Source organism: Talpa occidentalis, unplaced genomic scaffold (assembly GCF_014898055.3).
Source record: "Talpa occidentalis isolate TD23 unplaced genomic scaffold, MPIMG_talOcc4v2.1 talOcc4.16, whole genome shotgun sequence".
Classification (NCBI taxonomy): Eukaryota; Metazoa; Chordata; class Mammalia; order Eulipotyphla; family Talpidae; genus Talpa; species Talpa occidentalis.
The window spans coordinates 50705707-51228343 of NW_023601653.1; the positions used below are offsets into that span (position 1 = coordinate 50705707).

Here is a 522637-nt window from a genome sequence, read left to right on the forward strand (position 1 = left end):
CCAGTTTTTGATGGGGTGGTCGTGATCTTAACAGGCGCCCAAACGGTGCGGGGAGGGGCTTCTTTAGTGACTTTCTACGACGAGGGTGACACAAGTCAAGGAGGAGCTGTGGGCACGTGGCCAGCTGGAGCTCTGAGTCCGCGCTGCTCAGTGGACGCACGGAGACGGCCTGGACAAGGCCCGCGGGCGCTGGGGTGGGAGGTTCAGCCTCCTCGGCTGCGAAGGAAGCGCTGCAGGCGGGGCCTCCCGGGTTCGCAGGCGCTTGGCTGCCCGCATCGGCTACACAACCGCGGGCTCGGCCAAGGGACGTTCACCCCCAGGTGCTGCTGGTATCCACCTGGACATCTGCTGACGAGCCAAGTTTCACCAAAGCCAAGTCCCGAGACGAAGCCCAAAGCTACACTTTCGATCCTTTCCTCCCCAACTTCCCTCCCCCTCTCTTGATGTCATTTTCTTCCTTGTGTCTGTCTTTTATTTGCAGTTTTTCCCCTACTCGCGCACCCCTGCCGGTCTCCCTGGGTCGCCCAGCTGCCTGCCCTCCCCTGCGGCGGCTCCTCTTCCTTCCCAGGCGTCACGCGCTCTCTCCACCCGGCCTGGGCCCGCGCGCTCCTCGCCCTCCCTGCGCCTCCAGGCTCGGGGCAGACCACGGCCCCGGCGTCCCCCGCTGCTGGGGGCGGGGGCCGCAGCCCCCCGGGCCGGGCTCCTCCGCGGCGCCCCCACCGCGCGCCAGCCGCGCCTCCAGCGCCGCCCCGCGTCCGCGCGCACGGCCACCTCGGCGGCTTCCCGGGTGGCCCGGCCCCCGCGGAGGCCCCGCCCCGGGCCCGCTCCGCCCCCGGCCGCCGCTCTGCGATTGGCTTCCGCCCCTGCCCCCCGGGCTCCTCGCCGCCCCGGCGCCCAATGAGCGCCGACACCTGGTCCAAAATTCCCCGGAGCGGACCCGGGACGCGGCGAGCACCAGCGCCCGGCGCGCGGCGTTGACTGCTGGCGGCGCCGAGCTGGGAGGGGACGCGGAGGCGGGAGCGCTGCAGGCGGGAGGAGGAGCAAAGGTGTTGGAGAGAAAACTTCGGAAAGGAACAGGAAACCTGCCGGGGGAGCAGCGGCGGCGGCTTCTCCAGGCGCCCAGGCCGCGCGCATCGCGGTGTCCACCGCTGCGGCTTCGCTCCCGGCGGGCTCCCCCGGCGCGGGGCCACTGCGCGCCCCATCCCTCGGGGCCGGGGCCGCGCTCTCCGCCGCACCCTCGACGCTGCAGCCTGGCGCTCCATTGCGCGTCTGCGGCGGCGGCTCCACGAATAGAGGACCGCCGGCTGGCGCGCAGCGAAGCGGAGGGACGTCTGCTTTGGAGCATGAAGCAGCATGTCTGATAAAATGTCCAGCTTCCTCTACATCGGGGACATCGTGTCCCTGTACGCAGAGGGCTCGGTCAACGGCTTCATCAGCACGCTGGGGTAAGCGGGGTCTGGGGGCGCTCGCGCTGGGTGTCCGCGGCAAGCGCTGCGCCCGGGGGTGGCGGGGCCGCGCGCCCTGGTCTGAGCCCGCGGACAGCGCCGTGCGCTCTGCTCGCGCTCACGGGGCAGGAAGCTGCCCGGAGGAGCAAGACCTTCTCAGCAACTTCATAATCTCACACTTAGAGGCGCATCTGAAAAGGAGGAAGTGATTCAAAGCCCGAGGCAGGCCCCGAGAAGAAGGCTTCGCGGGCTTCTCCAGGGGTGGTTTTCACTAAAGTGTTTTGCCTTAAAGGTAAAACAAGACACCTTTTACCCCATCTAGCTTGATCGGCCTTTCGGCCCCTGTCTCTCGGGGCTGGGCCTGTCAGAGCAGCCAGTAGAAGTGCGTGGACTTGTACATGAAATTCAAGTGTGGTGGTGAGCCAAAAGTGTGGCTTCGCTCTGCGGGAGCTCCACACTAGCTCCTCATTGCTGAAGTAATTTCCTCATGGCCTTGCCACACTGGGCCTCACTCTGCCATTGGGGGCAGCTCAGGAACCTTGCCCACCTCTAAGATCTCTTGGCCCATCCTGGGTTCTAGAACGCAGACTTGCTCTCTCCCTTTCCCTAGGGCCTGACCTCTTCTGGAACTCAGCCAGTTGCAGGGTTCTAGAGACTTAAATTGATTTATGAATGGGGGAAGTGTGTATGTAAACACAACAGTGTATAAGATTGTTACATAGGACTTCCTTGATTACTAGTATGTTCTCTGTCCTGATGGTGAATGCCAATTGGCACTTGTAATGCACACTCACTATATTTTGATGACCAGGTATTTGTGGTCCCTGCACTAACCCCAGTCTTGGAGATTTCCGGCTGCGGGAGCTGGTATCTCAGCTCCTGGCTGGTTGCTGTGTTCTGCTGTTAGGTGTCAGGGCGCTTGACTTCACATGCAGTGTCCCTGGACCGTGACAGCCAACCATGTGATAACGGACAATGATTGCTTGGCAGGGGATGTGGAAGTCACCAATACTCCCCTAGCTTCTGTGATATGTGCCTGACCCCTAATGAATGAAAGAAGGGAGGTAGACTTCATTCCTTTAAGATCTTTATTTTTTTTTATCTTTATCTATTTACCTGTGAAACGGAAGCGTGGAAGTAAAAAGCAAGCAGGACAGGTGCTTAGGCAGGGTGTGAATTAAATCCTTAGTTACCCTTTGTTTTGGTGAGAAGTCACAGTAAGACTTCGGTTTTTGCCTTTCCCCCCAGAATCTTGCGAGGGCCTCTGCATTTTTTCCTTCCTCTCCTTAGATTCTCTGGGTTTGTGAATGTGATGGTTGGCCAGGAGGGGGTCCTATGTCAGAATACTAAGGGTCAGATCCCAACTTCTCCACTTGTGAAACTTATGACCCTGGGCAAGTTACATAATCCAGTGTCATCACTCCTTTGGAGACTGTGGGCAATACTTATTGCACTTATGGACACAAGAATAAAAACAAGTAGGAGCAGAGTCTAGTACCTGGACAATAGGGGGACAGGTTTCTGTTTCTATAGTGTCTTTTTCTGCAAAGGTAAATGTCTGGGTACCTGGACGTATCTGGGGCTCTAAGTGGTAAATCAGGAAATGACACCATAGTTGTGGACTCCCATCTGCTCATTTTAGAGATGGAGAAACTAAGGGGAAGAGAAATGAAGCCACTTACCCAGGGAACACAGGACACTAATGTCCAACACTGGAACTAGGGCCCTCTCTCCAGACTCCTAGTGGAGTGTGTGTTTCTCTGATTACACCTCATAATCTTTAAACCTTGAGAAAAATAAAACTGGCCCTCTAATTAGCATATCCATTTGTGTAAATATTTCTTTCTCATGTTCAGTGTCTCCTGCTGGTGTTTTGAAAGTTGAGTTTCCTTAGAATGTGTGCAGTATTACTTTTATGTTGACAGACTTTTGTTGTGATTAGTCTACGGAAGCTCTTTGCAGGTAGATTCAAAGGTGAGGAGGGAGCTTGAGAAATGCTGGTATTGGTGACACTTGGTGCTTTGATGGGATATTCTATTTCTTTAATCCGTGGACTCATATTGCCCTCAGAGTTTTAAGGATTTGTTCATCTGGGAGGAGCCTGTGTCGATGCCCTATGAAATGTTATGGGCTGAGTAGCACCAAGGACTTCCTAGCTTAGAATATAATCAGTGGATGTTTTATTTTGCAACTTGGGTTTCAGGACTATGAAAACTAAAGCAGCATGATAGTTACAGCTTTTCATTATATTGTTTTCTGGTAGTTATTCACTTTCTGAATGAAAGACAATGCCTACTTCTGAATGAATGTCCTTGCTCTTCTGATAGTTGGAAATCTGTTGTGCTGGGTCTGCTGAGTATCTTGGGACCTTGTTCATGTTCTTTATGCTCTTTGTGTCTGTTTGTCTCTTGGGAGACTGAGGAGAGTTTATTCTGTGTCCATCCTCCTGGAGTATTATTATAACCCTAAATGAAAAAGACATAAATGTTTGATTGTGACTCTTAAATTTCTTCAAAAGGTGTGTGCATTGTTCCACTGAATCAGTGAGCTGGATTGGAGATAAGGCATTAGACGTATGTAGCCAAAATAGCTTGTTCCCCGGTAACATTAAAAACTTGGAAGAGCTAAACCTCAGGCTTAAAATTTCTGATTTCTAGGTTAACTCTTTATCTTTTGACACTTGATAGCATGATGGTTTTTCAAATTCAGTTTAAGAAAACAGTTAATGCAAACTGAATTTACACAGCACTTCAAGGTAATTAATAGGCATCTGTCTGTAAATGAATGTCTGATTTTAATGTTCCCTGTGTAAGTAAACATGGGAATTTATATATTGTTATTATTAGTTTTGGGGATTTTTTTTTTTTTTTTTGGCTCAAGGTCAGTGAACTTTCCAGCTGAAAAAAATAATCAGTTTAATTGTATTAGAGGTTAGTAGGTTTCTCTTCAGGACCTTCCACCTAGAAATGTGGGGGGAATTTTTTAGGCTCTGACCCACGTTTTTAAGGTTTGATTTCTTAGTTTGTGACAAATGCTCATGCCCCATTTACAAAGATTTGCATTTCCCCCCTTTTCTCTAGTTAACTTTTAACTAGTATTACCTGATGTTTCTGACTCAAGTGCTAAAAACTAAGCAATAATATTATCTCAGGTAGTTGATCTGGTTTATATTTTCTAGCTTAGTTTTTCATGGAAACATTTATATTAACTTAAGGAAAACTGCTTTAAATTTGATAGAATGAAGATGTTTTTAAACTATAGTCAATGTGAATATTTTTGCTATATTTTAAAGACTTTTTTGCTACTGTACATTTTCATTATACTTTTTTTTTAAAGAAAAGGGGGGATTTTGGGATAGGTTGTGCAATTTCAAAGTGTGGTATTTTCTTTATGCTGAGATTTATTTCCCTGGCCGTTCTGTATTTATTTCCCTGGTATTCATGTGTGAATCCTCTTATTTCTGGGCACATCGCTGATCAGGTACCAGCAGTGGGAGTGAGCATAGCATAATTCCCAGGGTAGGAATAGTCAGAATAGAGGAATTGGGAAATCCTTCCCCCACGGTGGAGAGGTCAGTAAATGACGAGTGTGCCTATGTGTACATTTGTGTGTATGCATCTGTACAAGTATGTGTAAACAATCACTGCCTTGGCTGGAGGTTTAGTCTCAGGAGCTTCCACGAATCAGCCCCCACAAGTTGAGGTCTCAGAAAAGCACGATGCTGTCACAGGGGTTTCCCCGTCAGACTGACAAAAGGCTGGGTCCCTCTTTTTACTTCCCACTTATTTTGTCCAGTTCAGTGAACTTGACCCTTTGCATGTTGCTCATCCTCCCTGAAGGTCAGGGGGAATGAAGGTGTCCACAAAGTTGATGATTCTGACTTGATCCTTGGATGAGCACAGCTTGTCCCCAGTTGTGCCTTAAATCTCCCTTTCTGATCAACCTTTTTGATATTCTAATGCTTGATTTATTGTTATCTTTTCTTCTTTTACTTAATTGTGCTGTTTTTTTTTTATCAGAATTTAAAGAGTTTTTCCTTTATTAGGACTATTTCATCAATGGAGGGGCATAGGTGAAACTAGGGATATTTATAATCAACTTTTATTTTTGCATAATATGTGACTTATGTTTAGTATCTTGCAAATAGAACCCTTCCAAGGAACAGCCATTATTTCCTGCTTTATCTAGCTTTATTTTGGCTAAGCTATATACCAATGTGATCAAAACATCTAAAAATCACTAGACATTTGTGTATGTGTTCATTGGGGAGGAAGAAGGCAGTATAATCCTGAATATCGAATTACTTTGGACCGCCTGAGGCTTAGTAGTGTTCTCTTGTGGAACTTGTGATCAACCCCAGTACAAAGTTTCTAAATCACTGAACAGAAAGTATGGTTGAGGCTGAAAGGTCACCTGTCATTGCAATTCAGACCACTTTTGTGGAGAGCTCGGTGAGGCAAAAAGCATCCCTCCCTTAGTGTCCCTGATGCCTGACTTTGATGGAATAAGATTCAGTGGTTATTGCTTGGCCTCATTTGAGGTTTCCCAGAAGTTCTGGAGCTGTTCTGGTATAGATAATGTCAGTTGACCCGCAGACCAAAGACAGGGCACTATAGACTCACTCTAAAACTTGAATTCTAAAACTTGAATTCCACACATAGGGTGTGTCTTCATATATAAATGAAAGAAGAAGGACCAGTGGACTTTCATGACAAGTTTATAGCATGATAGTAGAATGAATTTTACTTCTTTTATTTTTCCCATCAGAACTTGGGAAGGGATCACCAGGTTATGATCAGACAAGTGAAACTTGAGTGATCATTGATTCTTGCATTTATTTAAGGGGTAAAGCTCTTCCTTTAAAATGTATTGATGCCTCTTTTTGTGCTTCTTTCTACACTCCCCTACAGATTTCGATGGTATATTCCTTTAGAAAGTCATAATTCCAATTACAAATATATTTCTCTATGCATTTCTTTTTTTTTTTTTTTTTTAAAAGATTGATTTATTTATGCATACAACAATGGGAGTACAGGCCAGAGGTGCAGGGGGTGAGAGGATTCACCAGAGACAGAGTGGGGAACAGAACAGGCAGATTGTCTGAAATACACTGCTGAGGGGAGCAGCGGGAGAATCAGGAGAGGTCTGCTGCGCCATGTGGGTTGCTCCCTGGCTGGGAATTGAACTTCCTGCTACAGTGGCTGCGGTTAGCTTCATAGGTTGCGTCTTAACCCTGTGCACCACCAGGGAGGCCCGCTCTATACATTTCAAGTAAAATATCAATTCCTTTCGTAGGTAGGAAAGTTAACATGAAAATAATGCTTTGTGGATTCTTCAATGTCTCATAACTTCATCAGCAATATTTCTTTTAAAAAGCATCAATGAAGTAACAGTGAAGGAAACCCACAAACTGGGAAACTGCTTGTTGTAGAAATAGATGGTCATATTTTCACCGTAAAATTTTTTGTTCCTGGTTGTTATTTATTTTGTTTCTGGTTATTATTGGTATCTTAAAATATATTGTAGAAAAGTGTTTGGCCAGTAATTCTGAGCAATTATCAATGATCAATTTGATCGATGTGGTAAATATGTAGTCTGCTTTATGTTATTTTATTTAATCAGTTTATACATATAAGTGATATGTTCTTTAACATGGCTGTCTTGCACATTTTAGAAATCTCAGTATTTACTATGAAACTTTTATTTCCTGGGTCTTTTTCTATAGGCATGATTTGTGGGGGATTGGTGTGTGTATGATTGAAATCGATCAGTTAAGTGTTTTTATTGATTATTTTTGAAATTGTTGTTTGCTCTCAACATTCAATAATTGGTTAACAGTAGTTATTTTGTAGTTTATATCAAATTTTATGCATAGTTTAAACCAAATTTTATAGTTTATACCAAAACAGACCCATAAATCTCTAACCCTGAATTAAGACTAGGTTTAATTATTAGATTATTCAGAAAAAAACTGTAATCAAAATTGGCACTGTGTCCACATCATGTATCATGTTCACATAACATCTCTGGTGGTGCAGTTTATGTCAGAGTTTGTGCTAGAACCATGAATTCATCCAGTGAGAGCCCCGATTATGTGTTGCGGATACAGTGTAGAGACACCAGGTATTAAACTGTTTTTAATGATTATCTCAAAAATCCTGCCTTCCTTGGAGGATTTGTAGTATGACCTGTGGCTCAGACCTGTGGGAGACAAAGGCATCTAGTACCTTCTTTGCTCAGTGTTGTCAATGCCACAAGATCAGGAATTGACACTTTTTTTTAATCCTTGTATGCTGAGCGCCTTACACAATTCTTGATCTACAAGTTTAATAAATATTTGTGCAATCCATGTAGTTGTTATTAAGCCATGGAGATAAAACTAGTATTGAGGAACCACAAAATAAAGCAATTGTTTTGAAATGTTGTATGTGATGTGAAATGATGTCATAGGGAGTTAGAATTCTTTTGCTCCTGACTGGTGTGTACCTGGGAGGGCTTCTAGAAGGTGGTATTTAAGCTAAGTCATGAAGGGTCATTAGCCTGATACTGGTCTCAAATCTACCCTGTGATTTGATTATGTATTCTTGGTACATTTTTTGTTACCAAAAAATCTGTTACAATATTATTGTCCATTTTAATAGGCCACATGAAGGAAATAATTTGATATTAAGATATGCAAAGATAGAATAATGTAAGAACATATTTTATGTCTGTATGCCCAATGTGAAAGCTTTAAGTTTAGTTCAGACCCTGAGTTTATTTAGATAGCCTTTTAACCTTATCATGTAGCTGAGTTTACTCAGGCCTGAGATAATGAAGGCAGGGCTGTGAAGCCCAGGCCAGAATAAACTTGGAAATTATTTGGGGGAATTTATATGGTGTGACAAAGTTTGTTGGATATTATATTTTTACCTGTTTACCCCATCAGAAGTATTTCATAGTTTTCCCATAAATCATAAATAATAGAATTTTAGAGATCCTTGGAAGCTTTGGCTTTTTAATCTAAAATAGTTCTAATTTTTGCCTTCTGCTTGCTTATAGCTATTCAACACACACATGCTCACACTTGATACAAAATGCTTTTCTGGTATGTATGGTGTCTACCAGGCCCTATTTTCCTTTTGCTGTTTTAGCAAGTGACAGAAGCATAGATTCCCATGAATACAGAAAAAGACATAGGAAGTGGACATAGCATAATCTATGTTCACATCTAAATTCTTGTAATTCATATATGTGTCATCAAGGTTTTATTTCTGGGGTGTTTGAATCACTTAAAATCTTCTCATAGGGCCTCCCCTGGTGGCGCAGGTGGTGAGCACTGTGAAGCTGTCCACAGTCTCTGCAGCTCTGGTTCATTCCTGGCCGTCTGGCAAGGGTCCCACATGGCACGGCAGACCTCTCCTGTTGTACCCGCTGCTCCCCTCAGCAGTGTATTTCGTCAGTCTGCCTGTTCTGTTCCACACTTTGTCTCTGGTGAATCCTCTCACCCTCCCGCACATCTGGCCTGTACCTCTGTTCTTGTGTAAAATAAATAAGTAAATCTTAAAAAAAAAAAATCTTCTCATAGAAAGCTATGTACAAGAAAATATCTTCATGAAAATTACAAAATATTAGACTTTGTTTATATGTTAGATTCCTCAGTAGAATTCTGGGAAAAAGCTAGGTTTTAAATTAATTCCTAGATGTCTTGCTCTCCAAGATCATGTAATGCGTAATTATGAAACAACCCTAAGAACAGACCTCGCTCCATCTATGTATCACCTTCCATTGAAAAGAGGATGATTCAAATTATGTAAAGACTGACATGGATCACCAGAAGTAAATATAAGAGCCCAAACCAACCAATCAACGAGCCACCAATCAACCAGCCACAAACCAACCAATCACAACCCAATAAAAACCAAAATTGTATTACTCAGCATTCAAAAAAGATAAACACATGCAATTTGCAGCAACATGGATGGCACTGGAAGGGATCATGCTCAGCGAAATAAGCCAAAAAGAAAAAGAAAAATACCGGATGGTCTCACTCATAGCAGGAATCTAGAAAACTTAAATAAGGGACCAGGAAAATGAATATAAGAAAGTGAAAATCAAAATCAACAAAAAACTATGAACCAGAGACACTTTTTGGGGGGTGGGGGGCAGGAGGGGAAGGATTGGGGTCAGAATGGGGCGTTTGCAATTGTATGGGGGAATATAAAAATAAAATTTAATATTTAAAAAAAAAAAAAAAAACAAAAACCAAAATTGGAGTAAAGAGTTGTTTATTCATTCTCCTCATGGCAAATCAAAGTTTATTATTTGTAAACCTTTCAGAGAATTCAGTTCCAACTCATCTTCCAACTCGTATTTAGTTATATTCTTTGCAAGCCTTGTATTGAATTTTTTGGAACTCTTGAAAAAAAAAAACAGTAGGTTTCCCTTGCGATTCTAATTCTTAATCTGCTCTCAGAAGACCCAAAGGTTTAGAAAACTGGGGGTGCTGGTATATCACTTTGCCTATATGGATAAGGCTTCTGAATTGGAAACTGTTATATTAGAAGGAAGGTTTTTTGTTTGTCAGGAACTGGAACCATCTCTGACCAGCTTACGTAAATCCAGAAATTTATTACAAGGATACTGGAGGAGGTCCACGGCATTGAATGATGAGCTCAACAATTGAGCATTAACAAAGGCAGAAACTCAAGGCTCCTTTGGGAATTACAGTAGCAGATCCTTTTTTGTGGGTCTTGCCATTTTGATAACCTGGATGCAGCAGTGCTTATATTCTGTGTATCCATGGAATGATAGCATTTAGTCCAACGTGGATTATTCACTTATGTTTGTGAATGCAAGCCACAATGACAAATCTGGTTATGGGGGAACCCCTGTGAAAGGGTTCCGATTTCTGCCTCCTCCTGGGGCAGTGTGGTGTGGGGAAAAAAGCAAGGAGGACTTGATGTGACTTACTAAGTGGTAAAATATATGAAGCACAAAATTTTCTGTCTTAACCATTTTGTAGTATAAATTTCACTGGAATTATCTACTTTCTCAATGTTGGTCAACCATCATCGTTTCTGGAATTATCTCATCATCCCAAAGAGAAACTGTACCCTATAGATAGTTAATTTCACCTGTTCTAGATGCCTCCTCTCAATGAAATCATGCAAGATTTGTGCCTGACTTATTTTACCTAGCTTAATGTTTTCAGGGATCGTCCATATTATAGCAGGTGTTGGTACCCCTTTTTAATTGCTGAATAATATTCCATAGTGAGACTACAGTGCATTGTATTGATCCATTCCTCAGCTGATGGATTTTTGGGTGTTTCTTTTGGGCATATTATTAGTAGTGGAATTGCTAAGTCATATGGTAATTAAATATGGTTGATCTTTAACTTAGTTTGTCCTATTTTCCATACTCTGCCTTTACCTTTTTTTGTATGCCATACTATTTTACTACACACAATATAACTTAACTGTTTATTGTATCCATTATTTATCATCTGTTTAGCCCTGGTAGAAGTTAAGTTCTTTGAAGGCAGGGTTCTTTTTGTTTTGTCAGTGAGTTTCCCAAGTGGTTGGATTCATAAATATTTATTCAATGGATATTTGTTGCATTAGAATATGCATATTCTCAAATCTCTAAGTGGCTATTCTTATCACTTCCTCTCTGGAAAAAGTCAATGTAGTTGTTTCTATTTGTTACTGTTTTGAGATCCATTTAGATAATTCCCTTAAAATGTATGGAAATTGTCATTGGATTTATGGTGCCATTAAATCTTACTATAATAGGCACTTTAATAATCTCTTGGGTCATAGTTTTGTGCACACCCAGGTGATGAAACTCAGTTTCACTCTGTAAAAGTAATGCATACAGGACCTCCCCGGTGGCACAGTGGTTGAGCGCTGGGTTGGGAATCTGCCCGCAGCCTCTGCAGCACCAGTTCTATCCCCGGCTGCTGGGTGAGGGTCCCACATGGCGCGTAGACCTCTCCTGCCACCCATTGCTCCCCTCAACAGTGTACTTCAGTCCTTCTGCCTGTTCTGCTCTCTGCTCTGGCTCTGGTGAATTCTCTCACCCTCCTGTGCTTCTGACTGTACCCAGTGCTTGTATAAATAAATAAATCTTTAAAAAAAAAAAAAGTAATGCATACGGCCTTAGTTAATGGTTGGTATGTGGTGGCCATTTAAAGAAAAGTCGATATTTCTAAAGTTCAGTTTTGTTTTTGTATGTGCAGAGTGAATTTGTAAACAGTTTGTGAGACAGTTTCTTAATTTAGATAAGCCCTTTCTCGTACTGAATAATATATGATATATCCAGAGAGACATTTTGTACTTCCACTCCTATTGGCAAAATGTTTAACTGGAAGTAATTTGCTGATATGAAACCAAAGAGTAGTTGAATTGCTGGTTCTATAAAGAGGTATAGTACTTTAGGAAAACAGAAGAGGTCATGTGATGAGTTGTAACTTTTATTTTTAAAATTCAGGAGTAGGTGTCTAGAAAAGAGTGAACATTAAAATAGAGGTTGAAGAGAACAGTTGGCCAGTTTTCCATTTTATTCTCTCTGTGTGGAACAAACCTATACTTTGCCTCAAGCTTATTCCAAAAGGTACATGTTTGGCCCTTCATTTTAAGAACTTGAAATTCTGGCCTCCCAAGTGGTGAAAGGGTTTAAGTGTCAGCACTATGCAGCTGTCATCAGCCAATGCAGCATGAGTTCGATTCCCGGCCAGACAGGTGACTCACATGGCGCAGCAGACCTCTCCTGTCTCACCTGCTGCTCCCCTCAGCAGTGTATTTCAGTCATTCTGCCTGTTCTGTTCCCGGCTCTGTCTCTTTTCCCCGCTTACCCCCGCAACTCTGGCCTGTACCCCAGCTCTTGTATGCAGAAATAAATTAAAAAAGAATTTGAAATTTTCCACTGTTAACTCTTATTCTAGTAGTCATCTTCATTGCTAGAAATACATGAAGGAGAACTTCTTTGAGAGTTTATTTGGGTCTATGATGGAGAAATAAAGTGAAAAATAAGTGTGCCACTTACAAAGTCATTAAAAGAGTAAATGTCATTCTATTCTTTCTACTTTTAACATGCTTTGACCCACTATGATAGATAATTAATAAAATGTAATATGTTTAGAAAAAATTGGAGATAAAAGATACAAAGTATTATCAGAGTTTTGCTTCATTTTTGTATGGCATACCAAGTAAAGACAGTGACTTCAAAAATCTGTTGCCCAAATCACCAGACTTGGTAGATTTGGAATCCAAAGTAAGTTAATGATTTAAGGACTAGCTGCTTGTGTTTGACTGAAGTATTCAAGGTCATTGCTAATATCAGGGACATAACTACTTAAACATTTGCATTTCAAGTGGATTTTTGGCTTCAAGCATGATTTCGAAGCCAGTAATTTCAGTCCTGGGTTGTCAAAATAGGCAGAGAAGGGAAAGAAAGGGATATTGTTACATCGAAGGTTCTTTGCTTGTGGCTAGGAATGGTGAATACTGTGACATTTTAGTTTAAATTGTGACTCATTATCAATGAAAGAGTTAGTTCTTTATTAGTTCCTAAATTAGTTCATCTCTGTGATTAATAACAGATGAGAAGAGGGCCTTTATTTCCTTTCTTCTTTATTTACCTGGCAGGACTTGATTTAATAGTTGAGTTCGAATTCTAAACCCACGTAAGCGTAAGCCTCTCTTCCTGACCCTACAAATGAAGTCATTGTTATCTGATTTCTCAGGTCTTGTAAAATATCAAATTGCAAGAACAAAAACACTTTGTAAATTATTGGAGAGTCCAAATAAAGAATTATTTAGCTAAATTGTCGTGTGGTGTCTCGAGAGGTAGTAATTACTTGGGCAATAGATAGTCACAGTGTTCCACTATAAACATTTTCAAAAGAGTAAATCAATATTCACATTGTGCTTGTTTTCCCCATAAAATGGAAGTTATAATTAATACTGCATCATTAAGTTTGAACCCTGTTCAGTTTTGCAATGATGAATATTAATCTCAATTTCTGTATCAAAGATTGCTAGTTATTTCCCCGATTCATTCCCCTTCTTCCATACTAACAGAAGTGCTGGCAGTTGTGGGGACCCAGGATAAAGATCACATTTCCTAGCCTCTTTTGTGGCCAGGTGTGGCCCTAGACTATTCTTTGTGGTTAGGCCTTTACTCCCCTTATGTCCCCCCACCCCGCCCCATGCAGCTGTTCGCAATATGGGCAGGGAAGAAGCCATCTGGAACCCTGAGGAGGAGGCCGGTGCATTAGGAATGATAGAGCATAGAAATAGACGTGTTCTCTGGACACCCTCAAGTTCTGGCTCTGAAACTACCTGGGCAGGTGCCGACCAGATCATGTGCTCCCTGAGGGGGAAGGTGAAGGATTTTTAAGCAGGAGAATAAACAATCAGAATTTGCTCCAGGAAGATCAGACAGTGGTGGAAGAAGAAGGGGAGAAGGTTGCATGTGGTCAGCTGGGTGACCTATGAAGGTGGCTGTCATGAGGATCATGGAAGGGAACAAAAGCTTTGTTTAGGGTTTTACTTTATTTTTTTAAAGATTTATTTATTTATTTATACAAGCACTGGGTACAGTCAGAAGCGCGGGAGGGTGAGAGAATTCACCAGAGCCAGAGCGGGGAACAGAACAGGCAGATGGACCGAAATACACTGCTGAGGGGAGCAGTGGGTGGCAGGAGAGGTCTGCGCACCATGTGGGACCATTGCTGGTGGCTGGGGATTGAACTGGCGCTGCAGAGCCTGCGGGCAGCTTTGCAGCCCAGCACTCAACTGCTGCACCATCAGGGGAGGCCCTGGTTTTACTTTATTTTTAAAGATTTATTTATTTATGCATACAAGAACTTGGGTACAGGCCAGAGGTGCAGGGGGTGAGAAGATTCACCAGAGACAGAGTAGGGAGCAGAACAGGCAGACTGACTGAAATACACTGCTGAGGGGAGCAGCAGGTAAGACAGGAGAGGTCTGCTGAGGCATGTGGGTAACACCTTGGCCAGGGATCGCACTCATGCTGCAGAGGCTGCGGAAAGCTTCACTATACTGTGCTTAACCCCTTGCGCCACCAGGGAGACCATAGTGTTTCACTTTAGACCCCCAAAGATTTGTGAATGAAGACATTTACTGTTTTCAGGTTTTATTGCTTTGGAAAATGGAACACACAGACTTGAAAGAAGTTTCTTTTCTGCTTGCTTAGATTTGGGTGAACACGGCTGGAAGCCCAACATGGCTGAAGGCTTAGGGGGCTGAGGTACCAGCCTCACCCCTTACCTTGTCTGCCTCCTGCCTTTGGCCCTGCCCCCCCTCTGCCCATGTTGTCTTTTTCTTCTTAGTTGCACAAACATTCTGAGCTCCCTCTTACCACAGGACCTTTTCACATGTTTGTCAGTCTGTCTGTTTGGTTTTCCCCTGAACTCCTGCTTTTCACTGAATTATTATAGTATATCTGCTGTGACTCCTCTGCAGCAAATGTTCCTGATGGTGTGAGCTTTCTTTGCTATTGATACACTCAAGATTACATTTTTTTTTTTTCCTTCAGAAAGTTGGCCCCTGTTGTAGTTTTCATTCCACTTCTATAGTTTTAGTTTATATTTGGTTCTCCCAAACTCTGGAGGGCAGAGACTGTGTTCTTAACATTCTGTCCCCAGCGCCTCACACAGTCCTCCTTTGTCAAGAAATATGTTGAATGAATAAATAACATTGAAGCATAATGATTGAGGATGGGTATTTTATTAGGCCACACATGATTTCAAATTAAGACTGCATTCTTGGGGCCTCCCCTGGTGGCGCAGTGGTTGAGCGCTGGGCTGCAAAGGTGCCCGCAGCCTCTGCAGCACCGGTTCGATCCCCGGCCGCTGGTGAGGGGCCCACATGGTGTGCAGACCTCTCCTGCTGTGCCCGCTGCTCCCCTCAGCAGTGTATTTCATCACTCTGCCTGTTCTGTTACCCTCTCTGGCTCTGGTGAATTCTCTCTCCCTCCCGCACTTCTGACTATACCCAGTGCTTGTATAAATAAATAAATCTTTAAAAAAAAAAAAAAAGGACTGCATTCTTTTTCATGGTGTGATCTTCAGAAGTTACTTAGTATTGAGAATTTTGATTTCCTGATATGCAGAGTTGCCTGGTTTTTAGTGTTGCCATGAAGATGAATGACAATTAGCACATGTCAGATACCATGTAAGCATCAGGTCCTCCACATCTTGCACCTTAGAGTTAATAGGCAGAAGCTGTTATTGCTATTATTTTTATTACTGTTACTAGCCTGAAAAATCAACTTGATTCTCGTTTTAGAGGTTCGACTGAATTCATACTACATTAATGTTAAAAGTTTTGCTTTATTATATTTATAAAATATTGCAGTTTATAAATTGTTTAGGAGACTGTTGTTCAGTTTGTAATTGTTTAGGAGACTGTTCAAAAACTGCTATCTATTATTTATTTTGGTTTAGGCCTTTTTATTTTCTTCCTTACTTTGATAATGCATGTCACTAAATTGCAGACACTTACATTTATCTTTTATAAGTGATTTGATGCCTGCTATCCTTTTGATGTAATGCAGACATGTAAAGGAAGTCAGCATTAGAAATAACCTTAAAACTACTTGGTGTGTGTATGTGTGTATATATAGATATATGTATATAATATGTATATTATAGAAATAAATTTATCATATATTCCTTGACTAGAATTGTTAAGTCCTGTTACATTTAAAGTCAGTATGCTATTTTAGTTGTTAATGTTGCTTCCTTGTTAGAACATAGTGGTAAAAGGAAACAGTTTTGTTTTGTTTGTTAAAACCAGTGTTTGCTTTGGAACCATTAGAATGAAAGCTTTGCCCAGGTTTCCACTGGACAGCTGATGCTACTGTCCTATCTCTGAAGATTCATGTTGGCCAAGAATTCCTATTGAACTTTTGTGACTGTTGGAGGAATTAGCAAAAAAGTTAATTAATTTGGATAATTCATTTTACAAATAAAATGATTTGTCTGAGACAATCTTGTCAAATTCTGAATAACGTCTAATCAAAATATGGTGATTCCTTTTGGAAATACAAATGATTTTTATGCAGAATCATAGGGACTAGAATATAGTGAGTGTATATTCTGCCTCTTTAGATACTTACTGAGCAGAAATAATTTAGTCTCTACTCTTAGTTATGCCTTCAAAGTAAGTTTTATGATGAATGGAAATCTTAGTAGATATGTGCAAACTATTAATGAACTGATATAAAAATGAAAGCATTAAAAACACTTAAAGCCCATTTTACAAACACCTTTGAAAATTTGTCTGTGAGAAGAGATTTCCTTTTGGCTAACAAATTCTCTAGGGTTTTCTATTTCTGGTCTTAATGTAGATAAGAGCTTGAAAAGTATCACCTTCCTTGTTGCCAGGGAGAACTAGTGAATCTGAAGACTGTTTTTAGCAGTCCTTGAATGATGTTGTTTTACTGTGACCTTGACGTGAAAAAAAAAAAAAATCCTGGTCTACTTTGAAGGTAGCAACTCTCTTTGATAACCTGCTTTCCTTAATCAAAGTTGCTGTTTCCAGAAATCTATGATGGTGTTAAGTGAGGACTGACTGTATTCATCAGGATGTTTTTTTGCTTGCAAGAAACAGAAAACTCAATTGAAACAATTGTCAGCAAGGAATAGAACTTGGTGATCAGGATAACTGAAAACCCCAGGTGTGACATGGTCACACTCTCTGGGTCCCATAGTCTCAGCCCTACGCCAGTCCCGGGCTCAGGCACACCTTCTGCTTCCAGTGGTGCCTGGGTGTTTGTAACTTTAGGCTTAATGACCCCATCCTCTGACACCCGGAGTGGAAGCGGGGGGAGCATCACCTAACTCTAGAAGTACTGCAATGGTCACATAGCAGTGATCAGGACTTGGTGCTGGGCGTGCAAGGCTCTGATGACAGAGGTGTCACCAGCATGCTTGGAGAGGGAGAGGATGGACCGTCTCCACTTCCTAGTGGGGCTATTTTCAGAAGGAAAAGTGAAGAGAACAGGTGTCCGCTGCAGCCAAATGGGACTGCCTCTCTTTCTCCACGTAGCCACATTTCCTGTGTGCTTACAGTAAGGTCTGCAAATGTGGGAGGGGAGGGCTGAGTGGGCAGGGAGCACAGTGGACTGTGGTGGAGGACTATGTGTGCTGGGGTGGTGGGTGCTGTGTGGTAACAGTTTCTGAAGGGGGAGATCTTACACCTCTAAAACACAAAGAACATTGTAAACCTGTGTAATCGCAAGTGAAAAAATAAAAACAAAATGGACAGGTGAAGCCCTTAAGTGTTTGTGGTCTTGCATGGATTTGGATGTTTAATGGTGAATTCATTGTGGTAATGCAGGACCAACACAAGGGGAGTTGGCAGTGGGATAGTGCAACACTCAATTAAAAAAAGAAAAAAGGTGGGCCTCCCTGGTGGTGAAGGGGGTTAAAGTCTCAGCACTATGAAGCTATCCCCAGCCATTGCAGCAGGAGTTCAATCCCTGGCCAGAGAGCTAACCACATGGCACAGCAGACCTCTCCTGCCTCACCTGCTGCTCCCCTCAGCAGTGTATTTCAGTAGATCTGCCTGTTCTGCTCCCCACTCTGTCTCTGGTGAATCCTCTCACTCCCCGGCACCTCTGGCCTACACTCCAGTTTTTCTATGCATAAATAAATAAAAATAAATCTTCATTGAAAAAAAAAAAAAAGACTCTTCTCTTTCCAGTTTGCTGCTGTGGGCTTCGTGCTGGCTCTGTTTCTTGGGCATGGTCCGCTCATGTAGGAAAGGGCTCTGAGGAAATCAAGGGTGGAGGTCATGATGAAGGGTCAGAAAGGGAAGAGAGCATTTTATTGTTCTGAAATGATCCCTCAGTAATGCTGACACAGAGTAAGAAAAGGTCGGAGTTCATGAAATGCACTTGTGAAAGTGAGTACTTTTTCCATAGACACAGGAATCATAAACCTGCTTTGACGGATGAGTCTCATCCATGAAATCCTTGATTTCATGGTTTCTCATGGTGAATATGGTTGTGAGTGTTTGTAATTTAGGTAGTTTTGGTGTAGACACAAGCAGCTTGTCTACTCTGTGGAAGGTGTCACCAAAGGTGTGTACAATGTGAATTATGATGGAAATGTATGCAAAGCAGGGTGTGGCACAAAGCAGGATTTAATATGAGTTTCAGAATTTAAAAAGTCATTTATTTAGGTCTCCAAGTCAGAAAATTTTGTTGCTAGAATGATTTTAATTAAAAATCTCCCCCCATCCCCAGTGAAACAAATACATTTTGTGCTGGAGTTAGATATGAATCTTAATTTCTAATTTTTTTAATTTTGAAACGTCATCTTTGTTACCTTTTAGAGCAAGTACATTAAATTTTCTCTAAAAATCAGTGTCCTCTATTCATTTTTTCCCCTCCTGTGTTAAACATTTAAACCTTGGATCCATCTTAAGTGATTGAAGAAATTGGCTGGTTCTGATATCGCTATCTAGAAATCATATTTAATTTTAAGGTTGAAGTCAAACATTGAATAAATAGTTATTTGATAATGAGTTTTTAAAGGCAATGTGGATTTTGGAAAGAGCTGTTTAAGTGCTTAGGATTGAATTCTGTTCCACCCTGAAGAGTTCTGAGGAACACGGCTAAACTATTTAATCTCTGAATTGAGTTCCATTTTTAAAACTGGGAGTTCTAGTGATGCTCATCTTGTGTTTCTCAGTGCTACTTGGGGGGTATAGAGTGAGGTCAGAGGTCACACCTGCATATGGACAGCTATCCTGGCACATTTTAGATATTTTAAAAATTAATATTAAGGTGCTTTTTAAAAATTAAATGATAGTCATTAGGTGAACACCTGACCCTATTTACTAGCAAGAGCTGAATCTTATCACACATTTTAATATTAATATGCTTGCTTAGTTTTTAAGATTTGAGAAATTTAAAAAGCAGGAAAACATCTCCTCTACAGCAGGGATGGCAATATAAAGAAAATGTTGACTTGGTTATATAACCTAGTGTTTACTTAACTTTGTGTTTATTGATGAAGGGACAGATTTGGAAAAGACAAATACTTTGTTTTAGTTATATACATAAGTGAAATACTTTAGGCAATAGTTTTAAAATTCCCCTCCAAGTATCATCTGACTGCAATTCAGCAGCTTAGTCATGGTATTTAGTGTCATCAATGTACTCTTTCTTTATTACTGTTATAAAAAAGTTGAAACAGAGAGGAGATGAGACATGGAATTAAGATTTGTTGATTGTTAAAAAAAGATCTGGTTGAACTGTTTTTTCAAATCTAGCCTTTAGGGCAGTTGAAGGGGTGAAGTACCAAGCTCTCTAAATCAAGACATCCATAAATTAAAGGAAATTAACATTAAGAGAGGGGAAAGTAAAACATATCCTATCACATCCTTTCTTTTCCTGTTTTTAAATTCCAAGCTCTTGAAAGGGAACTTTGCTACTGAGCAGTTCTTCAGGCCACGTTTGGAATGCAGATGAGTCTGGCCCTGTCATAGCTCCTGTCAGCCAAGTGGTTGGAATCTTGATCTCTCCTGCCAGGGAGGAGGCTCGGGGTGTGAAAGGAAGGATTGACCATCCCCTCGGAGCTGGGCTGAGGGGAAGAAGAATGCATGAGGGTGACCACAGGGAAAGTGGCTACTCTACACCCTTTTGACATGTAGAGAGAATCTGGTGGCTTAGACTTGAATAAAGCAGTCACCAAAGAGATGTCATTTCACTTATTTAGTATTGAAATATAGTACCCCATGGGGGGAAAAGTCCTATGGTGTTTTGGGAAGTGTTTACTGCAGAGATGACCAGTAAAGTGGTTCATATGCCCTAGCAGAGCTTCTTTAGGCAGGCCAAAGCAAGGCCAAAGCAGTGAAGGGTTTTGTTTTTTGTGCTTTAGGGGACTTCCTATTCTTCCTGGCAGGAGAGGCCGCTGTCCTGCAGGCATATGGCCTTTTAGTCACAAAGTCTGAGTTCCTGATCCAGACACAGCACACAGTTGAAGAATTGTTTGTCTCCTTGTGGATGTATTTTTTTCCATGCGTTTGTTATTATGAGAAGCATTATGGGCCAAGCTGAAATAACTTTAAAACAAAGGTGAAAGCTGCGTGATTTGTGGGACAGTGAGTGTAATACTCAATCTACACTTTTTCCTTACAGCATGCCCAATGAGATAGGGTACCCATGGAGATACGTATTTTTCTTCTTCTTTTTTTAAAAATATTTATTTATTTATGCATACAAGAACTTGGGTGTAGGCCAGAGGTATGGGGAGGGTGGTGAGAGGATTCATCAGAGAGAGTGGGTAGCAGCACAGGCAGATGTACTGAAATCTACTCCTGAGGGGAGCAGTGGGTGAGACAGGAGAGGTCTGCTTCACCATGTGGGTTAGCTCCCTGGCTGGCGGGGTGGGGGTGGGGATTGAACTTGAGTTGCAGTGGCTGTTGATAGCTTGATAGTGCTGTGTAATTTTCTTCTTGATGAGAAAAGTTTGATTGGAAATCATTAGGTTGGTAAGATGACTGGACACTAAAAACATCAGCTCAAAAATTCAATTTTCAAATATTTTGGGTAACTTTTACACAAAATCCGTGGATTGTTTCCCATTGTAACAGAAAGAAGGAGACACAAATATAGCTAGAGAAATAATGAGAGCAGGTTCTCCTAAAGACATTAGTTGGTTTTATTCATGGGGCAAATTACTGCTGGTGGGATTTTCTTGAGCCCTCTCCAGTCATGACTGAGTATGGTGTCATCTTGAGAGGACCTTCAAGAGACTCAGACCATCTAAAGGGAATTGGGAAAATCTTACCAAAAATAGCTGAGATTACCTATCCCTAGAAAGACAGCTTTTAGAGAAAAGAGGTAGAATCTGAATTATTTGAGCAAGATAAAAACAAACCTCACTGTGTACATTGATTGTTTGTTCTTCAATTTCCTTAGGTTGCCTCAAAAAGGAAAGTGCTTTTGGTAGCCTAGGATTTGGAGCAGCCAACACAAAAATTACCAAATCACATTCTTAGAGAGGAAGTTTTGGTGAACTTATAATGATAATTAATCAGCAATCAGCTGCTGTTTAAATATCTCTGAGGACTTTTTTTTGTTTTTTTGAGTAAGGGGAAAATGCTGACCGTGGTTCCTGTTTTTGTTTATATATATTTTTATTGAGGTAACATTATTTTATAGCACTGCTTATGATCTAGGGTTATAGGGTCACACCCTTTGAGTGTTTTATGACACCATACCCTTACACCAAGATACCCATAGTCCCCCACCGTGGTCCATTTGTCCCCTTTCCTGCTTTGCACCCCCCAGCCCCCTTCCCTGGTTCTTATTTTTCTTTTTTACCAGATAGAAATCTGGTCAGTATCAGTTTATCACAAAACCATTTTGCAGATGAGAGGAGACACTTTTCCTTTTGGGTCCAGGGAATATAACAGATTGCCTGCCTACTTTAGAAGGACTTAGAAAGTAGGGACAGAAAGAAGGGCAGACTGAAGTAGGAGATACCTTTTTTTTTTTTAAAGATTTATTTATTTATTTATACAAGCACTGGGTAGAGTCAGAAGTGCAGGAGGTCGTGAGAGAATTCACCAGAGCCAGAGCGGAGAGCAGAACAGGCAGACAGATGGACGAGATACACTGCTGAGGGGAGCAGTGGGCAGCAGGAGAGGTCTGTGCACCATGTGGGACCCTCCTCCGGTGGCCGGGGAGCAGCCGGGGATCGAACCGGCGCTGCAGAGGCTGTGGGCAGCTTTGCAACCCAGCGCTCAACTGCCGTGCCACCGGGGGAGGCCTAGGAGATCTTGAGCTGGCTTTGTAAAACTGTTTCCCTCTGTTTTAATGTTCTAAAGATGAGGTCTGTAACTTGGGGAGAAGCTTCTATAATCTTAATTTCCCCAGTGACTTTCCACGAATTATTGTTTTGCTTGTAGTGACTTGATTGCTCTTTAATCACATTGAAATATAATGCAGAAACTTTCACGTTCAGATTAAGTTGCTAAGGGAAAAGAAAAAATATACAGAATTGACTGTTGATAGTAACATTTGTGTACTGGGCCCTTTAAAACTTAATGGCATCGGGGGATCCTTCTTTTGTAGAGATAGGTACACTTTTGCTTTCTATCAGTTAAAAATATTAAATGAGGTGCATGTTGGCCAAAACCAGCATCCTCGGAAATTAAGACTGCCATGGCATCTAGAGGAGAGGACCTGTGTCCCCCTCTTTTCCATCTCCCCTCCAGTTAAAGTGCTGTGTTTGAGGTGCTGTCCAATTTAGTAAAGGCAACCGATTTCAGGCATTAGTTTTGTTTCCACAGAAAAATTATTAAAGGCGTTATCTTTGTAATCTATTTGAAAGGTTATTTGAAAGAGTGGTATTTTCTGTGCTCACTGAGTAGAATGTGTCTCCCTTGAAAAAACCAGGCCAAGCAAGGTAAAGATGAAAAACTTCTCTAAGAACTTCCAGGCATCCAGATCCAGAGGTCAGCTTGTGTTTCAGAGTCTTCATCCCCTTTTGGAGGTCGTGCGTTCCTGTAAAAGACTCTGGGAAAATTTATGTTGCACCTTCCCATGAATACACAATAATGTATGTTCATGGGAATATACATTCTCTTCAGGGAGACTCCCTGAAGCTCACCCCTAGACCGCAGGCTTGGGAAACAGTGTGCAGGACATGCCGTGATGGTGCTTATCTGAACATGGGACCCTGGGTTGGGCTCTGTCTATGCTGCTGTTTCCACTGGCTCTTCATCAGCACTTTCTGAATATTTGTTGCCAGAATGAATCACTGACAAAATGAACATACTTTCTTTTGTTACGTGGCTAGTCTGGATTTTCTGGTTGCTTGGACTTTATCTGTTCTTTACGCGTTACGTGACCTTCCAGGCTACATTTACTTCTTATGAAAGGGACAGAAGCCTAAGTAATTTAAGCAAGTTTTTGGTTTGCATTCCTAGGAAGTCCAAGCCTCCCTCTCTTCACTTCTTTCCTTATCAAAGGCTTTGTTTTCTTGCAGAATTTTTCTACGGTGGGGGAAACTGGTCCCGGCAGTTCTGGACTCATACTTTCTCTCCTGATGCTTGATCTTAGAGGAGATAGAACCTCTCTCTCTTCCTTGCCTTGTCTGTAGCTACCTGTAAATGTTCTTGGGTCCTGCTTGGGCTCTGGAGTCTCCTCTGCACCAAGCCCTACAGTGATGGTGAGAGGGGGCAGTCTAAGTCTCATAGCTCCCTCGGGTGAGGGGTCCCTTTGTTGCTTACTCAACCCTCCTGTGACTCCTGACTCAGAGTAGAAGGGAGTCTGGAAGACTATAGAGTGTAGCCCATCTATATTTAGAGTTACAGATGGGAGAGGGAAGTTCTGAAAGAATAGGATCAGAATAATTAGTAACAAGACATCCAGGACAACCTTTGTTGCAAGCAGAACATATTTTGTGTAAGGCTGATAGTGTGGTCTTAGGGTGCAAGCAACCATTTCTCTTGATGATATTGCCAAAGACACATCCTCAAAGGAAAGACTTCTGACTTCTTGACAGAACTCTTAGGAGAATAAGCACCAACATTTTCACAGAAGGATACAAGAAAGTAGGAGAGCAGCGCATGACAGGAATCTTGTGAAACCTATAATAAATCAGAGAGAGCTGCTCATTTTCGATTGCAGAGGCGGTGACATGGCTTTCCCGCGTAACAGTATGTTCTGGCTTGGGCGTCTCACCTGCCCTGTAATACGACCAGCAGGACATTGTCACAGGGTGAACTCTTTGTGCTTGGCACAGTTCCTAGATGGGAACAGCACAGGCTGATTTGGGTGGGGAAGGAAGAGTGACTTTGTTGAAATACTTCTCTGTGTGTTTTCTACCTTATTACAGTGCAAACATGTCAGTATCAATAATTGCAAATTACTACAATTTCTATGATTCTTTGACATATATGTCATTCAACATTGACTTTCTAATAATGCACATTTTTACTTTGAGGAGGAACATTTTCTCTCTGTAATTGCCATGCAGGTTGCAGAATAATGTGCTTAGGAAGATTCAAAGGCAGTGGAAACCTCAGGTTACATTTTGATTAGTCAAGAGGGTTTAATATTGGAAAGCATGGCACTGCTCATTTTCTGTCTGGTTCACGATGAGCAGGAGACTTATCCATGCAGTGCCAACTTTTGAGTCCTATATTGCTAATAGGGATCTACCTAACCCTGAACTTCTTTTCATGTATGTTCATTAAATGTGAATTTATTTGGATTATTTACACACCTTTATCCTTATTTTCTCTTGAGGTCTTAGCTTAAAGGCTGCTGTTAAAAGATCTAGTGTAGTGGGCCTCCCCTGGTGGCTTAGCGGTTGAGCGCTGGGCTGCGAGGCTGCCCGCAGCCTCTGCAGCACCGGTTCATTCCCCCACCGCCGGCGAGGGTCCCACAAAAAAAAAAAAAAAAAAAAAGGTCTTGTTTGGTTCTGACACATAGTAGGTGGTTAACTTTATTGTTTCATGAATGGATGAATGAATTGAAATGAATAATCATGTACTTTATGAGCAGCAGGTATGGGACATATTTTTTTGCTATGAAAAATCATGTTTGGATAACATTTAAAATACATTCAAGAAGTTGAATGTTTATTGAATTTTTTTAGATTTATTTACTTATGCATACAAGAACTGGGGTTCAAGCCAGAGGTGTGGGGGTGAGAGGATTCACCAGAGACAGAGTGGGGAGCAGAACAGGCAGATCTACTGAAATATACTGCCTAGGGGAGCAGCTGGTGAGACAGGAGAGGTCTGCTGTGCCGTGTGGTTCACCTCCCTGGCCAGGGATGGAACTCATGCTGCAGTGGCTACAGATAGCTTCATAGTCTGAGACTCATCCCCTTGTGCCACCAGGGAGGCACCGTTCACTGAATTAAGTGAGTGATTATTAAATGTTTATACTCTGTGGCTGTTTAGCTTTCCCCCTTGAAGTACTTAACTGCACCTCACATATAGTAAATACTAAATTGTCATGTATAATTCCACCCTCAAACCAATAGAATAGTCTTTAAAGTGAGAATAATTGTTTATATGTCTCCTGAATTTTCCTACTGCCTCACTTTTCTTACCTGGATCACTGTGCTAGTCTCCAGGGTTGGCTGCCTCCTCTCACTAGTCTCTTCTCAGTGTGACAAGCAAGCAGATCCTTTGAGAAGTGAGCCAGATCTTAGCGACCATTCTCTGCTCCCAACCCTCCTGTGACTCCTGATTCAGAGTAGAAGGGAGTCTGGAAGACTATAGAGAGTAGCCGCCCATTTCTTGACTTTTCTGGTTTCCTCTCTGATCATTCCTGTCTTACTCCCATCAGCCGCCTTGCCTCTTCGCAGGTCCTCCAGCCGCCAAGCCTTCCATTGTGTGGCCTTTGCACAGGCTGTTCCCTCCATGGGGATTTCCCCTTGGCTGCCTTCGAGTCTTTTACTAAGTTTTATGGTTCACTTTTGTTTTTTATAGCATGTATCCCTCAGGGAACTATATAATCTATGGATTTTTATGTTTATTGTTTGTCTCCTCCCTACTTCCTTCTGCAAGAGCCTTTGTCTTGTTTGCTCTTAGAACAATGCCTGGCATAGAGTAGCTGCTCAGTAAATATTTATGGAATGGATGAGTTTCCTGATGAAGAGTTTACATTTTTTTTTTTCAGTGATTACCTTACAGGTACACATCTTTCAATAATTAAAGGGGGAGGGGTACAGGGAATCAGTGTGATAGTGGAAAGGGCATTAGAACACATAAAATGAGGATGTACCCCAAAATTTATATTATTTTGTAAATTACAAAATAAATACTACTAATAATGATGATGAAAATATAGCTAATAATTATGGAACATGTACTTTGTGCTGGGTATTTATAATCCATATTGTGAATGATGATGACAAGTGACCCTTTATTGAGTGATCACTTTGCCCTGAATATTTTTCATTACCAAATCAGTTAATTTTCAAATCAACTCTGCACAAATCACTAGTATTATCTCAGTGTTTTAGTTAGGTCAGAGAAATAGCTTCCCAGCATCACACATTTAATATGGAATGAACACCATTGTGCTACTAGAATTTTAAAAAAATGTATGTATCGTTAAATTTATGTATCCCATTTTTGTCCTATTCCAGTAGAAGACAGTAGGTCACTTCAGGAATTTTTATTTGTGGTTATGATGATCACTGTTTGAAGAAATAGAGGCCAGAGCTAGGAGTATCCATGCATTTAAAATAATTACATTACCTAGGATTAATTAAGAATTGTACTTTTAAAGTGAGGCTATTTCTCCCTGTGTGGGTTAGAAAAAAAGAATTTAACCTAGAAGCAAGGGAAATCATTTAATTCAGTGCATGTATGTGTAGCTCTTTCAACCATCAGACTTTTCAGTTTGCTTTTGTTTACCTCTGGTTTTACCTCTGCTCTCAGAGGTCAGGGGAGTTGCTTCATTATTTTTGGATAAGAATTGTCACCCCATTCCAGAAAGAGCAATGTTTGCTTTTCAAGTAAAACACTTAAAAGCGGGTATATCTATTATTTCAGCCACAATTGGACCCTTGCTGGTCTTATATCCATGAATCCATTCATACCTGTTACAGTTGTGACTGTAGAATACCATCTGTATTTTTCTTAAATCATATTTACTCACACTTAGCCACTGCGTTTCTGAAGGAAGTTTGTGAGAATTAAGGTCTTTTTTAAGAAATATTTTTATTTTGTATAAATTTACTTTTTCTGGTAGGTTTTAGAAATGTCTCCATTAATTATTGATTGAGAAACAAGAATCATTTGCTTGTAGCTTTAACAAGGTGACTTTTAGACCCTCCAACTTACTGAAAGAAAAAGTAGTCTAGTTTCTCATGCTGTAATGATGGTGGGAATCGATCCATTGTTGACGGGAGTTTTTCTCACCAGGGAACTTCTCTTGCTACTCTTTCCTCCCAGGGATGTTTTTCTTTTGTATATAATTATCTAGGAAGTGGTAGTTGATTCTCTTATTCATCTTTTTCTGAAGAAGGTAGCATGCTTATAGGGATAGGGAAGAGGCTGGTCCTGACAGCTATCAAAGTAATCTCCATTTGCATTGTTCCCTGAGGAATTCAGAGTCCAGAGTGCTAACCTTTACACTGTGAAACTGCTCTGACCATTTCCAAGGGAAAAAATGTTTTGGATGATTTTTATTCTGTTCTGCCTAATTTTTCCTGAGGACATTATTTATTGAGGTCACCTTCTAAAATATGTAATTAAATGTTTCTTTATGGTTTGCTGAGGCAGCCAGCCAAGCATGAACAGTTGTATCATTTGTATATACTTATTTCCTCTTTCCTACCTATGTTCTTCCTGCTGTATCAGGAAGAATATCAGCCTCATTCTGTCTTTGCACTTTGCTTCCTTTACTTTCGTTGTCTACTGAAGTGTCCATTCACTCAACAGTTATTTTGTCACACTAAGCTAGTATTCCTCACTATGCTGGGTATTGGGTTTATAAAGAGGAAGCTGCTACTGCAGTCCCCCCAGAGTTCACTGTGTTATTAGATAAATATACCTGCATGCGTAATGCAATCAATGACAGCTTGGAAGGGTTTGTATTATATGGTGTGGGCTTATTGAAGGAGAACCTAAGCCTCTGGAGAATGCATGAGTTTTGGGTTTTTAACTAAACATAACTTCACTCTGAGCCAGGAGAAGAATATTTTTGTAAACACCTATAAATTTAACCTATATATTTTATTTATTTATTTTAAGATTTATTTATTTATGCATACAAGAACTGGGGTACAGGCCAGAGATGCAGGGGGTGAGAGGATTCACCAGAGACAAAGTGGGGAACAGAACAGGCGTATTGACTGAAATACACTGCTGGGGGGAGCAGCGGGCGAGACAGGAGAGGCCTGCTGTGCCATGTGGTTTAGCTCCCTGGCCGGGGATCGAACTCATGCTGCAGTGGCTGCTTCATAATGCTGTGACTTAACCCCTTGCGCCACCAGAGAGGCCCTAACCTATATATTTTAGAAATATAGTAGGGATGTGAAAACTACATAATATGAAAACAGTTGATGGACCTGGTAGGTTAATGTTCTATATATGTTGGAAGGGAAAATATTCTCTCCATTTGTTTCAAATTTTATATCATTCCGCAAGAAGATATATATTTTATAAAAGTCTCTTATACACATCTGGCTTGTTAATGATGAAGTTCAAAAGCATCTGTCCACACTGAATTTTGTCTGTTCTATCAGTAATTGAGAAGTGTGTTGAAATCTCAGCCACTATGATATTGTCTTTGTTATTGCATCCCTGTAATTCTATACATTTTATTTGATTTATTTTGAGGCTGTAACATATAAATTTAGAATCTTATATCTCTTAGAGACCTGCAACATTTCTCACGTAATGGCCCTCTTTATCCTGAATAATGACTTTTTTCTTGAAATCTGTTTTCCTGACATTATCACTGCTACTATAGCTTTCCTTTGCTTAGTGCCTCTCTGCTGTATCTTTTTCTCTGCTTATATTCCAGGTGTAACTTTTTTTAAGATTTATTTTATTTATACAAGAACTGGGGTACAGGCCAGAGACGCAGGAGGGTGAGAGAATTCACCAGAGACAGAGTGGGGAGCAGAACAGCAGATGGACCAAAATACACTGCTGATGGGAGCAGTAGGTGAGACAGGAGAGGTCTGCTGCTCTATGTGGATATCTCCCTGGCTGGACGGGAATCAAACCCTTGCTGCAGAGGCTGCGGACAGCTTTTCAACACTGCACTCAACCCGCTGTGCCACCGGGGAGGCCCTTTAGGTGTAACTTTTTTTTTTTTAAAGATTTATTTATTCATGCATACAAGAGCTGGGGTACAGGTCAGAGATGTGGGAGGTGAGAGGATTCACCAGAGACAGAGTGGGGAACAGAACAGGAAGACTGACTGAAATACACTGCAGAGGGGAGCAGCTGGCGAGAACCGAGAGGTCTGCCTGGCCATGTGGGTTTCTCCCTGGCTGGCCAGGCATCGAACTCATGCTGCAGAGGCTGTGGATTGCTTCACAGTGCAGTGCTTAACCCCTTGCGCCACCAGGGAGGCCCTAGGTGTAACTCTTTTTTTTTTTTTTAAAGATTTATTTGTTTATTTATTTATACAAGCACTGGGTACAGTCAGAAGTGCGGGAGGGTGAGAGAATTCACCAGAGCCAGAGCAGAGAGCAGAACAGGCAGAGTGACGAAGTACACTGCTGAGGGGAGCAGCGGCAGGAGAGGTCTGCACGCCATGCGGGACCCTCCTCCGGTGGCCGGGGATCGAACCAGCGCCGCAGAGGCTGCGGGCAGCTTCACAACCCAGCGCTCAACTGCTGCGCCACCGGGGAGGCCCCCTAGGTGTAACTCTTAAAAGTAGCATTTGGTTGGATTTTTTTTTTCACCCAATCTAAAAATATTTTTTTTAAATCTTTTAAGTGTTAAGTATGTCTTTAATGATAAATTGAAAGATTAAGTTTATTAGGACTAATTTATTCCTACCTTCTTACTTTGTATTATGATTTCCCCCCCTTTTTTCTTAATTCTTTTTGGCTGATGGAAGTTTTGCTTATTTTTTCTTCTTCTGACCCCCCACACCTCTACTGATATTGCTGTTTCTGTTGTTTCAGTAGTATCTTTCAAAATGATATTACATATATTTGATAAAGCACCAAGTTAATTCATATTTTAACTGGTTTCTCTACAGTTCAGAGCCATGGGACTATGTGATCCTTCTCTTTCTATTTATATGCAGTTTTCTGGTACTTTAGCACTGTACTGTTTAAACTCACATGCTAGATAGTCATTATTATTCTTTCATATTGACAGTATATTTTTAGATTAATTCACAAGTTAATTAACAGTTTTTTTCTTCCCCATTTTTTCTACAGCTCATATTTTCTACTAACTTTCCTTCTGCCTCTATTGTATTCTGGAAGGCTTTTTAATGAGTCTGTTAGTGATAAATTCTTTTTATCTATTGAAAAATGCCTTCATATTACCCATGTTCTGAAAGTTTAATTTTGCTGGCTATGCAATTTTTGCTTAATTGTTAAATTTTTTCCTCAGCATTTGAAAAAATTATTTCTCTCCCATTTTATAATGTAGATTTTGAGAAGTTTGCAACCCAATAGGTTGTGTTTTCTACATTTGTAGATTCACACCTATCATTAGCTCTAGAAATTCTTAGCCCTTTACCTCTAAAATATTGCCCCTCTCTACAGTCTCAAGTTTCTCATTCTAGGACATTGCTTACATATGCATGGTAAGAATCTCATCCACCCTTTATATTTCCTAGCCCTGTTTTCATATTTTCTCTGTCCTTGCTGTCCTCTGTTTCATACTGAGTGATTTCTTAGAATCTATCTAGTAAGTTATTAATTAGCTCTCTTAACCAACCTATGTACTTCACCTAATATTTTTCATTCCTAGAAATTCTTTATTAAATGTTTCTGGTCATTTTTGATGGGTTCTTAGTCTTTGTTCTTTTCTAAGTTACATGGCATACCTTTACACATTCATAATAATTGTCTTATATTTTGACTTGAAAATTGCAGTATCTGTTATTTGTACTGACACATTCATAATAGTTTGTTGCCCTGTCTTACTCAAAATTTTAAAAATATTTGCGTTCACATTTCTTGCATTTAGTCTGCTGTGTAACAAGAATATACTGTGAACAAAATTTAAAAGACAACTATGGGAAGGAGTGAGAGGGTGAACCAGCAGGCTGAAACCTGGGGCGGCGGAGATGTCAGTACCCATTGGAAGAAGAAAAGGGCACTAGGTGCATTTCCCATCTTACGGCCATTTTCCTGAGAATGTCTCTAGCTTAGCGCCAACCAGATGCTGAAAACTCACAGAGATTCAGCGATGGGTTAGTTGTAAACATCTGGATCTGAACTTTCCTTGGTGAATCACTTTTACCAGTTCCAATGTCTTTCAAGGGCTTTGCAGATGATTGAAAACTGATAGTAGTGATGGTCAACTCAGCCATAATGAAACAATCAATCGTGACTGGTCTAGATGTCCATTCACATACTAAGAGGGGCACTTTGCAAATGCTTTGACTTCTCGCGAAAGGTCATGGGCAGACTAGGAAAAAATGCATCACAAACTGATTTGTGGTGGCACTTGATTAAAAAAGATGGAGGAGGCAGGGTGGAGAGCATTAAGAGGAGGTGACTGGATGGAGATGGAAAACTTGAGGGGAAAAAGTCATGATTTCTTTCTTTGGCTGCAATAGGACTTTAAGTTTTCAGAAGATATGGGCAAATCCTTTCAAATCACGTTTGGATATCTACCTTTGCCTTTGAAAGGCAATGTGTAATTCTTTTCATTTTTTCCTCCCTGGTTTTGTTAGCATCCATATATGGAAGATAATTGTTTCACAAACTGATGACTTCTTTTAGTAATTTATGAAAGGGATGCTTTGTAAGAGACATGATTCTCTTTGTAGCTTCTATGATATCTATTTTTCTTAAAGGTCATTGAGTCATTTTTCTGGGTGATTGCACACTGATCATAAAATATTTTTTTAAAGATTTATTTATTCATGCATACAAGAACCAGGGTACAGTACAGATGTGGGGGAGGGTGAGAGGATTCACCAGAGACAGAGTGGGGAACCGAACAGGCAGACTGACCAAAATACACTGCTGAGGGGAGCAGCAGGCGAGATAGAAGAGGTCTGCCACACCATGTGGGTATCTCCGCAGCCGGCCAGGATCAAACTCGCACTGCAGAGTCTGCGGACAGCTTCACAGTGCTGCACTCAATGCCTGCGCCACCAGGGAGGCCCCAATCAAAAAAATTTAACATGAGGATTCATGTTCTATTTCCACTGTGTCCATGCAGTAGTACCTCAACAATTGAGTTTTTATGCTTTAATTTATATGCAATTAAGTTTGATTTTATTTTCCATGGAAAAAGTAACTGGAGATAGTTTATGTAGCTAAGAGCAAGCACGGTTCCAACTTTGAAAAGAAGCAGTTTTTTATTTTTATTTTAATTTTTTTTTTTGTGTACAAGAACTGAGATGAAGGCCAAAGGTGTGGGTTGTGAGAGGACTCACCAGAGACAGAGTGGGGAGCAGAACAGGCGGATCTACTGAAATACACTGCTGAGGGGAGCAGTGGGCGAGACAGGGATTGAACTCAGGTGGTAGCAGTGATAGTGCTAAGATTTTACCTGAAGGCTACCGGGGAGGCCTAGAAGCAGTTTTAGAAGTATTTGCAGCAACAAATCTGTGTATGATTGGAAAGCTTATATATAGAATTAAATTTACTTTCAGTATTGAACTAAAAATATTTGTTATTTTTTTAAAATTAATCACCTAAAAAGAAGATAATATGAAATTTTATTGGTCTAACTTATAAGAATGCCACATTTTAAATGGCATCCAAAGTGAATTTCATCTTGTCTTCCTAGACAGGAAAAATACAAGTGCAGCTATGAGTGAATTCTGTGTGTTGCAGCTGTTTTTCATGTACATGTTAGAACATTTTTTGGCAGAAAGTTTTATAATGAAACTATTTCCCTCTTTGGTGGTGTGAATTGCTTATGGCCACAGGATCTGTCAGATGTTAAGTATGCAATTTGACATTTGTAGAGCTGGGTATTTCCTATTCAGTTACTTCAAATTATGAGACAACTTAATGGGCAAAGAAGCCTAGATTGTAGATTCTTGAGGCTGGCTGCTTATTTGGGCAACTCGAGTAATGATAAGGAAAAAGTCCATATCACTAAATGATAAGATCTTAAGTTTTTTAACTATAGTGTTCTAAGATTATTATGAATGAATGGAACATACTGGTATTTTGCTTGGAATGATAAAATAATGCATGGACTTTTAAAAGATACCGGTAGGGCCTCCCTGGTGGCGCAGTGGGTTGAGCACAGTGCAGTGGGTTGTGAAGCTGTCTGCAGCTTCTGAAGTGTGGGTTCGATTCCCAGCCAGCCAGGGAGGTTCCCACATGGTGCAGCAGACTTCTCCTGTCACGCCCGCTTCTTCCCTCAGCAGTGTATTTCGGTCTGTCTGCCTGTTCTGCTCCCCGAGCTCTCTCTGGTGAATCCTCTCACCCTCCCATGCCTCTGGCCTATACCCCAGTTCTTGTATAAAAAAAAAAAAAATCTTTAGGAAAAAAAACTAGATAAAAGATACCAGTAAAAGGCTTCCCTTTACTGGGAGGTGAAGGGGTTAAAGTCAGTGCTATCAAGCTATCAGCAGCCATTGCAGCATGAGTTTGATCCTCAGCCACTGAGTTAACCCACATGGCACAGCAGACCTCTCTTGTCCTGCCCCCTGCTCTCCTCAGAAGTGTATTTCAGTAGATCTGCCTGTTCTGCTCCCCACTCTGTCTCTGGTGAATCCTCTCACTCACATCACCTCTGGCCTGTATAACAGTTCTTGTATGCATAAATTAATAAATCTTAAAAATAAATACCAGTAAAGTTTGAAAATATGATATATAAAATAAGTGTCAGAATCTCTGTGGAAGAAGGATACTGCAAGCCAATTCTAATTACAAAATAGAATCAGGTTAATGAAAAGCCATGGAGGTAGAGGGAACTGGTGAGATCATGGGCGCGTTGTTTAAAAATCGAGATATAGGAAGGGGAAGAGACTGGCATCTACACAGCTGGTGATGTGATGGTAGAACAAGGACTGGTACTCAAGGGTTTTCCCCTCTGTTCCAGTGCTACTTCTAAATGACAGCGAAAGAGGGAGTTGAATGCTGTGCCAGGTTATGGGGGCTGGGGTTACAGTGGGTGGTGGGGGTTGTGGCGGGAGGGACAGATCAGATAGGAAACTAAATTGCAGCTAAGGGAGAAATTCAGGTGCTAGTAGAGTGAAAACCCCACAGTAGGCAGGTTATAGGCGATAGAGTTCTTAAAGTACTTCAAAGGCAATTCCATCTTGCTCATGAACCTAACCACCATCTTAACCCCTTTCTTACTCAAATTATGTTCATTGTGGATTCCCCACCTCCCCACTTTCCCTGAATTCACTTTCAGTATTCTTCAGTGTCATTTTGTTTGAAATGAACAGAATCACTTAATGGTACAAGGAGCAGGTATATCTGTTAGGCAAGCAGCCGTTGTACAGCTGTGACTTTATAGAGTTGAAGATAGAAATGAATGAGAATAGGTTGAATGTAATGAGAACAGACTGAATGTTAGTTGAGTTTTAATGACAGATTGAGAATGTTAGCCTGTCCCTTTAATTGCCTGTTTGACTTACTGATTCAGACATTAAAAAAATAATTGTAGTCCATTAAAAGGTACACTGATATATTGATGTGAAAGGGGTTATTTGAAATGTTGTTGTTTCTGGTTTGACAGTTCTGATAATTATCTGAGGCACACCTGGACAGGCAGTGCTTCTGGGTTTTTCTTCCACTTCTTGCCATTCTTTTTTTTTCCCCCAAAGATTTATTTATTCATGCATACAAGAACTGGGGTACAGGCCAAAGGTGTCGGGGGTGAGAGGATTCAACAGATACAGAGTGGGGAACAGAACAGGCAGACTGACTGAAATACATGGCTGAGGGGAGCAGCCATCTAGACAGGAGAGATCTGCTGAGCCATGTGGGTATCTCCCTGGCCGTCTGGGGATCGAACTTGTGCTGCAGAGGCTTCAGACAGCTTCACAGTGCTGTGCTCAACCCCTTGTGCCACCAGGGAGGCCCCTACTGAGGCCTAATAGTTAAAGTCAGGCATTTTATGATAAAACAGAAATGGGCTGGCCCTTTTTGGGATTTACGATTTATGTATGTATAACTAAGAAATTCTGATGGAGGGTGATAAGTTCTTTTGATAGAGCATAGACCAGCCTACAGTGGTAGAATGGGGGCTATTAAAAATACATATTTCTAGTAGACATTGCCTTGGTCACTGATAGAGGGAGTCTGGATTGCAGAGTCACATCTTTCCAATGGTTCCCCATAACCATATGATTGTAATCAAATGTTACGAAGGTTTGGGGAGAATAGAAGTGGTGTAAAAAAAATACAGATTCCTAGTTAGGACTGACTCCCAGAAATTATGAATCAGTAGCTCTGGACCAAGGAGCTTTTCTGTGGTGGTGGTGATGGTTATTATTACCTTCCTATGTGAGTTAAGGCATTAAACAAATTTGGGAAACTGATTAAAATGGTAATACCCTGACATGAGTTAACTAGGAGTGGAATACATGATCTTTAGGTGATTTCTGCTCCTAGGCTAAAGGTTGGTCCTTATATTTGTTCCTTTTCAGTTGTAAACTCTTGTTCTTAGGTTATAAAAGTTAACTGCCCCAGAGGTAGATGTGAAAACCTGGCTAATCAGTAGTAATCAATAGTATACAAGAAAAGGACCTGGAATTATGTAGGCTTAAACCCAGCGGAAGGCAGAGTGGGCTTCAGGGAAGGCAGAGTTGGGCTTGAGTGTCATCTCAGGACCACTAACCCTAAACTTTGAGTCAGAAAGAAGGTGGGAAGAGCCCCTGGTTCCCTGAACTTGTTGGGAGCACATCTGAATGCAAGTGGATTATCTCCAGGATCACATTTAAAGGGGATGCTGATATGTGGGGTGATTGAGAGAGGTTGAAATGTTGAACTCCTTGATAAATATCCATATGAGGAAGAACTAGAGAGAAATAATCTCGTTTATCCCAGCGAAAGAAAACTTAAGCACTTATTTAATGTCTACCATAGTTCATTTGAGTAGATTCCAAGGATATAATGGTGAACAAGGTGGATTCAGTTTTTGACCTCATGGAGTTAGAATTTATTGGAAGATCCAGTCAGTTCTGCCTGCAGTTATAAGAAAGTGTGTTGACTGTGGTGATGAATAGACAGGGTGCTATTCAACCTCCCTATGATACATACCTCTAGCATTAGTGATACCAGAAAGGTGGTAAGTAGCTCTGTTCCACCCCAGGGGTGTTAAAGTGGAAGCTTCTGGGGGGTCTTGTAGAATTGTCAACCAATTAAATCCTATTTAACTTTTAAAATCCATGGTTGTGTATATCTTTATAACAGATTCATACCCTGGCTTATTTCCACTTTGCCAATCCTGTCCTTTTTCTATTCTCTCTAAACTCAGTCCCATTTATTTATTTTTATAAAACTTTACATTCCAAAAATATATTTTTGCTTTATTTAGTTTATCTGTTTATTTGGTTTTTCTTTTTACCACATAAGAATAAAATCAGAGTGTTTGTTTTTCTCCGTCTGACTTATTTCACTTAATAGGTCCATCCATGTCATTGCAAATGGCAGGATTTCACTTTTTATTTACTTTCTGAATAGTATAGTATGTACCTAAATCACATCTTCTTTGTTCATTTGTCTGCTCATGGGCACTTAGGTTGTTTGTAGCTCTTGGGCTCTTGTAAATAATGTTGCAACAAACATGGTGCTGGGGCTCTATATAGTCCTTCAAATTAGTGGGTTTGTATTTTTTGGATAAATACCCTGAGGTGGGATAATTGGATAGAAATTCTCTGTAGTTCCAGTTCTTTAAATCACACACGATGAAATGATTGTAAGTTTCACAGATGTTTGTAAATAATAGGACACAATCTTAGAACTGAAGTCACTCTTAATTACTATGTTTTTATCTGGCTGTTGATAATTGAAGGTAAGCATAAATGGTTGCCTATGTACCCAGTGATCTGATTTATAGCTTTTAGTTTTTTCCTTTCTGCTTGCCAGCTTCTCCCTGCAGGTGGGAAATTTTAGGAGCACCCTAGTGGGAGAGGGGGCTGTGTTTCTGTGGAATGGCCCACAGAAAGGATGAGCAGAAAGTCAGTGCCATTCACTTTATAATTTTTATGCACTCTAAATAAGACTATGATTTTGTTGATCATTATGTTTGGCATTCTTAACTAATTAGAAAAACTGACCTTTACCTCACAGCATTTAAAAAAATCTATTGCACGTGACAGCATGACATTCTCAGGACTTTCTGAGGCTTTCCCATTCGATGTTTCTAGCTGAAGCTGGATATTATGGAGGTTTGGATTTGCTTCCTCTTGACCCAATGTAACTTCCTGTCTCTAAGAAAACAGTTTTAAAGACACTTAAAAGGAATTTCTTGCATGCTTGGCAGCTGTTGTGAAACCACACTTCAGCAAACCATTCAGTGTGAATGAAGTATATTAAAAAAATCAAAGAAAGAACCATATTGCTTGACCGCATTAACATTTTGTTTTGTGGAATTTGGATCCCATAGAAAAATCTGTCTGTTCCTGCTAACCAGATAAACCAGGAACCAAAAGTTTCATTTGGCTATTCATCCTCATTCAAAGGGACATTTGATCACAAATGGGGGTTACCCTGTGCTGGTCTGGATGCATACCAGCGGATCTGGTTAATTAGCTGTTTAGAAAAACAGAAAGTTGCAATTTGGTCATCTCTCTTTAGTGAATTCATAGCTTTGAATGATTCACACACATTCTCACCCATTCTGGGGAGAGCCCAACTTCTCCCCACAACTTGATCAGTGGAGAACATGAACATTAGTGAGTCTTTGGTAGTCATGGCTTCCTCTCCAAACAGAAGAGTTGGGGCTGCTGACTCTTAGGTCAGAGAGCTGATATCTTAATAGGGATCAAACATGCATTTTGTGACTACAGAGGAACATATTCATTTGATGAATGTTTGTTAAATTCTTATTATATGTAAAATAGTTTCCCAGAAGAGACAGTATGATGAGGTGTAAGGCAGGTGAGGTGCCTGCTTTTATTTACTAAGCATTTACTTAAGGATCGACTTTATGTCAGAAGCTCTGAAGCTACCATACAGATAAGTCATTTTATCTGACTAACAAATGATAGGAAGCTGTAGTATGTCTCGAAGAAAACAGTAGAATTCGACTTCACTTTTAAAAATAGATGAAGTCTTGCCATTTTCGACAACATGGATGGAACTGGAGGGGATGATGCTGGCAGAAATAAGTGAGAAGGAGAAAGGCAAATACTGGATGGTGTCACGTGGGACAAGAAAGGCTCAGACTGAAACCAAACCAGTAATGAACTAGAAATATGACTGAGAATTGAGGGTACCAGACGGGGATGAAGAAGAAGAGCAGAGTGGGGCTGGGCCCCCTTGAACTCTGGTGAAGGACTGTGGGTGCTTTGGTGGTGACACACAGCTGAAGGGGGCGATCCTATGTCTCTGAGTCATATACAGTGTGTAAACCAATGTTACTTCAATTAAAAAAAGAGAGAAGAAAAAAAGAGAAAAGAACGCATGTGCAAAGATCCAGAAAAAAAGCTTCCTTAGTGAAGAATGATACATCATTATTGATGTAGTGTCTGCCTGCTTTATGCATCTGATGATAATGACAATCTGAACTTGTTTTTCTTTCTAGGTTAGTGGATGACAGATGTGTGGTCCATCCAGAGGCTGGAGACCTTGCCAACCCTCCCAAGAAGTTCAGAGGTAAGAATCTCTATATACTTTTATTATGTCAACTAAGGAGGAGATTATTTTTGTATCTTAAAATAGGTAGTGTTAGCATTTTATTCAATGTGAATAAAACTGTGAAAAATGTGAAACTTTCAAAAATATGTCCATTAAAAATTCCTTCAAAAATTTCCCCATTTTTTTTTTCTTTACATATCAAAGAATTTACACTGCAAGAACAGTTTTGGTTTTTGTTCTCTGGACTGGAGTTTATCTGTTGGAAGGATATCTTGATATTTAACTGTGAAGGACCATTTTTCAAACCAGGAAATATAGCTGAATAATATATATCTCTTTATGTCTGTGACAGTTCTACTGTAAATGTTAGTGTTTTATTATCAGCTCTTTAATTAATCTTTGTAAAATTTCTAGAAGGGTGACAGTGATGTGTTAGCAATAGCTTTTAAAATTTCACCATGGATGGCATGTAATAACTAGCAATTATCTTAGATCTCCTAAGTATAACTTTTGACATATCTTGATAATCTCAGCTGAGAAATTAGTCATAACAGGAGCCTGACTATAACTCAGCTGTGACAAAGGATTGGTGGAATCTGCCGTGAATTCCAGACAACTAAAACCAGTAATTAAAAGCTTGTTCAAATCAATTTCATAGTTGGTGTCCACTTAGGATAATAAAAACAGTTTTAAGACAACATTCATTTTGAACACATTGAGTAAACGTTTCTTCTCCCAATGGTGAATAACAGCTTTCGTAAAGGATAAAAATCTAGAGAAAGGGTCAGAGGGATTCCCCAGAGTCCCAGCCCCAAGTGGGGATGTGCCACTGACTGCACTGGGAGGGGAGAGGCCTCTGGTCGGTTCTTTCTGATTTCAGGTCCTGGGGAGACGCTTCTAACACTGCTTTGTCAGAATATCACGCATGTTTCATTTTCTCTAAACCCAGAATGTCCCAGAAAGAGTGAGTGACAGGCACAGTAAATTACTGTTCTTTTGGTTGAATTGGTTAGTTGGAGTAAGAGATCCACATTTCCCTCCCTCCCTCCCTCCCTCCCTCTTATTTATGCATACAAGAGCTGGGGTGTAGGCCACAGGTGCAGGGGTGAGGGTGAGAGGATTCACCGGAGAAGTGTTCAGAGCAAATGCGGACAGCAGATCTGTTTGTAGCAGGAAAAGGCATGGGGCGCAAGTTCTGACTGTGCTGCTTGCTGCCTGTGTCACCTCTAGTAGGTCACCTTTTCCCCTGGAGCTTCTGAGGACTTCTGTCTGGTTCTTGGGAAATCCCGGGGCAACAAGAACAGTGCTCATGGCCCGGGGCTCTGTGAGGCTTGGAATTGTTCCCAAAAGTCCATGTAAAAGCATTTTAAGCCATTATACAAATGATGGTTAACTAATAACAGGAGGGCTGAATGCATTTCCCTCAAAACATACTTTACTCTGCTGTTACATGATGAATTCTTTAGGGGCAGCGTTTTATTGTTCTCTTTTTATATTTTTCAAGCTTAGAGCCTTGCCCATAAAACATAACCAGAACATAGTTATTAGATACTTTCTGGTGAGAGACCCTAACTTTGCCTGTGATCACATGATAAAACTTGGTCCCCAGGGGTAGCCCGTAATTTGCTGCCATCCGAGTGGATAGCAGCCTTATTTTTATTGTCCTGCCATGAGGGGAGATCAGTCTAACTTCAGAATTTGTGGCTGCCTTTTAACTTTTCCTTTTCCCTGAGTGAATTGTTTCAAAGTGCAAAGATTATTTCACTGTATCCAAGGGAATTGGGGGAAGCAAGTCTGAACCCAGGGGGACACTAGCCACAGGTACTTGGTCTTGTATTATTCAGCAGGAACTGGTTCAAAGTATGAATCACCCCAGCATGCAATCCCCCCCTGGGAGACAGGGCTTCCCGTAACCTAATTCTTTTTTTTTTATCTTTTTTTTTCTTTAAATATTTTATTTTATATAATTCTTACATCTTTTTTCATCTTTGCACAATGTATGCATTTTCATTTTGGTTATATTCCCCATACAATTGCACCTCCCCCCTTATTTTGACTCTAGTCCTTCCTTTCTCCGCCTCTCCCCCCCTTGTAGTGTGTCTGTGGTTTATAGTTGCTTGTTGATTTTGATTTTTACTTTGTATTGATTGGTCTTTTTCCTGGTCTCTTATTTAGGTTTTCTAAATTCCTGCTATGAGTGAGACCATCAGTATTTTTCTTTTTCTTTCTGACTTATTTCGCTGAGCATGATCCCTTCTAGCTCCATCCATGTTGCTGCAAATTGCATGTGTTTATCTTTTTTGATTGCTGAGTAATATTCCATGGTGTATATGTACCACATCTTCTTGATCCAGTCATCTGTTTTGGGGCATTTGGGTTGTTTCCATAGCTTAGTTGTTGTAAATAGTGCTGCTATAAACATAGGGGTGCAGATGCCTTTTTGAATTAATGATTCTGTGTCCTCTGGGTAAATACCTAGGAGCAGAATTGCTGGACCATATGGAAGCTCCATCTTTAGCAGACTGAGGAATCTCCACACAGCTCTCCATAGTGGTTGGACCAGTTTGCACTCCCACCAGAAGTGCAGGAGAGTTCCTTTTTCTCCACAACCTCGCCAACATTTGTTGTTGCTAGTTTTTTTAATATGTGCCATTCTCACTGGTATGAGATGGTATCTCATTGTAGTTTTGATTTGCATTTCCCTGATTGCAAGTGATGTTGAACATTTTTTCATATGCCTGTTGGCTATTTTCATTTCTTCTTCAGAGAAGTTTCCTTTTAGCTCTTCTGCCCATTTTTTGACTGGATTATTTTCTTTGTTTTTGTTGAGTCTCATCAGCTCTTTGCAGATTTTTGTGATCAGCCCTTTATCATTAGTGTTGTGTGCAAAAATGTTCTCCCAGTCAGTAGGGTTTGTCTTTGTTTTGGTTATTGTCTCTTTTGCTGTGCAGAAACTCTTTAATTTGATGTAGTCCCAGCTGTTGATCTTTGCCTTCACTATCACTGCTTTGGGTGATGTGTCTGTAAAGATGTCTTTGAGGTGCATGTCATGTAGTGTTTCACCTATATTTTCTTCTATGTATTTTAGGGTTTCAGGTCTTATGTCTAGTTTTTTAATCCATTTTGAGTTGGTTTTTGCGCATGGTGTGAGGTAGTGGTCAAGCTTCATTCTTTTGCATGTAGTGACCCAGTTTTCCCAGCACCATTTATTGAACAAACTTTCTTTGCTTCAGTGCATGTTCTTTGCTCCTTTATCAAATATTAGTTGACCATAAATCTGTGGGTTTATTTCTGGATTTTCTATTTGATTCCATTGGTCTGTGTGTCTGTTCTTGTTCCAATGCCATGCAGTTTTGATGATTATGGCTTTGTAGTATTGTTTGAAGTCTGGGAGTGTGATGCCTCCATTCTCTTCTTTTTTTTTCAGAAGAGGTTTGGGTAATTGGGGTTTTTGGTGATTCCATATGAATTTCATCAATAATTGTTCTATTTCTTTGAAGAATGTCATTGAAATTTTTATTGGAATAGCATTGAATCTGTATATTGCTTTTGGTAGGATGGCCATTTTGATGATGTTAATTCTTCCAATCCATGAGCAGGGGATGTCTGTCCATTTCTTTGTGTCTTCTTCTATTTCTTTTAATAGTGTTTTATAGTTTTCTTTGTATAGATTCTTCACCTCTTTTGTTAGGTTTATTCCCAAGTATTTGATTTTTTTGGTTTCAATAATAAAAGGGATGGTTTTTTTTTTATTTCTTCTTCAGATTTATCATTTGTGTATAGGAAGGCTACTGATTTTTGCATGTTGATTTTGTATTCTGTTACTTTACTAAACTGATTGATTAGTTGAATTAGTTTTTCTGTGGAGTTTTTGGGTCATGTCATATCATCTGCAAATAGTGATAGTTTAACTTCTTCTTTTCCTGTTTGAATTCCTTGTATGTCTTTCTCTTGTCTTATTGCTCTGGCTAGGACTTCCAGTATTATATTGAAAAGTAGTGGTGAGAGTGGACATCCTTGTCTTGTTCCACATCTTAATGAAAATGCTTTTAGCTTTTCGCCATTGAGAATGATACTGGCTGTTGCCTTGTCATATATGGCCTTTATGATGTTGAAGTATGTTCCTTGTATCCCAAGAATTTCAAGGGCTTTTATCATGAATGGGTGTTGTACTTTGTCGAAAGCTTTCTCAGCATCTATTGATATTATCATATGGTTTTTATATTTCTTTTTGTTGATATATTGGATGACGTTGATTGATTTTTGGATGTTGAACCATCCTTGTGTCCCTGGAATGAATCCTACTTGGTCGTGGTGAATTATCTTAAGGATACATTGTTGGATTCTGTTAGCTAAAATTTTATTAAGGATTTTTGCATCAGTGTTCATTAGAGAGATTGGCCTGTAGTTTTCTTTTTTTTGTGTTGTCCTTGTTCGGTTGTGGTATTAGTGTAATGTTGGCTTCATAGAAAGTGTTTGGTATTATTCCTTCCTTCTCAATTTTTTGGAAGAGTGTGTGAAGGATAGGCACTAATTCGTCTCTGAATGTTTGGTAGAATTCATTTGTAAATCCATCAGGTCCTGGGCTTTTGTTTTGGGGGAGGTTTTTGATTACCATTTCAATTTCACTGCATGTAATTGGTCTGTTTGGGTGTTCTATTTCTTCTTTATCTAGCTTTGGGTGATTGTAGAGTTGTAGGAATTTGTCCATCTCCTCTAGATTGTTGAACTTGTTTCCATATAACTGTTCATAGTAGTTACTGATTATTCTTTTGATTTCTGCTGTGTCCATTGTGATTTTTCCTCTTTCATTTGTAATCCTGTTTATTTGTGTTTTCTCCCGTTTTTCCTTTGTGAGCCTGGCTCGGGGTTTGTCTATTTTATTTATTTTTTCGAAGAACCATCTTTTGGTTTCATTGATCTTTTGGATTTTTTTTTTAGTTTTGATTTCATTTATTTCTGCTTTGGTTTTTATTATTTCTTTTCTTCTACTGGTTTTAGGGTTTTTTTTGTTGTTCTTTTTCTAGTTCTTTGAGTTTTGAGATTAGGTTGTTTCTTTGAGTTCTTTCTTGTTTCTTGATGTGAGCCTCTATTGCTATATATTTTCCTCTTATTACTGCTTTTGCTGCATCCCATACGTTTAGGAAATTGGTGTCCTCCTTGTCATTCAACTCAAAGAATTTTTTAATTTCTTCTTTGATCTCCTCATTAGTTCAGTGGTCTCCAGTAGTGTGGGTTTCAATCTCCATGAGGTAGTAGAGTTCCTTGCCTTCTTTTTATGGTTTATTTCTGGTTTGATGCCTTCATGGTCAGAGAAGATGGTTGGTATGATTTCAATCTTGGTATATCTGTTGATGTTTGTCTTGTGTCCCAGTATGTGATCGATCCTGGAGAACGATCCGTGTGCGCTTGAGAAAAATGTGTACTCAGATTTTTTTGGGTTTAGTGTTCGGTAGATGTCTGTTATGCCCAAGCGCTCTAGATCCTTATTTAGAGCTTTAGTGTTTTTACTTATTCTTTGTCTCGTTGATCTATCCATTGTTGATAGTGGTGTGTTGAAGTCTCCCACTACATATGTGTTTTCTCTCATGTCTGTTTTCAGAGATGACAATAGTTGTCTGATATATTTCGGTGCTCCTTCATTTGGTGAGTATATGTTAATGAGTTTTATTTCTTTTTGAAGTATTGTCCCCCTGATCATAAAGTAGTGACTGTTGGGGTCTCTCTTTACCTTTTTGAGTTTGAAATCTGTTTTATCTGATATAAGTATAGCTGTTCCTGCTTTCTTTTTTGGTCCTTTTGCTTGTAGGATTGTTTTCCATCCTTTAACTTTGAGTCTATTTTTATCTTTTGTAGTTAAACTTGTTTCCTGAAGATAGCAAAAGGTTGGGTTTTGTTTCTTAATCCAGCCTGCAACTCTGTGTCTTTTTATTGAAGAGTTTAGTCCATTTATATTTAGAGTTAATATTGATATGTTAGCATCTGTATTTGACATTGTGTTTGTCTTTCCTCTGGTTTTATTTATTTATTCTTTCAGTAACTTTTTTTGGCCTTCTTTCATTGTTATTCATTCCTCTGTTGGTTCTGGCTTTAGGACTCCTTGTAGTTTTTTTTGGAGTGGGAGTATAGTCGTAATGAAATTCCAGAGTTTCTGTCTGTCTGGGAAGGTCCTTATTCTTTCTACTTAGAGAAAGGAAAGCTTTGTGGGATAGAGTATTCTTGGTTGGCATTTGTTGTCTTGGAGTCTGTTGACTATGTCCCTACACTGTCTCCTTGCCCGTAGTGTTTCTTTGGAGAAGTCTGATGTCAGTCTGATTAGTTTTCCTTTGTCTGTTATCTGTTTCTTCCCTCTTGTCAGCTTCGTTATTTTTTCCTTGTCTTGGATTATTGGGAGCTTTACTATTGTGTGTGTTGCTGTATTTTTCCTTTTGTCATGGAAGTTTGGTGTTCTTCTGGCTTCTTGTATGTCTATTTTCAGCTCCTTCATGTTTGGGAAGTTCTCTTCAGTTATTTCTTTGAACATTTTCTCTGTTCCTACATCTCTCTCCTCTCCTTCTGGGATTCCTATAACTCTTATATTTTCTTTCCTCATGAAGTCAGATAGTTCCTGAAGTCTTTCTTCGGTCTTTTTCCTTTATACTTCTCTTTCCTTTTCTAATTTGGTTCTTTTTATTTCTGTGTCTTCAAGAGTACTTATTCGTGCTTCCATTTCATCTATTCTGCTTTCATTGCTTTTCCCAGAGTTCTTTAGTTCCGCCATTAATTCTTTGATCTTCTGCATTTCTTTTACTTCCCTCTTTAGGGACTCAATTTCATTCTTCTGATCGTTGATTATTTTTCCCTTATCATTGTTTTCCTTTATGACTTCTGTCAGTTTTTTAATCACGGCAATTTTAAATTCTCTTTCTGGAAGGCTCACAAGTTCTTCCAAGTCACTGTTGTTGCCATCTGGTGGGTGGTTTTCTCTTTGTGGTGTGTCTTTCTCCTGAGGAGTTGCTAGGTTGCATGTAGTTTTTCTTCTCCCTTCTGCCTGTCTTCTAATTTGCCGTATGTGTTGGGACACTGTGCCGCTGGTAATGGCCGGCATCTTTTTGGTGTGCTCTTTGTTGGGTTTTGGAAACTGGCGGTCCAAACCAGTCAAATACTGTTATGCCAGAAGTTTAGTGAGACAGTGGTACTTTGAGTATGTTAATGGTAGCTGTCACAGAATTTTTCCTCCTTCTGTGTTTAATTACAAAGGTGTGTCTTGAAGTCCCACAAACTTCCCTGGAGGTGGGGCAGCTGGATTGCATTCTGGGTTCCAAAAAAACTAGATCCCCCTCTGGGCTCCAACTTCCTGCCTGGCGGACCAGGCTTGTGGGGGCCTTCAGCTCACCTCTGGCTGTGCAGGGAACCTTCTCCCTCTTGCTCTGTGGGGAGCCTTCTGCCAGTTTCAAGTAGTCTTTATTGAAGAAAGGTCCCTGTTCTAAAATGGCGGTGTGGAGACGCACCCCCCTGTGTGCCCAGTCTGCCCTGGCTGTGGGTGCCCGCTCCCCCTCTGGGCTTGAACTGCTGGCCAGAAGGGTCCTGGCCTGGGCGAACTTCCCTGCTTACCTCTGGCTCCACCGGGAGCCTTCTGCCAGTGTAACCTAATTCTTCAGGTCATTGTCTTTGCTGATTTGATCTCACTTTTTGCCTTTGGTTTCAGACCATGCCATTCATCTCACCTTACTCGCTGCTGGAAAAGGGTCTTTCCCAACTGGGGACACAGGGTCCCCTTTTGTCTTAAAGCTTCAATTCTTCTGTGATTCTTGAAACTCCATCCTGATGGAGCCCCAGAGGAGAATTCCCGGGGATGGACTTGCTTCTACCCTGGTTGTCTCACTGCTCAGCAGTCACAAGCAGACCTTGCTGTCCCAGATGGCTAGTCCTTTCGCAGTTCCTGCATGGAATGTGTTCATCCACTTTGTTCTCTTGTTTTACCCATCTACATGAAACCAGTTTGCTTTCTGGCTAACTTTGCTTTGCATAATACCCTCAAGGTCCTTCAATTTTGCTGCAGATGGTGGAATTGTTTATTTTCTCATAGCTGAGTAGTATTCCACTTTGTATATATACCACATCTTCTTCAGTCATCTATCTAGCTGTTGTAAGTAACACTATAGTAAATGTTATAGAGCATATAATTTTTTGAGTTGATGGTTTTGTGTTCTTCAGATCAATGTCCAGAAGTAGGATTGCTGTTATTTCTATTTTTATTTTTTAAAGATTTATTTTTAGGGCCTCCCCTGGTGGTGCAGCGGTTGAGCACTGGCTGCGAAGGCAGCAGCCTCTGCAGCGCCGGTTCAATCCCCGGCTGCTGGTGAGGGTCCCACATGGTGCGCAGACCTCTCCTGCCATGCAGACCTCTCCTGCCGTGCCCACTGCTCCCCTCAGCAGTGTATTTCGGTCCATCTGCCTGTTCTGTTCCCCGCTCTGGTTCTGGTGAGTTCTCTCACCCTCCCGTGCTTCTGACTGTACCCAGTGCTTGTATAAATAAATAAATAAATAAATAAATCTTTAAAAAAATAAAGATTTATTTTTATTTTATGCATACAAGAACTGGGATACAAGCCAGAGGTGTGGGGGGTGAGAGGATTAACCAGAGAAAGTGGGGAACAGAAAAGGTGGATCTACTGAAATATACTGCTGAGGGGAGCAGTGGACAAGTCAGGAGAGGTCTGCTGTGCCATGTGGGTAGCTCCCTGACCAGGGATCGAACTTGTGCTGCAGTGACTGCGGATAGCTTAATAGTGCTGCATCTTAACCCCTTGCACCACCAGGGAGGCCTCTCTATTTTTAGTTTATAAAGGCAGTTTCAGACTGCTTCCAGATGCAGTCCAAAATGACTGCATCAACTTCCACTCCCGTGTGCTCTCTTTCTCCATATCTTCTCCAATACTTGTTGTTAGGCGTCTCTTTGATGTATGCATTCTCACCTGTGTGAGGTGAGAGCTCATTGTAGTTTCTATTTGCATTGCCCCCTTGGCTGTAAAAGTCATTGCTTTTTCATGGATTTGTTCTAGGATCAACACCCCTATTTTTCAGGCATGTCCACCAAGTTTCCAGGCCAGGCTCCCTTCCTGTAATTTTTTGTTTTCTTTCATTGTTGAGGTAATATTGCATGTGATTGAGAGGCCAGGATCATACCCTCAGGGGTATGCTACCACACCTCTGTCACTTTTCAGATAATGTGTCATATCTCAGTTCTTCCGACAAAGGATATTCTCAAATTAATTTGGAAAGTTTTTTGCTTTTCCCATTCACCTTATGATTTCTTCAAGTGAGTTTTAAAATTTCAGAACTGGTAGGCAATTAAAAGGAAATCTAGTTCAGTTCCCTGAACCTTTTGAATAAGGAGCCAACATTTAAAACAGGTTGAAATGATTTTCCCAGTAAACATGATTTTAAAGGTGTTTTTCTCAGGCTCTATCAGACTGCCTCACCTATGAACAGAGTAAACTGAATTTTCTCAAATAAACAACCTCTACAATCTGGCAGACAGCTATTTTTCAATAGAAATCACAGAATAACATTAACAGAAACATAGTGGCTTTCTCTTAAGTGAGTGTAAAATTCCTTTAAGGATCAGATACTTTGTCCTTTCTAAAGATAAACTTTAAACTTTGGAATAAATTCAGATGGAAGAGGCATTGCAAAGGGCTAGTCGAGAATTCCCTGCCACTCATAACCCCTCACGCCGGCATCTTACACACTCATGTGTTGGCCAGCAGAAGTGCGCAGTCACACACTCTTGACTGAACCCCAGATTTCCTGCACAGCTCACCAGTATTTAACTTATATTCTTGCCCCTTCTGACCCCATCAGGATTCTGCATGGCACTGACTTCTGCGTCTTAGCTTTCTCTGGTCTGCAACCCTTTCTCAGTCTCTCCTTGTCTTCGTGCCTGGGATGTGAAGGGTGCTAGCCAGGTAGTTTATAAACTGGCCTTGTCTTGGGCCTGTCTGATGTCTTCCTCATATTTGCTCTGGGCTAAGGTTTTGTTAAGAGCACCTGCAAGGTTAAATGCCTCTTATCAGGGCACTAATGTCAACTTGATTTATCACTGCTCTTGTTTCTGATTTACAGTTTAACCCTCTTCCTCACACAGGACTGTGAGTTTCCTTTAGTTGACTTTATTGTCCTTTGGTTTTCTTCCCGAGTTCCTTTATATACTTCTTTCATTCTCCAGAAAACTCTTCTCTGGTGTGGATTTTAATAGAAGTCTGTGTATTGATACATGTGCATTTTCTGTTAGGAGGAGAAACTGATTTAAATTTTAAAAAGTGAGGCTTGTGTGTGTGGTTTTATTGTCATCAGGGAGATATAGAGGGTAAGGGAGAGCCTAGGGAGCCACCACCCCCCTTCCTAGAGGGCCGAGGACTAATTAGAGACTTCGCAGCTTGGGGCCATTTGGCCATCAAAGTTCCAGCTCTGAGATTCTGTGGTCATTTGACACGTGACTGTTTTGGCCTCCACCGTGCCTACAAGCAGCAAGCCAAAGGTCATCCTAAAGCGGTTAGTCAGAATGCTTCAGAAATTGAAACTGAAATAGAGAATATCCTGGCTGGGTCACTGTAAAGCAGGGAGTGAAGATCAGGGACTTTGGTAGATTTACAAGCTTATTCCTTTAAACTCAGTGCCTTCTGTTTGCATAATTCAGGGAGTCATTTAGAAGGCTGGGCTCTCACCTTTTGCCTCTATTTGTGGAGCTGACACATTCAAGCATGTTAGTGAAAAGAGGTCATCTTGCTACGGAGAAGCTTTGACTCTTGCAGTGGACATTCTTGCCTAACAGATTCTGCAGGATGAGGCAATTACAAGTAGCTCCTCTACAAGTTTAGCACTGGCTGTGTTGAGTTTCTTCAGATTTGGTGTAAGGGCATTTTTTTTTTTTTCCATCAGCACATGGCAAGTTTATTCAGGAAAGGAGAAAAAGGAGAGAGATGCCAGCGTAGACACAGACAGGCAGTCTTAAAAGACAAGAACTGCATTTTTGAGAAGTGTTGGTTTAAGACAAAAAAATGCCTGCATAGACACAGGTGGGTTTGAGAGCTGCCTCAGGGCATTTTCTTAAAATGAAAACTATTTCAGATTGGCAATAACTAGCCTTATTGAGCATTTATACATGCTCCGCTGAGTTTAAAGCTCTCAGTGTATTAACATTTAATGTGGAAATTGTAGCTCTCCCATCTTGCAGTTGAGAAAGTAAAGTCTAAAGAATTCATGCAATCACCTTAGGGCTGCTGAGTTCACTGGCTGTGGATTTGGAGTGCAAATGAAGTCGTCTGGCTCCAGAGTTGTTTGTTTTTAAATTATTTTACTATATTGCCAGTGGAATTATGCTCTTATAAGTTCTATCTGTTGGTTTTATAAAACCACATAGATTAAATCTAATCCCTGGTCCCCACAATAACCTTTTAAACACTGGTTACAAATGATCATATTTCTCTAGATTTTTTCTCCTACGCTCTTAATTTTACAAAGTTCTTTCATCTATTGCCAGTTACAAATTCTTCACCAATTTCTGCAGTCTTTATCTTTGGTCTTGTTTGTTTTGTGGTTAGGTTGCTCTTTGTCAGTGTAATTCTCAGAGGTGTAAAAGACCCCAACTTAGCACATTGGGTGCATCTGAAAAGAATCTGTCTCTTTGGGTAGGTCATGGGGTAGCCCAGGACTCCCTCAGTTAGCTCCAGCTGTTAGTCAACCCCAGTGCCTGATGTGCTTTCATTTCATTTGCAAGTCTCAGCCTCATTTCCCTCCTCCTGTGCGATGTAATTGGTACTTTGAAACCAAGTGGAGAATCCCTTAGATTTCACGTATTAGGTTTGGCTCATTATTCTAACCTGCCCAGCACCTACTCACTCACTTTCTCGAATTATTTATTCTAATTCCCAGCTTCAAACATCTTGCAATTTGTTAAGTGGATGAAAAGAGAAAAGGTGTGTGTTGGCATAGACACATGTGTCTGTCTTTCATGTGTCTCCCAGTGTTGCTAGGTATTCCTGAGGACAAGTAGGTTAGAATTGTGTTAGTTGGCACACCGACAGACAGATCAGTCTCTGAAAGATTTGGAGGGAAATTAACAGTTTGGGAGGTGATCCTGGAAGCTGGGGGAAGGGGTTCTAGTGAGCCTGAAGGAAGAAAAGGAGGTGCCTGCATTCATGCCCAGCCCTTCATAACTGGGAAGTTGGTCCTGTGGGGTCTTCTGAGGAGCCATATGGAACATGCCTCCTTGTCATGGAAAAGGCCTGCTTGAGGCCAGGGAGACTGGGGCCAATGTCCATCCTTGGTGGGTTGTGGATATCCCTGAGGCCATGATCTCCCTCCGTCCTATGCATGCTGCATTCCTTCTGCCTATAGTGTGCAGGTTTTCAGGTATCTGGGAACACCCTCATGAAGAGAAAAAGGAAGAATTGCAGGAGGTTGGGTGTTGGAGGTTGCTGGCTTGCTGGAAACTGTCCATTGTCAGTGAACTTGGGTCTACTAAAAAATTTGCACCCGTGTCTTGATTTAAAAGACCTGCAGTTAGACTGTAAACTCTATGACTATGTTAATCTGTGCTCTGGTGAATTGCCAAGACCCAGGACAGTGCTTTTCACTGCTAAATGTAAGTTCATTGGTGTCAAATGTACATTCTAATGTATCAATCTATAGTATGACTAGCAGAAGACAAAAACTTTTACATGCATTAAGTGACATTTTCTCAGGTAATAGCAATTTGTAATACGTTGCTATTCAACAATGTTTAGAAACTTGCAGTGGATTCTCAAGCTAGCACTTACATGATTTATTCTAAATCTCCTGGTGAATGGTGCAGCTGTGTTATTCTGGTGTATCCATAGTAAGTCTTATTAAAGAACTTCTAGAGTGAATCCCCTATTATTAAACTCTTAAGTGGAAGTGGAAATTGATAGTAGGTTTACTGTACTCACAGCTTACTGAGAAAGGCCTAGGGATGAAAGGAGAACAGACCACTTGGTCTTTCTGCTTCTCCTGTTGCATTGACTCAGGATGGTAAAAGAGCTTGTACTTCAGGATATTTTAATCTCTATTGGGCTGTTGCTATGGTTCTGAGTGGTCCAATAGGATCCCTTTGTAAGTCTCGTGACCTGCTACTTCAGGCAGCACTGTGCATCTAAAATGTGCATGCTGTATAAACTTCAGTTTGTGAAGTTTAATTCTCTCCAGGTAAGTAAGAAGTACTGGACAAGAAGTTAACACTTGTGGTCACGTGATTTGGAGGAGTTGGAACAACTCTCCAGCCCCCACTTACTAATCGTGTATCCCTGGGACAGTTTTCTTCCCTTCCACTGTTGTGTATGAAGTGTGTCATGTGTCTAAATTCCTTTTAAGTTCTGAATAGATTTTGTGTGTGAGTGTTTAATAGTCAAGACTACTCTTTCCAAGAATAGAAAATCCTAAATACGGAAATCCTTAATTTTGAGTGCTATGATGCTGTTCCTCCTGCTACCATATTTAATTCTTACTAGCTCCATTTTACAACTGTGGAGACCACATTTTAGAGAATTAAAGTACCACATTGAAGGGCACACAGCAAGGAGGTGGTCCGACAGGTTGGTTTGAAGCTCATGCTTTTCAACCGTATAAAATCTCAGCTGCATTTAGCAGAGATTTATTGAATAGTCACTGTCACTGTGTGCAACGTGGTGTGTGAGCTAGTCGCTGTGGTTCAAATGAGTCAGAGATCAGTGCTGCACTCAAGGAATTTGTAATCTAATGAGGGAGATCGAGTGAATATCAATAATTATACCATGAGGTATAAAGTGATAAGGGCTACATTAAAGGTATGACGAAGGTATTGTGGGAGGATGGAGATTTTAATTTCCTGTTTTGAGAGGTGAGGAAAGCTGCTTAATTAGGATAGCATTTGACCTGTAACTGGAAAGATCTGCACCTGAGGGACAGGGCTATGAAGGGCTCTCAGGCTTGGTATGCACTTTTTCATGAAAGTAGTTCCTGGGGTAATAATTGGTATGCAAATGAATTTCCCCTTTAAAGAGCAATGGAATGTTTGGTATTCTTCTGAATGTAATACTGAGACCAAAGTGCCAGCTCATTACCCCAGTAACTTGGATCTTCTGCTGGGAGGCAACCAAACCAGTGATAGCTAAATGCAGGCACTACTGCTGCACTTACACCTTTGCTAATAATTAACATATAGTCCTTACTCCTGTCAGGTAGTGTTTGAAATGTTTTGTATCCTATGACTCCATTTAATTCTTGCACAACCCTAAGAGGTATGTGTTATTATCTGATTGTATTAGATAAGGTGTTGTAACGAATATGACAATGGCAAAAACCAGTTGCTTATATCAGGTAGAAATTTCTTTCTCACTTAATAGTTCCTAGGTCTGCGGTCCGTAATAATCTTGGTGACTCTACCATCCTCTCAACATTTGGCTCCCAAAATTGCTCCAGTAATCCCTATTTCCCAGTCCCTGGAAAGGGGTAAGAGGAATCCCGGGAGATTCACCTTTTTTTAAGAGCACATGTAAAACTGCATATATCACGCCCAGTCATAGCTCAGTCACATGGTATTTTGAGTCAAATGGTGGCCCTCCCAAGAGATAACTCCCAATACCTGGACCCTGTGAGGGACCCATATTACCTTCTTAGTAAAAAGAGACTTCAAGAATGTTATTAAGGATTTTGAGATGAGATCATCCTGGATCATCCAGTGACAAGTGTCTGTACAAGAGACAGAAGAAGAAAAGACAGAGAGGAGAAGGCCACGTGAAAACAGAGAATAGAATTATGTTTCCACCAGTCAAGGATACCTGGAGCTACTGGAAGCTGTAAAAGGCAAGAGAAGATTCTCTCCTAGAGCCCTTAGAGAGAATGTGGCCCTGCTGACATCTTCACTCTGGCATCCAAAACTATGAGAATAAAGTTCTGTGGGTGTAAGCCACTATGTGTGTTGTATTTGGTTATGGTGACACAGGGAACTGGTAGGCATGGCCACATCTTGCTGCAAAGAGACTGAGCAATGTGCTGGTTAGTGGGCTGGCCATGTGTCTACCTAAAACTTAGGATTCTGTGACCTCAAAGAAGAATAGAATAGATATTGGGGGGAAGGGCAGTCCTCTGTGACATCCCATTTTACAGATGAGGATATTGAGGTATAGTGAAGTAACTTGCCCAAGATTATTCAACTAGAAAGAAAATCAAAACTTTGAAATCCATACCCTTAGCCACAGACTATCCTGCCTTTATGCCCAAGGGATTATGGGAGCTCATAGAAGAGGATTATATATGGCTTGGGAATTCAGAGAAAGGAGGAGTGAGTTGGCGCTGTGGAAGAACAGTTATTAACCAAGGGAAAGGAGGTAAGCGAGGAAAAAGGCATTTCTGGTTGAGATGTGGAGTAGAATCACCCATTTGCAGTTGTCGTTTTTAAAAATGTTAAAAGTTCAGGAGAATGTGGCAGAGATGAACTTGGAGAAGATTCCAGATATACATGGCCATATATACCAACTGAGTCATTTGATTTCTATGTTAAAAATAATGGAAAACTATTAAATAATTTTAAGGTAGGCTATGACATGGTCAGAATTGAAATTTCAAGAGACTATTTCTTACATGGAGAGGTTGGAATGCAGGAAGGAATACAACTAAGAAAATTAAAATAGTTCAGAAAAAAAATTGATAGTGGACCAAGATAGTAGCTATGGATGGGGAAATGAATATATAATCATATTAGGACTTCATGACTAGTTGTATGTGAGAGTGGGGTGGGAGGTAAGAATGAGGGAAAGAACATGCCCTAGAATTCTCCCACTTTTCAGACTTGGGCATTTTGGGTAAATACTATTTACTGAGATATGGGATGTAATAGTAACTACTCAATGGGGGAGAAGAATTGTATCAGTTTCCAGTACTGTGTAACAAATTACTCCCAAACTGAGTCTCTCTCCTTCCCTCTCTTCCCTTTTTCCATCCTACCCCCACCCTGCCCACCATAGGACAAATCTTTCTCTTATTTGCCAAAAGCAATAATTTAAGTTTATACAAAGATCTGTACATGTATGTTTATAACAAATATTGGGAACAACCAGAACCTCTTTCAGTTGGTGAATGGGTAAATGATACATATAATGGTATATCCACACAATGGAATACTACTCAACAGTAAAAAGGAATGAACTATGAGTACATCCAACAATCAACAATCAACTTTTACAGATGAATCAGCAATGAGCTTTTACAGGTGAATCCACAACGAACTTTTGTACAATGCTAAATGAAAGAAGGTAGACTCGTGGTGTTATATATTCTCTCTCTCCATTTGTATGCCATTCTGAGAAAGTCCAAAGCAGAAAAGGGGAATTTAGTCAACTCAAGGTAGAATAGCTCTGAGGGGGGGAAATTTGCCCTGAAATGATTAGAAATTTCATTCACCCAGAAGTATTCTTTGATTTCACAGAAAAAAATAAATGAAATCTCTCCCTTTTGTACTTCATCACATTTTTCACCTCTGAGGCTGGCTGTGCTGGGAGATGGTGGAAGAGATTACTCATTCAAGACTCTTTGCTTCTGTGAATCTCAGAAGAGGGTCTTTGGTTAGGTCTTCAGATATTTTCATGATGCAGTATTAATTTTGGGGAAAAGAATTATACTTCTGATAGCATAATAAAATACATTGTAATCACTTCTACAAGATGTTTGCTTTCTTAAGTAATATAGAGGGTTAGAGTATTTGTACCTATGTTAGCTTCATCACTAACAATGTAATCCTTAGGAAAGTAATGCTAATTATTTTATTCCATTGGAATTTCTTTGGGAAATGCCTTTTTTTTTTTTTTTAAGATTTTATTTATACATACAAGAGCTGAAGTGCAGGCCAGAGGTGCAGGGGTAGGGTGAGAGGATTCACCAGAGACAGAGTGGGGAGCAGAACAGGCGGGTTGACTGAAATACACTGCTGAGGGGAGCAGTGGGCGAGTCAGGAGAGGTCTGCTGTGCCATGTGGGTAGCTCCCTGGGCGGGGATCTAACTCATGCTGCAGTGGCTGTGGATAGCTTCATAGTACTGAGACTTAACCCCTTGCACTGCCAAGGAGGCCCTGGGAAATGCCTTTTTTTTTACAGAACAGTTTCCAGGAACACATTGTAGTGAGAAGTATGTACTGTTTGTAGAACTGAAACCATAGCTCTCTCAAAAACTCTCCAGTGAATTAAATAGTAGCTACTTTAAAATAAATTCTTTCCCTCATTCTCTTATTAATATTAGGCATATTACAAGGGATATTAAAAAGTCAATTGACTTCAGTTTTCTCACATTTGCTATAATGTAAATAAAGTATCTTCAGTGGAAAGCAAAATGTCATATATGTATTATTTTGAGTTAGAACTATGTGAAATAAGATTGTATTTCTATGGTCTATAAATGGCACGCCTTATTTTACGCTCTTCTGAGTATTAATTAAATTTAGTTATATTTTGTTTGTGAAAGTCACTGTATATTGCCCTAAAGCTTACTAATCAGTAACTTACTCAAGCTACCACCAAGATAAAAGGTCTGTTTGCACATTGTGAATTCAAGTTCAAGTCAACTGCCTTTCCTTCCCAGGTGTTGACTTAGTGCCTGAGCCGTTTAAAGATCTTCTCTGATGAGGTGCCTTGTTTACTTTTTGTGGTTTTCAAGGTAAATACAGCAACTTCAGAATAAAGCAAACATTGCTGGCAGGTGGCAGTGTTTGTTTTACAAATGCCTGGATGCAATTTGGAAACTTTGTCTTTCATAGAGTAAAACAGATTAAAAACCTAACAAAGTTGAGATCCAGCCTTGGTTGGGATACTTCACTGACTGTCCCTTTCACTTCTCGAGACTTGCTCACGTTCTGTTGACTGGGAGCCCCTATAAAGATTTAGGCCTGCAAAATGAAAGTGATGGGTCTCTAGAACTCAACAAATCTTGGTCCTTCATTAGTGCTTGCTGGTAACTGTGATTGGTATGTGCATGCATGCGTTCATGTGTTATGTGAATCTTCTGCTGGTTGTCTTAGAGGTCAGATTTCCAGAAACACTCAAGGATCCATGAACTAGAAGATGATAAGCTTACCCAGAGAGTGTCCTATCATGGGCGTCCACAAAGAGCTAGGCTAAAAATAGGTTTTAGACTAGTATTTTCTCAAAGTCAGAAGCTACAGCTGTGTTTAGAAACAGGGCTGCAGGTTTTGACCTTCTAGTTCTGTTTCGATGCACTGCATGATACAAAAGTGCAGCTTCATTGTAGGAAGCCTCACAGTTATGCAACTTGTGTTCTGATTGTATCTGCATAATTAAATACTTCCATGTGGGTAAATATTGGAAGGAAATGAGTTAGTTAGTTGGGAGTGGGTTGGGAGTGAACGTCATGTTAGTTGGGAATGGGTTGGGAGTGAATATCATGTTAAAAAAAAGCAGTGTGTCCAGCAGACAAATGTCAAAATAAAAAACAGCTCATTGAGTATAATTAATTTTTTGACATAAAACAATAGAATGGAAGTCTTCCTTCTATATATTTGGCCTGCATTGTTAGTAAAAGGAAGGCATGTGTCGCCACTAACTGACTTAGCTACGCACAAGCCAAGAAAACAAGATCACTCTTTACTTTCACTTAACACAAGGTATGGTTCTCACTGTTCTAAGTTCTTCAGATATTCTGCCTCTCCCTTCCTGGTTCTTCTAAATCAAGTTTTTAAACAGCCTGAAGTTCAAGACTTACCCCTTAAATAACCTAGGAATGCTGACTGTCTTGAATAAAACCTTTGGGACTTGGAAAGTGACCCTTTCTGCAGGGAGAGCAAAGGTACCAGGAGCTTTGAGTGCCTGTGTGCTGTGCAAGCTGAAGGCAGCACCCGTGGTGCCCAGACCACAGGAGGTGATGACCCCAAAGTGCGAGTTAGGGAACACAGAAGTCCTGGGACAGAGGTCTAGATGTGGTTGTTGGGGGCACTCAGGATCCTTTCAAGGGGGTCTTTGCAACATCAAAGGCTTTTTATGAGGCTCCTGAGACATTACTTGCCTTTTCCATGCTCATTCTTTGAGTGTACTATGGAGCTTTGTAGAGGCAATGTGAAATGTGCATTTTGGATATCATCTCTCTGTTGGCTAGTGAAGTATATGTTTGTGTTTATTGTGCTGCGGATGTCTCATTTTCTCTTGTCAGTCACTAGAAATAGTCACTAAAACAGAACCTCTTTGGGGTTTTAAATAATTTTTAAGCATGTCAACAGCTCCTGAGACCAAAAAGTTTGAGAATTGCTTGCTGCAGTGAGAAATGACCTTAAGCCTGGTATTAAAGGCAGCGTCAAGCAGGGAGGAGGCCTCAGCCGGTGTCAGGGGAGTAATTGGAAAATCGGCAGAATGCAGGAGTACCTGGGAGGCAGGGCAAAATGAGTGCTCCAGAGACAGCTGTATGCTCCGTGAGTGGCAGGAGGATGCGTTTTCATTCCCACTGTTGTGCCTCCAGTGGGGCTGGTGAATATTGTTAGTGATGGATTGATGAGTATAAAGACTTTAGGACCAAATAAAAAATTTGAGGAACATGAGCTACAACAGTTATCATAGTGTTGCTTATAATGGAGAAAACAAATAATATAGGAGATTTATTTATACTGAAATGTCCTATGTGGGAATTTAATGTTTTTGCTGAATATTTAATGATATTAAGAAATGTAAAGTGGGGAAAACAGCTTGGTGTGAAACTGTGTGTAATGTATTTCCAGTTCTCTAAACCATATAAGCATGTGTAAGTGTGTACTTTGGTAAGTAAGTGTGTGTGGCTGGCTGTTTTCTTAGGAGACACAGCAAAGTGATCACTGTGGTTAACCCCAAGGCATGAAGGGAGAGGGGAGACTTTTTTATTCTTTATATGATTTCGATTTTCCATTATTTCCTCAGTGATCATATATCAGTTTCTTTCTTTTTTAAAACACAATTTAAGAGGACAGGCTTATTAGGAACAGGAGAAAAAGAGAGGCACCTGAAAGTCACAGGCCAGCAGTAGAGCTGTATATGTCAGTTTCTTATTCAATTTTTTACACACACACACACACACACACACACACACGCACGCACGCACACACTTTTAAAACCACTAGCAAAAAAGTTCGAGTCAAATTCCATAGAGATAATTTTTGATTCCAAGCTCAGACTTTTTCTTTTTTCTTTTTTATTATTGAGGCAACATTGGTTTACAACACTGTATCTGATTGAGAGGTATAAGGTCACACCTCTTCAGAAGCTTGTTATGACACCACAACCACTACCAAAGCACCCATGGTCCTCCACTACAGCTCATGCCCTTCTCCCCCAAGACTTTTTTCTTTCTTTGTGCCTGTGGGAAGGTGACTGGAATGGTTGGAGGTAGCAGATTCAGGAAGGGATTCTGGGCAGAGACGGACGCACTGGCCGCCTAAAATTGGCCTTATTTTAGAGATAAGACACAAATTCCAGAAGTTGCTTTAGCTAGTGTGACAATACCTAATGCTTCCTGTGGAGAACTCGAACAAAGTCAGGCTCAGCAGGAGGTTTGGCTGCTGAAAGGTAACAGGGAAAGTACTAGAAAACTGTAGCATGGAGAAGGAGAAAGAAAAGAAAGAATACCTGGGGATTGTGCAGCTTTGCCTGCCCTTTCCATTTAGATGGGGAAAACCCTAGGCCTATAGCAGGAGGAAAATGATAATAATTAAAATATATAGTATATGTAAGATTCATGTCTACACATACATTATGGCTAAACTTTCAGCCATTTGAGTTGTCTCATGCTCTAGAGCACACACCGTCCTTTATTGCTTTACGTACCTCTTCTCTCTTTAGATAATAGGAAATCTTAGGATATTTCAAAGTTAAAGGATCATCCATAAAAATGAACTCAAAGAAGACCCTAGACCTAAACTGTGTGAGCGAAGACTGGAGAATAGTTAGAGGCAAACTTAGGATGAAATCTTTGTGTACTTGTGTTACGCAGTTTCCTGGGACATGTAAAACACAAGCAACAAAAGAAAAAATGAATTTCATCAAAATTAAAAGTTTTTGCTCTTCAAAGAATACATCAAGAAGGTGAAAAGACAGCTCATGGTCTGGGGAAAATACTTGCAAATCATGTTTGATAAGGGACTTGTGTCTAGAATATATAAAGAACTCTTACTTTTCTATAAGAAAAACAGATAACCCTGATGAAAAGTGATCCAAGGATTTGAATAGATACTTCTCTGATAAAAAAGAGGGTGCTAAATATCATTAATTATCAGGGAAATGCAAATAAGAACTGCAATGAGTATCACTTTGCAGCTGCTAGGATGGCTCTAATAAAATAAAGATAGTAACAAGTGTTGGTGATGATGTAGAGATACTGGGACTGGCATACACTGCTGGTGGGAATGTAGAAGGATGTATGATTTTGGAAAACAATCTCAAAAAGTTGAAATGCAGCTCCCATTTGACTCAATGATTCCCCCTTTAGGGATAAATACAAGAGATGAAAACATATTCACACAAAAACTTGTACAAGATCCTCAGGGCTGCGTTTTTTTATAATAGTCTCAAATGAAAACAGCCCATATGCCCTTAAGCTGATGAATGGTACAACATAACATGATACATCCCTAACGTGGAACATTATACAACCACAAAAAGTGATGAGGTACTGATACATGCCAGGAGGATGGACTTTGTAAACAATGATGCTAAGTGAAAGGAGCCAGTTCCAAAACACTATCTATTGTGTGATTCCATTTACATGTGAGATCCAGAATAGACAAATCTATAGAGACAAGAAGTAAATGAGGTTTTGCCTAGGGCTGATAGAGGGGAAGTTAGGGGGGATGGTGACTACAAGGTTTCTGAGGTGATGAAAATGTTCTAAAATTGGTTTATGGGGATGTTTACACAACTGCACAACTACTTAATATACTAAAAAACATTGGCTTACATACTTTGAACAAGTGAACTTAATAGTATGTAAATTATATATTAATAAAGCCATTAAAGTGAAAGGTATATAGCCAACACATGATAAAATATTAAAACTCACAAATAATTACAAGTTAAAGTAATGTGGTGTGCCATTATGTTATTATGTCTGTCCCATCAGCCAAAATATGTAAAAATTATAAGCTTCAAGAGGGGCTATGTGAAAATAGGCACTCTCGTACTGAAGGAGAAACGACATTGTTAGACTTTCTGGAGAGTTTTCAGATGAAGCAAACATTTTGTAAGACTTTGGCTCAGTGAGGAAAACCTAAAATAACCTGCAAGTAAAGAATTTTGATGTTAAATAATAAAAGTTCCATCTCTACTTATTCATGAGCAAATGTGCTCAGTGATGAACTAGCTCATAAAGTGTCTTATTGACTCATAAAATATGTAATTAACATAGTTATCAAGTCAATACAGCATGGCAAAAGTCAAAGCAAGTGCATGTTTCGTTAATCGTGATGAAGTATGTTCTTTCGAAAGTGCTTGCCATTTTGTTGGACTTTCAGACAACCATCTGGGGTACCACTTTCATAAAGAGGCGCTCCAAATTAATGTTGGCTGGAGCTTCCTTATTATCCTGCTGATAATGGTTTTAGTTGGAAGGGCCTGATCATAATCTTATCAGTCAGAGCCTTTGTTCTAGTTGGGTCTTAGGCTGGGCCAAAAGTTGTTAAAGAATTTGCAGAAAGATTTTAAGCCATGTTCCTTGGAATAACTAAAAAGGGAAAGCAATACAAATATTCAACGTTTTAGGAATAGTTAAGTGAACCATGATATCAGTGCATGAAACAGAAGTCTGTACACTTTTTCCAGTACATGGTCAGGGGAATACATTTCTTGACTTGATAAAGTAAACGGGAGAAAGTGGAAAATTCTTGCTTTCTTCTTCTTCCACTGCAGAGACCATGCTTGGTGATACTGAAGGTCTAATTAAGTAGTCTAGAAACTTTCATTTTTGTTATGCCTTTCTGTATATTTGAAGTAGTTCATAATTAAGAAAAAATAATAAAATAATGTGCTCACTCTTATTGTTACTATGTAGCTTTTAATTAATAAGAATTCAAAGAAGATATTTTATTCAATATGTTTGGAAATATCTATCCTTAAAATAATTAGTATGATGAAAAAAAAACACCATCTACTTTTTGTCATCCTAGAATGTTAGGAGCTATTTGGTGCAGATTCTATTTTGGTCAAAGTGCCACAATCCACAGTCTGGAGTCTGGTATGAATCCCTCTGCTTTCTGGTGGAAGGGCAGATGAGGTGATAAGGTCGTTTTACAGATGAGATAAGCAGTAAGAAAGGAAGAGGGGAAAGGTAACTTCCTTTCACCAGTCACATTTCACTTGGAGGACGAAAGAGGAAGAAAGAGTAAAATTAAAAATGTGCCATGAAAGATGAACTTCAGTTCCCCCTTTCCACCTGTGGGCCATGGGGCCACACTTGGGCGCTGCCTCCTTACCAGGGGGACACAGTTACCCCTTTCCTCAAGTTCGGTTTTTTTAGATTCCATGGGTAAGTGAGATCATACAGTATTTGTCTTTCCCTGACTGAGCATATTGCCCTCAGGTTTATCCATGATGTTGCAAATGGCTGGATTTATTTTTTTTAATAGTCAAGTAGTATGTATGTAGCACGTGTTTTTTAGCCATTCATCCATTGAGGTGCTGAGGTTATTTTCATGTCTTGGCTGTTGTAAATAATGCTGCTGTAAATATGGAGGGGCAGATATCTTTTTGAGATAATGATTTTATTGCCTTTTAATAGGCACTCAGAAGCGGGTTGCTGATGGTAAGATTGTTCTATTTTTTAACTTTTTGGGGATTCACCAAGCTGTTGAATACTTTTCTCCATAGTGGTTGTGCCAGTTTACATTCCAAGCAGCAGTGCATAAGGGTTTCCCTTTATCTACATCCTCACACCTGTCACCTCTGGTCTTTGATGGTCACCATTTTAACAGATGTGAAATGATACCTTGTTGTGGTTTTGATTGACATTTCTCTGATGATGACTGATGATGTTGAGCATCTTTTCAGGTACCTGTTGGCCACTTGCTACATCTTCAATTCTCAACATAGCTAATGAAACATTACTCTAAGAGCTGTGGGCCTCACCAGATTACCAGAGGCCTATAGCATGTGGCAACCAAGGTGTTATCCTAGGAGTGGCATTGCTGGATGTCAGTGTCCCGTCCCACACTCTTACTAGGACCCACTCCAATAGATGCTCCATTCCCACCTTTCTAACCAGAGCTGCTCCTCTACATCGAACACAGTGCCTTGAGGGACTGTTTCCTTAGTCCCCAGAGAATGGTATGACACCTGTTCGTGCCCGGTGTCGGGGTGGGGGCGGGGGAGGACACAGGGTGCCTCATTATCTACTGTGAGTTCCTTGGGGCTGACTTCCTGCAACTGCAGTTTAGGCTTTCAGTTCTTGGATGGTTTGCTGGAAGCTTCTCTTTCCTGCTCTGGGTTGATGGAGTCAGATTGATGGGGCTTAGACTCTCACTCTGTCACTTTGTAGGAATGTGACTTTGAGGGGTCTCTTAGTCCCATTCCATCTCACTGCGGACACTGTAAAGTAGCAGTAATGTAGGCATCATGGGTTTATTTGAAAATTAAATAATCTGTGAAACAGAAATAGCACAGTTATTTGCACAAAGTAGGATCGTGATTTTCCTGTATTAGGAGGAATCAGAGGTGTGGGTGTTAAGTCAGTGAAATTTTCCTTTTCTCCTTCCTTCCTTTCTTTGAACTGCTGAGAGAGCTTTAATTTCTTCTTTCCTACTCCAGGGCAGTCCTGTTCGATTCTGTCGACCTCCGCGTCTCTCTGCCCTTTTGAATTCAGACTTTGCGTGGGCTCAATGAGAGCCATGACAGGCCTGGAAGCTCTGTGAAAGCTGATGTGAGGGTCACATGACTTGTTCCTGGACCTGCCCAAAGCTGCTGTGTCAGTGTCCTGTCACGCTGACCTCCAGTCCTGCCCACCACAGCTAATTCTTTGCTCTCTGAAGGCATCTCTTTCACTTTTCATTAGGTGGTTTGCATGTACCAACTCATAGTAGTCGTCCTTTTGTATTTAATTTGTCTACATTTGCTTGACACTTGCAAAGCTAGTGTCATTTCCTTAGGTAAGATATCATTTACAACAGAATGACACCTCACGATTTAAATAGCAGCTGTCAGAGAAGGCAGACAGTTACAAACAACTCTGCTCCTTTGCAAAGGGGCTGTGGTGTGATGAAATGAATAATGTATTTTAGGACATAGGCTATGCTTCTGGGGTTTGATTTACATGGACAAAGGGGAAAAAAATACCCTGCTCATTTGAATTTGGGTTCAAATGCCACATAAATTAGATTCCTGTGAAAGAAATTTGAAGGAATTAACTGTCTTGTTACTGAGAGAAGGAACTTCTCCCTGTTGGTTCATATAGCTACCATGGTTCATCAATACATGTTGGGAGGAGTGTTTCTTTTGAAAGGGGAAAATTTATTTGCATGTATCGTTAATTTATTTCTGAAGTATCTACTGATCACTTTTATAGGTTATGTACATTAACATTTTTTAGTTTTTCCAGGTCTATTGAGGAATGGGTAACAATAAAATTTTGTGTATTTAACATGCACAATGTGTTTGATAGGCATTGGAGAGCTGGCTGTAATGTACTGGAACTATTTCTGCATTTTTTTACTTTTAAAAACTTATTTATTTATGCATACAAGAACTGGGGTACAGGCCAGAGGTGCAGGGGTTGAGGGGATTCACCAGAGACAGAGTGGGGAGCAGAACAGGCAGATTGACAGAAATACACTGCTGAGGGGAGCAGCAGGTGAGACAGGAGAGGTCTGTTGAGCCATGTGGGTGACCTCCCTGGCTGGGGATCGAACTCGTGCTGCAGTGGCTGAGGATAGCTTCATAGTGCTGACGCTTAACCCCTTGCGCTACCAGGGAGGCCCCTCTTTCTGCCTTCTTGGTGGGAATGGCTTATAGTGCCCAGAAGGCTTATTTGCTCTGTTGGTCTCAGAGACACTTGCAGAGAGTCACAGAGAGTCCACAGAGAGTCAGTAGCCTGTTGCTTGAAAAGCCACTCATTTTAATATCTCCTTTACCATTTAGGAAGAAAATTCAAGTGCAAATGCTGCCTGATATTGTTACCGGGCATGGTGAGGGGTACCCCTGGAGCCTCAGACCTGCCTGCTCTAAATAGTTCTGTCAAGCACCACATCAAGACAAAACATACTCTAGTGTATAAGACCTTTCATGGAAAGGAACTTTAATACAATTAGTGTGCAACAAAGACAAGAAAAAGGGACAGAATATAGAAAATAGTTTCCAAATCAAGCACCAAAGTTACTCATCCCCTTGTGGGTAAATGTCCAGCCAAACAGGGTTGGCCCAAAGCAGGGCCACTGAGGCCTGAAAGTCTGCCACAAGTCTAAAGTCCCTTTAAGAAGCAAAATCAAAATCAAGATTAAAGCTGCCATTGTTAACCTCCACACTGGTCTCTCACCCACATGTTTCAATCTCCCAAGACCAAGAAGCAAGTGCATGTCCCTCTGCCCCATGTTCCCCCGCTCCAAGTCTCCTTCTGGCCTCCATCCTGCTTCCTTCCTTTCCGCCGTTGCTCCCAGATTCTCCTGCTCCCTGCTCAGCTCCACCCTTCCTTGGGTGGGGCAGGGAACCTGGCTACTCACCTTTCCCTGGGGACCATCCTGTTGTAATATCCCTCATGCTAAGGAGAATATGAAAAGTCCCTCGTGGACCCCATGCACCCAGTTGGGGAGGGGGCCGCAGACTGTTGAGGGGTGTGCATGTAGTTTTGCAGTAGGTGGAACCACCTTAGTAGAAGTTGAAGCCTAGGATAGTCTGACTGTTGGGACAGATACCCTGCTGTGTGTGGGGCTTCTCCTTCGGCATCTGAGCTGCCAAGACTTGAGTGTCCTCCTTTCTGATTAGAGACTTTCTGCACTGGAATTGTCTTTTCACAGAAACATCAGAAAGTTAGAATTTGTCAGCGCCCTGTGCCCAGAATGAATATATGGGGAAAGGCTAGTGTTAAGGCAGGAAACCTTTTCTTCTTCACGAAGGGCCATGATCTGACAAGATAAATCAAGTAAGGGCCAGTTGCAAGGCAAAACAACAAACAGCAGGGATGGCATCTGTTATGTAATAGGTAGTGTTTGCTTATTTCTGCATTTTTCATGTTCAAATAATCTTTTCAAACAGAGCAAAGGAAACATCTGTGTCTATTAAATTGATACTTAGGGTATATCTTTACAGACTTTGTCTACTTATTGAAGGCAGAGGATCAGAAGTGGGAAGATGGAGAGTGGGGAGGGTGGGAAGAGGAAGGTAAACACGAGGAAGCACTCAGTGCTTGGTGAGGTGGAGGCTGGAGAGAGAGGGTCCCCTGGTGGGATGCCAGGTGGAGGCGGTCCTTACCTGGCCTGTGAAAGGGGGCAGTTTTCTTCAGAGCCCAACTTAATGACTATTTTTTCTACTTTGCAGGTCTCATTAATGCGTATGCAAGTATTCTTTTTTTTAAAAAAAGATTTTATTTATTTATGCACACAAGAGCTGGGTGTAGGCCAGAGGTGTGTGTGTGGGTGGTGGTGGTGATGACAGGATTCACCAGAGACAGAGAGGGGAGCAGAACGGGTGGATCTACTGAAATGCACTGCCCAGGGGAGCAGCTGAGGAGACAGGAGAGGTCTGCTGTGCCACGTGGTTTAGTTCCCTGCGGAACTAAACTAAGGAACTAAACTAAACTAAGGTGGGTGGCTGACCTTAGTTTGCTCGTGCTGAGACTTTAACCCCAGTGCCACCAGAGAGTCCCCTTATGAAAGTATTCTTAACACGCCTAGAACTGACTTTGAATTTCTACAAGTTCTCCAGCTGGAGAGTCTCACCTCACTTTCATCTTCCACATCCTGAAGAGGATATTTTTCTAAGAACTCTCTGCCTAAACCATTATCATAACATAACATACTTCCCAAGAGGCCAATAAAATAGAATTCACATCAGATGGTCTGAGAAAGAATAACAGTTGAAACTTACATAACTATAATGCAATGTTACATCAATTAAAAAAATTTTAAAAAGAATCCCAGTTGAGTTCCATGAAAGTTTTCATGTATTCAAAAACATAAAGATATGCAAATTAAGTAGTCCTTATCTCAGCTGAGGATGTAATGGGAGAAACAGGCTTAAGCACTCTCAGGAACTGAGAGCCCAGACAAGAAAAGCTTTATTACTAACAAAGAAGGCTGTTGAAATTTATATGAATTTTTAAGAGGTCTAATGTGAAATGTTGAAAAGCTTTTATAAAAAGGAAATTGTTTCCCCCAGGATAGTTAATTATTAATCCTGCACATGAATTTGACCTCTCAAATTTAAGGTTTTTTTTTTAAAAAGGTTTTTTAAAAAGGTAAACTGAGACATATTAGAATTTTTGAAGATTTTCTTAGACTAAACATTGATTTGAATTGGGCAGTACCAAAATGAAAGTGGTTAAGAGCCCTCCACCCACAGGAGCTGGGGGCAAGGCTTTTATAGAGAAGCCTTTGGGAATCAAAGCAAAGCAATAATGCAACTGGTAAGTGGTTGCCTTCTTTGGGAATGCCTGGTTGGCTGCTTGTGATTGGTTTCATTTTCTAGGATACCACTGTGCTGACTGGCTTAGGTTTTGGTTTGCATATGTAAGCTACTAAGGCCTTAGAGCCTCCTCAGTCTGAAGGGTGCCCTGTTTAAGATCTTTACGGACACAGTAGACACATAGATCTAATTGGGATTCTGTACATGGTAAACGTAATTTTATATCTGGGATTAAAATCACAGTTTTTTTATTTTAAAGATTTATTTATTTATTTATTTATACAAGCACTGGGTACAGTCAGAAGTGCGGGAGGGTAAGAGAATTCACCAGAGCCAGAGGGGAGAATGGAGCAGGCAGACTGATGAAGTACACTGCTGAGGGGAGCAGCAGTCAGGAGAGGTCTGCGTGCCATGTGGGACCCTCGCCTGGTGGCCGGCGATTGAACTGGCACTGCAGAGGCTGCGGGCAGCTTCGCAACCCAGCGCTCAACCGCTGCACCACCGGGGAGGCCCTAAAATCACGCTGTTTTATAGTGCTGATTTAAGACTTTTAAAAGTCCCCATTGTAGGGTAAGGCAATAAGTATCAGGCTTTTCTGCCCTCCTGCCATTAGGATAGATGACGGAACCCTGCTGTCCCGAATGCATGCCTGATGGTGGGCACCTGAAATAGGGTGTGGGCGTTTGTAGATAGGATTCACCTGGGCTAAGACTGGGCTTTTAAGGGCAGCATCACGGGGACCCAGCAGAAGCAGAATGAACCACGAGAAGAACAGAGAAGCTGAGAGAAGCAGAACCACAAGAGCAGCAGAGACCACCAGAAAGCCCAGAAAGAGTGAAGACTTGCTGGTGGCTGGGAGGCCTGCCATGTACCCGGTAAATCCCAATAAAAGCCTGCAAAAGCCACTGAGGGCTCCAGGACTCTCTCCTCCTTTACCCCATTGTTCAGGTCATAGAAAACCTGCACTGTGCCCCTCCTGCCCTTACACCCATTGTAGGGTAAGGTAAAAGGTATCAGGCTTTTCTGCCCTCCCGCCATCAGGATAGATGATGGATCCTTGTCCTGAATGCATGCCTGATGGCGGGCACCTGGAGTAGGGTGTGGGCATAGGCAGATGGGATTCACCTGGGCTAAGACTGTGCTTTTAAGGGTGGCGTCACGGGGACGCCAACAGCAGCAGCAGAAGCCGAAAGAGAAGCCGAGAGAGAAGCAGAGAAGCAGCAGCAGAAGCAGAGAATGCAGAGGGCCCAGATAGAGTGAGGATTTGCTGGGGGCTGGGAGGACTGCCAGCCTCCCGGCCCCCCAGCACCCCTGCCTGCCATATGCCTGGTGAACCCCAATAAAAGACCTGCAAAAACCCACTGAGGACTCTGACTCCTCCTTTACCTGGTCTGCATGGGATCAGAAAACCTGCACTGTGGTCATTCCTGCCTCTACACCCATATAAGAGGGTGGTTTTAGACATTTCATGCTCAGTTGATTTGAGTTGATGGTTGGAAGATATAGAGAAGTGAAGGAGAAGGTAATGCGGTTTTGGGTACCACTGCCTGAGCTTCCTGGTCACAACCCTGCTCCTAATGGTTGAGGTTAGTCCTCATGGTGCTCTGGTGATCTCAGGAGTAGAACCCCAGGACATGGTTTTTCAACCTTTTTTTTTAATCAGATGTCCAATCAGAAAAAATCATAGGGGCCTCCCTGGTGGCGCAAGGGATTAAGCACAGCACTATGAAGCTATCCGCAGCCTCTGCAGCACAAATTCAATCCCTGGCTGGCCAGGGAGCTACCCATATGGCGCAGCAGACCTCTCCTGACTCGCCCACTGTTCCCTCAGCAGTGCATTTCAATCGGTCTACCTGTTCTGCTCCCCACTCTGTCTCTGGTTACTCCTCTCACCCCCTGCACCTTTGGCCTGTACCCCAGTTCTTGTATGCATAAATCTTTAAAAAAAAAGGAAAAAATCATAGACATACATCTATGTGTTTATATCTATCTATCTATCTGATCTTTTTCTCATAAGTATTTGGTCTTCATCTACACTTCCTGGCTCACAGCTCTCCAAAGTCAATGTCCAAGGTTTCGAGAATGATGAATGGTATCCCTCATTTGTTAATGAGTGTAACATTTGGAAAACACCAGAGAATGGAGGCTGGTTGCCAAGGAAACCAATATGCATGGAGGGTGGTTTTCTACCCTTATCACTTGGTGATAAGAGTGGTTTTCTGGGAGAGGAGAGGGGCTGAAGGTTGAGTTTAATTGCCAGTAGCCAGTGATTTAATCATGATTACTTAATGAAGCCTAAAAAGCTCCAGGAGGAGGGTTTCAGAGAGCTTCCAATTTGGGGAACCAGAGCACTGTCACCTATGCTTTGTTGGCCCCCAGCCTCCATGAGGTCAGAAGCTTCTCTGTTTGGGACCTTATTCTACGTTTTCCTTCCTATGGCTGTTGTTTTTGCAAATGGGTTTTCTGAGTTCTGTTTGCTGCTCTAGCATATTAATTGAACCCGAGGAGGGGGTTGTGGAAACCTCTGATTTATATACCTAGTTGGTTAGAAGCACAGATAACAACCTGGACTTGTAGTTGGCGTCTGGAGCAGTTTGGGAACTTCTGCTCTGTTGCTGATTGGTCAGAAGCACAGGTAATGGCCTGGGATTAGTGACAGGCATCTGAAGTGGAGAGGTCTTGAGAGACTGAGCCCTTAATCTCCAGAATCTGATGCGATTTCCAAGTAGTGTCAGAATTGAGTTGAATTCTCCAGCACGTTGCTTATTTTTAAAATGAAGGTAATTGTGACTCTCCCATAGAGTTGCATGGAGATGAAATGAAGCAAGATATCTAAGGTTGTTGGCATACTATCTGAACTGTTACCTACTTCTCTGAGGTCATTGATTAGTTTCACTCCATTTCCTTCTTCCTCACCTCTGCTATTCATTTGTGAGAATAACTTCCTTTCCTTCTGCCTCAGGAGTTTGCTTTATGCTTTCACTCTTTGTGTTGCTAGCTTTCTTTGTAAGTCTCCTGTACACAGAATCTATTGGGCTAATTGACTATAACCGTGTATCCCATTTTGTGTGGGACAGTCCTGGTTTTACCTGTTGTCACACTGTAGTTACAGTGGTGTTTTTTTTTTTTTTTTTTTTTTCCCTCCAACTTTTAAAGTTGTCCTGGTCTGGAGATAAAGGACATGCTATTACTGGGGCTGCCTCAAGTATAGTGAACCCCAGTTGGGGCAGACCTCTTGTAAGACCACCTCCTTAACACTGTACAGTTTGGAGCTGGTTATCTTCAGATGAGATGTTATTCTCTACTTCACCCCAAATATTACTATAAGAGAGAGTCCCTCATCTTACATCTGTAAGGGAGTGAGGGAGCAGGAAGTGTGGCATGCCCTCAGAGCCATGGCCAGTGTAAGAGGTAATTATAAGTACATGAAATGATAACTTATGGAAGGGCTGGTAACTGTCTACCTAAATGGCAAAATGAAAATCAAGAGATTATTGGGTATTGAACTTGGAAATACAAATCTGTGTTTTGAATATAGACCTCATGGTGCATATTCTTCAAATTGAGAAGATGGTCTTTTTATTTGGAATGAAATGTGCTACTGTTACTTAAGGTTATGTGAAGTTCTGAAAAGGAGTTAGAAATAGTTCCCCTTGTCCTTCACCAGGCTCTGAAGAAACAATATGTTCTTGTTCTCCTAAAGCTTTATTAGGACTGTCGCTCTTTGTCACATGGGTTTTTACAATTCTGGCTCCATACACTACCCCTGTTAGATCCTTTGCAAATTTTAATTAGCAATTGAGAAGGTTATGTTTAGTTGTGGGGTGGGGAGGAGGACCCATCCATCATTAATAAGTCATGCACATATTCTTCACTTTCAGGTGATTCCAGTAACAGTCTTCCTGAGGTACAATATTTGAAATCACTAGTTTAGGCAGTCACAGATAGAGGACATATATAATAATAAAGGAAGTGAGATTTTGATGATTAATCCTACTTCCATGAAATTTTGGGAATTGGTAACATGAGAAGCTCATGGACAAAGTAACCGCTGCAGTTCCTGACACTGGTAGGCTCAGGTTCCTAAAGACCTGAAATCTGGCATAATACTTGAAAACAAGGGTCTTTCTCTTCTCAGGAAAAGGAGCCAGGATAGTAGAAAATCATATTTCATTATTTTCCAGGAGAAAAAAGATAGAAAATTAGTTGCGGCTTAATATGATTCCAATTCAAATTTTTGAGTGTTCTCAAATTGATGTTTTACAATACAGAATAAGCAATCATTTTTTCCCTTAGAAATTTTGATGAGTAATTTGCATGAGTGGTTGCTGCTTTGGAACGCGTCCATTTTTCATGCCTTGACCTGGATTTTATCATCAATGCTAACTAGTCATTAAATTCAGTTTCTTCCTCTGGTTTCCATACTGGACTTTCAAACTGAAAATAATGTAATAATGTGATAATCCATAAAAACTTAAGGGAATTAATCTTCTTTGGAGAAAAGTTGTAGGTATTTGAACACTCACATCAAACAGTTAAATTCCGGTAATGAAGCTCACTTCTTTTAGTCATTTAACATGTACTTAATAGTATGAATTTCATAGGTTTTTCCCTTTTCCCTTCACACTCCTTATAGTTCCTTTTAAAAATTTCACCTATTCCTGTGGTTTAAATTGTCATTTTTGTGCTGATGGATTTTAAAATTTATATTCCTAGCTCCTTACTATTCTTAGTCTCTCCAGTGATTGATCACTCATGGGTTTTATGAGGGAAGTAGTATTTCAGAATCCCCTCTACTGTTTCATAATTAAAATAATAACATATCCATATATTGAGAATTGGTAATCAGATTCCCCACTAAAGGTAGAAAGGAAGGTCTCATCTCATGGGACTTTATGTTTCACAGACAATTTGGAAATTATGGTACTGAAACTTCTGCAAGAAAATGATATAGTAGTTTATATCTGAGATGAAAGTAGGAGAAATTGTCAAAACAATAAGAAGAGATGATATTTTTGTAAGATGTTAGGAGTGATTGAGTGTCCTAACATTCACTGGGTGTCCTAGCATTCACTAGGGAATCCTTCCTGGAGAAAAGTTTCTTCAGTATTTTGAAATTTGAAGGAATTTGAACTGGTGATTGATAGACCTATTCAGACCAGACGATAACACACAAGTCTCTTGAGAAGTAAAATTAGCTATGGGTCTGAGGTAGGGAATTCTCTTGTCTAAAAGAGAGAACCTGTTGGAGTAAAAGTTTGATGAACTAATACATGACCTAGGCAATTTGGTGGGGGGCACTCTAGATGAGGTAAATACATTTGCCTTTGATGCAGAAGAGTTCTTGAACAGGAAAACGTGATGGAAGCAGTGTTGGAAGAAGTTGAGTCCATGTTGTCAAGATTAGCTTGGAAGGGGAGATTTCAGGGATGATGGGTCAAGCCAGATGACCTGCTGAGGTGGGAAGAGTGAAGTTTAGCTAATGGAGACTGGCAGCTGTAAAACTAGACATACCAGAAAAACTTGTAGATTTTTTTTTTAAGATTTATTTTTTTATGCATACAAGAATTGGTGTATAAGCCCAGGTGTGGAGGATGAGAGGATTAACCAGAGACAGAGTGGGGAGCAGAAAAGGTGGATTGACTGAAATACACTGTTGAGCAGCAGGCAAGGCAGAAGAGGTCTGCTGTGCCATGTGGGTAGCTCCCTGGCTGGGGATTGAACTCATGCTACCGTGGCTGCGGATAGCTTTATAGTGCTGCGACTTAACCCCTTGTGCCACTAGGAAGACCCCATAAAAAAACTTGTGGAATTTGATTAGACAAACCTTTACAATATTTGAAGGAGTAGCATAAAGAAGAGAGGAGCTGAGGATGTTTTGGGTTATCTATATGAAATTACCAATGTTTGACTGTTTATATCTACCACAGTGGTAATTTTATGGGGTAGAGAAGGCTACTCTCAAAAACAGATAATGGCAAAGAATGTCAAGGGTAGTAATACTAATAATTAAGTGAAGACATAGGATTTAAGTGATTTGGGGTATTTTCAGAGATGTGAGCTGGAGGGAATAAATTATTGCATTGAGTACTGAGTAGGGAGAGAGAGATTGATTTTATGAATTGTCTTTGAAACTTTAAACACATACCCTTTTTATTTTTTAAAAGATTTATTTATTTATTTATACAAGCACTGGGTACAGTCAGAAGCGCGGGAGGGTGAGAGAATCCACCAGAGCAAGAATGGAGAGCAGAACAGGCAGAGTGACGAAGTACACTGCTGAGGGGGCAGTGGGCGTGGCAGGAGAGGTCTGCGTGCCAGGTGGGACCCTCGCCTGGTGTCCGGGGATCGAACCGGCGCTGCAGAGGCTGCGGGCAGCTTCACAGCCCAGCACTCAACCACTGCGCCACCGGGGAGGCCCTAAACACATACCTTTTTGATACTAAAAGTTTAGATTAAGCAACATGGCCTTAGAAATTATTAATAATGCTTCTCCAGTGTAGAGAAACTAGGGGAGATTGATTACCCCTTCAGTCAGTTTGACCCTGACTTGGGCGATTGCACAGTTTTGACTTACTTGGATATTTAGCAAGAAAAAGTGTTTTAGTGAATTCAAAAGGGAGTCGGCAAGCATGTATTTCTTACTTTTGTAGTCATTCTTATGTAAGTTCTACAAGAATTAGATTCACAGTAACTGAAAAAAACTTCAACTCTCTCTCTCTGCTCTTCTCCTCTCTCTCTCTCTCTCTCTCTCTCTCTCTCTCTCTCTCTCTCTCTCTCAGAGAACACTTTAGATCTTTGGAGGACAAGGTGAGTACATACAACAGTGCACTATTTCAAAATACCCACTTTGCCTGTATTGCCTTAATATTCCACTTTCTTCATGCAGTCAGCCAATATAAATCAGCCAGTAATAAAAGAGGTGACAGCAGGGCCAGATTAAGTCTGTGGCACCCTCAGCAAACCAGGGGTGTAGGAGTCTCCCACAGACTCCTTTGAAAACCACCCTCAGTGGCCAGCTCTCCAGGGAGGCACATGCAGAGGGAGAGGTGGCTGTGCTTTCGAGTGGCAAACTGTCAGGCTGCTTCTGCTCATTTCCTATTCACACTCACGGCCAGTACTTCCTGAATACCCAGCAAACACTAGCCCTGTCTTCTCTAGCTTAGTGAATGCAGGATATGGGGTGAAATAGAATGGGCTCATTTTCCGGGTTCCCAGCATTTGCATGCATATTTTATTGGGTCTTCAAAGGAGCAGCTCATGAAGAGTCATGCAGGAATGTGTGTGTGTGTGTGAATATGACATGTCTGGTTTATACTCAGTTGGGGTGAAAGGGGTGAGATGTTTCATATTCAATCTCATTCTGGCTAGGCCCTGTTGGATTGTTCAAAAAAACCTTGATGCTCACTTTTTTGACGAGGTTTGACGAGGGAGTTGGAAGATAAGTTGAGGAGATCAGCATCTGTGCACAAAATATTTAAGGAACAACAATAGCCTATAATCATTGTTGTGTAGTAAGTATTACAGATGTTTCCCATGGGCTGTGATAGTCAGGGAAGGCTCCTTAAAAAAATGAGGTCTAAGTTTCCAAATGAAATTTCAATGAGATTGGCATTTGTTGAGTATCTGCTATGCCTGTCTCTGTTTTCAGGCATGGCACTGTTTGAGTGGGGAGTAGAAACCACTTCAGTGTAATTCTCTTTGCAAACATTAGGAAGAGGCACTGAAATGTTTTTTGATCATTGTGTCCTACAAAGCAGCCTGAGGACCACTTTCTTTTTCTCTCTTTTTAAGCCAGATATTTTGTGTTTTTTTCACTTGGTGAAATTGTATTTTTAAAAAAGATTTATTTATGCATACAAGAACTGGGGTACAGGCCAGAGGTGCATGGGTGAGGGTGGGGGTAAGAGGATTCACCAGAGACAGAGTGGGGAGAACAGGAAAACACTGCTGAGGGGAGCAGCGGACGAGACAAGAGAGGTCTGCTGCGCCATGTGGGTCACCTCCCTGGCCAGGCATTGAACTTGGGCTGCAGTGGCTGAGGATAGCTTCATAGTGCTGAGACTTAACCCCTTGCGCCACCAGGGAGGCCCCATTGGTGAATTTGTGATTCCCCTGTAGACTTCCGTACTTCGTATAAGTGAGGATTTTGTTACCGAGTGCGTTCAGGGAAGGAGTTCAGAGGTGCTGCTTCCAACAACGTGAGTCAGCCCTCGGGGTAGCCATTCTAACAAGCAGGTAGTTCAGCTGCACAATTTGGGCTGTGGAAAAATAATCCTGTACCACTTACCAAATTGTGAGCACTATGGAATTTATGCCTCAAATCGGCTTTGATGTCTGTGTGCAGGGGGTCCTTCTGTCTTCTGCCTGGATTCAGTCACACAGGGAGATGTCACCATCAGAACTGTGCATCAGCAGAACCCACGTATTTAGTGGAGTCACATCTGCTTTCTGTCTGTGTTTGTTCAAGGATAAAAGGAAAGAAGCACAGCCCCTTTACGTTCCCACGTTTTCATCTTGCAGGCCCTGAGCCCGGGAGGTCTGTTGTTCGTCTTTCCTGGATCACATCAAAGCTCGCAGTTCTGGCACAGCCTTGGCTAATCTAGAGGCTGGAGAGACCTTGGTGGCCCTTGAAAATATTTATGTAACACTGCCACCTGGGAAAGACTTCTCGCTTTCACAAAGTGTTTTATCTGAACAAAAAGTTGCACCCAACATTGCTTGCCCAGCTTTCCACAGAAAATGCCTCCCAACCAGCTCGCCATAAATAATGTTTTGCTTGCAAAATTAGTTTCCTTTTAGAAGCTCAAAATAACCACTTTGTTAAATAAGGCCAATGCAATGGTAAGAAAATCAAGAAAAGACAGCACCCTCACTTTTATTATTATTTTTTTTTAGATTTATTTATTCATACAAACACTGGGTACAGTCAGAAGCGCGGGAGGGTGAGAGAATTCACCAGAGCCAGAGCGGAGAGCAGAACAGGCAGAGTGGTGAAGTACACTGCTGAGGGGAGCAGTGGGCACGGCAGGAGAGGTCTGTCACGTCATGTGGGACCCTTGCCGGGGGATTGAACCAGCGCTGCAGAGGCTGTGGGCAGCTTCGCAACCCAGCGCTCAACCACTGCGCCACCGGGGAGGCCCTCACTTTTATCTTGTTATTTGACTTTCACCTTCTAGGTGCATCATGAATAGGGTCTAGTTACATTGTGGGTGCTCAGGGTTCTCAGATCTCCTGTTGATGGTCAAAATAATCCACACTCATGACAGAAAATTCTGATTGTACCGAAGATTGCAGCACTTTACTCAACCTCTGACTATTACTATAACTCATCTTCGTTCATCTCTTTCATTTATTTATACATGCTTCCTTGAGCACTGCTAAGTGCCAGGCATTTATCAGGTGCTGAGAGGCTCTGTAGTAACCAAGGGTGCTGGCTGGAAGAGAATGCTGTTTGTACAGTGAGCAAAGGTCCAATGACATTTGAGCAGAGATCTGAGAGAGGAGAGAGAGAGTGAACTATGCAGAAATCTTTGGGGAAAGGCAAAGAAAGGCAGAGGGAGCGTCTGGGACATTGGCCCTGAAGCAGGGTGTTGAGGATGTAGGCAGTAATCACCAGCAAAGGGGGTGGGTGGGGGTGAGCTGAGGGAGGGTTCTGTCTTGAGGCTGGTAGGACATGACTTGTGGGGTTAATAGGCTTACTCCCCTGCCACGTGGAGAATCACCCCTCTAAACAGGGAGCCTTGTTGCGAGGCTATCACTGAAGCCAGGGGAAAAATTAGGGTGTTTTGGGCAAGTTGGTAAGCAGTCAGATTCTAGATATATTCTAAAGGTGGAGCCTGTGGGGATGTTATTATTTTGGACACAAGGTGTAAGAGATGGGGCCGATGATGCCTCTAGGGTTTGGAAATGAAGGCAATGGGAAGGTGGGTGATCTTGCTTCCCTGAGCCCATACCCTGTGCTTTACAGGATTATGCCTAAGTTTGTGGAATTTTACTCAACCTCTGGTCTTTGTCTTTCTCATTTATTCATTCATGCTTCTTGAGCACCTACTAAGTGCCTCGTTGTGAATTTCCACTCTTCTTTCTAGAAATTCTGGACTGAAACTAAACTCGCATCCAAGAAAACACATAGCAGTCAAGTGTAAGATAAAGTGTGTCAAGTGTGAGCTTGATAGTCTTTTACACACATGTATTTCTTTCCTTTATAATGATATAAATTAAATTATAGCACTGGTTGTACCACTGTGTGCATTTACCAAATCTCACCAAAGTGAACACTTAAAATGAGTGTGAGATTTAAATTTTACATAATTTGTTTGAGATTCCTGAGTTCAGGTCAGTCATTAATCTTGGTGGTCAGATAGTCTTGCATGTTTTTGAGGCGGGGTGGGGACATGACTTGGAAGTCTGTGTGGGCTTCTTCACTTTCAAGTGTCACAAGGTATTGCAGGTTATTCTCTTCTCCAAATGAAAATAAAATTTGTATTAAGTCTCTATTTCATGCTGTGTTTAGGGAAATTTGTTACACTAGATTTAAGCAATACACTGGGTTTAGCCAGCTCTACCTGCTTCCCCTTGGGTGTACCTTATCAGTTAATCACCAAATACTTTTTGAGAGCTGCCATGTGTAGAGAAGCCAGCTAGGTCCTATTATTTAGTAAACAGGTCACCCCAGCCTTCCTTTTTCTCCCTACTGAGCAAAACACAACTCAGAGAACAAAAGCAAATCCTCATTATGCCTTCAAGCTTACTTTTTTTTTTAACTTTATTATTATTATTTTTTTTTAATTTTATGTATTTTTACATCATTTTTCATTTTTGCACAATGTATGCATTTTCATCTTGGTTATAGGACCTTTTTTTTTTTTTTAAAGATTTATTTATATAAGAACCAGGGTACAGGCCAGATGCGTGGGAGGGTGAGAGGATTCACCAGAGACATAGCGGGGAACAGAGCAGGCAGATTGACGAAATATACTGCTGAGGGGAGCAGCTGGAACCACAGGAGAGGTCTGCCATGCCATGTGGAACCCTCGCCAGTCAGCTGGGATCGAACCAGTGCTGCAGAGGCTGCGGACAACTTCACAGCGCTGCGCTCAACTGCCTGCGCCACCAGAGGAGGCCCTATAGAAATAAGAAATAAGAAAAGGGAAAGGAGAAAATGACAAGGAAAAAAGAAGGAAAATAAAATATGAAAGAGACAGGGTAAGAGAGAGCCCAAGAAATGGAGGAAGAAAACAACATATTCTCTTCTATCAGCTCTAAATTAGGGAGGGTACAAGGAAAGTAAATGTAATATGGGAAGTCACTGATCAATAGAAAAGTAAGCAGTTGAGGGCCATATACAAATATAATAATTGGTTTTTTCACTTTAGTTCTACGGTAATTTACAGACAATAAAATTCACTCACTTTAAGTGATCAGTTCAGTGGCTTTTGGCCAATGTGTACAGTTGTGCAAGCAACTTTATAATTCCATCATCCCCCAAAGAAGATCAACAGGGGACCTAAAGGTAAAAGGAATAAGTAAGAAATACCCTCCCCTAGCACGCGCACGTACACACATGCACACACTCACACTCACATACTCACCCACTCACCTGTCTCTCTACAACACTTACACATGCTCAGTCCTTGTCCTCTTTGCATACAGGTAACCTCTAATGTTCACTGGATGCTACAGTTTTGCTTTTCTGTAATCTCATAGAAATGGCATTGCAAAGTACATCTCCTTTTGTGTCTGACTTTCTTTCTTTCAACTTTTGGCTAAGTTGTTTTCCATTGTACAGATGTGCCACCTTATTTGGAGGTGAGTTGTTCTACCCCCTTTTATTTTGCTATTATAACTAATACTGACACAAACATTGATTTATAAGAAGCTCTGTGGAGGGGTGTGCATGCGTGTGTGTGTGTGTGTGTGTGTGTGTGTGTGTGTGTGTGTGTAGAGAGAGAGAGAAGGAAGTTGTGTGGAGATGTGCGTGTGTATATATAGAGAGATAAATTCTCTTTTTCAGATACTTTGTGTTGGGATCACTAGATCATTGATTAGTGAGTGTTTAGCATTTCATGAAACTACCAAAGTACTTTCCAAAGTTGCTGAGTGTTTGTTTTTGACCATGAACCAGGGCCTGGCTGCCCTGGGTCTCATTCTCAATGACGTGATTTTGTCATTCTTTTCCATTTTAGCCTTTCTAGTGGGTTTGTACTGGTTTGTGGTGGTTTTAATCTGGATTTTCGCGATGGGCAATGTGTTGAGCGCCGTTCTGTGTGCTTCCTGACCTTCCATAGCTTTATGTTGTGAAGAGCCCATGTCATATTGGATTGTATGTAAGTTTTATTTTATTGAGTTTTAAGTGTATTTTATGTAGCCGGGATCCAAGTCCTCTGTTGGGTCTGTGTTTTACTTTTGCAACTTAATTTCGAGTTTTGATAAAATGTGTAATTCATCTAGATTATATTTTATTTGAAATACAAAACCTTTCAAAGAATTGATAAAATTGGTGTATGACATATTCATTTCTGGTGTACAACATCATGATTTAGATTTGTTTTTAAATGCATTACCTTATCCAAAGAAAATGATCATACCCTTTTATAATCCTGGGAGGGGGAAAAAGATAAAAAGAGGTCAAGTAAAAGTCCAGAGAATGAATAATGGAAGTAAATATTGGAGAAAGGGTGAAATAAGAAAAGGGAAAGGAGAAAATGACAAGGAAAAAAGAAGGAAAATAAAATATGAAAGAGACAGGATAAGAGAGAGCCCAAGAAATGGAGGAAGAAAACAACATATTCTCTTCCATCAGCTCTAAATTAGGGAGGGTACAAGGAAAGTAAATGTAAAAGAGAAGACAGAAATACAGGTAAAATAAAACAGCTGTTTCCCCCCGCCCCCCTTTTTTAAGTATAAAGAGATTTTATTCACTTTGGTAGTTAGTTATATGAAAATTAAGATAGCAATTGATACTATATGCTTTTAGAATGTTATAAAATCATTTTCAAAATTCAGTTTGGAAAAAAATACAGTAATAAATGTATTAAATCTAATGATCTCTGTTTGATAAATTTGATAATTTAAAAAATAACTTTATTGATTTACCATTGAGTTATAATGCTGTATAAATTTTGGGGCACAGGGGTACCTCCATGTATGGGTGTGTGCCTCTCCTCCCCCACCACCAAGGTTCTGGTGTCCTTACTTTCAAGCTGACACCCTCTCACCTACCCCCTTCTTCTCTCCTTCTGGTAACCAGTACATTTTTCACTGATTCTAAGAGTTGTTTTCATTGTGATTTGTTAGTTTGTTTGCTTTGGTTATTTATATCCATGTGAGTGAAATCATCCAGTCCTTGTCTTTTTTTTCCTGACATATTTCACTTAGGATATTCCATGTTGTTTCAGAAAGCAGTATTTCATCTTTTTTAGTAGTTGAGTAGTATTCCACGGAGTATATGTATCCCACAGCATCTGTATCCAGCATCTGTCCTAGGGCACAAAGGCTGTTTCAATGACTTAATGACTGTGAATCATCCGGCTGTTTTTTTTTGTGTCCATGCCTCTTCTCCTGCATCAGCTACTGCATTACCTCAGCTCTCAGGTCCTGCCTACTTCTCATGTCTGCTTTCTGGAAACCCCACCTTGCGTCCACCTCCCAGTTCCTCAGCATTTTCCTGCTCTGCCTACAAACATACAAAATAGTGGGGTCGTCTGTGTCTTTTCCATCTGTGGTATCTGAAAGCACAGGCTGTGCAGTTAGTTGTTTGGGGGTGAATCTGGCTCTACCATTTGCCAACTGTGACCTTGGGCAGATCCTGACCTTCAAGCTCCAGTTTCACCACCTGTAAAGTGGAAATGAGCTCATATTTTTCTATGAAGATTAAAAACCCATGTGTAACTCTTATTCAAGTCATCATTCCCTGTTAGCTATCATAGTGTGTGTGTGTGTGTGTGTGTGTGGTGGCAGGGGTTGTATTTTGGTTAACCTGCCTTTTACCTTTGGTTCTCTGTTTACCTTCTTTGAATCCAGGAGTGTCTTACGGAACTAAAACACTAGAGTGACAAGACAGCACAACTGACATCGTGCTGCTGTGTCCTGAGATATAAACACAACTGTGTTTATATTTGCTCATCTGGAACGTGCGGTTGGAAGTAATAATAATGGATATTTACATAGAGCTTTTTAGTGTTAGCATTTTAACCTGTTGCTGACTGGTTGTTATTTTGTAGTAGAAAACTTCTAGTTGGGACTTCCTGGTGTCTGTAAGAGTGAGGCACTAAAAAACCACCATGTGATCAGTAAGCTGCGGCAGATGAGAGGTCAGGGCTTTTTATCAGTAAAACTGGACATGAACCCTCACCTTGCATGCTGATATCCTGGGCCACGGGCCCAGCATAAACAGAAGGCATAATTGGGATGGGAATTCTTTCAGACCAGGGTCCCCCTCTGCAGCATCTCTCAAATGCTTTTCCCTCTTGTAAGAGTTTACTTGCCTCTTATTTGTTTTTTTTTTTTTTTTTTGGACTTTTCTAAACCGCTGGCAGGATTCTCCTTACACTGAACTGAATTTTGCTTTGAATCTGGATCACTATAGAATAAAAGCATTTTCCATTTTGTCATTGGGAACAACCTATTGTCTTCCTTGAGGTCTGCTGTATCCTCTTTGTATCTTAAAGAGAGCATTCCAGATGCCCTCTCCACCCACCTTCTCTACATGGAGGTAATAAAGCCTTTGGCAGCCAGTGTGAGGGAATTTTATAAACAAGCAGGAAACAGCCATTTGTTGAATACTTATTTTGTCACAGGCACTTGCTGATGCTTTAATACATCTTGCTTCTTTTAAATCTGACATCATCTTTAGGAGGGAGACGTGAAAGTCTTTTTATCCATCATAAGCAAAGGAAGGTGCTGACCAAGATATAACTTGAACTTTACGAGCCCAAAATAAGTCCCATAGACAGGTTCTGGAACAGAAATTCTCTTAGAGACAGGTATTTTAGAGTGCTTTTATAGGACTGAAGCAAGACATTTAAAAACTATTTAGGTAGGCATTATAGGTGAGGTACAGATGGGCTTCCTAACAGATTCAAGTGGAATCATTGGGAGGGCTGTGCTGGTTCTTCAATTTGCCATGTTGCATGCCTGTTCCACCTGTATAGATGGGTCTCATATTTTTTTGCTCTCCTGGCTTTCACCAGCAGGCTGAAAATGTCACTGATCCTTTCAGTTCATAGCAAATTCTTCTGGGAGGCTTAATTTCCTTTCACACTTGTAAAAATAACAAATGTTGTAATTTGAAGGCATTGTTCTTAGAATATTGCCTGACTGAACACAGCTCATTTTGTCGGATTACTAATACTTCTGGAACTTCTGTAATTCTGCAAAATTGTTGGCTTCAGGTCTTAAGGTTAAACTCTTGAAAATTTTAAGTCAAACGATTTCCTTTTATTGGGGCTTTTGGTGCGCTCTCTCTGTGGTAAACCTTTGCTTTTTTTTATTCCTTGCATCTTGGAATGCTGCAGAACATTCTTCCCTGCCTGATGAAGGACAGTGAGCCAATGCCCAAGTGGAAACTCCCTGGCAGCATTTTCCTAGCAGCATGTATCCCTCTGATGTAGAGTTGAGCAGACCCCGGATTGCTAGGCAGCTAGCTCAGAAGCAGGGAATGGGTGGCTGAGAAATGGCAGGATTTCTGCTTGCAGGACGCTGGAAGGCTTGGTCAGGCCTCCCCCATGTGATTGTCTCTGCATATTTGAGAAGGGATGAAGGGCAATGGGTCTGAGAGTGTATCCCCTGCTCACTGCCATGCTTTTTCAGGAAGTTACAGAATTTTACATAGTAACACATATTAAAGGGATGAGCACCTCGTCACCAACTGTGCATTTCTGATTTGTGTTAGTGTTTGACCCAAGATCCTGCTTCTGGTCACTCTTGGCTGAGCACTTTGTCAGGGCTCAAGTACCGCTTCATCTCAGTGAAGCTGTTGCTGAATGAATGGAGTGTGTTAACAAGTCTACCTGACCTTTGTTGCAGGACTTTAAGGTTCCCAGGGACTTTCGCATGGATTATCTTTTTGCGCATCTCAGCGGCCCTGTGAATCAGGTGTGGCAGTTATTGTTAATACCTTTATTGTACAGTAAATTCAGGATCAGACAGATAGCTTTTTAAAATTGTTCTCTCAAGGAGGTAGAGAAAGAATCACACACACACACAGACAGACACACACACACTCACTCTCACTCCCCCATCACTGCCACCACCACCAGCCGAACTGTTTTTACAGAAGCTGCATGTGCCTCAGCCAGGATAGTCCTGTCATGTCAGTGTCCACACCCAAATAGACCAGTTATTTACTGTCTTGGGAAGTGGGAGGCCGCCTGTGGGAGGTGGCCGAGGACCATGAATTCAGGGCCTGGAAATAGAAAAGGCTTTTGAAATCTGGAGCTGGCTTCTCAAGCAGAGTGGGTACATTCCTGTCCGACCGGCCAGGCTCACTGGCCCTCACCTCCGTGCCCCATCACTCCGTAGCCACATCCAGGTCCCGGTGTCTGTCACCACACTGCCTGTCTCGCCTCTTGCTCACGTCATCTTTCACAGGCGGAAAGTGCTATAAACCCTTCAAGAATCACATTTTCCAGGGATGAAATCCATGTTGCTAACCTAGAACAAAACACTCTGCACCGTTGACCTCAGCCAGCTGGTCCATTTTTATGGCACAGCCTGCCTGGTGGTTTCTTGCAGGTTGTCTGTGTCTCTGTGCATCCTTTCTCTGCCCTGGTCTCCCCTGTTGGCTCTGTCTGGATTGCCCCTCCCCTCTGTGCCTCGAGACCCCCTTAACCCTGTGCCCCATGGGGGCTGGCCTTTACACCTGCCTTGTATCTTGTTCTGGGGAGGACTCTCCTGGCCTCTCCTGGTGAAGATGATCGTGTGCATGTTTGCAGCCCAGGACTCCTCCTGAGCTTCACCGCACAGCCTCCTCCTTCCTCCCATAGAGGACATGTCTTAGCTGCTGTACTGCGACCTTTCCAAGGAGGGCGTCTGAGACCTGGCACCCCTGCACCAGCTGAGCAAGCATGGGTGGGTGGCATGCTCCATGTCATTTCACAGTGACCTTGGGCACCAAGATAAGGAGCATAGTGCATATCTGCTTGTTACCGCAAGACCCCACATAATCTAGAATTCAGGCAAAATATTTTCACCATCAAAGGATCATTTCCTAATGCAGTTAATCAGGGGTGGGAAATCACAAAGAGGAGCAGCTTTTTCTTTTGTGGGAAGTGGCCACTGCAGCCTTCAGTGTCTGGATTTGTGGTCTTGCTGCTCTAAAACAGCACTTTGGTCACTTGCCTAGAATAGGACAGTCAAATAATTGCTGCCTCCAATCAGGAGCACACTGCTTTGATTTCTGTAAACAGCCTCTATAATTGTGCTGGAAGAGATTGGTATATTCTTCTGTTGCTAATTTGTAGGAAATGATTCTTGAGGATTATAGGATAGGCTGCTGAGGAAAGCAGGGTCTTGTTACTTGGTGTCCACGTGTCTGTGTCACTTGGTGATTGTTCTGTCATTGTATCATTGTAATTCTGTCATTGGATGGTCTCTCAGCCTATTTTTAGCAGTTAGAAAATATCTGTTTTCTGTTACTTATAAAATATTCATCCACATCAGTAAATTTTAAACCAGAAATTAATAAATCATTTTCTATGACCTATGTGTGTGTGTTTGGGGAATAGAATTTCTATTGTATAGTACGAGTTATAGGGAAAAAATGATTTGTTCTGTATTTATTTTTTAAAGTTTTATTTATTTATTTATACAAGAACTGGGGTACAGGCCAGATATGCGGGTGGATGAGAGGATTCACCACAGACAGAGCGGCGAACAGAACAGGCAGACGGACAAAATACACTGCTGAGGGGAGCAATGGGTGAGACAGGAGAGGTCTGCCGCGCCAGGTGGGACCCTTGCCGGCCAGCCAGGATCAAACCCGCACTGCAGAGGCTGCGGACATCTTCACAGCGCTGCGCTCAACTGCCTGCACCACCAGGGGAGGCCCCTGTTCTTTATTTTTAAAATGCTGTAAAAATCTTACAGTTCTGGGCCTCCCTGATGGCGTAGGCGGTTGAGCACAGCGCTATGGAGCTGTTTGTGGCCTCTGCAGCGTCGGTTCCATCCCCGCCAGCCTCAGAGCAACCCACATGGCGAGCAGACCTCTCCTGTCTTGCCTGCTGCTCCCCTCAGCAGTGTGTTTCATCAGTCTGCCTGTTCCCTTCCCTGCTCTGTCTCTGTTGAATCCTCTCACCCTCCCGCGCATCTGGCCTGTACCCCGGTTCTTTTATAAATAAAATAAAATCTTTAAAAAAAATCATGCAGTTCTATTTCTTGACCTTTTATGTGCCATCACAACTATAAGAAAGTGAAGTTTGAAAAGAGGTCAAGTCCATCATTTAATTTTATATTTAGTTTAAAAGAGAATAATAGAATAAACATACATATATAAACATTCAAGAATGTGGCTAAAATGGGTATTTGAGTCAACTGAAATTTTACTTTTCTGATACACATTTGAAAAATGAGAATGATTCTAAATATTAAAACATCAAACAAAGTAAATTTCTTATACTGAAATTGAATTCTTACACTTTTTTAGAAAAATGAAAATGTTTGCATCTCCTCTGTCTCTGTTCCTTTGTCATAGGATCTTGGGGATTGATCTTTATTCTCGATTGTAATGCATTCTGGAAACATGCAAAATAATTAATATATGGGAACCCTGTTTAGTCAAACTTTGAATTTTCTCTTTAGAAAGAAAAAAGTAAATTTTGCTTTTGACTTAGAGACAGCACTAACTCTGTTATTCCAATAGGATTATTAGTTTAACAATACGTTTGCCTATCTTGATAGTTAGTAATAGAGTTGGGACTTTAAGCTTGTTTTAGATATTTTGTTCTTTATTTGGCATTGTGTTTTCTTTATGACACACCGCACCATGGATTTCCACACCATACTCACCCAAGGTATGTGGAAACTTGGGGAGTTGAAGACAAAAGTGTGATGGTTGAGAGTGATGGATTGTTGCATCACCTTGGCCAACAGACATATCCCACAACTAAGTAATGAATGTGCAAGGTCAGCTGAGGGAACGGAAGTCCCTCATCTCATTCTATCACTTCCTCCAACTAGGGCTTCCTTATAATAAAGAAGTGACTTATACTCTAGTGGTGGCAAGGGTTTGATTTCTTTATGCACTAGCTATAAAACCAAACTCATGAAGAAGCGGGCATTTAATTGCCTAAATACTATTTAGAAAATATATTAAGGAATTTAAGAGTTGACTGGGGGCTGGCGTAGATGAACTTTGAATGTCTTTAGACTCAGGGGTTCCAGTGCTAGGCTAAAAGGGAACTCTAAGAAAGAAAGACTGGTTGCCTCAGTTACTATGTTTTGTTTTTGGTTTGTTGCAGACTGCCTCTTCAAGGTGTGCCCTATGAACCGATATTCTGCCCAGAAACAGTACTGGAAAGCTAAGCAGGCCAAACAAGGGAACCATACAGAAGCGGCCTTGTTGAAGAAATTACAGGTAAGGCCCCACTACCCGAGAGAACTGCAGTAACGAGAAATCTGTTTCATAGCTTAGCGATTTCACTCGATACACAGAGATTTGGAATAGGTGCAGCAATCCTTCAGAAGTGGAAGGAACTTTCAAGTTATAGGGTGTGACTGCTGATTTCCTGGCGTGCAGGTAATACATACCTGCAGCTGTTTTTTTTGGGTGTGCCAGATTGATTTAAAGATTCACATCAAACTGAAGACCAATTTGGGATCTCTGGAGGAATACCAAATCCGATTTTGTTTTACTTGGCATTGAATTTTGTCCTGAAAGACCATAGGAAAAATTGACAGTCTATTGTTTGAGCTAAGTGTAAATTTGTTAAAACTTCGTTTTGCTTCTTAAACTCCTTCTTTCAGAATTCAAACTGTGTTTTGAGACTTTTGAAATTCTACTTTTGAAACCTACTGTCTTATTTGGTATGGTTTCTCTAGCAGTATTCCTTCTGAAAGTAATTCTTTGAGACCAAAGAACTTAGTACATTACTGAAATTTCCAACATAAAGGCATCCCAAATGTTTTTATTTTATTTTTATTTATCTTTTAATGAAGTACCATTATTTTACATCCTTGTTAATTTTTTGACAGGCAAAGATTTTTCCCTTTAGGTTTGGTCACTGTAGGTCTCTAGTACCAAAGCACCCAGAGTCCATTGTGTTCTGCTCCCCCTTGTTTTTATTGCTTCCTCCCTCCCCTCTCCCCCATGCCTCAGATCTATGGTCAGCTTTCAAGGGTTGATTTTAAAGTTTGTCTTGTCTGATCCTTTGTTTGGTTTCTCTGAATTTCAGTTATAAGTGAAACCATTCAGTATTTTTCTTTCTCCATCTGACTTATTCCACCTAGGATTATCCCTTCCAGCTCCATCCATGTTGCTGCAAATGGCATGAGTTTATCTGTTTTGAATGCTGAGTAGTATTCCATTGTGTACATATACAACATCTTCTTGATCCAGTCATCTGTTTTGGGGCATTTAGGTTGTTTCAGTATCTTGGCTATTGTCAACAGTGCTGCGATAAACATAGGAGTGCAGATTTCCTCTTGAATTGGTGTTTTTTTGGGTAGATACCTAGGAATGAAATTGCTGGGTCCTATGGCAGATACATTTTTAGTTTTTTGAGGAACCTCCACACAGCTTTCCATAGTGGCTGAACTAGTCTACACTCCTACCAACAGTGTACGAGTGTTCCTTTTTCTCTACACCCATACCAGCAATTGTTTCTGCCCCCAATATTTTTTACCATATTTAGGCTCTAAATTGATAGAATTATCACATTGTATTATAATCATTTCTTTATTGCCCTCTCCTCCCCCAAAATGAAACCAGGAGCTTATTTTATTCATGGAAGAATTCTTTGTTCCTAAAAAAAATGTTTGTCTTTGTCAATTATTATGCTGTTTACTGTGTTTTACACTGAATATTGATAATCATTTTATAGCATGCTGCAGAACTGGAACAAAAACAAAATGAATCTGAAAATAAGAAACTATTGGGAGAAATTGTGAAATACAGTAATGTCATACAAGTAAGTCTATTTTCTTTACCTTAAAGAGTGAATATGAGTAATTGCATTTGGTGTAATTGCCAAACTGGGTTAGTTAAATTTTTGGCATAAATATCATAATATATTTATTATATCATAATATATTTATTATATCATAATAGATATTGATGTTTTCTGTTACTGTTTGGCACAGTACTCAATATTTGGGAAAGAATGTGTGTATACACATAGAGAAGTGAGCTTATCTGGATGTACACACAAGTTATTACATTAGAAAGAAGATGGGGAACCCTGATTTCTAAAGACCTATAATAAGGTAGTCCTTTAAAATTAATGGGGTGTCCTCCCCGGTGGCGCAGCGGTTGAGCGCTGGGTTGCGAAGCTGCCCGCGCCCGAGACGCCGGTTCGATCCCCGGCTGCTCCCCGGCCACCGGAGGAGGGTCCCGCATGGCGCGCAGACCTCTCCTGCCGCCCGCTGCTCCCCTCAGCAGTGTACTTCGGTCCTTCTGCCTGCTCTGCTCCCCGCTCTGGCTCTGGTGAATTCTCTCACCCTCCCGCGCTTCTGACTGTACCCAGTGCATGTATAAACAAACAAACAAATAAATAAATAAAGCATGCCTCTATTAAAAAAAAATAAATAAATAAATAAAATTAATGGGGTGAGTGTGTAACATACTATCTTGTAATTTTTCAGAGTGAGGGAAGTTTTCAAATTGTACTTTTCAGTGGAAATGAGGCTTGAGTTATCACTTCTGTTAGTATACACACTGATTCACCTCAACTGCATTCCTTTCTTGTGCTGTGCTGAGATCTTTTAGGTTTTTACTTGGTTATTTGTTAATATATGCCCCACCTTGATCCAAAAAGAATGTTAGGCATTTTGAAAAGTACATACCACATAAAAAGATGAAATAGGAATAAAGGCAACATCTGGGTCAAAGGGAAAATAACAGATGAAGAAGGAGAAGTCTGGGGTGAGGTGTGTTTATAAATAGCATGTTGTAAGGTCTGGTAAATTTTGGCCAGAAGGCTTTTTATTGCCTGATGAGCTGGAGGAAAAGCATGATATATTCCAGCATTTGCAAGCATGTCTATCACCTCAAAGCCTAGGATCCCAGGAAGACCAGGGAAGTGTTTCTCCAACAAAGAGATACTGTGATACAGTAAACAATAACCCTAACAGCTTCCTTGCAGTAAATGCTACAATGAGGTGTTTCACAGAGCTGTTTTAAACATACCGTGTTTTGTTACTGGTCAGTGACGCAGTGCTGGGCGCAGGGCAGCCAAAGCCCTTCTTTGATGGACAAGATGAGAGAGCAGGTTTGCGGCTCCCTGACAAAGACATAATCTAATGAGAGCTGGTAGAGGGAGAGACTGCATGGCCCCTGGGTCACACTCTGTAAATGGACTTTCTCACCAGCTTTGAATGCTGTGAAATGCAAGCAAGCACAGCTTATGCTTCTGGTCAAGAACTGGAAGGGCACGTTTGTGTGAGGTCACTTAGGGGCTGAGCTCTGTGCTCCTGTGTGGAGGGTCCCCCAGGCATTGCTTTTGCCCATTAGGCAGGCTTTTGTGGGTTTGTGCTAAAATTAGAACCAGAGGAATTATAATAAGTCTCCCAAAAAAGTTGTGTTTTTTCCCCCAATTAAAGAACTGCCCTTTATTTATTTGCTTGTTTGTTTACTTATTTATTTTTAAATATATATTTTTTAAGGATTTATTTATTTATGCATACAAGAACTGGGGTACAGGCCAGAGGTGCAGGGGTGAGAGGATTCATCAGAGACAGAGTAGGGAACAGAACAGGCAGACTGACTGAAATACACTGCTAAGGGGAGCAGTGGGCGAGCCAGGAGAAGTCTGCTGTGCCATCTGGGTTGCTCCCTGGCTGGCCAGGGATCGAACTCGCGTTGCAGAGGCTGTAGACCACTTCATAGTTTGTGTCTTAACCCCTTGTGCCACCAGGGAGGCCCAAGAACTGCCCTTTATTTTGAGATAACTTCCTTCTTATAGTGTAGATTTTAGAATGACCACTCTTCCTTGAAATAATTGCAATAATGGACAGGATGGCTATTTGTTTTAGCTTTCCTGCTCAGTTAGTAGAATAATATTTTGCAAAGATTTTCACTCCTAACTCTAATGTCTCTGAGGAATGATGCCTCTACATACCCTTGAGGGGGTGGGTGTCAGCATCCCCTTGTGGAAGTGGCCCAGCCTAGCTGAAATAGTGGACAGTGGCCCAGGGTGGTTGGCGCACTCAGTGACTCAGAGCATCATTTTGTTGCCTTCTTTTTCTGTGTTATATTCAGTTTTTATGGCTATGAAGGAATTGAGAGAGGTTGTGGTTTGGGGGAACCTCAGGTTTCCTGGGAAAGCTTAGTTTGATCCCATTATTTATCAGTAGGTGGAAATCACTTTAAGGTGTCCCCTGGGTGATTCCCCTCATGTGCCCACTTCATTCTCAAGAAGTATGTAAGGGTCGAAGTCAGGAGGAGCCCCAAGGACGTCAGCTTGGGAGCTGGTGAGTGTGAAGTCTGAAAAGAGCTCCCTTAGGCAGGTTTGTGACACATGCATCAACAGATCCTTGTCACAGAGAGTAGCAGAGGTGGTAATCTGTATCTTTCCTTGCAGCTACTGCATATAAAAAGCAACAAGTACCTGACTGTCAACAAGAGGCTGCCTGCCCTCCTGGAGAAGAATGCCATGCGTGTGTCCTTGGATGCAGCTGGGAACGAAGGGTCTTGGTTTTACATTCATCCCTTCTGGAAGCTGCGGAGCGAGGGCGACAATGTACGTCAATCTAAAATTAAGAGAGAAACAGTGCATTCCGAAAGACAGTAATTCCTAATGCGTGAGAGAATTCAGAAAGTACAGAGAAAGGAAATGCAGTTTTTAATGCACACATGTTTTACATTAATATCTTTAATAGCTTAAAAGCATTTATTTATAGTATGAACTGTGGTTATGAAGCATGAAAACAACCAAGCTCAGATTGATTTAAAATCATCTTCCAGCTAGAACTAGTGTGAAAGAACTTAACTAATCCTAATATTGGTGGAGTCTTTTACAAGAGAGGCAGTGTTTCCTAATTGCCTGGTCAAAAGGGAGCATGATTGTAAGGGGAAAGAGAAGAGCTTAAGAATTGTTGTCCACCCCTTTGAATTCATAAGATTAACTGAGTCGTGATGATACTTCATTGGCTCTTGGGTCTGCTGTTTCCAGTCCATCCATTTTTTCAAAAAATATTTATTTATTTATGCTTAGAAAAATTGGGGTATAGTTCAGAGGTTCAGTGGGTTAGAGCCTTCACCAGAGACAGAATGGGGAGCAGAACAGGTGGATCTACTGAAATACACTGCTAAGGGGAGCATCGGGTGAGATGGGAGAGGTCTGCTGCGCCATCTGGGTCAGCTACCAGGCTGGGGATCAAACTCGGTTTGTAGTGGTGATAGTGCTGACACTTAACCCCTAGGGCACCAGGGAGGCGCATGCATCTTAATAGATGTTCAGTGTCGGAGGTGCTGACATTGGTACCTGCTTGTTGATGACACTATGCTATGGAATACATGGTGCAGCTTATGGCATGGACATCTTAGTAGTAGCTAAAATATTTTCTGCTACTTTATAAATGAGGGAAGATAAAAATGATGTGAAATAATTTGCTAGGATCGGTGGTTTGATATTTTTGTGTGTGATGGACAAATAAGCAGTGATATTCTCTAGGATGTGGGAGAAGCTTACTGACCGCAGCTGACAGTGAATCCTGCATGACCTTCATAAATAGAGCGCCTTACGAATATTGGGTCAGGTGATGAAGAAAAAAATAGCTGAGATTTTTGAAAATTAACATTATAAATTCTAAGCAATATAAAAATATAATTATTCTGATGAGGTTTTCTTAATCACAACTTTGATTACATTTAAAATTTCTTGACTTAGAGCTGTCTTCTTTTATAGTGAATCTAATTTTCCAGTGAATTTTGACTTCAAGTTCAGTTCCACAGGATGCGAGCTTCCTGCTTTAATTTGGTTAATAAGTTATCTGGTGACACCCTCTTTCGGTAAGGCTTGGGAGCAGCATGGCATGCAGGAATGTGATGCACTTCTGTCTTGTGAATTCCTTAAAAATTTAGGAATACTTTTTTTTTTACTCCTTCTGGCATCAAATATTATGTGCTGTGAGCATGATATATATTTTAATTTCAATGCATCGTTAATTACAATCAACTCTCAATTCTTCAGGGACCCTTTACATGGTTTGTCAACCATATGTCCTCTGATGTCCTTTGGTGTCATTCCTCTGGCCACCTCCCACCAAATACAGTGTCCCTGTCTTTGAAAGACTTAACCCGGTCTCAAATTCTGAAGGGATGAAATGAAATGATTGAATAAATTGGGATCTTTAGATTAGCTGTGGATTTGTTAACTTATCCTGTCTTGTTTACCCCTTCAATCTGTTCCTTTTCCTGCTCAGAAACGCCTTTACAGGGTCCACAGAGAGTTGAATGTAATGAACTATTTCAAATAATTACTTGTACTGGGGGTGAAAACCCCAACCTACCACCCAAACACCCATCTTGATGAAGAGGAACGGTGTCATTGTCAAGTGCTCTGGAGATACCCTCCTCCCGAGATGTGCTCCAGAAAGCATGGCTTCAGCAACTTTCTATGTTGCTTTTTTGCTGAAGTAGCTCAATGTCTTTGCTCACCACTGTATAGCTCTTGTATGTGATTAAGGTTGCTGTGGAAGCATTTGCACACCACACCCCTATATCTGCCATATAAATATTGTATTGTAACCCTCACTTTCTCCCTTAGAAGTAGGTAGCATATTTCTGAACTACAAGCCCACTGTGTATTATTGAAGGCATTTGGAAAGGCTATCACTTCATGACTAGCAGTTTCATTTAAACACATATTAAACTAAGGAAGAGGATTACAAGATTCTGAGGACTTTTAAAATTATGTTTTTAAGTCAGAAGGAGAAAGACAAATACAGACAATTTCCCTCACATAGGTGGACTAGAGAGAAACAAAGCAAAGGAACAGACAAAGCCAAACCAGCAAGCCCTTGAAATCTGACTGCAGAGCAGAGACTACCAGGAAGGGGGCAGGGAGCAAAGGGGGCAGGATGGGGGCTTTGGTGTGGGGGACGTGGTGGAGTAACATACATCCGCAGAGGTGCAAACCTGTACCCCTAAGATGAGCAATGTTTTAAGTCAGCATTACCTCAATAAGCACAATTCAAAGAACAAAAGAAAATATTTTTTCGACAGTTTATTAAATTGTGATGTTGATTGTATCTAGCAAAATGATTGGCTACAGAATGAAATGCGAGAATAAACCTGCTGGTAGTCTGGGGAGAGAAGTGCTCCGTCCTCAGCAATCAGTGGTTTCTACCCTGATTGTCGGTCTTAGAGGATTGTGGGACAGGAAGTTTTTTGAGAAAACAATAGGTTCATGGCTCCCTTCTCTTTCACTTGTCGGGTCAGCGCCCCTGGGGCAGTCTTGACCCGCACAACATTCCTCCTATGATTTGTATGATTGGACATTAATTTTTCCTTTTAAGTGTTGATTTAAGAAGACATTAGTTCTTTGCCATGGTGGTAGGTTTAAAAAATTAGAAAGGGCCAGCTATTTTTTTTTAATTGAGTTTTAATCAACTCTTAGAGAAAGAGCCTTTTCATAAAGCAAGTTGATTTTGCTATTTTCCAAGTCTGGACACCTTGGACTCTAGGTGAGTCTAGAACCTGGCATTTATACAATCATGTTCTCTTCACTTCAGATGAAGGGCAGTTGATACTGACATGTGTTACTCTTCATTCACAGTCAAATCCCAGCCTAAATCTCTGTGGCAGTTACACAGAATCAACAGGAATGCTTTTGGAATTGCTCTCCGCTCTGCGCTAGGGTGAAGGTTATGTGGCGGAGCATGACCTTGCCCTCGAGTTCTGCATTCTCAGGAGGAATTTCACCCTGACCCGGGGTCCCATGCTATATACTCCTCTGAGAAAATCCTCAAGTCCCATATTTACCAAGTTGTCTAATAAGGTGTAGACTCCCTGAGTAAAAGGTCTGTTTCTTGCACACTTTCTCACTTTTCCTGGCACCTCTTTCTGTTCTTTATGTGGCCTAGGATTGTGAGCCTGGCTATTTCATTTGCAAGCTCTCCTCAGCTTGGCCAGTACAAGTAAGCACTGCCAAGAACAAGAGGAGAACCTGGAAATGAGTGGATTAATGCTTCATTTTCCTGTGAATACTAATCATGAACCCTTGGAGTTTGAAATATTTTAGCTAAATGGCTGACCCTGAATGGTATTTTGAACTAAATATAGTACCCAACTCGAAGCTTACAGGCAACTGTAGCGACATAGTAGCTATTCACCAATGGCTTGAGGGGCATCCAGGAAATGCTTTTAATTGGAAAGTTATAGCTAAAAATATGTCATTATCTTCAGTTACTGGTGAATATTTACATGCTGCAGACAAGGATGGCACAGTAAACCAAATCCCCTTATTCTTCAGGAAGTTGAAAGACCAGGTGTACCCCTGGCAGGATGTGGGTAACTTCGCAGCCTTTACTGTGGCTCTGAGGCTTAGAACTACTGTGGTGTCACGTGCAAGAAAGTGGGGTTTGTCTTCTGAGGGGATGTTGGAAATACATTTCTGTCATGTTGATCTTCAGTTGCTTTTTGTTTGTAATTTAAAATAGGTACCAATTCATGTTTAGAAGTTAGAAACAGTGTAAAGACACATTGTGAAGTGATTCTCCCCAATTCTCATTTCCTCCTTCCAGTTAACCTCCTGCCAGGTAACCAGGGCACACACTCTGACTCTCTGCCTCCTGAGATAGCCCAGCTTTGTTCCCTCACACTCTCTCACTTAACACTGTTTCTGCATGATCTTTCCTTATCTGTATACAGAAAGAGTCTGTGGTAGGTCTTGGTGAGTCCCGGCATTTGTCTGATCTTTGCCAGTGAGTGATGGATAGAGACCAGTCCTGTAAATGACAGAGCTGTTTCTGCAAACCGAAGATCACCTTGTGCTTGACTAGTGAGGTTGAGACTATCATGCTTGAGTTTCCCGATACAGTTTGTGACAGCAGTACTATAGATGAATTGTCAACTCCTACATCTAAAAAAAGGTTAATTTATATTGAAAATATGGCATTGCATTCGTTCAGTGTTGGTCTAGGTTAAAACACAGGGAGAATTCCTGTTTATTTTTTTTTTTTGTTTGAATCCTAACTTGTTTTACAATTACCTGTCAAACTAATCTCTTCCAATATTCCATTTGGTATGAAAAATGCAAAGGGAAGGCAGTGGTTTTCATTTCTGAGATGATGAACAGTTCTATAGATAACAGAGTTGGTACTACAGTAACAAATATTAGAGCAGAACTTGACCACAAAAGTGATTTTCATAACTACACAATTTAACGCTATCCATAAGAAAGCATAACTTAATATCCTCACAATTTGAATTGTGAATAAATTTACTTGAAGATAACATTGACATTGTTGATGATAGCATAAATAAAAAAATCAGCTGAGGCTTAGTTCTGTAGAGCAGTTTTTATTAACTGATTTTAATTTTTATTTAAAAGGAACACCAGGTTTAAGGAACAATATTCGTTTTGGGTGTTTAAGATAAAAGTGAGTCATCTGTCTGAGGCCCCAATAACAACAAACTTTTTTCTGCAAGGTCATACCTATTTTGCATTTCCTATATTCAGTCCAGCTGACATTAGCAAGTTTAATAAATTTCCAAGGTTATGGAGGAGATGTGCCTTTACTCCCAGAGATATTACAAATATTTAAAACCACTCGCACTTGGAGTGGTTCTTTGTGTAGACAGATAAGTTTTTGTGGCAGACACATTTATTCTCGCTTCTATGCTCATGGCATAACCTGCTACGGAGGGGTAGTGACCTATTTATCAATGGTCAGAAAGCTCTCTTTGAAATGGGAGACAAATAGGAAAAAGATCTACACTAGCTTAATGAATCCAGACTGACAGTCACTGTGAGACATTATGGGATCATTTGTCAGAAGACCTTTTGCCTCAGTGAGAAAAAGGAATGGAAATAAAATTTGTATGGGGGATGGGTAGGCCAGCTGTTAGGTCAATAGCAAGGAGTTCTATGTAGTTATTTTTAGCTTCAGTGATAGCATCCTGGATCCATGCAGCATCTCAAATGCGATTTATTTCTGATTTCTAGATTGTTGTAGGAGATAAAGTTGTTTTGATGCCTGTGAATGCAGGACAGCCTCTACATGCCAGCAACATCGAGCTTCTGGATAATCCAGGGTGCAAAGAGGTAAGTTCAGGAGGAAAGGAATTTTCTCTTGAGAGATAAAAAATCACATAGTTTCTGTGTTATTGTCCTAAGTGTAATTCTACTTAAGTTCAATCATTTTCCTCAGGTAACTTCAGGTAACAATTAGCTCTTACTATTTTGAAATAGTCCTTTGAATATATTTGTGATCAAAGTACATTGTCCAAAGCTGTCCTCTTACACCTTTTTACTGGGGAAGGAATGACTTCTGGTATAATGTGGAATCTGCAGTGCTAATTTAACATTTTCTTGTTGCTAGGTGAATGCTGTTAATTGCAACACTAGCTGGAAAATCACATTATTCATGAAATATAGTTCCTATCGAGAAGACGTGCTAAAAGGAGTAAGTGTGTGCCCCCTAGGACATTTGCTGGAGCAATAAAGGTGGTCGCATTGAACTTCTTGGTGCAACACCTGGGTATACCACCCGTGTTCTTAACTTGGCACATTGACTGCAAACCTTATCCTTGTGGGGAGTGCTTCTATAACCCTCCTCACCCACCCCATATTTTGAAATGTCTAAAATAATTACAAACCAGGTAACAAACAGGAATGTCTCAAGTACCAAAATCAGAAAGAGCCCCTTTTCTCTTGTCTATTTGTTCAGACTTGGGTTGGAAATACACTGTTTCTTGATCTGTTTTTCTAGGGCGACGTTGTTAGGTTGTTTCATGCTGAGCAAGAGAAGTTTCTGACTTGCGATGAATATGAGAAAAAGCAGCACATTTTTCTTCGCACCACCTTGCGCCAGTCAGCTACTTCTGCCACGAGTTCCAAAGCACTCTGGGAAATAGAGGTGAGTTGGGGCTTTCGAGCTCAAAGTGCTACGAGTCACTAGGCTGTATGTTCTTACTGTTATAGGCATCCTTTATAAGAATCCCCTGAAATAATGATTATTGTGAACCAACTGTATCCCTTCATTGGTATGACTGTTAAAGTCTCTCTCTCTCCTCTCTCCCTCTCTCTCTCTCTCTCTTCATCTATTCCCTACCCACCCCCCCTTCTCTCTCTCTCTTCTCTCTCTCTCTCTCTCACACACACACACACACACACACACACACACACTCACTCTGTAAGTCCTGGTACATACAGGATTTTGCTTTTTAAAAGTCCATTGTAAAATGTTGTTAAGAATAATGAGTCACTATTGCCCTCTACAAGCAGTGTTCCTTAAGTTGCATCTTGATTTAATGGACCTTTAGGCTTATTGATTCTCAACCATTTAAAACCCATCATTCCCCTTTCACAGTGTGCTGTGACTTTTAATTTAATATCCTGTATCATCCTGCTTTAAAATTAATAAAAAGCCTAAAATTTAGTATAAAGAAGGAATGAAAGGAAAGTAACGTATAAAAAAATAGTATGTATTGCAGCATGTAAATAAGTGCTTTAGGAGATAGGCTATTTATCTGTCCTTGATGACTATATTTGGACTTGAGGAAAGAGGGAGAAGAGAAGGATCAGGAAACATTTTATACATGTGCAAAAAAGTGAAAACGCCCTCAAATAATTACTGTTAGGAGAAGTAATACAGAATAGACCTATTTGTTTATTGGTTTTTAAAAAAGGGAAATGACCATAATTGAATCTGTAAAAACATGACAAATCATATATAGATTATTGAAATGGAGAAAGTGAGCAGGTATGATGTTTATGCAAATGAACTGAGTCTTAATTATAAATGCAGCATCCAAATAATTCAAGTTATTATACAACTTAGAGATAAAATGCTACCCCAAAAAATCTTCTACTGGAAACCTCACTCCATGTTGTGGTGCACTTTTAGTCTCTAGCTTGCAGGAAAGACTCTACTTTTCAACAAATTTGAAGATCATGTCCTGCAACAGGTGACAGGGACTTGAGAAGTGGGGAGAACAACCTCCCCAAAGCCTTGTATTACTCTTCCTATAAGTGTGCTTCTCCGCTTCCCATATCACAGTGAGACCCAGTAATCCCCGCATAATACAAGATTAAAACAGACATTTACACAGTTTATTTCTTGTGTTAAAAAGATTTTTTAAATATAGGGATAGCAATAATGTGAGCTCTCATTTAAGGGCTTGAGTAATGAAATACAGTGAGTTTCCTGCCTTTCCTGTAGCTCTTGTGAATATTTACCATTCATTTTATAAATTTTGCTGTAACTGAATTGAAAACCTTCCCAACAAAATACATAGTTGGAAATTCAGTAATGCATTAGGCAGTCAGACTGGAGAGGGTGAATAAATTATTCAGTAATTTTGAGGTAATGTCTGATTTCATTTAATCATCCCTCTTTGTATGCATTTTTTTTAAATTGTGGGACTGCTCAGGTAACAATTTGATGTAAGGTCTTCTTTGTATTGAAATATTACCCATTTATATTTGTGGTAGGTAGCTCAAATATTTCTAAAAATCCAAGAAAAGGGAATGTTGCCTTATACATTTTACACCATTATCCTGATACTGAAATGAAATGGAGACAGTAGAGGAAAACTGCAGAACAATATATTTCCTTATGAATATTGATACAAAAAGAGCTTCAGCAAAATACTAGCAAATGAAATTTAGCAAAACATTACGTATTGCTACAATGCACGGAGAGGGTCACCTCAAAGCCCCCAGACTTACCCATTCTAAATAGGTTCTGCCATCCACCTCATTAAGACAAAACATACTCTAGTGTGTAAGACATTTAATAGAAAGGAACTTTAAGACAATTAGTGTGCAACAAAGAAAAGACAAAGAATATGGTTTCCAAATCAAGCAACCAGTTACCCATCCCTCATGGGTAAATGTCCAGCCAAACAGGGTTAGCCCAAAGCAAGGCCTGAAAGCTGCCACAAGTCTAGAGCACCTTTCAGCAGGGACCCAGAGAAAAGGTCAGAAACAGCCAGACAAGTCTGGAAGGAAAAGAGCAAAATCAAAATCAAAGCTGCCATTGTTAACCTCCCATGGTCTCTCACCCACATCTGTTTCAGCCAGTCCAAGGCCAAGAAGCAAGCGCAGCTTCTTCACATGTCTCTCCACTCCATGTGCCTCCTCCAGGTCTCCTTTTTGATCCCCATCCTTCTTCCTTCCTTCTCCAGTCTCCTCTCTAACTTCTTCTCCTCCCTGCTCAGCTCCACCTTCCCTTGGGTGGGGCAGGGAACCTGGAACCTCCCCTTTTCCTGGGGCCCACCATGTTACATACAGTATGATCAGGTGGGGTTTATCCCAGGTATGTGGGGTTGGTGATGGGACATTGAAAAGGCTTGGCTGTGGGATGTTTCTCTGTTGTGTGCTGTGTCTACCAGGCATGAGTCAGGAAGCCTGAGCATCAGGTATTTCAAGCAGGGAAGTATATCCAATAGGAAATGAGGCTTCAACATTATTAGAAGGACTGAATCTTTAGACCTCTCTTTGGGGTGTTGGGGCTCCTTGCCTACCCCTCTCTGGAGGCACCTACCTTGGCCAGATGCTACACCTTTTACTAGAACCTTCTATTTTCCTCTCTCTCTTTTTTTTTTTTAAAGATTTATTTATTTATTTATAGAAGAGCCAGGGTACAGGCCAGATGCATGGGAGGCTGAGAGGATTCACCAGAGACAGAGTGGGGAACAGAACAGGCAGACTGACCAAATACACTGCTGAGGGGAGCAGCGGGCGAGACAGGAGAGGTCCACTGCACCATGTGAGATACTCGCCAGCTGGCTGGGAAAGAACCGGCACTGCAGAGGCTGCGGACAGCTTCACAGTGCTGCCCTCAACCACCTGCGCCACCAGGGGAGGCCCTATTTTCCTTTCTAGAAGTGTTCCTTAGGACCCTGCTGGTTTGGGATATAGGGGAGCACGGGATACTCCGAAGGTGCCCCAGACAATACCTACCATGGGGTGAGCTCTCCTGTGAATCGCAGGATATGTAATATCTTGGCCCATTAATGCCAAAAGCATCCTCCAAAATCACTTCATTGTGGGGAAACACACTCCCTTTCCTGTCTACACATTGTCCCTTGGAAGGAGTCTTTCCTGGTTAGACCTCTCTCTAGTGTAAGGATAGTTTTAGCCTGGGATTCATGTTGGTTAGCTGCAACTTATTTGTGTATGCAAACTCTGTGTGTGTGTGTGTGTGTGTGTGTATGTGTGTGACAACCTATAGATTTTTCACATTCTCAAAGGTGCCTGTACCTCCCCCAAAGGAGTAACAGTTCAAACATTGATGAGATCACAGTAGCTGGTGTGATCAACGAAGAAGTTTGATTTGAGAAGTGGTCTTTGAAAGATGGGTAGATTTTAAAGTCTCAGGGAGAGTGTTTTTATAAGACTTCATCTCCTTTGAAGTGTTTTTATAATTAGTATGTTATTTGACCCAATGAAGTAGAAGACAGAAGCTGGAGTGCAGCAGAAGGCACTGGGAAGTCATATACAGTAGCATGCAGCCCCGGAGGCTAGGACAGGAGCTGCAGTGGCTGTGAATATTATAAAAAGAAGGTGATCTGTGGAGGGAGAATAATGAACTAGATTCCAGCCCCTCAGATATTTAAGCCTTGTGATCTTTAATCTTCACCGCAGTCTTGTGAATTAAGCCCATTTTATACACAAAGACGCCCACTTACCTATCTTAAGTTACTTGCTCTGATCCTAGCACAGTCATTGGCAGAACTGGGACTCTGGCATCATCTGACTTAAAACCTGAGCGTGGCTTCTGCACCAAGACACCCATCATAACCAGCTGTTTCTGACCTTTGGCTGCTTTTCTGTAAGAAGCATCTGGGGCAAGCCAGTTCAAGGGCAGGTATCAAAGGTGTTGGCAGTAAAAAGCACCCACGTGAAAGGGCCAAGATTGAAGTTAGCCCAGACTCCAGGCCTTGGCTTTTGGGTGTGCTCTCCTGTGCTTTCTCTGTGTGACTGTCTCCTCCTCTGGTTTCAGCTCTCCTGTCCTGAGAGAGGCTGTCTCATTGCCATACATACCTCAGCCTGCTCTGTTTCACCACACACTCTGTCCTTCCTGGCACTTGCCAGTCCCTTTTGGTTGAAAGCGCTGGTCGTATTCATTGCTTTTTTCCAGTTGCTTGACACTTACCAAACCTGTTGAGTAAGTGTTGGATAACAAGTGGGGAAAGCCCACCATTTCTCCAGTGTTGTCCTGGGACACATGCTTTTTTGGAGCAAGCTGTGCTTGCAGATGAAGGACGTACACAATGAGCTAGCTGTTACAGCTCTTGCTCCTTTATGGAGAGTTTCATCTTTTTGCACCTGTGCTCTCAAGAAAGCATTACATGTGACAAGACAGCATTCTAGAGGGGGCATGCCAGGTAAGCTCGTGGCCTTTACTTGCTGAATTATCTGTCAGCCCTTGTCGTTCTTTCTGTCTGTAGGTTGTTCATCACGACCCCTGCCGTGGGGGTGCAGGACAGTGGAACAGCTTGTTCAGATTCAAACATCTGGCCACTGGAAACTACTTAGCAGCAGAGGTAAGGCTAATGATGACAGTGCTGTTGTGTCTCTGACTCAAATGGCCAAACAGGCATTGGGCTTCTCCAGAAGATGGGTTTGTCAGGACAGTCACTATTGAAGTGTGATTATTGTTTGTCAGGTTGTGAATTGGCATGTAAATTATTCTTCAAATGTAAATGTTCATTCAAGCCTCAAAATAATCTTTCTCTTAAGATCTAGGCCTGCAGCAGAACCCTGTGGTTGGTGATGTAAGGACGATGGGGGTGGGATATGTGGTTTGCATCTCTGTGTGATGGCCAAGCATTTCTATTTAGCATCGTCACTCTGAGAATGTCTTCCCTGGAGACAGGATCAGCTCCTTGTCAATGTGGATAACCATGATGATGTCAGACTTGTCTCCTGTTGCCACCATTCCCACATGGGTGACTTTTGCGGTTCAAACCAGTGGAGTGGAAAAGATTTTCTTCCTGAGACATTGAACTGTCCTAGAACTGGCAATTCCAATGGTAAAAACCTTTGAAGATCTTTGTCTACTAAAGGCACTTGACAATCAAGAGAAAAAAAGGGGTGGGACAGATTAACTACATAGAATTTTAAGAAATTACTTAGTTTGATATCTCATTTAACAGTAATATTAACACTCATATTCAGATGTATGAAAATACTCAGTTTATTCTACTCTCCTCAACTCTGTTTCTGTTTTCCATCTTAGATTTTCTTCTGGGACTTTAAACTAGTATTTAGTCTTAGAACTTTTAGTGTTACTTATTTGACTTTTGGCTTTGAATGTGAGGTAAGGGAAGGAGGTGAGGATAAAGAATTGATGAGAAAAAGTGTGGAAACAAGAAATTTCTATAAATGTGTCAACTCCTGTCTACACTCAGTGCCATTATTTTGTCCTCTCTGCTAATCTGTCATAGATTTTTCCATAGTAGTTACCATCTGACTTACTGTACCTTTTGTTGTGACTTTCTCTACCAGTAGAATGTATACTCTCTGAAGTGCAAATACATATATTTTAACATCATTACTTAGTCCCCAAGCACTTTCAACAGTACCTGATACTTAAAAGCCTTTAATGAATATGTTTTTGAATGAATGAATGAATGAAGAAGCTTTTGAGACTATTATAAACTTAGAGAATGAGGGGAAGAACATTCTAGGATTTGTATCTGAATCCTGGATAATTAATCTCTCTAAGCTCCAATTTCTGGAAAATGGGGATAATCACAATATTTATCTAATAAGACTATTAACAGAATTAAATGAGGTTACATGCTTGGCAAAATTCTTAGCTTATAATAAGAATCCAGTAAGTGATACTGACAGGACTAATTTTTCCACATGACAAATAGGGATTAGGATTAGTGATACTGACATGATTAATTTTTTAATATGATAAATAGGGATTTTTCCTAATTTTATAAATATCTGATTCATTTATTAGTCTGTTCAACTAAGTAAGATACAGCTTTGGAATTTATACTATAAATGCTTTGCGTTGTTTATACTATAAATGCTTTGAAGTAATTTTTTGGCAAAGTAATACTTTGAAGCAAAAATAAGCAGTAGAGAATCTTGTTTGAAATAAGAATTAGAAAAGGCTATGTGTTTTATAAAAAATAAGAACTCGGAATTAAAATTCCCTTGAATTCTTTCTTATATTAGTGGTTCTTTTCCTTAATTCACTTTTTTAGTCAATGACTGTTTTAGCTAATAATGTTCTGTAGAAAACTGACATGATTTATACATTATTAGTTTTCCTGGTTAATTTCTATAATTAAAACTTGTATCGTTTGATACATTCAAATAATTATATTATCAAGAATGAAATGGTTTATTAATGATAATGAAAATCTAAAACCTTAGTACATTAATGAATTCATTAAAAACTGAAAAATAGAAAGCAGGTCATTCTTTGAAAGTCCTGTTTTTTTATTCTGTCTCCAGAGAGAACATGACATTAAATGCCAGATGCTATTTTGTCCTCTAAAGAATTTGGTGTATTTGGAAGATGTTTTCTTTGACCTTTTATACTTTTTCACGGTATGCTTCAAGATGGAGAATTTCAGTTCAGACATATCTGAAAATGGGAGACTAGGAAGCTATTTTCTATCATGTATAACAGAATAGATGCTTCTGTGTAGTCTTCTAACATCAAATCAGAAATCACCATCTCAAATACTGACATCGATAAATCTACAGGGAGGGGCCTTAAATTTCCTGTCTCAGTTGAGTGTAGACAGAATTTTTTTTTTATAATCACGGTTTTTTAAAATTTTTAAAAATTGTTTTGTGGGCCTCCCCTGGTGGCGCAGCGGTTGAGTGCTAGGCTGCAAGGCTGCCCGCAGCCTCTGCAGTGCCTGTTGGTTCCCCGGCCGCCGGCGAGGGTCTCACAAAAAAAAAACAAACAAAAAAATTAGTATATATTTTTACATCAGTCTTCATTTTTACAGTCTTATCTCAGGATGCTTGTCTTATTGGTGTAGAGTGTCCAGAAGTTTGGTGAAATTAGTGATTGTCATCTGTTACCACCACTTGATTAAAACATTGATTTACAATTTCATAACAGGTGGTAACCAGCTTCTGACAGCAATTGAAAGATGATTGTCCTTTTATCATTTGGCTTAAAAAAAATGCTCACATCTTATTTCAAAGACTTATTTGTCGCATTGAGGTGGGGCAGGGGTTCCCAACACTGAGTTGTAAATGACTAGCATTATTTGTTTTATTGTACTATACTCTTCTTCTTAGGTGAGAAAAATATCTCACTGGCTTTTGCTTATTTTGCTTTTTCAGTTTTATCTCTAGTATCAAGATATTACTTAAAAGTGAAAACATGCATCTGTGAATAAATATATTTGAAGTCAGCAAACATTTTCTCTAAGATTGCATGTCCTCTTTGATATGTGTTTCTTAGTGTCGATACATGCACAGCCAATAGAGAAGGCTGCGGGCAGAGAAGGAAGCAGAACACTGGGTCTTTACATCTTCTAGAAGTCCAGAGCTTGACTAGGGCTGAAGATGTAGCGATGATCTTCAGCATGGATGTCTCATCAGCAAGTATGGAGAGTGGTGGGATATGTGAAGACGGAGCCTTGAGTGTGTCCAATTTGAAGGGTGGATGTAAGATGGGAGACTTGAGAGGTCAGAGAATCAGCTGGAAAATCAGGTGGCTGAATCACAAGTGCTCAGCCAGGGAGGACAGAGTTTCAAAAAGGAGGAAGTGCTGCTGAAAATGCATTTACAGAATTGGGCAAGAAATGGTCATCTGGGACTTAGGGCACGTACATGGGTGCAGACTAGCATGTAAGGTGGAGAAAGAAGAAAGATGCCGGATACCTGTGGACCGGGTTCCCATGTCAGGGCTGGAAAGGGAGGAAGAAAGAGTCCAGTTACACTGGTTTTTATAAAGTGTATTTACGTAAGATGATTGAGAGCTCAGCAGTTTTTGCCTTAAAGGGAAGCACCTACCAGGGAGCAGGATTTGGTGGTCTTTTGCTCTTTACCATCGGGTTTCCTACTCGCAACAGGCTTATCTGTAATTTGAAATGTTACTCTATTCTACTTTAGGCATTTTGGGTGGATTGGATTTTGTAATTCAAGAATTGCCTTTGTGTTTGGGGTATTTATATTGGCCAGTGTATAGTGGGAAGGGAAACCCTAATGTCTGCTCTTCAGTCTATGGAACTATGAGCAAATAATTAACCTCTCTGAACCTCATTTCCCTTGTGTGTGAATTGGAAAATGAAAAATATTAAATGGGATTACTTTGGAATTAAAGAAGATAGAGAATGTTCAGAACTCTGCACAAAAGGTATTCAGTGTATTAATTCCCTTCATATCCATTGAGAGAAAGGAGAGAGTAAATGTAGACACTGATATGGTGATGATTCAAAACTGGTATTTCTTTGTCACTGAGTTTTAACTAAGGGCTGGGGAGGGATCTAATCTGCCTATCTGGAAAAGATTAGCTCCTGTGTTTTGACGTAGGCAGACCTGCCTCATGGAGACATTAAATAGCCTTCCAGGAAAACCCATAATCCATTGAACAGTTCATATGTCAGGCATAACACATGAGCCAGCTGGTCACTTCTGTGATTTGTAGACATTTTCATGAGATTGCACTTCATCTGTGGGGTAAATTATCTAAGTGATAATCTAGGAGAGGCTGCTGAAAAGACTGTCCATGCCATGGATTATTGGAATGTTTGAAGATATATTGCTTTTACTTTTCTAAGTTCCTTTGATCAAATTTTCTAGAGCAGAAATGAAGATTCTTTTGAATAACTTGAAATAGTTTGGTTTTTTTTTTCCGGCTGTCTATGAATTTGAGTTAATTCAAGCTATTGCATGATAACTTCACGTGGGATCTTAGAGGATAGTGCAATTAGAATTTTACAAGGCTTTGGTTCTGAGTTATGCCACAGTTTTCTTTCCTGCTGTTGAGATGGCTAGAAAGCCCTCCCCTGGGGGGAGGATGTGTTTCTGGCATGTCCTAGGCTGTTTTGCAGCTCAGATCTACATCTCTTTGTTCACCTGTGGATGATGCATATCTTTGCAGCAGTTATTTTGTTCCCCATGAGGAAAGGCTCATACCTGTTTTGTTCAGAGTGCCTGGCCTTTAACTTGCATTCATAATCAATATTGGTGAATGGGAAGGGTGAATTGCAGATGCTGTGAAGTTGTAAATCCAATCAGTTCCCTAACACAAAAGGAAACCCAGGTTCAAAGAGATGATTAATTTTGTCCAAAGTTGAAACACAAGCTGATGACAGCATTTGGGCTGAATGCTGGACTTGACTGCTTCCTCTGTATCAGTGGTTCTCAAGCAGGGTGATCTCACCCACCAGGAGGCATTTGACAGTGTCTGGAGACACTGTTATCGTCATAAGTGGAAAGAAGAGCTACTGGTATCTAGTGGGGAGAGGCTCCAGATGCCTCCACATATCCTAGAGTGCACACATAGGGCCACCGTCACTACCCAGAAACATCTGATCCAAAATGCCAAGAGTGCTGGCAGTATCTACACCATCATTTATCATGTAGATATCATCATTCATTGACTGCCTACTAGGTGGGAGCACTATTGCAATATTGTAAAGAAGACAGAGGTGATTAACATGCATTGCTTGTCCTAAGAGTTTGGGAGCTAGAGGAGAATGATACTAACTCAACTACTAATCATTTCTGTTAGTCGTTTCTACCATAATGACATCTCTGAGATAGCTGCTTTGTGTAATCTTTAGATTATCTTGTGTAGGTTATTTAAAATCCTACAGTAAGTTTAAATAAGCACAAATGAAAAAAAAAGTCCCTAAAATGTGCTTATACATATGGTTCCTAAACATGATACTCTTTTAACCAGTATTTACTGAGGGGCTAAGTTGTTCAGAAAAATAAGATAAACCTATTGTCTGTGTCAAAATGAAGGGGGCAATGTCCAAAGGTATTAGATCCTCTCATATGCTCAAGATTCTATAGTCTAATTAGAGACACAAAACACACAAACTGTAAGCTCTTAAAGATTTGTAGCTTTTTAATGAATTGTGGGTAATATCTAGGTCATGATATGACCAATACTGTTCAGATTTTATTTATTTTTCTTTTTAAAGATTTATTTATTTATGCATACAAGAGCTGGGGTACAGGCCAGAGGTGGGGGGGGAGGTGAGAGGATTCACCAGAGACAGAGTGGGGAACAGAACAGGCAGACTGAAACACACTGCTGAGGGTAGCAGCGGGTGAGACAGGAGAGGTCTGCTGCACCATGTGGGCTGCTCCCTGGCCGGCAGGGATTTGAATTCATGCTGCAGAGGCTGTGGACAGCTTCACAGTGCTGGGCTTAACCCCTTGCGCCACCAGGAAGGCCCTCCGATTTGGTGAGATACTAAAGTTAATCCAGAAATTTAGAAATGGACCCGTCTTCAACTTTAAGATCTCTAATAGTATCATTTGAGAGAATTCAATATGTATTTTTGAGAATCACACTGCTGGAAACCCATGGAGAGATGGGCAACAAAGTGTTTTATTGTGAATTATGTGGTAAAGCCACCTTTGACTCTGTGAGATAATGAATTATCTTGCCATTTCTGTAGCTTCTTGTCTTGTCAGTTTCTATGGCCACACCTGCTAATTAGATGATACAAGAAAGGCAGTCAGTTCTATGTTTTTGCCTTTAATACACAACACATTTATTTGTACACTCACCGCCTTTTGCCATTGATTTTTTGCTTGTGTACTCTTATTGGTACAGGAGAGTTCACACTCTCATCTATAGCGGGGAAGGGAATTTGATCCTATTTTGAATAGGATTAATGGGAGTCTTGGTAAAGAATTCTTACATAGCCCTGGGAAGAATTATAAGCAAAGTATCGTAATTTCTGGTGTACTGATTCCTGTTTTTTTTTTCTTACTGCTAAGGCAGTAAATTTGAAGATCCTTTCCAAAACAAGATTGATGGAGTAGTGCAAATTAATTTTATTTGTTAAAGATTTTATATTGCCTTTTTAAAGACAACTAGCTTATTTGTTTGTAGATGGGCCAACCTTCCACCAGATGGCAGTAAATACTTATTTCCTAGCTATCCCATAGCCTTTGGATTTGATTAATTAATGTAAACAACTTAGTACTTAAGAATCTGTGTGTTTTTATAGAAGCTTATGATTATTAGGGTTGTAGTTTAAAATATCCTTATGTTTAGTTCTAGGTTAAATATATTAGTTGTAGCATATGAAAAGAGACTGTTTTGAGTGTATATTTGTGTACTTGTGTATATACATACACACAGATATCCAATACATACATACCAGCCCTTATATCACATATAAATATTATATATCAAAATAAAAATTGTGCCAGGCACATAGAAAGCCTATTTTCTTCATTTCCTCCTCCTTCTCTGCCAGATATAGATCTGTCTGTCCTTCAAGGCTTATCTCGAATGCTCCCTTCTCCATATGAATAATTTGAATAATCCTTGAATGAATTTGCCCACCTTCCTAACATTATCTTTCCTTTTCCTCCAGTGCTTCATTCCCACTTCCCCTTCCCCGGCCCCTTCATTTTCCTGAGTATAATATGAATAATCCTTTAGAAAGGCATGCATGATGATTTTCTAACTTTTTAAGATTGTGCATAATAAAATTGATCAATATACTTTGTTATGAAGAGTAACGTATTTCTTTTAAGAAAATGAACCTGTCTTGTGGACTTACAAGGTTTTGGTCTTGCTGCCTTGCTCCGTGGAAAGTTGCATTGATTGTGGTGCAATCTCAATTGTGGTGCACTCTCATTTATGATATTTCTCTCTCCCTGTCACTTTTTCTTCTGATGACTTGTCACATCTCCATTCGACTTCTTTCTGACCCTCTTTGGCCATTGAGATGAGGACTCCCTTCAAAGGTTAGTGGTGAGCATTTGCCTTTTATTCTGTTCCTGCCCCTCACTGCCAAGCAGCAGTGGGCTATGAATTGGACGTTGGATCTCCTACTGCCATTGAAATGCAATAAATACATCTAAAATTGAGTTGTTTCCCCACAAAATAGTGAATTTTCTTAATTAGAGTTAAAAACTTGAGAGACAGGATAAATATATTTTTGTTTACACATTGCGAGTCTACTGATTCTGTCTCTGTAAAATCTTTCACATCTGCTTTCTTCTTTCCTTTTAGCATGATTTTTTTTTAATGCAAACTCATCCTGTTTCTGCCTTAGAGGCTAACAACACACTCTCTGTCTCCCTCGTGGATGCCTGTGAGCAGAGCTGACTCTAGTGCCCATACCAGCCCGAGAACTCTGGCTCTGATTTTTTTTTCCAGCATGATTATTTTTGTTGGGGCTCTCCCACTTCTTGTTCAAACCACTACTTTTGGTTACTTTGCTTTTGCCATCTGCCTCCATCTCCTACTAACCATGGCCAATTGAAGATTTTTAATGTGCCATTTCTGCAAACATTTTCCCAGTGAATATATACATCCACTAGCCTGTGGCATAAAGGCCCATTGGTGTGAGCTGGTCTTCCATCCTGCCTTGGCTACACCACTCCTCTTCACAAAGGCAGCAGGGACAGATATCATGGGCTGTCCTAGGGGCCATGCAGGGGGGCATCATTGGTCTGTGCTCCCAAATAGCTCTGTCTCCTAGGCCAGGAGACTGCACCTCCCTCTTCCCTGGGGAATCCCTTCTACTAGGACAATGGTAAGGGGTAACTGTTTACCCTAGAAAAGCACACACAAGGTATTCATAAGTGACACTGGCTTGCATTCTGGGAGGAGTCTCACTTTCTCATCTGTATGGATTAGCTCTCCTGCAAGCCTGTCCTCTTCCTTGCCTCCCTCCTTCCCTGCAAGTTACAGGTCTATCTGTCCTGCAAGGCTTATCTTGAATGCTACCTTCTCCATGAATAATTCTTGAATAAATTTGCCCATCACTGACCCCTCCTTCCTCTGACCTATATTATTATAAATTATTCATTCTGGTCTTATATCTGTTGTCACATTCTATTTTGTGTTACCGCTAACTCTATTAAATCTTATTTTCCCGGCTATATTGTGAGGTCTGTGGTCAGGGACCACATTCCCTTTTCTTTGCTGAAATACCATATGCTGCAAAACTTTGCCCACGGTAGGTGCTCTATTAATATTTATTGAATAGCACATTAGATCTCTCACTCCAATGCCAAATTTCTAATTTATTTTTTAACATAAGGAAATATTCCTTAAAGAGTCCTAAAAGATTCAGCAATCTCTACAAGACCATGCTCTTTTCCCCTTCTTTAGAATTAATATATTTATTCTATTCCTCCTCAGCCTAATTATTTTTATATTATACTAAGAGAAGGAAAAGAGTATAATTACAGCATATGTGAAAATACATTTATTTGCTCATTCATTAATAATTGGTGAATTTATATAGCTAGAGTTTTGTTTGGGTGGCTTCCTTTCCTCTTTCTCATTACTGCCCTATATTAATTATTAAAAAAAACCCACTTTGTAGACCAAGAGACACAGATGAGACAAATTTAACTGATTGGCACCATCTTTAGCTATGTTGCCAACACATGAATATGCAGAACTTAATTACATGTAATCAGTATGCTCAGCTTCATCTCTGTTTGCGGAAGGAGGACCCTGGCTTCCATGGGGGGTGGTGAGGTGACCTTTCCTATGGACCCTGGTTTTCCCTTAGAGAGCAGGGTCTCAAATTCCCTCAGGGAGTCACCTGGTCAATTCTAAAAGGGGGAGAGATAGTTGAAGAGTGACTTTTCGAAAGTCGCATTGCCTTTTGGGGTGGAATGTGATCTGTGTTTCAGAGGGCATGTGTGATTTTTGGTTGATTGTGCATTCCTGATTCGGTGTATGTTTTCATGTGGATACATCAAGGTGCATTTCCAGCATGAATTTACATTGTCTGTAGTCAACTCTTCTAATGCTCCTTAAGTGAAAACTTTGACTGGAAGGCATGTCCTTCGTTAAACATGTTACATATCTTCTGTATAATGTAGCTATAAGTTTAACATAGATTTTTTTTTTAATTTAAAGGAAAAATCTGAATCCCTCAAATTGAAAAATTCAAGTATAAAACAGTGACACTTTAATAAAATAGCTGGACTTCCCTTCTGGACCCTGCACTGAAACTCCCATTAGTGTCAAGAAAATATGGCATTTGGGTTGTTTCCGTAGCTTAGCTATTGTAAATAGTGCTACTATAAACATAGGGGTGCAGGTGCCCTTTGGAATTAATGTTTCTGTGTCATTTGGGTAAATACCTAGAAGTGGAATTGCTCCAAAAATGGATGACTGGATCAAGAAGATGTAGTACATATACACAATGGAATGTTAATCAGCAATCAAAAAAGATAAACACATGCAGTTTGCAGCAACATGGATGGAGCTAGAAGGGATTATGCTTAGTGAAATAAGTCAGAAAAAAAAAAAAAATACCGGATGGTCTCACTCATAGCAGGAATTTAGAAAACCTAAATAAGGGACCAAGAAAAAGACTAATTATAATAAAGTAAAAATCAAAATCAACAATCAACTATAAACCAGAGACACATTATGGGGGGAGGGGGGAGCAGAGAGAAGAAGGACTAGGGTCAAAATAAGGGGGGATGTGTGTGCAATTGTATGGGGAATAAAACCAAAATAAAAATGCATGCATTGTGCAAAAATGAAAAATGATGTAAGAATTATATAAAATAAAATATTTTTTAAAAAAGAAAATATGGGTCTTTTTGAGATAGGAGCCTGGTCAAGGAAAGCTTGGTTTTCTATCATTTTTAATTATTGCTTGTGTTCCGCTGATTTTTTTTCTTCCTTCTGAGTATACTGATTACCCATTCATTGTCTGCCCTCCTCTGGTCCTCCATGACTATTTTCTTTTTCCTAATCTTCATTTCTTTACATCTTTCCTGTGCATGGAAGGACAGCTGTCCATTTTTGTCTTTTGCGTCACTTGCTTCCTGTAGCATCAACTGTATTTTTGATTGCTACCAACCTGGGTTTTCATTTTGTATTTATGTCTTCATTTTCACTGAAATCCCCCTTAGCTTCTTTTTACAGCATAATGTTTTCTGCTTTCAGATCTTATTAAGATTACTGTTTTCATGCTATCTTTTCAGCTGTTCCCCCTACTCTGCCATCTTTCCATAGAACTAATGTTTCTTGTACTTTCTCCATGTGCCAAACCATTTTCTGAAAAGCTATTTTGCATAGCACCATAGAGAATATTCAGAGTCTGAGAAGGATTGGCCCCTTGTTACATCCCTTGTGATCAGACCCACGTATGTTTTCCTTCCTTCTTTCCCATCCTCAGACATGTGAGCTGGAAGGTCCTCTGGCTCTGTTTTGATTCTCAGGCCCTTTCTGGGGTTCTGCTGCAGGGCGGGCTCCTGCAGACAGGGGCTGTGTCCCTGGGCTTCGTTGCTTCTTTCCCACCCCCTCCACTGTTTCTGTACGTTCCCACAGTGGACTCCAGCGCAGCCCCAGTTCTTCCCTCTTCTCCCAGCTCTTCCCCAGCTGCTCCCGCCACCTCCTGCCCATTTGCTTCCTGAACTTTGTCCTTTCTCCCTGGCCTTGAGCAGACAGAGCTCAATAGTGGAGCCGTGGATGGGAGGACTGGGAAGCTTTTTTCCATTCAGGTGACAGCAGCTTCTGAGCAGGAGAGAAACACTTCCTGCGTAGGCTTTTGCTTGGTAAAAACCTGGGGTCTCCTAGTCAGCGGGCAGATCATGGGAACTGCAGCCAGGGTTTTCTTCCAGGTGTTCACGGGACTAAAGGTGGGTAGGGGTGACCCTTGAGGTCAGAGCTAGTTACCTGCCTCTGCCCAACCCTGCTGCTTGCTAATTAGTTTCCATTTGTGGAAGCTCTCTGCCTTTTTTCAGTCTGAGTTTTCAATGTGACCTAGGGTTTTTTGTTTTGTTCTGTTTTGTGTTTGGATTTTTTCATACCTTCACTGACATTCAGTGGTAAGTTGGGAGCGGCATTTCTCAGAACTGCCAGCCAAGTGTCATTCTGAAAACACTTCTGAACTCACATTTTGTTATTTTATTTATTTATTTTTTAAAGATTTCATTTATTTATGCATACAAGAGCTGGGGTACAGGCCAGAGATGCGGGGGGTGAGAGGATTCACCAGAGACAGAGTGGGGAACAGAACAGGCAGAAGTACACTGCTGAGGGGAGCAGTGGGTGAGACAGGAGAGGTCTGCTGCACCATGTGGGTTGCTCCGTGGCTGGCCGGGGATCAAACTCATGCTGCAGAGGCTGCGGATTGCTTCATAGTGCAGTGCTTAACCCCTTGAGCCACCAGGGAGGCCCTCACATTTTGTTATTTTATTGTTTAATTGATGTAAGGTTGCATTTGGCATTCTGAGTTTCAGTGGTTCGTCATTTAGAACAAACAGTTAAGGTACCACTTTAAGATCTCCACTGAGTCCAAGTCAGTCCTTTTAAATGGGGACTTGTAGTGTGGGGCTGTGCATCATACGCATCTGCTGATTCACATTAAAGTGACTCGCTCCTTGGGGTGCCTATCTACTGTGAGTAAAGCACCTTATACACTTCAGCACAGCAAAGACGTACATTAGCAACTGTGTTTTCAGGTGGGAGCTGAGGGTTAGGGGTTCTTTGGGCCAGTCTGCAGCACACCCAGAATCCACGCCCTCGTTGGACTGAGCCCTAAACTGCCCGACCCACACCCAGAGGCAGGCGCTGTCCTTGTTTGCATCCGTTGCCCTTATGCATCAGCCTGCTGCCCAGCAGGCATCTGATATTTTCTCCTAGTCACCCAGCTTTCTTGCGGGTATAGCATGTGGAACATGGTCTTGAATCATTGTTAGAACTTTCCTTTGGTCTATTTTTAAAAACTGGTGTCTTCGGTTACTAGTCCTTGGTGGATTTTGTGGTGGGCAGGGCACTGTGTTCTTTAGTGCCTTCTCGGAGGTGAGCTTTGCAGCTCTCACTTGCTGGAAGATGTTGACTGCCCCTGAACAAACAATGCCATACACTTGTGGTCTTAGCTCTTGTATCTTGCATCTGGGGTTTGAAGGTAGTATTTTATTTATTTAGTTTTTAAAAAAGATTTATTTGTGCATACAAGAGCTGAGGTGCAGGCCAGAGGTATAGGGGCGTGGGAGGATTCACCAGAGACAGAGTGGGGAGCAGAACAGGTGGATTTACTAAATACACTGCTGAGGGGAGCAGCGGGTGAGCAGCTGTGCCATATGGGTAGCTCCCTGGCCGGGGATTGAACTGGTGCTGCAGTGGCTGCTGATAGTTTAAGAGTGCTGAGACTTAACCTCTTGTGCCACCAGGGAGGCCCTGAAGATAATGTTTTAAACTGTAATGTTGACTGATTATTTCTTTCTTCATTTCTGTGTATTTTAAACTTAATTAAAGTTCCAATAGTAAACTGAATCAAAGGCCATCTTTAACAGCCATTCAAAACTAGTTTTGTTTTGTTTTTTAGCTTAATCCTGATTATCGAGATGCCCAAAATGAAGGGAAAAGCGTGGTGAGTAAAAATTGTTTCTCTTCAGTAAATCCCAAATGTATTGTTTATATTTATATGAACAAATTTAAAATGTAATAGGAAACTTGAAGACTATTGACTGTTAGAAATTCTCCACATAGATCCTCTAGATAAAAGGTCATACGTAAAAGATGATATGGCTTAGATGATAAGATGTCCAGAAAGCGTGGTTAGGGAAATTCTAGCAACTTGGAGACCATTTGTGGTATAGATGTGAAGTCAGTGGCACCTGGCTCCAGGTGGGCTGGAGCCTTCATAAGTGCATAGACATTAAGAACGAGAAATGGAATTATGGTATGGTATTAAAAACAGGACATCAGGCCAGTCCTCCTTGTTTCCAAATATTTTGCTATTTGTTCTATTTGTTAGGAGAAATTGAATCATCAAGTAGCTAGATGATTGATTTTCCAGATATTCTAACATATGTTACTCAGAAAGGCTTTCTCATTTTAAAGCCAGTTTTTATTAAGTATTTATTATTATTCACTCTATATTTTTGGGGGGGGGGAGGAGGTAAAACTTCTTTAATCATTTCTTTCATTTGTCACAGCTGATCAATGAAATCTAAAAGACTGTACTTCTCATATCTTCTTCACTTGCATGAATACTTATACCATAGCTTATAAAATCTGTCACAATCCATAGGAGTCAGGGAATTCGAGTCAGTTCAATTTGAGCCAGACCCTACTCCATCTCAAGGGCCAACAATTCTCCAGAAAATAGTAGTAGAACTCAGAGTGTGCCACTCATGTCATCCATCTAATGTGACTACCAAATAAAACATACAAATTTAAGTTCTTTTTTTTTTAGACTTAAATCCTACCATATCAGTAGTTACATTAAATGTAAATGTTCTATGTATATAATTATCAGAAAACATTTGTCTAATTGAATATAAAGGTAAGTCAGACCTATATGATAATTACAGGAGACACAATTTAAGTATAAAGATGTAAATTGATTAAAAGGAAATGGATAGAAACAGAGGCCTAGTGCTAGCACTAACCCAAAGAAAGCTGGAATGGCTATATATTTAGACAAATTAGATTTCAGAGCAAAAATGTAATCACAACTAGATAAATCTGTTTCATAAAGATGATACAATACATTAAGATGACATTGCAACCCCAAATATTTGTTACCTGATAACAGAGCTCCATATTACATGAAGGAAAAATCCTGTTGAACTATAGAAAAATAAAGACATTCACAATTATAGTCAGATAGGTCAATTTTACATTCTCACAAATAGATTGGAAAGGTAAAAATTGGTAAAGATATAGTTTTTTTGGTATTTTTATAATTCTCCACCAAACAACAGCAGAATATACTTATTTTCTTCTGCTATGCAGGTAACATTTAGGTAGATCATCATCTAGGCCATAAAACAAGTCTCAGTAAATGTAAAAATTTTCAAGGTATACAAAATACATCCTTTTTTTTTTTTTTTTAAAGATTTATTTATACAAGAACTGGGATACAGTCAGCGGCATGGGAGGTGAGAGAATTCACCAGAGACAGAGCGGGGAACAGAACAGGCAGACGGACTGCAGACACTGCTGAGGGGAGCAGCGGGCTAGGCAGGAAAGGTCTGCCATGCTATATGGGTTTCTCCCTGGCAGCTGGAAATTGAACCCCTGCTGCAAAGGCTGCGGACAGCTTCACAGTGCAGCGCTCAACCCACTACACCATCAGGGAGGCCTGTGATCCATAAAATACATCCTTTAAACACTTAATATAATTAATATTTTTGACTGCTTGGACAAGGACATTTTATTTATTTATTTTATTCTTTTAATGATAAACAATTTTTAATTTAAAATACAATCTCAAACTATCAAACTATACTAGATACCATGAGGTGAGGCATCTATAGGGCATTCAATAGAAAGTTGTGGTTTGTGTATTTATTACTTTTTGTTCTGCAGTCTGTCTTTGAATTCATGTATTTACACCATGATGAGTAACTGATTCTGCATATATATATATTTTTAAGTTTTCTTTTTTTTTTTCTTTTTTTTTTTTTTTTTGATTGATTTATTTATTTATACAAGCACTGGGTACAGTCTGAAGTGCGGGAGGGTGAGAGAATTCACCAAAGCCAGAGGGGGGAACAGAACAGGCAGACAGACTGAAATACACTGCTGAGCAGAGCAGCGGCAGGAGAGGTCTGCGCGCCCTGTGGGACCCTCACCAGTGGGGGATTGACCCAGCACTGCAGAGGCTGCAGGCAGCTTTGCAGACCAGCGCTCAACCACTGTGCCACCAGGGGAGGCCCTGATTCTGCATATATTTAGATTCATATTTACTTTATTTGTTAAAGTTCTACCAGTTATCCTGTCCTCTCTACTTTTCTTGCCTACCACTCTCTGCCTGTTCAATTTTAGTTTGTGTGGCGGTTCTTTCTTTTTATTTTTTTATTTTTTCATTTTATATATTTTTTGTATCATTTTTCATTTTTGCACAATGTATGTATTTTCATCTTGGTTATAGTCCCCATACAATTCCCACCACTCTTGTTTTGATCCTACTCACTTATCCCCCCACCCCCATAGTGTGTCTCTGGTTTATAGTTGCTTGTCGATTTTGATTTTTACTTTAGTCTTTTTCCTGGTCCCTTGTTTAGGTTTTCTAAATTCCTGCCATGAGTGAGACCATCCGGTATTTTCCATTTTCTCTCTGGCTTATTTCACTGAGCATGATCCCTTCTAGCTCCATCCATGTTGCTGCAAATGGCATGAGTTTATCTTTTTTGATTGCTGAGTAATATCCCTTGCGTGTATGTACCACATCTTCTTGATCCAGTCATCTATTTTGGGGCATTTGGGTTGTTTCCATAGCTTAGCTGTTGTAAATAGTGCTGCTATAAATATAGGGGTGTAGGTGCCCTTTTGAATTAATGATTCTGTGTCCTCTGGGTAAATACCTAGGAGTGGAATTGCTGCATCATATGGAAGTTCCATCTTTAGCAGACTGAGGAATCTCCACACAGCTCTCCATAGTGGTTGGACCAGTTTGCACTCCCACCAGAAGTGCAGGAGAGTTCCTTTTTCTCCACAACCTCGCCAACATTTGTTGTTGCTAGTTTTTTTAATATGTGCCATTCTCACTGGTGTGAGATGGTATCTCATTGTAGTTTTGATTTGCATTTCCTTGATTGCAAGTGATGTTGAACATTTTTTCATATGCCTGTTGGCCATTTGCATTTCCTCTTTGGAGAAGTTTCTTTTTAGCTCTTCTGCCCATTTTTTGACTGGGTTGTTTACTTTGTTTTTGTTGAGTCTCATCAGCTCTTTGTAGATTTTTGTGATCAGTCCTTTATCGTTAGTGTTGTGTGCAAAAATTTTCTCCCAGTCGGTGGGGTTTCTCTTTGTTTTGGTTACTGTCTCTTTTGCTGTGCAGCAGCTCTTTAATTTGATGTAGTCCCAGCTGTTTATCTTTGCCTTCACTATCACTGCTTTGGGTGATGTGTTTGTAAAGATGTTACTGAGGTGTATGTCATGACTGTATGTCTGACTGTCAGGTTTACAATAGAAATGATGCCAGTCATCCCCGTGCATGGGCTTTTCTCCCCTTGGATTTCAAATAGCTGCCCTGGGATTACTGAGGTCTTACTTAGCTGTGACTTAGGAGGATGCTCTTATAACCATGTGTAAAAATCTGAGTCTGAATCTTGCATTGTTCACCTCTGACTATAAGCATGACAGTGCTGTCAACCCAGGCCCTGGAGCAGCCTTGCACATGGACACAGGGCCTTGGTGGTTACTGTGTGCACCCCAGGGGGAGCTCCCAAGAGGACGTCAGTTGGAACCTGTCACAGATTTAGGTTTGTGAGAGGTGCCAAGCTTTGCTTGGATAGGAGTGCTGTTAGGAAGAGGAGGTATCCTACTAAATTTATCCATTAGGAGGGCAGCTGAGAGCCAGGCTAAAGCTGTAATATTAATGAAGCAGCAGTTGCTCGTATTGGCGAGGGGAGAGGGATATTTAGTCATTTTTGTGACTTGGACGACATTTCTGTTTTTCTAGCTTCAGACATGATTTTAGAGTGGTGGTGCTTTGTCTCTGCCATCCTCTTCAGGAGGGCCTTGCCTGATGCGCATGTGCTGTGGGGACCACAGGGGGCAAAGTCCAGCTGTGAGTTCTGACATATTCTAGCACCACCAAGATCCAGCTGAGCATATCAGACCAGCTGGTAGACTTCAGGGGCTGCTGTTCTCCCTCTCAGGGTTTAGATCTGGGATGTACTGTGTGACTGCTTCAGCAAGGTGTGCACTATGAGAGTTCTGCCTCTATAGCACCGTGAACTTGGGTGCCGTGGACAAGTGAGATGGCTTTCCTGAGAGTTTTTCCTCACCTGTGTGATGGGATGTGGAAGTATGGCCTACACACCCACCTCCCCTGCATGTTATGAAGTTAAAATGCTATCAGACAATTGGAAACTCTTTAATAAAAGATGTCAGCAGCCTGAAAATGTCAGTTGTTTCTCTAGAAAGGCGCCGTACCAAAACTTCAAACTGTGCGGTTGAATTAAGTGTCTGTGCTCATCTCTTTTTTTCCGGTGATGCTGCTGCTGATTCTGGGCAGGGCAGAGTGGGAGAAGAGAGCACGAAGGCTTGCAGAGCAGCTCTGAGAGTATAAATAATAAATCGCGGTGACGCGCTTTGTGCTAATCAAGCTTCGAGTTAGACTGGATAGCTTTTTCCCTTTTTATTCTGAAATGTAATTTTTTTATTCACCTGTAAAGCGAAGTGATTGTCACTGGCAAGTCTTTAATTGCGGGCGACCCGGTGGGCCTGTTTTGGCCGAGCAAATTTATGGCTGGTTGTCCTCTGTCATCTCAGACACATCTGGGTGGAGATACTTGATTTCACTTTTTCTTTCCAAAATCCCTAACATGAAAGTAAATAAAGCCATGGCTATGGAACTGTAAAGCTAACCGATTTTATAGACCATTTACCTCCTAGCAATAATTATGTTTCTGTCTCGAAAAGAGAACTGAGGAGCAGTTAAGAGTTTATCTTCAGCCTGTGAAAAATGAAATCAATTTCCGAAAACAGAATGCTGTCTCCCCTCAGACCTGGGTTCGGGGAACTGACTTTACTGTGACCGTCTAATTATTTGCTTTCCTAATTTTCTCTTTGTTGTCGATTTAATACCCAGTTAATATTTTTCCTGTAACTTAGAAACCTTTATCAAAATGTTGCCTTCCATTTTCGAAGTTTCAAAGGTTAATGTGTGGTGCTGCTGAAATGAGGCGGTGTGTATCAGAGCTCCCATTAAGACCCAAATTGCTGTATTTATTCTACAGAGGAGCCTATTATTTCCCTTCTCACAAGTGTACAGCATCCACAGGGGCCCTGTAAACATTGGAGACGAGTCAAACCCAGCCGGAACCTTGAGGTCACTGCTTTCTTCTGGAAGGGCTGCACCTTTTCAGTGGGCTCGGGGAAAGGGGACTCTCTGGAACCACATCACCCCTCTGAATGTTGTCGTATTTATGTGGCATGTGATGTGAGTTTTTGAGGTTATGTCTTGTCTAGGTTGGTTGCTACCTTGGGCCTTGGTGACACATGGGGCCACGTGGCTCTTTGCTGTGGTGGCTTCCCTGTGCACTGCAGGATGTTCGGCGGCACTGTTGAGCTCTGCTCATTGGGTGCCAGGAGTGGCCCCAGTTTCCCCACTTGGAGCAACTCAAAGTGTTTCTGGAGGGCAAGTCTCCCGTTTGAGAGCCCCCGTCCGTCCCCTCCCCCATCTATGACCTGCATATATATGAGAAGAATTGCTCAAGGAACCATGAAAGTTCATGGTGAGGTGGTAATGAAAAGAAAGAAGGAGTCCCACTGGAATTGGTTTGAGAGTAATCCATGCTTCCAGAGTCATGGCTGAGAGTACAGCTCTCAGTGGCAGGGCTGCCTGTTCATGAGATCAGAGCGAGCTTTCCTGTGCATCCTCTGCTTCAGCGCATGGTGGGTGTCATACATCATTTCTTCCCTGTTGTCTCTGGCTGCTAACAACAGAATTGCAAGGGGTGTCTCTGCTAAAGTTCCATGACTCAGGAAGAGCCCACAGAGAAGGGGGCAGGTTGACTGCTGGGCCATCACTGCAGGCCCCAGGACAGCCAGGAGAGCCCTCAGCTTCCTAGCTGGCCTCTCTGGAGGGATTTTTGACTTGGAAGCAGAGAAGCGCTGAGACTTCCTCCCCAGTGAAGACAGAACTTTTGTAAGCGCCCAGCACACTGGGTTCCACATGGACAGTGTTTGGGAGAGCTAGCTGATGTTAAATGTCACACCTGCGTGTAACTTAATGTATTTTCATGATGGAATGGGGGGTGGGGGTTGGTACTTCTTAATTCTGTGTAAGCAACAAAGGTTTTGTGTTTTTTTCCCCTGACTTAAAAGAGATGTGGGTTTTTAAACAAAAGCTGCAAGCACACAGTTTTGAATAGAGCTGCTTTCAGGTTCCAGCAGTGAAATACTGACTTTCTTGAATATTTCTTAGATAGATTAGACCCATATATCTAAAAAATTGTATACTTCTAACACTTCAGGTTTCATAATTCCCAGGGAGTGTTTGATATTTCCTGCCAGAGTGTTTATGAACGAGAGTTTGTTAGGCAAATTAACAACACAGGAGATTAAAAGCAGGATGCTTAAGATTACAGCACAGCTTTAAAAACTTTTAAAACTGTTAGAAACTCTTTTTCACTCATAAACAAATAGTTAATGTTATTTGTAAATGGGACTTATCTATTCATGCAAGCTTTTTTTCCCAGTGACCCAAGCCAATTGTTTAGGAATACAATAGTACATTCCTCTTGTCCTATGTAATTAAAATTAAACCACAAGTCTTAAATAGTCCGAGTAAGTCAGAGTGACCTCTTTTAATTAGCCCTAATTAGTGAGGGTTTTCTATGTTTGGAAAGGATTTTTATTGATGCAGTATAAAAGTGTCAGATTAGAGAACTCCCTGAGTGCTCTTAATGGGCCCCCACAAGGAGAAGGGACCAAGGAGAGAGAGGCAGGGGGACAATTTTTAGGAGCTTGGATCTGCTCTCTTTTTACAAGTTTAAAAAATCCATTTTATTAGCACTTAGTGCATAGGGGAAGGGGAAGATTGACTGCTGCTAAATGAACTCACAAATGACTGATGTATAAACCACAGTGCCAACTTTCAACTCTCAGCTGCTAAATAGCTCTACATTATTGGTTCAGTTAGTGTATTTTCCTTGAAGGAAAATCTCTATCAAAGGTAATTCTAATTAGAGTCTTGGTATATAGGAGATTCTGGAAATTTGATGACATGTTTGCCTTTCTGGGATATGGTATTTCCTTCAGGAAGATTGGAATATTCATGTGTCGCTTCCACACTAGGAAGTGATGAGAGAAACTCAAATTCTTACTCATCAACTCTCCATTTATGTAGGTTACATGCATCTGTTAATGAACCCTTTCTTCAGACATGGTTCAATATAATTGACTGCGTTTTATTTTCCTTAATAAAATCATATTTTAATCATGCCTTTCTAATACTGCACTTACTTTTAATCAAATCCCTTTACCTACAAATTTGTAAAAATCCTTTGGGTTATTTCCAAAGCTGCCTGTTTTTGCCTATTATTTCTGTGTTCTTATGTAATTTTGAGGCAAGCATGTCTCACATGTATTAATAACACATTATGTTGGTGGAGAGTTCTTTTGGCAGCAATAGCATTGCAAAATCCAGAAAAGGGCTCTTTTATAATTTTTCTTGTGACTGCAGTTCTGGTTTATTTCTCCCTGTGTTTTCATGTTATGAGGATATAATTAAAAGCAAGCTTCCTCTAGAATTATCACCCCCTCTCCTCAAACCTCCTCATTTTTCTTTTCTCTGCTTTCTTCATAATCATCATTTTCAGTATCAGCTATCAGCACCATTTTTACCATTGAGAAGAAATTCCTGGTTGCATGTGGTAATCTACTGGGCTCTGTATCAGAGGAATGTGCAGAGCTTCTTAAGGTCTTCTTCCCTCAGCTATTTACAGTCAGATTGAATTGTCTTTCCTGTGTCCTCATTACATTTCAGAGCCTCCAGGGGAAACTTTCTTTGCTACCTATATCTTAGTATAACACAGGATGTTGAGCTGCATGGCAGAGATCAATTGTGCATTCCTTCCTTGCTTGTTTTCTTTTCCACCCCCCCCACCCCTTCCCTACCTTATCCTTCTTTCCTACCCAACTCTCCCTCTCTCCTTCCCTCCCTCCCTTTCCCCCCACCACTTCTACTGAGATATAATTCACTTAGCATGAAACTCTCCTGATTAAAATATACAAAGTACTGGGTTTTAGTGCATGCACAAAATTGTGAAACCAAACCGGGCTCCAATTTTGGAACATGTTTATCACCCCAAAAAGAAATGCATTAGTACTTCCTTTCTAAATCTACGCTCAACCCCGGCAAGCACAAATTTACCACTTCTAAAGATTTTCCTATTCTGGACCTTAAATATTTAGAATCATAAACATATAGCCTGGTGTGTCCTTTTTTTTTTTTTTTCACTTATCATAATGTTTTCCAGGTTGGCAAATATTATAACTTGTTTTTGTAGTTTCTTCCTTTTTAAATAAGTAATATTCCATTGTGTGCATCTTAACACATTTTGCTTATCCAGCATAATTCAATTCCAGTTTGGGTGGTTTCCTCTTTATGACTGTGCTGCTGTGAATGTTTATGTACAGACTTGTCTGGGGTCTTACATTTTTATTTCTCTTGGGTAGAAACTTAAAGTGGAATTGCTGGGGATATGTTTAACGTTTTGAGGAACGGTCCAACTCTTTCAAAGTGGCTGTAACGTTTTGTGCTCCCCCAGTAATATGTGAGTGTTGTAATTTCTTCACATCCACACTAACATTTGATTTTATCTGTCTCTTGGACTATAACCCTCCTAGTCCATTTCCCTAATTAGTAATGATTTTGAGCATCTTTGCATGTGTCTACTGGCCATTTTTATGGAAAAATATTTATTCAAATCCTTTAGTTGGGTTGTCTTTTTATTATTGAATTGTAAGTATTCTTTATATATGGTTGCAACTTCCTTTTCAGATATGCAATTTACAAATAGTTCTTCCCAGGTGGTTTTTAAAAATAGATACTTTTTTTTTTAAATTTTTTTTTGTGGGACCCTCGGGGCAGCCTTGCAGCCCAGCGCTCAACCTCAACCCACTGCAACACCAGGAGAAGCCCAAAATAGATACATTTTTTAAAGAGCAACTTTAGGTTCACAACAAAAGTCAGTAGAAATTACTAATAGTTCTCAGATGCCCCTTGCCACCACCAACCTGTGCTGCTATCAAGATACTCAACCAGAGCATTGACTAACCTCCACTGACAGCTCATTATTGTCCTGAGTCCATAGTTTACATTAGTGTTCACTCTTCCTGTTGTGTACTCATGAGTTTTGACAAAAGTAGAACATATATATACTATTATAGTATCATACAGAATAGTTTTATGACCCTAAAAATCATCTGCTTTGCCTGTTCACCCCTCCCTCCTTGTAACCAGAGACTTTTTGTTGTTTCCATAGTTTTATCTTTTTCAGAATGTCATACAGTTAGAATGCACTGAATCCTTAGATCAAGTTGGAAGGAAGTGACATGTTCACAATATTGGTTCTACCTACCCATGAACATATAATAACTTTAGTTCTTTGATCTCTTTCATCAGCATTTTTGTAGTTTTCGTCATATAGACCTTGTACATGTTTTGTTAAATTTATACCTAAGTGCTTGTCTTTTGGATACTATGTAAATGGTATCATGGTTTTGATTGCAAATACCACTGTTTATTACTGGTACATAGGAAAGCAATTTACTGTAACATATTAACCTTGTTTGCTGCAACTTTGCTTTAACTACTTATTAGTTTCAGGATTTTTTTAGATCAATTCTTTTGATTCCTTGTAAAGACAATCCTGTCATCTGCAAACAAAGACAGTTTTATTTCTTCCTTTCCAATCTACATAACTTTTTTTTTTTTTTTTTGTCTTACTGTATTAGCTGGAACTTCCAGTATGATATTGCAAAGGAGTGCTAATGGGGGAGTGCTAACAACATTTTTGCCTTTTTCCTGGTCTTAACAGGAAAGGTTCCAATTTCCCAACTTTAAATAATGATGTCAGTTATAGTATTTTTGGTAGATGTTCCCTGTCACATTGAGGAAGTTCTTCTCTATTAGTTTGCTGAAAGTTTTTATCATGGGTGTGTTTTGGGATTTTGTCAAATACTTTTTTTCTGCATCTGTCAATATGATTTTGTGGTAGTCCTTCTTTAGCCTGTGAATTCATTAATTAATTTTCCAGTGTTGAACCAGTCTTGCACACTAGGATAAACCTCACTTGGTTGCATTTCTTTTTCTTTTCATTTTTTGAAAGATTTTTTTATTTATTCATACAAGAACTGGGGTACAGGCCAGAGGTACAGGGGAGAGGATTCACCAGAGACAGAGTGGGGATCAGAACAGGCAGATTGACTGAAATACACTGCTGAGGGGAGCAGTGGGCGAGTTAGGAGAGGTCTGCTGCGCCATGTGGGTTGCTTCCTGGCCGGTCAGGAATCAAACTTGTGCTGCAGAGGTTGCATATAGCTTCACAGTGCTGTGCTTAACCCCTTGCGCCACCAGGGAAGCCATGTTTTATTTTTTTAAATTATTCCTTCCTTAATGAATTGTCTTAGCACCTTACTTTCTTCTATAAAAGAAATAGTTCATCCAGCAATAGGCTTTCAAAAAAGTAGAGAGAAAAAAGGCAAACATACAGAGTCAGTTATGTTTATCTTCTCCAGGTTTTTTCTGATGGTTTTCTAGAAGTTTGTTGATTACTGTGTCCTCACTGTGGCATATTAATTAAGAGCAAGGGCTGTGGAATAAGCTGTAACTAGGTTGAGTTTTAGTTCTATCACATCATAGGTATGTGAACTTGGCCCCTCAAGCCAAGTTTATTCATCTGTAAAAATAGGATAATAATATCTAATTCAGTACTTAACCTATGTTAAGCAACACATATTTTAGACATTTTTTTTTTCCTATTGATTAAATAACTAGCAGTAAAACTCGACCAGGGTCTTTCCTTGCCCCCTTCTGTTTGCCAAGTGTATCTCACACATTGCCTTTTTCTCCTTCTTCCCCTGTTCCTAGCTTTTATTCCAAGTAGTCCTCTTTGCTTTAGGATTTTTCTCTCAACCCACTGTCATAGTTGAAATGGAGAAAAGAAAGAAAGCTGTACGGAGGCTGTCCAAATTTCAATAAGGAATAATTAAAAAACAAAATGCTTTTGAGACCCAAAGGAATACATTCCAAATGATATAATTTCACATCTCTGGCTGCTGCCAGAGCTTTATTTAGGAAGAGATCTTTCCGCCTCACAGATGACACAATGACAAGCTTTCTCATTTTCAGTTTTTACTTTGTTTAATAAGAATATACAAGTAATTGTTTTTAGATACTTAATTGTCAATTTTATATTGCATTTCCTGTATCACATTTTGGTTTCTTGTATGTCAAATTCTTCCATAGGATATTGGGACTGGGGGAAGTTCAAATAAAAATGCGCAATCATTAATTTTGTGTTTTGCCTACTTAATATGGCAGGGATGGACTGAAATATTGACTGAGCTTCATATCATGAAGGCTTCTACTTATGAGATTTTATTTTACTTCACTTTTAACACAATTTTAGGATGTTCTGGGATCTAAAGGAATAAACTAATGAAGTGAATAGAATGTTGCTGTTTATTACTTCATGTCGCAATTATGTGTTAGGAGTTGGGTAGGGGCTCCAAAACACTGCATAGCTTGCTCTTTAATTTATAAAATCTAAATTCCACACACTGTTCTCTGTATTTGTTTTAAATGTGTAATGGTCAAAGTTACTTGTATAAATAGGTTTGATAAAAGAGAAGGAACCTTAGTTCTTTTTTTTTTTTAAAGATTTATTTATTGATACAAGTGATGGGATACAGGCCAGAGGTGAGAGGATTTACCAGAGACAGAGTGGGGAGCAGACAAATCTACTGAAATACACTGCTGAGGGGAGCAGCAGATGAGACAGGAGAGGTCTGCTGTGCCATGTGGGCTAGCTCCCTGGCTGGGATCGAACTCTTGTTGCAGTGGCTGCTGCTAGCTTAATAGCGCTGAGACTTTATCCCCTGTGCAACCAGAGCACCTCAGGAACCTTATCTCTTGTCACTCTTAGTGACTTGATGAGACATCCAGAACCTGCCCTCAGGAGTGTGTGACTTACCACCGTTGATATTAATGATCTCAAAGGCTGTCAGACCTGAGCTGCTTTTTCTGAGATGATGTGAAATACACAGCTGTATAACCCAACAGAGAAATAACATGCAAATTTAAACCTCATACCCCAAATAATTGGAAAGTGTAGTAAGAAACCTGATAAAAGTAAATAACTTGTACCTCCTCAACAGAGAGAGGGAGATCTTCCAACTTCAAAGAAGAAACGCCCGGCAGGGGAGAAGATCATGTACACTCTGGTCTCAGTCCCACATGGGAATGACATTGCATCCCTTTTTGAACTGGATGCCACAACTCTTCAGAGAGCTGATTGCCTGGTTCCAAGGTAAAAAAAAAAAAAAAAAAAAAAAAAAAAAAAAAAAAAAGTTTTGAGTAAAAGCTAGTGGTTCTTTGAATAATTTTCTGGTTGGTAAGGAATTGAAATCCTAACTTTAATATACTTGATGTGATATCAAAGGAGCAAGCATAGATGGGGAAAATGTGTGAAAATTGTATCTCCTCCATGAGTAGACAAGCACAGTTAGCTTTGTTATTATAATACAGTTCACCCTTGAACAGCATGAACTGACCAGTCCACTCATACATGATTTTTTTCCACCTGTCCTCTTTCCTTAGTCTGCTCAAGATGAAGACAGCAATTGTAAAGACCTTTATGATGAGTCCCTTAAATTTTGTTATAACATTTTTTTTTTTTTTCAGTTTATTATAAGCTAGAACAGGTATTGCATACATGAAACAAAAGATGCTTTATTCTACTGTTTATGTTATTGGTAAGGCTCCCTGTCAACAGCAGGTGATTAGTAGCTCAGATTTTGGGAGAATCAAAAATTATACTTAGATTTTAGACTGCATAGGGGTAGGAGGCCCAAACCCTTGCATTGTTCAAGAGCCAACTGAACTTAAAATATGCAGCACTAAAGAAATTCTGAAAAGTTCCTGAGAATTATTTATTCTTTTTACATAGATGGCCTTCTATTACTAAAATGCAGAGTAATCCAGAAGCATTTCTATTAAATCATATTATTTATTTTTATTTTATCAGATTCATTTGTTCATTCATTTCATTAATCATTCAGTCCACCAATATTTATGGAACCATGATTCCATTCCAGGCATTGTCTTCAGTGTTGGGAAGACAACAGTGAGCAAGCTAGTTATGTATTTACATTCAAATAAATGAGACAGATAAGTCAATAAACATAAATATAAGGTTAGGTCATGAAAATGCTTTGAAGAAAAATTGCAGAGTGGGAGAGGCCTGTTAAGAGCGATGAGATGCATCAACTTTGATTCAGGACACTTAGGTCTTGAAAAGATCTTAAGGATCAAGAACTGCCTATCTGGAAAGAGTGTTTTAAGTGTCCAGAATATGAGATGGGAGAGAAAATGCCAAAGTATCTCCCTTTAATAGATACTTATTTGTTAAATAGTGATAATGAAAGACTCTTTAAAAATAATGTTACTAGCATTGGATAAAGTGCTCCTGCCCTTTCCCAGGCACCCTCTGACTGCTTATAAGCAGTTTTTCTATTTCTTATACACTGAAATAGCAAACACTGACCTAGTGAGTAGGAGCATTCACAATGTGGATCCCATGAATGGCTAAGCTAGACTCCAGTTACTCCTGCAGACAGACAAACTACCAAAGGCCTGCTCTCGGACAGCATTTTGGACTGAGCTGGCCTCTTCCCCTGTGGACTGCACCTCACCTGCAGCGGTGTTGCCCACAGAGCCTGTCACAACACTCGTGATTGGGCTTCACCCTCAGAGTTCTGGTTTGGTGGACTGGGATGAAGCCTCAGAGCTGCATTTCTGACTCGTCCCCAAGTGGTACTTACTGCTGGTCCAGGGACCATGCTCTGGGAAGCAGTGGTCCAGGTAATAATTCTGTAAGCTATGAAACAGGCTATGGTTCAGAATTTTCTCTTAAACCAAACTGATCTCTGGTGATGTCAACAACTAGCCTAAAGTACATTTCTAGTCATACTGTGTACAAAGCTGTGAATTGTGTTAATATGCAAGTATGCTAATTTTTATAATCTTTTATTTTGCTTCTAGGAACTCATATGTTCGGTTAAGACATTTATGTACCAATACATGGGTAACCAGTACGAGTATCCCCATAGACACAGATGAAGAGAGACCTGTTATGTTGAAGGTAAATGTTGCTGACAATTGTTTAATTTTGTGACTAGGTTTGGAGGGATGGGTAACTGGCATGTACTTGACAGTTCATCCCCAATATCTATCTTAGAGATGATTGCAGTTAATCTCATCAAGCCCGGTTGTCTGCCAGGGTATCAGTACCTGACTAAATGGCTTGGGTGCAGCAGGGCAGTGATGCAGGAGGGGTCTGGGCCACTACCTGGAGAGCAGGGGCTGATTCTGGGGGTGTATTTTCTCTCTTCTGTTGAAACAGAAGGTAAGGGTCAGCTGGGCTTTGGGAGAAGGACAGGAAGTGGGCATGGAAAGCCCACATGTCCTCCAGCCTTTCATAGTGGCTAGTGGGTGTGGAAATTACTGTGTTTAAATTCCTTGTTTCCATCTTCTGTTTCTTGAACAGTGCTAAGTTGTATTAGTCCTCAAAGAATCGTGCACAGTTATTAAAAGACAATAGCAACTAATCTTTTTTTATGTGATAAATATATTTCCCTATTTTATTTTATTTTTTAATATATTTTTACATCATTTTTCATTTTTGCACAATGTATACATTTTCACCTTGGTTATATTCCCTATACAGTTGCACCCCCTTTTTGACCCCAATCCCTCCTCTCCCCGTCCTCTCCCACCCCCACCTCCTTAGTGTGTCTCTGGTTTATAATTGCTTGTTGATTTTGATTTTTTGAAAAACTTTGCAGATTGGAACTTGCCAAACAAAAGAGGACAAAGAAGCCTTTGCCATTGTGTCTGTCCCGTTGTCTGAGGTTCGAGATCTAGACTTTGCCAATGATGCAAATAAGGTGCTGGCGACCACAGTGAAAAAGCTGGAGAATGGCACCATCACTCAGAATGAAAGGAGGTTAGTGACATTTTATAATGACTCTTAAATTGTCAAAAAAGTCTGCGCTTACCTCTTGCAGTAAGCCTCAAGCAAAGGGATGATGCTTAGGGAATGTTTACAATCTTCTCCAGAGCAGTGCACCTTGGCTCACTTTATTCATGGTGAGTAAATGCAAAGGGTGATGTTAAAAGCTACTGGGATATTACTTTTTTAACTTTAGCTTGGCTTGGGAACAGTTGTTTTTAGTTACTCTCTGATCTTGTCTTTCAAATGTTTCCTAGAACATTTGCAGTACCTTTTGTTGCACTTGATTCTATGCTTGAATTTTGAATTCTGAAAGTCCTGAAAGGAGGTTTGTTTGTTTGTTTTTGGTCCTTATTTATTCAAGACACATTTCTTTGCTCAGGTACCACCAAAACAAATAAAACAAACAAAACATGTACTATCAGAAGACAATTTGCATGGTGCAGGTCTCTGTCCACAGGAAATTTGATCCTTGATTTGTCAACTCTGGTTTTAGAACTAAGGGAGAAAGAGAAAGAGACACTGATTGCTGTATGGGTTATTTCCTCCCTACTCTGTGTCAGGTACTGTGGTAGGCACTGTACATGTATCTTATTTAACCCCTCAAATAGCTCTGTGAGGGACATGATTTTCATTTTACACAAGAGAACTTTGAAAAGTCACAGTTAGAGGTTGGGGATTCTGTCATGTGTGGTTTTCTTTTTTAATGATTTATTTATTTATGCATACAAGAGCTGGGGTACAGGCCAGAGGTGTGGGGGGTGAGAGGATTCACGAGAGACAGAGTAGGGAGCAGAACAGGCAGATCGACTGAAACACACTGCTGAGTGGAGCAGTGGGTGAGACAGGAAAGGTCTGCTGCACCATGTGGGTCAGCTCCCTGGCCGGGGATTGAACTCGTGCTGCAGTGGCTGCAGATAGTTTCATAGTGCTGATGTTTAACCCCTTACAACACCAGGGATGCTCTATGTGTGGTTTTCAAGTCTATCTTTCTGCTGTGCACTGGAGCACAAGCATTCTCTCCATTTCTTCTCTGCACATGTCTTTCCATTGAACAAGGATAGCTATTCGCTAGTGTCCTAGGAATTCATTCATCAGCCCCCTGGTGAGATAATGGGCATAAGCACTTTGGAAAATAGTTTGACAATAATCAGCTAAGTTAAAGCAGCAAACACTCCTCATTTAAATGGAATTGTGACTGGCTTATATCACTTAGTAATGTTCTTCAGATTCACCTGTGTTGTCACTTGTGACAGGATTCCCTTCTTTTTTGAGGCTGAATAATTCTCCATTGTGTGTATACAGGTATGCATGACTTAACAATGTTTTGGTCAACAATGGATCACATAGATGGTTGTTGATCCCAATAGGTTATTGTATGGAGCTCAAATGCTTACATGTGGTATGTGTGGTAATACTCTATGCTGTTTGCACAGTGACTAGAATGTCCAGTGACACAGTACTCAGAATGTGTGCCTGTCCCTAAGGGATGCATAACTGTGTGTGGTATTTTCTTTATCCATTCATCTATCGATGGGCATTTAGGTTTTTATTATATGTTGGCTTTTGTTAATAATAGTGTAAGTAATAGCCTGATAATAGTGCTGCATAATGGACTAAGGCATAGAAACAGATGTGAATGGTGGTCGCCAGGGGCTGGGTGGGGAGGGGGGAAATGAGGAACTAATGTTCAATGAACACAAAGCTTCATTTATACAAGATGAGTAAGAGTTGGAGGATGTACAGTTGTGGTATCGCCTGCAGCTGGCAATACCAAATCGTGCACTTAAATAGTTGTGAAGAGGGTAGATGTGATGTTAAGTGTTCTTAACACACTTTTTCAAGCAAACACTCCATGACTCACCAGTTCTATTCCTAAGAGAATGTTCTTGAGCATTTCTCCAAAAGAAGCCCTATATTCAGTCTTACTCCAAATAAAACTATCCAAAACTATCCAGTTGAACAGATGAATACAATTTAGGTATAATCACATAATGCAGTTGCAGCACAGCCATGAAAAGAAATGGACTGTCTCTATATGTACCCGCATGGATAAATCTAATAAACTTTAGATTGAGTGAGAACTAAATGCAAATGCTTTCACTGTGATTTTATTTGTACAGTTCAAAAACAAAATGAAATTCTGTTTCTTTGGAGCACTTAAGCAATTGGCAGAACTATAAAGAAATGCAAGAAATAATTGTCATAAAAATTAGGATGGTGTTGCCTTTGAGGGGAGGGGAGAGTTATGATTGGGGAGAATTTTGAGAAGGTCCTGTGCCATTTCTTGCTTTTGGGGGATGGCTTTTTGGTGTTCACTTTATAAATATTTCATAGTAAACATACATGCCTGGTGAGCTTTTAGATATAGATCTTACAGTATGAAGGAACAAACCCCCACCTATTATCAATAGAAAAACATAAATGAGCAAATAAATGGAATAGCTGTTTTTTAGTTTCCTCTCTATTGTTACCTGTTTCCCCCTAACAAACCTGCATTTGAAAACTACTGCTGCCTAGTCAGCCATTCTTCTAGCTCTTTAGAGGAAATGAATAAAGGCCAGAAGTTGAAGCAACTGCTCTCCTCTTCTGGATTATAGATAATTAAATATCAGAGCTAAATTATGGTGGGTAATGGAATCCAGTTAGACAGTACTTTATATTTGCCTGCTCTTCAGCTATTAATTTTTCCTTTTGATGGATCCATTTCTTTGTGTCTGTCACTCTCGCATAGGCACAGAAATTTACTCAGCCTCACTTAAAAGTCTCCTTTGCTAAGAGTGAATGTGTTGCTTGAAGAAAAGGACAAATGGAGGTTCAGATCAGGGCCACTCAGGCATCGCTGGCTGAAACCTGCATGAAGTGGCTCTTTCTTTACTTCCTGCCAGCGAGAATCTTAACCGCTCAAGATGGTGCTAAGGATGCTTCTGCACCTGGACGGACTAGGGATCATGCATTTTTATTCCCCCAGTTACCTTCTTTGCTGTTGTAGAAGGGAAAACATTATCGCAGAGAGAAGGTCTTGCCTGAGCAATAAGAAGTGGCAATTATTTAACTTAGTAATTTCAGAAAGCTGCTTCCCATCAAAATGCATTCAGAGCTGCCTGTCAGCACAGGAGAGCTTATTGGCATAGTTGAATGCATTTATATTATTCTCTCTTCTCAGTTTGAGAATTCAGTATAAAGTTCTTTCTGAAAATACTTCACAACTCTGACATTTTTCCCCCCTGGAGAATGAAGTTATTATTAGATATTCTTTTACTCAAAACTCGGAAGAATGATAAACGGTCAAAGGGCAGGAGTTAGAATATTGCAGATGTGTCCCACAGAGCCTGTGGTAGTTGCATCCTCTCGCTTGTCAGTCCCGTGACTCACCCCAGGAACGGACTTGGGAGGCACAGCTCCAGAGTTAGGCCCCACGCTCCTCAACCTGAGATGTCTTTCTGCGCAATTTTCTGATGTTATTCTGCACAGCTGCTCCAATGAATAGTGTTGGAACAAGCAGGGCCTACGGGGAGGGGGAGGATGGAAGGAGATAACTGCTCTTCAGAATTGGAGAAAGTCATGATGTATGTGCAGTGATAAAACAGACTTTCTGCACCAGGATTCATCTCTGAGGTCCAGGAAAAGATGGGTCTCTCTGTAGTATCTAGAGTTCAGAGGTGCCTTTATTTTAATCCTACTAGACCCGTGCTGCGTGCCGTGAGCCTCGAGTGCATGAAGTGTGAACAGCACAGACTGTGGCCGTGTTGTCATACAAGCTACAGGAGGGTTAGTCCAGGTTCCCAAGATAGAAACTGAGAATCTAGAATGACAGGCCTCCTACATCTGATCCATGTGAATATTTTTCTGTAGCAATATCGTTTTCCCTTCAATTTTGTTTGCCTGATTTTGCTATCTGTATGCTCTCTATCTTTTTTGTTCTGCATTTATGTTCCTGACACCCCTTTTTAAATAGCCATATTTTCATGTTTTCTGCCCATTTTGTTTTGGTGATGTCTCTTGTGAGTAGCAGAGAGCTGGGTTTAAAAAAATCTAACTTGATATTCTCTTTTAATTTATGAGTTTTCGGCCATATTGCTGTTCTTTGGCATTTACCCTGAAGTTCTTTTCATATATTTTAACTATATATCTTTTCTTATAAAACTTGAAGTCTTTAAATATTTCTTTCCTTCTCTCATGGACATTAAGCCCCTCAGCATACTTATATTACACACTGATATTCTTATTCTCCCTCTTCATTGGACTAGTTATCTAGAACTATAGTTCTCTATTTTCATTAAAAAGTTTTATTTTATAATATTTTATACCTGCAAACAAATGTCTTAAAATCATGATGTACCACCTGAAAACTTAGTTTCTAAAATCACTTTTATTATTAATTAAATTTCTTGATATATTTAGCTCCCCTGCTTACCTTTTATTTTTTTGCATCTTGCATGCTCCAAGTTGTCTTTTTGTTGAAATTCTTTTAGTGCATTCAGTGAGTGTCTATGGGTTAGATGTCATCTTAGCTTTTTTTGGTATATGATAATGTTTATCATGTGATACTATGATAATGTTAATTTTAACTCCACTCTTAAGTGATTATTTATAGAATGCTAGATTGACAAGTATTTTCCTTTAGTATTTTAAATTAGAATTTAATTATTTCCTGGCTTCTTTCGTTGCCATTAAGGAGTCTTCTGTTGGTAGAATTGTTTCTCTTTGTTGTCACTGACTCATATGGTAATTTTGTGGATTTTTTTTTTTTTTTGATGTACTAAAGCCTCACTGTTATGTGTTGACAAGAAAGTTTTATTTTCATTTTCCCACTGGACACTTGGGGTTAATACTTAATTTTTTTATTATTTTTTTTAATCTTTTTTTTTTAAGATTTATTTATTTATTATTTATACAAGCACTGGGTACAGTCAGTAGCGCGGGAGGATGAGAGAATTCACCAGAGCCAGAGCGGGGATCAGAGCAGGCAGAAGGACCGAAGTACACTGCTGAGGGAAGCAGCGGGCGGCAGGAGAGGTCTGCGCGCCATGCGGGACCCTCCTCCCATGGCCAGGCAGCAGCTGGGGATCGAACAGGCGCTGCAGAGGCTGCGGGCAGCTTCGCAACCCAGCGCTCAACCGCTGCGCCACCGGGGAGGCCCGGGGTTAATACTTTAAATCTGAATACTGTGTCTTCCTTCAATTCTGGAAAAATTTCAACTAGTTCCTTCAAATATAACTTCTTTATATTTTCTTCTCTCTCTCTCTCTTTTTTTTTTTTTTTTTGTAAAAGGACAGGTTTATTAGAAAAAGGAGAAAGAAAAAGAGAGGCACCTGCATAGTCACAGGTGCGCAAGGGAGCTCCTCTTCTCTCTTGAAATTTTATTAGTTAGATGTTAGGTCCTCTTAATTCATCCTCTTTATCGATTACCTTTCCTTTTACAATTTGCCATTTAAAGTCTCTGCTGCTTTCCAGATCAGTTTTTTTGATGCTGCCTTTGAAATCACTACTTTGCTTAGAACTTTGTGCAGAATAGTTTATATTCATGGATTACATTTTTATTTAAATCGTTGCAATTTTTATTTCTCAGGTATTTGCACATCTACCTATTCTTATATTTGTGCCCATTTTTATATATGTTCTCTTTCTGGATATGTAATTTCATTCTTTACCTCTTTGATAATTGAAAACACTTATTTAAAAGTAATTCTGAAATTTCCTTTGTTTTTTTTTATCATATCATGTGTTTTGTTGGTAGCTTGTTGATGCCTGATATTTTAATGTGATGACTGGCTTGCTTTATGTCATTTTCAATAAGCAGGCTCTTGCTGGGGGAAGATTTTTGCTTTCTCTCAATTTTTTTAATATTTTATTTTATATAATTCTTACATCATTTTTCATTTTTGCACAATGTATGCATTTTCATTTTGGTTGTATTTCCCATACATGCACCTCCCCCCTTATTTTGAACCTAATCCTTCCTCTCCCCGCTACTCCTGCCCCGCCCCCCCCCCCCCGTATGTCTCTGGTTTACAGTTGCTTGTTGATTTTGATTTTTACTTTGTATTGATTAGTCTTTTTCCTGGTCCCCTATTTAGGTTTTCTAAGTTCCTGCTGAGGAGACCATCCGGTATTTTTCTTTTTCTTTCTGACTTATTTTGCTGGGCATGATCCCTTCTAGCTGCATCCATGTTGCTGCAAACTGCATGTGTTTATCTTTTTTGTTTGCTGAGTAATTTTCCTTTGTGTGTATGTACCACATCTTCTTGATCCAGTCATTTATTTTTGGGCATTTGGGGTTTTTCCATAGCTTAGCTATTGTAAATAGTGCTGCTATAAACATAGGGGTGCAGGTGCCCTTTAAAAAAACTAGCAACAACAAATGTTGGTGAGGTTGTGGAGAAAAAGGAACTCTCCTGCACTGCTGATGGGAGTGCAAACTGGTCCAACCACTATGGAGAGCTGTGTGGAGATTTCTTGACCTACTAAACATAGAGCTTCCATATGATCCAGCAATTCCACTCCTAGGTATTTTACCCAAGTGACACAAAAATATTAATTTCTCTCAATATTTTTGCTCATTTTTCCTATTATTCCTATTATTCCTATTATTCATTATTCTCCTATTATTCCTATTATTTCCTATTATTATGGTTGCCTCCACTGATCCTCCCTTGACTAGCTCAAGCCAGATTGCCATTGAGGGCTGAGAGTGATGCCTCACAGTCGCTTTGACTTCAGCCATGGTGAGCCCAGGTGGGCAGGTGTGGACCCTCTTATGTAGTGTCACATTGCCTCCAACCACAGCACACCGGAACCTGAGCAGGGGTCATGGTTTTTAAGGATCCCCTACAAGGACAGAGAAGCCCTGTTCAGACCTCCACTTTTGCATCTTTAGCTTTGCTCCCTATAGATGTGCTTTTAGCCTCTGTTGCCTTGCAGGGATTGAACAGTTTCCCTGGTCATCACTGTTTTTCTTATTTTTTCCTGACCCATGAAGCTTATTATTATGTTTTAAGATAGGTCTTTTTGAAAATATATTTTCATCTATCATTACTACACATGATAGAGTGATACAAAAGAAAGACTGAATGAGTTTGCAGGACCTGACCATTTCTCAGTGTTGAATTGGTGTTTGATCTAAACTGAAAAAAAAAAAAAAAAAAACAAAAAAAAAAGCAGTTTTCTTTGCCACAGATGGGATGCCTGCAGGGAAAAGGCAAAAACAAAAATCCCAACAAAGAAATCTCCCCCATACCCAAAAGATTCTAGTCATTTCTGAGGTCAAAAGAGAAGGCTGGTTTCCTTGGCCTCCAGGACCTCTTCCTTGGGAAGGTGAACTGTGTAGTGGGGTGTATATGTAGTGATCCCCATCAAGGCTGCCAATTTTCTTCATCGTCATTCCATCTAAGTATCCACAGTCCTTACCATAGACCGTGGGGGCCTCCTGCCTAATTTGTTCCCATCCCATCTTCCCTCCTCCTCTGGCAAGCTGAAATTTGGATGTGGTTGGCTAAATTCTGAATTATGGATCTGTCCACTGGTTTCCACAAAGGGTGTTCTCTGTCATGAGGACAATCAGGAGATAGGGGCAAGGTGCTCCCTGTCTGAATATTGTACAGGTTTCTAGAATCATTAGATCTCTTAAATTGTAGTTTTCTTATTGATGTGATCATGATCGATGATGCTAATAGCAGTGAATGAGTATGCTAATGTCTATGGATAGTTAATTTATATACTTGTCGGGTAGCTTTGGTCTTATTTTTAAAAGCTCCTATAGAAAATGATAAATAGCACATAGAGGAAGGGAAAAAAACAATCTAAGACCAGAAGAGGCTTCAAGACACATCAGGTGCTAAATGCCATTGGAATGTAAGTAATGATTAAAATGATAACCAAAATGCAGAGTTCAAAGTAAACATTACTGTGTGATTTTTAAAACACTGTAATTTTTTATAGATAAATTAATACTTCCCTAGATGCTCAGAGCATCTGCTTGCTCACACTGTCTCTATGCACAGATCCTTTCAATTTTTGCTTTTCTCTGTATTGGAAAAATTGAAATGTGTTGAGTCTAGAAGTATAGTTTGAGACAGTAGGTGAATCCTCTCACCCTCCTGCTCATCTGGCCTGTACCCCGGCTCTTGTATGCATAAATAAAATAAATCTTTAAAAAATGATATGAAGTTAAGAACTTAGGAGCATAGCTGTTTTCCTTAAGCAGAAAAACTCTGCTGGTCAGTCTTCGGAAGAAGCCATCTGGTGATGTTACCCTCCGGACTCCTCTGCTTGTGTGGCTCCTGTGACTTAATCTTGTTAACAGCCTCTGCAAATTCTTGATATGTTGGTGGGGGCAAGGGGAGGGATGTTATTATTTTTCTGTTTGTTTCCATAATTTGTTCTTTTTTATTGCTGAGTAGTATTCCATAATATGGATGTACCATGGTTTGCTTATCCATTCACTAATTGAAGGTTATTTAGATGGTTTCCAATTTAGCAATTGAGAATAAAGTTGCTATAAATATCTGTTAATAGATTTCATATAATGAGAAGATTTCACTTTTCTATAGTAAATATCTGGAAATGGAATTGTGGGTTGTATGCCAAGTAAATGTTTAACTTTATTAGAACTGCCCAACTTTTCCAAGGTACTACACAATTTTACATTCCAACCAGCTATGTATGAGAGCTCCAGCTGACCTACCAACTCTTAGAATTATCTAAGAATTCTTTAGCCATTATAATAGTTGAGTAGTATCATACTGTGGTTTTCACATTTAATGTTTGACATTCCTGTATTTTCTTTGGTGGAGAATTTGTACAAATCTTCTATGCAACTTCTATAGGAAGTTTTGGAATGTTCTTTATGAAGATTTTGTAAGTACTAACTACATTAGCTATTTTTCCATTTAAAAAATTTTATTATAAGATACTTATACTAATAAGATACTTATAATTTTATTATAAGATACTTTCATTCTTTCAGTGGTTCCATTCTTACTGTTTATTAGAAAACACGTGGTAGCAAACATGATGTAGCACATGGAGATACTGAGAAATTGACTTATGTACACCCAAAACCTATATAATGTTGTCAACCAGTGTTACAGCAATAAGTTTTTTTTTAAATCACTGTTTTCTTTAGGAGTGGAAAACTTGGATATTTTCCATAATGAAGCATACCAGAGAGTAAAGAGTCCTTTTCATTTTATGACAGGTTTGTAACCAAATTATTGGAAGACCTCATCTTCTTTGTTGCTGATGTACTTAATAATGGACAAGAAGTTCTGGATGTGGTTATCACTAAGCCGAACCGAGAGCGTCAAAAATTAATGAGGGAACAAAACATATTGGCACAGGTGAATTTTTTCATACATCTGTTTATCTTTCTGAAGTCCTCACATTTAGATTACCCTAAACTGTAGTGACTGAAAACAGCAGATAATCAGCTCACAGTTTCTGTGGAGCAGGAATCTGAAAGTTGGTTATGTGGGTGGTTATGCAGGAAGCTCAGGGTCTTTCAAAAGGCTGCAATGAATGTGCTGGCTGGGACTGAGTCATCCAAGGCTGGATTGGGTGAGGACTCATGTCCCAGCTCACTTGAAGAGACCTCTCCAGAGGCAGCAGATTTCCTTAAAAATAGGGAGTCCATGAGAGGAGAGCAGAGGTAGTCCCAGTGCCAGCCACAGTCTTTATAACCCCAGCAGCATCCTATCAGTTCTCTTCATTAGTCCTACTCATTAGAAGTGAGTCAGTGAATCCAACCCATTGTTAAGGGCACAGGATTACATAAGGGTGGGAATTCCAGGAGGCAGGTGTTGTTGAGGGCCATCTTGGAGACAGCTCACTACAGACTTCTAAGGAACACATATGGTCAGACTATCTTTAGAAAAATGTGCTGGGATAATTTTCTAGCTAGAATTTCCAGGAGAACCTGGAAATGGCCATCTCCATCTGCTTCTTACTTTTTCCCCTCTTCTTTCCTAGGAAAGTAGGGCAGTCTATCCATCTATCAGCACACAAGTGCTCTGTGCTATGTTCTCATTTTCCCCTGTGAAAGTCTAGAGCTACTTCTGTACTGTGTCTTTCTGAAGTTTACGAAACAGCAATATATTAGTTCACTTCTCAATACAATGCATATATGAACTTGCCTGTTTTGATACATTCTTTTAAATCAGTTTTTTCCTGCATAACGTGATGAGCTTCTGCATGAAGTGTGAACTCAAGAAACATGGAGTTGAGAAAGCAAATCAGTAGACATATTGTCAATTAATGTTCTATATCTGGTTGCCTGAAAATATGAAATCAACATTTTTCTCAAAGAAACTCTAAGGAGACCAGTCTTGTCTGACATTAGCATTTCTTCTTTAAAAAACATTTATTTCCAAGGAGTGTTATTCATAGTATTTATTAATACTATTTCAGCCACCATATGTCAAGTCTCTTATTTCAGGCTTATAAAATGCAAGGTTTAGTGAACATAGAATTATTGAAAGAACTTTAATTTCTGTTACATTTCATGAACTAGGAAAGAGTCTTTCTCCCATTTTGCTTTCTGTTTTAATGCTCACCCTAGGGTTTGCATAATGCTTTTTCATGAGCAGTTTACACCTCCTGCCAGCTTGTCTCTGGTTATCCTACCTGCTGACTTGCTGCTTACACAGTTATATTCCTCAGTGGTTTCAAATACTTCCAAACTGATCATCTTTTACATGAAAAATCAGGGTCACTGGGAACCACCAGTGCCCATATGGCCCCTTTCTTATTTAAATGCTTATATTTTCATTGATTTAGTCACATCTTTATGCACCAATATCAATACCTTTATACCAATGCCAGTAAACTAAAGCTAAAGCAATATTTGGAGACAATTTTCTAATTTTAATTTTAGGTGAAAGGTAAATATTTTCTTCATATCTTCATATTATCTTGACTTTAGCTCATTATAGAAAATAGTAGAAGTAATTATAAGCTAATGGAAATCAAGTTATAGTTTAGTTCATCTAAAGCAGTTCATGTGACTTGGTAGAGTCGCACATCTTTTTATCCCTTATTTTAATAAAATGTAATTAAAAATTATTTTTACTTAATGTTTATGTTAGCTAGGGAATCCTTTAGTAGTATCTTTCTGTTCGTTCATACACTGATCCTGTCTCCTAAGTCCTTTTTCCCCTTTACATTCTTTCCACTCAAATAATACAAAACTGTGAGTTCATGTGTTTATTGTAAAAAAGTCAAAACCTTTTTGCAAAACATGTACCTTCATTCATTATTCCTGTTAGGTATTTGGGATTCTGAAAGCGCCCTTTAAGGAGAAAGCAGGGGAGGGCGCCATGTTGAGGCTTGAAGATCTGGGGGACCAGAGATACGCTCCCTACAAGTACATGCTGCGGCTGTGCTACCGTGTGCTGAGACATTCCCAGCAGGACTACCGCAAGAACCAGGTAGGAGGCAGCCCAGCCCCACCTCTGCATAACACTTAAAGGGTGGCCAAGTTCTTTGGTGACTGGTCTGAGACCTGTAAAGTCAGTGTGAAAAACTCCACTCTGAAATGAAATGTGTTGTATGTTGTATAGGAAATACCCAACAATGACCTGGAGGTCATTTTGATCTGATCTATGCTTTTATTCCTCCAGGTGAAATCAGAATGTTTGGTAGGAAGTCCTGAGTCCTGTTGGAGTACGATGTTAGTGTCTGCTCGGGCGGGGAGTGGGGGACAACTGAAGGATAGAGGTGTAAAAGCCAGGAGACAGCTCTTGGCAGTTCTGGGGTTGTTGAGGTACTTCATCATCTCACACACACCAAAGCCTTCATTGTCTCGTGGAAAAGCTAGAATGTGTGGAACCTATGGGGCAGACAAAGAGGGGACTTGAGAGATGACAGACAGCATTTGGGGAATTTCGAAGAGAGAGAGTTGTCCCTGAGGGCAGCCCAGGAAGGGTCTTAGAGAAGGCAGCATGTGGGGAGAGCGCAAACATCTCCATGAAGTGTATGAAACAGGCCTTTTAGGAAGAGGAGCCTCTGAAGAGAATGAGGGGTACTAGAAAAGGCACTTTTCTCCCCAAACACTCCCGATTGTGGAGGAGCAGAGGAGACCTATGTGTATATAGAGTGTAGCCCAGGGTGGCCAACTGCAAGTGGCATTTCTTTTAAGTCTTTCTTTTATCTTAAAACTGTATAATGTTTACATGGTATCCAATAATACACATGTTTAAAAGTAATTGTCATTAGGTAAGTGTGTCTTTTTCTCTTCCCATGTGAGTGTGTTCTCAGTGGATTTCAGTGATGAGCGAAGCCCTGAAGAAGAACGCTGAGAGAGAGGGCGGGTGAGGCACCATGGATGTCACTGGGAATTGCGAGTAGTGTTTATTGAGTGCTTACTTTGTGCCAGGCTCAGTTCTAAGCATTGTTCATGATGTTAATCAATAATGATTTCAGACGTGGAGCTTAGCACAGAGACCTTAACTAACTCACCAAAGATAATACAGTTTTAAGATAGAAACCAAACATGTCAATTACTCCTCAGTTGAAAAAAAGGACTGGAGCCAGAATTCAGTGCCAGTCTTGTAGTCATTACACTGCCACCTCTTTGTAGCTTGGAAGTCTTCAGGCAAGAAAAAATACATGCTGTAGGAAAGATAGGTTAAGATACATTGCCTGTGAATCTCTGTTTTTCGTTGTTGTTTTTTTTTTTTTAAGATTTATTTATACATACAAGAACTGGGGTATAGGCCAGAGGTGCGCGGGGTGAAACGATTCACCAGAGAGAGTATGGAGCAGAACATGTGGATTGACTGAAATACACTGCTGAGGAGAGTAGTGGGAGAGACAGGAGAGGGCTGCTGCGTCATGTGGGTCAGCTCCATGGCCAGGGATTGAACTCGTGCCACAGTAGTTGCAGATTGCTTCATAGTGATGATGCTTAACCCCTTGTGCCACCAGGGAGGCCTCTGAATCTCTGTTTTAAGATGTAGAAAAGGTGTAAAAAGGATATATAAGACAGAGTAGCCAGAAGATCTCATTTATCGTTTAAGACCAGGAGCAATATAGAGGAGGGGGACATTATAAACAAATTCATAAATACCTTTTTTTTAAGAAAATTTATTTATTTATTTATACATACAAGCACTGGGTACAGTCAGAAGCGCAGGAGGGTGAGAGAATTCACCAAAGCCAGAGCAGGGAGCAGAGCAGGCAGAAGGACCAAAGTACACTGCTGAGGGGAGCAACGGGCGGCAGGAGAGGTCTGCGCGCCATGTGGGACCCTCCTCCGGTGGCCGGGGAGCAGTCGGGGATCGAACCTGCACTGCAGAGGCTGCGGGCATCTCCGCAACCTAGCGCTCAACCGCTGCGCCTCTGGGGAGGCCCCATAAATACTTTTTAATATAATCCAAGTTATATATTAAACCTTCTTTCTAGTTGAAAGTGCTGTCATTGGAATTATCTATCCTAGCTCCATTGTATTCCTTCAGGGTGGTGAGATAGAGGCTCTTATTTGATTAGGAAAAAAATCAAGTTTCAGGATGTCCAGGGGCTGATCTTCAAGTATTTAGGGGATCAGCGTATACAAAGTCCCTATACGAGGGCCTACATTATTCAGTGGAGGTGTGGAGTGACCAGATCTATTGCTTTTCCTCGTGCCGTGTTTGCCCTCATTTCTATTCTTGAGTCTGAATCTGCTTTGTTAGGCCACCTCCACACACAGACAAGCAGTGCTCTATTGGAGAGATCCATTTCTGACAAGAGCCAACAGTTTACCCTGTGCCACCCTTGAGAAGCTCAGCCTTTGGAGGGGCCCGAGGGACCCTCTCTACCTTGCTGCACTGTGTGCAATGCAGTCTCCTTGGTGTGTTTGTTTCTCTACACCTTGCCAGTGGCCCAAGCAACATGCCTTACTTGTGTCCGGTCACAGTTTCTTGGCATCTGACACTGAAAACCCTTTCTCACTGTGCTGTCTTAGTGTGAGACTCTTGTGCCTAGTGTGTGTGTGCAAGCTGATTGTGCTGTGCAAGCACTTATCATTCTACAGGTGTGTACACACTGACACAGCACACTTTCACTCATTCACTCGCTCATTCTTGCACACCCTGCTACTATAATTAAGCCTCCCCTTTATTCTTACTTCACTCTACCCAGTTATATCACCTCTCCTGGTAAATGTTTATTCACATCGGGGCAACTGCTTTCTGGGTTTATCTGGAACATACCACTGTGGGTGGTATGTTTTGCCTTTTGGGGTGTCTCCCCAAGAAGCAGATCGAACCCATAACAGATGAAGGAATCCCAGGGTTCGTCAAGGGTTAGACTATATGTCTGTTATAGTCTCCTGTACATTCCAGTTGGATCTCAGTGAGCTCAAAATATTTTTCCCATTTCTTTTCTTTTTTTAAAATTTTATTTATTTATTATTTAAGTTTTATTGTTATATTTCCTATACAATTACAACCCCCTTATTTTGACCCCAAGCCCTCCTTTCCCCGCCCCCCAACCCCCATAGAGTGTTTCTGGTTCATAGTTGTTTGTTGATTTTGATATTTTCTTTCTTATAGTTATTCTTTTTCCTGGTCCCTTATTTAAGTTTTCTAGATTCCTGCTGTGAGTGAGACCATCCGGTATTTCTCTTTTTCTTTCTGGCTTATTTTGCTGAGTATGATCCCTTCCAGCTCCATCCATGTTGCTGCAAATTGCATGTATTTATCTTTTTTGAATGCTGAGTAATATTCCATGGCGTATATGTACCACATCATCTATTTTTGGGCATTTGGGTTGTTTCCAGAGCTTAGCTATTGTAAACAGTACTGATATAAACATAGGGGTGCAGGTGCTCTTTGGAATTAATGTTTCTGTGTCATTTGGGTAAATAGCTTGGAGTGGAATTGCTGGATCATATGGATGCTCTAGCTTTAGTAGGTCATGAAATCTCCACACAGCTCTCCATAGTGGTTGGACCAGTTTGCACTCCCACCAACAGTGCAGGAGAGTTCCTTTTTCTCCACAACCTTGCCAACATTTCTTTTGAGTTAAGAATGCTTTGTATTAACCATAAAGTAGCTTTCTGATCTTCTCAGAGCTCGATTTTAAAGTGTAAACAGTGAGATTTTCTACTTTTTGCATAATTACCTTGTGTCCCTTTTTATCCTTACTTAGATTTTATCAGGAATTCTTTTGTGATTTGGCACTTACCCAAGTCTTTAGTATTGACTCTGCTTGTTATTACTCAGTGAACTTGGTGATGTCTCTCATTTGATCTCATTGGTTACCAATCTTTTGATCTATTTATCAAACTTCTTGGAGGTTTACCTTTTACTAGAGTATGATAACTATGATCATAAAAAACGTACAAATCAATACTTACCTTTAAAATGACATGCCGACAAAGGGCACTTACTTAACAGGCTGCCCTGCGTGCAAGGGCAATCTATCATCTTAAAACACCACAAAGTTGCTATCTAGGGCATTTTTAAGAAATAGACATTTTCTGGTTAAACTTTCCCTAAGGGAAAACCACTTCCCAATCCTAAACGCACCCACTGAAGAAAGAAAGATAGCTTCCAAAGGACATTTCCCAAGAAACGGAAGTGAAAACTTGATGGTGGGAGTGGCTAAGCTCACCAGTTCCGTGGGTGGGCTGCTTGTACGGAATGTGAGAGGTGAGCAGCAGCGCCTTGGGGAAAAGGGGAGTGTGTGAACAGTGTGAATAGACTGACTGGAACAGCATGACTGGAACTGCCCTCCTGACCTCCTGTGTGCTTGGAATAACATTTTTATCCTTTACTGTGGCTTGCAAGCTCCTACCCCTTCTCACTCACTACACACTAACTCAGTGGCCATTCTCTGTTTACAGGACACAAAAGCTGACCCCACCATAGAGCCTGTGCCCTCATCAACCCACCTATTTCCACAGCTCCTTCTCCTTTGATCAATTCCCTCATTTTGATTTGAATCATTTCCATCCTGGCTCAACGGTCACTTCTCTGGGGCGCTGACCCTCTCTGAGGTGGCCCCCTTTCTCCATCCTTCTGTTTGTTTCATTTCCCTTAGCAGCACGTCAGTCATCATACTTACAAGCTCATTTACTGCTTTTTTTCCTCCTGTGAATGTAAGCTTCACCGAGCTTATCTGTATATTTGCTGCCACCTGCTTCATCTATTGGTTGAATGGATCTGATCAATAAAGTAATTAGTCATATTACCTTGTATGATAGCTTTTAAAGATCAAAAGTAGTATGAAGTGTTAATGTTATTTAAAAGCAAAGTTGTAGTGGATTATGTTGGGTTATGCACCAGAAAGATAGGGCCAAGTCCACCTGGGCTCTCCGTGGGTGGAGTGGTTGCCATGGCAGCCAGCATCCTCTAATAGTGCAGGTCTCTTGCTTTGTGCACAGATCATCAGAGGGTCCTTTTCTATAAATATGCTGAAATCATTGGTGATGACTTTCATGAGTTAGAAGAAGGACTTCCTTGGGTCTTATGAAGTGCTAAGTTACCATGTCATTAAAAATTATTTTAACTAGGTCTGCTTTCCTTTTTTATGACTTAGGAGGAAAACAAGCACCCATATTGACAATTATTTCTAGATACATAATTTTATTATCGTTTAAACTAGGAATGTACTAGTAGGTTTACATTTCCTCCCTTTGCCCCTCTTCCTTCCCACCCCAAGCACTATTGATTGAAGAATTATTTGCTTTGCTCTTTTTCTGATGGAGTCTTTCATGAGTTTTCCATGATGAATAGGTTAATCAGGCCACTGGTCCTAACAGAACCTATTATTTCAATGCCGTTTGGCAGTGCGTTCTAACAGTCTTTCTTCTTTGCAGGAATACATTGCTAAGAATTTCTGTGTCATGCAGTCCCAGATCGGCTATGATATTCTGGCAGAAGACACCATCACAGCTTTGTTGCACAACAACAGGAAACTACTAGAGAAACATATCACAGCAAAAGAAATAGACACATTTGTCAGTTTACTCAGGAGAAATCGCGAGCCAAGGTTTGAAGTGGTTCATGCAGTATTCTTCGCTAGCACGGATTATAATTTCTGGCTTTATTTTTAGGACTTTTTAAAGTTAGATTTCTTTGATATCCCTGACTTTCACAGACAAGATTTGGTTGGGCTTCCAGCTGTTATAATTATGTATAGTAAAGGGTTATTACCTAATATGAAATCAAAGCCCTGTATAGCCTTACACGGTAATTGATTTACTCTGATAGGTTATGTTTTTGTAGTACTTTATAGTTTTTCAAAGTATATTCTTATACATTGTCCAATTTGAGTTTTTGCACATTCTCTTGAAGTACAGTAGACATTATATTATTACCCACACTTTAGAGTTGAGAACACTGAAGTCTAGAGAACAGCTTGCCCAAGAATACCCCAAGAGTGAAGAATAGAATAGAAAATAAATCCAGGGTCTCTGATGCCACATCAAGTTCTCTTTCTATTGAACCTTGCTCCCTTATAGGTATTGGAAAATTTAGATTGGTAAAGTTTTCTTAATTAGTGCAGCACATAAATTTTAGAAGATACAATTGTGGCCTTTTGTTTCTACCAGGCCACACTCACTTTGATTAAGTGAGTACTGTATTCCTGTTTTGTTTCATATTCAGTTCTGGCATAGTGTCACTTTAGGGTAGATAAATGATTTTCTAACCACAATAAGTCATAGTGGGATGACTATCATGAAAAAATAGAAGCAAACTTAATGCTTCTTTGAAACCAAATTTATATTAAATGCAAAGAATTGAATATTTAATTTGTTTGTAATGAGGCAATAGAAGAGCAGTACATTAGAAATATGTGACATGGAAATCATACCAAAGATAGAACTACATTTCCCTCTCTCTCAGAGTATATTTTTATTGTGGTGATTTTTACAACAGTTTTTTGTTTATGTTCAATATAATTTATTTTCCAGATTTTTGGACTACTTGTCAGATCTGTGTGTGTCGAATACCACGGCTATACCTGTGACTCAAGAACTCATCTGTAAATTTATGTTGAGCCCAGGGAATGCAGACATTCTTATTCAAACTAAGTAAGAGCAGATAATAGAAGCATCTTTTTCTGTTCATTATTGATAAGCATGGAAGTTCTTTATCAGATTTGTTAGTGAGCTTCATTATAGGTTTTGTGTGTATCATATTTCAAGGCTGGTCTCAATGCAAGTTGACAACCCTATGGAGAGTGCCATCCTTTCGGACGACGTTGATGATGAAGAAGTCTGGCTTTACTGGATCGACAGCAATAAGGAACCTCATGGCAAAGCTATCAGGCACCTGGCTCAAGAAGCCAAAGAAGGCACCAAAGTTGATTTGGAAGTTCTTACCTATTACAGGTAAAGTGTGGCAGAGAATCCTAATTCTCATCTCACCTATTCAGAGATAATTCTGTGAAGCCTTTTGAAGTCTGGTGTCTATGAAAAGTAAATTTAGAAACAGATATTAGAGCTTTGCATAGCTGAAATGTTTAGCATTGGTTACATATTAAAAATGTAAATTAACATCTGGATTTCCCATATATACCACTTGCAACTTTCTGATTTTTCACTAATTTGGAATTGTTGGGCATCAGAGGGCTTTTTCCCATTATTGATTGATGTGGGTGCAGATAAATGATATATTGGAACCTAGGTAATGGAGTTGAGAGAACAATGGAGCGGGGTGAGAAAGCTGCCCCAGCTCCAGTAGGCCTCAGAGAAAGTAACTGGTGTTTATAGTGTATAGTGGTCATGACAATGTGGAAACCTAGTGGTCAGGAGAAACTGGTATGAATGGTTACAAAGGTTCAGCAGAGGCACGTGGCAGCAGAGGTTCCCATGGTCATTCCCGAAGGCCAGCATCATGGAGCAAGAACCTGGCTGGTGGTGTTGAGTCAGAGGGATAGAATCCCAAAGCAGAAGAAATCCAGTCAGTTGTACCCAAATGATAGGAATCTGTGCGAGGCAAAGAATGCCTGGTGGTCCCTGGTTTCTATAGATGTAGCTACAAAGCAAAAGACTGATGCTTGATTTTGGAGGCAGATGAATCCAAGGGTACTGAGGCCATGTGGACTGTTCATATTTGGTTTCTTAATAGTGTAGATACTTAATCCTGGAGCTAGTGCAATTGGGGGAGATAGAGAAGATTTCATGTGAACCTTGTCCACAGCCTTCAGGTTTAGCGCATGAGTAATTCTAGGGCTCTAAGACCTGAGGGTCTAAGGACACCACTAGTAACAATGCTGGAACAAGAGAAATTGTAACTGAATGATCCTGGAGAACAATTAGAATATGTATGGTCATTTGTTTGCCTAACCTGCTGCTGAAATAATTTGACTCCTGGACCTCCCTGGTGGCGCCGGGGGTTAAGCGCCACATGGTGAAGCAAACCGCAGCCTCTGTGGCATGAGTTTGATCCCTGGCCTGCCAGGGAGTGACCCACATAGCGAAGCAGACCTCTCCTGTCTCGCCCACTGCTCCCCTCAGCAGTGTGTTTTCGTTGGTCTGCCCGTTTTGTTCCCCGCTCTGTCTCTGGTGAATCCTCTCACCGCCCCCTGCGTCTCTGGCCTGTACCCCAGCTCTTGTATGCATAAATAAATAAATCTTATAAAAAATAAAATAATTTGACTCCAGCTTCACATAAACTTGGAAATTTTAGTATTGTAGAAGGAGCACAGGGGGGGACTGTGGTTAAGGTGCACAGGTGAATTGGTGAAGGAAATTCTATGGGGAGTACACCTGAGAGGGGAAAGCAAACATTGTTTAAAAATGAACAATGGGGTACCTCCCAGGTGGTACAAAGGGCTAAATCTCAGCACTATAAAGCTACCTGCAGCCACTGAAGCACAAGTTTGATCCCTGGCCAGGGAGCTGACCCACATGGTGCAGCAGACTTCTTCTGACTCACCCTCTGCTCCCATCAGCAGTGTATTTCAGTAGATCCGCCTATTCTGTTCTCCACTCAGTCTATGTTGAATCCTCTCACCCCCATGTCTCTGGCCTGTACCCCAATTCTTATATGCATAAATGAGTAAGTCTCTAAAAAAATGACCAATCATGTAAAATATATATATATATATGTATATATATATATATAAATTTTTAAAAAATTAAGAAGTAGATCCTGACTGATACTATGATGTTTGAGAACTCTATGAAGAGCAGACCAGTAATGTGATATTTACTGTTTTTAAGGTACCAGCTGAACCTCTTTGCACGAATGTGCTTGGATCGCCAGTATCTGGCCATAAACCAGATCTCCACGCAGCTATCTGTTGATCTGATCCTGCGGTGTATGTCAGATGAGAGCTTGCCCTTTGACCTCCGGGCATCTTTCTGTCGCCTCATGCTCCATATGCATGTCGACAGGGATCCGCAGGAGTCAGTGGTACCTGTGCGCTACGCCAGACTCTGGACAGAGATCCCCACAAAGATCACAATTCATGAGTACGTTTGCAAAAATGTCATAAGGACTTTAAATTCAGCAGATGAACTAAAAACCAAATGTCTTCTATTCTGAAATGAAATATATGGAAAGGCATCTTTGCTTTAAAATTTAGGTCATTCATCTTCCAAATGCAAATTAGATGCTGTTTTTGAAGAGTAATATGACATCTCTGGAAAAGAGAAGCATCTTTCTGGAAACCAGTAAACAGACAATCACATTCACAATAAGAATCACGATTTAAGTGGTTAATACTGTGGTCAACTCAGAAACCAGTGCTTTGCTTGTGTTGACTCATTTCGTAATGACCCCATTTTACAGATAAGGGTATAATATCTAGAAAAGTTAATCAATTAACCCAAGATGACAAAGCCAGGAGGATACTGTACATATTTTCCTATTTTAAGGTGATTATAACCAATCTGACGTGCCTTATATTCTTTCTATCTTTTCAGATATGATTCTATAACAGACTCTTCTAGAAATGATATGAAGAGGAAATTTGCACTGACAATGGAATTTGTTGAAGAATATTTGAAAGAAGTTGTAAATCAGCCTTTTCCTTTTGGGGATAAAGAAAAAAACAAACTGACATTTGAGGTAATTTTTAAAAAAACTTCTCTGTCTGAAACTAGTTCCATTGAACAGCAGGATTTTTCCCACTAACATTGAGGGTGTTTTGGTAATTGGGTCACTTTCTCTGTGCCATTGATTACAAGATAGATTTGATTCTTTAATTACATTTGTCCAGTGGAAAATATTTTATAATTCTCTGTTAGCATGGCTTCCTTGATCTTTTTGTTTTACTTATTTGTGTTAGCTTTATTGCATTTAGTGGACAAATATAGCTTTGCATATTTTATAATATATTTGAATACATTTTTTTCATTTCCCCGAAGGTGATATTTTTAGCCTTATTAGATTGAATTTAAATATCTCCATTTACCATTTTGAGGATATAGGGACAAAACTAGAGGAGATATTACTTGATAGCTGGTGTGTAGCTACCTGCTGTTGTATAACATTTGCCCCCAAAGGTAGCAACCTAAAGCAACAAACAGTGTCTCACACCTAGGGGTCAGGAATCTGGAAGTACTTAGTTAGATGGTGCTGGTTCACTGTTTTCGTCAGGTTGTAATTAAATGCTGACTTGGGTTGCAGCTATCTGGGGTGAACAGTGTTTCAGGCTCACTATTCACGTGGTCGTTGGTGGCCATGTTTCCTTGCTGGCTGTTGACCAAATACCTCCCCTTCTTGTCACATTGAACTTTCTATAGGCTGCCTGGGTGAGCGTCCTTAGTGGATAGCACCTGGCTCCCCCTAGATCAAACGACAGGAGGAGACATACCTCATCCTCTTGCCCTAGGGACCTTGGATGCATTTGATGACCTTGGATATTATTCTAAACTTGTACAAATCAGAGTTCTAAAGTGGTTGCTTTTGCAGGTATTTTAATTCTTACGTATTAAAGGATTACAGAGTTGAGGAATAATAACTAATTTAGATAATAAAAAGTATTTCTGTTCCTAATGCTTTTCTATTCTGCCCCACCTTTTCCCCTTCCTTTTTAAGGTGGTCCACTTGGCTCGAAATCTTATATACTTTGGATTTTACAGTTTCAGTGAACTCTTAAGGCTAACAAGGACACTTCTGGCTATCCTAGATATTGTACAGACCCCCATGTCATCGTATTTTGAAAGATTAAGCAAATTTCAAGATGGAGGTAAGACTTGAGAAAAGTTATAGTTGGTTTGGTATTATGTGAAGATGAGATAAAAACAAGTCTACAGAGAAGTGGTTGTTAATGCGTACTTGCTAATAAATGTCACAAACAGAAAGTAATCCTGTGCCAAGATTGAGTGATATGACAGGCTGGGTTTTCAAACTTACTTCCCTGTTTTTAACACTAAAGCTTAGAAAGGTAATTTTATGAGATCAAGCTCATCTTGAGAATAACATAAGAGCCAATCCATTAGTGAAAATTTAATGTGCTGAAAAATTAATACTTTGGATATTTATGATCACCCTTGTAGGTGTCATGCTGATTATGCCTCATAGCAGGGGAGAGAAAAATGCAAAGAATGGGTGCACTCAGGGTCATCACAGGAGAAGTAGTGAATGCAAATCCAGTGGGAATGGGCTTTTGCCTCTGCCGTTTGCAATTCCTGCCCTTACCCTTTGTTGTTAGTCATGGTGTTTATCTTCACTCTAAGTTTTTTTTCTCATCTGAGATATGAAGATGATAATAATATTTTGTTCAGTTTCCTTATGAGAATTAAGTGGATATAAACAAAACATTCCAAGTACTTAAAACAATGTCTGTCTCATAACAAAATAAAATAATTTTTGACGTCCTGAAAACAGTAGATGATTGCTCGCAGCAGGTGTATTGAGAATGCATTTAGGATTTGCATCTGTAAGGAAATGAGGAGGGTAGGAGTGAACAGACAGAGAAGCTGATCTATGATGCAGTTACAGGGGAGACCCCAGCTGACCATCAGGGAGTTCAGGGGCTAGGATGGCCCTCTGTACTTGTCAGAAATGAAGGCCTGGGAGCTAAGCTTTGCACCATTGTATCAGCCTTCTGTTGACTCTGGCTTCTTCATGGAGGGGTGTGTAGGTTTGGGTAAAGCAGTCGGGGGTCACTAGCCAGGGGTTATTGTGATGAGGCACAGCTATGAGAAGTTGGTTGTCCTCATGCCCAGGAATTGGGGATCAGCTTTAAGGAAGGACATGGATGGAGGACAGTGTATCCACTACAGGATGAAGAAAGTTCAATGAGAAACCTAATTTTAGATAGAAGAAAGAAATAAATACCTGGTTAAAAATGATAAATTAGGCACTCCCAGGTAGCTGAAGTAATGAACTGCTGCCTCCTAAATCTCAGCTCCTTCTGCATCATCCAGAATATCTGTTTAGATCAATAAGAAGCAAATTAAATGACATCAGTCCCTCATCTTCAGCAGAACTAGAAGACAGAAGACAATACAGACTTTAGTTACTGTAAATAGAATAGTGACATCCATTTGTAGTAGAGCTGACTCATAAGCTCACTGCAAGCCTTTGTGGACAGTTCTGGGAAAACCCATCTAGAAGAGATAAGAAGGGATTATGTGAGAGTCATCCTTAGACAGTGTGAAAGTACTGAAAGAGAATCCAGGTATATAAGAGCAACCAGTAAAGAGGAAGGGAGTTCCTCTTTAGAGCAACAGGCCTGGAAAAGCAATGCTTCCAAAGTGAACAAAGTTAACAGCGAAGGAGAGGCGCCCTTTGGAGTCTTGCTGGTAAAAAGAAAAGAAGCAAGGATGACAGATCCTGAATACCAGGTGACAAAGTGATAATTGAAGGAAATATAACTCCTCCCCATAGCCCTCCACCGAGAACCAAGCATTAGAGAAACTGTCACGGCTTAAAGGAGAGGGTGCTCTTGAACTAAAGATCTCATAAACCAGTTCTTTCTGTCAATCTGGTTCATGAAATGCTTACATGTCCTCAGCTTCAGCTGTAAGAAGTAACGAAGATCAAAACAGAACAGAAAATCCAGATATCAGTAGATGGAAATTCCTCCCTGAAAAGCAGCCTTGAAACAGAAGAAAATTGTAACGTGATGCTTTACAATGAATTAAATACTTTCAAACAAACTAACTCTCAAGTAGTGCAGGGAAGGTGCAGGCATGTAAAGAGAGTGAGGGAGGAGTAGATGTGGTAGAATATGTGGATCTAATAAATCTGGGCAGAGGATAGTATATGAGTTCTTTGTATTATTTTTGCAACTCTTCCCATACGTTGGAAAGGATTTCAAAGCAGAGGTTAACTTAAATAATTAGCTAAGTAGAAAAATGATTTATAGAAGTAAGATGACACTTCAAACTTACAACTCTACTAGGAAGTATGTTATTATAGCTGAGTTCCATTAGACTATAAATTTCTAACGTAAGTTCTGAGCAACTATAAATCCTTAAAAGAAGGAAGAAAGAACACATTTCGAGACTCTCCCAATGTGGAGACAGGCTTGTCACACCTGGGAAAATTTCTTGTGTTGTGGGGGAAACAGGTTGATGCCAGAGAGCACATCCCAGATCATGGAAAGTACCTGGGGAAAGAAGATTTGTTTTAAGGGACAGCTCACGGCTGGGGCAGCGCCTCCCTGTGGCAGCCCCCAGTATAATTCCACTGGGGCTCCTTTCTATTCAAAGAGTTTGGATTATAAATTTCTATTTTAGTGAAACTTTTTTTTCAATTGAAAACCGCTTGCAAAGTACAACACACACACACATACACACACACACAAAAAAAAAAAAACAACCCAGGAAATAGTTTTGTAAGCCTTGTTGCTAGATTTTGTAAGCCTTTAAGTAAATGATAACACTTTTCTCAATCCGTGTTGTCTGCAAATTTTATGCGATGGCACAAGGTCTGTTTTCATCCTTCTGATCTGTTCACTACTGGTGAATTCTATTCCATCCCAGCTGGGGCTGGACATTCAGAGAGACCCATTCCCTGAGGTTTGGCAGGTCAGACCCTGGGGAGTTGGAAGATGAGCCGTGTGAATGGCAAAGGCTATAGGTTCCTGGAGCTTAGTTCGGTCCCTGCCCCACTTGCATCTGTTTTAAATGGGTGCATGAGCAGCTTCCATTCAGTGTTTTTTGGGGGAAATCCTAGGTGTAGATCCCAGCAATGGGGATGGCTGGCTTGCAAAGTGGCAGGTAACAAGTTTTCTCTTCTGGATGTTTGTGGTGCCCCCACCTCCAGGTGACTGTGGGCTGCCTTATCCAGAGCTGTGGGGGGTCAGAGCTCCATCCTCAGGCCCTGCCACTCCCCCTCCCAGGAACTTTCTTCTGGTGGGAATGCTGAGCAGAACTTGCTAGGCCCAGGAGAAGCTGCTTTTCACCTTGCATGTGCCAGAGGTGGCCCATTCAGGGAATTTCCGGCTCTCTCCCAGGGACACCAGCGTGCTGGCTTGTGCTCTGGTGAAACAGCAGATTCCAGTCTTTAGAACTCTCAATCTAATGCCTCTTATTGGCTGTGTACTCACTTAAGGAAAGAAATATTGTTTTCAAACAAATGTATTCACTCCCAGCAGGCTATGTTGTTGAGTCAATTTCCTCGCCTAATACCTATCATTTGCTCTCAGCGACTTAAAGCACACAGGCACTGTTCAGTGTAATTGATCTTTTGGGTGGAAGGATTATGTCAAGTCAGGCTCTTTGTGGTGTTTAGAAGTTACAAGCAAATGCATGCACAGGATATATCCAATATATAGTCAGAAGCTCATTGCATTGAAAAATAGATAAATTTTTTCTCTTTATGCTTGTTGAAGGGTATCCAAACCAAGGGTTTATACTAATGATAAAGAACATTTTTTATAATAGGGAGGGTATGTTTTGTTCTACTAGACAGCCATCTAAATGATGGGGGACACACTTGAATCCTACTTGCACATTCTTGTACTGAGCAGCATGACATACTTCCTCTGAGTAGTGGGAGCAAGGACTGTCTCCACCCCAGCAGTGAGGAGCTGACAGTGTAATGGAAATGGCTGGAGTCTAGTTTGCTCTTCAGTTCTCCTCTCAGTATGTTTCCTCTTACCTCTCTGCTATTTGAGGGGAAATGGAGTTCACATTTAAACATGGAGCAATGAAGTCTCAATCACTGAGTAAAATTTAGGCTTGGTGAAGGTGTCCAGGCCACCATTATCATGTCTTTTCCTATCCCTCCCATTGCTAACTCCCTCCAACTCACTGCAATTTAAAAAATCAGTATGTCAGAAAACTGCCAAAAAGCAACCCTCCTTTACCTGTTGTGCTTTTCCACCACTCCACATTCTTGGGAGTTTGCATGGTCAGATCCTGAAATGTGCACTTGTCCTCAGGTCATAACCAGGTAACCTCTTTTGTTAGCCTCTAGATTGTCATGTTGAAAATGGGAAGCCTGTTAAAAATTTTCTTTTTGTAAATTATTTCATTTACTTTTAGAATTTCTTTTCCCTTGAGGTTTCAGGTTTGGAGCTGAAGTACTTTTGATATTTAAGATACAGGTGACTTCAGCAGCCTGAAATTTTCCTCTTGCTCTAAAAGCGTTGAGCTGCATGGGGTGACTTGTGGCCTGGTGGGCCCATTCCAGGGGAGGGGAGAGAGCAGAGAGCGGTGCTGAGACACGTGGGTGCATGTGTGTATATATGCATATACTGCTGAGGCACACACGTGCAGGGGTCCCTTCGCCCTGGGAGATCTGTGGAGGAGAGTATGAGCCAACTCTCCATCTGGTGCGGAGAGCCAGCTGCTTCTGCAGTTTAACTTTTTTTTTTGTCATGTCGGAAACTTCATGTACTCCACCTTACGAAGCTTTTTCTGGCAGCAGAGTTGCTTTTAAAAAGAAGAAGGGAAATTGAGATGGGAGGTTGGGCAGAAACATTGTTTAATGTTGTTTTATGGGTGGGAAAGGAATGAAATATTTGCAGGCAAAACATCTGCCAGAAAACAGTTTCTTCCTCTATAAAATTAGAACGTTAGTGTAAATGTGATCTTTACCATCTCTTTCGTTTTGAAACTGATTCTTTGAAGATCAGTATGGGATTCTCACTCACTCACCGGATGGTGTTCTTTTTAGTGTGTGTTACGAGACGTTCTTTTAACAAATACCCGTGAAGCATATCTTCTGGTTAATAGCCGTGATTGCTCTCTATAAAGGCACAGCTAGAATGTCTTGAAACCAGAAACCTTGCTTCATGCTAAATATCATGTATCAGGTGTTCTCACTTATATGTGGAATACAGAGAAACAAAACAAAGGGCCAGACAAACCAAACCAATAACAGACCCTTGGCATGTGTTCACAAAATGGAGGCATCCAGAAAGGGAGGTGGTGGGGTGTCAGTGGGGGAGGGTGGGAGCCCAACGGGACATGGTAGAGGACTGCTGAGGCACTGGTGGTGGGCGAGGTGTGAAAACATACATCTGTAGCAGTTTAAACCTATAACCCCCAAACCCAACACAACGATGTAAACCAACTTGACCTCAATAAATATAATTTGATTGATAAGAAAATGCCAAGTTTCTCACCTCCCCCGCCCCCTCCCCACCAAAAGGAGAAAGCAGTCAGGAAGGACTGACTTACCTGGGAGTGAATTGAGGCTGTGAGGGGGTGAAGGTGGAGGTGGGGGATGAGGAAGAACACAAAGGAGGTTTAGTACAATAACTATTCATGGGAGAGCAAGTAGCTCAAGTCCAAGGCAGCTTCATTTTAAGGGCTCTCCAGGGAACCTTCATATGACTGAGCTCTTTTCAGCTGTCTCTAAAGGATTCAAGTTTGCCATGGCGTTCAGAGCTCAGAAGTGTTAGCCAGGATGACTTATGGGGAAGATACCACAGCCACAGATTGTCATTTGATTTTGGACTTGATTTTCCCAGCATCATCCTCTTTCCAGTTCTCTAAATGACCTTATCTTCTACCTGTCACACTCCTCTGTGCTCTCTGTAATGTCCCTTTGCTTCAGAAGGGACTGTCTCCTCTCCACCACGTGTCTCGTTCCTCCACCACCACGTGTCTCGTTCCTCCGTCTCACCTGCCTCCCCTGTGCTGATCCCTCCTGTCCACTTCTGCTCTCCACCTGATCAGCTGCTTCCAGCAAAGGAGGCTTTGGACTTGGAGTGGGGACACAGGGCGGCCCTGTCCCCAGTGTGTGCTCTGTCTCAGGACGGTGTCCTTGTCATGGGCCTTGGCATTCTTCCACGGACCTTTCTCACAACCACAGCAACGCCCCCCAACCCCATCCTCATTGCTACTCGTTGGGCAGCTGACCATTGAGAGCCATTTCTGTGAGGCAAGTTTATCAGGGAAAACTCTTGGGGTCAGCGCCAATGGGGTGAAAGGGAAAGAAGGGGGACTGGACATAGGGTTGTGGTGCTGTCTCAGTGGAGCCTCTGTCAGGTCTGAACTTGGCATGCCCTTTGGTGGTGGTTCCCCATGGGTGATAGACACCTTGGAATGGGCACTGCATTCCAGCTTGTAGGTGACAGCTCTCATGACACTTGTCGGCCCCCAGGGGAGCTGCATTTGAGTGATGTCCCCCAAGAAGCACCCTTCAGCTGAGGCAATAGTTCCTTATTCCCGAAGTGCAGAGTGAACAGTGCCTTCCAACACCCACTTCAGGATTTTCTGATAAGATACCTTGATTGTTAAAACTGATGGGAAGTGTGTTCTACTGTAAAAATTCGAAGTTTGCCTACAGTGTTTGTCTACTGCGAATGAAAAGCCATACTTGAAAGAATAATGATAAAGGAAAATGTCCAGATCCTATTAAGTAGAAATGCAATTTATAGAAACATTCTCGGATATAGTCCTCATGTCAGTTAAAATAATGCAAGATGAATTTATTTAATGGATACCAAAATATTAACATTATTTCACCAATCTCAAATCAGTAGAATGTATAGTGATTTTTATTTCCTGTAATTTCCTTAATCAGGGGGAAAATATCTATTAGGAAAGAAAAATAGTCAAGATTGAGATCTCACAGGAAATACAGATTGGGGGAAAAAGGTAAAAATGGCTTTAAAACATTTAAAAGCAGGACAAAATTCTAGATATGAAAAGTTCCGTAGACGTCACCTACTTCCAAATGGCCCAGAATCACCTGGCACCAGGTACCCTTCCCTGCAGATGGGGAGGGAGACTTCTGCAAGTCTGCCCTGCCAGCCAGCTTTATGCCCTGCCAAGTGCACCTGAGTCCCTTCTCACTAAATATAGAATAGCTTTTAATAGCTCTTAATTTTTTTTCTGCTTAAAAGTTTTACGAATTTTAGAAAAAATATGTGTGGAAAGATTGGGTTTTCTTCTAGTTACCAATGGTTCCTAAGAGGACTTGCCCCTGCTCCTTTGGGCTTAATCTTTTCTTTCTATACCATGCAGGTCTCAAACACATGATCTGATTTAGATCATCTTCCTTTTAAAATCAGTGCACATATAGAAATAGGTGGAGAATAGCTATGTAGTATATTTGCTTAAGTGTGAGTTTCTACCAGGTAGCCAGGCCACATTTGGTAAAGGATTACTATGTGAGAGTGTCTGTTATTTACAGTCAACATCTAGCTCCTCTGTCTATCTTTTGCATATATGAATATTTAATTCTTATGATGATTCAAAGAGCTAGGAGATTCTTTTGTCCAGGACAGTGGCTCTTGGATTGGTTAAGTACTTTGCCCAAGACCATACAACTTGGATCTTGCTGAGCTAACTTTAAAAAAAATAAAACAACCTATTATACATACAAGAGCTGGGGTGTAGGCCAGAGGGGTGGGGGGTGGGAGGGAAGGAGGAAAGGATTCACCAGACAGAGTGGGGAGCAGATCTCCTGAAATACCCTGCTGAGGGGAACAGCAGCCAGGCAGGAGAGGTCTGCTGTGCAGTGTGGCTTAGCTCCCTGGCTAGGGATCCAACTCGTGCTGCAGTAGCTGCAGATTGCTTTATAGTGCTGAGACTTAACCCCTTGTACCACCAAGGGAGGCCCTGGTGAATTTTTGAATTCAGGTTTTTTTCTTTTTCTCTTCTCTAAAAAACCTACAGCCCGACACTTGATATTCTTTCTGCTCCTCCCAGCTTGTCTTCTAGATAGATGACTTCCTCAGCTGCAAAGATCTGCTTTCCACTTCTTCCAAGAATCTCAAAAAGTTTAGTCCAAACCAGTAGGTCTTTGCTAAAGAGCTTTGATTTAGCTTCAAGTGATTTTATAGGTCAGATAGAAACAGTGCTGTTTTTTTTTTTTGATTGATTGATTGATTTATACAAGCTACAAGCACTAGGTACAGTCAGAGCGTGGGAGGGTGAGAGAATTTGTTGTAGAGCAACCCCGATACAAAACAGGGTGCCTGACTGTGGGTCCTCACCCACGCGCTTAAAAGGACTTATCAATGCTCTACTGCAGGCACACGTGAAAGGTTAATAAAAGGTTTATTTACAAGGGAAGGGGAAATGAGGAAATGTACAGCTTTGGGAGAAAAGTGGGAGACAAAGTTTTAAATGCGTCCTACCCAATCCGCCGATCAGGAATTCCAAAATGGCGCTCTCAGAGTTGGCCGCCAGCCAGGAGCGGTGAAGCCAGGAGGCGAGCGATCGCGAGCCAGAGAGGGCCCAAGGCCCACGTGTTTGGTTTTTTATATCTAACCTGGCTGCCCAACTCCACCCTCAGGTCCCAGCCACCCTCCCTTGGTGGTGATGGGATTTGTCTTTCCCAGAGTTTTGATGGCTTTAGTCTGGAGTGGGGGTGGGGTCCACAAAGCCTGTATGGGATTAACTTAGGACATCATTTTCCCCTAACAAATTCACCAGAGCCAGAGCTGGGAGCAGAACAAGCAGAAGGACCGAAGTACACTGCTGAGGGGAGCAGTGGGTGGCAGGAGAGGTCTGCGCGCCATGTGGGACCCTCCTCCAGTGGCCGGGGAGCAGCCGGGGATCGAACCGGCTCTGCAGAGGCTGTGGGCAGCTTCGGAACCCAGCGCTCAACCGCTGCGCCACCTGGGAGGCCCCTAAACAGTGTTTTTTAAACCAAGATTCTTCATGAGTGTTGTTTGGTTTCAGAAATAGTTTCAACCCCCATGAGTCTTACCACTCACTCCGCTCTTGAAGATACCTGCTGAGTTGATCTTCACTTACTGCCAGGGGATTGGGATGGCCTTCTCGAATCTGTTTTGGCTTTTTCTGCATGTTTCCACAAAAGGCTCCTTCTTGCCCACACACTCTCCCTTTTTTACTAGATCTTTCCATCTAAGAAGGATGATAGCCCAGTGCCTTAAGTTTGTCCCCAAGGTCTTTGTAGTCTGCTTTAGATGTTTCCTGCTCTGCCTCTTGCTATTTCACAGTAATAGTGAACAATTGTATCCTCTTCAACACATTCTTGCTGTGCATTCATAGATGGTTTATCATTAGGATGAATGTATGTAAGACACAAATATGCAAGTATTTGAAAGACAGAAATACTTAAGGACCAAATCTGTATTGTGCCTCTCAAAATTAAATAAAAACTATTTAATTTGTAAATATTTTAATAAGTCTTTTTTTTTTCTAGTAAACTTGAAAAAGTCTCTCTGGCATTTAGGGTTATTACCTATTAATAGATAGTCTAATAACAAAAATTAAGGTTTACTGATTGAGAGAACCAAAGTGGAGAGAAAAAGGATGAAAAAAGAGCCTATTTCTGGTTTTATAACTGGCTAGTATCTTGCCTCATATATGATTCTATGTATACTTGGCTTTCAATAATCTATTGAGTGGAATGCATTTAATGTATATATGTTATGTGTTATATAAACATGTATGTATTTGAATGGTAAATATATTTCCTAGACCACAATATTCCAAACATATGATTGCTTTGTTTTTGTTCCTTATGAACTTTTAGTTTGACTTTCCAAACTTCCAGTGAATGGGTGATGACAGGTGTTAGTTCATTGTAATACACTTACTCATATTTTATTCCTACAGTTGCATTTTAGCAATTTTAATAATTACTGTTACACTTTTCAGTGATCTCTTATGCACCAACTTAATATGATTCAAATATTCATCTGTTAACTGTGTACATTAATACATTTCAGAAAGATGTATGGGCATGATAGATGCATAATTTGCATAGTGTACAGAGTCACACAATAAGTCTAACTTCCTTATAGTTTTCTAGGTCAGAGGTTACTCCCATTAATTTATAATATATAAATTTATGTATGTTGTATTTTGCCATTAATTTGACTCAACAGAGGCAGAAGACTGATTCTGGATTAGGTATAGATAAGAACCAAATACATTTTCTATTTTGGGGGTTTGGATTTTCCAAAGGCACCAATCACATGGTGGGTGGAGGACCTTCCACAGTTCAATGTGGAGTCAGTTCTTGTTCTTTTTTTTTTTTTTTAAGATTTATTTATTTATACAAGAACTGGGGTACAGGCCAGATGCACAGGAGGGTGAGAGAATTCACCAGAGACAGAGTAGGGAACAGAACAGGCAGACTGAGGAAATACACTGCTGAGGGGAGCAGCGGGCGAGACAGGAGAGGTCCGCTGCGCCATGTGGGACGCTTACCGGTGGCCGGGATTGAACCGGTGCTGCAGAGACTGTGGACAGCTTCACAACGCTGTGCTTAACTGCCTGTGCCACCAGGGGAGACCCAGTTCTTGTTCTTTACATTACAAAGTGACTCAAACTTTCATGTCACCCAGCACTGATATGAATGGTTTCTGGCAGCAGGAAGAGCTATGCTGAGGTAACAGCACAGAATCAGTACCCAGCGTCAACACACAAATAGTGGTAATGTCTACAGGATGTCTCCACTTTCTCTTAATTCCATTTCCTCTAATTATACATATTGTTTGAGCCTCAGAACCTGATGCCTCAAGGTTAATATACTAGGTTAGTTTCCCTGTTTTTTCAGTTTCTCATAAAGAGTTTCTACCAATGATCAACTAAAGAAGCCAAGCAGATTTATAGAATGTTAACATAGAAAGGAACTGCAGAAATCACATATGTGGTAGATTAACTCCAGATCTCCATGTAACACCCATTACAAATAGTAATCAAGGTGCTCTTTGAACACTTATGTGACTACGATTTTATTGCTGCAAGGCAGCTCTTTCTTATTTCTTAGGTGATCCTAAATATACTTCCTCTAACTCCCAGCAAGCAGCCCTGCTGTTCCTTGCAGATGTATTGCTGTCTGATGTCACTTCCATCCATCAGCTCTTTCCATGTTTGAAAAGTACCTGCTATCTTCTGCATGTCTTCTCTCTCTGCTCATCTGCAGTTATCCTTTAGCAGATGACCAAATGTACCCAACCACTGGTTTGACCAACACAGACACAAGGGCTGTTACTTCCACATTCATGCTAAATACTTGCTTCTGTAATGAAATGAAGATGTTTTTGGTAATGATGCATAGTATTGATTCCTATCGACCTTGAACATGACTGATTGAAGTTTTAACTTGTGCTCTAGGACCTTACATTCCCCCATCTGACACCTGAATTGTTTTCATTTGGACCTAGGCGCAGGGCATTATAAAATTTGATTTAACCCACTTGTTTTCAACCTATTGTTGCAGTTTTGGGGTTTGATGGAGTCATTCACTATATTACTTATCCTTCTTTGTTTTATGGTATCTTTCCTCATCTCTATTTGAGAAACATGCTATCTCTGGATTTTCCTGAGTCACTGACAAAAATACTTACCTGACTGAGGCAGCAACAGAGCAGCAAGGAAATTGAGGTCCTTCTGTATTTTATCACTGAGTGATTAACTAGACACTGGAATTAACTGGGACTGTGATTAACTAGGGTTCTTTATGATGAACTAAAATCATCCATATGAGTGTGTCCATAATCCATGGTGTGTGTGCCTGTGGTGTGATAGATCACAAGAGTGGCTTTTTTTAAAATTTTATTTTATTTTTTTCTGGTGGTGATGATTTAGGGCAGTGTAGTCGGGATGACTGGTAAGGGGCAGGAAGGGGCTTCTAGGTTGGACTTAGTTTTGTGGTTGACACACCCATGTCAAAACTGCCACAGTCTTTCATTTATGACCCGGGCATCTCACTGTGTTTAACTTACCTCCCAATTATAAAATTAGTATGTAAATTCATATGTTGCTTGGATTACCAACTATTAAGACTCAAAGATCAGTTTTGCAAATTTAAAATCTGGATTTGGAATAGTGAAATGACTCTGTCAGTATATGACAGTGATGGAATCCAAAATAAGATGTAGAACTCAAACACTGTTTTATATGAATTGCCTTTCAATTCATCCTCTGAATAACACTTCTTGAGCATGTGGGATGGGAATAATTTTCTCCTAAGCAGTCTACTTGATATTCAAGAAGAGATGGAGAATAACATTACTCTATCACAGCTACACATTTTTTGTAGGTTTGTTCCGCTCCTAAGCACTTGGAAACTTGGAGTCTGTAAGTGGGTTGTCAGTGTTCTGTGTTCAATGAATGTTTATTTAGAATGAAGAACTGGGTGTCACATGATCTACTTGGCTCGCCGAGTGGTCTTTTGCCACCATCATCTGGGGGACTTTTCCTCACAGAGGAGCTGCTGGTCCTGCCTTGAGCGTGGATTATGGTGGTGTGACGTGTTCTGGGATGGCCATTCAGATGGACGTAATGAAGCAGAGTCATACTTGAGAGTGGTGATGAGCATAGGCACACACCCCTCTTGTCATTTTGAAGTAATACCTTACGATTCCATGGCACTTTCTGTCCTTCATGACTGTTTTGCACTTATTATTTTATTTTCACCCAGCATGGGAATGCAGTAGGATTAAGATTCTGACATGGAGTGGTGACATTACTTATGAAGACCAACTCCTCTTCTCTAAGCCCTTTACTCAGTTCAAAGCCTAGTTCAAGATCAGTTGCTGCAGAAATTCCTCCACTCTCCTCACCCTAAGAGATTTTTCCAAATTAAAAATAACTCCCTGAGGGGCCTCCCTGGTGGCGCAGGTGGCTGAGCGCCCCACTGTGAAGCTGTCTGCAGCCTCTGCAGTGCCAGTTCAATCCCGGCCAGCTGGCGAGAATCCCACATGGTGCAGCAGACCTCTCCTGCCTCGCCCGCTGGTCCCCGCAGCAGTGTATTTCAGTCAGTCTGCCTGTTCTGTTCCCCACTCTGTCTCTGGTGAATCCTCTCACACTCCCGCACATCTGGCCTGTACCCCGGTTCTTGTATAAATAAATAAATCTTAAAAAAAAAAACAAAAAAAACTCTCTGAGCAATTTTGTGTACTGGCCATGCTATTCTTTTCCTATCTCATCTGTTTTGTGTTTGTTTTTAGCGTTTTTTTCATGGATATGTTTTATGTTTTCCCAGCTGCATTGTAAATTCATCTACTTCTTTTACTGCTCCTCACTCCCTATGTACCTAGTACAGAGCCAGATGGACAGAGGCTACTTCACAAGTATTTGCTGAATAAGAGCCACCCTTAAATGCAAATGCTGTGATACAAACAAAATGCCATGAGTGGTGTGCAGCCCGTTAGAGCTGATAAAACTGCTTGCATAAGGTCCCTTGACAATAATGCGAGCAAACTTGTTATGTGATTAATCAGTGCTCCTATATCTTTAGTACACAGTTTGGATTTTTTGGCACCAGAATTCTTGAATTTTAATCCATCCCCAAATTGATGAAGCAAAAATCGTTAAAAGCCCAACAGAAAAACACCTTGTAGGGGGAAAAAAAAGGCTCTATACCTGAGAAGAAAGAATGTAAATTCAAAAATTACAGATTAAGGCTTAGCTCTCTTACTCACCAATTTAAAAAGTTCATGTAAATGTCCAGTCAAAACCAACATGATATTCACCCTTGAAATGGTACCTGTAGGGATTTCCAAGGAGACCCCAGGGCTGTGCACACTCTGGGGGTGTCCTCAGGAGGCTCTGTCTGTGACCAGATAATAGAGTAAAAATCCCAGCATCTTTCCCTCCAAATTTAAGAGGGAAAGACAGATAGAAGAAACTTTGTTCTTGGCAAAGGCTGATTCCATGACTTCCCTTATCCCATTGGTACCTGATGTATTCATTTTGCATTTCATAAATAAGTTTCTAAGTAATGCAAAATTGTATTTAGTTTTTGAAAAAAATTAGAATATTTCATAAAATGTTAAGGAAAGCAAACCAAAATTCCCCTGGATGTAAGAGGAATATTTTTAATATAATGAGATCTAATTTTTTATACAAGCCTTACGAAGATGTCCTTTTCACTTTTCACAATTCACTTGTTCATCCATTCTCTTTTTCCAAATGCCTGTATCAGACATTCTTCATATGTTGGCAGTAAAGCAATCAGAATTCCTGTCTTCATGGATCTTACATATATTGGAGGGGGCATGTAGAATAAACATGCATAGAATAGGATGTGAGGTGGTGATAATGCCATGACTGAAATGGAAAGCAGGTACGTGGATGCAGGATGATGTCATCTTTCTTCGGAGAGGGCCTGGAAGAGGTCTATTTGAGCAGGTGACTTTGCTCCAGAAGTCAGGGAGCAAGTCAGGGACCATCTGAGTCAAAGAACAGCGGCTAGAGGAGCAGCTCCTCCCCTCCAGGTCTCTCCTGGGACTGAGCAGTCTATGTCAGCTGGACAGCTGCTCCCCAAAACCTGTGCTCTGAACTGTAGCCAGAGTCCTGCTCAGCTGTTTTCTTCTTAAGCACTAAATTTAAGCCAGGTCTGTGCCCTGTCGCCTCTTACTCTGCTGATATCAGAGGCTTCATGAATCTTTGATCCTACCCTAAAGTTTTTGTTTTCTTGGCAAACAAAAACATTCTTTTTATAACCCAGACCCTCAACTGCTGAGAGGAAGCTCTGTTCCAGAGAACATTCAAATAGAAAGCCGATTCAGTTCTCGAGAACGTGGGTGTTTTCCAGCAAGAAGAGGTTTGCAAGGCGCTGTTGAGCAGGCATGGCAAGTGGGGCAACTTCCTGAGTCACGTCTTTATGTTTTAACTTCATTTTGTTTCAAGTGAATTATTATAGCAGAGGCATTTTTTTTTTTCAAATCCAACTATTAAAATATGATTTGGAGAAATAAGTGGTTTTTGGATTATCGGTTTATTTGACTTCTCTCATTATAAGACATTGAGGTAACTTTAAAAGTCAGACTATTAATTTGCTGTAAGCACTCACAGAACCCTTTGAATCCAATGTCTCTTATTTCTTAAAAATGCCAAGAAGGTTTCAGAAATGTTTATTTGGAATCTAAACAATTGGAAAATTCAAATGATCTTTTTTATTCTTATGTACTCATAAGAGAAAATATTTCTAATAGATATAACATATAGACAGGTTATATGTTGAATAAAGTAAAGCACTCATGGGCATGAGGTAAATTGCAGTCAAATAGGATTCTGTTAAAGCTTTCCCCACTCCTGTAAATCCACAGAGCTGCGAATGGTTGTTGAACTTCATAGTCATCACCAGCAGTGAATGGCTTTAGAGAAACGAACCTTTAAATTATGGATAGCTCAGCTTTAGGGTTAATGCAGATTCCTTATTGCTTTTCAGGTCACTTCTCCGAAATTAGTAAGGGAAGCTTGGCTCCTGGAAGCCTCAGAGAAACAAAGCAGTGTGTTCCCAGACTCTGGTCACCATTTCTGGGAGGCATTTACTATGCTTGTCTTGCTTTTGGGTTTTTATCTTGAGGGAATTAGGAATAGTAAAAACATATATGTGGTCATGTAATAAGATAACTTGAGAAGTTCGTCTGCTTTTGTTTCCTAAGCATTTCCTTCTTCCTCTCTTCTACTTCACAAAAAATAACACTCGCTTTATCAAATGATCTTAACATACTTCATGTGTAAATCCAAATTCTGGCTGCTGGGTTAATATAAAAGAAAAGTTTAATTTCTTGGGTGATAGATAATTCATATTTAATTTGTATATAAGAGGATTTATATTTTAAACCTGTAGCCTTGTCCCAGAAAACTTTTAGTAGTATTAACTCATCATGGTTGAAAAGAGAAATGGTAGAGTTTCTTCTGTGTTGAAAACTGATTGCCTCTGACTTAATAGTCTAGAATGAGAAAATTTTCTGGTGAAAAATGGGTACCAAGAGCCTTGCAGGTTTGTGATTTTTGTGGCATTTGACTTGGGTATTTCAAGCTGCCATAGTTTATAGTTTAAGCACTTATCACCCCCCCCCCCCCAAACAACTCCAAAGAATATAGCATGTTTTAATTTGAGACCGAGTTGGCCATCCATGGAGATTGTCAGGGCGGGCATCTCAGGATGCTGTGTGGCTGGAGTGAGCCCGTCCACTTCCTTGACAACATGTGGAGCACATTATTATGGTCCTGGGCTTTAATTTCTTGGTGACAGGATCTGTATCTGGGGGAATGAATTGTCTGGGCTAACTTTCTGGGTAATTATCTTTGGATGAAATGATTATTTTCCATGCAAATCTAAATAAGATGCAGACACAGAGGGTGCCAAGGGTTTCTGTATGCACTGGGGGCAAGAATAACAGAGAAGCCTGTTCTATGTTAGTGGTGAGAAAGCATCTCTTGGAAGCTAACACATCTACATACTCAAATCCAGACTCAGATTAATGGACTAGTTGACACTGACAGCAGCAAACCATCCCAGCAACCAAATGTGCATCCCTGCCTTGTAACTAACAGTGGGAGGATTTGGAAAGACTTGGTGGCCACAATTGTTTGAGAACTACAGACAGTGAGGCATTCTGCCTTGAGGTTGTTCTTATAGAAAATAGAGCTATCTCAAGTCCTTTGTCTCAACCTCATCCAGACATGGAGAAGACTTTCATCTCTTCTCTTCCTTACCCCCCTCCTTACCCACAGTTTTGGCTTATGCGAGGAGCAGTATGACAGAAAGTCCTCCACTCTCAGAATGGATACCCGTGTTAATTTCTGCCTGGAAGATGCCAATGTAGAAAAAAATGTTACTTATCTACTCAAACATGTACTCTTTGAGTATCACCACTTTGATGTATATACAAATTATATATATATGAGATAATTATATGAGAGATATATGAGATAATATATATATGAGATAATTAATTTTTAAAAGACATTTCACCTTTCACACTACATTAATAATGGTTTCCCATGGAGGTCTGCACAGGACCATCCAGATTCTTTTAAATCATCCTTTAAGTATTTCCTCTTCTTTCTTGTTTGCCTTTCAACCCTGTAGGTAGCCCCACAGTTTGTATCCTTCACTTAGGGCTGAGTGTTTTATCTCACCCCATCTTATTTCCATTTCCCTTTCTCTTGGTCTGTGCCCTGACACACTTAGGGAAAGAACAGTCCTCTGCCAGATACTTCGGTCTTTGCTTGAGGCAGAGCTCCCTGAACACCCACGAAGCAAAGACCACTATTCTGAAAGGGAAAGAGGCAATTGTTCTTTTGAATCCTTGTTGCTTGATGCAGGAATTTGGAAGGGAGAGACAGCAGCTCTGCTGGAGAATGTAAATTTTTTTTTTTTTAACTCACAGTGTCAGAACCTCAGTGCAGCTGCTCCTGGTTGGTGCAAGGAGTCAGGACACAGGCACTTTTTTCAGCAGGCTGGTAAGAAGCCAAACCCGAGAGAAGATGAGGAAGGGGAATGAGCCCTCATTCAAAACGATCGTGTTTCTGCATGAAAAGATCCATGAAAGCCAATTCCCAGCGGCACTGCTCACAGTAAATAAGCAAGTCATGCAGCCAACATAAGTGCCCACTGGCAGGCAACTGGGTAGAGAAATTATGACCAGATCCTCAGTGGGGTACTGAGCTATTAAAAAGGATGAAACTGCCTTTTGGGACAAAATGGATGGATCTCAAGGTGATTGTGCTTGGTGAAAAAAAGCTAGAAAGGATGGATACTGGATGATTTCACTCATCTGTTGGAATATAAATAACCAAAGAAAACAAACTGGCAAAGCACAGCAAAAATAACTCTTAGACTGTGAAAAATGCAGTGGTTACTGATGGAGGGGAAGGAGGGAGGGACTGAAGTGGGAAGGGGATAGGGTGTCTGTCCTGGAGCCTCGGTGGGGGTGGCAGTGGGCATGTGCACACGTGGAAGGGTGAAGCAGTGAAGCTGTACAGTACTGTACAGTAATATAAGCACACTGTACAGTAATATAAGCAATTGGCAAATCTATAAAGTTTGAGGAAAATAGAGTCATATTCGGCACTAATTTGTTCCTGTAATTACCTCAAACATAATTGTGTTTTGTGTGGCTTCTGAATCATGGTTTTCTCTTCAAGTTGGATGAAGGCATGGTAAGTGTACTGGCTAATACTTGCTACTTCTCCAGATGACACCTTTTTTTCTTAAGATGAATTTGTGTAAATCTTCCTCACAATCTCTGTTCCGAAGTATTACCAAGCAAAGTGAAAGCCTTGCCTTGAGGACAGGATTAGGACACTAGTCACTCATTGTTTTCATGTGATTGTTACATCCTCGCTAGCAACTCACTTTATTGTAGACATGAATAGCCTTTCTCTTGCATTATTATAACAGTGAGAGCATGTTGGTGGCCGGTGATAACGCGTGACTATCTTACAGAAGGACCAGACAGGGAAGCTGTCAGACCTACCTGCAACTCACCCCTCTGTCCATAATTTGAAATCATTTTCTAAGAAAAGTGCACTGTTAGGTTTAAGATTTGGTCCATATTTTGAGATATCTGCGGTATCTTAAGTTCATCCACGAGGAAGGAGCCAGGGCAGTGTGGATGCTATCTCTAATTCCTTCTTTTCGCATTTTCAGGCTGGGTGTGACCCACTGGAGCCCCCAGCCCGTTCTCCAGGTGTTGTGTGTGTTGACATAGGGTCTTCTTCTCCTGCCAGGAAACAACGTCATGAGAACCATCCATGGGGTGGGAGAGATGATGACGCAGATGGTGCTCAGCCGAGGCTCCATCTTCCCCATAAGTGTGCCTGACGTACCAGTCAGCATCCACCCTAGCAAGCAAGGGAGCCCAGTGGAGCAGGAGGATGTGACCGTCATGGACACCAAGCTGAAGATTATCGAGATTTTACAGGTGTGTCTCACAAGGGGAGCCAGGTCACAAATAATCATTGTGCCAATGGGTTAACACCATCTGTTTCTTATTCCAAATTACTGTGTTAATATTCTGGAATGCTGTTGATCTTATTTTAATTCTTCTAAGTGAATGACAAGCTTAGTAAGAAATCTCACCATTTAATCAATTAATTATACTTCTTCATTCCCATTCAGTCATTCCCATCCATCCTTGGATGATATCCACAGATGTGGAGTGCTTTGAGGTTGACAAAATCTCACATGAATTTTTTTCAATTTAGCCTTGACCCTGGCTAACTGTACTTCATTTAAGAATGATGTCAAGAGGCAAAACTGATGATTCGATTCCAATTCTTTTCCTATTTTTAATTGAACTGGACATATGACTTCGTGATTGTGGCAGAAACTCAAATAAGATTTTATTATAATAAGAACATTAATAATTGGCTTCAGTGTTTTCTGTAAGTGGCTATCTTTATTTTTGTTTCCAATAGGCTAGGAATAATACATACATTTTAAAATTAACCTAGTCTGATACCTAGCTCTATGAATTTAAAAGAGATAAATTATTGTTTTATGCCTGCTGGTTTAGTGAAGAAATATCCCATTACTGTAACTATGGATTCCTAGCATTTTTTAAAATTACAGAAAGTAGTTTTAAGATACTTTAATTATAGCACTTATTCCAGATTTGTAGAACAGAGCCTGGAGTTTTCAACGATCTATTAAGATTCTGGAGGCAGTTAACTAAGCCTTTCATTGTCATTTCATGTAGCCTGAGCTGCCAGGGGTGGGTTGGTAGCCTAACATTTTTTTAAGTAATTCGATTAGAGTTATAAAAGGATTCACAGTTCCCCCAGGACTTCAAAAGGCTGAGTCCTGAGAAGTATCAGCAGTCCAGCCACCACCATGAACATGACCCCAGGAGCTCACTGTGTTTTCCTTAAACTAAGAAAGGAAGTGGTCACCTGCCCTGTCGACTGAATGGGCCCACAACTTAGCATCTTCCTACTCCTGGGACAACTTCTAAAATATGGGACCTCCTTTTAGCCCACAGATGAAAGAACCATCTCGAACTGCTGAAAAATGGTGGTGGGAAAACAGTAGCAGCAGTTGAGGGCTGGTTCATTTTTGCTACCCCTCTGGGGCTCTTTGGGTCTTTCTTATTGAACCTCTGTTCTCACACTGCTCTTTGTTCCTCTGTGTCTGGGCCTGAGTCACTGAGTTGGTGTTCCTGATGCTTGTTCTTCTCCTGAGCAGACCTCTTCTGTCTCACCCGCTGCTCCCCTCAGCAGTGTATTTCAGTAAGTCTGCTTGTTCTGTTCCCCACTCTGTCTCTGGTGAATCCTCTCACTCTCCACACCTCTGGCCTGTACTCCAGTTCTTTTATGCGTAAATAAATACATCTTTTTTAAAAAGTTTAATTACATTTATCTGTTTGTTTTTTGTCTATACTACACGAGTGAAATCCTGCAGTGTCTTTTTCCTTCTAACTTATGTCACGGAGCATCATTCTTGTCTAGGTTCTTCTTTGTTGTTGCAATGGCGGGACTCCATCTTTTTTTGTAGCTGAGGATTATTCTATCGTGTATTTATATGACATCTTTACCCAGTCGTGTGTCCATGGGCACCCAGGTAGTTTACAGTGCTTGGCTATTGTGACTAATCCTTTGATGAACAGGGGGTGCATATATCTCTTTGAAATGATGTTTTTCTTTCTTTGGTAAATACCCAGAAATAGGATAACTGGGTCATAGGGAATTTCTGGGTTTACTTTTTGCAGAATCTCCACATGGCTTTCTACTAGGATGGTGCCAATTTATCCCTTTTATTTCTCTTTCTCTCATTCTCTCCGTCTCTTTCCAGTCCTCTCTTTATTTCTCTGCCTTCATTTTTGTTCTTCCCTTTCCTTCTTCTCCCCCCATCTCATTTATTTTTCACAATTAACTATATTAGAGTGTGAAAGTTTGTGTTTTGATTATATTGCTAAAATAGAATTCTCTGAGTACTAATCTTCAACTGAAAGTTTGTAAGTGTCTTATGAATTCAGGTTTTATTAATTTTTTTTACATGTATTCAATAAAGAACCTTACATTTTGTACTCTAGATCTGCCAAGAACAAACCCAATGGTCCTTTGTTAGTGCTTGTTGCCCACGATCGGGCTCCTGCTTTGAAAATCCCCATTAACTAGATTCAGTCCAAGCAGGGTGTGATGAAATGCTCACCACAAGTTAATGAAGAGTCTGGTGTTTGTTTTCCTCTAGATTATCTGTTCTTCCAAGGCAGCTCTTCCATATCTGATACTCCTTCAGCAGCAGGCTTAACCAATGTTTGTTGAATTTAACTGAACATAGCTGACAAGGAGCATACACTTTTGCAGCGGAGAAAGAAAGGGAGGGAGGGAGATTGATTCAGTGAGATTCAGCTGTGGACCTCTAGGTATTAGGTATAAATAATGTGTTGGGTGAGCAAAAGGGAGAAAAATTGATTTGTACTGGGAAACCAGGGAACGCTTTATTAAAAAAGGGATTTAAACTAGACCTTGGAGGTATCTTGAAAGCTGGTTATTATGGGATGGAGGGGAAGAATATTCAAGGTAACGTGGACACTGAACAAATGTGAGGAGATAAGAGAGCGTGAGACATTCCATCCAGGCTGTTGGAACAGACACGTGTAAGGGAGAGTGAAAGAAAGGGGCACAGGAGGGAGGAGCAGGAGGAAGAGAAATGCATTTGATACCAGAGACAGTGACAGGTGAGGTTAGATAGTATCATGAAATACCAAATTTTCTAAAACCTGAGTGATCATTATTTACTGCCCAAAGGAGACTCTTGCTGGGACAGTAGCCCAAACCCATGTGCCTTACTCTGCTGGGATGGCCAGTGCCCAGAGGAAGCCACTTCTCACCTTGAAGTCACTATGCAGACTTTTCCTTTTTTGCTCCCCATTTGTATTCTATGCCACGTGCTTTTGATCTCTGTGATTTTCAAATTATGTTAACAGTTAAAAGTCTCAACTCTTTCATTGATGTCTTGAGGGCAGAGTCTATACCTTACCATTCAAGTGTGTGTGTGAATTCGCCATAGAATTGGGATCTTACTGGCCCTAGTTTCTGTCAGTGTCAGTTAATGAGAACAAGGCCAGCAGCCCAGACCCATGGAAAACAAGCTCCAGCGAGGCAAACCCATACTATGTAGATGCTGTTGCTCCAGCTGCCCCTTGTGGCTGAGACCCAGGACTTTGGACCACACAACTGTACGTGAAACCTCAGCCTCTGCATAAATGGGGTCAGACCTCCAGCCGCTTCCCTTCACAGTTGCTGGAAGCTCTGCAAAGTACCGAGTGAACTCTCAGCACTACCTCCTCATCCAGACCCTGCACCACTTGCACCTGGACTATTCAGAGAATTAATCCTGGGAGCCAAATTTCCTTCTTTCCATAACTGTTTTGGGATTTTCCTGCCATTGGCTGACAGACATACGTGCCTTCTCTTAGTCTTCTGGCTAATGAGCACCTGTGGAGCCACAGCATCCAGAGTTACAAATGCCATTTCTCGCCAGGTCACGTGAAGTGACGGTGGTGATGTTATTCTTGGGGTCATGTCACAGGTTGCGTTGGTAAATACCGTGCTCACAAAATCAATGATTCACATGGTTTTTATTGTCCCTTTTAGTTCATCCTGAGTGTTAGACTTGACTACAGGATCTCATATATGCTGTCCATATATAAGAAGGAATTTGGAGAAAATAACGAAAGTGCCGAAAGCCCTGCCAGTGGCTCACCAGATACCTCTCTGCCGTCAGGTAACTTTCTTGTGGTAAATTCTACTCTTCGTCTTTGGATTTCCCTAGAACTAAAAAGTACCATTCGTATTTTACAATATACTAATATTTCTAGGAGGGACAGAAATATTGATAGAAATAATCTCTGTCACTGACACATAGTAACAGACCAAGTGTTCAATAACCAGCATAGAATGACAAGGAGACTGTTTTGAATAGTTTCTTTAGAATCTTCACACCTCTACAAAGCAGAGGCCTTGTTTATTGTGGCGTTTTATTGATGTGAAAACCAACATCAGAGAGGTTGTTACCTGCTTGTGAGGTCAGGGGTTCCCTCTGAGGTCTCTTCTATTCCAGAGTGTGAATCTTGTCAGCATGATGCCTTTTTGGTGAGAATCCACAGGACATTTTTCCTTTTAGATCAATGAGCAGCAAGTGAAATGCAGCCATCAGGAGAAAAGGTGTTTTTTTAGGAAGCTGTCATTAGAGTTGTTTATTATTACTATCATCATATCATCATCATCATTATCATTAGGAGATAACACTCCCAATGGTCTGCATGCTGGATTTCTTGGGCATGTGTGTGCATGTGTGTGCATGTGTGTGCACGTATACGTGCGTGTATATGTGTTTATTTCACATGCTTATAATCTGAAACTTTTTCAATTTTCACATCTAAAACATGCAAGTAAAATTGCTGTCTTTCTTTGAGTATAGGAGTGTAGTAACAAAAGAGCATATAAATGACAGTAACAATTTTGTGACTCTAGAAAGTTCCTTGGGAGACCCAAGAAAAGTAAAGTTCCATTTTCCCAGCTACATCAGGCCTACATGACTGAATGGAAACCTGTCCTATTAAAGATTCAGCCAGCTACCAGAACTTCCTTACTGGGGATAGGACTTGTACACAGATATGAAACCCCAACCTTAAACCCCAACCACTGTGATACTGTTGGACCCTCCTCTTCTTTGTCCATCAATTTGACAGGCAAGATGCAGTGTCTGTAAGTGTGTAGTTGATATGGGTGCTGCAGCCAGTGTCTCTCGCGCCAGCTCCTCAGTGCCGCCCACAAGGAGAGTGCCCCTAGAATTGGAGTCCCCAGAGAGAAGTCTGGCCCTGGAGAGAAGTCACTTCTGCTGCATTTGCCATTATGTTGTTCTTATGCTTCCCAGTGGTGTGGAGCCGCCCCCACCAGGCCTGTTTCCAGGAATGATAGGGCAGAATCAGAAAATCTTGCTGGAGGTTGCACTGACAGCATAAAAATTACTGGTTCACAGAAGCCAGACACCTGAAACGGGAGCTCTCTGTCAGGAAGCACTGGGAGGAAAATCTGGGGCACCCCCAGAAAACCACTTGTCTCTGCCACAACTTCTCCTTGTCATAGGTTAAATTCCTAAGAGATACTGTCCTGGGGCCAATTACCTTTTTTTTTTTTTTTTTTTTTTTTTAATTTGCCTTGACTGTTTTCTTTTTATGCTTTGGAGATGAGAAATAAATTGTGTTTATCATTTACACAGTTTACAGAAATTTGTTAGTTCTTGTGGTGAGCATCTTGTCCTACAAGAAAAAGGAGTGGGTTTTAGAAGTATACTTAGGTAAAAACACCATGTTGATTGGAAGCACCAAGTAATAACAAGGTTCATTATAGGAATATTTTGATTCTTTTCCTGTCCTCTCCCATTTAAAGTATGTATATGTACATACACGTGAATTTTATACATATATATACATACATTTACATAGATAAGGTGACCTTGTAAGTAGTAATTTTCTGACCTTGTAAATATATCTACTATAAATGTCAATTTAAAGTATGTGGAACTGCATTGTGATTTTTAAAGTTGTTCATTGCTTTAGGGTGGCATAAAGAAATTAAGACACACTAATATTAACATAAATATTGTGGCTCCTAATTAGCATTAGATAAAGGTTGGATTTTTGCCATTTATCTTTGCAGCCATTGTTCCTGATATCGATGAAATTGCAGCTCAGGCAGAAACTATGTTTGCTGGAAGGTAGAGTAACATTTATGTATCTTGTTCTTGTAAATAAGATTTTACTTAGTATTTATTGATAGTTTGTTGTCTGTTACCTTCCTTTATCTGCTTATGGTTTTCATATTTTCATTTTTATTTATGGAGGCTACCTGCATTTATAGCACTGTATATTATTATTAATTTTTAAATATATTTTTATATAATTATTCCTTTTTAAACAATGTTTGCTTCCCCCCGCCCTGGTGTAGCCCTTATAGAATTTCCTTTGCCAATGCAGACATGCACCATCACCACAGTCCCCTGTATAGCACTGTATATTATATGGAAGTATAGGATTACCCCTTTCTGGTGTTGTGAGCACACCACTGCCACCACAGTCCACTGCACCCCCTCCTCACTCTGCTTTCCACCCCCCCCTCTAGTAGCTTCAATTCTGCAGTCAGGATTCTAGGGTGTGTCATCTGTTTATTTTTAGATCCTTTATGTTATCAACGTAATTTCTATTAGAAGTTTACCGTAGGGAAGAAAGCATAACTTTTCTTTAGGTCAAGTAATATAAAGGACAGGATGAGATCAGCATATTGAACTCTTCCCTGAATTCTTTGCTTTTCTTTCTTCAAATAATGACAGCACATGAATGCCTTTTAGCTTCACTGGTATAAACATCGCCGTATCTTGCACAACATTGCTTCCCTGAATCTGAGAAATGTGAGGCAAGAAACTCGGTTCTCTTAACATTATCATTAACTTTATATGTAAGAAATAAAGCCATTTCCCGGCAATTGGAAATAGCCATGATTAAAAGAAATGAAATGCCTCTGGCAGGACTACCCTCCCTTACTCCCAGAGCCCCAGCCTTTTATTGTCTTTGTTTCTTTTACGGAAATCAAACTAACAACAGTCCAAAAAAGAGTAACGTGTCTGTGCTACAAATGATTGAATTAGTAGCTTTCATTTTTATTACAGATTTTTCATGAGAACCTTCAAAGAATTCCTATCCTAAGCCTTTTCTTGTATCTTCTTTGGTTAGAAAGACAAACAAGAACGGTGAGTGAGGGGAACCAGAAGGATTTTTCTCTCTAGTGAGCATTTTACTTCACTTTGTTCTTGGACTGTTTTGCTAGTTTTTGTCATTGCTCTTGTATTTTACTATTTAATCCCCTTTTTTTTAGTCCCGAGAAGAGAGAAGGAGCTGATGTATGGTTTTTTCGTTTTAAAATAAACAGACCTTTTATCCAGTGAAATCTTTCCCAGAGCTGCCCTTGCCATGGTTGTGTGTGTGTGTTATGTGCGCTTGTATATGTGTGTGTATGCATGTGTGAATGTCTGAGCATTTGTGGGTGTGCATTTGTGTGTGTGCTCTGTCTTCCCAGCCCCTCACTGCCTGCAGTGTCCAAGTCTCTAAGTCTCTAAGCTCTGGGGAAAATCAGTGGCTGGTCTGTCTCTTCAGTGAAAGCTTTGGATTGATTCAGATTCTTATCCTTTGTCCATGCCTCAGTGACCATGTCATCTGGACTTTTCCAAAGCAAGCACTGGCAGTCCCCCACCTCAGGACCCCCACAGGCTCCGACAAACTGGGCGGTTGGCTGCCCTGCTTTCACGGACAGACATGAGCTTGTCTTTGTGCATATTTCCTCATCAGTTACATTCATTTTCCAACTTATGCAAAACAGTGATCTAACTCCAGAAACCTAGACACAATTTAGCCATCTGTGTAGGTTTCATGTTAATATAAGCCGTTTTAGGATTTTTTTTCTTTTGTTGGTATAGAAAGGAAAAAACTCCGGTTCAGCTGGATGATGAAGGAGGCAGGACATTTTTGCGGGTCCTCATCCACCTCATCATGCATGACTACCCGCCTCTGCTGTCAGGGGCCCTGCAGCTGCTCTTCAAGCACTTCAGCCAGAGGGCTGAAGTCCTCCAGGCGTTTAAACAGGTGAGAATGAGGAGCCCTCGTGGCCCATGCAGGCAGCTCTGCACATGTTGCTTGTGCCTTCCTTCCCGACCACACGGCTGCATTAAGAGATCGGGTTGCTCTTCCTGGGAAACTGTTTATTTTTTTAAATATTCATTTATTTTTAGATATATTTTACATCATTCTTCTTTTTTATACAGTGTGTGCTTTCTTCTCTCAGGTGTAGTCCCCGTGCAATTCCCACCACCAATTCACCCTTGCACAGTCACCCTAGTCCCTTGTGCTATTCTCTCCTCTGATGTGATCCCTCTCCCTCCCTGCAGAGTGTCTCTGATTTATAGTTGCCTGTTAATTTTGTTTTTTTATTTTTTATGATTATTTTTTTCCTGATCCTTTATTTGGTTCTCCTATATTCCTCCTATAAGTGACACCATCTGATAATTTCTTTTTCCTTGTGGAATATTTCACTGAGCATAATTCCTTACAGCTCCATCCATGTTGCTGCAAATGGCATGAATTTATCTTTTTTGATTGCTGAGTAGTGTATGCCCAAAAATAGATGATTGGGTCAAGAAGATATGCCAGATATACACAATGGTATTACACAATGGAACACTTTCTGTTTTAAAAGATACGTATGGCCTCGTCCAATACCAAGACATGATCTGTTTTAGAAAGAGTTCTCCACAAGTGAGAGTCAGTTAGTATCTTCAGTGTGAATGACAGGCAATAAGATGTAGGAAGCAGTGGGGGATAAGACCATAGCCAGGAATTTTGTGTCACTGCTGTTCTTTTGACTCCAAATTTTGCTGATAAATTTGTTTAGGACAAGCAGTAGCACTGAAATAAATGTTTTGTGACTGGAAAAAAAGGTATAAATCTAAAATAAAGGGATTGTTATGGAAATAATCCTTTTTCTTCATCATCTTTGAATAACATCAGTCTTGCAATTATTAATGAATATTACCTAAATGATTACATGTGTTTTGCTGATACTTAATTTCTTTAATAAGCATTGATCTTCATTAGGAAGTTTGACTAGGCTATGTTAAAAATATGAAATAGAGCAATTATATAATAGATATAATTATGCTTATTATATTTGTATATGAGATACATATACATTTTAAAAAATTAAAGTTTATGGCTGTGAACTCTAGGTTATATCTATCAATATTTACTTCCACTCATTTTTAAGTTTCTACCTCTTTCAAACCAATAGACTAGTCTCAGAAGCTATTATTCATTTTAAATAACTCTTTAATGCTTAGAAAAGCAATGCTAAGTCTCACTTGTGAAAAAATTCTTTATAACATGTTGATATATTGTTTAGAGTGCACACAGATACTGCCAGGTAAGTTTTCATGGGCAGTTTACAGCTAAACACATCTAATAGTCATAAATAATCTTGAAATATCAAGCCTACTAAGAGACAAATATATTATAAGACCTGGAATTTTAGATGTATGCGTGTGTGTGTGTGTGTGTGTGTGTGTGTGTGTGTAAAGTAGCAATGAATACAATTCCATAAGTTGATTTAAGGGCTAAAATTCTTCTGTTTCCAGGTGCAGCTGCTGGTGTCCAATCAGGATGTAGATAACTACAAGCAAATCAAGGCTGATCTGGACCAGCTTCGACTGACTGTAGAAAAGTCCGAGTTATGGGTTGAGAAGAGCAGTAGCTATGAGAATGGAGAAATGGGTGACAGTCAAGTAAAGGGTGGAGAAGAGCCAATAGAGGTTTGATTTCATGATCTATTTTGAAATAATCCATACGATAGCTTTTAAATCATGTGCCCAACTGTCAAGATTGTTCAAAAACAAAAATTTTATTCTAAGTAACAGAATGTAAATCTTGTATTTGCCAAGTCAGTTAATTCCATAAATCTGTATTTTAGTAAATCCTGGTCAATTGCTACCATTTCTACTCTTGTCTACTTTCTTTACTCTTTGTTCTTTCCATTATGATCTTGAAATAAAGATAATGGGAGGGAGTGTGATGCAGAAAAACAGAATGTGTCCTGAAATTGGACTCTAACATAGGACTTCTTTGTTGTTACTATCCCTCATGGGTAATTACACCCTAGAAATCATTCCTTTTGTTATTGCATATCCTTGTTCACTATATTAAAATATCTAAATGGAAGACAATATGCTTTATTACCAACATGAAAATACTAAAAATCTGTATTTGTTCTAAAGAGTGATGAGATGGTGATTGTAAGTCTGCTGTATTGGTTTGCATTTTCAGTGGGCTGATGTTTTGCATTTCTCTAAATAAGCATAACCACTTCAGAAGATTTAAGGAATTCTTCAGTGATGATCATGAGATAAAATAATTGATAATGTATTGGTTTTCTTAGATGCTGGTCCTGTGATTCTTTTAGTTGTTGTTGTTGTTTTAAAGATTTATTTATTTATGTATATAAAAGCTGGGGTGTAGGCCAGAGGTTCAGGGGCTGAGAGGATTCACCAGAGAGACTGGGGAGCAGAACAGGCGGATTGACTGGAATATACTGCTGAGGGGAGCAGTAGGCGAGACAGGAAAGGTCTGCTGCACCTTGTGGGTCACTTCCCTGGCCAGCTGGGGATTGCTTCATAGTGCTGACTCTTAACCCCTTGTGCCACCAGGGTGGCCTCTCTTTTAGTTGTTTTTTAACCTGCAAGATTTTAAACAATTTAGAGGCCATTCTGACCCCAGATTTTGTGTATGTTGGAATACCAAATTATTTTGGGGGGAAAGGTAATGACAGAGTGGGAGACAGTTAGAATCATCAAAATGTTGAAAACCTCCCAGGGGAAATTCACCTGGGTTGTGGAGGGAGGGGTGCTGCTTCATACTTGTCTCAGTACTGGTTACCACTAGTCTGTATAAAATTTTTGAATTAATCTGTTAGGAACATTTTTTTTGTGATTCTATAATGTGAGTTAGTAGAATGTAGAATTTCTACTCCATACATTTTATTTTATTACTAGTTTTAATTTATTGAAATAGGCTTCTTCCATAACAGTTTTAAGAAATAAAATTTAGCATTTATTTTAACACTCTCTACCAAGTCTTAAGGCAAACATTTTCATGTATGGCATCTCTATTTACATGTTATAACCAACTTTGGAAATAGTTATAAAGATCACATTCCTAAGGATGAATCCTGTACGCTGGAGGTCAGAAAGCCCAGGATTTGCCAATTAGCTCTGTGTCACTCTAATGAGATTTTAACTCAGGTCTTTTTGATAAGTCCTGGGCTCTTTATTGTCAGATTGCACTTCCTGACATATTATTTAAATACATCAAGAGATGCATTATGTTTTCACAAGTTGAGAAAATGCTTCCTTTTGAAATTATGTATTCCACAGATATTCTAGAGAATAAAATAGTTGCCTCTTCTTACAGAAGGTTTTATTTAAAAATGCAAGAGCCTTAAACCATACAAAAATGCTTTGTGCTTTTTTGTGAATGTTTGCAAAAACAAACTGCCAGCCAAGCTAGGTGTGATGTCTCACAAAGGGCGTTCTTTACAAGTCTTCACTTGAAGTTCCAGTCTGCTAAGGACAGTGGAGAAAGAGCCTCTACCGTAGTATATAGATCATGGCATCTTCTTAGCAGTTTAATAAACATTTAGGTAACAAGGAACGACAATAATCAGTCTGACTGAGGATGTCTGAGCGATAAAGCTGCCTTACATATGGCTTGTAAAACTATTTTCCTAGGGACTTCAGACCAATACAAGCAGGGATTTATTTTGTAGGGTACAGGACTTATCAATTTAGGAAATGATGATTATTTTAAGTACTTCAAGCAGGAAGTGATTTCATACAAGGAGCTGAAGTTTGGGAAAGTCTGAAAGAGCACAAATTGGAATCTGCTCCTGGCACAGCTGATTTCAAGATTCATTATGGCTCTAGTTTATTTTTTTTAATTAATTAATTAATTTTTAAAACAATATTTGCTTCCCCCCCACCTCCTCAGATTGAGTCCCCATAGAATTTCCTTCCCCAATGCACCCGTGCACCATCACCTCAGTCTCCTGTGCTCCTCCCTCCCTCCCTCTCATCCCTCTCCCTCCTCTTCCCCTGCAGGATGTCTCTGGTTTATAGTTGTCTGTTTTTGCTTTGTTGTGTTTTGTGCTGTTATTATTTTTTTTTAACACTGATGTCTTATTTGGTTCCCCTATATTCCTGCTATAAGTGAAACCATCTGTTATTTTTCTTTTTCCTTTTGGCTTATTTCACTGAATATAATTCCTTCTAGCTCCATCCACGTTGCTGCGAATGGCATGAGTTTATATTTCTTGATTGCTGAATAATATTCCATGGTGTATATGTACCACACTTTCTTGATCCAGTCATCTATTTTTGGGCATTTGGGTTGTTTCCAGGTTTTACCTTTTGTAAATAGTGCTGCCATAAGCATAGGTGTAAAGGTGTTCCTTTGAATCAATGTGTTTATGTCCTTTGGGTAGATCCCTAGTAGTGGAATTGCCAAGTTGTATGGTAGTTCCTTTTTTAGTAGACTGAGGAATCTCGACAGCTTTCCATAGTGGTTGGACCAGTTTGCACTCCTACCAGCAATGTAGGTGAGTTCCTTTTTCACCACATTCTCGCCAACTAGTTTGAAGGTCAAGATGTTACTTTGGCTGCTGCCACCACCACTGACAAACACATCAGAGTATGTGCCTACATGATGGAGCACTCATATTTACTGGGATTTTTTCTCAGCCCTCCCAGGCCCAAGGATGGCCGTGAGTTGGATAGGCATTTAGAAGTATGGGTTTTGGAGTCAAACTCTCCTGCTGTGTGTATGTGTGTATATAGCACCTGTTTTCATCTCTAAGTTTTATTGTCTCTTCAATGGACATAATCACAGAACTGACCTGCTGGAACCGCTGTGCCAGTTAATATGGCTTCAGAATGAAAATAGAAGCAATAAGGTCACACGATACTTACAAGTCAAGAAGTAAGGCTCTTGTTTAAACTAATTCATTGTTTCAGTGCTGTTTCTTGGACCAGCAGGCTTAATTCTCAGGCAGATTTTTCTCAGGGTTGCTTCTTGGCAGTAGTGTCGTGGGCATCACCCCCTGAATCTATCAAGGAGCCATATTTATGCCTTCCTGGCATGGGATCTTCTCCGGGTGCCCCTCAGTAGATAGTACTGCGTGAATCCTTGGCCCAAACAGGGCCACATGCTCACCTCTAAACCGACAGGCTGTAAGATTAGGCTAAGGAAAAAGTCCCCCTCAAGCTGAGTTACAGGAAGGATAGAGGGCAGAACATAATGGGAACCTGTAACAAGGAGGAATGAAGAAAAGGTGGTGATCGGCATTCAAGAGTGTCTGCCCAAGTCAGCACCAGTGAATGCTTGTTAAAGTGCTTATTGTTCTTGGGACCTCCCTGGTGGCACAAGGGGTTGAGTCTCAGCACTATGAAGCAATTCCCAGATACTGCAGCAAGAGTTTGATCCCGGCCAGGGAAGTGACCCACATGGCGCAGCAGACTTCGCCTAGCTTGCCCCCTGCTCCCCTCAGCAGTGTATCTCAGTGGATCTGCCTGTTCTGCTCCCTGCTCTGTCTCTGGTGAATCCTCTCACCTCCCACCCCTCCTCCCCAGCATCTCTGACCTGTACCCCAGCTCTTGTATGCATAAATAAATAAATCTTTAAAAGAAAAATGCTTATTGGTTTTTAGGTGCAACATGCTGGGGTTTTTACTATGGTGGATGTAGAATGATAAAATCTTAGAGCTAAATACTATATAGGGTCTGAAGTCCAGTTCTTATTTTGTCTTGAAAAAGCTCACTTAAATCAAATAGTTCTTGAAACAAACTTCTACAATGGGAAATCCATTACCCCTGGGGGTAGCACATTCTATTAAAATTAATGTATAACTGAGGAAAGTAGAATATTCTCAGTAAGACCTGGGTCCCACACACTGCCACTCCCATGAGTGTACTTTGTTAATTTCCTGACTTTTCTTAATGATTTTACCACACGTGTCTGTTTTCCCAAAACATAAGAAATATATGAGACAATTTCATCTAGTTCTGTTTGATTTATGTTTTCCCCTCTCATGCTTGTGGGTGTGTAGGCAGAGCGCATTCATTTCCTCTAATATTAATACACTGTGGGTAAGTGTTTACTTAGGTCACTGCTGAGGGACAATTTTGATTCTTTACATTCTAGTGTTTGTAAAGAAACTTTGCTGCCAAAAGCAATGGTGCTATGAGAATTCATGATTCTCACTTGATGCACATCTTAAAGAGACTCTTTAGGATGTATATTTAGGCGTAAAACATTAGTATGTTCACCTTGGCCCAGGGATGCAAGTTGTTTTTCAAAGACTGAGGGACACCCCTCCTACATGTGGTGGGATTTCCCTTTGCTCTCCCTGCTTATAACTGCTGGTTTACTCACTTTTAATTTTTTGATAATTGGGTGTGTTTGATCGATTTTTGCTATTGTAATTTTCATTTACTTATGAGGTTGAGCATGTTTTCATATGTTTATTGGCCACTTCATTTCCTCTTCTATTTTAGTTCAAAGCTGAGTTCTGTATAGTTAGGTAGTCAGATCCTACCAATTCATCTATATCTGTCATTCAAGTTAAAATATCTTTTTTAAAATTAAAAAAAATTATTATTTTTTAAATTTTATATATTTTTACATCATTTTTCATTTTTGCACAATGTATGCATTTTCATCTTGGTTATAGTCCCCTTACAATTCCCACCCCCCTTGTTTTGATCCTACTCCCTCCCCCTCCCCTACCCATGTAGTGTGTCTCTGGTTATAGTTGCTTGCTTGTTGATTTTGATTTTTACTTTATTATAAAAGATAAACTCATGCAATTTGCAGCAACATGGATGGACCTGGAAGGGATCATGCTCAGCGAAATAAGCCAGAAAGAAAAAGAAAAATACCAGATGGTCTCACTCATAGCAGGAATTTAAAAAACCTAAATAGGGACCAAGTTAAAATATCTTTCACTTCAAGTCATGGTGGAGCTGTAAGTTCACACTTGAACCTGACTTTTTCATGTGCTGTTACTTTTTTTTCCTACTTTGGTAAGATTTTCCACTGTGGTGATGAGTAGAAGTAGTGATAATGGGCATCCGTGACTTGCTTCTGTTTTTAAAGGGAATGGCTTTAATTTTTCATTACTGAGCTTCATGTTTATTGTACCTTTTTGGGTGTCTTCTCTATCAATTGAGGAAATTTCATTTTATTCCTAGTTGGCTGTTTTTTAAATACCATGTATGTTTATTTAATCAAATACAATTTATGCATCTATTAAGATTGTTATTTTTCTTTAACCTTAATCTGGTAATTTTAATAATATGAATCATAAATAGAGCTTCTGACATAGTAATGTTGCATTCTAGAATAAACAAATCTTTTTTCTTACTTTTTAAAATAATGTTTTTATGAAGGTGACATTAGTTTACAACCTTATTTGATTCAGAAATATTGCACCCCACCTCTTCAGATGTTTGTCACCAGTGGAATAACTGTATCTTGGAGATTTTATTTTTTACATTGTTAGATTTAGCTTGCAAATACTGGTTAGGATTTCACATCTGTGTTGTCAGTAAGAGTGGCCTGTAATATCCCTTTCTTCTGCTATCCCTGTCAAGTGTTCATGAAAGGTTAGACTAATCCCATAAAATGAGTTGCAAAATAGTCCTCTTTGTGTGAGATTGGGACGATGTGTTCCATGAAATTTTGGGGAAAACTTATCTACTGGGGCCTTGGATTTAGTTTCTGGGAAGAGTAAACTACTGATCGAATTTCTTGAATGATTATAAGTTTATTCGTATTTTTAATTTTGGATCAGTTTGTTTCACCTTTTTTATACATATACTTATTTTTTAATTGATTGCCATAACTATATTTTTAAGTTTCTCTGTAGCTTTATACCCCCAGTTCATTCTTGAAGTGTTTCCTCTCTCTCCCTTCTTTTCTCTAACTCAAACCTGACCAGAATCCTTTTTAAAGAACCTGTTTTTGGCTTTGTGGAGCTTCTGGATTTGTTTGCTATTAATGGTAGGCTATTCTATTATTTTATCTTTGGTGTTGACAAACTTTTTAGACTTTAAAAATAATTAATGGCATAATTTCCCTCTACAGAACTACATTTTGCAAATTTTGCCAAACTGTTAAGTATGTTATTATGCAATGTTAGATATTTAAGCATCTCCATTAAGATTTCATCTTTGCACACAAATGGAATATTACTCAGCAATCAAAAAAGATAAACACATGCAGTTTGCAGCAACATGGATGGAGCTAGAAGGGATCATGCTCAGCGAAATAAGTCAGAAAGAAAAAGAAAAATACCGGATGGTCTCACTCATAGTAGGAATTTAGAAAACCTAAATAAGGGACCAGGAAAAAGACTAATTAATACAAAGTAAAAATCAAAATCAACAAGCAACTATAAACCAGAGACACACTATGGGGGGGGAGGGACAGGGAGAGGAAGGATTAGGGTCAAAATAAGGGGGGGTGCAATTGCCAAAATGAAAATGCATACATTGTACAAAAATGAAAAATGATGTAAGAATTATATAAAATGAAATATTAAAAAAAAATTTCATCTTTGGCCCAGAATTACATGGAAGTAACTTTTAAAAATTCCATATAGGTGAAAATTATCCTTTTTTGTTATCCTTTTGTTATTAAATTCTTTTTTATTTTATATATTTTTTACATCAATTTTCATTTTTGCACAGTGTATGCATTTTCATCTTGCTTATAGCCCCATACAATTCCCACCCCCTGCTTGTTTTGATCCTACTCCCTCCTCCCCCCTCTGTAATTAGTCTCTGGTTTAACTTGAGGCAAGAGAATCTGGTTATGGTGACACCATTTCTCCAAAATTTGTTAATGTTTGTTATTTGACCTGTTATAACCATCTGGGGTTTTAATATTCCATGTGGGCTTGAGAAGAATGTGAATGGGTGTAGACTAATAAATCAAACTTAATTGTGTTTAAATCACCTAGCTGCATACTAATATTTTTGTTATCTTGGCATAATAAAGGAATTGTGTTGACATTTCTCACTACATTGGTGGGCAGATCAATTTTTCCTTGTTATTGTATTTATTTTTACTTTTTGTGTTTTAAGTTTATTTTATTAGATGTCTACAAATTGAAAATATTTCTTACCAGAAACAGAAACCTTTTGTCAGACCAGACGAGTGTTATCCCCCCAAACTGCTACTGCCTCGCTTCTCCTCCCATTGCTGCTGTTGGAGACTTTTTTGCTACCTCATGGGTAGCATTGCTTTGATTCTGAAATTCCTGTTAGAGGCCTCCATATTTATTTGCTTCCTTTTAATAATTTCATACCTGTGACTTTGGGCTGAATTTGAACAATTTCTTTAGGTTCAGCTGAGTCTCTTCTCAGCTGTGTCCGGTTTGCAGTTTACCCATTGACTTTTAAATTTTATTCAGTTTACTTTTTCAGACATGAAATTAGATTTTTCTTTCAAATCTGTAGGGTTGTTTTGGACCATCTTTTATTGCTTCCTAATTTAGTGATCCCATATGACTCTATTGTAGCCTGCTCGTCATAATTCCACCATCTGACCTACTTGGAAGTTTCTTATGAGTCTCATTTGGTTTCAGTTTTGTTTTGGTAATCTTTGGTTATGAGAACCTCCCTTTTTTTCTTAATAGACTATTTTTAGACCAGCTTCAGGTTTAGAAAAAAATTGTGCAGGAAGTGCAGAGAATTCCCATATATTACATCTTTTTTTTTTATTTTTGTTTATTTATACAAGTACTGGGTACAGTCAGAAGCGCAGGAGGGTGAGAGAATTCACCAGAGCCAGAGCGGGGAGCAGGGCAGGCAGCGGGACCGAGGTACACTGCTGAGGGGAGCAGCGGGCTGCAGGAGAGGTCTGCGCGCCATGTGGGACCCTCACACGGTGGCCGGGGATCGAGCCGGCGCTGCAGAGGCCGGCGGGCAGCTTCGCAAGCCAGCGCTCAACCGCTGCGCCACCGGGGAGGCCCCCATATATTACATCTTTCCCCCACCTGATTGTCCTGTATTGATTAGCCTAGTGTAAAGGCAGGACTGGCCACTGAGCAGGTTTTCTGATCCCTTGCAGACCAGGTAAAGGAGGAGTCAGAGTCCTTAGTGGGTTTTTGCAGGTCTTTTATTGGGGTTCACCAGGCATATGGCAGGCAGGGGTGCTAGGGGGCCGGGAGGCTGGCAGTCCTCCCAGCCCCCAGCAAATCTTTACTCTATCTGGACTCTCTGGCGTTCGTTCTGCTGCTTCTCGGCTTCTGCTTCGGCTTCTCCTGGCGTCCCCGCGACGCCGCCCTTAAAAAGCACAGTCTTAGCTCAGCTGAATCCCATCTACCTATGCCCACACCCTATTCCAGGTGCCCGCCATCAGGCATGCATTCAGGACAAGGATCCATCATCTATCCTGATGGCGGAAGGCAGAAAAGCCTGATATTTTCTTTACCCTACACCTAGTGTGTTAGTGTGGTACACTGTTAAATGGATGAGCCTATATTGATACATTATTATTAAGCAGAGCCCATGGTTTACTTTAGATTTCACAGTGTTGTGGTTTTGACAAATACACATCATGTATATTACAGTATCATATATACCATCATCATGTATACTACATCATGTATCACCATTACAGTATACTACAGAGTAGTTTCACTGCCCTGAAAATCCTCTTAGCTCCACTTATTTATCTCTTCCTCCTGAGCTTCTGAGCCCTCGGTAACCTCACCTTTTTACTCTCTATAGTTTTGCCTTTCCCAGAATGCTCCATAGCAGGAACCATACAATGTATAGCTTTTTCAGACTCGCTTCTTTCATTTACTTGCTAGCTCATTTTTTTTTTTAAATCAGTGAGTAATACTCCATTGTCTGGCTGTGCTAATTTATTTATCCATTCACCTGTGGAAGGACTTCATCTTGGTGATTCCTGTTTGGGCCCATTATGAATAAAGCAGTTGTAAATATTCCAGTGTAGGTTTTTAAAAAATATTTCTTTCTTTCTTTATGCATACAAGAACTGGGGTGTGGGCCAGAGATGCAGTGGGTGAGAGGATTCACCAGAGACACAGTGTAGGTTTGAGCTCACACCTGGAAGTTGAAAATAGATTATTTTCCTCCTCAGAATGCTTGTCATTGCCTCGCCCTGTTACCAGGGGGCGCTGCTGGCCTGAGACCCGTGGCTTCCTTCCCACACACCTGTCTGAAGGAAGGGGCCTGGGTTTAGCTTCCCAGACCTGATCCTGGCTCACTGTTGACTTGGGCTGGAGGTTGCAGAGCTTGTTTTGCCATTTGCCTTCAGGGAATCTTCTCCTGTTGCCTAGAAGCTGGGGCTTTCCCATTTGGTCTCAGGTTAATTTTTTTCTTTGGAGACAAAACATGGAGTTGCCTTTGTTTTCTGTGAACCAAGTAACATACTTGGAATCGGTTTCGTGTCTAGGATCTACTTGTTTTGTTATAGTCGGGCCCCTTGCTGTTTTAAGTTCTTTCTAACTGCAGAAGTCCTAGGCAAAGTGTTTACTTAGATATTTAGTCATTTTAAAAGCTTTTGTTAGGAACTTAGATTTTTAAATGTGGAATCCCCTTAGGCCTGGGTTTAATCCAGAGAAGCTTTCCTTTGCACCTGTGAGGATCTTTGGATTACCACATTCTGTAACTATCTTTCATGGAGTGTTTGCCTTGGGACTTTGGACGTCTCTATATTAATGAGAGTTCTAGTTTCAAGTCTTGAGCTGAAGTGAGATTGTGTTGGGATTTAAGACCAAGTCAGGGCAGACACCAGACACGCCTGTGTTCTTCTGTGGTCATGTTTTGCCCTGGTTTTGCCCCTGGACTTCTCCATGAGGTGTCCTAGGTGTCCTGGCAGGTTCTTGAGCAGAACCTTCATTTCTCTTTCTGCCCCATCTGTGACTCTTCTCTGCTGTTTTGTGTGAGACGCACTAAGACCCAGCTTATCAGATGTGGACGCAGGCCCAGGTCGCCAAGAATGAATCCAGTCCTAGATTATCATTGGGAAATTTTTATGATTTCCTAGCCTCCATTTGCTTTCCTCTCTTTACTTACAAGAGATACTTTCCGTATTTTCTCCATCAATTTTGGGTAGTGTACCCATGCAGAGGGGGTGCTCTACACAGGTACTTGTCATTTTCTCTAACAGTTCCTGAGAGTTGAAGACTTTTCTTCATTTCAAACCCATGGTCCCACCTTGTCACATACATTCACACGTGCTAGATTTGAGGCACCGTGAACCAACTGGAGCTGAGTCTCCTCTATTTGATTGTCATTGTATTCCTCTAGAGTGCAGTCTTTCATGTGAACATTCTAGTAAAGTGTAATTCTGTCCCTTCACCATCATCACTCTTGTCATACATACCTGGACTCATTTCCCTTCTTAAAGTTTCATGTTGTGAATCAGATCTAAAATCTGAGACATGGGCCTAGCTCTTCAGGGGTGAACACACCGAGGGGGCCCCCAAGAACACCATGTCAGAGATGCTTGAGTATCCTGAGCTGTGTGGCCCAGAAAGGGAGAGGCTGGTGAGGCCTGACCACAGGGAGCAGGCGTCACTGTTTTGAAGGATCAGGAGGCTCTAGTTAGTGAACAGATTCAAGAGTAATTGGAGAAGCAGAGTTCCACAAGAAGTGGGAGTGGCTGGAAATTTGGGACTTTGAAGATTCTGGTGTAGGAGATGAATAGATAACCTTGACAATTTTCATGTGGCAGAATCCAGGAGGATTCAACAGAACAAGAGAGTAGAGGTAGGAGCCCCAAACCCAGATTCAGGTGTGAGGTTACATAAGCCTGAACTTGGAAGGTGGCAGCAGATATGTAGACTAACAGGTGGGTTGGAAAGTGGGAAAAGGGCACATTTTTAGTAGATTAATATAAGGAGGGAAAAGTGAGAAACTAACAAGTTGTGACTCATACTCAGCCAAATATTCAACACTGTGGAACAAACCAGCTGCCCAAGGTAGCGGCGATTTACTGTAACAGGATGAAATCTCTCCCAGTATCGATGAAAACAGCCAGCAGCAAGCAGCAGGCCCTCTCGCAGGCCAGTGCAAACAGTCATCCTTTGTTGTTTGGAGATCTTCACAAAGGCTCCAGACACGGGGCTGTTGGCATTGTTTTAAAACAGCTCATAATGGTCTAACTTTGTGCCTGCTTAGATATCAGAAGGCCAGTATCATTAATGCCAGTGTTCATTTTAGTCATCAAAAATATTTCCAAGTAACACAAAAGTGTCCGTCTCTCACTGGTAAATTCTGTATCTTATGGCCAAATCTTAGGAGATGGTCCAAAGTGGTCGCACCACTGATCTCTTACAGGTACAGGGGAGAACAGGATAGGTTGGTTCATGTGTGAGCCCACTGAGTGCCTAGCACCTGTGATCATTATTTCCTATTGTATATTAGTGTTTCCCTTTATTAAAGGTACTGTTGCTGAAAGCTTAAAGGGCCATGTATAATAAGTTGGTAATATCAGTAGATTAGGAGCAACTACTAATCCATGACATTTGAATATATCTTGACTTCTAATATAGGAAGGAGGGATTGACTCCCGAAGCTCTCTCTGAGTGGGTGAAGTCAGGTTGCCCTCTGTGTTACCCACCCATTTACTAGGAGAAGCAGGTCCTTTGGGCATCACAGTGCTGCTAAGAGAACTTCCTGCTGATGCTCTTTCTTTTGGCTGTTGTTCATTTTTTTTCACAGTGATTTTGCTTTTACATCTCTACATGTTTTTGTCTCTGCATTCATCAAAGTGTCTGAACATACATTTAGCCATCTATTGAGTTTTTAACTTCAGGGACTGTGTTTTCATTTTTAGGTCTTCCAGTTGCTTTTATTTCATATTCATCCTCCTGGGTTCTATCTACTTGCTCATACTATATATATATATACGTATATGGCAGTGTCCTTTGGGTCTCTGGGATTTCTAGATAACATATTGGTCACACAATTTGTAGGTTTTGACGGGAGCATTGTATTCTCTTCCAAGAGTCTGTACAGTGGTTTTGCTCCTCCTAGGACCATTGGCTTCTGCCTCTGAACAGAGCTGGTGTTCCTAATCAATTGCAATTTACCATGGACATCTAAATCCACACTTTCTAGCTGCCAGGGACTGTGTCTGTGCCTTCATTGACACGTTATTTGCAAACTTGCCTAATAAAAAGTTACTGTGGTGTGTGTGTGTGTGTGTCTATGTGTATGTGTATGTGGGGGGTTATTAGAAACTTGAGGCCCATGCTGTTATTCTCCCTGGCATGGTGGGAGGAAAAAGAACCCAGGCCTTGTCTTCTCTTGGTGATCCGTGGCCTACTAACTTTTCTCTTTCCCAGTCAAGCTGTCCTTTACCATTGGAGTCTTTTATAGGTCATTGTGGGCACAGAGGGCTCCGCTTGGTCTGCTCTTTGTCCTTACTCCATTCAAGTTAAAGGAGGACCTTCCTCAGCAAATTTGTCAGACCGCAGCACATTTTGTCCGCCATCTGTATCCCGAGCCTTCTCCTGTAGCCACCATTCAACTGAATCAGTGGAAATCATCTATCAATCACCCTCCTCCCAAATCCCTCTTCCCTGCCCACCTAACTCCAAATGTGGGGTAAATGTAGCTGGCACTTATTCACAGTGGTTGGTCCTCACTGTACCACTGTGACTATTGGTTAAAGATAGTTGTTTAAATACCTCAGAAGACTTTTTCATGGCTTACATCTCACTGGAATGTTAGACTCCCAATATTGATTTTTTGTTTTCTTCCTTAGCATTCATTTTCCTCATAGGTATTTGAATTTTAATCTCAGGGAAGCCAAAACTGCCACCAGACCCCCTGATGGTGCAAATTAGCTTAACATGCAAGGCCAGAGAAGTAGATCAGGGGTGACTTTAAGGATTCTACAGAGCCCTAGGTAATTTCTAAATGATTGGCATATGATGTTGCTCTACGGTGGGTCAGAGAAAAAATACTGCATTGCCCATAGTGAGGGTACCCTTCAGTCACCTGAAGGAAGTAACATTTATTTGGAAGAGCCCCAACTACTCAGTTGATAAGTCAATCAGGTACAAAAGACTGGCGGTTAGATTTCGCCCTCATTTTGGAGATAGGTGAGAAGGGAAGAAGGGAAGAGGAGAGTGATTGGTAGGGGACACTGGTTTAATTGAACGGTGGCTATAGGAGAAGGTCCAGGATATAGATGGCGGATGCAATGCTCTGCGGTCTTGCTGACTTGACAAATTTGCTGAGGAAGGCCCTCCTTTAACTTGAATGGAGTGGGGACAAAGAGCAGACAGGCCCTGAGCTATTTTAGTCATGCAGCTGCAGATGGAGACAGTTCTATGGGGTAGGATTTGGAAAGTCTTTTCTGAAAAGCATGACTGCTCTTGCTTAAATTATGGAGCCAGATCCCCATGAATTAGTGCCAATATTTAGCTCAACATATAGATCCTGCATATTTTCTTTTTTTTGTTTTGTTTTGGTTTTTTGGCTGTTGATATAAAAAAGTTTCCTTACCTGATGCAGAATAAATTGTATTCAGAACCAGGGCTTGTTTAGACATTCACCCTTTTGAGTCTGTTTAGAACCCTGCTGTTTATCCAATTTCTAGATTCTTCTTGTGGTATTGTTTCTGAATCTACTGCTTTATGTGACATCATAGGCAATTAAAAATCTAGCCCTCTCTTTCAAATGACAACTAAGTGGTTCCTTCTATTCCATTAGAGGAGATTAATTCAAGTTCTTCCAGATGATAAGACGCAATTGCAATAAAGTACAAGTGCTTTTGTAATACCATATGTATTCTTCATTTCTGTCATCAAGACAATAGCTTGGATATCTACCATACATATGGCATTGTTCTCAGTGTTAGGGTTTTTTTTTTGGAGCTTGCTCTGCTCAGGGACTCTGGATAAGTGATGCTTCTACGTTTTGTACCTTACAAACATTTTGTCCTTAGAATAAAGCAAGGGCTTTGTTGATTTGGCCACTGACCTATGACCATAGTTATGTAGGATATAAAAAATGTAGTCAATTTCTGTCCCTACTAAAGTAAAAATCTTGGAATGCCTATGCTTGGAACCTTTGACCTCCTATTGGGAAAACAAAACCTAACTGTAGTTGCACAATTTACATATTTCTTAAATTCCCCTGATTACCACTTTGGAATCATCCAGATGTTCTATGGCTTAATAATTTTGTGCTGTGTAATTATATTGAATTATTTTCTGAAATTAAAAGGGACTGTTTATTGAATTCTCCAGCATTGCTTCCTTTGGTTGACTACTGGCAATTTTAAATTAAAATAATTATTCTTCATAATTTCCATACTTAAGGAGTTGAGCATTTATCTGTGTCTTCCCCTCTAAAAAAGCATAACTTTCTGTAATGTAGTACATTTTGTCTGAGATAACTTTTCCTAAAACAAGACAGTTGCTTTTTCTTCAGGCCATTGTTTGAAAAATAGACTTTACTATATCTGCCAAATCATTTTTACTGATTTTTTTTTTTTTGACATTTATCACAATCTCCTTTCTATCTTAGGAGCTTTGTCGGTCTTTGGACTTGGTCGTGCCTTCATCCTTGTTTGTAGTACAAACCTGGTCTTTAATACCCTCTTCCCAGAGAAATGAATATGACCTCTAAAAGCTTCAACCTCCTTTATCATCTGAAAAGGAAAATTTAATTATGTTTCTGGATTTTGCAATTTTTACTTCTCATCTACAAAGTGTTTTAGTTATCAAACAGAAGCTCTGCTTGCCTCATCTATGTAGTTTCCACTCATTTTAACCACCGCCTTTCCTCTCCTACTAGTGACTTAACTTACTTAACATTTTAGGAATCACTAGTGTCTGATGGCCCACAGACAATACCTTACATTTTTAGTTCCTTCTTTTATTTACCCAGGCTGGAGATTGGACCTCTTTCATTTACCTCCTAGGGTTTAATAGGATAAATGACCGTAGGGCAACATTTTGATTGTTTTCCTTGTTCATAGCCTTTTTTCCTTGCACTTCCACCTCTACTGAGTGAAGGAGACCAGAGGGTCAGAGAGGTTAAAGGTCATCTTGAAGAATGTTGCCAGAGAGAGGAGCCTTAAAGTATATGATCATGAACCGCAGTAGCAAATGCTCAAGAAAGTTTTGGTAATATTGAGTCTTTCATACAGCATGGAATAAATTCATCCGTGGAGAAACCTACTAGGGTTGTAATCTGAGAGGCAGAACTTCTCCCTGGGGTGGGCAGTGCCCCTGAAGTGCTTGGTCAGCCCCAGGTTTTCAAAAGGATGAGAAGGAATCCATCTAGTGTAGAAACTGCTCATGCATGGGACCTGGGGATGGAATTTTTTTCAAAACCCCATGCGTCCAGAGTTCTTTGTCTGTAAGACAAGGCAGAGAAGGTAGACAGGTTTGTGGATGGATGATGCTGGACATTTTCAGAAGGAAAAAGGGAAGTGTCTGTCAGGGGAATTTCCATATTCTGGGTGAGTTGAGGGAAGAGATTGGATGCTAAGGTGGAGCTCTTGTTGAGAGTCTCAATCTGTGAGGGGATTTGCCTGGAGGAATTCAAAGCCCAGTGAGAGTGGGAATGGCTCAGAACTGGACAGTTGCTCTCCTACTTGGGGCCTTTCATCAAACTCTGACTACCAAGGAGAGTTTGTTTCTTTTCTTGGTTTGCGTTCATTTTGTGACTTGTCATGGAACACGGTAGGAAAAATGATTTGGGACAGATGAAATGAAATGCATTGATTGGCCTCATATACTTTGTTTCTTTGTCCTGAGCTTTGTATTGCCTATATAAAAAGAAAAAGTTAAAATCCAGGGCATCAATTTAGCCAAAGCCACCCATGTGGTCAGGAGTTTAGGGTGCTTTTGTCCCAGGTTAACCTTGATATTCATCTCAAGTGCAATTTTGAGCATGTTGTAAGCCAGGGAGAGCATCTTATCACCTACACCGCCCAGCCTTGACATTTTCTACTCGCTATTATGTTGTTCTTGCTACAGTGCCTTTGGCTAAGGTGATGTCTCATTTGACAAATATCCCCCTGCCTTTTGCCATCCCCCTACCCTCCCATATACCTCACTCACTGCATTAAATAGTTACCATGTTTGAAGACCTTGCCTTACATCTGACCTTCTTAATAAAATTGTTAAGAGCTATGGTTATTCATCTTCTCTCTCTCTCTGTATAGTGAATTCTATTCAATTCAAATCCTTCTTTTCATATTTTCCCCTCTTAGGTAGACTGTAATTTTCTTGTGATAAAGACCCTACCTTCTATTTCTTTTAGATCCAGTCCCCACACTCCAGCACCACACATGTATTAAGTCTTAATAAATGCTAAAATTGTAACTGGTGTTTTATTTTTATGTGATGACTCCAATAGTTGATATTTCAAATATGTACACGCCCAAATTTTTTTATTATTGTACTGCTACAGGTAGCAGTTTTGTAATGAAAATATTTCTCTTTCAGGTCTTCTTAATATGCTTTATTAATTCATTAATTTCAAAATATTATTTAAAACTTTTATTTTCCTTGCTTCATTTTCATGGTTCTGTGACTACTTGGTCTAAAGCCATCATTCTTAATGCTGTCATGGTAACCAGGGAGGAGTTCATAGGGGAAGGTGTTCTTTCCTTCCATTCCTGAAATGTTTTTTTGACTGTTGTAATAAGCTCTTTCTCTTTTTTCCCCCTAAAGTTAATCCCTGATAATAAAATAAGACCTTTGATGCCCTGGATTTTTACTTTTCCTTCTCATATAGGCAATATAAAGCCATGCTATAGCTGATATATGAAGCATAAGAAAAGGCATGGTAATGTTGTATATAACTTCATTTTTACTTTAATTCAGTGATTAGTAATGCAACTTATTTTGTAATCTGGTTGTGATTGAGTAGTGGTTATTTGCCTGACTCAGTCAAGCCAAGGAACTTTTTGTGGTATAAAAAAGTACGAAGGAAACATTAAAATTGAAGAATAAGTTCATTACAAGATATTGTAACATTTATGTATTATTTATTACAAAATAAATAAATTTATTAAAATGCTCTGCATGGCATAAAAATACATACTTGTGTTTATTTTAGGAATCCAACATTTTGAGTCCAGTGCAGGACGGAACAAAGAAACCTCAGATTGACAGCAACAAAAGCAATAATTACCTGATTGTGAAGGAGGTGAGCAGATATACAAAATTTTTATATGGGTTTGCATTTGCATGCCCTTTTTTTTTTTCCAACTTCTGTATTTTATCTTTTTTTTTTTTTTTTTTAAGCTAAGGTCATGTTGGTTTATGACACTAAGATTTCAAAGTACAGGGTCACACCTCTTCAGATATATGTCACCACACCCACCACCAAAGCCGCATGGTCCTCCACCATAGCCCATTGACTCTATTCCTCACCTTTCCTTCTAGTAGTCTCAATACTGCAAGCATGACAGATAATTTTTCTTATATATTAGTATTATCATTTCTTATAGTTAATGTTTTTCCTTTTCTTTTTAAAGATTTTGATTAGGCTAAGTAAACTCTGTGTACAGAACAAGAAGTGTCGGATTCAACACCAGCGACTGCTGAAAAATATGGGGGCTCATTCCGTGGTGCTGGATCTGCTGCAGATCCCTTATGAAAAGGTCATTTCTTTTTGCTTTAATTTTCTATTTTGATACAATTTCAAGTATAGCAAAGGTATAAATGATGTTTTTCCTTGTACTTTCTGAAAGTTGCAAATCTATGTCCCATTACCCTTGAGCCCCCAGTGTCTGTTTTCTGCCAACAAGGACACTCTCCTGCTGGACCCCAGTGACATTGTACAGCCAGTGACTGCTTATACCAGTAACATTTCTCCTGTGTCCTAGTCATGTCCTTTTTGACAAAAAGGTCCCTTTGGTGCAGGTTATCACGAAACTCTTGTGACCTTGACACCTTGGGTAGCAGACTAGCTCTGTTGAAAACTGCCCCTCACTTTGGGTCACCTGGTGTTTTCTCATGATTGGATTCAGTGATGCAGCTGTGGCAGGAATGCAACAGTGTGATGCTAAATTCTTCCTACCTCTTCCCCCCAGTGGCAGACGGCTTTGGTTTGCCCATTCCTGCTGAAGCCAATATCAGTCACTTGATTAGGGTGTTTTTGTGATATGGGCATGGGCCATCATTGAGTCCCTTCTCCTGTAACTGTGGTGTTGAGTATTTTACTACTGTGTTGGTATTTATAGGTTTCTTGGTTATAATGACTGGATAGTTCAGTAACAAGAAGAGAATAAGATGGAAGTTAAAGAGTGTGTTAGAAGACATTGAAATGGAAATTTCCTTCTTTTCACTCAGGAATGGAGTATTTGGTCCTGTTTATTTTTCTTGTTAGTTTTTCCTTATTTTAAACACAAGGGAATGAGCATATTGATGGCCTTAAGCTGTTTGTTTAGTGATAGAAGGCATGAACTAGAGAGCCTTAGATTAGGAAAGAAAGTAAATATTAAATTTATTCATTATGATCTACTACTCAAAACATGAGTTCATTTTGTCTCTCTGACACTGACCACATAACAAATGAACTGTCTCTACTACATAGAAAAGTTTTAGGTGGTTTCAGTGATGTAGTTAAAAGACCACATTTGAGAAAAGTATTTAGCATACCTTATGAATTTGAGACTTAATTTTCTTATTCCTATAAACAAATGACAGCAGCAGAGTGGAGAGCTTTCCTTGGGAATGATGATGAATAAGGGAAGCAACTTTGGAGTACATGTGTTAATAAAGAGGAGATAAAAAGAGATGGGAAAGAGGGGTTAGAACATAAAGATAACGGAAAAGAGAGGAGAAAATAAGAGACAAGGTCAATAGCAAAGGGATGGGAGAATAGGAGGATAGATATAGGGTGAAAAATACAGAAATGTGTACAGGGTGGGAAGAGGAATAATGCATAGAGAGAAGAGTTGACAGCATCCAGGAGGGCATGGGAACAGGAAAGGAAAAGTTAGAAGAAGCAAGAGGAGGAGAAATTGATGCCTGGAGAAGTAGAGGGCAGGAGAAATTTGAGAAAGGGGGGTATAGAAGGTGCAGTAAGAGGAGAAACAGAAAATAGAAGACACAGAAAGATCCAGACACACAGAAATGGAAGTCAAGGGGGAACATCAGAGAAGGGAGGAATGAGTGGGAAGGAAGGGTTTGCAGAGAAGAGAGAAGAATCAGGGAAGGAGGGAGGAGAGGGGAAGCTGGGGACAGAGGCAGGGGAGAAAGCTGTGCACAGAGATGTAGCCTTACAAAACTAAAAATCAAACCACTATATGTTCTAACAATTCCACTTTTGGATCTCTCCAAAGAATATGAAACCATAAACTCAAAGGATTCCATGCACCCTAGTGTGTCTTTTTGGCACTATTTACAATAGCAAAGATTATATGGAGGCAACATAAGTGCCCAGTGATTGATGAGAGATAAGTAGATACGGTGTATGCACACAAAAGAATACTATTCAGCAATAAGGAAAGATGAAATTTTGCTATTTGCAGCAAAATGGAAGGTACTCAAGGGGATTAAGCAAAGTGAAATCAGATAGAAATACTGGATGATTTCAACTACGAGTAGAAAATAAGGAAGTAAAACATGAACGAAACAAGACAAAACAAACAAAACAAAAATAAACTAGTGAACCTTGGTAACAGAATAAGGCTGTCCACAGAGAAGAGGGTGGAGTAGAGATTGGGTGTTGGCAGGGAGGGCCTGTGATGAATGGTGGTGGGTGTTTTCATTTTTGTTTTTCTCTTGCTTGCTTTTTCCCCTTTAGAATAAAAAAAAGAATAAATAAAATTTAAGCAAAAGAATAAATAAATAAAAGTTAAGCAATAAAAAAGAGTAAATAAATGAAAGTTCAGGGGAACATTTAGTAGAAAGGCAAATGATAATGAAACAATGAGAATGTTTCAAGAGTGGAGAACAGATAGAGGAGGAAAGTAAAGGGAAGGTGAAAGACATCTAGAATTCAGGGAGGCAGCAAGGTAGCTGGGAGAGATGAAGAATCATTAAGGACACAGAAAGTGGAACAAAAAACAGCAAACTCGCTTGTGATACTTTGATAATATTTTGGTGGTAGTAAGTTTGTTTCTCTGTGTCTCCCACCAAATTTTACTTACAGAATGATGAAAAGATGAATGAAGTGATGCATCTGGCCCATACATTCCTGCAGAATTTCTGTCGTGGAAATCCACAGAATCAAGTTCTCCTTCATAAACATCTGAATTTGTTTTTAACACCTGGTGTGAGTATTTTAATGACCACTGATATTTACAGTAATGTGCCCATCAGGGGGGTTTTAGCAGCACCGAAACACCTTATCTTTGTTCATTTTAGGGGTTCTGAGATATTCACATCTCTAGAAGTGAATATCTTTTATTTCCATTGAGGGAACTTATACAGAAACTTGAAATATAACACAAATTTTACTGGAAATGATAGCTGCACTTACATATCTACAGTTTAATGTTAGGAATAAGATGCAGTAGATCAATGAATTAACTAGAAGGCCTCGAGCAAAGTACATATGGGAAACCAAAAGGTGGAGTGCATCTGCTCCTTAAGCTGTGTTTCATCACATTTTAGGGAAGAGTTAACTCCGAGTAATAGATAATTAAATGAATCTCAAGAATTCTGTTGTGACATGTTGACCTTTATGATGAGAAGCTCACTTTTATAGAGGCCGATTTTTAACGAGGCACACCTGAGACACATATGTTTTCCTGCAGTATTTCTTCAGTAATTTTCAAATTCATGTAAACCCCGTGTCATTTAATAATTAGTTCAGAGGCCTACCCAAAATTATTGTTTTGACATCAGATTTCCTCTTTGGAAAAAAAAAAAAGTCCTTGGCTAAATACCAAAAATGAAAATCAGCATCTTTTCTCAACTAAATTTTCTATGAGCTCAGTTCCCTCTTTGTGCTGAGTGACGGCACTGCTCGCGCAGGGAAGCTCACTGTGGCTGCGTGATAGAAAACTATCCTGCAGGCTGGAAAGGGGATCTCGGGGCGGTGGAGTAGAGATTGGGTGTTGGCAAGTGACCCGGGCGGCTCCTCTGCGCAGCTCCTGGAGGCCGAGACCATGCGGCACATCTTCATGAACAATTACCACCTGTGCAGCGAGATCAGCGAGCGCGCCGTGCAGCACTTCGTGCGCTGCGTGGAGACGCACGGCCGCCACGTGGAGTACCTGCGATTTCTGCAGACCATCGTGAAGGCGGATGGTAAATACGTGAAGAAATGCCAGGATATGGTGATGACGGAGGTATGTTGTCCATCGCGTCTCCCTTGTCTGGCCTCAACAGTGCGCCCAAATGCGTGTTTGCATTTAACTTAGAGTGAAAAATATCCATGACCACATAACTCGGGAAAAGAATCACGGGCACTTAAGCACAGAAGTGTTTTGCTTTAATCTAATGGAGCAACTTATCATTGATTGATTTTATCATTTTCTAAGAGTTTGTTTTTCTTTTTGGAAGAAGAGCAACGCCATGTAATTTCACTCCTCTGTGGAAGGTAAGGAAACAACAAAGGAGTAAACAAAACAAAACAAAAACAAACTGTGCCATTAGGCTATAAGGACAAAATAGTAGTGGTGACCAGAGAGAGGGAGGCTGGGGCTGTGGGTAAAAGGGGTTGGTTATGGAGGATGGGAACTGGTCTGTGGGGAATGAAGGAGGTGGATACCAATGCTTCTGGACAGGGCCCTGTGCAGAAACCAATGTAATGTTATCAACCAGTGTGACCCGATAAAGAAAGCACATAGAGGAGGGGGAATGAAAAATAATAATTTTTTAATTTGTCATAGAGGTAACAAATCATCAACCCTCCCCCCACCCACCCTGCCCCCCCAAAAAAAAGAATTTGTATATGTCAAAGTATTTTCAATAATGGATAAAATCCTATGATATGATAAGTTAGTCTCATGACACCATGTAGAATAAAAGCAGCAATGTTTGAAATTTTTAACTTTTCAATAATCTACCAAAGATGGAGGAAACTCTGCCTTTCCAGTGCCTTTATTGCTCTGCCTGAAATACAGAATGGGTGTTCTCTGCTATTTGTCAAAGGCTGTAAAGGTAATTACATTAACAGAAAGTACCCATCAGTGATTTATAAGTTGTAGAAACTTGGCTATTTAGGGTAAGTTTAAAATTTAAGGAAAACAAATGTTTGACATTAGGTGAGGTTGACAGTAAGTCAGCTACTAGGAAGCAGTACTACTCGGCAGCACTGGGGAATCTTTGAGCCAGTCTTTGAGCTTTGCTCTTTGACCTATGGTTCTCAGGAGGAAGGTAGGACTGCAATCACCTTTTAGATATGACTATGAAACAGTAGGTTATATTTACTTGAGGGGTTTCACAATTCTACATCTGAAATTTGGGAATGGGGATGATTTCTATATTGATACAATAAGAGAATATGTGTCGCAGAGAAACCTAAAACTTAATTCAACTGAAAGCCTTGGACTTTTTTGAGATGTGTATTTTTGTGTTTATTCCCTTTCTTTTTTTACTGAGGTTACATTGGCTTACAACAATGTATCTGATTTATAGATATAGGCTCACACCTTCCAGGAGTTGCTACCACCCCCCCACACACCAAGACACCCACAGTCCTCCACCATAGTCCATGGGGACTGCTTCTCCCCCTCTTCTGGTAGCCTCAGTTTTATAGTCAGATTTCCAAAGCCTTGAATTTTTATTTATTTATTTTTTAAAGATTTATTTATTTATTTATACAAGCACTGGGTACAATCAGAAGCACGGGAGGGTGAGAGAATTCACCAGAGGCAGAGCGGGGAACAGAACAGGCAGACTGATGAAGTACACTGCTGAGGGGAGCAGCAGGCACAGCAGGAGAGGTTTGCACGCCATGCGGGACCCTCGCCGGTGGCCGGGATCAAACTGGTGCTGCAGAGGCTGTGCACAGCTTTGCAGCCCAGTGCTCAACCACTGTGCCACCAGGGGAGGCCCAGCCTTGAATTTTAAATGTAAATTATTTTAAGGAACATGTTAAGCTTGTGAAATTTACCTTTTTCTTACCTAAATTTATATCCACATTAGTCCTTAACGAGACATGTGAGAATGAATTTCATTTTGTAGTATGACCCCCAACAAAAGAATTAAAATGGGAAAGAAGCAAATATTTAAGTTAGTCTCATGACACCAGGTGAGGTGTCTATGGAAAAAAAAATACTGCTAATATTTTTACACATATGTATATTCTCTTTCAATAAAATTTTCAAAGTAAGTCAATTAATTTGCATAAAGTTTAAATAGGTTAACAATTTAAATAAAACAATGAAAAAATTATAAAAAGCTATGTAACCTACCAAAATATTTCTCCCTGGGGTTAGCAAATTAGTACTGGTAATAGGTAGAAAATAAGTCATTGTGCTTTTGAGCAATAAAATTGCCACCTGCTGAAATTCTCCACTAAAATTATATAAACTAAACAGGAAGGAAAATTTATGTCCTGAAGCCCCCGCCTATTCATTTCTCTTTTTCCTGTTTTTTTTTTTTTTTTTTTTTTTTAAGGTCTCTCTCTATTCCTCACATCTCTGCTTTTACCTCTGTCCTCTGTGGATGCCCAGGGCACATGGAATTTCCAGATTTCTGTAGAGTTGCATGTGGTTCAATGTGCTTGCTTGTTCAGTCACTATAGGAAAGATGGGGCTATTTTATTCTGCTTTAGTGAAATTAGACTTAGGAACATTCTCATGCTTTGGCAGCAGAGTCTTCCAGCTGAAGTAGAGGGAAAGGGTTTTATGTTGTTGCAGGTTTAATTTTCTGGGTAGCTGCTCACTGATAAATAATCCATTCTTATCTATGTGACTCAATAATTTTGGGCACCTAATGCTGAGAGCATTTGCTCAGCACATGACCAGTGCCTTTCTACTTTCCTGCCTTGGTATTGTTCTGTTTTTACGACATTAACTCTCTTTTTACAGAGATGCTTGTGTTCTTAAAGCACGTTAGTCTCATGACACCAGGTGAAGAGTCTATGGAAAAAAATATTGTTAATATTTTTGCACATATGTATACTGGAAATAACAGCTGGATGAACACTTGGGGTGCTCTGTTCTCTCATCATTTCAGTTGATCAATGGGGGTGAAGATGTGCTGATATTTTACAATGATCGAGCATCGTTTCCCATCCTGCGCCATATGATGTGTTCAGAGAGAGACCGGGGGGATGAGAGTGGCCCCTTAGCCTACCACATCACACTTGTGGAGCTGCTGGCTGCATGCACAGAGGGCAAGAATGTCTACACTGAAATCAAGTGCAACTCCCTGCTGCCCCTGGACGACATAGTGAGGGTAGTGACCCACGATGACTGCATCCCCGAGGTAAGCCTGGCCAAGATCAATTTTTTTTAAGTGTGGAAGAACCAGAGGTACCCATACTTGTTTTTATAATGAGGCTATATATTTTGCCAAGGCAATGTAGTTAGCTGGATAATTAGAAATACTGAAAAGAGCAAGTTTACCTTTTTAGTTCCACAGGAAGGTATGAAAGACGATACACCATTTTAAAGAATAGCCACTGTTGGTTTACTGCAAGCTAGTCCACAGGAGGGTGCAATTCTGAGTATGGCAGTTTGTTCACACCGGAAGGTGGGTGTGGGGCCCCTCCTGTGTTCCCAAACATCACACAGATGCTTTGTGAACAGCTTATTGGCCTTGACAGGAACAGCTAGGGTAGTGCCTCGGGGTTGGGTCTTATTATAGGTCTACCTCGCTTTGTGGAATAGCTACCTCTTGAAAATACAGACATGCTTTTGGCTCTGTTCAAACATTACCTGTTGTTTGGCTCTGTTCAAACATGCTTTTGGCTCTGTTCAAACACCACCTATTGTTTGGCTCTGTTCAAACATCACAAACATCATCCCATGTCCTAGTTTAGCTCTGAGGAGAGGAAAAGAGCTCGTTAGGAACTGGTTGTCAGTGGGATTAGTGAGACTTACAGTACATTGTAATAATTTCTTTTTTGCTGTGGTAGGTGTTTTAGTGTATCATGAATGTGTGACACATTGCCTATCCTATGATGTGAAACCAGATATCTAAATCACAGTAACTTGCAAAGGTGTCAGTTTAGGTTAGCCTTCAAAGATAGACTTCAAAGTGTATTTTTTGTGGAATTATTGATGTCGCCAAACAGGGATGCTTCATGCCTTGATTGGTTTGAAATAAGATGGCAGAGAGAGAGGCGTGTTGTAGTCATTGGACCCTGGCTCTGTCCGCATTCGACAGGCGGGGACGCTCACCACTATACTAACGAGGAAGTCTTTGTCGCATTTGAAGTCTTGATTCTGTCTACACTGCTGCGCATGTGTGGCTCCCTCTGACATCACCACCCCTACCTCATCCTTCACCTGCTTTGCTCCTCCGGATCCTTGGATCTCAAGTCAAGCCTTGCTTCTTCAAGGAAGACTGCCTGGTCTCCTTAAGAGAGTCTCTAAGAGCCTGCCATTTGAAATTGATGTTTGAGTTTTATTAGTTGGCAAAAGTCTGCAACCCTCACATCTTTTCCCAAGACAATAAGCTTGATGATGGAAAAAGTAGATCTGTTTCTGCTCATCATTACATCATCTAAGCCAGAAGATATATTTTGTAAGTGTATTTTCAATGAAGGAAAGAATGAGTCAGAATCCTGGGTCTGTTACCTCCTAGCTATGTGTCCGACTTCAGTGGGTGACTTTTGCTTACCTTCAATTTCCGCAATTTTAAAGTGAAAAAATTCTAGTGTGTACCTAGTAGGATTGTTGGAGGGTTAAATGAAATATCCCCTACAAAGTGCTGGAGGTGCCTGGTGAGGAATAAATACTGGTTGTTGTGAAGGTGACGTTCATCCTCACCGAGTGGCTCAGCGGTCTCCTTCCCTGGTCCTTGAAACCATTTCCCCATCACTGCAGGGTCTAGACCTCAGCCAACCAGACATAAGTTAAGGGGAAGGTAGCTGCCTGTGAGTTCCTCATGGTTCTATGTGTGCGGGGCGATTCATCAATTTTTCACTAAGGACGAAAGGGAGAGAGTAAGGGAGGAAGGAAAGAAAGAGAAGAAAATGAAAAACACAAACCATCATCCTACCCACTGCAGAAATGGTGTATGTTGGTGAGACTCATCCCTGTCCTTCATGCAGATTTTTGCTAAAGCTGGAATTTGTCTGTGTCTTAAAATAATATGTTTGTGTAGGTGTAAACTGTGATCCATTTCTTCTCAAAGAAGTAGTGATTAAATATTTTTGAATGACAACAAAGTGCTATTTAGTTAACACATTTAAACATTCTGTTAGGATTCTGTTGGTAGCAAGGAACAGAAGCCTAACTCAACTAGTCTAAATTAAAAAGGAAACTTTATTGGCTCTTGGACTTGGGAATTTGAAGGATAATTTTAGGTTCAGATCGATCCTGAGGGTCAAGCAATGACAGATGCATTCCCTCTCTCATTCCCTTCTTCTTTGTGGTTTTGCCACTCTCCCTTCTGAGCATAATTCTTTTCCAGACACCTGGAGAAGATGCCTTCTTCTTGGAGTTTGGGTTTATCTTGTTCCATTTTAGCAATAAGGGGGTGGGGGGAGTGGGAGAGGAGAGGGAGCACTTTTGAGCCCTCATGTCTCAGAGTGCCTTGGTTTGAGTGAAGGAATCATTCTCGCACCTGCCCTGGGCCCTCGGGGCTGGAGTACTAGGTTATGTGTCCATCCCCGGGCCAGGGGTGGAGAGTCTTAGAAAACCAAGGGAAATGGGCCTGCCCTCCAGGTGGACACAAGACTTACTTCAGTCTACTAGAACTCACAGATTTTATTGAGCCTTTCGTAATTGATATTTGAAAATGAACAATAAACAAACTTTTGTATTTGAAATTCGTGCAGGTTAAAATTGCTTATGTGAACTTCGTTAATCATTGCTATGTCGATACTGAAGTAGAAATGAAAGAAATCTACACAAGTAACCACATTTGGAAATTATTTGAGAACTTCTTGGTGGACATGGCAAGGGTAAGTTACGTTTTGAACATTAACTACTAATGTAGTAAGATGGTGGAGATACACATTGACTCAACAGTAACAGCATCTGGATGAAAACTAGCAGTTAAACCTTTGATTTAATTCATTACATTTGCAAAGTTCAGATGTGATTCACAAGATTGTACATGACCCTGTGCAGAGTATATAGGAACAGAAAGTGTTGTTCTGTCATGGATGGAATTTTAGTGGCCTTTTTACAGTAGACGTGTGCAGAGGGCAATTTATATTCAACCTCATATAATCAGTTTAATCACACCATGGATGGAAGAGCTCTCAAGAGTCTTGCCTGTGGCCTTGGCACGGACCAGTTCCTGATGGAGCCACTCAGCACTTAGCATTGCTCCCCAATGTCTGTTTCAGGGTCTTCTTCAGATGCATACTCCAGTAGCTGACTCACCTGGTGTTTCCATAATGCCTGTCAGAATATATTCTGCTTTTTACTGAGTGTATTTCTTCTTGTTTGGCTTCTTTGGGGGCATTCGGGAGGACATATGAAGCTGGTTGGAATTTTGTAGTTATTATCCAGCAAATATCTTTTTCCCTGATAATACAAAGTAAATGAATGAACCAAGAAAGGAAGGAAGGAATCTTTTTTTTTTTTAAAGATTCCTTTTTTTTTAAAGATTTATTTATCCATGCATACAAGAACCGGAGTATAAGCCAGATGTGCCGGAGGGTGAGAGGATTCACCAGAGACAGAGCAGGGAACAGAACAGATAGATTGACCGAAATACACTGGTGAGGGAAGCAGCGGGCGAGACATGAGAGGTCTGCTGCACCATGTGGGTATCTCGCCATCCAGCCAGGATCGAACCTGCGCTGCAGAGGCTGTGGACAGCTTCACAGCTGCGCTTAACCACCTGCACCACCAGGGGAGGCCCAGGAAGGAATCATCTTGACAAGCAGCACTTAATTTTAGTTAGCACTTCTGGCCTTTTTTCCCCTAACACAGTGAGTTATCATCAGGTCCAGAGTCTATATTTTGACATTGTTCATCTTTTTTAGTTTTCCCATTAAGTTACGGGACCTGATGTTCAAACAAGTGCTTCACCAATAGAAGGCAGTGTACATGTCACTCTTGAGGCCGCTTAAGAATTGTGCAGGCCCATCCCAGTCCTCTGGCTTCCTGCGTTTCTCAGCCCTGGCCGCTGTGCATGAACCTCCTTTGAGTGTTTTTGGAGGAGAGGGATTTGCGAGAGTTTCTTTTCCACTGGATTACAGATGTGTGCTCACTGTTCCCCAAGAGCTTTCCTCCAACCTTTCTGGAAGGAGATATGGCCGTGGAGATCCAATAAACATTGACTTGACTGTAGACCAGACATTCAAAAACAGTCTTGGCAAACATGTCAGTCCTGTCCAGGAACTCTTGTTCACTCAAAGTTTGCAGGTGAAAATGCTTTTTGCCTTTGGTGTGATGCAGTGAGCGCTGTCTCCACTGTGTCCAGGCCAGCGTGAAGCAGTGTGGCCACTGCTTTACTACCTGCTGTAGAACTAAAAGCCACACATTACTTGTCTCAGGTAGACCTGCCCCTGTGCAGAAATCATTCTGTTTTATCGGGACTCGTGTGACACTCATATTTACCCCCCAGACCTTGGGGGGGGGGGCTGCAGATCTGAAGGGCTGTGAGTATCTCCAGAGACCTTGAAGTCAGTGATGGTTTCTGTGCCAATGACTGTGCTATAAAAGGACACGTGAGGGAAGATATTAAAAAGATTATAGCTGTTTAACTGATTTCCATGGTGCTACAGACTAAGGACAAACTTGAAAAAGACCAAGGTCACAGTCTAGGCAGCATGAGCTGTAAAGCTAAAAGGATTTTTATTTTTTAAACCAAACAGAAGGCTGATCATCACTGCCAGTGGAAACTGCCTTGGAAACACTGTCCATAGGTGTGTTCATAGGGCTAAGGTATATAAGGGCTTTAAAAACAATTACACATGTAGAAAGAAGTTTTCATTTACCTTGATTTAGTAGACAATGTTATTTTTACATGAAGGCTAGACAATTTCAAGATCTTACTGGTCTGTTCACTCTTGTCCAGCCTCATCCACTTAGCTCCACTGCCAAAACTACTTTCCTCTTTTTTTCTGGTTTCCCTCTTGTTTACCTATAAAAGCAGCAGCCCCCTTACCTCCTCATCAAAGATGCCATGAACCCTTCCTATAGAAAGGGAGGGTCAGGAAGCCTGACTGTTCCATTTCTGCCCTTTTCTTTTTCCCCTTGAGGTGACATTAAGGAAGCACCATATACTTTCAAATTCAAGTTACAAAAATTGGTTAACTAAGTAGAAGATGGCCTGCAGTTGAGAGGAGCAGTAGTCCTTGACATTGTGGGAGTGTCTGAATTATCTGGAGGGTTGTTAAAGCATAGGTGGTTTGTCCCCCCACCCCCGCCCGTCCCTCAGAGTTTCTGCAGTACACATTAGCTTCCTTTTGAAGATGTCCCCAATTTTGCTATCAGTTTCAAGATTCTGTATGACCAGCACTGCTCTGTGTGACGTGCTGCGGGATGAAATTTGACCCAAAAGTGACTTGGAGGTGCAGCTAACAGAGTTGGGTGGTGGTCCTGGCCATTTTCACTTCCACCGCTTGAGCTATTTTCTCCTTTCACTCACTTACCAAATGGTGAGTGATGGAGTAAAGGGGTAATGTGTATGTTCCTAGAAATGTACTTTCCAAGTTCTTTAATTTGGCAGAATTGGAGAGTTTTCTTTTGCTTGATTATTTGATTCCATAATTTCCTTGGCTTTCTTACATTGATAAAGTCCCTGAAAAGTCTCATTTTGTAGGGTTCTTTGTATATGGCCATATTGGTAGCATCTCAGGGAAGTGAAGAAACAAAGTATTCCGTAATCTTCATGTGTTCTCTTTCATTTCTCTCTCTTTTTTTTTAAAGTTTGATTTATTTATACAAGCGCTGGGGTACAGCCCATAGGCGCGGGAGGGTGAGAGAATTCAGCAGAGACAGAGAGGGGAGCAGAACAGGCAGATGGACCGAAAACACTGCTGAGGGGAGCAGTGGGTAAGACAGGTGTCTGCTGCACCCTGAGGTTATCTCCCTGGCCAGCTGGGAATCGAACCCACGCTGCAGAGGCTGGGACAGCTTCGCAGAGCTGTGCTCAACCTGCTGTGCCACCAGGGAGGCCTCTCTTTCATTTCTTAATGTTCATGCTGAATTATAGTGGTGGTACCATGTGGCGTGAATATGCATATCCCCACTTGTGAATACTGGAGTGTGTCAGACTCAGGCCTTTGCCTTGCTCCTCTCTCTGTCTGCAGCCTCTTTGCTGACCTCATCGTCTAAGGCCAGGCAATCCCTTGATCCTGCCTTACATGTGTACCTGCCTCCACAACATCTCCACTCTGCTGTCAGGCCTCCTTGTGCACTCCCATGCCCAGCGGCAAAAGAATTCCTTGTCAAGTCTTTGATATCTCAGTAAATGACAATTTTACTATTTAATCCAGGCATTCAGGCCAAAATAAAAAAATTTCATAAGTGTAAATCTTACTTTCTTACACTGTTTCCCATCTTTAGCAAAGTCTGTAAGCACTCATCGGAAAAGACTCAGAATCTGACTGCCTCTGAGCGCTTGTATCACTACCCGCTCAGGGGTATCATTAATTCTCAAAATCTGGATTATTGCAGTTATCTCACCCATTTTCCTGCTTTCACTCTGTCCTCTCTCTCTCTCTTCTCCAAATAGCAGCCATATGATGGGGAACAGATGAAGAAGATGTGGGTCCAGGTCACTCCTCTGCTCAGTTTCTCTTGGAGTAAAGCCCCTACATGATTTTACTTCTCCCCTGTCTCCCCCATTTCCTTCCCCGGCCCTTTTGTTCTCCCCTAGTGAGTGTTCTGTCCACCTTGTGGTGCAGACACTGTCTGTCTGTAGCACCTTTGCATTTGTGCAGGGTGTTCATCCCCCAGCTATGCCTATGGCTTCTTTCCTCTCTTTCCAGGTTGCTGCTTAAGCATTTCAGAGGGGCCTCCACTGGTCTCCATGGGTAAAGCTGCAACCTCTTCCCTCTGCGCTCCCTTCACTGGCTTCATTTTCTTCGTAGAACTTAACCCCACCTGACATTCTGGTGTGTTTGTTTTTGTTTCTACCGCAGCAAAGGAAGGCAGGGATTTTGTCTGTTGGGTTCACTGCCATGACCCGACCTCGACTTGGTCCACACATAAGGGATACTTGTACAAACTTGTGGAATAAATGCATGAATAAATAGTGTCTGAAGTTAAAAATATTTAAGGAATGAATTTCTAAATATTCTCAGTGTGGTCTTAGCATAGATGCAAGTGAGCATATCAACGCAATGAAATGAATAGCCAGAAGCAGGGTTTGAGATATGCAAGAGATAAACACGCAATGAAGAATTTATCACTTCTTGGTAGGGAAGCTATTGGTTATTTATTTCCAGGAATCAACAAGCATTTTCTGTAAAGAGCACGATAGTTTCTGTTTCAACTTTTCATGCCACTGTCACATCTGGTGTAGCAGTTACGGGGCAAAAGAGCCACAAGTTAAATGTAAATGAATGCACATGGTTAGATCTGACCCATAGACCATAGATCTGCCCCTGGATTATTAAATTAATAATATATTCTTGTGTATATACAGTATGTATGATTCATTATATTTATAATAATATAAACTCCACTAGGTTAGTGATTGTTACATATTCTCTTTACTGACGGAGTGATCCCAGTTACATAGAACATTCTTAACATGGAATAGCCATTCAACAAAAAATTGTTGATTTGAACTAAATCAAAATAACATTTGAGGGCACTGATTATTTATTGTAAAATAAACTCAGCTCTTAAACTCATGTCATATAATACTGTAAATTGCAATAGATATAGGGATAAATGTGAAATGGTAAAAATGGATGGAAATGTTGGTGTATATCTGTCTTTAGATAAGAATGCTCTTTCTTAAACATAGAAGCAGTGGATGAAATGAGTTAAGAAAAAAAAAGACATTTCTCTATTTAAAAGTTTAAATAGAAAAATTTGTTTCAAAATTTAAAACTTAAGTAAATAAAACATCATAAAAATGTAAGAGCATCAAAATAGAAAGTTACTGCACATTTAAAAAATGCTAATAACCTTTATTAGCATTAATTAATTAGCATTTATTAATCTATAAGATGTCTGCAGATATATCGGTACAAATAAGATCCAATTTCCTACCATCCATTCTTGTTGGAAGAGTAAAAAGATAAAAGCACAAAGGTAATATTAAATGTTGGTTTACATACCTTACTGAGAGAGTAAACTTATGCCACATTTCTGAAAGCATTTTGATAATACATTTAAAAGTCTTTCTGTCTTTTCAATGTGTCAAATAGTTTGTCTTCCAAGAATTTGTCCTCAGGAAATAATTAGAAATGATATCAAGGATTTATAGTCAAAGAAGTTCAACATACTTTTATAATAATACAGTGGGAAATAATTTAAATATTTAATGATAGTGAAATAGTTCATTAAATTATGATACAAGATTGATGTTATAGTCACCAAGGTTATATTTAATAACTGTACATAATGTACATATTATTCAGGTTTCATTTGAAAATGGTTTAGAGGGATTGAACCATCTGTAGATGACAAATTACGAGCATTAATTGACTACTTGAAGAGTGTCCTGCCTCATTAGCAGTGTCAGAAATGCAAAATAAAATAACTTTTAGGCAACATTAAATAGAGAAATATGATAATATGCAGAGATAGCAGCCGTTCCAGCAGGATGCAGGGGGGCATGCTGCAGATACCTAAGCGGGTTAAAGGGAGCAAGGAGAGACGGGAGCACCCAGGAAGCACCCAGCAAATGGACTGTGCAGAGCTGTTTCCACAGACCTGTAGGAGAAAGGGGAGCATCAGGTTACTCCTGGAGGAGCAGCACCCAGAGCCATAGACACTGCTGAGCTTTTATAAGGAGAGGGAGAGGGGACCAAGCAGAGTCCGAGCAGGTACCTGACTTCTTTGCTTGAGCTCTGGTCTCCTGCCACAGCCTCCTGCAAGCTGAACCCAAACAGAGCCCGGGCACTAGTTGGTGGTAATGAGGGCACAGCCTACGTACCCAGACAGGTTGTTGATAGCATTGCCAATTTATTATTTTAGAGGATCAGTCCCACGAATAGTCTAAAACTGTATACCCACATCTGGTGATTCCTTTTTAGGTGAAATATATCCAAAAAATCTGAAAGCTAAAATAGCAGTTTTGCACAATTCTTTATAATAGCAAAAAATAAAAAAAAAGAAATTATGTAAAAGACTAACAAAAAGGAAGTAACTAAGAAAACACTAAAATGATTTGTATTTTTGGTTGTATGCATTTCAGCTCATTCCAAAAATGAATTAAAGCTTGATGATGCATTAAGATGGTAGAATAAATATAGCCTCTAAAAACAAGTGTTTAGATAATGATGTACAGTGGAATGTCTTAGGGGAAATAGTGGTATGTAAATAATATGTACAAATAGATCAAAATTTGAAAAGAATGGGTATTACACATAAAAAGTGAACTAAGTGTGATGTAATTTTATTTGAGTCAGATTCAGTCTTTATTAGAAAGAGGTGGACAGAGTGGGGAGCAGAACAGGCAAATCTACTCACATACACTACTGAGGGGAGCAGTGGGTGAGGCAGGAGAAGTCTGCTGTGCCATGTGGGTTAGCTGCCTGGCTGGGGATCGAACTGGTACCACAGTGGCTGGCAATAGGTTGATAACATGGAGACTTTAACTCCTGTGCCACTACGGAGGCCCTGTTTTGAAGATTTTAATAAGACAAGTGGCTGCTTACAGCTTGTCTCTGCATGTTATCAGAGGATGCAAAGCTCTGGAGGTGAATATGTAACCCATCTGTGGCAGGAAAAGCATTTTGAAAAATTACAAGAATTTCTTGTACAAGTGAATTGAGGAAGAGGTTCCACATAGCTTTGTAAATAGAGACTTATCTTTCCCCAGGATTTTGAGGAAAGTCTTTATCTCAAAATAGATTTCATTTTTTAATCAATGACTAAAGCAGATTTCTGGGTGGTTCTTTAGCAAAGGTGCAGGTGCAGGTAGTGCACTGTGATTGCATCATGGCTCCAGAGGGTACCACACCATTGTGTGAATGTCACTGGGTGCCAGGGTTATTTGGGCTGCTTAGGGCAAGGCTAGTCTGCTGCCTATTCAATTCAACTTCAGTATGTTTTCATCTGACATAACAGAAAATTCCCTTCACAAGCCAGTGCTGGAAAGATAGTAAACTAAATAAAACCGGCTTCCTATCTGTCATGGGAAAATCAATTTGACATTAGTTTCATGCTCACAACAGATTTTATTTATTTATTTTTTATTATTTTTTTAAAGATTTATTTTTTTTAATACAAGAACCGGGGTACAGGCCACATGTGTGAGAGAGTAAGAGGATTCACCAGAGACAGAGCTGGGTACAGAACAGGCAGACCGACAAAATACACTGCTGAGGGGAGCAGTGGGTGAGACAGGAGAGATCTACTCACCATGTGGGTTGCTCCGAGACTGGCGGGAATTGAACCGGCACAGCAGAGGCTGTGGACAACTTCACAGTGTGGCACTCAACTGCCTGTGCCACCAGGGAGGCCCCCACAATAGATTTTAATCCTAGGTTAGATGTTCCACTAATATAGGTAATATTAAGCTAAAACAAAAGGAGTCATTTCTTATTCTTTTGAGTTGTTTCCTTTTAAAAATAATTGATTCACAAATATTAATTGACTATCTTGTGTATGCCAGACTCTACGTTACATGCTGGGGCAGTAACTAAATGATGACATAGTTTATTTCCTTTCGTTGCCTGTTCTTTATAATAATCTAAATTTTAACACCTGACAGGAAGGTGTTTTTTTTTAAAGACTTATTTATTTATGCATACAAGAGCTGGGGTGTAGGCCAGAGGTGCAGGGATGAGAGGATTCACCAGAGACACAGTGAGGAGCAGAACAGGCACACTGCTGAGGGGAGCAGTGGATGAGACAGGAGAGGTCTGCTGCGCCATGTGGGTTAGCTCTGTGGCAAGGGATTGAACTTGTGCTGCAGTGGCTGTGGATAGGTTCATAGTGCTGAGACTTAACTGCTTGCACCACCAGGAAGGAGGCCCCAGGCAGGTATTTTTTAACAGATAAGAAAAAAAGTGAGTCACCCAATGAGACGTGACCGAGAAGCAAAGCAAACCTTCTGCTTTTCTTCTGTCTGCCTTCACCAAATGCTTTCCAATTTTGGCAATTGATTTCCAAGCCAAAAACATTGGGGCATACATTTGATATCTTTTGTAATATTTTGTATATGAAAGGTTTTAAAGCAATATCTAAGTACTTTAGATAGCTTCTTTTGATTAATCACCTTATTGAAAAGAAAGAAATTACAGAAATTTGCCCTCCATAACTTTTGGATTATCTAAAAACATCTGGAGCACTGGCCCCATATTTACCCTCCATAAGTCTGAATATTTTGGCTTTCTTACTCTGTCCCAGTTTCTCAATCTTTTTTCATCTTGTGGGCCCCTCCCACTTCTTTTTTTTTCTTCTTCTCCATGTTTCTTGTCTTTTCATCAACCAATTGTTTTTCATTTGCTTTTAATCTTTTACCATAGCACTTGCAATTGGACTTTCCTGACATATTTGGAAATTTGCAGTTTGTTTAGCAAGATGACCAATTTCTGTCCCATTTAATCACATATAAAGGTCAAAATCTGTGTTTTTTCCTGATTTATGCTCAGCTACTTGCTTAGGTTACTCTGAAAAGAAAGCACACACACACACACAGATTCCCACAGGGGCTGTGAGCAAGAGAGACAGAGGTATTGGAAGGATTTTATCTTTTGCTTTCTTCTCAAGGTGTTTTCTGGATCTGTAGCACCTAGCTTGGCCATGTGTTCTGAGTGAAAATGTGTAGGGATATAAACCACCAGTAATTACAGTCGCGCACGTACTACTAATGGTTTCCTCTTCGATTTTCTCATATTGAATGGAAAAGTGTTTCCCAACAAAACCGAGCTTGGGGACGGAGGGAGAAGGTCATTGTGCAAGAGTAAGGAGAAGCAGAGCAGGAAGAAAGGGCTGGGATCTGAGAAAGAACTCTGGCCCAAGGATGGATTTAAAGGAGAAACTTCTGTGGAGAGATACAATTTGAATGGGTGTTAGGTTGAAATGTTTCTATTCAGAGCACCTTTAAAATGCAGAAGACAGGTTTGTAAACAACCACTTGGGATCATTTTGGAAGGTTCCATTAGGCAGTCACAGTTTGAAGGTGGGGATAGACATAACCATATCACTTCTCTCCAGGTGTGCAACACGACCACAGACAGGAAGCACGCCGACACCTCCCTGGAGAAGTGTGTCACCGAGTCGGTCATGAGCATTGTCAGCGGCTTCTTCAACTCCCCCTTCTCAGACAACAGCACCAGCCTCCAGGTAGCTCCAGTGGGGGCTTTCTGTGTGGGGTATGCACCTCCCGTGGCGGGGAGAAAGGTCTCATCTCCTCTGGCATCATTTCCTGCACATCTAAGATCCCTCTTCTCTGCTTTGCGAGTTTCTCAAATGTTATTTTAAAGAAAGAGGCTCATCTTCAAATGGGATTATCCCTGTGCTCCCTCCGAGCCTAACAAGAGCATTCATAGCTGCAGTTCAACTGTCAGTGTCAAGATAAACGATAGGATTCTTTAAATGGTTAGACATTTGGACTCAATAATTTCTCCTTAGTGATTTATCCTGAAAGAATTAGCAGGGATTTATATACTAAGATTTTCCTTTAAGTATCAGTAGTGCTTAGCTCAAAACTTGGCACCAACCTTAAGTGTTCACAGTAGGAATTACTGTATATCTGTAGCTGAGTTATTATGTGCCAATGACAAAGCAGGTTTGAAAAAAATAAATTAAGACTAAGGAAAATGATCATGAGTAATATAAAGTGAACCAGGCTACAGAATTTCTTATATCCAAAAAATTTGTGTGTGTAAAGAAGATATATGTAGAAAAACTCAGAATTATCTTCAAAATGTTGGTATCGAATATCTCTACCTGATAGGGTAGAGATTCTGTGGTTCCCACATATTCTACTTGATTGTGGATTGAGCTTATAAAAATATCACTTCAATATACTTCAGGGAAAATGTTAAACTACTAGATAGGACTATATGAAATTGTTTTACAAGGTAAGAATTGTCTCTATTACTCATTATATGAAACCAAAACATGCAATCAGTCAAACAAACTCACAGTACCTGCCCTATTTATACTTGGGAATATACCAGAGATTATTAAAAAAAAAAAATGCACGTCACTGACTTCAAGAAATGCCATATTTGTGATTAAGAACATAGTTAAAATGCAAACCATTGACTTTCTATGGTGTCTGGGATGGTGCTTCTTCATGAAGTGGGCAGGTGATGAATATTTGTTGAGTGACACATACCCTGAAACTCAAAACACTGGATTGTGTTGCATTTTGACGAGTCTTTGAAAATGCACTGATGTCACCCCAGGAGCGTTTTGATAACGCACAGACCGGACTAGGAGTGCTGATGCCTCAGTGGCCTACTTGCCACTTCTGTTTTGTTTGCAGACACACCAGCCAGTTTTTATCCAGCTGTTGCAGTCTGCCTTCAGAATCTACAACTGCACCTGGCCAAACCCAGCCCAGAAAGCCTCCGTGGAGTCCTGTATCAGAACTCTGGCTGAAGTGGGTAAGTCAGAGTGTTGTCTTTTACCTGATTTTACATGTCAAAAAATGGGCTTTTAACTATGAGTGAGCTTACTATGGTAAGTGGCTTTCTATGTCTCATCTTAATGAAGAAGCAGGTGCAGCTTCTTCTGAGCATCACTTGTTTTTTGGGAGGGAGGTATAATCATTATACTTATTTCAAAATATTTCAAAATTTATTAATTGTAATCATGTCTAAACTGAATGTCTCCTGAATGTCTCCTTTAGTCCAGTAAGGTTTCACAGACTGTGTTTAAGTTTGTTCTCTCAGATCTCATTGTGGACTTGTTTGCAAAAGTAGCCTGACCTAGTGCCTTCATCTAGCACTAGAGTTTTTTGAGGGTTTGGTTTGCTTTCCAGTTTTCCAATTTGAAGCCTGTTGGTGTTTCTTGAGAATCTCTTCTACCTAGAAGACTTCAGGAGTTACGAATGAAATGGATAACAGCGGGGTTACAGCTGAAGATGACTTAGTAGAGTCTAGAGAGTTTTTACCATTGCATCCTCTTCTTCTTGGGGGATGAAGTTATTTAGGGCTCTCCTACAGATGGCAGAGGGGAGGAGGGATGAAGACATACAGGTTTGGTTGGACTTAAAGAACAAACAGAGGAGCTTTACCTTTGTCTCAACTAGCAGAAGCTCTGAAGCATTGCAGGGGTGTAGAGTAGAGTGTTGGATTATCTTTGTCATCATCATCATCATTGTCATTTATTAATCACTTACTGTATGCATTGCAAAGCATTTCACATGCGTTATCTCATTTAATCCTTAGGTTCTTTGATTATTTACATTTTACTGTGGAGGAAATATAAGTATCTAGACTAGATAACTTGACTCAGGTTGTATTATGTGCTCAGTAAATGTTTGATAAATAATTTAGTAGTTTAATTAATTAATGACTGTTTAAACTTTTTGTAGTTTTCCCCCATCTGCACTTTAACCTAAATGATTTTATATTACCCAAATATAATGACAGTCAAATTTTTTTTTGTTGTTGAGCTGATATTGATTTATAACACTGTGTGTGATTAAGAAGTGTAGACTCTCCCCTTCAGGTGTTGTAACCCTACTACACCCATAGCCCATAGTCCTCCCCCACAGCCCATTGTCCTCCTTCCCTACTTTGTTCTGCCCCCTCCTAAACCTCCTCTGGTAGCCTCAGTTTTTCAGTCAGATTTTTAGAGTTTGTTAATAGTTTGACTTTTGTTTTATTTCTCTGTATTTCACATATAAGTTGTACCATCAGGTATTGTCTTTCACCTTCTCACTTATTTCACTTAGCATTGTCTCCTGTGGTTCCCTCCAACTTGCAGCAATGGCAAGAATTTATCTTTTTTGATTGCTGAGTAGTGTTCCACTCTGTGTATTTACCACATCTTCCTGATGTACTCAGCTGTCTTTGGGCACTTAGGTTGTTTCCATAGCTTGGACAGCCCAAATTTAACTTGAAGAAGTTGAAAAACAGTTATAGCCCATGGGATTCCAGTTGAAAATTATTAGAACTAAGTAAGTAATAGAATTCATTTAGATTATTAATTATAAGCAAACATTAAACTTCATAGATTTTTTATAAACTGAAGAATAGCAAATACAATGTGAAAAAAGATACAGCAGCAAGAAAAACATTAAATACTTAGAAAACTTGACAAGAAACACGCGAGAATAAAATTGTATTCAGGAATATAACAGATTTTTATCAATGAGGAGACACAGTATTTCTGGATTAAGCAACTCAGTTTGTGGGGCTGCTGGTTTTCTTTAAATAAATAATTTCAGTGCTTTCACACCTGGATCCCTTCTCTACACATACCCACTCCCAGCCCACTTGGGTGTGAGAACCCCACAAGTCCACACCTCAGAAGCTGCTGTCCTGGGTGCCTGCCCCCTGTGCTCCAGCAGCCCGGGTCAGGCCACTGCGCTAAGTGTGTCCACTCTGCCTGCTTCCCTCTGACCTTCTAAACTGGGTCTATCATTCTTACTGTTCATAAACCAGATTCACAATTGTGGGGCTCTTTCTGGCTTATTGGGATAATTCACGAAAGGGGCAGCATGCTCTAGGTACTGCAGAGCTTGCCTCAAATGGAGAAAATTTATGCAGAAAGAAGATGGGACAAGGTTACTAGCAAAAAAAAAAGGGGGGGTGGGGGGGTGCCTCCCTGGTAGCACAAGGGGTTAAGTCACAGCACTATGAAGCTATCCGCAGCCACCAGGAAAATGACCCACATGGCGCAGCAGACCTCTGCTGTCTCAACGCAACTCCCCTCAGCAGTATGTTTCAGTTGATCTGCCTTTTCTGTTCCCCACTGCCTCTGGTGAATCCTCTCACCCCACACACCTCTGGCCTACACCCCAGTTCTTGTATGCATAAGTAAATAAATCTAAAAAAAAAATGGTTTCAGGGAAAGCCACCTTCCCTCAGGGGCAGGCGCGGGCCTCTCATGAGGCACCCTCACTGGTGTGCCCAGCAAACTCCAGCTTGATTAGTTTTGGGTGACACTTTGGGGAGACATTGATGCTGCAATCGATATTAAGTCCAGCAGCCCTTCTACCCCACACGGGGGGCACATTTCGGGTCTGTGTTTTCTGTTTTTCACACATGAATGGTCTCAGGCTGTCCCCTGCCCTGACATGCTCCTCAGCTTAGGCTCTTGCTCCAGCCAGCCCTTCTGCTCCATGTGGGACTCAGCCCTCCGAGCCCCCTACCTTCCTTGCCCTGCACTGACTCTTAATTTTCTTTTGCTTCCCCTGAAGGGTTTAGGACTGAAGGGCTCAGGAAGGGAGGGGAAGAAATAAAGGAAGGGGTCAGAAAAATAAAGAAGGACTTTATTTTGGACTAAATCAGCAAAGGAAAAGCAAAGAAATACGATAAAAGAAGAATACAAGGTCTTAGCTGCCATGTATATTCATTTTACATTTTAAGGCCGTCTCCCCTTTACCTCCCTTTCTTCCTGCTTTTTCTGGTCCTCCTTCCCTCTCCTTTTACTCTTTTGTCCCCCTTTTCCTTCTCCTCCCTCAGCATTTTTAGCAAATGTACCAGGGGAAGCACCAGTGGGCCCACAGGGAGCACAGAAGTGTGCTGTGCAAAATCCTGAGAAACCGAGACTTGCAGCACTGGGGACTGCCAGGGGGTTCCCACTTAGACTCGCCCCTTCAACAGCATGCCTCTGCCTCACCTGGCCACCTCCGTTCTTCCTGGCAGGACAGCAAAGCTTTGGGGTCTGAAAATAGTCACTGAAACTGTTCGTGGAATGATATTGTTACTGGAATAGGCCTGGGTTCTGCTGCCTGTCACTACCAAAGCCAATAAGCAGAGACAGGAATTGACTCTGTAAGTGCTTTTATTTTTCAGCATTGTGGCTATTGATCTGAGAGAATGGTGGGCATAGCACCCTGAAGAGTCCGTTCTGCTATCTCATCTCGAGCTGGCCTTTTCATGTTGAGTTAAATAAAGACAGTCATAAGCAAACAGCCCATCATTACAGCCCTCACAAGCTAATGTTTCTAGTATTTGCACCTTCATCCCCCCAGAACCTGTTATCAGCTTCCAGGTTATCTTGACCCTGGTACATCCGATGGGGTCAATGTCCAGCACTCATTTGGGTGGCATTAGGTAGGAATCTCAGTTCAAAGCAAGGGTTTTCATTTAAAGAAAACAGATCATTAGTCATATGGTGTGTCTGTGCAGCCTGTGTGATGCATGAACACAGATTCCTGTACCAGGCATGGTGCCCTTCCCTTGCTCCCTGGCCCCGCACCAGTATCTTTTATTTCTAAGTTGTAAGATGTTTATGAGCATTTCCTGTTCTGACCCAAACTTTAGGATTTATCAGGAAAGTTACTTTTTGTAAGCTCTGAAGACATGTGCGATAGTCTAAAAAAATAATGATACCTACAAATGGCATGAATTTATCTGTTTTGATCGCTGAATAATATTCCATTGTGTATATACCACATCTTCTTGATCCAGGCATCTATATTTGGGCATTTGTGTTGTTTCCAGGTTTTACCAATTGTAAATAGTGCTGCAATAAACATAGGTGTACAGGTGTTCTCTAGGAGTGGAATTGCCAGGTTGTATGGTAGCTCCATTTTTAGTAGACTGAGGAACCTCCAGACAGCTTTCCATAGTGATTGGACCAGTTTGCACTCCCACTGGCAATGTAGGAGAGTTCTTTTTTCACCACATCCTCACCAACTTTTGTTGTTGCTGTTTTTTTTGATATGTGCCATTCTCACTGGTGTAAGGTGGTATCTCGATGTGGATGGAACTAGAAGGAATTATGCTTAGTGAAATAAGCCAGAAGGAAAAAGAAAAATAGTGGGTGGTTTCACTTATAGCAGGGATATAGGAGAAACCAAATAAGACATCAGTGTAAAAAAAAAATAATAACAGTACAAAACACAACAAAGCAAAAACAGACAATTATAAATCAGAGACATCCTGCAGGGGAGGAGGCGGGAGAGGGATCAGAGGGAAGGAGGGAGGAGCACAGGGGACTGAGGTGATGGTGCACGGGTGCATTGGGGAAGGAAACTCTATGGGGACTACACCTGAGGGGATGGGGGGAAGGAAATATTGTTTAAAAATGAACAATGATGTAAAAAAATTAATAAATAAAAATGAGAGATTTAAAATAAAATGATACCTAGATCGGTAATCAATATAGGTTTAGATGGTGACATTTTGGTATATCTCAGTGTCAGTGAGAAGACACACTTTCTTCTGCTCTCCCTGCCTGGTGCTTCCCACCTGCATGGAATCTGTGCTCTGAAGTCCTGTCTCCACCACCCTCTGTATTTGTATCTCCCTCTCCTGCCCCTCCATAAAGGTTTTGTTTAACTCCTCATTACTTCCTTCTCAGATCTCTACAGGAATGCAGTGATCTTTCTTTTTGTCCCTTTTCACTTAAAAAAAAAAATCTTGGGGCCTCCCTGGTGGTCTAGGTTAAGTCTCAGCACTATCACCTCTAAGGCCTGAGTTTGATCCCTGGCCAGGGAGCTACCCACATGGCGCAGCAGACCTCTCCAGACTCGCCCACTGCTCCCCTCAGCAGTGTATTTCAGTCAATCCACCGGTTCTGTTCCCCACTCTGTCTCTGGTAAATCCGCTCACCCTCCACACCTCTGGCCTATACCCCAGATCTGCCATGCCAAAAAAAAAAAAAAAAAATACTATCAGAATAATCTTGAAAAAAAAATTCTGTTTCTTTAAAAGCAACAACAAACACCTCAGCTTCCAGTGATATTCCTTTGTCTAAAAAATCAAGATGGGTCCCTCTTTGTGAGGTTCTTGGCCTCCACAATGTGGCCTCCCCTTCCCGTGCTGACACTACTCGCAGTTCCCATAGACTCCCTCTATGGCAGCAGTAGGTGCCCCAAAAACTGCTCACCCTGCAGTGTTCTTTCACTTTTCTTTCTTTTCCCCTTCCATTTCCTTTCTTCTGTTTCCACCATTGCCACCTCTCAGCACGTTTCCATTATGCAAATGTTTTAGTTCAAATGAAGGAAAAAGAAAAATAGTGGATGGTTTCACTTATAGCAGGAATATAGGGAAACCAAATAAGACATTGGTGTAAAAAAAATAACAGTACAAAACTTTTATTCTTCCATAAAAGTCTTTTAAAAAACATTGCAGTAACGGGCCTCCCTGGTGGCGCAGCAGTTGAGCACTGGGTTGCGAAGCTGTCCGCACCCTCTGCAGTGCCGGTTCAGTCCCCGGCCACCAGGCGAGGGTCCCACATGGTGCACAGACTTCTCCTGCCATGCCCGCTCCTCCCCTCAGCAGTGTATTTTGTCAGTCTGCCCTTCTGCCCCTGCTCTGGCTCTGGTGAATTCTCTCACCCTCCATTGCTTCTGACTGTACCCAGTGCTTGTATAAATAAATAAATTAAAAAACAAAAGCATTGGTTTACATACTTGCTTGTGTATTATAAGTATAGGCTTCCCCCCCAAGACAGGTGTTGTTACCACATTGCACCCGCCACAAAACACCCATAGTTCTTCCCCACAGCCCATTGTGCCCTTCCCTAGCTTGCTCTCCCCTCCCCCTCTGCTTCTAGTGGCCTCAGTTCTGTAGTCAGCTTTCTATAGTTAGTGCTTAGTTTGTCTTCATCAGACCCTAGGTTTTCTTTCTCTATATTTCACATATAAGGGACCCCATCTGATTTTGTCTTTCTCCCCTTACTTGCTTAGCACCGTCCCCTCCAGCTCCATCCGTGTTGCCACAAATACATAAAAGACATTTTTGACCCCATCTCTGGATCTGAACTCTTGTCCATTTTCTCTCGGTCTTCATTTCACCCCAGCTTATGCCCGCGTAAGTGCTAGTCTTCCCTTTCCTGTTAGATTTTGAGGGGCAGTAACTATGAAGTGCCTCTTAAAAAGACATTACTAGAAAGCTGATGTCTAAAAGGTGAAAAGCAAGTTCTGCTTCATGTGCTGAGACTGCATCTTGTCTTGTTTGCTGGTGGATGTCAGTCGTGGCAGGAGAGATGAGAAAATTGAAAAGCCTTTGCACGTGAGCCTCGACAGTGTTACTGAGGTCCAAACCCACATTCTAGAGTCGTGCTGGAACACATTTGAAATATTTAGAACAAGAAGAGAAATTGAAGGGGGAACATGTTAATTATCTTGCAACACATGCAGGTGAGACTGGACTTCTTTTACAGGTTCCAGGGATATTTGATCGCTAACCCGTGGCAGCTCCAAGACTCAGATTTTTGTCCTACTATCAAGAACTACTTTACAGTTAGTACTCTTAAAACCTTAGGGCTTGCTCTGAGTTCTTCCCTTTTGCTCATGCCCATTAGCTAACAGCGGTTCTAGGAGTTCTACTTCCCAAATACAGCCTTTTCTTTTGTGCCAGCCTTGCCCAAAGCCTTCACTTGACATGAATTACAGAACTCACCAGTCCCTTCCCTACACAGCAGTTATATCTGTGTGGACAGAGAGGGTGATATCACTCATCTACTTAAAACTCTCCATCAAACTTAGAATTCCTATTCCTTATATGGCATAGAAAGCCCCTTATCTGTGAACTTTATCTACTTTTCTCCACCCATCACTCTTCCTCCGCAACTTGGCTTTGTCCACACTGGCCTTCTTTCTACTTCTCTTCTCTTGGCTTTTCCTCATCTTAATGCATATGCATATGAGGTTCCCAGTATGTGGTTCCTCCTTCCCCAGAGAGTCTCTAGCTCCAAGGCTAAGTGCTCAGTGAAGTGACCTGGATTATCTATGCACTCTTCCCACCTCTTATCCTGCCATCCTAATGTCTTATTTTGTTCTCAGCACTTATCACTACTTGAAAGCAACTTGTTTGCTTACTTTTTCTTGTCTTGGTTGTCAGTTTCTCCCATTAGAATGTAAACTTTGATCCTGACACTTCCCCTGTCTGTAACTGGTCTGGTGCTCACTAAGCAGTTTAATGACGGTTTGTTGACTGGTGATAATCCATAGGCTAGGTATGTTGCAGATAGTGACATTCAGGCTTAGGAAGATTAAGCCATTTGCCTGATTAATAACTAGTTGAGGAGGGTTTGAAATCTCAGTTTCTTTGAAAATGAGGTTTATGCTGTGCCATGTTGCCCAAGAAGTCCTAATGTAGGGTACCCTGATTAGAACTATGGTCCTTAGAATTTCAGGGAGGGGATCTGTTTGATGTTTCACAAATCAGGTGCAAAATAATTTTTGTATTTCAACAATTCTTTAAGAATATAAAGAACCCTAAAATTTACTGCAGTCGAAAGGCATAAGGATTTATGATACCAAGGAGAAAAAAGAATATATACTTTTGAGAAAAATACAACAAAGGCAGGAGAATACTGTTTTTATAAAGCACATTTTCAGTGTGTTTACAGCTTGGTGAGCATTTCTCTAATGTCAGAAATATCTACTGCCATTACATTTACATATATTTTATGATTTGTAATGTGCTCTCAAGCATATTAGCTCAGCTCTTCTAACTTAAACATATTTCCTTCTCTTCCTTACTTATACATTGGATACAAATTGTAATTAAACTCAGCAAAAGTGTTTCCTAAACCAGCATTTTCCATGCCGTGAGCAGTGACTGTTCATTCAGTGTTGAACACTGTAGTAAACCCCAAGGTGTGGGCATAATTCTTTGACCCATTTTATGGACAGGGGTGTGAGGTTAGGCAGGTTGCCTGAGGTCACACTGACAGGTAGGCAAGGAGCAGGGGGCTGGACAAATGAGCCAGCAGGCGGTTCTTATGTCTGTCATAAGAGGTGCTGGACTAATGAGCCAGCAGGCAGTTCTTATGTCTATCAATATTTACACAAACCTGTTTATGTAAATATTGCTGACTATATCTTTAAGATACAAAATATGGATCAAGATGTCAGTGTAAACTGTACATGAAACTAATGCAGATAGTTTTCAAATAACTTAGAAAGGGTCAGGAGTGAGTGAACTCAGTAATGGTTTGTGAGAGTCCTTGTTGGATAAGGAGCACTGCCTATTACATATTACATTCTTTCCTTCTTGTTGATCAGTTTTTCAGGACCAAGCTACAGTTTTATCTGTTACCAATGATTGTTTTGGGGATATGACCAGATACCAATTTTCTGTGACACATTCAGTTTTCCAGAGGAAACTTCACAAGCTTTTAACGTTGAAGCCGTGACCAATTGTGAATTTGTGTGTGTCATGTTTCCTTCCTCTGATCAACCTGCTTAGCTTTTAAGAGCTGAGGTGCTTTCGAATGATTTGCATCTGTAGAAATTACTGATATTTACTTCCATTGCTCTACCTTCTCTGAAGTTACACAGAATTTGAGACTGATAAGATACAAGGTCTTAAATGATATTAAATTCCCAAGCAAAGTTTTTGCCCTCGGGGCATGGAGTTGGATGTAAGGTGTCTGTAAGACCATCATTCTCTGTCCTCCAGATAGGGCTGATTTGGAGCAAGTGAGCAAGTAAGGACGGGGCTTCTGTGAGGAACACGCACCATGGGCTTTGCTGAGATTTAAGGTGGTGCGAAGCTTCAAGGTGCTTGGGCACTGCCTGTTCCTCAGTTTACTCACAAAAAACACAGCAGCATGTGTTACAAGGATTTTGAGAAAAAAGCATCCATGAATGGCTTCATATTATTTCACTTAAAAGAAGAATTCCATTCCATGTGCTTCATAGTCTTCACATGATTTGGGGGGATTAATGTTGGGTTTGTTGTTGGCAAAATAATCTATTTTCCAAATGGAAATTCTGTAAAATGTCTTTTACAAATGGTTTGAATAATGAACATCAATCTTCAAGCCAATTGTTTAAAAAAAAAAATTGTAACATGTAGAAAATATTAACCCTTTGAGAAGAGAAGGCCTGGTGCTTTTAGATAGCATATCTATTTTAATCTAACGAGGGTATCGTAGTTGATAGTGTAAAGGGTTTGGCATAATACACTCCTGTAATCACATCTTTTAAAAATGACATCATTGCTTTCAAAAAATTAAGTATGAATAGGATAAAGTAAGTTTTTCATGTGCTTATTCAACTGATTTATATCAATCCCTTATTATCTGAAAGACATTTTCCTACTTATTGAGGAAATGTTGTCTGTCAAAACATATTTCTTGTCCTCAGTGAAATTCCAGTACAGTAGGGGTAGACAGAACATTTACATTGTCACAAAACAGAATGAGACACAAAACTGAGCACTTTATCTATTAAGACATTCTGCAGCCTAACTTAGTGCCTGGAGCAGAATAAAGATTCAGTGAATTTTTATTGCAAGAATAAAATAAATGGATGAATATCCTGTGCTTGTCATTGGCTGCATAATATCTTATTGTGTGCTTATATTCTAATTTATTTAATCCTTTTGTGTGTCTAAATTCTAATTTATTTGTGTTGTTCCCAATAATTATACATGAGGGAAAATAAGGTAAATACCTGGGAATATAGATTTTGTGTATTTCAGTTTTGATAAAAGAGATTGTTCAGTTTGCATGCCACCAGCAGTATAGCAGAGTGTATTTTTCCTTGATAATGTGGTGTTATTAAATTCTTAGACCCTTGCCAGGTTTGTAAGTAAAAATATGGCTATATGCTTAATGTGTTTTCTGTTTTTGAATGAGGAAAGAAAGCCTTCCTATATGACTGAGTCACCAATACTGCCTTGTCTGTCACCTGTCACTTTCTGTGCTTTTCTTACTTTCTCCAAAGCTAATTTATTTCCTTTATAATTTGTGTAGCCCTTTATTAAGAAATGAGCTATTTGCCTATAAGTAAGGAATGTTTTTCTTAGTTTTTCATTTGTCTTTTGAATTTTATTTTTGTCATGGAGAAATTGATTTTCTTTTAGATAATTCTAAGTTTTCTTTCATCTTCCAAGTGGCTTTGATCGGTGTGAGATGTTATTTTTTTAATTCCCATGGAGAATTTTCATATATATATATATTTTTTTTTTGTCTGTATGTTTGTGTTTTCGATGTGGCTGTTTACAATTTCAAGCAATCTGGAATAGATTAGCAGTAAGGTAGAAAGTATGGGATGCACTTAATTTTTTCCAGATGTATAGTCAGGTGTGCCAATACCAGTTCTTGCACAAGCCATGATATTATATTCTTTAATCGATGTGGGAATTAATTGAGTGTCAGTGCCAAACAGGAAAGATGCATTTCATATCTTTATTGTCCTTCATGTTTGAACTCTAGAGCTGCTGGGCTGATGTATCCTGGATATTTTGACGTGACTTGGAAAGGGTGTGACTCTGGTTACCGTTACAGCACCTTGCGCTTGTGGCTGTTCTTATTCTGTGGCTGGCAGTCCGCCACAAGTTCTAATTAATACTCAGTCTTTCTATTGCTATTTCCCTATGTGTCAGTGTGTCTGTCTGAATGTTTTTTCCCCTGGTACTCATCACAGCAGATGTATGGTTCTCAGAGATTTTGGTCTTGTAGATACTGTTGGTGATTTTATCTCATTAAACAGTTTCACATCCTAGGCACATTTATTGAATAATAATTAGAAGTAGATTTGATTATTTCTTAAAATCACTGCAAAGGCTTTTTTCATACCCATTTTCAGGGCTTATCAAGCCTAGTGAGGATAGCCTCATAATCAAAGGGCCTGAGTGAAGATAGCTCATTTGAGAGGACTGGCTGTCTCTGGGCAGAGCTGCCTGAAGATAAATGGCAGCTGTACCGGCCCACTCTCTGCCCTTAGAATTTTTGAAGGACTCCATATGGTTAGTCTCTAACCAGATATCCTTAACAAGGTGGTATCTTCATTGCACTTTAATTTAGAAACAAATTAGGAGCATTTCTTTTTCAAAACTTCTTAAACTAGATGTGAGCCTCTCCACTGAAGCACAGAATTGGCAGTGGGGCTCTCAGCCAGGGAGACCGATGGTAGTCAGTCCATGAGATCTTACTGGGAGGGAGGTAGGGCAGGAGGTAACCAGGAATCCCAAGAACACATCCTAGTTCGCATTTCAGTATACTACTTATACCAGAATTGTCCTCACTTACTAAAAGTAAACTAAGTCTGGGTCATATTTTGGTTGCATTTGAAAGTATTCTTCTAGTTATTAATATTCTCGTGAGATAATTCTTTTCCTAGTCAAAGTCTTCTTTTCTGCTTTATTTTTTAAAAGTGTATGGAAAGTTAAATTCGCATCATCAGCTTGGCCTTCAAATGAATATTTATAATATTTTGACAGTGCAGGGAACCTGTTTCAGGCCATGTTTTTAAAGGCTTTAATATTTTTACAATTTCTTGAAAAAATTCTATCCTTATCTACACAACTGACTTATTTGAACTCAAATTCTCTTTTCCCCAGTTGCATGACTAATTTTCTCTAATTGCCTAGAAATTGTGATGTAGTAGCCCTTCACTAGAGTTTACCTTTGGGCATGAGAAAGTAGCATAATTTGCCCAGTTAATTTATATTGTACAATTTGGGCCAACACAGGAGATTGGAAAATACCATTTAAAGTGGTACAGTTTGGCGGAAACAAAAGGACCCCATTCAACAGTGTCTGGCATAGTGGAGTCCACCTGGCATGTGCCTGGATTTCCCTGACCTCACCCATGGGGTCTGTCCTTCCATGACTAACAAAGGAGCCACCACTGAGCTCCCTCTCCCTGGTGTCCTAAGAAGATGAGGCCCCATGTCCTATCCCAGCACCAGCTCTTAGCTGATGGTCCGTTGCATGGAAAGTACCCCGTGCCTCAAGGGGAGATAAGTCCCACCTCCAACCCCAATTTTTAACCCTTAGTGGGAACTTGGTTGTGATATGTTTGAGAAACACTGAGGTTTCTGGCTTTTGTTATTTTTCTTGATTAAAAAAAATAATATAAAGCTTGCACGAGGACTTCGTGATTATCTGAAAAATAGATATATGAAGACTGGACAAGACTTAGTGATTTTCACTGAACATGCTGCTATTACCTAGATTATTCTCAGTAAAAAAATAGTTACTTGTTTCTAATTCCTAATATATATATATAGCATCCTAATATATATATTAACATCTTAATTCCTAATATATATATATATATATAATCAGCTTGTCCTATTTATAATATACACACACACAAACACACACATACATGTAGCTGAAATTATATGTAATCAGTAAAACCACTCCTTATTTTTATTAAACTCTGACTTGTGTTTCTACACCAAAAAAAAAAAATAAAAGCAGTCAGAAAAGCTGAAGATCTGGCCAGAATTTGGTTAGGATGCAGGGTTAAGTATTTATAAGAATATGTGCAACTTGGTGGTGTTGAGGCCACCTCCTGAGACAGGGGTGTGGCTGCTGTGCTGTGTGGGATGGACAGCAACAAAGACTTTGTTTGCACTGGAAGAGGGAAATTTATAATGGATGTTGGGAAAAACCTTCACCAGGGAAATCTGTCTAGTTGCCTTAAAAAGTTTCAGCTGGAGCTTTGTTTCAATTGGTGACTGCTGGCAGCTAAAGCCATCTACAGTGGTTTCCTAATCCACAATTTCACTTGTGTTCCGAAAATACTGTAGACAAAAAGATATTTTAAGAGTGAGAGAGAGAGAGAGAGAGAGAGAGAGAGAGAGAGAGAGAGAGAGAGAAAGAGAGAGACCATATTCACGTAACTTTTATTAAAGGACATTGTTACTGTTACTATGCTTTATTATTATTGTTGTCATTTTCTTACTCTGCCTAATTTATAAATTAAACTGTTGGCATATGAAGAAAACTAGTATGTGTGGGTTTGAGTTCTGTCTGAGGCTTTGGGCATCCACTGAGGGTCTTGGAACATATCCCTGCAGATATGGGGAGACTCCATCATTTTCAAAGACGTTTTCAAGTATCTTCCCACTTAAGAGAATTTTGCTGGCAGAAATTGCTGCCTACTGTCAGTGCTTTCCTTCTGTTAGATGAGGCACCCACTTCATATTCCCTTGTACATTTCTTTGTATTCCTTCTTATTTTATTTCTATTTGTTTCTATAAAAAAATTCTGGTGACTATCATGACTTTAAATCATCCCCTTATAAGTCTATTTCTTAATTCAGCAGCTCTAAGTAATGTCTTTGTGCTTCTCAGTGAAAAATAAGGACTTAACATGTTGCCTTTAATGCTTCCTCTTCTCTCCCACTCTGTGTTCTGATTATTACTTGATGGATTATTGGTATTATGTTGTTAGGATTTGTGACATCGGTCTTCTATTCTGAAATATGGTGAAATTGCTTACAGGTTGATAAACAATGGAAAAACCACTTATCAGAACTACCAGAATGATGGGGTATGGATGTTTTCATTGTTTAGCCCTCTGAGAAAGAGCATGTAGTTGCTTTGATACTGAAGCTTTCCAACTACAGGAGACTTCCGCAGCCATTCGTATCTGATGGGTCTTCCTTCTTGCTTTCTTCTTCTGCTCAGGTTCATACTCATTTGCTATGAGATCTTACATTCAAGTTCATATTTTCTTGGAATCCATTCTTGAATTTTGTTTTGTTTTGGTTTGGTTTTTTTGCGTAATTTCATGGGTGGGCATTCAGAGAAAAATTTTTGACCCTGATCTGTTCTGAAATTTTTTTATTTTATTCAGTTATCACTTTGGATTTTAGTTTATTTATTTATTTATTTTAAAAAAGATTTATTTATTTATATAATCACTGGGTACAGTCAGAAGCATGGGAGGGTGAGAGAATTCACCAGAGCCAGAATGGGGAACAGAACAGGCAGACCGACGAAATACACTGCTGAGGGGAGCAGTGGGTACGGCAGGAGAGGTCTGCATGCTATGTGGGACCTCGCCGGCAGCCGGGGATCAAGCCGACGCTGCAGAGGCTGCAGGCAGCTTCACAGTCCAGCGCTCAACCACTGCGCCACCAGGGGAGGCCCTGGATTTTAGTTTAGATGGGTATAAACTCCTAGTTTCAAAAATTTTTGTCCATCTGGTCTTTGAAGACATAATTCTGCTGACTTCTAGCATCCAGTATCGATCATGAGGCGTCTGGTGCCAGTCTAGCTCTGTGTGGGAATCTCCCTTCTCTCCCTTAAACATTCTCTCTGCTGTTGGCATTTATATTGGTTTCATAGGGAGTAGACAGCAGTTTATCTCACCTGGATGAATTAAAATCACAGAAATGACTGTTCCCACAATGAAGGTGTGAGCAGTGCCATACTCTCTGTCTGAAGATCCTCAGAGGAGTCTGTTCTTGCCTTTCCCGTAGGTTCTGGTATTGACTGGCAGGCTGTGGCATTCCTTGACTTGCAGCTTTGTGAATCCAGTGTCTGCTCCCAGCTTCACGCGATGTCTTTGCTCTGTGTGTCTCTTCCTCTTCTCCCTAGCAAGGGTGCCAGTTGTTTTGGACTGGGGCCCACCCTATTTAGTCTGACTTCATTTTAACTTACTATATCGGCAAAGACCCTAATTCCAAGGTAGGTCACATTCACAGGGTCTTGTTCTTAGGACTTCAGCATACGTTTGGGAGGCACAGTTCACTAACAGCATTGTAAACTTTTACCAGAGTCCAGCCAATATGCTTGTTTAATTCTTCTTTACACGCAGTGAACCTTCCTTTCAGTTTCATCACTTTTAATCTTTCTTTAGTTCAAGGAAAATGTCTTATTTTCTTAATCATTTCTTTCCTCCCATTATTTCTGCCTAGAATTTATATTTGTTAGATACTTGATTTTTTGGATGACCCTCCGTATTTCATATTCTGTGTCCCCCCTACTTTTGATCTTTCAGCTTTATATTCCAGAAGATTCTTTGACTTCCCCCAGCTATCAGCTTGGTCTTTATTTCTGTCTTTTTCTTTGTCAGTTAATTTTTGAAATGTTGACTTGTACAATCATATCTTAATTTCCAGTATTTCTTTTGTTTTTCTAACATTTTGGATACAGTATACACCCAAATTCTCTGAGGACAGTAATTAGGATTTTTGTTCTTCCCTGAATCATGTCTTTTCTCTGGGTCTGAATGTTTTTAGTGTCTTTGGTTTTCCCTGTGATTCTTGCTGGTGTGTTCATAGTGTTAAAAGGTCTGTGATGCCTGAGTGGGTTTCCATGGCAGTGCTGAGGATCTATTTCTCATATACATGACAGTGCTGACCCAGAGCTCTGGGCTAGAGCTGAGTAAATGACATATAGACTGCCCTTTGGGGCATGTGTGTGTGTGTGTGTGTGTAGCAGAAGACAGATTGAGAATACTAATAAGCCTTAAAATAAGTATGGCTTTGCTCAGGGGTTAGAGTCTTTTTGTGTATTTTCTATTTTTTACTGGAGCTGCCTTATTTGTCTCTTCCATTCTGCCCCTTATTTTATGAAGATTTTTGGAGTTACTGCAAGCTCTCTTCTGCTTCTCAGTTCTGACTCCTTCATTTGATATTCTCCCCATGCGGGTATTCCACTTTCTTGAGAGAACATCTCTACATTTCTTTAACTGTATCCCATGGGAAAACATGGCCACCAGTGTCTGTGTATGCCAGTCAGTGGGAGGAGGAGCTTAACTTCCCAGCTCTTCAGACATCATTGTTTAATGTGCTACCTCAAGGAGTCCCCCAGGCCCTCTCCCACATTAAGTATTGGTAGATGAGCACCTCAAAGACCTGTTCTAACTCTGCTGGTTGATGAGCACCTAGAAGACCTTTCTAATTCTAATCTCTTGTACTTCAGTTTCTTCTTCTCCTTCACTGATGGACTAACCCCCAGCTTCACTTATTTGCAAAAATGCCTCAACACTTTCCTCATGGCGAGCATTTTCATTCATCAATATTGTTCTACACATCTGATAAAACATAAATTTCTGTGGCTGTTCAGGAGAAGGACATGTATTATGTACTATCTACAATGCATATTTTTACAAATACTCTTTAGTTTTTTATTTCTTCTTTCTGATGTTTTACCACATGCAGTTTTTTTCCACTTGCACACATAAAGCAATAAGTATATTAATGAACAGACTGTAGGATTTTACTACATGTTTTCTGCCTGATTTTCTATTTTCCTTGGCATCTGGGAGGAACACATATCAGTGTCAGTTCTGTTGATGCCATATGAAGTATGTTTCAAACATTCATCATGAGGAAATCAACTAAATTCTTGAATGTTTAATGAACCCACTTTTGTAATTGGCCTGAAAAATTGAAATAGTTTCAGATTAAAATCTTTCGCAGTTAATGAAAGCAATCGAATGGAAGAATTTAAAGATTTGATAATTCCTCCCCCTCCCCAGTTTTGTTGAGATATATAATTGACATATAATATAGTCTTAAAGATGTATAGCACAGTGATTGATATACATGTAGGTTGTGAGATGACACCATCACTTGAGTTGTACATTTTTTTCTTGTGATAAGAACTTTCAGATCTACTCTTAATTTTCTCTTAAACAGTACAGTATTAAGTATAGTCATTTTCACATACATAACAATCTTAATTCTTTTTTATGTATTCTATGTTTATAAGATTATTTTGATTTTGTGTCAGATGATATAGTCAAATTAAGAAGAAAATATTTTTAATCTTTGTTTTCTAGCAAAAAATCGTGGAATTGCCATCCCCGTGGATTTAGACAGCCAAGTGAACACTCTCTTCATGAAGAGCCACTCAAATATGGTGCAGAGGGCGGCCATGGGATGGAGATTGTCAGCTCGCTCTGGACCACGCTTTAAGGAAGCTCTTGGAGGGCCTGCTTGGGACTACAGAAATATCATTGAAAAATTACAGGTACAATGAGCGTGTGAAATGGCAAAAATATTTTCTAAATGAAAAGTTTTGATACATAGTCAAAGGAAAAAAATAGTGAAAAGTCTCAAGTTCTAGTTGGGGACCAGGCTTTCCTTTAAAATTCCCTAGGGGGCCTCCCTTGGTGGTGCAGCGGTTGAGTGCTGGGCTGCGAGGCTGCCCGCAGCCTCTACAGCGCCGGTTCGTTCCCCGGCCGCCGGGGAGGGTCCCACCAAAAAATAAATAAATAAATAAATAAAATAAAATTCCCTAGGAATACCATAATTTTAAAAAGTATGGCTTATGGGTAAAAGCTGTGCTAATCATAAATATGGTAAAGTAATTTGCCATAAAGACATGTCATAGATGAAAGCTTGTCCCCTTGCTTCAATTTAAATGTATTGTCATACAGTCCCTTGGTGAGGACAGGAATAGGACATTGTAGGGGAGAGAAAGATGAAGGGCCAATCACAGAGTGAGGACATGCCTTAAGCAACCTTTATTGTTTTTTATTGAGGCAATGATTTACACTGTTAATATGTTTTAGAAGAATAGACTCTCCCCACTTTAGGAGTTGTTACCATCCTGTACCCACCATCAAATTAAGCTGCTTTTAGACCAGACAGGCAGTTGCTCAATAAATATTTGGTGAGAACAATGCCAGCCATAATGTGCTGGTGGTAGAGCACAGGATCTGTGCCTTTAGGACATACACATTTTAGCCCATTAATAAATGTTAGATAATTAAAACTGCTATGAATAAAATAAAACAGGGTAGCTGCATGGTAGAGAATTACTGGGAGAATGATCTTATAGTTAGGGAGATGGGAATAACGAAAGGAATAATCTGTTAAAAAAAAATTGAGATCAGAGGTTTTGTGGGGAAAAAATAGTAAATGCAAAGGTGCTTATGCAGGAAGGAGTTTGGGAGGTTTGAGCCATCAAGAGAAGGCCACTGGGGCCAGAGTTTGGTAAGCAAAGGAGGGTATTATGAAATATAGACTAAAATCTTGTAGAGATTTAAATGCTAATGCATTGGGGTTTTATAAGTGTGATGGCAGATGATCGAACACTTTCAGTAGAGGAGAAACATGACTTAGTTTACCTCTAAAAAGATCAGTGTGGATTTTGAGTAGTGAATGGGTTATAGGATGCAGCCATGAAAGCAGTGAGTTTAGTTAGGTGGCTTTTGTACTAATTCAGGCAAAAGGTGATGGCTCCTTGGCTTAAGGGAGTAGCAGTAGGCATGAAGGGAAGTGGGTATGTTTGCTTGTTGGCCCAACTGGACTTGGTGAATGGGTGACTGGGTGAATGGGTGAGCGAGATATGGGATAGTGAAGGAGCAATCAAGGATGGTTGTGGGTATAATGCAATTGTATCATTTGCTAAGATAGGGAGAAGGATGGGAGAGTTGCCATCTCGAATTCTAGGTGGGGAATTTTATGTTTGAGATGCCCACTTGGATACCTGTATGGGTGTGTTAAATGAGCAGCTGGAAATGCAAATGTGAGAGGTTTGGAAAGCTGTCCATATAGGAAATATCAGCATGGGAAGCTTCAGCATGAATGTGATAATGGAACCATGGAATTAGATGAGATGTGTAGTTCACCAGAAAGTGTAGTTATTGACGAGAAAAGACCAGGAGTCAGCGAAGGAAATGGTCAAGATGTTGGTACAAAATGAAGTGTGATGGCAAGAAGCCAGAGCAGGAAGTGGGTGAAGGCAGCAGTGAGTGTGTGCTGAGTTCAGCAGGGCCTGGGTGATGAAGACAGAAAAGGATCCATTGGATTTGGCAACGCAGTGATGAATGCAGCCAACTGGTACTAATGATGCTAACAGTTATTAAGGAATAATAAATGACTCACAGGTTCTGGAGGGTCTTAGGTGCTGACCTTTAACTCTTCCAGCAGGCCCATGTGATGGTGATGTCCTGATCCTGTAGGGAAACGAGATAATAGTGTTTGCATTGTTGGCCTGTGGTCAAAGAGATAAAGACAGAATTTTATGTCATAGGAGTCTGAACACAACTTCTTTAGTCAATGAAATGAAGGAAAGAGGCCATCAGAACAACAGGTGCATTTTAGTGCTGCTTTATTTAACATGATCATATTCTCCTCCTGCCTTCATGTAATATCTCATTATGTATACCTAGTTTCCTTACCTACTGTTTGTATATACTAGACAGTACATATTATATAAAGGACGTGACAGTTTGATATTTGTTATACCTTCCTGGTATTCTGTTTTGCTGTCACCAGAAATTTCTCAGATGTTTATTTACGCTAAATGTAGCAAATGGTTGAACAGGAGTTAACTCCTTTACTCCAACCCTAAGAAATCAAGAGATTTTTCCCTCCGTGTTGCTATAAGAAATCAAGAGATTTTCCCTCCATGTTGCTGTCCCTAAGACTAACAGTAAGCAACTGACAGTTTTCTGCTTAACAAAATATGCCATAACTGTGGTGAATAAAATATGGTGTTATGTGAGAAGATTTTTTTTTTTTGTCTAACAGTTATTTTAGAAACAGAAAAGGGAGGCTTTAATCATCAAAGAATGTTCAGTAAATGATCCTCGCCTATAGTACATCCAGAAACATGTCAGTTAGGATGCTTTCAGCTATAATTAACACAATATTCAACTAGAAGTGGCTGAAACAACAAAAATAGGTTGTTTCCTTTTGAGAAACCTGGACTTGGGGTTCCCCCTGATTGGTGAAGTCACAAGCTGGTCTCTGAAGGTCACTGGCTGGTATCTGAATGTCACATCAGGCTGGTCTCGGAAGGTCACATCAAGCTGGTCTCTGAAGGTCACAGCAGCACTGCCTCACATTGGAATCCATACCCTCGAGCTGTCTTGAGAGTCAGAAGTATTTCAAAAAAAGCCTGCCCCCTCTTCCAGCCCCTTACCTGCTCCCCACAAATGGCACGCATTCAGCAGACTTCCCCCATATTATCTCATTGGGGAGGACCATATCACATCATCACACCTCGACCAGTCACTAGAAGGGGGATGGCATGACCCTGACTGACTGGCCCTCCTCTCCCTGAGAATGTTGCTGCCTGATTCTAAAACAGCATGGGAATTCTGTTTGTGAGGACGAGGGTGAAGAGTTAACAGTGTCAATCAAACATGTGATTTGAAATATCGCTGGACCTGTGTGCAGAATTAATACTGCTTCAGATAATATACCAAGACATTTTGCCACAGGAAGGAATGATTTCTCGATGACCAATGGCACACTGGAATCTTTTTTCAGCTGCTCCCCAGCGTGACCTACTTCTTTCCAGATTGATGAGTGCCTGTCATGTCTCCTTTCCAATCCTAGACCCGCTGGTCCTATAATACTGGCTTTGCTGACTTAGCTTCGCGTCTGTATTTCCTTCAAAATCATACGGCGGTCCACCCCCCCTTCTCTTAGCAGTGACTAAGGAGACCATCTGCACCAACAGCAGAGACCTCACTCTGCATCCACCTGGGACAGCCCACGGGTGGGTTTGTCATGTCTTTGGAGGATGACATCTGACTTGGCTCTTCACGCGGGTCCTTCTGTGCTCCCTCTCTTAGGACGTGGTTGCCTCCCTGGAGCAGCAGTTCAGCCCGATGATGCAGGCTGAGTTCTCAGTGCTGGTCGACGTGCTGTACAGTCCAGAGCTGCTGTTCCCCGAGGGGAGTGACGCGAGAATACGATGCGGAGCCTTCATGTCCAAGTAAGCAGTGCCCCTGGGGTTCTGTGAGTCAACAGATGAGAGGCCTCAGCAGCTCTGTTTTCACGCTGCTGGTGCGTGATGGCCGCCCATGGAGTGTGGGAAAAGTCTAAGGTCCTTGTTCAGATGTGCTTCCAGGCACATTTGAGTCAATTGAAATTAATTTTATTTTGGTGAAGGTCAAGCTACCATGATTTACTAAAATTAACTGAAAATGAAATGGTTGTTATTGGACACAAGAGTCCACAAGAAGCTGGTATTTAGGTTCTGATTCTTTTCTATAACTGTATGATGTGGCTATTGAAAGGATCGCTGTTTAACACCACTGCTTTTCATGAGTGTAGAAAGGACAGAAATGCCACAGGCATTGTTTGGAACATCCTCAGGTATCCACTGGCGCATTGGCTCAGGCTGCTTACCTGCTGTGATGGCAGAGCCCACTGGTTGCCCAGAGATTGTATGACCTACCACACTTAAGTCTTTATCTTCAGAAAAGAGTAAGCTTCAGTTTAGCTCTTCCAAAAAAAGTTTTCTGACTCAGTGTTAAGAAGTAAGAACACTGCGCCGGTTACCCTGGCTCATCTGGTCTGCACAGAACCTCCGGAGGTGAGTGGCCAGCCTCATTTTAGAGACAGATTGCTGAGTGGGGCTCAGGGACATTTCAGGCCCAGCACTCGACCACGCTGCGGTGGCGATCCTCACCTGCAGCATTTGCATGTACTTATTTTTCTCAGCATTTTTGTGGTATTGTTCTATTGTTCAAGTTGATATGTTTATCCTAGAATGTTTTCATTTTAATGGTAAATGGAAAATTCTCATGGTCAATCTGCCAGTGTAAGCAGTTGTGAGAAAGGTCCCTCAAAGCTCAGAAAGAAGAAACATGTCTCCATGTGGAGGGCATGTCCCCAAGAGACGGGCTGTGCTGGGTCCTCCTGGGGAGAGATCTGGATGGGGATGTGGGTCCTCATGCCAGTGCCCTCAACCATGACCCATCCTGGCGGTTTCTGGTGTAGGGGAGGATGTAGTTGACAGAGATCCCAAAACCTCTGCTATGACTGATGTGCTAAGGCAGACAGTGAAGGCCTAGGGGACTCAAGAATGGTTCCTTTCTTTTACCTGTTAAAGCTGGGCTCTGAGGAAATACAGTGTGAGAAAGACCTGCCAATGGGGATCGTGTTGAGGAATAGGTAAAGTTTCTCTTTTATGGCCAGGATTCTGGTTGTTGGCTCTAAACCTATGGTGTCTTAAGGAGACTGGGAGAATGTATTTGCTGGACATTTGCCAGTCTTCTAATAAGAATTTTTAAGTGAAGAGCTCCAGAGTAGCTGCAAAACTAATGAGGCCAATAAGAAAAAAAATAAGTAGCAGCATTGCCAAGTAATACAGTATAAAAAGTCTTTGAAAAATGCCCCTCATTGTCTATGAATCTATATTAATGTACAGAAGATGTATTTAAAAGAGTGTAATAAACCTGAGAAGTTTAACTTCAGGAAATGAATGCACTGTAGCTCTATCTCAGAGTCTGGATAGTCTACAAGCAGGGCTGCTGCACTCTACCTGCAAGCTAAATTGATCTCCATGTTATTTTGGCAAGTAAAGTTTTGTTTGTTCGTTTTCTTCTGCTATATCCTTAGCATAATTTTTACTTTTGAGTCACATAAATGCTCAGAATAAAAAAAAAGTAAGAGAAACAAAACAATGCTAATAAAGTTTTGTTGACACACCCTCAGGTGTTCATGTGCACATATGCTATGGTGGTCGAGCCCACTGGTTGCCACAAAAACTGTATGACCCACCAAGCTTGTAAATCTTTACTATTTGGCTCTGCAGAAAAAAGTTTTCCAACTTGGCGTCAAGAAGTAGGCTGTCAAGTGTGGTTGCTCTTGGCTACATGTGACAAATAAAGATTTAAATTCAGCTTTAACCTATTGTAAATAGTGCTGCAATAAACATAGGGGTACAGGTGTTCTTTTGAGTCAATGTTTTTGTGTCCTTTGGATAGATCCCTAGGAGTGGAATTGCTGTGTCGTATGGTAGCTCCATTTTTAGTAGACTGTGGAACCTCCAGACAGCTTTCCATAGTGGTTGAACCAGTTTGCACTCCCACCAGCAGTGTAGGAGAGTTCCTTTTTCACCATATCCTCACCAACATTTGTTGTTGCTTGTTTTTTTGGTGTGTGCCATTCTCACTGGTGTAAGGTGGTATCTAATGTGGTTTTGATTTGCATTTCCCTGATTATAAGGGATGTTGAACATTTTTTCATATGCCTATTGGCCATTTGCATTTCTTCTTTGGAGAAATGTCTTTTAAGTTCTTCTGCCCATTTCTTGACTGGATTGTTTATATTTTGTTGAGTCCTGTGAGTCCTTTGTATATCTTTGTGATCAGTCCTTATCAGTTGACTGGAGTGCAATGATTTTTTCCCAGTCAGTGGGGTGTGTCTTTGTTTTGGTTAATGTCTCTTTTGCTGTACAGAAGCTTTTCAGTTTCATGTAATCCCAGGTGTTTATCTTTTCCTTGACTTTCTTTGCTTTAGGTGATGAGTCTTTAAATATGTTTTTGAGATGTATGTGTTGTAGTGTTTTACCTATATTTTCTTCTATATATTTATTTTATGGATTCAGGTCTTATGTTCAGTTCTTTTATCCATTTTGAGTTGATTTTTGTGCACAGTGAGAGGTAGTGGTCTAGTTTCATTTTTTTGCACGTGGTGTTCCAGTTTTCCCAGCACCATTTATGGAACAAACTGTGTACTATTTACAATAGGTAAAAGCTGGAAACAATCCAAATGCCCAAAAATAGATGACTGGATCAAGATGTGGTATATATACACAGTGGAATATTATTCAGCAATTAAAAAAATAAACTCATGCCATTTGCAGCAACGTGGATGGAACTAAAAGGATTATGCTCAGTGAAATAAGCCAGAAAGAAAAAGAAAAATATCGGATGGTTTTACTAATAGCAGGAATATAGGGGAACCAAAGAAGACATCAGCGTAAAAACATAATAACAGTACAAAACACAACAAAGCAAAAACAGACAATTATAAATCAGAGACATACTGCAGGGGAGGAGGCGGGAGAGGGATCAGAGAGAAGGAGGGAGGAGCACAGGGGACTGAGGTAATGGTGCACGGGTGCATTGGTGAAGGAAACTCTATGGGGACTACACCTGAGGGGGTGGGGGGAAGCAAATATTGTTTAAAAATGAACAATGATGTAAAAAATAAAAATTAATTTAAAAAGATTTAAATTCATAAAAAGATTTAGCTCCTCAGTCACATCACTAGTTTAAGTGCTCATGGCCATATGTAAATAGTGGCTGAACAATTTGACAGCGCAGATGCAGAACATTCCAGTCATTGTAGAGATAGTTATTTAAAGTCACTCTGAGGAAGTACTGACCTGTGCTGAAGGCAAGACTGGCTGTTGCAAGTTAGCTAAACACACAGGAGGGGCGTGGTGCCGTGGTGATGGGCACCTGGCACAGGTGCTGCAGGCAGGTGAAGGAAAGGATATACCCAAATTATAGCAAAAGTTGTAAGTGGATAGCTTGTCTTGATGTTATTAGCCTTTTTTATTTTTTGCTTCTAATCACTTTTTTTTTTTTTTTTTTTTTTTTTGCTTCTTCCAGCTTTGTGGAGGAGGTAATTTTCTTTAGGTTTTTGATATTCTAATATACTGTAGAATTTCTGGAATACCTGTTTCTATAAGCATTAGTAGTGAAAGGCAGCTCAGCAATGTTAATGGAAACAAGATAGTAGTCCCTTATAATAAGGTCTCAACAATGTCTACTGCTATAATTGCTATATAATTAGTGTCATTTAAAACAAAGAAAATAATATAGTGTTATATAATAACCGAGATGAGAAAGCATATGTTGTACAAAAATGAAGAATGATGTAAAAAATATACAAATAAATAAATTTTAAAAATATACTGCAAGTACTCACATCTCTCTACAAGTAACATTTTTTTTTTTAGTTCATGTGATGGGATGGAAGTGTTTCATTGTTTTTCAAAAAGTGTTCCATCCCACTCAAATATTTAAGTTTTACACTGGAAATATTTAAGTTTTACACTGCCTGTAAAACAAAGGATGTTGATCAGCTGAAGTGTAATTTAGAAATTATGTGAAATGTATCTGTTTTACTTCATATTCTCAAATAATAGTATGATGGTTTTCTTTTTAGTACACGATGTTAGTTCACAGCTTGAAGAGAAATCACTGCCCTATTTAAAGTTTGATATTTTGTTTTAAGGTTGATTAATCATACGAAGAAATTAATGGAAAAAGAAGAAAAGCTGTGCATTAAAATTCTTCAGACTTTGCGAGAAATGCTGGAGAAGAAAGACAGCTTTGTGGAAGAGGTAATTTTCTTTAATTTTTGATATTCTAAAATAAAGCAGAATTTCTAGAATACTGTAACAGTGCATTACAACAGGCTAACATGTGACTACTTGTATCATAATAATGGTGTGTGCCTTAGAGGAATAGATAATTGGAGTATTTATAGTTATCATCTTGCTTGTCTGCTTTGATTTGAGAAATAGCTAGGACTAGAATGGCACAAATATTTAGCATATTTGTTTTATTATATTTTAACTTGACTATATATACAGATATTCATCTAGCTTCAATGGACTAAAGGCCATTTTTTTTCAAAACAACAAACAACTAAGAGGCATTGTTAATAATCTGTAAAAAGTTCTACATGCTGAAATGGTCTATGCATTTTGGCATATGTTGACTCTCATTGTAAATATATATTCATATCATTTTTATAACAGTATGCCAAGTATTATATAATAATTTTTAAAATAAGTGGAATAGTATGTTTCTATTCTGAATATTTAAGCATTGCACCAATGATGCTCAGGGAATATTATAGATAATATTTACCAGTCTTTTATTAACAATGACAGCTCAGGATCTTATTCATGGACAGCTTGAGGCATATTCAGTGCTCCAGGTGATGCACACAAATATAAAGTATGAATCGAGACAAGTTCTTTCAGCTCACCTCTCACCCTTTTGCATTGCATATCACACAAAACTTGTGTCATGTTCCTGAATAACTTTCTGGTCTGTTTCTGTAAATAATCATCTGATATGTTTAACATTGGAGGAATTTTATATATTTATGTATATCTGACTCCAAAAATTGTAGTGGTAAGGTTGTTTTTCTTTTTTAAATATGTGTTCTTTTATAAAAGAAATGTAGTAGAATCTTGGATATTAATAGAAGGGTCACAACTTCAAAATATTCTCTTTGAGTTGGAAGCTTCCATCTGTGAACAAAATGACTCCTGCTTTGCACTAACTCTTTTCATCATTTAACTCTGCCTGGGAGATGAATGATCAGACTAAAGGTGATCAGTACAGTTTTAGCAAATATCTCTGTGACACAGGACTCATGAATATGGCTAATATGTTTGAGTAGAAAGTATGATTTAATCAAGGATTAATCGAGTTCCCTGGGACTTTTTACTGTCTGCCTGATTCCTTCAGTAGTGCTGTAGATGGTTTGACTTGAGGTGAAGTACTATTGATAGATCCTAAAGTGGAAAAATGGGGTCAATTTAAGTTTTTGACAGAAGAGTGATACAGGTGTTAGTAGTAACTTGTAGTGAATAGCAACTCTGTGGAAAGGCTTCAACTCTGTGTAATAGAGCATTACTGGATTGCTCTAAAGGAAGGGAGGGAAGAAATCAAGTAAGACTTTACTCTGCCATGTCAAATATATTTTTGTGAATCTCCCAAACCACCCTAAAATCACCCTGGAATCTTTCTCTTCTCCCTTCCCATTGCTGTCACTTGTTCTGGCTTTCATGATATGGAAAACTCCAGAAGTTCAGTTCCCTGGGACCTCCCAGAAGGGAGGCACACTTCACAAGATAGTATGTGAATGGCACCACCTCTCCCCCACAACACAGCCCTCAGGCAGAAAGTTAAGATGAGAAAGGCTGGTGGGGAGTGTGCACTCAGTCAGCTAACATAGCTGATATGAGCAGCTCCATAGGGACCGGGCACATGGAGATGAATGATGCAGCTGGCTGAGGGTCACCCTGGGAATCCTGTGAGAGCCCCTCAGAAATCTTCAGTGCCTCTGCCCCCTGTGGTTTCCAGGTCTCCATTATGTCCTCTCCACTCTCCCCACCCTTCTGCATCCTCAATGTGCCTGAAATTCCCCTCAGCTGTACCTTGCTGCACTAGTTGCATCTGGAATCCTGGGTGGCTGACACCCTAGTGTGTTCTTTGTGACTAGCTAATGGTAGTCCTTGTCACATGTTCCAGCCAGTGGTGATTGCTCTGTCCGTAGAATTATGAAAAAAATAAATTGTGCCTTTCCTTTTATGATGCTTCAGTCTGCTTCTAGTTCTTGTCCAAGCTCCTTGTTTTATAGATGATATCATTGAGAACCAGAGAGGTTATGTGATTTGACTGAGGGCACACAGCAACTGCCAGACCAGGACATACATTGGAACTCCTTTTTCCCTGCCTAATATTGATAGGCATCATGTTGTAAACATGATAAGAACAAATATTCTCTATAACTATTAAGGAAGGTTCATATATTTTTTTCAAGCTTGTTTTGGAGTTCAAATTTTAAGTCATAGGCAGACAGAATTTAACATCAAAGTATTTAAAGATTTAGAAAATCTCTAAGAAAATATTAAGGACTGTAGAAATGTAGTCATTTAACTACAAAAAGAAAAATCTGAAAGGGGCTTAGAGTTTTCATTTCTTAGTGGGCATGACTGTTAAGGACAACATGAAAATAACTTATGGTTGAAAGAACTTTAGATTTCAGACAACTTTTCATTCTGTGATATGGAAAAGAAGCATTTCCATCAGTATAAGTAGAAGACACCCTCCGTTCCCCAAGCTACTTGAAAGAAAAGCATGTTAGATCTAGAATTATTCCAATACCTACACTGAGAGACAGGACTAAGTGAGATCTGCTAGCTGGTTCTTTGTAAACAGTTGGTGCTCAGTTATCCCTGTTAGTGCACAGAAGCTAAACGACGCACCAACCTGGGTGAAGTCGTATTGGGTAATGGTTTCAGAAACTGGTCAAAGCTGTCATTTTACAACTGTGCTCTCAGAGAAACCCTTGCTGTCATCAGTAAGGGTACAGTGGCTATGTCTTCATGACATCATCCATTTCCTGTTTACCAAAAACCTTGTGGTTTAAAATCATGCAAATTTGTTTTCTTACAGTTTTGGTGGTTAAAGCTTAAAATCAAGGTGTTAATAGGGTGTTCTCATTCTGGAGACTCTAGGGGAGAATTTGTTTCTTTATCTTTTCTAGGCACTTCCTGCATTCCTTGGCTCATGGCCCCATTTTCTATCAACAGGGCCTGCAGTGCACTGTCTTCCAGTCTCTTTCTCTCTTCTCCCTCCCCCCACCCCCCCTCATTTATACACACATATGCCATTGTCACATCTCTTCCTCTCACCCTGCCACCTTTTTGTTGGGATGCTCATGAGTACCTTGGATCTACCTGGTTAATCCAGTATCTCCCCATCTCAGGGTCCTTACCATAATCACACCTGCAGAACTCCTTTTCCCCTGTAAGTACCCTGGTCAGGGCATAAACATCTTTGGGGAGGACCATTGTCCAGTCTATCACAAGGACCTTTTTTTACTGACAGTGGGAAATGACAGGTGCATGCAGGTACAGAGTTTGCCTGTGGCTGATTAAGTTACTGCATGTGCTGTCTAAATGTGAATGAATTGCAAACATTCTTTAACTTTACTCTCTTCAAAAGTTAGTATTCTGCTAACTTTCTACAACTGTTCTGGGAGGTATCTGGAGGAGGCAGTGTACTTACTTACACACTTGTAAGGTATGAGTTGTGTTTAATCACATAAGTTACCTAATACCTGGTTGTCTAATAGCTAATCAACCTGATTTCTACTATTTGTAGAAATATTTGATTTCTACTATTTGTAGCATCCCTAATAGATCTCTCAGAATTAGTGAAGACAGAAAAAACAAAGCTTTTTGAGATGAGCCAGCCTAATACTACATTTGAGATCCACTATTTAAATTTAAAATGTCATCTTAAAAGAAAGCCACATTTTCATTTTTGTTTCTTTGGTCATCCATCTCAGAAGTAACTGTGTGTATGTGTGTGTGCACATGGTGAGTAGATGGTAAAAATTAAGAAATAGAGCAATAAAGTGTAGATTGGCTTCATGAGTGGAGCAGATGGCCTATAGAGCAATTTCCAGCTTTTTGAGATTTTGGTTTTCTCAATTTGTTCGCCTTCTCTGTGGGACATATTGGGGGAAATCATTAGGTAGCTACATTTTTATCTGATATTTACAACATTCTGTATTTATAACAATTTTATAACATTTGTGACTTATAATATCTTTGATTACAATTCTTAATTAACTGTACTTTAATTAATTAATTAAAGTTAATTAACTGTACTTTATATTCTTTGTTATTTCCCCCTTCTTAGTTTGTTCCAAAAGACTGACAGATAAAATAGTGGTGGACCACATCTTGAAGAGTCTCAGCAGAGTGATATAAGTAAAGGGATATAAATTTTCTGTTCTGATGTCTCTGAGATCATCTAGTGATCATAGTTGTACTACATGTTATAGTGTTAATTTTCATTGACAGCTAAACCTTGAAAATTTTATCTAGAAAATCATTAAGGAGAAAACTTACTGAAATTTTAGAAAACTTCCACTTAGGAAATATTGTCTTTTTAGGTAATTCTCACAGGAAAGCAAAAAAAAAAAATCACAAAAGCTTCACCCTAACAACCTGGAAAACACAACACTCCTTTAAGATTGGTCATATTTGAAAGGCTTTTTAGGTAACAACAGCAGGCATATTTATTTACACTTAAAAATATGTAGAAGGAAAATTGCGGGAGAGGGGGAAGAGAAAGAATGCTTTATAATACCTGTAGGGCTCTATTATTTCTAATGTTCTCCAACCTTAAAGCCATTTTGTTCTAATCTTCTTTCTGTGACCTCTCTACCACAAAAACAATACCGGCTAGGCCAAGTTTCTGTTTCACGGAGTAACTTCATTATAGCACGACACTTCTGTGCCTTTAGAGGTATTTCAGGTCTAGGCCTGAGTAAGGGTCTATGTGACAGGGTAACGGAGACAGAAAATGCTGTGTGGGTTTGCTAAAGGTGGGGCGATGTGGGGGATCAGGAAACAGGTTTGTGGTCAGAGGTTTGGCTTGGTTTCAAGGGTGTTTTTGTTGTTTTCTTTTACACTGATACACATTTTCATTAAGATGTGGAGAGCAATACAAATTTTTTTTCTTGTAAAAGGGAGAAACATACATAAATCATAAAAAGTAAAGCTGTCTATAAGATCTGACCCTAAATATATAAAATTCAGAGCTTCTGTACTTTAGAGTTGGAAAAGATAATGAGTAATGAGCATATTTACTGAGAGCCCATGGAACTGGCCATTTAAAGTCATTTCTTTATATTGTAGTTAAAGAAGTTAACCTTTTTTAGAATACTAATCATATTTCCCTGCAGGTATTTTCCTATCTACTCATAAATTACACTGACATACATGCAGTCTTCAGGACAATAAAGATACTTAGTTAAGCTCAATATGCTTAGAACATTCAGGTTTAAAATGCCATACATCCTTGGGTGACTATTGCCATGAAATCTAGCAGCTGCCTCTGTAGAAGCTATGGGAAGGTTTCAAGCCCTGGTTTCTATAAAGCAATGACAGCCAGCAGTGACTGGGAGCTACTGTATGTCAGATACTCTTCCCCATCATTTATATGTATTGTCTTATTTAGTGCCAACCCTTTGTCACAGGTAGTAGTATTGTCTCTCATGGAGGAGTAGAGTTTAAGGTCTCACATCTCATGGGTGGAAGCGAGCCAGTGGTAGTTCATCCCAAGCATTTCAGCTCCCAAGCCCATGTTCCTGCAAGCAGATTGGAGCCAAACAGACTGTGATTTATAATTATAGTTCTTCCATTTCAAAGATTGTCATCTAAATTAAAAGAGAAGTAATTTAAATTTATTCTTGATAAAATGTGTGTATGTGTCATTGGGAAGGCATCAGTGAGCTGCAAAGGAAAGGCTTGAAGATTGTAAACTGAGTTGATGGGGAACCATATGATGCCATAGCTGGGGAGATTTTGAGGATTTACAATCCTACAGATCATCACTTGACTTCCCAGTCCCTACACTGGTTGCTCATGGTCTGAGTTTTCAGTAGCCAATAACTAGATTCAGAAGTTTTTGAGAGTCCTTTATAATATGGCCATCCTAGATCACTCCTTGTGGTCTGTGCAGTCTTTAGCCACCAGCATCGCACCAGTGGGGAGCCATGGACTTTTCCAGGTGTCCTGCTGGGCCAGGAGGCATGTCCACCTTGACTGATGATGGCAGAAAGTGGCTTCTCAATTTGAAAGCTGGTATCTGGAGTGTGATGGACTAAAAGATCATTACAAAATGATGCCTTGAGTTTTTTTTTTCCTTAAGCTTTATTTATTTATTTATATAAGAACTGTGGTATAGGCCAGATGTGCGGGAGGGTGAGCGGATTCACCAGAGACAGAGCAGAGAACAGAACAGGCAGACTGACGAAACACACTGCTGAGGGGAGCAGCGGGTGAAACAGGAGAGGTCTGACACGCCATGTGGGACCCTCGCTGGGCGGCGGGGATCGAACCGGCGCTGCCAAGGCTGTGGACAGCTTCGCAGCAGTGCACTCAACAGCCTGCGCCACCAGAGGAGTCCTCTTGAGTTATTTTTAAGATATTTTCATCTTTTCTGTAACTCCAAAACTTACTGTCTACTGAATTAAGAAGAGTTTATTCTAAAAACAAAGAGAAACCCCACCAACTGGGAAAACATTTTTGCACACAACACTAATGATAAAGGACTGATCACAAAAATCTGCAAAGAGTTGATGAGAGTCAACAACAACAAAGAAAATAATCCAGTCAAAAAATGGGCAGAAGAGCTAAAAAGAAACTTCTCTGAAGAGGAAATGCAAATGGCTAAAAGGCATATGAAAAAATGTTCAACATCACTTGTAATCAGGGAAATGCAAATCAAAACTACCATGAGATACCATCTCACACCAGTGAGAATGGCACATATTAAAAAAACTAGCAACAACAACTGTTGGCGAGGGTGTGGAGAAAAAGGAACTCTCCTGCACTGTTGGTGGGAGTGCAAACTGGTCCAACCACTATGAAGAGCTGTGTGGAGATTTCTGGACCTACTATACATAGAGCTCCCATATGATCCAGCAATTCCACTCCTAGGTATTTACCCAAAGGACACAGAAACATCAATTCCAAAGAGCACCCTATGTTTATAGCAGCACTGTTTACAATAGCTAAGCTTTGGAAACAGCCCAAATGCCCAAAAATAGATGACTGGATCAAGAAGATGTGGTCCATATACACCATGGAATATTACTCAGCATTCAAAAAAGATAAACACATGCAATTTGCAGCAACATGGATGGCGCTGGAAGGGATCATGCTCAGCGAAATAAGTCAGAAAGAAAAAGAAAAATACCGGATGGTCTCACTCATAGCAGGAATCTAGAAAACTTAAATAAGGGACCAGGAAAATGAGTAACTATAAGAAAGTGAAAATCAAAACCAACAAAAAACTATGAACCAGAGACACTCTAAGGGGGGGGTAGGGGGCGGGAGGGGAGGGATTGGGGACAAAATAAGGGGGTTGCAATTGTATGGGGAATATAAAAATAAAATTTATATAAATAAATAAATAAATAAATAATGCATTAAAAAAAAGAAGAGTTTATTCTTTTCCTCAGCAGGGGAAAAAAATTCATTATAACTAATCTTTTATTTCTGATTTTGAGGAGCAGCAAAAACAGTACATCAGAATCGCACTTAGGACCTTAACTCCTAAATCTAAAATGTAGGCCTTTGGGGCCCAGCACAAATCACACGACTGTGAATTTATAAATTCCAGCCAGTTCTTCTTGTGAGTATGTGTAAAGTTACTCACCTTCTTGCATATGCTCATTTCACTGTCTAGCAGACAAATGAACTAAAGTGGAATTGCTACCCGCAAAGTGCACTGTAGCTTAAGAATTTGATAATAACTATTTTTGCTAACAGAAAATTAATTTCAGTTTTAGCATCAGATGATGTTGTAGAGTTTATTAAATATATTTTAGAATTGAATGCAATTTTTCTTTCAGTGTTCTAATGTTCTAATGTTTTAAACTAAAAACATAAGTGAAGTTGTAAAGTTGTTTTACCATCTGACTTATTCTTGTATTGTAAATGTGACTTGTGTATATGTGTGTGGGATGTGTTGTTTTAACTTGGTAACTAACTTGTGGGAAATAGGAAAATATGTTGATGTCTCCTTACAAGAAAAGATCTATTTTAGAAACATAATTAATAAACTGTCTTATTTTGGAATTTTTATTTTATATTTTCATCTAGGCAACAAGACTGAGGTTAAAGGTAGGCATATAAGCCACAATTACTTTTGAAATTTACTCTTTTTGAGTGCTATACTGGCTCAGTCACTGTCAGACTATAAAAGTGATGAGTTTACCAGATTTGGTATAGTCATTTTAACCTCATTATTACATGTAATTATAAAATTCTTAATTAAGCCTTTCCCATATAAAAATATTATATACATCAGTGTCTGAACAGTTATTGAGCTGTAGTGTGATTCTGTATAAGCTGATGATCAAAAGTTCATGATATAAATATTACCAATATTCAAAAATTAGTCAACTATTCTTTCCCTCTAGTAAGTAAAGACATTTGATAGCGAATGATTATAGGTGAAAATGGCAATGTGGCTCAAAAAAAAAAAAAAAAAACCCAACAAAACTTGGATGATGTGAAAAGTAAAGAAAAAAACCACAAGAAAAAGAGAATGTGAAAGTCCACTAAAATTAGCATATTGTGAAATTATAATATGAATTATACGCACGAGAAGCTATCCTAAACGTTTTGAGGAAACAGCCCACAATCAGTTTCTCTTAATTCCACTCTATTCTACTGGGCAGTTGTGAAATCGGCCTGCTTCATGTAGAACTTTGAGTAGCATGACTGCTGACGGTTTTACTTTGGTGTGGGATTGTTATTTGAAGTTTGCTAGAAACTCCTTGAAGGGAGTGTGATGATGAAACATGGTGCCAAACCTTTGGGTGCTGAGATTCTATAAGCCTGCGGTTCTGTGTGCTCCCCAGTCCCAGTCCCACTTGGGGGCCCAGCCTCAGGGCAGACATTGGCCATGCACCCCACCCCCTCCAACCCTGTGCCAGCAAGTGCCTCCCATGTAGCTGTGCTCAGTACATTTGCAGATGGACTGACTTTCACACACGAGAGATCAGTGTTGCTGACTGAGAGGGGGGCAGTGGGGGGGCGTGACTGAGAGGGGGGCAGTGGGGGGGCGTGTGACCCTCATTGGCACATCTAAGAAGTATCATGTGGATTTCCACTTGCATTGTTTTGTAACCCAGGAAGGGCGGGCAGTAGCAAGAGTGCTGCCTAGAGGCCTGATGAGGGAGATCACCTGGCAGAAGGCATCACGTCTGACCTATGGGTTTTTTGTTGCTGCCTGATTTGGAGAGAAAAAAACAGGGGGATCCCAGACATGGCACAGAAATATCCAACTCAGCCCAGGGTCGCTGGAGCAAAGGAATGGCAGCCAGATTGGAACACAGGAAATGGGAGGAATTCTTCAGCCACTGGGCTTCTCTTCGAGGGACGCCTCCCTTCCCTGCTCTGGCCCAGTGCACTAAGCAAGGGACTTCCCATTACACCCCCGGAGAGTGTGGGGACAGCAGGGCCTCTGAGGAGTGCTGAGGTCCAGCCTCTGGGCAGGGACACCAGGTTGGTCAGATCAGCTGGCGTGAACAGTGCAGCGGCCCCCTTCAGCCTCCAGCAGCATCAGGCTCTCCTGCTGCGGGACGGGATTGGGGCCTGGGGCTGCTGGGTAGCTCTGGGAGGAAGTGAGAGATGCAAAGGTGGTGAATTTGGCACATCATGCCTGGGTCCCAGCTGTTCTGAACCTTCATCAGGTCTCTGCAGAGGCTATCAACAGCCTGGGGTGTGTGACTCCGAGTCAGTTTTTGTGCCTCTTCCGAGAAGCTACCTGCAAAGCAGCAAGCTCACTCTTGTTGGGATCCTCTTCATCACTCTCTGAGGAGGATACTATTTTGAAATCTCCAGTTTTTTAGAAAAGACTGAGGTCCAGAGGATAAAATGATTAAGAATCAGATGATGAGGAACCAGCTGAGTGGGCAGTAAAGCAAGATTTCCTGATTCTACCTGAGACTTTTCCACCTGCAGGGAAAATAAATGATAATGCAGATAGTGTTTACCGCGTCCTTCAGACTTTGACTCTTTTACTCCCTCTAGAAACCTGAGGGTTCGAGAAATCTGCAATGAAAATAACAGGGAAATGTGGTCTCACCACTTTCAGGTTCATGCTCTAAATAACAGCAATAGCTAACGCTTTTCCAAATTATGTTTACTGAGGTGAGGTAGGTTTACATCTTTGTATCTGCTCCGGGTTGCTCCGGGTATTATGGGTTAAAACCATTACAAATACACACCCTGTCCACCACCAGTTCCCCAGTAACCCTCCACTCTGTTCCACTGGGTCTCTTCCTTCCCCCTTCCCACCTTACCACCCTCCCCCTCTGGTTGCCTCAGTTGTCTTTTTAATTTTGGGGTTTTTTGTGGAAGTACTGTTGCTTTACATCCTTGTTAACTTTTTTGACAGTAGAGGATTTCTCCCCTCAGATGTCTTTACCAGAGCTCCCCCACCCACCAAAGCACCCACAGTCCTCACCACAGTTGGTTGTGCCCCTCTCGCCCCATTCCCACTCCCTCACCCACCGATGTCTCAGTTCAAGGGTTGGCTTTATAGTTTGCCTTTGTCTGATTCTTTGTTTCGTTTCTCTGTTTCACATATAAGTGACACCATCTGGTACTTGGCTTTCTCCTTCTGGCTTATTTCACTGAGCATAACCTCTTCCAGCTCCATCCATGCTGCCCCAAATGACAAGACTTTATCTTTTTTGACCACTGAGTAGTGTTCCACTGTGTATATATACCACATCTTCTTGATCCATTTGTCTATTTTGGGATGTTAGGTTGTTTCCATATCTTGGCTGTTGTAAATAGTGTTGCAATAAACATAGCAATGCAGGTTTCTTTTCAAATTAATGGGTTTTTTTTTCTTTTAAGATTTATTTTTATACAAGAGCTATGGTACAGGCCAGAGGTGTGGGAGGGTGAGACGATTCAACAGTGACAGAGCAGGGAGCAGAACAGGCAGACGACCAAAACACACTGCTGAGGGGGGCAGCAGGTGCGACAGGAGAGGTCTGCTGCACCATGTGGGATTCTCGCCAGCAGGCTGGGATCGAACCTGCGCTGCAGAGGTTGCGGACAGCTTCACAGTGTGGCGCTCAACATACTGCACCACTGGAGAGGCCCTCAAATTAATGTTTTTATGTTCTTTGTGTGGGTACCTAGGAGTAGAATTGCTGAGTTGTCTGGCAGCTCCATTTTTAGTGTTTTGAAGAACCTCCACATTGCTTTTGGTGGGGGTTGGACCAGTCTACATTCTCATCAACAATGCACAAGGTTTCCTTTTTTCCACACCCTCATCAACACTTGTTTCTGTTTTTTTTGTATTTTTTAATATGGGCCATTCTCACTGGTGTGAGGTGGTATCTCATTGTGGTATGATTTACATTTCTTAGTTGCCTTTGTTTTATAGTCAGATGTTAAGAGTTTATTATTAGTTTGGTTTTGACTGGCCCTTTGTGACACTTTACTTTCTTCTTCTGACTTGCTTCACTTATATCATCCTCTCCAGATCCATCCATGTTGTCACAAGTAGCAGTAGTTCATCTTTTTTAATTGCTGAGTAGTTTTCCATTGTATTTGTGTATGTGTGTATTTTTTTAATTGCTGAGTAGTTTTCCATTGTATTTGTGTATGTGTGTATATACACACACAGAGTATGTATATATTTTATATATTGTCTGTGTGTATGTGTGTCTATGTATACACACCAGGTGTTTGTACCAGGTGCTTGTAAGTACTTTACATTTTCATTCATTTAACCTGCATCACAACACGTTGAGGAGGCCAGAGTCCAGAAAGGTCAAGAAACTTCTCCAAGATCATACAGAAATGAAAAAATGGTGGGGCCAGGATGAATGCTGAGTTGGTCTGAGTGTTTGGCTCCAGGACATGTGCTTCCAGTCACTGCATGAGACTTTTGTTCTATTCTGGTATCAGAATATCACTGAGCTGTAAGATGTCACCCATGGCTGACAGAGGAAAGGAATTTTCTTGTGTAAAATCATGTGGACCATCTAAAGATATCTCTTCACATGTTTTGAGTGATTTTGAACATCTACCATTTTCTGATTTCTTGAGGGTAGGCTTAATGTCTGCATATTCCATCTGGTGCTTAAAAATCTTATTCATTTTTGGATAAATCTTAGTTCCTTAGCACAAGACAACGCACAACATTTTGAATATTTGCAGATGGCTGAGTGCAATTGTTAGGTTTATCTTTTCTCAGTTGTTCCTAGCCTTTGGCTGCGTTTTTAATTAAAACTCAAATTATAGACTCCACTCCTTCTACAGTCGTGGGAGAGGGACAACAAATGTGACGTGTTAATAATAAGCACAGTACAGCAGCTTGGTATAATCAGCCCCGTGGCATGAAACAATCAAAGAGAGAGCCCAAGGACAATTAAAATCATGTTAAATGCTTACGATGAAGATCAGATAGATGAAATAATGTTGACAACACTCAGAGACATATACTTATGTCATTTCCATCCCAGGTATTGAGTTGATCTCATTGTCTCTGCAAAAATACAGAGTAGAGTAATGATGAGTTGCTTGTTAGAATCTGAGTGGTAACCAGAAACCATCTCACACTTGGAAGGAGCTTTGAGAAGGCTGCCATCTTAAGGCATCTCATCACTGACCACTGTGGTGCTTGTCATTATTTATTTACTTGTTCATCCAGCAAATAGGCAGTGCCATATGTGGACTTGGTTAAGCATCACCTAGTCTCTTGGTAGAGGTGACAAGGTCTCTGGCTACTAGACAGCTTGCTTACTTCCTTCAGAGATAACTTTTTCAAGGTGACTATTGCTATCATTTCCACCATGCTTTTACCATTCAGTGCCCAAAGGGTAGGCATTGAACCATTTCTCCAGCCCTGGCTCCCAATTCTGGCTCCTCCTCCACCTCCTAAGAATATGGTCCCTTCTGTTCTATTCAGCGCATGCTCCTGTATCCTTACCTTCTTCTCCACCTTCTTACCATAATGAGAGACTTAGTCTTCCCTTAGGTCCCCTTGTTCTCTCTCTTTTTTAAAAAGATTTATTTATTTATAGAAGAGCTGGGGTATAGGCCAGAGGTGCAGGAGAGTGAGAGGATTCACCAGAGACAGAGTGGGGAGCAGAACAGACTGACTGAAATACACTGCTGAGGGGAGCAGGGGGGGCAAGACAGGAGAGGTCTGCTGTGCCACGTGGGTATCTCCCTGGCCGGCCGGGAATCGAACCCATGCTGCAGAGGCTATGGACAACTTCATAGCACTACGCTTAACCGGCTGTGCCACCAGGGCGGAACCTCCCCCCTCCCCTTGTTTTCTTAACTATGTTAAATAGTGTCTCCTTCCCCTTTCAGTAAGTGAAGTAGCTTTGGCTCATTGTTACTTCTACATTGATTCTGCTACATTCTTAAATCCTTCGCTCCTTTGAGGTTCAGGCCCTTTCTTTCACCTGTACTGACCTAGCACCATCCTGGTCACTCCCTCCATCCATCCATCCCAGACTGGGCCCCAGCCCTGCCATCATGAGGGGTGGCTGCCATCCGTGTGGGCCATGCACCCAGTGTGGACCCTTGACATCTACACCAGCACATTCTGCTCCTCCACATCCATCACCCATTCTTCCATAACACCAAGGAAGTTTCCATCAGCAGGAACTGCTGCTTCTCCTTTTTAGTCCCTGCAGGCCTGCCCCTGCTAGACCTTTACTCCTTCCCATCCAGCTTGCTTGTGTAGCTCCACCCAGTCTGACTGTCCTGTGACCTAATCAAAACCTCTGACCAGTCTGATGTCCCAGCTGCTCAGCTTTCTCCCTTCCTGTGCGTGTCAACCCTGGATTTCCTAGTCACAAGCCCAGCTATGGAACAGCTGTTGAAGATGAGACTAGGGTCTTCACAAAAAAGCTTGAATAAGGGAAGGGTCTTTCCTCCGATGACAAAATAGCAGTGTTGTTGCCGAAAGCTGAGGGAGTGGGTGCCACACAGGTCGGGACAACCAGTTGCCACTCTGATTTCGTCTGCCATCTCTTGACAGATTGATTCTGTAAGTTAGTTAAGTTATTTGGCTGATTTTCTGTTCCCGTGCCAGCTAGCTGTATATGTATCCTCTTTCCAAATGAAGCCAGAAATCTTGGCTCAGAGTTCCCTGGTGATAAAAGCTTCTGCTTTACTATCTGCACAGACACTCTGTGTTCTCCAGAACCCAAGTGACTGGGGATATCGTTTCTCAAGGCTGAGAAAACATATGGCTGAAAGTATGCCGCTTCTTGTCGTCTGTAGCCTCCTGACGAGACATCTGCTGTAGCATTTTTTGTTCTTGGATCATGGACTGTTGTTTGCCAATTGTTTTCATAAATATTAATCTTTGAAATCTTGACTGACACACAAGTTGTTCCTTTTGGAATCCTTTCTTCTTTGTATGTGCCATTTGCAAATTGTTGTGTAACAACAGAACAGGGCTTTTCTTAACGAAAGATTCCTATTTTAAAAATGGGGGGCTAAAATTCCTAGTGCAAAACCTTGTACTTTTTTTTAAAAGATTTATTTATTGATTTATTTATTGATTTATTTATACAAGCACTGGGTATAGTCAGAAGCGCGGGAGGGTGAGAGAATTCACCAGAGCCAGAGCAGGGAGCAGAGCAGGCAGAAGGACCGAAGTACACTGCTGAGGGGAGCAGCGGGCGGCAGGAGAGGTCTGCGCGCCATGTGGGACCCTCCTCCTGTGGCTGGGGAGCAGCCGGGGATCGAACTGCGCTGCAGAGGCTTCGGCCAGCTTCGCAACCCAGCGCTCAACCGCTGCGCCACCGGGGAGGCCCAAAACCTTGTACTTTTTATTAGCATTTGAATTATTCCTCCTTTTCCCAAACTAAGATTATTGCAATTGAAATACTACTTATATACTGATTGTGTAAAAAGAAATTTTTCACTCCAGCTCTTGGAACTACCTCAAGATGTGTAAGCTCCACTTCCCGATTTGGTCTCAGGGTAGAGGGCTGTTTCTCCGTAGGTTGAAACTCTAAGCTGGATCATGATTCCCAACTGCACTATGAAGAGCCTGTTCAAGATGTTCCAGCAATGGGGCCACCCCTGGTGGCGTAGGCAGTTGGGTGTAGTGCTGTGAAGCTGTCCACAGTGCCAATTCGATCCTGGCCGGCCAGCAAGGGTCCCACATGGCACGGCAGACCTTTCCTGTCATGCCCGCTGCTCCCGTCAGCAGTGTATTTCGTCAGTCTGCCTGTTCTGTTCCCTGCTCTGTCTCTGGTGAATCCTCTCATCCTCTCATGCATCTGGCCTGTACCCCGGTTCTTGTATAAATAAATAAAATAAATCTTAAAAAAAAAAAAAAGATGTTCCAGCAATGGCATTCAGTGCATGTTAATTGCCAACCTTACCTTTGCAGGCAAAAATAATTGAAGTCTGTGATGGATGATAGTGTGAGTGTACCTTTTCCCCAGGGGTGCTGTTGCACGATGCTGACATGGTTTTGCAGGACAGTGTGACCCCTGCCACCTCGGATAGCACATGTAGAGTCGCATAAGTGCTACACACAGTTTTTAGGGTTCATTTTTACTTTTCCTGGTAGCTCCTGCTTTATTTTCCTCTTACCCTTAAGGATCCATGATTGAGCACATTTAAAATTGTTTTAATTATTGCTCAATGAATAAAACCCTTTTTAACCTAAAGTATAAAAACGTTTCACATAGATAGTTGATCTTAAGGCCTATCAATCATCTGTGTATCAAGTCAGTAGTGCCAAACTCTGTGGGTGACTAATTTTGGAGGAAGATTTGATCTTTTCCTTCTAATCTTCCTGCTCCACATTGAATTTCATCTCATTGTAAGATCTTGAGAGGGATGCTCCATTCTCAGATTTTCATGAGAAGTTTGAGTCTTTTATTGTTTCTAATTCAGGCAACTTTTGTGTCTATGTTTCAGGAATACAGGCTTACTCCTCTACAAATGTGTTACCACACCAGGCTCACCCCACCCGGGTCCTAATCCTCACTCCACCCCCAACCATTGGGTCCTTACCCCCTTTGCTCCTCCCCTCTTTTTTTGATTGTTCTTTAAGCCAGAATACCCTATTATTAGAGGAGAGTTAATAAATTGGAAAATAAAGCAACTCATTGGTGAGTGATGAAACTATGTCTTCAGCTGTATCTAGAGTCATATCAAAATTATATTTGGATTAGAAGAGATTTTCACATTTCTCTTTTGATGGCTGGCTGTGTCAAGACCGGGGATGTGTCTCATGGTTGAGATCTAGCATGTTCCCTTGGAGACCTCCTGGCAAGTGTCCACTCCCCTCTGCAGCTGCCAGTTTCTGAGAGTAAAATGAGGTTCACGTGTTTGCACACCAGCTTGCTGATTCTTGCCAGGGATACTTTTTGGAAAGAGCATAGTGAATGTTTCTCTGTGCATCTGTCTTTGGGAGGAAAGAGGATCTCACACATACTGGAAACTATTCCAGGATTGCATTAGATGCTCAGGATTAGATGAGGGGGCCCTCTCAGGGGGGCCACTGCTGTGAACCACTGGTGATTCTGTGAGGTGAGGGTTAGACAAGCTGGCCAGGGGCCCCCTGGGTCAGGGATGAGACGCTGGAGAGAGGTGATTTGGAGAAAAGCCAAATCAAAAAAGGCCTCAGAGTGGATGGTTTCAGTCAGCAGCCATCACCTGTTCAGAGCCTGTTATGTGTTACATCCAGTGCTGAGGTGAGACACCAGGAGAGCAACAAAGCCACCTTAGATGTTTCCAGATAAAGCACCATAGATTGGTAAACAATAGAAACTGGTTGTTTCAAATTTCTGAGGGTGAAAGTTTAAGGTCAGGGTGTCCATGGCATTGAGTCCTTCTGAGGACCTTGGAGGAAGGCGCTTTTCCAGATGTATCTCATTGCTTGTGAACAGCCATGTTCTCCCTGGGTCTTCATGTTGGTTTCCCTCCATGCATATGTCTGTGTCCAGATTTCTTCTTCTTATAAGGACATGGGTTGTACTAGATTAGGGCCCATGCTATTGCCCTTGTTTTAATTTAGTTATCTCTTTCAAGATTTGGGCTCCAACTGTGATTCTATTCTGAGGTAATTGGGGTCAAGACTTCCACATGTAAGTTTTGCGGTAACACATTTCTGCTTGTAATACCACCTCTGTCTTTAATCCATGCACAGATGAGACATGTCCAGATGTTTTCTTGTGTTCATTGTGTTGGGTGCAGTTAATGTGCAATGAGCAAATTGCTGGCATCTAGAGAGGTAGAGGAAGTTACTGTTAAACATTATTTAAATCAGCCTAAACCAACAGAGAAATGTAGAAAAGGGAAAGGGAATTTGCATTCCTCATGTTTTTCATCTTGAATTAAAGAAAATACTTGATTGGTACAAAAGCTCCAGTGACACTGAGAAGTATGTGGACAAATGCTGGAGTATAAAATGAAATCATTATATAGAATCGATAGTTCTGGAAAAGAATGGGGGTAGTTTTGAAACCTGCTAGAACTTTAGCACTTGTGATTTTCTTTAGCCTCAGACCAACTCTCAAAGCATAATCCAATCTACTTCTCAAGCACTTTAGACTGTTCAACAGAATCGCCAAGAATTGTACCTTCCTGATATCATCTTTGGAGTCTTCATATTTGCTACTGATTTCATTAAAGAATTATCCTGGATTACAATTTTGGCAATTTATCATTCTGGTCTTCTCATGAAAAAAAAAATATACCATTAATAGCCATCATTGGAAATGTTTTTGTCCTGAAGGAGAGTTTGTACTACTAAAAAATATTTGTAAGCTACCCAAATGACACTTTATTTTGGTCAGTGGCCAGTTTTTAAAATGGTTATTTTTAATACCCACACAAACGATAAAGTTAATTTCAGAAAAAAACACACGCACACACACACACACACACACACACACACGGTTGCCTCAGTTACTCCTTACACCTGCCTGAGGGAGATAATGATGAAGTGATACATCCTCATTATTTTAAGAAAGAAAATGTCTCAATTCACAATATTACTTTTGTAAATAACCTAGTTTATGGATGTTTTCCTGATATTTTAAGGCAGCACTGTTTTGTTTTCTTAGGTGTAAAGTTTTTCTACTTCTTGTACAGTGCAAATTGGTACCATACTCACAAAAGCAGGATAAAGAGAATCAGAAAATAAACTGTAAGAAACATTCAGAGTAATTCCTTCTGTCCTCAAGCAAGTGAGATGATTGAACATTTGTGTTTTGACTCTGGCATAATTTCTCTGATGCAATTCCAAATGATTGTTTACTTCAATAACTGCAGGGAAATGGAGTCTTCTTGGGCCTTCCTGGTAGACGTTCATGCATATATGTAAAGTAGTAAACAAGAAGCAGACAGGTGTGTGTGTGGGGGAAATGCCATCTGTTAAAAGTGAGACTGAGGTGCATTGTTCTGAAAGCAGAGAAGCAGGCTGAGCCTGCAAGGACTACAACCATCAGAGCGTTGTTATAGATGTGGCAAGATGATGGAAAAATCCTGCAGCATTTTTATAAAACAGTACTTTTACCGATCCATAGCTGAATTCCTGTAATTTTCTTCTTTACTCAAATTTACTACACACTACCCATGTATGTGGTAAATGGATGGTTAGAAGTAGGTTACAGACTGTAATGTGAAACTCTGATTGGTCACTACCGTTGTTTTTAATATATTTATTGAAATGTCTCACATAACTATGTGACATGTTAGCCTATTTGTACTTCACCTTTGCCCCAGATATTTCAATCTGCAAAATACAAGGATGTGCATTAAGAAAAGTCCAATGAATATTTACAGTAATCCAAGGGAGTCCCAGACAGAAATGGGCTTACTGGGTTTCTAGACACAAACTTTCTTTTTATTCTTAAAGGTAGTTAAGAAAAATCAATTTGTTATAAATTGACTTATTTTACCAAATAGAGCAGTCAGTGGCTGCAGCCAAGCATAGAAATGTTCATAGTTTAACACCAAAAGAGTATTTAAATGGGAACCTAAAAGGGTTTACTCTAAAAAGATTTATTTTTGGCTTTTATCTGTTATCAGCTCTTCTTCATAGACTATAACCTTTTATGATCCAGTATTTATAGATTAGAGAATACATACTAATAGGAGAACCCTAAATAAGAAAATAAAATTATCTGAAAAAAATCATTTCCTCTTTTTCTCTGAACTTACTGCTACCATCCCATGTAGATACACTACTGTGTCTTGCAAAGCTTTAGACATGGGGGTTTTCTACCTGGAACCATATTCATGCCATTTAAGAACATACAGTTGAGACTGACCTCAGAGAACTCAGTTCTTGGCCTTGGAAGTGGGAAGCAGAAGACATTACCTGTGACAACTGTGGCTGTGCTGATTTCAGGATTTACAGCCTCCTTAGTGGGTGCAGCCACAGCAGACACCCTCTCTTGCATTTATTCCTGATTCTTCAGGAAAGAAAGCCCCACTCCTGGATAAATGGGCAAAAGGATCCTCAGTGGACAAAGCAGCAGCAGATTGTTAATACTGGCACCACAAAAATGAAGTGGAAAAATAAACAAGTTTTACTTTAGGTATGGGAGTGCTAAGGTAACAACACCTGAAGTGGGGAGATGTATATTTCCAGAATATAAACAGTGATGTGAACCAATATCACCTGCATAAAAATATAAAAAAAGGGCCTTCCTGGTGGCACAAAGGGTTAAGTTGCAGCACTATCAAATTATTGGCAGCCACTGCAGCATGGGTTTGATCCCTGGCCAGGGAGCTAACCCAGATGGCATAGCAGACCTCTCTGGTCTTGCCCGCTGCTCCCTTCAGCAGTGTATTTCAATGAATCTGCCTGTTCTCTTGCCCACTTTGCCTCTGGTGAATCCTCTCACCACCCACACATCTGGCCTGTACCCCAGTTCTTGTTTGCATAAATAAATAAATCTTTTAAAAAAAATTTCCATGATAGAAACATGGACATGAAAATCACCCAAATACTTTCAAGTACTTTGTGACCTCTGGGTCTTTCCTTGAGGATTTCAGTTCTACAAAATTCCAGAATAAATGAGATGTTAGCTGGTTTTCTGACGTCATGGGAATGGAAAAAAATACACCAAAGTGTCATCAGTAAATTCTCGACTATAAGCAACTATTAAAAGTGAACTTCATCAGGGCCTCCCCAGTGGCGCAGCGGTTGAGTGCTGGGTTGCGAAGCTGCCCTCGGCCTCTGCGGCGCTGGTTCGATCCCCGGCTGCTCCCCGGCCACCAGAGGAGGGTCCCACATGGCGCGCAGACCTCTCCTGCCGCCCGCTGCTCCCCTCAGCAGTGTACTTCGGTCCTTCTGCCTGCTCTGCTCCCCGCTCTGGCTCTGGTGAATTCTCTCACCCTCCCGCGCTTCTGACTGTACCCAGTGCTTGTATAAACAAAACAAACAAATAAATAAATAAGTAAAAAACATGCCTCTATTAAAAAAAAAAAAAAAGTGAACTTCATCAAATGAACTTTGGACTGTGTGGAGGGACTGACCCCAGAACTGGCTCCTGCGCTCTCCCCTGTTAGTTGTGGGCTCTTGGTCCTGCTCAGAGTGGCTCACCTGCTTCCTCTTCCAGTTAAATGAAAAGCTGAATGTGGTTGTTAACATCCCTTCCCTCCCTCATGCTTATCTGATTCTTCTCCCCTTTCTGGATGTGGATCCTTGATGTGAGAGATCGCAACAGTGTGTATAAGGATGCGTGTGTATTAGTATATAAATTCCTTTGAGGAATGTCAGATGGAAGACGGCCTCTCTGGATTGTACATGTAAGAACAGATGATTGATGCCTCCTCTGTGGCAGGAATTGTGCTAACTACTGAAGAGGGAGCAAAATAGAAGAGCCAGGTCCCCTCTCCCATGAAGCGCGCCTGCTGGTGAGGGCGCAGATGACAAGCGCCCTGCTCCCTGGGGGAAATGCCGTGATAAAGACATGCAGCTGCCAGTACGTAGCGGTTGTTCGCAGGTACCGGGAGTCGATTTGAGGCTGTTAGATGTGCTTTCTACAGACATTTAGTCCTCACAGTAACTCTCTGGGGTCAGTGGCATTCCAGTCTTCATTTTGTAGTTGGCAAAACTGAAGTCTAGAGTTTAATCAGTCACCCCAGATTTTACAGGTGGGCAACCACCGGGGCGAGGTGGTTCTTAGGGTCTGTAGATCCAATAGTGTGTCACTCTGCTGCTTCTCTCCAGCAAGAGCAGGGCATGAAGAATGGAAAGTGGCAGGGTGTGTTCCGCGTGGTCTGTAAAGGGCACACCTCCTCGCCCCCGGACAAGGTGCTATTCGATGGGGACCTGAAGAAGGGGTGGGAACCCACCAACACAGAGATGCAGGGCCGAGGAAACAGTGCGTGCCATGGACCAGAGCTAGGACTCGCTCCCTGTATTGGAGGAGAGCAGGGCGGACAGAGGAGAGCAGGTGACAGCAGCGCCCCATCCTGGGGTCAGGGAGGTGGGGGATTCTGAGTGCAGGAGCACCTTCAGTGCTTCTGTGTGGGAGCAGGGGGAACTTTGAGTTGCTTATCTAGTTACCCGGCGGGGCCATGAAGGTGGCTGAGTCGAGGACGTCAGAGGATTCTGTGTACACAATGACATTTGAGTGGACAACTTTGCTGATAGACTGAATGTGAGATATATAGAGAAATTAGTCAAAATGATGCCACAGATGAACTGGAGGTGCCATTTGTTGTGAAGGGGACGCTCACAGGGCAGGATGACCCAGCTTATCTCCCCAGGGTTCAGCACAGCTCTAATACAGGCATGCAATTAGGCCTCTTACTACAGGTTTCCACAGATGTCCACAGAGGGCTGAGACAGTTACTTTCAGCTAAGAAACTGTGTCCCCTCTGTGTGCTGTATTGCACACCCAAAGGACAGCAATGTTAAAAAGGAAAATGCAGTTGTAATTTGGAGGGAGATTGAATTTCATGAGGGATGAAATGAACTTAAAAAAAATATGCAACATACAGTTTCATTCTTCTACAATGTAAAGAGTAATTTAGAGCTGGAATTCAGGGACCTGTGAAGAAGTGATTTTCCAGCATAGCTTCCCCTTGAGGTTTCACAGGATGGGCATTGTTTAAATGCCTCAGGAAGAACAAGGAAGAGGATGCAAGGATGGATGCCACTTTTCTGGGACAGATGCTCTGTTCCTAGAACATCTAAGTGTGTTGGATCTTATTTTTAGCTCTGTAGCCCGAAACAAAAAGTCAACACCCCGTAGGGTGCTAATTCAAACTGCTTGTTAGTGTTAGGACCGCAGAAGGCCCCTTAAATAACATTTCTCTCCCAGGCTTTGGAACAGCTGAGAACCACAGGGGTCATTCAGGGCAAGAGCAGAATGTCAGTTTAATAACTGGAGTATCCAGCTGGAAAACAGGCTGTAGATTTGTGGGTGTGATATATTTGCTGATATCTTGCCTCAAACCTGATAACAACCCTGGGTGTCCCCCAAAGGGGTGAGCTTCTTAAGTATGGCAGAGAACCATCTAGATCGCACCTGTTCTCGTGGTCATGAAATGGTCACCATCATTTCTGCTAAGCCTCCTATCTTTGTCTCTGACTCCTCAATCAGGTGCTCCCTTTTTCCAGGGATGTGGGCAGAGTAAGGTCAGAAATGTTACTAATGGAGGCTTGTTCTCCTGCTAGACATGAAGTGAGCAGAAGCTCCTTCCCTTTACCTTTCTCCATTTCTCACAAGATAATAAATTTCCACTGCCGTTGTCCATGCTAAGTTCATGTTTCTATGAGAAATACTGTTATGTGTGCTCCTGCCTTTATAGCTTAGAAGTAGGTCTTAACTTTTTCTTGGAGAGAGCATATTGATTAATAACATGCCATCAGTATTGGTACCTACCCTATGTGACTACCAAACTGCATCATTGCCAATCACAGGTGCTCAGTCCTGTCTTGTATTTGGGAGCCCACACCTACCACTATCATAGGTATATTTCAGTGAAGACTGACCAAAAGGAATTTCTATACAACGAGTGTTTGATATTGATTTTCCCAGTGATTCTACCAAGATACCCTAGTTGAAAGACTAGAAGGGCATTCATTTGATTTTCATTCCCCCAAATGCTGAGTGTTCAACTATAATATCGGAACCATATTGACTGGTGATGCAACATTTAATAGACTTTTTAGAATTTGATGCACTATAAGATATAACAGTTTTGACCATCAACAATAAGCATTTATCAAAAGCCTGATTCATATAAGGTACAATTCCAAGTTCAGAAGCACCAGGAAGTATCAATTATCTGCCCATAAGAGTTTATGTTCTAATGCAGAATGCATTTCCTGTGAGAGTGTGTGAAACTGGAATAGTCATAGTTACACCCGTGCTACCTGCTCAGTGAATTACATAGATGTTAGAGGCAGAATGTGATATCATGCACCAAAGACATTTTTGACAGGTCTGGGATGGTTACAAGCCATTTCCTAGGAATTATTCATAAAGTTTGAGACACTAAAAATGTGTGTTACTGTTAAGTTGCTGGAATAGATCATTAGGGGCTTTTTGGTCCCAGGGTATTTCAGGAAGGAAGGTAGACTTTTAGCTGAACCTGAAAATATCCCAAGGATAAAGTTGTTAGTGCCCTCTTCACCTTCCCCCTGCATTCCTCTTGTTAGTAAATAGCAGCACCATCCAGCAAGCTGCGCAATCAAACCTGAGGTATCATTCTTGGCTCTTCCTTCTCTCTCACCCCAAATAGCAATTGCATCAGCAGGTCCCACTCATTGCACCTATGAATGATTCTTGAATATACCCAACTGCCTGTCTGCCTGGCACACCTCTGTCTCAGCCTGTTATCCTAATCATCTTCTACCTGGACTATCCTCATGTTTAGCTAATTCACATCCCTGCCTCCATTGTTGGTAGCTTCCAGTCCATTCCCTCCATAAAATAATGGAAATCATAAATCAAATGATGTGATTCTCCTATTAAACATTCTGATGGCTTTTTTGCTCTTCAAAAGAAAATTCACATTTCTTACCAAAATAGATAGAGCCCTGTAGGACTAGCTAAATTTCATATCTCATGATAATGTAGCCACAATGGTTTCTGGGTTGTTCTTAAACAAGATAATCTCTTTTCATTTAGAGCTTTGTATTCGCTATTCCTTCTGCTTAGAATGCTGTTCCTCTGACTATTTGTGTGCCTGAGCCCTTTTATCTTTTAGGTCTCAGGTCAAGTGTAACATTCTCAGCTCCACTGATGGTCTTGACAACCTTATCTAACATTCCACCCATCTGTTAGATAGATAGCATTCTGTTCATTTTTTAATAGCACATTTCAGAAAATGCAAACTTCTATTATCATTTTTTGCTTATTTACTTGTTTACTATTTGTCTCCCTCAATATACCAATAACTGATCAAGAACCTTGTCTTTTGTATTTATAATAGTATCTGCAGTGAAATCTCAGTTTCTTGAATTACTCAGTAAACACTTATATAGTTGCATTTTTTTTACGTAGTACCAATGTTTATTTTCTTTCTTTTTTAAATTTTTTATTTTAAGATTTATATTTTTTATATTCCCCATACAATTGCACCCCCTTATTTTGACCCCAATCCCTCTTCTCCCCCCACCATAGTGTGTCTCTGGTTTACAGTTGCTTGTTGATTTTGATTTTTTTCTTTATTATAGTTACTCTTTTTTCCTGGTACCTTATTTAGGTTTTCTAGATCCCTGCTATGAGTGAGACCATCCTGTATTTTTCTTTTTTTTTTTTTTTCTGGCTTATTTTGCTGAACATGATCCCTTCCAACTCCATCCATGTTGCTGCAAATTACATGAGTTTATCTTTTTTGATTGCTGAGTAATATTCCATTGTGTATATGTTCCGCGAAACACTACATGACATGCAACTCAAAGACATCTTTACAGACACATCACCCAAGGCAGTGATAGCGAAGGCAAAGATGAACAGCTGGGACTACATCAAATTAAAGAGCTTCTGTACAGCAAAAGAGACAGTAACCAAAACAAAGAGAAACCCCACTGACTGGGAGAAAATTTTTGCACACAATACTCATGATAAAGGACTGATCACAAAAATCTACAAAGAGCTGATGAGATCAACAAAAACAAAGAAAATAATCCAGTCAAGAAATGGGCAGAAGAGCTAAAAGAAACTTCTCCAAAGGCGAAATGCAAATGGCTAACAGGCATATGAAAAAATGTTCAACATCACTTGTAATCAGGGAAATGCAAATCAAAACTACAATGAGATACCATCTCACACCAGTGAGAATGGCACATATTAAAAAAACTAGCAACAACAAATGTTGGTGAGGTTGTGGAGAAAAAGGAACTCTCCTGCACTGTTGGTGGGAGTGCAAACTGGTCCAACCACTATGGAAAGCTGTGTAGAGATTCCTCAACCTACTAAAGATAGAGCTTCCATATGACCCAGCAATTCCACTCCGAGGTATTTACCCAAAGGACACAGAAACATTAATTCAAAAGGGCACCTGCACCCCTTTATTTATAGCAATACTATTTACAATAGCTAAGCCTTGGAAACATTTTGTAACCATTTTATAAGTAGAGGAAAAAGAAAGGGGCATTCCAGGCTGGATCAGAGTATGAGCAAGGACCTGGAGCTGGAGTGTATGTAGTATTGGCAGGGGTTCAAGGGCCCGGGGAGCCGAGTAGGAATCTTGAAAGTGGTGGTCTGGATTGGAGGTCGGACCAGTTGGTTACATCAATAAATCCATGGTCTCCATGACACCCTCTGAAGATTTGATCATTTACTTAAGCAATTCACAGAATTCAGGAAAATAAGTTTTCTTACTAAATTGCTGAGATATTCTAAAAGGATGCAACCCAGGAATAGCCAGATAGCAGAGCTGCATAGCAAAGGTGTGTGAGCTTCCATATCCTCTTGCAGACCTGCCACTCTCCTGGCCCTGCCATTGTTCACTGGCCTCCAAGTTCTACTAACACCACACTTTAGGAATTTCACGGAGAATCTTCGTATATGTACAATCTCCTGTGAGGTCAGTTTCCATCCCTATTCCCTTCTTCAGAGAATGGAGGTGAGCACTCAAAGTCCCCAATTCCTCATCATGATTTGGTCTTTCTGTTGATGAGACCGAATTCAGAAGTCCACCAAAAGTCGCCTCATTAGAAGAGAGATGCTGCTGCAATGCAGATTCTGCCAAGATGCCTGGGATTCAGGAACTCCCTGCCAGGAACTGGGCATGAAAACCACGTATTAGCAGAAACCAGGAGTAGAGAATTGGGAAAGTAGTCTCTGTGTTATTTGTTGCTGTGCAATTTCAGAGCATGTGGCTATGCAGGCACGAGAAAGCTGTGCATACTCAAGCTGCAGGGCAGGATTGGAGGAGACATGCACAGCCCAGCTGCCGAGGCTGCTGAGAGAGCCAGCGACAGCGTGGGATTATGTAACACCCGCAGTGTCTGGCACTGTGCTCCCTGGAGATGCCCGGTCACGTGTTATGCAATGCTTTTGGCCCTGAAATTCAATTAGGTTGCTTTGAACAATCCATGAGTCGGCATGAGATAAGCTTTTACTGCTCGACACCAGAAAGCAAATGGGTTGACTTGCTGCACACAGATTGATAAATTGCCATTGTGATTTCTGCATGCGTGTTTGCATTGTGTTTGCATCATCCGTCATCATGCCAGAGCAGAGCAGAATTTAAGGATTATATAATCCGGATAAATAAATTAAAAAACTCAACCCTCACAACCAGAGAAAACATATCTTCTTACAGGTACTTAGCAATAGATTTTCTTTTTAAAAATAGATTTTGCCATTATTTGGGGGAACCTGCTTAAAGGCTGCCAGTATTTTGTTTTTCTTTTTTATTATTATTTTTTAAATATTGATTTATTTATGCATATAAGAACTGGGGTGTAGGCCAGAAGTGCAAGGGTAATAGGACTCACCAGAGACAGAGTGGGGAGCAGAGCAGGAGGATCTGCAAAAATACACTGCTGAGAGGAGCAGCGGGTGAGACAGGAGAGGTCTGCTGTGCCATCTGGGTTAGCTCCCTGCCTGGGGATTGAACTCATGCTGCAGTGGCTGCAGATAGCTTCATAGTGCTGAAACTTAACCCCTTGCGCCACCGGGAAGGCCTAATATTTTGTTTTTAATGTGATGATCTAGGAATGAGAATGAAGAGGTTGATAGAGTGATCATTTAGTGAGGGTTGAGAAGAGAAACTTTGGCTAGAAAGACTTTTAGACTGTGAGTTTAAGTGGCCTTTTGATATTAAGCAGATTTACTTTCTTTATAAATCATAGATGATCAATTTAAGTAATGGGAGACATCAGAAATTAACCCCACATTGTTTGGCTGAGACTTCTTCATATGTTTTCCCAAGAGGATATGTGGCATGGAGGAGGGAAGGGATAGTAGAAATTGAGAAATTGAGACCTGGTGGCGAAGTTGAGGATTATTACCATGCCAGGGGCCAAATTTGGAAACTAACAAGCAACAACATCATCAAGGATGGGAGTTTGGTTTCCCACTTACTTCCATTTTCCTCCAAGTTAGATTTAAGCATTCACCCACAAGCCCTGGGGACAAGTTGATATTCATTGGAATTGTTTGGGATTCCAACTTGAAACCAAAGTCCCCGAAATGTAGAAAGCTTCTGTTTTGTGATTGCAGCTGGAATTATGTTTGCAGTTCCTTTGTGATTTTAGGTTAAGTCACCTCAAACTTTAGCAAAACAAAGACTTTCATTTCTCTCTTATCCTTTGAAAACCTTAGGACACAAATTTGTTCAATGTAACCTTATATCCTGACTTAAATTAGTGGGCTGTTCCCTAGCATGTCATACTAAAGTTTTTCATTTTTATAGATTATCTAAATTACATGTGAGATTTAGCATGCATTTGTATTTCCCATGTGTTAATTCTTCTATCTGCAGTACCATTTTTCCTTTTAACCAAAAGCCAGCTGATGTGTGGGGAAGTACAGCAAGCTGTCGGGGTCACACCAGGCAGTGAGTGGATTGAGTTCCAAAACCGATCACAGCCATTTTCATCCCATCATACTAATCATCCCCAGTGCTGGTCCATCTTTATTTATGCTGTACTTCTATATATTTTTTCTTCTGTTGGTCTTTCTGATGTGTATGTGTGTGTGTATCTCTCTCTCTCTCTCTCTCTCTCTCTCTCTCTCTCTCTCTCTCTCTCTATGAGAGATGATCAATAAGAAAGAAAGAGAGAGATCATGCCATGTATTCAAACCAAACTGCAAAAATATAGTTCCGTCTTTCTTTTTTATTTCTTTGTAAAGCCTTAATAGCAAATGCATCTTTTTCGAATAGATATATTCTGTGGCTTACTAAGTAGTATTTCATTATAGTCAGTAGAATATAGTAGGAGACTAAGTTCACTAAATGGCATTTGCTGTCAAAGGTTTACCTCCAGGTTCTAAGTTGATGCTAGCTGGTGGAGCTTTGCTAATGAGTGAATTCAGAGTCTGTTTAATGAGTTGGTGTGATGGGACAGCTCGTTATCAGTGAATGCAACTTGCTGCTTCATCTGTACAACAATAATAAAGAGCACTAGCTCATTCCCTGGTCTTCCCTAATTGAATGTGTTGATATTTTTCCTTTCCCGTTTGCCTCTTGAAGAGATGATCTGTGAGCCGTCACTGCTGGCTGGGTCTCCCCGAGCAACTTTGCTTTCTTCACTTCCCATCCTTCCCTCCAATCTTTTTGCAAAATCATCTTGTTTTGAACCACAGATATTAGTTCTAAGGGGGAGTGTTTGCAGTGACTAAATTAAGTCTGTGGCCTTACATGCTTCATGGCCTCAGTGTACTGGCTCAGACTCTGGGGAGACTCTGAGAGGCTCCCAATGCATACAATGGACCTCAGACATTTTGCCCATTGTAAGCTAATCACCAGCATATAGACAAGTTTGCATGACATTTACTTTATAAAAACACATTCTTGATGGTTCAAATGTCGTAGTTCATTTCCCAAGTATGTGACTGGCAACTATGAAGGCATTTTTTAAAACTTAAAGTTGAGTAGTTATTTAATACTTGTCATTGCATAAGAAATAGAAATGATTTCATGTGTTGCATTTTGAAAGTAAACAACAATAAAGGACGCTATGGTATTCTGCACCTCAGTCATGAGTGAATAAACTAAATACTAATGTCAGTTTTGCCTAACTGTTGTCAATGCTTCGCCTCAGGAAAAAAAAAAAAAAAGCCTGCAGATGATACACTAAATGAAACCAGCAATCTGTAGGTTGGTTAGATGGAGTTTCATTTTGAGGATTTATACAATTGAATGAAAATACTGGGGCAGAATCTGGATCTGTAATATACTTTTTCTTTTTTTTTAAAAAAAAATAAGATTCATTTATTTATACATACAAGAACCGGGGTATAGGCCAGAGCTGTAGGAGGTGAGAGGATTCACCAGAGACAGAGTGGGGAACAGAACAGGCTGATTGTCTGAAATACACTGCTGAGGGGAGCAGCAGGCAAGTTAGGAGAGATCTGCTGTGCCATGTGGATAGCTCCCTGGCTGGGGATCAAACTGGTGCTGCAGAGACTGCGGTGAGCTTCATAGGTTGCGTCTTAACTCCTTGCATCACCAGGGAGGCTCCTGTAATGTACTTTTTCTCACAATGATTCATATGACTAGATTCAGGAAATATTTTACCCAAGTATTCTAAATAGAAACAAAGTATATTTCGACAAAACAGTCTCCTCAATTCCTGAGTTGTTCGACTATGCTTTTTTTCTAAGTCATATTTGCCAATAGGAGGTCCATACCCTGGAATAATTGAACAAATTTAAGTAGTATCACTTAAAAACTACAAAGAAATGGGCCTCCCCTGGTGGCGCAGGCAGTTGAGCACCGCGCTGTGAAGCTGTTCGCAGCCTCTGCAGCGCGTTGAATCCCAGCTGGCGAGGGTCCCGCATGGCGTGGCAGACCTCTCCTGTCTCGCCCACTGCTCCCCTCAGCAGTGTATTTTGTCAGTCTGCCTGCTCTGCTCTCCGCTTTGTCTCTGGTGAATCCTCTCACCCTCTCATGCATCTGGCCTATACCCTGGTTCTTGTATAAATAAATAAATCTTAAAAAAAAAAAAACTACAAAGAAAGATTTGCTTGGCCTATTAATCCTGTTTGAGTTGGAAGGCAGACAAAAGCATGTTAATGTCACAAATGATTTAATACAAAAAATTGTTAACTAGAGTAAAGGAATGAAACACTAGCACACTGACGGGTCACCTCTGGGGCTGAAGCAAAAGGAGGAGACTGGAATTTCTGAAAGTTAAAAATGTGGACGAGGGCTTTTGTGGCTGGGAGCAGACTTCTGAGGCACTGGCAAGGTGCAGAAGCAGATGTTTCTGATGGAAAAGCAGTGGTGGAAAAACTACAGGCTGGGTTCATGGTAGCTACTGGCAGGGACACCTTTCCAGAATGACACGGCTGGAATTCCACTCACAGGAATGGGAAGCAAAAAAGGGAAGTCAAGAGGAAGCACACAGGAAGCCCACAGGAAACCAAGAAAGCAAGAACAAGTCTAGTCTTCCCCCAGCTTTGCTGGCTCTCTGCTGCCTCCTATTGGCAGAACGTAGCCTGGCCCAACTAGAGAAGCAGAAATGGCATTTATGAGAATCCAGTCCTGTTTCGTGGTGCGGGTTTAAAGCAGAAAATAGATAACAACTAGCATGCTTGAATTTCTTTGTGAGCCTTAAAAAAATTATCTCCATTTAAAACTTTGAATTTTGATTATGGAATATGGCACTTGGTACAAAAATAAAGAGAATAATTTATCTCCTGCCTTCATGCTCCTTGTATCCAGTCCCTGCCCTCTTACCTACCTCCAATTAAATAATCACTATTAAGAGTTTCTTATGTATCCTTGATTTCTTTGTCCATGCACAAGCAAATGCAAATACAGGCTCTCATCTCTTATGTTACTCTTCAGAACACTATTTTGCCCCATCAGTACTTAGAGAGTTTTTTTTATATTTTTAAATCTTATTTCAATGAATTCTACTGTTTCAATAGTTGTTCTTTTTATTTTCATTGGTGTTCACAGGATAAAATGACATCATTTGCAAATACTGATAGTTGCCAAATTTTCTATCTCTAAGATCATTTCTCTGCTAATTGTGCTGGATTGTATATTCACAACAGTGTTAAATATTGATGATAATAGTAAACATACCTGTCATGGTCTTACTGGGATTGCCCAATTATTTCCTATTAAGCCTGACACTGGATTTTGGGATAAGGTAAATATGTTTATTTTGTTAAGGAAGAATCAGTATATTGAATTTATTTTTAAAAAGAAAAATGATGTTAGTTATGTCAACTAGCATGGTAGGGTATGATCATATATGACTTCTTTTTATATTTAATATATATTTTATTAAAATTCCTATGTTGTTTGGCCTCCCTGGTTGCCTAGAGCTTAAGTCTCAAAGCTATCATCACTATGGCCTGAGTTGGATCCCAGGCCAGGGAACTAACCCCCATAAGGCACAGCAGACCTCTCCTGTCTCACCTGCTGTTCCCCTCAGCAGTGTATCTCAACAAATCCACCTGTTATGCTTCCCACTCTGCATCTGGTGAATTCTCTCACCACCACCCCACCCCCCCGCACCTCTGGCCTACACCCTGGTTGTTCTATACAAACCAAAATGTCATTCCTATGTTGTTAAAGATTTCATACTATTTCTAGTATTGAGCCATCTTTATATTCCTGGAACAGACTGCATTGGGCCATGGAATTTGTACATATGTGCACATAATGTTACTTGTTAAAAAGTGTAGTTATTTATTACTGTTAACTATTTGCCAGGTTTATATATCAGTGTCACTTGTTTCATAAGAAGAACTTGGAATATGTTCTTGTTTTCTACACTTAGAAACAGTTGAAACAATTGAAATAATCTCTTCTCTAGAAGTTGGTAGGACTTCCTTGCAAATCTCTCTGTGCTTGGTGCTTTTTTGAGTGTTTAGCTTTTTGACAATTTCCTTTAATTGTTCTTTTGAAATGATCCTTTTAGAGTCTCATTTTGGTTTAACTTTGGTAAATTATGTGTTCCAAGAAAATTAATCATTTTACTTAGGCTTTTAAGAAAAAAATTATGTGAATTTTAAAATTAATATGGTCATAGAAAATCTTACTATTAAATTTTAAAAAATTTCTTTGCTTATTCCCCCTTTAATGTTTTAGCCCTTTGTTTTTCATTGTTTACTAAATTTTCTGATGGATCTTTTTCATTCTATAGGGAAACTTTTTTTTTTAAATATGTATTGTTAATTTTCTTTTCCAACTCATTACATTATATACCCTTATAGTTTTAAATTTTCTGTGGTTTAAATTTTTGCTAATAAAAGAGCTTCAGTATGACATTTAATTTATCTTTATAGTTACCAATGTTTAAAGCTATGGATTTTTCTCTTAGCACTTTATCAGCCGGATATCCTATAGTATTTCTCAATACACAGGATTTTAATTACTGTTGTTTTCTAGAAGTTCTGAAATTTAGTTCGAATTCTTTTCTTTGTCTTAAAGGTTATTTAAGGAGAGTTCATTATTTTCCCAATGCAAAGGATCTTTTGATTTCTGATTTTAAAAGTGAATTCCTTGTTTTCTTGCTTGTTATCAATGTTGTACTCTTCAAATCTTCTTTGTGTTTAGGAAAACTCAGTTACATGATGTCTTTTTAAACTATTCTCTTCAATTCCTTTGTTTTTCTCCCTCAGATCCCAGTTATGGTAGGATGAGTCTTTGTTCAGTATCTTTCTTTATTTCACTTTCTCTTTTAGCTTTTGAAGAGCCTTCTTAGTATTAATTGTATTTTGTTTTTCTCACAGCCTCCTGTCTGTCCCTCTGTTTTTGTAGTGTGTAGAATAATCATGTCCCTACCCAATATTTATTAATTTCTGAAGAACTATTTTCTTATCTCCTGAATTCTTACCATTTTGTTGCTTTCTTCTGCCATCTTTTAAAAATAGAAATGATTTTATTATTTAAAAAATGCTTGTCAAAAACTTTGCTAACAATTTCATTTTGTAGGTATAATTCATGTGTTTCATTTATTGATAAACCTTGCTGCTGCCTTCTTAACCCTCCCTTCTATTTCACTTTGTGTATTCTTTCTGTTGCTAGAACTAGTAATCTACAGGAGTCTGAAGTTCCAAAAGCTCTTTCCTTTTCTGCCATCACCAAAAGAGAATCCATCCTATAAAACTGGCCCTCCATTGAATCCTTCTGGAGCCCTGTTGCTCAGAGTCTCTTGCCTTACCCTATTCTCATGTCTGTGATGCCCTATGGAACACAGCCTTTATATTTCTGGGTGGGTTTCTCAACTTGACAGGGTTTTGCCCTTGCTTGTGGTTTTGGTGTGCTGTTATTGCTTTCAGTGCATCCCCCATCTCACCTGCCTAGTGGTCACTGATATGAGTGGCCCTAATAGGCCCTTAGTAATATTTTATGTGTTTCTTCTTTTTGTTGAAAATGGAGTTTTCATTTCATTCTCCTTATTGTCTTTATTGATTTCCATGAGAGAAATATAGTTTAAATGAATTAGTCACGAATATATGGAAGTCTGTATCTGCTTTTAAAAATGCATTTTAATGACTCAGTGCTATCACCTCTATGGCCTGAGTCTGATCCCAGGCCAGGTAACTAACCCACATGGTGTAGCAGACCTCTCCTGTCTCACCCACTGGTCCCCTTAGCAGTGTATTAGTTCAGTAAGTCTGACTGTTCGGCTCCCCACTCTATCTCTGCACCTCTGGGGTACACCCCGGTTCTTCTACATAAAAAAAAATAGTAAAGATGCATTTTAATATTACAGCCTTGATTTGCAGTTTATACAACAGTTACAGCAGTTGCTATTCAAATATGGAGGCAAAATAATGTGCAGATTTCCCCCAAAAAGTCATGGTGGAAAATGACAGATGTTGTTTTATTCTTTCTTGCCTTTCGTTTCTTCTGAAAAACAGTTTTAGATTCCAATTGGAATTAGTACTTGGAAATTTCAGGAAAATTATTCTCATTAATAAATAAAATTAATAGTTAACATAATAATAATGATAATAATTGCTGGTACTGGTATATATAGATTCAATCTGAGAAAGATTTTATGAACTATTTTTCACTACTCTTTTAGGGATCTTACTACCTTGTCAGTACAAAATATGTGAGTAGTAAGAAATTATTTTGTCTATTTGTTAGGAGAGCTTAAAAGAGTCATTTTCTACCATTTTATTTTTAATTATTGAGAATATACAGATTCTGTTCTATTTGAAGACTGTTTTTTTAGTCTGTTCTTATAAATCCAAACAGCAGTAGATAATTATGTTTTTCCTGAAGAACTGATTATAGTTAAAGCCAAGTTTAATTGACAAAGCAAGAATTACAGTTCAACTATACCTTATACCTCCTTTTTTTTTTTTTTAGTTCTTATTAGTAACGAAACATAACAGCTAGAGATTAAAGGTGAAACTTTTGAATGAATTTCCCTTTTAAATACAGGTCTTGGCAACAGACAGAAAATAAAGGAACTGAAATCAGTGTTCCAACAGTGTGACTGCACTTACAGTAGCAAGTTATCAAGCTGACAGTTTTCAAATGATAGTAGCTGGTTATATAAGTCACCCAAGATGCCTTGATGTACTGTTATTTCCAGACAGAGTTGGAAACAGCACATGGCAAGGCAATAGGCAGTCAGATGAAAACATAACAATTCACTTTCCAATAATTATCATCACCTCTAGCCAGGCTGGAACTTGATGGATCCAGTACAGAAGGGTCTCTTTTTTATGGATTTATTTCAAGCCTAGAAACATCACAACTGCAGTAAATACTCCTATAAATCATTTTCTGGACTTTGTTAGAAGAAATAGCAATGATCATTTCGTTCCTTGTATAGCAAACTGAATCAATACAAATCCCAGCCAGTATGATCAACCATTTTTTCTTATCCTTTTTTTTCCATTCCCTTCCTATTTTTTCTTCTCTCTCTTTTGAAAAAGTTCAGTTAATTGGAAGCTTTTTCATGATCATACTAAGGGATTTCGCTTGTATGTCTTTGTTGGCTGGTAAAATAATGAAATATAACAACCAAATCTTCCTTAGTCACAAGTTTCTCATTGTTCTTGGAATACAGATATAATTGAGGGATTTATGGGTTCTTTTAGATGCTTAATCATCCTTAAGCCATCGTTGTGGAAGAGACTAATTTTCAGTTTCAAAGCTGGCACAAATGAAAATGGATAGACAACAAGATTTCTGGACACAGATGAGTGCTAGCGAGCATTTTGAAATGGTTGGTGACGTGCATGTGACCTCAAGTCAGGCTGAGAAGTCTTCTGGAGTGGATCCATTCAGGGATGGCCTCAGGGAGAGGAGCGGGTGTGTGCACGCATGTCTGTATGTGGGGTGGGGGAGGTGTGTGCTAATGGGGATTCAGGGACTGCAGAACCTTGGATGAGGATAAGGAGTGATATGGCCAAGATACTGGAAGAAGGCCTGTTGGGAGAAAATTAGGGAAACAGGACTTTGGCAAGGATGAAATTGTTCCTGATGCATCTTCCTGTAGCTTCCTGGCTAGTTTGTGCTCAGGGTCAGTTTCCCTAGACAGAGATGGGTGTGGACACAATGCCTTAGGAAGAGTCTGGATTGCAGCTGCCCAGGATGAGACCAGGCAATAATGTCAGGGGACCCCACAGAAGGCCATCTTGCTTCAGATGGACCTAAAAACCGGACAGTGTAAGGCAGGTCTCCTATGTCAGCTTAGTAGTAGACATCCGTGTGAGTGCAACTTTCCCACTGCCCAGCTCTCGAGTACTTCCTTCCTGGCTCAGTGCTTTCCATCCTCTTAGGCCACCTTCTGCTTCAGGATATGGTGGAGGAAGGAACAGCAGACTCCCACCCTAGTGGTTCCAGGTAATTTGCTCCCATGTTCAAGCTGCTCAGTCACATGACCCCCCTGATTGCACAGAGTTTGGGTGATTGGTCTAGGAGTGTGCCAGAAGAAAAGGGGGAGGTTTTGGTGAACTTATCAGGCTCTAGCCTGTGGCCTCTTGTAGCTATAAATTGAGGCTTTGTCTTGACCATCTTGTGTGGGTGGGGACATAGCCACAGGCAGGGTAGCTGATGACATCTTCTACCATGGACTTTCATTACATTATTTTTTTCCAAAATGAACAACTACACTAATACTTTTTTCTCAAAGGGTTGAAATGTTAACATCATGTGAGCGTAGAAAGGAAATGTGATACAGACACACATTGGAATAATACTCAGCTGTAAAAAAGATGAACTTCTGCCATTTGCAACAAGACAATGATGCTAAGTGGAAAAAAGTAAGAAAGAGAAAGACAAATACCAGCTATTTTCATTCATATATGGAATATAAAGAAACAAAGCAAAAGACCAGCTAAAACTAAACCAGAACAAACCCTTCAGTTCCTACTGTGCAGCTGGGGCTCCCAAAGGGGAAGAGAGAGTGAATCCAAAGTGGAGAGCCCAGTGACCTAAGACGGACAGTTATGTGTGCTGTGGTGGTGGGTGTGGTGTGGCAACATACATTTGTAGATATGTGACCCTGTACCCCTAAAGCATCCAGTGCTGTAAATTGCCTCAGTAAACATAATTTAGTAATAACAAAAAATTGGCATTATAACAATGTCATAATGAAGCTTAATTCTACTTTAAGCAGAGGTCTTTGAACACACAGAGAGAAATCTCCCAGATATAAATGCGGCATACTGCATATACTGCATAGTGTCCCCTTGGTAGGAAGGGCATATGCTCAAATGCTTTAGATTTTTTTTTTAAAGTTAGTTCGCTTTTATGTGCATTGAGAGGTAAAGCAAGTGCAGAGGGGTATTTTTTGATGAGGTTTGAAAGGTGAAGAGCAGATGAGGCAGAATGGTTCTAGAAGTCTTTTCCAGCAAAGCTAGACACTGATGAGGGTGCAGGGGGAGGGGAAGGCAGAGTTGCTTGAGGCTTGAGGACCTAATTTGCAGCTAGCAATGGACACATGGAATCCCCTCCTGTCCTCCCCTCCTGCACTTGCTTGTGCGTAGGTCCCGATTGGTCACACATGTTTATACGTCAGCACCACTGTGCTTGAGAGTGAGTGCTTTCTATTCATCAGAAGCCAAAATCAGATGAAGACTGTTTCATCATGGGGCTCTTTAGGGGATTTTCAAAAACACGAATCTAAGTCTATAAATTAATGATTCTATTAAAATATCAAAATTTTTGTTAGTAAATCATTAAAATGACAGAATACAGGGGTTTTGGGAAAGAGAGACAGAATGGATGAGATAATAGATACCTACAAAAAAAAATACTGAGTGTCAGCTGGATCCCGGGGATGTTATGATGAATAATCTGTGACACCCTTATAGAGTTTAGGATTTAATGAGAAAGTCAGACGCCAACCAGGTAATTGCACATGGATGAATTAATTTCCTGATTATTCCAAGGGCATTCTCCTAGAAGAATGTGTAACTGGAGGATGCAAATTATTCTCAGGGTTGGGTGTCCAGAACATTGTTGTTGTTTTCAATTAAATGGCAGTGAAGGTGAAGGTCAAGGCAGTATAAGGTGCACAGGTCAAAAAAATAGCAGGTCTGAATGTTACTGCCTCCCTGATGGAAATGATACTGTTCAGATCAGACACCCAGACACTGAAGGGCTGCAGGGAAGGGGTCTGGTTATCACTCAGGTGAAAAGAGACTGGGAAAATGGGAAAACTTTGGGGGAATCAATATGAGCATAAAGAAGATGAGGGGAGAAGAGTAGAAAACCATCACAAAACTCGATCAGAGAAAGTTTTATTTAATGAAAGGTTTCTGTAGGTCGAGTTCTTTTTTTGTTCTTTCCTGCCAAGTCCTGTCCCCAACACTTTCATTGAACCTTTTCTAATTTTTTGAAAACTTATCCTTATGTTAGCCATCAATGAAAACATATGCACCCTCTTTAAAAGAGTGTGGGAAGAGCATAACGCTGTTAACACCTACTGCTAAACTAGGAGTTATGGTAGTTTGTGCTGAACAGCCAGTGAGATTGATATAATTGTCCTGATACACCAGCAAATGTTGACTTAGTTTGATTAAAATGTACCGACTCATCTGTCTCCTCGATGAAAACAGTTTGTGTTCTTTGTTCTCATGTTGGATGTCATGTAGTGACTAGGCCTAGGGGGTCCAGAGAAAACAGCTGCCCTTCCAAGCAAGCTGATGATCTTCGGCGTTCTGGCAGTAGATCCTGACTCGATTGCTTGATAGTGGAAGTGACTGGGGACATGGTAGAAGCTGATGCTGTAAATTTCTCATTCTTCCTTCTTTAACCTGAGAAAGGTGTGAACCAGGTGTGTTGTCAGGTCTCATCACAGTGGTGTGGGAATATCTTCTTCTCTTAAGGAGATTTTTCATACTGCATTTTGTGTGCTCTGAGCGAAAACACTGTGACTTTTATGTTACATCTGGAAGATGTGTGTTCTTATTTCATGGGAAGCGGCACTGGATGGTGGGTGGAGTGACCTGGCTGTAATTACAATGTACGTGTATTGGGAAAGACCGACATACTAGCATGCAATGGGCAGATGAATTATTAAACTCAGCTGGAATCATTCGATATAGTTGGTTCCTATAAAAACTAAATGTCTTTCAAACTCTTGAGGTTTGCTGTAAGCCTTATGATGTTGGATGTATTTTGAATATGCCCCTTCCTGTACTAGGAATTCTAAAGCAACTGAAAAACTATCCTTTTAAAAAATGTGTGGCCCTCTCCACTGCAAAAATAAAACCATATCCACTTATCAACAAAATATATTTTAGCTTTTTTATTTAGGAAGATCAGGTTTTTTTTATAACTAATATAACTTGTGAAGCATAATTTTCATGAAATTGTTTGTAATTTTTAGTTTCTACACCTCAAGTAGTGTGAGGTAGCCATGGAAACTGTCTCGCCTACATTCAGCGCCCCGGATACCTTCCTCCTCAGGTCAGGACACAAATAGTCTTGGATACCGGCTTAATTTATTGTGCCTTAAATGTTAGGCAGTTTTACAAGGAGTTGGCTCCTAATTGACACATACAATTTCATATTTAATTAGCAGTTTGAGCCTCTCCACATTTGCTAACAGATGTAACATTCAAAACATGGGCCTCTGTCACACATCTGCTGCCCAGATGTACTTGCTGCAGGAGCTCTGTGGGACAGAGCAGTGCCAGCTCAGCGGCTCAGCACGCATTTGGACAGACCGGCATCATCTATATGTTCTTCTAAGTAATTATTTATTTCCAAGTAATATTTCATTATTTACAGGGTGAATTTCCTTAACCTAATGGATTTATTTCATGTTTTGAAAACAGCTTTATTGGGATTGTCACAGACCACATGATTCAAACTGCTAAAGTGTGTAATTCTGTGGTTTTCTGTATATCCACAGATTTGCAACACCCACAGTCTTTAAGAATATTTTCCTTACCCCAAAAGAAACCCCATATCCATTTGCAGTCACTCCCGAATCCTCCACCTGCAACGGCAACCACTAACTTACCTTCTGTCTCAATGGACTTGACAATTCTAAGTAGTGTCACTTCTAGGTAGTTCTTATAAATGCGATCATAAAAATGTCGCCTTTCAGAGCTGCCTTTTTCCCTTTAGTATCCTGTTTTCTAGGCTCGTGTGTATTGCAGCATTTTATTCCCTTTTTATTTCCAAGTAATATTTCATTATCGGGATAGACCACGTTTTGTGTATCCAGTTACCATTTCATGGGAGTTTCAGTGGTTTCCACTTTTTGCCTACTCTGAACAATGCTGCTGTGAATGTTCATGTACACGTGTTTTTACAATTTATATTTTCTTTTCTGTTTTTTTTTTTTAAGATTTAGTTATTTATACAAGAACTGGGGTACAGGTCATAGGAGCGAGAGGGTGAGAGAATTCACCAGACAGAGCGGGGAGCAGAACAGGCAGATGGACCGAAATACACTGCTGAGGGGAGCAGCAGGCAAGGCAGGAGAGGTCTGCTGCACCACGTGCGTTTCTCCCTGGCCAGTCGGGAATCAAACTCAGGCTGCAGACAGCTTCACAGCACTGCGCTCAACCCGCTGCGCCACCAGGGAGGCCCGTGACTTATATTTTCATTTCTCTTGTGCATATTCATAGGATTGGCATTGCTGGGTCATGTGATAACTGTTTTATTTTTAGCCACTGATGAACAGTTTTCCAAGGTGGTTGCAGCATTTAATATTATGGTTAGCATTGTATAGGGTTCCAGATTTTCCACTTCCTTGCCAAAACTCGTTAATGTCTTATTTTAATCTTCCTAGTGGATGTAAAGTGGTCTCAAGGGAAGACTGAGGAATTTTTTTAAAGCAAAGCAATACAATATGCATTCATAAATTAGTTGTATGTATCTCTGTTATTTACTTACCATTACTCTGGATTTGTTCAATGCTGTCTACCTCTCATCCCCATCAATATTCTTTTTTTTTTTTAATTTTTTTAAGATTTATTTATTTATTTATACAAGCACTGGGTACAGTCAGAAGCATGGGAGGGTGAGAGAATTCACCAGAGCCAGAGCGGGGAGCAGAACAGGCAGAAGGACCGAAGTACACTGCTGAGGGGAGCAGCGGGCGGCAGGAGAGGTCTGCGCGCCATGTGGGACCCTCCTCCAGTGGCCGGGGAGCAGCCGGGGATAGAACCGGCGCTGCAGAGGCTGCGGGCAGCTTCGCAACCCAGCACTCAACCGCTGCGCCACCGGGGAGGCCCCCCATCAATATTCCTATTTTCTTTACTAAGGTTAATGCAAGTCCAACTCAGATAGTATCATGTCAAAACATATGATGACAAGGAATTGGGATCTCATATCAAACACATAGCAATGAAAAAGGGAAAACACTTTGAACTAATAGTTTGATGATAAAAGATTAACCCCCAAATCTCTGGTGTACCTTTATCTTGCTTTATGTTAATGGGGAAAATGTGTGTGATAGTGAAGCCACAGACTGTGAAGCTCAGCTGGCTTGTGTTACAGTGTCATATTAAAAGACATTCTTATTTTCTCATTCCATATAATATAGCTCATCAATTCTAATGTGCTATCAGTGGTATCACTAGAGAGAATAAGAATGTGCCAACTAACCTCTGACACACTATTGATTTTAAAATGAGCTGTAATTCAGAAACATTAAAATGTGTGCAAAAGATGTGTGTGTTAGAATCACTGAAACTTAATAGAAAGGGGGTGTGTTTATTCAATGTCATTGCTGATTTGGGGAGCAACACACTCATCTATGCTTGTCAATACCCAGGAGGAGAAAGCAGCTTAATAACTGGAAAATTTGATAAATATCCTTAGCAAATATACATTAACATACAGGAGTATAAAAATGATGGAGAGAGAGGAGAGAGATTGACCTCTTCTTCCCAGTTTTAGAATATTTATTAAATAAGCAACCTATAGGTCACTGACAAGACTTTTTTCCCTCTACTCTTCAATTTACTAATTACAAATAGTTGGCTCCCCTCCAATCAAATGTATTGAAGTTTTTTAGTTTTCTGTACAGCTCGAGAAGGTTTTGTCTGGCTTCTTTCAGGCTGCGTGTAGCAGGTGATGCTGCAGGCTGTGAAGGTCTGTCTGTGGAGCAGAAGCCTGGCCAAGCAGCTTGGCTTCCTTAGCAGCACATGTGTGTCACGTGGTATTTAAACCATGGCAGTCTCAGTGTCCTGGACTTCAGCTAGAGCTCTTCATATGTGGAGATTTGCAATACCTCTTAGGGGTATGCCATGGGGAATCAAGATGATTTTCAAATTTTCACAAGACTGCACAAAGACTTTCTCAAAAATCCTCTTCCTAAGTTAGGCCTTTGGTGCTTAGTCTGTAATCAGCTCAGGCATTTTTGGTTGTGCTGAAATGGAGATGAGACCTCATTTTCTTTTTATAATAATTGTGTTGGTGCTTTGAAATGTTGATGTATATTGAAGTAATTCCTTTTTGTTACCAGTTGTAAAATATTTTTTTAAAGATTTATCTATTTATACAAGAACTGGGGTATAGTCAGAGGTGCCAGAGGGTGAGAGAATTCACCAGAGACAGAGTGGGGAGTAGAACAGGCAGATGGACCAAAGACACTGCTGAGGGGAGCAGCAGGTGAGGCAGGAGAGGTCTGCACGCCATGTGGGTATCTCCCTGGACGGCCGGGAATTGCACCCGCGCTGCAGAGGCTGCAGACAGCTTCACAGTGTGGTGCTCAACCCGCTGCACCACCAGGGAGGCCCACCAGTTGTAAAATATTGTCTCAGATTTTCCCTGTGAAATTCTTTGAAAATTATGGTCAGCACATCAAGCACAATTAGGAGCTCGTGAAAGCAGATCCTTGCTTATCTTAAAGTCAGCATACCATATGTCCTTATGGACCATTTTGATGGGGAAAAAAAAAGAGATCCAAATTAGTTCTACATAATTTTTTTAAAGATTTATTTATTTATGCATACAAGAACCAGGGTACAGGCCAGAGGTGTGGGGGGGTAAGAGGATTCACCAGAGACAGAGTGGGGAACAGAACAGGCAGATTGACTGAAATACACTTCTGAGGGGAGCAGCGGGCGAGTCAGGAGAGGTCTTCTGCACCATGTGGGTATCTCCCAGGCTGGGGACCGAACTGGTGCTGCAGTGGCTGCAGATAGCTTCATAGGTTGTGTCTTAACCCCTTGCGCCAACAGGGAGGCCCTACAGAATTTTTTAATGTAATAACAAAAACTAAAGGAAGAAAATTGTTTTCATTTGATGAGAGAAAAATGAGGAAAAATAGAATGTGTTATCATAAATCATGGTATACCCAAATACAGTATTTTAAAAAGAATAGTGACTTTATATATTTTTAAGACGAAAATATGAGGAATTACTGCTGAATCAGATCCTTGGCATGATTTACAGCCTCAAGGTGCTTTCTGTATTCTTCAATAAAATACAAGAATCCTATTTCAGTAGACATGGTAACAAGGGAAGACCTCGGAGTGGACTTCTGGCACATTGGTGTGTTCTCCTGCATAGGTCGTATCTACAATCATTAATATTTTACTTCTAGTCTTTGAGACTGAATACTGGAATTGTCCATCTGCTTTTAAATATTGTAACATTTTGCTGATTGGATTCTAACAATGCTTCTTTCTTCAGTCATAGAACCATAGTCAACAAATTTACATACTAAAACTATTTAACATGCAAGTAACATTGATTATATCTTGATGAGGGTTCTAAGATGTGGTATACATCTCACACAGTCCTTAAACATTGCACTCCAGACCAAATTTTGTTGGTTAATGTGTTGATCTCTCACTCAGAATCATTGGTTTTTGCAGTCTTTCAAAATCATTCCAGTACTTCGTATGTTAGGAGTTGGAGTTGATGGTCAAGCAGAAAAGAAAGGAAAAGTCTAATTCTATCCTCATGGTGCTTATAATCTAGTGGAGGGAGTCAGAATCACTCAAAGATTGATATAAATAGATATAAGTATAAAGCATATGGTGAAGTTCAAGGAGAACTTGTTCAGGCTATCCACTGTGATGCAAAACTGAGAGTGCAGAGGTAGGTGGGAGGGCAGTCTGAAAACATGACTGGCAAAAGAGACCATCCTCTGCTGACGGCTTGAAACAGAAGGGAGGGTGATGAGAGGCTGAAAGCATGTACGACAAGAGGGAGATGTGGATTGGTGCAGAAAACAGTGATGACAATGGTTCAAGATTTGTAGGTGTTGGATCATGAATCCTCACCTGAGCTGTGCAATAAATTTCATCAGCATTCAGAGAGAGGTGGATAGCAACAGAACCCCCTAGGTAGAAAGCAGCCATCCTTGTTATTGTTTCTTGAGTATTTTCTTTTACGGGGATACTGAATTTATATAAAACCCATGAATCCCCCCAGCCAAATGAAGAATGAGAACATTACCAATAACTTGTATCTCCCTGTGTGCTCTGGCCCTTTCCAGAGGCAACTGGTAGTTTGCATTTTTAATATTATATTGTGTGTCTTCTAAGACTGGCTTTTTTTTTCCCCCTTTCTCTCAACATGTTGCTGAGATTCATCAAAGTTGCGAATTGTGGAGCTCTAACTTATCCATTTTTACCTCTGTATACTGTTCCACTCTGCAAATATGCCATTATTTATTGATCCACTTTACTGCTGGTGGATTGGCTTTAGTTTTAATATTTTGTTTTCCCTATTTTTTTGCACCTCAATGCTGATATTACTGTGTAGGATGTGATGTTATGAGTCTCCTAGAGCATCTGTTTCCCCGGGAATGAAAGTGTGAGTACAGACATGTTTTTCAAAATGGTTGTACCAATTTTCCTTCCCATAGTCGATCCACATCCTCTTCAGCAATTGGTTTTATAAGACTTAGTAATATTTACCATTCTTGTAGTTATAAAATGGTGTCTCATTGTAGTTTAATTTGCATTTTCCTAGTAACTAATGATGGTGTATATTTTCATGTCCACTGACCAGATGTGTATATCTTCTATGAAATGCCAGTTCAATTACTTTGTCCACTTTCTAAAACCAGATTTTTTTCTCAGCGATTTGCAAGCATTCTGTATTCGTACACTGTATTCAGAACTCCAGTTCTCTGTTGTTTCACACTACTCTGACTACTGATTGAAGAGTGAATTAGAGACCACCAAGTGGATATGTGGAAACCAGTTAGAAAGCACAGTCTTTCTTAATGAGCAATCATTGCATGAGAAGTTATAGATACAGTCAATATTTTTCTTACATGTCTTAAATTAAAGATAGATATCAGGAAGGAAATTTGTTCTTTTCTGGTAGAATATGAAATATGGGTCTTCTTACTAATGGCACTTTAAGAAAAGTACTTGCTAAAGATAGCTACAACTATGCACATTTATTTCATTTTTTAAAAAAGATTTATTTATTTATGCAAGAACAGGGGTACAGGCCAGATGCGCAAGAGGGTGAGAGGATTCACCAGAGACAGAGAGGGGAATAGAACAGGCAGACTGACGAAATACATTGCGAGGGGAGCAGCAGATGAGACAGGAGAGGTCTGCTGTGCTATGTGGAGATCTCCCTGGCCAGCTGTGATTGAATCCGGGCTGCAGAAGCTGTGGATAGCTTCACAGTGAGGCGCTCAACCACCTGTGCCACCAGGAAAGCCCTATTTCTTATTTTAAATGAGACCATAACATGTAGATCAAGTTGGTTTCTAAGTAGTCTTCTATAAAATAAATGCTGGTTTTTAATTTACCTTATCTTAAAAATATATAGAAGGTTGGAGCTGGGTGTTTATGCCGGCATTTGGAGCTGTGGCTGCCCTGTGTCCCTAGGCAGTGTAACACACGCTATCAGCTTTGCAGGTCCTTTTCATCCTGAATCTTTTTTTTCTTTAAACATCAAAGTATTATAATAACAGTTTATTTAGCACTTATGAGTTAAAAACATGAACTTTTCATATATGTAATGTCTAATCCTTAGAATAGTGTTCTATACGCTTGTGATTATTATTTACAGATGGAGAAATTGAGTCTCAGGGCACTTAAGTAAAATTCTTGAGGACAAAGAGCTAGATGCAGGTTCCAGGCCCACCCAAACCAATGACTTTGGATTCCAAAACATTGTTTTTCCAGTAAACACAGCTCAGAAGGCTGGGAGCTTTTGCGGAGGGGCGGCGTTTCTTAGGTGTTGAACTGTGTGCACATACTATCTCATTAAATTCTCAAAAACTTCCCTTGAAGTTGTGCTCTGCACAGTTCCTCTTCATTCTGTCAGCACCATAAATAAATTTTTATGCCTTCTGCCTGTAGAACTTCAAAATATATTCCAAATTTATCAAAAATTGGCTTTGTACTTTTTTGTCAAAATATTTGCATTGATTGATAAATAATGCAAGTAACAGTGTTATTTCTTTTTAAAAACTTTTTCTAGTGTGTTTGGAAAAGTGGTGAACATTTTCTCTCTGTCTCTCTCTCTCCCCCTATCCCCCCCATTGCTCAGCTCTTTGCAGTGGAGTGCTCCTCTCCATCCCCTGTGCTCACCTCTGTCTTGACTGGAGATCAGCAGGTCACAGGTTGGTGCTCTGGATCTCACTGAGAACATAAGAGACCAGCAGAAGCACGGAGGTGGAGCCAGGGCTGGCGAGAACTAGTTACCTCTGTCTGCATTGTTCCTTGCTTCCTTGCAGTTGTACCTTGGTGTCAGTGCTAAAAAATTGTGAACTTTGACAGCAATCACTGTGCTTGTGCCTCTGAATGGGCACAAGCAAGCTAAATAGGATGTTTCCATTGTTCAACTGTAAGACTTCCCAGTTGTACTTGACATTATTACTCAGATCATTATCACTTTTCTCATTTGTTCCCATCTGGCTTTATCTTCTTTGTTCTCTGGGACGTCTCACAAACTGAGTCTATTATTGAGCCATCTATGCCACCTCCATCATACCTCATGCCATCCAAAGCCTGGGCAGAAATGTTGAAATAACCAGTTGAATTTCCATTTCCCCAGCTTCGGTGTGAGCACACACACACTGACATGGCAGCATGCTCACTCTGGGCTCTTTTCAGTGATGAACAGTGCTCTCAGGGGTTTGTATTTTATGTCCCATGTGGTTCTAGGCTTCACTTTAGTGGGTGTGTATCATTGAACTGTGACTTTGTGAGGTGGTAATTTATGGTATGTGAGGCTGAGAGTTTTACCATAGTTGGGTAGTGGTACCTGAAGCTTGACTGTTCATCTCTTGCTTATTTACTCTTCTTTCAACTCTGCATTCTGGACATGAGATGGCAAGGGCTTCCTCAGAAAATCGAACAATTACAAGCTGAAGAATCCATTCTCAGTACCACTAGGGAGGGGATGGCACAATTCCTTAACCTTTGCATTTAAGCAGATGCCATATTAAAATGGCTGAGGTATGCAATTCTGTTGTGTTTTATTCCTATTAATTTGCTTCCTGGAAGTCAGATACTGAGAGGCATTTGCTATACTAAAAGAAAATAAATAGCATTCTTCAGTCCTCAGGAGCTAGGGGCACAGACTTGTCTCGTGTAGAGGCTCCTCAGTAACTGAGCTTGTCTAGAGGCAAGGATATTTGATAAACTTGGAATGATAAATGAAGTTACTCTTTCTCCGTTATCATTGCCAAATGTTTAAACATCATCATCATTGACTGTTTAAGTGTTTAAATTTCACAAATGAAGTCACATGGACTAGTGAGGCTTATTTATATTAAAAAAAAAAAACAGTGCCATATGTCTCAACTACATATCTGAGTTTTCTTCTACCATATGCTGCAGGATTGCTTTTTTGCACCCTTTTTCTAGCTCCTGACACATGGAGGGGGTGCAATAAATGTCTTCACAATGATGAAGTAGAAGGAAAGGAAGACAGAGGTTGTCGTTGTGGTGTGTCAATGAGTGGTTTTTCCAGGATTTTTTAAAGCCCCTTTAATAAAATTATTGAGAAATTTGTTTTTCAAGATTATAATGATTGTGTCACTGTGTTGATGAAGAGCGTCTTGTGAATGTATATAGTAACCACAGTTAAAATTTGTGGTTTTCATTACAAGACAGTGGGTAGAAACCATCAGGAGGAAGGATTTACTTATACTCCTTGAAGCCAGTGACCAAGAAAGTCAAACCATCACATAACTAGATTAAAGGTGATTGGCCATGTTCCTCCAGAGGACTTCCTTGCAGATGTAGTTAATTATAGCAATGGACCTCATGTAATTCCATTAGGTTACAGCTGTTGCAATAATTTATTTGAAACTTGAAATGTACCTTGGAATTCAAAGGAAGACTATCTCACAGTCATGCTGTCAGGGAACCAAAGGTTAGCGAAATAGCAGTTAGTCTAATATCAAGTTAAATGTTACAGCGAGACTGTGGGGGAACTACACAACCGTTCTCCTTGAAGATCTTGTCCAGACTGATTAATAGCTAGTCATTAGTCTTTGAAGAAGCCTACATCAAGCATCTTTAATGGGCGATTTCTGTTAATTTTGAATTTCCAGCCCAGGACTTCATCTTCTAGGTTTCTGGTTGTGGTGTCATATTTTGATGATGTCTTGATTATATTGTCCACAGTGGAAAAATGTATTACATCACTGTATCATTTTTCCAAGGAAAAGGGAACAAATGTGGAGGCGGGACCTCCACACTCCCGATGCTGTTAACTGCCAGAAGGCAGCATGTTGTGCTTTCTTGAAAATCAGAGAAAATCTTTAGGCCTTTTTGAGGTGAATAAATTGCTGTTGTTTCTTTCTATCCATGAAATGCAATCATATCGAAGCTTCTTAATGTTTGATGCATTGCAGTTGGTGCTGCAGGAAGTGGTAAGGGAAAGAGCTAGTCCTCCCAGATACTCCCAGTCTGTCAGCCTGCCTTCTCTGACCACAGAAGATGTCTTTTTATGGAGATGTTTTGTTGTAATTTCAGAAGGTGGTTGTTAGTTCTGCTGGCTACACTACATTAGGCACATCTGGGATGCGTTCACATGAAGACATTGGCTCCAAGCTGTGTCTTGTGGCCTGGAATTGACTCTGACATTGAGAAGACTGGCAAGGATGCTGCTTGCTGCTTGGCCCAACCCAGCAAAGACACCTTCCATGGGAACCTCCACAAGAATTCATTTTGGATGTGAAGAATGAGCACAGAAGTGCAACTTCTCAGATGTTGTGCAATCCTTTCCAAGATGCCTTAATGTGCTTTCAGTCCTCCCGCACATTCCTGCCATGGAAGTTAGAGCTCTGAGACAATTATTTACAATCCTGGCACCAGACTTTCTCACAAGCATTCTGCAATGGTTTTATTTGAGTGAAAGATGGAGGTGACTCACATCCAAGCCATCACGACAGTCATCCATCATACACCAAACAGGCCACCAAGAATGCCCCAAGACAAGCCGAGACCCTCCACCCACTTGCCCCTGATCCTTCAAGTCAGAACTTGGGATTTGCCAACAGAAATCCATTCTGCTAAATTTGTGACGTAGCTCCATCTGAAGTTTTCCATTCTCATGTGAGGATGGCCAAGACAAACACAAGAGTGTTCCATCTGTGGCTGTTCTTTGTTCATTTTTTAGCACCAAGAATGGACTCTTCTGCCATTCTTGAAAACTATAGTTTGAACAAAGGTAGAGTTTCTTCCATTTCAATGGAAGTTGTAAGTTCCATTTTATATAGTGAAGGATGAGCACACTGGCTCACATGTATTATATCATTCCAGGGACTGAGGACTGGTGGACAAATCAGGATTTTCAGGCAGTTTATCATTAATTATTTTTGCCATTTTCTTAGCATGTTAGATTTCCCCCCACTTAGGTGGAGAGGTCTTAGATCCAGTGGGAGAGTATGGACAAGCACTTAGTATATTATGAACTGACCAGTGCTCCGGATGACACTGATAGTCCTGGGATCACATCCACTGATAAGCACAGCACAGCTTATGTGGACTAGTATATGCTGGGAGCTGTGCTGAGAACTTACATACTTTCACCAGATTATTCACCACAGAAACCCTGGGAGGGTGGAGACAGTGGTTATTCCTGAGACATTTGTGGGGCAGAGGCGCAGGGTGGTGGAGAAACGGGCTGACGATGCTCAGTTGGTATGTGGTGTAGATGGGATTGGAACCCAGGCTGCTGGCTCCAGAGTTAAGAACACAGACATGGGAGCTCCAAATATTCCACAGTTAGGAAATGCAAGCTTTGAGTGCAGCCAGAATTTCATTTTCATGATTATGAATCTGATAAGCCCCTGCAGTTGTATCTGGCTGAAGAGAATTTAGAAATAATGGCAAATGTGACACTTTAATTTGACCTGACTCAGTCTCACTCAACAGTTGTTTTTGTATAAAGGGCATTTTTTTTTTAAACAAATGGTAAAAAGCAGATTTGTATTTCTCCATTTAAAAAAAAAAAAGTGATTGTTTACCTCTTTGTTGGGTTCTTAAAATCAGTTGGTTAAAGTCTTTCGTACAAAGAATAAAAAGGGAACTTCGTTCACATGAACCCAGGCTGCTGCTCCTCACAGCAGGCTCTCTACCAGACCGTGACTGATCTTGTGCAATTTCAAGAAAAATAGGGTTGGCTTTTCATATTTTTCAGCTTTTTACATTGTAACTTTGAGTGATTAGAGTGAGGAGCAAGGCTTCGGGCTATAGAGACGAGAGTGATAGTGAGAACAGCAGGCTGAACTTCTCCTTAAAGAAATTAATTTTCTTGTTCACATGACCTGAATTGTGAAATCCTCACTATTCTACCTTTTCAGCTACAGCTTCCCGCAGGGTCTTCACACATTGTGTCTTAAGCAAATTGAATGATGGGAGGATTTCTTGATCAGTGTTCCAAGTGTTTCTGCTCACATCACATTCTCTACCTGAGAAGCTCTTCTTTCATCCTGTCTTCACTCTACAAATATTTGTTGAGTAGCTACTGTGTTCTAAGCACTCTCCTAAGTGAATAAAATATAACTCTCCCCTCAAAGGTCACTTCCATAATTAACACAAATATTCAACCTTCTGGAAGCACCTAAGAGGAAATGGGTGGCTCCAAGGAGGGCCCCCTCGATGCCACCCCTACCCCCCTACACCTCCTTTATCCCCCAGAGGATAGTAGGAGCAAAGCCCCCTAGTGCACAGTCAAGATGAAGCATTACCTGTCCCACTGCCAAAGTCCCAAGGATGACAGCAGACACCCAATGTCTGGACTTGCTTATCCTGACTGTGTCTTTTACCGATACTTCAATTTTTAGAACACAGACATTTATTCCAACTTCCTATTTCAAGTTTTCTTCATTGGAGACTTTTTCCCATGGGGTGAAGTGTTAAAGGTGATGACTAATTTCATCTTATTCTATGAATGAGCACAGCTCTACTAACGCTATAAATCCTATGTGCATACCTAGAGATGACAGACGAAATGAAGTCTTTCCTTTGGAGGGTGGGGAAGAAAACCTCTTGAGTAGAATTAATTTTATCTAATTTAAAAATGATCCTCCCAAAAGGGGAGGAAAATCCAAACAAAACATTTCTTTGGAGTGAAGTGGGTTTTTACTGTGCATCTCACTATGGGAAGAGAGGCTGTCAGAGAACTTTTAGACACGTAAACTAGAGGCTGAAGTTGTTAAGTGGAGAAAAAAATAAATGTCAGATCATATGAACGAGAAACTTAATTTCTTTAAGGGAGAGTTCAGCCTGCTGTTCTCACCGTCACTCTCATCTCTACAGCTCGAAGCCTTTCTTCTTATTCTAATCACTGAAAGCTATCATGTAAAATGCTGAAAAATATGAGAAGCCAACCCTGTTTTTCTTGAAATTGCACAAGATAAGTCACGGTCTGGTAGAGAGCCTGCTGTGAGGAGCAGCGGCCTGGGTTCATGTAAACGAGGGTCCCTTTTTATTCAAGTATTCTTGAAGTAATACTTTAAAATTGTTGTTGTCTATTAAAATAATTATAGGGGCCTCCCTGGTGGCGCAGCGGTTGAGCGCTGGGTTGCAAAGGTGCCCGCAGCCTCTGCAGTGCTGGTTCGATCCCCGGCCACTGGCGAGGGTCCCACATGGGGCACAGACCTCTCCTGCCGCCCGCTGCTCCCCTCAGCAGTGTGCTTCATCTGTCTGCCTGTTCTGCTCCCTGCTCTAGCTCTGGTGAATTCTCTCACCCTCCCACGCTTCTGACTGTACCCAGTGCTTGTATAAATAAATAAAATAAAATCTTAAAAAATAAAATAAAATAATTATAACCAATAAAACAGATGTAGCGTTATCAATATTTTGTACATACATGAGAATGATTATTGCAAAAGGCATTATTTTTAAAATGTTCTTGGAAGCTCTACAAAATTGAAGACTCGGGAATTTTTTAATTACTTGTTTTATTAAAGATTGCCCTATCTCTTGCCTCATGCGTTCTGAATACTGCTCTTGGAGTCAGACTTTCACTCACTGTCCTCTCAAGCTCGTGTGTTTGAGCAAGTGCCACATACCCAGCACCTTTCAAGCTCTTTTTACTAAGCTCCTGTTGTTAAAGACTTAGGGGGGTGGTTATTCATCTGTATTTTGGGGATACCACTAGCATTCTGACCCTCTGCTTTTTGAACAATCTTAAATTCATAGTGTTTTTTTCTAGTACATTCTTTTGAAAATTCTGTATTTTGTTCTTCAGAGAGAAGTAAAAATTATTATTTCCTTGGGTAACATTTGCAAGTTTTGCCTTAGAAAATATGCAGTATAAAATGAACTGTTCCCCATCTCAACATCATTCATAAAATGCATTTAAGAGACATTTTAATGTACTAATGTTTTCCCTTTCATTAGAAAAAGAGATAACAGCTAATGCTTCTCTTAACCTTTTTATTAGGGCAACACATTAAGAAAAATACTCCTGAATCGATACTTTAAAGGTGATTATGGAGTGGGTGTGAACGGACACCTCTCTGGAACCTACAGCAAGTGTCCCCAAGGAGGAGGTAAGACTGATCGATTAAAATCCCCTCATTCCTGGATTTTTATCACATATCTTCATGCTGATGTTACTCTTGTATTTCACCTAAAATAGCACAAATATGAACGTGTATTTAAAGAATGCTGTTGAAAACCTTTGTGCCGCTTCAGGCTCACCAAACAACAGATTTGAATATTAATACTTAGTCTTGCCTTTTGACACTGGAAAATAGTTAAATAAATCATAGGTTATTAATCTGTAAAGACAAAAATAAGGCTAGTTTTATTTTTCAAAATAATTTTTTATGAAGAAAAGATATTTAACTACCATGTCTTACCTTCAATAAATAGTTAATGTTTTTACAAGCTTTATTTTTTTTTCTCTGACTTCCATTATATTTAACTTTATGGGGGGAAAAACCCTACTCATAAGTAGTCTTAAAGTCTCATAATTTAGAAACCTTGTGTGCTGCTAATGTCTGATTTGTTCACGTTCCTGATCACAGGAAGCTTTTCTGGACAAGATACAGACAAGACGGGGACATCACTGTCGGACATTCAGTGTCTGCTGGATAAGGAGGGTGCATCTGAACTCGTCATTGATGTCATAGTGAACACGAAAAATGACAGAATTTTTTCAGAAGGCATTTTACTGGGTATTGCCTTACTGGAAGGAGGAAACACACAGACTCAGGTACCTGTTTTTGTTTTTTATAAAGATTTTATTTATTTATTTTTGCATAGAACTGGGGTATAGGCCAGAGGTTCAAGGGGTGAGAGGATTCATCAAAGACAGAGCGGGGAGCAGAACAGGCACATCTATTGAAATACACTGCTGAGGGGAGCAGCGGGCAAGACAAGAGCGGTTTGCTGTGCTGTGTGGGTAGCTCCCTGGCCGGGAATCAAACTCGGGCTTTCATGATGGTAGTGCTGAGACTTAACCATTAAGCCACCAGGGAGGCCCCCAACTCAGGTGCCTGTTTATCACGACGAGCCTGATGAGCATTTTTTCTCTGTATTTCTACCTTGTTGTAGAGACCAAAGGGAATTTTAGCTTCTCATAACAATCCCAAAGAAAAAAGCAATGACCCCAGCTCACATTTTTCTTACATGTGTATCTGATTTGCCATAGAAACTACAGAGCTTCACAGATGATTCAGTGATGCAGAACATTCCTTAGAAACATCCTTTCTAACCTTATAGCACATATTCTGAATTGTTTAGGGAAATTCCAAGCAGATAAAAATTGGCATTTGGACTCATGTGAGAATTAAATGTAATAATTAAGTGAGTTAAGATCCACCAGCACCTTGCTCAGAGCTTGGCATTAGAGCAGGTCTCTGGAATTTTCCAGAACCACCCAGCTCAGCATGCGGGTCCCCTGTGCCCTTTCAGACCAATCCCTTGGCTCGTTGTTGCAAACTTTCCAGTCTCATGACCCCGACACCTCTAATGAGTGAGACTCCTGCCTGTTGCCCCTGAGTCCCTCCATACTCACACCCAGAAGGACACCATGCACCCCAGAGCTGGGCATGTTCCCAGGGAACATCAATATCTCCCAACCCATTTCTCCCCAAGCTGCTCTTTCTAGAATTGCTGTGGCAGGAACGGGAACCATGCTTCCACCTAACTGAAACTTCCAGAATCTATTTTCCCTATTCATGGTGAGTGGAAGTGGCATCTAAGTAAAAACTAGGCTAGCTTCCTTTATTTAGCCCTTAACTGACAACAGGAGTTTTGCTCTATGACACATCCAGTGGCAGGTGGCTTTAGGAAGAAAGACCTTGTGGAAACCAGTGGCACAGGGGCCAAGAGAGGACTCGAAATTGTTTACTTCTAAGTTGGAAAACAAAGTCTTGAAAATTCTTGTGGTCTGAAACTGTAGCATAAACTCCTCTGAGGAAAGTAGAAGAGGGTGGTGGAGGGAATTAAGTGGGTTTTCTTGGAATTTGTCTTGTCATCTACAACCAGATATTTAATTGGGACTTTCTAAAGAAATTGTCTCAGCAACTCTAAATTCAGCACAAATTATCTGTAGGTAGAAGCAATCTTTGGGATTACAGCACTTACAGATTCCTGTGTCTGGGCCGCTGAGGGACTTCAGAGTGGATCATCTTTCATCCCACCCCCTGGACATACTTATGCTTCTTTCTGTCCTCATATCAGAAGCTCATGTTCCAATTTTAAATTGCTGAGAAGTTGTTCCCTAGATCCTTCCCCATCCCAAATACCCTTCAGTCCTTTTTCACATGATATGCCTGTGGCAGTTCTCACTGGTGACTTTTTCTTTCTTCTTGAAGCAGGTTAACATAGATCTTGGGACACCACCCTCTCTTGCTTCTCTTCCTTCTACCTACTTCTTAGCAGCCCTTCTTAGCCTCTGGGGAGGCACCTCTTCCTCTGCCTCACTCTTGACTCCTGACACCTCCCAAGTCTCTTTAAGGTCTCCTTTCATTATTCTCCCCCCACGCCCCCAGCCCGATCTCATTCATTTTTACCTCTAACGTTTATTCGGTAACAATTTTCCCCTCTCTTGTTGAAGTCTACACTCTATATCCAGCTCTTTTCAGGAATCTTCAGTGAAATGTCTCACAAGTACCTTAACGTAAACACTGAACACACTGTTGTTCCCCACCCACCCACTCCTCCTTTTGGCTTTTCTCCCAGTAACAGGCAGTCGACTCATCTACTCCCCTGTCTGGCCAGCCGTGACCTCTACTCACTCACCCTCACTGTGTTCCCAAATAGCTGATGGGCCATCTCTGTGATTCTGCACTGTTGTTTTGTTTTGTATTTTTAAGATTTATTTATTTATGCATGCAAGTGCTGGGGTACAGGCCAGAGATGAGGGGGTGTGAGAGGATTCACCAGAGACAGAGTGGGAAACAGAACAGGCAGATTGACTGAAATACACGGCTGAGGGGAGCAGCAGGTGAGTCAGAAGAGGTCTGCTGCACCATGTGGGTTTCTCCCTGGCCGTCCAGGGATTGAACTCGTGCTGCAAAGGTTGTGGACAGCTTCATAGTGCGGTGCTTAACCCCTTGCACCGTTAGGGAGGCCCTGATTCTGCACTGTTAACATCTCTCCCGTCCACACTCTGTTTTAGTCTCTGCTTTTCCAGCTCTATTATAGATCCTTCTCATCATTTCCTGAGCCACAAGAGTAATCTTCCAAAAGGATTCCTTCATTCCAGTTTTGCCCTTTTACACATCTTTTCTTATGTTGCCTCTGATATCTTTCCAAAAGATGTTACTCACTTACTTACAGTGGGTCACTTGCTTTGAAAGGTGGACTCTCTTTCATAGTCCATAAGATCTTTGAGGTGTTTCCACGTTCCCCCTTATGCCACATCTCTGTCCTCCCCCTCTGTCTTGTGCACCAGCTGAGCTAAGCTATTTGTAGTTACTCCGTTCTGTGGTGTAACGTGTCTGGTTGCACTCTCCTATTGAGGACTCAACGCATTGAGGTCTCTTGGAAGTCTTTTCTGGCCCCGTGTCCCCAGGGTAGAGTTGGCCCTGGTGCCTCAGTGCCCCTGCCTGGCCCTGCAGGTATCTCCGTTAACATTCTTGCCCACCTTTTTGTGTCTCTTTTTGTATTCACAGGCTGCCTAATACACTATGAACTCTCAAAGATCAAGCGCACAGCTTATTCATCTTTGTATCCCGTGCATCTGACACCCGGGCTGGCCCAATGTGGGGGTTCAGTCAGTGTTCAGGATGATGTGTCTATGAATAAACAGCCCCAATCAAATGTTACCTCTGTCACAAAGTCTTCCCTATCTGATTGGCGCCTTCACCAACCACTGCTGTATCTGAGCTCCTGGGGTGCTTATTTCTTTGATACTCACTTAGCACTTTGCCTGTGCTACCTTTTTTTGTTTGTTTTGCTTCTCCAAATAACTGTACATGCCCTTAAAATAGGGGATCATGCCATATCCTTGATACCCACAGTGCGTTGTAGCCATGCTGGAATGATTTGTTGTTGAAGCAGTATGACATTATTTTTTATATATGTAACCTTTAAATGGGTGTGGGGATCTTTACACCACTCTGCTTCCCTTCTTCAGTTTTCTTATGAGTCTAACCTGGACATCAGCTATGGGCTCCTGGTTCTAAGAGTTCTAGTTGAGGTCAGTTTGCAGTCCACTCCTTGCCTTGTAGCAGTCTAAACCCCATCCTCCCCCAGGACTTCTCTTCACCCCCAGTTTTAGCCCCACACTGTTTATAGCCACTGACACCTTGCTTTCTCAGCTATGGGATCTCTTGACACCCCTACTTCTTTAATACAGAGACAGGAATCTGCTCTCCTTCTTTAATTCCCACCCTCCTAGCAGCATAAGTCAACTTATATATGATGATGCAGCATCATGCACATTGGAAATTTACATAATGTGATAATGTAGTGTTACTTCAATAAGAAGTTATTTAAAAACTTGGTTGAGGGGGATGGTAGAAGAGGTAAATTTCTATTAGTTTCAAACTGAACACTAATAATGATGTAATGACAATAATACCTACTAGATAGGACACTGTTTTTAATGTTTTATATGCATTAATTTGGTTACTCCTCACAACAACCTAGAAGGTAAATTACATATTACCTCATCTTGCCAAAGAGTCTGACATAGACTGTTTAAGCTCCTTACCCAGGTTTATACAGCAAGTTAGAGGTAGAGCCAGGATTCGAACCCATGAAGTCTAGCTCCAGAGTTGGTGCTCTTTCGCCCTATCTCTGGCTGGCTGGCTGGCTCACCCAGCATCCTGCTCTCATTTTACTTCACATCTACTTCCTTTCCCTTCATTTTCTAGCCTTGCCCTTCCTGGGGGAGAATCTTCTTCTCCCACATGTGTTTGTTTATCCCTCACCTGTGGCACCTGCAGAAACCTTGGGCTCCCCCCTTAGACTCTGTACAGCTTGTGGAGGAAAGCTCTTGTTGTAAGAGAAATCCTCACTGCGTGTTGCGATTATGTATGGAGACATATTAAAATGCTTTTAACCTTTATTAAAGTCTGATTGTACTGCTTTATAGAGTCCTGGTTTTAAAAGGTGTAATCTCTGCAAGTAATGTGTTATTTGAGATGATGAGGTTGTAAGTTTAGTGAGTTAGTATCAGAGAATATATAGAATTAAATCCTAGCTCTTCCATTTACTAGTTATGTAATATTGGGCAAGTCACTTGGCTTCATGAAATCTCATTTTATTAATAAAATGGAAATGCAAACACTATTCATCATCCATCTGCATTGGGAGTATCAGTGACATCCGATCATTTATATCAAGGAGTTGCAAAAATTATAAAACTTTGTTTCAATAGAGTCACAAAGTTCCTATAACTTCCTCATTGATAACCTCCTAACCTCATTATATTGAGAATATTAAGGTTTCAACATCAGCTTAATTTGTGGCACTAGAGAGGTCTGTGAATGCTGCATTTATCCTTTGAATTAGCAGAACCAGCTTCACTGCTTCCCTGCAGTTGCCATGGTTACTGTGGCTTGTTGGCCTCCTTCCTGGAGGGGCCGCTAGCCCTCCACTTCTTAGGAGCTTCCTCTTGTCGACATGAAGTCAGCTTCTGTGGGCTCAGAAAGCACTGTGAGTATATGGAGCCCATTTTAGGTGCTACAGGACAGGCATGTGTTTCAAGACCTGGTGGAGTTAGCATCTCAGCAGCAAGTTCCAGAACCTTTGGATCGTGCTTCTGGGCATTCCTTCAGGGAAGAACATCTGTGGGAGCCAAACTCCCCAAAGTGGTGTTTGAATTGGTTGGATTATGAATTGGCTAATTCTTACTTGACATTGAAATCATTTTTTCCCCAACACTGTCTTCTATCAAGGTTATGTAACTCTTTTAATCACAGCAGTTACTGGGGTTATTACCTTTACTAATTTCTTTACCTTATTTCTCGTTTGGGTTGTTTCTATCCCATGGTTTCAGTATTCATAATTTATAACTTCCCCATAATAATTTATAACTACAAATTCTGTCTTGTCTGGAATGTATCACCTCCTATCTCCTGCCTCTTCTGGATACTTCCATAGGGCGTGAAGCAGAGGGTGATCAGGACAGATAGTCCCAAAGTTCAGTATTTCCCCCTCCACTGGGCATATTTTATCATACTTCTGGTGATGAAAGCTTTATGCGTTATCTTGCACCATGAAACTGAATTCATGTTGTGGTGGGCTTGTCTGGATGCCATGCATAGCTACGTAGCAAAGAAAGCACCCACAGAACTTAGTGCCTCTTCATCAGTGGGTTCCTGAGTGAGGTTGCCATGACAACACATTCTGCATTAAATATGCTGTGATTTAGAGAAAGAGGAAAACAGATTTTTGTAGCTCTCCACAAACTCACACTGACAGAGGGTGGTCTGTGGATTAGTGGCTGCCTTCTACTCAGGGTTCCAGATGCCCGAGGGCGGGGACCTTGGTTGCTTGGTTGCTTTTCCTTTTTGTTTGCTTCCTAGTGCTGCTGACACACAGTAGGCACTCAGCAAATATGTGTTCAATGGATGCATGACTTTATAATAATGCAGACATCAAATAACTCTGTGCTTGCATCTCTTAGAGTGTCCTTGTGAGATTTTAAAATAATCAGGTAAGGTGAGTTAAATAACATATGAAAATATTAAATTATGGTAGAAGGTACTCAGACTATTATTAGCACACATTAAATAGTCCAGGAGACTGGCAAAAACTGTCAATTTATGAAATAATAATGGGCAGCACATTAAATGTGTGCTTTTATCCAGAGGCTTGTGTTTATTCAAGCATAAAAATACTGTTTTTCTCCTCTTGGGTATTGAGATTTTAAAATATGTTTTCTTGCAGTATTCTTTCTACCAGCAGTTGCATGAGCAAAAAAAGTCAGAAAAATTCTTTAAAGTTCTTTATGACCGAATGAAGGCTGCTCAGAAAGAGATAAGATCAACAGTGACAGTGAATACTATAGACTTAGGGAACAAAAAGAGAGATGATGACAACGAGTTGATGACATCCAGCCCACGATTGAGGGGTAAGGAATTACTTGAGTGTCTGGGGGGAATTGCTTCCCAATGAGAACTCCCAAATCTTTGTCATCTCTCATACCTTTTCTTAGGACCTCAACTGTGACCCTGAGTATGGAGCTCCATCCTTATATTACTGTTGTTATGGTTGACCTTGAAATAGCTCTCTAGGACCAAATTCAAGGCATTACCAGAACAAAGCAACTAGTGATCTGAAAATATTCCATTTCATTGTGGAATGCATGGAAAAGGACAACTGTTCCAAACCTTTTTAAGTGCTCATGAAATTTAAACTTTGAAAACAGAAATTATAGCACCAAATGTAACAAAAGTTTCTTGGTGTTCAGACTAACAGTCTTCAGTGCAGAAAATACAAATCAAAAACTTGACATTTCAGAGTTTGCCGTATTTTCCCCACCTTCTTGTATTTATGAACTCTCATGGTTTATCAGCAAAACATAAGCCCTTCTAAAATTGGCTAAGCATTAGGTTCCATTTTTCACATCCTAGTACAAATTTAAATTTTTAGTTGCCACCTCAAATTCTTTTTGGGAAATTGTTGCACCTCTCATCAGACAATTGTTAATTCAATTGTTAGAGAATTCAGGCACCTGATTGTCTTTTTCTTTAATTAGCTGAAAGAAATGAATCCAGAAATATAAGAGTATTGCTTTATTTTCAGTAAGAGAGTCAACTTTACATTTAAAAGAGGGAATGAAAGGCCAATTAACAGAAGCTTCTTCAGCAACATCCAAAGCATACTGCGTGTACAGAAGAGAAATGGATCCAGAAGTGGACATCATGTACGCGGGGGCAGAAGCGGGGAATGCTGAAGACAGGTCTGCTGAGGAGGTGACCATGAGCCCAGCCATCACCATCATGCAGCCCATACTGAGGTTCCTGCAGTTACTGTGCGAGAATCACAACCGGGAGCTGCAGGTATTTGTTTCATTTTGCGTGACAGCTGAGACTACAGCCTATCATTAGAAGTCATTAAATACCAGCAAGTAGTTTTAGGGCGAGTTTTGGAGAGATAATCAATTGATAAAACCAATAGTGCTCTTTTGAAATGGGAAGAAACTTTCATATGTAATGAAGAAAAATGACTGGAAAATTCCTTTATGCATGAAATTGACTCATACACTATCATTCTTTGTGTCTTCCACTCACATTTAGCCTCACTGGGCATCAGTCCTCATGTTCTGCTCCATCTGTACCTCTCATGACTTCAGGGACAATCATCACTTTCAATCCACTTCTTTCTTGATAGTGTATGCCTTCATTAGTAACAGTTAGTGAAGGAGAGAATGTCATACAATAGTGCAAGTTGGTACCTTTGTAAATGACATAGTTTGGGTCTTACATCATCTTTGATACATTTTCTTTGTCAATAGATGGATTTAAGTAGGGGTTCCCATGGAATTTTTGCCTCTTTATTTTGCATCATTTGAACACATTGCTTACGTCACCATGGCAAAGTCCCATGACAGGTGAGAATGTTGGTTGGCCTGATTGAAGGTGAGCAACTGCAACCTGCAGATCATCTACACCTTCAATTATGCCAAGTCATTTTTACTGCTAGGTGGCAAGGTTGGCCAAAGATTTTATTACTGAATTATAGTGGAACTGGCTGAAATCTGCAATAGTCCTGGGATCTGCCCTGTAGGCATCTGATCTGCATTTTCTCTGTAACCAACAATTATTCAGTGTTTCCAGGAGCACATGTACAATATTAGAAAGAGCAGCATTTGAAGCTGTGTTCTCTAGAAGGTGTCTAGTGTGCAGGCATTTTGAGAGGTTAAATACATCTAAATTGTATTAGGAGAACTACATATCATCAAAGGGCTGAGATGCTCAGGGGTTAACCATAGATCTGTGGACCACCCTATGTAACATGGTGATGGCTGCTGCAGAACTCTGGGCAGGCAACGACCAGTAGCATCACTTTCAGAGGGAGGATATTAGATATGTGCCTGTGTTCTTGTCCTGAGCCAGCTAGTCTGTCCATGCAGGAAATAAATATATTATGTAGAAAGATATGAGTCATTGTAAAATGACTAAACATTTTACTGATGGGAGTGTGGGATCAAACATTGTGGAATGTACTACTTATAAAATAGTTTTGCTTTGATAACAATGAATAGCAGATTTATTCTCAGTCACTAAACATGGAAGCAACCCACGTGCATGGATGGATGGATGGATAAGTAAAGTATGGTATATACCAGCAGTGAAATATTATTCAGTCTTAAAGAGGAAGGAAATTCTGACTTGTGCTACAAGATGGATGCATCTTGGGACATTATGCTAAGAGAAATGAGCCAATCACAAACACATATATTTTGTGATTCCACTTACATGAGATACTTTGAGTAGACAGAATCACTGAGATAGGGCAGATCCCTGTTCTACTTACTGTCCAAAAGCAGTAGCTGTCACCAGGTTGGACTTACTTCCAGAGATTTTCATGTACTTGTAATTACCATACTGATCTGTGCCTATAGACTTTTTAAAAAAGATAGTGCACAGTATTCTGCAACTTGCTTTTTACACTTGGTGGTGAATCTTATTACTAACTTACATATTACTGGGTTGATTTTGTACCATCCCCTATGGAAGGACCTCATTTTTCTAGCCTTGTAGTAGCCAGCGTTTGGATGTACTGCTGCTGTTTATTAAGCCAGCCACACTGTGAGGGCCCAATGTGAACTGCTAGACATAAAGCTTGAAGAACTTTTTTGAACGGGAGTTGAATGTAGCTGAAATGTTATAGGTACTTGGAGGTTATCCTCTAAGCAGTTGTATCATTCTCTGTTTGAAGCTGTACTTTTGAGAAGGGAGTCACTTACTTGAAAATCTGGTGACTTATTTGCCCAGCAAACCTCCCAGTTTACTTTCCTTTCCTAGTACCTATTATATGTGCCCTCTCTATATAGTTTTTAGAGTGACATAAAGAAACATTTGTTATGAACTTTACTGATAAATATAGATATCTGAGGTGAGGGCAGGGGAGCCATGTCTTTCTTTCCTTAAGCCTAGAGAAATTTAATAAATGTGAACACTTTCTTATAAAGAGCAGTTCTATTTCACCTTGCCACAGGCATCTTTTTGAGTTAGAAAAACAAACAGAGAGAGAAATGAAAACAATTAGCACAGTGATTTTGTTTTAAGCCCAAAGGTATATTTTTCTCTTGCCTTCAGAACTTCTTGAGGAATCAGAACAACAAAACAAATTACAACCTCGTCTGTGAGACCCTTCAGTTTTTGGATTGCATTTGTGGGAGTACAACGGGGGGCCTGGGCCTATTGGGTCTCTACATCAACGAGAAGAACGTTGTGCTGGTCAACCAGACCCTGGAGAGCCTGACTGAGTATTGCCAGGGCCCGTGCCATGAAAATCAGGTAAGCAGGCAGGCGGTTCTCCACACACACATACTCATAACTAATTAGCCAGGGGGTCAGACTGGCAAAAGAGCCAAGCTTGGTGTACATTTTCATGGTCATCTTCCTTTGCAGGTATTTTTACATTCCCAACAAAACTTACAAAGACTGAATTATAGACCAGCAAATACTATGCCATGCTTTCATTTAATTCCATGGCAAAAGAAAATTCCCATGAAAATGTCCCAGATAAACATCAAACTTATCACAAAGAGTAAAGTATGTTTCTTCATCGTTGCCCAATTTTTATCTTCAGTGAATCTTTCCATGATTAGTAGAACAAACTTCCACAGCCTTCCTTGGCTCCTCTGAAGAGGGTTGTGTATGTCGTCTCCTTACTATATTCACAAGCTTATGAAATAGGTATTATTGTCACTATTTTGCTGGTAAATCGGTTCTGACTGTGAGACTAATGTTCCCATCTCGCAGGGCAAGAGAATCAGTAAGATGCAGTGTCTGTCTTAAACTCCTTGAAACTTCTGGTTCTGAATCCCAATCAAATGGTTCCTGGCAGAATGTTTGTCTTGACTCCATCTTCTTGGACATCAGGGATAGCAGAGAGGAGTAGAAGACAGAGCCCTTGAGCTAGTAAAGGGAGAAGTTTGCTTCACATCCATGGGCAGTTGCCTTTGCCACCTCATATGCATGGATCCAACCCAGGAGAAAGAAGTTTCATAGATTTCTAAATATAAATTTGAAAGAGGCATGGAGACCAAATATCAATGCTTGACATAGAAAAGAAAGGGGACAAGGAGGCTTGCTTTTTTGTTGCGCGTCCTGTGACTTATATACACACATGTAGTGTATATGTCATTCATTGACGCATGAACATATAAGCACACACATTAACATGCATAGGAACATGAACACACAAGTAATGGTAGAAGTAACTTGTTTGGGGAGTACTTTTCCTCCCTCTCAAGTGAGTGTGTGACAGGGTACAAGGGTGTGTGGATTTCACCCTTTCTGCCTGTATTAATGTCCTAGGGCAGTAACACAAGAAAACCTAACTGCCGATGAAATTGAGTGTAGAAAGTAACTTATAATCAGGTAAGCTCTAAAACTGAAAGCAAGTAATAAAATACCATAAATCCCACCTACTCTAAAAATTAATCAACTCTAAGCCCTGTGCTGTGAAAATTCTGGAAGAGAAAGGTTTGTTTCAAATCCAGAGCTGGCCTACACAGTGATTCCTTCTTTGTGTGGTTAACACTTTGATGATCAAGAGAACCACTGGGATGGAAATTACCATTTCTTTGTGTGAAGGAAGTAAAAATTCCCTTGTATGAAGGGTGAATTGAAGTCCAATCTGAAAAATAATGCCCATTTCAGAGTTACTTTGATTTTACATCTTCTCATTTAACTCACCTGGATGTTGATGTTTCAACCCCCTTGACAGTCCTGGCTCCATGGTGACATGGCCACCCTCAAATTCCAGCACAATTTCCTGGGTTTCAAGTTCTATAAGATGATTTAAGTACAGCAGCCAAACCTGTGGAGCCTCAAAGTACTGATTTTTGTCTTCAGGGTGTTTTATAAACTTCCTCTTAATTAAGATCCCTTTTAAACTCACCCAAGTGTAGCAGGCCAGCTGAACATTTCCCTTGATTGAGTGCATATCCCCCAACATCTGCTATCCAGTAGCATTGTCACCCAGATAATATTAGCTAACTAGTGGCCCTGCCAGAGTGTTCACTGTATGAGCACTGATAAAGTTTACATACAGACCTCCCAAGTTAGAATATTCTCTTAGCCAAACTCGATCATATCTGAAAACTCTGAATATAAGCAGTTTCTCTGTAGGAGGGTATATTAAAATGTGTTGACTGAAAGAATATTTCACTTAACTGGTATGCTTTGAAATTCTATGAAAAGGGTTCATTTTAAAGTCTCCTGTTTTGCACCATACCTCTCAGTGTCCTGCATACAAAGCCACTTAATCGATACTAATGGATTAATCGTCAGATTCTGCAAAAGAATTAGTCAGAATTAAACCTTTGGCTTACCTATGACTTTACCTCAGAGTGGCAATTTTATTCTAAAGGTCAGAAAGTGAAGGTGATTCTGTTTTCTATCATGGCTTCTAATGGTCTTATGTTATAAATAGATGCTACTTTATAAACATTTGTTTTTTAGACTTGTATTGCTACTCATGAATCAAATGGGATTGACATCATCATTGCTTTAATTCTAAATGACATCAACCCTCTTGGTAAATACCGGATGGACCTGGTGCTTCAACTAAAGGTAGAGTAAACCCACTATTTGGGGTGGGGGTAAAATTCTCTGCTTGAAACTCTCCCTCACAGCTGACCCTCAGTCTTCAGGTAGCTCTTGCAAAAACCAGGATATTATCATACTGTCATTTAATGAATTGGCAGAAAAGTAGAATGAGAGTACAGTGTAAAATTTAGCAGAATTCCTGCTAAAATGCCCAATAAGAATGTTGAGTCAGAGGGCACTTTATTGGAAGTTTTTTTCAAGTAGGCATTTAGTTTCACTACTACTCTTTGTTTTTGTTTGTCATTATAGAGAAAGCAAACGGTGCAGACCCTTCACTATACTGCACGCCTTTAGTTCTTGTTAACTAGGAAATTCTGTCTGGCCAGTCCTAATTAATTCATCTCTGTAAAAGGGGTCTGCCTTGTAGGTGGTTGACTCTTTTCTTTCCTAGGGTTGATTTCTTTTACATTAGGCTCTTAATTCCCACCGCATCTCACAAAGATTGATTGATGATCAAGAGAACCACTGGAAATGTTATAGAGGGATGGAAATTACCATTTTTTTTAAGTCAGACAGAGAAAGACAACTATGTATGATTTTACTTACATGGTTGGAAATTATCAATCTCACAAGCCACTTCTGTAGTCCCGTTGACACAAGTCAGGTACCACTTGCCAGTCCTTCCATTTATATCAGCTCTGGACACAACAGCATTAAAGAAAAATTTCTTCAGCTTTTTGTTCATGGAAATAGAAAAATGAGTATACTCTAGAAACTATAACTCCCTGAGACAAAATGACGATACTCAATTGAGATGAATTATTGGAGACTATATTGTTGTGTTTAGTCTTGCAAGAGTAAAAGAAAAATCCATTTGTTAAATGCAGTTTTTCTACGAAGGCACCTATCTGGTATCACAGAAAATAAAATTAACTTTGCATGGTTATATTTGTGGCCAAGAATAGGAATGATGTTTTCATACTTCTGTTTGTAAATACAGATTGAAGATTGTGATAATGGGTCTTAATAAGTAAGCAAATGTTTCTTTGAATAGAGGAAATGAGGGGTTTTTTTGCCCCCCCCCATTTTCATTTGCAAAATGGACAAGCTATGGGTCTTTCACCTCTATGAAAGGGAAGTGGCCCTGAGGTAGAGTGAGCTCATGGCCTTGTCCTCACTAGCGTCACGCTCGCCTTGGTGAAACCAGCCTCAACCTGTGTGGCAGTCAGCTTAATAAGTGCTAGAACCATTTTATTTCCTCTAAATTCGCTATTAGTCACAATTCATAAAGAAACAACATAGCAAAGCCTTGGTCTTTGACTTTTGAAATCCTTAAAAAAAAAACAAAACATTTAGAGATCTAGTTGATAAACAACATATTTGCTTCAAGTGTACAACATCATGATTTGATCCTTGTGTAAATCGCTAAATGAGCTCTACAATAAGTCTAGTTAACATCTACCACCACACATAGTTATACATCTTTTTTGCTTCTGAGGAAAGCTTTTAATACCTACTTTCTCAACAGGTTTCAAGTATACACTACAGTATTTTGACCCTCTTCAAAATTTTGCCTACCACTCACCCCCCACCTCCAGCAACCACCAGTATTCTTTGTATCAATGAGTTCTTTTCTCTTTTGTTTTAGATCCTACATATAAGTGAAATCATACATAGTTGTCTCTCTGTCTGACTTATTTCATTTAGTATAATGCTCTCAAGGTCCATCTGTGTTGCCTTAAAACCTTCATTAGTCTAAAGACACTATCTTTAAATCTCATTTTGAATTAATGTAAGTTAAAGAGCAGGGAAATACTAAATGATCCATCAATTTAAAATAAAAGCAGACAGATTATTTACAAATCCAGACTTATGTCAAAACACTGACTGATAGGGTCTGACTTAATAGCACAGATACTCCCTAGCTATTCAAATGAAATGCTTTTTTGAAAGAGAATCATTTAAAATTTCATTTATGTTACTAAGCACAATTTATGTATAACTTTTCAAAATGTGACAGTTGGCTAAATCAAGGTATGTATAAAATACAAAATGAATGGATTTGACTTGAAATATTTAAAGAATAGTTTTCTAAAAAAAAATCTATGTGGTTTGCATCTGCTAGCCCCTGTGAAACTTTTTTAAGACAGCGTGATAAAGACTGGCACATTTTAGGTGTTCCCATGAATAGAACAGGCTGCTTTTAATTATAAATTCTTCATGACATTATAGAGATGCATTTAAAGCTGTTAAAGTTTTATTTTGTTCTCCACTAAGTTCATTTACTCATTATTAATAATTTTGAATATACTTCATGCACTTATTTACTGTGCAATTTTATGAAATTTTTCATCCATATGTTTCGTCCTTTACATTTAAGTTTACATTTCATCACTCATCTGCGACTAAGGAAGTGCTGAATTTGTTCACAGGACTTTCTTTGTTTAATAACTCTAGCTTCCTTTGAGACAAAACTCCATGAATACTGGCACAAACATTTGATCTCTTAGTTTACATCAGCTCCTGTGCTTTCAAATGCAGACTGAAGTCATATACTAGACTTCCATTCTTCCAGCATAGTACGAAAAAGAAGATTGGTTAGAAAAATACCATATTGCTAGTAGCATTCTGGAATCAGATATGTTTTAAGTTATTATGACCTAGGCCAGCTGAGTGAGGTTCACCAGAGAGTATAGTGTTTTCAGGGTTTTAACTTTGAATTCTGTGGGGTCCATTGGGATCTCTATGAAGGCTCATGCTCCTCACTGATCCCTAAACCTTATTTTTTAGGTATGTTCTTTGTACAGGATGCTAGTTTATAAAAATGGCTTTTAGGATTGGTACAAATCTGAAAAAATCAAAAATGGAACAGAACAAAATAATACCACTTTCCCTACAAAATGCTCAATCTTTTCACGGTGGGTTTGTGGCAATTGTATCACCACTGTCATGATCATTACTAATATTAGTCACTTAAAGGTGGTCTTAAGTCTATACTTCTGAAAAAAAAATTGTTGGATAGAATTTCTATTGAAGCTACTCAGTAAGATTACTTTTCATGGCTTTAACAGAATTTGTTGCGTGTCTGCATTCATAAAATGACTGATTCAATTTCAGTTTCCTCCTATATGATATTGATTAGGCGTGTCTTAACTAAGAAGAAACTAAGAAGGGTCTTAAAACCATTGACTACTTAGTTTTGGTTCTTATCAGAAATAAGGCTTGAGGTCTAGATTTTCACCTGAATGCGTATTGTGAAGCTCTGTAGTCTCTCCCAGGAGCTCTGAGGAGCAGCCAGCTGGCACAAATTGGGAGCAGCACTGTTGCCAACACAGGGGAAAGAAATATCTCCCCCACGTTGAGCCTGTTGTGCTGTGGGCCTTGCTGTAGCCTGGGTCCCCATTCTGGATTACAACTGGACTGTATCAAAAATGTTTGTGATAAAAGGTAAAAGTGTTGAAATCATACATTTGAAAACATCAAAGATAACATAAATTATTTTCATTCTCTTAAAAGTGGGCAACATGTCACCAGTAAACTTGAATTTATGCATTACTCATGAGATTAGAATTTCATAAGGTAATTTTTGTTCAGATCCACTTAAAATTTTGATTTGCTAATATGAGCTAATATTTTACATTAAAAACAATTGTGCTAAAATGAAAAAAAAAATAGACTATTTCTGTAAAGCATACCATTGATTCTGGTTCACTTTACTGTCTGTTACAAAGGTTATTGCAAACATGCCAATGAGGGAACAGTTAAAGAAAATACAATTTTATTCTTAAGCATTATATATAAAGTCAATTTGGTGTTCAAAACACTTTTTTTAACCAATTTAAAACATTCCCCATAATACTGCTTGTGATTTATTATTTTTACTTTGTGTTGACAAGAAAGTAAATTATTTGGTTTTTAAATGTCAACAAGCCAAATGAAATCAGCAGTTTAAGAAAAATGGTTCTGACTGTTAATTAAAATAAATGCAGGTGAATGCATGAAAATTTACCTGTGCATTGACTCAATCCTTATCTCCAGAACAACGCTTCCAAGCTCTTGCTGGCCATCATGGAAAGCAGACACGACAGTGAGAATGCAGAGAGAATTCTTTTTAACATGAGACCCCGGGAACTGGTAAGAAAACATTTAAAAGTCATATTAATAGTGTACAACGTAAAAGGTACAAGTCTTAATATCTATGACAGGAAGAACGTCTAGTATTGTTTTCTGCTCTGCCCAAGCATATGACATAATATGACCTACCTAGCACTCCCAGCATCCTAGAAATTGGCAAAGGCTTGTGTGATTTTTGGTCCTTAATGGTTTTATCCACCCTCAATACCTGTACTTAACCAGGTTGTCACAAATACTCTGAAACTATCTGTAAGTTATTTTAGCCAGAAAAGTTTAATTCAGTCTGTATGTTGGGATCTATGAAAATCTTTGTACCCTCAAAAACTTTTTTCACACCATTTCATGAAAAATGAAAATAAAATTGCTGTCTTTTGTCCTTATTCTTGCTTGGTGTAGAGGAAATTGTGTGGAGACTTGACGAGGATTCCATGAAGATCATCAGTGTGTCTTCCTATTGTAGAAGTTATATTTTCCTCCTCACGTGTGCCTTAGAAATTTTGAAGTTATATCAGTGTGTTATAAAAGCACTGGGTTTCAAAAGCATGGAGAACATATGCAAACCATCTAGCTCAGCACCCCAGGGACTAAGCCCACTTGTCAGCGCCATTGTTGGAGCTGTGAGGGAAGCTGATGGAGGACAGCACCACATTTCTTACCTTCTCTTTAATAGTAAAGATTGGCACCAAGGAGGGCAGAGAGGAGAGAGATAGGAAACAGTTTGATTGAGTGTCTGATGAGATTCTAGTATCTGCAGGGGCCTTCCTTATCCTCAGTGTTAAATGGAACAATGAGTTACAGCTTCACTCATCTACAGGAGTGGACAGGAACCTTCATTCCTCTGCCTACAACACCTTCATCCCAACCATCCCCTTTCTCCCTGTGACTCACCCCCAACCCTCTTGCCGAGCTTCCTGGGTGCCTTATACTTGGGCCTGTGGTAGGAGTGTTGCTTTCTTTTCTGGATGAGGTGCTGAGTGGCTCACTGAACAGCTAAGTTCCTTGAGGGCAGTGCATCTGCTGGGTACACGATTGGGTTCTTAGTGCCCAGCACAATGTCCAGCACCATCTTTTCCAGTTACCTGGTGGGCACTTAGTAGATAATGGGTGCTCTTATGGGTTCCAGAGTCTCCGAATTCATGGGAATGTTGGCACTGTCAACACTCAAAGACCAAAGCAAAATTTCACAAGAAAAAGAGGGAATATTGCTGGAAAAATGGGTTCCAGTTTATTTTCAATAAAGATGGTCTTTGAGGCCGTTTTCACTTAAAAGTTCTTTTATGTTTTTTAAGTGTTAGGAGGATTTAAAAATCTTATAAATAATGTAAAAAGCTTATTGGATATGGCTTTTGAAGCTTCTTGTTCGTGTTTTTCTTTCTTGATAGGTGGATGTGATGAAGAACGCCTATAACCAAGGACTGGAATGCGATCACGGGGATGATGAGGGCGGAGATGATGGTGTTTCCCCTAAAGATGTCGGACACAATATCTATATTCTTGCCCATCAGGTATCACATTTGATATCTTTATTTTGCTAATCTTGTCATAGTTTCTTATCCTATTTTCAAGTTCTGGTTCCTTTATTTATTCAGTATCCTCCCCTACCCCCCCAACACTACCACTAGCTCTGGGCTAAAAAGAAAGACAAGCTCCTACAATGTTTATGCCACCAAGCTGTGCAAGGGGTGATCCTTAAGATCATGGAACTTACACCAAAAACTGCTGGGCCAGGAGAAGGGGGACTGTTCCTGTTGGACTAGGTAAGCTGTGGCAGCAGTGGAAGGCAGAGGGTGTGTGGGCTCAGGCGTGTTCTTTTCTGGTCTGCACAGACTCTGGAGTGTCTCTGGCTGCCATGACTTGGAGGGTGGCACACTTTCTGCAGAAGCCATCATGCAACAGCCTCACATTGACTTCCACTTGACTGCTAATGGATGTGAGGCTGAATTTTGAATCATTTGGAGGAACTGTTTCCATTTTATAGTAATTTATGAAAACAGGTGCTTAATAAGTGTTACTTGATACATGTGATTCCACTAACATGAAGGTGAACTTTCAGCGTGCATCTTCTGATGCAGATAGGCATAGAAGTCACAAACATTTTAAATATACATATGCCAATTTGAATTTGCCTGTGATTGCTCCCTCCTTTTCACAGAATGACCTTCCCAGTCTTTTTCTAGCCATGTTTTCCCATTGACCATCTCCCCCTTGTGCTGCTTCCCTGTGCCTGCCATCAGTTAATTGAATAAACATGGGTAGATGTAAGAGTCGGAGAAGACTTGTTTTTACAGGTTGCTCTCTAAACACTTCTTGACCTTTCTCTGCCCTTTGTATAATCATATTGTATGTAAACTTGGGTATCATTTTTGAGACAGATTCAGGCAAGAATTAAATTCTACAGTACTGTTTAGTAATATGATGGGGCCATTAAGAACACGTTAGGCCTCTCATCGTCTAGCAGAAAGACATGTATAGCTGAGAAAAAGGTAAGGGAAGGTGGGTTATAGCTAGAAAGACAAAAGAGTATTTTAGTTATTGAGCAACTGAAAGCTAAGGTGAAGATTGAAGGAAATAGATTTTCAGATATGGAAAAGGTGTCATTTTTAGAAAGGAAAACCAAGTAACAGGAATTGAGTCAAACTCAAGAAAAAGCGTGACTAAAGACTGCAGGTGAATGGAAAGAAAAGACCATAGGCTGAGAATCAAAGTCCAGTCGGCTGTTAGACTGAATGCAGAGCAGCGCGCCACAGCATGGACACATGGTCAGGGAGTGACTTTAGAAACTGTGACCTTATAGAAACTGAAACAATAATCAAAACTGCAGGACCAGATGACTTTTTTTAAATTTTTTTTACAACATTGTAAGGGGCAGGACTGGATACAGTGCAGGTTTTCTGATCCCATGCAGACCAGGTAAAGGAGGAGTCAGAGTCCTCAGTAGTTTTGCAGGTTTTTTATTTGGGGTTCACCAGGCATATGGCAGGCAGGGTGCTGGCTGGGGGCTGGGAGGCTGGCAGGCCTCCAGCCCCAGCAAGTCTTCACTCTATCTGGGCTTTCTGGCGTTCTCTGCTTCTGCTTCGGCTTCTCCTTCAGGTTCTGCTGCTGCTGGCTGGGGCTGCTCGCGTCCCCCCGTGACACCGCCCTTAAAAGCACAGTCTTAGCTCAGCTGAATCCCATCTGCCTATGCCCACACCCTATTCCAGGTGCCCGCCATCAGGCATGCATTCAGGACAAGGATCCATCATCTATCCTGATGGTGGAAGGGCAGAAAAGCCTGATATTTTCTTTACCCTACAAACATTATTCATTTTTTAAATAATATTTGTTTCCCTCCCCCCCAGGTGTAGTCCCCATAGAATTTCCTTCACCAGTGCACCCGTGCACCATCATCACATTCCCCTGTGCTCTTCCCTCCCTCGATCTCTCTCCCTCCTCCTCCCCTGCAGGAAGTCTCTGATTTATAATTGTCTGTTTTTGCTTTGTTGTGTTTCATAGTTATTATTTTTTATACTGATGTCTTATTCGGTTCCCCATATTCTTGCTATGAGTGAAACTATCCGATATTTTTTTATTACACTGGGCGTGGTTCCTTCTAGCTCCATCCACGTTGCTGCGAATGGCATGGGTTTGTCTCTTTTGATTGCTGAGTGATATTCCATTGTGTATGTATACCATATCTTCTTGATCCAGTCATCTGTTTTTGGGCATTTGGGTTGTTTCCAGGTCCTACCTATTATAAATAATTCTGCAATGGACATGGGGTACAGGTGTTCTTTTGAACTGTAGCCACAAGTGACTGACTATCTTACCCAGATAGTGTCCACCAGAAGTACAAGCAGAGTACTGGTCACCTGTCAACAGAGGTGGACCTCACTGGCCAGTAGTGATGGTCATTACTAGTCACCAGGAGTTCTGGACAGCACTGACCAGTAGTGATGGTCACTATTGGTCCCTCAGAGTTGGTGTCAGAGACACCAAGTGTTAACAGCTCTTTGTGAGATGTTGGACAACACCAACAACAAACAAACTATTTAAGACACCAAAAAAAAAAAAAACAAAAAAAACCTGTGACCTTATAGAAGAAAGCAGCAAGGAAGAGTAAGGTCAGAGTGAGCAGGAGTAAGTGTTAGAAGAAACATGTGGGGGCATAGTTTCTTGACTTGAAAACTAACCTGGCTGGATCTAAAGAGGCCCTCCCCCCCTCCCCTCTGCACCAGTGAGCAGTGGCATGACCAAATGGAAACCAACATCCCGGCAGCTGTGTCAGCCCTGGGACCCACAAGTGGCTGATATTTGGACCACATCTCCCTACATCCATGCAGAGTACACTGAAAAGTGCTGTCCCACATTACCAGTGTGATATGGGTCATAATCACAATGTCACGGTCAAGAAGACTTTTGTTAGGCCAGTTCAGTTTTAAGTAGACTAATAGAAGAATCGAGAAAGCAAAATATAAAAGCAGACCAAGATGGCTGATGAGTGGAGAACAGTAATAAAGACTTATTCATACATAGATCAAGAGTTAATGATATCAAATATGAGAGAAGTTAGTAATTAAGGCAGCCAGAAGGTCGGTGATTTTGGTAGGTGTTGAGTTTCTGAAAGCGCTTAGAGAGGGCAGGTCAGCCTCAAAACTGGTGGCAGTGAAGAGTCCCTGGAGGGCAATCCGGAAGCACACTAGTAAAAATGTAACAAGGGATTAAAAACCACTTACTGAAATGAAGACAGAAAGCAGCAGATGTGAAAATGGCTTGAATGGCTATAGTGAGGTTCCTTGATTTCCTTCAAAAATGCTGGAGAAGCAGTCTTTTGCAGATCCAAGCTAGAGATACCATAATAGAGAGAGGAAGGGGGAAAGTTGGGCTGAGTAAGGGAGAAAGGAGACTGTGAATTTCTCAATACTTTCAGCTTTGTCATTACACCATAAACGAGGTCCGCCTGCGTCCTGACGGGCGCTGCCAGAGGAGATAGGAATGGCCCCGTCTAGGGAGCTGCGCATGTAACTGACCGGGTAGAGCTACGAGAAGCTGACTGCTCCTTTCCCTTGGTGCTAGTGGGACTTGTCACTTGACTTGTCCCCTGGCTGTTTCCTATTGTATCCCTTGTGAAGTGACCCCTTCTAGCAGTTGTTCATGAAAAATGATCCAATCCCAAAAGAAAGCATGCTGCGCTCTGGAATTTTCACAAGTGAGGTTTCTACCTCTCTCAGGTCAGGGGCTTCTTTTCTACCTCTTGGGAGGCCAGCCTTGGTGGCTGAGCTCCTCACAGGCTTGTTGTCTGCACGGCTCCCTCCCCAGGGCACGCCAGCAAGTGGGGGTAGAAGCTGCTTAAGGCTGGCTGGGCTCAGGGGTTAGCGGAGCCCAGGTTTCGCTGTTTGCATGGTGACCGTGGAATCATGGGCTCCTGTGTGCTGATGACTGTGCAGGCTGCTCTCCTTCTCTGCACAGCTCAGTCATTCCAAAACCAAGGCTCAACTTCCTCCTGGTTTTACTATAATCAGCTTTGGCACAGACAGTTTATTTAGATGCCCTCAGACTTTCGATTTTTGTTGTTACACTTTTCATGGTAGTGAGGTAGTTCTGCTTTTTCTCCCATGACATCCTTTTTGGCTCTTCCTGTGGTTGGTGTTACAAGAAACAAATAATGCTTCTTGTAAGTGTCTTGTCTGATCTGCATAAAACTATAAATACATCAAGAAGGGAATTTCTAATACTGTGGTGTCGTGCAGCAAATTTCCTTAAAATTTCAGTGATGTGTCTTGTTTGGCTTTTTGTCCTCCGATTGCTCTCTCTTCACCTCTTGGCTGCCTCTCCCCTCTCCAGTCTTGGTCTTCTGCATTGTTCTTTCTTCCTGGTCCTTCTTTTTCAAGGGCACTCTTTGCAATCTGGAAGCCTGTTCACTGCTTTGTATATGTTTGAGATCTGTTTGGACATTCTCTCTGTGGTCCCTTGTAGCAGTTTCTGTTTTTCTGAGACCCTTTATTTTTTCTTATTTTCCCCCAATTATTAAGACATAATTGACACATACCATTGCAAAGTGTTGATTTGATAACATTTATTTATTGTGGAGTGACACCTTTTCATTGCATTAAATGGTACCTCTCTTCTGTCCCATAATTGCCATTTCCTTTTTTTGTATGTGAGAACATTCAAGACCTGCTCTCTCTACAGCATTCAGGTATTAGAATACAGCAGCATTAACAGTGCTTCCCTTGCTGTACATGCAGGTCCCAGAACTTTTCATTATATAACTGGAAGTCTATACCCTATAGCCTTTGACCAGAGTCTTCCCAGTTCCCCCAACGCCTAACCTCTGTACGACATTTTTTATAATCTGCATATAAGTGACATAGTTTGGTGGTTCTCACTTGTGTGGTATTGTGTCTGACTTATTTCACCTAATGTAATGCCCCCAAGTTTCATCCAAGTTGTCTCAGGACTTCCTTTCTCATGACCGAATTACACAAACACACACACACACACACATAGGTGGGGAGGCGGGGAGAGAAAGAGAACTTTATTCATGCATTTGTTGATGGACACTCAGTTTTTGTTCTTGTCAGTAATGCTGCATGCAGTGAACATGGAAGACACTTTATTCTGTATTAACATTCTTTTTTAAAAAAATTGTATAATTTTTTTATTGAGGTAATTTTGGTATACAGCACTGTAGGTGATTCAGTACAGGTTCACACCTTTTCCAACGTATGTGACCACACCACACCCACCATCAAGGCCCCCAATGTCCTCTACTGTAGTCCATTGTCCCCCACTTTAATATCCACTAGAATTAAGAAATGTTTGGGGCTCCATTATTTCCTTTATGTGGTGGGGACAAGTGTTTGCTATCAAGCCTGTGGAAAGCAAAAATAACTACTGATTTAGAAGGCAAGAAAGAATAATTTGCTATATGAAATTATTTTTAAAGTATAGGCTTGAAACATTTTTGTGCGCATTCTCCCAGGAAATGGTCTTTGAAAGCATAATTAGTGTTTGCATAATTGTTGATGGTGTGAATATACCATAATTTATTTAATCACTTCTTATTGTTAGACACTTAGGTTTGTAATGTTTTTTGATGTGATATATTATGCTATGATTAACATCCTCATGCATTAAACTTTGTCTGCCACAGATTATTTCTTTCGGATAAATTCCAAGGAGTTTAATTACTAGGTCGCAGGGTAGTAACTATTTTATGGTTCTTGATGCATATTATAAAATTGTTTTTCACAGTATGTGATGGCACTCATCTTTACTGAATCCTGAAATTATTACCATTTAAAAAAATCTTTGTCAAACTTAAAAGTGTTTGGAACATAGTGACCACTCAACACATGTTTGTTGAATGAATTAATGACCTGTAATTGAAAGGGGATCTCATTTAATTTCCATCTTTTCGATTACTAAAAATGATGAATTAACTCTTACTAGGTTATTTGATAATTTCTGTTTCTTTTGTGAATTACTTGAAAATGTATTTATTCAGTCTTCCCTTGGGGTTCATTTTTTATTTAGTGAACTTTGATTAAGGATAATAAACCTTAGTCATTGTAGTTAAATCTACTTCGTCCTGATTTATTTGCTTTCTAATGTTCTAATGATAGTTTTCTTCTGCCCCCTTGAGATTTAAGCATTGACCTACACTTTCTTCTTGTATATCATTCATTCAGTTTTGTATTTAATGATATAATCTTTCCATGCCATAATGTAAAAACAATAGAAAGCGTTGATGCTAATTCACCTCTAAGGACATGGTTTAAGATGTTGCAGTTTTACAGAAGTTCTGAGACTGGCGTTTGTAGGAACCATGAGGCTGATCTGTAGCTTGGGTGATGGAGAGAGAGCATGAGTGGAGCAGAGCAGGATCAACTCCAGTCTGCACTCAAGGGCAGACAGGACATGTACATGCATGATGTAGCGGTAGGTGCCTGGGTGATGCAGAGCAGGTGAGGTGGTTATAGCCTGGGGGTCCTTTTCCACAGCAGACAACTTGACTCACTTCCACTGCCTTTCCAGTTGGCTTTGCAGGCCCTGGGTTTCTACTTCTTCAATTCAAAATAGTCCTGATTTTTGAAAAATTTTTAAAAATGTGAAGTCTCCTTATTTTTAAAAGTTAACTCATTTAAAACTTTGGAAAGCACTGAGCAGTCCCACCAAGCTCACCAGCTAGGGGAATGAAGTCCACAAGTCACAGCTCGCCACCTAGGAAGTAAAGGGTCCAAGTTGCTCTTTTGTTCTTTCTGAACAAAAGCAGGGAAGAAGAGCAGCGAGAGGTTAACTCCCCAGGGGTGTCCCTTCTGACCAAGAGCCGCGCAGAGTAGACACATGAGAGCTAGCTGCTCTTACCCCCCAGCTGAGTGAGACCAAGATGATGAGGAACAATTGCAGCCTGGCCCTCGGGGGCTTTCTCCAAATTGCTGAAACTGAAGCGAAATCTGAGTGAAAAAGCAAAAGGAAGGAAATGAGAGTGTGGGGGCGCACCCCAGTAGGAAATGAGTGTGGGGGCACACCAGAGAGTGGCTTGGTGTGGCAACAAGCTAGGCATGTTTAGAATGGAAGGAGAGTGGCGTAGCTGCCTCATGAGCTCCGGAATACGATGCCAACCACACACCATGCACTGAGGCTCGTTTATGATTAAGTGGTGGTTCAAGAAGGCTGCCCAGCGCTTCCCGCATTGGGCATTGTTTTTGTAGGTATGATGGAAAGATAAAGAGGCCATCAGCAAGCTCACAGTGAAGTGTGTGTATGAGGAGAGGGTGAAATGTAAATCATCCTAATTTAATGTGCTTGTGTTAAAATGGAGATATGCACAAGATTCACTTCCCCTAGGAGTCAGCGGAGACTTCATGGAAGAGGCGATATTTGAATCTTGGGGGTTGGGGAAGGGTGGAGAACAATCCAGGCAGAGGTAACAAATTCTGTAAAGAAGCACCTAAATATTTTTTTCCAGCTTTATTGAGATATAATTGAAGTAATGTATTATTTAAGTTTAAAATGTACAATATGATGATTAGACACTTGTATATATTGCAAAATAATGAGCACAATTAGGTTACATCCAGCACCTCACTTAACTACAATTTTTGTGTTTGCTCAGAACATTTAAGATCAACTCTCTTACAGAAGGGGCTTTCTTACAGTGTGGGTAAGAATTGTCTATGGTGTCTACTTATGTGTTAATATGAAATGAATCATAATTTGAATCACGTCAACATCTTTCATCATTATGATGCTCCTGATTATAGGCAAATGTTGCATGAATGAGTGAAGAATGATTGATTGCATGACTGACACCTGATTTACTTGAAAACTTTGGAATTTTATAGCTTAAGTGTTAAAATTAAAAATACTGAATAAAAATATATTCCTGTTCAAAAAAGAAAAATATCAGATGGTTTCACTTATGGAATACGGGGAAACTGAACAAATGTTCAGAGGGAAAAAAAAGATATAACTAGCAGGCAGATTATGGATCTGAGGCAGACAGCAGTAGAGGGGAGAGTAAAAAGGACTATGGTGATGATTCACTGGCAATGTGGTGGTAGGAGATTTTTGGGGATTATACCTGAGGGGAGAAATCAAATGTACCAAAATGAACAACGATGAAAGAAAATAAAAATAAAATAAATAATTAAATAGATGAAGGTAAACAATATTAAAGAAAAGAAATAAAACATGTTCTGGGCCTCCCATGGTGGTGCAGCAGGTGAGCACTGGGCTGCGAAGTTGCCCACAGCCTCTGCAGCGCCAGTTTGATCCCCGGGCACCTGCAAGGGTCTCACATGGAGCGCAGACCTCTCCTTCCACGCCTGCTGCTCCCCTCAGCAGTGTATTTTGTCAGTCTGCCTGTTCTGTTCCCTACTCTGGCTCTGGTGAACTCTCTCACCATCCCGCACTTCTGACTGTATCCAGTGCTTGTATAAATAAATAAATCTTTAAAAAAAAAAAAGAAAGAAAACATGTTCCTGTTCATTATCATGTTCAAAGTTAATGATCATTTTGCCCATTAGAATATAAATTCTTTGTGCACAGACACATTATCTTTTTTGTCTGCTCCCATGGCAAGTATGCCTAGTATATAGTATATACTCAAGAATAATTTGAGGGAATGATTCCTTGCAAAATTGCATGCATGCTGATGATATTTTTATGTAATACTGGTACTATGTAGGCTTAATAGAATTCTACAAAACTGATAATTTACATCCGGCAGTCAAGGCTCTCATTTAGCTTTCTCTGAATCTTACACCTGTCTCTTTGCCAATCACGGCAGTAGACTGTACATACTCAGGAGCTATATGCTCTTCCCTCATGCCAAACCTTTTTCTTAGGTTTGTTTATGATGCCATCTCTCCTCTGAACTAATAAAATATCTCCTCCCATTCTTTAATCTCATCTTAGTATTACCTTTATTCTGTTATGATCCAAATTGAGACCACCTCACTCTGTTTCCTAGATAAATTCCAATTGCAATGATCTTTTCTTTCTTTTGAATTCTTACATATGTTATGTTCACCCAAAACCGTGAATATGCTTTCAAACTAGCTTGTACTATATATCATGCTAGAGTTGTTCTTTATTTCATATACATCAGTCTGGGTCACTTAATTAATGGTAGATTCACAATATCTGGGTACCTGTGAGATCTTATTCATTAAAAAAAAAAACTGCCATAAAAAAATTACCATGGGGAAAATGCTTAGGTTAAATAGATTTAAATCCTCTAGTAAGCACCTACATGTCTGTCACCAAGCAGCAAAGAATCTTTGGATTACTGCCATTTTTATATGACATCAAATTTATGGCTAATTGGAGGAATAAAAATTTCAATCCAGCAAATGGATTGAAATTGGACTCTTCATTTGGTGTAAGGATTATATTGCCAAGCTCAATGGAAGCGATTATTTTTCTGCTTAACTTTTTATGTTTGTTAGATATATGTTTGTTTGAGTGGCATAATTATTAGAACATCGATCTGAATTCAGGGATGTGGAAGGCCTTTGCCATGTCTCTGGATCCTCCTTATTCTGCTCCGACTTCCACTGTATCCTCTGAATTCAAAGTCTGCTGAAAGAGCTGGAGATATTAGGCAGGCCTGCTTCTATGTATTTCTTTCCAAGTTGGAAAATATATATTATTTCCTAGCATATTTTAGACCCTAGGAGCTTTACCTTGTCCCCAGCCAAAGTCAGTATCTCTTTTCTCCCTTTCAGAAGAGAGGATGGTAGGAATGTTATCTTGTTTCAAGGACTGGGAAATTTGCTAGATGCCCAGATTATCCCCATTGATTCATTTTTTTTCCCTTAAGAACTCTATCTCATAACAGCCATTGCTTGAGCTATATTCATTTTCAGGGCTATGCACATACATTAGTCTAAATAGCTCCATTTTAATTTATTCTGAAGTCCTATGAAATGTATGTATTACTCAGACTACTTAAAATGTTTTCCTAGAGATCAGCTGCTTCACCTCTGCAGCTTCCATTTTCTTATGCTAATAGGTAGTAATCAGCCTTGCCTCATTTACTTTATTTGTAGAAACAGAAGGATGGGTTTGTAATTGGATACATAACTTCCATCTTTAATATCTTTGAAGGGCTTTAACTAACTTACAATTACTTCATCTTTATTATTGCTTGTCTTACAGGAAGTAGAAAACACAGCTGGGTTTTCAGCTCACAGACACACTTGTAGCTCAGTAATATGTTGGCTGGAATATTATCAAAACAGCTCATATATTTTTCACCTCTGCCTCCGGCATTTTCTCCATTAGCTGATGATGTCACTCAGCTTCTCTGACTTCAGTTTTCTCATCTTTAAAAGTAGGAGTATGTATATCCATGAGCTGTGTCTGCAGAGCAAACTCTTTAGAATCCTTTCTGGGAACTGGAGAATAGTTGAACTGTGAGGACTCTTCCTGGATTAAATTCTGTTTTAAATAATGCTAGTGGAGGAACTAACCAGCTCCTAGATGTATATGCATATATTTATACCTTACCTAATTATAGAAATAATTTGAGCTTGAATAAGAAGTGCATTTGTATGATTAGACTTTACAAAGGAATCTAAGAATGCTAAAAGAGTCTTGGCTTCTGACTGTTTATTCATGTAGCTCTGAGCTTCTTGATAACCAAGAGTGAAAAATAATGAGTAATTCAATTAACTCCTATACGGTTCATTAATGATCAGCTGCTTACTGGAGTTCATACAAGGGCATAGGACAGCACAATGGGCAGTGTTTTTTGTTTATTTTTATTTATTTTTAATTTTTAAAGATTTATTTTTATTTATGCATGCAAGAACTGGGGTGCAGGCCAGAGGTGCAGGGTTGTGAAAGGATTCACCAGAGACAGAGTGGGGAGCAAAATAGGGGGATCCACTGAAATACACTCTGAGAAGAGCAGCAGCGGGCGAAGCAGGAGATATCAGCTGCACCATGTGGGTTAGCTCCCTGGTCAGGGGTCGAACTCATGCTGCAGTGGCTGGTGATAGCTTGATTGTGCTGAGACTTTAACCCATGCGCCACCAGGGAGGCCCAGGAAGGTGTTTTTTAAATGGTTCCACAGACTACATCATATTTGAAAACTGCACATAACTGTTTTCTAAATCCCTGGAAATAAATAATGATCAATACTTGAGCTCTAATCAAGCATGAATATAAATAAACTTGCAGTGTATAATGCATCAGTCATTGTGAGAACAGGTATGTCAGGTCACTTCCTAGAAAGACTTTGAGAATGTAGGAACTTTCCAGTGTGTTGGAAAAATTTAGTTGAAAGAACTTTTTTAAATAGCAAGAGATTATCTTATTAAGTCACAGAAAATAGACTTATCCTAATGGCCCATCTATGTGAAAAGCCTGTTGTTAGCCTTGGCAATAAAAATACAAGAAAAAAGGAACTTTGCCTGAAAACTTAACATAATTGCAAGCTTTCTTTTCTAAAAGAGATAAAATGAGATCAGCTATTTCCCACCTCCACTGAAAGCTGTTTTTCTCTGTTGCTATCACAGAGCAGATTGAGTTAATAAAATACAGGATTATTAAATAACATTACTTTAAGTACTAATTATTCTGTTTCTTGGCAACCAATGCCAAAAAGAAAATAATTTAAGTTACAAGATTGATTTATAATGCACAAAAAAAACCCATACTGAATATTAGTGAAGTCAAAATTTCCTTGTATTTAATTCCTTCACAGAAAAATATTAAGGGAGCCCTTCAGTGGTAATATTAACTATGATGATGTGATAAGGGTTTAGGATAGTACACCTTTTCACCAAACTGTTAAAAACTTAATTGTATCCCATTGCCATATGTTCTCTGTGTAAGAGGAGGTAAACAGATTTTCAACAAGCAACTATAAACCAGAGACACACTGAGGGGGCTGGGGAGGGGGCAGGAGGGAGTAGGATCAAAATAAGGGGAGAGTGGGAATTGTATGGGGAATATAACCAAGATGAAAATGCATACATTGTGCGAAAATAAAAAATGATGGAAAAAATATATAACATAAAATTAAAAAAAAGAAAAAAGCTCACCATAAAGGTTGACAGTTTCCTACCCAAACGTTCCTGCATGAGCATCCAGCTCCTGCACAGAGCCTAGTGCATGGAAAGTGAGCTGTAAATGCTAAGACTGCCTGTTGCCAGCTGAGTTCATTCTTAATTCAGTGCATAGTTATTGATCACCTACTATAATCAGCCTCTGGTTACAGTCCATTACATGCTTTCTCATGGGGTGTCTCCCTCCTTGAGTTCACACTGTTTGTTCCCCTAGGGCAGGTTTTCTAAGACTTCAGCTGTGCCTCCTATGGAGAATTCATGGGGTATGGAAATGAGATTGTCTCTACCCTAGTGAAAATCACTGTTCGTTAAAAGGAGCCATAAAAGCTGTCATAGCGTGGTGGATCTCGTAAAGATGTGTATCTGGGGTGCTGGCACCTCAGGATGGAGTATGCTTGGGCCGGTGTATGTGGTAGAGATAGAGAAGGGGAGAGAGCCCATGGAGTGTCCGAGGGGGCCACATCATGCCTCGTCACTCAGCACGATGCACTCCTGACGCCCCAGTTCACGGGCCTTTTTCTAGCAAAACTGCTAGAACTATTCCTTTTTCTAGCAAAACTGCTCAAAAGTTGAATACAATTGCTATCTCCATTTCCTTGACATGCCTCCATAACAGCTCTGGGCGGGGTGACCAGTGAGCACCTCCGAGGTCAACCTCATGGTGTGTCCCACTCCCCATCCTAATGGACCCCTCACTCACATGTGGTCACTCTCGCCTCTAAACGGTTTCTTTACTTTGCTTTCACCAGCACCCCTGTCTGGTCTTCGTGCTTCCTTACTGGCTGGCCCCTTCTTCCCACTTTCCTTCATTGTGTCTGTCAGCAGTGCCCGGTGGGCAGGCCCCAGTCGACACCCACTCCCTAGATGTCCTCTTCAGCCACCTGACTTCTGACACCAGCCACTCTAGGAGGACTCCTAGAGTTTTATCTCCAAGGTGGGCCTGTCTTCTGGACACCAGACAGTGCCCCTCCAAACCTTGCTGGAGATTCAAATCTGAATATCTTTTTAGGCCTCCCGTACTTTATAAATTCAGAAAAGAACTCTTGTCTCTGCCAAGATCTTCCCAACTAAGCTCCAAACCCAGACACTCTCGCTGCAGACCCTGAGCTCCAGGTCCTTCTCTCACCCAGACTTGCTCGCTGCCTCCCCCGTGTCCCATCCATATTGTTGGCTGTGATCACAGAGCAGCCACTGAGTTCTTATGGCCCAGCTTTTGTCTCCTTTTAACAAACAGTCACTCCAGTTCTTCCGGAGTCTCCACGATACTCCAGATTCGGCACAGGCAACAGTTGTGTTTTTTTGTTGGTTTTTTTTTAAAGATTTATTTATTTATTTATACAAGCACTGGGTACAGTCAGAAGCGCGGGAGGGTGAGAGAATTCACCAGAGCCAGAGCGGGAAACAGAACAGGCAGACCGACGAAATCACTGCTGAGAGGAGCAGTGGGCATGGCAGGAGGGGTCTGTCGCACCATGTGGGACCCTCGCCGGTGGCCGGGGATTGAACCCACTGCAGAGGCTGCAGGCAGCTTTGCAGCCCAGTGCTCACCCGCTGCGCCACCAGGGGAGGCCCAACAGTTGTGTTTTTTCATGCGTGTTTCGCTCAGTGCATACACTGTGTTTAGATATAGTGATCACTGCTGAGTGAGTGAGCAAAGAAGTGAGTAATATAAGAATTATAAGCAGCAAGTGCTGTGGATGACTAGGAATATAGCAGGCGTGTACTGGCTCTAGTAACTGTAGAGGGAGTTATGGAGGGACTGACACTCTAGACACATCTGCTCTATCCCTAGGATTTAGATCAGCAGAGGGGACGATGACGGGCTCGCTCTCCCAGAGGGCGAGGAGAGCAGGGCTGGAGGTGCTCTTGCCTGTGATACATGCTTGCGTGGAGGTTGGTGCTCTGAACGTTTCATGGACGGATGGAGACCCTAGTGTGGTGCAATGTGGGTGGAGCGTTGGAGAGGCGTGTGTTCCAAAATCCAGGCTGGAGGTGCCAAAAATTACTTTGATAGAAATACATTTTGAGATGTGACAGTATACATTTCTACTGAACTGTTGCTTAGAGTACTTTGTTCTTATTGGTGTTGTCATTGAATTAATGAAAGTGATTTTGTAAAATGCTAAATGCAATAATGCAAAAACAAAATAGCACAGAAGTCTCCTTTAGGAGATAACTGCTAACTCAAAAGCATTATTACCAGTTTTTAAAAGCTCATTTAATGATTGAACTTTTGACTGTGCACTCATTTATACCCTGACATCATTACACAAGTTTTTAAAGATAAACTAATTGTAAATAAACCCATGAAATACTATTACTATTAGACATACAAGCCAATATGACACTAAAAAGTTATATAGCTATAAGAAGACTACATCAAAGCATTAAGTAATATTCTAGATACATGTTTGTGTGCGCACATATCTGCCTATGTTTATTGATTCATTTGTTTTTCTAGCTCAAATATCATTTAAGAGAGGTTAACTATATAATTTTATCCTGCAGACACATGGTAGACATGTGAGATAGGATGAGATGGGCTGGCAGGCTAGAGGAAATCCACTAAAACTCTTTTAGTCAATAGATTCAGTAGTAGAATGTGAAGGTGATGTATGAAAATTTTTTTTCAGTTAATTGCCGAGACTATCATGGAGATATGAGTCTTACTAGTAACGTGATGGGCTGCTCAGCCTTCGTGTTTTGTGACTGTTGATGCACTTGACTTTCGGAATTACTTGAGAGGCACAGAAAAGTGATAGAACTTGGTGACAGATAATGCTGGAAGATATACTGCTGGACTAAAAGGTCCTATTTCAGAAAGGAAAATAGTCATCCTCAGCCAGATCATAAAGTCCCCTTTTGTGTCACAACCAGGTGGTTATGTGAAATTATACAGTATAGGAAAGTTCTAGAAAGTCCCTTTTGGGGATTCATACTATCAATGAAATAAATCAATTTTAGGCATCTAAAATTAGTTGGTTGGTTTAAAAGATATCTTCCAGAAATCTCTCTGCCTGTCTGTATCTATCTCAACATTTTGTCTGCTGTATGAAATTGCAAGCTATTTGCCGGTTTTATTTTCATAAGGGGTCTGCAAACTTTTTATAAGTTGCCATATAATAAATATCTTAGACTTTTCAGGTTGTACTGTTTGTTGCAGATAATCAGTGTTACCATTTTAGTGTGAGAACTTGCACAGAGACCATGCAAACAATTGAGCGTGGCATTGTTGAAATGAAACTACATTTGTAAAGCAGGTGGCCCCAAAGCCGGAGTTGGCCAAACCCTGCTTTAAATGATTTTTATATCCTTCACAGTCAGGAGGTTTGTTATGCCCCACATCTGAAATATCCTTATGAGTAAGCATGAATAGGTCATTTATTTTTAAATATTTTTCATGGCTATAATTGCAGTATTTAGTCTACTTTGTATATGAGTGCAACACACCAACAGACATTTTCTTAAGAGTTTTTGAGTGGAGTCAAGAGAGCAGCCTGGAGCATCTGTCCCTCCACTGTTGTGATTCTGATTTCAGTATTCAGTCTACACTGGCAATCTGGTCATAAAGGGGATGGGCTGGACAGTCAAGCATGTGCTCCCTTCCTACATCAATGGTTGTGTGAATGGATCAAGTATGAAAGAGGAGTGAGTGGGTATGAATTTAGTTGAATAGATGCCAAAGGCAGGACATGAAGGCCGATGCATCTGGAGTGAGACAGAACTAGAGGGCTAGGTCAGAGGGCAAACTGAAGTCACAGTTGGGAAAATGTTGCATTGAAGTTGGGGTTCTGATTAGCGGTTCTCACACTGTCGTGTGCGTTCCATTCTCAGATCCCACGCCAGGGCCTTGGGTTGGAGAAGTCTGGGCCAGGGCCCAAATCACAGCTTGCCATCTGTGCTGGGTCTTTCCATTCCACTTGTCCACAGACCACAGTTTGAGAAGGCTGCTGCAGAGTTCTGCCCTCCCCCTCTTCTTCCTTCCTGACTTTTCTGAGAGCCCGGCCACCTGACCAGATAGTGTCTCTTTTCATTTCCTTCCCTTCCCACTCCTGAGTGCCTTCCACCTTCCTGGACTCAAGCTGATCTGATTACCACCTCATTTTCATTTCTGTTGTCTCTGGTTCTCAAAAATTAAAGAATCAATCTCTGCTATTAATCGACAGGAAATTGAGGTTGTAAAATACAGCTCACCTTAGAATGAATGAAGGCAGCCTGTCTCCTCCCTGGGCGTGTGTTCCTCTGCCCCAGAAGTTATGAGATTCTGAGCCTCTTGCTGTGCAAGGGGTAAGGTCCCAAAGGACCCAGTAAGAGGAGGAGGCCAGCACTGAGGCTGGGGAGGAAGGCAGGGTCGGATCAGGAGCATGTCAGGGTTTTCTGAGGATTTTGGCCTTTCTCTGAGAGCTTGGTGTTAAAAGTGCCTCCAGGGCCTCCCCAGTGGCGCAGCATTTAAATGCTGGGCTGCGAAGCTGCCCTCAGCCTCTGCAGCGCCAGTTCGATCCCCGGCCACCTCTCCTGCCGCCCGCTGCTCCCCTTAGCAGTGTACTTCGTCAGTCTGCCTGTTCTGCTTCCTGCTCTGGCTCTGGTGAATTTTCTCACCCTCCCGCGCTTCTGACTGTACCCAGTGCTTGTATAAATAAATAAATAAATCTTTTTAAATAAATAAATAAATAAAGTGCCTCCAACATGACTATACCCCTCTGCCCCTTTATCTCCATCTCTGGCCACCTGTCTCCTTATCTCTTTATTTGCTCAAGCCATATGGCTCTCAGGGCTGTGCACTGACGTCAAGAAACATAATCTTGCTTTCTGTCATTGAATTTGCAGTTTCCGCTGCTTTTATGTAGCTGTTAAAATAGTCTGCCTTATTTTTGACAGCTGAGTAGTATTCCTTTATGTATATACACCACACGTTCTGCATCCACTCATCCACCCAGGGGCACTTAGGTTGTTTCCGAACGTTGGTTATTAAAAAGTAGTGATGTAGTAAACATAGGAGTACGTGTATCTTTTTGATTTGGTGTCTTCATAGTCTTTAAATAAATACCACAAAGTGAAATTGCGGGATTATATGGTATTTGTGTTCTTCATTTTTGATGAGTCTCCTTACTCTTCCTCATAAGGTCTGCACCAATTTGCATTCCTACCAACAGGGTACATGTATTCACTTTTCCTCACACCCTCACCAACACTTGGTTCTTGTCTTTTTGATATAAACCATCCTTACAGGTGTGAGAGGATATTTCATTGTGGTTCTCATTTGCATTTTCCCAGTGATCCATGATGATTAACATCTTTCCATGTGCCTGTTGGCCCTCTGCATGTCTTATTTGGAGAAGAGTCAAATCAGAGTTGTTTGGTTTTTGTGTGTGTTTGGTGAGATTTTCCCATTGTTCTAAGAGGGATGAACCTAGAGGATGTTACTATAGTGACCTAAGTCAGAGAAAGAGGAATATGGTATGATTTTAGTCATTGGAAGATAAAGCAAATGGATGATCAAAACAATAACAAACTTAGATTATAGGAACAAAATGACAGTTACTGAGGGGAGAGATGAGGAGGTGGGTACCTTGGTTAAAGGGTGTCATGGTGGTGAATGGGAACTCAACTGTTGGGGGATCATTTGTATTCTGCATAGATGCTGAGTTACAGTACCGTGTGCCTGAAACCTATAGAATGTTTTAAGCCGTAGTTGTTTCCATAGACATGTAAAAAGAAAAAGTGTGAAAAGACAGTTGAGGAATGTAAATAATTAAATTTTTGTAATTATGTGAGAAAAAACAGATTTGATGACACGTTGAGTTGAAAGTGTCATCAGATTGAGGGCCTCCTCTGGTGGCGCAGCGGTTGAGCGGTGGGCTGGGAAGCTGCCCGCAGCCTCTGCAGCGCTGGTTCGATCCCTGACAGCCTGCCTGCAAGGGTCCCACATGGTGCGGAGACCTCTCCTGCTGCGCCCACTGCTCCCCTCAGCAGTGTACTTCGTTAGTCTGTCTGTTCTATTCCCCGCTCTAGCTCTGGTGAATTCTCTCACCCTCCCATGCTTCTGACTGTCCACAGTGCTTGTATAAACAAATAAATAAATCTTAAAAAATGTCATCAAATTGAGCATCACTTGAAGTCCAGGAGTCACCTTATTTGGAATTCTAAGAACTCAAAAACTAAATGTTACAGAGTAGGGAGAGGGGCACCCCAGGATCCCCAAACCTGCCCATTCTGATTAGTTCCTGACATCTGCCTCATTAAGACAAAACCTACTCTAGTGCATAAGACCTTTAGTGGAAAGGAACTCTAATACAATTTGTGTGCAACAAAGAAAAGACAATTAAAATGGTTTCCACATCAAACACCCAATGTCACTCACCTCCTTGTGGATAAATGCTCAGCCAAACAGGATTGACCCAAAGCATGACAACTGAAGCCTGAAAGCTGCCACAAGTCTAACGCATCTCCTGGTGGTGACACATAGAAAAGGGTCAAAAATGGCCAGGTAAGTCTGGAAGGAAAAGAGCAAAATCAAAATCAAGATAAAATCTGCCATTGTTAACCTCCCACCAGTCTCTCACCTACATCTGTTTCAACCAGTTTAAGACCAAGAAGCAAGCTCAGTTTCTTCACATGTCTCTCTGCTCCATGTGCTTCCTCTAGGTCTCCTCCTTGCTCCCCATCTTTCTTGCTTCCTCCTCATTAAGTCTCCTCTCCAACTTCTCCTGTCCCTGCTCAGCTCCATCCTTTCCTGGGTGGTGCAGGGGAGCTGGAACCTCCCCTTTTCCTGGGGACCACCCTGTTACCTATGCACAATGGTCTCTGATCACTTGATTGAAAATGGCAACCCCTACCCCTTGGAGCTCATTGCTCTCATCTCTGCTTTATGCTCCTGGCATTTGCCCATCTGACAGAACATTTACTGAATATTTGTTTATTTCTCCCCTTTCAGTAGAATATAGCTCTGGAAGGGCATGAGGTTGTCTTCTGTTCATGATTATAACTTCAGTGACCAAAGGCTCACTAGCATTTTAGAATGAACACAATGCATAACTAAACTTTGAACTTAGCTCATGGCTGCCTAAGTTATAAGGAGAATTGTGTGTTTGTTTTCTTTTGGGGTAAGTGAATCTTTGTCATGTAAATATCGCATGTATTGTGCTTATGCATCTAACAATATGGTTTCATCTCTGGATAATTCATGACCTCGTCATACCAAAGAAAGTCACAGTGCAGGCATGGACTTTGTAGGTTCTAGGTTTGTGCTCAGTGTCTGTACCCTTTAAAGTCTTCTCTACCAGTTACCCATCTATTGAGAAGGGAGAACCAGTTTTTCTAAATTAGTCTGTGTCTAAATTTTCATTTCTGTCTTTCTCTTCCTTGTGTTCCCTTCTTTTGTCTTTTCATTAGCAATCAGGATAATTTAACTTCTGAATGACTAGATAACATTTAACAGGGTGTAGGATGTCACCAAATGAACAAGTAACAAAATAGATCTGCTCACAATTTTTTGTGTCTCTTTTTAGTTTGATTCCAGGGGTCTGAATCCTTCCTTAGAGCTGAAATCTACCTTGCACCACATTTCCTCCTTTATTGGCTTTGCCTTTGAAATGCAGAAGTTCACTTGAGCAGTGATGCCCACTTGTGAGAGCCAATCTGTCTAACAAAAGCTGACCTTTGGAAGGCAGCTGTTGATTAGACAGTTAAACAGAGAGACCAGCTAGCATGAGATTTCTCAGTCTGAGTGACTGGGAATAGCAGGCTGCAGAAACCTGAGGTTGAAATACTTTCAAGCAATTGAGCTTCAAGTTCCTGAAAAAATTTTCATAGTGTTTCTTCTCAACTCCCCATCTTCCACCTGTGCTTTTCACATCCACCTGGTGCCTTTGTGCTCCTCAGAGTGTGAGAAGGGTGTGGAGCTCACCATTATCATCCCACACCTTTAGTCAACCCTCTTTAAAGCGGCTTTGTTAAGAAGAGCACCAAGAAATTCATTCTTGGAATAGGTGTGAGGTAGAGGAGTGTGAAGTCCGGCCTGTGCCCCTTGCTAAGCCTGTATCCTTCGGGGCATAGCGGCAGTGGGAGCACAGAGCCTCAGTAATTCGCGAGAATGTGTCAGTAGCATCGTAGATACTACTGTTGTCGCACAGTGAGGTAAATTAGACAGAAAAAGGTCAAGGTCAGTGGCGGATGCAGGGACAGTCCCTCGTGTGAACAAGCCTGTCCAGCCCGGCACAGCGCCTTTCCCCAGCCACCGCAGCAGCTCCTCAAAGGGGCAGTGGTGTCAAAAAGAGAAAAAAGACTTTTTTCATCTCTTGCATCTCTTGGTGCTTGCCTTGGGGAAAAAAAGAGTCACTGAAAAATGGAAAGAATCAGAGTGCTTTTGAAGAGATAAGCAAGGCTAGCATTCCCTTGTCTTTGTTCTGACAAGTAAATGCCTGATTGCTTTACTCCAGGAACAGGTCTTAAAACATCATTCTCATTTTGTAAAAATCAACCTCTTTGGGAAAATTAGACACATGCCCCATTAAAGATTGAGCAAACCAAAGCACTCTATATAGCTGCCTGCCTGCCTCCCTCCTGCTCCCCCTCCTCTCTCCCCACCTCCTCCCCTCTCTGCCTCCCTCCACCCCTCCCTCCATCCCATCAGTATTTATTCAGGACTGTTCTGTGCTGAGTGCTGTTCTGGGCACATGGGCACAGTGGTGAGCAAAACAAAACTCTTGTCCTCCTGGGACTGAGATTCTGCATGAAGGACACACACTAAAATCAAATAAATAATATTCCACACATACATCATTATCTGAATATTCTAGAGAAGTCTCCTTTTAGTCTACTAAGTTCCCAACCCACGTTTGGAAAATCACTAGGGAGGGCACCTGGAAATGACCAGCAAATTTGTTTTTAGATGCTGGAAGAAGCCACTGAAGTAATATCCTTCCCTCTCCTCTTTGGCTCTGAAGACATTACTCCTTTATGGGAACAGTGAGATATAGAAGCTTCCTGCTTCTCTTTACTTACATCAGAAAGAAATGGGCCCTGAAGAATTCACTTCTCCAGAGCAAAGGCAAAACCTCCAGGTGGATATCATTTGGGGGCTTCTAGACATTCATTGTCCTGCCCCCCGCCCCCAGTGTTCTCCTGTATTGTGGATAACCCCACTAAACATGTACAAGTACTTCTTTTTCTTACCATTTTTGAAGCAAATCAGTATCTGGATAAACTACATTGACAGCACACTGAGAACCCATTCCCTCCTCCCTCTGTGGTTGGCCTTTCACCTGATTTACCCAGCCCCTTCCCTTCTGTGCCCTCTGGTTTAATCTAAAAGTTTATTTTTGTTTTAGAGTTAGTTTCTTTCCTTCTTACCCATCTCCCCATTCTTACTTTCTCTGTAATTCCAGAAGGGTGTTGTGCTATGTTCATTACCAGGATCACAGGATCAGAGTAAAAGAAAAGTTTTGAAAATAAAGAGTTTGTGTGTTTTAAGCCTGTTAGAATAAGCGAGCCTTAATTTTTATCCCCTCTTCTGCTGATTTCTCTCTGCTTCAAACAGGGAGAATGTTTGGTATAAGTGCACTGTACAGTGATTAACCTCAACACATAATGCAATTATTCTGACTTCAGGCTCCAGTTCAGTGTCTCCTCTTCCCAAAGTCAGTTGCTGTGTCAGTTTTCCCAATTAATGAAAGTGGAACTCACATGAAAAGATTCACAGATGAGAAGCACCAACGAATAATTACTGCTGAATATCATTCAAGTGCAATTGCATCATTTTTTCGCTCCATTCTTACTCAGTCCCAAGCTAATGATAAGAAGGTAAATGTGAGATAGTTAAATAGGGGATGTTACTAAAAATGAGAAGGCCAAGTCTGTCTCCTTTGCTTCCCAATCTTAGATTTAAAAAACTGCACAATGTCGGGCCTCCCCGGTGGCGCAGTGGTTGAGTGCTGGGTTGCAAAGATGCCGACAGCCTCTGCAGAGATGGTTCGATCCCTGGCTGCCAGGCAGGGGTCCCACATGGTGCGCAGACCTCTCCTGCCGCCTGCTGCTCCCCTCAGCAGTGTACTTCGACAGTCTGCCTGTTCTTTTCCCCGCTCAGTCTCTGGTGAATTCTCTCACCCTCCTGCGCTTCTGACTGTACCCAGTGCTTGTATAAATAAATAAATAAATAAATATTTTAAAAAACAAAACTGCACAATGTCAGTTAAAGACCCTCCTGTGGGTTAGACGTGTATTTGTGTGTAGTTTGTACTTGTGAGTATGTGCATATTGTAGTTATATTTACACATGCATGTCTTTATTCCTACGTAGTGTTGTATACATGTCTAGATAAATTACAAATATGTCAGAAAGTAATGAGGGACATAATTCCCCTTTTTCTTTTCAACCCCTAGTCCTTCTTGGCAGTCTTTCCTGGGGTGGGATTGGGGGAACGTGTATTATTTTTAGAAGGCAAACTGCCTGACCGTGCTTTTGATCCCTTCCTCACTAATACAGCATATCTCAGCCCCATATGTAACATTGTATTTTGTTGTAAAACTTTATTATCATGGTAGGTGATAAATTTTCTCAGGGCTAGTTTTCTGTTTATAATCATGAGTTAATAAGATTCTTTACTGATGAAAAGATTTTGGGGGCATCCTTTACTAAGCAGGTGTGGGAGGCGGAGGCACTGTGTCCACACCATATGTAAACAGTAGCTACTATTTGCCTAATAAAAGCTGTTGTGAATTACAAGTATTTCCAGGACAGGGCGGGAGATTTCCCACCTATGCATTATCCCCTTTCAGCTTTTAGGCCATTGTACCTGCTCAGGCTCCTGTTGTTATAATTTATTGTTGATTGCTTGTACATGCTGTGTGATGACTTGAGCAAATCTCTAGTTTGTGACAAATTGTGAGAACCTTTGTCAGGTAAAGTTGGATATCAGAAGATGGCTGTCCTTGAGTATCTTCTTTAGTTGTTTTTACTTTTTAGTTAGGATTGGAATGAGATTGCTTGCTCTGACAGCTCTCCATCTATACTTGCCTAGAAACTTCCTGAGTGTCTGTACCTTTGTTTCCAGAGCACATTGTACACTAAATGGTGCTGTTGCTTTATTGGATTCTTGTTTTTCTTTATGTCACGTGAAAGGGTGCATGTCAGGGGACAGCAGCTAAGGAACCCATCACTAAGAGAAGACCAGATATTAGTGATTGGCAATGTGGCCATTCTATGTAATGTTTTTAATTGAGTTGCATAGACATAAAGGGCTAAATATTAAAAAAAAGAAACTAAAAAAAAAAAAAAAACTAATGGGTGTCTGGTAATTGGTGACTAAGACTTTGTACTTTGCTTTTAGTAAACTGTAAATTTGCATCAAGAAAGCTTGATGTTGATACCAGTCATGTTCACATACTTCACACTGAGATATTCTTTATTTCTTTTATGGTTTGTCTTTACCATGGTCACACTTGCTTCCCAGTACTCAATTCAACATTTACTGAATGCCTAGTCCTGTCCCCTACAAGTAGCTCACAATCTAGAATATGGAAGGTGATATATGAACAATTCTGAAACATGAAAAACATATTAAAATGTATTGTTTCTCAAACATTAGAATTCTGTGATCAACTGCTGTCTAATAAGATTGTTTAGGCTTTCTTTCTTCCCAGAGGAAGCAGTTAATTCGCTGACTTAGGAATCCTTCCCTACTTAAATACACAGTGAATGTCATTAATTAACCCATTTCATCAATGATTCAACAGGGATTTGAGTTTGATTCATGTACCAATTTTTGTTCTTGGGTCTGAGGATATAGTAGGTATTTTATTATTAAGTACCTGTAAGAGTACCTATTATCTACAGGGCCTCCCCAGTGGCACAGCAGTTGAGTGCTGGGCTGCAAAGCTGCCCGCAGCCTTTGCAGCGCCAGTTCGATCCCCGGCCGGCTGGCGAGGATCCCACATGGCGCACAGACCTCTCCTGCCATGCCCGCTGCTCCCCTCAGCAGTATATTTCATCAGTCTGCCTGTTCTGCTCCCCGTTCTGGCTCTGGTGAATCCTGTCACCCTCCCACTCTTCTGACTGTACCCAGTGCTTGTATAAATAAATAAATAAATCTTTAAGAAAAAGAGTACCTGTTATCTACAATAAAACAACAAATCTAGAACCATCTCACTAAGACAACAGGAATTAAAGAGGTCCTAATATATTTTGCTTAAGCTGTACATTAAGTGAAAATTATTTGCATAGATTTATGCTATTACATACATCATGTTAGTTTCCTTCAAATAATTCTAATTATTCCTTCAAATAATTAGAAGACAGTTTGCCTTCTAATTTTGACATTTTCAAATGACTGTAAAGAAGTAAGAATTTTCTAATAAATAAATTTTCAGGAAAAAAAAATTTTAAAGGGACTTTTTAAAAAAGATTTATTTATAGATGACCTGGGGTGTATGCCAGAGGTGTGTGCGGTGAGAGGATTCACCAGAGATAGAGTGGGGTGCAGAACATGCAGATGTACTGAAATACATTGCTGAGGGCACCAGTGGACTAGACAGGAGAGGTCTGCTATGCCATGAGGGTCAGCTCCCTGGCCGAGGATCAAACTCATGCCACAGTGGCTGGCAATAGCTTGATCGCACTGAAACTTCAACCCCTGCACCACCAGGGAAGCCCTTACAGGAAATTTTTTACATATAAGTCTCACCTTGACAAGGTCTTGTTCACATTTAAAGATTTACTTTCAATTTGCATGGACTTAACTAAGCAAATATGTACTGAGCATCTACTATGTACCAGACACTGTTTTAAGCCTTGGAAATACAGCAGTGAACAAGCTAGAAGAAAATCTGCATCCTACCTTCTGAAAGGGAGAGAAAGCTAATAAATAGAGCAATTGAAAAACGGGCTGTCAAATGATAGTTTGTGGAGAGTGGAGAAGAACAGAGCAGGAAATGGGTGTGATGTGTTGGTGGACATGGGTGAGTTGATCTGCTGAAGTGTGGTTATTGACAAGACAGCACATGAAAAGAGCCATGAGGTAGGTGGCAGCCAGTCACAGGGGCATCTGGAGGAAGAGAATCCAGAGAGAACGGCACCCCTAGATGCACGTGTGCTCCTTGGGTTGATGGCACAGTCAGGTACCCAGCATGCAGGGTCTGAGTCAGCAGGGGGAGCTGCACGAGGGAGTTCAGACAGGTAGTGGGGGCATAGTCTATAGTCCCTCCTGGCTGTGCGGGGAAGGGGCTGTAACTCACAGTGCATGGGGGGGGCATCAGAGGGTTTTGAGCAGAAAGGAAGTCTGGTGAGAAGGATGCAGACTCTGGAGGACAAGAGTGAAGCAGGGAGACCAGTAGAAAGGCAGCTTCAGAATTCCAGCCAGTTCTCATGTCAACTCTCAGTGACATGGGGCCTGATGACCTCTCCCTCCATCTTGAAGTCCTTTGGTCATTGGGCCACCAGGTCACCCAGCTTCCCTGGCTTCACTGGTCCCCGTTATCCATCTTCTTTACCAATGCCTTTGATCTTCTGAACCTCTTAAAGTTCCCTAGATCTCTTTCTCTAATTCTCTGTAAATTTCCTATAATTTATTTATTAACTGGAGGCTCAGACCAGAGTGGGGGTGTGGGAAGCAATGAGAGGACAGACATGGGCGCCTTTGCCCTAGTCACTGCTCAGCCTGCTGTCTGCGCCGTCCCTGAGCCGTCAGCATCACTCTATGACTGCCTCACCCTAACTAGCACTTCCTTCCAGACCCCCACCTATTACCTCTTTTGTTTAACTTTAGAAGCTACCATTCTCTGATTCAATTACCTGCTCACTGTCCCTCCTGGCTGTTTTTCCTTCCAATTTTGGCTTAGATTCCAATGTCCTGTGTAAAGGCTTTGTATAGACTTTTAATTTCTATGCATCTTGCTTTTCCGTGTTGTTTACCTCCCCCAGCCAAATCACGGTCTCATCAGTTACACACTCTGCCTGCTCCCTGCCTCAGCTCGGAAGGCTGAATGTCGCCAGAGAAACACACACCAACGTGCCACTGGTCTCACTGTCACAGAAAGGGTACCCTGTGACATTTTCAAGTCCTTGCACTTTCCCTGGCTTACTTTCATATCTTCTCTTTCTCCCCCAAATTTCCAGCACCTCTTTTCATCCTCATTATCAGCTTCCTACTCCATTGAGACAAAGAAAATAACCAGAAAGGAGTTTCACCTTCCCACTGTCATAGTAAGTCCGTCCCCATCTCTGCTGCCACTGGGGGTGAATTTTTTCCTTCCCACCTTAGGCCCTCCTGTTTATGTACTAGCTTGTCAAGACATTTTCTCGCAGATGTCCTATCTGTCTGGAAAAAAAATAAGCACCCTCCTTCACCCTCTCCCTTTCTTGAGCCTCTGTCCTGTTTCTTGACTCCCCCTTATGAATGCTCTGCCCATGGTTCTTACTTTCCCTGCACACATTCTCGTTGAAACTCCCCACAGGTAGACTTTGGTGTCCACCACTGCCTGAAACTGCTGCTCTCAGTGTTACCAGTGACTTCAAGTCACTGGAACCAGCCCTCACTTCATTCGACCATCAGTGACCTTTGGCTCCGATGACCTCTCCCTCCATCTTGAAGTCCTTTGCTCTTTGGGCCACCAGGTCACCTGATTTCCCTGGCTTCATTCCTGCCTCACTGGCTCACATTCTCTATCTCCTGTGGATGCCTTTGGTCTTCTGAACCTCTCTTGGAGTTCCCTAGATCTCTTTCTCTGTCTAAACTCACTTTTCGGCAACCTGATTAAAGCTCCTGATTTTAAATATTAGACATATTCTGATAGCACTAAATGGATACCTCCAACCCTGACCACTCCCCACAGCTCCTGACAGTCATGTCCAGCAGCCTGGTAGTGGTCCCCTGGTGGGCAGCGTCTAAAGCCTCCAGTGTCCAGAACCAAAGTCCCGATTCTTTCCTCCTTCATCTGCTTCTCCAGTATTTTTCTTTAGTAAATGGCATCTCTGAACTTTCAGTCACCTGGGGCAGTAAGTTGGGGGTCACGCTTAACTGCTCTTTTTCTCTCATGACTCCAGACCCACTCTGGAAACATGAGTTTTAACTTCAGGGACAGGCCACTTCTGATAACACAGGCGGAGGGGTCTACATGATCACAATAATTTTATCCTTTGAAACTCATTTAGATTTTTAGCCACACCTGCAAGTTACAGCAAGTTTCATGATAGTTTGTAATAAAAATCTGTGTAATTCACATGGAAGTCAAAAATAAAATGGAAATGGAAAAGAGGCATGCTTTTCTTGAGTGATTTATACATATCCCTGAAAATCAATTTTAAAAGGATAGTTTTCAAAAGTGATTTGCTCCGGAGCAACATCAATGGAATAAATATTCAACTTACCAAATTATCACTTACAAGAGAATGCTTATTTGATTTTATCAGTCTGGATTACTGTTGAAAATTTATCTCCCTTTTTTATACTCATAATTTGTATTCACAGCTCATGAATAATACAAGGACTTGTTTATTGCTCTCTAATGTTGGTGAGGATACTGACCCTGAACCAGACTGCTCAAGTTCAGCGCCGGCACTATCCTTACCCAGCTGTGTTATCACAGACAAGTCCTTTAATGCTCTGTGTCTCAGCGCTCCTGTCTGGCAAACAAATAATAATAGTGCCCAGGCTCGGATTTCTTGGTAGGATCAAATGCCTAAGTGTCTAGGATAGTGCCTGGCACGGAACAGTGCTCAGAAGAAAAGAATTCTGTGGCAGATTCTGTGATCCTGAAGCCTTCAGGGAACTGGAGGCATAAATGGAAAGCGTGTAAGATTAAAGACAAGACATCACAAGACCTCAGGAATTGTTCGAGAAAACCGTAAGAGTGACGTGTGATGGCAAAGCGCCTCACACTAGTAATAGAAATGGCCAGCATGGGCTGGAGACATTCAAATAAGAAGCAAGGTGACTTCCACCATCAGCAGTTTAAGATAATCAATGGTGAAAGTTTTGTGCAGTTTCTGTTCCATTGCGAGATCTGTACCCACAAAGTAGACATATTCTGAAAGTGCATTAGAATAAGACATTATGACAAGTGACTAACAACGCTTTTGATTCAGTGTTGTTAGAGGAGCTTCTGAAATACAGATCCTGATCTTATGGGCGTAGGAAGCCCCTATCTATAGTGGTACTGCTGCCTGCTGGGCTATCGCACCACTGCTCAAGATGTTTCATAAGTGCACGTAGTTTAAATTTCTAATAGGAAGTATCAGTTACCTGTCACCATGGGCTTTTTTTCCTGGCACAATTACATATTTATTGAAGATATATTCAGTTGTCAGAAAAGTCGTGACATATTTTTTCTGTTTTTCTATGTTTTCTATGCCAAAATGCATCATGATTTTTCCAGCAACCCAATACATTTAATCAGCAAATACCAGTTGAGCACCTACTCCGGGTGAGACAGTTTCTCATGCTGAGAGCACATATATTACCAAATAATAACCATGGAAGATTGATGTAGTAACAATAGCTTATCCTTGTGACTTTACTGAGTCTGCCTTTCAAACAGACATGCCATCCTCAAATGCAGTGATCGACATTAACCCCAGAACTGTGAAGTTACGTGTACAAGTGGATGGTGTAATTTCAGAGTGACCCAGGGAAGACTTAAGACCTAAAACCTAGGGGCCTCCCTGGTGGCACAGTGGGTTAAGACACAGCACTATGGAGCAATCCGCAGCCACTGCAGCAAAGTTCTATCCCTGGCCAGGGAGCTACCCACATGGCGAGCAGACCTCTCCTGTCTCGCCCCACTGCTCCCTTCAGCAGTGTGTTTCAGTACATCTGCCTGTTCTGCTCCCCACTCTGTCTCTGGTGAATCCTCTCACTCCACACGTCTCTGGCCTTGTATGCATAAATAAATAAATCTTTAAAAAAAAAAAAGACCTAAAACCTTTTTTTCCCTTCTTTGTCCCTCTAGTTGGCCCGTCACAACAAACTATTACAGCAGATGCTTAAACCAGGATCAGATCCAGACGATGGCGATGAAGCCCTGAAGCATTATGCCAACCACACGGCCCAAATCGAGGTAACCTTGCGCTATTTCTGCAAGGGGACACCCTTGGCAGAAAAGATGTGTTTACTTTGCACGTCAGACCATTTTCATGATCTTGTTCTCCAGCAAGGAAGCAGAATGAGAGACATAAATTGTAGCAGTGTCTGCTAGAAGATGAGGGATGAGCTCTGAGGAATGGAAGTGCTTGTCTTTTCAAAGTTGTCTTCTTTTTTTAAGCTGGGCTGCATGTGAACTTCCTTTTGTAATTAACAGGTGGCTTTTGTCTTGAGTTTTGGTCTTGGAAGCAATCCTCACAGAGCAGTGATAGTTTAGAGTTAGGGGCACTGTAACAGCAGCCATCATTCAGGAAAAGGTCTATTTTTCAAAAGCTCTAAGAGGTTTAACAAAATAGAGGTTTCTGTGGCAGAAAGCAGACGAATACATAGGAGACAGGGGAGGTAGTGGTGAATTTTTCACTTGGTAGCATAAACTTGAAATGGCTTAGGAGTTTCCCTTCTCAGTGTGCAGCATTTGGCCTCCCCACCCCCATCTTATAAGTGAGACTTGATTCAGTGGCAGGTTCAGGGGTGCAGGTTGTCATGGACTTGCACTCGTGTGTGGGACCCATCTTGTGCCACTTGCTCACTGTGCTTTCATTCAGTCTCCAGCTGGCAGTGCTAACTGAGCAGAAGCAAGCAGATGAGGTTTGTAACTTGTCCTTTACCACTTTGTGTTCATTCCCTTGGCAGAGTGCATGACAGTGTCACTGCTCTTAACTGTCAGGATCCAGCCTTACTTACCTTCTTGTTTCCATGGCCAAGCTTCTGGAATCATGACAGTCATAGCTTGTATGCCAAGTGGATCCCTTGCTCACAGTTATAAACATGCAAAAACTGCAGCTTTGTTGGGAGTCTGACTTCGTGGAACCCATGAGATGGACCAGCCGCAGAAATGTTGCCTAATAATATCAGGCGCGTGGGGCCTGGGAGACTGGCAAAATCAGGAAGCTGGAGAAATTCATAGAAGTAGACTGTCAAACCATGAAGTTGCGGAGAATGGTCCCAGAAGCCAAAATACAAAGCTAGATGATCCCAAGAGATGGGGAAGGGAAGAGCAGAGATGAGGTATGGGCTGATGCCTGTGTGTGAGAGATGGGGGCTGCTGTTAGAAGTTGGAATTTTATTAGTTCCCAGCAATGAGGAGCCAACTGTAAATACACAAATTCAGTGAATGTTTACTAAGAATTCACTGTCTATCCAGATAATTCTGCATATCAGTGTAGAACAAAGAGCCCAGAGAATATAGAGAAGTGATTAGTATGTCTGGGAACTTCAGAATAGGTTTCCCAGAGAAGGCTGCCATAAAGATTAAGATTGAGCAGAAGTTTCTCATTACTAAAGATTGGGCACAGGATTTCAGGTAGAAGTAAATTAATGAAAGGTGTTCAAGAGCATGGTATTGGGGGATGAATCTTTGAAAGATTACCTTAGTTTCTGTTTGAAGAAAGAATTGGAAAAGTAAATGGAATGAATGTAGGTAGATCCAATAAGAAGGTTGTGGTGGTGAAGATGACGAGGTTCGAGGAAATGTATGTATGGCCTGATGCTTGGTGTTGGATGGCACATGTGTGGTGTGAAAGCGAATGCCCCTGGTTTTGCACAAATAGAAATTGATGTTATGCAGAAGGAGCCTAGCTTTGGCAGTTAAAAGGCAGAGAAGGTCACTTATTGGTTAATGGATATATTGAACTTGAGGGACTTGGAGGCATGCCTGAGGTTGTGTATAGCAGAAGTCCAGGGTTCAAATGGTGGTCTGGGAGGATAGCTAAATTCTTCACAGTCACCAGGCCTCCTCCTCATTCTAAGACCAGCAAGTCATTAATTTCATCCCACTATGCTTCTGCAGCATGTTAGTTTTAACTTAACACGCCTGTTATGTAAAATATTACCCTGGAGTGTTGTTAGCTCCTCACGTGTCACTTGTCTCCCACCTGAGGTAGGCACTGGGGTGGTCATCTGGAACCTAGCCACAGTATTGAATGTTGTTGAGAATAATAATGATAATAATAAGTTATAGACTCGCAGAGACAAAAATGACCTCATCATTTTTCTACTCTGGTCACCCATCCAAGGAGGAATTGCTCTCTGATAATCCTTCCCATGATAGAGACCTTGCTGCTTCAGGAGGGAATTGATCCAGTATTGAGTAACAATTAGTTAGGAAGGTTTTTTTTTTTTTTTTTTAAAGATTTATTTATTTATTTATACAAGCACTGGGTACAGTCAGAAGCGCGGGAGGGTGCGAGAATTCACCAGAGCCAGAGCAGGGAGCAGAACAGGCAGACTGACGAAACACACTGCTGAGGGGAGCAGTGGGCACGGCAGGAGAGGTCTGTGCGCCATGTGGGACCCTCGCCTGGCAGCCAGGTATCGAACTGGCACTGCAGAAGCTGCGGGCAGCCCAGCATTCAACCGCTGTGCCACTGGGGAGGCCCCTAACTAGGAAGGTTTTTAAGATGCAGTCTGCACACTAGCCCGCTGGAGTGTTCACCAGGTGTTCAGAACTTTGGCTCCCATCTCAATATGAGCTTGGCTCTAGCATTTGAAGAACCATCGTTATTTTGGAACTACAGAGTCATACCTGGGGGCTCATGTTGTTTCTCACTCTGAGTTCCTCAGAGCCCCTTGCCTAAGGAGAGAATAGTATTTGTTGAAAAGTATTTGGAAAATTATCTGTCTTTGGCTTTTTGGAATACACTCCTGTCTCCTTCAGTAATTCCTCAATTTTGTCATTGCCTTTTGTAAAATGTGACAATCAGAATCATACATGACCTTCACAAAGGGACCAAATGCTGGGCTTAGGGTAATCAAGACATTAATTCTTTTATGTACCCTGAGATTTCATTTTTCAGGTTCACACTGTTGGATAGAGTAGACCACACAGTTACTTTCTGCACTAAATAGATCTAACTCAGCTTTTGAGTAATTGATTTTTTTAACCTATGTTCAGCAATTTTTCTTTACCACACATAAATTTCATTTTGCTTGTTTTGTGATAGTATCGTAGTATGTAGTTTGCATATATAACATAGTATTTAGAATAGCTTCAGTTACATGTAGCAGAAAACAAATCTGACAACCGCTTAAGTAATAACAGTATTTGATTATCTCATATAATGGGAAGTCTGGAGAGACTAGTACTCTATACTTGACTCTCTTTCCCATCTTTCTGTTGGGTCTTCATTATCCTCATAGTTGCAAAATGGCTGTAAACGTTTCAAGAATCATACACATCTACTAATTTTGTTCTAAGCATGAAGAAAGAGGATACTTGCCAAAAAAGAGCTTTTGTGTTGTGTATTTGGTTTTTGGTTTATGTGTGTGTGTGTGTGTGTGTGTGTGTGTGTGTGTTCACATGGTCACTAGCATACCACTCAGTGGTAAAGGGAAGTAGAACAGCCTTGCTAGTTTAAATCAATTCTGATTCATTCCCGAGATCCGGTCAGAGTATATAGATATGTGAACATTGATATTTAATCTGCATAAAACTTGGTTTATAGTGAAGCTGTTGAAAATTGTCTGTTTGGTGTTTTGTTGTTTTTTTTTGGTTTGTTTGTTTTTTGTTGTTTTTTTCCCCCTAAAGTTAAACTGTCCAGCAAGAGAAGTTCAAATGTAATAGAAATATTCACCTGTGTATACTCTGAATGGGTATTATACTTACAAAATATGTTTTGCCATGAATAAGAACACATCCTAGTGATATAAAGCACCTTTCCCCATAAAACTGCAGCACATCATGTTAAATATGTCATTTGTTCCCCAACAGCCAATTTTAGAAGAACAGGCCAAGGACAGGACACTTTGTACCAAATACCGCGTGTAAGGTTGCATAGCCAGTCACTCGCCAATTCACACCCTCTCAGCTCTCTGATGTACCTCATGAAAGCACATATGGGTGGCAAGGGTTTAATGCCAATCCAGAACAAAGAAAGATTGGTTATTTATAATACAGGATAGTATTTATGATACGTTTGCTCTTTCCTCTTATTTAAAGATAAAAATGTAAAGTAGTATTTTAGCTATTTCCATCTGACATATCTTTTCATAACTGCATTCATAAAATAACAAACTCATGCTAAAAGCAAATTACGATCTAAGATGAAAGTGTCCAAAGGCTAAAACTCGTGCAAATGGATGTTTGGATGTTTTCAGATTGTGCGGCACGACAGGACCATGGAACAAATTGTTTTTCCTGTCCCCAATATATGTGAATACCTTACACGAGAGTCTAAGTGCCGTGTGTTCAACACAACCGAGAGGGATGAGCAAGGAAGCAAAGTGAATGACTTTTTCCAGCAAACAGAAGATCTCTACAGTGAAATGAAGTGGCAGAAGAAAATCAGGAGTAAGTACAGTAAACTGGAATGGTGTGTCTTGAGCATAAGGGTAGATAAATTGGTCCTTGGGGATACATGAAGCATTCATTTAATTTGGGTTTTAATTTCTTGTCTGATAGGGAAATCACTTACAGTTTCCAGAATGGAAGCTCAGGGTCTGAGGGGAGCCCAGACACCTGTAGCTTAATGAAAACAGAAAACTCGGACCCGTTAGACCAGCCTGTATCACTGGTACTATAGCTTTATAAGTATCAGGAAATGCAAAGTTGCGGCTGTATGCTGTGTTGCAGCTGTGTGTTGTGTTGCAGCTGACAACATCTTCATGTTTGTGGTCTGTGCGTCGCCCACAACAGGCTTTGACAGTCTGTGAAGGGGATGGAGAAATGTGGCTCCAGCACCCTCTCCTCTCTTGTCTAAGGTCTCATGTTAGAGTAGGTCCATTTAGAAAGCAAGTCATTCTTTCAACACATTTACCTTGCCAGACCAAACAATAAATTTTGTGATGCATGCATTCAAATACAGCCATGTTATAATTTTAGTGAAAAATTAACCTACTATAGTCCTTATTTCTTATTTTCTCATGTTTCAAGTCTGTTTGCAAACACTGAATATAATTTGCTTTTTGATATTAATTTTAGTTATTTTTCCAGATATGGAATACCATTTGTCTCCTTGATTAAAAAAAAGTAAAATAAATAATGAACTAATGTTTGTGAGGTCTGGGCTATTTTGGATGAGTATTTTGTCATATATTAAAAAACAAATCTTAAAATAATTTCTAATGTAAATTTTACTTTTAAAATTTGGAAGCAGCTTATTATGATGTTACAGTCAAAAGAGTTCTGTCTATAAATAAGGATTTGTTATTTCAAATATATGCTTCCATGTCTTCCAATTTTCTCTTAATATTTTGCTTTTAAAAATGAGGGGTCCACATAAAGGAATGAGAGAGATGCAGATGTTTACAATTTATAATCACTAGTAGCCTAAATGCCATCGCTATTCAGAGTCCTTTCCAGCGTTGGCATGATCCATTCCAGAAGGAAAACAGGATGAACTGAAAGGACACGTGTTTACAAAGAAGCAGCAAGTCCCAGGCTGGAATACACAAAATATTATTTGGAAAGTTTTCCAGTTCTCTTTGAAAGTGATTTGTTTTTCCCCTTCTGCTCCAGTGTTACAAACTTGCCATCAGGATAGTAAGAGCTGGAGAGTGAATAGGACCTGCAGAAGTCATGTGGTCAGACTTACACGTGGGACAAGTCTGCTCAATTACTTAGGGGAGGTGGCAAGAGCTGATTTTGAGTTCATGTAGTCCGTGTTCAGGACGTGCATTTTTTCATTCCTGATGACAGGCACAGAATCCCTGTTATGAAAAGGCTCAGAAAAGCCTCTTTCATTTATTTGTAGTTCTGCTAAAACTTTCAATTTTTTTAGCTATTGCAAATCCAGCAAGTTCTAAGGAAGCAGTAAGGTTTAAAACCTAGTTAATATTCTAATATGATACATCACTAGTTCCCAGTAACTGGTATTGTACCATGCCGTTGAGTTTCAGAATTTCAGGTAATTGTGATTGGGTCATAGTCTCATCAGAAATGTATCTGTATGTGGTTTGGGCTTTGGGGTATTTTTATGTTTTTAAGGCATAGGAGTGGGGCAAACTTATCGATATTCTTAAGTTATATGGCAGTGCCTACAATTAAAGGGGCCAGGCAGCTGCTAAACTTTCTCCTTGTTTACTTTAGGCATATATTAGAGTTATTACAGAGCCACATTTTCTGATCACCTTTGCCAATAGCAACATGACTCATGGTTTAGGTGTGAATTGGCAAAAGGTAGAAGGGCCCTAGTAGGAGATTCCCTGTGGTATTGATAATAAACCTCTGAAATCAGTTCCATTAGATGTTTGCTTAGATATACTTGCAAACTAGTTTACAAAATTGTGCTTAGTAGACATTGTTTCAAGAGGATTCAAATGTTGAAAGCAAAGTCAATTTTTCTCTTCTGCGCGTTACCCTTGTCGTTCCCCAGATAACCCAGCACTGTTCTGGTTCTCGAGGCACATATCGCTCTGGGGAAGCATCTCCTTCAACCTGGCTGTGCTCATCAACTTAGCTGTCGCTCTCTTCTACCCGTTCGGGGATGATGGAGATGAAGGCAAGTTGGCTTGTGTTTCTTTACATGATAAATAGTCTAAAGTTCTGAAAATAATTCTCGATGCATTTCATAACTCTTTAGAGCTTCAAGATAATTGCTTTCAGATGTTTCTGTGTTTACTGGAAATACAGAATGTTGGTAAGTAGAGGAGGCAGAAAACCATGGCTAGCAGAAATGTTATTTTTAAAAAAACTCACAGAAGAGCAGTGACAGCTATGTTATATATTGGCAGATGAAGTAATGAAAATAATTATTATTTCTACCTAATTCTTGTGACCGGAAACATTTTCTATACTGTATCAGCTCCATTATATAAATATATTGTGTATGAGAGGTTTGTGCCAAATACTCACTGTGATTACCTTCAATAGTGGAATTTATATTTTCTGTTCTCCTCATGTTCTATCTTGTTTGAAGTGTCTGTAATGAGTATACATGTAAGCTGAAAAAAATGTAAAAAAGTGCAGGACAGAGCAGTACAATAACAGAATAAAGAATATTGACTGCAAAATTAATAATTCATGAGATTTTACAAAAATGAAGACAAGAGACATTATTCCTTTTGTAGTGAAATGGGAACTGTAAGAGAAAGATGCTACAGGGTGAGACTACAGAAATTCAAATGTAAGTTGGCAAAATGCATGAGGAATATGTTACAGTCTTAGAATCAGGTAAATACCTTTGGAACAAGCATTGAGAGAATGGCTTGTAGGCAAAGATGAGATATAGTTATTTTTAGCTATAACATGCTTTTGTATCTCATCTGTTCAAAGGATTATGGTAAGAATTTAATGAGATGCCACAGGTAAGGTAGTAACAGTTACAATAATACAATTGACAATAATAATAGCAGGTGGTGTTGTTTGCCATTTAGACTGGATCAGGCAAAATGCTAAGCAGTCACATACATAATTTCACTTAATCTTCCTGATCATCCTGTAAAGTGAGGTCTTCTTCCTCTTCCCTACTAGTGAAGAAGATTTGTTCAGAAACAGGTTGTGTAAAAAAAAAAAAAACCAAAAAAAAAAAAAAAAGCAAAGAAAAACTCAGGGTGTTGCTGATGCAACTGATCCTTGACCAAGCATTTGAAACCACATATATAGTACAGTTTGCAGGAAGACCCAGCCTTAGAAAGAAATGTAACTAGCGAAAAATAAGACTAGAAAATATGGTGTCTCACCATCAGGCAGAGAAACAGACTCAAATCTTAAACAAGACTGAGTACAAGCTAACAGTAGTAACCAAGGTGGAGGCTCCATGTTGGATGTCTTTGTTGGAAGGGAGCTGGGATGGGTAGGGGTGAGTGTCCATTCTGTTGTGATGGTTGTTTGGCAATCTGACTTCAGCTTTGGCTGAGCTCTTGTATCATAACTCCATGAGTAAGATGAGAATTTTGGTCAGAACAAGCTCAGCCTCTGACCTTCAGTTACATATTTCCATAGCCAGGAAGGCTGAGGAAGCAGAGTCAGAGCTGATATGCACACTGACCCATCAGAACTGCCTGGAGAAGGAAACTTTGGGACTGGACATGCCACTTCTCCAATGCTGAATGTTGTCAAAGAAAATAGCTGGATGACAACTTGCCATGAACATTTTGGAAGTGATTTAAAGATAAATTAATTTATTTTTAAGGTTCCTTTCTAAAAGTGCTAAAAAAAAAAAAGATGGAAACATGTCAAAAAACACAGAATCCAGCTTGGAACATCCCTCTTCACATTGCCAAATCTGTGGAAATTTTGAGAAAAATAAATATTGACAGTCATAATAACTCAGAACAAGAATCCAAATAAGGGTCCATAACAATAGTGAGCAGAGAAAGTTCTTCCTTAGGATGGCATTCCGATTAGTGAACATGGAAGACGTGGTGGAAAGAGAATATCGGCATTTGGCAGATCATCACAGTAGTAAGACTCATCCGTGGAAGCTAAAAGTAATAGGGAAATGTTAGATGATAAAGCATAATGACATAGTCTGAAAGTATTTCCCCACAACCTAGTGATAAATTACAGGAGGAAAAACCGAAGCTTTGAGAAATCCCTTTAACTAAAGGATTAGTGCCGACGTGACCCAGCAACACCACAAGCCCCCTGATATGATCCTCTGACAAGGACGTGACATTTGCCCAAAGCACATAAGCTGAGGACATTTCAGACAAAGCCAGAACAAGGGAGTTTCTCCAATAAAACTGGCAAGTACTCTTCAAGCTTATGAAAGACAAAGAAAAAGCAACCATACAAATCAAAACAGACCAGCAAGACAGAACAACTAAGTGCCTTGTGTTACTGGTCCAGACACAGGGCTGCAATCAGGCAATTAATGAAGTTTGAATAAAGTCTCTAGCTTAGGTAAAAGAATATCATATTAATTTCCTTGTGCTGATCACTGTAATGTGGCTAGGTGAGGGCTTGACATTTGGCGAATCTAGGTAGTGGGTGTATGGGAGTTTTGTATTATTTTTGCAACTCTTAGTAAGCCTGAAAGAGATTTGAAATAGAAAGTTAAAAAAGAAAAATATAAGGGTTTTTCCAACCCTGAAGTCCCTGGATTCTGAATTACAGTGTCCACTTGGAAGGGAGAGAGATTGGGAAGAATGAACCCTGGGCCAAAAAGCTGTAGTCAGAAAGGGCCCTCTTTGCACCCCAGCCTGGAGACAGGCTGCCCTGGAGTCATGAGGGTCACATGCGACATGAGGACAGAGGACTTGGGTGTTGGGAACTTTCTCCCAGCATAACTTCCAGTCTGATCTTATAGGAGCTACTGAGATTTACTTGTGTTGGATATGTGGCCCCCACTTGGATTATGATATTTGCCAGGAGTACAGTTTCCCTTCAGCTAGGGTTCTGGTTGCAGTGATTGAAAGAGACACTTAAGAGGAAGGGAATTCTGAGAAGATGAGTTTATGGGGCACCCCCTTCACACCATAACCCCCCAACCTCCTGCAGATAACCTTTCATGACCAGGCTCTGAAGACCTTTATTTGAAGCTCAGGTTTCAGTTTCTTTGATTGATGTGTGCATTTCTTTGAATGGGCTTCTCTTAAAAAAGAACTTATGCTGGGGCCTCCCTGGTGGTGTGAGGGGTTAAGACATAACCTATGAAGCTATCTGCAGCCACTGCAGCACAAATTCAATCTTTGGTCAGCAAGGGGAGTGACCCACATTGCGCAGCAGACCTCTCCTGGCTCAACCGCTGCTCCCCTCAGCAGTGTATTTCAGTCGATCTGCCTGGTCTGTTCCCCACTCTGTCTCTGGTTAATGCTCTCACCCCCCCCCCCACATCTTTAGCCTGTGCCCCAGTTCTTGTATGCATAAATAAATAAATCTTAGAACTTATGCTGAAGTCGAAGAGCACCGCTCTGCTGAGTATGGCTGAGCAAAGCTGTCAGATAAGGGACCCACCCCCCTGTGTCCCCCTCAGAAGCTGAGGATTGCCATGCTGGCCAAGGCAGACTAGTGAGTGGAGGGAACGGCTGTCGTGGGACGGCCTCATATCCAGAGAGCATGCGATCATCTTGAAAAATCATGTTCAAATTCTGGGTGCAATGCTCTTTTTCCTGAAATGCTTTGTGTTAAAAGAAACAAACAAGTTCTCCCACTTAGTAATAGGTGAGGCTGGCGCGTGGCTCTGTGCCAGGAACTGTGTCCTAGAGCATACAAGTTGGTAAAACCATTCAGGACTCTGGCGCTCATGGACAAGTTCAGGGAGGAAGGAGAGAGCGAGGCATGGCGGTGAAGATGACCCATGCTGTAGGACGGCTGCCTGCCTCAGCTGAACTGCGGAGGGAGGCCGAGGAATAGGGGAGGCTGGGAAGTAAGGCATATTTTACAGAGCAGGGTATAAGCAGGACAGTGGCAGGGAGACTGCAAAGTCCATTATCTGAACTGAATTGAGGTCTCTGATTTTGGTGCTTGAATTTTCCTCTACAAAGGACACACTGTATAGCACCTAAGATTTTTAAATGTTTAGCATGAATTCTTAAAAAATGTTCCCATTGTAGAAGTTATCCATTCATTATTGAAAATTAATACAAGTAAAGGAAGTCTGTCCCTGTTTCTTACTCCTAATGGGTAAAAGAGGACTTCAGTTTACTTTTTTAGCATTAAATCTTTAGCTGGAAACCAGTATAATCATCCTTACAGAATATGATCATAAGTTATGGTCAGTTGATAAAATTGTCAATGAATAGCCATTTGGAGTAGCTCTTAAGTGTATGTATTCCACAAATACATGTTGAGCATGAAACTGTGTACAAGGTACTGTTGCTACACACTCTTGACTTCTGTCTACAAAGGAATCACATGCCTGGGGTGAAGTCCACGTTTATAATTTCTTGTTTAATTGAGGGAAAATCCCAGCAAGCCAGACACCGTCTGGGACAGCGGAGTCAAGTTGTGGTCAGCCTGTCAGGCACTGATGACAGGGCACGCTGTGACAGGGCTGTTAAAATGAGAACATCACATTGCTTATCAACTGCTCTGAAGAATCCAGTGACTGGCTAAGAGTTGTGAAATGAGCAGGGATGCCGGCAAGTTGGGGAATTTATAACTGGAGACTTAGTTACTCTGCATGAGCTCAGAGCATGTGTTTGTTTATTCAGTTAATTAACAAGCCCGTGTTCTTTCTTGCATTCCCGGCGCTATGATAGGACCAGACATGGGGCCAGAGACAGTGCTCGCCCTTTGAGAACTTCCATCGAGGTGGAGCCCAGTGCGCAGGAGGGAAGTTGCAGGCAGCATTCTCTCCATGCGCCCTCGAGATCTGTCAAGTTGGGGTGTTTGGTGGTTGGGCTGTGTTTGTAAATGCTGAATGCTCATAAGCCAACTCCTGAACATGAGCTGGGTGCCCATTTTGCTCGTGTTGTCAGCAGACAGGAGTGAAGGTCATTTCCTGAGCAATTTACCTTTTCTTTGCTTATCCCCAAATTCATTTTACCAGGCCATGGAGGGGGGGTAGTGGATGGAATCCCTCTTCCCAACCATGTCTCATCACTGCTTGTTTTTAGAGATGCTATGATGACAAATGTTGCAAAATGGGCATGTCTGAAATAATGCTTTTCCATATCTCACCTTTTTTGGTGTTTTGTTTTTTAATGTCTGCTGGGATCTACCTACCTACTTTTGCCAGCTATCACTCTCGATGAACTAGAGGCTTACACAGGAGTCTCTGAAGGAGGCCAGATAAGCCCAGGGTCTCCCTGATGTTGCTGAAGCTCCCATACCTAAACTTTGTGATCTTTGATGTGCAAAAGTGAATTTTATAAATAAGAACAGTGTAACTGAAAGAGAATAACTAGTAGAAAATCTCCATTTTTGTGGCTGCTTCTCTGATTTTTTCAGCCTAAAGTCAGTGTGAGACCCCAGGGCTACTCTAATCAGCCCCAAAGTGTTGCCCCTTAATTAATTTCTGCAACTGCAGCCCCACGGGACATTCAGAGAGGAGTCCCGAATCCATATGTCAGTGTGTCAGGGATGTAGCATATATTTCTTAAAGGAAATATATGCTTATTCCCTCTTTGGGACAACTTCAAAAGATTCTATCTGTAATGGAGTTTTTTAAAAATATTTGGAGGGCCTCCCCGGTGGCGCAGCAGTTGAGCACTGGGCTGCAAAGCTGCCCGCAGCCTCTGCAGCGCCAGTTCGATCCCTGGCCGCCAGCTGCCGCACCCACTGGCAGTGTACTTCGGTCCTTCTGCCTGTTCTGCTCCCCACTCTGGCTCTGGTGAATTTTCTCACCCTCCTGCACTTCTGACTGTACCCAGTGCTTATATAAATAAATAAATAAATCTTTTAAAAAATAAAATAAAAACATTTGGAATTTTCATTCTCTGATGACTAAATAGCTTAACATTTATTTAGGAATTTGTATTGGTCTTCAAACACATGCCCTCATACATATACCTATGTGTACACCATGTTTTTTAACAGTCAAAACTTGTGACTTTCATCCAGTAAAATGTAGATGGGACTATCTATATTCTGAATTCTTTAGAGGACTCTGTAATAGAGAAAGTTGATGATAATAGAATAAGGCAAGTTACGAGTTTGATAAAAAAAAAAGTACATGACTTCACTGTGCATTTAATGGTCATTAATCATAAATTTTGAATTGAGATTCCCAAGTGAGATCCGTCTATCAAAAGTATTTAGCATATAACTCCCCATAGGAGAGAAAGATGAACAATTCTCTCAGATTTAATGGAAGGAGCATTAACTGATGAGTATCTAATCAGCCTGAGATTAATCACAAACGTTCTGGAAATGTAATAATGGGTAAAGTGTTCGTAGACACTTCCTCTCACTATATAGTGTGTGGAGTGGCTCGTTTTGAAATTCAGTGTCTTATAGTTTGACTCATTATATGAAGTGGCAATTAGTTTAACATATTTAAGTCTTACTCTTAGTAAAAACAAACTCCTTCCACCTTTTTCAGGTACACTTTCTCCGTTGTTCTCAGTTCTTCTTTGGATAGCAGTTGCAATCTGCACATCTATGCTGTTTTTCTTCTCCAAGCCTGTGGGTATTCAGCCATTCCTTCTGTCTGTGATGCTCAGGTCCATATACACCATAGGCCTCGGACCAACGTTAATCCTCCTGGGTGCAGCTAATGTGAGTACTTTCATTGGCTTTGTTCCCTTACAGATCAGTTATAAATGCATAATTTTAAAAGTATATGCTTTAATTCTCTGTGTATGGTAAATCCTAATGTATCATGAATCCAAGTTAATCAGAGCTTGATTTTTACATGCTTTACTTAATTTTGAGAGAAAGAAAAAGTGACAAATAAAAATTTGACATATGTGGGAATTTAGCATCGGGGCATGACCCATTTCTGCAATCCACTTAATCCAATCCACTTCAATGCAGCTTTTGACAAAAAATGAATGTGAACCCCTGTTAACAGCCTAAAGTGACTCCTAAACTATCCAAGAAAGGTTACATTATGTTCAGTAGATTTTTAGAAGTCAGTGCCTTTTATAAAATGACCAAAGAAAAGAGGTTGCTAACTGAGAAAATATGAAACTGAGCTCTTTCTATGAGTAAAATCTATAAGCTTGAGAAAAGTCTAGATGAGTTTTTTTTTTTTTCATGAAATTTTAAAATGTTAGAATAGGGCTACACAAAATTTGAGCTAGCTAAGTTTTGGGTAAGCAAGACAGAGTACTTTTACAAGTAGTTGTAATTGTATCCAGAAGATAAAATTTTAACAGAATTAGATTCCTTTCTGCATGGCAGAGCTATAACAGGGTAAGAAAAGATAAACATCAGATTGATGAAACAAGTGGCCAGGTAAACAAGTAAGTGCTCCTGGTAGGTTTGCTGAATGCCTACAGCATGTCTCTGTTTTTTACAGTGTCACTAACATAGTACCCTATGTCCGGGCATCTGTATGCAGGCTATCTCTGCTGCTTTCTAACATAGTTTTAAAGGATAATGATTCATCCTCCAAATTCATCAGTAGGAAATATTTCATTATCAGGAAATATTTCCTAAGTGGATTAACTAGTGAGAGTGAATGAGTGAAAGGTTATCTCTGTATTCTTACACACTGCAGTGCTTGCACTTAACCTATGTATGTGGCAGGTAGGATTGAAGATGAATAAATGAAATTGCCAACCAAAGTTTTGAGAATTACAAAACTGATTCAGTATTTCTAATCTGTATTGTGTTATAGTTCTTCAAAAAATGGATATATTATGTATGCTTACTTCCAGTTACCGGGAACATTCAGGCAACCAAATTATCAATTACGCCTCGGTCATTGCCAGTAAAGGAGTGTGTACTCCATAGACAGAGAGGCCTATCAGTACAGAATTCTATGATGTACCAAACATGGTATTGTATATTGAAGGCAGGGCTTGTGACATTCATAGACACAGTCCTTCTCCTCGCCCCTCCGAACTCTGCATACAGATACCTAACTCAGCCTTCATACCTAGCACTTAAATATTCAAAAATCATTCACGTGGGCTAAACTTGAACCTTCCATGCTTTGAAAATAAGCTAATTTTGCAATATTACCAGGACCTGTCATGGATTCATCTAAATTTTTCTAAACCTATTGGTGTTTCCAGTTTATTATTTTTTTTTCTGTTAACAAGTACATTAAGTATTGAACCTAATTATTTAAAGATGCACATAATATTCATGAGTTAGTAAATGGCCCTTAATCCAAGTGAGAAAATTCAAGTTTGGTTAATGAAATAATAGCCAGATAGATTCAGACCAAAAATAACAATCATTCATCAGACTTCTTTTACCTAATAGTCTCTGAGGCTACCAAGAGGTAGAGCATGTAGTTCCTACTACCCAGACACTTCAAAGTAGATTAAAATGTAAAGTATTATATTCTAGTGTCTGTTGGGGAAACCAAAAGCACTTGGGGTGTTTTTCTTGAGAATAGTTCCACCATAAGAAATGACTGTTCATGTGAGAAGCAAGTTTTATAGTTTACCTTCTTCATGACAAGAAATAACACGGAGATATGTCACTCTTCGCTATATGAATCTCTGGGACTTCTAAAAGCCTTCCCGGTATAAACCATTTTGTACAGTTCCCAAATGGTAATTATGATCTGCCAGTCCAGGGGATTTTGATCAAAGAAAATAAACAACTTCAATTTGGGACAGGCTGATGGAGTATTTGTAATTTTGATGTCATCAATATGGATAGAAGTGTTTTATATCTAATGTGCCAATTAGCGAAATATTTTAGTGAATGACCATTTACCCAAACTTTTAACATAGCTATCTTCTAAGAGGCCAAAAACCCATAACTCAATATTGTTTAATACCTTAGGTCTTAATATATTGTGTAACAGGTGAAACTGTAAGTGTTAAAAGTATAAGCATAACAAAAAGGAGAAACAAAAGAAAATATCCACCTGACAGGTGCAGCAGGATGAAAATTAGAGTTCTAGACTGTAGGCAGATCAGCAGCTTTTTTTTTAATGGGACAGAAGAAAATTTTATTAATCTGATAAAGGTAACTACCTAAAACCTACAATATTACCCACTACAAAAATCCCCCAGGCATTTGAATTTCATTCTTCTCATCAGTAAACTGCAGTTAGTAGCTCTAGCTTCATCAGGTTGTTTGAGAGGATTAGCGTGGGAGGTTCAGAAAAGAACAGTAGCAGTGATCAGATGTGGCAGTGTATATGAGCAAGAAAGCTAACACAGTGTAATTACGTATCACTCTCTATATTGGCAGAAACAGCTACCACTTACTATCCAGCATGTGAAACACTATTTATGTAAAACTATCACTATAGGGAAAGGATTCAAGGACACTTAGCATCTTTCACAGTGTTAAGCATATGCAGAAAGTCCCTGTTTTTGGAAAAGGAATCAAATGGGAGGGGAGAAAAAACTTCCATTTGTGTTTGGAGCACTGAGTATCATCAATTTCTGCTTATTTACTCATTATGATGCTTCATTTTTATCATCTTTACTCATTTGTAAAAATCTGTTGTTTAGATTACAATGCACTTCTCTGTCCTGTTCCAGAAGTTGCCTCAATGTCTGAGATATTTCCAAAAGTGCAAATGTTTTTCTCTGTTGTAAAGCATTGCTTATAACCTAGCACAATTCTTCCCACCCCCTACACTGGGGTTGGAAATTAACATTTGCTTTTGGCATATATAAACACATTCTATAAGCTTGGGATCGCTCACCCCCCCGTGTCATTAAAATTATTTGTAAATTTCATTTTAGTAACAAGAATACTTCCAGATATGTGTTAGTTGTCATATAATCCTTTTAACCATTTCATTCACTTTTACCATCTAGATTTGCAGATATTTTATAACAATAATCCAGTAAATACCTGTGAAAGATTTTTCAATAACTTTGAAACATTTTTGTCTATAACATTTTTTTTCTTTTATAGTATATCTTTTAAATGTGTCATTTGCCTTTTTCATAGTTATTTGTCACATGGAGGTGTTTCCTTATGCTGGAACTTGGTCTCACCATTTTACAGAGGAGAAGCAAATACCATCATACCAGCACGCTCACATTTAATAGTGTCATGCCCTTAGCTCCTTACCTGTGGAGCGCTCATGTCACTGCTGATTTGTAAGGCTGAATCATAGCAGACATTCATTAAACATATGCAGCACACACACAGGCACAGGCACACACACACACATCCTATTTTTACACATAATATGGTCACTGAGTGCTATAATTGCTTCTCATTTTCAGCTGCAGAAACAGAACTGCTCCAGTATTGGGGCAAAACTAGCATGTGACAAATTCAATAAGAGATACTCCAGTTGACACCACTAGTGGTGACTGTTTACATCAGCAATTTAACAGATTTCCAAGGTGATTTTGACCTATGTGAAAATTTTGCCTTATACTTTGGTCATAGATCCTTACCCTGCCTGAGGTCTGATTCCACTGAATGGAGATTTTTTCAATCAAATCATCTCATTTTTAGAAAGACAGTTGATTTAAATATGGTCATGTAGCTAATAAGTAATTCAAGATAATAAATTCAATTTTACTTTTCAATAAATCATAGAAAATTTTTTGGGGAACAGTTTATTCCTAGGACATAGGTCATGTTTTCCCATGGGAACAATGGAAGATGGGCATAGAATTTCTGTCAGAGACATCGAATGAAATAAGTCAAAAGTACATTTAAAGGAAGTCATGAATTTCTGTGATCACATAACATAATAAGATGGGAAGGACATCATGGAGTTCTAGAGCTGTGAGGGACGTTAAGGATTATTCACTTCCAGGCATTCTTTTTAGAAGTAAGTATAGAGCATCATGTAGAGACAGGAGGATTTACCAGAATAATTCCTGAAAGATGCAGGACTGGAATCCCAATGGCCCAGTCCATCATCTTTCCACTATACTGCACTTAAAAGTCCTAAAAAGACAAACCAATGAACATCCACCTCCATCAAACAGTTCACGCCATCTTCAATAAAAAATTTGTCAAGGACAACTTTGAAGAATAGATGGAGAAAAATATATAGGACATATTTGATCACTTATATTGGTGTTTGTCCTTTCAATATCTGTTCAGAGGATCATGGTCTTTTAACTACTTTGCGCTGTTCTCTCACCACTGTCTATTTTTGCCTTCATGGATCCTTGCCATAGGAACAGTGGTTACCTACGTAATGGTACTGGCAAATAAAGGATTAGTTAGACATATCAAGGAAATCTTGACATGAAGAGGGAAAATGTTTTTGCAACCGTGTTCCTAAAAATATTCTCCGCTGTCATGGAAATGCTCTATAAACACAATGTGTACATTTCAAGGTCACAGTGTAGGGAAGCCATAGTTCAACTTCTTTCCTACACATATTTACTTTTGCACTATTTCTTCTTGGTATGAACACTTCAAGACAAAAGGACAATTTTCTTCTTTCTGATCTCAACAGAAATAAATGTAATTACCACTACTATCAACTGCACTCTACTTTGAGATAGTCAAGAGAGTAGGAGTATACCCACCACTAGGTCAAATTTCCAATGAAAAAGTCAACCTGAAAATAAGGCACATCTTTACTTTTCATGCAAAAATGGCAGAAGCCCTTTTAGGCAGAAATGTGTCCTCGTTTATGCATTATTTGAAAACTAAAATACATGATCCATTTGCAAATTTTCATTCAGTGTATTGCTTTTCCTCAGTATGTAGGGCTTATAAATAATTTTCTATGATTCAGTTTAGGGAAGATGAGATAAGAAAACAATGTAAACTATTTTAAACATGTCATTCATTCTTCTGAAAAGTCATAGTTCTAATTTTTAACTTTATTTTTTAGAGAGGATAACTTTTTTTTAAGAGAAATTAGTATTTTGTAATGACGAATCAAGGTCAATAGCTCAAATTTGAACAGTAGCCACTTGAAACAATTTGAAGAATAACACACTGACTGTAACCTTACATATTCCACGTGTTACCATTTTCATGAATGTTTATTATCAAATACTATACTATTGTCAGCACCTTGTATGTATTTCCCAAGTTTTTAAAATAATGACTTCTTATCATATGAAATTGTTCTTGTATAGTAATATAGTAAATATAAAGACTGTAGCTATATTTAGTAATAATATGAAGATGTGATTATGCAACACTAATGAAATTAACACTAAGCTTGCCATTCAAGTTATTACTAAGAGGATGAGAGAATTGATAACTGATTATTGAGATGATCATTAAGTGAGATGATTAGTACAGAGAAATTTAGAAAAGATTTGAACTTTTTCATTGCTATTTTGCTGCATTGGTTTGATTGTCTTCTCAGTGTACAATGACAACCCATTTCTCATTTTATCTGTATTGATTTGATCTTAAGAAAGTGGAAGGGAAAAAATTTTTCCAACCTCTCAAATTTCCCTCTGTTTCAGTGTTAGGTTTCTTCCTATGTTATTTTAAATCATTCTGTATGGCAATTCCTTTCATATATATAGAAAAAAATTAACAATGTTGCAAGAAACCACTTGTTTTCCCTAAATTAGATTTGGATACCTAAAGACAATGATGGTATTACTTGTCTGTGAGAACTCAGGCAACAATTTGGAAAAACAAGCTAAAAAAACTTTGAAATATTGTAATTCTTGATGACTAAGAGACAAAATTGGCTTTTCAGTTTATAAATAATGCAGTGATTCTAGAACCAATAGATGGCACAAATTTATGATAACTGCACAGATCTCTGTTGTTACCACCAGAGGCTCTTGTTATAAACTTCTGTATTCTAAAATTATGCTGTAAGGGCAATTTTAAATATAGTTTTAATATAAATACTTTACATGGTACTAAACATAATAAACACTCCAAAATGTTTATTGAATAGTTACCACACATAGAGCTTAGAAAATTTTTGTATGCCTTACATTTATTTTAATCTAAGTATGTAAATATACATATATATTATGTTTTCAAATGAATTAAATGCAGAAGTATATTTTTAATGGTTTTACTTGTTTAAAATAATAATAAAGTTCTGGATAAGAAAAAATCAAGGAGAGACCTGGTGTTTTCTGAAAAAAATTTCTGTTGCATAGCCAGTGTAATAAAAAAATTTCATGTGTTTTAATATGAAAATATAATAAAAGTCATATTTAAGGGGTCATTATACTATATACTCCTTATGCATTATGAATTATTTATTTAATCCTCTAAAGAGATGGGAATTTCTTTATTCCAGTTTTTCGGAAGAAACAGTCAAGGTCTAGAGTTGAGGACTCAGGTTATGCAACAGGGGTGGCAGATAGAAGATTTAAACTCAACTCTGATGTGTCTGCATAGCTGGGGCTCTAAATCATTCTCCTCACTTTTCCTGCAATTACAAAGCATACAGAATTTGCACACATTATGATTACATGCAGATTTGTAAGCTAAAAAATTACAAAAAGAGAAATCATGAAAGAAAATCTCAGACATTGTGCCTAAGAGGTATTTTGCCAGTGCCCTGCTGTTCATGTGAGTTTCAGTATAAATAAGACAGTAAAATCCAATCTTTTCTTCCTTTCAGTTTTGTAATAAAATAGTATTCCTGGTGAGTTTTGTTGGGAACCGTGGCACGTTCACCCGAGGGTACCGAGCGGTCATCCTGGACGTGGCCTTTCTCTACCACGTGGCCTATGTCCTGGTTTGCATGCTGGGTCTCTTTGTCCATGAATTCTTCTATAGCTTCCTGGTGAGTACATCTCTATGTGGACCAGCACTGCTGACAAAAAATATACAATGCTTCCTCTTCTCATGCCTCTTCCTTTGATTTTTTTTAAGCAGGGTCTGACATTTAGGACAAATTGTTATTTTTAGAATTTCCTTAGAAAAGCATGAATTATTATTATTTTTAGTCTTTTTTTCCTGAGAAATCACATAGTGGAATTCTTTATTTTCTTTATCAGAAGGAGCCAATGACCTCACCTCCTGACACATCATACTTCTTTTTACCTTTAGACATTCACCAACCGCATATCGGGGTGGAAATAGGGGTATATTTTCTTGGTACTGGTATCATTTTATTTTATTTATAGTGCCAAACATTATGTTTATCTTTAGATTGGCACAGCAGTAAAGTAAGAGAAAACTGTCAACCTCGCAAAAATACAATGAATAGTTTCACAGTCTCAGAGTTTCAGATTGAACATCTCATTGCAATTAAGCTTATCTATTTATCTCTAATTCATTAAATGAATTTTCAGATTTTGCCTAGCTTTTTTTTGTTTTTTGTTTTGCTGGCCATTGGTTTTCCTTCATGCATATCTATTGTTTTATACCCCTATTCCAGGAAAGGGTTACTAGAGAAAGATGATAAGATTTGGGATTAAAGCACCTCCAGATTGGCATTGTGATGCCATCAAGCAATTTTTTGTCTCCAGCGCCAAGCTGACATGCGGTAGAGAGAACGACTTAGTAAAATAATTCCTGAAAACAAGTTGAAGAGCTGAAAGCATTGTGTTGACCCTTTTTGCTTGGGTCCTGAGGGACAAATCCATCGCCTCCGGCTCCTTTTCCTAGAACCTGCCAATGTAGGAGGATTGAAAAGGGATAATTTTCCACTGATTCTCAAAGACCTGAAAGAGCCATAGTGAAGCATGGACTTGCCGCCTATGTTTTGAAGCAAAATTAAGTTCTATTATTCAGTAGGTAAATGTAGACACTGTTTTTTTAGAATTCTGAATGAATTCCCCCCGATGTGATTTGACAGAAAAAGAAAACCCTTAAAAAATCTGCTTCTGATATATAGAGTATAATATATACACTTTTACTTAATTGTGATACATAATATTCTATAATGCCTTTGTGTTTCAACTTTCTGGTCTCTAAAATGGATACTGTATGGGAGATAATTATTATAAACCAAGGAAAGCTTTTGACAAAATAAAGATGTGTGAGTTACTCTATGCATTATTAATAGTAATGTTACCTTCAAATTTGTTACCTAACCTTATTTTCTAGTTTTATTTTCCTCTTTTATCTTTAACATTTTATAATTCTGATGCTGATTGTCTTCATCAGGTTGGTGATGAAAAGGATATTGTCATTTTGATACTTAGAGTACTAAAAGGAAGTCAGAATGGACATAATATCAAAATGGCATTTAAATATATTTTAACATATTTTTTATATTTAAAAGATATGTGAATATGCATTCCCAGTTGTATCCACAAATGTCCATCCTTTATCCAAAATAATAAAAACCATACTCTGGATGTTCCTTTCAGAAATTAAGACAAAAAGCTGCTAATCTGTCTGGTGGGTCTTGAATTCCCCAGAATGGGGTCCAATATTATGCATTTATAGCAAGCATCCATGGGCCTCTGAAAGCTGGGGGCTTTCATAAACTATCCTGAAATGATCTAGAGACCATTGGCAGGCCTTTTTTTTTATTTTTTAAGCTACTCTTCAGTCAAAGCAAAGCAAAATCTTTGTGTCAACTAAATGTTTAAGTGAAATTAGCCCACATGTGGCTCATACAGAAGTTGCATTTGCGCTAGTTCCCTTGTATATAGGAGCACTGCCTTAGTTCCCAAGACTGCTGCTTCCACCAGGAGAGAAATGTATCAGAAGAGTTCAACATTTTTTTTTTATTTGATCATAAAACTTCAGCTTCCTAAAGTGAACAGACAAGTTAATATCTTTACAACCTCTCATTGAAAGACCACTAGCGATTCAGTTGGAAAATAACTGGGTATGAGCCTTAGTACTCAGAAAAGCAGAACACGAGGCTTCTCTCTTTCTAAAAGAATGCCAGACACTGGTGACTGGTAACTTTGACCAATTCACTAAGTCTCACTGCTCAGAGACAGCAGTAGACCAAACCCCAACGATTCCAATTTTAAAAATACTATTTCCAGACATACGTTTTATGGCTTCTTTAAGGCTAATGTTAATTTCTTTCTTTTAATCGGCTTTGTATAATAATGTTCCTTTCCAGTTGATAATGGAACAAAAAGTCCAGCTGTTCCTGGCTTTGACTACATATAGTGCTATACAGCTGGGGCCTTAACTAAGTGCATAGGTTTTCTACCACCAAACACAGAATGAATACTAACCCATTAGAGGACTAAAATTAGCAAAATTATATGCTGGATCTTTATTTATAGTTCCAATTTTATAGGTTTTGGCCTCATTGTACCCCTTTAAAAGTATGGGAGATGTTTGCATTCTCAAATATTTTAAAATTTCATGTTTATTGCAGTAGGTTCATAAAATTGTTCTCATAATTCCACCTCGCATCCTTTATCAAACAATACGTTTAATGAATCTGTTGACGGTCCTCCACTTTGGTGGACCCTAGTTCAGCACTGTCATGTTCCCTACCTTCCACATTCTAGAGCAGAGTATCAGTCAGACTGAAAATAAGAAATAAGCTGACAAGTTAGGTGCGCTATTATAATTTTTCTAAATTCCGTGTAAGTGCAAATATTGTGCTTATGGTTAAGTATGATATAATTTTTCCGAATTCAAATTTGAAGCTAATTCCATGTCGTACAAAATTGAGTGTGTTGATTACAAGACTAACAAATGCACATTATTTGTTGTGTCATCATTTTGGAGAAGCTGTTCAGTAATCCATTTCAATTAGAGAAGAAATACACATTTTCATTCCTTTTTAAGGTAAAATTTAGGTTACTTTATTTTTGTAATTACCTCTGTGTCTACTCACTTTCTGCTCCATGGGTATCTATTCTTGTTTCTTTTCTCTTTACTTGTGTAGCTTTTTGACTTGGTGTACAGAGAAGAGACTTTACTCAATGTCATCAAAAGCGTCACCCGCAATGGCCGCTCCATCATCCTCACCGCGGTGCTCGCGCTCATCCTGGTCTACCTGTTTTCCATCATTGGGTTCCTTTTCCTGAAGGATGACTTCACGATGGAAGTGGATCGGCTGAAAAACAGAACCCCTGCAGCAGGTACTGCCATTCCCTCGATTTGAACTCTCGGTGGCAGGCAGGACTTGAGGGTGCTTGTTAGCACCATCACAGAGGAAGGCCGGTGGCCCAGGGGTTCGCTTCCTTTTCTTTGAGCTCACGAGTGGGCAATATTCTCAGGCTGCAGGGTCATGTCACCGTGAGTGGGAAAAAATTCTGCTACAAGAGTTATTATCAAAGCTCAGTCTTGGTAAGAAAGTGTCATCACTGCTGACTTGCTTCGGGAGACAGACAGCACCTGCGCTTCAGGAGATCAGCTTTGGGACTGCTTTCCTCTTTCCTGGTCTTCCCCTAAATGCCAAATAGCATCATTAGCAACCATTATCCCACATGTTCGGGTTACCCAGTATGTTATCACAGCACCTCATGCATTTGCTATCTGATGCCTATATTTTAATTATAATTAAAAGTGATAAATACTTCGATTTGGAAATGATCAGAGAGTAAAAATTTAAAGCAAAAATGCTCAAAATATTGTCATTAGGAAGGCTGTCAGAATTTCTGTCTGATTTTTATTTTTGTGGCAAGGCAGGTTAGACGTCATCCATGTACTGGCACTGTGATTTGTGGGGGTGAGGCTGATTCTTTCCATCCATCCTACTTTGAGTTTTTTACTTAATATTTGCTCTAGTGGTTTCTCTTTTCCTCGTTCCTGGCTTTTCATGTTTTGGTTCAATTTCTCTGTTGCTCTTTTTCCTCTCCTCCTGCTTCATCAGACAGAAATCCTAGCCTCGTGCTTGGCTGTTAGTTTCACTGCAGTGATTCCACCTCTTCAGGGTGGGAGAGGATGGAACCACGCGGTGACCCTCTCCTCAAGCCATTTCACGTAGGATTTTATCATAATACGTTATCAGTGACGTTCTTCCTAGCCTTTAATTGACATCATTTTTTAAATTAGTGATGCAGAATAGTATCTTCCTTAGGCTCTGGATTAATTAAGGAGCTGGTAGACCTATTAGGAGGTGATCAAAGCACAGAATAGAAACATACACATAGATTGGAAGTTCTCAAGCTTGTCCACTCGAACATGAAATATTTTCTGGCACTGCCTTTCTTGTTCTCCCTTAAATGTCACTTTTCCCAGAGTTTCACAAACCTAAGTATTTGGAGGAAAAGTTCACATATTCATGCCTCCAAAATTCCACTTTCACTACACTCTCAGTGAATCATAAATGGTCAGCTCTCAAAAATCTTTGAGTTTCAATTATTTAGCAGATAGGATCACATTGATTTATTCAGAACACAGCGTGTCTAACACTAAAGCATCATAATTTCTAATTCTAATATGTGCCACAGTTGCTGCTTTATGAAATGTAGGAAATATTTGTAATTGTGTTATTTAAAAAGGAAGTTAGTGCCATTATATGGTGAACATATTTTCCTCAGAAATATTAATACTTTTTTTTATATACAATAGGCAATACTGGACCTAAGGGGCCAAGCACTTCACTAACTACACGTGTGTGTGTGTATACATATGTATGTGTGTGGTTTTAAAAAAGAGAAAGCATGTGGAAATCCTGGTATATAACAAAGTGAAACTCTTGATTCCTTCCTGGACTGAGAGATTTTGCTTCATGGACAGGGTCTCTGTGGTGCCATGCCCTAGGAAAGCACCCATGTGCTCCTGACAGTCATGATTTCTAAGGCCATATATTATTTGTACAGATAGTTTCTGTTTTCAAATATTAAAAACTTTTCACTCCCAGAGATGAGTGACATTCTCAGGATAATGCCTCGATGTGGTAGATGAGATCTAGGCCCCAGAAACGTGCAGTTCTTCTGTGAGCGTGGCTTTAGGTACAGGACACTCGCACACAGATGCCCAGAGGAGGCCGGGAGTTCCACAGAGCATCACAGGCACGGATGCAAGTGGAAGGAGGGCCCTCTGCAGGTGGCACCCAGGCCTCTGCAGCTCCATAGGTGAAGGTGCCTCCAGGGGCAGTGTCAGGGGCTTCTGCCTTGGAAAAGCCCAGGGAGGTGGAGGCAGCTGGTGCTGACCAGTGGAGGTGACAGCATCACTCACCCTGACTGCTCCCCACTCAGTGCTGCCCTCCAAGCCCTCATTCCATTCACTCCCTTCTGTGGCTTCTTCGCCCCTGACCAGGTCACTCATCCCAAAACTGCTCTGATTGTGTCTCTGGCTGGTTTAATAACTTCCCTGAGATCTGCACTGGGTATGGGTTACTAGGTTCAAGGTCCTTGGCCTATAAGCTGGGGTCCTCCCCCAGGCCTCATCTACCTTGTCTGTGCCTTTGTCCTCAGATGCTCCTGGAGTGGCCTCCTCCTCGCTAGCTCATCTTCCTATGTGTAAATCCTACATCTCTCCCATATGAATCCTTCTCCAAAAAGCTTTCTGTTTATTTCTCTCTCAGAATTCTCCTCTTTTAATGCTTTTAATGCACTCATCATGTCATCTGTTCCTCCATGTGCCCGTTCAGTTATGTCTGTGCCCGCTCTGTGTTCCCAGCAGACATGGGTTTTCTAGCCTCACATCTAGGCCCTCAGAGTCCAGCACAGAGTCAATAACTTTTCTATGTGTGCACTGCCCAACGGGGGTACTCAGAGCCCCCTTCTCCTTCACCAACGACCTGCCGGTGCCCTGTGCTTATTCCCATTAGAGGGCTGGAGGGGAGGGCTCTGGGTGTAGCTGAAGCCTGTGTTGGCAGCCCTTGAACTCCCAGGGCTGGTGCCTCTCATCGCATGTCCTAGCTCTGGCTTCATTTGCCACTTCCACCCTAGCTCCTCCAAAATCTGGGATGAACATGATGTGGGGATGCTTTGAAATGCACTGAGCATGTTCCCTGGCCCTTGCATGTAAGGATGAAGGACTCTGTCCTTTCTTAAAGACTGTGTGTGATGGTGCTTTGCAGAAAACAGATGTGAGAGGAATAAGCCCTTTTGCTTTATATTTGTTTCTAACAACATTTTTCTCCAGATAAACTTATACTTTATATCTTTATTATTTTCTAACATCATTGTTCATTTTTGTACAGTAATTGACTTCTCCCCTCAGGTAGTCCCCATAGATCTCCCGCCAGCCTTTCACCCATGAACCATCACCATAGTCCCTTATGCTTTTCCCTCCCTGATTTTGCCCCCACCCACTTCCCCTGATGTATGCCTCTGATCCATGGTCAGGTTGCTTGTTTTGTCTTTTTCTTGAAATTTTGTGTGCTTTCTCTATATTCTGCATGTAAGTGAAACCTCCAGTATTTCTCTTTTTCCTTATGAAAAGGAATAGCATAACTCCTTCCAGCTCCATCCATGTTGCTGTTAATGGCATGAGTTTGTCCTTTTTAATCACTGAGTAGTATTCCATTGTGTACATGTACCACAACTTTATGATCCATTCATCTGTTTTGGGGCATTAGGGTCTAACAACATTTTTATAACATTTTTATGGTGACATTGGAAGGTTAACATTCTGTCTCACACTGGGTCAGGGAACTGGGTGGTGAACTGCCAAGTGTGCGGACCCTTAGGGACCAGGGAAGAAAAGAAAGATTCCCACGAGGGATTTGCCTGAAGACTTGTTTCCCGGAGGCGTTTTTTACGCCTTGTTCCTGGGGCCCCATCCTTGACAGTCAGAACTGACACCGCCTGCAGCATCTCCCTCAGCCACAGGGCCTGTGGCTTGGAGCCTGGGATGCCCCCTGCACTGGGTGAACTGTGTTGGCGTCCCAGTCAGAACCCGGAATGCATTTGGCCCTGGTAGCTGCATGATACACGGTGGTGAGGCCTACAGAGTTATTAATACTTTATCTCCACCACTTAAAGAAGGTATATGAGGCTTTTAGTGGGTTGGCCTGGGAACCTCTTCTCTATTTATAAAATTGCTTCAGTAGGCAAAGCTGTGTTCGGGTTCCGTACTAAGTGAGCAGGAGACTCTGGGCACAGCAAAGTGGCAGAAGCAGTGAGTGTTATTCAAGCGCCTTCGTAACTTCTGTCACGTCCTGCCTTGGCCCACTGCCTTCCTGCCATGTGCTGGTTTTGTCTTCTCAGGCAGTCCCGGCGTCCCTACCACGATGCTGACTTCAGTGATGGACACGTGTATGAAGGAGAACTGCTCGCCCACCATCCCTGCTCCAGACTCAGGTGTGTAGCCCCCCCCAGACTACGTGGACCTGATAACTTCTGAAGTGATGTTTATTTGGTTAATATTAGAGTTTCTCTGGGAATTCTAAAATAGGTAAATGGAGGGTAAAGGAACCCAAAAGTCTGAAATCACAGCAAGGGTCCCATAGCTGTCACTTTGTATCCCCACCCTGTCCTTTGTGTTTGTCTGTGTTGGTGAGAAGTTAGTCAGTTCGGCCCTGTGGCACGTGCCTTCAAAGACCTCATCACTTTGGATGCTGAGACCCTGGTAACAAGAGTGTCTTTAACTCTGGAAACGCAGGGCTTGGATCTCCAGAGGCTTGGTTCCGGTCCAGGACTGGCTACTTTGTAACTCTGTGTCCTGGAAACATTATATAAGTTTCCTGGATTTGGTTCAGAAGACTTACCCAGAGAAAAAGGGAAGGAGAGACAGAGAAAAAGAGAATATTTTCCCTGCTTCCAAAGGAACAATTGGAACCATGCAGATAAAAAGAATGTTTTAAACTCTAAACTGTTCTCAGGATGTGGCAGGAGTTTTCAATTGTGGCATGTGTGCAATTTAATAATCTGTAGAAGGCATGAGCGAACTGTTTCCAGAAGCAGCAAAGAGTTAGGGAGTGTGTCTTTAAATATTTCAAAAGTTTTATATATAAAGTTAAATGGGCTTAGTCTGTGTTGTTTCTGGCGGTGGGGGGTGGAGAAGACAAGAGTTCAGGGAAGATGAGGGAAGAAAGAGGTGAGCACAGTGTAGGGATGAGGCCCCCCCACTCCCACACGCACTCCTGGGCCATGATGACAGCACCTTTCTCCCTCAATTGCATTTTCCCTTAAAACACTGACTCTTGCTTGAGGGAAAATGGGTCTTCCCCGCTCCTGACCATGTGTCCCATGCCTGATGACCTGGGGGGAATGGGCTGTGCATGTATGTTCCATCCCAACTTCCCAGTAGTGTGGGCAAAAGCACCCCAAGATGCTTTCCTCCCGCCTCATGGTAAAAGTCAGGGCTCACACAGAGCAGACCCGCTCGCCCCAGCTCCTGTAGCCTTACTGTGCTGGTGGCTTCCAGCATCTATAGCGTGCATCCTCCAGTTTAAAGACCTTTGATTCCCCAGCCGAGCAGTGACTCTTAATAGAACACTCCAGGACAAGAAGGTGAGTGGTGCTGTCTTACCTGGTAGAATTTAGAATCACGACACACTATCTTTTTTGAAGGTTAACTGTTTATTTTTATTGTGGTAAGCTTGGTTAATGACACTGTACATGACTCAGAGGCACAGGAGTCACCTCTGCAGATGTATGTGACGACATGCACCACCCCGCCAAGCACCCATGGCCTCCACGCACCGTTGAGCCCCCTCTCTCTACACCCCCCTCTCTTTTCTCCTCTCCCCCTCTGGGAACCTCCAAGTCTACAGTTAGATTTCTAGAGTTGGTTATTAGTTTGGTTTTGATCCTATCCTTTGTTTTGTTTCCCTATATTCCACACATGAGCGAAGCCTATTATTCATAGAATACATCACTCAAAGATCATGCCTCCCTTTCCTCTTTGGGTAGATGGGGACAGTCCTCCCAGGCATATTCCCTGGGGCAAATCATTCTTGCAGGCTCCATCTGAGCTGGGCTTTGGCGAGAGAGGCGGCCAGGCTCTGGCAGGGACAGCTCCCTGCGTCGGGAGGCGGAGGGGCCTCAGCAATGCCTGTATGACAGGGACGCCGCGGGAGCCAGGGCGGAGGTGGTGGCGACAGCGTCTCACAATTATGGCCTTTCCTAAGTCAGTCTGTAAGAATGCAGGCATATCTGTGCCCTTTTTGCATTCAACATCACAAGTGATCATATTGATCTAATTGAAAATTCCACGGATTTAATCTTCTCGCCCTCGCCACCTTTATCCTTTGGTCCCATAAATTTAACTGGAAACCTCAGAGTGAGAGTGGGACCTAGTGTTTGTTGTGCCGCATGGGTGACTCGGATTTAAAAATAACTGTCTGTGTCTCAGACCCGGATTAAATTTTAATTTGCAGACCCCCATGTGCATCCCTGACAGCCTGGCTTGCTACCTGGTGGACAGCAGGTCTGTGTGACAAAGGCTCGGCTCACACAGAGGCAGAATAAGCAGCCTTTGTGGTGTTGTAGAGGCAGAGCGGCCTGGCGGATGCAGGCTGGTCATTGTCCGAGCTGAGAAACCGCACACACCAGCAGCCAGCTGTGTTGGGGGAAGAAAGCACTTTTATTTCATTTTGCTGCAGACCTCCCTGACACCCTATCCGTGTTAAAAAAAAAAAAGAAAAGAAAAAGAAAAAAAGCAAACCCGAGAAACTAATTTTCTAGAGAAGTAAACCTTTTGGAGGCAATTTCTAAGATACAGCCACCATTATTTTCGAAGTAAAAATCATTTGAATGTACAGAACAGAGAGGAAGTTCACTGAGGTCTACTATTTATGAGTAATGCTAGTTTAATATGGCTCAGTATTATGCTTTAATAAAAAATACTGGTGAAGAGCTAGAAACTTGTATCCTTAATGGCACCCCAACATTTTGTTTCCTGCTGTGTGCCCAGTGTTTAAATTTTTTTTTTGCTAGTTAAAAAAATTTACGTCAACATTTCCATCATAAATTGATTATAATGAAAAATCTAAGACTAAACAGAAGAGCTTTTCATCGGTTTCAGAGTTTCAAATATATCTCAATGGCTATCTGTGGCTTCCATAGAAACCATGAAAAATGAGTAATTTAATTCTTAAAGCAAAAGAAATGTCATTTTTAAATACTCTTATTCAAGCATGTCCAGTATTTAAAAAAAAAAAAAATCTTACAGACGAACACCTTAGATCAGGGAGAGATAGTTCAGAGCCAATAGAATTTGCATTTTTATGACTTTTCAAATGAAACATTTATTTCTATTACAAGTTAAGAAAAAATACTAATACTAAACTGAAAATGAGGGTAACTTAACCTCATCTTGTTAAATTAGGTTAGAATTTGTTGATTATGTGAACTCTGTATAAGATTTAACAGTTATCCATCAGTAATAATGCTATTTATACCTAGAATTTATTGCCCCCAATTATGTGTCTAGCAATGTTCTAAGTACCTTCTATGTGTATATTTACTTTTTAAATATCTCCACATTAAGCTCTGTCTTCACTAATTCTTTCCTTTTGCATGTAAACAACCATGCTCCCTCACTTCTTATTATCACTACTTCTGTTTTATCATTACCGCCCTCCCCCACCACCCCACCCCACCATCATTAGTTAGACCATTGTTCTTGTGTCTGACATCCTTTCCTGGCTACCATCTGTTCCTCTTCTTACAAATACTCTCAAGGTCCTAATTGAAACTTCCTCTGCATTCCATTATCTCCCCAAATATCCCACCAGTCTCTTTCCTTGCATCCCCAGATTTTCCTGGAGAACAACTCACCTACATGCTCTCCTTCAATTTCTGCATCATCTTTCTTCTCTTTTACTATTTGCTATCTTCCTGTCTTCATCAAAATCCCCCACATTCCGTTTCTCCTTCTAAATTATCTGTTCCGGGCCATCCTGGTGGCCTGGGGCTTAAGTCTCAGCGCTATCACCACTACAGGCCTTAGTTCAATCCCCAGCCAGGGAGCTACCCACATGGTGCAGCAGACCTCTTCTGTCTCACTGGCTGCTCCCCTCAGCAGTGTATTTCAGTCAGTCTGCCTGTTCTGCTCTGGATTGCCTCTCTGGGTGGCAACTCTGTCTCTGGTGAATCCTCTCACCCCCCACACCTCTGGCCTACACTCCAGTCCTAATACAAAAAAATTAAAAAAATTATCTGTTTCATTGGTCTGACAGGTCCTTCCCAAGTCACCTCTGACTGGACCCTTTTGCATGCTCTTTAATGCTGCCTTCTCCCTCCTGCCTAGAGTCCCGTTAGCTCCTGATCATCCATCCTGCCCCATCTCCCGGCCATTGTTACCCTGTTGAGGCTCGTAGCACATCATGCCTGAATTATGGCCATGGTCTCCTAAGTGGTCTTTCTACCCCTGGTCATTTTCTCCTCTTCAGTTCACCCCATATATCACCACAAGATACTTGTCAGAAATCACTGCTTTGAATATTTCCTCCTCTACCCCCTACCCAAGATTTCTACCATGCCCCATTGCCTGCCAAACAAAACCCAATCTCCCTGGAGCCTCACAAAGAGTCCCCTGTTTATCTCCCAGCTCTGTCTTCCACTCCTTACAGACTGGTTTATTTGCTGTTCTCCCTCTGGCTCCTCTGCCTGTGCGATATAAATGCCTCTGCTCCCGTCTTAGTCCCTTGAATATAAAAGGTGAGCCCAGAGTCTACATTAATTGTGGGGTGGTACTTTCTTAGCCACAGCATTGGCGGTTCTCTCTCCAGTGATGTTCATCATGTTAATTTGTGTTATTTTAGCAACATGTTTTGTCTCATCCCATTTCACCCACTAAAGAGTCAACCTCCTTGCCCCTGCTTAGAGTTCTCCAGTGGATCTCTAACTCTCAGGATAAAGTTGAAATTCTTCAGCTTGGGGGGTGCCTGCGCCCCTTCTCATGAGCCCCACTCTTTGCACACATACCACCGGCCCTGCCACCCATAGTTCCCCAAGCATCTGATACATGTTCATGCCTCTTGGCCTTGGCTCGGTTCATTTTATCTGCCTGAAGTATCTTGCTTTGCTGATTTTGCTGGCCAGGCATGCCCCTTTCCACATTCAGCCAGCCCCGTCAGGATGCCACCCCTAAGGCGCCAGCCCAAGAAAGTCTCATTCATCTGTCTCCTCAGTACCCTGCCTCTGCCCACCTGCTGACCCACCTTTCCTGGAGGCCTCCGGTTTCCTAGGGGCTGCGCACTTTAAGCTTCCCACCTGTTTTCCTAGCACCTGGCGCAGGGCTGGCAGTGTCATGGTACAAGGCCAGTTTGGTGTGGCAAAGTCCAGCTGGTCGCAGTGACAGGTGCCCACAAGGCATTTCCTCACGTGAATTTACTATGATTCAGGGCTGGCTTTCAGCCTAAAGGACTGGGCTCTTGATTAGCATATTTAAGTGGATCCACGTGGCAAAGGTGGCACCTAATCACCTAGCTCGTAGAGGTTACTCTACACAAGTGGCGCGGTCTGCACTGATGGTTATGGAGCAGGTTGGCGGACAGTTGCTACCCTTAGCCTGGCCTGGGTATTCTCCCTGGGTGCAGGCCACACAGAAAGCCAGGCTTCTCATTCTGTATTTGTACCCAGTCTGTTTTCTTTTGCAATGGCTAGTCACACGAATGGTGTGTGGGCTTTATTAGGTTACTGTGTAAAGAACAAACACCATCATTTCTGACTACTTGACAAGAGATGGAAACACTTAGCCATAGATTCTGTGTGCTGGGAAACCTTGAGCTACAAAGTTGCTTTTTTTTTTCCTTTCAAATTGAAGCATGGTTGACATACATACAGCATTGTGTTGGTTTCAGGAGTACAACATAAGGATTTAATATTTGTGTATGTTGCTCAAAGATGTCTACAGCAGTTAGCATTCATCACCACACAGATTAAAATGTTTTTTGATAAGAACTTTAAAGATCTATTCCCTTAGCACCTTTCAAGGGCTCAATGTGGTATTAACTATAGTCATCATGCTGTGCATGGCATCCCAGGACTTACTTGTAACTGGAAATTTGTACTATTTAATTTCCTTCACCTATTTTGCCTCCTGCATCCAGTGTCTGTTTTCTGTATCTATGAGGGCATTTTGTTGTTTTTAGAGTCTATATTTTAGTGAGATCAAAGAGCATTTGTCTTTTATTCACTTGGCATAGTATCCTCCATGTTGCAAATGGCCAGATTTTCTTTTTAAAGGCGGACTGGTTGTGTGTGTGTGTGTGTGTGAGTGTGTGTGCGTGCACACCACATTTTCATCCATCAGTGGACTCAGGTTGTTTCCATATGTCAAGGACTATAAAACTATCAATAGTAAGTATTTGTAAACATTTGTGTGATACACTTAGGTAGCTGCTGATTAACCAATAAATGTAGATCCTACCACTAAATAGAAAATGGCTTGATTGAAAGTCTGACGGGCACAGTAGCATAGAGACATAGTCCCCATAACTTCATTACTAGAGTACCATGTGTCTCTTTTCATTTTCCTTTAACTCTCTTACACATTTCTGTTTTTCTTCCCATTCTGCCGGGTCACCCCCATAGAACTCACCAGCATCATTGGCACCCCAGTTTGTGACAGATTGAGCTTCCTCACTGCCTTCTCTGCTTCCTTGCCTCCTTGCTGCAGCCCCCACCAGCCTCACCTCTTCCCCATTTCTCCTTCCTCCGAAAGCTGTTTTACTTCTACTTTCCAACTCCAGATGTGCCTTGGGGCTCAGTCTGCTGGTCTCATCGTTGCTGCATTTTGTGATTGCCCAGCTGTCTTCGTGCCTGGTCTGGAGTGTCTCCCCACGTGTTTCACACAAAAGCAGCTCAGAATAAAGTGAAAATACTGGGACCCCTCAGCCATGTGATAACCAAATCAGGTCAGGAGAGGAAATCAGCCTTTTCATAACAAAGTACCACAAGCTGCCTGTCATGGGTGGTGTAGACAACCCAGATGGACCCTTTCCTTTTCCCCTTTGGGTGTGGTGGTTTTAACAGTTACTTCTTGACATGAAGACTGTGGGTATCCAACTCCAAAATTCAGCGCCCCAGCTGTCCTTCGACTTTGCAACAGCAAAAGTACAATCCTGGCTCTCATATCCAATGTAGCATGAACTTCTCACCATTTTAATTGACTGGGGAAATAATACCACATTTGGTGACTGGACCTTTAAACAAGATGAGATTAGGGAGGTTACTGTCATGTTATGGCTTATGCTCTCTCCCCATTTATTTCTAAATAATTTCCAAGAAATACATTCGCACCACTTTTTCACATGAAAACATGATGCTTATCTGTGGCTCCATGCTGGCCACTAAGAAGGCTTAGCAGCCACTTAACCAAGTGAATGAACAATCAGTCCACATCACTAAGTACCTATTCTGGCTCCACTAATCTCCTTGCAAAGTGTTTGACATTTGTCTTAAATCCTCTGAAGGGTTTAATCCTTAAATAGTCCCCTCCTCCATTTTACAGATGAGGGCATTGAGACTGTCACTGCCCAGGTCCCAGTGCTGGGACAGGGTAGAATTTGAAGTAGGTCCCTCCAGCTCCCTGTGCACATTCTTTGCCCTGAAGCCCCTTTGCTTCCTAGTGAGCTGATGGTGTTTCCAGAAGGCTTCACCCCAGTCTCCCCACACCGCCAGGAGGCAGCCCCCTACTGGCTTTCTATACGCTGCCCTTTTCAAGAGCTGTGGTTTCCACCTCCAGTGGAGAAATCATTCAGGATGTTATACCTGTAGCTTCAACCATCTGAGTCAGTCATGTGCCGGCATCTCCAAAACTGATGACATGTGACTTCAAAAAATCACATCATGTATATGTTGGCCATTTGCATTTCCTCTTTGGAGAAGTTTTTTTTTTAGCTCTTCTGCCCATTTTTTGGCTGGATTATTTTCTTTGTTTTTGTTGAGTCTCATAAGCTCTTTGTAGATTTTTGTGATCAGTCCTTTATCATTAGTGTTGTGTGCAAAAATTTTCTCCCATTCGGTGGGGTTTCTCTTTGTTTTGGTTATTGTTTCTTTTGCTGTGCAGAAACTCTTTAATTTGATGTAGTCCCAGCTGTTTATCTTTGCTTCACTATCACTACTTTGGGTGATGTGTCTATAAAGATGTCTTTGAGGTGCATGTCATGTAGTGTCTCGCCTATATTTCCTTCTATATATTTTATGGCTTCAGGTCTTATGTCTACTTCTTTAATCCATTTTGAGTTGGTTTTTGTGCATGGTGTGAGGTAGTAGTCAAGCTTCATTCTTTTGCATGTAGTGACCCAGTTTTCCCAGCACCATTTATTGAACAAACTTTCTTTGCTCCAGTGCATATTCTTTGCTCCTTTGTCAAAGATTAGTTGACCATAAATCTGTGGTTTTACGTCACTTGTAATCAGGGAAATGCAAATCAAAACTACAATGAGATACCATCTTACACCAGTGAGAATGGCACATATTAAAAAAACTAGTGACAACAAATGTTGGTGAGGATGTGGAGAAAAAGGAACTCAACTGCACTGCTGGTGGGAGTGCAAACTGGTCCAACCACTATGGAGAGCTATGTGGAGATTCCTCAACCTACTAAAGATAGAGCTTCCATATGATCCAGCAATTCCACTCCTAGGTATTTACCCAAATGACACAGAAACATTAATTCAAAAGGGCACCTGCACCCCTATGTTTATAGCAGCACTATTTACAATAGCTAAGCTATGGAAACAAACCAAATGCCCAAAAAATAGATGATTGGATAAAGAAGATGTGGTACATATACACAATGGAATATTACTCAGCAATCAAAAACGATAAATTCATGCCATTTGCAGCAACATGGATAGAGCTGGAAGGGATCATGCTCAGCGAAATGATCCAGAAAGAAAAAGAAAAATGCCAGATGGTCTCACTCATAGCAGGAATTTAGAAAACCTAAATAAGGGACCAGGAAAAAGACTATAATAAAGAAAAAAATCAAAATCAACAAGCAACTATAAACCAGAGACACACAGGGGTGGGGGAGGAGAGGAAGGATTAGGGTCAAAATAAGGGGGCATGCAATTGTATGGGGAATATAACCAAAATGAAAATGCATATATTGTGCAAAAATGAAAAATGATGTCAGAATTATATAAAATAAAATATTTTAAAAAATCGCATCATGCTCAGCGAAATAAGCTAGAAAGAAAAAGAAAAATACCGGATGGTCTCACTCATAGCAGGAATCTAGAAAACTTAAATAAGGGACCAGGAAAATGAATAACTATAAGAAAGTGAAAATCAAAATCAACGAAAAACTATGAACCAGAGACACTTTTTGGGGGCTGGGGGGCGGAAGGGGAGGGATTGGGATCAAAATGGGGGGGGTTGCAATTGTATGGGGAATATAAAAATAAAATTTATTATTTAAAAAAAAAATCGCATCATGACACAGTGACAAAGAAAATGATCTTTGGAAGCAGCTAGTAGTATATTTTTGAACGTGCATTTGCAGCACTGTTTAATCTGTCTGTCCTTGCAGCAGATGGAGAGTATGAAGACGGCATTGAGAGGACCTGTGACACCCTTCTCATGTGCATTGTCACCGTCCTGAACCAGGGTCTCAGGAACGGGGGCGGCGTGGGCGACGTGCTCAGGAGACCATCGAAAGACGTAAGCTGGAGAAGTATATTTTCAAGAAGCCCTTGATCAGTCTTTCAACCTTTCTTAATAGCTTGTGCACTGTGGCTTTGGTTTTCAGGGTGCTATGGTGTGTCATTTGCTTTCAAAGTAAGAACAGGCACCATTAAAACCAATTAATTGTATATGGGGATTATATTGACATAGCAAATACACTCAATTCCTGTGTAAAATAGTAAGATGATGAAAAATTTCCAGATTGGAACTGTGTGCTGTATTCCAGCCACAAAATCGTGGCTACCAACCTTCAGGAGTTGATTGTTATATAATAACAGAAGCTGGGCTGCTGCTTGTCTGTCAGGTTCCTCAGCCAAGGTGAGCCCTTTGCCTCTAGAAAGGAATAGACACCATTCTTTATCCCTGATGAATATAAAGCTTGAACACAATCTAACAGACTTCATATATTAAAATGACAAAGCTGAAAAGTTTCCCATTAATTACAAGTTCTTGAATGCCAGGCTGGGAGCTTGAAAAAAATGTCCATTCTTCCACGGTATCACATTCTCAGTTCACTTACTGTTTCTTCATCTGTGAAATGGCTGGACATTTATGTTTTAAAACTGTTGGTCAAATAGAAATGAGCTTGAGCTTTTGTACTTGACCCTGTTGGTCCAAGAACACCTGTTGCAGAAACTGACTGATCATAGCCCTCTTCAGCTGTCTAACTGCTGACTTTTAGATTTGGCATTTGCCTGCCTTCTGTGCAGCCTCTGGGAGAGCGTCCCACTGCCCTAAGATTGATTTAGTGGTTTACGTGATAAAATGATTGTTAATAAAACATGGCAGGGGGAGAGATAGGGCATATCCAAGAGCAGGGGAGGGGCTCTTGGACAGGTGGGGAAGTTGTTCTCACAACTATAAAAATAAAGAGAAAATGTTTTTTTCCCCCTCCAATTTGGAGTAGTCTGTTTATATTCATTTAGCTATTGACTAATTGGAGTAGTGTATTTATATTCATTTAGCTGTTGACTATTCTGTATGCTGGGCAATATCCAAAACCAACATGCCTTTAAAATGTGAATGTGTGTATATATTTACATCTTTTAATTTTTTATTTCAGGAGCCCTTGTTTGCAGCCCGAGTGGTATATGACCTTCTATTTTATTTCATTGTTATCATTATCGTCCTCAACTTGATTTTTGGTGTTATCATTGATACTTTTGCTGATCTCAGAAGTGAAAAACAGAAGAAAGAAGAAATTCTAAAGACAACTTGCTTCATCTGTGGTGAGTGTTCTCAGATACTAAAATAATACATGAAGAGGGAGGAACTAGAATGATTTTTATTTTTCATGCTTTGTGAAAAATTATTTCAAAACGAAAGCTGGGCAAAATTCAGATCATGTAACCAAGCACTGGACCTGGTTACATGACACCCAAAAGGTATTATTTCTGTGGTATTTATGATCCTCTAACTTTGAAATGTGTTCTAAAATGCCAACAGGTTGCACTAACTGGTAGGCTTTTTTTTTTCAGTTAATACTGGTTGGGCACAGCTTCACACCTAAACATCTATGTTCACACCAACCCCACCACCAGCCAACTGAAACCCCTCTACCAGTTCCCCCGGCCCCACAACCTCTTTTCCCTCTGGGAACTGCCATTCTGCTCTCTATAGCTTATATTTTTAATGCACAAAGGAATTACATGATACGGTATTTGTCTACTGATTTATTTCATTTAGCATCATACCTCAGGGTTCATCCATGGTGTCGCAAATGGCAATATTTTTTTTAAAAAATAGCTGAGTAGCATTCCATTATGTATATAGCACATCGTCTTTTTCTAGTCTTCTGCCGAAAGGCACTTGGATTGTTTCCATAACTTGGCTATTGCTGCTAATGCTGCTGCAGTGAACAAAGAGGTGCACAGAGCTTTTCACATTAGGGTTAGGGTTAGGGTTAGGGTTAGGATTAGAAGTAAAATTGCTGGATCATGTGGTTCTTCTATTTTTAACTTTTTGAAGACATGCCAGGCTCTTTTCTACAGTGCTTGCACCAATTTACACTGCCACGTGCAGTGCATAGGATTCGTTTTTCTCCACATCTTCACTGCACTATTTCTTTCCTTTTGGATGGTAACATTCTAGCAGGTGTGTGGTGAAGTCTCATCATGGTTTCAGTCAGCCCTAATGGCAAGCAATGAGGAATATGGTTTCATGTGTCCATTGAATGTCTTCTTTGATGACATGCCTGTTTAGATTCTCTGCCCATTTTTTAATGAGGTTTTTTTTGTTGTTTTTATGAGCTGATGATGTATTTTGGTGCTAACCCCTTATCTGATACAAATACATTCTCCCTTTCAGTTGCCTCCTTTTCATTCAATTGGTTTATTTTGCTGCACAGAAGTTTTTTTTTTTTTTTTTGTACAAATGGTTTAGCCCCATTTGTTTATATTCTCCTTTGTTAAGGAGCTTATTAGATATGTTTTCTTATATATATTTTATGGGTTTGGAACTTATATTCAAGTCTTTAATCCACTCGACTTTAATTTTTTTTAACAGTTTTTTTTTTTAAGATTTATTGATTGAGTGATTGATTAATTGATACATACATACATACAAGCACTGGGTACAGTCAGAAGCACGGGAGGGTGAGAGAACTCACCAGAGCCAGAGCGGGGAGCAGAGCAGGCAGAAGGACAGAAGTACACTGCTGAGGGGAGCAGCGGGCGGCAGGAGAGGTCTGCGCGCCATGTGGGACCCTCCTCCAGTGGCCGGGGAGCAGCCGGGGATCGAACTGGCGCTGCAGAGGCTGCGAGCAACCTCGCAACCCAGCGCTCAACCGCTGCGCCACCAAGGAGGCCCTCGACTTTAATTTTTGTATGTAGTATAAGACAATGCTCTCATTTCATTCTGTGTGTGTGACTGTCCAGTTTTCCCAGCACCATTTATTGACAAGACAATTTTCTCCATTTATATACTTGTTTCTTCTGTCATAAATTTTCTATGTGTGTATTTGTTTATTTCTCCTCTGTTAATTCTTTTCTATTGATCTATGTGCCTAATTTTATTCTAATACCATACTTTATCATCTAGTTTGAAGTCAGGGAGCATATCTCTACTTTTGTTTTTTTTTTTTTTTTCCCCAGGATTGTTTTGGTTATTCAAGTTCTTTTTTGATTCCTTACTAATTTCAGGACTTTTTGTTGTTCCTGTGAAGAATACCCCTGGGGTCTTAATGGAGATTACATTGACTTGGTATATTGCTTTAGGTAAAATGGTCGTTTTAACAATGCTGAGCTCCCCAGTGTCATAGGGCAGCTAATGCTAGAGGTGTGGCCCCGGGCTAGCTGAACTGCCTGTGGTAGTGGCTGCTCTGCCTGCCCCTGGGGACTCCAGGATGTGTTTCTAAGGGGCACACAAGGCATCATTTTCTGGACCTCTCCCATGTGATTTATGCTCCACTTTCTCAGGTAATGTTTTAGCAATGTCTGTTTACAACAGAATCAGATTTTAAAAGGGAAAGCATGGAAAGCATAGCACACTGGGATGTTGTTACAGACTCAGGATTGCTTTGTGGGAGAAATCCCTGCATAGATTGGTAGAGGGAAATATGTATCATTGCGAAAGGAATATACAAGCTATCGAAATCCATTGCTACCTATCTTAGTTCTGAGGGTGTGGTTTTATGCACTTGGTTTTAACTCAGTAAGTCTAAGGACACAGTCCACCCTCCCCCAAGAGTCCCTAGTCATCTCTCAACTGTGTGTCCGCTTTGTGGACTACACCCATGTGGCTGTTGTGGCCGGCAGTACCATGTGTGACTGGCAGCTCAGCCAAACTGGGGTGCATTGGTGGGGCTTGGCGGTGGCCCTGGACCATGATGAGCTGAGTGGACAGTGCTGTGGGCTCAGCCTTGGCTTTGACCAGCTGGCTAGGATGTGGGCGGCATGTCCAGATGGCTACACTGCCAGCACAGGTGGTCCATGCAGACTGCTCTGGGGCTGGATATGAGCTCACTTGCTAGCAGGCAGGTGCAGGGGTGCTGGGGCTCCTTGTTTCCTAGGAGTGGATGCCCCAGATAGCTGTCACTTGCCTCTCAGATGGCTTAACTACTTCACAGAGGGGAGCAGCACTCTCATCAGGAGTTTGCCCTAAGGGTCTGAGAGTAAAGAGGGTGGGTTCCAAGATGGTTCCTACCTGCAATGGTAATAGCAAGGTTGCCAGGATGGCACCTGTGGGGGATTCTGACCCAGGAGTCTTAAGCTACTTGCTTCTTGAGCTAATGCTGTGGGTCTAGCACTGTTCAGGTGGGTGCTGCTGCATTGGGGAGGGAGCACAGGGGGCCACCGTTGTTATCCACATCTGGCAAACATTTTAAAACACTATTGATTAAATGACAATGATTTTTATTGTGTTGTTAGATTATGAAGGCACAGATAATGTTTCAGAGTCCTAAGTGTATCCCCGCTGACAATACCACGCATTCAAGTCAGAACTCTTCTCTGCTGTCAGTTGGTAACCCCTCCACCTTTCCCCCGTTTATCTCCACATTCCCCCCCTCCCCGCACCCCTCAGCATTAGTGCTTTCGGAGCCTGTCTGTCTGTCATCCCCTTCGGCTCTGTTCTCCATAGACCTCCGCCCTCACTGGCTTGAGCTGTCACCCTGGGATCAGGCCCTGTGCTGCTGTGTGGGGCTGCGGCGTGTGGGCAGAGGGCCTGCACTAGGCTCCTCTCACACCCAGTCCTCCTGTGGGTCTGTACTCACCTGTCTCGTTCCCTTCAGCGTATGCGCCAGACCTTTCCCTCTGCCCCCGTACTAGCCTGTGACAACAAGCTAAATCCCAAGGAGACTAACAGGGATTCTTCGTGTCCCTTTGTGTGGTCACCATGTCTGTCCTGCTACCTGCTGTGTTAAGGAAAAGGACAGGAAAGCCTACAGACTGTTACACCCTTGGGGGCTGGCAGGGGGCAGACAACAGTCAGAGAGAGTTTCCTGGATGAGATGGTGTCCAAGCTGGGTGGAAAGAGAGAGGAGTTGGCCACTGCAGCGAGAGCAGAATAGTGCAGCGTGTCTCCAGTTGTTCCCAGCAGCTCCTCGTTGCTGATTATGGGCTTCAGAGCCGGGCCTGCCTGGAGAAGGACACCAGGTCACGTGCAGTCTTCGAGATGGACACGGTGGGCCTGAGAGAGCAGAGCAGATTGTGAGCAGATTGTGAAGGAGATTTTAGTTCAGGGTGCAGTTTTTGTCGTGGAGCACCGTGCGGCCATTTCTCACCAGGTGGCGGGGCTGAGGGACAGGTCGGGGGTCACTGACATAGTCCCAGGGCACAGGACTCAACGTTAATGTAGGAAGGTTAGCGGAGTGCTCACGGTAGAGGACACTGTCAGGGGATGCTTAAATCTCAGTGGGTATTGTTCACTTCCTTACTTCCTTAGAAAAGGGGTGGATGTGGATGCCAGCACAAGGGTTGTTTAGGTGTGAGTGTGCTGACTCTGACTCTGGAAATTGAGGTGTGCAGGGGACCCCGTGAGCTAGGCCCAGCCAGCATGAGGGTCAGAGGGTGAGTCTGCATGTGGTGGCAGCAAAAGCTGGCGTGTGGAGAAAGGCTTCTAAGTGAGAAGAGAAGACGGCTGTGGTATGAAGAGTCAAGAGAGAAAGAGGATTATGCACGAGACTGTGGTCAGTGCAGGGAGGAGAAGCAGGAGCACACAGCAGGGAGGGGAGACCAGAGGGCAGCCTTGGGAAGAGAGGGGTTGCTTTTCCACCTGTCAAAGCAGAGAAGGAAGCAGAGCCTTTGGACTTCTCATTCTGGACGCCCTGATGACCCTAGACGCAGTAAATGCCACAAGGATCAGGGCAGCTGCCAGCTCACGGTGCTGGGGAGGAAAGGGATGCAGAGAGCAGAGTCTCGCGTGTCTAGATGAGATGGAGAAAAGCAAGACGTCAGAGGATAATTTGGGGATTTGAGGAAAGAGCTGCTTGGGAGGGAGAGTCCCGTGGAGGGATCTTTGTGTCTTCCTGGGCTGCTTTTGCACCGTCCTCTGAGCCCTTCCTTCTGATCTGTCAGGACAGGTTCCTGGAAGACCGCAGGGAGAGGAGGTTCACCCCGTCTCACTCTCCACCCTAAAAACAAAGAGCATGGACGGCCGGGCAAGCCCATCCCTTCATGGCTGCCTTCACCGTCACAACACACTCTGGCTTTTTAGTTGTTAAACCTACAGCGTATAAGTTCCTTAACACCTCCTAATAACCCTCATCTCCAAAAATGAAATGTATTCTCTCAGCTTTCATCGCTAGTTTCCTGCTGACCTCCCCTTTGGGCTGAGATTGCTGTGGCCCCACCACCAGGGCCTCTTCCTTTCCTTCCCGATCTTAGACGAGACCTGATTTTAGTGTGGGTTCCCTGTCCCGTCTCCCCACCCTCCTTTTCCATGGACTTTTATGCAGATTATTAACAAAATATGCAAAGAGAACGCCATAGTCCCTCCAAATCTTGCCCTTTCAGCTGTTGGACTTTTAGATTGGCCACTTCTACAATCCAGGGCGTCCGGCCTTGCCATCTGCTCCGCTGCTGCCTTCCTCACCACACTGCGTGGGCCCCGCTGTGCCTTCAGTTCTCTGCACTGGGAACCACCGTTTTAAGCATCTTCCCCTTTGTATTGCGGGTGCGCCAGTTACCATGTGCAGTGAATCCACTCTGCAATCTCACTTCCTCCCACATTTTCCCAGCTTGTTTTTTGAGGCTCCCCTTGACTACCACCCCGAGTAGCCTGCTCCCAGACTCATTTTTCCATTTTGAATTCATCATTCCCTTACCCGAAAGATGATAAATAGTCCTGCAGAGTTTATAATTCCAAAATTGTAACTGTCTTGACCTAGAGGGACACCCCAGTGGGCCCATTTTTTTTTAACCTTTTCCCCCACTGTTCTCCCACTTACCAGTCAGTTCCCATCCAGCTGCATTACTCTCCTTCAGGACTCCAGGTTCTCACGCTTCCATTTGGAAGCCCCAGAATCCTCAGCGACTGAACTCCTCTGCTCTCTCATAGACCCAGACCCAGTGCCAGCATTTCAGGCGCCTTCTCTGCCGTCACTAACCAGAAGCGAACATGGGCTCCTGAGCTGCGCAGTTACATCACACCTAACTGTACAGAATTAGACGTGCTTTTGGTGCTCTGTTTCCTTTGTTGGATGCTATACTAGGTCCTATTGTAGGAAGCACAGGAATCTTATGATGGAGTAGACACAGGCCTACACTAGTTTCCCTTCTCAGCTCTGTGATCTCGGTCAAGTTCCCTTTCGCCCTGAACTACTCTCCCCTCATCTGGAAAGTGGGGAATATGGTGCCCTTTATGAGGATTTAGTGGGTGTAAGATCACGTACACCAAACTCTCCAGCTCCGTGCTTAGCTGAGAGTAAGCCCTCGATAACATGCTAATTTTTCCTTGAGAGACGCAAATTCATGTCTTACCTACTTTTGGCTTCTTTAATATGTATTAGGGGTCACCCATAAATACTTGCTTAATGAAGGACTTGCCTGTAAGTCACCTCCGAGTTGACATTGTCTCTGTACTTGCGTGGCTTGTAACCTATAAAAGGAAGAAAGCAAGTAAGTGCTAAACTGATATATTTGGTAGACAAACACCTGAGGCACTAATTCCAAGCTATTCCAAATTTTTCTGCATGGAGGGTGCCATTGGTGTGGTGTGGATATGCTCATTGGGGTGTCAGCCAAATATCAGGAGGCACAAGTCTTCCAGAGCTCAAATTTATTAAAATATTTGAGAGACCAGTTATGTAAAATAAGCTAAATGAAAATTTCAGTGGTGGTTTTCAATGATAACAAAATGTTGTAAAGTAGAAGGAATTTAGTGTGAGCATTTAAAATAGAAACTTTTTTAAGCATTGAAACGAGATCTGAGGCAGTCTAAGCTGCTAATCCTGTGACCTCAGTTGCATGAAGGGCTCTCTACTGTCTGCCCCTAAGGGACCTTCATTAGAAATAGGTGTGTCCAAGCCTGGCATTACATAGCACATATATCTGATACATAGCAGACTTAAGAGCCAGCACAGGAATGATTTAAACAGTCGGGATACCTCAGAGTTGCATTCATAGGTTATAAAGTAATTGTGATTGATGTAGAAATGGTCCTTGGAAGAGCAAGGTGTTAAGTTTGGTCCAAACTCGTGCTGCAGAGGCTGCGGATTGCTTCATAGTGAGGTGCTTAACCCCTTGCACCACCAGTTCGATCCCTGGCCTGCCAGAGAGAAACCCACATGGCGAGGCAGACCTCTCCTGTTTCACCCGCTTCTCCCCTTAGCTGTGTATTTTGGTACATCTGCCTGTTCTGTTCCCCACTCTGTCTCTGGTGGATCCTCTCACCCCCCACATCTCTGGCCTGTACCCCAGCTCTTGTATGCATAAATAAATAAATCTTCAAAAAAAAAAGTTTTCTCTAGAGAGAGTATCAAATGATGCGAAGACAAAGGAGAGACACCTCCCCCCCCCCCCCCCCGCCGCCCCACCATCCTAGGAGAGAATTGCATCCAGGAGAGTGCTGAGTGACACCCTTAGGAGACAGGTTTGGTGAGAGGCACTGTGAGCAGACGGGCCATCCTAGCCTTGGAGGCAGTGACCGGATATTGAGAGTTAGAGCTCAGAAAACAGTTACTGGTGGGCCTCCCTGGTGGCGCAGCGGTTGAGCGCTGGGTTGCGAAGCTGCACGCGGCCTCTGCGGCGCCGGTTCGATCCCCGGCTGCTCCCCGGCCACCGGACGAGGGTCCCACATGGCGCGCAGACCTCTCCTGCCGCCTGCTGCTCCCCTCAGCAGTGTCCTTCTGTCCTTCTGCCTGCTCTGCTCCCCGCTCTGGCTCTGGTGAATTCTCTCACCCTCCAGTGCTTCTGACTGTACCCAGTGCTTGTATAAACAAAACAAACAAACAAACCAGCAAACAAATAAATAAAGCATGCCTCTATAAAAAAAAAAAAAAAAAAAAAAAGAAAACAGTTACTGGTGATCCAGAAGGCAGTCACAATAAGGTGATGATGAGCAGAAGCAGTAAGCACTGAAGCAAACATCTCCAGTGTTCATATTAATTATTAATTTTGAATTACCAGAGGCACAATAGCATCACCAGGTCTGGACAAAAGAGCATAACAGAGAAAGGATTTGATATTAGGGTTGAATTTCTATCACGAGGATAGTCAGCTTCTTAGAATTAATGGTCTTAATAGGTGGTATAGTGGGAGATGAAGGCTCTATTCTCTCGGTGGACTAGCCTGATACTTCTGCATTACATCATTCATTGTTTGGGTCACTAAGTGAGCACCTGCTCTGTGACAGGGTACCGCAGCGAGCAAAAGTAGTCAAAACATGCTGCCCTTGTGGGAGCTTTTTCTCCAACTGACACAGAATATCAAATGATAACAGGGGCTCTGGAGAAAAACATGGCAGAGATGAGGGGTGGGGAATGCTGGGTGTGCTGCGAGGTGCCCTTACCTTGCTCACACGTAGATAGGAAAACAACGTATGTGCTGTCATCATCTTTTCCTGGAAAGTCTGTGTTGAACACACAAAGCTCCTTCCCTTAGTCACCTCCTCCAATACCCTGGATTCCTGTGCTGAGCATTTTTGTGTCATTTCAACGAACAGATTTATTTCTTGACCTCTCTGGAATTTCCAGCTTCTTACCTAACATCCCAACTCTGTTGTTCTGTGGCCATCTTAAATTGAGCACCTCCCAAATCAGATATAACCTCCCTCCAAAAGCTCTACCTTCTCTTTCTGCCTCTTGCTGTAAGGATACTATCATAAACTCCACCATTCAAGACAGAAAATGCAGTCATGCATGAGTCCTCCTAAATCTGTGCCTCTAATTGGAAGACATGCCCTCGTCTATTTTCATTCCAGAATTCCTCTTCAGTCTCTCGCTCATTTATCCCATTATTCTGTCAACTTTAGTTTTCCACATGCTGAAACTACCGGATGCCAGTAACACAAAATAAATCTGACAGTGAACGGGTAGAACCACGCATGTTTTCCCCACAAACTGGGCACAGCTAGGGTCCGCACGCTTGGCTGTGTCCCTGGGCGTGAGTGGCGGCCGTGCCAGAGCCGGGTTTTGAAGATGGACTCCTATAAGGAAAATAAGAGATTGGGTGGCACATAGAGTTTCCCATGGTGTGTCAGGGGACCAGTGAGAGTTCAGAGCCACCCCTGGGAAGGCACACAGAGCAGATGGCCGGAGCACACGTCTGTGGAGGGCTGGCTGGGACCCCATGAACAGAGGTGAAGGGGGGGGTCTTGAGAAATGATTTTTGATGACTTTGACATGCCAGAAGCTATCCAGGTGGATTTATCCATTTAGCAGCTAGAAATAGAACTGCAGGTGAGAAGAAAGGTCCGTACTGGGGACAGAGATGGGAAATCATGGGCATGAGAATGGTTAAAACCCTGGGTGAGCAGTGAAGCTTGGAAAGCAGGATCCAGTGCCGAGGAAAGCCACCCACTTCCCTGTTCACAACCTGCTCCACGGCTGACATCTCCCTGGACTCTCCACCCCCAGCCTCTTCTCCACCTGCTCTCCCTCTAAATCCTGCCCAGATCTCACTAAAAGCTCAGCTCCAAATATGCTCAGTTCCGCTCAGAAGCCTTCGAATAAAGCACCAGCCCCTCAGCTTTGCCTTTGCCGCTCTTGGTTTCAGCCAAAGGGTCCTTTGCATCATCATTCTGAAGGTCCCCTTTGGCCACACTATAGGAATCCACATTCTCCCAGTCATCTGCTTTCTTCTTTAGCTCTGCGGGATCATTTCCTCTGCTGAGAAAGCAAAAGAACTGGAATTTAGAATCAAAGATTTTAATTGAAATACTGGTTCGTTTTCCCACTAACTAGAGGTGTCAACTTGAGCAATTAATTGAATCCCTCTGAATAGGTCTCCTTACGTGATAAAAAGTTAGACTGGATCTTTAGAGTTAGCAGCATAATAGGTGCTCAATAAAAATGAAGTACTTTTTATTACCATCCATCTCTTTTCCACTCGCCACAATCATATCTCAGGGTCAGCCAGTTAACAATTTAAGCCTCTTTGAATCCTTTCAAAATGTACCTGCTCAGAGTTCATTCTGCCCTGCTCTCTGCATCCTTGGCAGTTTATACCACCTCAGAATATATATAACAGAGTTATCTGTTTTCTCTACCATATTATGGGGGAATTGATAGTAGACATTATTTTTATAGCCTTCTATACCTTGCAGTTGGTGGGAAATTGCTTGAATTGATTTCTGGGGAAATTTTTTTTTTTTTTTGGTAATAGCTCTATTGAGATATAAATTACATACCTTACAACTAACTCTCCCACTTAAAGTGTGCAGTCCAGTGGTTTTTAGTATGCTCACTGTGGTGCGTCAGTCATCACAACCAATTTTGGAATATTTTCATTGTCTACCAAAGAAACCAGTACTCTTCAGTAATCACCATCACCAACCCTGGCCTTCTGCCCTCCTCAGATCTATTTTCTACCTCTGCTGATTTGTCTTTTCTGGACATTTCCTGTAAATGGAATCCTAATACGTGGTTTCTGTGCTATATGTGTCTTGTGTGTCTATATCTAGCAGTGAAATTGCTAATTCATGTGGTAGCTACATTTAGCTTTTTGAAGAACTGCCCAACTATCTTCCAAAGTAGCTATACTATTTTTACATTTTCATCAGTAGCATATGAAAGTTCACTTTACCCACACCATCACCAACACTTATTACTATCTGGTTTTGATTATAGCCATTCTAGTGGAATATTTTTTGAGAGAAATCTTCTTAATTCATTCAGGCTTAATTTAGTATCTTATTCAGTGCCAGCTCTACCCCCGACACCCTTCTAAGCTAGGGGAACCATCAGTGAAAGACTAGCATGGCTGCCGCGGACATGCAATAAGTCATATGCAGTGTCAGTCCTTACCTAGATTCCAGGTAAAACCATCTCTTCTCTTCTGCTGGCTAGCAGACAGACTTTTCTTACTGTCTTCTTTACCTGAAATTTGTAATCCAGTTTAACAGTGTTGCTAAGACTCCTTTCAGTCTTCTAGGAGGTGATCAGCACCAAGACAGTGACGGCGAATGTCAGCAAAAGGGAAAACACAGCTGGTAGGATTAAATAGGGTGATCAAGTCAAGCTACATGGAGAAGGTGAGCTGTAATCAAGAGCTACCAGAGAAAGGAAAGTGGAGAGTAGAGAAAGCCACCAACCCAACGTCCCTGAAACCAGGATTGGTGTGCAAGGACCAGAAAGGAGGCCTATGTGGCCAGATGAGTCAGCAATGAGAGGACAATGGAAGAGAGGATCAGATCACCTAGGGCCTAGCTAATAGGTACTGCAAGGGGCATGCTTTCACTCAGCTCCACGGTTTATCTGAAATTCTAGCTCGATGGGGCCCCTGTATTTTACTTGGCACCCCTATTCACAGGCCATCACAGGGACTCTGAGCTTTACTCTGAAGGGGTGAGGAACCCCTGCAGGGTTTGAAACACAGAAGACACACCATCGTTCTTAAGTTTTCCAAGCATTAGCCTGGTTTCTATGTTGAGAAGAGGCCACAGAGAATGAAGGTGGGAACAGGAGCAGAGAGGCTCTTACAGTGATCCAGATGAGAGGCCATAACACTCAGGATGGTGGCAGTGGAGGAGAGAAGGTGATGCTGGAGTCCAAGGAATTTCAACTGAGACTGGCTCGAAGGAGAGGGAGATTCAGGACTGGCTTGCTTTGGCTCGAACCACTGGAAGAAGGGAATGGCCATGGAATGGAAAGAGAAGGACTGTGGGTGGAGCAAGCTTGTGGAAGAGGATTAGATTTATTTGGGGTGTGCCGAGCTGATGATAGGTCAAATAGGTTGAGGCATACCCCTCAGCCAACTAAGTTTTATGGTATTTTCCATTAAGATATTCAATAATAGCATTTTAAAAGTGACCCCTTCATTCAGAACAGTTTTTCCTACTGTGCTTTGTATCTTACTACTTGAAGGGTCTTCTGTAAGACCCTGATACATACCTGATTGGCAGAATTGTTTCGGTTTTTCTTAATATGCTTAGGAGAAGAGCAGCCAGGTTTGGAATTCCGTTTCCTGGTTTCTTCTCAGTATCTGAGCTGCAAAACCAGACTGGATCTCCACAGCCCATTTTCTTGGCAGTCTAATTCATTTTTCCATCAATGTTTTACTTCTCCATTCATTTCCTTTCATCCACTCTTCAACCTTTGAGAGAAGAGTCTAACTACTCAAATCCTCTCCTCAGTTGTCCTTCCAGGGGCTGAAAATGTGCCCTGGAAAGTGAGCAGACTGTCCTCTCCCCAAAATGCCTGCCCGCGATGACCTGCAGGGCCCTTGGGCTCCCAGCCCTGCCTGCACCCACCACCGTCCTGCCAGCGAGCTGGCCTGGCAGATTACGAGCGATTCTGAACAGAAGACTCTCAGCTGCCTTCCTTCATTTTACCCATGTTTCCGGACAAATGGCTTAATTTTTCTTCTATCTTGATTAGCAAGTGTGCATTTTCTTGCACAGTCACTGTGATTTCTTTTTTCTTAGATGTGTAGTTTAGTTTAACGTAATGATTGTGATGTGACTATCTTTTAAATTGTTAGTTGGGAAGAAATTTATAAATTCTTGCCATTCTTATGGAGGCCTTGTGTACCATGTTTTAAATGCTAGTATTTTTAATTGGCGCATGCTTACCGAAAGCCTTTCTTTTACAATAATGATTGCATTTTGTTGGCACGGCTGACGGGTGCTGGTGAAGTGACAAGCTACATCTGCTGTGCTTCCTATGTTTTGCAGGACTCGAGAGGGACAAGTTCGATAATAAAACTGTTTCATTTGAGGAGCACATCAAGTCAGAACACAATATGTGGCACTATCTGTACTTCCTCGTCCTGGTGAAGGTCAAAGACCCGACTGAGTACACTGGGCCCGAGAGCTACGTGGCTCAGATGATTGTGGTGAGTGGCCAGGGCATTCTTGCTGTGCCCATTGTGTGTTGTGACCTCTGCCTTTCTCCTCCCTCATGTGCAGGAGAGCTGGGAAGTCCCAGCAGCTGTTTAGTTCACTTGTAGACAGGACTGAAGAACCCCTACATGGTTGCTGCTGGCTGATTTCTTGGTGATACAAGCCCAGGCTGAGTCATGCGTGTGAGGTGATGCCACTGAAGGGTTCTCTGTGCTGTGACTCCTCAGTCCTGCCTCTGACCCTTTGACCTCATGCTCCCTGTCAACCTGAAACTTGCCCACTGGCAAATGTGAACAGGAGATTCCCACTCATAAATGTCTTGAATTTCAGATTCAAGAGTTTAAGAAATTAAATTGTGTCTGGGAAGAATAGAATGCCCCATGTCTGCGGAGAGCATTTGGACAGACTTATCGAGGTTGTGATGCTTTCGCGGGCATCCTGCCACGTCCAGATGCTTATGTTTCCTCCTGAAGGCCAGTCGCCTTGCACAGAGGGCATTGTTGTCCACGATTTGAATTTTTTTTCTGTTTCACTAAGATTAAAACTAACTTACTGAAGGGAAGTCAGAATTACAGCTTGTTCACACATGATATGCCACGAGGGAGTATCATGCCCCACGAGGCAGCATGTAATATACATTCTTCTATTCTTATAATAAACATAGCTGCATACTGGATTTCTTTCCTCAAAAATCATCCTACAAAACCATAACTGTTTGAGAATGAGACCTTAGAAGACTCAGGAACCCTCCCCACAAGGGCAACATAATACTGAGTCAGCACCAGTGCGCAGGAGGTTGGAGAGCCAGGTGTCGCTGGCTGTGTGTCCTGCCCTCTAGCATGACTTGGGAAGGCAGCAGGTACTCAGTTGAGCCACCTAGTAATAAGTTAATAATGCAGGAGTTTATCTTATAGGACAATATTTATATGCCCACAGAAGAGCTGCATGTAAATTGAATTTTTATAATTATTTTCCATGTTTCTTTTATTATTGACTTACCTCCTAGTTTATTTTCTCTACATTCTGTATTTAATATAGGGCAGGATCTTTTCATGTTTCTTTTTCTCCACTTTCCTTTTCTGCCTTCTCACCCTTTGAAATTAGGAACAATGGTAATCACTTTAAGAATGTGAATTCATTATTTATACATTCTTGATCTCAAGATGCTTGGAGCCCATTTCTATGAAATATTTTGTTTCTGCTTTCTGAGGGGAAATCATTGAAGCATGACATTTAAATACTTTATCAAAGTTAGAGTTCCTTTTGTCAATATCCATTTATCGGACACCATGATGTCCCTGGATTTAGGTTTCAGGGATTATACTGAAGAGTGTCACACATTTCTCCTCTGCTAAGGCAATCTGGAGAGGCTTCAGTACAAGGAGGGGAGAGAGAGAGAGAGAGAGAGAGAGAGAGAGAGAGAGAGAGAGAGAATACATGCACATACATGGTGTGTGAGAGAGAGAAGTGGCAAGATACCACACAAGATAGAATTTGTATAGACAGCATCTCTGCTGGATAAGAGCAAGTTCTGTAAGGGGAGCAGCCTGAAAATTCAGACCCTGAGGGAATAGCTCATTGCCTACTTTCATTCACATAGTCCACTTGTAAGGAAGCTTTTGGAGAGGACAAGAAAAGTAGGTTATACTTTTAAGTAATTAATATCACTGTTTGGATGTTATTTCATCAAAAATGGAAAGCCACTGAAGGTTTTAACTAAAGGACTATTGTTGCTGGTTTGGAGAAGGGAAAGATGAAGTCAGGGGTGATGTTTGGCAATTGATTAGGGTTGGGGAACATGGGGGAAGGTGCAAGCATATCATGTGCGAATAAATATCTCATTGTAGCCTGGTTATGTAGAATGTGGTGTTTTGGTTTCAGAAATTCTTTGTTTTGGAGGAGAAACTGGTCAGAGAAGAACACTTGTTGATTCTTAAATGACATTGGAAGCAGAGTCATAAAGTAGGAAGGACTCTGTGTGAGTGAGCTTTAGAGCCAGAAAGATCTGGGATCAATCTTGGCCCCATTGCTAATTTGCTTGTGTTCTTGGATAGTTAATTGAGTCTACCTGAGCCTCTGCCTCTTCATCTAAAAATGGAGAAAATGCTGCATCACTCATAGATAGACAGATTCAGAAAACGAAAAGCAAAATGGCACTAGCAAGCTCTCATAAAAGTCAAAACCCAACCATATGCTGTTTACAAAAAAAACTCACTTTAAAAACTATAAAGACCAAATATAGCCTAAAGTGAAGGGATGGAAAATGGTATTCCAAGCCAGTGGAAAATTGTTAAAAGCAGGGGCCACTATAATTACATTAGATTGAATAGAGTTCCAGCCAGAAAGGTAACCAGAGGCAAAGATGGACATTATGTAATGATAGAGGAATCAATACAATGGGAAGACATAAAATGTAGTAATATATGTGCAATGAAATATAAGAGCAAATGTTAACAGAACTAAATGGAGACATTATAATACTTAAAGGACGTTTACTCCCCACTCACAGCAATTCACAGACCACCCAGGCAAAAAATCAACAAGGAAACAATACCCTTAAGTGACAAATCAGATGAGATGAATTTAATATTTACAGAGCATACCACCCTAGAACAACAGAATACACACTCTTTTTCAAGTACTTATGAAACATACTTAAGGATAGACTATATGTTGGGATACAAAACAAATCTCAATTTATGAAGGTTGAATTCATATCAAGCATCTTTTTTGGATCTCAGAGGTTTGAAACATCAACCAAAAGTAGAAAGAGGGGGAAGCTACAAATTGTGAAGAACAAACAAATATGCTACTGAACAACTATTGGGTCAACATGGAAATCAAAGATGAAATTTAAAAAATACCTGGAGAGAAATGAGAATGAAGAAATAACTTGTTAGAACCTATAGGACAAAAAGGAAAAAAAAGGAAAGTCTATTAAGTCTATTACAATTCGGACCTGCTTCAGAAAACAGTAGAATCACAAATTAAAAAAACCTAGGTTTACATCTTTTATGGTACTAGGTTAAAAAATAGAAGTCAGTAGAAGGAATAATAAAAATTAGAGCAGAAATAAGTGAAAGAGATAAAAAAAAAAAAAGTTCAGGAAACAGATGAAATCAACAACTGATTCTTTGAAAAAAATTAACAAAGTAGATAAACTTTGACCAGGCTCACAAAAGGAGAAAAAAATAAATAAAAGCAGAATCAAAACCAGAGAAATTAGACTAAGGAAATACAAAGGATATACAAAGGATCATAAGAGGAGTGTTATGAACAATTATATGGTAACAAATTTCCAGAGGAAATGCACAAATTCTTAGAAACATACACCATTCTAAAAGGGTATCAGGGAAAAAATAGAAAATGTGAGCAGACCAAAATGGAAACAGTAATCAAAAGGTTTCCCCAAAACAAAAGCCCAATTACTGAATTTATATGTCTTTAGCAGAAAAAAAAAAAAAAACCTGTTTTTATCAAACTCTTCCACAAAATTAAAAAATTAAAAAGGAAAAAACATATCCTATAAAGCCAACCTTAGCCTGATTGTGAAATCAGACAAGGACATCACCAGGGGGAAAAAAAAAAAAAAAGGAAGAAAATTCTGGGCCAAAATGATTAATATAGATGCAAAAATTCAACAATACATTAAAAGAATCATATACTATGATCAAGTGGGATTTATTCTAGGAATGCAAGGATGGTTCAACATATGCAAATTAATAAGAAATGCCAAATCAACCAAAAGAAGTACAAAAATCAGTAATTTCAATAGATGCAGAAAAAGCATTTGATGAGACTTAATATCCTTCTGTGATAAAACACCTCAACATCATAAAAGCCACATGTTATATAACCATGCCTGTTTTCACCATGCTACTTAATGGTGAAAAACAGGAAGCATTTCCTCTGAGATCAAGAACAAGAAAGGAATGTCCACTCTTTTCATCATCATTGAAAATGGTATTAAAATAATAGGACAAGACAAAGATTTTTAAAAAGGAATCCAAATTTAAAAGGAGGAAACTATTATTTATTGCAGGTGACTACCTACAGAAAAACAGTAATTAAGCAGAAAGAACATACAGGAAAACAATCCCATTTATAATCACTTCAAAAAGAATTAAATACCTTGGAATAAATTTAACCACAAAAGTGAAAGACCTGTATACAGAAAACTATGAAATATGTTGAAAGAAATAGAAGACTCAAAAAGATGGAAAAAATTAACACCTTTAAAATGACTATATTATTTAAAGCAGTACATAGATGCAGTATAATCCCTATCAAAATCCCAATGACATTCTGCACAAAAATGCAACAAAAAAACATGAAATGTACACAGAATCACAGAAGATCCTAAATCACACACACATATAAATGGATTTTCAGTGTTGAACTTAATGTAGTATTTACGCATGCTGATTTTTAATGATGAGCACCTGAATGTTATATACTGCTATAATATAGTATCATGTCAATAAAAATAAATGAGATTATGTGAAATCAAACAGCTTCTGCACAGTAAATGAGACCATTATTAAAATTAAAAAGGCAGCCTCCTGAATGGGAGAAGGAATTTGCAAACAATATATCAATGAAGGGGTTAATATCCAAAATATATAATGAATTCATGCAACTCAACAACAAACATACAACCCAATTTAAAAATGGGGCAGAGGATCCAAATAGGTACTTCTGCAAAGATAGAGATGGCCATCCGAAACACCAGAAGATGTTCTTCATCATTTAGCATCAGGGAAGTGCAAATCCACACCACTACCTAGCACCTGTTAAAATATTATCAAAAAGTCAAGAAACAGTAATAAATATGGTGAAGATGTGCAGGTAAAGGAATCTTTGTGTACTGTAGGAGGGAAAGTAAATTGGTGCAGTCACCATGGATAACAATGTAGACATTCCCCAAAACAGAACTACCATTTTATCCAGCAACCCCACCCTTGGGTATTTATCTGATGAATATGAAACTTTTCTTCAATTATGAACTCCTGTGTTCATTGCATTACCCTTCACCATAGCATGATTTGGAGCAACCTAGTGCCCAGCGACGGATGATTAGATAAAGATGTGGTTTATATGCACAATGAAATACTACTCAGTTATAAAAAAGGTGAAATTGTGCTATTTGCAACAACATAGATGGAACTGGAGTTATATTATAACTTATAAGGAGAACGACAAATACTGTATAATGCCATTCATGTGGAATGTAAAGAAACAAAGCAAACAAACAAACAAAAAAAAACCCAAAACAAATCTTAGTGTTTAACAACAGAATAGTGGCTTCTAGAGGTGGAGAGGGTGAGCAGGTGGGTGGAGCATGTCGAGTGGGTGAATTGAATGGTGGTGGATGGTAATGAGGTCTTTAGTGTGAGTGTGGTGTGGCTTATATAGTTGTCAAATGTGAAGCTGTGCACCTGCAGATGATAGAGTGTTGTAAGTTAGCATTACCTCAGCAAGCAAGAGAGAAAAAATGAAAGGAGAGGAGGAAGAAAACATTTTTGATCCAAAACAACAACACAGAAGAGACAGAACAAGCAAAACCTTCAGATTTTGTAGTAAAGAAATCAACAGGTGACCAGACTGTTGAGAACATGCGGCCTGTCTTTAGCTTTAGCCGTGAACCCAGCATTTTCCAGGCACTTGTAATTGAAATTGTAAGTTTCCACGTACTTACCATGACTGTCCAGCCTGAAGGGTGAAGAGCTCACAGCTTCTCTCAGCACAAAAAGCCGCCTTCTTGTTCACATGGTCACATCCCTGAGAACAGGCACTGTCCTCAATTTCCACGACCAGGAGAAAGCAGCATGATATTAAACTTAGGACAGATGGAAACAAAGGGGCATTTGAACGGCAGGTTACTCACTAAAATTAGCTTTTTTTGAAAACATCTATAAATCTACCTGGTGAACCCAACTCAGAACATCTATTACTCCCAGTTGTGTGGCGCTCCTGGCTGTGTATTACAATCCCCGGGGGAGAGCACAGAGCAAACGAAGTACTCCTGCACCTAAATTCAGACTGTTTCTCCAAATCAGAGGGTGCTACGCTTAAGTAGAAGGAAGTTTCTCAGATACCTTCCTACTAGCTTTACTCTTAGTCCTTCAAAACCAGGCCAGTTCCCAAGTTGACTTAGGTCCTTGTTTATCAGTAGTGCTCTGGAAGCTATATCATAATTGATGTAGCTTTAATGCTCAAGGGTTTATGCAAAGAAAATGAGGAAATTCCTCATTTCACAAAATAACACATCTGAATTCTGCTGTACCTTTTAAGTAAATCTTTTTTTGTGCCTTGGGCCCATAGCAACTGGTTCCTGCCTTTTGGTGAAATGGGAAGAACAAAGATAAAGCAAGTTTGGGAGGTATGCTCCCCTTTGTGTATTTTTTTCACCTCAGTGCTTCAACTTTTTTTTTTTAATCATGTGAATAAAGAATATTTATACCAGTATGTATTAAAGCATACTTTGTACATACGATAATAGATCGCTTCTAGGGTTTAGAATCTTAGCAAATATATTTATAGCTTTATATGCATCAAGTGACAGGATCAAAACTCTGAAATATTAACAGAAACTTAAAATACTCTTACCCTGCATTCAAACTCTAATAGCCAGTGTCCAAGAACCTGAATTAACACAGAGCATCTTCCAGGAAATTGTTAGGGGATAATGTGAACAAATCAAGGTATTTGGAGTTATGTTTTCTTCTGGCAAGCAGACCTTTGTTTTTGATAAGAGAGCTGATATTTTGAGCTAGTATTTGTTGGGAACAGAAAGCAAGAAGGGAGAGAGAATGAGGCGGGAAAGTAAACATAACGAAAGGGAAGCCAGTAAGCTAGAGGCAAGGGAATGAAGGGCCTTCGGACATCACCAAGCCCCTGGCTTCTACCATCGCCCATAGGATGATGACTGAGGAGGAACAAACAAAATAGAAATCATTAGAAAAAACACCCCAGGCTTTTAGATGGTTCACTAACATCTGAGGAGACATTTTCAGACCTTCAGGGCTCGTTTTCTGGGATAGTTAGGAGCCCTTGGGGATATTTATTACTTAATGTGACAAACAGCAGGATGGAAACGCCACATGCCGTGAGCGGTCTCTGCAATCTCCCCACATGTTCTGGTGGTTCTGGGATCTAACCCAGTCCCCAGCTACACACCCCTCCCCTAACCAAGGTTTCGGGGTGGGGGGACCATTTCCTTACTTCAATGTGTGGCAATTTTGAACTCTTCCACTTACTTGACTTAATTGAACTGTTTCAGGACAACATGGTGATACCAGCTTGAACAATTTAACTCATGTATTTATTAATATAGTGATTGTCTTGATTCAGAAATAATTTTAAATTACTTAAAGGCCATGGCCAGGAACCCAGCAGCTCTTTGTTTTAGGCAACAGCAGGTCATATCTGCACTATGTGTTAAAGCACATTGATAAACATTGAGTGCTTCCTGCATGTTAGCAGGTAGGCTGTGGGTTTGATATAGAAGGATAAATGTGAAATAGTCTCTTCCCTTGGGAAGCTTAAAGGGTTATTGAATGAATGAGTGAATGAATGAATAATGAGTGAATCAACAAGTGAGTGGTTTCTTCTTAGTCCTGTGGTAGAGGAACATAATTTTAGAAGGCACACTACAATAGCTGCAGGAATTTGGAACGTGAATTTCTTATTAGTCAAATGCCATCTTTTTTCTCTTTCGAGATGCAGCAGGAAGGGTTATGTCACATGAACCGAGAATAGTGAATGCTGTATTAGTGATTAGATGGCTGATCTGGGAGATAAGGCTATTGAATCCTGATCTCTCCCTCATAGCACTTCTCAAGCCCTGCCCCTTCTAGACACACAAATACTCTGCGGAAGGCTTTCCAGCAGACCCCACCCTTAAGCGTGAAGTCTGCCTTGCAGTAATCTATTACGACCTCCAAACGAGAGGACTCATCCTTGTCCTTTAATGAAATAGAAACCTAATCACCCGTTACATTAGCTGCATCAGGAGGGCAAAGAACTAAGAATTTTCCAGATGTTGCTTTCTGTGTCTGGAGCTTAGAATGAATCCTATGTGCTTGGGCCGTATTTCTGAACAGTAAACTGTTGGAGGGTGGAGATATTTGGGCATATGAAAGAAGATTTATATGCACCCTCCTGCATAAGCACCATTTGCCAACTTAATTTTGGCATTATTGTTATATGTCATAATTATGAAATTACATGTTCTGATTCTATTATTTCTAATTTATGCTAATTGTGTAATGGGATTTAATTAAGCCAATTATGTGACTGCTCAGTCTTTAGGATTTATTTCAAAGACTTTGGAACTTAATGACACTTTCTTAAATGTTTGCATTTCAAGGCAATCCAAGGGGGTCTCTGCAGCTCTGAGTGCACAATTAAGGAATAAATGTGTATAATCAAGGAGATACCACTTTCGTTTTCCTCAATCTAAGTGCAGACATGTGTCTTCAGCTTCTGAGGGATCTTTACCAGTTTCCAGCTCTGAATTTCAGTATAAGATCTATCCTCTGAGCTGTTCTCACTTTCTATTTGCTACTCATATGTAAGATCCACGTGTTACTGCATTTTTGAGAGTATGTTAACATCTTTCTAATCCTCTGTTCAGTTTGTGAAATAGAGGTAGAAATGTGAACTACTTAAATGGTGTGACTGGATATTTCCAGTGCTCAGGTCGTGAGACCTCAGGTCGTGAGACCTCAGAGCCAGAAGTGAGGGCAAAGGATTGGGGCAGAGAGTATGGAAATGACGTTCATGAGTGCAGGTGGTGCAGGCCCCGACTCTGACCTGTCTTCACACACTGCACCTGCTGACATCGTGGGGAATGTCCTCAGCATTCCAGGAGGTCAAATGGCTTTTATTAGTTTTTCTAATCTGTGTTTAAGGAGAAATTGAGCATAAAGAAATAACCTTGGGCATTAGATTCTGGAGTTGGATGTTTTAGGATTTCCATTTAGAAGGTTGGCGACTTGGCTTATCCCCACTGCACTTCCAAGTACCCAGGGATGAAACAGATATGAACTCTATATATGAGCATAGAATGAGCCAGTCAGCACTCAGAATGGAACAGCTGAACCTGGACCCTGAGGCTCCCCACTGAGCCAGGTGCCATCCCTGTGGTTACTGGAAATGGGTGGGGTGGGGGGGGAGGTGAGGGGAGGCAGGGATCCAAGGGGAAGAACCTGGGCACAGAAGGCTGCAGGGTTACAGGGGAGAAGGGGGACTTGGAGCGCTCGGGACAATGACTAATTTGGCAACTAGGAAGTACTGCAGTATTTTTAGCAACGAGCACAGCCGAAACTGTGTGTGCCAGCTAAATATTGGCCATGGATAGAATAACACTCTCCTTGCAGAGTTGCTTTGCGGATTAAATAAAATCATGCAAACTGACAAAAGCCGGGGTGATCCGATGACACTGGATGCTTGCCGCGCACACCAGGTGCTATGCTAAGTACTTGCAGTGTGACCTCTTTTAAAGTCTTGTAACAACCCGAGGAAGAACTATTACCATCCCCATCCTACACATGGGGAAACTGAGGCTCAGAGAGGACTAGTAAGCCGCCCAAAGCCACACAGCCATTACAAAGGGATGCCGTGTCCACAGTGTAGATAGAGCCACATAAAAGTTGTCGATAAATGTCCTGTTATTATTCAGTACTGAGCAGCACAAAACTAATAGTAGGGCCCTGTTTGGGTGGCCAGGCCTCTGTGCCCACTCAGTACAGCCCTATGCTCTACAGAGGGGGGCTGTAAACATGCAGCAGGGGAGGGAGTGGACCTGGCCAGCAGATAGGAAGTCAGCTGACAACCCTACAATAGCAGGAAGGTCTGAGAGGAATTCTGAAAGGGAAAACGGGCTCCTTCAGCTCTAGCTTCCTACAGAGATTAGCAATATCTCAGTTATAGTTGGTACAATCGCAGGCAAGAAAGTCAGGACAGGGGATGTTTCAACTTAATTTGACAAGTATTTTCTGGGGAGCACTTGGCAGGGGCACTGAGAAACAAAGTAAAACATCGTTACTGTCCTCACTGAAACACAATTTAATGGCCAGGACAGCTATATTCAGGGGAAACTGTAGTGTGAGGCAGAGCTCTAGTGAGAGAGATAATAGACACAGCCACTGGAGAAATCTGAAAGTAAACGTGTTCTAACACTCAGGCATCATGCCCTTCCATGAAAGAAGGCAGGTTCAAGATGGAGGAACAGGAAGAACCTCTGCCCACCTCCTCCCACAGACACAGCAAAGCTGTACCTAAATAGGGATTAATCTACCCACAAGTAGACCTGAAATCCACACAAATAGAGCTGCCACCGCAAATGACAGAAAGGCAGCACCAGACGGATAGGAGAGGCAGAGACCCTGTCACCATGGTTTTTTCTATCCCCCCTCCAGGGGCAGTAAGATCCCATTGAGACGAGATCTCTCAGGTGGGGAACTATTCTCTGGGGAGCCAACACCAAGGACTCCAACCCCAATCCATCTCACCAGAGACAAGCCCCTAGAAACCCGCATTGAAGGCCTGAGGGACATGAGCACAAGCATACCAAGTAGAAAGAAAAGACCAAGAACCAGTCAGTAAAATGGCCACATGCATTGATTCTACTTGGAATGCAGTGCAATCTGAATACACCATTCCATGGGCGAAGGAATCCCAGATAGCATCCTTACAGCATTGGCCCAAGAAGCAAAGACTTTAGGGATGACTCTGGAGTCAGAATCATGGTCAGGCACCATCTTGGTGCCTCTTTCAACCTGGCTACTACCAACAATGATGGGCACCCTTCAAACAGCCCACCTGAGGGTAAACCCCAATTAGAACTCCACTCATGATCTGCAAAGTAGCCCCAGCTACCTAAGAGCTGAGTGACTTCAAACAAGTGGCTCCACACTTAACAAAAAAGCCACCCCAGCCCCTGCCAGATGCACCTCCTTACTAGCTCCACCTCCCTGCTAGCAAATGTGCTAGCCCTCTAAAAGCAAACAGACCATGCCTCCAGAAGTCTTTGTGGCCTACCTACCCTGGTGCCAGTACCATGGACAGACCCCTGCTACTGGGCCCACATGCCATCACTATAGTACTTTGCTGTGTCAGCACGACTCCTAAAGCCAAGTCACCCTTGTGCACCTTGGCAGGTGCTACTACTGCCACTGCATACCTAGCTCATATACTACCAACAAGGCAGCCTAGCCACTATCTAACAGATCATACTTCACACCCAGCAAGCAAGCCAGATGCATTCTAGCAAGCACATCCCACCCACTAGCAAAGGAGTGTGCCACAAGAGCATGTGTCAGCAGCTCTGTCCACCTGCACTTAGTGGTATATACCATCACAGGGACTGGTGACAGCCACATGCCAAAGCTGCACCCACAGTGCCACCCACTTCACACAAAATCAAGGGCTGCAGCCAAGACCAACACACCACAGCTTGACCAGGCTGACAGCTCTGCCCACTGCACAGACCCAGCACAGCAGGGACTGGGTGTGGGATACACCCTGAGCAACTAGCTCTGATATCCAGTAGGGACTGTACCCTTAGAATCCACATGACATCACCTGTGTAAGAACAAACCCTCAGGATTAAGGTAGGTAATAGAGTTGTCTAAAACATTGATGCAAGTCCAGAGAATCAGGCAAAATAGAGAAGTAGAGAAACATGCTCCAAATGAGAGCAAGGGGAAAAAAATCCAGAAAAGGATCCTACAGAAATGGAAAACAGAGATGGACAAACCCCTTGATGAAGAATTCAAAGTAATGGTTACAAAGATTTTCACCACTCTCAGGGAGGATAAAAATAAATTAGAAAACTTAAGGGACTTTCAAACAGAAGTCACAGAGCTGAAGAATACAATGATGGAGCCAGAAAATACAATAGCGAATCCCACAATAGTCTGGATAAAGCAGAGGAGTGAGTTGGGAGCCTAGCAATATAACTTATCCAGACAGCAGCACAATAGCAAAAAAAAATTAGAAAATATGGAGATACCCTAAAAGACTTCTGGGACAACATCAAGTGGAAATACTATATACATTATACAGGTCTCAGAATGAGGAGAGAGAAAAAATGTTTGAGGAAACAATCATTGTAAACACCCCAAATCTGGGGAAGGAAGCATTCATGTGTAGGAAGTTTGAATTCCAAACAGAGGAACCCAAAGATACCGGCACCAATAAACATTATCATCAAAATGGTAAATGTTAACAATAAAGAGAGGATCTTAAAAGCAGGAAGAAAGAAATAGCGTATCATATACAAGGGAAACCATAAGGCTATTAGCAAGCTTTACAGAAATCTTTCAGGCCAGAAGAGAGTGGCATATACTCAAAGTGCTGAGAGAGAAAAATGTTCAACCAAGTATTTAAAACCTAGGAAGGTTGTCATTTGAATTTAAAGATTAAAAGCATTCTAGACAAATAAAAGATAAAGGAATTCATCACCTCTAAACAGGTATTGCCAAAAAAAAAAAAAATGTTAGAGGGATTCCTACAAATGGAAAGAAAAGGCTCTCGATAAAAGCAAGAAAACTGAGGGAAGAAAAAAATCTCACTGGAAAAGATAAATTCCCAGTGAAAGTAGTGGACCAGTCACCTATACAGCAAGAGTCAAGCTTCTAAGAATAGTATAGTAAAATAAACTAAAGCTGCAACAATTAGTCAAGCAAATGATAACATAAATATGTAATACAAAATATCAAAAATGTATCATGGAGAGAGAAAAATTGCACATTATTGGAATGTGTTGAAATACAAATAGCTAAAAACTTGAAATGAAATAGTGTATGCATAAGATCTTATATCTGAACCTCACAGTAACCACAGTCAAAACTTATAGTAAGAACATAAAAGCACATAAAAGAAAATGAAAGAAGAACCTAAAGAAAACATGAAAGAAAAGCATGAAATCTCAATGGAGGAGGAAAAAGAAGGAACAGAGAACTATAAAAACCAGAAATCAACTAGCAAAATGACAATACATCCATTCATATCTTATATAATAGTCTTATACATATGCAATCAAGACACAATCATATTTTGCTAATAAGAAACTCATTTTGCAGTTAAGGACACTCATGGACTGAAAGGGAAGGAAAAAATATTCCATGCAAATGAGGTCAAAAAGAAAGTGGATACAACTATATTCATATCAGAAAGAACTGACTTTGAAACAGAATGCTAAACCAAGAATGACATTAAATAATGATTAAGGGTTCAGTTCATCAAAAAGATGTAATAATCATTAATATACTCTCGATAAAGGCATAACAAAATATATTAAACATTAACTTATCTACAAGGAGAAATAACAGCAATATAGGAATAGTAAGGGATTTTAACACCCTACTTACATCAATGGCTAGCAGAAAATCATTAAGAAAACATAAGTATGAAATGACAGATTACACCAGATGACATAATAGATACATGCCAATCATTTCATCCAAAAGTGGTAGAACACACATCTTCTCAAGTGCACATGGAGCATTCTCAAGGATAGATCGCATGGTCTTAAAGCAAGTCTTAATAAATTTGAGAAAAATCAAAATCACATCAAGTATCCTTTCCCATCGCAATGGTATAAAGTTAGAAATACAAGAGAAAGCTGGATAAACTACAAACAGGGGCATCAAACAGCATGCTACTGAACAGCTATTGGGTCCTCAAAGAAATCAAAGAGGAAAGCAAAAATATATGTGGACACAAATGAAAATGAAATCACTACATACCAAAATCTTTCGGATATAGCAAAAGTAGTAATGAGAGGGAAGTGTATATTAGCATTGGCTTATTTCAAAAAGCAACAAAAAAAATGTCAAATAATCTAACTTTACATTAAAGGAACTAGGTAAAGAAGAACACAAAGTCCAACTCAGTAGACTTCTCCATGGGCGCCAGAGAGGGCATCTCACCTCCATCCTGTCCACGATTCACCCACATGTAGCTCCTGAGCCCCATGCTCCCTCATGTTAAAGTGCATCATGACCCTGCTATATGCCTTCTCCAGTGACATCTTCTCTGTCATCAGCTTCTTCAGGAAGTAAGCAAAATATAAGCCAAAAGAGATAATACCATATGTCAAGGAACCAAATTGCTGAGTTTTTGGGAAAAGAAAACAAAACAAAACAAAAAAACTGACACATCTTTGGCTAGACTGAAAAAAGGAAAGACTCAAAATCAGAAAAGACAATTACAATTGATAACACAAAAGATCATTACTGACTACTACAAACATCTGTAGCCAACAAACTGGATAACCTAGAAGAAATGAGTAAATTCCTACTGTTACAGAAATTTCCAAGAATCATGAATAAACAAAAATATGAACAGACAGTTCACAAGTAAAGAAATTGAAACAGTAATTGAAGACTCCTCAAAAAAAAAAAAAAAAAAAAAAAACAAAGTCCAGGACCAGGTGGCTTCACTGAATTTTACAAACAGTCAAAGATAATCTAATACCCATTTTTCTCAAACTCTCCCAAAAAATCAAAGAGGAAATACTTCCTAACTCCATTTAGTAGGCTAGTATTACTATGATATGAAATTCCAACAAGAACATCAACAAAAGGAAAATTACAAGCCAGTAATGCTGATGAACATAGATGCAAAAATCCAAAGCAAAATATCCACAAACCAAATTCAGCAATGCATTAAGAAGATCATACAACATGATCAAGTGGGATTTATTCCAGGGACACAAGCATGGTTCAACATATGCAAATCCTTTAAGGTGATAAATCACATCAACTAAAGGACAAAAATCATGATTGCCTCAAAAGATGCACAAGCCTCTATTGATACAATTCAGCATGCCATTGCAGTTATGCTCTAAAAAGCCTCTCAACAAATTGGATATAAAAGGAATATATCTAAATATAATAAAAAGCATATAGTAGACTCATACCTAACATACACAATGGTGAAAAACTAATGATTTTTTAAATCAGTAAGACAAAGATGCCCACTTTTAGCACTATTATTTAACGTGATATTGGAAGTTCTGGTCAGATCAGTAGACAAGAAAAAAGAAGTAAGGTACTCAGATTAGAAAGGAAGAAGTAAAATTGCCACTATATATGCATGACATGATATACATAAAAAACCCTAAAGACTCCATTAAAGAAACTATTAGAAGTAAGCACAGCAGACTATAAAACCAACATAAAACACATTTCTATATGCAAACAATGAACTAGCAGAAAGAGAAGTGAAAACAATAAAACATCTATGATTGCATTAAAAGAATAAAATTCCTAGGGATAAAGTAAAACAAGAAAGTAAATGACCGCCCTGGTGGCGCAGGTGGTTGCGTGCCACACTGTGAAGCTGTCCACAGCCTCTGCAGCACGGGTTCGATCCCAGCCGGCCAGCAAGAATTCCACATGGCGAAGCAGACCTCTCCTGTCTCACCCCCTGCACCCCTCAGCAGTGTATTTCATCAATCTGCCTATTCTGTTCCCCGCTCTGTCTGTGGTGAATCCCGCGCATCTGGCCAGTACCCCGGCTCTTATATAAAAAATAAATAAATCTTAAAAAAAAAAAAAAGAAAATGAATGACCTGTACACTGAAAACTATGAGAAACTGTTGAAAGAATTGAAAAAGAAATAGTCACATTCAGTATTGAGACACTCAGCATTTTAAAGTGGTCATTTTGCCTAAAGTAATACACCAATTCCGTGCAATCCTTAACAGGACCCCAACGACATTCTTCAGAAACAGAAATAGAGCCCAAACTCCTAACATTTGTATAATACTATAGAAGACCCCAGATAGCCAAAACAATTCTGAGAAAAAAGGAACAAAAATGGAAATGTTATGTGCTGACTTCAAACTATACTACAAAGCAATGGTAATCAAAACAGTATGGTACTAGATTAAAGACAGGAAAACAGATCAATGAAATATAATTGAGAACCCAGAAATAAACACACATATATATGGACAATTTATGACAAAGGAACCTAGGGCTTATATTGGAGCAAGGAAAATCTTTTTTTTAAAGATTTATTTATGCTTTCAAGAACTGGGGTACAGGCCAGAAGTGTGGGGGATGAGAGGATTCACCAGAGACAGAGTGGGGAGAAGAACAGGCAGATGTACTGAAACACACTGCTGAGGGGAGCAGTGGGCAAGACAGGAGAGGTCTGCTGTGCCATGTGGGTAGCTCCCTGCTAGGGGATTGAACTCGTGCTACAGTGGCTGGGGATAGCTTCATAGGTTGCATCTTAACCCCTTGGCCACCAGGGAGGCCCAGGAAAATCTTCTTAGTAAATAGTGCTGGGAAAACTGGGTAGCAAAATAATGAAACTAAACCATTATCTAATGTCATACACACACACACACACACACACACACACATCAAAATGGATTGCAGACTTGAACATGCTTTCTGAAACCATAAAATACAAAGAAGAAAACAGGTGATAAGCTCTTTGACATCAGTTTTAGTGATGTTTTTCTGAGTTCATCTCCAACAGCAAAGGAAAGAAAAGACAAAACACTTCTGTATAGCAAAAGAAACCATTGTTAAAATGAAAAGACATTCTACTGAGTGGGAGAAGATATTTATAAAGCATTTATCAGAAAAGGGGTTAATATCTAAAATATATAAGCAACTCACAAACCTCAGCAACATAAAAGCATATAACCTAGTTTTTTTAAAAAACGAGTTAAATAGACATTTCACCAAAGAAGACATACAGGTGGTCAACAAACAAAAGAAGATGATGTTCTTTATCACTTACCATTAGGGAAATGCAAACAAAAGCACAATGAGATTTTGGCTTACCACATTTAGAATGGCTATTATCAAAAAGTCAAGAAACAATAACTGTTGGTCTGCATGTGGTGCACTGTTGGTGGAAGTGTAAATTAATGAAACTGTTACAGAGAACTGTATGGAGGTTCCTCAAAAATTAATAGTACTACCACATGATCCACCAATTCTACTTGTATTTAAGAAATATGAAAGCTCTAATTTGAAAAAAATCTGTGCACCCCTATAGGGTCATGGTAGCACTATTCATAATGGCCAAGATATAGAAAGAGCCTACGTGCTTTCATGGGTGAGCCAATAGAGAAGATGTGGTGTATATCCATTGGACTAGTACTCAGTTATAAAAGGATGGAATCTTGTCATTTGTGAGAAGAAGGGTGGAACTTAAAATGATTATACCAAGTGAAATAAATCAGAAGGAGAAAGACAAATACACTATGATTTCATTTATCTATGGAACATAAAGTAAATAAACAAGCAAAATGAAACCAGAAACAAACCCTTGGATTTTGACAATAGAATGGTAGTTACCAGAGGGGAAGGACATTAAGGGATCAATTGGTAGGTGGAGGAAATAACTTAGGTGGTAGGCATGGTGTATCATATACAGTTATCCAAGTTTGAAGTTGTACACCTGAAACTTTTACACTGCTGTAAACCAAATTTTTTTTGTTTGTTTTTTTAAGGATTTATTTATTTATACAAGCACTGGTTACAGTCAGAAGCATGGGAGGGTGAGAGAATTCACCAGAGCCAGGGTGGGGAGCAGAACAGGCAGAGACTGACGAAGTACACTGCTGAGGGGAGCAGCGGGCGGCAGGAGAGGTCTGCTAGCCATGTGGGACCCTCTCCGGTGGCCGGGGATTGAACCGGCGCTGCAGAGGCTGTGGGCAGCTTCGCAGCCCAGCTCTCAACCACTGCGCCACAAGGGGAGGCCCTGTTGTAAACGAATGTTAATGTAATTTAAAAAAAATACCCTCAATTTAAAAAAAATGGTATTATTTAGAATAACATCCTAACTCTCTCCTGTGGCCCCTTATGCTATCTGCTGCTTACTCACTTGCCATCTAATTTCATCCTACTTTCCTCAGCCAATTATAGTTCCAGCACACTGACCCTTTTTCAGGAAAATGTCACATTTTTCCCTGGCAGAACTTGGCTTGCTGTTGCCTTCTGTTTGCTAATGTTGTCTCCTAGTATTTGCAATGCTTGGCAACCTCCCTGACACTCCAATCCAGTTACTTTCTATCCTGTTATCCTTTAGTGCAATTCTACTCATCTGGCCTAACATTGTTTTGAAACTTCTTTACATGCTTATTTCTCTCCACCAGGACTAAGGGTATTTTCTCATCTGCTTTGTCTGTTGCCATATTCCCAGTGACTAAATTAATTCCCAGCACATACTAGGCACTCTGCATAGATTTATTCAACAAAATGAGTAAGACTTGGAGGCCAGATGACAGGACAGGCCTATCTGTGTGGAGGCACTAGAGATCACAGCACAGAGCAGATGAGGAGGGAAGGTGCACTTTTAAAGGGATTTTTGACAGATGGAATGTGGGGGGATGTATTCCAGGTAAAGTGTGTTATCTTTTTTAAAAATTTATTGTATGAGTAAACAGGGAAAAAGAAATTAATCAGGTTTATGATCTGACCTAGCAGCTTGGCATGTTATTTAATTACGCCCAGTTTATATAAATGGATCAGGGAAGCTCATTACTTATGCAAGGTGCTTAGCAAATAAGGATCCAAACAGATTTTTTGGGACCAAGGTCCATGATTGTGCCCATAACTGTACCTTTTCCTAGTATGAGGAATAAAGGAAAATTGGACTAAGATCAAATAGATGTCAGTGTTGGAGAAAAGGTCAGAAAAATACAAATTCAGAAGACATGATTTGGAAGGAGGGAAACTTTGTCTGCTTCTCCAATATTTTAAGGAATTAAAAGTCTATCTATAAGCTGCAATCATTGAGGTTGAATCTAAAATGCCTTGAGAATGCCTATCAATAAATCATTTTCCATCAGCTAAAGATTTGTTCAGCCAACAAACACTGGCTGAGTGCTTATGCAGCTGCAGGCGCTGGGCTGCCTGGCATTCAGGGTTGAGGCAGATAATGTTATTCCGTGGGAGGCTTTGGGGCCACACAGGAGACAGAAGGCAAATGCAGAGGTGCACATGAAAGGGGGTGCAGCCCATCGTGGGATGTAGGACCTGGGAAGGGGGTCTCATGAGATCAAGCCTGGGTGCTTGAGGTCAGTCGGGTAGATGAGGACGGAGCAGGCGGGTGCAGTCTGTGCAGGGAAGGATGTTACAGGAGGCAGGAGGTACAGTGTGACCGGGGTCCAGATCACAAGAAGCCTTTGTGTTTGGAGTCCCTGTCTTTATTCTGAAAGCCACGGGAAACCCTTCAGTGATACTCATGGCTGTGAAGAAATGGATTCACAGGGGCCAACAAGGAGTAAAAAAAAAAAAAAAAAAAAAAAACTAGGACAACTTCATTACCCAGTATCAATGGTGAGGGCTATTAGGAAATGCCCTGCAGGTAAAGAAGGAAGATGGGCATGAAAAGATTAGAGGATTTATCAGAGTTGAAGGGAAGGGGGTTGAGGTCTCTGTCTGGGAGTAAAGGGGATAAGGGGTTGAGCAGTGGAACTCAAACCTAAGTCCTAGCATTTCCACAGGAATCAGCTGAGATGTGATGGTCTCGGTTTGCCTCATTGTCTAGGTACATAGGTCGGATTTGGTGTGCAAGTACACATGACCACTCATGAACTGAATCCATGGGTCTGCAATTCCCACAGGAAATCACACAGGGACAATCCCCAGGGGAGGATAAGCTACCCAAGGAAAAGATGGCAGTCTTATTCCCTGGGGTATCCCAGGGGCCTAGAGCACTGCCTGGTAGGATAATGGATACTTAGTAAAGATTTCTTATATGATGGTAAGATTTGCAAGTCACTGAAGTTGAAAACACCGATTGGGGTAAGTCTCCTAGGGAGACTGTTTAGAGTGAGTAAATCAGAGAAATCGTGCCGCTACACTGAAGGACAGAGCTTGTAACCATTAGATGATGATGATGATGATGGCATCACGAGCCTACCACCCAAGTTTGACTCACCAAAAAGTGAAACTATACATAAGGAGAAAACATCCTCATAGGAGGGCTCATAAAGAGGATTTTGACTTTTAAGAGGTGTTTTGTCACTGGCAACCTTGTGACCAATGCCGATTACTAAGTTTCAGTGAGGAATTCTGTGGCAAACTCAAATGTGTAGAGCAAAATGGTTTGGATTTTGTTCAATATTTGGAAACTTCTTTGAAAGGGTGGCCCATCATAAGGTATTTATTTTAAACTTATAAAGGGATGTTCACATCTGATTCTCATCACCTTAATAAAAAGATTTGTTGCTGCTGTGCTGTAGAAAATTCTTGTTTCCCAGGTCTAGTTGTTACCTTAAGATCTTGTACAATTCTCAGCTGGCTTTCTGGAATAATAATGTCCACATTGTTAGGACTGATACATTTTACTCAGCAATTCTGGCTTTCTTCCAGAGAGTAACAGATGCCAGCAAAATGTAAGCTGTGGGAATGAGAACTGTGTAGCATAAAGCCACGTGACTGCTAATGGTTTTTAATAGGCTAGCACAGCCCAGGCTAAGCCCAAGGAACTAGTTATGGTGGCAGTTAAGCTCAACATGATTCTTGTGTGAGTTAAGATTACCAGGCAAGCCAATTTTGTGGGATTTTGAACTAGTTTTATCTCAGGGAATTCCCACAACATAATAGAATTTTACAGAGTGATTTGCACTTTTCTTTAAAAAATTAGTCACTTAATATCACATTAGTGGAGTCTGTTGCTTTCTTGAGGATTTAGGATGCCAGTGTTTTAAAATGATAGCATCTGAGCTAAGTTACCCCAGCTGTCTGGTACATTTCTTCATTTGTATGTGAGGATAACACACCTTTTTACTAGAACAGCTGTATGGATGAGACAAGTTCCCATGTATCCCGGCACTTAACGCAGTGTCTGGCTCAGGGTTATCACTCAACCCATGTTTCGTCTTCCCACGTCCACGTAACTATTTGGCTCCCTTAAATAACATGACAAACTTAAAGGGCGACTTTGCAGACTCAGAGCCTTCTTAAGCCTTTCAGTGTTCACCCCCCTTCACTGATCCTGCAGGGCGCTCCTCCTAGGGAATAGGTAACACACTACTGTCACCTGATCCACACACTCACCGCCTGTGTTGTTCAGAGCTGGGTGGAGAGTGGAAGGCGTGGCCTGCTGCAGTTCCCTGTTCAGGGCCTAAACAAGTCACCTGGCCTTGACAGAGTGCGCGTCACCACTGGGAGGGCTGGGCAGAGAGACTGCCTTCCTCGCAGCCTGACTGGAACTCAAATCCACAGGGCACATAATCCTTCGTTAAACCCAAAGTGAAGCACTTACTTCAATATCTGATTTGCTTGAACCACTGAGTCCATTTGATTTTTACAAGTGATTTTTGAAGGCCGTTACCACAAAAAGGTGTGGAGTGATACTACTGGGATGTCCCAGTAGGGAGTAGGGGGCAGCTGTCGTGGAAGGGAGCCAGAGCAAGTATGATACAACCACAGGTCTCCTCTAGCTGACTACTCGTCCACCTGGGAAAGGATGGCTTTGCCTTTTTTCTGGTTGTATGATGTGAGCTACAACCAAAGTCTCTTTCACCCTCCAGAGTGCATTTTAAACTTGCACTGGTGAGACTGCAGCCTTGCTCAGTCATGAAGTCACATTTTCGGTTTTCCTGATGCCTGAAGACATTTTGCTATGAAGCACACTCTGGCTCCCTACGTCTCCATCTTCACTGGTGTTCTGTCATGGTTAACTCCTAAGAGGTTTCAGGGTGATGTTGTTACTATGCATGTCTATTGATTAGCTTTTCAAATACAACTGGAATAAATAGCCCCAATTTACCTGAGTCTGAAATTTAAAAACAGTCCAATTCAGGGGTAGCTTATGTGCACAGGTTCCTGTAAGGTGATAAAGAGGTTGTCGTCTAGTTATATGGGCCCGAGGTTGTGACATTAAAGGCCCATGATTTGTTCTACTTGAGACTTTGAGAAGAGACCACTTTCACGTATACTGAGCTCTCATTCATAATGAGAATCTGAGTGGTTTCCAAAGTCTTCTATCCTAGTTCTAGAATTCTGAAAGTGCTAATACTTAAAATGTTTTTATACATTAAATTGTGATTATGTTTATGTTTGTTTTATATTAAAAACTGGAAACAATTGTCACAGGAGTTTTGACAGGGACAAATTTTGACTGTCTCTAAAGTGGGAGACAGCAGAGTTAATACACCAAAATATATTGCATTTCACATGCAAACTAGAAGAAAGGGAAATCGGGAAAACCATCCCATTTACAGTAATATCAGAAAGGATTAAATTAGCTGGGAATAAAGTTAACCAAAGTGTGAACACCCCACATACTGAAAACTATGAAACATTGTTGAAAGAAATGGAAGAAGATATGAATGGATAGTCCATGCTCATGAACTGTAAGATTTATCATTAGTATGGCTGTATTACCTAAAGCAACATGCACATTCAATGCAATCCCTATCAAAAACTCAAAAGTATTCCAGTTAAAACATGAGGCTTTAAACAGACACATCTCCAATATGACCCACAGATGGCCAAGAGGGACTTGAAAAGCTGGTCATCATCTCTTATTAGGAAAACGAAAATTAAAACAACATTGAGATATCACCTCACACCTGTAAGAATGCTGTTATCCAAAAGACAAGAGACAACAAGTGTTATTGAAGATGTGGAATAAGGGAACCCTGTACACTGCTGGTGGGCATATAAATTGGTGCAACCATTACAGAGGCAGTATAGAGAATCTGCAAATAATAGAAATTCTATACAATTCAGCTATCAAACTTCTGGGTATGTACCCCCAAAATACAAGAACACTAATTTGAAGTAATACATGCACTTCTATGTTTGTCACAAAGTTATTTATAATAGCCCAAGAGCTGGAAACAACCTAAATTCCCAATGACATATTAGATAGAGGAGTTGTGGTTATATATACATAATGGCATGCTACTCAGCTATAACAAAGGAAATCCTTCCATTTCCAAGAACATAGATGGTCCTAAAGGGTATTATGCCTAGTGAGATGAGTCAGACAGAAAAGGTCAAATATCATTTGATTTCATTTATATGTGGCTTATAGAGAAACCAAACAAGTAAATGAACTAAGTAAAACAAAACAAAACAAAACTTTTTAGACTATAAGACCAATTAATTGCTATTACAAAAGAAGAGGGATGTGTAAATCAGGTCCAAGGAGTCAACTGTGTGGTGAAGGATAGAACTTGTCTTTTTTTTTTTTTTTAAGATTTTTATTTATTTATTTATACAAGCACTGGGTACAGACAGAAGTGTGGGAGGGTGAGAGAATTCACCAGAGCCAGAGCGGGGAGCAGAGCAGGCAGAAGGACCGAAGTACACTGCTGAGGGGAGCAGCAGGCGGCAGGAGAGGTCTGCGCACCATGTGGGACCCTCCTCCGGTGGCCGGGATGCAGCCGGGGATCGAACCGGTGCTGCAGAGGCTGCGGGCATCTTCGCAACCCAGTGCTCAACTGCTGCACCACGGGGGAGGCCCAGAACTTATCTTTTAATAGTGAACTTAAAGTATTATAAACGCATGTTGATACATAATGGCACAAATCTAAGACTTCTATGATATTAAAATGCAACATTACTTAAAAATGTTTTTTACATGTTATTCGTTGGAAGGTCATGTATGCACTGCATCCCTAACCCTGGAGTTGGGCTGTTAAATCTCTTTGTTTTGCTGTCTGCATGATTACACCCCCATGTTCCTGGCCCTCTCTGTAAGACAAAACTGATTAGAGACGAGACCATGAATTTTCCTCTAATTTGCCTGGAGTCAAACCTTCTGGGAGAAAATTAAGCTGTGATTCTGGTGGGGGTTAGGAAACTTCCCATCTCAGGCTGCACGTGTACTGAAGGACCTGGGCTGAGGGCCTCTTACTGTGTGGGGGAACTAAGTCCAGTCTGAAAATGTCATTGTAGAGGACAGAGACATAGTACCCACAGGTATCTAATAACTTAATTTATTGGGGATGATAAGATTTATTTTACATCGTGTTTTCCTCGCTTTGTTTTTTCAGTGTCTAACTTACATATATCGAGTAATCAAGAATAAAGTAAGAGTGTGGGGGATTGAAAGGCGGTTGGTGTATGAGAGACACAGCTTGGCACCTTGCTAGTATTGACTTTTTCTTGACCTTTTATTTGTTCCTCTGTATTCCACATATAAGTGAGACCATCTGATATTTCTTTTTATTTCTAATTTAGGCTGGCATAATCCCTTCCAGCTCCATCCATGTAGCCACAAATGGCATGAATGTATCTTTTTTGACCACTGAGTAATATTCCATTGTGTACATATACCACAACTTTTTGATCCATTCATCTATTTTGGGGCATTTGGGTTGTTTCCATATCTTGACTACTGTAAATAATGCTGCTATAAACATAGGAGTGCAAATTTCCTTTCAAATTAGTGTTTTTGTGTCCTTTGGGTAAGTTCCTAGGAGTTAAGGAATCTTAACTCCTTAAGATTCACTTGTGAATTTTTAGACTGTATATGACAAAGTAAATGTTTCATAAAATTTTTTTTCTTATTTTTTTTAAAAAAGATTTATTTTATTGTTATTTATACAAGTACTGGGTACAGTCAGAAGCACAGGAGGGTGAGAGAATTCACCAGAGCCAGAGCAGGGAGCACAGCAGTCACTGCACACGGGCTGAAGTACACTGGTGAGGGGAGCAGCGGGCGCGGCAGGAGAGGTCTGCGTGCCATGTGGGACCCTCGCTGGCAGCCGGGGATCAAACCAGCGCTGCAGAGGCTGCGGGCAGCTTCGCAGCCCAGAGCTCAACTGCTGCACCACCAGGGAGGCCCTACATAAAATTTTTAAACAACAGCACTGTTCACAATAGCCTAGACATGGAAACAACTCAAGTGTCTATGGCAGATGATTGGATAAAAAAGATGACGTATATGTCCACAGTGAAAACTACTCAGCGATTTGATAAGATGAACTCGTGCCATTTGCAACAACATGGATGGGCCTTGAGGAATTATGCTAAGTGAAATGGGTCTGAAAGAGAGCAACGTGTGTCATGTGACTTCCCTCATGTGTGGAATATAAAGGACAAACCCAAATCCTAAGACACTGGCAACAAAACAGTGATTACCTGAGGGGAAAGGGCTAGGGAGTGGGGGAAGGGGTGGGTGGAGGCGTCACTGGGATGCAGTGACTGGTATTAGACTTTGGTAGTGGGTGTGGTGGGATGCATACATGTGCAGAGGTGTGATTTTGCTCTTGAAACTTGCATGGTATTGTAAACCAATGGTACATCAATAAAATAACATTTTAGTATTTTTGAATGCTTGAAGATCAGAATAGTACTCCAGGGCTCAAGAAATTAACATTTACTCAGCAACTTTTATTTAGTTGCTACCAAGTCTATAGCAATGGGTTAGAGTCTATGGGGTGGCGGAGAGGGCACAAATAAAGGATAAACTCCCTGTCCTCAAGAATCTTGGTCCCAACTGGGAGAGCACAATATATAGCCCTGAACGTTGCATGGTAACCCAGGTAGCAATATCTGGTGAGCTCAGGTTGGGAAGAGGATGTTGATTATAGAGGAAAGGAGCATATTTCCTGTTGAATAAATACTAATTTTTTGAGTGAGTCAGAGAGCAGATGGATGCATCCCCCTGGATTGGGGTTTGGTAGTTGTAATAACTGCCCAGGATGACTTCCTGCTTGATCCCACAGAGAAAGAAGAGTGTTGATATTGAAGTAGAAGAAACATGGGATTTTTTAGCAAGTGTCATGTAGTCCATGGTGAGATGTAGTAAAAGGGCAGGAGGATGGAGGAAGGGAAAGCAGTGGCCTTGGGAACCCGGAGTAGGAAGGAAAGGAATGGTGTGGTGGAAAGGAGATTTCACCGGGCCTCCCCTGGTGGCGCAGGCCATTGAGCACCGCACTGTGAAGCTGTCTGCAGCCTCTGCAGCGCAGTTCGATCCCGGCCGCCTGTTGTGCCCGCTGCTCCCCTCAGCGGTGTATTTCATCAGTCTGCTTGTTCTGTTCCCGCTTTGTCTCTGGTGAATCCTCTTACCCTCCCGTGCATCTGGCCTGTACCCTGGTTCTTGTATAAAATAAATAAATAAATCTTTTAAAAAAGAAAGGAGGGCCTCCCCAGTGGCGCAGAGGTTGAGCGCTGGGTTGCCAAGCTGCCCGCAGCCTCTGCAGCGCCGGCTCGATCCCCGGCTGCTCCCCGGCCACTGGAGGAGGGTCCCACATGGCGCACAGACCTCTCCTGCCGCCCGCTGCTCCCCTCAGCAGTGTACTTCGGTCCTTCTGCCTGCTCTGCTCCCTGCTCTGGCTCTGGTGAATTCTCTCACCCTCCCGTGCTTCTGACTGTACCCAGTGCTTGTATAAATAAATAAATAAAACAAATCTAGAAAGAAAGAAAGGGAGGAAGGGAGGAAGGGAGGAAAGGAGGAAAGGAAGAAAAGAAGAAAGGAAGGAGATTTCACCAAGAGCATGGATGGGCTGTTGGTTTCCTCCCAACACCCGTGCCCCTCACTGGCCTGCCCCAGCCTTGCCTTTCCCTGACCCAGCCACCCTGGCTCTCTCTCTAAGGTTTCTAGTTCTGCCAACCGTGTCACCTGCTCTTCTTGCCACCTGGAGTGCTCGTCTTCAAAAATTAAAATATTCCTTTTCTGGCCATCCCAACTAAGGGAGATCCCATGCCTTCTCGAAGAGCACCTTGCCATATTGTACTCAAAGCCCTAGAGCTGTCTGAAATACTGGCCTGTAACTCGATTAACTATTTTTTATTGTCTTTTTTCCCCTCTGGGAACTAGACTCTTGACTGTCCTGGTCACTGCTTCTCCAGCACCGTAAAGAATTTTTGGAATAAAAGGGCTTTCAAAACTATCCATTGTCGGGCCTCCCCTGGTGGCGCAGCAGTTGAGCGCTGGGCTGCGAGGCTGCCTGCAGCCTCTGCAGTGCCGGTTTGCTCCCCAGCCGCTGGCGAGGGCCCCACAAAAAAAAAAAAAACCAAAAACAAGACTACCCATTGTCTAAATGAATGAAATAGCTGCTCTCTGAGGTCCTTCCAGCACTAACTGCTTTTTCCCAGGTTCCAAAGGAAAAATACAATTAAACAACTGGCGTTGCCCTGTATGTGGAATCAGGGTGCTTGCGTTCTCTGAGCCCAGGGCTGTGCTCACCAGCTAGAACACTCCCCTGAGCTTGGAGGCCAGAGAACTCATTGGGGTTTTATGACATAGGCATGACTGACATCGTACATGATGGAATACAGTCTCCAGCCCCCTCCACCCCCGAAAACTGGACTGACTCAGGGCTCCTGCCCTGTAACCACAGGAGTGGTCTTTGTGGTGACTGGCCCCACCCGAGTCACCGCACGTCTCAGGATAAGCTCAGCTCTGATCCAAGGGGTTTAAAACCAAAGACAGTCCCATCGCTTGGGAAATGCCAAGGGTTTTAGAGTCTCCCTCCCAAGCATCAGGGACAAAGAGTAGTCAAATTCTGCTTTACCCAACAGATACACACCCTGTTTTCTGCACATGCATTTGTTACGTTTTTATTTTTAAGCATTTCATTGGAAAGGAGTTTTATTCCTTGACAGGAAGTTAGGAGTCTCCATTCCTCTGTTGCTCATACACACGATGCACACCCCACCAAGATCACATCTACACTCCCCATACCTGCCCTTGACTGGGCTCTCCCCCTCCCACATCAGACCCCTCCACTCACCTCCTCATCCAGGCCTGTGAGCTCTGGCACTACGTCCCTCCTCCCCTCATCAGCTGTAGGAACTCACTGCCTCCCCACTCACCTTGCTGTTCCCATAATGCGCCTGCCCGGTTCTACCTGAGCATCTGCATCTGATCGTCCCTCGGCCTGTCACTCCGCTTGTCTTCCATGTTCTACAAGTCTCTGCTTCAATGTCACCACCTCCAACAGTCTTTTCAAAGAGGTCCCTCCCTACTCACTACATCACCCTTGATCCTCTTACCCTGCTTATTTATTTCCCTAACTCACTTACTGTGATCTGACATTATATTGTATATTTGTTTATTTTATTGTATGTCTACCTCATTTGAATGGAATCTGCATTAGGCCCACAACTTTGTTTTGTTCATTACTCTAGCACCGGGACAAGAGTAGTCACTGGCACACAATAGGTATGAATGGATGACTGAATGCACAGAAGATGCATGGGCTATCTTTAATCACTCCATGTCCTAATAGTGCAGGTGACAGCCAATAAGCCAAAGGTATAGTTAGAAGAGCAGAGGTACTAGACTGAGTGCACATCCCAATGTAGCTACTTCCTAGCAGTGTGGCTTTGGCAATTCGCTTAACCTCTCTGCCACAGTGACCTCATCTGTTGAAAAGGAACAAAAAAGACAGTATAATCTCTGAAGGCCTCTGGTGTTGAGGGAATTTCCTCCTTCCTAATACCTATAACTCTGTAATTTACACACATTTACGTGGGATCTCTAATCACAGCATCCAATAGGCATAAGAGAGCTCAGCTAAGTTACTTAGCTTGCTTCCATTTATGAAAGGCAAAGGGATTGAATTCAATCTATGCAAAGACCCTTCAAGCGTTTATACTCTATGGTTTTGTTATCAAAGCCACGAATCTAGACAGAGTTGGAAACCAGAGGTCAAAAGGAAATCACAGACCAACTACAAAGAGAATGGAACTCTCACACTTACTCAGATTCTTCTCTGCTCATCCAAATGGCCACTGTAGGACTCTTCAGGGTCCACTACATTTACTCTGCAGGACATAACCAGTCACTGAAAAGCACAGTCAACTGGTTATGATTGGGTAGCCAGTTCTTGTCTTTGTGGGGAAATAGCAAGGCATTGGAGTTGTGGCTGCATCAGATTTAGGTCAACAACCTACATTAGCCATCCCTTTTCTCTCTAATAAAGTATCACCTAAGGAATAGAAATTAGCTTCTATCGTTAGTGAAAATAAGGAGAATTGGGAAAAAAACGGAGCCAACACACGTGAATGCTATTTCTCCATCTGGCAATATAGAAATTATTTGATCAGTTCAAACCATAATAACACAGTGAATCTTCCCAGAATGAAATCATTTGTTACCACTGCTTGTTCTTTCCCTCCCCCCACCTCAGATAGGTCTCCTAGCTTAGTACAATTGCCAGATTTCTTCATATAATTTCACTGTTTCATTATCTTCCATCTCTGCATTAGACTTTTTGTTGGACTTTTATATTCAGTTGCAAATCTGCTTTGTGAAATCTTATCCTTTCCACTACTTCCTCTTTGCATCTCTCTCTGGTTCTCAGTTGTTTGGTGGATGTGAATGTGATAGAAGCTAAGATTACCTCATCTTTAATAAAAGAGGAAACAGAATGTGTGGAAGTCAGTTGAGCTACAGAGAAAGAAATCAATCAGGTTGGCAAATTACATTGCTATGGGACAAAGCACAAAATGCTTGCTTCACACCGTATTTATTGAACAGGTTGTGGAGAAGATGGTTAAAATGTATATATGGAAAAGGAAGGAACTATTTTGTTCAATTTAAATGACATTGATGTATTTCTTACATTATGAAATCTTCAGTTTTTCAACAATCCTTGATATAAGATTTTCTACAGTTGCCTCAAAAGGCCTTCAGAGATAAAAGTATATATCAAAGGTAGTAAATTGGGTACATTCAATCTATATATAATAGAATCCTGTACAGTCACTCCACAGAATTCAAAAAATCAAGAATTACATTATTGCCTAGAAATTTGGGGAAAGTTGAGGTTTAGAATAATCCTCAAAGCCCACAGTTAGCTGTCATTGTTATTAATCAACCCCTCAGTACAAATAGTGCAGGAGTGATTTTCTAAGGACCAAGTAGTCATCTTATGCTCTTTTCTGTTCTCTGTGGAAAAGGAGTCACCATTGTTGGATTTATAGAGCAATTTATTCTTCAAAAATTAGCAAAAATGACAAAATGGCTTCTCTCCTTATGGTTTCTGGAGTAGTGACTACAGGGTAGTCATCCGTTCTCAGAGTGACTACTCAATAGGTCATTTTCATTGTTATTTCTCAAAAAGCAGTATTCAGGCAAAGTGCATCCACTCTCCCCCACCCCCCACTGGAGTGGGTGCCTCCCTCCCATATTAAGTGTAAAGAGGGTTGGACAACAGGAGGAGGAAAGCTCTCTCTCGTAATCTTGTCCTAAAGTAATCCTAAAACAGTAGTGGGGAAGACCAAGTAGATTGTATTGAATCATTCCAACAACAACAACAGAATATGTTTTACTTTGAGGATAAGCCTAGATCTATAGTTGGGTGATTCCTAATAAAGACAGCCTACTAATGAAAATTATAAACACAATTTGAAGCTACCTTCTATAAAATCGATACCTAACGAACATCTAAAATATCCAAGTAAAACTGGCAGTGAGCATTGACGACAGACTTTATTAAAAACAGTTGCAACAGGGCGTGAAATTGTAGTTAAAACTCATAGAGCACTTCATTACTTATTTGCAATTTAGTTGGATTTTCTTATTTCCCCCTCCCGTTGCCATAATTGGCCATTAAGCTAGCCAAAAAGACATTTTGTACATCACAGGGGCCATGTCTTTAAAGTTTGTGAAAAGAACAAGGAAAGCAGGCTCAACCATTTCAGGAAGAGGCCCAACTGTCATAGTATTTGTTGCATAATCACTGAGAACTTGTCAGCAAGCAGAAGAGGATATTTAACTGGTAATTAATTTAAAATAGATTTCTCTTCTGGTATTTTTAAAGAAATCCTATGTCTTATTTTTATTTCCTAGTTTAAAGTAATTTGTGGTTTTCATGGTAAATTGGACAATGTACAAGAATAATACTATATTATCTAAAAATACTCAAAACAGAAAAGGCTGTGATGCAGATAGCAGCTGTGGGACCAGTGTTTGCAAGGGTTTCCCCTTCACACCCCCCAACTATGGTCCTGAACCTTTGCTCCCCTCATCATTTGGCATTGTCTTCACCAGACAAAACTGTTTTTAAGAAGCACTCTCTTTTTTTCAGTTTTAATAGCTTTAGTGAGGTATAATTTACATACTATAAGATGATTCGCCTTTTAATTAAAATGTTTTATTCCTTTAAATTAGTATGCAAATATTATCCAGTTTATTTTCCACAGAAAACATATTTTCTGTTTCTTAACTGCTAGAATAAATGCACAGATGAGCATATTTACTTTAGGATTTAAAACTATAAATGCTTAGGATCTCCCTGCTGGTGCAGGGGGTAAGTCTCACACTATCAAGCTATCACCAGCCACTTTGGCCTGAGTTCCATCCCCAGCCAGGGAACTAACCCACATGGCACAGCAAACCCTCCTGTCTCGCCCACTGCTCCCCTCAGCAGTGTATTTCAGTGAATCTGCCTGTTCTGCTCCCCACTGTCTTTGGTGAGTCCTCTCACCCCTTGTTCCTCTGGCCTACATCCCAGCTCTTGTATACATAAATTAAAAAAAAAAATCTTTTTTTTTAAAGATTTATTTTTTACAAGAACTGCCATACAGGCCAGAGGCCAGGGAGGGTGAGAGGATTCACCAGAGACAGAGTGGGGAACAGAACAGGCAGACGGACCGAAATACACTGCTGATGGGAGTAGCGGGCGAGGCAGGAGAGGTCTGTTGTGCCATGTGGGTTGCTCCCCGGCCGGCAGGGAATTGAACCCTCACTGCAGAGGCTGCGGACAGTTTCATAGCCCTGTGCTCAGCCCTTTGCGCCACCGGGGAGACCCCCCAAAAATATAAATCTTTTAAAAAAATTATAGGGCCTCCCCAGTGGCGCAGTGGTTGAGCGCTGGGTTGCGAAGCTGCCCGCAGCCTCTGCAGCACCAGTTCGATCCCCGGCTGCTCCCCTGCCGCTCCCCAGCCACTGGGCGAGGGTCCCACATGGCGCACAGACCTCTCCTGCCACCCACTGCTCCCCTCAGCAGTGTACTTCGGTCCTTCTGCCTGCTCTGCTCCCCGCTCTGGCTCTGGTGAATTCTCTTACTCTCCCGCGCTTCTGACTATGCCCAGTGCATGTATAAATAAATAAATCTTTAAAAAAAAAAAGTTTAAAAAAAATTATAAGTGGCCTACAAGGATGGACAATTGAAGTTACTAAGCTGTCATATAATACTGAATGGAAATCTGATCTATTCTCAGCTCCTCAGCCTTGAGTTCGAGGCAATAAGGAGTTAGAACAGTTTCGTACAAGATGATTCGTGTCATTCAAGTTGCAGGAGCCACCTTAAATCCTCCATGTTTGAAGAATGTGAAATGCCCTCCTCTTGTTCTTGAAATATGCTTAGGTTCTCATACGACAGGAATCACTAAGCTTTCGCTTTAATTTTCACTCTACACAGCACTATTGTTCATTCTCCTTTACCCAAGTCCTCCATGTTCAGGCAACAACAAATGCCTATCTCGTCCCAAGTTTGCTAACCTCATTGGTAAGCCCTGAAATAATAGTGTACTTGCTCTGCAATCCTGCTGAGGTGGCTGATGGCTGCGTCTCGCTCTTCATGTTTATCACTGTCATTCCTCAAATGATGCCCAGAACCTGCAGTCAGAACCTTGCTTTGCTAAAAATGCTTCACCCCAGATCAAATGGCTGCCCTGGGAGTGGTCCACCCACCACGGTTACCAGGCCCACTCTTGGGGACCAGGCTCCAAACAGGCCCTCTCCCTGGTAACTGTTCTAGATCCTGTGCTAAACTTCACAGGCTCAGATCCTTGGTCCCACCAAGGCACACAGTGAATTAGGGTGGGAACAGAGTCATAAGACAGAGGTGCAGCTAAATAAGAATGTCTGTGCATGAACTTGACAGGATGAATTCCACATTCCAAGGAGAACAGTGGTCAGTGTGTCTTACTCTGAGAAGTTAGATTATGATCTGACAGTGGCTTAAGGAGCAGAGTTCGGAAGCCAAGGGAATGAGCTGGCTATATGACGTGGGTATTTCCGTGGATCAGACAGGGGCACCCTGAGGTGACCTCATGCTACACTCAGTTCTCAAGCAGTGTTCCTGAGAGCTTGAATCCCAGACACATCAGTCCTGGCTTCACCTCCACCAGCTATGTGACCTTGGGAAAAATACAAGGTCACACTGTGTCAGTTTGTTGCTCTATGAAATGAGATAGGACTAGTGCCGACCTTGGGGTTATTATGCAAGTTCACTCATTTGCTCATTCATTGCCAACTGCTTGTTAAGCACGTCCACCACGTGCTGGGCATTCTTTCAGGCAGTGGAGAACAGCAGTAAACAAAAGAGACAAGAGCCCTCTTCACAGGTGACAGTCAACAAAACAAACAACATATAAAGAATTGCTAGGTGGTACTGGAAGCAACGGGGGAAAATGAAGCAGGGAAGGAAGAACACTCAGAGGGGTGGAGTTCCTTTTACACAGAAAGAAATAAGCCATGTACATGTGACAGCACCCAGACCAGCCCAAGTTTTATTCTGACTTTATTACTACCCTCATTTTATCTCCTACCCCCATTTTATCTCCCACGAGGCACATACACAGCTAAGCCAGACATCCCCAGAGAGTGCAGGGCACAGAAGCCAGGTCTGTGCCTTCTGCCCTACATGTGTCAAGCTACCTGCCTTCCTCCTGGTCCACAGTCTTGCTTTTGGCTATGTGGTTTCTGATTAGTTAGTAGCTTGTTCTTTCTTTCTTCTGGAAAACATTTTATCATTTGAGTGTCATTATACACATTTCATATATGATGAGTTATTTTTATGTTGAATTTCAAGCATTTTGGAGGTATCTGCATAGCTTCCAACTTGCAGGAAAAGTCAGTTTTTCTAAGATAGGATCGTGAGCGAGATGCTGGTGTATGGTGATTTCCAGACAGTGTGTCCTGGGACCTGGAAGCAGATTCGCTCTGTTATCGTGCTGACTTCTCATGATCTACCCGAGGTGAGTGTACCTGTGTCTTCTCCCGTGTATGGGGGCAGCCAGGTACACCCTCACAGGGATCATGAGAATGAAATGGAGTAATAAATATGAAAGAGCAGTGAACTATTAAAAATACTATGTGATTGAAAGGAACCTATTTTAGTGATGTTCTTTGTGTTCTTCACTTTTCCTGGTATATCCAGTCTCATTTTATACCCCCAAGCCTGAGTTGAGATGATTAAGCCTTAAAAAAATCTTAGTGTTGGGCCTCCCTAGTGGCACAAGGGGTTAAAGCACCGCACTGTGCAGCAATTCGCAGCCTCTGCAGCATGAGTTCAATACCTGGCCAGGGAGTAACCCACACAGTGCAGCAGACCTCTCCTGTCTCACCCGCTGCTCCCCTCAGCAGGGTATTTCAGTGGATCAGCCTGTTCTGCTCCCCACTCTGTCTCTGGTGAATCCTTTCACCCCTCACACCTCTGGCCTGTACCCCAGCTCTTGTATGCATAAATATTTTTTTAAAAAATCTTAGTGTTATAAAGAACTAGTCCAACCTCCCGGTTAACATCAGGAAACCCCCTCCCAAGGCAGGATCAGAGAACAAAGTGATACCCAAGATCAACCACCAAGAGGCCCCTTGTTAGGGCCCCCAATTCTGCCTTCTACCTACCACAGTACAAAGAGGCAGTGAGGGAGATTAAAAGATGCTGGACACCTGTGAAGTTTGGGTTGCTAGATAGTAAATAGCTGGACTTTAACATTATTCTAAATGACCAAAGAGGTGACTTTGATAGGCTAGAAAGTATTTGAGCTGAAGAGCAGTTTATAATGGTTCTACGGGGTCCCCACCACACCACAATAGAGAAGGGTCTGATAGAAGAGAGAATAAAAATGTCACCGCAGATACTCAATGACCAAACACAGCAGTGGGGCATAATGCCAGCAGGAGGTGTTCTGCAATCTTGAGTGTCCACTGCCAGCCCCAAGCCCCCACGCTTGCCAGGCTCCTGTGCAGCGCTGGGCAGAGAAAACCGAGGTCTGCGCGCCTCGGGCAAACAAGGGAAGACCTGGTTTCTAAAATGGTGTGTTGGCACTCAGGTTCCAGACACGTCAGGGCAGTCATTTTATTTTGAGTGAATTCATCCTTGTGAGCTCTGGGTTTGACCTGCAGCTCAAGCTGAGGACAGACCGCAGGCAGCAGCTCCAAGGGCACACTAGCTATGCGGTGCGCTCCCCTTTGTGCTGGGTGCATCTGAGGCCTGGTGTGGCTGTGGGGCCAGCCTGCTGAGAGTTCAGCACCTCCAGAGGGCGTGGGAGGGAGCTCAGAAGGCTCTGCCCGCCTGGGGCCAGATGCCACTCAGCAGTGGGCTCAGCACACAAGCCCCTGCCTGGGCTGCCCAGCGCGTTTGTCCCCAAGGGATCCTGTGCCATCAAGGTGGTGGGACGGGACTGCGTCACCAGAGATTGGGACTAATGGTGGGATTTGCTGCAACTACTTTCATCCTATAAAATTTGACTCGGCAATAAAATCGTTGTTGGTATAAATGGGATTTTTCTAAATTTACTGTTTAACTAAGCAGTAGCATCAAAATAACGACTGCCCTGCTTTAGACCCCAGCATGTCATTGAAATGTTGCATATAAATGTATTTTGTGTTGAAAATTAAGTCGTATCTCCAGTATCTCTAGGGAAACTGTTCGTAAGAAAGCCTGTGGTTATTCCTGCAGAAAAAGCCTTTTGAAGTGAATAGTAAATATATTCTGTTTGTTTGGTCTGGGTTTTGTAAAGCTGATTTTTCTATATCACGTTACTATCCTAAAGTTGAAAATAATTTAGCTTTTTTCAGAAGTAGCTGGGAATTGTGCACAATCTGAATCAGTACAATCGGCGTTATATACTTGTATTGCCCAATCCTTCGCCACATTTTTTAGCAAATCAAAAGTTATCAGCAGTGGAGCAGGAGGGACAAAAACTAATCTGAAGAGCAGAAATGTGAAAGAAGTTGCTAAATCTGTAACAATACATAAACCATGACCAGGGTGTAAATCATAACCAAATACCTTAAATAATGTGTCAACATTGTTAGACTTCCAACTGCTGACAGGACTTCCAGCACAATTACATCCGAGGCTATTGGTAGCACTCTTTTAAATTCTAAAGAACTAACTCAAATTCCAAAATATTCATAAACTTTGAATCATTGCAATATCCTTTAAAAAACATTTATAAGACAAAGATGCCACACCAAGACAGTCAAATACATTAAAATCTTAGCAGAAAGAAAAATCTACATCCTCTTCTCTGCCTGGTGGGTTTTATAGGTGGTAACAGAAGTGCCGAGTATAAATCTGAGGGTAAAATTGAGGACCTTGGAAGTCTTGGCTACGGACACTGGCAAAACCATCCATTTTCCATTCCTGGTGATAAATTTTAAATCCAAATAAATCCTGTTTGTTAGGGCACTAAAAAGCCTTGTCAGCTCTGCAGTGAAATAGGCGTGCATTCCCTGGCAGCCACAAACTGGGCCAAAGTGCTGGCATCTCCTATCATCTCATTTTCAAGCACAAAGTTATGGCAAAGCCAAATATGGCTGTAAGGGCCAGGCTTCCTTACACAATTCCTAGCATGACCATGGCTTTGGGACCAGGCCGAGTTAAAGGTCAACAGCACTCTCAGACACAGCGAACCCCGGAGAGACATCCCACTTGATGCATCTAAATGGTTCTAGAACTAAGCCGTTGGGTAAGATAGATAAAGGGTGAGGAGGTAAAAGAAACACATCATGTGTTCTAAGGTGTAAGAGCTGAAGCACCCAGAGAAAAGCCTGGTCTCCCCTGTTCACAGCCACATCCTGCTTCCCATGTGGGTGCCCACGGGCTACCCTGCAAAGAAACAGTCCAAACTGGGGTGACCTCCCTCTCGTCTTTGTGTGTCAGTGAGCTTCACACAAATTCTGAAAGCCACGGAGAACCTTCCATGTATAAAGTGGGCACCTAGAAGCTGAAGTTGTAATGGGATATGGACAAAAGAATAGGCTCCTGAGTCTCCAAGCTGCGAGGGGCAGCTTGGAGAGAAAGCCCTTGGAAACCCCATCACAGTTACTTCGGTCCCTTAAAATGTCAGGATGACTCCTAGTTCTTATCCCTGACAATCTGTTGAGTGAGGGCTGTCACACTCCCAGGAGGCCTGTTCCAGCTTTCACCTCCCACACTCCTGTCCCTGCTGCCCCAGCCATATGTTCCCACCTGCGACACCTCCGCCCCTACGCTCTCCCAGACTCCTCCCACCAGAGCTTGTGGATCAGGATGTCACAAGCCCCTCTGTGGATTTCACCATGTTTGCCAGAAATCCCAGAGGATACACACACTCCCCCCATTTTCAGAGGCCGCCATTTCCTGCAACTTCCTGGGAGGCAGAGCTGGGATCACACAGCCAGGGGGCTGCAGCCCCAATCCCTGCCCTTGATAGGGCGGCTGCTTCCCTGACTCCCTGGCATGGGTCTGGGATGTGGTTTCATGAGGCCTCCAGTCCCATGAGACTCAGACGCTCCCCACCGAGAAGTCACGTCACCTTTCCCGGGAATGATTCTCCCCTGGGGCCTGGGGGAAAGGCAGACCCACATCAGGACATGTGTCCCTCTGCAGCCGTCACTGTGGCCCCCACGTGTCTTCACTCACATTTACTGAAAGCCTCCCACTGCCAGGCCCTGTTCCAGGCTGCAAGGACATGTGCACCAAAGCCCTGCCCCCCAGAGCCTGCACTCTTCCCCGAAACAGACAACTGGGTCACGTCAGGGAGTACGAGAGACAGCAGGGCCAGGGAGACAGGGTGGAGGGGACCCAGATGGGACTCTGTGGGACACTCTGGGGAGGTCACTTTGGAGCAGAACCTGTTCGAGGCAAGTGAGCAAGCCAGGGGGACCCAGGCATCGGCAAGTCCCGGTCCCCGAAAGGGGGAGAGCTCGCACAAGGGAGAACCAGGAGACTCTGTGGTGGAGCTCGTGATGAAGGCGGCTGTTGGCGAGGATGTCGCAGGGCGAGCGACAGAGCCTGGGTCGCGCAGGCCCCCCTGGGCTATGAAAGGAGTTTAAATGAGATGCAAAGTGCTTTCGCTGTTTGATTCAATCTCCTCAGATATCAGCAGTACACACTGTTCACTCCTGACAAGGAAATAGGTGCAGAATACTAGAGTGAAGAGTTTAAGTCACGCCCTCTTCACTGATGTGGATTTCAATTGCTTGCAACCCCTCAGGCAGAATGAGTGGGGGAAAGAGAGAGAACTTCTTTAAGATCCTAAACCAACAGCATCCTTTTCACTTTATTCTCTTGGCTTAGCACACTCTGGGGAGACCTCTCTTTGCCTTGCAAAGTGCTTCTATCCTGAATGTGTCTCCAGTGGCAGGGCTCAGAGGGTGTCCTGTCTTGTAAACTCCGTCGACAGCTGTCCAGTGCAACACATGCTATTTGGAGGTCTCGGACCAGCAGCAACAGTGAGACCAGCTGCTGGCCAGCACAGTCTCTCGGCCGCCTGCCTGCCCGCCCGGGAGCTTCTCCACAGGCCCCCAGGCACCCTGCCTCACTGGCCTGGCATATTCTGTTTCAACCCCAGCCGGGGATGCAGTGCAGTGTTGGCACTCAACATGCAGAGTTAAAGCAGGGGGTCACGTCAGGGAGTACGAGAGACTCAACTTTGGTTGGTTTAGGATCTTAAACCAACGAGATGCCCCAACTTTGGTCCCTAGCCAGACAGTGCCCACTTCAGACAACAGCCACGCTTTGGGTGTCCCCCGGCCACCATACTGCTGACCAGTTCACTTCAGGTGGACCTCTCGGGTCCAATAATTCAACTCACACAACTCAGGAAACCCCATACTAATGATTGCAGTTTTATTATAAAAGAGACTAATCAGGAGACCAATCAGCAAAGAGAAGCACGGGATGAGGTGGGAACAAAGCGCTTCCATGCCCTCTCCCAAAGGAACCTGGTGTGGCACCTTCCCTGTACACGCCACCTGCCCCAGCCAGGAAGGTCCTGAGTCTCAGCGCCCAGAGCTTCTGCGGGGCTCTCCACAATGAATGTGGCCTCGTGCTGGAGCCCACCCCACCCAGAGGTCAGGCTGCACAACCCCAACCCTCTAAATAGGAGCACCCGGTCTGTCTGGAGATGGAGACCTGCCCCCATCCTAAAGCTATCTGGGGGCCCACCAGGAGTCACCCCTGAGCACAAACTCAAGTGTAATTCAGGCGGCTTATGGACAACAGACATTTCCATCATCCCTGGAATTCCCAGGGTTTAGAGGAGGAGGAGAAAGCTAATGGAGCTAGAAGCCAGTTGGAGAAGTGTGAGATCAGGAATTGCATGTGTGTCTATAGCATTGGTAGAGGAGCATGTGCACATGGCGAGGGGTGAAGCTGTACTCCCCAAAGTACATACTTATGTAAATGACAATCAAATTTGGTTAAAAAAGAAATTGCCCATTGCTATGGGAACCTTTTTATATGCACAAACCACACACATATACACACACATACATATACACATGTATAGTTTTAACTCAATATATGTTCCATCTCATTAAGGAGACAAGAAATTAGAAAGCAGTTCAGACCTCAGTTAACACTATTTATAAAATGTCTCAGTACCCAGCACCCGTGTGCAATCACCAATCATAACCAGGAATGACATTATTTTATCTGACTGGCTCCATCATGTGTCAGAAACGAGTTTTACATGTAGAAATTGCTTCAGTATTTGTTTCAATTGTTTCAAATCTCCCATGAGATTTATGTCCACAGAAACAAATCATCAGGAAATGTCTCAAAAATGGCAAAAGGGGGCCTCCCCTGGTGGCGCAGGTGGTTGAGCACAGCACTGTGAAGCTGTCTGCAGCCTCTGTAGTACGGGTTCGATCCCTGCCAGCCAGGGAGATTCCCACATGGCACGGCAGACCTCTCCTGTCCCGCCCGCTGCTCCCTTCAGCAGCGTATTTCAGTCAGTCTGCCTGTTCTGTTCCTTGCTCTGTCTATGGTGAATCCTCTCACCCTCCCACGCATCTGGCCTGTACCCTGGTTCTTGTATGCATGAATAAATAAATCTAAAAAACAAAAATGGCCAAAGGGGAAAAATGCATGAAAGCTGAATAGCCTGAGTTTTTAAAAGTTGGGGAATTTGTGAAGTTGCACAAAAATTAGGAACAAAGCATCTACTTCGTGATCAGCCATCATTGCTACACTGTTTGTGTGAAAGTACTCTATGGGCCTGGAACAGTCATTCCTGTTTGCCTAAAACCTGTACCTTTGGTGATGTGGCATCCTGCGTTACAGTCACCCAAGATGGTGAGGTAAAAAAGCCCCACCCCCTGGAGCTACACCAGACCATACTCTTCCTTCAGGCCCCCCCCCCCCCCGCCCCCATGTCCTGGGCAGCCTGAAGCCCTCCTTCGTTATTTGCAATTTCTCTTGCTTGTTCTACTTGGTCTCTTCTTCCCACATCTAACACCTGTAACAGCTGCTGGCCAGTGTTCTGCTGGTCACCTGTAGCTGCTCTCTGTTCAGGACAGCACTAAGGACCCAGTCAGGAGGCGGGGTGGTGGGGGGGAAGTGGTGGCTTGGTGGCCACGATGAAATTCATTTCACCCATCTATAGTCAGCCCAAGTCCCAGAGCCAGCTAGACACCAAGCACTGCTATACTCTGCAAAACTAATGTAACTTAGGGTTCAGGGAGCATTATTCCCTATATGCTCCCTTCCCAGAGCAGCAGACTGGTTTGGACTCAGCATCCTTGCATTTACACAATGCTCTGCTTAAAGAACCTGGTGAAATTTGAGCTCTTCAAGCTAATAATGAAAGAGTTGGGCTTAAGATTGCTAGGCAACCTGGCACATGACCGTGGTCCAACTTTGACTTTATGGTTATACTTCTGTGTTGTGCCAACCCAGAAGAGCACTTACTCCAGAGCACCATCATGTGCTTACTGCAGATCTCTCCCAAACTTATGCCAGCTCTTTGGTGGGCTTTTGAAACAATTCAGAGACTGATCAAGAAGCCAGTAATGATGAAGACTAAGGAGAACTTTTAAATTTAATTTTCCAGAAAGAAGTTATTGAAATCAAAGAGGAATTTCAAGGGAACATTAGTGTCCATCCATTTTTATGAGAAAAATAAAGAAAATAATGAAATGAGAGGTACAAGTATAGACCAGACCCATGAAAATGATGTCCGAATTATAGGCAGTTTTAAGTGACCAAATACTTATGACTTCCTAGTGGATATTATCTTAAAGTCACCTCTCAGCAATTTATATACATAAATGCAGACCTTGTTGAGATACTGTTACAGAACCCTGTCATCCTCCTATTTGTCCATATACCATAAATGATACTGCAGGTTTTATTGGAACCCAGGAGGACCATAGTTTTCCCTAGAACAGCCCTAGTTATACCATTGTCTCTGAATAAATATAAATAGCTCAGATGTGCCCCTACTTAACCAACAAATTACATGGTTATCCTATCCATTTGTAATGTGATTTCAGTTACGGGTTTTCTTTAAGGCTCATCCATGAATTAGTGATGTTAAGGTGTCACTGGTAAAGTCTCCAGTTACCTAGAGTGGTTTTTCCCAAACTATGCATCAGAATCACCTAGAAAGCTTGTGAGCACACGACTAACTGAGCCCCAACCTGAGAGCTTCTGATTCTGTAGGTCTGGGCCACAGACTATGAATTCGCATTTCTGACCATTTCCCAGTTGATGCTGATGCTGCTGGGAAGGGGAGACATGCCTTGAGGACCACCGACTTTTCCTCTGCTTTGGTAGTACACAGACAACAAGGGAGATCCTCCAGGATAGCTGGAATGGCTAAAAGAACAACTTGGTGCAGTAGCTTAATAGCAAGGACTAGTAAAAGAATGTGCTGATGAGGTAGCAGCTACAAACTCAGTATCATCGCAGTGTGGTGGACAAAGCTCTCAGGGTCGCCTGTGCTAGACCCATCTCTGCTTTCCTGTGTAAGCCTGAGATGGGTGATAAGATTTATTAAGTAGTTTGCTCACTTGGTTGTGGGAGAGGGAGCATTTTTTTTCAAGCCAAAGAAGGAATTGAGTTTTTCAGAAGATTTTCCCACTTTTTGTGCCAGCCAACCCTACATATAGCTACACATGTGTATACAGAAGGGGAAAGGCACAGACTTCAAAAAGTAACATGTAGTTACTAAAACAGATTGAATTCCAGTTGTTATTGTGTTGCATTTGGCTCTGGTGTTAAAAGATTTCTGAGAATGTTGTTTTTCTGGAAACAGTATTTTCTGTGTACATGTACATATAATTTTCCTTGAGCTGTAGGTGCACATAAATTTATTGTATTTTAAATAAATACGTTACTTTAATCCTCCTTGTAAGTCACATACCAGAGAGAAGGATGTGATGATTAAATTTGAGGGACATTTCCGGAGAGCCCTGTCAAGATATTGGACAGGACTCATGGCAAAGTTCTTTTGACTTACATCTAAATAAACTTATCAAGTTGTAGATTAGCTGGATTTTGCACCTCACCAGCATATTCTCGTTTGTGATTAAAACATAAAATGGATGCCTCAACTTCAACAGATTCCAAACCTGTCTAGACTGTGTCCAGCCTGGGCAGCCCTGGGGTGAGAGCCAGCCTGGACACTCTCAGATCCACCCTGTCTGCAGCCAAGTGGCACTTGGAAGATGAACGACTTTGTTTTGTTCTCATTGTTGACTTTGGGAGGTTTTTAAGAACAGGATGATCTTGAGGTGAATGTGCTCTCTGTTGTCCTGTGGGAGGACAGTGAGATCAATACAGAATAACTGAATGAATGAGAAATAAAGAATATTAAACCAGGATTCCAGGAAACTAAAAATTCAGCTGGTGACATGTTGAAGGTCGAGAGACCCTAAGTCAGCAGTGCATCTAGTGTGTCGGGAGACGGCCCCATCGTCCTGGTCCCAATGTCTAGTCCATGGTCCTCTGATGTGTGGCTGTGATTGGCAGGTCAGCATAGACAGACTGCATCTCTGTAACAAAGGGCGTTCTCTAGCTATGCCCTCAGGACATGTGGCAGCCAGTGTGGGGGTGACCAGAAAGCCCTGCTGACAGTACATGCCCCCCTCCAAGGCATGAGTTCTCCCGACATCAGATGCAGATGTGGGGACACACTGGGTGACCCAGTTCTCTTCTCTGGAAGAACAGTGTGAAATTCTGGCCCAGTGATCCATTTAAAAGCGTGTTCCTTCGCCTGTCTATTCACAGCAGGCATATTAACCAAGTTATTTTGGTTAACTCTGAATACAATGCTATCCTCCATTTGCAAATAGTCATTTAACCAACTTGAATACCCTCTCAACCGACATTACTGTGGTGCCACCTCCCCTTGCTCCACTTCTGCCACCTTTGCCCAAGTCCCATTAATGCCCCCTGGACACAGTGGTCTCCAGGAGAGAGTCTGCCATGTCCACTCTCCACACAGTAGCCACAGGTTCAGTTGTATGTATCTGGGTGTAGGCACACATCCATGTATCCCTGCCTCCACATGTATATCCTTGTGTGTGTGTTTGCTGTAAAACAGAAGATGCCACCCCTCTGTCTGCAAACCTCCTGCGGCTCCCAATGTATACAGGCACCTGCGGCTGGTCCAGGCCGCTTCTGGTGCTTCAGCTTTTGCACTGCCTGTGCAGCCAGCACCACACCCGTTAAACCAGCCTTCCTTCTCTTCTTCAAATACACCAGCAGCACTTTTAGACCTGGGGCCTTTGCATTACTGTTGCCTCTGCTGAAACTCCATTTCCTCATTTATGTGCACAGTTATCTCCTGGTCAGTCGAACATCATTCTCTGGAGCAGCCTTCAGGCTGCCCAATCTACAGTAGCTCTTTCAGACCACTCTTCATAGTCATTATCCTTATCTGAGGTTGTTTATTATCTCCACACCCTTCCTCCCCATCACTCACCTTCCACTTGACAGTCAGCTCCTTGAGAGCAAGGAGCCTTCCTGAGCTGTAACTTTAGCCAGCACCTGGAGGAGTGTCTGCTACAGAGTAGGTATCACTAAACGTGCTGAAGCAAGGAAGGGCAGGTTTTTGTTTTGGATTGCAAAGAACTACAATAAAGGGAAAGTTTCATACTAATGATACGCCTTATTGAAAAGTGCCAGTTTCCTTGCTTACCTCCATGCATTGCACCACATACAGCAAGTCTTACGCATCCATCTATTTGACCAACAGTGTATGTCATGTGCCCATGACATACATGTTCTTTCAAGCAGAAGATGAGAGAAGAAAGCAGAAACAGGTACTGCCCCCAAGGGGCATTTACATTTGACAATTCACAGATTTCATTTCTCTGTAATTGATAACCTCATAATTGATCATAATTACATAATTATATATCCTTAAATGTAATTATTATTTAATAATGTATTTGCTGTATGACTTGGTTAGGGCTCTCAACCACCCTAGTTGAAAGTTTTATTATCTGGACAAACTGGGCCAGTGTTAACTTAGCACCAGGTCCTATTAATCCCTTTTCACTTTCTTTTCCCATCTGGGTTCTTTCAACAAGCGACTAACTCTGGTTATCTCAAAGAGAAAAGGAATTTGTGGAAGGGAGGTAGAAAGCGAAAAGTAAAGAGAAGCAGGCTCAACATGGGCAGAATACAAGCCAGTTGAATGGGGCATGCCACTTGGGGGCAGCCTGGCAGGATGGAAGGTGCCCTAGAAGAGCCCCTGGACCCAATGGCATGGCCTCAGATGTCACTGCTAAGACCGTCGTGATCCAGAGGGACTCCCACTGTCCCACTGTGGACCTCGCTTGCTCCCATCAGAATCTCGAATGAGGAGGGCGCAACTGAGGTGCCCCCATAGGCAGGTGACCAGCACCCAGCCCACACCCCTGGCCAGGGTGGTCTCCTCCAACACAGGAAGGGCTTCAGCCAGAAGCTGGACTAATGTCCTCTTGAGTATTCAATACTCTTTAAAATCCTTTGCCTTGACCTTATCATGAAGAAACCTCCAGTTCTTTTCTATACTGGTGAAATTTGCTACTGTTCACACCTCAGATTATTTGCAGAGGAAAATATTTGTCTTTTTACAAAGAGGCCAAGAGAGTAACTGAACAGATTAAATCTGGAAATTGATCAATAATAAGATAAAGGAAGGGTTAGGGTCTGAGGGATAAGAATATCAACTCCGCAGCATTATGAATTTATGGGAAAGACAAACACAGCAGGAAGGGAACTAAGGTGTGAGCAGGTAGAACCTCCCGCTGTCGAGTCCCTGCCAGGTCCCTCCGATGCACAGGTGTTACTTATTTCTCTTACCTCTGTGGTTAGAATGCTCCCCACTTAAGACCTCTGTAGGAAGTCATCCACAGGAGCTAGAAAGCCCTGGCCCACCCTTGGCTTCCTCGGTCACTCACAGCCGGTGGGTAGTGAGCCCCCATCACTGCAGCACCTGAGTCTTGCATCTGGCGCAGCTGTGCCTCAGGAGCCAGCCCAGCGACCCTGCTAGCTGCTGACAGGAGGCCTGGAGACCCCTGCAGCCCTAAGCTTCCCTGAGCTATGTCCCTCTTAGACCTCCCCAGTGTGGACCACTCTCCTCACTGCTCTGTCCCTGGTTGGGAGAGAGCAGAACCCCACCATGTGCAGCTGGTGAGTGTCTAGGTACCACAGGCACCACAAGGTGCCGCATCAGGGGTGGGAAGTCTGGGACCAAAAGAAAATCCACAAGCAGTTTGGCATACGCGTGCAGCCACTGCCATCCAGTCATGGCAGGCAGGAAGGTCCAGAGAAGGAGCAGTGCTGGGAAGGATGAAAGAGCAAGGGAAGCGAGGTGGGCTTTCCAGGGTTGGGTCTCTGCTCGCCGCCACCCTCTGCCCAAGAGGAGTCTTCTGCTCACCACTGGGGTGCAAGACCAAGCTGCAGGGTCTTCTGTGTTTCAGCACCTGGTTTTCCAGGTCGCCATCAAGAAAACAGGTGCATTTTCAGGTTACCTGGGATTGGGAAGCCTCAAAGATCAAGGTTCTCTCAACCCCCAAATGGCCAAGGCCCACCCTGCAGCAGGCGGGACTGCCAAATGAACCTGCCAGCCCTGTGCCAAGGCATTTTTCTAGTGCAGCAAATCTACTCTCCCCCTTGTCCTATTTGGAGAAGTTGCCCAGGTTTTCATTTCTTGGTCAGCTCAGAGCTTACACGTCTGGCTGTGCAGGCAGGTGCTCTGCAGGAGGGAGGCTGAAAGCCCCTCACCAGTGCGGGTGCTCGTTACTTCTGATATAAGCCTGGGCTGCCAGCGTGCTGGTCCCCAAGCAAGAAGCCACCATGCCCCTGCTAGGCTCAGCAGAGGGCTGTGAAGAGTGTGAGCATGAGAGAGGGAGAGGGAGAGAGGCGGGGAGAGGGGGAGAGAGAGAGAGAGAGAGAGTTAACTGTCATCGCTTTTCTCTATGGCAAGTTCTAAAGCGAGGCACTGACATCTCTGTGACACATGGAGAAGGAACCCAGTGCAGATGAGGGACCTCATGGCCCTATCACCCAGGGTTAGGGTAACCCAGGGTTGGGCTGACCCAGGGTTGGGCTGACCCCAGACAGGTCACCTGTGTGACCCCGGGCAGTCACTGATCCTCCTCCTACCTCTGCTGCCATCTGCAGCAGGGATGGCTGAGTCCATGCCATACACTCTGACATGCCCAGGCTTGCTGTGCAGCCTGCAGGGCACCGGCGTTCTCTGTCCTTTACATACAGACAACTTTTAATGGATCCCTTCTCGAGCTCAAGAAACCAATGTGCGGCCCACTGAGACCAAACTCACTCCTTCCTCATCTCATTCTGGTGCAAGGAATTACTACCATCTGCACGTTTCCGTGGACTGGTCATCAATTAGGCAGCAACTGGGACAGATTATTTAAGAGTTAGTCCCTTGCGTAATAGGGAAGACCTTATCCAAACGGGAAAGGCAAGTGCAGGGACATCTGCCACGACCATGTTGTAAGACCTGAAGGAAATCTTAGCTTTCTAGGATTCGTGCGGGTGCTTGTCGCATGCTGCATGCGTGCGTGCGGGTTACGAGATTTCAAAGCTGCCTCCAGCTCAAATGCTGCGTTTCTGTTGGCTCACTTGGCGACTTGAGGCATCACCCTGCTGTGTGATTTGTTAAGCTTGCCCCGCACCCAGAGCTCACAGAATAACAAGCCAGGGGTGCCAGAGGGCCACCGAGCGTATGGCGTTCTGGGCTCACAGATGAGGAAATCAAGACTCAGAGTAAGCCCCTCTGCCATCCTTCCCGCCGTGTATCCACAGCTACTTTGGGGCTGAGCTACAACCTGAACTGAGGAGCCCAGTTCGTTCTGCTCTTTCTGGAACACCACGTACCCTCTTCCTCACACGTAAGAACAAGATGTGAAAACAACATCACTAGGTCTACCTAACACAGACAACCCGATCATTCTAGAGAACAGTAATGTAATTAAGTCAAATTAATGTATATGAAACTTCTATTTGAAAGGACTATTCCATACTTCTATCTTTTCATTCTCTAGAAAGAAACATTATGAGAACTTTGAGATAGCAAGAGGGTTACAGCAAGAGGGCCTGCTCCTTGTGGCCCTCTAAGACCTGCCTGGCTAGTTCACCTCTGAGATGTGCATTTTAGAAACCAGGAGAAGCTTTGAATTTCCATTCACATGTGACTAGGAGCCTCCCCTGCAACCCTAGAATCTAATCTTTCATCTGCTTCCTGGACTCCACATGACCCTGAGGTCAAGTATTCTTATTCCTGGTGAAATAAGGAAATGCTGTCATACTCACTAGGCCCAGGCAGCAGGGGGCCGCCAGCCACGTGCATCTCACAAGACACGTGACGTGGATGAGTAACCGAGAAATAACACTCCAGCAACCCAAGGCTGTGGTAGATGGTGGGCTCTGGCCAAGTCTCCAGTGCGAGGAAGCGCCCCTGTTCACCAGTCCTGGTCTGTATGTCTGTCCTGCCGTTCTGACTTGGGCCACCGCTGTGTCACCTTCCTCCTTCCCCTGTTTGGCTGAATCTTCCCAGCTGCTGCTCTTGGTGGCCTTAGAGGACCAGTGGCACGTTTGTTGCTTGCGATGAGAGTCATATGCAGCTTTTATAAGAACCCTGTTGTATTTGGTTCAACTGTACAAAAAAGAAAGTCCTTTCTGCACTCATTTTAAGAAAACGTCAGTTGTGGAACTGAAAAGCCTGGGTTTATTTGTAGAAAGAGCAGAGAAACAACCCATTTAGGTTGGGTGTGTTTTCCTGTTTTAGTCAACTCAGACCCCTTTAAAAATTAAGAAAAGGAACCTATTGAAATACATCGGGAGGGGAGAATGAAGTAAAAAGCAGCAAAGTAGGAGAAACAAATAAGAGCAGAGAAGATAGAGGAAGCAAAACGCAGATTAGAAATACCAAAAGCAGGTGGAAGAGATGGAATTTCAGGGAGTCAGTTCAGAGTCAGCGGTGCCCTTCCTCACTCAAGCAGAGTGGCGGTTCTGCCCTCTGCCTTTGACTGTCTCACTCTCCCGCTGGGCTCCAGGGCACAAGGAGGGTGTGGCTCGCTATTGTTTGCCCAGTGCCTAGCAGGACGCAGTAACCAGGGTCTGAATCAGTACAGGAACAGGAACAGAGAACGTGTTGGGAAGAGCCATCCAGCCCCTGGAGGCGCCCTGACAGCTAGAGCTTCCTCAGCAGCAGCTGCCGCCTGGCCTGCCCCAGACCTGGGCACTGCTCAGTGTCTCCTATGGGCCCTTTCTCAAAGTCTCACCCATGTTGCCTTTGCAGGTTCCCACAGAAGGAAGTATTAGAACTGCTAAGCACTAGGAGAATGTTGGCCTGTTTCCTGCAAACTTTGGGAAAGTTGGTGACTTTACCAGTCTCCCCTGGGGGGGCCCCCAAGTCCCTGAGACCTGCTCAGTGGGCCCTGCTGTGTGAGGCTCTCAGCACCTCCCCCAGCCCCTCTGATGCCCGTCCTGGTCACGCTGGTTCTCCTCTCCCTCAGCTGCCCTCTCGGCGGCCCCAGAGGAGCCCTTGCTTCCAGCCCACAGGTGGCAGCTCCCCTTCCCGACACCCATGGAAGGGCCCTCATGTCCAAGAAATCCTCCACCATCACCCTCACACGAGACACAGTATCAAGGTCCCGTGATCTCCATCCTCTCATCTGCTTTCTCCTCCATTTGTCAGGCCTGCGCCTGGGCTGCCCACAGCCTCCTCACCCGCTGGCCGCCAGCCTCCCCAGCAGGGTCACTTCAGGGGCTTTGGCAAGCATTCATGCAAACAATCAGATTTAGAAAATTTTCACCTTCCTCCACTAATACTTTCTACTCATTTAGCACGAGCTCCCCAAATTCACAGGTAAGGCACTCCCCACCTAGAATTTATTTCCCCAATCTGTTCTTCAATTTCATTTTTTCAAAGGCTTATTTATTTATACATACAAGAGCTGGGGTACAGTCCAGAGGTGTGGGGAGTGAAAGGATTCACCAGAGACAGAGTGGGGAAGAGAACAGGCAGATTGACCAAAGTACACTGCTGAGGGGAGCAGCGGGCAAGTCGGGAGAGGTCTGCTGAGCCATGTGCGTTGCTCCCTGGCCAGGGATTGAACTCGTGCTGCAGTGGCTGTGGACACCATCATAGGTTTTGTCTTAACCCCTTGAGACACCAGGGAGGCCCCTGTTCTTCAATTTTAAATTTCACTTCCTGTCCAGTGTCCTGTCTTGCCTCGAGACCTCTGGGCAGGTAAGCTGGAGATAGGTTAGGTCCCAGCTAGGCAAACCGCATGCCAGCCTCAGTTGCCTCCTTTGTAAAATTCAGCTAATAGTTAACATTGTAGGTAGTACCGAGCCGTTGGGTGTTAGAACTGAAATTCAGTGACTGTTGAAAAGACTGAGTCCTCACAGAGCATGTGACACACACATCTGCCTTCTCCATCCTCCTGCCGCTCCACACCTTGATGACCCACCCTCTACCTGACACTCTGCTGACACCCCACGCTTCCTACATACCCACCCCAGGGGACGCACCACCCTGGGTCCGCCCAGTGCCCTGCTGCGTCTGCTCTCCACCTGGCTGTGGGTGAGCAGGGATCTTTGCCAGGGTGGTGACGAGGCGTGGCCCCCCATTCTGTCTGGCCTGAGTCCGTCATCCTTGGCTTCCTCTTCCCAGTCCCCAGAGCAGCTACTTGAGATCTTTCCTCTGCACCCCCTCTCCCTCCCAGCAGTATATCTCTGTCTCCATGAGCCAGAGCCTTAAGCTTCAGTGCACTAAGGAGTCACACTGGTCCCAAAAGAGGTTTTTGACCTGGTAAGAGGTGGTGAAGTTGGAATCTGCAGTTTTAAACAAGCGTCCCCAGGGGATTCTGAGACGGGCAGTGCAGCGTGCAGGGAGCACCGTCCTAAGCCTGGAGCTCCCTGAGAACAGACGTCCTGTCTTTTCCGATTTTCACCTCGAACTACCTGGCGACAGATATTGGAGGACTGATTGAATGAATGAATCTGGCTGTCACTGTGCACTTCAGAATAAGTCACTATTCTTTGAAATGCTAATTAGGTACAGCTCTTTAGATGCGATCTAAAACTCTCTTACACATTGTATCCTTCATCAGCCCTTTTCACTGCCATTAGACCTAAAGAACTGTAAAAAACTTGTTATTCCACGACTGGCAACAACAAAAACCCATGCAAAAACCTGATGAGATCGGGACAGAGGTACAGAGATACAGAGCTTGGGCCTTTCCACCGTGCCTTAGGGAAGGAAAGCCCGCTGTGGACACTCCCTGCTAGAGACCCACCGGGCTTCGGTCTTTGTAGCCACCACCGTGCCCTTTTCTGGAGTGGAAGGGATCTTAAGCAGGAAGGTGGGTGCAAAGGATGTTGGGAGAAGGTGGCTTAGAGAACTAGGTAAATAAAGACACACCCACTGGGTGGTGCGGGGCTCACCTGGCTTCATATCCTACCTCTGGTCTTTACTGACTTGAGCCCTGCATGATTAAATGGTTGGGGCCTCTTGTTTCCTTATCTGTAGTAGGGACACTGTGATTTACCTTGCACGCTTTTTGGAGAATTGAAACATAGAAGTAATGCAGTGATTCTGGGATGTTAGTTTTCGAGAGTGCTGGGTATATGGCTAACCATCTGTCTGCATCACAGTGGAAGGGAAACACGCACGCACGCGCGCACACACACACACACACACACCCCACCCCCCCAATCCCCCCACCCCGATCCGCCTAGAAAAACAGAAGTGGTACCAGCTATTGCCCACTAGGGAAGTCTCAGTCTGAAACCTCACCCTGCCTGTCATAAAATGTTTCCAGAGGGAGCAGACAGTCACCTAGGGCCATGCCCTTCTGCTTCCCTCTCCCCGGAGCTTGTCCTGGGGAAGTGGGAGGTGAACAGTGTGGGTGGCTGGAACTGAAACACTTCTTGTACCAGCCGCTGATCCTGCCACCCCTTTCTCTTCTGTGCCAGGCGGGGAGGAAAAACAGCTCAGGCCTAGGCTGTACCCACACACACTTGGAGCAGCCTCCCCAGCCTCCAGGCCCTGCCTCATTGCTCATCAAGAGTCACTGAACCCCACGGGGTGAAGGGCACTGTTTTGAAGCTCTCTCAGGGCTTCCCTGTGAGTCCACAAAAGTCTGTCCCGGTTGTTTCAGATCTTCTTCCAGCTCATGAAGACTAATGTCTAACCCCAGCTCCACTCCAACCCTCAGTCCCTGGCCAGAAACCTTTTGCTTCAAGGGCTCAGAAACTGATTTCAATGTTCATGATGCTGCACACCCTTCAACAGTCTTTTCAGAGCTTCAGGCCCTCTTCCACGGGCCTTTGTTCCTGAACATCTGTGTGTTTGCTTTTTAGGAGAAGAATTTGGACTGGTTCCCTCGAATGAGAGCCATGTCCCTTGTCAGCAACGAAGGTGACAATGAGCAAAATGAGATTCGGAACCTGCAGGAGAAGCTGGAGTCAACCATGAGTCTGGTCAAACAGCTGTCAGGGCAGCTGGCAGAGCTGAAGGAGCAGGTCAGTGAGGCAGGGAGATGAGTTGGGAGGTGGAGCTCCTTCACCACCCGAGGGACGGGAGGCCAGGCTTTGGGAGCGAGACAGACACGAGAGCTATACGTTCCACCAAAGAGCACCACATCTCGGCATCTGCTCACCCACCTCCCCACCTCAGATGACATGCCTGTGGAAGGGGCCTGTGCCAAAAAGTGCCAAAATGCCATGAGGTTTTGATAGAAAAGCCCATTTTCTGCCATCGTAGCAGCAATGACACCCATTGGCAAGGCAGATCATCACGAGTATCTCTCATCTCAATCTAGAATCAGCCCCTTTGTCCAGTAAAGTTGTTGACATTGGTAAAAATAATAAAAGCAGTGGCCGTGGCAGCAGCGGCCTGGACCCTGCAGCAGCCGTGCCTATGTGACCAGCAAGCGCAGCTCTAAAAGAACCGTGGTTCCTGTTTCTTAACCACAGAGAGGGGTTTGCTCCTTTTCTCCATTTATGGAAATTCATTTAAGAAGCATTTTCCCTTTTCTGACAAATACATTCTATATGATGCCAGACAGTCTCGGGCCGGGGAACGACTCTGTGCTCCCCAGGACGGTCAGAGGGAGGAAATCAGCTCACCACACTCTCTCTTTCTCCCCAGATGACAGAACAAAGGAAGAATAAGCAGAGACTGGGCTTTCTGGGGTCAAACACACCCCATGTGAATCATCACATGCCACCACACTGAGACCCTGGGGGGGAAGCCGTGACGAGCCTCTCAGCAGTGTCCTGCCCGCTCGCTGAATAAAGAGCTGAGATGGAGGGAGTGAACAGCGCCTATTGTTGGAAAGCTAAAAACAACCCAGCACCAAGATGTCAAGTGGTTTCGCTCTGAGAACAATCTATAACTGTGCTTTCATGCCTGAGAAGTCCACGCTCAGAATGCAGCCTCTAGGAAGCACACCCGCGCTGCCGACCAAGGCCAGCCACCCTAGAACGCACTCAGGTGGAGCACAGGCCACGCAGGCAACTCCCCACCTTCTGTTAAATGCATGAGTCAGTTTTGTCTCCCAGGCTGACGGCAACCTTTGTCATGGCTGGGGTAGAATTTCTTTTAATTATGGCATATGGGTTAGTGACCCAGGCACTCCTACTTGGGTGACTGTTTCAGAAAATAACTGAAAATGAGAGTTGCAATGAAAACTCTTAATGCTTCCAAACTAGCTGTGGCCGGCAGCATCCTCCTTGGTCACTTGCATTGCCAGGGAGTCGCAGTTCTGGGAACTAGTGCCTGGAGCCTCAGCCCCTCCCACTAACAAGATGACTGGAATGTGATTGCTGTCCCCCGATTCAGAAGGATGTGTCCATGTACTTTGGTCAAAACAGGTTCTAGTAATGTCTAGGCTAAGATTTCAAAAGCTTCAGGGCAGAAAAAGTTGGCAGTAGGCCTTAAGGAAGAATTTTTAAGAACGTATGTATGCTATTAAAATATTTGGAGATTAATAAAAGAAAACTCTTAAAGGTGACAGAAATATTGAGAAGCTGGTGATGATAGCATTGCCTTTTATCAGTATGGAGTTTTATCAATATCAATATTTGATAAATGGATATATTAATCAACATCAATGCAGGTTTGCTGTGCTTAAGAAACAGAATGGTTTTATTTATCTAACTCTTCCTGCAGTCAGGAAATGAAAATCCAGGAAATTTATTGAATACCCAATAAAATGCCATACATTGCAAACTGTGTAAGAACTTTTAGGAATGTAAAAAAAATAATTATCTCCTCCCCAAATTGTTAAGTTATTCCACCAGAATCTGTGGAGGGGGAAATGACCTGCCATGCTCCTATTGTCCTTAGAGACAGAACTCGGGGCAGGACTGTGGGCCTCTGCATCGAGAGGAGCAGACACAATACCTGCCTCCTGGAAGTCACTTTGGAAAAGTGACCGTCTGTTATGTGCCCCCACCAGCACAGAAAGATGCCTCCAGAGACTGAAACTCTCCAATTATTGCTACCATGGTTTAAGGTTCCCTTTTAAAATGTTTGGGTTGCTTTCATGTAGTTTAGGCTTTTGGCTCCTAAAATTCTCACATCGTGGTCCAGGTAGAATATAGAAGGATCTGTTCAAGCATCCTTCTTCACACATCCATAAAATGCAGGCTCAGAGCCAAGTAGTGAAAGTGTGATGGATTTTGTAAATGAATCTGGTGGTACCCCTTCCCCCACCTCGCATCCCCCCCAACCTAAAAATTCCTCACTCTGACTTCATAGCACCGAAGAACTGTGCTCCAGATTGAAGTAGACCAAAGCCACCATTCTTTAAATGCAAGACCATCACTGTCGTGAACAGTACTAGATGAAAAGTCCACTTCCAGATGATTTCACAGGGCAGAGAGTTTTGGCAGGTAGGGAAGAGAAGAGAAAGGGGAGAAATGCACCATACTCGAGTATAGGAAACTATCTTGGATTCAGCACAAATACAATCTTTCTGACATCTGAACATTGAGAATACGCTGATGTGTACAAATGTGAGCGACCTGTTTTTTCAGATAATGAACTCTTGTCCTTCAGACGTTCCTCATCCTGTTGTGCAGGGAATATGCCATTGAGGAGCTAGGACTCTATCAATGCCTGGCCTGACCCCTCCACCGGGCCGTGGCAGCTGGCCATTGCACAGAATGTTTTCTTCTCTCCAAAAGAAAGAGCAACTAACAAAACTCTTATTTGATCAGAATTGAAATATTTCTCCTGTGTTTTTCTTTCCTGCCTAAATACTTCACAGATGATCAAGCAAAATAAAAAACAGGCAAATAAAAAAAAAGGCACTTTCCAGACTACTATATTCATGACAGAGAAGATAATAATGGGGCAAGTTGATGTTTGGTATAAATTTGTGTTTGCTGTGTATATGTTTGTTAATGCAACTGGAATATGTGACCTAGGTATTAATTAGCATTCTTATATTTATATAGTGATATTAAAATAAGTACAATCATCTTTGATTTTGATGCTAAGGGAAATGTTTTCCTACTTTGTTATTAAAATCCATATTGGTTTAAAAGTATCAGTTTCTGCTGAATATAGTTTTTAGTTTTTATTCCTCTCCAAGGCCCATTCTGAAGCCCAAAAGCATAATGCAAGTTATTTTTCCTAAATTAAAAGATCATTTTTAGATGAGCAAACATTTGTATCATAAAAGATTAACATGAATAAACTGCTTATATGTAAAACTTACCATATTTTCCACCTTTAAAAAGTTAGTTTAGAAAAGGGCTTATTTTCTTGCATATTGAAACTTTTGGTGACAGGAATGCAGCAGCTAGTAATTTCTGCAGTAAGATCAGGAAGGTATTCAAGTGAGAACTGATTTCATGCTTATGTCCATATTCTCAGCTCACAGCTCATTGGCCATTGCACAGAATGTTTGCAGAATATCAGCTACTCTTCATTCTACAGCTGTTTTATTACAAATAGTAATGAGTGAGTCACATCCCCGGGATGAGAATAAGCAGAGAGCCTGGGACCTGGGGTCTTGGTGAGGGAAAGGAAGATTGGAATACACTACATTTAGAGGAAGCAGGTGTGAAGAATAAGAAAAAGTGGGGCTCACCCTCCAGGGGCGCAGCACACTGGTACCTAAGTAAGCAAACACTGTACTGCATACTTATGGTACCACTCACAGGCTCAAAAGATAGCCCTGTGAGAGACCTGTGCTTGGTGGAGGAGCAGCTATGCAGGTGTTCAATCTACACAGAAGAAAGAGGCTTGCCTGTGCTGGTAGGTTGTGACACATGACACAATGCAAACCACAGAAGTGCAAGCATCTTCAACACACACAAGTGTCATGCACTGAAATGCATGAAATTGAGAGTTGTGCCCTATGTAAAGAGTGGCGAGGAGAGAATGATCTTTCTATTTATGAAATTGGACAACTCCTGGGCCTCCCTGGTGGCGCAGGTGGTTGAGTGCAGTGCTGTGAAGCTGTCCGCAGCCTCTGCAGTGCTGGTTCCCTCCCCACCGGCCTCGGAGCAACCCACATGGTGAGCAGACCTTTCCTGTCTCGCCCGCTGCTCCCCTCACCAGTGTATTTCATCAGTCTGCCTGTTCTGTTCCCCGCTCTGTCTCTGGTGAATCCTCTCATGCTCCAGTGCATCTGGTCTGTACCCCGACTCTTGTATAAATAAAATAAATTTCTAAAAATAAAATAAAATAAAATACTACCCTGCTGTATAATTGAAAAGAAAAGAAAAGAAATTGGACAATTCCAGATGTTAGAAAATGCTGAGGGCAACTGTGGCCCTCATACCACTCAGTTACTACTTCTGAAGTCATTGGTAAAGCTGTCCCATGTAAAAGAAAATACATAATTCTAAAATTAAGCACGTGCACTAAAGTGCACATGAAGTTTGAGAAATTGGTAAACAAATATGAACCAGAGTGTTCAAACTTGAATCATATATAAAATCATCCTACCAGTACTTCTCATATCACCAGGCAACATTCACCCCACCTCTGCATTTGAGGATTACTATATTTGCTTCAAAAAATGGGCTTCTAATATAATATGCCGTAACTGGATAAGTATAATTTATAACACTTTAAATAAAATTGGATTTGCGTAACTTTTTTACATGTGATACTTTAAGTGCTTTACTCACTTCTTAACATGTCTCTAAATAACATACTGTTTGGCATGAAAGGCAATATTACTGGAATTTTATAGAGCAAGACATGGAGGACATAAAAGCTGGTGACAAACCACACTGATGAGCTAGACCATGTGGAGACCAAGGTGCCGCATTTGTTGGGGGTTGAACACATCCCCAGGGCACAAACACCTGGCGGTATGTCTGCACTGCCTCTGACCCAGGACAACTGTGTGAGCACAGGTCATTGGGTCTTCCAGGATTTCCTGCTTGTCAACAACACCCTGGGCTTCAAATGCTAGTTCACTCAGAAGACAAGAACAGCCACCAGCCACATGGCAGGGGAAATCAAAAGGAGTTGCGTGAATCACATGCAAACCACGGTGAGGAGTCACCCCTCAGGGGTCATCTCCCAGTGCCCCAGTTCCCTGAAGAGTGTGGCAAGAAGTTGTTATGTTTGGAATTGGAGGAAAGGTTGGGGAAGAAATTGGACAATGAGTTCCTCTTTCACGAGGATAAGTGGCACAAAGGACAGGAGTGTGCATGTGGATGGGTGAGGATGGGTGTCCGCAAGTCACCTCGCCTTTCGCTGGTCAGCTGGGGTGTTTGTGGGAAGTCTTGGGAAAGCCTGGCCTTGAGCACCACTACAGGCCAGGAATCTGTGTCCCTTAGCATTCCCTATGTTCCCCCCACGGCAGACACGCCAGCACAAAGCACATAGTCAGCGACATGTGAACACAGAGACCAGACTTCATGCAAGTAGAAAATGTACAGGAACAGAGATTAGTTGTTTAGCTCACTTTGGCACAATTTAACAGAAAACTCTGGTTTTCACAAGTTCAATGTGGATTTTCCCCTAGATTAGTCCATTCCCTTTTAACTCTGTCTCTGGGGGTAAACTCAGCTCAGAGCAGAGCTGGGAACGCAGGTGCAGGTGTGGGGTTTCTCTGCCATTGAAGACAAGGTTCCCTTCCCCCACATCTGTGTGTAAAGGAAAGTTTTTGAGGCTGCTGCCTGTCTAATAACTGTGCTTTTCACTTTATTTTTATAATTGTCTTCACTCAGATAAGTGTATCCAACTTTCTATAGCTGCAATCATCTGTTCCTTCTCTTTCCACATGGATCAAATGTTTCTTTGTGCTCCTGGTCTCCTCAACTCTCCAGTTAAATAAATTCTGTGAACATAATACCTTAAAATCTGACCTGGCCCTGTAAAAAAACATTAATGTATGATTCTGAGGGTTTCCATAAGGGAACTAAGTGAGGGTGGGTGACATGGACCGTGAGACTGTTTCAGGGAGCTCACTGGGTGCAGTGGTGGCAAAGAGGAGGTGACTGAGGAGGTGGCTCTGAATTCACTGCCTGTCAGTGGGGTTGGAGGTCACAAGAACAACTGAGCAAGAAGGAAGGAGCAGGTATCTTGAGTCAGACAAAATCTAATGTGCATCTGCCTCACTGCCTCCAAACTCCAGAACTCATGAGACTTAAAAAAGCAGCTGGTGCCCCTCTCTGTGGAATTGCATGTGTGTCTGACCCAGGACTCAGAGGTGCTGAAGGAGATCTGATGGGAGCCATAGGCTGCTGGGTCCCTGCACCCCCACACCGGCGAGGTGAACTCCACAGGCTGGAAGCCTCAGACACACCAGTCACCTACTTTCAAACTCGACAGCTGTTGCTTCACTTCCACCTTCCAAATCTCATAAAATATCCCCTGTGGTCAAAGTGAACTGGTTACCCTGAGAAGAAGGGGATTCTGGGAAATGTAGTTCCAGCCAAGCTACATTGATGAAGCTGCCACCGGAGACCTTCATGCCACCTCTGTGAGGCTCCTTTTCATCCTGGACAGAAGACACACTTCCCAGCACTCACTGTAGCCAGGTGAAAACATGTGTCTGTATCCTTGTGTGCAATCAACAAGCCAACATGTGTGCAATCAACAAGCCAAGGCACTAAAGTCATGTACAAACTAGAATTTTCTCCAGCCACATCAGTCATGGAGGCCAAGCTGGATATAGCCTGAATGCCTAAGTCACTTCTTTGAAGGACACTAGCCTGGAGAGCCTTAAGTCCCACAGCAGACTTGGCACAGTAAGAAATAAACTATCCTGTGTTAAGTTGCTGAAGTCTAAAAAATTTTTTTCTTTTGGGATATTGTAAAATAACTTATATTAGAGGTGAGTGGGAATGAGAATTCATTACTACAGTGTGGTGCAGCCATTAGACATCAGAAAATTAACCCAAACTTACAACTCCAAGAAAAACCAAATATAAAGAAAGATCTACATATGCAAAATAGTCATTTTTATTCAAATACTGAACTGACTTCAAAGTCCAGTAATTTAGGTATGTTTAAAAACTTGACTCAGTTATAAGATGAAATGATACCTAAGTAGACAGGATAAATCTTTAAAATAGATACAAAATTATATATACTCTATTGTCTGAAAGCCTGCTTCTCAGAAATACCTCAACAGAATGCTATCCATTGTAAAGTGATTAAAGGATCACGTTTTCCTTTTACAAAAAAACTTTGTAGTGTTTAACATTACTTTTGTAGTTTAATAACTTTTTAAAGATTTATTTATCTGTGCACACAAGAGCTGGGGCACAGGCCAGACATGGGAGGGTAGGAGTGAGAAGAGCCACTAGACACAGAGCAGGGAACAGACACAGGCAGACTGACTGAAATACACTGCTGAGGGGAGCAGCAGGCAAGATAGGAGAGGTCTGTTTTGCCATGTGGTTTGCCCCCTGGCCGGCCGGGGATCGAACTTGTGCTGCAGAGGCTGCAGACTGCCACCACAGTGCGACACCCAACCCCTTGCACCACCAGGGAGTCCCCAACAACATTTTTAAAAGGAAAGTTATATTAAATCCAGTCAGTGTTTCTTAAGAACAAGTTTTTCCAAAATCATTTACATTTATTTATAGGAACCCTGGAATTGTAGATTAAGTGAACGCAATACTCATAGTTTATGTTTATTTCAACAAGATATTTAAGAAAAGTTGCTTTTATTATTCTGGACAAGACAGAAAAATCTATCCTCAATGAAAGTAGAGTCCCTTAAGTATGTAAGTGAGTGAACAATTTTACTTAATGTGAAATTAAAATAAAATATCCTTGGCCTGAGCTAGACCTTTGTCCTTGGCCTTTTCCCAACCAACATAGATTTGAATGGCTAGAATAAAGAAATAGATGGCAAAATTATAAAATGTCAAAATGACATAAAGCTAGGAAGTAGAGTGAACATGATGGATGACAGAGCAACAATCATGTCAGAAAACTGGAACAATGAACATAGTTATTCTGATGAACTTTAACTGGGAGAAACATATAGTTTCGCTCCAGCTGCAGAAGTGTAGCATAGGACAGACAGCCCTTCATGCAAAAATGAAACAAAACTTGAGATTTTAAATGATCCCTAACTATATTTATATTTTCATATATTTTAACCTGTATTTAGTGATTGTTATATTTAAGGAATATTCCAGAAATCCAGGTTAGAGATGATGAGGTGTTTCTTCTTCAAAGAGTAGATACATCTCAAGGCTTAAAGAAGGGTAGGTCACAACAGATATCCAAAAGGAAGAATCTACAGAACTTGGAGGTCAGCTGGAAAAGAAAGATGGAGGAATCCAGAATGATTCTTGGGCTTTTGGGGAATGGGGAAATGGTAGTGCTGTCCATAGAGACAGGGACTACTGGAAGAGTAGTCACCTATTGGGGGGAGTAGAAGATGACTTAAATCTTGGACATAGTGAGACTCAGTTGTTTAAGAGAAAACCAAAAAGAAATACCTGTTTGACAGTTGTAGAGAATACACCATAATGATACTCATTGTGTTAGGTAATTGAGTACATAGCCTAGTCTATAGATGATATCATGGACTCTAGGTCTCGAGTGTAAGCTTTGAGTACATGAAATAGTCAGGGCCAGAGAAGAGATTTAAGAGTCAACAAGACATGCACAGCAGTGAGATCCCAAGGAATAAACAAATCCCAAAGACAGAGAATAGATACTACAAAGAGAAGATCAAGGATAGAAGTCCAAAGAAAACCTAGCAAGAAAAGTAAAAATAAGTAACAGGTAAATGAGAAAGAAAAATCAAGAGGACCAGAGTGAGAACAGAAGCAAATGATGTGCTGGAAGTCAAAACAGCAGGGAGTTTCAAATAGAAGATACAGGGCTTCCTACTAAGTGTTAGTAGAATAGCATAAGTCATTTTTTAAAAAAGATTTATTTATTTATACAAGCACTGGGTACAGTCAGAAGTGCGGGAGGGTGAGAGAATTCACCAGAGCCAGAGTAGGGAGCAGAACAGGCAGACTGACGAAGTACACTGCTGAGGAGAGCAGTGGGCATGGCAGGAGAGGTCTGTACAACATGTGGGACCCTTGCCGGTGGCTGCGGATCGAACAGCACTGCAGAGGCTGCAGGCAGCTTCACAGCCCAGCACTCAACTGCTACGCCATGGGGGAGGCCCTAGCATAAGTAACTTCTAACCTACTCACAATCACGGAAACAGCAGAGAATAATATATCTAATAATATCACATAATCATCATAACTGGGTAACTTAATACCATAACTAAAACTAGGAAAAATACACTAAAGAATTTTTCTAACTGCATGTGGGCCACTGTGTAGGATTCCTGGACCCAATACCAGTGTGATTATATGCTGCCTCCCCACACAAACAAGCAATTCTCAGACACCTGGAGGGTATCATTTCTAACTTTAACTACCTGAAGACAGCATCAGATTGCAAGAGTTAAGAGCTCATCTCCCAAGACTACCCATAACTGCAAGTCCAGGCTATTGCTTGGACTTCTGACCAATCAGTTGTAGATTGGAGAACCCCAATTCCTCCTGACACTTCAGGAGCAAATTGCAGATCCAGGCTGTTAACTGTGCTTCTGACCCACTGGCTATAAATCAGAAATTCCCACAACCCTCTTCTCAGCTTTGATTAATATGTTATAACAGCACACAGAAGTCAGGAAATATTTCCTTATTAGATCACTGATTTGTTAAAAAGGACACTCAAGGACACGAATTCACAACCAGATGAAGAGAAATATAGGATAAGTTTCCAAAGGAGATTTGTCCTTCTGTCTTCCTGGAACTTGGGGTCCTTCAAGGTGACTTAGAAGTTCTCTGAAGCCACTCCTTTTGGACTTTCATGGAGACTTCATTATATAGGCCTGAGTAATTAACTCACTAAGTTTGGTGATTGAACTTCACTCCCTCCCTGAAACTCAGGGTTGGGAGTGAAGTCTCACCCATATTCATATCAGTTTCCGTGGCAACTAACCCCCTCTTAAGTGTTTTTCAAAATTACCTTCATTCACATAACAATGAACTATCACCCCCAATATTTAGGAAATTCCCTGGTTCGTTAGGCAGAAGCTGTGGATGAAGACTGTGTGTGAGATGAAGTTTTTGATCACCTGAAATGAGCAAATATGTACTTCTTGTAAATCATTACATTGCAACCACATTAGATATGCCATTCTAGAATCAGTTCCTACACAGTGTAAGGTAGGAAACTAGAAGAAAACATTCACACACCCTCACATTTCTTCCCTCACTTTCAACTCTCACCAGAAAAATACACCTAAATCCCTACATGAAACAATGTTCCAGCCAGTTAGCTCCTGTGCCAACATCCCTTCCTCCTCTCTCTACTCCTGTCAAAGCTCTCACCCCACCTCTTCCTGGACCTGGCACTACAGGACTACAATAGGGTGGGTGAGAACAAGGTACACAGGGCTTGTCTAGTCAAGGCAGGAAAAGTGTCGTGAGCCTGCGCAGGAGGTGGCTGGGAAGGAGGCCTACTGGGCATGGTGGTTCTCCACACATTGTGAAGAAAGAATAGTGTCCTGCATCGACTCTCCTGTAAATAAACTTGGAGCCAGAGGGAAGCTTCTGCCTAAAAAGCTTGCTAAGCAAGCCAGTCATACCTATTAATCTGCTTGAGCAAAAGAGTGACTGGAGAATGCAGAAAAGAGTCTCCTACCAAAAGGTGCTCTGGATGTAACTGCGGATGGAGGGCAGCGGGCAGGCGCCCAGTGGCACGAAATGCCCTGAGGGGCCAAGTCCTTGCTGCACTTTCAAGTTGAACTTCACATTGTAGAGACACAACTGAACGCTGAACTGAAAAGGAAGTTCCAGAATTGCTGCCTCTGCATTTGAACGTTTTAAGATTGACAGGCAAGCTCGGGAGGTTTTAAATGAGAAGCAAGTTACTATCACCAGTTCAAACTCGGCTTCCCTGTAGGCTCCACTATTTTGACTTCAAGATACTCAACACATGATGACTTTCCTGTGTTTTTCAGTGATTTCAACATTATACTATTGGTTCAGCACAGCCAGGGAGGTACGTCCCTTGGTTTAAGATAACACAGCATGCAGTGGGTGGACACACAGGTAGGTACCACACATATAACAGACATGCTACACTACAGTGTTCAGACAGACTTTGTGCCCAAACAATCTTACTAACCTAATGTCACTTTGAAAGACCCTGGCTGGCTCAGTGAATGAGCTGGGCAGGCAGCCATCCAAAGGCTGTGCCCATGCCCAAATGGCCAGACCCCTCTGCTCCTACCTACTCATTTGTTACCTCTTTAAATTAACAATAGTGTCACTGGGGGAAAAAGGGCACACAGACCAAGGGGATGGAATTGAGAGCCCAGAAATAAACCCCCACACATCATCAGTTAATTTATAAGAGAGAAGACAAGAGTATACAATGGAGAAAGAAAAGTCTCTTCCATAACAGGTACCGGGAAACCTAGACAGTCATCCGCCAAAGAATGAAACTAGGTTATTTAACACTGCACACAAAAATTAATTCAAAGTGGAATAAAAGATTTGAATTGTAGGATAAATGGTTTTTAGGCTTTTCTGCCCTCCCACCTTTAAGATTGTGCTGCCTGATGGGGCACCTGCAGTTGTTACATTATTGCAAACTATCTTACTTACTTCTGTGGGCCATGGGTAAAGTATTGAGATAGTCACCAAGAGAAGCAGAGGAAAAGCAGAAGGGAGAGAGAGAAGCCCAGAGTGAAGGCCTGCCAGGGACTAGGAGGCCTACCATCCTCCTGGCTCCCTGGTCCCCCTGCCTGTTGCTGCACTACATGTAAAGCTCAATAAAAGCCTGAGAAAGCCACTGAGGGCTCCAGGACTCTTCTTTACCCAGTGTGGTCTGCTCTGATCATAGAAATCCTGCTCCGTCCCATCCTGCCCCTACATGAATATAAGACCTGAAGCCATGAAGTACATAGAAAAAAAGACATAAATCTCAGAGATATTCTTGGGAACTCGATACCGTTGTATAAGGAAATAATAGCAAAAATAAATGGAACTACATTGAACTAAAAATCTTTTGTACAATAAAAGAGACCAACACCAAATCACAAAAGCAAGCTACTAACTGGGAGAAGATAGTCACACATACATCCAGCAAGGGGTTCAGAGACAAAATATATTTTAAAAAAGCACATACAATTCAACAACAAAAAACAAATGACTCAATTAAGACAAGGGCAAATGTCCAAAGGATGCTCAACATTACCAGAGAAATAAATGTAAATCGAAACCAGAAGGAGATGTCACCTCACACCTGTCTGGATGACCTGTACCAAAATGACTAGAAAGGAGAAGTGTCGCTGAGGCTGTGGAGTGAAAAACTTGTTTAATGTTGGTAGAAAAGTAAATTGGTGCAGCTTCTCTGGAACATGGTATGAAGATTTTAGTTAAACTGAAAGGGGTTGTTTCCATGTCTTAGCTTTTGTAAATAGTGCTGCAATGAACATAGGAGTGCAGGTTTCCTTTTGAATTACTGATTTTGTATTCTTTGGGTAGATTCCTAGGAATGGAATTGCTGGGTCCTATTGTAGATTTATTTTTAGTAATTTAAGGGTCCTCCAAGCAGCTTTCCATAGTGGCTGAACCAGTCTGCATTCCCACCAGCAGTGTAAAAAGGTCCCTTTTTCTTTACATCCTCCGTTTGTTGTTAGGTTTTTTTGTTGTTGTTGTTGTTGTTTTAACGTGGGCCATTCTTACTGGTGTGAGGCGATATCTCACTGTGGTTTGGATTTGCATTTCCATGATTTTAAGTGATGGTGAGCATTTTTTTCCATGTACCTATTGGCCATCGGCATTTCCTCTTTGGAGAAGTATCTGTCTAGCTCTTCTGTCCATTTTTTGACTGGATTCTTTGTTTTTGTTGCATTGTTGTAGTGGCAGGACAGGGACAGAGCAGGTTTTCTATGATCAGAGCAGACGGGGTAAAGAAGACATTCTGGAGCCCTCAGTGGCTTTCTCGGGCTTTTATTGCGCTTTTACATGTAGTGCAGCAACCAGGTACACAGCAGGCATGGGTTCTGGGGTGCGGGGGGCCAGGAGGCCAGTAGGCCTCCAAGCCCTGGGCAAGTCTTCACTCTGAGTTCTCTGGTGTTCTCTCTCCCCTTCTCTCTGCTTCTGCTTCTCTTGGGCCATATCTCAATACTGCAGTCATGGCCCACAGAAGTAAACACAACTATAACAATATAACAAAATGCAGGTGCCCCATCAGGCAGGGCAATCCTAATGGTAGAGGGCAGAAAAGTCTGAGAATCATTTACCCTACAATTATGTAAGCTCTTTGTAGTTCTTTGATATCAGACCCTTATCAGTTGTGTGGAATGCAACTATAAATGCCCAAAAACAGATGACTGGATCAAGATGTGGTATATATACACAATGGAATACTACTCAGCAATCAAAAAGATAAACTCATGCCATTCACAGCAACATGGATGGAGCTGGAAGGGATTATGCTCAGTGAAATAAATCAGAAGAAAAAAAAAAAAAACATTGGATTTCACTTATAGGAGGTATATACGGGAACCAAACAAGGGACAGGAAAAAAAAAAACCAAACTACCAGGCAAACTATAAAACAGAGACATATAGCAGGAGATGGAGAGAGAGAGGGATCAAAACAGGGGAGGGAAAAGCACAAGCGACTATGTCTATGTCTTAGCTATGGTAAGAAGCTAAGACAGTTCACAGGTAACTTGGAAGTGGGAATTTTATGGAAATTACACCTGAAGGAAAAATCAAACATTCTACAAAAACAAAAATGAACACTGATGTAAAAGATATTTAAATAAAAATATTTTTTTAAAGGGGAAATACCATATTATCCAGCCATTCCTCTCCTGGGTATTTAATCCTAAGACTCTGAAAACACTACTTTGAGAAGATAAATGCACGCCTGTGTTCACTGCAGCACTGTCCCCAGTAGCAAAGGCATGGAGACAGCCTAGGTGCCTGTGGACAGATGAGTGGATAGAGACGTGGTGTATATATACACGATGGAATGCTATTGATGTGAAGTGCTGCCTTTCACAACAACATATATGGATATAAGGAGATTATGCTAAGCAAAATCATTCATATGGAAAGCACAAAAAGCAAATAAACTAACAAAAACAATCTTAGACTCTGAGAAGAATACAGTGGTTACCAGAGGTGAAGGAGTTGGGGGGGCAGGCATGAACCCCACAGTGGGAAGAACACTAGACTCTGGTAGTGGGTGTCATAAGGCTTATGTATCTACCGAGGTGTGGCACTCCAGACACATACAGCACTGTAAACCAATGGGAAATCAATACGATGTTATTTTAAGAAAGATTTACATTAGATACAGATATGCCTTGCTTACAGTTGTTTATAAACCAAATTTTAAGTCAAATAAAAAATTACTGTGCTGGGCCTCCCCAGAGGCACAGCAGTTGAGCACTGGGTTGTGAAGCTGCCCGCAGCCTCTGCGACACCAGTTCGATCCCCGGCTGCTCCCCGGCCACCGGAGGAGGGTCCCACATGGCGCGCAGACCTCTCCTGCCGCCCGCTGCTCCCCTCAGCAGTGTACTTCGTCAGTCTGCCTGTTCTGCTCGCCGCTCTGGCTCTGGTGAATTCTCTCACCCTCCCGCGCTTCTGACTGTACCCAGTGCTTGTATAAATAAATAAATCTTAAAAAAAAAATTACTGTGCTTTGTATGGAGGATGGGAGGATGGAGTGGACAACAGATAGCAAAACACACCATGAAAAAGCACTGATGGGAGAAAAACTGACATGATACTCTAACATCTTCCCAATAGGTCATCGTCTTGACTGAGGTCAGTGACATACCCCTAAGTGAATTACTATATTGAGTGACAACTTTGTGCCTAATACTATATTCCTAGGCAGAGAGTGGCAGGCATGGAATAAAGACATAAACATTTAAAAGCTGGCACGTATCTTAAAAGTACTTAGCAGCCGGGCCTCCCCTGGTGGCGCAGCGGTTGAGCGCTGGGCTGTGAGGCTGCCCGCAGCCTCTGCAGCAGCAGTTCATTCCCCGGCCGCTGGTGAGGGTCCCACCAAAAAAAAAAAAAAAAAAAAAGTACTTAGCAGCCACTGAGAGATACTGCCCAATACATGATCAATTATGAAGCCAAGGGCAAGTGAGAAAAGAGAGGGAGACTATGGCGCCCAGGAGGAGGGGCATGGGGAAGGGAGCTAAGTTCACAAGGCACATTCCCAATGCACTAAAAATTAACACTGCCTGGGGATGCACAAAGCGTGCTGCGCATGCTTGAACCCATTTAACCACCCTATAGCCCTCTGGGTATTTTCTCCATCTTAAAGAGGGAGAAACTGAGGCACAGAGCAGTTAGGCAATTTGCCCAAAACCCCAAAGCTTTTAAGACCTAAAGCTAGGAAGTCTGATTCTGAAATCTATAATCTGAGCCCCCCTGCTACCTTGTGCCCTGGAAAACAAATAGAACACAGAGGATCTATAATGTTCAAGGACAGAGGGGAGTGAGCAGCTCTCAGAAGACAGAGGTCTCGGGCAAACCAAGGAGACATCAGAGGCAATGAAGACAAGCTCTGCCTCTTTCCGTTCATTTATCCATCTGACATCTGTCATGATTAGTTGCTCCAGACACTGCACGAGGTGATGGAGAGGCAAAGACAGAACAGCCACTGCTCTTGAGTAGCCATTTCAGGAGGAGAACAGGCCAGTCTGGGTTGTAAAGTGATGCAGTAAAGGTCAAAACAGTAAAGTGATGCAGTAAAGTGATGCAGTAAGGTCAAAACATAGAGGGTGCATGGGCACTCGAGGAAGAGCAGCTGTGTCCAAAGTGGTGAGAGAGACTGCAGAAAGGCGATGTCACCTCAACAGGAATGGGCAGGTAGAAGTGGCTGAAGGGCGAGCTCAGGGAGAAAGGGCATTTGCAGTCACAGGCCAAGTGAAGGCAAACAGAGAAAGGAAAGTAAACTCTGTTCCCAGGATGGCCCAAGTCACAATGGGTGGTGTGTCGTGAAGTGGTGGCAAGCTCTGAAACTCTTCCAGGTAATTACCCCAGGGAGCAATGGGGGGCAGTAGAACCTCTTCTAGCAGAAGCTGAACAAGATCGTACTGTTTTTGGAATGTCCCTGGATTCACAGTGAAGAAGGGAATGGAGAGGATGGAGCCAAGAACAGGAAGGTCAATTCAACTAGTAGTGTGCTGTGAAGGTCCACACCACAACAGAGGTGGTCTGGTGACGAAGCCTCGACAGACAGACCCAAAAGATGCAAACGAGGTGGATGCCAGGACTTTAGACCAACAGGAGAGAGTGGTTGAAGATTATCTGAGGCTTCTCCAATGTGGGAGGAAGGGCAGAACTCCATTAACAGAGAGAATGTGTGTGTAATCTATTGAGCCTGAGCGATCTACATTACGATGGAGAGCATAGTAGAGTAGAATTGCTGAAGCAAAGGAACATCGCACTGTGATCTCCTAGCATCTGAACTTCAGTACCAGATAGCTTCACCATGGAGACATCAATAATTGGTAGCAGATATTTGACAACTGATTTAGTTTCTGAACATCACAGATGGAGATGCAATAATCACAGTGTACTTTGGGCTCAGTTAGGAAGAACCAAGATTTGCATCAAGTTTTGCAGAGCTTTGACATTTGCTATTACTTTTAACCCCCCAGCAATCCCAAAGGTAGGTATTTAAGAGCCTTTCAAGGTCATGTTTCATATCCTTCAACTGTGAAGATCAGGAATGTAAGTCAGCGTCTTAGCAGTGGGGCGAGGCAAGAGTGCCTGCACAGACATCCTCTTGTGTGGCTGCACCACTGAGGTCAGATCTGTTTCTCTTCATTCTTATGATCCGGCCTCTTATCACAGCGCCCAGTATGTGATAGCACCAAGTCACTGGATTTATTCATCAGTGAAATGAACACAAGGATGCCACACATCTAACAGCCTGGAATTTTTCACTTTGTTAAGCAAGACTACGTTCCTAAGCATTTTCATGAATTGGAGAAATTAAAGATAATTGTTCAGCAAGGGTTCCTTCATGGGAAGTACTTTGGCAGAGTAGGTAGATCCCATTAGCTAAAAGAACAGATACAGGAGAATGACAGTTGGAAGGAGAATTTAGAGGGGAGATTGCTATGTAATCTAACTCCACATGCTGCTAGCTGCAAGATCTTTCTCCAAGGCCCACCTGAGCCAGTGATATCCTTGCTGACTTTCTAAGGGTGTGTCTACACACCCACTCTGCTCTCTTTCTCTGCCTGCCTCTATTTTATTACATGACATTTTCATTGAGCTATTGAAATTGGATGTGTCAGACACATTAAAAGCAATGGCAGTTGTGGCAAGTCAGTTGATATATTTTAAAATAAACCAAGAGGGCCCTGTAGATGTCAGGGGAATCAATTGCTCTGTTTAGCAACAAGTGATTTATTTAACCACTGCAGACGGGGTCCGAGGGATGCCAAGCTGCATACATTTTGGGCAAAGCTGAGCTATTTTCTCAGAAATATCTCATCTGGGACTAAAGTAAGGGGAAGAGAATTTTATGAGAAGATTAATTAAACTCTTGATTTGGGAATGACCCCAAGGAATGAATTTTATTTCCCCGGTGCTACAGGACTGACCTCGTAGAGTTTCTGAAGGTGAGACATGTTCTAGAAGCGTCAGGTATTAACACTGACCCAGACTCCATGGATTTCACTCAAACTGCAGCTGCGGCATTTCTCCCCAGCTCTCCAAGTGTGTGAGCAGAAGTGTGGGGTTTCACCCTCGTCCTCTCACCATTCAACATTGATTGGTGCCTGCTGGATACCAGGTAATCAACACGTGTGAAGTGACTGGAATATAAAGCCACAGAAGTGTGTACGGCAGCAGACATGCAGGCTGTGGGAGCAGAAGGCCGGGCAGAGGCAGGGACAGAACCCACCACCCACGACACAGGGACTAGTGGCAGCTGTCCCTTATCTCTCCCTGAATTATTGCCTCTCCCCACCCCCTGCATGTAATAGCTCCTTGGAAAAGGACTCCCTGGCCCTACATCCTCCTCCAGGTTTTTCTCTCATTTGCAACAACAGCCAGGGAAAAAACTGCATTTTCATCCCCGCAGTTCCAGAGAAACTGCTCCTTGAGACCACCAGGGACCCCCCATCTTGCCAAAAGACCAGTTCTAAAGGTCCTCTCTTGGGACACAACCTTGCACCCCTTGACCGACTGTCAATGCCCTTATTCTGCGACACAGCTCTTGGTTCCTTTCTCCTTGGTGAGCATTTTTTTTCCCCTGTCTCCTTTGCAGGCCCTTCCTTGCGAAAGCGCCCCAGCGTTCAATCTCTAGAGCTCTTCTCTCCCTCCTAAATGATCCCATCTCCTCTCATGCTAGCTGTAGACATTGCACTGACTCCTGAATGACTCCGCCCATGTTCCCCCAGAATACTCGATGCCAACTCGCTTGGATGAACATCAGCCTCTCAATCTTACTACGGTCAACCCTCATTATTCAGAGATTTCATCTTTACAAATTTGTAAGTTTGTGACCCTCAAATCAACAGCCAAGGTGCTTCTGCAACCTTTTGCAGACATGTGCAAAACCAGGAAACATCTCAGTGGCCTGAATGCTCACTTCAGCTGAGGACACACTCCGCCTGCTTGTTTCTGCTCCTGCTGTAAATAAGCATCTTTGTTGTGGTCTATTCATTACCACTTTTTATTGTTTGCATGTTTGTGCTTTTTGTTGGTGATCTCAAGCTTTAAAGTGGTTCCCAAACATTAAACAAAACTTAGCCACGGATTCTCCCCATCTCATTCTTACTCATCTCATAAAAGAACTTCAGTCTTCAGTCGTTTGGGTCAATTCCCTTGAAGTGATCATTTGCTCTGCTTTTCCGCTCAGGCCCCACGTGCAATACATGAGTCAGTTCTCCTGTTTCCTCTGCCTCCTCCCACCTCCCTCCCTCCAGCACCTGGTCTGGTGCACATTCCACCCAGCTGTGGGGCCCCTTGCTACTGTAGCCCCAAGACAAGAGCCCTTGCTGGAGCTTTTTCTCTGGTGGTTCAGTTGCATTGCCTGTAACTCCCTGATTTCATTCTTTTGACCACACTGATTTTGAAACAACCCAACTGCAAACCTTATGTCTTCATTCTCCCCTGGGGCTCCACGTGCTCAGCCCCTGTGATCTGGTGTGTGACAATCGGGAGCATGGCATCTTGGGCAATGATGCCAACCTGCTTGAACTCAGGGCCGTGGGCACCTCTGATCTGCAGTCACTACTGGCCCCCAAGACACTGGCAGGCTGCCCAGGACCACGTCCTCTTCCCATCACCCCTTCCTCTTTTTACATAGACAAGATCTAATAAATCTAACCGTGAGTAAAAGAAAAAAACAAAGAAATTGCTCCACTTCTTAGCCTTCATTGTCACAAGCCTGATAACATCACGCAAGTGCCCTAAAGATGCCTCTACTCCACCCCAACACCCAAGTAGATTGGACCGCGGCAGGTCTCCACCAAGAAGCCTCTGACCACTCGTTTTATTCAGAGCAAAGGCCAGTCCTCACCTTGATCCTCAACTACCCTGTCACCTCTGCTAGTCCTCGTCACATCATCACAGCTGACTCCACTTCATTCATCCGGCAAGGCCCACGAGCCCTCCCCCAAGGTCAGCTCATCAGAGAAATCTCCCCTCAATGTTCCACAAACAACTTTGTCACTCCTTGGTGCTCGGTCCTTACCTTGCCTTTTTTTTGTATCAATTATTACCCAGTACATATTAAATCTGTTCACTGTTTCTTCTCAATAGAAAGACACTTTTCCGAGGGCAAGGACTTTGTCATAGTCACAACTGTTTCCCAGAGCTTGAAACTGGACCAGACACAAGGCAGATGGCCTATAATACATGGTCATACTTTGAGCAATTCTGTCTTTTACATAAAATAGAGATAATAGGGCAGGTTCCCCCACCCACACATCAGATGGGGGGGGCACCTCAGAAAACTTTCACCAGCTGAAATGGCACATTCATTTATATGGAAATCTTTCTGAGTCGTCCCCAAACCCTGAATCAATCCACATATCACATAAGCCCTAAAACTGCCCTCATATCTAGTAAAAGCAGCATTACTATGATAACAACATACCTGCAGGACATGGTTCTAGAGCAGGAGCTGGCAGTGTCTCTACGATGCTTGGAGCCGTGGTCTCTGCCGCAAAGCGAGGCCATGCCTAACATGCTGGGTGCTTTTCAGCTTTTGTCGTAAAAGTGGACCATGCCGCCCTCCCCACCCCGCCCTGCCAGATTTCATTTGCTCAGTGAAAACAGGTGCTAATGTAGGTCTGTCTTAAATGCCAAGTGGCATAGGGCAAACTTTGGAAAAGCAGGGGACACGGACTCTCCTGTTTCACACAGTGGCCTGTCTATGGCAATGTTAAAATCTGCTCCAGATGTTTCTCTGCTTCCCTGGTGTCCCTGGCCCATTTTCCCCTGGTGGGTTCCAGGCAGAGATAGGAACGTGGTGGCTACCTGCCCCTCGCCTCTGGTGTGGGGGATTAAAAAGGACAATTGCTCCCCAAAATATCATCTTAAAAGTCTTCAGTCATTTGGGTCATTAAAAGCTTTCCAGATGATGTGCTCAATTACTTTGTTTCATGAATCACCTGTTTCCTTCTCAGTATAAATTGTGGATGAGAAAGAACATCGTTTTTTCTTGTCAAAGAAGAAGCACCCTTCGAAGATTTCTATTTCCATGCAGAACACGCCACCGTGAGCGCACTGTCCAGCCAGCTGTAGCTCATAGCTCAGGACACATGGGTAGATTTAGTGCTTGAAAAGGTAACTGCACCCTCCCCAGGTGTTAGTGCCCCTGACCAAGGATGTTTGCTTACTTTTGAAAGAGAGGGCTCCCTTGAAACTTACTTCCTGGTAAGCAGGATCAGCTGTTGCTTAATAGATAGTAAATAGATAGGGTGGAAAACCATGGGCTCCTGTAGAGGAATTGGTTGCTTAAGCAAAGTACTTTTCAGCCTTGGCCAGCAAGCCAGAGCTTTAGGGCAGAGTCAAGGCCGAAAGCCATGTGCATGAAGGATCTAAGAAACCACCCACAGAGTCATCATTCTTCCAGACCCGGACTCCTCAAACAAAAATCCCACTCTGTTCCCAGGCCGGAGAGCCTCCAGGGTTGAAATGCTCAAGCTGGGTTCACAGGCATGTCACTCTATTCATTTGCTACATAGGTGTGCAGGCAGGTTAGCAGAGATGCAGGGAATGATGAAGGGCAAAGGGAGAACATGTGCATGTGAACAATTTGGAACATCCTGGAAGCGAGGTGGATCAGAGACGGACTCACAGTTCCCCTAAACACTGCTAGCAATTTAGTGTGGAGCCTTTGGGCATACGTCTGTATGTCCAAGAGCATATATAGCTTTTTAAAGTTGGATTATTCTAACAATGTTGTTTTATAATTCTTTCCTACTTCTAGCCAATTGTGGACATTTTCCAAGAATATTAATGATACTACTAGAGTGATTTTTTAATGACTGCCCATATAGATGTACATATTTTAATAATGCTTTATAGTTTAATATTTAGATACTTTCCAGTAGTTTATCATCAAAGATAACACTGAGATGAGCATTATTGAACATAAATATTTGTGTGCATCTGACTGTTTAATAAATTCACTCAAGTGAAATCACATAATCAAAATGCATAATCAAAATGTATAATCAAAATACATGAAGCTTTAAAAGTTTCAAAAAAGTTTTGCCCAATTCTATTCCCATCGCAGAGCACAAAAGGGTACTTTTTCCAGAGGTGTCTTTTACATAAGGCACCTCTGGAAGTCCCCCTTACTGCTTGCAGGGTAGGTAAAAGGTATCAGGCTTTTCTGCCCTCCCGCCATTAGGATAGATGAGGGAAACCTGCGGTCCTGAATGCATGCCTGATGGCGGGCACCTGAAGTGGGTACACCTGGGCTGAGAGACTGGCCTTTTAAGGGCGGCGTCACGGGGACGCCAGCAGAAGCCGAGAGAAGCAAGAGAAGTAGAAGCCGAGAGAAGGCCGGAGAGCCCAGAGTGAAGACCTGCTGGGGGCTGGGAGGCCTGCCAGCCTACCGACACCCCCAGGACCCCTGCCTGCTGTGCAACGGGTAAATCCCAATAAAAAACCTGCAAACACCACTGAGGACTCTGACTCCTCCTTCACCCAGTCTGCTGGATCAGAAAACCTGCACCGTATACATTCCTGGTCCTACACTGCTCCAGTGCCTCTGCTGAAGCCAACCTGCACCCCCTGGGGCAGCCATGTGCAGAAGCAGCCTCTGTGCCTCCGGGGGTTTACTCAGCTCTACAGCTGGGCCAGCTGAAGCTTGTGGAGGTCAGGTGATGTGCGTGGGGTCATCAGCCAGCGGTGACTCAGCCAAAACCGCTCCAGCGCCTGAACCTTGCTCAGATCACAAGGCTGAGAGTGCGCCCTTTCCTGAGGCCCCTTATTCCCAAATAATAAAAAGAGGCCCCTCTCATTGGGATTTGCAGACACTTAGTTTTATAACAACTGGTTCAGCCCCAGGCTATGCTAATGCTGATACTAAAGGAGGGTTAACCCTACCTCCTTTTTCCTTTTTGGAACCCATCTGAGGATGATTTGTGGAATTGCCTTTCACTACACACTTTGCGATGAAGCTGTGTGATGGGTGACTCCAGGTGTCCATCTGAAACTCTCAGGCCTAGAGATGTAACTGCTGAACTGGATCAAAACAAAAATTCTGATTCATTATGACTCATACCTAAAACCCAAGCTGCCGGGTAAGGGATGAGAACCACCAACATAAGAAAACCTATGGCTTTCTTCAGGGTGAGTCAACAGGCCAGGGGCCCAGGATAGCCGATAGTGTCGTTCCAGTCTGAGGCCAAGTCTGGAACCCAGGAGAGCTGAGGCTGTGATTCATCTGTAGGTCTGCTGGCTCAGGGCCTGGCTGGAGCTGATGTTTCAGTTCAAGTCCAAAGGAAGAAAAAAAACCCAGTGTCCCAGTTTGAAGGCCATCAGGGAGAAGGAATTCTCTCTTACTCAGGAGAGTCAGCAAGTATTCCATCTGGACCTCTAATGGATTGGATGAGGTGCACCCACGTCAGGGAGGGCAATCTGCTTGACTCAGTTTACCAGTTTAAATGTTAATCTCATCCAGAAACACCCTCTCAGGACACCCAAATAAGTCTTGATTAAACTGTGGGCATTCCAATTTTAAGTTGACACATAAAATGAACCATTGCAATGACCATTACTCTGTCATTCTGTCAGGGGAGAGTGGTGAAGGTCATGTGGTGTGTGGGGGTAGATAATCATTTTTGAGAGTGACCCCCCCAATTCTGTGGAAAACACTTCACACAAACACTTAATTCAAGACTCTAGCTAAAACTCTGGATTGAAAAAACAAAACTAGTGACACGAAACAGCCTTCAAGTGAAGGTCTCTCATCTGCTTCATCCATCATTCCATAAACTGGATTAAACTCAGGTGACCTTTAGTCAGACAATCTAATTAACTGAGTGTCCACAGGTAGTGGGGCCAGTCCTGGGTGATGCAACTGGTCCATGGCAGAGCCTTCCTGGGGATCACAGTCCATAGATTCCCCAGTTGACTCCAATACCAAATCCCAGAACTGAGTTACAGCATTGGATGTTACAGCTAGAGTGTCACAGTTAGTGTATGCCTTAGCAATGGGTTCTAGCTGTTGCTAGAACAACTTGATTATCACAGCACGTGTTAGAGTGAACACTTATTCCAAGTTTCAGGAAGAAAAACACACCCAGGGAACAAGTGAGCTGAAAGTTAACCTCGCTCTAGGGGCTCCTGTTTATAGAGGCAACATGGACAGTGCTAAATCACTACATGCAAATGAGATTTTAAGTCAGTGCAGTTCTAATTGATGCAAAGTTTGGCAGTTTGTCAAGCAAAGTTTGGTGCAATTGCAATTCTGGGCATGCTTGCCAGAGTGGTTTCATTTATTCTCAGCAGTGGACACCTCTTTGTAGGGTCAATGAAGTTGGTCAGGCTTTCATGCCATTGGCCTTTGTGGCTATCACCTGTGGCCTTGATCTTGTTAACATAGAGGGCGTGTGGGTGTGGGGCACATATACTTGACTCTGGACACCTAAGCATCAGTATGTACACATGTGCAAGTGTGCATGCCTGAGCCTAGAGGTCAGGACTATAAGGGCGATGTTACTCAGAGACGGCTATGGTAGTGTCACTATGAGAGGACGATCAACAGCTACGGGAGGAAGAGACCACAAGAGAACACCAGAGAAAGCCCAGAGGAAAGAAAGTGCAAAGATTCGCTGGTGGCTGGCAGCTGAGGGGCTTTCCAGCCTCCTGGCCCCCGTGCCTGCCCTCCCACCTTGCTCCAGTACCCTGTGCTTGCTGGCACAACACTGCTTGTAACCCACATACCTGGGCACCAGACCCTCAATAGCTTTGAGATCAATTTGGTTGTTACCCCAACTTGGCATGGCTCCACATTTGTTTTTCTACTTTACTATTATTTTGTGAGTCAGTCCCTGGCATGTTGCCTATGAATTCAGGGTGCTCCATGGGCATTGTGCTTTTGTTTTGATACTTTAGTTATAAAGACTGGAATTGAAGCCCAATGCCCTCTGGTGCCAATTGAGCTGGCATCTCTTGAGCAATGAGTAAGAGAAAGTGAAAGAGCATTGGCCCATCTCAGAGCTGGTTCTGTTTCTCTGAAGAACACTAACCACTAACTAATACACAGACTATGAGCATTTTAGAAGTTCTAAAAGAAGAGATATCACAGAGTGTGGCTTAACCAATGAAGACCTTCTAAACGTGCTGGAAGTATGTTGGTGAGATACATAGACCCTCTCTCAGCTCAACGGTATGGCCCGGTGAGAGGGAAGGAGTTACAGCTGAAGAAAAGCGCAGGGAGTTTCCCTGGGTCTTCTAGCCTTCAGTAGGGCTCAGCTATAGTATTACTCAATGACCTCTTGGCAGACAAAAAGGCCCTCTTTGCTTTAATAAGTTAATTCTCCCAAAAGAGGTTGGTGAGCTTAGTATTTAGTGTCACCAAATACCAATGCAATTGTAGGGTAAGTAAAAAGGATCAGGCTTTACTGCCCTCCTGCCATTAGATTAAATGCATGGTTGACAGTGGACACCTGGAGTAGGGTGTGGGCATGCACAGGTGGGTACACCCATGCAGAGAGTGGCTTATAAGAATGAAATGGAATCACTAGAAGCAGCACCAGAGGAGAACAAGCAAGAATGTAGGAAGAGAACCAGCAGGAGAGAGAGAACGAGCCTATGAGAGAACATCAGAGAGCCCAGAAATAGTGAAGACTGGCCGGGGTCTGGGAGGCCAGCCAGCTTCCCGGCCCCCCTGCACCCCTACCTGCTGTGTACCTGTTAATCTCAATAAAAGCCTAAAAAAGCAACTGAGGGCTCCTGGACTCCTTTACCTGTCCACATAGGATCATAGAGATCCTGCTCTGGCCCTTCCTGCCTCTACAATATAACATAATAAATATTATTTATTTATTATGGTTCTGGTATAAGTAAATAGGTTTCCACATGGTTCTGGTATAAGTAAATAGGCTTGGAGGGACTGGAGATAAGCTAGAGAGGGAAATAGAAACAACATGGTTTCAGCAGCAAAGCTTTGCTGAGCTCCAATCTTCATCTCTTCTGTGACACCAACCCAGTGCTCTCAGACACCTACGAGCTGCTCTGTCCCAGACTGGCTATTTTCCAAGAAGCTCTCCTACTTCTCAGACCAACTGGATTTTGATAGTACTTGACCATCAGTCCCCTAAATATACTGAAATGGTCAAGCTGAATATGGGTTAGACTAAGAGCCTGGATCCATTACTGTGAGGTATGGTAGGTAAATCACAAGGAACCCATCCTTAGCTCCTTAAATAGCCATCAAGTGGTGCCCAGGTGAGCAGGTAGTGAATCATCATGGACAGGAGCGTAGGGCTTGTGCATAAGGACACAGACTTATGTCACCTGAAACCATTAAGCCCAAGAGATGAATGGAGACAACGGGGTGAGAGTTACTGGGCAGAGGGGTACAATGAGATGAAGACCATGTGAGCATCTCCCAGCTAATGGGAGGATGAAGTCTCCTCCTTACTGGCAATCCCCATTTTTCTGAGTGCGACATCTTCAAGTTTGCCCATATTTGGGGGACATTTATTTGATGACTCCTGGCCATGAGATACTTCTTGTTCTAAGTACAAATCACCACTCGCGGCATATTTCCCTTTGTTAGTGTCCAATCTTACTTGTAGAACTCAAACAAGATCCTTGGGGATTAGAAAAGATGGAGCACAGCAGTGTGGGTAAAGGTGAGAGTTGAGATTAATCATAGTTAGGGTTGAGCGTTGTTTTATCAATAGAGATTTGTGGAGAGAAACAATGGAAAACCCATTTATTAAGCAAATATTGGCTGAGCAGCTATCCCGTGTGTGGTTCTATGTGGAAGGGCAGTTAATGGAGAGAAAAAGACTCGAGACATTGTGAGGGAAGAGGAATCATAAGTCAAAAAAGTGTAGGTTAGCATAAAGTTAGTAAATATCCCTCTGTCCCTCAGTAGAAAAGAAGAGAGAGTAGGCATTAAGGAATAAGTAATCCCAAGTAAATACTGGAGAGTCATTCATTAAAATTTGTGCAGAGCATTCACTTGTCGGGCAGCTGGCTGTTAATTGCATGGGGGCTGTCAGATGAAGGAGAGGAGGTAGGAGACAACACAATCCCAACACTAAACAATGCTACAAATGCCAGAATAGGAAGACAAATCCACCCAGATGTATCAGGGTTGGGTCTCGAGTTTCCCCAAGCAGGGTCTTGACCTTGGCATAAGAGACTTGCTTTGGCTGGAAGTTTAGCATCTTTGAAGTTCGGGCATTAGATGATCCTGTCCTTGGCCCTTTCTTTACTTGCAGTTGCAGATGATGAGGACTTCGGCCGTGCAAACAAAAAGCCCTCTGACTTTTCACCCTGGCTTTCAAGTTCCTGTATTCAGCTGTTTGCTATGTGTCTGCAGCGCATCACTGAGCTTTAGCAACAGCATTCCAAGATCATGATCTTTATGGCTGCCATTTCCTACTTATGTCTCAAACACTGAATACATCATATTTTCTTATACATTCTCTTCCACCAGCGTGCCTTCCCAATTCACCACTGATAAAAAGTTTTAACCATTGGACCTTGTGCCAGGAGTTCCTGTGATTCACCTGCTGACAGCAATGGTCTCCTCCCTGCCAGCTGGCGCTTAAACCCAGCTTCCTGCGTATTCTCTGGGACCACTACGTTGGCGTCTCCAGAAGGAGCCACAGAGTCTGGGCTCCAGAGATGTATTAGGGATGAAGAGCTCTAAGGAAGGATGAAGAAGCAGGATTAGGTAGGTAGGGAAAGCTGAGAGTGGCAGGGAGCCCAAGAGCTTGGATTGCTCCCAGCACCCTGCAGTGGACTGAATTAACTAGGGTTGTTTCTTTTTTCCCATTTTCCTCAGTCATAGATGTGGGCCTCTCCTATAAGGATGTGAAATCAGGCAAGGTGACTCTGCAGCCAATGCAGACCCCAAAGGAGCTAACACGGATGATTGTCAGCTGATCGTATTGCCCACAGCTGGGCAGCAAGTCATTCCTACGAAGGGCATCTGGGCAGCATGTGTCCAACTGAGCCAGGAGCCTGTGCCAAGACAGATATGTAGGGACTTAGATGGATGAAGAAAAGGCGGGGGAGAAAAGAGAGGGAGGGGAGCTATAGAGATGTATATATGCATGCACATTTATAAATACATTTACAGAGAGAAGAAGGAAGAGGAACTACGAAATAGCATTCATATATTTTATCAAAGGCACATTAATTTACAAAGATCAAGAATGATACAGCTGGAGATTTGAAGAAGATGGAGCATTTGAAATACTGACTGGGAAGAATGTTTAGTCTTCTGATAGAATTTTTAAATTGCCCTGCTGTTGCAGATTAGACGAAATTTACAGTGCAAATTTGCGAAAAACAAATCCTATAAAATTTTGAGTCTATCCCACAGTCTCACACAGTCGAGGTCAGGTCCATGGAACATAGACCTACAGACCAGGATTTGGGGTCAGCATGATGGACACAGAAAAAAAGCCTAATGGGTAGAGGGGCTGGGTGATGGTTCAGTAGTCTAATAGTTGGCCATGGAGCTCAGGCTGAATGGAGCATCAAGTGGCATTAGAAGGGCTCCTATGTGCTGGCAGAAAGGAATGATAAGTGATTGAAGCTAATACACGGTAGAAGGATTTTTAGTTCTGCAAGAGAGTGGAAGAGAAATGATGGGAAAAGCACAGTAGACATGGAGGGATCACTCTCAGATCTTGGTTGGAGAATCTCCTATAGAGACACCCAGGAAACATACTTATGCAAGTGGTATGAACAAGGGAATGTCAGTAAAGTCAAATAATGCACGTGAATGTGAGGTCAATGAATGGTCACCATCACTAAGAGGCTTTTACTAAAGGCTGAAATAATCAGATTTGAATTTTAGGTGCTGCACAAAGAAGGTAATTCCTAGTGCTCTGACCACTAGGAATTTATCATCTGAAATTCCTGGGAGGAAATGAAAGCCAGTTTCCCCATTCTTGGAGAAAAGATCTCACTTGCATTTTCCAATTGAGAAGGAACCAGGAGAATGTTTTTGGTGACAAACATTAGCTCTAAAACACTAAAATATGTTGAAATCTTCTTTGTCTGACAAGGGTCAGAATACATTTTTAAAACAGACATTGCATGGCTTCTTCTTTCACTTTCCGCCACAGTGTCTGCTAGGCAAGGAAAATGACTCATTAATAAATTTAGCACCCGAACTCTGACTCATTCAGAAACATCTTACCACCACCTCACCTTGTCTTACTATACTTTAGCTAATGATATTCTCCAGCTTAGACGCTCGGGAGTATGCCTCTCACATGGTGATAGCTTGTCTTAGAAGTAAGCTAGCACTATTAATTTCCATTCAGTGATATAGAAGTTGAGCTAGGTGACTTTCCGTAGGCTAGACATTGAATAAGGGGTGAAACTGTAGCTCTTCTTAGCAGCAAAATCAGCAAAGTATCCACAGCAAAACTCTTAGTTCTAGCAGAGACACTACAGGTGATGATTTGAGGTCTGAACCAAATGACCGAATACAAATTATTGCTACCAGATTTGAAGGAGTGACAGCAAGTCTGCTAATGAGCAACTTGAGGGCAGGGATAATTTCTTATCCAACTATATATTCCCTGTGCCTGGTATGGAATATGGTAATAAGCATTCAAAAGTGATGTCAGTTCAATGAATAAATGAAGTATCATTTTTTTGTGATCACTGTCTTTGCAGAGAGGAATATAATAAACTGCGTGCTTTACAGTGAAGAGAGACTTTGTAGTTCTCAGCAGTGAAGTGTACTCAAATGCAAGCATCAAAGATAGAGATCTGTTGCATCATAGAGTTTTCAGTCTTCTGAGTTTTACTCTTTTGATTTGCATTTGATGCTAATACCCTGTAGTTCTGGGGGGCAGAGACAGGGAAGGAACAGAATAAACCTCCATCTTTCTGGGTTTGGGTCCCCAATCTTACATTTTTATGTTTGTCATTTGAACCCTAGATGCTTCAGTGGCATCCACTGGAGTGCTGATAAGGTCAAGAATGAAGACGAATCTCAGAAATGTCAAATCCACTCAATAAATGTTTACAACAAATCTATAGGAATGTTATTTGGGCGTTAAAAAATGTAAACACAGGCTTTGTTTCAAGGTGTTTGCAATCTATGGGCAGAATAGAGATATAAAAAGTGTAAAGAGTTCGCAATAAAAGGTGTATGTGGTGGGGCCTCCCCTGGTGGTGCAGCGGTTGAGCGCTGGGCTACGAGGTTGCCCGCAGCCTCTGCAGTGCCGATTTGTTCCCCGGCCACTGGCAAGGGTCCCACAAAAAAAAAAAAAAGTATATGTGCTGATTCAAGATAATCAATACTTGCCGCAGGGCCACCTATGAGGAGACAGCACTCACATACGCTCTTGATTCCTCCCAGAAGTCCAACTTGATTCAAGTAGTCTCTCCTTCCTCTCAGCTGACAGAGGGGAGGACAACCCTCTCCCCTGATCCAGACCCTGATTCCTATAAGACAAGAACCATCTGATATTCCCTGTGCTGCTGCCATTGTTCTAGCAGAGGCCCGGGGCCAGTACTGCCCCAGATTATGGAGGGAGAGGTGGGGAGCCCCTGTTTGGGAAATGTCAGTGAGAAGAACAGGGCACTCTCTGCTTTGGGCAATCATTTTATGACCATGAAGAAACCAGTTACATGATGACAGAGTAAAGAAATCCAGCCCCTGAATCAACCTTGGAGCCTGTCCTAACTCAGGGCTTCCTGCTACATGAGATAATAAATTTCTTTATTGCTTAAGCTGACTTAGTGGGGGATTTGTTTCCAAAAGACTCTCGAGTAGACAATGACCAACTGCCGGCCGCGTGGGCAGGTAGTAATTACTGTGAGAGTTGAGAATGGGGAGAGTTCACATCAGGCTATCGTAGTTGGGACAGCATTCACAGGAATAGAGGCTGTAAGAATGAATAGAATTTGTACAGGAGAGGCAGGAGAAAGACATCCCAGTTAAAAAACCAGAAGATGAAAGGAATTTGAGGAGCAATAGAGAGAGACAGTGCAAAGTGAGGAAGGAAGGTCAGATAGGATTTTAGAAAACCTTGAAGAGCAAGTTAAAAGAATTGGATGTTGCTAGTTAGGCACTAAGGCTTCAAAAAACAGTTTTGAGCAAGCAAATTATCTATCCCTACCTGAGGACTGAAACCCACCACAATATTATACTCCTGCTGGGCCATAAAAACAAGTTTCAAACATTAATGGATATTTTAAGTGAAGGACCCACACCACTGCCCCTTCCCTGCCCTGCCTGTACTTTTGCCCCATCCCTCAGGATCCACACTCATGTTCTGGGACCCTGGAACTTTGGTCAGATGTCTTTGGCTTCCACAGATTAGTCTCTCATCTGGCTGGTGCCTTCTTCGCATGTGAACCTTCACTCTAGTGATCAGGAGAGAAGAGCAGGAAAGAGTCCAGTAGCAGGGACAGGGCAGAAGGAAGGCAGACATCGTCGTGCCCACAGAGAGAAGCAAGGTTCTTTTCAGGGATGTCACACATGCAGTGAAAGTGTATGCTCTTAGCCGTTGACAAGAAAAATACAAACAACCTAAGAGAAAAACAAGTAAATGGTAACCAAACCAACATGGAAGATGCTCACTTCCCTAAAATGATGGGAATGCAAATGAAAGATACAATGACAATCTCTTCCCTGATCTCTATTACTCTGGCAAAAGAGGAAATCTACTACCTATTGTTGGTGGGATGTAGGGTAAGGTGTACTCCTATACTTGACTGCACGAAATGTGAAGATATACAGACTTATTTGGTGAGAGCAAAATGGCAATATCTCTTAAAGTTAAAAATACATAAAGCCTGCAACCCACCAGTTCACTCCCATTTTAATCTCACAGAAAGAAGAACAGTAATACAAGATATATATGTGCGTACATATGGCAGTTATTTGTATACGGGGGAAATGGAAAAATACTTACAAAAGAGGGTCCGAATAAATTACAGAACAGTATGCACCAGACACAATTAGTTGTATGCCAATTGACATGGAGAGTAACAACGGCTCAGATTTACCTAGTATGTACAAAATGCCAAACACCATTCCAGGTACATCACATGCATTAATTCACTGATTCTCCTAATAATCTTATGAACTAGGTATTACTACAGAGAAGTTAAGTAATTGTCCAAAGATGCAGAGTTAGTGTCATAGCTGGACTTGAAAACTTGAGGGTACACAGATGCTGAAAAGAGCAGAGTGGGGAGAAGATAAGAAATCCAATTTTTTAAAAAAGCATCACACTACTTTTTACAAAATCAGGTATGATATAATCACATGTATGCACTATAAAACTACCACTATAAAACTATAAAACTACCACTGTGTATAAAGAAACATGAGAAGTTATGAGATCATAGATTTTAGGACTAGAAGGAAATATAAAAAAACATATAACACAACCACCCAACTGAGGCTTGAAGTGTCCCCATAATATCAAAGCTCATAGTTGATAAACATATCAGGAGGGAAACTATGTGTGTGTGTGTGTGTAACTATATATATAAGTATATATATATATAAAACTATATATAGAGAGAGGAAACTATATATGTATATATATACATGCACACACACACACACACACATATATGTGTATACACACACACCACTAATATATGTATTAGGTAGCTGCTATTTTATTTAGATCCCTGATTTCTATCTATCAGTCCTCGATCTAGCACTCTGGTCTGTGTAAATCAAGGGATTGGGATCATGTTAACTATTCACCCTGGTTTCCTGTCAGCTGCCACCAGATCTAACTTCTGATTGACCAATCTCCATCCTTTGGGGAAGGTGAGCAACTCTTTATTTTTCCATCTGATTAATCTATTTTCCAGCAGTCCTTTGGCCACTTTGCAAAGGTGGCTTCTACATTTACCTATTGTCAATGTTATTTTATTCTTTTATAATTCTACAAAACCCACTTCATTTGGTGATCTACAGAAAAAGGGGGACTGGGTTCGGTGAGAGCAGTTAAGAGAATCAGACCATTTTCTCTCTAAATTCTCATCAATTTCACTTTCACTGAGATATTCTTCCTTGCAAAAGTAGAAGCTCCCCTGTCTCTCCCTCCACTTACTGATTGATGATTCTGTCAGCAAAGTAAGACGAGAATTTGTCAGATGCTCTACTTTTAGCCAAATGAGACTCCCCACAGATGCCCTCCTGGTTGGAGTAGGCTCCTAAACTACAGTGAGATCTGGGTCAAAAAGAATCTTCCTTGCCAGCTGGCCCCCAGTGTGTTCTGCTTAAAACCACCCATCTGCCTGTCTGGTGTCTTATTCTCACATTTATACATTCTATGCAGGTGTAGAGCTTCCTGGTGTGCAGCCAAGTTGTGCCCACCTTTGGGGTTAGTTCTCTCTTTAATCTACTGAACCTAGAACTTTTCACTATCCATCATCCCCCCCATGACCCTCACATCCCTCCTGAGTCTAAATTCCAGCATTAGAATAACTCACAAACATTTCAATTCTCTTGCTTGTTTTTCTCTCCATCACTCTCACATGGGCAAGTCACTGGTCCTGATGACACTCTCTAATGTGGCTGCTTCCTTAAGTCCTAAAGTTGCTGGGGGGAAAAAAAAAATCAAAGAACCAATCTGAAGTCTTACTTTAAGTCTATGACCACAAACCTCCAGTAGGGACACAAACTCCCTGGCATGATCACTTTGCTTCTCCAGTCACTGGCTTGTCCCTCTCCTACCTGATTTTTCATATATTGCCTTACTCCTCAAATACCTAACAGCCCCGACACACCACTGCCTTTTCTGTTCCTTTATATTTGTTGCTACCTCTGCCTGGAATGCTTCCCCCAACCCCACCCTCTTAACTTCATGATTTACTTCTTCATATTATTCTTGTCTTCATTCAGGCCTCCTCTAAACACCCCAGCTAGGCGGTCACCCTCCATTACCAACTCTTTTTCCTTTATAACACTAATTTCTACCTCGGTTGTTAGAGAGTTTCTACTTTCAGCCACATTTTATATATATATATATATAAAATGTGAAGGTTTCTGTCAGCTAGCAAGTAGACCCATTCACATCACACCTTGGATTTATCTACTGGCCAAACGTAAGCCAAGATTCCATTTATGTCCTGTATCCCATTACTCAGTGTCATCACTCTTTAAAGTGGGTTATGAGATCTGAATTCCCAGGTGTCAAGGTCAAACTGGATTCCGTGTTTACCAGTGGTCAAAACGCTAGCAGGGTCAATCCTCACACTCTGGTTTATGGCGACCAGAGGGAATGGCTGTAGGATGCTTTGGGGAAGGACTCATTGAGTCATTCCATCTACCTGCTGTGGGGCTGCAGTGCCGCCTCTTGAGACTAGAGTCTCCTTTTAATGGGTATCGGGTTTCTCTCTCTCCTTTTTATATTTCATTTCCCCCCTTCCCATTTTCAGTGAGCCCCATCTTTGAAAGGCTCTTTTCTTCCTCATTCAAGGATCTAGCCTCAGTAAAGTAGGCACTCCACTTAAATTTGTTGACTCAATTAATGAGTCGGTAAGAAACTCCACCTGATTCTTTAGTCCCATTCCACCTAATTTTATTACATATATAAATTAATCCCAGCGATGTATTTATGGCCCAGCCATTGTCTCCCAACCAGCCACTCTCCACTCATGGCCTTCAAGTGCGTACACTAGTCAGTTCTCAATAACCCTTGGCAACCTGGAGAAGGCACTGCTGACTTCTTGAATCCCAGTCACTATAAAGTGCTTCAGGGTGAAATACACAATCTGTTCCTGCCTCTCTGCCTCCAGGCCGCTTGCTTTGTTCCCCACCTAAGGCATACCCTTGCTTTGAGGCTTCAGTGATAGAAGCCAGACCAGCCATTATGATCGCCATCTCCCCTTGCAAATACCCCAAGGAATTCTTCTTTTCATTTTTCAACCTGCCACCCGCCATGGCAACTGTTTTCCCAGGTTTATCTCACTGTTTTTTTTTCTTCCTCCCCCATGGTATTGAGTTAAAAGCTTTCTGGTTCTGTTAGTTTAGCCTCTGGCAGAAACATTCTCTTAGTGCATGTGAAATGTGAACCACCTGTGGCCAAGAACCCATATTCCAGCATCTTAGGCTGGTGGGCCCCCAACCCAAATCCAGCTCATCAACCCTATCTGGACAGACACTCATCAATCTCGTAACTCTTTCTCTTTCATCTCAAATCCAAAGTCTCAGTAGAATTAAGTGATAAAAACAGCACCTGTGCCCCAAGTAATTTTTTTGTTGTTGTTCAAGAGCTTATATTCTCTAAAGACTCTTTCCTGAGAGCCTCTGATTCTCTGTGTTTTCTCTTTGCAATAGCCAGATTTCCTGCGGACACGTCTGGGCTTTGCACATTTCTTTATAAGCAGATCTCATGTAGACCAACCATTTCTTTGTCCCCATACTTTGCAGACCCTAGAGATCTTTACACCAAACACACCAGAACTACACATGCTTAAAAATATAGTTCCTTATGGAGTTGAAAGCCTAGAGTCAGGAGATACGCCGACCCTACATGCAGTAGAAAGAGTAAGTGAAAACAAAAACAGAGACTTTAGAGAAAATGACCCCAGTTCCTAGACAAGAATTCTGATGACTGTGAATTGAGATCTTTTAAAACCACCCAATGAAAAAGGAAGAATCTGTGTTCTATTTTCTTACCTTATTGCATACTCAAATGTTTGCAGAATAATCTGCCTCTGAGCCAAATATTTTGTTGGAATATCTCCCATATTTAAATTATAGATATGATATTAAACAATAATAATACTGGGAAATGAGAACATCCAGCTGTTTTCTAAATCGATTCATCGGTGTTTTTTCTGTAATTCTGAATGCAGCTAATGCTTCAAGCGACAAAGCTACAGCATAAAGGCCCTGAAGTAACAGGTAGTTCAAAACTGCCACCATCAAGAGACTAGAACCCAGCAGAGCAATAAGGTTTAGGGTCAGACCTGGTCCAATGTTAGCGCTACCCATCACCATCTGTCGCATTCAATCTCTCTGAATTTTCTTCTACTCCAAAAAGTCTCCTTTCTGGGTTGTTCTGAGAATTTAAATCTATGACCTACAGGAAGCACCAGCAGCATATTGGACACCTGACAACTCAGTGTTTGCTTATTCTTCTTCCTACTAGATGACACCCCAAGTCCCGGGGCTTCAGATGCCATACAAATATTAGACATTCACAGCTCTGTCCCTTTAAGAAGGAGGAGGAAATGGCTTTGTTCCAACTCCTTCAAAGGCCATTGTTAAACAGCCCTTTACCTACTCACTGGCCTTTCAGAAGGAAAATCTCAAGCTTTAGCAGCAAAGGAATGTTTAATTTTGGACTACAATGAGTGTCATGGTGCCACTGTTTCAGTCCTAGTGGGGATTTCAATTTGGACTTGAAAACAGAAAAGAGCCAATCCCATGAAAACAGTATGTACATGGAAGAGGAGCAACAGAAGCGGATGAGTCAAAACACAGTAAGAGATTTAAAAAAAGTCCATTAAGGGCCGGTTCAGGGAAGATGGCCTGGACTTGCACATCAGTCTCACCCTATGTCCTCAATTTGCTGTAGACAATTTTGCTTCAATTAATGTAGACTAAAATGTAAAGCTACGGTTCTTGCTTCAAATTAGGAGCTCAGTCATTCTCCACAAAGCATTTTAAAGATTAGAGAAATGACGGAAATGTCTGAATGGAGTAGAACCCAGGAAGAACAAAACCACAGCCACAGCCAGGCCACCTTCACCTCCCCTGCCATTCCCAGGCAGATGTCACCCCATGATGCTCACTCCCACTGACCCAGGCTGTGGTCTCAGAATTGCAGCCAAGGCAGTGGGGCCCAGCACGCACACAGGCAGGCAGCCCTGCTTGCAAGCCTCCTGTCTGTCTGGGTGCACTGGGCAGCGTGTTGGCCACAGACGGAGTTCCTTCCCCAAGACAAAAAGAAACAAGCTGTGTGCAATGAGGCCAATATGGTTGGCTACTGGTTGGCCCCAAAGAACTTGCTTCTCTATTCCTACTCATTTGGTTTGGACCTTTGACCATAACTCCTCGCATTTCACTGGCTTTGTTCCTGCTATTCTGAATGCCAGGCCACCCCATGTGGCACCCAGCTGTTTCCTCCCTGGCACCCACGTAATTGCAGCCCTCACCTCAGGCCCACTTGGTGCTGATCCTGTGCACTGAACACTGGTGTCTAGCATTTCCCCCCATGATCGATGCTATGACCCCTCCTGGGCAAGATGTGCTGTGACCTTGGCAGGCAACTGTTCTTGGTTGTCTGCTGAACCTAATTCTGGGAAGCTGCTTGGTGGGGTCCAGCCTTGTCTGCCCTGCCCTTGCCCGGCCTTGGCACCAGGAGGGTGTTCCCAACACACTTCTTTCCTCAAGAGACAGCCTGTACCTGAGTCAGCCTACGCCAACAGGGCGGTCTCCTCTTCCTTTTCTGGACTTGTGGTTCACTCGTGATTCCTCAACCTACCACAGTTGCCTTGGCAACCACACACCCTGGGGCCTGCTGGGAAAATTCCACACTCAGATTTGGCACCTGTTCCTGCTAGCAGACAGGCCTGAGCTGCTGGGAGAGCACAGACATGATGAATTAGATACTGAGATGATTGGGGCAACTGTGGAGTCCCTTTACATGGGAGTGACCTGCAGAGCAGAGTGGCCTGCAGCGCAGAGTGGCCTGCGGAGCAGGGCTGCTTTTCTTTCTTCTCTTAGCCATAAATCCCTGTGCCCCAGGATGGCCTCGGCTTGGCAGACTGACACTCAGATGATTTCTGGTGGTGTACGTGCCGACCACAGGGAGGGCGTGAGCACTGCCAATCCGGCCCCCACAGAGAGTCCCTTCTCTGGGGATGAGCAGTGCTGTTCCAAACCCCAGGCGCTGGGCTGTGTCCACTTCTACCCCATGCGTGCAGCTATGGCGAACAGTGGTCAGCCACATCAGAAGAGGGGAGAGATCTGTGTGTGTGCAGGAAATGCTCACTCCTGCTGGGAAATCTGTGAGTGAAGAGAAAACTGGCTATTGGCGAGCAGAGGCTCCAGATAACCATGCTCCCAAACCTTGCTCCCTCCCACACTTGATATCACCAGCATTGGGTGGTGAGTGAGCTTCCATCTCAGTCAAATCTTGGGAGAGGACGCAGGGACAGATCTGCAATTTCCCCTTTATTCTTTTCATTCCAAATGGCTGCTTCCAAAGGGAGGAAAGAAGAAGAGACATAAATAACACTCCATGGACTGTCTCATTTGCTCTGGAAAATCTCCTAAAAGGTTAATGTTGCGTCTCCCGCTTCTGGGCATGTGTGGGTCACATGCTGGGTGCTGGGAAGTGAGTCCAGACTCCCGCTGGGGTCGTGCCCAGCCAGGCGGAGACAGAAGGACACTGGGCAGCACAGACAGAAGCTTTGGGAAACTAGTGTTGACTTCAGGGTTATGTCCGTGACTAGAAATCACATGAGGAGAGAGCTCTCCATTCCCTTCTCTGAGAGAAGGATGGAGCAAGAAAGGGAAGGGCAGAGAGATGAGGTAAAACCTTCAAGGTGTCCAGATGGGAGAGACGAAGCCAGAAAATAGGAGATGGCAGCCACCATGTGCCTCCCTTGATGCTGGAAGCCTCAGGCTCCCCCAGGAATAGGGGCGCCTCTATTCCTGATTGGCACACAATGGATTTCCAGTGCCAAGTATTCTGACCAAATCATTCTGTGGCAAGAAGAAAGGAGAGGAGGAAATGGGTCAACCCCCCCGAGACTGTCTCGTGGGAAAAAGCCAAATAGCTGCACTACTCTATTTCCCTGTAGTCTAAGAGTCCTCATGCTGTAAGTTTCAGTGGCCTCACCCACTGCAGGGGCAATTAGGAGGCAGAAGGCCTGGCCAGGGTTCGACTTTGCTGGGGAAGGAAAAGATGGCTGTGTCCTGCTACAAGGTGAGAATGTTAGTAGAGAAGACACAGAACTCTCCCCAGAGAGGCAGAGAGGGAGATTGCTAGTGAAAGTGAGGCTGGAACTGTAGCCAGAGCCATTTGAAGGAAATAATGGGGTCCATGCCGCCGTCCTAAGCAGGCTAAGGGAGAAATAGATCAGTGCCCCTAAGAGCAGGAAGATACCTGTGGATGGCCTGGGCAGTAAGAACGGTAGCCCCCTGTCAGCGGCCACTGTCCAGCCTCGCCCCCATCTTCTGTACCCACAGAGGCTCTGGGATCCCTGTGAAATCTCCTCCCACTGATGCTGGATGTGGGCTGCCTGCATGGATGCCCTATGAATCACCTGCAGCAGGGGAGATCATCACTCCTCCATCTGCTGCCTTCGCTCGAAGCCTGAAAACAGCAGGCAGTTGAGAGTGGGCCTGGGACCTCTGCCTCTTCCTTTCCCAGCCTGTCCACCGGAAGTGGTGGGCCTCAACGTTCACCTTCATGCCCAGTGCTGTCCCAGGTGGGAACTTCATTGCTGCGGGGGCCAGCCCCAACCTGCTCAAGACCCCCAGCAAATGCACATGACATTGGATGGGCCCCTGGGATTCAGGAAGCAGACTCTCTGGACACTTTGGGATGAGCGCCTCAGGGGTCAGGAGAGCCAGGTCTGCGCTGGTGACACAGTTGGGGTGGGGTCCTTTGTGTATTTGTCTGCTGCTACCCATTTGGGAGGGGAAGGCTAAGAGGCAAACTCCTATTGTGTTCTTGCTTCCATTAATATTCTTCAATCCAACCACATTTATTTAGGGAATATAACTTTAAAAATGCCACAGATTTCAAGGGGTCTTCTGGCGTGTTCTCTTGCTTCCAGGTAGCTCTGTGCCATGAAGACTTTTGAAACAAAAAAAGGAGTGATTTCAGTTGCAAAATTTTCCCTCCTCCCAATTCCAGCGTCTGCCAGATGCCCTGAAAATTTCACAAAAGAAAGAGTTGCTCTATTAACAATAATATGTATTCAAACTAAATAAAATTTATAGTGAAGGCTAGGATTGATTTCACTTAAAAAAATATTGATTGCTTAATATATACCTGTTGCCCATGAAACTAAGGCTTAGATTTATAGACTTCCCTGTAGAGATAGCTGATAGGTAGAAGATCAGGGTGAGAACCCACAATATCTTCTCAACTCCCAGTCCAGTCTGCTCACCATCATGCCCTACGGAAGAAAAAGAAATGGCAAATTTTAATTATGGAATATCTTTTAAACAATAGTTTCAAGGAAATGCATTTCTGACTGAAAAACAACTCTGCCAGTAAAATTCATGAGACCTAAATTCTCTAGAATCAGCACTTCTAAAACTTAAGAAAGGAACATTTTCACACAGTGAGTGTGATCCTGATGATCTGGTCTATGTGCTTAGCTAGACCCTTGTTCTTGGCTACTCCCGTCTTCACGTGAATTAAGTAGCTGGGATCACAGGAAAGCAGGAGTCCTCTAGGAAACAACACTCATGGCCTCTTCCAGGTGACAGATTGTATGGCCACTGATCCATCATTTTCAAGAGCCAGACAGCTCTTAGAATTTCTGCTTTTGCAACTTTAGAGAGATGATCTCAAAGAACCATTATTGCTCCTCCTCAGCTCACCTAGGAAAGGCGGGCTGTACTGTTCCATCTCCCAAGGCTCTGGAATCCTCCTTAGCTCCATTTCAGACAGCAGCTGTCAACAGAAAGAGCTGACGTGTAGAGTGACACCTAATTGCCAGCATGGTTTGTCCGTTCCTTTTGACTTGGGGGTGTGGGATTAGTGGGATTCTCCCACTAATTCTCTTCAGTTTGCTCTTCTTTTTCTGTGAACTGGTTAGGATCACACCTTTACTCAGGGTGACTGGGACGTGCAAAGGAAACACAGTCACGTAGTGTCCCTCACTGGACAACACGGACAGGACAAGGAACATTTCTGTACTTGAGACTAGAGCTTCTCCAACTTTTATGCGCATGTGACTGGGTTGCCTAGGCAGCTGGTTAGCATGCAGATTCCGAATCTTTGGGTCTGGAGGGGTGGGTCCTGAGCTCTGCATTTTTAATCAGCTCTCAGAGGAAGCTTCTGATTTGGGACCCACAGCTTGAGTACTAAGGCTTTCAGGCACTACAGTAAACTTAGTCTGGTATCAAATATCAATAGTTTATGTAGCTCTTTAACCTCTCTTGCTAAAATAATCAGCCCTCCAGAACTCTGTCTCCTCCCCTGCTTCTCTCAGGGATACATGTCTCGATATGTAAAATATGTCTTCAATGACCACATGCTGACTGAGAAAATGATCTCTGTGTTCACATGCATTGCTCTATAGATGGTTCACCACTAAAGTTTAACTGGTCTAATCTCCAGATTCTCAGAAAATAATCTAATAAACTGCTCTTGTGAAAATTTTGTGAATGACATTGACTCCCTGAGTCAATGTAGAGCATCTATAACCATCTAGTGATGTGTAAGAAAGACAGCAGACTTGAGTTTGGGGTAGGGAATTTTCTTTTTTGTTTTAAGGTTTATGTATTTATGCATACAGGAACTGGGGTGCAAGCCAGAGGTACAGGGGGTGAGGATTCACCAGAGACAGAGTGGGGAGCAGAACAGGCTGATCCACTGAAATACACTGCTGAGGGGAGCAGCGGGCGAGACAGGAGAGGTCTGCTGTATCATGTGTGTAGCTCCCTGGCTGGGGATCGAACTCATGTTGCAGTAGCTGCAGATAGCTTCATAGTGCTGTGTCTTAACCCCTTGCGCCACCAGGGAGGCCCCTGGGGCAGGGGATTTTCATTGGCATCTCCCTAGGGATCAGGCCAGGCCGACACACTGCGTGTCTCCTTGCCTTGGCTCCTCTTCTCATAAATCATGGCCACACCAGTGGGTTTTACCCTCCACGGAGGATACTTTTTGGTGTCCTCCCACAGCTGCCACGAGGCCTAGTGAATCTACTTTTGGCTCCATTTCAATCCATCAAAACCTGAACCCTGATGTAGTAACCCCAAGTTTGAGAATTCAAAGCTAGGGTCAGACTTAAGCATGGGTAACTTTTTACTATCAGTGATTAATGTATCCACCCTTCCATCTACCAACCAGAAACTGCGCTTAACCCTTTCAGTGTGTCACACGCCGGGCAGTGCACAGCACACGCTGGATGTGAGTTCATCTTTGGAGGTCAATAAACATCACACATTCAAGGTCACAACTCAAAACACAAATTTCCTGTTTCCCTCATCTGCAACAGGACATTAGCTTCATTTCATTCCTTTTACAACTTTCTCTAAAGTGTTTTGGACTTAAGTAGGGTAAAGGCCCCTTTAAGTAACACTCACAGGGCCCTGATATTTCCTGGGGATGCTGCAAACTGGAGGCTTTGGAACTGTTCTACAGATTGGCCTGAGAGCTCTCATTTACTTGCAAATCAACTTGACTATCAAAAGTGAAATGAGGAGGGGAGCCAAAGTCTTGTAAATAGAAAGAGGTCATTATTGGCCTGATAGAACCAAGTGGCTCAAACCTTTCCACAATCTAATGAATTCTCTAGCCCCTTTTCAGTTTAGCTTACATTTTGGAGAGAAGGAACAACAACAGATTTCATGACTTGCCCAAGGCCACAGAATGTGCCACCACCGGAGTCTGGCATGAGACCCATGGTTCCGGCTCTCAGACCCTTTCCCTGCAGCCCTTATCTCTCTTTGGCCACAAGGGATCCCAGGCTTGCTATGAAGACCGAGAGAAATGAATTAGAAAATGCCCTGTATTATTTTTATAGCCCTATTGCATGTGACATCTGCCCCTTGTGAATTCGCTCAGTAGATGAGGAAAGCCAAAGATTTCATGATTCAGATAACAAATAAGCTCTGATCATCAGTCCTGAAATGGACAGGATTGTGTCTTTGGAAAGGGAGAATTGGTGGGCCTTTCCGACAGTCCTGCCTTGGCTTGAGCTGACCGTGTCAAAGGCAGGCAGCCAACCTCAGCTCTCAAGCAGGAAATTAACTCCCCGCCGTCTGCAGTCTCCATAGTGGAGGTGTGGGTCATGCATGGTGAACCTCCGGTGTATCTCACTCTAACCTCCCCCCAACCCGCCACCTCTCCCAAAATGCCATTCCAGTTCACAAAATGGAAACGAGCACCCTCATAATATGCTAAAACGAAAACAAAGATGGAAGACTCAAATGCCCTAGCCTGTGCTTGCTAACACCTCCCAACGCTCGGAGTCAAAACAGGCTGGACCCTTTTTATCAATATAAGCCATGTTGTCTTCCCACCCCTCACCCCCCTTCACACCACTCAAGGCCTGGGATTCCCATGTGAGCACATGCTGAAGCCAAGCCTCTCTCGGGCACGCAGTGAACCACGCTTGGAGTACCGCACCCATCAAATGCCAACTGGACCCAGCGCACCCGGCCTATGACTAACCTGGCTGATGTCAGTCTCTGAGGCTGGGTTGCTTCCCTTTCACCGAGCCTTCAACAAAGCTTTCGCCTCCTTCCCACCCGTATACGTTTGGGCAAGTTTAGAAGGGTGTCCACTCCCATTGTGACACAGTCATGGTGGAGCAAGGTGCAGGACTGTGGAGCAGAAACTGCAGGTGTGGCCCAGGGCTGGCAGTGTGTAGGCTTGGAGTGTTCAGGGTATGGGCTCACTCTCAGATCTTCCATACCGGCCCCCGGGAGAAATGGCCTCCACCACCCCGATAACTCTACCATGCACAGGTCAGGGCCCCTGCTCTGTGTCCCATGCTAAGACCGTGACCAGGTGGGTGAGGTCCACAGGTCTGTGAGGACCTAAGTACTCAGAGGACATAATGTCCCTTCTGAACACACCCCAGTGCCCTTGAATTCCTGCCCAAGCAGCTCAAGGCCCATTTTCAGCACCTGCCTGGGCTTTCCCCAGGTTTCCCCCTGCCCGCGGCTGGTGATTGCTTTGTGTAGAGGTGGGTAGTTGGGGCTGCAGGCCGCACACAGCAGGCAGGGTGTCCACACAGACGTGAAGGAGGCGCCTTTCCGTGTGACTTAGAGCTTGTATCTGCTGCCCATGGGATTGTGCAGGTGGAGGGGAGAAAGCCCCAAAGCTCCTTTCTGGAATACTTTTCCATTCTCCATTTATTAGGTTAACTCATCAGTGCTCATAGGTTCAAATACCAACTTCATGCTATTGACATCTAATTTGTATTTTTCTTCTCTGATAAACTCTGGAATCATCTACTCAATATTTGCACTTGAGAGATCACAGATATCTCACACTTAATATGGTTAACACAGATTTCCTGACTTTTCCCCGCCACAAAGTATCATGTTGCATCTCCAGTCTTCCTCCTCTTAGCATATGGCATCACTATTCACTCGGCTATTCCAGCTGAATGACATACAATCATCCTTATTTGATCTCTCCCTACCCCCAATCAAATCCATCAGCAAATTCTCTTGCTTCCACATCAAATCTCTTTCTTCTCTCCCTTTCCACTGCCAATCCTTTGGCTCAAGCCACCACCATCTTTTGCCTGGACAATTAAATAATGTTCTACTCTGACAATCCCTTCTCCCCCAATGATGAAATTTGCTTTCCAAGTAAGGGGGATTTGGCCTGTCCCCTGTACAAACGAGCAATGGCTCCCCACTGCCTTCTGGATGTGGTCTTGTCTGTCTCTCCATCTTCACCTCATTGTCCCTCCTCTTTCACTATCTAATCTACTGGCCCTTCAGTGTCTCCAGGGCCCAAGACTTTCTCACACCTTGCACGGCCAGCACTATCTCACCACGGGGTCACTACATCATTATGAAGTCACCTCCTCAGAGAGTCTTCTAAGCAGTCCAGTGACAAAGGGTCCACATCACCTGCCCTTGTACTGCTTCTTCTCAATCCCTTAGTTGTCCCCTATACATTATCATCATCATCATCCTTATTATTATTATTTGGTAGCTTTGGTTTACAACACTATATGTGATCCAAAGACACAGGGTCACACCTCTTCAGATGCATATCCTCACACACAGCACCCAACACCAAAGTACCCACAGTCCTCCACCATCATCCATTGTGCCCCCTCCCCACTTAGTTTTAGTCCCTTCTTGTCTTGTAGCCTCAATTCTACAGTCAGACTTCTAGGGTTTGTCATTGGTGTGGTTCTGTCTGACCCTTTGCTTTATTTCTCTACATTCCACATAAAAGTGAAGCGTTCCAGTATCTGTCTTTCTCCTTCTAACTTATTTCACTTAGTGTCATCCTCTCCAGCTCCATCCATGTTGTTGAAAATGGCAAGCATTATCTTTTTTGGTTACTGTGTAGTGTTCCACCATGTATCTGCACCATGTCTTTTAATCCACTCTGCTGTTCCTGGACACTTTGGTTGGTTTCATAACTTGGATATTGTAAGCCGTGCTGTAGTGAGCACAGCAGCACTTAGTATTTTTACTTCAAATGATGAGTTTTCCATTCTGTCTACCTGACCAGAACCTAAGCTCTTTAAAGGCAGGGCCACACCTCCCTGGTCCCCCTTGGCAGGCTGGGGAAACATTCAGTATATATATATATATATATATATATATATATATATATATATATACACATACTGAAGGTCAGGGAAGGGCAGCGGGTATGGCAGGCACATAAGAGAGAAGAACATCTTCTTGGCCCTTGGCCCTCAGGAACTCAGGCCATCAGTTTTCCACACTCCAAAGAGTCAGTCACTGGTGATGAAAGTTTCCTTTCCTCTTCACCACTTGTGTTGGTTTCTACATCCTCTGCACTCTCAGAGGGCCCCTTCTAATCTGTTTCTACAGAAAAGTTGAAGGACCTGGCAAAACCTTAAGCTAGGAAATTCCACCAGGCCTTAGCTATTGAGAGAAACTGGTTCCCACCTGGAAAGTGACAGGTTTCAGCTCCACTTAGGGGGCAGCCCAGTGCTCAGAGCGCCTTATGGACCCCAAGTTTTAAGACAGTCTCTCTGTTTGGGTTGGGTTTTCTTCACTTTGTTTTCTTGTGTGCTCAGTGGCTTGTCCCTAACTGGAGGCCAATCACCACACTGCCAGATGGTGTGAAAGATTTACCGGAATTTCGTTTTCAAATAAACCACAAGCTTGGATGAGCTAATGTTGTTCCACATAAAAAAGCCACAAAACTGGACAAATTAGCGTTGTTTCAAGAAAAGAAACCTGTCCAAGCCCTCAGCTTGCCCTTCTTACAGGGCTCTGAGAGCCCTGGGAAGACACTGTGGGCCTCCCGGGGTCTTTCTCCTTTTCAACCCAAAGGAGGGGTGCTGAGAAGCACCCCTCCCCTTACCACACATTCTACAGTATAACTTGGCAGCACCATGGGGAATTTCATTCTCCCATGGAATCCAATTGTTTCTGTCAAATGCATCTCAATTACACCAACAGACAGCAATGGCCGCCATCTCTCCTCAAACCACAGACTGCCTCCTGGCGGGAGGCCCAACCCAGCAGGATAGCTCTCACAGGGCACATGATGAACACCCCACAGCCACAGGGGGTGTTCCAGGTGGGCCCCATCCTCAGCAGAAATAGAATAGAGCCTGGTAGACAATGCTTCCACAGCAGGAACACTGGTTTCAAACCCCAGGTGCATGTGCCACATACAGCTATGGGATCACGGGAAGGTAGCAACCCTCTAAAACACAGTTTCCTCATTCTTAAGATACAGGATGATAACATTAAGCCAACAGGGTTATCCTAAGGGTAAAGTGAGATAAAAGTCCTCTAGCTGTGCTAGACATACTTAGTAAGTTCTTCCCTTGTCCTACAGCACCCAGAGCCAGGCTCAGCGTAGGGGTGCTCACTGCTTCCTGAGGTCAGATGAGTGGAATTAAATCAAGCCAGCAAATCAATCCATATTGATTGAAGTTGAAAGAGGCCTTCTTAAAGAAGCTATAGCCTGGCCTCATCTTTCATCCTTTTTGTTCCTGACCCAACACCAGAATAATTAAAATTCTATGAATTTGCCTTCCCTCTGAGATTTTCCATCATAAATATAGCTAGAAATATTCTAAAGGGCAGTCCATGATCTAGGTGCTGGAACTTCATTTTTCTTTCTTTTTTTTTAAAGATTTATTTATTTATACAAGAGCTGGGGTACAGGCTAGAGGCGCGGGAGGGTGAGAGGATTCACCAGAGCCAGAGCGGGGAGCAGAAAAGGCAGATGGACGGAAAGCACTGCTGAGGGGAGGAGCAGGCGCGACAGGAGAGGTCTGCTGCGCCATGTGCGAATCTCCCTGGCCAGCTGAGAATAGAACCTACACTGCAGAGGCTGCAGACAGCTTCACAGCGCTATGCTCAACACACTGCGCTCAACCTGCTGCACCACTGGGGAAGCCGGAACTTCATTTTTCTATATAAAGAAATTTGGAATGGAACTGAGTAGAGATTTAGGTCAATGAACTTGATAACAGTAGCCAACACAGCTACCATTTATTGAATATTTTCAATATTCCAAGCTAAACAATTTTATATATTGACTATATATACATTATATGTTGCATTGAATCTTCACCATAAGTTGATAATATTTTCCCCATTACAGATGAAGATTCCGAAGAAAAATTTTACTCGCAGTAGAAAGATCATGTCTACTTGACCATAAAGGCCTACCACATTCATCTATCACAAACATATTTCTGGGTCACCAGAGATGCATGATAGGCAAAGAACAAATGATAAAAATGATGATGACGATCACTACCATGGTCATGATCGAATGTTTAAAAGGCGTTCAACATGTTTGTTAAATTTTACCTCAGATCTGACATCCACCCTGCGCGGTAGTCTCTCCTTGTCTCCACTTCACAGATGAGGGACCAAGCTGAGAAGCTAACTGCGTGTTACAGTCACAAGCTGGTGGCAGGTCTCAGGGAGGGGTCCTGACCTTCCCTCACAGGCAGAGCTCAGCCTCCTGAAGGCCAGTCCACTGAGGAAAATGCATATTACACTGTTCATCAAACAAGACACCCCAAAATTCTTTTGGGGCTCGCCAGAACATCACCTAGACCCTCCAAGCCCGCAAAAACTCCCTGCAAGAGCACACAGATTTGGGTTGTGACTTGAAGGACAAAGAAGGTTGTAACTTCCTGCTGGACATCGCAGGGGTTGGGGAGGGGCTCACACGAAATTATTTGCTGATGCAAAATGTCTGTTCAGTTGGATTTCTTGGAAACAAAAAGAAGGGGCAAAGGGTTTCTGATTCATTTGCTCACAGGATTTCACTTTGTTTTCTTGGAGTTTTATTTGTTCTACCTTAAATGAATGTGATGAGCAATAGAATATCTTAATTTCTTTTCTTTCTGGTTGAAACCAAACCTTTTCACTTCTCAGTAGACATAAACATGCTCCTTCTCCCACCTCTCAGGCTGGCCTCAGTTATTAGGTTAGAAGGAGGTTTGGGGAAAACTTCATTCTGAAGCCATTGTCTTTCGCTGACACGCTCCGAGAGCAGCTGGGGCCTGGAAGAGGCTGCTACAGCCCAAAATAGGAAAACCCCTGTCAGGTCAGCCATGGGCCTAAATAAACAGCGTCTCTGCTCACCAAAGGCCACCAAAGTTCCCTCCAGCATCCTGACATGGGGGGCCCACGGGGCCCCCCTGAATCTCGGCACGTCTGAGGTGCTTTCCCTCCCAGGGCAGCCCCACCTGGCACTGACTCACTGCTTATCATTCTTTACTAGAGGTTCTGGATGAAGTAACGCCGAGGAGAAATTCACTGTTTCTACTCCTGAGATCTGACCATGACTCATTATTCAGCAAACACCAAATGGTTCCACATCCTCCTCCCAAGCAGGCGGCACCGAGCCAGTTACATAAGCGGCCCTTACAGCTGCGCTTGGGTAATTGAAAGTGAAGCCCTCCCGACTGAGAGTGACAGGCTCTTTCCTCACTCCATGATACCAATCTTTACGAGGGAGAGAAACCTCTCAGGGAGAGGGCCCCCCAAGCCAGTGTGTGCTGTGGGGTTGGTTTTCTTCACAGTAGGCCTGATGCTCGGAATCACTAGTATTTTCTGCCTTGTTAAAACATGGTCCTTTCACCGTACCTCTGATCTTATCTCTGCCAAGCTGGAGCTGAGCTTCGAGAGGCAGAATCGACCCTCCCCCCCACCACCGCTGAGCAGAGGAGAAAACGTGGCATGGGGTTTCTGTGCTCAGGGACCCACCCACGAAGGACCACCCGGGAACGATCATCTTCGGGAAAGGCTTCGCAAGAGCTGGGTTTTGTTTTTTTTTTGTTTTTTGTTTTTTGTTTTTTGTTTTTTTTTTGTACAATAATAAGCTCAGTGTTGTGATCATAGAAAACAGAGTTGAATTGCAAAGCCAGCGTCAAGGAGCGAGCTGCTTATCTGGTTCAGAGAGAGGAAAAGTGACTTTAAATTGCTCTTCGAAAGAAATAGAAGGGTGAGGTGAGATCCTGTCAGAGCTCCATGGCCCTGTCTTCTTTTTCACCAGGGAAGTGCTTTGCAGGAGTGGCTGGAAGCAAAATAAAACCTGAACATCCATTTCAGGAACCTGCTTCTCACAAAGTAGGCCTGCTGATAAAGGCCAAGAGAAAAACAGCAAATGCCATCTTTTTAGTGCTGCCTTAGGGGGTCAGAGGGCCTGTGTGTATACCTGGCTCCTTGGATAAGACCTCAACCCTCCTTAGCTGGGCCCTCAACCCTCCTTAGCTGAGTTGGAAGGGCCTACAGGGGGCGAGGGGTGGTGCAGGAGTGCACTGGCCTCCAGCCTGGCCTTGCTGCAGACCTCTGGGGGAATGTTCCAGGAAGCATCTCAATCCACAGGGAAACAAGATCGGGAAGAGAGAGAAGCCTGAGGAGCTCAGGAAGGCCAGAAAACTGGGGCGTGGGGTAAGAAATACAGATGGCAAGGCACTCAGTGTGGGGCTGTCCAGGTGCGCTCTGCCCCCAAATTCCTACGTGAAAGTCCTAATCCCCATCCCAGATTTAACTGTACCTGAGAGAAAGCCTTGAAAGAGACAAATTTAACTAATTAAGTTAAAATGAGGTCATAACGTGGCCCCCAGACCTGGTGTCCTTATAAGAAAAGATTAGCACGGAGCGGCAGCCAAAAAGAAGACCATGTAAAGACAGAGGGCAGGGATGGCCCTCTGCAAGCCAAGGGAAGAAGCTTTGGAAGAAACCCACAGGATCAACCTTGATCTGGGCCATCCGGCCTGGAGAACTGTGAGACAGTCAGTTCCTGGTGTGTAGGTGCCCGTTCCGTGGTGCTAATTGTAGCCGCCTCAGCAGAGTAGTCTACGTAGTGGCCTTGCGAGTTCCCTAAATCTGGGGTCCTTGACTTTTCTTTATAGTTCAAAACCTGTTCCCTGTCTGGGTAGTCCTCAAAGGACATGAAGAGGAGGGGTCTCCCTTCCTAACACAATCCTGGAGTATGAGACCAGGCTCCTGAACTCTTAGAGAAAAATGCCAAGGACCAAGATCAGGAGACACAGTAAACTGACCTTCTACATCAGGACATGTGGACCTGAAACATCTGAACAGAGTGTGCCCAACCCAGGGGGCATTTCCCAGAGCCCCACTTTCCACCTTCATTTTCCTAGAGCCAGGCCAGGCCCCTGGCTGCCTTTGCTCAGTGACGGGAGAAAAGATGGGTTGATCCAAGTGCCATCCATATGCTCCAAGGTTATCAAGAGAAACTAATCCGAGGCATTGGCAATGCATGGCAACTAATCCATGGCAACTCAGGCATGGACCTGAGTTGCAGGGTCAGGAACCTGGCTTGTGCACTTGCAGGTACTGGAAACCAAGGCCCATGGGCTAACCCACCTGAAGGATTAATCTCCTGAATCCCCTTCCCTATCGGATCAACCTCTCCAGATTTAGACTTTTCTAACCTTCCAGAAATCTGATATTTTAACTAAATATGCTGGTTTTGCCCCGCTCTTCCTTCCCTTCTTTTTTCAAAAGTCTATTTTAATGAAATGCTCTTTGGTTCCTGGCAAAGCTAACCTCAACTGTTAATGTTCCTGGTGTGGGCAGGGAAGGTTGAGTTGAGCTGCATTTCAAAGCTGCACCAGTTCCTTCTCCTTCCCTCAGCACCCACGCCAAGCACAGGACAATAGGGCACTGTGGGCCATGTCCTGGACAGTTCCTCAGGGCCACTTCTGCACTGCTCTGCCCCAACCCCCCACCTTTGGGCTCTCAGGTATGGGTGGGGCCTGAGAGAAGCTTCCAGCTCATTCCATCACAGGCAAAATGCAGAGATGCAATAAGGCATTGAGAAGAAAACATGGCACCCACAGCACGCTTAGCACACTGTGCTTCTGAGTGGAAGTGCAGTGCAGAGAAAAGCTTCACCCCCAAGCCGGTAGGTAACAGCTACATCCTGACACAAATGCCTCATAAACCTGGAGCTTCCCCCCAGCCCCAGAGGCTGCCTGCCCGCTCCCACACGCTGATGGCAGGCCTGGCCCCCTGCCAGGGAGTTCAGTTGCAAAGCTGGAAACTCCCTGACTTAAAACAATGTCTGGGTGTTTTCTGCTTCACAGGCTCTGTGAAGGAGGGTAAAAAGTTTAGCCAACTTTTGTTTAATTTGCCTTTTTCTTCTCTGCATACCCTTGTATTTCCTTCACAGGTGCTGGCCATAAAGGGGGTCAGTTGACCACTCAGTGAGGGGAGAAGTGTCGCCTGTGCCCAGCGTCTCCTGCGCAGTAATGTGCTGGGGACTGAGTTGAACTCCCCAAAACAGAGCAGACTCCCTGCTGGCTAGGAGGTTATAAACTGAGAAGTCCAGATAGAGGACTAATCATCTTTCAGACGTGTTTTCTCGAAAACCCATTTTGTTTTTATTCTTCCCCTTCTTCCCTGTCTTCCTCCCACTATCCTTTCACTTCTCCACCCCTACGTCCCCCTTCCTGGGCTAGTGGTGAGCTCACACAGCTAACCCTTTATTGTTCTCAGGGTCAAGAGTAAGAGGAAATGACATAGGGGTGTCTTTGACGTTAGCTTCCCTTTGCAACCCAACTTCTCTTTGCTGAAGTTGGCTTTTATGAAGGGTGCAATAGGAAGATGGGAAAAGAATAATGCAGGAAGAATAATACCAAATCAAAACGTATTTGCTCTCAGGGAAGAATAGAGGTGAATATGCAAATGGCAAATCACACAATCCCAGAGATGAAAGAGGACCTTGGGCACTTAACCCTCCTTCTTAGAGATGAGGATAATGAGACCCAAGAAGACCAGTGAGAAAATCTCTACAGGGTCAAACACCCAGGCTTTCTTGTCTGCAAGTCAATACTTCTTCCGTAGGTACTTTTCCACCAAGGCATCAAACCCAGATATGGGGGCAGGAAGGCCCCTTGGGCCTAATTGTACCCACCTTACCCACTTTTACCTGTGAGCCTTCTTCTCTCATCCCTTCACCAGAAGTGAAATCACCTAGGGATGGCATCTTTCAATGATGTCTCCCCATAAATGAGCCATGTGAGGTAGCTAGAAGCAGAGAACACTGAGTTAGGGGTGGTGAGTCCTTATCTGCCTCCAGTGATCCCTGTAGCCTTAATCAACACATTTAACAGAACAATGGAGACCAGTGCTGCCCAACAGAATGATAATGTGGCCATGAATGTATGCCAGCGTGTAATTTTGTACTTTGTAGTTGTCACATTAAAAACAGTAAGTATTGGACTTTGGCATGAAATTTTTTTGAAGAGGATCCAGAACTACATAAAGAAGTTATCACCTGCAAATTGTACAGTTCCAGCCCAGCTTGCAAGGGGATGAAAGGAAATCTAAATGGTCACCTGCCAGGAAAGAAAAGGGTAAGGTGACAAGCATGGGAGTGGCCCCATATGCTGTAGGTGGTGAAAGAGAGATGCCCTGTGGCTGGAGCCTGAGAACTAGTGTGCCAGCTGGTCCTGTTAATGGGACCAGTCCCAGTTACTAGCTGGGCCTTTCTTACAGGCTGTCCCAAGACCCTCGCCATAGGTCAGAGTCTTTGGAGTTGGGCTGATTGATGCACAAACAAGCCACAGTCAGTTCTACATTTAATAACTTATTTTTCTTGAAAAAAATAAAATGATGTGAAATTTAGAGTTCTCAGGAAAAATAGAATAAGAGCATCACAACCTGAGGCTCTTGCTCTCCAGGGTCTGAGAGCTCAGACATCTATCGATACAAATATCCTATGCAAGAAAACCAGCTGAAAAGTACTTGGAATTCTAAGTATTTGCATCTTAACACAGGTCTCTTCAAACCAATTTTTTTCTTTACCCAAATAATCAATCTGTGATGATGGGCTGACCTGTGGTTGGACTATTGTTTTGGGCAACAACCCCCATCTTCCCAGATGTTCATTCCACACCTTCTCTCTCCTCCAACTCAGATCGTTGTTTTGATCTTCCCTTTGAGCCTCCAGCCTTTCCTAATTCACCAAGAAAACTGAAGCAAACAGAAGAGAGCTTCCATAGTCAGCCACACCTCCCCATGGGACTTGCACACCTCCCCGTAAAACTTGCACACCTCCCTGTGGGATTTGCACACCTCCCCAAGGGACTTGCACACCTCCCCATGGGACTTGAACACCTCTCCATCTATCCTGCCTTCTCTGCATTTACTGAGGATGATATGCTGTTTGTTTGTTTTTTTTTTTTAAGATTTATTTATTTATTTATACAAGCACTGGGTACAGTCAGAAGTGTGGGAGGGTGAGAGAACTCACCGAGCCAGAACGGGGAGCAGAGCAGGCAGAAGGACCGAAGCACACTGCTAAGGGGAGCAGCGGGCGGCAGGAGAGGTCTGCGTGCCATGTGGGACCCTCCTCTGGTGGTCGGGGAGCAGCCGGGGATCAAACCGGCGCTGCAGAGGCTACGGGCAGCCTCGCAACCCAGCGCTCAACCGCTGCGCCACGGGGGAGGCCCGAGGATGATATGCTTTTAAACCCAAGCCCTCTACTTTTATCTGCTTTATTCTCCTTTCTCATCAGCTTATTACATCACTCTCTCTCCTGTATCAACATATTTTCCCTTCTTTACAGGCCTATTTTCCACAGCATACAAATATGCTGCTATTACGTCATTCATCTTTCAAACAAAACAATAACAGAAAACCACTTCTCTTGATACCATTCTTTTCTGGCTGCTGTTGCTGTATTTCTTAATTTCTTTTTGTTTAAAAAAGGTGTCTTCAAAGAGATCTTTCTTCACTATCACCTGTTTTCTGCTTTCCAATTTTTCTTGAACCCAGTGCATTCAAACTTCAATCTCTGCTACTCAATGAACCCAATTCAATTCTTACTTCTCTCTAACCCAACCAGTCTGTCACATTTAACATGGTAGTTCATTACCTCCTCCTTCACGCATTTTCATTTCATGGCTTCCAGGAAGCCAAGCTTTTTGACAGATCCTCTGTCTTCTTTGACAGGTCATACTCGTGGCTTCATATCTAAATGCTAGATGGCCTTGGTCCTCTTGTATATTTCTGCTCATTTCAGATCTCATCTAGTTTCATGGTTTTAAATACTATCATTACACAGAGGACTACTGAATGTATATCTGCGACCCAGACCATGCTTCTCAACTCTACACTTTTCCACACACTTACTTCACTCCCTTAACCTTAAATGGAACATGCTCTTCATGTAGTCTCCCCTCTCTATTAATGACAACTCAATCCTCTCAGTTTCTCAAAGCCAAAAAACTTGAAGGCACAAAAATGAAGACAAAAATATTTGGCAAGAACTTGGAGCAGTGAGTTACTGGCATACAATTACTGCTACATAAACTTTTGTTAAATGATTAAAATAAACAGTTATCTTGGTTCATCTCTGTCGGTCATACCTTATATCTAATCATCTGCTAATCTTATTGGCTCTTCCTTAGAAATAAATAGAAAATGCGGTCACTCATCATCACCTCCACTGCTAACACTGTGATGTAAACCACCATCACCTCTGGCCTGGATTATTGCAATAGTGCCTTAACTGATTTCTTCGCTTCAGCCTCTGCCCTACTATAATCAATCTCTACACAGCAGGCAGAGTAATTGCTTTAAAATAGAAGTCAAATCATGTCACTTTTGCTCAAAATCCTTCAGTACTTCCTCTTTCACTCAATAAAATGCAAAGGCTTTAAAATGCCCCATGAATCCCTGTATGTTCTAAAAGTCACACCACCTCTACCTTACACTCTGCACTATACTCACATACTCTCCCTTCTTGCTCTGACTTGAGTATACCAAAAATGTTCTTATCTACAATCCTTTGCATATTCTGTTCTTTTTCAAATCCTTTGAAAAAGGGTAATATAGGTCTCATAAAATGAACTGGAAAGATATTCAGAAAGTCTTTCTGAAAGACTTTATGAAGGAAGGTTATTACTTCTGTAAACATTAGATGAAATTCTCTAATAAAGTTCTCCAGGGCTGGACTTGTGTGTGTGCATGTGGGGAGGAGGGGAGGGTGAGAGTTTTAAATTACTTATTCAATTTATTTATTTGTTATAGATCTGTCCCAACTTCTATTTCTTCCTGAGTCAGTTTTTTGGTAATTTATGACTTTCTAGGAATTTTTAAATTACATCTAAGTTGTCTAAATGATTGGAATAGTCTTTCATAATATTCCTTTTTAATCCTTTCAGTTTCTGTAGTGTTGGTAGTAGTGTCCTCAATTTTGGTCCTGATTTTGGTAATTCATGTTTATTCTCATTTTATCTTAGTCAGTCTAGCTACTTTGTCAATTTTCCTATCATTTTATTTAAAAAAAAAAACAGTATTTGGTTCCACTGGTTCTACTGCTTTTCTGTTTTCCATTTTATTGACCTATGATATTGACTTCTAATTCTAATAGTTATTATTTACATTTTTCTATTTACTTTGAGGTTTGTTTCATTTTCTTTTCCTAGCTTCTTAAAGTGAAAACTTAGGTTATTGATTTGAAACCTTTTTTTTTCTTTTCTGGTATAAGTATTTAAAATTATAAAATTTCCACTAAACAATATTTCAGCTACATATCTTAAGTTTTGATATGTTATGATTTGGTTTCATTCCATTAAAATATTTCCTAATTTTTGTGTGATATTTTTTCCTTTGATCCATGGGTTATTTAGAAGATTTTTTTTACTTTCCTAGTTTGGGGGAAATCCCAATAGTTCTCTGTTGTTGATTCCTAATTTTATTGTGATTGGAGATGTACTTTGTATGATCTTAATTTTTTTTAATTTACTAAAACTTGTTTCAAGTTCCAACATATGGTAGATCCTGATCGAGCCATGTGAGAATAGAAGAATGTATACTCTGTTTTTGTTGGGTAGAATTTCTTTATATGTCAGGTTGAGATGGTTATAGTGTTGTCAAGTCTTTTATATTTTTTGTTACTTGTTTGGCTAATATTCCTATCAGTTATTAAGAATGTGGTATAGAAATATCCACTATAATTTTTGAACTAGCTAATCTCTTAATCCCATCCAATTTGGAGCTCTAATGTTAGGTACATTTACAAGTATCACATCTTCCTGATGTGGTGACATGGAAATCTTGCCCTTTTCCACCTTAAAGAATATATTTTCCTGGGTCTCCCCTGGCAGTACAGGCGGTTGAGTGCAGTACTGTGAAGCTGTCTGTAGCCTCTGCAGAATTGGTTCGATCCCGGCCAGCGGGTGAGGGTCCCACATGGCGCTGCAGACCTCTCCTGTCTCGCCTGCTGCTCCCCTCAGCAGTGTATTTCAGTCAGTCTGACTGTTCTGTTCCCCTCTCTGTCTCTGGTGAATACTCTCACCCTCCTGCGCATCTGGCCTATACCCCCATTCTTGTATGCATGAATAAATAAATCTTAAAAAAAAGTTATAAAAAAAAGAATATATTTTCCTGACTTCCTGTTGCCTCAATTTCTTTACAAGTCAAATAGGTTTAATAATATCTATCATGTTATATTCCTTTTTTTGGTTTTTTTTTTTTAAGATTTTATTTATTTAGGCATACAAGAGCTGGGGTACAGGCCAGAGATGTGGGAGGTGAGAGAATTCACCAGAGACAGAGTGGGGAATGGAACAGGCAGACTGACTGAAATACACTGCTGAGGGGAGCAGCGGGTAAGACAGGAGAGGTCTATTGCACCATGTGTGTTGCTCCCTGGCCAACTGGGGATCAAACTCATGCTGCAGAGGCTTCAGATTGCTTCATAGTGTGGTGCTTAACCCCTTGCGCCACCAGGGAGGCCCTATCATGTTAGATTCTTATAACAATAAGTAAAATCAAAACACTTCAGCACATTGGTTGGCAACCACCAACTTGTAACTTGATAAATGGCAAGCCTCTTCCCTTTTCTCCTTCCTCTCAAATTACAGGATGTGGGTACAAAGTTGGCTTTATAAACAATACTAAAAAGAGAAATTTCTAGTATGACTTTTGCTTCTAGCAAATATTGCTGTAACTCCATAGAAAAATGGGATAAAAGGCATCAGGCAAGATGGAGGCAGGAATATGACTTTATTTTTCTACACTATAAGCTGCTGGGGAGTGAACAGTATATCACTTTATTAGCTTCTGGAAGTCATTTTCCAATATAAACTAAAATACGACAAATATTTAAGAAATTGACATAAAAGAAAAAATAGTATCCAATTGACCTGGATGCTAAGATTAAACATAGCCCAGAAATTATGACACTGGACCTGCAAATAAGGGTACTTAATTCTAACACACTATTGGGCACTGATACGAAGTTTTTGTTATATAAATGTAATTTTTTGGTTTTCAAATTTTAAAATAAACATTATTCAAATCACAAAGTGTAAACATAACAAGAGTAATACAAACAGTAATACTTACTCCATATTGTTAATGATGATGGTGGTGGTGCTGGTCTTGATGATGGTGATGGTGGTGAAGATGTGCCAATTACTCTTGTAAACATTTTACATGCATTGACTTGGTTCTCACAATAACACAATGAGGTAGCATCTATTTTTCTGTATTATATATATGAGTAAACTGAGTCACAGAGAGAATATTTTGCTTCTCCAAGTTTAATTAATGAAAGATAAGTAGAACCATGTTCAAATATAGCCACTCTGCCACAGAGTTTGTTCTCCTAACCAAACCACTATCGACTCTGATAGGACAAAATAATAATAATAATGGAAAGATGAAAGCAAATGAATTATTGGAACTAACAGAAACTAAGATTCAGGAAACAGAAGATGTCTTAAGGAAGAAGCAGTGAAGGTGATATATTCTCATCTTGCTTGGTTAGTATATTGTTTTCTACAGCTGCTACATGAATTAGCACAGAATTGGCAACTTAGAACAATACTTATTTATTGTTTCATATTTTTTTGTTGGTCAGAAATCTTGGCATGGATTAGCTGGATTTTCTGCTCAGAGTCTCCCAAGGTTGAAATCAAGAAATCAGCCATTTTGTGATCTGATTTCAGTTTGGGGTCTATTTCCAAGCTCCCTGTAGATTCCAAGCTTCATGAAATCTGAAGTGCAGATTTCAGTAACTTTTCATTATAGGATTGGTGTCCACCATGGAATACCCAAGCAGTTCACAGCATGACTTTTGCTGTCCTCTAGCCCAGTTGCAAATCATCTCTGTCAATTCACCTTCTTTTAAATGACTTGCCTTATTAGGTCAAGCCCATTCAGAATGCCTCCTTTTGATTAACTCAAACTCAATGGATTATTGACCCTATCATGGGGGTGATACGCTTTCATATTTACTGGTCCTGCCCACATTTAGAGATGATAATACAAAATGTTCATGCCAGAGAATCTTCCCAGAATATTACCTACTAAAGCAATAGCTTCATAGCTCATAAAATGAAAATCATTTGTTTTGTCACAAAAATGGTACAATTCCTGGGCCTCCTTGGTGCTGCAGGCAGTTGAGTGCATGTGGAGTGGCAGACCTCTCCTGTCTCACCTGCTGCTTCCCTCAGCAGTATATTTCAGTCAGTCTGCCTGTTCTGTTCCCCACTCTGTCTCTGATGAATCCTCTCACCCTCCTGCACATCTGGCCTGTACCCCGGTTCCTGTATAAATAAAAAAAAAAATCTTAAGGGGAAAAAAATGGTACAATTCCTGTAGTCTCTACAAAAGTGAAATCCAAAGCATAGAAGGAAATTAACAAGTATTTCCCAAGTTGTCAAGATTTTGATTTTTCCATTGACAATAACTGCAAAAACAAATTCTACATACTAAAGTTAAAAATCAGAAAATAGCATCCAAAGTTGATGGTAAAGCAGTAAGTATTTTGTAGTTTGATACACCACACCTGCAAGGGAGGGAAGGTGAGCGTGCAAGAGCCAGGGAGAAAAGAATTTTAACCGTATTATTTAAAACAAAGACTAAATGAGGGCCTCCCTGGTGGCGCAGCGGTTGAGCACTGGGTTGCGAAGCTGCCGGCAGCCTCTGCAGCGCCAGTTCGATCCCCGGTTGCTCCCTGGCCACCAGAGGAGGGTCCCACATGGCGCGCAGACCTCTCCTGCCGCCCGCTGCTCCCCTCAGCAGTGTACCTCCGTCCTTCTGCCTGTTCTGCTCCCCACTCTGGCTCTGGTGAATCCTCTCACCCTCCCGCGCTTCTGTCTGTACCCAGTGCTTGTATAAATAAATAAAATAAATAAATAAACTTGGTGCTGTGTTGGCCTTATCTTTAAAAAAAAAAGACTAAATGAATAAAGATTAAGATACATAATAACACAAAACTATAAGAGTGAACAAAAATGAAGGAAAATATGTTACACAACTGGTAAACATTGGTAGGAAGGAGGGAAGGATGAGACATCGGATGTAAGATAAATTAATTCTCAGTCCTGACTGTATTGGAATCACCTGAATATCTTCAAAAATGACTGACGATATTAGTCCCACCCAAGACCAATTAAATCAGAACCTCTGGAGTGGGGACCAATTACAGATATATTTTTAAAGCTTCTCAAGTGATTTTAACATGCAACCAGTTAGAAAACTGCTGAGTTAAGTAAATCATCATCTTTCTTAATGGAGAGTTAAGTCTTTTTTTTCATGTTTTTCTTTAAAGTTGATAAAATGAAATTATAGAGGTCTACACTTTATGCAGAGTAGTGGACATACTATTCAGGAGGTCAGAGTGGCCCATGTGCTGCCTCCCAGGAGAAGGGGTGGAGCTGGGGGAGAGATTAGCTCAGTCTAAACCTATTTACTATTTGATTTTTTTTCTACCATGTCTATGCATTATGTTGATTTATAAAAAATGATTAAGAATTTATTGTTCCTTCAACAAATGACAAATCACTCTTTCCTACCTGGTCGGTACTTAAACTTACCAGTCAACATGACCTATGTAATAACTGCTTTTGTTTGGAGAAGTTGTGCCTACTAACAATGAAATAAGTACTGTGCTGTACTTCTTTGATATAGAAATGCGTAGCTTTCAATGCTGCCTCATCAAAAAAAAAAAAAAAAATCTCCTGTCCCCTCCTAGCTATTTTTACTCCCTATAACATGTCAGCAAAAATTAATTCAAAATAGTTTTCTGTGTTACTTTCCTGGGGTGGTTGTAGCAAACTGTCACAAACTAGTTGGCTTAAAACAGCTGAGATTTATCCTCTGGCAGTTTTGGAAGCTCAGAAATTCAAGATCACTTTCTACACCACAACTGAGGTGTCTGGGGACAACAGGGAACAGGTCCTTCCTGCCTGGCCACCGCTGCTGGCATCCCGTGGCTTGTGGTAGTCCGGCGCTAATTTCTGCCTCGGCAGTCACATCGCCCTCTCCCCTTCATGTCAAGCCTCCCTGTGCCTCTCTCTCAGGACACATGTGATTATAGTCAGGGCCCACCCGGAAGGGACGGAAAAATCTCTCCATATTCAGATCCGTATAATCACATCTGCAAAATTCTTTTGGGGGGCTACGTAACATTCACAGGAAGCAGGGGTTAATATGGCTATCTTTGGGGGGCCAATATTCAGTCTCACATACTTTTATTCATTAGATTTTTATTTTTTTAAAGGTTTTATTTTTATGTATTTATGCATATAAGAACTGGAATGCAGGTTAGAGGTACGTGGGGTGAGAGGATTCACCAGAGACAGAGTGGGGAACAGAACAGGCAGACTGACTGAAATACACTGCCGAGGGGAGCAGTGGGCAAGTCAGGAGAGGTCTGCTGCACCATGTGGGTAGCTCCCTGGCCAGGGGTGGAACTCATGCCACAGTGACTGGGGATAGATTGATTGCCTTGAGACTTTAACCTCTGCGCCACCAGGGAGGCCCCCTCAGTAGGTTTTAAATCATTAAGCTAACTTCCAATGACTATCCAAATTAAGGAAACATCTCTGAGGTGAAAAATGACATTTTAAAATCTAATTTATTCAGGGATCTAGAATCCCTGTGAAAATAAAGTATATGATAGTGGTGTTTACATTTTTCAGAGTTAAGTATTTTACTTAATTACACTAGCTTCTATTTTCTCTGTAATTTCCCTATCTTATTTTAATATTTTTCTTCCATTTTTTACTCTTTAAAAGTATTTTACCTTTCGTTTGTGTCTCCAATTTGGCAGAGGGTAAATATGATGAATTGAACAAAAATACATCCACAAGTAATTCATGTTTTCATTTAGTCTTTGTTAATAATTACCCTGCTTAGGTCCATCACAGTTTTCCTCAGACATTAACTTGTTTTTTTTAAAAGATATTTATTTGCTTTAAACTACAAGAAATTCTGTGGATATGAAGTCTCTGTGTACTTGTCGTCTGAAAGAATACCTCAAATCATTATGCGTTTAAAACTCCATCCTTTTACAAGAATCATATTGTGTAACTTTAGCCACATTAGATAGAACCACAGAGCGCACTATAAAAATCACCCTCTCTTCTCTCAGATTTTCCTTTCCTTTACCTAAAATTCTTGAAAGGAAGGAAAGGAGGAAGGGGAGCAAGGAGGGAGAGAAGGAAGGAGGAACATGGGGGAGAAAACAGGAAGAAAAGGAAACGTACAAGGAATGCTGGAAGGTGTTTCATAGGTCAACACCCCGAAACACTGACTTGCCCCAGTCCCTTCATTGGCAGCCTCCCTGGGTGGCGTCTGTGTCTGGAGCAAGGACGAGCCCGTGGGGGTTAAGCAAGTAGGTGAATCTGAAGGATCCTGTCTGGACCTCAGGGGGAGAGGTGCCCTGTGCAAACATGGATAAATCATGCCACTTGTAAATAGCTGGTTATTAGCTTCTTAGACCAAGACGTGCCTTCTCCCCACGGATGACGAGAAAGCCAGCCAGCTTTCTCTTCCCTGCAGCGTCCCTGTTCCAGCCGGAGTTGGTTCTGAAAGATCAATGTCCAGCATGGCCTGCATGTGGGTGATGCTACTCGGGTACCAATTTGATAAAAGACAGCAAAGAAACACTGCCTGGTTTTTCACCTACTCTTCCTCTTGCATTTTTAGAAACTGTTCATCTTTCTAAATAACCAATTATAAAAACAAAAAATATTTTCATAACCCAAACTCAGTTTCTTCCTTGAACACCTATCTTCAGTGTGTGTATGTGCATGTGTGTGTCTGTGTGTAACATGTAGGAATGTGAAATGGGATGATGTTCATGTCACTGCACAGCTTACAAACATTCCTGGGGCTCCAGAAACCCTTACCATGACCTACAAGGCCCTCTGTGATCCAAGCCCAACTCACCTCTTCATCTCCATCCAGTCCAGCCTGTCCCTGTGAAACCAATTGGGCCTCCTTCATCTTCCTGTTCCTCCTGTGGCCCACACTCACTCCTGGGCATTCTCTCCTGCTGTTCCTTTCGCCGGGAATGCTTTCTATCCAGGTCACTGCATGACTCACTCCTCTTATTGAGCCCCAGATCCAGCGCAAGTACTGCAAAGGCTTCCCCCTGCCATCCATCCCCATGCTGCCTGCCCCTCACGCTCTCCCAGAGGACTCTGCTCTTTGTCGGTTTACCACCACCTCAATGTTCTGTTTCCTTACTTGTATTTTCATGGTCTGTTTCTTCCACACAAACATAAGCTTATCTGTTTTTAAGGATCTCTATACATCCAACCCCAAGATGTGGACACCAGCACAAAGGCGTTATTCTAACAAATGAGTGTGGGCGTCTTGAATCTTTTACATTTTCTTTACTTCTTACCCTCAGTTTTTATCCTGTGACCAAGACGTATGGATGTTCTGGGAAAGCTCGGAGCGGAAGATTAGAAAGACACAGGGCAGAAGATTAAGAAGGGCTTGGACTGCTACGGTCATGAACACTTGGGGTCTGGGAAATGCAAGCTCATACCTGCCCCTCTACCCACCAACACCTACCCACGCACCCCATCTCAGCTGGCCTCCCACAAGCAAGAAACCACCCCAAAAGTCACCAGGGGTATGGAGTACCTAGTGATTTAAGGGTCCAAGTATTATGGCCATTTCTAAGAGGGGTGCTTCTGAACAGCGTGAATAAGCGGGTGGAAGACAACACACAGCCTGCAGCCACAGCCCAAACGTGTGGCCTGCCTCCGCCCTGCTAAGGGCCGCTTTGCTGAGTCACTCTGGGTTGGGGTGAGGCTGGGCAGAGGAGACAGCTGCAGGGCCAGCCTCCTTCTGGGCTGTGTTTTTCTTGCCTCAGAGGAGGCGAGCTGAAATGGAAACTTCTAGCTAAATAGAGTTGGAAGGCGGAGAGCAGGGAAAGTGGTCCCATCTTTCTGCCCCAGCCTGAATGACTTTCATTATTGCTCAATTTGAGTTAGGTTGAAAGCAGACAGATTATCTTTTGAGTCTTTGTCTTTTTCAGTAGGTATCCAAAAGTCTAGAAATCGATATAATTTAAAGTTAATGAAAGGAAATTCAGCAGCTGCTTCCTATTTCATGCCATTCTTCCTTCTCCCTGGTCTGGCCTCTCCCAGCTCTCCAGCCTTCTGTTGTGGTGCCAGGGGCACGCATGGCTTGGAGGCCTGGCTGCTCGCACATGAGTCACTCGCTTGGGGGAGGCAGCAGAAACCCCCCACTCTTTTCGAATTGAGCAGCTGAAGAAGAGTTCTCGACCGTTCTGGCGGCATCACCACTCATGGGGCTGGTCTCTTTTACCCCCGACTCCAAACTGCATTGGCTTTAAGTTGTATTTTTTGATCCCTCCCTCCAATGCAGCAAGGGGTAGAGCAGGGGCCTGTGACCCATTGGCTTGGGAAGGAATTTTCAGAACTCACAGCCGCTCCAGTCCTGGTGTGTCTGGCATCAGCATTGCTGGATGGACAAACCACACAGATAAAAGATAAAGGAAGTAGGTGAGCTGTGCTTAACGCATACATATCTTCACGATGCTCTTTCACCCTTTCCTCTTCCTTGAACACATTTCTATAAGAGTCTCATTCATGGTTTTGCATTAATGAACTGCTTTGTTCAATGACAGACAGAAGTCGGAGCAGGGGACGGCTCTCCTGCAGTAGGAGCCTGTGGGCCTCGTGGGGGATTCCCAGCTCATTGGCCTTCAGAATGTAGCAGAGTGAGGTCCATCAATTGCCACTGGAAATTTTCTTGAGATTCCCTGCCTATTTTTCTCCTTGTGTGCCGGTAATTACATGATACCTTCTGAGACGTTCGCTGCAACCCCACTGAAGGCAAATGAGTTGCCATAATAGAAAAAGCAATGATCTGATGAAGAAGACAGGTCTTGTTTCTAGCACACTGACACTGCTTGGGCAGCTCCCAGGGCTGCTCTGAAATCCTGGTGCTCCTCAGGAGTACCAGAGCAGCTCCTCAGAGGACCAGTCCAACTTTGAAAAGGGCATACCAACACGACAGGGAGGTGATGGAAGTTACCAATGCCTACTGGTAACTAGAGCATTTGGAGCTGAATCTAAAATAACCCCACATCTGTAGACAGAGTTGGCAGGACCATTATTCCCTGCTGCCCATCTGGTGCCACAATGGGAAGGCCCAGCACGTGGAGCTGGAGAGGTCACTTACATTAACTGAGGCCAGGCTTGATCCGAAAGTTCAAAGTCTTCCAGGGGATTCACTCAGAAGGCACATTCTGGAAAGTGCTCTTTAAGGGAAGGTTAATTGTGAGCAGTTATGGTCAGAGATGGATTAGGGAGAGGAGAAAGGCCCCTCACTGTCATCAGCCCCTAACTGTGCTGTTTTCCCGTGCACCTGGCCAAATGTCAGACAAGCCCACTCTCTTCCATCTCTGAACCGTATTTGCAGATGGGTCAGGAAACAGGGTGGAGGACAGGTAATGATAACCATAAACATGGGTTAGAATGTTCTGGGCATTCTCTCTAGCACATCACATTTGGTGAATGAAGGCCTTTGGTAGAGCGTCACTATGGAGTGGGTCTAAGTGGCAATAGCCCTGCCACACCTTGTCGCCAACCCCAGGCAATCTGACTGGTTCTGGAGTCCAGGTCTTTGATGGGGACCGGACAGACAGGCAGCTCCCTTGGGGATGCAAGTCACCAGTGTCCTCTCATCACCACCAGTCACTCACTGCACATTCTCAAAGGGAGAGGCGGAATGGCCTGCCCCCAATATGTCCTAACACTGCTCCCCAGAGTTGCCTTCTCCGGCCCTCTGCTCACTCAGGGCCATGAGGGCTGGGAGCAGATGAGCAACGTTTATTGTTTTATTTTGCTCTTAAAAATTAGAAATATCCTGCATTGTTAGCAGCATGAATGTGGAGTTTTCACCTTGTTCCTGAAAAAAAAAAAAAGAGTGTGTCTAGTTTCCGGGGAAAGGGGCTTCCAGCCTGCTGAAATCAGAGCGTATATAGTTGTAGGTCCCAAACAGTAAAATATTTTATTTTTCTTTGCTCTGTGTGTGTGTGTGTGTTCCCAATCTACAGAAACTATAGGATGTGTAAAAGTTCTTATCCCTCAAGCTCATGTTATGGGAGACTTTAAAAATACCTTTTCTTTCTGTTTTCCCACCCTCCCCCTTATGTCCCTTTAACACTCGCTCCCACCTCCCCCATGAAACTCTGAAACCTCGGTCCTTTTATGAATATCCATAAATAAAAGTTTGTAATTTTGCTTTGTTTATTCATCTGCTGTCACTCTTTGTGTTACTCATATACTTGAAAACATGCAATGTTTGTCCCTGTCATTCTCACTTGCTTTACAACACATAGTAAAGCTCCTTCCATTTTGCTATAAATGGAAACATGCCATCTTTCCTTATGCTAAAGAGTGTGCCACGGTGTGGACAGGCAACATCTTCTTGAGTCCATCCTCTATCAGAGGGCACTGAGGTTGTTTCCATGCCTCAGCTATTATGAATAGTGCTGCAGGAAATATTTCAATTCTGTAACAAAGAGTAAATTAGATAAGGGGGGAAGGAAAACTGATGTCAATATTAAGTCCAAGCGTTATGCAAAAAAGGAAAAAGAGAGAGATTGTGTAGAGGGGTCTTGGTTTGCCCTTCTGTGATGAGAACTGGAAGCATCCCTTCTACCGCCAACTGGTAATGTTAAAACCAGAACTGGTGAGGAGAAAGGTTTGGTGTAAACTAAAAGGGATTGTAAAACATTTTCTTTTATGTTTTCATCATTGTTCTTCTTACAGTAAGACAAATGTAGTGAAGAACTTTTCACTATAAACAACAAAATTCAAAGCCTAAGAGCTGAAACGCATTTCTCCCTTTCACTTTGTCAAGGGCCTTGACCACACCTGGAGAAACAGACACAGACGTCAAGTGTGGACAGGGGAGGAAAGGGAAGGGAAGAGGAATACTGTCTCTAAAACACATTGTGAAATCTGGTAGTTTTGTGAAAAAATAATAATAATAATAATAAAATAAAATAACACCGTAAGTTGAATTCCTCTTACAAAAATGTATGAGCGGTTGGAAAATGCTGGGCTTCCACAGAACACAGTGTAAAATCCAGGGCTCATCTCTAAGCATCTCACACGTTCATTCACGCTGATCTTTCATCTGGAACTGTTTTTGTGCTAAGGAGGAAAGAACACAAATATGCAAGCGGGTCTGCCAGGTCTGCATGTTAATACCTTCTTAGCCCCTCCCTCTGGAGGTGAGATTCTCCTCTGCATGAAAGGACCTGAGCAACTTGGGGCCTGAGAATGTTCTAGATGGGGAAAAGCTTTGGGGCTGAGTGTGATGTTGGCCTTGATTCTCTTTTGAGGTCATAGTTGTACTACTGCTAGGCCAACAGGAGTGGCTTGGACCATCTGCATGGACAGATCCCCTTACGTTTCTCCTAAAGGCAAGGAACACACCTCCCCCAAACAGGACAGTGTGCTCATGCCTGTATTTAATTTCTATTTTTAATTCACAGGCATGCTGTGAATCTAAATCTTGTCTATCTTAGCTGTTCAGAGTCTCCAAGATATCAATTTATAGAATGCTACATTTAGGTTTGGACAGAGAAAGCTGGCACTTCAAGGTCCCTTCTGCCACCAGCTCACAGGGCCTCTGGAGCCAGCAACCCCCTGGTAAGAACAGCTTTAGGAAAATCCCTTGTGGGATTTATCCCCTAGGTTCTCGTGCTGACCTTGACTCTCTGGACATGGATCCATCAAATTCAAGGACATAGTTTGCTGTGAACCATCCTATTATCGCACAGAGGCCCGCCCCAAGGCTTTGCCAAGACCCTGCCCTGCATGGAGCCTGAATAACTGGTGCTGGGCAGGGCTCAGCACTGATGAGTGGGGAGGATAAAAAGAACTGCCAGCTAGGCTTAAAGAACAAAATCACATGTATCTATGCGAATGCTTGGTTCATAAACCAGTCAGTGTCTCCAAAGCAGAGATGATGGGTTTGTCCTACACACTGACCATCACTGGAAGCTCTTTGCACTCCCTAAATGCTTCAAGGAAGGTATATTTATTATAATCTGGAGTCACCTGTATCTGTGAGTTAGGGGCCTGCCATGTGACTCTGGCCTCTAGGCTTCTCACTCGGGCCCTGCCCTGTCCCTCAGACCAGTGAGCCTCAGGGCTCCCGGGTGCCAGTGGGAAGTTTTGATCCAGTCTGTGCTTCACAGCTGGTGGATAAACCTGAGGAAATCACCTGAACTGTACTCTCAATGTTTGCAAGGGGCAGACAAATTACTGATTTGCAAACAGACTCTAAGAGACAAATACTATTAATTTGTGTGTCTGTTCACATTGCTTTGCTTTGGAATTTCAGGGGGTACCACCATTTCTTGGTTTTTGGATGTACCCCTGAATTTCAATCTGTTGAAGGTTTACATTATCATCAAACACAGAGCACTGATCATAGACACTGTTCTCAGTCTATTACAAATAATTATTCATTCGCTCATTTATCACAAAACCCTGTAAGCATCCTTTAGATGAAGAAACTGAGGCAGGGAGGCACAAAGAGGATAGGTGGATTGCCCAAGGTCATGCACTGGAAGTTTAGTCCCAGAACCACATTCTCAATGATCATTATGTCTGGCCTTCCAAGCATACAGACACTGCACCCAAAAGGTCCTGGAAATATTTTGGGATTTCCCAAGTCTAGTTAAAGAGGACCCTGTTTTGGTATATTGTTTCCGTGTACATATTTAAAATGTATAGTCTATTTTATAGATGACTGGATCAAGATGTGGTATATATACACAATGGAATATTACTCAGCAATCAAAAAAATAAACTCATGCAATTTGCAGCAACCTGGATGGAGCTGGATGGGATCATGCTCAGTGAAATAAGCCAGAAAGAAAAAGAAAAATACCAATGGTCTCACTCATAGCAGGAATCTAGAAAACCTAAATAAGGGACCAGGAAAAAGAATAACTATAAGAAAGAAAAAAATCAAAATCAACAAACAACTATGAACCAGAGACAGACTATGGGGGGGGCGGGGGGGGGAGGAGGGATTGAGGTCAAAATAAGGGGGGTGCAATTGTATGGAGAATATAAAAAAAAATCTTTAAAAAATAAATAAAATGTAGCCTATTTTAATGATTTACTCCTTTACAATTCAGTTGTATTACTACCTTGAAAATATATTCATCTTTCAATTCTACTCCTTTCTGCTGTCCCTTAACTTCCCTATTTTGACCCTGTTGCCAAAATTCCCTAAGCCAGGAGTATTTTTAGATATACAAGAGGCCAGGAGACTCTTAAGCAGTGATAGCCACAACATTAGAATCTGTCAGTTTGGAAAATTCCCGTGATTTCCAGTAGGAACTTTTTCCTTATAGCTTTTAGATAGGGTTTGCATGAAGCCATTCTAGAAAAGGAATTTTGCACTATTATATTAATACTCTTCAGATAAGATTATTTACTATTTTTTAGGAATAAGGAGTCTATAGGTTACATTTGGTAATTTCTTCCATTCCTTAAACATTTACAGTTAGAAACATCTTCCATCCTGTCTATTCTAAATCCTTCCTAGAAAGCAGCATTAAAAAGGAAACATGTAGGGCCTCGCCGGTGGCACAGAGGGTTGAGCGCAGCAGTGTGGGGCTGTCCGCAGCCTCTGCAGAGCAGGACTGACTCCCTGCCCGCCAGGGAGATGCTTGCATGGTGCGGCAGACCTCTCCAGTCTTGCCCGCTGCTCCCCTCAGCAGCGTTTTCAGTCATCTGCCTGTTCTGCTTCCCACTCTGTCTCTGATAAATCCGCTCACCCTCCTGCGCCTCTGGCCTGTACCCCAGCTCTTGTATAAATAAATAAATCTTTAAAAAAAAAAAAAGGAAACATGTAGTTTCCATGAGGCCTGTCGAGCACTGCCTTTCAAGCTGTTCTTGCTGGGTAAGTACGGCCTCACCCCGCTGTCCAAAAGGAAGCTGTTTCTACTTGGTATGACCTGGTAGGTTATTTTCTGGGTCTGGAAACACTATTTACATTAACTTACACTCAAAATTCTTGAGTGTTCCCAGATCTAAAAAATATCCTTCTGAATCATCATTTTTGGATGCAGGTTATAGTCAAATAAAATGGAACCTATCCTCCCTTCTGGTGGACTTAAACTCCACCTTGTCTCCTGGAAATAGAAAAGCAGAAGAAGTCATTTTTGTCTTACTATTTCACTGTTGGTGGGCTTTCCATATTATGTGTCCCAAATTGTTCCCAGTAACATAGACTGGTAACTCCTACAAGAATCCGAGCTTCAGAGATGCTGGTGGAAATCTTTCTCATAAAGCTAGAGTGGGGGGGCCTTCTAGTCTCAGTTTCTTCTAACTCAATGATGAGACTCAAACTACATTTGCTCAGAAAATTCAGCACAACAAAATTTCCTCATGTTCTGTTTAGCTGCTGCCATCCGGGGACCCATGCATTGAAATAGGTGGTGGGTTCACAATGCGGGAGGGCGCTCAGGGAGGTGGCAGGGGAGTGGTTGAAAGGGGGAGACAGCCCGCATCTCTTCTCTTCCCACTGCTCAGGAGACTCACAAGGCAGTCAGAGATGGCTGCATTCACCGGAGCTCAGGGACCCTCTCTGAAAGCTTTGCCGAGCACTCGTCACAGAGCCGGAAAGACATGCGCCTCCACCTGAAAGTAATCGCATAGCAGGTCCCAGGTGAGGGGAGTCTGAGGCAGAAAGAAAGAAGTCAGAGCCTCGAGGGCCCCTTGAAAGATGATGAGGCCCACAGGGAGGAGGAAGCAGGCTGGAGCACGCTGGTCCGCTCGCTCTCTCTTTCTCTCCCCAGGGCTGCTCTGGCAGCGGAACCAGATGGAAATGTCACCTAGCATAGAGCTGTGTTCGTCCTGGTCTACACCCCTGCCTTCTACCGTGAAAGCTGCCTGGCAACACCATGTAGAGGTTCTCTTCAGTTTTAATTGAATCCTAAGAGGTCTATTTTTTCTAGAGGTGCCAGCTTAAAGTAATTAACCAGATTCCCAACAGGGCTCATCAGAGATTCATAGAAAATAAAGATGGAGGACACCTTACCCAATGGGCTTCTGTCATTCTGCTCAGAAGACTTTTGCACTGGGGGGCAGGAATCACAGTTCTTGGCATCATGGGCTCTTCTTGGGGCTTCATAATATATCCCTACCCAGGGAGGTAGGACAGGCTGATTTCACTGCCTGGGTATCTTCCCTCGGGTGACTGAACACCTTCCATTTTCATCAACTGTTTATCAAAACCAGATTAGTAAAAGAAGAATCAGCTCCAGATGGTTTATGCCCGTCTCGAACTTGAATTACAAATGACTCTCATGTGCTGCTTAAGCCAAGGGCTGCGACCCTTTGATGAACTAGGACTTTGCATTTCCTGTACCTTGTCCTGAATTTGTAATCCCTCCAGACCACAGTCTTAAGTTGTGATGTTGATTATTGATCTAAGGTAGGTGAAGCTAGCCCACGGGGGCTGTGGGTGTGTGGGTAGTAGATTTTGTCGTGCTGTTAAGTCATAAGTCACTAACGGGTTATTTTGAGCTCTCCCAAGTGGAAGACAATGGAGCATTTAGGAGGTTGTGCAGTTACGTAAGACATCTCTTTCCAAACAAAGAGGAGGCAGGACACCCAGCCAAAGGATTGAGCGCAGGAGGCTGTGTGGTCTGGTGGTTGCAGGGAGGGCTGCGGGCCGGGGCTTCCTGGGTTCAGCTACCAGCCGAGACACTGACTCAGGATGGGCAGAGCCAAGTCTCTTGGCTGGAGGCAGCTAAACTGTAAAACCCAGAGAGAGAAAACCGCAGGTCTGTGCTCAAGAGCTCTGGGGGAAAAGCATATTTTGGAAATTAAAAAAAAAAAAATCACCCTGTTAAGTTACAATTGGGGACTTTTTCAACGAGAAATGAACATTTTTCCTGCTTCTTGCCCGACACGTCCTCCTCCGGGCAGAAGGGTGAAGCCAAGTCAGTCTCTGAGGGTGTTCTGTGTGGGATGAATAGAGAAGCCTGGGGGTCTGGGCAAAGCCAGTCAGCCTCTGTGAGCTGTCACAAATAAAGCTCAGGATCCAGCACTGGGGGCAAAGAGGCTCCACACGAGTTCTTCCCTTTTCCTACTCAGGCTGCCATCCACAATAAAATGCCCCCTGCAACCATGGGAGGAGAATCCTCTCCTCGGACTTCTGGATGCTTCCAACAGCCTGAGCAGAGACTTGCCCAGCTGTAACCAGCAGTCAGTCCAGCTGCAGCCCCACGTAGGCTCCCAGGCCACAGCCAGAGATCCACATCACCCGGGTCCTGAAACCCACGATTCTTCTAATCAGACAGAGTGGGTGTCTGCCTACGTAGCTGGGCTTGAAGGACTCCTGGGCAGCTTGCCCCTCCCCTCCTAGCCTCATTTCTCTGGACCTAAAAAGCTCTCTGATCTTCAGGAATATCCTATTGAAATGAAAGCAGTATTTATGGTGATTTCTGTATCTCAGGTTTTAACCCTAGCACTTGGGCTAACAATACCTTGATAGTTATTGGTGGGGAGGTAAATTAGTGCAGCCATTATGGAAAGCAGTATGGAGAGCCCTCCAAAAAAATAAAAATGGAAATTCTACATACTCCAACTATCTCACTTCTCAGTATTTACCTGAAAAACACAAAAAGACTAATTCAAAGAGATATATGCACCCATGTTCACTGCTGCATAAGCTTACCAGAGCTAAGAACTGTAAACAGCCTAAGTGCTCATCCACTGACACAATGGAATACTATACAGTTATAAATAAGATGAAATCCTGCCACTTGCAACAATGTGGAGGACTTAGAGCTTAGTCAAATAAGTCAGATGAGAAAGACAAATACCATATGATTTCACAAACTGATGAATGAAATAAAACAAAAATAAACTCTTAGGCTATGAGACCAACTTGTAGTTGCCAGAAGGAAAGAGGAAAGAGGGTGAGCAAATCAGGTAAAATGGGGTCCACTGGGTGGTGAAGGAGAGAACTGGACTGTTAGCTGGAAACTTAAGTCGCATATAGATGTTAACATACCACAATGCACACCAGAAACTTAGACAATGTCGCAGTGCAATGTTACTTCAATACAAAGCAAACAAACACAGCACCTTAGCAGGATCTCATAGGACAGGAGATGAAGGACGGCCAGGTTCTGCTGTGGAAAGGGGGGGAGCGGAGGCAGCCAACTCTTCTCTGAAGAGGAGGGCAAGCCCAGAAGAGCTGTGTCAACCACAGCCGTGGAGGTGGCCTTTGTGGTCGTTTCCCCCAGAGCTGTCCAGAGCGACTTTTCAACCTGGTGGGGGTGAGTGGACGATGTGAGGTAGGCTACTCTAGCACAAGCAAGGACAAGTGGAATGCAGGGCTTTGCTGTGGTCATCACATCCAGGTGCAAGACGCACTTGCTGTCACTCCTTCTGCATTTCTGAGCCTAATTCCTAGTCCTCAGTTAAACAGCCAAGCCCACTGCCCCATGTCTTCAGCTCCTCTATCTTAAAATGAAGTAAGCTCCCTCTCTTTTTTCAATTGTGTAACCATCCCTTGGTTACTTTTGTTAGAAACTAGAATTTTTTTTTGTTTTTATTAAAAGTCTATTCTTGGCCATAAAGGTGTCTGAGGGAACACTGTTCATTCTGTAAGAATACATGAATTCTCCTGAGTGAGAGAAAATGAAAAATAACACATGGAGGCCAGGCTGACTTTCATCACACCACTTTTGGGCGTTGGATTCTCTGACTTCTGACAATTTGCTATGGCTAACACATCTCTCAGCCTTCCTAGGTGTCTAGTAAACATGTATGTAGGACCCTCCAGGGGGTGCGTTTCATGAGGTCACAGTCATCCTCTCTGGTCACGAGTCCTTGAGAGTCAGCCTCTGGCTCTCTACAGTCACACCTGGTCAGGCAAAAACAACGCAGTGAGAGTTTCCGGGTCCAGGTAGGACATGAAACAGATGACGTGGCATCCTGCCCAGAGAGGTGTAGTCCAAAGTCTCCAGGTTTGGGACCCTGATGCGGCCCTGACATCTCATTGTTCCGCTCCCTCGTTCCATATTATCTGGGCCTTCTCCACAGTCCTGGCAGCAGCAGGGAACACCTGCCTCCTTCTCCAGCAGGCTTCCATGTGGAAGAGGAAGGACTGACACAAGTCCACAAATGGAAGTCCAGACCTCCTCAGAACTCCACCCCATCCTGGTGAAAATCTTGTTGGACAGAAGATTTCGTGTCTCTGTTGAAATCTTTGTATTTGGATTTTTGCCCTAGTGTCTGCGTTTTCCCAAGAACAGATGAGTGTATGTCTCACATCCCCTTGACTAAAGGCTCTTTCTGATGACCTCAAACAAACAAACAAAAAAGACTTCCTCTAAGAACCTGTGCTCATGAATGGCCCAATAATCAAATATAAATATGTGTGGGAAAGAAATGAAAGAATGAATTGTTGTCTTTCAGCTGGCACTCCCCACACATTAGTTTTATTTTCATTTGCTTCCACTCTGAATATTCAAATATACAATAGCCAATACTAGACATATACCTGGTAATTAATTTATGTGTGAAATGAAAAAAGCTTAAAATAATTTATCATGCACTACAAAGATAGACCCTATCAAGATAAAGAGTAGATGCCTGGCTGTATAATTTCAATAATTAAATTGGCCATAGATTGAAGATTCATGTGAGTGTTTTCATATCCAGCCTAAGGAATGGAGCTCTGGTTGGCATTTCGTGACTATGCGAAACAAACAAAATAAACCTTTTTATTGTTCCTGAGTGATAATCAGTGACCTGAAGAGTCGAGCCAACCAATGGAATCTGATGGTGAGTTTTTAAATAATCATGGGGTTGTACTTTGCAACTGAATATACCTAATGTACAATGACTGATATGTGTCAAAGCTCTTAAGAGTTTTCTTTTAAAAGTCGAGGTTAAGCAGACTTCCATCACATAAAAACATAAGTGATATGGAAATTAGGAGAAATGTCTCAACTTGTACTGCCTGGAAGAACTGAGGGACAATGACCCCGTTCAAATAACTGCCAGATGTGCAGACCTACAAACATAGACCCAGCCAGCCCATAACCCCATACTGTCATCAATAAGTGCAGGTGCTATCTCCTTTCCTCCCATTAGACGCTGTCTCTGGTTTGTAAAGAGGAAGTCACAGAAGGGGGGGTGGGCACAGCAGGGTTACTTTTCTAGCTCAATCTGGGGCTGGAGGCTGTACCAATGCAGGGAAGCACACAGGATTCGAAGAGCTCATGGAGAAATGTAAACTGATCCGACCACTATGGAAAGCTATGTGGAGGTTCCTCCAACTCTCTAAAAATGGATCTTCCATATGATCCAGCAATTCCACTCCTAGATATCTACCCAAAGGCTGTAAAAACATTAATCCAAAAGGACACCAGCACCCCTATGTTTATAGCAGCACTATTTAGGTAAGCTATGGAAACTACCCAAATGCCCAAAAACACATGACTGGATCAAGAAGATGCAGTACATATACGCAATGGAATATTACTCAGCAATCAAAAAAGATAAACTCATGCCATTCACAGCAACGTGGATGGAACTGGAAGGGATTATGATCAGTGAAATAAGCCAGAAAGAAAAAGAAAAATACCAAATGGTTTCACTCATAGGAGGAATGTAGGGGATCCAAATAAGGGATCAGAGGGGGGAAAGAATTATAATAAAGTGAAAATCAAAATCAACAGGTAACTATAAACCAAAGACATTCTTCAAGGAGGGGAGAAGGGAGTAGGATCAAAACAGGGGTGGGAAGAGCACAAGGGCCTATGGTGATGGTACATGGGTGAATTGGTGTTGGGTATTTCACAGGGACTGTAACAGAGATGAGAAAGCATACATTGTGCAAAAATTAAGAACGATGGAAAAAATATATAAAATAAAAAAAAGAGCCCATGAAGGAAGAAACCAAATGCCTATCAAGCTCCCTGTATGAGCCAGTCAGTTTTGCTAAGTGCTATTGCACTGAGCTTCCTGTGATGCCATGAGGCATTGTTTTTCTTCACTTTCCAAAGGAGAAAACAAAGGACCACATGGTTTGTCCAAAATCACACAGAGAGTGGCAGTGAAATCTCCAACCCTAGGACCTGTGAGCTGTATGTGCTAACACGAAAGACATGTGTCCTAAATTGTTTCCTTTCTTTTTGCATCCTTCAAGCTTATCTAACTAAATTAAACAGAGCTACTGCATTTAGCAGTGTAAGCCACTCTTTAAATTGCCTCAGAGTCAGTAGGACAGGATCCTTGGGCAGCTACTTGACAGGGAATGGCTGTCTGTTTTCTATATAATTAAATGTAGAATACAATCGACACTCAACATGTATCCCTTTTTTTTTTTTAAGCTAAACTTGACTTGACATTAATAGATATAACTTGAGAATCAGCATTCTGGGT

At 41.6% G+C, this 522637-nt stretch overlaps 1 protein-coding gene and 1 long non-coding RNA gene across 3 annotated transcripts; one reads left to right on the forward strand and one right to left on the reverse strand.

Annotated features, from left to right (window-relative positions):
- Positions 1-966: 966 nt before the first annotated feature.
- ITPR2 (inositol 1,4,5-trisphosphate receptor type 2) lies at positions 967-451041 on the forward strand. 2 transcript variants are annotated; one of them, XM_037514200.2, is made up of 57 exons: positions 967-1445; positions 38819-38889; positions 86933-87048; positions 88514-88600; positions 91211-91369; positions 96800-96898; positions 97176-97259; positions 97566-97712; positions 102253-102348; positions 115303-115347; positions 127824-127975; positions 129709-129808; positions 130512-130672; positions 139878-140019; positions 141943-142104; positions 147480-147652; positions 148578-148697; positions 148812-148997; positions 150834-151085; positions 151539-151683; positions 152656-152806; positions 171426-171619; positions 175296-175425; positions 177363-177420; positions 179173-179338; positions 180883-181056; positions 198421-198510; positions 198842-198967; positions 201466-201588; positions 202409-202609; positions 205446-205697; positions 208219-208344; positions 217688-217816; positions 218967-219087; positions 236093-236283; positions 239846-239988; positions 244251-244359; positions 296734-296842; positions 297323-297510; positions 303645-303828; positions 304503-304759; positions 307022-307222; positions 309398-309508; positions 313523-313618; positions 315001-315123; positions 344121-344228; positions 348407-348599; positions 350623-350748; positions 357178-357353; positions 364255-364419; positions 367450-367645; positions 371669-371761; positions 380892-381022; positions 382110-382275; positions 394817-394977; positions 446721-446882; positions 447511-451041. In XM_037514200.2, the coding sequence occupies exons 1-57, from the start codon at positions 1354-1356 to the stop codon at positions 447595-447597; spliced, it is 8106 nt and encodes a 2701-aa protein (XP_037370097.1). In that variant the 5' UTR covers positions 967-1353; the 3' UTR covers positions 447598-451041. The 2 variants fall into 2 exon arrangements, with proteins under 2 accessions (XP_037370097.1, XP_054552318.1); XM_054696343.1 differs by having other exon boundaries at positions 380895-381022.
- Positions 395992-480049, reverse strand: LOC119247622 (uncharacterized). Its single transcript, XR_005125786.2, has 3 exons — positions 480017-480049; positions 400683-400823; positions 395992-396076 (listed from the first exon to the last, which is right to left on the reverse strand). It is a non-coding gene; the product is annotated as an uncharacterized LOC119247622 (long non-coding RNA).
- Between the last annotated feature and the right edge of the window lie 42588 nt (positions 480050-522637).

Coding starts and splice junctions, on each gene's coding strand:
- ITPR2 (XM_037514200.2), top strand. CDS start 1,354: ATGTCTGATAAAATGTCCAGCTTCCTCTACATCGGGGACATCGTGTCC. Junction 205,698..208,218: donor ACGATGACTGCATCCCCGAG/GTAAGCCTGGCC, acceptor AAATTCGTGCAG/GTTAAAATTGCTTATGTGAA. Junction 239,989..244,250: donor TGCGGAGCCTTCATGTCCAA/GTAAGCAGTGCC, acceptor TTTTGTTTTAAG/GTTGATTAATCATACGAAGA.